The sequence below is a fragment of the Phyllostomus hastatus genome, unplaced genomic scaffold (assembly GCF_019186645.2).
Source record: "Phyllostomus hastatus isolate PE091 unplaced genomic scaffold, TTU_PhHast_1.1 phas_contig_196, whole genome shotgun sequence".
In the NCBI taxonomy this organism is placed as follows: domain Eukaryota; kingdom Metazoa; phylum Chordata; class Mammalia; order Chiroptera; family Phyllostomidae; genus Phyllostomus; species Phyllostomus hastatus.
Genome location: NW_025333709.1, coordinates 7,908,690 through 8,485,405, shown reverse-complemented (window position 1 = coordinate 8,485,405; position 576,716 = coordinate 7,908,690). Strand labels below are relative to the sequence as shown.

General features: G+C 47.0%; 1 protein-coding gene across 10 annotated transcripts; it reads left to right on the top strand.

The window, feature by feature from the left end:
- Positions 1-168,869: 168,869 nt before the first annotated feature.
- LDB2 (LIM domain binding 2) lies at positions 168,870-507,418 on the top strand. Of its 10 annotated transcripts, none has more exons than XM_045834647.1 (9): positions 168,870-169,188; positions 299,991-300,093; positions 438,014-438,186; positions 445,912-446,034; positions 448,696-448,779; positions 497,054-497,177; positions 500,262-500,413; positions 503,016-503,158; positions 506,082-506,214. In XM_045834647.1, exons 1-8 carry the CDS (start codon positions 169,057-169,059, stop codon positions 503,118-503,120), a joined length of 996 nt encoding a protein of 331 aa, XP_045690603.1. In that variant the 5' UTR covers positions 168,870-169,056; the 3' UTR covers positions 503,121-503,158; positions 506,082-506,214. The 10 variants fall into 10 exon arrangements, with proteins under 10 accessions (XP_045690603.1, XP_045690604.1, XP_045690605.1 ...); XM_045834648.1 differs by lacking the exon at positions 506,082-506,214 and adding an exon at positions 505,823-506,063 and having other exon boundaries at positions 500,265-500,413; XM_045834649.1 differs by lacking the exon at positions 506,082-506,214 and adding an exon at positions 505,823-506,063 and having other exon boundaries at positions 500,262-500,407.
- The last annotated feature ends 69,298 nt before the right edge of the window (positions 507,419-576,716 follow it).

The window sequence follows — 576,716 nt, the reverse complement described above, 5'->3', positions numbered from 1 at the left end:
CTTTTTGATGGTGGCCTAGAGCATTCTCCTCCATGCAGCTCCCCGAACAGTAGCGGAGCAGGAAAAACATGTTCTATCTTATTAGATTTCCGAGACGTGGACACAGTTCAATATTCCTGATTCAAACCTGTCAGCTAAAAAGAGAGGACTGAAGTCTTGGGTTAGTAATTTGAAAAGATATTGAGTGAAAAGGGAAGAAAATAGCTGCAAAGGCTCTGATCAGAGAGACTGCTGCCTTTCTTACCCATTTCCCTTATGAAAAAATGAATTGATTGTGCTTCTTCCTGTCATCAATGAAAGTGTCATTGACATGCCTAATCGGAATGGAACCAGCCCAGGGTTCTTCTCCAAGTCGGGCAAAGAGAAGGAGGCAGAGAGGGAGGTTGGGGAGGACTACCTGTGTTTACATTTGGAGAAAAAAATATTTAAGATCTTGATTTGTAAATGGGCAAAGGCAATGAATGAAAAAGTCACATCAGAGGAAATTTAAATAGCAAACACCCTAGGAAGTGTTCACCTTCTCTTATGCAGTCCACACAGCTGTGGGCACGAAATGGTGAAACTGTAAGCTCTTAAGCCGTGCAGGTCGGTGGGATATTTAAGAACATTTCTGGGGAAGTGCTCTTGGGACCTACCTTTCTACTTATTCGGATTCATCTGAGAGTTGCCCTTCCTACCTTCTCCCTTTGAGATTATCCTCCTCTGGCAATTCCCACTGTTTGGAACTGGTTCATCAGTTGGAACTCTCCTTTCATTGCCAATAAACTCTGCAGTAATAACAGCTCTCATTTGGAGGGTACACATCACATACCAGACATCTCTCTAAGCATTCCTGTGTTAATTTAACCATTGCTACTGCCCTACGCTATAGGTCTCCTCTGTCTCCTTCTCTTCCTCCATCTTTTTCTCCTCTAGATAAAGAAACTGAGGCATAGACAGCAGATTATTTGCCCGAGTAATAGATCTGCAAAGTGCCTGAGCTGAGATTCAAAACCAGGCCGGCTGACTTCGGATCCCATATTCTAGATCTATATACTCAACCTCCTTACCTTTTCACTGAGGCCTCTTTCTTCCTTAACGTAGCTTCCGCCTCTGCATAAAACACCTATTTTCTGAAATGTTACTGGGAATGCACTCAGGGCAATCGTCCAGTGGTCAAATGCTTATGAAAACATTAGGATAAAACACATTTCTACTCCACAGGATTTCCTGACTTTTTTAAGGTACTAACATGATTCTTTTGGCAGAGTGTATGTCATGCAGTATATCTCAAACTTATCTGATTATGAAATCTTTTATTTGGCATTATTTGGTTGAGCATCTTGAACACCTAGGGGAGCTACTGTTGTGCAGGGGATACGGTTTTACCTAAATGACAGCTGGACCTGAGCAGACACTCACTTCCCCTTTGTCTGGGGGCTGAGTTTTCCCCCACACTTCACATCTCATGGAGATGCAGTCTTGAAGGAAGTTCTCTTAGCTGCTTCCATGCCGTTGCTCTCTGATCCACATGGTAATAAAAGCCCTCTTCCTTTGAGGCTAATACATTCATCCATCCTACTCCTTACTACTTCTCATTGCTTTTATTTGCTTAACTTCTGACCTCTTCCCTTCTTCATTGAAGACTTTGGCAATTGCAGAGCTATTTTCCTCTCCACCCCAATTCCTCCAATTGTCATGGGCAACATCTATGTAGATGAACCACCCAACAGCCCTTGGAATTCCTTTTCTCCATGACTACCCATGAAACTTACTCCCCTTCAACCACCTACGCCCATGGTTATTGCCAAGAATCCTCCGTCAGTAAGATGTAAACTTCTGTATCCCACAATGACCTAAATTTCACTCCTTCCAGCTACCTCTACAATGCTTCTGATTCTTCACACGTCAGGACCACTGTCTCCCAAACTTCCCATTGATACATCACCATTTCCCCCCTGTTCAATAGTCCCCTTTCTCCCCTGTCCAGTCTAGATTCCATGGTGCACAACCGCAAACCCATGGTTAGTATCCCCAAATCTCTCACCCTCTTATCCTTTCTCTAGACCTTGAAATTCTGCTTGGTTAATCTTGGATGTTGTTCCCAACATCAGAGATTAGCATTTTCAGGCTTTCCCCCTTCTTCAGCAGGCTTCATATTTTTATTTATTTATTTATTTATTTAGAGAGAAGGGAAGGAGAAAGAGAGGGAGAGAAATATCAATGTGTGGTTGCCCTTCATGTGCCCCCAACTGGGGACCTGGCTCACAACCCAGACATGTGCCCTGACTGGGAAACGAACCGGCAACCCTTTGGTTCGCAGACCCATGCTCAATCTACTGAGCCACACCAGCCAGGGCTGGCTTCATATTTTCAGCATCACTTTTCATTATTGTTGTCAATGGGGTGAGCCTGTCCCTTCCACAATCATCTATATTGCAGAACAATTTCCTTTCCTTTTAACACCTTCTGTTACAAGTCAATTTAGGCCAAATTAGATTTCTCTTGATTTATTTGAAATTCCTGCTGTTCAGAAGACATTGTGTGATGTGCACCCAGCACAGCCCACAGAAATCCACGTGTGTGTGTAGGGGTAGTGTGCTTTCATGGTTTACACCTTCTGGGTGCTGGACTCTTGACCTAGCAGAACTCACGTAGGGTCCTCCCAGGCTGATAGCTGAATACAGCAGTACCTGGATAGGTTCTTTATGCTAGGATTTTATGAAGACGATGAAAAAGTTTGGCAAGTGAGTCTAATCCTTTACTATGGATAGAAAACCAAATACAGATGATTAGACAGAAATAATTACAATAGTCATTAGTACAGTGATATTCTAACGTCAACATGCAGGTCTTCCTCTATAAGCAACTACAGGCACACTTGATCCATTTGGACCAAGAAAGCAGCTCTTATCCGGGCCTGGCCTAGATTCCTTTCTCTGCTTTTTCCTCTCCTCCAGTTTTGCTCCAGATGTGTGCTCTATACCAGCTTGTCCCACCGATTTTATTCTTGGTCATTCCTTCTGTGGTTAATCACTGCTCACTTTAAGCAAAGCCTTTATCAATTATTTTTATTGCAGTTTGGCTTGCCTTTGATATGCTCTGTAAAAATTCTGGGTGCCTGCTTTTCTTATTAACTCTGGGGAAGGCTTTTGTTTGCTTGCTTGGTGTTGCAGCCCTCTCATAACCTGAGTGCGGGGTCCCGAGCTCACTGCCATGTGGGACTGAAGCAGGTGGGCACTTACTCTCATTTGTTGAGCAGAACTCCTCGAGCTGGAAGATTAGAACAAGCCCCATATTGTTCAGAGTCAGGAAAGACCCTTGCTGAATAATAGTACTATAGGAGACATTGTCGATGTCCCACCTGTATCCCTCTCCACCTACCTGCCTGCCAGTGCCTGCATCTCTCTCTGTGCCTGGGACCTTGGCCTTTCTTCTCTCAGGTGCAGCTCTCAACTCAGAGTGAGAGGCAGTTGTGAATTGTCCAGAAATTAACAATCCAGAGCAACCCTCAATCAATGAATCATGGGTGTGGCTGTATAATTACCTCAGCTCCCTCCCTTCTTGAGCCAAATATTTGTGGCAGGTGTGTTCTGCGTCATTTCTCAGCGTTTCCCCTGAGATGATGCTCCACTCACCCACTAGGGTAGTTGGCTTAATTGCCAATCTTTGTTAGCCACCTTCTCTTCCCTGTGTTATTTTTCCTGGTCCCCTACTGGGATTCCCAGCATATCCCAAACAAACTGCCTCACTTGCATTCTTGTCTCAGGGTCTGCTTCTGAACTGACTAGAAGTAAAAGAAGCATTACGCATTGTTTGAGCAGCGTTAACTCAGGGCTATTCCGTTTAACCCTGTACCACACTCTACTATGAGCTATACTGGTCAAGGACTTTGACCAGTATTGTTTCACTGTGATAAAATAGATATCACATAAAATGTACTACCCTAACCATTTTAAGTCAATAGTTCAGTGGCATAAAATACATTCTCATTGTGTAACCATCACCACATTCATCTCCAGAACTCTTTTCCTCTTATACAACTGAAACTCCATCCCCATTAAAAAATAACTTTCATGATCCTCTCCCCTAATCCCTGGCAAACCCCATCCTACTTTTTTTAGATCTCCCTTTTCCCTCATGCCTCAGCCTCTGATAACCACCATTCTATTCTGTTATTACTGGCTTCAGCTTTTAAAAAAAGAATATTCTACATATAAATGAGAGCACAAACATTGAAGATCTATGTTCTCTGTAAAGTAGCCTAAGAATGATTCCTACCCAAGGAAGGGCTATATTGGCTATATTTCTCTAGGGGTTTCAGGATTTGCTTACCTCTCTTAAGTGGGGTTCTTAGGCCATGAAATACACAATCATTCCTGGAATAACAGTAGTGGGTTTAATTCTTAGGAGAAAAAAGAGGGCCAAGAAGATGTTTTCCAGTGATACTGAGATTGTTAGAGGCTAGTAACAGTATGAACTTTTTGAAATGTGGTTGATGAATGCATTATAAATTACAAACACAATTTATTGAATTATATTCCGAGCACCTGGAAAGTAAATGTGGCCAGTATAGTATGATTAGAGCAGCTGATTAGAGGCCTGGAGGAAAGCAACCACATGCTTCCTGCTAATAGAGAAAACCTTCAAATGTAATATATTCATGCATTCATTCATTTATCTATTCTGCCAAAAATATTATTGGGCATCTACCATGAGGAACACGCTGTGTTAAGAACTGGAAATATAGAGATGAAGTGCGAGATTCCCCTCAAGGAGCTCAGTGTTAAATGTGATGCACAATCAGTGTCTCTCTGGGGGAACTGGGATTTGGGAAACTGGTACGTAAAACGTTGGTGCTGTAGCCATGGCTATTGTTGTCCCTGTCTCTGACCCAGAAGTTTCAGGTCTTGTGCAAGCACCCATGAAACCGTAGCAGCTTAACTTATTTACTCGCAAAAGGGATAAAATCTCTCATCTTTATAGTTTTGACAATTGACATTTGGTACATTTTTGTTGATTAGGCAGGATCTATATGATTATCTACATAAAAGATGGTGACCAGGATGATGAAGTATCTGAAAACCGCATCTCATGAAGAGCAATTGAAGGGACCCAAACAGTTCCGGCTGGAGAACAGAAAGCCAAGAGAATGTGCAACGGTCTTCTGCTCTGTGAAGAGTGAAATAGAAGAAAGAATGCCCTTTGCCTGGGCTGCTACAAAACACACAGTTCAAAGCAATATGAGGAAGACATATCAAAGCAAATTTTAGCCAAAAGGGGAGAAGCTTACCCTCAAAGAGCAGCAAGTATGGTAATGCACATGAATAAATTGGATTTTATAACAAAGATCTAAATTGTTTGGCTCAGAACCTACTTAGGCATGCTCAGTAATGAAACGGGTTTCCTGAATGGGCCCTGTACTCATGGATATAGAAAGTATTTAAACTCATTTTTGGGATCATGTATAAAGAACTCACTCTTCTTCTAGTTGAGAGATTGTATAAGATATCTTAGATTTCTTGAACAATCAGACCCTAGAAATTTTTAGTTATTTTCCTGCTGATGGAACCCTTCTAGACCAAAGACCCAGGGAAGTTAGAATACAGTTCTCTGGGTACACATGCTTGGAGCTTTGAGCCATTCTACTTACTCCTTCCCACACTATCCTGCCGACATCTTATAAAAGTGGAATGCCAGTCTAGAAAGGAACTGGAAATGGACAAAGAAAACCGAAGGCAGGTGCCAGGTTATACTGTCCACTTCATTATTTACTCATTCATTCACTGCACAATCACTTCACATCTACTCTGTGCTGGTCTTGCGGTGGGCGTAGAGAATATGGGAAGAAGCCAAACACAGCCCTTTGTCCTTGAAGATTTCCCATCTGGTTGGGGACACAGATAAGTAAATCAACAATTTGGGCGTATTTTCTGTAGGGCTGAGACAGTTGAAAACCCAGAGTGTACAGGGGAAGCAGACACAGCGACGTAGGGACAGAAAGTTCCCCAGAAGAGACTACAACATCGTTGCACTCATTGTCCTTCCATTATAACAAACATGAGATGCTGTAAGAACCTAACTCTTGTGTGTATCAGTCAGCCTTTGGTAAAATTGGTTTTGTTATATATTATTTTGCTGAAGTTCCAAGAACCTGTCAACAATGCTAAGTGAGGACTTACTGTCCACACGAGCTGAATCTGGAGGGACAAAGAGGAATTACAACATTGCACAATGTTGAGCGAGGTTAGAGGATACTCTGCAGAAGAAAAAACACGTCCTGAGGCACGGCATGGAGTGTGAAATAGTCTGGTGCGTCCTGGAGCCGAAATAGGCTGGCGCGTCCGAAGGACAGGCTGCATGCGGAAGACTTATCCGTGTCCTGCGTGTGGAATGCACTGCTGAGTTCAGCAGGAACCAGCTCTCAAAACCCTGTGGGACGGAAATGAGTCAACACGGACAGATGCAGCTAGAATTTTCGTTCACAAAGATGACTGGTTGCGATGAGCAGGATGAACTGGGGGGAAGGAAAGACTTAGGGGCAGGGAATGAGGGAGGAGGTGGTTGCAGGAATGCAAGAGAGAGAAGTTGAAAGTTGAACTGCAATTAGAGTATACTCTGGATTATAGGTATAGAAGTCTCCTTGATATGCCTTTTTTTAAAAAAAAGATTTTATTTATTTTTTAGACAGGGAAGGGAGGGAGAAAGAGAGAGAGAGAAAAAGATCAATGTGCAGTTGCTGGGGGCCATGGCCTGCAACCCAGGCATGTGCCCCGACTAGGAATCGAACCTGCAACACTTTGGTTTGCAGCCTGCGCTCAATCCACTGAGCTACGCCAGTCAGGGCGATATGCCTTAAAAACTCTTCATGTGTCAAGAGGACATCCAGGGCAGGACTCCATGACATAATAAGTGAGGGCTGGTCCCACATGTGGGAGCATCAGTGGCGTCAGGTAAACCAGACTAGGAGGGGGCAGGGCCCTCTCCTCCCCTTCCCATGAGTCTGGGCTTTTCCAGTTCCTCTGAAAGGCAGTGTGGGTGCTGACTCTATCCTCCAGTGTCTATGGAGAACATTTGAAGATGGTGCAGAAATACCGAAAGGGAAAGGGCTCGGTTGCTAGGAAACCAATGGCCACTATTAACCACACCTACAGGGCAGCGCCAGACCAAGTCCTTTCTCTTCAGAAAGGAATTTCTGACTCCTCCCTTCATCTGCCCTTGCCTACATATTTTCTTTTCTTTTGGGGTGCAGCAGCCATCTGGCCCGCTAACAAAGGTTTCTAACTGATTATGCAAAGTGTTCAGAGCTAGAACTTGGCTAGGGGTGAGTCTTTTTTTTTTCCCTTCATCCCTCCTCTAAAATCAGAAAAAAAAATTGGGAAAGTTTTTTTCCCCCTTTTCTTTAGGGCTAAGAACAAATGACATTGTGTACCTTTTAAAGTACCTTTTAAAGTTTTCACATGCATTTTTTTTCTAAATGATTTTTATTGAAAGCCCACAACTTCAAGCAAAGATCTGGGCTGGGCATGCAAGTGGATAAGAGGTAGCTATGAAAATTTCCATTGAATAGGTCATGATCAGATTGGAGAGAGATGTCAGGCAAAACATGTGGGTGGTAAGGGTCACACTATGTTGGTCTCCTTCGTGCGAAGGTCCAGCGCCTGGCAAAACTGCACAGGGCCTGCTCCTTGTGCGTGCTCAGGGCAGATTTAGAACAGAAAATAAGTCTCCAATCAAAACTCACAATGCCCATCTTCCTTTGCACACATCATGGGCTCCTAACAGAATGAACAAATTGTTAAAGTGGTTCAATCACAGCCTAGTGACTCGAGCACGGGACAGGAACAAGCTCAGGAGGGCAGCCGTGTTGGGGGAGCATGGTGGTGAGGTCGCTAGCCGGGCTTTTACCGCAATACCTGTAACCACAGAGTCAACAGAATCTTGAGAATTGTCTCGAGCTGAACTGTGTACCCCTGCTGTACCCCACCTCTGCTCTTTAATTACATGTTGAAGCCCTAGCCCCCAGTGTCTCAGAATGTGGCGTCATTTGGTGGTAAGGTCTTTAAAGAAGTGGTTAAGTTAAAATGTCATCTTTAGGGTGGGGCCCTAATTCAATCTGACTCATGTCCTAGTAAGAAGAGGGAGAGGCCTCAGAGATGCTCGTGCACACAGAAAAGCAAGAAGACAACTTTCTGCAAGCCAAGGAGAGAGGCCTCACGAGACACCAACCCTGAAGGCACCTTGATCGTGGACTTCTAGCCTCCAGAATCATAAGAGAATACATATCTGCTGTTTAAGCCATCTAGACTGTGGTATTTTATTGTGGTAGCCCTTGCAACCAAGAATTCTTATATAAACAGCTGAATTCTAGGGAGAAGCAAACTTAACCTTCTACTTTCCCTCTTCTAATTAGAACTTAGTGGAAAACAGCCTGTGGGATGGGACTTGCCAGCCATAGGAAATAAAGGAGTCAGGGAGAGCAGTGTGCTCTATGAAATGAAACTATGGGGCTTTGTGCTGAATCAGATCAGTGAAGCCAGAGGTAATGTTCTGCCCTGTTGGGATAGCTCACCCTGCAGTCCCCCTTCAAGTAAGGAAACACAAGAAGGGGATGTACAACGCAAACTCAGAAGTGTGAGCAGCCACCAGGAATTCTAAAAGAGACTAACACAAGTTCCCAAGCAGGTGAGCAGAGCTCCCTCCTTCCCTAACCCTGACTCTCATCCCTGCCCCGCGCCGTCCAAGACCTCAGGCTCCTGAAAAGATACTCGGACAGGAACCCTTGCTAGTGATTGTCAGAGGATGCCCTGGAGGAAAAGATTGAAAAGTCCTCCGTAAAATATCAGAACAAAGAGAAGTTCTGTCTAGAGCGAGTCAGCAAGAGCAAGTTTAAACACACACACACACACACACACACACACACACACACACACAAGATTATGGCATCTACACAGACTACAGGAGAAAATAAAGAGAAAGGAAAATGCACACAAAATATAGGCAGAGAACCAAGTCCAGAAGAAAAAATAACCCAAGAAACAGAAGGCAATTCCCCAACAACATTTCTAGTTATTGAGCCACCTAATGAGAGCTCGAATTCAATAAAAACCAGTGCTCAGAGATGAGATAATAAAGCTACAGAACATGATGAAAAGGGACATTGCGGCCCTGAGGAAGAAAAATGGTTGAATAAAATACTTTCATTACAGAGCTAAAAAGTAAAATTTTAAAAAGTAAGGAAGGGAAAAGACATCGCTGAAAATTCAATTACTGAAAATGTGAAAATACTTGAAAATAACACAATGAAGGCAGATCACAGAGGGCAGAGAAAGCAATCGGATAGATGCTATTAGAGAGGGTGGGCAGAAGAAGAGAAATCTAATGTTTACTTTTATTTGCTTAACAAGCATTACGGAGCCCATCTATGTGAGCAGCCTCTGTCTTCAATGCCGTTCCAGGCATTAAATAACTAAAGAGTCAGTAGGTTAGATGCTGATAGGTGCTAAGGAGAAACAGAAAGCAAGGTAAAGGGGTGGTGAGTATGGTGCTGGAGGTGTTGATATTTTGTAAAGAATGGTCAGTAGCCCTGGCTGGCATAGCTCAGTGGATTAAGTGTAGGCTGCGAACTAAAGTGTCGCAGGTTTGATTCCCAGTCAGGGCACATGCCTGGGTTGCAGGGCATGGACCCCAGCAACTGCACATTGATTTCTCTCTCTCTCTCTCTCTCTCTCTCTTTCTCCCTCCCTTCCGTCTCTAAAAATAAATAAATAAAATCTTAAAAAAAAAAGAATGGTCAGAAGAAGCCTGTGGGATGGGGGAACCCTGGGGATGAGTCCTGAATGAAGGGTGAAGGCTAGCCCCAACCGTGGTTAGAGGCTGAGACTTCCGGGGAGATCACACACGGTATAAAGGCCATGAGGTGAGAACAAGCCTGATATGGTTGGGGAGCAGCAGAGGGCTGGGGGGACTGGGAGAAAGTCATCTGTGGGGAGAATGCTAGGAGAGGAGGCCGGGGAGGTCAGAGGTGCTTCACCTTATAGGCCATCCGAGGGGCTTGGGCATGTACTCTGTAGATGGTTTTCTGAGCAGAGGTGGGACAGACTCACTCTGGCTGATTTGCCCTGAATAGACCATTGTAGAGTGAGGGCAGAATCAGGGAGACAAGTTCAGAGGCTACTGCAGTGTTTGAAGCAAAAGATGATGGTAGATGAGACCAGAGTCGAGCTGGTGATTGGAAGAAGTGGTCAGATTCTGAATATATTGGGTAGAGATAGTAGGATTTGTAGAAGGATCAGATATGGGGTGTGGAAACGAGAGAGAAGCCAAAGAGATTTTCAAGGTTGTTGGTCAGAACATCTGCAAGGATAAGGTTCCCATCCAGGAGATCAGGAAGACTGTGGAGGAGCAGATTTGCAGTGGGAACCAGAGTCTGGTTTTGGATGTGTTACGTTTGTCTCTTGACTCAAGAGGGGATGATGCCGGGAGGTGGTTGGGGGTATAGTTCTGGAATTCCAGGGAGAGGTCTGGCTTGAAGATAGAAGGGTGTGAGGTGTCAGTGCAAAGTCAAAGTCCTTGAGGTGAAGCACACAACAAATAGAACAGAAAAATTATTCAGGGGTATAATGGAATAAAAAATCCATGACTCTGCAGACTAGAGGAGCTTGCTCTGCTTGAAGAAAATTTGATGCAGAGCAGCTAAGCAGAAAGGATGCAATGCAGGGACATATCCTGGTTCAGTTGCTGAAGTTCAAGGATAAAGAGTGAGCTTCGCAGGCATCCAGGAAGAAGCAGTAAGTCACAGAGGAAGGCGACAGAAGGCTGACCACAGCATTATTCAAGAGTCGAAGGCAACAGACCAATGCCTACATTTTCTGGAGGAAAGAGCGACTTGAGAATGCCAGGTGTAACCAAGATGTTGTTCGAGAACAGACTAACAGGCAGCTATTCTTAAATAACTCACATAACTCAAGAAATACTGCACCCCTGAGCTCTCACTGAAAATACTGGAAAATGAAATCAAGACATATAAGAGATGAATTAAAGTACGGAAGTCAGCAGTGGAGGATGTGGTGAGAGTGAGCATTGAGTCCATTTGCATATAGATCCGATATCAGATAATGGTGGGAATGATTCTTACAAAGCTGAATGCAAATACTACAGACCTTGACAGTGTAAAAAATGATGTTCTAACTAACAAAAATCAGGAGACGGTGGAGGGAGGGTGGGAGGAAGCATGAGTGCTAATGCCTCATCACTTAGGGGAGTCAATCAGTGCTGCCTACAATTGGAACTAAGAGTTTAAAAACACCCAATGCTTCTAATTAGGATCTTCACAATTTTATTTCTCAACATCACACACAGTCTTTTAAAAATCTAGGACGATGAAGATTCATTTCAAGATTAGCAATTCCTCCTATTTCATTTTAATTTCTTTGGGTAAATTCAAATAACACTGAGCACTTTTAATAAAAAATCGTGCTGATAGCATCATTTTATTTTTAGAAAAATATTTATTACTCTATTATCTCTCTCTTATATATAGGGAATCCTATGGACCAATATTCACCTAAAATATTGATAGTTAATCTTGGGTTACATGATTTGATGTGATTTTTTTTTGTAGTTTTCTGCATTGCTTGAATTCATAGCAAGCATGTATTATTTTTACAAAAAATGATAGCAAGTTTCTTCTTTTTTTAAGTAACCATGAGAGATTACTTGCAAGGGACTGCCAGAATGAGCGAGAAAGGAGATGACGGTGGGATTGGTCAGGAGGGAAGGTTCCTCGGAAGGGCTTTACAGAGAGCATTTACCGACGGACAGGAGCTGCATTTGTGTTGAGGAGAGGGAAATTTATGAAGCTTTGGAATCATATAGGAATACATGGACATGGGCATATTTCATTCAGGGAATAATAATGAAAGCTTTCTTATATCCATTGCCTGTTATGTGTTAGAATACAAAAAACTGTCTCTCACAAGGTGAAGGTTATTATCCCCGTCTGTGGTCAAGGGTGAGCTCAGCAGAGTCGGTGTGTTCAAATCCTGCACCTTCCAAAGGAAGGGCCGATCCCCCCTGGCTCCTGACGGATGATCTCTGAATCCCTGGAACGTCCTTCCTGGTAAGAGCGTCTTCGTGGCACCTGGCCCTGGGCCCATGTCGGCTAGCGTAGATAGCTTATATTAACCGTGTGATTTATGGGAAAACCTGGTTTGTTCTCCTGGGCCTCTCCTGTGTCAGTGTGATCTCTGGGTGTCCTGAAGACTGATTATGTGTCAGTCACATGGGCATCCAGTGAGTGATCCCCAAGAAAAACCCTGGACACCAAGAGCTGGCTGAGCCTCTTTGGTTGGGCGAGTTTGCACTGGTCGTCACACCTCCCTGCTGGGAGGTTTAAGTGCCGTCCGTATGACTCTACTGGGGGAGGGCGACTGACCCTGGCTCTTGTCTCTTCCAGACCCCTGGCAAAGGCACCCCTTTCCTTTGCTGCTCTGAATCTGCATCTTTTCCCGGTAATAAACCATCACCTTGAGTGTAACAGCTTTTTGGAGTTCTGTGGATCCTTCATGTGAGTCATTAACCCTGAGGGCGGTCTTGGGGACGCCTGGCAGGACCCGCTTTACGGACGCGGGAGCTGAAGCTGCGGGGCTCTGTGCACCTTGCTCATGGTCCGTGGCCAGGGGACAAAAGAGGCAGAGTTTGACCCCAGGACATCCCGGCTGCAAAGCCTTACATTTCCTGCTACAACGGAGGTCTTCAAATTATTTTTTGGCACTTTGGGACGTAGATATGTGACAATGTAACAGAACCTTCAATATACAAACTAATTACTAAACATATGGTATAGAAGAGGGGTGGAAGGTTTTGAGTTGTGTATGGTCTGGCTTCAAGCGCCCAATTCCAGGGCAGCCACTGAGGGCATTTCCGTGCTAAGCGAGACAAGGCCGTAAACCCTACTCGGGGCACATTTGCTGCCTTTAGCCTGAGGGTCCTCATCAGGCTTCTCCCTCTGCCTAACTCTGCGGTAGTCACCTCAGGCTTCCTGTGCTCCTGAAGGTGGCTCCTTGCCCCTCAGGTCGTAGGTCGGTGGCCCTCTGTGCAGAATGACTCACTGTTCTGGTTTGCCTGCACCATCCGTCCTGTTTCCAGTCCTGCAAGTCCCCTACCCCAGGACGTTCCTCACTCTTACGCACAGTGGGATGATCGGTCACTTACTCCAGCCTTCCGTCACCACTGGCCCTGAACATGAACTTTAGGGCCTGAGTTTTGTCCCACATGGACAAGAGTCACCTATGGCATCTTGTGGCAATGCGGGCCCTGACTCAGCGGGTCTGGCGGGGCCTAAGACTCTGCATTTCTGACACGCGCCAGTGACGCTGCCGGTCCCGCTGGTGCCAGGACCACACTCTGAGTGGCGAGGGATGGACACTGTCTTCGCCTTATCCCAGTAACTGTTTCAGCGGGTGGAACTTCCTGTTTGTGGGCTCCCCCGTAACCTGCACGTTACCCAAGGAAAGGAGCTGTGTTCTAAGCATCCATATTCCCAGTCCTGGCAGGATAATACCCAACACAAAGTCGGTGCTCAGAAGACTCCTTTTGGGCACGTGCGAGAGAGTGAGAATCTTCAGGAGGGGCCCCAGGATTCGTGCCGAGAACCAGCCAGGACCAGGGTGAATCGAGCGTACTGCAGACCCCATGTTGGGCCACGGAGAAGCCTGATGGTGGCCGGCTAGGTGTGGGCTGGTGGAGTGGAGTCTGATGTTTGCCCCGTGTCCCCACACTGGCTTACACCCCAAGAGACATTGCTGGTGAGCATGATCCAGGTCTGTAGAGGACAGAGGGAGCACACTGTCCCACAGGGTGTGAGTTACTTCATTTGAACTTTCCCCTAAAACAAGCGCTTGGAGTTGGCCCCTAGATTCTGTCACTAAACGCACTGGGGTGGAAAGTGTTCTCTTAAGAGCAGTCCCCGCACTTTGAGAGGCTGCTCTGTGGAAGGTAAATGGAGGCTGGCCCGCTCTGCCTCTGTGATTCCCAGCTGGCCTGTGAATAAATGCTATACCAGCGGGACGGTGCGCCCTTGGTGAACCCCCGTGAGATGGCCTAGTCCACGGAGGAGGGATAGGCTCTGGGAAGTTCAGCTACTGGCCTAAGGCCCCACAGAGAGCAAGCTGCACCAGGCTGGGTACCATGTACCCATTTCTAATTTAGAGCTCTGGAACCCCCCGGATTCCAGAGGAAAACGCCGTCGCGCGTCAGCCTGTGGAATGTGCCGTTGTGTCCCCGGTGCGCGTTGTCAGGGTCTCCGGGAAATGGCATTATTGAACTCACAAGCAGAACTACCAAAAGTTTAAAAATTCGACTTTCTGGAATCTGAGAAAAACGGGCCTTCGGCCAATAACCGCTGAGTTGAGCTGGCTGCGTCTGCAGGGGGCACCGCCTGGAGCCCCCAGGCCGCAGCCTGCCACAGCGCCTCAGGTGTTTGCTCCTGGGGGGCGGTTGGGGGGTGGGGTGGGGCGGGGTGCAAAGTTGCCTGTTATCTGGGAATCCCCCTTGTTTGGAAGATTTTGACTAGACCTTGATGTTAATTAAATGGTTTCTAAGGGCCTAATGTATTATACGTAATGTTTGCTTTCTAATGACCACCAGATGTTTTTTCAACGCTAATGAGGGGTGTATAATAACTCCCAGATTCCTAGTAGAAGCTGTGGAAGTCAGCATGCTGTCAACCCAATGGATGCTCTGGGCGGACTTAGGACTCCCCGGGACCTGGCCGCAGTGGGGCGGGGCTTGGCTACTCCTGGGCTCCCCACGCCAGGCTCAGGGCCGTGAGAGAGGACTCAGATGACAACGGCCTCAACGTCAGCGCCCCGTAGGCTCTGAACCGAGAGGCTTGTCGAATTTGTAGAAGGATGTCATAGTTGGAACCTGTCTTAGAGTCCAGATATGTTCCCCTTGAATACGTGTGAGACTCTCCTTTTATTATTTAAAAAAAGATAGCTTTCATTTTTTACCTTATTATTAAAGTTTTATCTCTGCAGAAAAGTTAGGAGGTATAGATTAGCAAAAAGTAAAGAAGTAAGAAGGAAATAAAAGAGACAAAGAAAGAAAGAAAGAGGAAAAGTAGAGTAGGAAAAAAGAGAAAAGAAAATAGGTCAATTTGCCTAAATCTGGTTTGGTTAAAACAAGTTTGCCTGAGTCACTTGCCAGTTCACACTTTTGTCTAAAAGTGTCATGTGCATCTCTGTGGGTCCCACTCTTTGCTCTCCTGTCTTTTTGGCATTTCAGTATTCTTAACAAAAACATATTTCTAGCTGCAGTTTTGACTGATTTTTGTATGTCTAATTAGGTTTTATCCAAACCGCAATGTTTTACAAATAACGAGAAGCCTCTGAGTGAGGGGTGATTTTATCAGACTCCTTGTGGACAGTTAGGAGCTGGCCTGGAGGAGCCCTGGTGGCAGCTGAAGTGGCGGTTACCAAGCCCACTACTACCTATGAGAGACCGCACCCCAGGTTTGGTCTCTGCCCGCCCAGCCGCTGACATGGGATCACTCCCGCCACTGTAGAGTGTATATACACACAGAGGCACAAGTAAACACACACATATATATGTATGTTCCATTAGATTAGATAAAATGTATCTTACATGCATATTTTATGCAGCTATATTCAAACAAAATGGTGTTTTAATTTAAAACCTACTCTATTAACAGAAATTATAAGTCACTAGAAATTCTACTATAACATTACGTTAAATACCTGAGTTGTATTTAAGTCCACTGATAAGTTACTGCTGGCTGTTGCTCTTAGAAACACTATACTGTGTTGCTGGCTTTCCCGCTTGCCCTTAATATTACATCTCAAGCATCTGTGAATGACAGTGTGTGTAGATGAGTCTCTTGGACAGTTACCCAGTAGTCTGCAGAGCGGAGGTGCCATAACACTGTTCTTTGTTCCTCGAGGCTAAAGGAACTAAACTCCTCACATTAAAGTCCTTGAGGTGGTATTAATGTTTTGAAAGCTTTTCATGCAGACATTCCCAGATTTCTCTCCAGAAATACTGTGCCAATTTTTATATTTCTACCAGTGGGATATGATCATGGCAATTTCCCTACACTATTCCCAACTCTGGGTTGTTCTTTCTCTTCTCCTCCTTTAGTTCCCAAAATAATACATGCTTATATTAAAAACAAACAAAGGAAAAACAAAGCAACAAAGCAATAGTATAGATTTACAGAGAGAAAATAAGCACCCCTGACTCCCCCATCTAATTTCCCTACCAAAAGGGATCTCGGTTAATAATGGGTGGGCATGCATCCAGAACATGCTCTTCTGCATTTATATTGCATGAACTTGATCATAAATGAAATCAGACAGGATATACACTCTATCGCTTGCTGTTCTTTTTGCAACTAACAATATATCTCAAACATTTTTACATGATAATATGTGTAGGTGATTCTTTGAACAATTACATGGTGTTCCATGGAATGCATGTGCCACAATCTTTTAAAACTGTTCCTTATTAATAGGCATTTACCTTCTATATACTCAGTATTTCTAACATTTTAAAAAATGGCCAATTTGGCCTTGGCTGGTGTAGCTCAGTGGATTGAGCATGGGCTGTGATCACAGGTTCGATTCCCAGTCAGGGCACGTGCCTGGGTTGCAGGCCACGGCCCCCAGCAACTGCACATTGATGTTTCTCTCTTTCTCCCTCCCTTTCCTCTCTAAAAATAAATAAATAAAATCTTTTAAAAAATTTAAAAAGTTAGATAGATGATAGGTAGATAAATGATAGACAGATAGATGTCAAACATGAATTCTTTAAATAAAATGGCCAATTTGATAAATGAGAAAACTTATGTTACTTTTATCCTAATACATATGTCCCTGATTTCCAAGTTTGGTAAACATTTCTCATATACTTAATTGACCATTTGTAAATTTCTTGCAAATTGTCAGGGCACAGGTTGAGGCAGACATTTCTAATAATGTGCTAGATTGCATTTTCTAGGTCTTTTGCTTCTAAGTGGGGGCTGAGTGGCTGTTTCTTGTCCACTGAATGTGAGGAGAGGAGATGGGTATCACTCCCAGGGTGAGGGAGGTTCAGAGTGGGTGTGCCCTGGGACACTTGGGTGCCACATGTCGGAAGGGGCCTGGGTCCCTGCATGACTGTGTGGAGCTGAGCCCTCCTCCCACTGCCCCCCCCCATCAACTCACATTGGACTGTGCAACAGAGTGAGGAATAAACTAACTCAGTATTAAACCACTGAGATGGGGCTGGTTTATTGCATCAATGAGCATTACTTACCCTGAAACCCATATGTAGAGGCTTTTAAAAATGAATCTTCGAAAGTTATCTCTGGCCCTCAAGTAATAGTAGATTTTTTTTTTAGTTAAGATTAAACATGCTTACATGTTTAATCTTAATGTATTTAGTAGCCTTGGGGCCTTTTCATTGCTTTCCCCACTGGGAACATTGCTGCCACGCAGCTGGCTGTCTCCTTCCCAGCTCTCAGGTCTCAGCCTCATCATCACTACCTCAGAGAGGTCTTCCCTGACTACCAGTCTAACAGAATAGATGCCCACGCCTTGGTCTCGCTCATGGAGGGATGACTTTCTTCCAGCGATTTTTATTTCTGCACTGACCTATGTGTTCATGTTTGTCTCCTGCTGTCCATGGTGGTAAGTCCTCTAAGGAAGGGCTGGTGATGGGACTGCTGTCTTCTCTGCACTGAGCACTTAGCAGAGGGTATGAGCTTCACCAGGTGCTCAGCAACTGTTTGCTGAGAAATGAATGATTCACATTTTCTGTGTACATTTAAAAATAGTACTGCCTATAGGCACAAGTCCCCAGATAATGCTTGGTACACAGATGAATTTATTGATTTTTTTTTAATTTTTAAATTTATTTTTAAAAGGGGAATGGAGGGAGAAAGATAGGGAGAGAAACATCAATGTGTGGTTGGTTGACTCTTGCATGACCCCTACCAGGGAATCTGGCCCACAACCCAGGCATTGCCCTAGATCGGGAATCGAACTGGCAACCCTTTGGTTAGCAGGCCGGCACTCAATCCACTGAGCCACACCAGCCAGGGCTAATTTATGGATTTCTTATAGTAGTTCTATGGCTTCCAGGAATTGGGGACCATGGTTAAAGTCATACTGATATGATCAGGCACATTCATTGAGCAAATGGCAAAACTGAAACCCAGAGAGAAAGGAGTCGTCCATAGTCACCAAGAGAGTGATTGCTTAGCCAGGATGAGAATCTAATTCGTCAACACCTACAGCAGTACAGTGCAGTGGTTAAAATGGGTTTTACACACACATGGTCTCAAGCCCCCAGCTTGGTAACTTACTTGTCATGTAGTCCTTGGTAACTTGTCTAAGTTCCTTTCCCTTTGTAAAAATGGGATGGGGTCACTTTCCAGTGACCTCAACATCACTGGAAAGTTTAAATAGTCACCATGTAAGGTTATCCTAATTTATATCTTCCTCCTTGAATAAGTGGTCAATAAACAATTATGATGACTATTAATATTTGTATTGAGAGAACTCTACTCATCATTCACACTTGTTTCCCAGCCTTATTGGTTGCTGGGACATCAAAACATGTCACACATTATCTCTGCCCTTGAGAGCGTCAGGGTCCAGTGGCCTGTGAAAGACTCCTGAGCAGGTGGTTTAACGACGCAGGACAGATGCCATAGGCAGGTGTAGACCAAGGCAGGGCCAGGCTGTGCCTCAGGTGGGACTGCAGGGCACAGAGATTTTTTCTTCTCTAGACAGGGGGTGCTTATGTCTCTTCAAATGCATAGTCTCCTTCGTGGACCAGTGTGGTGTTCTGGGGGGACATGGCAGTGTGGGGCCTGTGGATACCCCTTTGGAAACACACACATATAAAATACACTCTTCATACCACTGCTGCAGCTAAGGGATCTCAGACCTGAATGCGCTTCCACATCACCTGGAAGGCTTGCTCAAATGCTGATGGCTGGGCCCCAGCCCCAGGAGGGTTTCTGACTTAGGGGGATGGGGATGGGGCTCAAGAATGGGCATTGCTAATAATCCCCGGCCGCGCTGCTGTTACTGTCAGGAGATTACACTTTGAGAACCTCTGGCCCACTGCCATGGCCCTCGTCCCGGCTGCACAGCAGAGTCATGCGGGAGACTTCTACAAAGCTGCAGTGCTGGAACCCTGTCTGCCAACCCTTTCATTTCATTTGATCTGTCACAGATCAGGACTAGGTGTCATGGTCCCACAGGCTCATGGCTTGGCTTCTTTCAGGGGACACAGGCAAGACCAGTTGGAGCCATTGCATCATATCCGCTCAACTCATCGCTTGATTAGTTCACCAAAACTCTTCATGCTACTGGCCAAGATGTGCGAAGAATAGCACATTTTCATAAAGTCAAGTTCTGTAATCTCAGGCAAATTATGTCTCTATGTCACATCTCATGAGAGGAGAATGTTAAGTGCACTTGGGCGAATCTGAGAGGGACTTCCCGTTGCAATGAGGTATCAGGGTCCTACAACTCTGGGTGACATTTCTTACATGTCTCCTTGCAAAGATCAGGACAGGTCTACAAATGGGTGGGGTGAAAAGTGGGGTGCAGGAAGTGAGGTACAGCCTGATTCTCTGCTCTTCCTTTTCTTAAGCTACAAAACACGACGATGTCCGTACCAGTTCTGGAATTCCTGGATTCTGTATTGGGTTTCTGACCGTGAAGGTAGCTCCTGGTCCTTGAGGCCCCACCACATGCTGATGCCTGTACTCGGGCTTGTGTATGCATTCCTTTATCGAATCTCAAAACTCTTAAGGTATTCTCCCTCCCCCCTTTTTTCACAGATAAAAAACTGAGACTCAGAGAAGTTATTTCTAAACAGTAGCAGTTGCTGAGCTGAGATTCCATCGCGGTGCCAACTGGTGTCTCTACCTCGATTTTGGCCCAGCATCCCCTTAGGACTCCCCATTCCCCTGAGGCCTCCTCGCGATCATCATAGCGGGGAATTGCCCGCTGCATTAGCAGTTCACTGAGGTTCGGGACCGTGAATTCCATGTGAAACCTGTCAGCATGGTTATGTTTTTCTCTTGGCACGCTCAGCTGTGTGGGTGCAAGCTTCGAGTAGGCGGAGCACTGGATGTAACCGGCGCTGGGGTTTTGCCAGACTTGAAAATGAAAGGAGAGTGGGTAAGGGAATCGAGGGACGGTACAAGGGGAAGAATTTAATTATAGATCATGGTGTCTGGCTCAGAGAGCCATATGTGAGGGCGAAGGAGAATGAAAAGGAGAGAAGATCAAGGGACTGAAGGTTCCCATGAGGTTGAAGAGTGGTTGGAGTTGGACTGCTGGAGAGAATGATCTGGAAATTTAGAAATTGGTAGCTAAAGAATAAGAGAGAGAGACTGTGATTGTGGACAGGTTGCCATCGTTGGTAAGGACGGGGTCCAGGAGGGTATAACCAGTGGTGGGAAGCATTAGGGCAAGAGCACTGGATGGTCCCAGGAGAGCAGGTCAAGCCATTCAGAGGCCAGTCAATGGGAAGACCCATCGACAGCTGCGGCTCTCGGAGTCAGCCTGCACCACCGCTGCCCAGAAGGCTCCCCAGGCCCTGTGTCTCCCCCACATCTGGCACGGTCCCAACACATTCCCGTGGGATCCCTGTGCTGCTCTTCCAGGACACCATGAGAATTACCGATCCACACGGAGACTGAAATCACAAGGAATCCTGTCGGGAGAAGAATCTTAACCATCAGGGAATCAATTAAAGGGCCTTTGTGAGAATGCATTTTGTTACCAGTTAGAGACACATGGTGTAAGACAATGAGTCTCAAACTTCATTGTGAATCACAATTATCCTGGGAGACTGTGAAAAATACCAGGTTCTGGAGAAGCCCAGAGATTCTGAGTCCCTAGACTGAGGGCAAGATTCAGAGATATGTAAATATTTTAATAAATGCCAGAGCTGTTTCTCAGTCAAGTGGTCCAGGGATCACACCTCAGAAACATCGGTACAAAGTTAAGCATGCTGTTTAGTTGTTTACCTTGGTCCCATTCATCCACCTCTCTGAGCTGTGCATTTCTTGTCTATAAAATGGGAATAAGTGATTGGACCACAAGATTATCATGAGGGTTAAATGGAATATATGTGAAAACCTTTTGTAAACATGAAGTCTCTATTAACTGTTTAGTTTTTTACTAATATCAATACTCATTTCACTGGCAGAGCTTTCTCTTTCAATCTGGTGTGTTTTACAGGGAGGAAGGGGTGAGAAAAAAAGAAAATTCGCTTTTGCTGATTTCCTACTATGTACAAAAAACAAGTAGTAGACATTTTACTTACATGTTTTAGTATTTTTTTTCACAGCAAACAATTTCAGGTAAAGACTCTCTTGGAGTTTGTATTGGGTGTAATGAATAAGACTCCCCTTGCTTTTGATTTTTAAGCAGTTGAGAAATAAACACAGGAGTCACATAGAAATCAAAAGCCTTCAAAATGGTAAAATTGCACTACAACTGAACTTCCTGCCTCCCACGGCTGCTCCACACACACATATAAATGAACACACACTCATGCACACGCATGTTGTGTCAGTTATTATGCAATTCTTCTTCCCTCCAAATCCACCCTTTACACTCAGTTCTGAGACCCTGGGGCTGGAGCGTGGCATTTCTGCTTTGTCTGCTGCTCCCTGTTAGAATCGTCCAATAGGCGGCACTAGACAGAGAGGAGGAGGCTGGAAGGAAAAGGAGGCACCTGTCTTGAGGCTTCCTGCTTCTTCCTGTAACTGTGACCATCACTCAGCCTGGCTCTCTCATGCCCACAGTGGCAGGGCCTTCCTACAGCAGCAGCTGAGTCTGGCTTACAGAAGCAGCCTCATCACACTCCCCACCCCACCTTCCCAGCCCTCCCCCTCCCCTCCGCAGCACCACTGGCCTGGCTGACCCCTCCCCGGAGGTCTGGGCCTCAGCTCCATGGGCCCTCCTCCAAGCTTCCAAGTTCCAGTAATTCCAGTCTCTCCCTCCTGCTCCCCGAGCCCTACCCGGGTAGCTGCTTCTGGCGGTTGCTATCTCTGCGATACTCTTGAGTTCTCTTTTATCCTTTCTGTTTCCTAGGTAACAACTTCATACCTAGTTAACAATTTTTTATATTAAATTTCCTTTTTTTTCAAGTAACTGGTATGATTTCTGTCCTCTGAATGCGCTTGGACACACACACACACACACACACACACACACACACACACATGCACCCTGCAACAGGCAGAGCAGATAAACAACTAGAGACCTCCTCCCTCCACTCACGCAGCCCCAGGGCCAAGGCCTGCCCCAGGCAGCTGACCGCGTGGAGGAAGAGGCGAAGGTGTGTGTGTGTGAGTAGGTTTATCACTTATTCTGAAGAGGAACCGGGAGCCGCAAAGGACTGGAACTACACAGGCCCAGTTCCCCGCGGAGGGCACTGGATGGGTCCAGTGGATTTCCTCAAATGTTGAAATCTTCGCTCAGTGCTCTCCTTACCCCAGCCTTTCGCTCCCCTCCCCTCTGTGGAAATCAATGCAATGACGTCACACTCATTGTTCCTCGCAAGGACTTGCTCAGAATATGTCCCTTACCCTAAACATACGGGCAAGGGACCACCAGCTCAGGCTCAGGTCTGTCTGATGCAAAGTCCTATTCTTCTCATTACATTTTGTGGCCTTTCTCACCAGCCTCAGGCCAAGGAGTGGGCCCAGGGACCAGGTTTCAGCTGACAACCCCAGGGGGTCATTTCATTCTTTAGGAACAAAAGACTTTCCTGTGGCTTGGGAAACAACTTGTCAGGTCCACCGCCTACTACCTCGGGACAATGGTACCTTCTTTCCCAATGCTTCCATGTTTAGCGATGGCCAAGCTTTTTAAAACAGAGCTACTTCTAATTATTTAGTGGTGGAGGTCAGGGAGAGATTATACCGGTCACTGAGGTTCCCGTTTCTTTCCTCTCTTCTTCCTCCCAGCCCCCACCCTCTAGGACACGGACTTACTTATTCAATCCTGTGCAACAGCAGGACTCAATGTGTCCTGCTGGGGCTGATTTCCATTGTTTCCACCTTTGTAAACTTTTGGCCACACTCTCTTAGCCTGCTCAGCACATTCTGGCACCTCATAGAATCTCCTGCTCACGTGTGTTTTGCTTCTCACCGGAATGAAATTTCTTTGGGGGCAGGGACCACATTTTATTCATCTGTGCATTTCTGCAGCTCAGGAGTTCTAGACCGGGCTTGAAATTCATGAGGCTGGGAATCTGAATAGAAACAGAATACAGCTTTATTTCCACTAGCCTCTCACGGAAATTTAGCATGTCCTTCAGTCGTGAATGTAGGTAACATGCACGATAGCACCGCGGCACAGATGTTTTTGTATCACATTGCGGGGTGTTGCGGGCACCTGCAAATACCTCAGGCTCACCGTCACTTGGAAACTGCGGTCGTTATTAGACTCGCTGCTAGATTGTGTTATGTTTAAATAAAGAAACACATCTATTACTGCCACAACTTCTAAAAAGCATTTTGAAAACTGTATTTCAATGTAATTGCTTTTCTTTGTAATCCTATGTTTTTATTTTATGCATTTAAATATATTATTTTGAGAAAGGAATCCATACACATCACTAAACTTATCTTAGTTTCCTAACTCAAGTTAACCTTGTTCAAAGTTTGGTGAATGAAACACCTGGTGAATAAAAGAATTAGATTAAATAATTTCTATTTCAAGGAAGAATAGTTGGTCTAAATGAATACATACTGCTGGCATAACAAAAATAATTTGGAAAATAAATCCATTTAAATTTGTAGTTTTCAGAGTATACAAAACCAAATTCTAGATGAATTAAGGAATTAAATATATATTAAAAATTAAATTAATTAGATGTATTTATTTGTCAAATGGTTATTGGATGCCTCCTACATCCAGACACAACTCTGAGCAATGGGTACAGCAATACATAGAAACAAATTTCTAGTCACAATTGGTGCCAGAATAATTGAACATCCACACAATGGACCCTGTTTCATATCTGTTTCATATTTTGCTATGCAAAATAATTCTCCCAAAATGGGTGGCGCTTAGAAAATTAAACACTAACTCTATAAACTTATAAAAGAAAACAAGGTAGAAAATCTTTATAACCTTAGGTTAGGCAAAGATCTATTAGATACAAAACCCAGACAATCCATAAAAATAATTGATAAATTGGATTTCATCAAAATTAAGAATGGCTATTTGACAGACAGCATTTAGAGAATAAAAGACCACAGACTGGGAGAAAACATTTGCAAACCATCTATCTCATAAAAGACTCATGTCTACAGCCTATGAAGAATTGTCAAAACTCATAATAAGAAGAACATACGTACCCCAGTAAAAAAAAAATGGGCAAAGAATTTAAATAAACATCTCACCCAAGGACATACATGAGTGGCAAATATTATCATAAAAATGTTTAGCACGATTTGGCATTAGGGAAACAAAGATTAAATCTACAACAAGATGCCATCACTTGCCCGTCGGAATGGCAAACAAAACAAAACGAAAACAGGGACAGTGCACAACACCAAGGCCGACACGGGTGTGGAGTGGCTGGAACTCGTATACTGTGGCCAAGAGGGCGAAACGGGGCCGCAGTTCTGGGCAACGACTCGGTCCTGTCTTCCAAGACTAGACATGCGTGTGATACATGACTCAGCAATCCCACTCCCAGTCATTTACTTAAGATAAATGGAAACTTACGTTTATAAAACAACGTGTATGTAAATGTTCACAACAGCTTTATTTGCCATAACCAAAAACTGAAAAGAGCCCAAGTGTCTTTAACTTGATGAGTGAACAAACAAACTGCGGTATAATCCACACGATGTAGAACTTTTCAGCATCCAAAAACGAGCCAATTATGTACGCGACAAAGGTATGATGTTAAGTGAAAGAGGCCTTTAGGGTTTCGTTTTGTGATATTCTGGAAAAGGTGAAAATAGAGATGCAGACCCCGGATCAGTGATTGCCAGGACCTGGGTTTGGGTGCTGGGGCGGTTGCAAAGGGGCACGGGGAATTTTGGGGGGTGGGGGGCTGATCTTGACTGTGGTAGTGGCCGTATGTCTCTGCATTTGTGAAAATTCATATAAATCTATACTAAAATAGAGGGATTTTTATTGTATGTAAATTACACTTTAATTAAAAAGTTTTAATTTTGGCCAAAAAAAAAAACCCCACCAGTTCTCCTAGGGAAAACAAATCTTTAAAAACATTCAGAAATAGAAGTTGATTGACTTTACGAACCACGAGGAGGCAAGGAGGGGCAGGAGGGGCTAGGGAGTCGGGCGGCGCGTGCTCGGCGTCTGCAGGCTGCCCGGGGAAGCCCTCTCTGCCAACGGGACTTCAGAACAGGGACTGAAGTTAACTGCATTTTAACAGTTGCCGAAGCAGGGAAGTGGATTCAGGCATACTTCATTTTATTGTGTTTCGCTTTATTGCTCCTCACAACGTTGCGTTTTTTACGAGTCGAAGGCGGGACCCTCCGCCGACTGAAGGACGACGGCTGGCCCCGTTGGGAAACTCTTCGCTGCTGTGGTCTGGGGCAGAACCTGCAATCTCTCCGAGGCCTGCCCGTATTTACTGCACCCCTGCAGGGGTGTTGATTGTCTACACTTTACGATAGCAGAAAAATGAAAAAGATAAACAGATTCTTCTTTCTAGTATTGAAAACATTCTGGAAAAACCAACCTCCTGAAGTGTCGTGGAAGAACCCACTGGAGCCACTGACCAGAGGCACACGCAGCAGTGAGTGAGGAGGGTCTTAAGCAGAACACGCGTGACCGCGAGGAAGGGGAGGGGCTATAAGGAAAGAAGAGCCCCAAGCTGGAATCTGTGGAATGTCTCCCCCTATCCCCCACCTCGGGGACTTGCCCCCCCCCCACAGCGCCCTCCATCAGAGCCCACCCCCCCTCCTCTCTCTGATTGGAGTTCGAGAGGTGAAGTGAGTCATTTCTCCTTGCAGGTGCTGTGATCAGGTGTTCTCGTTCTAAATATAAAACTCCGGGGCCCGTGTGCAGGTATCCAGAAAGCTCAATTAATCCCAGCCCTCCCTTCCCACAGAGATATCCCAAAATAAAATCTTTGGCACATGCAAAGTGACTTAACTTGTTTCCTGACTTAATGACTGAATTTAAGTTTATGAAGGCTTTTTATGAGGACGATGCTGAGCTTTATTCCCCAGGTTCATGGGCAGCTGAGTAAGGAGACAGGCGCTCAAATTAAAGCTGGGGAGATTATGACTGAACAAAAAGAAAAACTTCTTAACCCACTGAGGGATAAAATGTAAGAACCGTCTATATGGAGCAGTTAGGGAAATTCTGTCTCTACAGATGTCCAAGGAGAAAAGAAACACGTCAATTGTCTTATTGACATTTATCAACAGGGCAGAAAATATTTATCATATTATTCTTTATATATATCTCATTAGTGCTTGGCACATCATAGATAAACCTACCTGAAAAGTAGATTAATAAGTAAATAAATGAATGAACTAGTGAAATAGTGTCAGTGATATGGCAAGTATAGATAATAAGATTTGATCATTTCTCACTGTGTCACATAGCACTTGCCTAAAGGAAAGATTTTAAGGGATTGTCTCATGCAGTTATGGAAGCTAGCTAGTCCAAAATCTGCAGGGTGGGCCAGCGGGCTGAAGACCCAGGGGAGAGCTGATGGCGCAGTTCAAGTCCAAAGGCCATCGGCAGGTGGAATTTCCTCTTGCTTAGAGGAGGGCAGTCTTCATGTTTTCTTTTCAAGCCTTTGACTGATTGGGTGAGGCCCACCCACATTATGGAGGGCCATCTGCTTGACCCAAAGCCCACTGATTTAAATATTAATCTTGACCTGGCTGGCGTAGCTCAGTGGATTGAGCACGGGCTTCGAACCAAAGTGTCCTGGGTTCGATTCCCAGTCAGGGTACATGTCTGGGTTGCAGGTCATGACCCCCAGCAACCATACATTGATGTTTCTCTCTCTCTCTCTCTCTGTCTCTCTCTCTCTTTCTCCCTCCCGTCCCTCTCTGAAAATAAATAAACAAATAATTCTTTAAAAAAAGTCAGTTAAAAAAATATTAATCTCGTCCAGAAACACCCTGACAGAAACATCCAGGATAACGTTTGTTCAAATGTCTGGGCACCAGACCTAGCCACACTGACACGTGCAATTAAACCATTACCCCTGGCCTCCAGTTCAGACTTGGTGGCTGCCGCAGGTCAGTTGCCGGAAGACCATTAAATACTGGGCTTGGTGCTGGATTAGAGCAAGGCCAAGGAGACTCTCAGCTGGCCAACGGGGAGAGTCAACGGTAGTCGGAGGCCCTATTGGTTTTCTGATGTGTTCCCAGCCTGGTGCCTTGTGTGGGCCGTGCAGAGCGCTGGCCTGGGGGACAGCGAGTCTCCATGCCAACTGACTCTCTGACCTCAGTCTCCCAGCCCGAGCCCTTTACTTCCTCCTTTACATCCGGCTGGGAAGGTCGTGCTAAAATGGGGGTCCACCATGGAACACCCTCTGCTGCAGCCCTTACAGAGGACCCTTCCTTGCACACCCAGCAGTCGGCTGTAGTCCCGTCTCCTTCGGCCCCCTCTCTGGCTTCATGCCCCACCCAGCACCATACAACATCCCGAAGCACGACAACTCTAGGCCTTTGCTTGTGCAGTTCCTGCTGCCTGGACCGACTCTGGTCAGTGGGCAGGAAGCTCCTCTTCACTCAGGGTTTACCCCAAGTGTTTCTTCTCCTATGAGCTTCCCAGATTTCCCCAGGCATCCTCCTCCTCTGAACATACAACAGGCTAGCCTCCCCTTCATAGAATCCATAAAACTTCATTGAGTGTCTTCAATCCTTGATGTATGTCTTTCACCCCCCGACTGAGAACCATGCTCAGCACAGAGGTGGTGCCCAGTGCTCATGTACTCCATGCAGAACGAATGAATGAATGGGCAGGACTGAAGGGAGTCCAGGGTGATACAGCGCTTGCAGGGACGGAGCTGGGATTTGAACCTACATTTCTCTAACCATGAGGTCACTGACGTTTGCCTTAAAACGATGTCAGGCTGCACGTGGTGCCAGGCTGGCTCTATCTGCATCTCCAGGGCAGGTGTTAGTTAAAAAATACAGATGCCTGGGTGCCCTTCAGGACCGCTAAATCAAATCTCTTGGTGGACTGAGCTAAAAAGGAGAGGAAGAGCGCTCGGATGCCCGGTTTTAAAAAAGCATCCCACCTGGAGCCGCACCTGCAGGAGCCTGTCCTCCAGGGGCAAGGCAGAGCTGCCGGGCGTGCAGCACGGAGACGCCCTGCCTCTTTAAGATAAAAAGAAAAAATCAGAAACAACCTACATTTTCATCAAAAGAGGGAAGGGTGGCCAAAGAATTTATGCTATATTTATACCCGGGCATACCAGGCAGACGTTAGCAGAGCATGAGAAAAGCAAACCAACGGGGAAAGCTCTTGGAGACACGTTTTAACGGGAGGAGGCTGGCCGTGGGAGAGCATGTACGCTATGATCCCAATCAATTTAAAACAAAAAAAAATACCACTGAAATAGAGGACAGACTGACAGTGACCAGAGGGGAGAGAAGAGGGAATTTCAGGGGAGAATGGGAAGGGTTCACAGGAACAAATTTAAAGGACACATGGACAAAAACTAGGGGCGGGTGGTAAAGGGAGGGAAGTGGGGAGGGTTGGGTGGGTGGGCTGGAATGGGAGTAAAAGGGAGAAAACTGTACTTAACAAAGATTAAAATAAAAAAAATTAAAAAAAAACAAAAAAATCCAACATGGGGGTACTCTTATTATTTACTTGTGTATGCAAACAGATGAAAGTATTGGTAAAAGTGCGGAAAAGCACACTCCATCCTGTTAACAGTGGTTGCTTCTGGAATTTGAGAATAGAGTGATTCAAAGTCAAAATCAGAATTCAGGGCTTTCCAGGCACAAGGGAATATTTTGGGGGGTGACAGAAATGTCACAACTGGATTGTGGCAATAGTTGCACAGCTGTATAAATTTACTAAAATGACTGGAAATATACACTTAAAATGATATATTTAAATGTACATTTAAATATTTAACTATATACGTAAAAATGATATCATTCACATGGTACATAAATTACATGTCAGTACGTTGTTTTAAAAACAAGGTTCCCTGGAGATTTTGGTGTGCCCCTAATTTGCAGAAGCCGCTGTAAAACGCTTTTCCCAGTTCTTCCTTTTTTTCCCAAATCCTATCTTCCTTTCTCAAATGAGTGCGTGTTTATCCTTTGTCAGGGAAGGATAATAAGATCAGCAGGACACAGTAAAAACCCAAATGTCATAAACATTTCTACAAAGTTTCTCTCATTTTGCGTATTTAAGGATTAGCAAAATGAAAACACATCAGAATTAGGGTCCCTCAGAGAATTCAAACACTTCTCAAGTTTAAATTCAACAGAACGCCTGGCCTTGGGTCTTACCATTGGAGTCCATGGCTAACCACCAACCTTGAATAAAACCGTGCCTCCGGGGATGCATTTTGAAACACAGGACTTCACAATGGGAGTAAAATGAGTTTGGTTTGTGTTAGATGGGAATCCGCTGAACTCCGCAGGCCGGCCCTGGCCTGGTATCCGAGCAGCAAAGCCGATCTGGGGCCTCCCCCTCCAGACCTCAGTGTGTTGGTCAGGCCCACTGGCGGCTCATCTATCGGTTGGAAAGCGCCCACGTGGTCACTGGACAAGGAACAGCTTTAACTGCCAAGACCCATGTTGACCCACCAAACACTGAGGTTCTCTTTCTAGTGCCATGGGAAGACATGTAACTGCAGAGAGAAACAATTCACTGTCCTGACAGGGAAGCGTGAGACTGGGAATGGTGACCTGTCCATTCAGCCATCACTGTCACCCGATGGCTCAGAGCGGTGCTTCCTATGTGTTGAACAGTAGTCCGGCCTCTGTGTGGTTGGGCTAGGTACTCCATGTTCCCTTCTCGTTTCCTGTGTATCCTTCTTGCTGAACCTAAATGATGCTCTGCACCTCATGGGTGCAGCAGTCTAATTTACCCTACCCCCCAGGAAGTGGCCAAGAGCACCCAAGAAGGGCATTCACTAAGGATGGCTATCTATCATACGTGCTGCCCTTTATGTGTGCACGAGGCCCCGTTCCAACCATCCTGTGTGCACTAACTCCTTGATTCCTCCCTGCCCATGTGAGGTGGGCACTATTTTTACTCTTCTTCCCATTTTAGAGATGAAGAAACAGACGTGGTGAGGTTGGTTGCACAGTGAGAAAGTGGGGCCGGGGCCAGAACTCCTTCCCCAACAGCCGCACCATTCTGCCCTCAGTCAACACTAGTTTCCCTTTCCTCCTTAGTTTTTCTCCATAACACAATTTCTTAAGCATCTTCCATCTGCTTGTGAGGTCAAACCAGGTCATGGCTTCATCTTGCTATTTACCCTAAAGCCCGGGGATTCAAGAGTCTCCTCCACAGCAGACTCTGACTTTTCTCCTGCTCGCCTCTTTCCCCTGTGCTTTGCATAACCAAGTATCTCACATTCCTTGTGCCATACGCAACTCAAGAGAGCTAAATGTGCTGTGCAGTGGAAAGAGGCATAAAATAGCAGGGAATGTAGTAACTTCAATATCTGACCTACTTTCTTTTTGCTGTTAGAGACAGGCACAGCTTTAGAAGAGCAAAATGTAACTTGAGGCACCATGGAGACTTGAATCATTCTGATACAGCTTTTCAGACAATTCTTCCAACAAGAAACATTTGCCTTACCTTGAACATGAACTTTTCTGTTACAAGGCAAATGTCCATGAAGAAGAGATGCACACGACAGAGTGTGAACAAGTTTATTTCTGGTATAAAGGAAGACTCCAAGTTGAGGACCTCGGCATCCAGTGTCTGTCCTGCCACTTGCTGGCTGAAGGGCTTTGGGAAAGCCACTGGGTTACGCGGAGCTTCAGATTCTTCGTTTGTAAGATGCCTTTCTTGGGGGACTCGGAGGATGACACACCACACGTCTGAGGGGCCTCACACACCTTTGGATGTGTGTGATTGTGAGCAGAAAGAGTAACACAGTCTTGGGCATTATTCTTGCACTTCGGTGTAACCTCACCTTCCTAAGCCATGCAATTCTCCACCTGGGGAAAACCCCACATCCTTTGGAGGATTCATAGGAGTATTAAACGACAATGATGCAAAATGACTTCGAGAATCTAAGTTGCTAGTAAACACGAAGGATTAAAAGACCTACGGCCATTCTTCATTTCAAAGAGATCTCTTGAGCAAAAACCATGCCCTTGTCAGAGACCACATCATGATTGCCATTGTCACTATCAACGTGTTGTGGGGACTCTATGGTGGGGGTGAGGAACGCTAACGATTTGCAAAAGGACGTGAGGGCAGTCGCTGGTGGGTGGGGGTGTAGTCAGGGGTCGGCGAGGATAGCTGAGGGTAGACAAGGGTGACTGAGGGCAGCTGCGGGTGACTGAGGGAGGTTTTGAACTGGGGCAGGGAGTGCCGGGCAGGACACGGGAGCACTGCGTTAGGGGACTGAAGCGAGGCCATCACAGCAGTGCCTTCAGCGGGGTCAGATGGAGTTCACTGTCGTTGAGGAGGTCAAAGAACTAGGGCGGGGCGGGGGTCTAGATCTGATCAGTGCTATGGACTGAATGTCTGTGTTCCCCTTCACCTCAAGTTCATTTGTTGAAACCTCATCCCCGGTGGGATGGTATTTGGAGGGGGTACCCTGCTTTGGGGGTGATTATATCATGAGGGTCAAGCCTTCATGGATGGGATTAGTGTCCTTATAAAAGGGACCCCACAGAGCTCCCCAGTCCCCTCTACCATGGGGAAACATGGCCAGCAATGAACCAGGAAGCAAGCCCTCACTAACACTGAATCTGTGGGCTCCATGACCTTGGACTTCCCAGTTCCCAGACTGTGAGAAGTAAATGTTCGTGGTAAAAGCCGCCCAGCCTGTGGCATTCTGTGAGAGCAGCCTGGTCGACCATGGCCGCCAGGACCTTGGGCCTGAGAGGGAGGGAGGTTGCAAAACCTAGAGTCTGTTCCTAAGCAGTGTTGTATCATGTACCCAAAAGCAGCTATTTTTTATTTTTCCTTTTATTTAAATTTTTCATGCTATTATCAATTGACCTACCTCTTGTCTGGGCTGTGAGAAAGAGGAAGGTTTGATTTCTCTAGAAATGGCTATGGACACTCCTGGTAAGATGAGCAGACAGCTGTCCCCAGATGGGGAGTCCAGGTGAACTGCAGGGGGTGGCTGTGGCTGCTTCTGTGGGAGGGGTCCCGCCAGAAGACCCCTCCCTCTCCCAACGAGTTTAGCCAGCGCAGTGACAGCTGAGAGAATGAGAATGCGTGGGAAGACTTCCTCTCTCTGAAGGTGCCTTAGTGCTTCTCCTTTAGTGCTCGAAACAACCCATTTTCCATAAAAGCTTAGAGCAGATTTTCTTAGAAAGGTTAATTTCCTGACGTGCTCGCTCTGGGTTTCACGCTAAGATTTAATCTCAAAAGTGACTTTTCAAAAAGCGTAGATCTGATGACAGCACTTCCTGCTCTAAAACCTTCCATGGCTCCCCACTGCCTACTAATAAAATTCAGATTCCCTGGGATAGCACTACCTGAGCCCAGCCCACCTTTTCGGTGTCTCTGCCATTCTTCATGTCTCCTACTCTTCATCTGGTCCCTGGACCAACCACCATTTTCCAAAGAGTCCACGTAGGGGCCCACTCAGGCTTTCGCCTCCCTCCTGAATGACCCCCCTCCCAGCCCCTGTGGACCTCGTGGCCGCCCTTGGATGCATCCTTTGCAGGACCGTGCACCCCATTCCCAGGGGTTGCCAGCCTGTAGTGATCCGATGCTTTTATCTGTCTGTGTTCATCTGGTAGTTTTGCTGATGGGTCTTTATAAAAGCAGGCACGAATTTGAATGTAATACACATTTACAACTTACATGAAAGCATTTGAGGTGGGAACGGCGTGTTTTTGTGCATCAAAACTCACTTATGTACACACACCCTCATCTCCTTACTGCACACTCGAGATGGCGCATGTTGGGTCATAATCTTAATGAATGCTGCAAGCATCATTATTTTATTCCCCAGCTCTTGTTTGTCACAGGCATTTCGGATTATTTCCCTCAAACCGGCCTGCCTGCTGAGTCACTAAGCAGCTTGCTTGAGACGGACAGACTGTTCCCTTCCCTATCTGCGTTGCCTATCCTGGGTTTTAGTTTCAGAGGAAGAGCCATAAATATGTGTCTTTCCATTTGAGAACACACACTAGAAACCCAGCAGGTGGGCAAGGCAGGTTAAAGCAGAGGTTTTCCAAGGCTGGAAGAAGGAGGCGCACAGCCATAAAATCAGGAGGGCCCAGGGTGTTGGTGCTCTGCACGCCGAGTTCTTGCTGTGCACACCGACCTGGTGGCTCCATGTAGGAGGTGAGAGGGAGAAGAGTCCTCAGCCGGGGCAGAAATGACAAATGGCCACACGTCTCTTATCCAGGATAGAAGGGCAGGCAAGCACTGCAAACGACCTGATTTCTGCTGGCTAAGCATGTGCAGAGAAAGGCAACAGCAGCTGCCCCCCAGCTCTGCTGAGCTGAGGCTCAGCTTTGCGACTTCAACTTCCAGCCTGGATGCTTCTCTGTGGATTTCCAGGAACAGCTTCCAACTTTTTATCCAGGTTCCCCATTAAACTTGTATTTCTTTGGAAATATTTCGTGATCTCTACCCAGCAGTGGTTTTGTTGGATTGATACACAATAGTATTGCAATTGTGCTGGCATCTTTGTTCAGAGCGAGATATATCATGTTTCCATGCCAACAAACTCCAAGAAGCAGACAGTATTCATTCATGTCTCCCTCCCTCCCTCCCTCCTCTCCCCTCTCCTCCTCTCCCCTCCCCTTCCCTTTCTATCCCTTCACTTCTTTTCCTCCTTTCCTTCCTCTTCCCTTTTACCTTCTTCCCTTTTCTTCTTTCTTCCTAATATTTCATGCAGCACTCAATTTTATGCATTGAGGTAAAATACCCTCATCGGAGGAACAAACTCAATAGGCCTTCTGTGGAGGTCTTTATAGTTTTATCGTTCAATCTGCATGCACTTTTTAGTTTTGATTTTTCATCCACGCTTACAAAATGAATTCTCTGGTGGCTAATTTTGCACAGACATTGGGCATATAACAACAAGGATGTAGAGGAAGTTTTTTCAGCTGATGGTGTCAATGTTCTTGCTGGGATGGGAGGTAGCATCTGTGTGCAAAGTGAGAGGAGGTAGCAGTGGAGGGGACTTTAGTAAAGCAAAGGCAAGAGGTGGCACCTCCCATGCTCAGAGCTGAGCCGATTCTAAACACTTTAAGGACAGAGACCATTTTCTTAGCCCTTCATATCTCTCCTCTTCTGCCTGATTTTGCCCAACACACTTCTTCCCACGTAGGAAGTCTTCAGTGGACATTTGAAGAACTGCACTAAGACACCCCTTCTTTGCTTCCCCACAATGCTGGCCTCCCTGTTGCACCCCCTTCCCCTCCCAGTTACATTTGGACTTCCTGAGCTGGGCCCTTTAAGACATCGAGAGCAGAGGGACTGCACAATGAATTTCAGTTGTGACAGAAACCTAATTAAAATTGCCCTGAGGGAGGGTATATTTTCCTACAAAACTGCCAAGACCAGAGAGAAAAGCTCTCCAAAAAACCAAACAATGACATCAAGCAATGGATACTTTGTCTCTTGAAGGTCCATTTCTTTCTGGGTTGGGTTCGCTCCCTCCCCACAGTGGCCCTCCAGCACTTCAAGTTTATGCCTAATTAGTAGGGGAGTTACTTCACTACCAACAGTTTCAGCAACACGCGCTGGGACTGAGTCTCCTTGCTTGAACTTGAATTATGTACCTAGTTACAAACCAGTCACTCTGGCCATGGGGATGGAATATTCCGACTGGCCAAACCTGAGACTTGAGTCTGGCTTGAAGGCAAGGGGTGGGGTTAGACCCCTCCACGTTCAAGGCTGAAAGTGGGGGAAGGGTAGCTTTTCAAGGAAAACTTGGGTGCAGAGAGGGGAGGAAATGAAGATCAATACCGAGCAGGAAAAACTGAGACGGTGCCCACCTTTTCTCCCTGCTCCCTTATGGCGTGTGTGTTGGAACTGCTGAATGTTGAGGTTCTCCCGCCATCACAGAAAGAGGGGATGAAAGGACCCATCTACCTACCTGGTATAAACTGGCTCCTCTTTTACATTTGCTGGCAACTCATGAACTTCAGAGTGGCATTTCTTTGCATGTGGCCAGTCGTAAGTGGCTGGCAGTGAAGCCCAAATGCTGTAATGACTAACTCAGAAAGTCAATTTGCATACTCTGGCTCACCCATTCCCGAAGATATTTATGAGCACTTAGAATTGCAGCTTCCGGGCACCGGCAGAAAACATCACCATCGCACGACATTAGGATTTTAATACCAATAAATGGGAAAGGAAGCACAAATGGTAATAACTGAGGACGAGCCTTCGTCCCCTCCTCATTTCCTGCCTGTTTGCCGAGCTGGGCTCCACTTTGACAGGAGGCAGGGGAAGCGTGTTTGAGTCCGCCCCTCAACGTGCTCATGTCATCTCTGTCAACACGCTCACTGTTGTCACTTCAGCCCTCAAGACCTCTTTCTTGCACCACGCTTAGGTCTCCTAACCCAGGACCGCCCCCCCCCCCAAACCCGTTCCCTTACCTGAGCTCATCCTCCACGCTGCTGCCCAAGCGGTCTTCTGGGGAGCACAGCCCAACCCACGGTGCTTTGCACGTTTCATCGCGTCACTTCTGCGGCCGCCACGTCTAACTCTGTAACAGTATTCCTACCCTTCCACCCTTTGCCTCCCGATTCCTTGATTTTGGGGGTGTATTTTGTATCATCTTCATGTTTTCCTTAATATTTTCTTGGAATTCACTTACTCCATTCTTTTTTAGAGTGACCCTTTTTCTGAACAATAATCTTCATTAAGTTTCAATTTCTGTGTACTGGAGTTTCCCCCCCCATCAAACGTGAGCAAAAATTAGACTAAAGAAATAAGGATGTGGTGTGCCAGCAAGGGTGTGCATGCTCTTCTTTGGGAACACGAGCTCCAGGGACTGACTCCAAACATATCGTGGTTTCGGTTCCTCTTAGTCAGTCTGGCCCAATCCACCTTTCTGGACTGGTTGCTCTCCAGCTGGGTCTCCGGATCCTCTGACTTCTTCACCAATACACGCGTGGCTTTGTACATGCAGTTCCTCTGCTTGGGATGACATCTTCCCACTTTGTTTTTACTGGACAGCCCATCCTTACCCTAAGTGCTCACCCCCTTGGTGAAAGTCTGTTAAGTGGTTTTATTCCTTCGAACACTTCATCTGACGGTGAGCTGGGCGTGTCGTACCATGTCTGTGGATTGATTACTTTGCACACTTTCTCCTGCCAGCCTTCTGTGGGCTCCCACCAGGTGTGGGGCGATCGGATTCACGTTTCCCACTGCCCAGCACAAGAACCCCCTAGCGAAGGTTTGCTGTACTCATTACAATCACATTCAGTCACATCTGTTCCATTTCCTTTTCCCCAATAACAATGGGGATCATTTTACTGTGGAGACCTGCAACACGAGGTGTTTGCAGAATGCCGCTAGCTCATTTTGTGCATACTGTGTCTGCCCACAGAACGACCTACTGTGTGCATTCTACAGAGTAGTGCTTCTTGCTTTTTTCCTGGCCTGTTAAAATAAAGAGTAATGACAGAAAATGTTCATATAGGCCACGTTCTACCTTGGAGAGACACAAGGTTATTATCCATGATTTCCTAAATGCTAATCGTAACTCGTCCCATTCTTTCTCACCCAAGATAGCAAGTTCAAAGTGGCACTGGGAATTATTATACCATAATTCTTACCAGAATTCTATACCAGAATTCTTACGCCATAAGAATAAAGTTAAATCCATTTTAACTTATTATTTAAAAAAGATAATCATTTGTAAATTTTAAAAATTAGGTTTTAGTGAAAACCACATGGGAGACACCTCACAACTGAGTCAGTTTTTCCCTAACGAAATAAAAACTCCGAGAAAACCAAGATTATATCTGTCTTTTTCTTTTTTAATTTCACAAACACATGCCCAGTACCTGGGCACACTGCCTTAAACGTGGTAGGTGCATGGTCAGTGTTTTAATACATTATCGCACCTGTGTGTTGGTGATGGGGAGACTGAAGTGACTGCGTGAGGTGGGTCAGCGGGAGGGGTCTTCCTCCTGGGGGTCTGGGGCCGCCATTCTAAACACGCCCGGTCCTGCCCGGTTCTCCTCACCCTGCTTCGTTTCCCTGCCCAGCTCCCCTCCCACCCCAAGAATCCTGATGCCTCAATTATCTTCATTTCCCCAGCCTCAGCCCTAAACTCCATTTTCTCCCTTCGAGACTTGCTCGATGTGATAACAGAGAAGAGGCGGCTCTGAGACTCCACGGTGAGCAGGAAAGGTGGGCTAGATGCTGCCTGGGAGGCCTTTGCCGTGAGGTTATGGGCTTTCCACTGTGAGGCGCCCAGGACGAGAGCGTGGGGGAGGCCTGCTTGAGCTCCTCTCCTCCCTCTGGTCTGCCAGTTTCCTAGGGCTTGGCCGTGCTGAGGCCACGGGCTGCCCCAGGGCCCCCGCAACGACCAACATGCTGGGGCATTAGCCTTTTTTAACAAGGGCAAGAGAGCCGAGGCAGAGACATGAAAGTCCCCTGCTCTGCAATGTCGGGGAGAGTCCTAGAAATAAGCACATGCCTGTCCCTGTCACCACCCTGGAGCTGCAAGCCACCCCAGAGTGCCCGTCCCCACTAATGGTTTCACCTTGCCCTGCGCAGAGAAGTTAGGTCCTCGGTGGCTTCTGAGCCAGACTGGAAAGTCGCTGCACAGAAATTGTATCTTAAAGTCAAGACCTGTGACAAGAAATGGGGAATGCTGAACGTCATGACAAAGCAAACCGAGGAAGGCAAAGGACTTCTGGCTAGGGGATTCAGCATGTCCTCTTGGCGCATGAAAACCAGGCAGAAACGATCCCCAAAAGGTCTTATGGAGTCTCAAAGTCCAAAGACATGGCTTTAGCGTTTAATCCAAGCCTCCATTGCTGATGGAGCCTCTTTAATAAGCTGCAACTGAGGCTATTATGTTTCAATGGTAATTAAAATCAAAAGTCCACTTAAGAAGAGACGATCAAACTTGAAAGGAAATATGAACCAAAAAAAAAAAAGAATCAGAATCTCAAACTTCATCATAATAATGCCAGTGCCATTTCATCCTCATCTCTGATTTATGCTTCCTACAAATAAAGATTGGTAAATTAGAAGTTTTTATCTGGCATTTATTGTGCGTTTTGGAGGATTTGTAAATCTGGCTCCTGATTTGTTGACACTCTGGCTGCCTGGTAGGCCCTGTAAATCAGTTTTCTGGTGCGACAAATCAATTTTGTTTTAGAGATGGCGCTCAGTGTCTAAATGAGGTGGAGACGTAATGGGACATAAATACTGGGAGCTTCAGGCGGGAGAGTGTCAGGAATGGGGCCGAGGAAAGCCCTATTTGCATCCTGGGAGAGGGAAGGTGTTTAGTTTTCCCTTTGGGTGATTATAGACCTTAGATTATGGGGTGCAGACTGACTTCCAAGGGCCGTAGATGACTTTTGTATGGCTCATGGAATGTTTTTGAAAAATTTTGGTCATATAGCCATCAGTGGGAGAATTCAAGTAGAAATGCAAGTAAACATTCTGTTTCTTGAGAAACAATCAGAACCTCTGGCCACGCCCCTGCTGGCGTGGCTCAGTGGGTTGGGCGCCACAAAGCGAAAGGTCACTGGTTCGATTCCCTGTCTGGTCACCTATGGAGGCCATCAACGGATGTCGCCCTCTCACACCAATGCTTCTCTCCCTCTCTGTCTCCCCCCCTTCCCCTCTCTCTAAAAACAAATAAATAAAATCTTTTTAAAAAGAAAGAAAGAAGTTCTGGCTACCTGGCCTGTGAATGTTCCTGGCAACAGACCGCTGGAGACGTGGGGCTGTGGCCCCCCCTACTCAGCACGTGAGCACCCAGCCCACCATGGTTCCCGCCCCCCCGGCCTACTCCACTCACGTCGCCTGCATGGCCCTTGTGCACATCTGATCTTGTGACCCCGTTTTAGACATTAGAATATGCCAAAGACTAGAGTGTGGGGGAAATGATACTGAAAACAATTACTTGTTATTCATCAGAAATTCAAATGTAACTTGCTGCAGAATTCTGAGCGGGCCATTAGGATTTCCACATCCCTGGTGTACGTGCTCTCCCCCGGAGTGCGGGCAAGATGAACCACGGTGGAGTTCACCCCCACAGTCCTGCTACGTGACACGGGTGAAGGGATTTCACCAGTGTGTGGAAGGTCCCAAATGGGTTGACCTTGAGTTAATCAGAAAGGACTAGTGTGACTTCGTCAGATGAGCCCTTAGAAGAGACTCTCCCTTCTTGGAAAAGATCTTTAGAGATGCTTCAGCTGGTCTTGGAGAAGTAGACTACTGTGTCGTGAGAGGACTCGTGGAGGAGCCCGTGGGACAAGGACCTGAGAGCAGGCCTCAGCCCACTGCTGGGAAAGTGGCGGCCCCAGTTTTAAGGCCACAAGGAAGTGAATTCTGCCCACGACCAGGGACTTGGGAAGAGGACCCGAGACTCAGATTAAGACTCAGCCTGCCCAGCATCTTGATTTCAGCCCGGTGGAACCCTAAGCAGAGGACCCAGCTGAACCAGGCCCAGGCTTCTGGCCCAATGAAACTGAGATAACAAATGGGTAGTATTTTAAGCCATTGAGTTAATGGTGACGTGTTATGCAACAGTGGGGAAATAATATACCTATCAAAGTCTCAATTTCTTTGTCTTGACTTAGAACAATTTCAAATACTTTGTGTTCATTACAGAGATACCCATAAACCACTACTCAGTGAAATGACAGTCATTTCTTCTCCTAACTAAGCGGTGCTTTCGTCCTCCGAGTTCTGACGTGCTGACAAGCAGTGAAACCCACACCTTTGTCTTATATAGGGGAAGGTTAACATAAGCACACACGTGACCGTATGGGGGGCGCTGGGATTGAACTGGACTGCATCAGCCTCTTCATGACTCTTCTTGCCTTATGGCCCCTCCTCCTCATGGCCTCTTTCTCAGTTTTGTGGATGTTTAACTCATCCTGCTATGCCAACACTTATTTCTTCATCGTTTCCAAATTCCCGATAGCAAGAATCTCATGGGACTAATGGTTCCCTATTTCTGAAGAGTGTTGCAACAGCCCACATTATAATACCCCAGATACAGCGCCTGAGTGAGTAGCAGGTCTGGTCACCTGCTGCAGTGCATCAGACCTGAGCGTGGGCGGGGCTCAGTGGGTCTGGTTTCCCTTTGCTTCCCTGGCATCAGCTGCGGTGGCTCCGATGGAGCTGGAGGGTCCCCCACCAAGATGACTCGCCCACATACCCAGAAGGCTGATGCCGGCTGTTGACTCAGAGCTCCATTGAGGCTGCCAGCTGGGGTCTCAGTTTCTTGCTACATGGGCACCCCCACATGGCTGCTTGGGCTTCTCCACAACATAGCAAGTAGATATTCAAAAGGGGGCAAGTAGAGTTTGCCCACATAGTAAGGCCTAGGTCTGGAAACGGGGATAGCGCCACTTCTGCTGCATTCTTCTGGTTAAACAGCCCCAGAGTCAGGGAGAGGAGACATAGACCTCTCCCCTTTGTGGGTCGGTGATATAGGGCTTGCTGCCATATTTTTCTATCAAAGTGTCTGAATCGCTAAGCTATTATTTGACCACCCTTGGGTCAGGTGACCATTTCTGGTCAAATCATTATGGCTGAGGGATGTTTGTGTGGTACTGAACATGGCTCCCCGTATAAAGGAAAAGACAAAAAAGTTTTAAAGAAAAAAACGTTCATATCTCTTGGCAAGAAACATAGTTAAGGCAATTTTCCTTAGAAGGGTTCACATCATGTGGCAGGCAAAGCCTCCTTTAGGGTGGGCAGGGCTCCAAGGAAATGGATTTTGTGAGGCCTCTGTCTATAAAAAGAATTATTGAAAAATATATATATTTTTGTTTTAAAATGGGCTTATGGAAGTATGGGGATTTATTGAAAAAGATTTTGAGTAATGGATAGAGAAGTCCTTACGTATGTGTTTGTCACCCAACCAGCACACATAGGAGTCACACAAACCAGCGAGTCAGCATTATTCTGGGGTTCAGTCTGGTACAACCCTGTGAGAGAAACATCACGTCACCAAGCAGGAGCCCTCTACTTGCTCTCTACTCTCCTGAGACCGGGGACCAGCTGCAGGACCCCAGGACAGCCTTGTAGAAGGTCTAGTCTTCCCGGGAGCATCTGGTCGACCACATGTGTGGAGTAGAGGGTCAGAGCATGCCCCGGAAGGAAGAAACAGGGACTGAGAATTGGAGAGGGGTTTAGGGATTTTCGAGGAAGCCCTCCAAAGAGCATGGCCCCCGAGGCGTGGGATTTGACACAAAAAGCCCTTTGAGTGTGGCCATGGTGGCACGCAACACAAATGAAGTGTCTGGATTTTCTTTTAAGTAGGAAGCAAATGAATTGATGAAATGGGTTGGTCAACAATTAGGCTTATTGGGTATGGTGACAAATAGATTTTATGTGTCTAGTCCTCCATACTCCCTTCTTCAAGCAGACGTGGGTGGGTCCTCCTAAGGAGATTCCATTCCATCTATTTCGGAAAAGACTTCCCTGACCTGGGGCCTGAGCTCCGGCAGTGGACACATGACTAGCACTTACTTACTTACGCTATCACCTGGCCATTCAGAGATAGACATTCAGTCAGAGAGACTGTTCTCTGAGATTCTAGGTATGACTAGATCTCTACTGAATGAGAGGGTTTGTTTCTGCTCATAGGAAGGCTGCTGTCCTTTGAAGTCGTTTGCAGTCACCTCTGTGCCCAGTGAGGGAAATCACCTATAATAGAGAAGAATGAGACTGATTTACAAAGAAAAACACACCAGCACAGAAGGGGGATAAATAAAAAGATGACACCGTCTGAGCCCCTGGATTCAGCTGTGCCTAAAGCTATTAACTCCAGGCGCCTCGGGCTACTCTTGGACTTTTCAGTTATGTGGACCAATACATGATCTCTTGTGCTTAAGCTGTTTTGAGGTGGATTCTCTTTTTAACAATCAAGAGCTCTTGAATACACTCATCTGTAGGAGGAAAGGAAGAGTAAACTCTTTCTTCTACACACATACCAGTATCGTTCCTGCAAACTTTAACACAATTAAATTTAAAGTGGTCCCACCTTCTACTATGTCCCAACCGTCGTCCCCAGCATTTGAGATGATATAAATTTTAGGAAGTAACTGCGTGAGGTCAGGTTTTCTAGAAGCGGAGCTTGAGGGGGAATTCCCGTGTAAGTGGTTTATCGAGGCTGTGCTCCCAGGAGATTCCCAGAAGGGAGCGGGGAAAGAAGGATAAAGAAGCAAGAGATGCTGAGCAAGGTGAAGTCTAGCCTCAGTCTTAACCCGGGGTCGGGGGGGGCGGGGCTCAGAAGTGTAGTTTGTGCGGCAGAATTTGACCAGCTTTAGGGCAAGGGGATTTTGTGTTCCTGCATCAGTCAATCAGTGGCCACTGGCTGCTCCATGGGAGACATGAACTCCAAAGCGGTTGCGTCTGTCCGAGGGCAGCTGTCCAGGGAAGACCGCAGGCATGAGCCCTGAGCAGCTGTGCAGGCAGCAGCTGGGGGAGGGGCACACTGAGCCTGTAAAAACATCCCCTGGGATTTGGTGAGCCACCAATAGCATCTGCTACAAGAACAGTCCTTGCCTTCCAGGCACTTACAATTAAAAAAAATATTGGTCAAATTAAGAGAAATAGCTTAGACAATTTTTTAAAAAGAGTCTTAATAGCAATCATTATATGGGAATGCAAAGGAAGGGAAAAATGGAGAAAGAGGGACTAAATGTTTAAATAAAACTATGTGTGCAGCCCTAGGGCACATTGTCAGTCCAACCTTGTGTTTGTTTGATGCCTGTGCTCTCTCTAATATATCTCTGTGTCTCTTTATTTCTACTATATTTATATGATTGTACTAAGAAAGGTAGATTTTGTCCTGGCTGATGTAGCTCAGTGGGTTGAGTACTGGACTGGGAGCCAAAGGGTCACTGGTTCAATTCCCAGTCAGGGCACATTACTGGGTTATACACACCAGGTCCCCGGTAGGCGGAGCATGGAAAGCAACTGCACATTGATGTTTCTCTCCCTCTCTTTCTCCCTCCCTTCCCCTCTCTATAAAAGTAAATAAATGAAATCTTTAAAAAAGAAAATGTTCTTGAAAACCATTATTAAAAAAAGAAAGGTAGATTTTGATCGAAAAAGTTTTAATGACCGTGTTGAGTTGGTCCTTCAAGAATGAAGACTTTGACAGAGAAAGGGGGAATAGACAGAAGTAAATATTTAGTGGCAGAAACAATTTGGGGGAAATTACTGCCATCTGGGTACCTAGAATTGAGGCATAAAAATCCAGAACAAGGAATACGGGAGCAGGGGGCAATATATTTAGCAAGTGATCTTGAAAAGCCACCTGTAAAACAAAGTTAAATTTTCTTTTTTTATAGAAAAAATTGTAAGGTAATTTCTCTTTTAAAATCTGTTCCCAGTGTGCATGCAAGTGGGCTGATTATAACTCTTGGTTTGTGGCACGCTGTCATCCTTGGTCTGGTCATGGCCATGGTTATTTATCCATATTTTACCTTTTATGTTGTATCAGTTCACTGGTTTGCGCCTCCCCAGTATACTATAGTACCAGGGTACCCAAATAATACAGAGTTGTAGTTCAGTAAGACTTACTGTTGTTTGGAAACGTATTTTGTGACTGTATCAGGGTTTATTCATTTTCTTGCCAACGAACATTTGGATCCTTTCCAGTTTGTTGCTGTTTTAAATAATATTACTAAGAACATTCTTGTGCACATCTCCTGGAACACTGTGAAAGAGTTTCTCTTGAGCGCCCATGGCCATGAGAGAAATTGCTGGTTGGTGGGGTGTATACATGTTTATCTTTAAAAGAGAATGCCGAAGTACTTTCTGAAGTTGTTATGCCCGTTTTTATTCCTGACAACTATGTGTATGAGTCCCCTTTGATCCACATCTCCAACATTTGGCATTGTTCAAACTTCCAAATTTTTATCTGTTAAACATTCATCCTCAAACATTATCATGTGTCAATCTAGTGGTTAAAAAATGGTATTTTATCTTGGTTGCATTTTCCAAATTACTATAGAGACTGAACATCTCTTTGTATTATTTTTAAAGTTGCATTTCTTCTATTTCATCCCCATTCACACTTTTTAAACCCATTTTTCATTTGAAGAGTTTGCTTTTTTATTATGTATCTTCATATATCCTCTATTCTAGTCCCTTGTCCATTAATTATGTTGCTGATGCATTCTTCTAGTTGATAATATGTTTTCTTTTTTGCAGTATCTTTAATGGAAAACTAAAACCCTCTTAAGTTTCTTCCCAAGCATTCTATAAAAACATATACATTTCTTTACAATACAATAAAAATGAAAGTCTCGGGTAAAGAATTTAGTACAGATTTCATTTCTTAAATGTGTGTGCCCATGTGTGTATTTATTTGGAAGAACACATACAAAAGTTTAATACTTATAAAAATTAAGACTATAAATAAATATTAACGATCTGTATGTTTTTGTATTTTTAATATTATGCAATGAACATTTGCTTTCTGGAGATCAACCAACAGATCACTGAAATTTCAGAGAAGTTTCAAATCTAGCAAAGAAAGAGAAAAGAATATTTTCTATACCAAATGAGGCAATTTTTTTTTAAGTTTAGCCTTAATTGATAGGCTTTTTAAAAAAGATTTTATTTATTTATTTTTAGAGAGGGAAGGGAGGGAGAAAAAGAGAGAGAGAGAAACATCAATGTGCGGTTGCTGGGGGCTGTGGCCTGCAACCCAGGCATGTGCCCTGACTGGGAATCGAACCTGTGACACTTTGGTTTGCAGCCCGCGCTCAATCCACTGAGCTACACCAGCCAGGGCTCAAATGAGACAATTCTAACACATGGACCAAAAGGGAGAATCAACTGCATCTAAGGCTCTGTGCACTGAAGCCAGAGGCCACTCATTTCAAACCTAAAACGTGTAAATTGCCTTAATTTTAAAAACATACAGCTCTAGAAGAACTTTAAAAATAACAAACATTATCGCTAACTAGATTTACCATTCCTGAATCAAAGAAGCCAAAGGTCAATACTGGCCCTTTTGGTGGAAACCAACAGAAAATAAATTACACCCACCTCCTGGGCTCCCCCGTGATAAGGCTGAGTCGAACTTTATCCAGAGCCAGACACGCAGCTTATTATAGGCCACAGCCAGGAAACTCATGACTAAACCTGTACTTGAAGAAGCAGATGGACAGTAGCGGGCTTAGCGTTTCTGTCTCGTCAGTCAGAAGTATGACATGAAAATTTCTGAGGCTAAGCACAACTCTTAAATCATACTTTATGGTGCTGGGGGAGGATGTGTCAAAAACGAATTCAGCAAGAATTGGAATGTATTGAGTTCAGAATTTATTAGAGCTTTAAATAGTAGCCTTCACAGTTTTGTTGCTAGAAGGCTGGTGTTTATAATGCATATTTAAAAAAAAAATAACCATCGATGTAAAGACCAGACAGGAGTTACAAATATGGGAATTTTCCTATATGATAGGAACTATTGTTAGTATAATCTGTCAAAGTTTTAAAATAGCCCTCTCCTTAATTAATTCACTCGGTTCCCATGATAACCTTGTGAAGCGCAGGAGGCAGGAATCGCTAGTTCCAATGAGGCAGTCAAGTCTCAGAAGGTGCACACTCGCGGGGAAACACAGTGGGTACGTGACAAAGCCACAACCAACAACTCCAGGTCACTTTTCTCCGGTTTCAGTGCCCTTTTTCTCTCCCAGGATGGGGCCCTAGGAAATATGACCGCTCAGTAATAACTGCCGGGGACATCTGGTTTTCCATTTCCTGAACGTAGTAGAGAAATTAATCAGTTTTACAAGAGAAAATGCATTTCATTATGAAATAATTAAACCAGCTCTTCTCTTCCAGGGAAGAAAGGAAAGCAGTGATTTAGCTACTCAAAGGAAACAAATGAAATGTAGCGGAAAGCGAAGGCCAAGGAGCCGGCTGGGGAAGCCTGCGGAGTCACGCAGGTGTCAGAGTACAGGCAGGCACGGCGGGGAAAAGAAATGCAGACTCGCGCCAGGCTCTGCCTTAGTTAAGCTTGTATTTATACACGTGGGTCTTTGGGTTGCAAGGGAGTGGAGTCTGGGGAATGGCAGTGTCACCAGATCAAATCCAAGGCTTTACAGAGCAAGTTAGGAGTGGGGGTAAGGAAGGAATGTAACGTGGGTTGGGCCAGCCGGGCTATGGAGGGGAGCAATGACTGATAAACTTTCACGCGGAAAGTAAAGGCTGTGACAGACAGGAGGAGGGTCCTTCCTGAAACCAATCTAATGGGGTTTACAACCAGCAACAGATAATGAGAGTCATTTGTTCCCTTGCTCATTCAATGAGTATTAGATGGTTTTGATTAAGAAGTAGTGAGTTTACCTGGCTGGTGTGGCTCAGTGGATTGAGCGCGGGCTGCAAACCAAAGCGTCGCAGGTTCGATTCCCAGTCAGGGTACATGCCTGGGTTGCAGGCCACGGCCCCCAGCAACTGCACATTGATGTTTCTCTCTCTCTCTCTCTCCCCCTCCCTTCCCTCTCTAAAAATAAATAAATAAAATCTTTTAAAAAATTAAAAAAAGAAATAGTGAGTTTATTTATTTAATTATTTATTATCGTTGTCCACGGACAGCTGAAGAAATACTGAATTTAAAAAATGGGTTATTAAAAGAAACTGTTACTGAACATGCAACTTGGTGGGGCAAAGTCATTTGCTTAGAAAGGAGCACGTGGCCGGGGCGTGGACGGCAGAATGTAAGCGGGGAGAAACCACGGGGCGTCCAGTTTCCAGCTCCCTGGAGGTGGGGTGACCAGTTTCGTAGCTTTAATTTCTGAGGGCCTGGGAATTCCGTTGCCCCAAATACATTCTCACTAAGTAACATCAAAAATTCCAACATCGAGATTTAAGAATGCCAGTATCTTCAAGGAAATGAAATAACCACTAATTTTATACCTAGTGCAGATTTAAAAAAGACAGAAAAACAACTTTGAATGTGTACTTCCTATGAATACTTAAAAATAATATTATTCGCATATGGTATTTAGTCAACAAAGAGATGTTAGTCCATAGCAGAACTAGAGGAATTCCATAAAAAGAAACTGATAGTATTATGCTCAGAAGTGGAATAAAGACTAAAGAAATAAGAGTATTTTAGCTATAAAAACAGAATGTACATGTTATAAATATTAACAGTGTGGAAACTATACAAATTACAACAGCTGGGAGAGGAGGGCGAGAAAAAATGAAGGAAGTGTAAGTATGTCCATGTCTTTATCCTTTATAACCAGAATGAAAAGTATGTCATTTAAAGGTGATAATTCATGGGCAATTATATAATCCACTGGAATTGGAGAATGGGGCAAGGGAACATGTGGGCCTGTATCGTTTTTGTCACTGTTATTAGAAATTCAATTGATGCTGTCTAAAGAAAGATAGGCTTAAATGAATTATGTTGTTGTAATGATAAAGAAGTTATCTAGAAGAAACGTGTAAACCTTTCAAATGATCAAAAGAAACACCACACACCCTATATGTATAGTGAAGGATTTTTAAAAGTAAAGAAAAATCTATACAAACAGAAAACAAACTAAGAAGTTAATATTAAGATTAAACATATCTGACATGTCAGTAGCTATAAATGGTTACAAATAGTATAATTTAAAAATGGGATTGGAATGGAGAGCAAATTTCAAATATATGCTGTGAAAAGAGACACATTTAAAACAAAGAATAGGTAAAAATAAAAGAATTAGAAAAAGCAAGAAAAAAAAGAAAGATAAAAGACCAAAAAAAAAGAGAATAAATAAAAATCAGAGAGCAGAAAGTAATTAATTGAAAACAAATGTTGAACTAAGAAATAAAAGCTGAGTTTTTAAGGGCATGGGGCACAATAAATAGATAACCTGTTGGATAAGCTACCAGGGAACAACAGAAAAAAAATACACAATTAAATCAAAAGAGGTAAATAATTACAGACAGAAAAACTGAAAGAATAAAAGACTACTTTGCTTAACAACTTGCAAGTAAATCGGAAAAGGTGTGTAAAATGAATGTAATAAATGATTATCTAGGAAAATACGCATCACTAAAATTGACCCTAGAAGAAATGGAAAATCTAAGAAAACCACACCAAATACCTTAAGGAGATGTGTGTTTTTACACACACACACACACGAGACGTGAATTCTGCACTTTTAAGTCTCAATGCTTAAACAGTTCTGTCACCCTCTTTATAAAAAGACACAAGTTTTTAAAACAACTAGCAAAGTGAATGTATATTTGGAATGAAGAAAGAAAAAAGAACTAGTTACAAGCACCAACCCTAAAGCCAAATGCATACATTATAAAACTCAGGTAAATGACATATTTTAATCAATTTATTTATCGGTAATACTTTTTCCTGATGGTTCTCAGAGACATACTTTGTGATCTCTTCATGTAACAATAATTTTGAATATCATTCTCTACCAAAAAGTTAAGAAAGGTGATTTTGTGTTTCCCCTATCAATATTATTTAAAATTTATTTTTAATGTCTTTTTCAGTTTCTTTCAGCTTCAGAGCTTCTCACTAATAATATGAGAACATTTTATGTTTGCTAGCAAATTTGGAAAACCACTATTAAGTTTCTTTCATCTACGAGATATGTATTTTTAGGTTTTTAAAGTTTTCTTGTGCAGTGTTTAACCTTAAATTTTGTTTGAATTGATGTCACTCATTACCTAGAGCAATTCAAGTGCATTTTAAATTGCTGTTATGTTGCATTTAACTGCATGATTGTGCAATCAAATTACTCATAAGCTACGTGCACTGATATATGATGAATGTGTGTGGTTTTGTCACTGGGATACTTGTTTACTCAGGTGCTTTCAGTTCTGGGTGGCAATTTTGCATGGCCTTTATCTGGACCCCCCAACTTTGCTAAAACCCAATTCAGCATATAATGAAACAAAAACAAAAACACGACTTCTGGCACAGATGTACTTGGTGCTTTCAGTTCTCGGCCTCACCTGGCACATAAAAAATGATCATATTTTTAATTGAAATACTTTATTGTTTATGCTATCACAGTTGTCCCAATGGTCTTCCTTTCCCCCTTCCCACCAAGCCCACCTCCCACTCCCACAGTCAATCCTACATCGTTGTTCATGTCCATGGCACCTGCGTATATGCTCTTGGGCTCATTCCCTCACCTTCTTTCAACCAGTCCCCATCTTCCTCCTCCCCTCTTACAGCTGTCAGCCTGTTCCATCTGCTGTGCCTCTGCTTCTGTTTTGCTCATTCGTTTATTTGTTCATTAGATTTCATTTGTAAGTGAGATCATATGGTATTTGTCTTTCTGACTGGCTTATTTCACTTAGCATAATACTCTCCAGTTCCATCCGTGCTGTCACAAAAGGTAAGAGTTCTTTCTCTTTTTTTTACTGCTGCATAGTATTCCATTGTGTAAATGTATCTATTTTTTTTTTTTATCCACTTATCTACTGATGGGCTCTTAGGCTGTTTCCAAATCTTGGCTATTGTAAATAGCACTGCTATGAACACAGAGGTGCATATATTCTTTTGAATTGGTGTTTTGGAAAAATGACCATTTTTTTTATTGTTGAATTACAGCTGTCCCATTTTCCCCCACTGCCCTCTCCTGTCCCGCCCACCGTCTTGCTCCCTTAGTCAATCCCCACCCTGTTGTCCATGTTCCTGGGTCTTTTATACACGTTCCCTGACTAGCCTCTTCCTCTCCCCACACCTGTTCTCCACTCCCTCCTCCCCTCTGTCGTTTTTAAACAGTCTATGAAAACTGAAACTATAAAGTAGTAGGAGAATATGTGGAAGAATTATTTTAAAATAATCTTGGAGGGAAGAAGTATTTTCTTATTGCAACACAAAACCAACATAAAAAAACTTGTAAATTTAGCCACATAAGTGAAAAAAAAAAAGAATTCTGTGAAGAAAACAAGCCAAAGACAGACAATAAATTAGGAGAAAATATTTGCAACTCCTATTACAAATAAAGAGATCACCTCTTTTATAGAGAAATTCTATAAATCAATAAAAAAGGCAAAAGTCTAAAAGAAAAATAGATAAAAGATTCTAATAGTTCACAAAATCAGAAATACATAGGGTTTTTATATGTGTAAGAAGGCACTCAGCCTAATAATGAAAAGGATGCAAATGAGAACCACAAGGAGGTACTATTCTCCACCTACCAAACGGGTAACGTTGAGAACATGTAATAGCTTCACCTGTCGGCAGGTGTGGGGGACGTGGCAACCCTCCCCCACCGGGAACACGACTGGCACGCCATCTTCAGAGAGCCATTCAGCAACATCGGTTCAGTTTACACAAGTCCACCCCCTTTGATCCAGGAATTCCACTTCTAGAAATTTATTCTTTTAATGCAAATCAGGTGGAACTGAACAAAATTGTTTAATTAGGCCAAAAATATCCCACTATCTGCAATTTTATGTGGTTCAACTCAGTACTTGAAAGTGATCAAAATAATGAGTATACAAAGAAATGCACAATAAGAAAAACCCATGTGTCCATCAAGAGGGCACTAGTTAAATAAATTATGATACATCTTTTCAGTGGAAGACCAAGTAAATCTTTTTAAATGAAGTATTTTCATTTATGCTAATATTGAATGACTACATTATATTGTTCAGTTAACAAAACAGTATGCATATTATGCCACCATTTAAACAAAATTATTAAGAAGAATATATTAATACATATTTTCCTGTGCACTCAAAAATTGCCCTTGTATAATACATAAGAAAACCATGATATTGCTTACTTTTGGCAAAGAATACTACATGACTCAGGGCAGAGATGCAGAAGCATTCTTATAATGTTTGCCAAAAAATGCAAAAAAAAAGAACATAAGATATGAGCCTTAGTAATATGTAAATTTATTTTTTCATTAGGTAGATATTTATCAGGTAATTACACTCTGTGCTAGACATTGCTCAGGGTGTTGGGTGGTAGCCATGAACAAAATAGACAAATTCCTTGCTCTCCTGGTGGTTCCGTTCTGGTAGGGGGAGAAAGGCAATAAACAAATAATCATGTACACCTTTAAGCCATATAAAGAGGTGATAGGTACCATCAAGTACAATAAGGCAAGGTTGGAAGATGGGAAGGACACAGAGTAGGTCTGTCTAGTAAGACAACGTGTGAGCCATTGTTCAGGTGGTACAGGATTCCACATTTTGTCGGATTCCTGTGAATCCTACTCATGAGGCCAGAACTAACTAAAAATCCCACCCCACCTGGGAGTGTCTGCTGAATGGGAATCAGGCTGTCTCTCCAGGACCTCCAAAGCTTAGAACAGCTACAGTAAGAATCTGGATCCCAGAAAAAGGAGGATACAAAGGGTTTTCTAGGCTGAGTTTTCTAGAAGCAAGCCCGGACACAAGGAAGCATTCCTAGGAAATTCTGGTGTGGGAGTCGGGAAGCAAGACGGGAAACGGCATGAAACCGACTAAGGGTACTGTTCCGGGAACACTCCCAGCCCCCGCTGGTTCCACAGGGGGCCCCTGGAACATAAACTACTTTTCAGAGTTTGCCCTGACCTACAGCTTCCACATTCCCATACCAGGCAGTCATTGGCTAACAGCTACATGGGAGGATACCAACTCCTTGGTTCTCTTTCATTTTGGAGACAGAAGCTTCATAACTCAAGGGCAGACTTCCAAAGAGAGTCACAGAGATGGATCCTTAGCAGTAAGATCACACGAAACCTCGGGAAAGGACTCACAATCAAGTTAAAAGGATCCGAGTAGATCTGGGCACAGTGCTAACAGTGTCTGCCCCAAAGGTCACAGCAAAGAAATCAGAACCCAACCTCGAGTCCAAGTCTGGAGACTATAAAAATGGCTAGAAGCAAGTGGATCAGAAACAAGTTCAATGATTGGGCACAGAATGGGCACCAGTGATCCAGGACCGCAGAAGTTAATTTTGTGAGTGATGAAGGTTTAAATTTATGTAGTATATTAATGTTCTTCTCTGGAAAGTCTTTGTTTGTGCTGGGCAGCAGTCTGCAGATGGACAATTACTGAGAGGAGAGAACGGGGAGATTCTTGCTGAAGCAGCTGGACCGTGTCCTTGCAGAAGGCAAGCTGGGGTGATCAGACGTCCCCTGGGTGATAGCGGGGGATGAAGAAATTCGATGAGATATTCAAGTAATCAGATATTGGGGATGAGAGATGCTCTTTAAACTGACTTAGCAAGATTCTTGCTAAAACTTGCCCCTACAAGGACAGAGGCAGAAACTCAAGATCAGGTCTATTTGAGCAGAAGGCTCAGGAGCCTGACTGGACTTTGGTCAAAGTAAGTCTTTGCCACTTGGACGTGCTAGCACTTCTGTTGAAGCCTGAATACACACAATGCAATATACAGATGGCGTATCATAGAACCGAACATTTGAAACCCGTGTCACTTTTAGGGACGAATGTCACCTCAATGCATTTCATGAAGAAAAAAGAGATTGAACAGGCAAGCTGAAAAAGCGTTAGATTCCATCTCTTGACCCTCTGCCACGAGCCCTATGGCATGAACTACAAATATTTTCATTAATGAAGTTGTTCTTAGAAATCCAGTAAAGCCATGGCTTCGTTCAGGCTCTGTGTGATTCATCCATGGCCATAATAACGCCGCGTGATGAGCGACCGTGAATCTTCCACGCAAACAACGGTAAAGGCTTATTTGACAAGTGAGTCCTCAGGATTCAGCTGATCTGGGCCGGGTTGACTCCACAGCCGGGGGTTGGCTGGCCGTTGGCTGGGGTAAAAGAGGCAACTTGGCCCTGCCTCGTGTGTCTTGTCTAGGAAGCTGGCCAGGCATGTTCTCATTGCAGCTGCGTAAGTGCAAGAAGGGGCAGCAATGGTCAAGGCCTCATGGGGCCCAGCCTCAGAACTGGGGCATGGTTACTCCGCTGCTTTCTCTTGGGCTGGGTATGTCCCAGGGCCAGACCATATTCATTGTATGGGAAACTAGACTTCCCTTCTTTAGTGAGAAAAATGGCAGACTCACACGGCAAAGGGAGTAGGGACATTGAGGAGTTAGGAAAGGGGCCATTATTACCATGAAAAATCTACCATGGACTCCAAATTTTTACTGTGAAATCAATCTGTAGCCAGCTTGTTTTACAGTCCAGCCCCATCAGCTGGCTGCCATCTCTAGGAAGAAGCTGGGAACAAAGTAGCAGGAAATATTTTCCTTTATCCCTAATTGTGAGCTCTGATCTTCCCAGGGGCCAGAGTTGGTGCAAATTCAGCTGTCCCTCTGGGGCTGGGCGCAAGACCGAAATACCCCGACTCCTCTTCTCCCCTCTCCTGCATCTTTCAAATGTAGGTCATAAGATGTCCTGTCTTGGGGCCCTGCTTTATTTCTTATATCTTGTTCACGTCATATTTGAATCAGCAGGATATTTGCAACCGCCTGCCACTTCGTAAGTGCTCACTGAATGGTAGCTATTATCACTATAGTGCAGATATTCAGAGCAAGGTGCTATGGTTTGGAACGGACCCAAAGTTCTTTGATTAGTAAAGTGCAAAGAGGGCCTTATTATAAGCCTGTCTGACCCATTAAGGTGGGTCTGCCCGGCCAGCAATGTGACAGCCAGGACAGGAGCTTCATTGCAAGAGTTGTCTGTAATGAACATCATCCAGCTTTTCGTCACGAGATCTACACGCGTGCACTTGTGACTGTTGATTTTATTCAACTTTTACACCTCCACACACATAATTAAATGTCCTCTTCTTATGGGACTCCTGTAATAGAAGGAGGAGGGTGCATTAAACAAGAGCTCCTAATTTTTTTTTCCAGCCATTAGGCATTAATTTATCAGCGCGCTTGTACATAATGAATGGTCTCGCACAGCTTGCGACAGCTGGTTTGCTGCAGCCAAAACCAACCTTACTAAGTTAAGGTTTGGAGGTTTGCCACATGAGGCTAGTTAAACCTGTCACTAACTCCTCATTTAATATTTTAATAGGCTTTTCTGGCATAGGAGCTGTTTGCCTGGATGCTTTCTCCTCTCAATGTACAGAGGCGTGAGTTCAGCTTCATCACTCTGCATATCCTCATCTTGTCTCAAACACTCAGGGAGTGGGGCTTGGAAAAGGTCAAATCAACAAGGAGAAGTTTATGGAAAAGCTCAAATGCAAACACCCTGCAAGTGCATAGGAACGCCGTCCAGTATTGGCAGCTCGTAAAACAAAACCATGTTGCGAACTTGTCCAAATATCAGCAACTCCTTTTCCCCAAACACACCAAAGAAGAAAAGATTGGAAATAACCATTAAGGGTACGGTTGGTGTTATCTCACTCCCTGCACGGCACCGTTAATCTGGCCTCTGAGGGAGATGAAGAGAATTCCGGCACATGGGAGCCCTACTCTGGGTTTCAACCCGCGTGAATGATCTCATGTTTTCCTGGAAAAAAATTTGTTTGCCCTGCAAAGTTGTGATGACTGGCCCATTATAAGAAAGAGGGAAGTGATTGGCCCAACATATCACACGGCTGCTCAAGGGTGCCTAGGTCAAGGGCAAGCCTTGTCTGCCCTGCAAGGATGGCTAAGTCAGTTTGTATGAGGAATCAGACTCCAGGAGGATTTTATGCTAATGTTGACGGTGCTCAGTCCTGCAAGCACAGACAACAGTGTTAGCCCTTTAGGGCTGGATGGAAGAGGACAGGGTAAACACTCACCCACGAGGTGAATCCTCTCGAGAGTCACCTACCAGCACCTGAGAGAAAGCAGTGTTTGGAGATGGAAACAAACCAGGCAGAAACAGTCACTCCAATTTCTCCCAAGTGACTTTTTAAGTATTTATTATTTGTCAACAACCACAGCAGGCACTCCTTCCAGGGGGTCCTATTCTCATCTGCACAACAATTCTTTTGTAAATTATTGGCAACCTATTGAGGTTGCCGTATTTTACATATTTTGAAACTGGGGTTGCATCTCAGAAGTTCACAATAACTTGGTTAAGGACACACAGCCAGTAAGTGACTAGTCTAGCCTTCAATCCAATGCCATTTGACTCCCGAAATCACGTTGTTTGGATTTTACTCATTTCCCACCAATTTTTTATGCAACTAAGATGAATATCTGAATCTTGCATATTTTTCTGAGAAAAAAAGACCTGAAACGCCAACAGAGTATGAGTCTTTTTTTTTTTTTTTAAATCAGGGACAAACTTCCTGGCATTAGGGATTAGCTAGAAAGTGCTCTGAACTCCTGGAGGTGTGGCCTCAGCAGTGCGGGTGGAGGCCTGGGGGGAGGGGAGGTAGCTTTAGGAGGATGTCCTGGGAAGCCTCGGTTCTGTGGAGAATTATGGCCTTGCTCTTAGCTTCGGCTTTTCAAACGTAGGACGAGGGCGACAAAGTAAGCTACAGTTGGTGGATTCACGTGGGTGACACCCTGTACCCCCACCTCCAAAATGATCTTAGATTATTGATTTCTGATGTCAAGTTTCATCCTTTTACTCATGTCTATCCTCCTTGACCTAGGGGACGACTTCAGCTGTTAGTCACTGATTAGTCACTTAGCACATCCCGCCACAAAAGCATGTTGGAATCTCCTGACGTGGCATACATGCTCGAGAGGGTAGCAGAGACCATGGGGGCCTGGATACGTTTGTGATTTGGAATGAGCAGTCCGTTCAGAGCAGAAGGTCAGCCATCAGGTGTCAGGAGACCGGGTCCCTACCCTCGGACCTTCGGGATGGAGGGTCCTGATTGTCAAGAAAGAGTTAGACAGGCTGTGGAGATCCTGGTCGTCTGGTCAGCCTCCTGCACAGGGCTGTGATTTCAGTGGGATTTGGAATTTAGATCAGCCTTTGCGTGTATTAGGAAAAAGGCAACTTCCTTGGGCGGATGAAAGCAAAATGTGCTTCTTCCCATAGGGGGATGCCAGCCGGAGCCAGGTCTCGTGGTGTGGTGGCGGATCTGGGCCCGGTTCCTTCTCTAAGACGGGCCTGTTTGGGCGGTGCCAGACTGCGTCACTTTTCATGACCCCCTGGCCTGGGTGGGGCAGGGAGCGGAAGCAGAATCCTCTTACATGTTGCAGATTATAATGATGGTGGTAATAAAGTTATGTGAGGTTAAATGGAGATGATATTATATTACATTACATTATACTACATTAATTATAATGCCTGGCACCTACTAAGTGCTAGATCAGGCTTTGTTAACTAAATCAGCCCCAAACTGGGTCAATTTGGCACCTTTCTTCTTGCAGTGTTTATAGGACCACTAAAGGTAGTTTTCCATGTTTAAGCCGATAACGACTCAGAGTTCACTTTTGAGAGTACAAAGCTTTTCTGCACAACTTAAAAGTGTGTCCGCCGTAGCTAACTTTTGGCCATTATATACTGGCCCATCATCTAATCACTTTTCCTTTTGCTACTGGTCTTCCAGTTTGATGAATCTCTGGTCATTTGGACTTCAGGTGCCCAAATATAACTTCCGTCTAATAAGAGTCTCTCTTTAAGGCTTGTCTTGCAGAAGGTGAGACTATTTTACTGCGTGATGTTGCTGGGAAATGTCTGCCTTTTCAAATGCCTAATGCATATGTGCCTAAGGACTGCATCTCACTGCAAGCTGTTAGCAGTGGCCTTCCTTCCACTGGGCCCTCAGCCTCCTGAGTGGTCCTGGCTCTGCTCCAGGCCAGGACACTGGGTGGGCTTTCCCCTTCCTTCCTCGGCATCCACAGAGCCTCATCAGCCCCCTTTCCTGCCACATCTTCCTTCGTTCTCCCCTAAACTATTGCAATAGCTGAAGAAACCTAACAGATCTGTTGCCACTGAATCATATTTCGGTAACCTATTTTCCAAACTGCTCCTTTAGAAGGAGCTCCCTTAAATTAAAATCTTATGATAAAATTACTGAATGTCTCCCCATTGCCTTCAGGGGAAGAGAACACTCTTATACTCTTTACTTAATAAGCCCTGGAAAGTGTCTCCCTGGCCTGGCCCCCGTCTGACTTCACCACCTCATCACCAGCTGCTTCCCCTGGAGAGTCTACACGAAGCCTGATGAACTAACTAAACACAGTTCTCTGTTCTGGTTCTGACCTCCGTGTCTCTGATGATCCAGAAGAAAAAAAATTTCTTTGGGCATGTCTATCCTTCTCTTGCCTAAATGATGACCTAATCATCCTTCCAGATAAGATGCAAGTTTCTCCTTGCGGATGATTTCCTGAGTCCCTTCCCTGCGCCTCAGTCCTCTCTCTGCGTGTTCATGATGACACGCACCCATCCCTTGGGCTGCAGCTGTGTCCTCGTGTTTCTCCGTCCTATTATACTAAGGGCTTGTGGGTAGCAAATATTCTCCATTTATCCTTTCAGATCTGTTGTCCACACTTTTCCACCCTGGTCTGCGTCGGGGACTGTGTAGGAACTGCGAACTGCATCCATGAGCTCTTTTGTCCCAGCTGTGCCCGTGGTTTCAGCCAATGGGAGATGATGGTGGGGAACCTGAGAGGGGCCATGGGAGTGAGATTAGGGTGTTTTCCTTATGGCTCCTCTGACCCCCAACCAGGCTGTGCATTGGCTACACGTGCATTCCCTCACCAGAGGCCACAGCTCCTGCCTAGCAGCCCTACCCGTGGTCTCTGGGATCCAGTGGTCACCGTGTTCCCTTGACTATTCAGCCCCAGGGGAAGGGACAGCTCCCCGCTGTGGCTAGCTCAGGGTGCTGCACCATCCCCTGGTATCACTTATACTTTTGAAAATGGCTTCTTCATCAGTCTCCTTAACTAACAAATGTGTGTAGGCCATCGGTGTCCTGCCAGGTCCCTGATAGGTACAGGGACCATGCCTTCTTTTGTTCTGGTATGTCTTGAGTTGGGCACAAATCCTGGACACGTGGTAGCTGCTCCATGCAGTGGTTAAGAAACAGGCTCTGGGATCGGACCAAACTGATGCTAGTTCCAGCTGCACCATTACCCACTAGTGGGCCAATGATTTAATGTTTCCTCATTAAATGTTGGGACTGTTACTACTACTCACAGATTTCTTCGGATTGCATGGGATGATGGAAACGAAGTGCACGTCACAGGTCTGTGAGCAGCATAGAATCCGGTTTTGCCCAAAGAGAAGCCTGACCTCCCTCCTTGGCTCCTGGGAGGGGACCTCTGAACCCTTGGAATTTCCTGTGTGATGAGATAGACCATTTATTATGCTAATGAGCTGACTCATGCTGGGTCCCACCAGTCACAGGATATCATCCTGACCTCCACGGCTCGGGGTGACTAGAGACTGAGTTCAACCACATGAGTCATCCATCAATCAATCAGTCCTGCCTGAGACATGCAGCCCAGCAGCAGCTCTGGACACGAAAGCTAGGGTGAGCCCGTAGGTTGACCGGAAGAGTGCAGGTGCCACGCGTTAGTGCTGCAGAGACCTGCCTCCCGAGGTCCTGGGAAACCTGACCCACGTCTCCCCACCTCCGTCCCAGCCAGACTGTGCCCTCCCCATCTCTTTTCGGGTCTGATTTTTAGGTATCGTTCTCCTGCAGTAGACGGTAACGGTGAGCCTAACGGCTTCCGGTGAGTTCTGAGTTCATCTGTCAAATGATCGAGCCCAAGGGCCGTTTTGGGAACTCCTCAGACTTGCAGTTGGCGTCAGAAGTCTTGGGTGGACCGGGCGGCCTGGAGCCCTGGGCTCTCCCCCACGCCTCCCAGTTTGGCTAACTCTGGGCGGCTTGGCATATGGCGACTGCTCCATAAATGGCCTAATGACGTTGGTTCTGGGGAGTGAATGGAAGGATGATACAGCCAATCAGCGCCCATGCCGCTTTTCACGTTCTGGTTGGGAAACCTGGTTGTGGCTGTGGATCCCTAACACCATAAATTGGCTTTCAGTCTTGACAAAACTTGTCAACATGTTTCTTTTTTAAGCAAGAATATCCTATCTGGTTTGGGCCCAAGTAGTACTAGTTTGGTTGTGACCTGAGAAAATGAAAACTGAATAAAAATTTTGAAGATTTAGCCCCGGCTGGTGTAGCTCAGTGGATTGAGCTCGGGCTGCGAACCAAAGTGTCACAGGTTCGATTCCCAGTCAGGGCACATCCCTGGGTTGCAGGCCATGACCCCCAGCAACCGCACATTGATGTTTCTCTCTCTCTCTCTCCCTCCCTTCCCTCTCTAAAAATAAATAAATAAAATCCTTTAAAAAATTTTGAAGATGTAAACGTCCACATTGCCAGATCAGGGAGATTTTTGATGTCGGGATGTTTAGCTGAGGCGTAGGTTTAACAGAAGCCAGTTAAATCTCACCAGTGGAGCGGGCCCTGAGGCAGACTAGCTCTCCGGTGTCGGGAGGACGTTTCCAGGCCACTCTGGCATTTCCCTGCAGGGATCACAGAAGGGGCCCCCTGTCCCCGGTCGCCAAGATTGAGGGAGGTCGCAGGATATGGGGCTTTTTATTTTAAAACTGGCTGGAGGGTTCCCTGGGATGCAGGGCTTTTGGTGCCCGAAGCAGGAAAGCTACAGGAAAACTGTGATGGGTTGGTTTGTTTAAGACCATGTGGTCCTTGCCCTCCGGTGCCAGAACTTTGGAGTAGACAGTGATCCCAAGAATAGCTAGTCTCTAGGCTGAAGAGCGACTTCCGAGGGCGCCTGGCTAGAACGCTAGGCCCAACAGAGGCTACATGACTAATGGGGAGCTAGGACTTGAAAACAAACGACCCAGTTAAAAAGTGGGAAGAGGACCTGAATAGACAACTCTCTAAAGAGGGCATATGGGTGGCCAATAGGCATATTAAAAGAGGCCCACTATCACTCATTATCAGAGAAATGCACATTAAAACCACAACGAGGGGTCACCTCACACCTGTCAGAATGACTATCATCAATAAATCAACAGACCACTAGTGCTGGTGAGGATGTGGAGAAAGGGGGATCCTCATGTGCTGTTGGTGGGAATGCAGACTGGTGCAGCCACTGTGGAAAACAGTCTGGAGTTGCCTCACAAAATTAAACACGGAACTGCTTTTTGACACAGTGATTCCACTTCTGGAAACATATCTGAAGAAACCTGCAACACTAATTTGAAAGAATATATATATGGACCCCTGTGTTCATTGCAGCATCACTCAACAATAGCCGAGACGTGGAAACAGCCCAAGTGCCCATCAGGAGAGGAGTGGATAAGAAAAGGCCGTGGAACACTTACACAACGGAACACTACTTAGTGGTAAAAAAGAAGGAAGTGTACCTTTTGTGACAGCATGGATGGAGCTGGAGAGTATTCTGCTAAGTGAAATAAACCAGTCAGAGAAAAACTAGTACCATATGATTTCACTTATATGTGGGATTTGATGAACAAAATAAACAAACAAAATAGAAACAGACTCATAGATGCAGAGAACAGACCGACAGCTGTCAGAGAGGCAGGGGTCTGGGGTCTGGGCGAAAGCCGAGGGGATTAAGCAGTACCAATGGGTAGTGGCCAAATGGCCGCAGAGATGCAGACTGCAGCATGGAGATCATAGTCGATAATGTCGAGTTATGGGGTATGGGGCCAGGTGGGCGCTTGGGGCAGCGGGGGGCCCACTCTGTGGAGTGCACGGTTTTCCAGCTACTTGATTGTACATCTGAAACTGGTGTGGAACGCTATTGAATATAAACTGTAGTTAAATACATAAAGCAAAATAACATATAGTAATTTTTAAAGAGATGTCCTGGCTGGTACGGCTCAGTGGATTGAGCCCTGGCCTGTGAATTGAAAGGTCGCAGTTCAATTCCTGGTCAGGGCACTTGGGGTTGCGGGCCAGGTCCCCCCAGCTGGGGCCTTGAGAGAGGCAACTGATGGATGTCTCTTTGGCACATGGATGTTTCTCTCCCTCCCTCTCTCTCTCCCTCCCTTCCCCCTCTCTAAAACTAAATGAAAATAAAATCTTAAAAAAGAGAGCTAGAACTTGAGATGGCCGACTGGTGGAAAGATGTCAAAAGACACGTGGAGTGAAGAGGCCGAGAGGGCAGCCCGAGTTGTAATGGTGGCTGGGATCTGGGAGGTGATCAGTGACGCCCTCTGCTGGCCAGAAGTGGGGGCCACAGCATCTTTGGATCCTGAAAGGCCACTTATTTTCCCAATTCTGGGCCTGTTTCCCTGAGGCCTCCCTTCCCTCGTGGTGCCTGGTGAGACTGTCAAAAATTCCTACAATTTTATCTCTACACGAACACTTTCAATAAGCCTTTAATTTCTCACATTAAACTGAATAATCTCTGCTCTCCTAAACCGAAAAGCTAAATGGAACATCTACGCTGGATGTTACGGTGAGTTGGGAGGAGGGAAGACAAAAACTAATTAGGGGGGGATGATGGAGACAGTGGATTTCAGGCTGACGCTAGGGTTGACACCACGTGTGGCCTTGTGGGATTGAGTGGTTTTCATTGGCTCGCCTCCTTTAGAACCAAGAACAAGGAGATCGACATGGATGTCGTGCCTGCTATGTGTTGAACACTGTCCGCATTTATTTCATTCAATTTAAGTCTTCCTAACGTCGTGCGGTAAGTTAATCATCTCATACATACGAGGGACCTTCATAGAAGTTAAGTAACGTGACTTGGGCTCCCCATGGGTGGCATTTCAATTCCGGATTGTCTAACTGCAAAAGCATCAGACCCTGTTGCCTCACACGGCAGAAGGGAGTTAATCGCAGTGACTCTGGGCAGAGGCGGGGGTCTGTGGGAAGGGCTGGGCCGTCCTTTTAAAACACTGGACATGTTCAGTGGCCTGTGAATTCCACGATCCATCGACACTATGCCTCCAGTCTCCTCTCCCTCTCTCTTTCTCCATACATTACTGACCTGCTCTCTTCATAGTTCTCGGACTACTTTTTTCAAATAGGGTGATAGCTGATCTTTTCATAACAGCCAAGGAAATGTAGGCTTAGACAATGAGACAGCGGGCTTTCCCAAAGTCACAAAACAAGATTTTGCCAGATTCACGATGAGAATGCCGGGGAATGGAGGGTCAGAAAGAAGGGAGGTGCCCCCCAAAGCCAAGCACTGAACAGGCACACAGACTTGGGAGACGGGTAGCGATCCAGGGCACCCGAGGGCGGGTCGTGGTCCCTCTCTAGCTCTCCACTGCCCCGTTCACCCACAGGGACCTCGTTTCCATTAACAAGGACGTCCTGCTGTCCCTCGCTGCGCACTTGTGTACCCACTGTGGCCTGAAGCTGTGCGTGTCTTTCCCTCTCTCCACATCTCCGCACTGCTGCTGTGTCTCACTTGCTCCAACACGAGATGCAGGTATAACTCACAAGTCACCTCCTCCAGGAAGTCTTCCCTGATCCCCAAGCCTGCATGAAATTTCTCTCTTAGGTGTTCCTCTAGCACTCCACTCTTGCCTGTCCAACTTATGACCATGTCCTATGAATTCACCTGCTTTCCCGACTAGACAGTGAACAGGGGCCTTATTTGTCCCACATAGCATTGTGGCTCCAGTGTGCCTGGCACACCCAATATTCAAGAAATAATTGTTGAATATATTATTTAATAAATATAAAGCCATGGAGTCATAAATAGCAGCCAATACCAAGAAGCTCGGAAGCCAAGCAAATAAAGGGTCAAGAACAGCAGTCACTGTTTACTGCCTGGCCCATGGGCACTGGGCATTCCTCCACATGGTCTATTTTCTGTCATTCTCATCATGGTTCTGTGAGGTGGGCATCTTCACCCCACCGGGAAGGTTGAAGTTACCCCAACTGCCCCATCGTGCAGCACAAGAGCTGAAGTGCAAAGACTTGCTTCTTTGGTTGCAAACTCCTGCCTGGAATCCAGGTATACGAGGGAACCAGACTGGAGAGAATTACAGTGGCTCGCAGCCCTCCCCGGGAGCGGAGCCGTGGATTGGGCCTGTGGGGCTGAAGCAAGCGGCCGGCTTGGTTTGAGGGTCCGCCCTGGGGGTGGCTGCTTGGGACACGAATCAGAGGGGGCCTCTGTCCAGGGCCCCTTCAGGCTGCTGTAGAAAGCAGAGTCCTGAGCTCCATTTGTGTTTGTCAGCATTTCACGTTCTGCCCACGCAACATTTCTTCTCGAGTCTGGAGTGGAACCGGCACGGCTTTCCACAGGCAGGTTCCTCCTCCCTTTGCCCAGGAACAGCCCAGCCAGCGGGGCCTGTTTTCTCTGCCTTTCCCCAGAGCCTTCGTGCGCTCCCCCTCGGCGGGCCTCTCCCCTTCCCGCAGAAAGGTTGAGTTCCCTGATGGTAATCGTAATCAGAAGCATATGTTGTTGCTCTCAGCTGCCATTGGACTCGCAGCGCTTGAGTTTTAAGGGCAAAAAAATAGAAAGTCGCTTTTGGAATGCATTTTCCGTCATGGGCCCGTTTCTGCGGACAGAAAAGTGACTGTCAAGTGCATCCTTGGGGCAGATCGGCACACCGAGCATGAGTTCACACCAGGTAGCTGTGTCGGGCGATGGCCACGTCAGCAGGACGGTGTTCTGTGCTTCATGTGATGGTCACAGGACTTGAGTCTCAGAGTCTCGGTGGCTTACAGAGTGCTAATGGGGAGTCGAAAACTCCAAAAAGCATCCCAACAAGTCTTTGCAAACCAGGCCAGACATTACTCAAAAAGGCAGACATTTTGTAAACACTGTTGACTTGTTTAACTCACGGTGGCCCCCCCTTTTTTCAAACCCCTCTCCTTTGAAATGGAGGCGCACCCCTTCGAAGGTGAGCTGACCGAGTCTTGGTCCTGCTTACCGCTGCCGTCTATGGGGGTGGAGGCACGGATGGGGTCTCCGTCTGTGCAGCGTGTGCTTTGGCTTCTGGTCCACCGGGAATTCCTCCTACGGCCTCCGCTGCATCCCAGAGGCAGGGCGGAGCCCAGAGGTCCCCAAACCCCCTTCCTCTGATGTGCTGGTGAGAGGCACTCACACAAGATTTGGAAAGCGGAGAGCAGAACCCGGGAGACTTTGGACAGGGGGCCAGTTGTAACAGATGTGTGCACGGAGGTGCCATTCCCAGAAGCTTCCTCCCCGATTCTTGACAACCACCTGCTCAGTGCTCCAGGCAGTGCTATGTCCTGTGACTGTCAGTGGTGGCTTTTCCGTCCTGAACTTCCCAGCTCCCCCAACAGTTCCACACACCTGAGTGCTAAAACCCGGCACACAAAGTCGCTTCGGTTTACAGAGGGAGCCTTGGTTAATACCGTCTGCTTTTCAGAAAAGCATCACACTGTGGGAAGCAGCAGCCCTCTGGCACGGGGCTTTTTTTCCATTGTTTCTTACAGAATTATAGTTATTGAAGGTGGAAAAGATATCTGAGATCATGTTGGTTGATAGGTCCTGGAGACTTGGATCTCATTGACAAAATTTTTTAAAATTGTGGAACTGACATGGTATTTGCAGTTTTTAGTTTGCTAAGAATACTCGGACGATTTTCAAGTTATCTATCATGATCGTTTTTAAAAGAAAGGACATTTAAGCTCCCTCTCCAGCAAAGCAGCCATAATATTAGTAAAAAGGACAGCATTTCAAAGTGAATACATTTAGCTTTATGAAAACGTTGCTACAACTTTTACATTTTTCCTCTTACCTTGTTGCAGGCACATCTAAGCTGAAGCCTTCATTTGGAGATAAGGAAACCAAAGCCCAGATAAGTGATGTGCCTGTTTATCACAGAGCTTCTTCGAGGCAGAGCTAAGGTCTAGGGTTTCTCCACTTTGGCTTTATTGACACTTGGGCTGAATAAATCTTTGCTGTGTGTGTGCATTGGGTGGGGGTGGGGCGGGGTTCTGTGCATCGTAAGGTGTTCACAAGTATCCTTGGTCTCAGCCCACGAGATGCAAAAGCATCTCCCAGTGGTGACAACCAAGAGTGTCCCCAGACATCGCCAAGTGTCCCCTGGTTGAGAATGGCTGCTCTGAGCCAAGAGACCTTCTTCTACGCTAAGCTACTTGTGAATTTATTTTTGCTTTCTATCACCAATGACCTAATGGAAAAAATGAAAGCAATTTTTAAAAACATCAATTGTCTTTTAACTGAAGATAAACAAAGAGAAGGCTTTTGGGGGCCTGTGTTGAAGGAAGAGGCGTGTGAAGTGTGTGAAGTGTCCGTCTGGGACTGCGGAGGGGGACCCCTGTACCATCCCAGCTGACAGGTTAAGTCACTTTGTGATGATAGCTCCTCTTTGTTAAATACGCTGAGTTAAATATATCGGCACTTTGCAGATATGGTCTCATTGTTTTTCTGCTCACCAAGTCTGAGAGGTGGGTATTTTTAACCTCCACTTTGTGGAAGGAGAAACTGAGACCTGGAGCGGCCAGAACCCCCTCCCTGGGGAGCTGCCAGTGAGCCAGATCCGCTGAGCCCTCCCACTCAGCCGAGCGTCCAAGCCCCAGCAGCAGAGGAGGCATCCACTTGGTCCCAGTTACTGCCCAGGTGGCTCAGAGCAGCTCGGGACCGCAGGCAGCTGCTCTAGGCATTAGATTCGGGGAAGGCCGGAGAGGGGAGGGCCCTTTGGTGCCCCTGGGTTTTTTTTTTTTTTAGATTTTTATTTATTTATTTTTAGAGAGGGAAGGGAAGGAGAAAGAGAGAGAGAAACATCAATGTGCGGTTGCTGGGGGCCATGGCCTGCAACCCAGGCATGTGCCCGGACCGGGAATCGAACCTGCAATGCTTTGGTTCACAGCCCGCGCTCAATCCACTGAGCTACGCCAGCCAGGGCTGGTGCCCCAGTTTTGAAACCCCCAGAGAGACTTCTGGAGTTCCAAAGGCCTTTGCAGTCTCCTCTTCTGTGTTTCTCCCGGGGAAGCCTTCCTGTAGTGGGGCAGTCTTCCTCTGCGGCCCTGGAGACTCTCATCATTCTCTGCCTTCTGTTTCTTCCACGCCGCTCCTTCCCACGCCCTCAAGTCCACGGGTCCTGTTGCCCGGGATCTGAGTCATAGCTCACGTTTTCTGTGAAACCCACCTTGGCCAGACCAGCCTTTCTGGAAAAGGCTTTAAGATCACACGGACCCTATGGTTCTAAGTACCAATTCCACTATCGTTACTGATTTTTTTAATGGAAATACACATTTATTCTACTTTTCCAACCAGATACACTCTCCTAGAGATAAAAGCATATGATGTTTGGTTTCTGTCTTGATTCTGCCACTGACTAGCTATGCAATCTTGACGATGCCGTCTAACTTTCTCGAATTCCAGTTTCCTCACGTGCAACTCCCCCGTGTATTGCTATATGAATAGAATAAGAGAGCAAGTTCCAATCCTTTATCAATGTCGAAACTCATCACCAAAGCTTCTATTAAAATGATGTTTACAATTTTAAAACTTCCCACTGTCCATATATGGTACATTGTTACTAAGGACAGCATATTTATTCATCGGAGCCGTCCCATTGGTGGTTGCGCTATGCGATGGCAAATTCACACCAGGGCCTTTGGGGCTGGGAGGGGCCCTCAGGCTCCCTGCACTGGGGTGAGGCTGGTTGCTAAGGAGTCAGGGTGCTCGTGTGTAAGAGAGACCAGAGGCTGCTTGTGGTGGGCAGGCTTCTAAGTTGATGCCCCATGAGTCACAATTTTGTATAATCGTCCGTCCCTCCTTGAGTTCTCACTGAATCTGGGAACTTGCTTCTCACCGGTAGGGCATGGAAGAGGTGATCAGATTTCACTCCCATACATCACGTTCTGGAACGCTCTGTCTCAGGGCACTGCCACGGTGTGAGGGGGACGCGGGAGGGTCACGAGGAGGAGACTGCAGGGGCCTGGCCGCCTCACTCCCCTCTGCAAGTCACCTTCCCGGGCCATTTGGAAGAACGCAGTCTCAGCATGTATCTGATGCTTGCGTGTGGGAAGCGCCCCATCCCCACTCACCACCCAGAGCTGCAGGAAGAGTCAGACCTTGGGAACTTGGTGTTCTGCTGCATCCCTCTCCCCAGCGTTCTTTTTCCATCCACACCTCGAGAGAGAGTCCCTACGGCCCTGTTCTCTTGTTCTTTCTCTTTGTCGGTCACCTGCCGTCTCCAGAGCATGATGGGTCTCACCTCTGCTGCCGTGGAGAAAACGGCCCCGTGGCAGCACTTAACAAATAGGGAAACTGAGGCTCAGAGTAGTGAAGAGACGTTCCCATGCTAACACGCAGTGGGTAGGCAGCCACGTGGGGTCTCAGACGTCCGGTCAAGCCCTGTGTTGCCGAGACCCCATCTCACGGCCAGCCCACGCGGTGTGCTGGGGTCTGGTTGATGGCCGGCACCCAGATGCTTGGTTCACGCGGCGTCTGAGTGTACAGAATCGTACGGTAACTATGGTTATCCCCTAGCCCAAAGTAGGGCTAGGGGATAAGTCCTGATTCGGTTTTGAGAGGGGGCTGGGAGAAATGCAAAATGATGCTCAAAGACACTGCTGTTTGTTTGGGTACTTAAAAACAGATGGGAAAAAATAGCTGCAAAGCTGTTTAAAATGTGTGACCGGTCAAAGTGCTTCCCACAGTCCTCAGCACACAGCTGCGGAGAGGGGACAGTGGGAAGGGAGAGGAGGGCCAGACACCCCCGGGAGGCCGTCAAGCCTCCTGTCCCTGGGACTGCAGTGGGAGGGAGGTGGAGGGTGTCAGCAGTGGCCCTTACGTGCTGGTGTGCTTGGTGCTGGTAGGCAGCGGCTGTGAACAGGCCGGCAGGAAACGAATTTAAGGAAGAGCAGGATTCTTGCACAAGAAGAAAGCAAGCAGCCGATTGCTCCTGAGACAGGGGGATGCCTGGGAAACGTGGGAAGGCCTCCCGTGAAGGACGCCGCTGACAGCCACACGTGGCCTCCAGTCAGATGCGCGAGCAAATCACGGGCCTGTCATCGCGAGGTCCGTGTCTGCCTCTCGTGGCTCCAGCGGAGCACAGGCCTGTCCAGCCGGCCGGAGGTGCGGGCTTGGAGTCGAGTGAAAACCTCTGAAAGCAGAGGATTAGCGCAGAGGAAGATCTGAAGGAAGCAGGCCTTTATTTCAGAGAGTGGTGAGATGTCAGAGCTGGAAGGGGCGTGAGACGACATGGGGTTCTGGGTCTGCTAACGGGCCGGATCGTGAGTGATTTCTGGGAGCTGGGTGTTAAAGGTAGGCGTGGCCTCATTTCACAAAGGGACGAACTGAGACCTCAGAAGAGAAGGGACGCTTCCAGGAGACACATCTAAGAGACAGCGGAAGAGCAAGTCTTATATTTTGATTAGTTGACTACTTCCTCTGGGATTCATTCATTCATTCATGCATTCATTCGTGGAACAACTATGTATTGAGCATCTGCTTTGCGACAGGTGTCTTTACATTCTGGCCCCTAGCCTTTAATGCCAGTACGAGGTGAGCTCCTCACTTTTCCCTGAGCATCAGTGACCTTGGCTAAGTCCTGAGACGGACTTGTTTTCACCTCCTGAGCAGAGGCACTGAATGCTTGCCATGTCGCAGGAAGTGCCTTACACACTCAGTGGATCGGAAACAGTGTGACATGCTGGCCCACACCGTGCACGCTGGGGCCAGGCTTCCTGCGTCCTAACTCCAGCTTTGACTTACTCAGCTCCAAGCGCGTTCTTGAAGCCCACGCTGCCTCCACGTCCTCATCTCTGAAACGAGGATGATAATCACGGCATTTGCATCGTAATGTGTTGCGGCAAAGGTTACAAGAGTTAATCCACACAAAGCTCTTAAAACAGTGTCTTGCACATAATAAGTGGTTCATAAATATCAGTGGTTATCATTTTAAAAGTTAATCTTCACAACAATCCTGTAGGGTAAATATGATTAGCGTCCCCACTTTATGGAACAAATTTTCAGCTTGGATCGTGCCTCTGCCGTTGATCTGCTGTGGAGTCTCGGGCTTCATGTTCTCAGCCATCCAGTGAGACAGTAGTAAGACAGAGTGTTGTTCAAATAATAAAATAATACTTGGAACAAAGTCATTGCCAACAAGCATTATCCATCACCATCGTAACCGCCATCACTGTCACTATCGCCATCACAACCACCGCCCTCACCGCCATTATTATCACCATCGCCATGGCCGCCACCACCAACGTCATCATTGTCATCACCGTCATCACCACTGTCACCATCACCGCCGTGGCCAAGGGCTAAAACTGATGGAGTGGCTGAAAATCTGAAACTGTAAAGATCCGTGCTTGGATTTGCACAGCGAATGGGTACTCGTCTCTCATACCCACACATTCAACTACTTCTCCATCTCAGCTGACTTGTCTGAAACCACCTCATTGTCAAGAGTGTCCTAACCGAACTCCCGACTTCCCTCTCTCCGCTTCCCGCCTGGAGTCTGGCCCTGCTCTGCGGATGGGTGCCCATCTCCGGAGCTCTCTCACCTCGAGCAGGGCCCCCGCCATCGTGCCGACCAGCCAGGCACCCTGACGTCTCTCGCTCCCGAGATCGGACCCGTCCCCAGATCCCAGCAGGGCTATTCTTCATTCCCTCCTTCTTCTAGTCCGGGACACTGTCACCTCTCACTGGACAGTCGCAGGTTTCCAAAGGGCCTCTGCTTACACGCTCTTACCCTCCAGCTCTCTCTCCACCCGTCAGCCACAGAGATCGACGTAAGATGAACGTTTAATCGTTGCACACCCTTTGTTTCTGCTCCTCCCCCCCGCACTCTGAACACACACGCAAAGCCCAGACCCTTGAAGCCGTTCCCCAGCTGTCCTGAGAAGGGCCACGTTCCTTACCGGGGCCTGGGGGCACAGCAGGCTCTGAGTCGCAGGCCCCATGCTCCTCTCCAGCCTCGCTGCTGCGAGGTTGTCTCTGTCAACCTCAGTAGGTTAACGCTTCTTATCCTTCCTTCAGTTCTCAGTCTGGGAAACACCCATCTTACTCAACTCTTACACTTGGTATCAGAAATGGCACATTGTTCACTGTAAAAAAAATTTTTTTTTCAGTCCCAGCTCACTAAGAAGACTAGAAATTCCAATTCCACTCTTTCTTTAAGTTTGGTGAACAGGGTTTGGGCAGTGTCCGGGGCTTGGGTCCTCAGAGCATCAAGGTCATGGCTGCAAAGCTCACTGTCTAAGGTCAGCAGGTTCACGCCTCTGTGCTATGCTTTGCACGGGCAGCAGAGCTCAGACTGGGAGCTTCCAAGCCTGGAGCCAGCCCCTGGGCACACTGCCCAGCCGTTTACCCATGGAGATTAAGTCCTGGCTCCTCCCTACGGCACTGCAAAAGGCGTGTGGCTGTCTTTTACCGGCAGGACCCACCCAAACCCCATCATTTTCCCAATACAAGAGCGTCTCTCCCTCCCCCAGAGTGAGTTATTTCTGTTTCTCCCTCACCAAGCTCTTCCCCCTGGGACCCATCTTCTCCGGGGCGACTCTTGCATGGCTCTTTGGAAGCACCCTGAAGAGCTGGGGCAGTAGCAGGGAGGAGGATTCTGACTCCAGTTTTCCCTAGTAACTCACCCAGCTACATTACTTGAGAAGAAACATAAAAGGATTCTGACCCATTTTTGTGTCAAAGATCCTTTTGGCTGTCTGATGAAGCCTATTTATGAGGGTGGGGGGCAAAAAATCTGGAATTTATTTATAAAAATTGTTTTTATTCTTACATGTTTAAACTCCAGTCACCTTCAAAGTTCTCTCCATTTGATGCAACACACCCATTGAGACACTTTTTTCACAGCTCAAAACTCTGTTTGAACTCGTGGATTTTGATGCCTTTTGGTGCCTCAGCTGCTTTTGTTTCACCTCTTCCACTTCAGCAAAATGTTTCTGTTTGAGGACTTTTTTCATCTGGGGAAACAAACAAACAAAAAAGTTGCCTGGGGGAGATCGGGTGAACAGGGAGGGTGGGGCACAGGGTTCACACCGTTCTTGTCAAAAACTGCTCAGCATTCTGCAGGCGTGGGCAGGGGTGCTCCGAAATCACGCATTCTGAAACGGGCAGCTGTGTTGACAGGATCTTCCGAAATGTCACTGGATCTGAACACAGCCTCTCGCAACAATGCTGGCTGGTACACTGATGCGGGCGGGTTCCTGGAACACACGGCGGGGGAACCCCGTACTGTAAGGGCCTGCGCCCTCCAGAAGATAGTTCCATGATTTGGGGTCCCCTCTTGTAGACCCCTCTCAGAATAATGTTTTTAAATCCATACGACACACAGCAGGACAATTTTATTGAAATAGCTTAAATATCTTTTAGCTCAAATAGCTCAAAATATCTTTTAATTGTGGTGTCATAACGCATTGACCTCTACATTATTTTATTAAGTGTCAGGATCTGAGGCAGGCGCAGTAACTATAGCGACTCAACGTAGCGATGAGTGTGAGCACTGGTTCAAGGTCTCTGCCCCTGCAGTAGTACTACTGTACCTGTGGGCCACCTTTATACATTGGAGAAAATGCTAGATTTCAGGTAGAGGGTCGTGAAAAAGGAATATTTTTTTCTCTCTGAGTTTGAGCACCCCCATACACACATTACATTGTCCAGCTCAGATCTTGTCCATCCTCCTCATTGCCCCTGAGCACCCTACGGTTTGCTACATACTCCTTTTTATGGTTTGCCATCACACTTTGACGTGTGTGATCTTAAAATCACACAACAGACTATGAACTCACTGAGGGCAGAGAACATTTTGACTTGCAATTATATTCCTGTATCAAGCACTTAAGTCCCTGGTACTTAACACATGGGTGCTTAACAAGTGCTTGATGAACAAGTAAAGAAATGAATGAATGTTGAATCGGTGCAACATTACACGACCTAGAGAATGAACTGTGCCTATTGACCTGGTCTGAACACTGCGATTCTTCCCAGGTGTCTGGCGGCCCCCTCAGGAAGGAGGCTGGACGTGTGGGCCGGTGAGGGGGCGTGGGTTTCAGGGAAGCTGTGATCGCAGAGCCAGAGACAGAGGCCACAGAAATGAAAGGGCCCAGCCGTAGAAGCTCGTCCAAAGTGCGTTTCTGGAATGAGAAATCTTGGAATGAGTTTCAGAGCTATGTCACTTAGGATGCTTTTGGCTGCAAGTAACATAATATTGAACCAGAAAAAATGATTGAAAGAGCAAGGGCAGCTGCCTACTTGTGCCCAGAGTTGGGGAGTTTTCAGGGGGGTGCAGCGGCTCAACCATGCCGTCAGTCCAAGTTCTTGTCCAGGTGGCCAACCCCACGGGGCTGGCGATGCCTCCTCTCATGGACGAATGCAAGGTGACAGAGCTTCCCACTGGACTACAGCTCCCATGCAGTTCAGTGCTCTCCAGTCTTCCCAGCATGGTGGAGTTTTCTATACTGCACAATCACTTCCTGGTCCATCAGCTGTTTAACAGTCTCTCTCTCTCCCACTAGGAAACAAGCTCCATGAAGACAGGACTTCATTGTGTCCAGTCTTATATTCCCGTCGCTTGTAAGACAGCCTGCCCCATACCAGGCCCTCAGTAAATGTTTTCTTGAGTGAGTGAATAAACGAGTGGCTACGATGTGCTTGGCATTTGCGTGTGACGGAGGGCCTCGGCCTCGCTGCGAGCTCTCAGATGTGTATGATGTCTCGAAGGCAGTGAGACGGCACTGCCAGAACTCTTGGCTGATAACTGTGTGTGTAAACCATTCCCACCCACCACCGCCAGGGAAATCCAGCGCAGGCTGTGCTTCTGAAATCTGGGTGCAAATCCGTAAAGGTTAAGCTCGGCGCTAAACCGCTGACATTTGAACAGCTTCCGTGAGACAACAGAGTGGTTGTGAGAAACACTTGCTGGAGGGTTTAGGCTGGGGGTGTGCGTGCCCACCGTCACGACTCTCAAAAACCAGATAGACTTGCTGGGGACTGGTAGAGGGGGGCGGGGGTGGTGGAAATGCTGGTCATTAAAATAACAACGCACATACGCTAGGTCCTTCCGTGGGAAGGTCAGTGGAGCGCAGCCAATGCTGGGTCAGGTTTAATTATCGATGCTCCATAAACAATGTTCTTTGCTGGGCAAACTCTCTTTGTACTGGAACACAGTTATAGCTGCTTGTCTTAATTTAGTTTTAAGAGCAAACTCAAACTGTACCATTCTGCAGAAAGGCTTTGAGACTCCCTGGGTAGGAGCTTTCCCTCCCCAACCCCTGCTGGCGGGTACGCATGCTTCCCGTAACAGGACCATGCTCATCCAAAATGTTTGGGCAGGGGCTGCCTCCCCCATCACATTTTAAGTTTGTACCTATTTTTTTTCCAGCAATATGTTCCTCCCCGGTAACCCCACGTTCAGTTTTGCCGCTTTCTAATCCATCTTCTAAGATCACAGTGATTTGCGCTGAAAGGCAAATCGGGCCATTCATTCTGTTTCCCTGTTTAAAATCCATCAGGAGCCCCTGTTGTCTTTCAGGCCAAGTCCCGGCTTCGTGTGTGGCTTATTCTCCATGCGCTCCCTGCTCCCCGGTCCACAGCGCAAACAACACTGGACATAGGATGATATTATTGAAAGTGGTTGTGGGTCCGTGGGGGTTTGTTACAATAGTCTTTCTATGTTTGTGTATGCTCAAACGTTTTGCAAAGAAGAGAGGATTCCTAGAGGTAGCTGGGTCTTAGACAAGATTCGAGAGTGAGTTCCCTGGGTGACAGAGGTCGGGGGGAGGCATTATGGCCTGCGGTGACAGTGTTTCCAAGGCCCTGGAGATGTCACCGACACTTTGTGCGTGCACAGACGCTGGATGGGGCGCTGATCCGAAACGCGTTTCCCAGTTCCCCCATCAGACTGAGCTGTGCCCGTGGGCACCGTTAATACCTTCCCAGTGTCATCAAATCAGTGATCTCGATTTATCAGACTCAGAGGGTATCAAACTTATACTTTGATAGATGTTGTAAAGGCTGAAAGCTGTACTGAGAGATGCAGCCTGTTGAGGACCACAGTGGTGCCTGGCATCTGGCATGGGGATTCCTGGAGCCGAGTGCAGAGAAGGCAAGAGCGGGGAGGTCTCCACGAGTGTTGGCCGACGGAGTGAATGAGTGTAGTACACGAGCAGAGAAATGCGTGAGACTTGAAATAAAAATTCCGTTAGGTGGAAGACACAGCTGTCAGAGATGGCTATTTTGGGGGGGGTGGCGATAACAAGGGCTCACATTTGCTGGGCGTCCTGCGATGTTCTGGGCACAGTCCCGAGTCCTTGACTTAGGTATGTAGTTTTTAATTGTAAGCTTTCAGGAGACTGGCTCAGTAGGAGTCTGTCTAGTAAATAACGCGTTGTGGAGTACCTGGAAGTTCACATGGTCTTCCAGCATGGACTTGAGTGAAGGACATGCAGGAAATGCTGTGGAAACATCTGGCCTTCACTCTCTGATTAGTTCAACACTAAGCTGACTGTTGAGCAGGGCTCCCTCGGCATGGATTGTCCCGGTGTGAATCACCGGGTCACGGGGGATCGTTCCCGTTGCCGTGATAGTTCTGGTGATGATTTTTCAGTTGAGGCATTGGAGGAAGAATCAGATTCCATGGCCAAACAGGCATCTGGGGGAAATGAAGTTTTCCCGAAAGTTTAAAACTCAGATAGCCCTTGAACCAGACCAGGTACAATAGAACTCACTTGCCTCCTCTTGTGTTCCGTTTAGGGTCGTGTTTCATGGGTAAAATCTCTGAGAAGAAGGCGCTGTTTATAATAAAGCTACTCTCCTCTTAGGAGACTTCACAAGCCAGCTTTCCTTACCTGGTTAAAGAAGTTCTTCACACAAATGGTCCATGTAGAAAAGTGCTCTTGCAGAGCCAATCTATTTAATAGTATTTTAAAAAATTAAGGCTATACTGTTTATCATAGAGGATTAATTTTCGGAAGACAGCATTAGGATGGGCAATGGAAAAAATGTGCCTGTGATACACTGAGTTTAGGAAAAGAAAGAAAGGAAGGAAGAAAGGAAGGAAGGGAGAGAGGGAGGGGGGAGGAAGGGGAAGGAAGGAAGGAAGGAAGGGAGGAAGGAAGGAGGGAGGAAGGGAAAAGAAAGATATCGTCATTGGAGGAAGCTGGGCAAAGGAAACAGGACATTGCAGTGCCATTTTTATAATTTCTTTACATTCTTACACTATTTCAAAACTATTGAGGTCCCTGAAAAACTTGTGTTTATGTGTGCTATTTATTAATACTTACTATATTAGAAATTGATTCTAAGATTTAGTTACATGCTTATTTATTAATTTATTTAAAACCATAGTAAACAATTACTCAATAACTAGTATATTTTCATGAAAAATAACTGTGTTTTCCAAATCAAAGCAATGGTGAAGAAATAGCATTATTTTACATTTTATATTGATAAATTGGCAGGAATGCAGACTGGTGCAGTCACTGTGAAAAGCAGTGCTCCACCCAAAGTTAAAAATAGAACTATAACCACGTGACCTAGCAATGCTACTTCCAGGTATTTATCCCCAGAAATTCAAAACACTGGTGTGGAAAGGTAGCTGCGTTCCTGTGTTCATTGCAGCATTATTTACCATGGCCACGGTATGGAGGCAGCCTGAGTGTCCGTCGACACGCAAGTGGAATAAGAAGATGTGCTACATGTTTGCACGTGTCTCTGATGTCTAGATTAACAGAAAACAGCTGGGGTGTCCTATCTGCTTCCCCATTCAGTCTTTTGTGACTTTACCTGTCGTGTCACTTCTAGAAAACTCCACTGAACACATAAAGGAGAATGAGGGTGACTAACATGCTAGTTGTTAAATTACAGGTGGGTGGTGCAGACCCTCAGAGATGGTCTTGGAGACACCGAGGACCCCCTGACCGTGCATCAAGAACGGCTGATGTAGGTGAAGGCATGCCCCACCCTGTTCTAGCTACTTGTTTCTGCGTCGCTGTCCCCCGTGTGACTGAGCTAACTCCCATAGCACCAACTGCTAAGTAGGAACTTCACACCTATGGTGAAAAGAACAAAAAAAAATCAATGAAGAAATCCATTTGTTGTTCTGTTTTGTTTTCTTTTTCCTCTAAAAGTCTGTGGGTGATTACAGTTTTGAAAGTTTGTAGAGACATCTGAGTCTCGAGAGATATATTGTGTGCGGGGGGGAAAGTCAGTTTGGCCCGAGGAGCGGTGACCAGGGGTCGCGAGACCCAAGGAGACGAGCCAAGGGACTTGCGCTCGGACCGCTCCGTCTGCCCTCCCCTCCCCTGTCATCCTGCCATCTTTGATTTTTATGTTCCTTGTCAGAACACAGGCGTGCACGCAGGATATATGGCGCATGTTGCAAGGTCCGGGAAGGCTCCTTTGCAGGACCCGGCACAGCCAGGATCAATTAAGTAACAGGGAAGGTAGAAAATACAGCTGCAGCTGGAACAAATCAGTGTGTCAGGCACGCGGGCTGCAAACCCATAAAAGGTCAGCAGGCAACGCGTGTGAGTAGCTGTGAGTGAAGCTTTTGGCTCCACGGAGCTCGAAGGAGCCCAGCGACCGAGCGTCCTGACTTCCAGTCGGGCGTCCTGCGGATGGTGAAGACCGCAAATGGTAGGCCACGTCGTGCCCTGGTTACATTTCTCATCTGGCTTCTCCTCAGCCAATTTCCCCCTGCCCCGCGTGAGTTATTTCACCCGCGTGACAGGTTGGCTTTATGGATGGAGGCGGACCTCAAACACTAAATTTCCGTGAGTGAGAGGAGCTGGGTCTGGATTTGAATTAGGGGGCTTTGTGGAAGGAGGAGAAGACCAGCAGTGGTGCTTAAAAGAAAACGCACAACCTCATACTTCATCTTACCGCACGGGTTCTAATGGGAGATCAAATTTCAGGTTCATTTTCAACCATGAATAACTTCTTGGCAGACTAATTAGCTATCTGCTCTTTGTTAGTTCAGGAACAAGGGGTCTTTATTTCTTAGCCTGACTCAGTTCCCCACAGTTTTTCTCAGAATAATTATTCCATATACATATGTGTCTACATGTTTGTTGTTGGTGGTAAGAGAAAAATGTCTAAACCAACATGTGGGAATGTTTTTTGAGTATCCTTACAAAATTAGGCACACTCTTTTATTTTGATCAGAGTTCAGAACACAATTAGGAAGAAAGACTGCAATTCAAAATGAAGAATTTTTAACTGAAAAGAGAGAAGTGAGCTCCTAATGACCACATTTGCTAAAAGTCCGTCCTTTTTTAAAATAAATAATTATTGAACAACTGCTCTGTACTAGACTCAGAAACTACAGAAATTAATACAGGTTAGATAGGGCCATTCAACACCGTCTGCTGGAAGATAAGGTCACACACAGTAGGACCACAGAAGAAAGGTGTCGCCTCTACCAGGTGACTTCATGGGAGGCAGAGTCTTTGAGGAGACCAAGGGCTTAAAATGGACTTTCATACACCGGATATAATGGTTAGAATCTTACATGCACTCAAGTTGCATCATCTCAGCTGAGAGATGGTGCCTTGTGTCCCTGTTCAGTGAGCCAGGAAGAGGTAAAGGGGTGGGTTGCAGAAAATTTGCTAAAAACTGTTGGGAGAAGAATTAGTTTTGGAAAAATGTATATAAAGATAATGTAGTGTCATTGTCGAAGTGTTTTCTGTAAAGTGATAATTGTGGTGAAAATTAACAGGGTATAATCCCTTGCCTTTTTTCACAGGTTCAAACAACTTTATGCTTAAGTGCATTCCTTCTAATTCAATATTTATTGAATTGGCGTTCCGTGCGGCCTGCCTTGTACCTGGAGAATTGTATAAAGGGGGCATACTAAATTATCCCCGTTCATTTGTGCTAGCAGGAACGAGCAGAGGAGGCATGTTTAAAGAGGGGGACTTGAGAAACAACTCTCAAGAGGAAGCAAGGGGGCCAGGAAGGGGAGTGAGTTTCTGGGAGAGGCTGGTGGGTTCCTGTCGGCGCACGGGGAACAGGATGTGCCAGGGGATCCTTTGGAAGGACACGCTCAGGACGTGATGGCTGGGAGGACGTTGGAGCCGGGGCAGAGAGGGTTGACTGCATTGTAGAGGAGTAGGTTTCATCTCCAAAGAGGAAGAACAGTTCTCTGAATTCGAGGCAGCATGGGTAGTGTGGCAGCATGGGCTCTTGTGAGGCAGAAATGTGGAATGTCTTCCGGAAGCATGCACCTGAGTGTCCTGGGCTGTGGCATCTCCTCTCTGAATCTTTTTAATTTTTTTTTTTCTTTCTTTCTTTTTTTTTTTTTTTGCTGGAGAGATGAAGAATGCATTGTAGGTAGCATGCCACTGAGCCTTGAGTCTACTCCATTGAGTCTTTTTTTGTTTACTTTTTTAAAAGATTTTATTTATTTATTTTTAGAGAGGGAAGGGGGGGGAGAGAGAGAGAGAGAGACATCAATGTGCAGTTGTTGGGGGCTGTGGCCTGCAACCTAGGCATGTGCCCTGACTGGGAATCGAACCTGCGATGCCTGGTTTGCAGCCCACGCTCAATCCACTGAGCTACACCAGCCAGGGCTCCCATTGAGTGTTAAATGTTTGCCAGCATAACTGAAATCCTGGCAGCAGAGCAAGAGCAGCTCTGGGTTAGGAAGGAAGGGCAGGGACGGGAGGGAGACAGGCAGAAGGTCCGGAAGCAAGCTGAGGTCCTCGATAGGATCTTGAACTGGGGTCCGTAATGGTGAAGGGGCAATGCTTCTCTTCTTCCCAGAAAGCTAGGAGGATAAGAGAAGTTGGAAACATTTAACCCTGGAATTTTCACTGTATCGTAGTTACTCTGAGGAGTAGATATGACCCTCCCCAGCAAAGACTCCCACCAATTTGTAGAAACACACTTTTAGATTAGTATGTATTTAGCACAGATAAAAAGCTGAGTTTTATATACTTATGTAACTTAAGTGAAAAAAAGAACTGGACAGGCATTTTATTATGTGTCTGTAAAACTGAGGAGCAGAAGAACCAATAAGAAATCCTCTTTTCTGTCCATCTCCCCCGGACCCCCAAGGTGGGCTGAAGAGCTGGGAAGAGCCCCAGTGAGCTCAGGAGTGAAGAGGCGGCTGGGGAGAGTGTGAGTCAGCGCTGAGTGATGTGTATACCGTGTTCGCTGGGAACAAAGGGAAGGGAAGAGCATTCAAAGCCTACCAAAGAGAGTACCACTTTCCCTGGATAAGAGAAAGTTGACAAAAGTCCTGGGTGTGACCTTGGGCCCAAATAGACCACAGGAACCTGCTGACCCAGGAAGTCCGGAGCAATGGGACCAAACGGTGGTCACACCCCGTCACCTGGGAGTGCATTAAACTAGTTTCCAGCTCAGACCTCTAGGATCTACTGTCCCCCAGGAAATCCAGCGAGCTACTATTTTTAACAAGATCTCCAAGAGGTTTCCTTCCAGCCAGAAATCTGGGATGACTCAGCAGCCCTCAGGAGCAAGGGAGGGTCTCAGCTCTTCTTTGAAAACTGCTGACTCTCCAGTCTTAACCCATTTGGTTCTCGACAAGGGTTGAGTGGAGGAGGAGGAGGGATCAGTTGGGCAGTCTAGGGTGGCCATGCAGCGTTGAAGGGCAGCAGGGGTGTTTTCAACGGAGACGTGTGGCTGAGGCCACAAGGGTGTCAGGTTGGACAGAGAGATTCAAGAGCAGCAGAGATGCAGGAGCAGGACCCTGGGAGGGAAGAGGAGGGAGGAGGGAGGGAGGGAGGAGTGGGAGTACACGCAACGCAAGCTCCCTCCACCCTATGTGTCCAACAGGGGCCGGGAAGACCTCTGTGGAGCGGAGAAGCCGGAGTGCCGCAGAGGTGAGGCTGTGCGGCACCGGCTGTGCACTGCGCTGAAGTGCACTGGCGCCCAGCTGGGCCTCGCCTGGATGCCTTGGACCCCGGCTCTGCCAAGTGGGGCTCTGAGACGTGGGGTCCCTTGCATCACCCCACTCAGGTCCCAGTCTGCATGACAGGGACTGCACCACCATGGGACCAGAAGTCCCGAGGAGCTGCCGTGGCTCTGTGAAACAGCTCTTGGACCAGGACGGACAGGATAATGGTAGCACACACAGGAGGAAGTGGCAATTTTACCATTTGTACTCATGAGCTGTGTGATGTTGAATGGGTGGTGCCCATGAACGTGACTTTTCAACTGACTGGCTCAGGAGTGCCTTTTGGGACACGGCTGTTTCCGCCATGACAGGCTGGGCAGGGACAGTTGCAGAAGCCAAGACAGAGGGCTCGCCCTCGAAGGCCCTGCTTTCTGAGACCTAGCCAGTCATCTCTTGGTATTCAGTGACGTCCCTTTCCTCCCGTCATCTTTACAGACAGCAGGGCGTGGTCGCTAAGAGCATTTGGGACCATCTGCTCAATCTCATTGTATCTGAATGTCCTGTGCTTGTAAAATGGGGAGATCATAGCATCCCTGGTAGATATCAGGTGAGGGTGACGGATTTAAAGTCCCAGAAGCCTTAGAACCATGCCTGACTCAGAGTAAGTGCTTATACACATCAACAACTACCATTATACACGCCCCTTTGAGAAAAATGATAGGCAGAAAGGAGAATTGGGTCTCTGGGCCACAGGAGGACTCTTTGGATGAAGCTATGAAACCCCTCTGTAAGTTGTTTTCTCTGTGCGCCCTTTCTGCTCCTGGACCCGCTGGTGAGAAGCAGAGCCCTGGGTGCTGGCAATGGGATGTCAGGGAAGTGACAAGTGCCAGCTCTCGGAAGTGTCCGCAAAGGGGAGGCGTGTCCCTTCTGCTGTTCCTCCTCCTCTGAGCAGCACGGACTTTACACACGCGTGGCTGAGCTCAAGCACACAGCATGTTTAGACCTGGAGGAAGGAGCCAGCGCCCCCAGGCACTGTGGAGCTGCCGTGTCAGGCTTAGACTGTGATCCATTCATGCGGGAGAAAAGTTAGGTTCTCTCTTACTGCAGCACTTGGGGGTGGGGCCGGGGGCATTTTCTGACACAGCTGAGCTGGGATGAGTAGGGATGAACCTCCTTCCTCAAGACGAGACGGGTTCTCGCCCTCTGTCTCTCTTGGAGGCTCACGGCAGGTGATGGTGGAGGGACCACACCTGAGGATTTGGAACCCCAGGATCCCATTGGAAAAGGAGAACTTCCCATCGACCTTTGAGTGACTCAGTGCTAGGCCCCGGCTGGATCTAATTCACTATTTTTCTCAACTCATTTTTCACTATTGACTCTCTATGGACTCTTTTTAGATACTTGTTTCCTGATCACCTTGCCCCCCATGAAATTTTAATAACACATATTTCTGTATGTTTGTGCTTCATACATAAAGTGTGTAAGGTGTTTTGTGCTCTGCCTCAGGGGCCAGGGCCCGCCCCCCCCCAGGGGCCAGAGCACCCCTGCTGAGAACGCGGGGCCAGCTGCGGGCAGTGTGCTGACTGTGTGCTGACCGCTGCCCAAGGGGCAATGAGACTCGCTTTAACCCAGCCTGATCAGACCTCCGGACGCACCATGTTCTGCTCAGTCTCTCAGGCTTTGGTGAGAAAACACACAGCATGGGCGGCTTGAGCAACAGAAATGTATTCCCCCCAGTTCTGGGGGCTGACAGTCCGAGGTCCAGGTGCCAGCGTGGCCGGGGTCTGGGCAGGGACCTCGCCTTGCTCGTCGATGGCAGCCTGCTGGCTCTGTCCTCGTGTGGCAGAGAGAGGAAGCTCTGGTGTCTCCTCCTTTTTAAAAAGCATTTCTTTCAATGTCGTACATCTTTTCTTTGTACATTTTCAATTTCGGATCATGTCAAACACATACCAGAGTAGAGAGGATGGCATGTGTAACCATCACTCCCCTGCATCCGTGATCAGCTCCTGGTGACCTTTTTCCCTGTTGTATGAGTTTCAGGGGCACAACATAATAACTCAACATATGTATATATTGTAAAGTGGTCACCACAGTAAATCTAGTTAACGGTGTCTCTTCTTCTAAAAGCAGTAATCTCATTTAGGAGGTCTTTTCTCTTATGAGCTAATCACCTCCCAAAGGCCTCGCCTCCTCCTACCATGACTGGGGATTAGGTTTCTACTTGTGAATTTGGGGGAGCACAGTCAGTCTGAAGCACCCCATAAGTTTGTTCCTGCCTCCTGCCCTTACTGTTCCGTCTGCCTGGAACACCTCCTAGGTCTTCAGGTGGCTTGGTGGCTCGTCCCTTTTCACCTTTCAGGCCTCCCTGCACCTGCCACCTTCTGGAAATTCTCTGTTCGCAATCCGGGAAAAAATTGTGTCCCTCGCCTGCATTCTTGGTTGTATCACCTCTTTTTTTTTTTTTTGACACCACGTTCTGCAGTTCTCTTGTTGACGTACTTGTTCACTATGTTGTTTGTCTCCGCCCACCGGATGTGAAGTCCCCTGAAAGCCCTCGTCTGTCTCATTCACTGTCGTCGCCCAATTACCTAAAATAGGACCCGGCACACAGTAGGTCCTCAATCAATGAGGAATAAGTGAGGAAACAACCCCCTTTATAGCCAGGCACTAAAGCATGTAATGAGCACGCTGCTTGTTAATTTCCTCCCTTATCAAGCACGGGAGGTCTCAGTCCCTCGTGGGGACACAGAGCTCTGGGGTTTACAGAGGACTCCTCTCCAGATCTCATTGAAGGCTCTCAGCCTCCCAGGCGGGCAGGTGTCATTAGCCCCATTTTGCCGGGAAGACCTTCTCAGAGTCCCGTATCCGGCTGGTGGAACCGAGGCCCCCTGACCCAAGGCCGGCCCTGCTCCATTACCCTCCCTCCGGCACCCGGTGAGGGCCCTCCCTGTCCATTACGGAGTCTCCACTTTCTGGCCTTGGACACGAGGAAATGACTCTACGCCTCGGTCCACTGGGCTCCAGGTCAGGTATTGATTCAACTGATGGCCACTGAGCTTTAAGTTGCACTTAGGAGTAACTGGAAAGATCTTACCCCACTCCTCTCCCTCGACTTTTCTCCAGCAGGCCTTTGGCCAGGCCCCAGCCTCCTTCGGAGCTGCAGAAGCTCCTGCCGCCCCTGCACTTGAGAGTCTGGTCCCCGCAGCAGCCTGGGCAGAGGGGGCGCTCCCAAAGGCACTACCCTGAGGGGGGACTCTGGCGGGAGGCGGTCAGGCGACTCGGGTGATGGCTTCCGTGCAGTCAGCTGTCCTTTGAGTAGTGCCTTTGGGGGAGTCCTTTTTTAGACAATGGAATGGTGAGATGGGTCCTATTCCTGGGATTTCTTCTAAAGAAACCACCCAAAATACACAAAAATACACAGTTTTTGAAGAAGTAGATAGCCTATATGTCCAACAAAATAGGAATGGTTAAAGAAATAAAAATCAATAGATGCATGGAACGTCACTCAACATGGGATGCTACCATTACACATGTCGGGTAGAAACGCAGATAATGACCCAGGAAGATGCTGAACACCAGCAAAGAGTTAAGTGACAAAGACAAGCCGCAGGGTGTGTGTGTGCTCCACGGGCCACGACACAGAGGAGCAACAGTGATGAGTGAGAACCTGCGAGGAAAGATCTCCGTGTGTGTGAGTGAGAATGACCGTGTTACAGGGATGGGGTTATGAGTGGGTCTTCCTCTTTCCGATTTGTTTGTAATGTAATATTTAAGTTATTTTTTCATAAAAGTCTTCATGTAGATATTATTTTTGTAATTCATAATTAAACATTTTAAAAAATAAATATCAAAAAGAAAAAGTTAAAATTCACTGGTATTGCCACCTCTGGTTATATATTGGGGGTACAGCCTCCCCATTCTCTCTACATGGATATGAATCTACAGTATTATGAGCCAAAATAGAATCATACTGTACCTATAATTCCTGGTGCATGTTTTTCTCAATACTTTATGCACACTTTAACATGTCAGTATTCTATAATATTACTTTAAATTCCCTTAGTTTCCATTGTATTGGTGCATGACTATTTCATTTATCCCCTGTTATAGTATGTTTAGATTACTTCCAATTTTTTAATGTCAGGAATTACAATTGTGGATACTTTTTCCAACTAACTTGTCTCTCACATTCTTGCTTATTAAGTTTTGAAAGTGGAATTTTTTAGTGCTAGGGCGTGTATGTCTTTAAATTTTATATAGAATGTGTTTGTATATATACATAGCTACATATATACACCAGTTTACATCTATGTAAGTTAGGTAAGAGAGCCTATTTTTCACACTCTTACCAAATTTTGGTCAATAGTATTTTTACAATTTTGCTAGTTTAATAGCCACGAAAGGGTATACTTTTGTTGGGTGTCTCTCCACTGAAACGTTTAAAAACCCAGCTCAAACAGCTCAAGAAAAGAAGGCAGGGAATACAGAAGGGAGAGATGGGTATGAGAGATAACACAACTGCAAAGTGCCAGGAATAGATCTCTTTTTAAGTGAGGGCGAAGTTCAAAAACTTGGCTGGCACTCAGTTTTGGACTGGGCGTCTTCTGAGGTCAGTGCTTTCACCTCTCTGTGTGCCGGCACATCAACATCTGTGCCAGAGAAAGGGACGGTCCAGTAAAAACCTGAGAATCAAGTCTTCCTGGCCTTGGCTGGGCCGACCCAGGACACGCGGCCGACAGCGAACCAGCCAGCGGCCACGGCACGGACCCTGAACATGCCCCCCCGCCCCCCGCCCAGAATCTTGTGGGCTGCATGTGTGTGTTGGGAGGGTGCGGAGGAGCTTCCTCAAAGCCGAAGCAGATCACGGCTGCCAGCAAGAAGGAGGAGTGGATACTGGGTGGCTAAACATAACAACGTGTTGTAAAGGAGGTTCATTGTTCGAAAAGCTAACACCAAAACCCACCTCAGATCATATCTGCGTGTTCTTGAAACACATCCACAGTTTCAGTTGCTCATAGGATAAAGTCTTCAAGGACTGAAAGGCTCTGAACGGTTGCCTGACCCCTCCCTGCTCCCCCCAGCTTTATTTTCCCAGCCTCACCTTAACAGTACTCTCTGATCCGGCACAGGCCTCAGTCTCCCCGAGACTCAATTCTCCCATCTCTACAATGGGGTTAGGAATCCTACTTTAATCTAACTGACAGGGTAGCAGTCAGTCACACAAAATGAGCTTACGTGTGATAAAGGCTCACGTTTGAAGAGCTGTTTCTATCCACTCTAAGAAGTGGACTCAGAAAAAGCACTTGACCATGATTTTTGGACGACCTCTAAAGAAGCTTGTGGTGTGCCTTTAGGAAAGAAACTTAATTATTTAACGTCTACTTTCCATCTATTAAAAAAACAAGACTAGAAATTCCTGCCTTCAAATACATAATTTCAGTGTACATATGCAAGGTAGACCATGCCATCTAGTACATGAGGGTACCCACCTGTGCAAAGGATCCTGGTGACAGTTTATGTCCACTTCACAGTGGCTGCTGTCCCCAGGCATGACCCACAGGGGCAATCTCTTAGGACTCTTTCCAAGTGCTGTCTGAGGAGAAAAAGCCTGTCAAGGCGTGTAAGTCCCCCTTACACCGGGTGCCCCTAAGGGCTCCATGTCCTCTCGCCAGCCTCCGCTCATGAACTCCTCTAACTGGGTTCTTTCTCCCTGTGTCCTGCTACACCTGCCTCAGGTAAGCACATGTCCCTCTCCTTTCTCTTTGCAGGTGACTCTTTCTCCTTAGATTTTGGACAAATCCATTGCCCTGTGGCCAAGAAATACTCATAAGCTTGCATTTTGTCCGCTCGTTTTGTTGTAGATCAGGAACCACGCTCGTTCTAAGACTCTGCATGCTTGGGCAGAAATGGGCAGTTCTATTCTAGGCCTTAACTTGAATCCTTACACTGACCGTAGGAGGTAGGGGCTTAGGGACTTCCCTCCTTTCAACAATGAGATAATGGCTCAGAGTGACTTCAAGGTCCCACACCGCTTGGAAAGGATGGAGATAGGACTTGAATGCAAAGTCTTATAACCACTCTGCAGCCTTACCCCCTAAATACATCTTTCGGGAATGGCATGTTCTGTTGTGTGGCTAAGCTGTAGCTTAAATGGGGATGAGGCTGAACTCAGAAGTTGGGAACAGTGCGAAGAGGACTTAGTATAACAGGTGAGGCAGTGTGACTGCTATCCTTAGAGAGACCCGACAAAAGAGTGACTCAGCACGTCGAGAGGAATACTGTTTGCCCTTGAAAAAGAGGAGTCGGCATCCCTGTGGGGAGTGCGTCAGAAAGGCTGAGACTGCAAGGGTGTGCGTGAGCCAGTGGGGATGACATTTGTGACCCATTCGGAACTGAGGACCCTCCAGGGCTTGACGCAATAGTGAGGACCAGGGGCTGGAGACTCTGACTTGTGTTGTTGAGAGGAGAGTGGCACGAGGGCCTGGCTTGGCAGAGAGGGTGGGTAATGAACTTGGTTCTAGACAGCCTGGGCAGCAGATGGTGTCTCAGTGGCCCGTGGAGAGAAGTTGGACAGGTCCCTGGGAATGGGAGTCCAGAGCACTGGACTCAGGGCACAGTCACAGGCCACACAGGTGGCACATTGCCTCTGTCATCCACACACAAATGGATCGCCAAGCGGGGGCTTCGGGTTTTGGAAACTTGAGGAACATGGACACCTCCACGGGAATTTTCTGGGGTTTTAGTGGAGCTTCCATGAAAGACAGGCGGGCCCTTCTGTGGCGCTGGAACTCACGCAGTGACAATCTGAAATTTACAGCTCAGGCGTTTAACACATTTCAAGGAGAATATTATCATATGAAAACCTTGTAGGGAGAAATGTGTGTGTACTGGGAAGTGACACTATCTTCCTTTTGTAAAGAGACCCCAATCATTTACATTTTTCACTTTGCTTCCCATCTTGTGTTAAATAATTCTGGCATTTTCTTCAAATGCAAAATATATCTCAGATTTCACAAATGTGAGATTTTATTTTTCAGAGAGAGAGAGAGAGAGATGTCATGTGACAACTCTGGCCATCTCTGTGTCTCTTAACTCCCACCCAATTTGATTTTTTTTTTAAGGTACTAATTTCACCTGATTTTTATACCTGGCAGTGTGACTTCTATTAGAAAACGGCTTCTCTCTTTTTTTAAATTTATTTATTTTTAGAGAGGGAAGGGAGGGAGAAAGAGAGAGAGAGAGAAACATCAATGTGCAGTTGCTGGGGGCCGTGGCCTTCAACCCAGGCATGTGCCCTGACTGGGAATCGAACCTGTGATACTTTGGTTCGCAGCCTGCGCTCAATCCATTGAGCCACGCCAGCCAGGGCAGAAAACGGCTTCTTGAATCTTAAATGGCTGAGGAGCTGGCTGTTCAGATAAACATTCAAAATATTCAGCATTAACATCAAACCCTAACCTTGGGGTTGGGAGTCCCTGCAGTGGCACCAGAAGGTAGATGCTCCCTTCCATCACTGAGTTTCCATTAAACTCTCCACCAGTCGGTATTCGGCCAGAGCTTACATACTTCCCATGGTTGGATGGTTGCTGGAAAAGATAATGAAGTTCTATTTCAATGACATTTGAAAGCTTCCTCCTATTGGTCCCCCTGAGCCTTGTGCAGAGTTGTTGGTTGTGCCTGGGCCTTGGAGACACGGACCCTTTTGGCTTCAGATCCTTCTCCTGACTCATGAATCGCACTGTGAGCATCATCTGCATTACTGGGAATGTGGAATATTGGCCTCCACCCCAAACCTACTGAACCGTAATCTACATTTTCACAAGATTCCCCAGGTGATCCCCATATACATTGAAGTTTGAGAAGCACAGATCAGGAGAACTTAATTGCCCATACAGTTTGTTTCTCCTCTGAAAATGGAGAGAGTTGGACTCGATGATCCCTAACATTTCCTTTCACCTGTAAAATACTAAAATTATAAATACAGAGATTACAAAAATCCATTGGCAGAAAAAAACTGGTAACAGCTTAGAAATAAAAACAAATGAGGAAATTTTAAAGTAAACTATAGCATTGTCACTCGATGAGACCTTTTAAAAATTACATTGACCAAAATCATAAAGGAATAGATAATTCTGGAGAGAATGTAAAAAAAAATGAGAACATAAAATTCAGTAGTTATATTTGATGCACAGGGTGAAAGTTGGGAAAGTAGAAGAGTCCGCAGTGGTTACCTACAGATGGCGGGAACAGGAGTCACACCTGGTGAAATAATGACCCCCGAGTTGCTTCCCTGTTATTGGTGTCCCCTCCACCGCCCTCCAAATTGCTTAAGTGTATGTGATCTTAATAGTGGGGGAAAAGCGGACAAGCACCTTTACTTATTTATTTATTTTGAATAATGAGGATCAAATAGAAGGCTCAAAAATTCAAGTTTTATGAAGAACCACAGAGTTCATTTTATAATCAATGTCAAATCTGTTCTTTACCCTATGGAATATGACATTCAGTTATTGTTTTTCAAGTCCCAGCTGAAGTCCCATTCCTTCAGAACCAGCTTCCCTTCTTACATACTCTGAGGTGAGGGGTCTTCCTTGAATCAACTCAGTACCCTCTTCTAAACAAAGGAGCAGGCTCTAGGTACAAAGTAAATGTGAAGTGAAGGAAAAGTGGGAAGGAAGAAAGAAAATGGGGGAAGGAGGGAGAGAGGAGGGAGAGAGGAGAAAGGGAAAAGAAAAAAAGAATACAACAAGCACCCAAACAAACCCCAGTGCCGATTAAACCTCAGCCCTTTTAGGACCCTGCAGAATATTTCTGAATCAGATCTGGCTCTTAGTAATCAATGGCCCTGCATTGTTTGCTATGGTGTCATGGTCTTGCTTCTCCAACAAGACTTCAAATACCCTAGGAAGAGGAAAACGTGCATGTTGTTTATTCCTAGTTGTGTAGGAGCGGGGTGAGACCTCAGGATTGTCTACAACGTGTGAGTGCAAGGTGTGGCTGCAAGATGCCCTACCTCTTTTTCAAGTTACAAACATACCAAAGTATCCTGAGTGTATGTGCATAGCAACGGTGCTTCAAATACGTGAGACAAAAACAAAGACTTGAAAAAAGTTCAATGTCATTAGTCATAAGAGAAACGTAAGTTGAAATCACAATGAGATACCCACCTCACATCTATTAGAATGACTAAAACTAAAAAGAATGAGCATATTACGTTTGGGCAAGCATACAGAGCACCTGGAATTCTCCGACGCTGCTGGTGGGGATGTAAAGTGGGACAACCACTTTGCAAAAACAGTTCAGCCATTCCTGTGAAAAGCTGAACATACACTTCCTTTATGTCCAGTCATTCTACTCCTAGGAATTTATATAAGAGCAGGGGTGAGGAAACTAAAGTGTTTTAGGCTTTGCAAGGTGAGATGTTACATACTGTGCTATTGTAATGCAGATGCAGCCATAGACAATAAACACATGAATAAGGCAATAAATATGGGTGGCTGTGTTCGTGGGAAGCACAGAGTCAGCCACGGCCTGCCACCCCCAGCAGGCGTCTATATAAAGACCTGAATGCATTTAGAAGCTTAACTTGTAATAACCCCAAATCAGAAACCCCCCAATTGTCACCTACACATAAATGGATAAACGGACTATGGTATATCCATACAATGGAATAATAGGAACACAAGGTAATGAATTATTGATATACACAACACGACGAATCTCCAAATAAATTATGCTGTGTGAAAGAAGGCAGCTCCTCCTTTCCCCATGAAAGAATACATAGCATTTGATTCCATTTACAAGTGAGTCCAGAGCATACAGAGTAGTCTCCACAGACTGAAAGCCCGCGGCTGCTGGCAGGAGGCAGTGTCTGTGGGCCTGGAGGAAAGGATTGGGAAGGGGCCCTAGAAAGCTGTGGGAATGACGGTGCCTTCATTACCTTGCGTGTGATGTTGGTTTCATGGATGTATACAGGTGTTAAGACGAATCCAATTGTACACTTGAAATATGTTCCCAGTGTATCATGTGCCTACTCTACCTCAATAAAGGTGGTAAAAAAAAAATAAACACCTGGCAGTGACCTCAGAAAGCACCAAGGCCAAGGCCGTGGACACAATTAGGACTTTCTCTCACCTTGACCTCTCTCTACAGGTGAGACTCTCCCTTTGAGATGGGCTTGCCCATGCAGAGGCAGCACAGGGTCTTGCCCTGCTTTCCAGAACAACACGGAACGGGCCTTACACACGTGGGCCAAGCAATGTCCTGAGGGGGACACGGGAGTGGGAGGCAGACGCTCCTGAGTGAATATAAGATCCAGCGCTTACTTGCTTTGTGATTCTGGGCAAGATCTCAGCCTCAGTTTTCTAATCCAGCAAGTGGGGGAATTGCCACTTTGCAAGACTGTTGGAAGGATGAAAGAGATAAATAGGAAAATCATAAGAAGTCTTTGGTGCACCCCCACCCCCAAACATAACTTCTCTTTCTTGTTGCTTCTTTACATACCGACTAGGAGCCAGGGTTCTCCTGAGAAACAGAACTGATAGGATGTCCTTAGACAGAGATTTATGAAGGGGACAGGCTCCCGTGATGACAAAGGCTGGCCAGTTTGACGTCTGCAGGGCAGGCCACAGGCTGCGCAGCCAGGGGAGAGCCGCTGCTGCTGCAGCCTTGAGTCCGCAGGCAGCTGCAGGCAGAATTCTCTCTCCCTCTGGGGATGTCCCTGGGTCTTTTCTCCTAAGGCCTTCAACTGATTGGGCGAGGCCCATCCATGTTACCGAGGGTCATCTGCTTAACTCCAAGTCTACTGATTTAAATGTTAATCCTATCTAAAAAATACCTCACAGCAATAGTTAGGCTGGTGTTTGATCCAATAACTGGGCACCATGATGTAGCCAAACTGACACATAACATTAACTATCACACCAACACCAACTCTTTGCAGAGGAAAATTTTGATGGCTGGTGCTCTTCTTTCTCAGAGCTAAATATTTTCAGATTCTCCTTGTACTCTGTGGCCGGGGACTCTTCTTTTACCTTCAGTTCTCAGCTCTCTCATGTCTTTCTCTCCAGTGACTTAGAAAATTTCCCCCCGCAGTGATGTTATATCCAAACTCCCGCATTTATCGACTTTATTTCCTTTGCATCTTCGAGTTCAACTGCCTGCCCAGTTTAAACAACTTGAACTTGCAATGAAGTACCTACACATTTTTAAGATGCAAAAACGCTTTCTTTCCTTCGGTTCTGGACAATTTTACGAGCGCTCGGAAAACACAGGATGAGCCCCCAGGCCTCAGCTCTGGGCCATGTGCCGTGAGCCAGACTGCGTCAGAGCCAAAGAACGGTAATTCCTTCACGGTCAGGTCCAGTCCCTGCTTATGGGGCTGTGCCTGGGCTGGGACTTCAAGCATCTACAAGGTAAACAGGCTGCGATTTCATTGCTTCTAAACATGTAACTGCCTCAGGGCCTTCTGATTTATTTAATTGTTTAGTGGAGTGCGAGGAGGCAAACTTTCCCACTGGCGGGCTGTGCACATTTTCAGAGGTGCACCGAGCTGCAGCAAAGAGGTACCGAGGAGCTGGCGGAGCCCCGTAATTAAAACCATGCTCAGCAAATGCTTCTGATTCCAGGGGTCACATCTGATTTCATCTAAAACATTCTTTTTGGTCCCCTCTTAACCCAGTCTTGACTTTGGAGCATTCGTATCATTACCAGAACGGAGGGGGGAGGAAGTGGGGGGATGGGGTGGCGGGCGGAGGAATGAGGGTTTGCAATGGTTTCTTTTCCTTTTTTTTTTTTTAATTTGATTCCCATTGGACATTTGCAATACAGGATTGGTGAGGGGCTATTGTGTTGTTTCTCTGTATTACTAACATGGGGGGGGCACTTTGGAAACGGTAAAACTAAATGAGCTATTTCATATGGGTGGGTATCCTTGTCATTTGAGCTTCATATCCAAGTCCTATCTTTTCCTAATGGAAACCATAGTTTTGTTATTATTCATCTTGGCCAACACGTATTTCCAAATGTCGGCAGATTGTTGCTTTTTCCTTTGACTTCAGGTATCATCTGTTGAAATTAGACTTGGCGTTTACTTAAATACTTGGCTGTACAGAGAGCATCAGCTTCACTGGGGATTCACGTTTTGTTCAGCCCCCAAGAACCCTGAAGTGAATGAAATCTTTGCTCAAGATCAGGAGCCTTAGTCCACAGTGCCTTTGCTGGTCCGGGCCCACTTTGCAGATCTGGAAGGGATCACGCTGAAGTGCCTGATAGTATAGAAAAAAAGGGGCTCCAAGCTCGCAGTAGTGGAGTACGTCAGCAATTTTATTTTCTCTGTGACACCCAACGCGATGTTTTCTAAGGTGTGGCGCATAGTTCTGCAGCGACATTTTAGTTCAGTAGCAGTGCGTAGTGATCTTTTACACGTTCACACACCTTCATCGGCAACTCAGGAAGCAGGAGGAAAGGAATCTGAGTGTGCCCCCGCTTTGGTGAGTTAACATGTATTGCCTGAGTACCTGCAGTGTGCCAGGGCGTGCTGATGTGCTCAGAGCAGACTGACAATAAGCACCGTCCCTTCTCTCGGCCTCAGTTTCTCACCTGGACCAGGAGGTCCAGCCAGCGTGCGCCTGGGGCACTGGCTCTCCCGAAGGGGCAAGGGGAAGAAGCCCTTCCTGCCTGTGGTGTTGGCCTTGTCCATCGGCCATCGGCCAGTTTCAAACCAAGAACAAAACGAGGCTGAACACAGAGCTTGGAAGAAAAGCGCACGCTGGGCTCGCCCAGTCAAGCGCCTCCAGCGCGCGGAGCCATTCCCCGGGTCGGTTCGTGCGCTGCGGTCTCTCCAGAGCCATCTCTGAGCCGCCTCTCCTCTCTCCCCGCTTCCCTCTGACACACACGGCAGAGGCGGCGCGTGCACCCTAGGGCAGCTCAAGTCTTCTAGCGAGCAAATGAATATTGAACACCCTGAACTTTGCACATTCGCCAAAGGCTACTGGCACGCACACACGCACCCCTATCTCTAATCTCATTGGCTTTGCCCGTAGAGAGAGGAGCTGCTCCCCTGTCTCGGCGGCTCAGGACATGGGAAGAAACGGCAGCAGCTCCGCAATCACACTCTCTCCCTGGACTGCCCCCCAGCGACCCACCCTCGGGTCCGCGCAGGCCCCGTCGGTGGCTTTAAGCCTCCCCTTGTGGTGTCCTTAACTTCCAGCCTTAAACCCAGATCTTGAAGGAAGCCATACGAAAAGCAATGATCCTCAAAAATGAATGCACTGCAACAGCAAAGAAGACATTTAATTAGCCAACATAATAGCATCGCTTAGACTTCTTTTCTCTTCTCTGTTAAAAAAATAAGTGCCATGACTAGAGATCTGGGGCGCACTGCCTTAGTCCCTTTAACTCAGCAACGGGGACAGAGGTGGGAGGGGGGAACGAATCCGTTCTCTACATTCCAGTTTTACAAATAGGCTCACCGGATTATTTCAGCGTAATCATGGTAAAAATGGCTTTTAAATGGGCCCTCAGGCACAGAGGGAGCGTTGGCAAGACTCAGCGAGATGGTACAGACCTGCGCGAGGCTGGGCCCCGCTAACTTACCTGGGCCACCTGTGGCCAGAGTTTTAGCGCCTGCGAGTAGCCGTTGGGCAGTAGCTCCCGTTCAATACAATGGTGCTTCCCGAGCCACGGGGGAAGGGGGCCGGCGAGGGTCTGGCCACGGGTGGTCCAGAGTTGCTACATTCAGGGACGTAAGCCTGGTGGCAGGGATGCATTACCAAGGGTCGTGTTGTTTTGTTGCAGCCTATGAGGTGTCAGGGGGTGTGGGGAGGGGCTGACCGACAGGGATGGTCACACCCAGACCAGCACCAGCCCCAGAAGCTCCCATGTCAGCTGGCCACTCCCTCCTTCCCCAGATCCCTGGCATTGCCTCGCGGCGACATCCTGTCCCTGCGAGGCTGCCCCCTGGTGTCCGTCGGTGAGGGCGGTGTTGCTGGGACTTGGGAACACACAGTGACGAGCAGTGGTGCCCCTGGGGGAGTGCTTCCACCTGACTCAGATGCCTCATCTGGTAAGTGGAGGCAACGCCGTCCTGGGGAGAAAGGTGGTTGGGACGAAGAGACGAGGAAGGTGAAGTGCTTAGCGCAGAGGTGGACTCTTGTGGGTTTTCACTGAAAAATACAGAGCAAAACCCCGCCTTGGAGTTCAGGACAGGACTCCGAGATTGGCCGGACACGGATGAGCCGGTTTGAAAGGGGTCTGCGTGAGCGGGCGTGGAAGTGAGCTGGGGGTTTGGCAAGCAGGACAACAGGAACCCTTTGTGGGGAGGCTGGGCTGGGCCCCCCAAAGCCCCTTCTGGCCTGAAGGATGGATGCCGCCATCTCAGGGAGGTTGTCACAGCTCTCAGCTGTCACGAGCCACCTGGCCCAACGTGACCCCTATCCCTGGAGCACCCGTGCCCTGTGATGGCCTGATGGGGGGCCACAAGGGCTCAGGTCCTTACCCTGATCTGGGTCAACGCTGAAGGGCCCTCCCAGCTTCAGCGCTGCTGTGGGGTTGGCTGCACCTGTGGCGTATGAGCAATATGTGTGTTTGCGCTCTGCTCTCCTTCCGTCGCTTTCTAGCCCACGGCGCCTACAACCCTTGGCACCTCTGAAGCAGAAGTGTCTTCTGGTGCAACAATGTCTTTTGTACGTGCATGAGATGACCGGTGGCTGGGAGCTCCTGGCCAGTCTCAGGACGGGTGCTGGTGGCCGGGGGAACGAACCCTGTGAGGAGGCAGTTGGGACTCTCAGCCCCACCCCCTGACCTACGGACAATGATTTACCCAGTGACCCCAGTGTACTGAGCCTCCATAAACATCCCGGAGGAGAAGGCTTGGAGAACTTGCGGATTGGTGGAGGCGCTGGCTCACCCAGAGAAAGCATGGAAACTTCTCTCCCCTTCCCGCAAACCTAGCCCTGTGCACCTCTCCCATCTACCTGTTCCTGAGTCGTAGCCTTTTATAGTACAGCAGTAATAGAATAACTAAACTGCTTTTCTAACTCTGGTGAGCTGTGCTAGCAAATGATTGAATCTGAGGAGGCGGCCGTGGGAACCTCCGACTCACAGCTGCATGGCCAGAAGCCCAGGTGACCCGTGGACTTGGCAGGGCAGCACCGAAGTGGGGTTGGGGGGCATGGTCTTGGGGGACTGAGCTCTCCACCAGTGGGGTCAGCGCTGCCCCAGGTAGGTCGACAGTGTCGGAATTGAACTGAACTGTAGGACCCTCAGCTGTGTCAGAGACTGGCTTGGTGTGGAAACCCCACCCATTCAGTGTGCACAGTAGGGAGTTTCTTCCTCGCCGTGTGGGGAGGCAGAGAGAAAGAAGAGTGGTTCCTTCCTGCACACAGCCCCCTGCCGGCCCTCGGCCCACTTCTGCAGGAGCTCTTCCCAGCCTCCTGCTCACCACCCGGCTTCCCAGACCCCGGCTCCGGGGACGCCCAACCTGTGGTGGCATTCAGAGGGAGCTGTAAGCACAAGGATGGAGGAGGAGGGAAAATCCAGGCCAGGTCTCCTGTGGGGATGGATGGCGTTCGTTCGGGTTGAGGAAGAACGTGAAGAGGGTGGCTCTTGCAGTCTGCTTTGAAGTGCGCGCCGCTGGGGGAGCTGATGGGAAAAAGGAATGGAGCCTGGTTCTCCGCGGGCCTCTCTCCAGAAGCCCCAGACTCGGAATGCCAAGGTGCTTCCACTGCATAAAGGAGCTGGAACGCAAGAACACGGCTCCGCCTCCCACGGCCCCGGAGTTCTTCCAGAGATGGCGAGACTGCAGGAGCTCAGCCGGACCTCAGGGCACGCTGGCGACAGCCAGCCGGCCTTTCTCAGCCTCTCCATGGTGAGCCTGGAGCCAGCTGCCCCTTCCTGAACAGCACTGGACCCAGAGGAGACACGGAGTCTGGTGACTCCCTGCCGCCCACCCTCATGGAGATGGTACAGCCCAAAGACGGGCCAGTTCTTTTCCTGTACAAACCTATTATTAAATAGGTCCTGACGGTTCCTTTGCAGGGGTATTTCTGCTTGAGCAGAAAGTAGAAATGTTGAAGTCATATATGCAATCGATTCAACAATTTCAAATATGAAATACATAGTGCAAAGTCCTTCTTACCCCAAAACTCAGAAATGTTCTCTGAGAGCAGTTGTCTGTCTCCTTCCCAAAATGGGCAATACCTTCTGTGTCGTTTTTCTTTTCATTCCTTGCTTCCCAGCTCCCTGCCCCACCCCCACCACCTACTTGTATGTTTCATTGTAAGCAGCCAAAACCCGGACTCAAAGTTTCCTGCGTCATAAACAGGATCTGCTGACATATAACTGGATGCTCAGAGGAAAAACTAACCTCAAGGTTGATTTGATTCGGTGGCTTAACCCTGTTACCAGAGGTCTAGTTTCTCTGTGTGCTCTGCCCTTCGTGGCCTGTAGCTCAGGCCGGCTTCCATCTTGGCTGCACTGTGACGTGCTACATACTTACCTGTCCGTATCCAGGCAGAAAAAAAAAGTTGTTTCTTGAAGTTCTCTCCGAAGAGCCAGAAAGCTTTCCTTTGACTATGTTTTTCCCCTGGAGGCCCAAGCCAGCAGCTACTTTGGTGCACCTCATTGGCGTGAACTGGGCCGTGTGCCTTCACCAGAGCCAGTCCCCCTAGAAAGGGATGGGGTGCCATGAATTAGCTCAGCGGGAGCCAAGGACCCACCAGAGTCACGAGCAGAGTTACTGTTTTCCAAGTGTATGGGCTGTGAGTGGTAGACGTGGACAGCCAAGCAAAAACTGAAATAGTGAGCGACGTTACTGAACTTTGGAAAGAAGTACGTAACACTGTGTTATACACTTCTTTCCATAGCCACGCAGCTAGACGTATTTCCTAAAAAATAAAATAAAATAAAATAAAATAAAATAAAATAGTCAGTGTAAGGTTCAGTTGTGGGATGCCATGTAGTTTCTTTAACCCATCCCTGTGAATAGATTTTCAGGCTATTTCCAGCTGTTTCTTGATACAAAGCAACACTTTGGTGAATGCTCCGCATGCCTTTTTTGCACACACATGGGTTACAGGTATAACCGTGGCTGAATTCCCAGAAGATAAGTTCAAGAATATAATCCGCCTACGTTTAGTGGCAGGGCATCCAGGAGGCGAAGACTCAAGTGTGAATTTTCAGGAACGATCCCCAAATCGCACGGCTGGACGGATGCACCAAAGGAGCTGCTTGCTGCCCAAGCGAGAAGCAGTCACACCGCTGCTAGTCATGAGAACCTCACTGTCGAGGAGCCACAGTGGGAAGCTCCAAGGTTGGGAATCTGTAAGGATCAGGAAGCTGCCACTGCTGCCACTTGAGAACTACCCAGACATTCTCAGTACAGGATGCTCTCACCCCTGACTTCTGACACCCACCCAGCCCGCTGATGACCACCGATCCCGCAGGGGCAAAGTGTCTCCCTCACGCTTGCCTTCGAGTTCTCATGTCGTGCTTGGTATTTACAGGATCCAAATTACATGCAAAACCTTATCTGCAAGGGACCCTGGGAAATGCCTAGGTTCCTCGCCTCTGCTGTCAGGAAGACACCTGAGCGGAGAAAGAAACAAATGCCCATCTCTCACATGTAGAAGAATGTGCATTTTTCACCTGGCTGGCATAGCTCAGTGGATTGAGCGCGGGCTGCGAACCAAAGTGTCGCAGGTTTGATTCCCAGTCAGGGTACATGCCTGGGTTGCAGGCCACGGCCCCTAGCAACTGCACATTGATGTTTCTCTCTCTATCTCCCTCCATTCCCTCTCTAAAAATAAATAAATAAATCTTTTAAAAAAAAAAGAATATGCATTTTTCATTGGAGTAAATCTTACCAAGGGCTGAAAAGGAGAAATTCTCTGTTTGCAGCCTCTGTAAAAACTAAGATTTCTAGGGCCGAGGTTGTCCCCGTCCCAACCTCACCATGACTGCGGGCCACAAACAATCCCCAGAGTCTGCGAGGATCCCGAGGGGTCGGCCGCTCTGCCCCGCAGAGAAGCTGCAAGGCAGGCGGATGGAAGATGCGCTCTCTGCATGGAAAGCAAAGACAGCATCTGCACAAAAAAGGCAGCAGACGGGCTCTCGCCCCTCTGGCCAACGCTGAGCATTTCTGTGGACCCCAGAGTCCTCACAAGGCACCTACGGAGTGGATGCTTATCCCCAGCGTGGTCGCGCAAATGTGCACGCTGGTGCGGCCCAGAGGGGCTGACCTCTCTTTCTCTGTCTGCCTGGGTGACTGTGTGCAGATCAGCAGTTAAATATTTTAAATGTCACTATTGATCATCCCTATTTTATATAAGAAAACGGAGGTCCTAAAACAGTAGGACACGTCCCCAAGGCTGGAGGGGTGGACAGTAGCCAAACGTGAGTCCAGTGGTCTGCGGCCCTGAGGCTGTTCTCTCTATCATGCCCACCGCCTTTCCGCCGAATCAACTGCTGCACTGACATGCTCGTGTGGGGCAGTGCAGTTTTTAAAGGCTCTGCTCCTAAAGTATATTCACACACATGTCTTGGCATTGGTGGCTGTATTTTCTGGGAACAAAACTGGGACACTGGGATGGTTAATTTTATGTGTTGCTCGGGCCAGATAGTTGGTGAGACACTCTTGAGGGTGTGCCTGAGGGTGTGTCTGGATGAAATCAGCCTTCTGCTGGTGGAGGGAAGAAAGCAGATTGCCCTTCTCACGGCAGATGGGCCTCCTAGTCCCTGTAAGGACCAGAGCCGAAAGGCTGACAAGGAATTCGCTTTCTCTGCCCGCCTGTCTTTGGGCTGGGCCGTCATCGGTCTTCTCTGGTCTTCAGGCTCAGACTTGGCCTGAAACTGATGCCTCCTCTTGGGTCTCCTGGTTCTCGGGCCTTTCGACTTGGACTAGAGCTGCACCATCCATTCCTCTGGGTCTCCGGATGCTCACTGTAGATCCTGGGGGTTCTCAGCCTCCATAAACGTGTGAGCCAACTCCTTATAATAAATCTCTTGTTGTTTATAATATAACATTAATAAATCATAATGTAATATAGTATAATATTCCTGTTCTATTTTTCCGGAGAACCCACAGGAATGAAACCACCACTTACGACACGTGGCCTGGCAGAGCTGAGCGGGGAACTGGCGTGAGAATATAATTTAAGAGACACCCTGCATGATCTGATGCCAACGAACCTCCCCACCGCCCCACCTCCGCCCTGGCCCAGGCCCCTGTGTGCCGGGTGCTCACAGCACCACAGGCTTTTGTCCTGGCCCAGATGTCTCCAGAAAATAAGTGCCTGCTTCTCTAAGGATGCCACGCTTTGAAGCCAGCTCAAGAAGGCACTTCTCCCAGGAGCCTTTTCTGATATTCTTACGTATGTCCTCTCCCCATGAAATTGTCTCTCTGTCTTAACTCCTGAATAAAGGAGTTAAGTCTTCTGGTTCCCTTGTCCCCCATTAAACTGTGAATTCTTAAAAAATCCTATCTTAATTATTTTTGGTATTTTTGGTGCCTGGCATAGAACACATAAATTTAGAGGGTGTGTATATCTGTGTGTGTGTGTGTGTTTCTCCAAACAGAAGGATAAAATGATTAGGTTCTCTGTGTATCTTTTTCCTGCACTGTAACCAAAATCTCTTTTTATGAAAACCAATATGTTGGCCCTGGCTGGTGTAGCTCAGTGGATTGAGCGCAGCCTGAGAACCAAAGTGTCGCAGGTTCGATTCCCAGCCAGGGCACATGCCTGGGTCGCAGGCCACGGCCCCCAGAAACCACACATTGATGTTTCTATCTCTCTCTCTCTTTCTCCCTCCCTTCCCTCTCTAAAAATAAATAAAATCTTTTAAAAAATAAATAAAAAACAAAATATGTTGTCAACTCTTCTAGAACCGTAAGTTGTCCCTTTCCCTGGAGGGGAGGGGGCAGGACAGGCTCGAGGGACAGGTAGAGGGGCTTTGGGGTGGGAAACGATCGGCTCCCAGTCCTGCCTCTGCCACTCGCCTCTTCCACGACCTTGCGTGACTCGGATTTCTTGGACCCTCGCTTCTTTGTGGGTGAGGTGGGGACGATCAGGGCGCTTCCCAGACACTGTGCCACTCAATGGCTCGATGAGACAGCACACACACGAGTGCCTCGCCCTGGTGCTGGTGTTAGGTGTGACCTGGTAGTCACGCCAGAAAACAAGAAGAGGGAAGTGGGTAGGACTTAGCACTTGAACATGGCACTTCACGCTTCTTCCCCACAAAAAGAAAGCATTAGCATTGCTCTCAGAATTCCACGTCTGCTAAAATCCCAGAATTTAAGAATGTTGTTTAATGGGTGACACCTATCCCTTTTATATTTGGAGTAATCCTTAGACGTGACCTTTGCAAGTGGCAGCAGCCACCAGTCCGCTGTATTGAGGCGAGTCACGGGTGAGGACGTCGTCCTCGTCTCCACAGCAGCTTGTTGCTAGGGACAACCACTCTAGGAGGTAATGTCTTCATCCTTGGGTGAAATAAAGACGTCATTCATCAGAAACCGGGCCACGAGTGGAAGCACAGCTGGGTAGGGAGCAAGGAAGGGAACTTTGCAAAGTAGACAACACTCTCAAAGTGGAGATTCAACAGTCTCGTGGCCCTGCGCAGGCTCTGACCCAGGGACCCGGGATGCAGTGCCGGCAACCCCACAGACTAGCAGCGTGAAGGTGGGGAAGCCGTTTTTTCCTTCTGAGCCCACGTTTCTCACCCTGTGGAAGGAGCATACAAATCCTCATGCCTTGCATCTCACAGGAGCTAACGCAGCATCACTCAGATGCGAGGGACCTGACATTAGTGGCATCTTGTCCTAAGGGCTGCCATGCTGGAGGTGGAGCCAGATGGATGAATCCTCAGCTTCCTGTCCAAGGACAGGAAGTAATTGACATTGAAAGGTAAATTGAAAAAAGTGTCTTTTGTATTTTCTTCAACCTCTGTACATTTACTCTGAAATTTTAAAAGATTGGTTTCTAAAGTATAAACATATTCCCCAAACCCTAAGTTTAAAAGTGAGTGTATAAAATTTTTATGGAAAAGCATGTTTTATTAAACCTCTAGTTAGTAGTATTCCTCATTTTAATTTCTGTGTGTTTCTGTGTGTTAGTATGGGGGTGATGAGGGGTGGGTACCACTGCAGATCGTGTGTGGAACAGGGCAGAATATACTTACAGACTTGAGTATCTCTTCTGCCCTCACCACAGACTTAGGAAACGGGCATGGTAGCCCCTTTTAGAGAGGAAGTGACCAAAAATAGAAGAGTTGAAGTGAGCTGCCTACCTCTGAGAGCCAGGAGACAGCCCAGCCAGGAGCCAGACCCAAGCGCAACCCTGTGACTCACAAGTTCAAGTTGGGGCAGGACCTGAACTCGGCAGCAGACCCTTCCCGCTGTCTCACTGCCCCTCAGGGAAGGAGGGTCTCCAGGGCTGAGCCAGGCAGACCGGGGAGCCAGCCACATCGCCACTGGACCCTTTCAGTTGTGACAAGAGCAGTTGCATCTACATGTGGCAGCTGGATTCAGGTAACTTTCCACCAGGAAAAAAGCAATCGATCGACGGAAGGAGCCCAGCTACTTGACAAGAAATTCTGGAAAAGGATTCAAGCCCTGGTGGCTGGTGAGGTCTTATCTGAGCACTGTAACGGAGGAGCGTGGACTTGAACTCCTACATTTCTGTTGTGTCTAAAACAGCTGGACCCCTCAACAGACGTGCCAACGTGCGCACCAGCTAGAGGGCCCTGTGGAAACCTGTTTGCCTTTGGCTTTAACTCATGAATCCTTTCTCTTGGCCCCAAACTTGCTAATTCCTCCCTTTCTCCCCGCAAACAGCAGGGAGTGAGGACCCATCCCCCACGCAGGTGTTGGCAGACCGGTGTTCCTGGTAAACAAACCTGCCTCAGCTTCTTGGAGATTCAGGGCAGTTTTCAGTATCACAGGTCCTTCTGGAGGAAACTTAGATGTGTGCATTTCAAGGCTGGTCATTGAAATGCAAGCTCTTGTTCTGGGAGGGCCACCCCCAGGGGGCTTCCAACTGCCTTTCAGTCTTTTCCCCTCCTCCCTCCCAGCCTCCTTCTCAAAATGCTCCCTCTTCCTGGGAAGGGCGGCCCTTTTCCCTCCGTGGCCGACAAACACGCTTCCTTCCTGATTTTCTGCACGGCTGGGAATTGGGAATTCGGTGTTGGGGTGTCCGGGTTCCCTACCATGATCTGCTTAGCTCTCTTGAGGGGTATTCATGGAGGATTGAGTTTCCATTGTTGTTGCCACGAAGTCTGTTTTATTTTTTTTAAAGATTTTATTTTTATTTCTTTTTAAAGAGGGAGGGGAGGGAGATACAGAGAGAGAGAGAGAGAGAGAGACATCAGTGTGCGGTTGCTGGGGGTCATGGCCTGCAACCCAGGCATGTGCCCTGACTGGGAATCGAACCTGGGACGCTTTGGTTCTCAGCCCGCGCTCAATCCACTGAGCTATGCCAGCCAGGGCACGAAGTCTTCATTAAAGTCTTTCCTGGTGATTCCACATGTGCTCACCGGGAAGACCAGCCTCACAGTTCCTGTTTCCCCAAATACAAGAACGTGTTACCCAGTGAGCCGAAGGAGAAAACAAACGAACACATGAAAAGCCGAGTTCCTAAGGTCACTGCAATGAGCTGTGACCAGAAAGCACAGTTTCATTTGCTAATTTAAAAAAGAAACATGTTCATATAATATTTAAAGACTTTCTTGATGCCTAATCTGAAAAGGCCAACCGCACTTCTCAATCTCACTTTCAAACCAGTGAAACCAAAATATCCTTGGCAGAATACATTATTTCTCCCACACCTACACATGGATGATGTTTTTAAAGCTGCCTCCAAACCTGAATCAGGGCCTGGATTCGGGCGTCACAGGGGACCCTGGAAAGGCGTGCTGACATTTGCTGTGGTACGTGTGCACTTAGAATTTTTTTTCAGGACGAGATCCAGAACGTTCATCTAATCTTATAAGGGACACAGGGCCCTAAACATTTTATAGTAAATGGCCTAATGCAGCATCGAAAGAAACTTCCTGGGATGAACTTGGCCTGTGCCTTACTGACCAGACGTGACAAAGGTGGAGGGGGCAGGGGAAGGACCGCATTTAATAATCTGCCATCACTCTGATTCAGTCCGTGTCAGTCAACAAACCTCCAGCCAGGACTCACTTGGGGGTGGGGGGGGAAGGCAGGGGATTGGAGTGTCTCTCTTTTAGGAAGCGCGATCGTAAATGCAATTGTTAACCGCAAATTGCCCAGCCCCTTTGAAGTCGGGCTGCAGGATTGGAGCCCAGAGCTCCCAGTCCCGCGGGAGACTGCACGCTGTGTGATGAAGTGTTCATTAGTTGATTTGTGTAAAGTGCTTTGAAGATCTGAAGAACCGAAGTGCTAGGAAGTATCATCAACCTCCTTCAACTTTCTTTGTTTCTTTTTTCCCCCGGAAGGCAATTTACAGTATCCAAAATACAGACCTTGCCCCACCGCAGTCCTCATGATCAATAAGCAGGCCGCCTGGAAAAGGGTGTTGCTTTCATCCTGAAGGGGGGAGCGCTCTCATAAGAGGCTAGTTCAGCGCTGGTGCTTCCTTCCCCCCTGGGGAGCGCCATGGCAGCTTTCTCTGAAGATGCTCACAGCCAGGTAAAGCCTCCAGTGGGGGTGATACATGAAATCAGAGCATCTGCGGGCTGGGCGCCCCAGTGTTTGGGAGGCCGGCTCCCAGCTGAGCGATCTGTAGGATGTTCAGAAAGCTTCCACAGGGGATGAAAGGGTCATAATTTACTGTCGAGTGCAGGCAATAAGATAAAGAAGCACACAGATCACTCCAGCATACATCAGGATGCGTTCCGGGCTAACTGAGAGATCCCAAGAACAGGAAGGGGGTTGGAAGTGTGGACTACCGCACGCGGAGAGAACTTTCAGAGAGCGAGAGTGGCTTTGGGAAGAGTGACACAAATGATGAGTGGCATTCATTAGGTCCTCCCCGTGTGCTCATGGAGCTAAATCCTTCCCCTGTGGCCTCTCGTTTAATGGACCTTGACTGATAGGCAGGGTCGTGTTGGTGGTTCTGGCTGGGGACAGCATCACTCAAGGGAAAAACAAGCAAGGACAAGAGCCAGAGCATCTCAAACTCTTCTCTACAGAAGTGTCTGCCTGCCTTCATCACTCTTTTCTGGATGCCTTATGTTCAAATGTGGGATTTTGTTTTGGGGGACCTTCTGCTTATCCTATTCACATGTGCCAAGAGCATCAAAGGCATTCTCTCAACGTTTACCCAAGTTCCCTGATAATAAGGGTTATGGGGGGTGGGGTACAGGTCTAGAGTGTCCATGGGAGGAAGATGAGGACCCATGTGTTTAAAAGGGTTGTTGGGGACTTGTGTCTAGACAAGGCACATGCCCAGCAAGAACACCGTCTTTAATGTATTTGACTGCCTAGGTGAGGTCCTGGACCAGAAAAAGGACGTCAGTGGTGTAACAAGGTGCAGCCAAGAGGGGAACCCCACATAGGGATCTGTAATAGGGTCCAGAAGAGCTTGGAGATGATTGGCTCCACACCACAGGGCCACACCAGCCCAGAATGCAGGCAGCTGTGGCCAATTGTGGGAGGAGCCGGAAATGGGGCTGCAGAGGAAGATGGGCGCTGGGATTTAAATGCAGGCACGGCAGCCATTGGGCGTCTCTCTTTTTGGGACCACGCGTCTGTTTAGGACCACGCGGCTTTGGTGTCCTGCTTGGGACCATGAGGCCTGGGTGAGAGTCAGGACCATGAGGCTTTGGAAGTGCTCCCTTTTGCCACGTGGAGGGTGCTGGGGGGACTGTGTGCATTTGTGGGGAACTTTAGTTTGTGTTATTTCAGATGAATGATAAGTTCCTTTCCTTTTCACTGATCTCTGGTATTGAGAGACGTCTTTCCTCTGGCAGTGGACATAACAAACCTGGGGGGTTCCTTTCGGGTAATAATATATTGCCTTGGCTGCCCTTGGCCCCCGCTTTTGAACTGTAACAGTGGGACAATGGGTAAAATTTTAACAAAGGTTTGTGAATTCGTGGGTTGTATTGGGTCAACGCCGATGTCCACTTTGAACCATCGTGTGACGGTCGGGTGAGACAGTGACATTTAGGGGAGCTCCGTGAAGTACAAGGCTAATCACCACACCATTGTTTTGACAACTTTTTATAAGTCTGAAATTATTTCAGAGGGAAGACTTAAAGGCAAAAATAAGGAAAAATGTTACATGGGCGTGGAGAGACTAGGATGGGAGTGTGTACTAGGGGCAAGGGGCGGCCCAGACAAAGTCCCAGTCCCTTCCCTTGGTTCTGTTGCTGCTGGAACACCTTCTGAAAACATCATCCGGGCCCTAGAAGCTTCTGCAGTGGGTCCTGAGAACCTATATTTGGACAGACTCCTCTGAAGGGGGAAGTTTGGAAAATAGCGTTCTCTTATTTGTGTCTAACTCCCTCGGCCAGCTAGAACCTGTCTTCCGCACGGCCAGGAAGGGGCGACAGGCTCGGGAAGGTTCAGCTGCCCGAGGTCCAGTGTCTAGTAAATGGCAAAGCGGGATCTCTCCTGAACTCTCTGGCGAAGCTCTTCTTAGGACTCGCACCTCACCTCACCTGACCGTAGTCCACCTTACCCACAGCTTATTCAGTGGAAAATTCTAGAAATAAACCATTTGTAAGTTTTAAATTGCGGCTCTTCTGAGCCGATGGATGAAATCTTGCACCACTGCACTGCATTCCACCCCAGGTGTGATGCATCCCTTCGTGCAGCGTTTCCGCGCTGCAGACGCTGCCGCCGGCTGGTCAGGTCTGAGCCGTCTTGGTTCTGAGATCGACTGTCCCGGAGTCACCTTGGTGCTTCTCTTGTGGTCCAGTCACCCTTAGGTTACTTAGCAGTGGCTCCCAAGCCAGTCACATAGCTTTTATTGCAGTATGTTGTTATAATTGTTCTAGTTTACTATTAGTTATTGCTGCTAATTGTTTACTATGCCTAATTTATACATTAAACTTTACTGTAGGCATGTCATGGTACACAAAACAGCACCAGTTTGGTACTGTCTGCGGATGCAGGCATCCACTGGGCGTCTTGGGCTGTATTTCCAGTGGGTAAGGAGGGACTTTCATGTTTCTGTACCTGCCGCTTGCAGAAGCTCCTGGCGGGCACCCCGCCCTGCCCTTCCCCCTCCTCCCAGCACCCAACCCAGTCCAAACACACAACGGGGCTGCTCTGCATGTCCCGAGGGGCCTCTGGGTACCGTCACGTGGTTTTTATCTCATCGGTCAGCCTACGTGTGTGTCCCACCAGAGGGATATACAATGAGCTACTATGTCTGATGAGGAAAACTCTTGGATTCATAGCCTTTTTGTCTCAAGTAATGTTTCTGTTGATTTCAATGTAATTCAAGCTATGTAAGACACATTCCACACATAAGTGGGTTTCAGATGTCAACTGTCCCCAGGATGCTGTCCTGCAGCCTGCTTTTTTTTTTAGATTTTATTTATTTATTTTTAGAGAGGGAAGGGAGGGAGACAGAGAGAGAGAAACATCAATGTGCGGTTGCTGGGGGTTATGGCCTGCAACCCATGCGTGTGCCCTGGCTGGGAATCAAACCTGCGACACTTTGGTTTGCAGCCCGCACTCAATCCACTGAGCTACGCCAGCCAGGTGTTTTGTCACTATGTCCAACTTTGCATCTACTCTGGGTTTGGGCTTCAGCTCAGAGGCTTCTGCAACCCACGGTGCACTGCATTTAGGGGCCTTGGCTTTTTGTGGGTTTTTTGGTTTTTGCATCCCTTTTCCTTAAACGAGTGGAATGCTTTGAAAGAGACAGCATGGCAGCCATAGCCTGGACCTCATACCTTTACTTTTATTTTGCTCTTAGCTATGTTTTGAAGAATTGGAGAAAATGCCAATTCCTGCATTGCAATGCAACATATTGTGATAGATGCTTCTTCTGAGATCCCATATGTTTCATATTGCTATGGAAAAAGCACTGGCATAGCAAGATTTTTTCCCTATAAATTTCCCCAGAGATTGAATTGGATTTCTGGTGGTTGCTTTTACAGCAACATTGTCTCAGCAAGGAGAGAGGGGCGGGGAGAGAGAGAGAGAGAGAGAGAGAGAGAGAGAGAGAGAGAGAGAGGGAGAGAGAGAGGGAGATGGAGAAAGAGAGAGAGAGAGATTACAATTAACAAATGGAGTGGGCTTTAATATACACTTGCTTTAAGACGGCAGCTGGGAGAACAGGGCCCCTGAATGTTCCTGGGTCTGTTTCTATGAGCTAATATCTGAAGGGATTAGTCTTGAAATAATGGAGAAACAGTGACTTTAGAAGAAGAAAAGCTCAATTCCTGACTTGGCCACTCACCAGCTCTGAATCTAGGGCAAGTGTATCAATTCGGTTTTGCTGAAATGATTTAGTGATTCAAACATAGTGTGTGTGTGTGTGTGTGTGTGTGTGTGTGTGTGTGTGTGTGTTTATTTCTCACATTCTGGTCTGGGCAGATGCTGACGGGCTGGGTCATCCAGGGCAACCTCACTCCTGTGTCTGGCACTTGGAGTGAGGTCAGCAGGGGTGAGGGATGATTTGGCCATGGGTCTCTCGTCTTCCAGCAGGCTGACCCCAGCTGTCCCTGTAGACCTAGTCCTGGATGATCTTGGCACGAACATTTTCCAAGCCTCTGCTTGCATCACATTTGCTGATACCTGATTTGGCCAAAGCAAGTGATACACCTGAACCCACATTCAGAGGACTGAGAAATAGACTCCCCCTCTTGACAGGAGGGGTTGCAAAGTCATATCGTGAAGAGGCAGCATAGACAATCTACTGCACCAAGATAATGATGTGCTCAGAGTCAAAATGGGTGATCACTATGCACTAGCTAGCTGCTCAGACATATCATGCCAAGCAGGAAACTTGGCCAGTGTGCCATGCCACCCCACACACCCTCCCCCTCTCCCCCCCCACCCCCCGTTCACTGATTGGCTGAAAGCAGAAACCTCAGGGTCATCCCCCTTTGCTCCTTTTCCTTATCCCTCACATCTGATCCATCTGCAGGAACTCTCAATGGACTCTGAAAATGATCTTGAGCCTGTTCTCTTCCTTACGTAAGATGCTAAAGTGAAACAATGTAGTGGATCACGCCTGTTACAGAGTGGAACACTGGGGCTGAGAGGATCAGTTAGAGGCGGGCCAAGTGCTGACTCCATCAGCCTTTCCTGGTAAGTGTGTACTAGTGCGGGCCAGGTGAGTCTTTACATGTGACATGGGAAAGTAGCAAAGCATTTTACTGCTAACTGATTTCCACCGTCTTCTTTTCTGCCATCATCCCTGTCCTGTTTGAATGTCTTTAAGGCTCCCATGGATCCTGTACCTCTTACTTCCTTAGTTTCTCAGCCTCCTCAACCCCACGATCTCACCTCTTCACCCGGCTTACCCTCCCTGTGTCATAGTTATAGTGTAGCCCTTGTTACAGCCTTGACTTCTGGCGTCTGTCCCTAACCATCTCCTGTCCTTCCAGCGTACTTACTTCCATAGTCTCAACTCAGCAATTGTTTTATTTCAAGACCTCACATCCACCGACCTATCTTTTCTCCCTCTCAGTGACACTATCTAAATCAATTTTTTGAACCCCAAGCGCCAGTGTAAATTCATCAGAACCAAGGCTCCTGGTGAGGCTCCTTGGAGGAGATGTGGTCAAGGTCGTCACCTTTGGTCACGTCTCCTTACTACAAAGAACGGTTAGACCTATTCTGTGCCAGTCAGGGTAGTGAGTATTGCCGAGGACAAGTACCTGCATAGGACAAGTCTTCTAAACCTCAGGAAGGATCCAGTGGTCAAAACAGATCTGCTAATAACTCGTCTGCTCACAGGGCAGAATGAAATCAATGCCCATTGGCTATACGTCGTGAGAACACCAAATAAGGAGTGAGTCCCTTTGTCTGGGTTGGGGGGTTGGGGCTAGGAATGCTTCATGGAGGAGGTGGCACTTCGGCTGTAAAACTCTGTGATGACTTGTGAGTGTAAGAGATGATGCCTGGTGTGAGGAGTAAGTATCCATTAGATGTTGGCTGACGGGTCCTGAACCTTGATTGTTTTTTCCTTTCAATTCCCGCTACTCTTATAAGTCAGGGTCACAAAAATAATATTGTCCCCCACCACCCATCTTGCTTACTCTTACCGACTGGGCTCTACAGCCCTGAAGTCCACATGCTGTATACCCTGTATCCTTGCCGCTGGCGCACTGCCTAGGACACGTCAGGGACCCTAATGATCTTTTTGCTGCAGGTCGGTTGTGTAGAGAGAGTTTCATGAGCAGCATCTCCAAGTCCCTTGGGTACCTCTCACTGTTTAATGTGTCATTGCTTCATACAGTTGGCACATAATACATGTTGCTGAATGTGCCACTGATAGATGGAGAGGGAAAAAAAAATCTACCTTTCTTGAAATTCTGAGCCCGTGCCTCTCTGGGCTAAAGGTAATTACACAGAAAATTAAGGCTAAAAGAAACTTGCTGTGTTCATTTGCACCGAGCTACCAGGAGTCTAGGTCTGCAGTGATCAAATTCTCTGGTTGATGATTTAACTCTCTGGCTCCCTGACTTTCACAGACAGAGCAGGGAACTCAGGCATCCTGTTGGCCAAAAAGAGCTCGAGTTAAAATAATGGACAAGCATCAGCTTCAGGAAGGAGAAGGGAAAAGAACAGAAATGTCATTTTTATCTTTAGAAAGATGATCACCCCACATATTGCGCTTTGGTAAATGATGGGTAGGTGCCTATTAAGATCACGATAGAAAAGCTGAATGCAATTGCAGAGAGAGGTCAAAAGCAGATGGTGGGAGGCAGGCATTTGGTAAGATAAACAAGGGTGCCCACTCCCACCTCCCCTCCCACACTTCCCAGTTGTGTCTTAGGGTGAGGACTTGGCTTGTTGTCCTCGTTAGGGAAAGCCTGTCACCGGGACACTTGGAGAAAAGCTGGAGAGGTGAGTGACGGTGCTAGCATTTGCAGGCACACCGAAAGGAGAGGCCCACGTCAGGCCCGCAGACGGGTGAGGAACAAAAGTGAGAGGTGGGAGGTGGTGAGGCTCCCCGAGGTCCAGGGCTGTCCCTGTCATCCCAGGCGGGTAAGGACGGGCCACTCTCACAGAGGCCTCCTTTCCTCCTGTCTTGGGGGTCCCAGCCCTCACCCTACCAACCACCAAACAAGGCGGCCACTGGCTGGCACTCTTCTTTCGTGACCAAGTAAGGCATTTATCAAACGTTTTTATTTTTATAACATGCCTACACTCATTAAGTGCGTGTGCAGATATAAATATTGTACTGAATTTAAAATTACAATAGATTTTGTCAAGATTGGCTTGAAGCGTCAAATAACTGCTACGAAAAAGAAAGTTACACAGTTCTTCCTTAATGCATCAGGTCTCAATGTTCAGTCTTTTACGTATTTAAAATAAGCATCACTCCAAAACAAAAGGAGAGGAATCTCCTCCATTACTATTAAATACTGCTGAACACAGTAGGGGCTACGGTTTTAAACATTTTTTTTCTTTTCAAATGTAGTGAGGAATAATCTCTGCAAAATAAACTACCTGCGTTTAATGTGTACACTTGCATGAGTTTTGCCAGTGGCACAAGCCCATGAGAGTAGCACCACAGCCCTGATTCAAAACACGTCCAGGCCCTGGCTGGTGTAGCTCAGTGGATTGAGTGCAGGCTGCGAACCAAAGTGTCTCAGGTTCGATTCCCGGTCAGGGCACATGCCTGGGTTGCAGGCCATGACCCCCAGCAACCACACATTGATGTTTCTCTCTCTCTCTCTCTCTCTCTCTCTCTCTCTTTCTCCCTCCCTTCCCTCTCTAAAAACAAATAAATAAATCTTAAAAAAAAAAAAAAAACACGTCCAGCAACCCGGCAGGATTCCTCAGGTGCCATAGAGTTCACCTTTCCTTCCAACCCCCCTACCCCCCAGCAAGGCCACCAGCGAACGGCTTTTTGTCACAGTGGATCGGGTTGCATTCATGTAAATGGGCTCACATATGCATCTGGCGTCTTTGAGCTTCCTCCGCGATGTTGCAGGGATCAATGCGCATTCCTTTTTATTGCCGAGTGGCATTCCATTGCGTGAGTTACACACCAGTTGGCTTAGCCATCCCCCTACTGGTGAACACCTTTCCCTCCCAGGATTTGGCTCTTGGGAACGAGGCTGGGATAAATATTTACAGACAAGTTACTGCGCGGACACACCTTTTCATAATACCGAGAAGGAGAAACAGTTACGTCCTTCTGAAGAGCGAGAAACGACGGCTCAGAGAGGCTGTGCGACGAGACCAAGGTGGCAAACAAGTGACAGGGCTGGGATTTGAAATCCACAATCAAGAGCTCCAAGCTCCAGCTCTTTCCTGGAACTGGGCACGGGATGCTGTTCCTGGTCGAAAGGGCAGGCTCTTTAGACAACAAGAGAGGATATAAATCCGCGTCACCGGGTGAGCGGGGTTAGCCCCCTCCGTTCATTTGTCTCTAAAACAACGCGTGATGAGCTTTAACCCGTGCTCAGCCCTGGGTCACGTGCCGGGGTCCCTGCCCCGCGGCGGGCGGGCATGGCGCCATTCCCCAGCGGGAGCAGCGACAGAGCGCAAGTGCTGAGTGTTGTGAAGGAGCGGAGCTCAGACCTAGGCTGAAAAGCACGTGGAGGAAATGCACGCTTTTCAGTGTTGCTCGAAAGCCCGAGACAGGAAGCACAGAGAACGGAGGCTGGGGACGGACAGAGCCTCCATCAGGACGGGTGGCCGGGATGAGGGAGGGGCAGAGAGGGGTCAAGACTGTGCCATCCCCCTGTCCCTCCCAGCTGCCCCCCCCCGCCCCCCACTTCTCAGCTCCCCCTGACAAGGGCCGTGGCAGCACCGGCCATCATAGTACTAAACGTGGCATTCCCTGGCCAAGCGCTGTTTAATTTTGTGTTTTTCCTCGAGAGAAACTAGAAATGTGCACATTTACATCGAGCTACTGAAATCATTAGGGGCATGTTGGGCAGAACAAAAGTGCACCTGCGAGCTGGACCCCGCAGAGACCGCACTCTGAGGTCTGGTGCCGGCTCCATTTCGGTCTCACACACCCAGTAAAGGAGTCTGGGCTCCGTCCTGGGCCACAGGGGAAAAGTCACGGGCAGCTTTCAGCTGGGGCAGTGATCTGAGTTCCGGAAAGATCATTCCTACTGAGGAGTGGAGAATGGGTTCAAAGGCAAGAAGCTGTGACAGCAAGGCCAGGTCAGGGGCTGGTGAGAGGCCTAGGGTGCACAATTGGAGGAGGTGCTCACTCTCAGGGGTGTCCAAGTGTCACTAGCAAAAGGCCTAAGCCAGCTAAAAGAACTGGAAAAGCTACGGCAGGGTTATGAGGGCAGGAGAGGACAGGGTAGTAGTCAGGGAGGGGGCGGTGCTGGCTGCAGCCCCCACGACGACAGCAGCGCAGGGCTTGGACTGAGCGTCGGCACCTGGCGCCTTCACCGGCGCTTGCAGACACCTAGCGCAGGCCTCTTGAACTCCCGGAATCTGGTTTCACCTGTAAACAAAGGTGAGAATTTCCTCTGAGGTTGGTGTGGACATCAAAAGAAACAGAATTATAATCTGGAAGGAGGGAGCGACTCCTTCTGGGAGGCTGAGTCTGGAGGGTCCCGTCCCAGGGAGACCTGGAGCGAGTCAAGGCCCCTTCCCAGCGGGGTGGCCCTGGGAGAGCCGCTGTACCTCTCTGGGATATGCCTTCTGGAAATATGGTGATGTGTTTATATGTCTAAGGTTCTTTCCAACTCCGAAAGAAAAAATGTATCCACGATGCCAACAGAACATTGAAAAAAATGCAATAGACTAGAACAAAGACTAAAAATGAAAAAGAACCCCCTAGTCCGAGGCGGTCACATGTGTGGTGTGCAAGTAGAGCGCCCCCTGCAGGTCTTTCCTCGTCTTCTCCAATCTGGACCGTGCTTCACGGTAAGCGACTTGCCTGAGTCTAAGAGGCTACGCGGAGTGGTTTCAAGAGTCCTGGCTGCATCCTTCTACTAAAGACCTCAACTGATGGTGCTGTTCTCATTTTGCTCCCCATTGTTTTGTGGGAATAAAAGCCCCCTCAGGCACCCCCTTTAAAACGCAAATGTGCAGCAGAAATGTCTCTTGAGGGCACCCTCGCTCTGTGTCCCCACCCTTGGAGCTGCTGCGCCACGCTCTGTCCCGGTCACCCTGCGTGGCGGACTGCAGTTTGGCTTCTCTGAGAAGCACAGGTCAGGCTTCTCTCTGTGTTTCCAGAGAAGGAGGGAGTGGTTCGGATCTGATCCCAAAAATGGTGATGTTTTCTCTTTCCTCTGAGTTTAAGCTGAAGCCAAACCTTATGCAACAAGGCAGATATGTTCACACAGAAACAATAGCACTTGTAAGAATGCTTATGGAGCCAGGTGGACAAAAGCATTATTAACAGCTAGCGTTAGAATCTGCTTTAGGGGACACTTGAATTATTTAGTGAAATCCTTTGATTAACCTCTTGGGGGTAAAATCCTGAGGGTGTGGATTAGCAGAAGAAAATGAAACAGTAAAAATGTTCTGTGTTCAAAAACAGGAGGAGAATTTGGGAGGCGGAATATAGGCAGGAGGAAACGGATACGGGGGGAGTTTGGGGGCCGAGGTGAGGTACTTGAGATACATTTGTAGTAACTGACAGTAGTGATCATCGTAGCTAACCTTTCTGAGCTTGTTCATCTTCCAACCTGTGGAAATACAGCGGATACTGTGGGTTTCAACACAGCAGTTTGTGGGGGACACAATTCAGCCCATGACAAGGATCTCTTCTGGGCCAGACGCTGTTCCGAGGTGCTACAGAGGCAGCAGTGAATGTCAAAAGGCGGGAGAGGTGATTACGGACAATGTAAGTGACACTAAGGGAGCGAGGAGGAGGGTCGTGTTCTCGGACGTCTTGGCGAGTCTTGCTCCGAAGAGCCCTGTGATGAGTGAGCTTTGTCCCGCCCCCCTCTTTCTTATTGCTCCCCCCACCCCCGCCCCCCGAGAGGCTGCAAGTTCTCCCCCTGGCTGTTGCCTCATAAACCCCAATCATTGCATTTTCTTCACGGCTGTGTAACTATTATTTTTTTTCCCTGCGTCGGAGGCCCCTCCAGACGGCGAACTCTCCGAGAAGAGAAATGCTGTCTGGCTCACCGCTGGCCCAGAACCCAGCACAGTGCCTGACAGGTAGAAGATGCTCAATAAATGTTTGATGAATAAATGAATAAAACCGGAGCGGGTCTGCTCTGCAGGCTGTGTAGTCAGGGTCTTGTGGGATCAGGCGGTGGGGGAGACGGAATTTTAATAAGCAGTGGAAAATTCAAGAACCTGAGACATCTAAGGGCCGCCCGTCTGACTTCCCTGCCATCAGCTGCAGGGTTGCTGAAAGGCGAAGATGGATGAAAAATTTTGTGGGCTGGTTCAAATAAAAGCTGAAGAGGAGACGTTTCATTTTATTTTTTAATTGTGAGGCTTTCAGCGAGGATAGCTCTGCTTACCCACAAATGCAAGCTTGAAACTGTGATTTGCCGTTTCTTTCATCTTGAAAGGGCCAGGCAGGAGGTGTGGAGAGTAGGGAAGCGTGGGGGGCGGGGATTGCAAACCGACAGTTATTGAGTTCTTACTTACATGCCTGGCACGTGGTTCGACTCGCTACATACATGATCCTGTTTAATCCCCACATCAACAGGCAATTCTGAACACTTTTATTTCAAATATGAGCAATCTGCTTGGAGGGTATGAATAACTGGTTGCTGGCCGCAGAGCATTCATGCCTTGGAGCCGGGCCCTCCCCGACGCCAGGCCCCTGCTCTCATCCTCTCTCCTTGAATTCTCTTGCTCCGAGGACGCCTCCGTTGCGCTCTCTTGTCCCTCCTGTACCTCTCTCACCCGATCCCGCTCCTGCACAAGGGCCCCTGAGCACGCGAGAGCTGTGTACACGGGGTCTTCTTGTACAGCCTTGCTCCGGAGCTCACAAATTCTAAATCAAACAAACAAACAACAACAGCCAAAAGAAAAAAAAATACCCTAACAAATCTGAGAACCAGCAGTGGAGCTGAGAGGCAATTTCCACTGGTTTGTTTGTTTTCCGGTTTTGCCCTGTACAAAGCTCGGTATCCAGTATCGAAGAAAAGACCGAACAATTAACTCTCAAGGAATCACATCGACAAATTCTGCTCAGGGAAAGGTCAATGTGTGAATCTTTTTTTTTTTTTTCTGAAGGTAAGGTCCCTGTCTCAGTCAGCTTGGGCTACTATAACAAAATGCCACAGACTGGGTGGCCTAGACAACAGACACTTCTTTCCCACAGTTCCGGAGGCTGAGAAGGTCAGGATCAAGGTCCTGGCTGATGGACTCCTGGGGTGGACTCTCTTGCAGGGGCTGCCTTCTTGCTGGCCTTAGGTGATGAAAAGAGAGGGCTCCGGTCTGTTTATAGGGATTCTTCTTCTTAGAGGGGAGCTCGGTCCCACCTCATCTCGGGAGCCCCAGCCCATGACCTCATCTGAACCTGATTACCTCCCGGGGGCCCCGCCTCCAAGTAACATCACCGTGGGGGTCAGGGCTTCCGAGTAGGAATTTGGGAAAGATACAAACGATTCGTAAACAGTCCCCATGGCTGATTTCAGTCATTTTAACCGGATCTTTGTGCGAAAAGGAATCCTTCCTGACCCACAGAGAATTCACCCAGGCGAGCAGGAAGCCAGTCCTGGTTAGACCTGTGTCTGACACCGACAATTATTTGGACAGTTTCGTGATCTAATCAGATAAAAAGCCCAAGAACTTGGTAACTGTCCTCAAAAGGCCTGTCCTATATTGACATCAACTTGGAAGCATCCTTTTTTCTACCCCATTATTTGTGTCACAAGATAAAACAAATAAATATTTGAAAGAAGAGACTGACTTACCCAGGTTAGGATGCCCAGAGTGATTTCTCTTCTTGATCTGTTTCCTGGCATCCTGGCGAACGCAACCACCTGGAATGCCCGTGGAGGTTAGAGCCCCTGTCTATGAACTTGTGCCCGACTCTGTCACCCTCGACATGTATCGCGTCCATGTACAAAATGATCATTAAGGGGAAAACATTTAAAGTAAGAGCGTGTGAGGGCACTTCTGATTTGAAATGCAGAGCTCTTTATCTGGGCATGAAAAAAAGTGGTTTGTTGGGCAATTATTTTTCGCTTATCTTAAAATTCTACTGTGTCCCAAAGCGTTCTTTCCTTAGCCCCGCTCACCCAAGCTTGTACTCGGCCCCCCTCCCACAAGCCACCCTCAGTGGGGAGACCGAGGGAAGGGGGGCTGCGGGCTCACAGTGGAGCCCCATCCCCGTGTAAGTTTTAAATGGCGTCGGTGTTGAGCTGGGTACCGGTCCCTCAGCCCCCAGCCAAGTCTCTAGAGCCAGATGTGCTTCTGCGTTCAGAATTTAAATTTTAGAAAGGACACCCAGTGCATACGTTAGATGTGTCGTATGTTCCTCACACAGCAGTCTCTATTGGGAGGCACCTGGTATTCCGGTCACGCTATTGTACTGATGCGGGAGAAATATTAATGATCCCAAAGTGGGAAAAAGACTGTCAGTAACGGTTAGGGTTTGCAACCACATGTTTGAAGAAAGTTTCCAACTTGGGGAGCGTTTTGGATTTCAGAACTCCAGAGGAGGGACCGGGAAGCTACGGGGTGTGATGAAGAGAGCACACAGGCTCGATCATCTCGTTTCCAAGCAATCAGCGGCTCTGGAGAAAAAAATCCTCTGGCAAAGTCCTGGGGGAAGATTTCTCCAAGCCTCTCTCTATCACAGCACTCCTCAATTACAGGCGCTGGGAATCTGTGCAGTTTGGGTTCGGTCTTGGGGAAACTGGCCTCCCTGCCCCCCACTCCCTCCCAGGCTGCGTGTCCTTCCTCAGTTCGAAATGATAGCGATTTTAGATGAGGAGGAAGGGAAGAAATCTTTTGGTATTTTTTAGTTTGTTTTTTTTTTTAGTTTATTGTTCTTTCTTCTTAAAAAAAAATAAAAGTCCTATAACTCATGGAAAAGTCAGATACAACAGCAGCACTAAAAAGGGTTTTAAGCTCCTGACCACCCAAAGATAATATCAACAACTTGCTGTATATCTTTCCAGATTTTTATTTTTCTAAGTGTTTAAAAAAATTAGCAAACTGAATAAACACTACACAGCATTCTGTAGTGGAGGACACTTAAAAGTAACAACATTTTACAAACGTGGCATATATTTTCAGCAGGCAGAAATTAGGAACAAAAACATCTGTACTCCCACTGTTAATATTTTCAGTTGGGGGTAGAGCTTTTTTTCTTTTTGAATCCTATATTTTATTTAGGATTTGTGTTGATTTCTGTGCTTGGGAATATGCATAAAACCACTGAGAACCTAATGGCTAGAGCTGCTTCTTCCAAGGGATAAGAAGGTCTTGGCTTCCTCTTTAAAATTAGACATGCAAATTAGAGAGATGGGGAATATAATAAGAGTGGGGAGGAAATGCAGAAATGAGGCTGCATGGGAGCTGGGAGGAAATGCAGAAATGAGGCAGAATGGGCAACCCTCTCCCTTACCTACCGCACAGACCCTGGGGCTGTTGGGTGGTCCATACGCATCAGTAACACGGGGCCCAGCGCCCGGGTGTGATCCTGGCTACTCCATCAGGCAAAGCATTCGCCTTCTAGGAGCACCAGTGGCAGGACGTGGAACAGGTTAGTGCTCGTGCCTGCTTCCTAGGGCATCCTGAGGATGAGGTGAGCCAACAGGCTCGGGGGGACAAGCACGGGGCACAGCTGCCATAGAGAGCCCAGTAAGTGCAGCTCTGTCTGCTGGTGACAGCAATGGGAGAGGGACTCCTGCGTCACAGACCCCAGCCCAGGGCTCCTTCCTGATACCATCCACGGAAGACCAGGGGCAGCAGCCTGTGGGGGACGGGCTTTGGAACAGTCAGGTGGTGGGAAAGGGACGAAGACAAGCCCAGAGTAACCTGATCCCATTTGCTCCTCACTTCCTGTACAATAATCATTGCCAAGGGTGAGTGGCTGTAGGGACCATCTTCCTTTCACCACTGAGTCTTGAACCCGAAGCAGAAGGTCCTGTTCCTCCATGACCTTCTCAACAGAAGGATGGGGGGCGTGGCCTGGGATGCAGGAGAATGGAATGAGGGTGATTCTGGAAGGGGGTCGTGGCAAAGGGTGTAAGAACATCCAGAAGGCAGGCACGGCCCTGAGAAAACAGCCTTTGGACCTAAACGTAGCTAAAATATTAATGGAATTAAGATGAAATGTGAGAGATGCAGTTACTGTGTGGGCAGTAAAGCATAGATTTCCTCAATGGTGCATGAACCCTGGGATTCAAAGTCAACTTGCTACTTGGAAGATGTGGAAAACAATACAATTGAGCTCAAACCTGATAACTGAAGAAATATACATGAAACATAAACATGGAACCTATACATGAAATATATATATATATGGAACATATCTGGCTGGAGGACATATTAATTGTTCTTACATGGCTTGAAACACACAGGCATGCTTACCCATGCACACACAAGCTCATTTGCACATGCACACACATACCCACACACCCACATACACACAGGCTTTTTACACGTGCCCACATACATGTGCATACACACATGCATCCATGCACACACAAGCTTGTTTGCACTTGCATGCACATGCGCACACATGCAACCATGCACACACAAGCTTGTTTGCATGTGTACACACTTACACACACAAGCTTATTTGTATGTGCACATACTCACACAAGCATATACTCATGCACCCACGTGCACACAAGGTTGTTTGCATGTGCACACACTCACACCTGCACACATCCATGCATATCAGCATGCACATGCACACATAAATATGCACACACCCATGTACACATCCACACGCATGCACACAAATGCGAACACATGTACATGTACACACAGTTCTCCTAAATTTCCTGGTGACCTGAGAGATGAGAGAATTAGTGGGGAGCTTGTGATGTATGATTTGCTAACCACGTGACCCCTGCTCTTTGCTGAAAATCCTTCAGTTATAAGAGAGCCATCAGCTCATTTTTATTGTTTTTTAAAGGGGGGCCTGCCACAAAAGAGAAGCCGTGTTGTAACGACCAGCCATGGCTTCTAATCATATTTACTATGAGATTATAGGAACTCTTAAAGGTTCTCTTACTCTGGAGGATTCAAAGCACCCAGGCCTCTGGGAAAGACGGTGATATATAACCTTAATTTACTTAAAAGAAAACCCTAATCAGGTGCAGTAATTTGTGGCCTGACACTAATTTTTATGCATCATGGGGACGGCCATTCATCCTCTCCCCAGGGAAGTTTGGGGGGAAGGTGCCAGGCCCCGCTACCTCACCAATGAGATTGCTTTCCAGGCTGCAATGGTATTTTTGAAAGAAGAAAAAAATCTACAGCATTTCTCTTCATTGCGTTTACTGTTGTTCAAAGGGCTTGCTCAGTGATCCCTGGTGAGCAAAGAAAAGAATTTGGGGTTTAAATATAGTTTGGGATCAGTGAAAAGAGGAGAAGGAACCCCAGACAACTTCGCATTAAAGACCTGGGGAGAAGCTGTAATAACAGAGGAAAGAAGGGAGACACTGAGCTTATTGGCCTATTTAGAGAAATGTCATCTACATTCACACAGCTAAACCTGCCTTCGTCAGGCACCCTTTGCAGATTTGATCCATGAGGGCCTCCAGAAATTCCCTTCCTGGGTGTGTTCTTCTGAAACATTTGGCATGAGTGCTAGTGCAAAGGGAGAATTTACGGGAAAACCCTACAATGGAAAGAAAAAAAAAACATGCAGCATTAACAGTGTTTCAAGCTTCCATGAATCAAATCCGACATGGATATAGGAAAATATTGCCTTTTCTCTTTGCACGAATGAACAGGCAGACACACCCACTCCTTCCCCCACTGGAAGGGAGGAAAGCCTATCAACTCCACATTTCACGTCCTTTCCAAAGGGGCTGGGGCCCCCAACCCTGCACATGTGCGTCTGTGCTGTTGTTGGACACGCCCCCACGTCCCTGGTGGCGGGGCTCCTGCCTGCCACTCAGAGCCCTGCGCTGATGCCTAATCCCGCAGCGCAAAGCTGCCCCTGCCCCACCCCCAGGAGGCTCTGAAGCTCCTGGCAGAACCGCAGTTTCTCCGAATAAGATAGAAATTTATGAGGAGGAAATTATTCTGGTGTCTTCAGAAATACAACATTCCTGATAAAAATCTTGCTTCTGACAACAGACTAACAAGATACATTTGTTCGCGGTTGCTGTTCCCGGGAATCCGCGCAGTGGAGGCTCTGCCCTTTCATTGCAGCCTTTGAGGGAGAGGCACGCGGTGACAGGCATGATTCAAGATTTTCATTTCACGAGCATCTGAGTTGGACGTGACGTACCATGCACTCTGCGGGATGCACTCGCGCGGCCTGCCCTCTGCAGAGAGAGGGCGTGGGGGAGCAGCCCATCTCATCAGCACCATTCGCTGAGCACCTACTCAGTGCCAGGAAGCACATTATTCACAGGGAATACCGAGTGGCCTAGTGCCTAGAACAAGGTGTATTTTCCTTCTCAGTTCTGGGCAAATCACTCCATATCTTAATTTCCATTTCTATAAAATTAGGAATAGAATAACTATCGTGTGTGTGTGTGTGTGTGTGTGTGAGTGTGTGTGTGTGTGTGTGTAATAAAGGAACCTTATAAAACATTTTACATGGTGCCTGGCACATAGTCAGTGCACACTAAATAACGACTATTTTAAGTTTTAGTGTTAAGGCACAACTCTTGCTTTTGGAGAGCTCAGAGCTGGACAGACATGCAGATCAATGCAGACACTGATGATCAGCTCCCTGGCCTTTGCAAAATCGACATGTCTTCCATGCACAGAACACTTACGCTCATTGTTGCAGGACAGCCCCTTAGAAAGCTGAGCTCTTATTTCAGAAATGAATGTTGCAAGCTTGTGTTCTGAGTTCTTAGCTATTTGTACATTGAAAGCTGCAAGCAAGGGAATGTAGAGCTTGCTGAGGGCAGGCATAGAAGCGGCAGCACGAAAGTGGCCCAGGCACTCGGGAGCAAGGAGGCAGACACGACAATCAGAATAATCTGGCCAAGGCACACAGGCACCGTAGACCTTCTGGGAGAACTGAAAGCAGAAGCGACCAGCCCTCTACCACATCCCAGCACACTGAGGACATGGAGCGCAGAGATCCAACCATATCAGTCACACTCAACGGCCCTCCTTTACAAACCACATGAAGACTTAAATCTAGCCCTGGTTGGCGTAGCTCAGTGGATTGAGTGCGGGCTGTGAACCAGAGTGTCACAGGTTCGATTCCCAGTGAGGGTACATGCCTGGGTTGCAGGCCTTGACCCCCAGCAACCGCACATTGATGTTTCTCTCTCTCTCCATCCCTTCCCTCTCTAAAAATAAATAAATAAAATCTTTAAAAAAAGATAAAAAAAAAGACTCAAATCTGTTCAGTGGGATATATTGAGGAAGATTGGGCATACATGATTCTTAAAAAAACAAACAAACTTAGAGCCAAGTAATAAAATGTCACAATTCTGGCACCTTAAAAGGAAGTTTTAATATTTGGACAGTTTACTGGTATGCTTTTGCCATTAGCGGCTCTGCCAGGTAAACAAGATCCCACTATATTGGAGGAAGGTCAACCTCTGGTTTAAGGAGTGCTCAGCACACTGCATAATTGTCAGGGAGAAGTTTCTACTAACTTAGAATTAACGGGGCCCTCTAAATACTTTTTGTAAATATGCAAATATAGTTACTACATATTTAGGGCCATGTGTTGCTACTGTAACAAGCCACAGAAATGTAATGGCTTAATACAACTCAAATGTATTTCACAATCGACACAGGTAGAGAAGAGGGGTGCTTTCCCAGGGGAACCCTCATAGTAACACGTGATCATCATTACAATTAGAATAATACGCATTTCATAAAGCAGACCCCACAATCCTTCTGCTTAGAGGTGACTTCTGTGAGCACTCTGAGGTGCGCAATTGAAATGCTTATGTGTGCTCACACAATGATGTGTACAGTCTCTGTGTCTTTTCACTCAATGGATTACGATGATCTCTTCTCATGTATGTGTGTGTGTGTGTGTGTGTGTGTGTGTGTGTATATATATATATATATATATATATATATATATATATATCCAGTTCATTCTTTTCAATAAAGGCATCCCATTGTGTCCATGTAGCTTTATGTATTAAGCTAATCACCCATTTTGTTGGGTTGTTTCCAAGTTTTTGCTGTTATACACAGTGGTGCTGTACAATGAGTTTGCACTCAGAGTCCCCCAGGAAATTTTAAATTGCTTAACTTCTCTAAGAAACAGGTTTATTCATTACATGATGGAGACAATAGCAGTATCTAACTCAAACTACTTGTTTAGGAACTAAAACAGTTAATGAATGTAAAATGCTTATTACAGTGACTGGTAAATATTTCAATAAACATTAATTATTGTTTCATTATCATCACTATTTTTTCAGTGAGCATAAGTGTAGTCAGAGTACTTTTGTGATGAAATAAAAACGATACAAAGTTGTCACTTAAAAAGTACAATTTCAATTACATTTGAAATTGTAATCTTTCAGAAAGCATGCAGGTGTCTTTTCCTTGGTGGAATACATTATTGTCTTTGCAAAACAAGGTTATTTGAGTAACCTAATATGGGTTTTGGTCACAAACTACCAGTGTAGGGGTTAGGGAGAGTAGTAGAAATCTCATATTTTAATACCAGCAGAGTCAGCAGGGGAAATAAAGCAGAGAGAAACTTTTAAGACATCAGGTATTGCCAATTTCACAGGCCCACGTGATTTCCACTATTACTACAAAGCAATTTTTTTCCCCCACACAATCCTTATTGATTCCTTTGGGTAATGTCTTGGAAGTGAAATGGCTGGATCAAAGAGCACGCACATTTAAAACTGTGATGTGTTACCAGACCTTTCTCTGGGGTCTGAGAGGGTGTCTCCATGCCCCATTGCCAATCTTTGAAAATCTGATTAAAATATCATCTCATTGTTTTAATTTCTATTTAGTTGGTTAACACTGAAATGATGCTTCTCTTACAACCAAGGCATTTTTTATGTCTTCATTTAGCATTTGCATGTTTTAAAAAATCTATTTTTTCTTATTGATCTATAGAAACTCCTTGTGTATTAAAATGTTCTTATCTTTTGTTTGGTTTTGTAAATATTTTCTCACACTTTAGTTATTAAATCTTATTTACTTTATATTTTCAATACCTTTAAAACTCCAAAAACTTTTATAATGGCATATTCCTAAAAAGTCTACAGTAATAAGAATACTCTGAAAATTATTATTATTTTTTAAAGATTTTATTTATTTATTTTTAGAGAGGGAAGGGAGGGAGATAGAGAGAGAGAGAGAGAAACATCAATGTGCGGTTGCTGGGGGTCATGGCCTGCAACCCAGGCATGTACCCTGACTGGGAATCGAACCTGCGACACTCTGGTGTGCAGCTCGTGCTCAGTCCACTGAGCTACACCAGCCAGGGCCCAATTCATACGTTTTAAATTGCCCACCGTTCTAAGTGGTGGGACAAAATCTCGAGTTGTGCTGCTACATCCCGGGAATCGCCCCTTTGTCCGGTGTCTCCACCTGTGTCGCTCCTGGCTGGTTAGTGACTTAGCAGTCACCTTGGTTATCAGATCGGTTGCTGATTGTCACGGTAGGGCGGTGCTTGTGTTCAGGTCACCCTTACTGACTTCAGAATGTCGCATTCCCCTCGCTGCCGCTTGTCACACAGGCATTTTGTCGTCTCACTCATCACGAGAAGATGGGCGAGGGCAGTACAGTAATATATTTCAAGAGACAGAGACAGACAGAGGGGGACCATATTCACATAACGTTTATCACCACATATTGTTATAATTATTTCATTCTGTTATTAGTTATTGTTAATCTTTTGCTATGCATAATTTATAAATTAAACTTTATCTTAGGTATTTATGTATAGGGAAAAACATAGTACAGTTGGCCTTTGGACGACACAGGTTTGAACTGCGTGGGTCCATTTGTATATACATGGATTTCTTTTCAATAAACACAGTTGGCCCTTCCTATCCACAGGTTTCCCATGCACGGATTAAGCCAACCATGGATCAAAAACCGTGTTTTCCCATTTCCAGCTGTGGTTTCCCAGCTATGGAATCCCAACAGGACCAAAAATACTGTTTTTGATCTGCAATTGATGAATCTTCAGATGCTAAGGGCTGAGTGGAGAGTCACAGTTCTAGGCGGATTTTCAACTGCATGGGCATCTCCGATGACCCTCGTTGTTCAAGGGTCAGCTGTGTCCACCCTTGACACAGGGGTGTCCACCATTACCCACCGTTTCAGGCATCCACGGAGGGTCTTGGAACAAACCTCCCGAGGATAAAGGCGGGGCTACTGTACATTGTCAACTTCTTGCGGGCAGGTGAATATCGAAGGGCAGCGATTTGCCCACGCAAAAGGCTCAGTAAAAGCGTCTTCACTGGGTGAACTTAAGATTAGGTGTTAGGTTCTGTGATTAGCTGCGTGACTCTTCAAACTTGACTAACCCGTTTCTCAGTTTCCTCGTCTGTGTAATAAATGGTTCGGGTTGGGCAGAGTTGGGCCAAAGGTGACATTTGTCCTGTCAAAGCTGAAGGGTGTGTGGTGTCTTCCTGGGCTGGAGAATGTGGCTGAGACGCACGTTGGCACAGAGGAAAGGGCCATCGCCCAGCAGCGATGTTCTCTGCGGGGAACGCAGACAAAAGGAATCCTCCCGGTCAGCAGAATTCCAGGGGCGAGAGCAACACCAGTTAGGAGGAAACTGGAAAATTCTACATTTTTACAGCATTTCTGCATTGTTCACTCTGTCCCTTCCTTTCATTGGAAGCCTACTGAGCATAGGGTGTTACTCAAATTTTGAAATACTGGGTTGGCCAACCAGTGTATTTAGTTTTTTTCCCATACAATGACTCTAGTGGCACTTAGTTGTCTTTAATTTCATTTGAAATAATGTTGTTACATTGTATTGTGACAGCTGCCATATTAGCGTGCATTTTTAAAAAAACATCAAAATTGGTGAACTTTTGTGCAGCCATTTTCATATTGAAGGTGGAAGAAAACAGGCAACATTTTCAGCATATTGTGCTTTATTATTTCAAGAAAGGTGAAAATGCCATTGAAATGCAAAAAAAAAAAAAGATTTCTGCCATGGATGGAGAAGGTGCGATGACTGGTTGCATGTGTCCAAAGTGGTGGGTGAAGTTTCTCGGTACTATTGACATTTTGGCCAAATAGTTCTCTGCTGTGGGGCTGTCTTATGCATGGGGAGGTGGTTAGCAGCACCGCTGGCCTCTGCCCATTAGAAGCTAATAGCAGGAGATAGCCAACATACTCAAAATATCCACGTCAATAGTTATTGGTGAAAATGAAAAAAATGTCCTTTATTCCATGGAAAAAACTAAACGGACTTTTTGGCCAGCTCAGTAGCGTTATTTCCGCTTTCCTATGCTGAACCTCAAAGGGACTCGCAGCCCGTGGACACGTGCCCATTCAAAGTCAGTGGCACCAGATGGTCCCCAACCGGATGTATAATTACTTTTGACTTGAGCTAACACACCAAGCAATGAACTCATGAAGAGGTAATTGTGAAACATTTGTGTTTTTGACGGTTTTGCAAGAGATTTTTATTTCCTAGCAGATAAATAACTTTGGCATTTCTATCAGTAAGAAAAGAAAATACTTTTTATTGCAGGCTCTTTAAAAATGCACGTAATCTCAAAGAAGAATATTTAAAAAAAACACCCATCACCCTGCCACTTTGAGGTAACAGCTACAAAATGTTCACACTGCTGTTTCAGACGTTTTCGGTTGCAAGATGCTAAATATGAGTAAATAGATGTATTTATTTATTTTTTAAAAAATTTATTTATTTATTTTTAGAGAGGGGAAGGAAGGGAGAAAGAGAGAGAGAGAAACATCAATGTGCGGTTGCCTCTCACGTGACCCCCAATGGGGACATGGCCTGCAACCCAGGCATGTGCCCTGACTGGGAATCGAACCTATGATGCTTTGATTCACAGCCCGAGCTCAGTCCACGGAGCCACACCAGCCAGGGCTAGATGTATTTAAATAAAACCAGAATCGCTGCATACATTTTATTTCACAGTCATTTTTCTAACAACATATAACAAACATAATTCTATCATTCTATGCCAATAAACACGTCTATTGAGCTATTTCACACGTGTAGCCCGATACTCCCTACTGGCAGGCTGAATCTTTGAGAACACCTGCACACTAGCCACCATCTTTCCCACCTGGGTTCTGAACTACTTGAGAAAGTAGTGTCTCCTTCCCTCTGGGCAGAGCTGATGCTGGACACAGCACCTAACACCCGAAGGCTGATGGGCTTCCTAACACGGAGCCTCAGAACTGCACGGAACCTCTCACGCAGCCCCCGGCAGTGCTGGGCAGGTGGGTCCTGACCCGGGTGAAGAAAGACACCTGCAGATGTCTTATTTCCAAGAGCCGGGAAGGAGGGACTGGCTAACGCACCCAGCTCCTTCTTCCCAAACTCACCAGCAGGAAAAATCCCTCCTCCTCTCCCGCGGGACAGGGAGAAGGAGGCGGCAGAGGGCCAGAGCTTCTGCTGGTGGAGCTCCCGCCACATCGAAGGGAAGATCAGAAATCAGAAATGGGGAAGACGCTCTCCTTGACTATAGATGGATCAGGGTTTATATAACCGGCCCTGTGGACGTTTGGATTGTTCCCAGTCATTTCATTATGTCCCACGTTATTTTGTCTGGGCAAGACTATCGTCCCCGCAGGTGCAGGAAGGGAGGCTCAGCGAGGCTCTGCATGTTGCCTGGGGTCACATGGTTAGTGCTGGGCCTGCACTTTGGACTCAAGTTTTCCTGACTCCTAAGCCCAAAATCCCACCTCTCCAAGCCCACTCGGAAAGCACCCTGGTCCCTGCTTCAGGCAGCCACGGGGAAGGCTTGGTGGAGGGGATGGGACATGCTGGGTCTTACCTATGGACACAGAACAACCAGACGATGACTCAGGGGCTGGCAAAACAAGCGGGCGATGGTCTGGCACAGACCACGTGCGTACCCGTGGCAGGTGAGCAGCCCAGCGGGGTGGAGGCAGGTCCAGCGAGACTTCGTAAACAGCGCCCTTGTTCTTTGCACTGCCAGCGAGCCCAGAAACACCGATGTCTGCTCTCGAAGTCTCTCTCTAAAACACTGCCCTGCCTCGGTTCCCCCGACAGTGCCCACGCCTTACCCCCGCTTTCCGGAAGAGGACAAGAGAAACCATAGACACGTGTCTTCAGAACCTAAATCCTGGAGGAGGCTTTTTATTGGAGACGTTCTTTGTCACAAACTATACAGTGAGAAAGCAGCACCCAGGTGTCAGTGACGAGACTCTGATGGCAGGGTCGGCCACCTGCCTCACACACAGCTGGTCTGATCAGAAGACGGATGTCTCATTGGCAGCGGGCCCTTCTGGGGTTCGCCGCCCACACGAACGGATCGCTCTTGTTTCCTGTTTCTGGCCTAATGGTCTGTGGTGTGTGTGTAGTTTTCTCTCTCCTCTTCTTCATAACTCAAAGCCCCGCTCTTCACCCTGACGTGAGATATAGCCACAATCTTGCTTTTTTTTTTCTTTTGAATGCATGGTGTGCTTTATTTAGCTGGGATCTGAAAAGAGGCTGTTGATAATTCTTTGCTTGAGTGTTGCTTGGCTGGGTTGTTTTGCAGCAAGTCTTGATTCCAGGCTGGTGCTTGGATTCAGGGAGAAAAACCAAACTGCCCAATAGCAGACGGAAGCAGGTGCGTAGGGAAAGGCAGGTGGGAGCTTGGGCTCCTGAGGCCCCAGGCAGACACAGAGGAGAGCGGGAGCAGGCCCGGGGCGGGAATGCCACTGGGCTGACTCCTGTTCGTGCCCTCTTCCAACCTGTAGGCAGGGCACGCTGGGCACGTGGGGAGCTCTGTATTAAGAACTGCTTTCGGTAATGTGCTTGGATGATACAAAGGAACAAAATATATTCCCTATTCTCAAATGGCTTACAACAAGACATGTATACTGCTACAAATGCAACAGTGTGTGGTACCCAAGCAATGGGACAGCTTGTAGAGATGTTGACTTGTGTCTTGTTTTCACGGTGTGTCCCTGTCTTCCCAGAGTTGCCTGAGACCTCTGTTCCCTCTCGTCTCAGGGAAAAGGGTTCCTTTGGGGACAGAGAAGACGTCTGCAGGCCGAGTTCGGGCCAACCTTGCCTTAGATCATTTGGGTCATAGGAGATAAGACTAACCCTAGTGAATGTTCAATAATCTGATGAATGTTTCATTTTAACAGTATTTATTGAGCACCACCTTAAAGCTGGGCATTTCATTTTAGTAAGCTCATTATTATTATAGTAGTTGTTAATGCCATGCCCATGTAAGAGCTGAGTAAACTGAGGCCCAAATAATTTTTTTTAATTGTCCCAATTCTGACTGCTAGTTAGTGGAAGTTACAGGTTCTAAGCGCCTTTCATGAATAAAAGTTTTGGAGGTTGGGACTGCAAGTGGTTCCTTGCATTTTATTAAGAATTAATAAATAAATAAAATTTAAAATAATTTTAAAAAGAATTAATAAAGCCCATATGCTAAGTAAGTGGATTCTAAGTAGATTTAGTAGTTCCTCACTGAGGTCACAGAATGGAGTGAGGGAAAGGTGGGCTGGTGGAGTGGAAATCAGGTGATTGATTAGTCTTGCGCTGGATCTCACCTCCATCCTAACAACTATATCACTTTGGACCAGTTCTTTTGTCCCCTGTGTCACCCGGACACTGAGGGTGCTGATCTGACACACTTTCAGAGCTCCGTTCAGATTAATTATATAAGGAGAAAGAAGAATTGCAATTCTTGAATATAGAAGTCAGAAAGCTGGGTGAGGTGAACACTCTAAAGTTAGAAAGGACACGTTCCTTTTTGGATGATTTGATGACTTATGTGCATGTCTTCTGAAGCCTAGGACCCAGAACAGTGCCCAGCACACATAGGAAGTGCTCAATAAATACTTTTTGAGTGAATACTGTTTGCATTCTAGAAGCTGAAAGTTGCCACATATTTTTAAAAATACAGTTCATATTAAAGTTAAACATTGAGTCTCAAAATTAGGCAAATGTTCATCCATTTTGATTACTGAAATGACTTTTCCTAAGTATATTTTATGGTATGCTGGGATCTTAGGTATGAAAGGTTTCTATGATCGATTATGGTTAGCAAATATTCATTCATGCCCTACATTTTCTTAGAGATATTGTATATATACGATCCAAATAAAACAAAATATTCTTTGGGAGGGTGGGCCCCTTGTTGTACAGGCTTCTCTTGCTAGGCAAAAGTTCTAGGAACCCATCTGTGTCATTGTACCAACTGGTGTTGTTGTGAGAGGCTGCATTCTGCTTCAGTGAATTTTTTTGAAGACTTTTACAATGTTTTCCCATTTCATGATGAGGCACCTGCTCACACCATGCTGAGTGTTCAGAAGTTTTTGACCAGAATCAGCATGACCCCCGTGCTCCACCTTCCCTATGCACCTGGCCTCACCCCGAGTGACTCTCCTCACCCCACCCCATTCAAAAAAGTCCTCAAAAGGAAACATTTTGCCAATGTGGAAGAGGTGAAACAAAAAATGGCAGAAGCACTAAAAGGCATCAAAATCAACAAGCTTGAAACTGTTTTGAGCCCTGGCTGGTGTGGCTTAGTGGATTGAGTGCTAGCCTATGAACCAAAGGGTTGCTGGTTCAATTCCCAGTGAGGGCTCATGCCTGGGTGGCAGGCTAAGGCCCCAGTCGGGGGTGTGCAGATGTAACAGCACATGGACGTTTCTCTCCTTCTTTCTCTATTGCTCCCTCTGAAAATAAATAAATAAAATCTTTTTTTTTTAAACTGTTTTGAGCAGCAGTAAAAACGTCTCAATAGTTGCATTGCATCAAGTGGAGAGTGCTCTGAAGGTGACTGAAGTTGAAACGTGAGAATAAGTACACCATTTTTTATAAATAAGTTCCGTTTTGGGGGGCTCCCCCTCATAATGTGTCAGCATATCAGAGGCCCCCAGGCAAGGTAGGGGTGGATCTCCCCTAGAGCCCTCACGGAGGGAACGCTTCCGCCAGTCACTTGACTCTGGACTCCGAGCCTCCAGAACCCTGAGAGGATGCATCGCTCTTGGTTTACACCACCGAGTGCATGGTGCTCTGCTGTGGCAGCCACTGAGTGCGTGGTGCTCTGCTGTGGCAGCCACTGAGTGCGTGGTGCTCTGCTGTGGCAGCCACCGAGTGCGTGGTGCTCTGCTGTGGCAGCCACTGAGTGTGTGGTGCTTTGCTGTGGCAGCCACTGAGTGTGTGGTGCTCTGCTGTGGCAGCCTGCTGTCAAGATTCTAGTTCGGGGCCCACCGCTCTAGGCTGGGTGCCTGACCACAAATGTTGCTGTGTGGTCGGCTTGCTCCCCCACCTGGCCTCTCTGCCTCCCCACCAAATTCCATTTTGTACGTGGACACCTGGATGGTCTCACTCCGATGCACACCCATCCTGCTCCTTTCTACGTTAAAACTCATTGCTCTTTTTTTTAATGGCTGTATTTATTTATTTTTAGAGAGAAGGGAAGGGAGACAGAAAGAGAAGAGAAATATCAGTGTGCGAGAGAAACATCAATTGGTTGCTTCTCGAATGCCGCCAGCCGGGGACCTGGTCCACAACCCAGGCATGGGCCCTGACCAGGAATCAAACCGGAGACCTTTCGGTTCACAGGCCGGCCCTCAACCCACTGAGCCACACCAGCCAGGGCAAAACTCACTGCTCCTAATAAAGCCTCCATACTTTCCAAACTCGCTTCTCAGGGCTCTGCCCTTTGCCTGTAACTCCACTGACCCTTAGTTCTCCATCCATGTGACCTTCCACTGTCCTAGTTGAGAGTGGTTATCAACCCTGTGGGCTTTCATAAGACTCCTCGTTGGCCTGAACCTGTGACACAGCACTGGAATTGTCAGTCTGTTTGGTTTTCCTTTGCTACACAGGAAGGACCGTGAACAGAAGTCCTGGGTCGATCTCCATCATCGCAGTCCCTCGAGGCAGAGCACTGTGCTGGGCAAGGCAGACCTAGAAACACTTGTTCATTAATGAATGAATTATCCCCCGAGGATGGCTGTGAAGGCCAAGGCTCAGTGTCTGCGTCAAATCCCAGATTGAAAGCTGTAGAATGGCCAGCATCCTAGCAGTCTATGGCCTAAATTTATTACCAGGACTGGAGTAACTTGCAATAACTTTTAGAGGTGGATTCTTTTATGATCTCCCTTTCCAGATAGAACAACTAAGGCCCAGGAGGGTTAAAAATACTTGTTCAAGGTCATACCACAAGCGCGTTGTGGAGCCAGTTTGAACCAAGGCAGTCTGACTTCAGACTTCACAGTTTCAGCGTGACTCCGTTTTCCTAGAATACTTTGCATCAGACATCCGGCTCTCTTTTTGGACCACGGTATCAGAAGGCCACATGCCTTTACTGCTGTTTTCTGAATACTTAGTCACTGTGCAGCATCAAGAAATAGGCATCATTCAAATACCCTTTGCACCGTGCTTCCCTGAAGCCTAGATAACCAAGTTCAAGTTCCGACCTTATCTTCATTCAACCACATTGCGTCAGCACCTGCTCTGCACCTAGCTCTGTGACAGATGCCGGACAGACAGACGCTCACAACCGGGCCCCCACATCTTGCATTCTGGGAGGGGAGACAGTGGAGCAAACAAATGTACCGTGGTCGCGTGTGGTTAACGCAGACCCGGATTTACGTCCCAGGTAAAGAGATGGTCTGGGAGGGCTGGACGCAGCCTGTCCGGAAAAATGGAGCCCGAGGAAAATCTTCTGGCTCTTGTCTTGTGAAAGAGGAAAGACAAAGTCTTGTGAAAGAGTCCAGTGTTTTCTTTCCCTTTTGCTATTTAATTCTGAGCAGTTTAGCAATATCATAACAAAGCAGAGGGCAGAGAACAGCCAGAATAAAAAGGCTGGAGCCAGAAAATAATGGGATAATGATATCATTCTATTGAACTTGGATTTTACCCTGGTGGTGATATCACTGAAGGGTTTCATGAAGAGGAGGGACACAAAGACTTTTGCTTTAAAAAGATCAGGTAGCTGGCTGGCTACCTTACATTATAAAAAGCATATTATGTTTATATGACATGTACATCTGTGTACTTTTCGTGTGCATGCATTTTCATGTGGTTATTTATATGTATGCACATATACATATATTTCTGCTAATGCCATTTTTGTAGGTCGAGATGGTCAAATGCCACAAGTTCAAGCAGCTTGATCTGAGGAGCTGGGGCATTTATACACCTGCTCCCATCGGTAGCTGGTTGAGGGCTGCTCCTTGGGGTCGGGCATTTGAGGCGCCCCCAGCTGAGAGGCAGGCGAAGTGCCCAAAGCCCCTCATGGAGGAGGTCCAGACCCTGGCAGCTGGAAGTCAGCTCATCTGCATTTCCAGGGTGAGGCCCAAGGGGCACGTTTCACCACACCCCCCTTTATTTCTTACCGGCTAAATGGCCTTGACTTAGCCCTTCAATTTCTTGAGGTTCGTTTTTCTTATGATCAAAAGGAGGACAATACCAACTTGACTCGGTTTTATAGGCTGAGTTATGGCCTCCCAAGTCCACGTGTTGAATGCCTAACCCCCGCGCCTCCACACGTGACTCTACAGAGAAATGGGGCCTTTAAAGAGCTAGTTACCCTGAACTGACGGAGTGTGAGTGGGGCCTCACCTAGAGTGACGGGTGTCTGTGTAGGAAGACACCAGGATGCAGACACCGCACGGGGAGGACCAGGTGAGGACACAGGGAGAAGACGGCCCGTCTGCAGGCCAAGGGGAGAGGGCCCGAGAGACACCAACTCTGCCAACACCCTGAGCTTGGACTTCTAGCCTCCAGAACTGTGAGAAAATAAATTTGGGTTGTTTAACCACCCCTCCCACCCCACCCGCCCAGTTTGTGGTACTTTGTTTTCACAGCCCTGGAAAACTAATATAGCTGGGGAAGATTAATACACTGTATTGTGCTCCAAACAGACATTGCAAACAAAGTGTATTTCTGGTGCATAACACCAAAAATAAACAGTCATCTGGAAATGCAAGCAACACCTTTTCTTTTTACCTCGCCCTCCTGGTCACTGGGCCTTCGTTTCTCAGTTACAGGGATAGAGGGCCTGAACTCACTCCAGGGGACAGACGCTGAGAGCCAGGAGTTACCATACGCGCCTGCCCACCATGTTCCTTGCAGGCCAACACAACCCACTTATTGCTAATAGTATTTCTGCTTCTTCATCCAAGGAGGATGTCAGGAGGGTCACTTGTGTGGCCTGCAGAGAAAGCTAGTGCTGTTTCCATGGTGTCACACAAAGAATTCTGGGTGGCGGCTGCAGCAGGAGGAGTTCAGATTTCAGGGGTGGCCTGCCGCTTCGCAGCGACGCCGGAGCAAAGGAGAACTCCGGTCTCCCAGGGCGGCTGCAGAGAGGCCTGGGTCACAGGTGTGCACCTGGCAGAAAGGCCAGGAAGTTGCATCCTTCCAGCTCACAGCACCTCCCTTACCGATGCCTGAGATTCCAGGGCTGATAACACACTCCTTTGTGTTAGGTATTTCTCCCTCTCATTTCTCCCTCGCTCCCTCTCTCCCTCCCTCCCTCTCACAGTATAATTATATAGGGTAAAGTGCACAGATTTTGAGTGCAGAATTTGATGAGCTTTGACACCTGTGTACTAAAGAGCCCACTCAAGATAGATTGTCACCCAGAAAACTCCCTCCTACCCTTTTCCATTCATCCTCCTATGACAACCATTGGATTCATTTCTATACCTACCAATCAACTTGCCTGGTCTCAACATTCTAAATAAAATCGTACAACAGGCATTTTTTTTGGTGTCTGGCTTCTTTCCTTCAACACAGTGTTTTTAACATTTGTGTTATGTCATTGCATGTAACAATAGTGTGCTCTTCTCTAGTGCTGAGTAATATCCCTTGGTCATTGATTCTTTCCCTGTTTTTCTGCTGGTGGACATTTGGGCTGTTTCCTTCCTTCCTTCCTTCCTTCCTTCCTTCCTTCCTTCCTTCCTTCCTTCCTTCCTTCCTTCCCTCCCTCTTTCCCTCCTTCCTTCTTTCCTTCCCTCCTAACTTCCTTCCTTCCTTCCTTCCTTCCTTCCTTCCTTCCTTCCTTCCTTCCCCCTCTTCCTTCCCTCCCTCCTTCCTTCCTTCCTTCCTTCCCTCCCTCCCTCCTTCCTTCCCTCCTTCCTTCCTTCCTTCCCTCTCTTCCTTCCCTCCCTCCTTCCTTCCTTTCCTCCTTCCCTCCCTCCCTCCTTCCTTCCTTCCTTCCTTCTTTCCTTCCTTCCTTCCCTCTCTTCCTTCCCTCCCTCCCTCCTTCCTTCCTTCCTTCCTTTCCTCCTTCCCTCCCTCCCTCCTTCCTTCCTTCCCTCCCTCCTTCCTTCCTTCCTTCCTTCCCTCCCTCCCTCCTTCCTTCCCTCCTTCCTTCCTTCCTTCCCTCTCTTCCTTCCCTCCCTCCTTCCTTCCTTTCCTCCTTCCCTCCCTCCCTCCCTCCTTCCTTCCTTCCTTCTTTCCTTCCTTCCTTCCCTCTCTTCCTTCCCTCCCTCCCTCCTTCCTTCCTTCCTTCCTTTCCTCCTTCCCTCCCTCCCTCCTTCCTTCCTTCCCTCCCTCCTTCCTTCCTTCCTTCCTTCCTTCTTTCCTTCCTTCCTTCCCTCTCTTCCTTCCCTCCCTCCTTCCTTCCTTCCTTCCTTCCTTCTTTCCTTCCTTCCTTCCCTCTCTTCCTTCCCTCCCTCCCTCCTTCCTTCCTTCCTTCCTTCCTTTCCTCCTTCCCTCCCTCCCTCCTTCCTTCCTTCCTTCCTTCCTTCCTTCCTTCCTTCCTTCCTTCTCTCTTTCTTTCCTATTTTGAATAAAGCCACTATGAACCTTCCTGCACAAGTCCATATGTGGACAAATATCTTCACACCCTTTAGAAAAATGCCTTGGAATGCTGCTTCACAAAATAAAATATACAAGTGCACAATAAACACATAGAAAAATGTTCAACATCATTAGTCACAAAAGAGATGCAAATTAAAATGACTGTGACAAACCATACATTTTACCAGGATGTTTACATTTTGTAAGTGTTCTCATTAAACAGGCAAATAAATCTGGAAAGAGGGCGCTTTTAAGTTTTTAATGTTCTCGTTAGGAAAGTTTTGAGACACACGAAAGTGGAAAGAATAGTGTGATGGATTATCATCTACCCACCCCACAGCTTCCACAGTTCTGTGCGTTTTGTCACTTTTCCATAGCAACAGTCCCCCAACACTCACTGGCGCTCCACAGTGCAGTTCGGCTCTGACCCTCACCACCCGGAGTGAACCCGGGCCCCCCAGTCAAGAGCTCAGCCCCACAAGACGGCCCTCCCCCATGTGAGACGCCAGCGCAAATGGGGTCCCGAGGCTACGTGCATTTCTGCCTGGTCAACTGAACGTTCAGGGGTCCCTGGCCAGGCCCCTTCAGGTTTGGCTAACCACTAGAATGACAAACAGGGCTCAGGAAACTGCCTTACTGACAATGACCACGTTATCATAATGGACACAGCTCTGGAACAGCCACGTGGGAGAGACGTACAGGATAGAACACGTGCAGGGGGGGGGGGCGGGGCTTCCTCCCCTCCACAGCTGGACCAGTCCCCCAGCACATCGACGCAGTCACCAACCGGGAAGTGTCCCTGAGCCCCATTGTTCAGGGGTTGCATGTGGGGTTTTATGTGATAGTGTTTAGGGCTTCATGATACATACATGATTGATTACATTACTGAGGCACCCCCGGTGATTGAACTCAATTTCTAGTCCCTTTTCCCTCCCCAAAGGTTGGGAGGGGGCTGAAAGTTCTAACCCCCGAGCCACACGGTGGGTCTGCAGCCTGAAGCATCTAGGATGATTCACTGCCGTGAACCAGCTCATTAGGATAAACTCAGGTGTGGCTGAAAGGCACTCGAGAGTGAAAAAAGGCAGACCTACACCCAGGAACTCCCAGGAGTCCGAGGGGCTCTGCGCCAGCTGCAGGGAACAGAGACCAAACGCATACTCGTATCTATTTTTTTATTATATCCCACACCCAAGAATGCCTTACTTGTATGTTGAGCAATGCATGTATTTATTTGGCTGTAGTGTTTTAAAGAAATCCTTTACATCACATTGTTTTGCCCTTAAGTAAGGATATTTCAGGCATAATCAGAATACTATGTTCCTGTCTAAGGAGCAAGAATAACTTAATACCTCTAATACCCAGATTTCCCTGATCACCCCTCCCAATCTTTATACAATGTTTACACATTGCATCTGGTTGTAATATATTTTGAAGTCTCTTTTAGCCAGAAGAGCCCCCGTCCTCCCCTCCCCCCTCTCTCCCGTGTCACGGACGTCCTGAAGAATCCAGGTCAGGGAGCCACGGAATGTAGCCCCAGTCACGGTGGTTACCTGACAGCGCTGCTTTGCTTGTTTCTTCATCTCTGTCTTTTCTTTGAACAAGAAGTGAGGTGTAAAAGGCTCTGGTTCATGCTCAACATTTTTTAAAGCAAGAATATTTCTTAGGTGGCATCATTTATTTTGAAAAGCTTTTTTTTTTTTTCTTTCAGTGTCTACTCTGCCTTCAGCTCTGGGGCTCTGGGTGTTGCAAAGGTAAATAACATATGTCATCGTCTTGCCATTAAGGATCTCACAGTCTCGGAGGGGAGAAAGGCATACAAACCAATCAATAGACGAGTATGAGAGCCATGGAGGGTTTGGGTGGGGATATAAATCCGGATAGGGGCATCAGGGCTGCAAGACAGTGATGCACGAGCTGGCTCTGGAGGAAACAGGGAAGGTTTGCCAATCAAAGGAGAGAAAGTGGAGAAGGACTGCGGAGCCGCAGACCCGCGTGTCGGAAGGAGGAAACACATAAACATCCTGGAACGGGCTGTGCAGAGCCCCACACACCAAGTCCCGGACTTCGGACTTTACCTTTTAAGCAGCAGCAAGCCTGGGAAGGGTTTTAATCGGGGGGGATTTTCAGCACCGTGTGTAGCGCTTAGTACTCTTGCGTGAAAAGACTTTCCACACATTGTCCTCCCGTCCTAAAATGGACTTCGCAAGTCCTGTTCCAGTTCCTCAGCATGTGGTGCCCCAGACAGAAGCGTGATGTTTGTCATTTTTAGATGCCCGATGCCATGTTTACTCTGCCCTTTGCCCCATTAAGTGGCCTTCGTTACCATGGAAACATTCAGGTTCTCAGTCCAGCAGAATATAAAGAACAGAGAAAGATCGTCGGTGGACTAGGCGGAAAACGGGTTTTCCCTTTCCTTCGACCGCTCCGTGATGCCGACCAACCAAGCTGCAGTGTTCTCAAACCCCGGTGTCTGAGGCCATTGGCATGCATGGGCCTGAAAAAATGCACGGGCAGGAGTTTGCAGTGTAGAAAGGAAAACAGTTTAATATTGAACTGGCCAATCCGGAGTGCAGGGGGCGGGCCCTGCGAAAGACTCGACTTCCCAGTGGTCTGAGGGTTACAGTTTACAGAGGCCAGAATCACAAGACACTGTGGGCTAAGGGCTTCGAAGTCCTGCTGGCAGCGGAGTGGCCGGAGGTGAGGTGAGGGTCATATATCATTTCTTCAGGTCTTGAGGACCACTCTGAGGTCAGTCCCCGTGTCTGATCGCATGGGAAAGTAGCCAGGGGGTCGCTCCACCTTCAGGCTAAGGAGCTGAAACGTAACTTCGGTCAAGGTGTTACTACCGATAGCCTGCCAGAGGTCAGACCCTGAGACTATGACTCGGGTTCAATCTGTCGTCATCTGCTGCCTTGGGGGGAGGGGGCGGATTATCCAGGGGAGTGGCTACGTCTCTCTGACGGGCATAGAGAGAGAAAAGTATGATTTCTAAGAGAGAGGGTTCAAAGCTAAATTTAGTCCAAGTTGTAAGGACCCTCGCTTCCATAGTGGCAGCAGATCCCATAACCCCCCTGCCTGATGTCTGACCCAGGGCTACCTTCCCTGGGACGTTTTCACTTACCCTTTGATTGGAGGAGAGCAATCATGGCGGGTGCTCGGGGGAACTGACGAATAAGTGGCAAGTCCCCAATTCTGGAAAGCTAAAAAAGTGACTCAGGGAAGGCACAGGTTGGAAGGGTTAGAGCAGTGACAAGACAAGTGTATGTCACCTCACGGCAAAGCTGCCACCCCGGTCCGCTCTCCCTGGCTGCTCACAGAGGCCAGATGGCAGACCATCACGGAACACCGATCTCCAGCCTTGTCTGCACTTGACCTCACCGAGGTGTGGCTTAGGCACTGTTTTTTTCAAAATTTCCAGGAGATTCTGATGCAGCCGAGCTTGCAAAGGTAGATGAAAACCAAACCCAAAAAATCTCACCTCTACCATCTTAAGTTCTTTGATTGGAGTAGGTGAATTAAACTGAGAAGAGGCAGATGAACAGTGGATGGAAGCTTCCCAGAAGACCCCAAAGGGGCAGTGAGACCCAGGGGCTTACCTACCTACCATTTTTACAGAGAGTGATACGAGCTGAAGAGGAGACTGGACAGAGGAAGCAGGGTCTTGGGCCACTGCAGGGAGGGTGAGCTGCGGGGGGGCGACCAGGACACGCAGGCTAGGTGGGGCTGTGAAGTGCGGTTTGTGACATAGACACGAGTCCTCTCGAATGATGAGCCCGAGCCTGTTTCCTTTTCCTGGATAGGAGAGGACAGCTGGACACACGGACATTTCCTTTACCCAAGGGCAGTCTATGCCCTGCTTCAGGCAGAAAGAGCAAGGCCAGAGAGCTGCTCCTGTGTTTGCTGTTTCTTAAAGGGCCTTCGGCTCAAAGTAATCCTAATGCCGGAGTGAACTATTTCAGGGTGGCCTATTCTGATCCCCTTCACAAACAACCGGGTTAGCCCAAGCAAAGGGAACGTCAGCCTGGATGGCCAAGCAGGGAGGGGATGGGCTAAAAGCTAAGACAGGGCACCAATGCCTCAGCAACTTTGTAAGATGGGAGAAGGCCTCCTGATTGTTGAACAGAGTCCCCTTAATGCGTCACACGTGACTAGAGAGGTGCAAGAGACCCTGCCCAGCAGAGCCTGCCGGGAAAGAATCGGACACTGCAGGTTGCCCAGCTCTGACCGATAGGCTGGAGCAGCTGGAGCCCAGCGGCCCCACTACAGAGGGAGGCACGGAGTCCGTCTCTCCGGGCCCAGCGGTATCAATGATCCCGGCGACCCTCGGTGGGGAGTTCTGACCACACATCACAGCTTATTTGGAATGTTTGACAGGCAACGAAGAGCATGTGCTCTGTGTGACAGCAAATTGTAAAACAACAGCAACGACAACGACAACTCAAGCTGCGACTAAGCAGGCTTTCAGGGCACTCGCTGGAGAAACACGTACAAAAGATGACACGGAAATGCGGAGTTCTGTCAGACTCTGTTGACGCAATAGGCATGTGGTTTTGCAAAAAAGGCTGAGGACTCCGCATGTTAATATTATAAACTCCAATTTTGGAATGTTTCCCCCAGAACATAAACCCTTACTAACTCAATGCGTGAAGCTCAGAAACAGGGATCCAAAGAAATGAAGGTCAAATCATAACAAGAGTTTTGTTTCTTCTGGTCCCACTGCCCCCCACACACTCCTGCTCTCTTCTTCTAGGACCTTAGCACACACTCTCGGGGGCATGCTTCTTCTTTTTTTGCTTACTGGTAAATTAAGTAGATGTCTACAGAAACAATTGTTTGTGAAATAGCAGGAGGAAGTATCACAGACAAGTACTTACAGAGGCCGGCAAAAGTCAAATATAAAAAAAATAAATCAGCAAATATTAAATGCCTCTTTTATACTTCTCTGCTCTTTCATTTCTTCCATGGCACATTTCACTATCTAACATAGTCTATAATTTATTCATTTTAAAGTATATTGCTCTTTGCCTTTCTTCTCTTGCTAAAACATAAGCTCCTTTGTGCTTGTCTTTAGCAGTTGTTCCGAGTCCTACCTCAGTGCCTCTCATGTTAGCAGACACTGAAAACTACTTATTGAATGGATGCATAAACAGTAAGCAGGTAGATACTGCATTCCTGGGGGTTATTTCACATTACGAAGTGGGGTGGGGCCTGATTTGTATTCCAAATTACGGTGTATGAATTAATGCAGTCCCGCCTGGGAAACACCAGCAGTTCACTGAGCGTGGGGCAGTGGGTAGGTCCTTTCGGAGAGCAACTCAACACCAGCAGTCAGCACGGCGAGCAAAGAAGGAAAACAAGAGTCCAAGGTTCTTCATGACTATTTTCATTTAGCTGACATGCTGCGAACGTGGGTTTTTATTTCCACGTCGGAACGTGGAACCTTTACGAACCAGCTCAGCCAAGGCATTACGGTCTGTGCCTATCAGGATCACGATTTCAGAATCGGGGAGACAGGCGGTGGACCGCTGCCTCTTCACGAGCGGTGACCCAGTTTCGAGGACTATCTCACAGGAGGCGCTTTCATGTATATTTCTAAAGGAACCAGATCACTTGTCCCCCGTTCACAAACGGAAGGATCGAGATTTAAACCAGGTTCATTCCCTTTCCACAGCCCTGGCTGATGAGAAGCACGACTGCTGAGATTTTCCGAGGGTAATTCACGTTCCAGCCACTGTTATACATACTGCGTATATCTCTTCAAATTTCTGAGATGTTTATTGGGGTGACACTGGTTAATGCCATCATGTAAGTGTGAAGTGTACACTTCTGTAACACGTAATCTGTACATGGCACCGTGTGCTCACCACTCAAAGCCAAGCCTCCTTCTGTCTCCATACATTTGGCCCCTTTGGCCCTCTTCATCCTCCCCCACCCTTCTCTTCTTCTCTGGCAACCACCCGGCGCTGTGTGTTTTATGACTCAGGTTCCTGATGAGCAGGGGTTTGAATCCAGGCTGGCTGCCTTCAGAACCCAGCCTCTTTGCTGTGAAGGTGGAGTTTTTGCATCCCCGAGATCGGCTTTTGTGGGTAGAAAACACTATTTAGAAGTTGCATTTTGCCTTAAGCAACTGGTGTTTAATTTATGAAAGTTATGGAATCACAAAATCTGGTTCTTCCTTAAGATTTTAGTTTCATCTTGTAAACTGATGTTTCATGTGTAATCAAGCAAATTTTAGCAATCCTTTTATTTATTTTTATATAGTTATTTTGATTTTTTTTATTATTTGATTTCAGAAAACTTCAAGCACAAGCAAAAACTGAATAATATAATAAATCCACAGGTGTTAATTACTCTATTTCAATGACTACCATCTAATAGCCAATTTTATTGCCTCTGAACTTCCACTCACTTCCCCTTCTCTAATTATTATGACCTAATCCTATTGTCATATTATTACCCCCAAATAGTTCAATATGTACATAAAAAAGGTATGAACTTTTTTAGAACTTTCTCTATGTTGTTATTATACATAAACAAAATAGCAATAAGTTACCATGTTAGGTATCCAGTCTAATTTAAATTTCCAATTGTCTCATAAATGTCACCTTTAAAATTTTTTCATTTGTCTGAATCAAAATCAAGAAGGTCCACATACTGTGATTGTTTAATAGGTGTTTTAAATTTATTTTAATCTATAGGTTGTTTCTTTCTCTTTCCTACCATTTGCTTATATTGAAGAAAATGGGTCATTTGTTTCAAAGTCCTTTCTTCATGGTGATAAAATTTACACTTCACATAATTGCTCAGTTGCATTATTTCTCAATGCAAATATGACAGTCTCAAAAAATCATTGGTACAAACAATCAGATTACTTTTAAAAGTTTACATTTTGTGGGGGAGGGCGGTTCTTTTTGCCCTGAAGGAGTATCCCACTCGGGAGAAAGAGTCGGATCACTGTGCTTTAGTCTTTTTCTCCTGTGGATCTGCATAAACTGGGCACCCAGTGAAGTTCATCTGTTTCATTTTACTTTCCATTATTTATTAGTAATTGATTTTTAAATTTTAAATTTTGCTTTAAATTATGTAAATTATTTGCATGATTTGAAAGTCAAATCTCTGAAACTAAGTCCAGTTGACGACCAGTGCCCCACAGGTACCCATTTCCTCTTAATTTCATGGTTTGTCTTTCCTTCATTTGCTCCTTATTAATGGAAGCAGACATACACATCTATCCAGACTGCCTTTACTTCAAAATAGCACACTACTCACATTTTCCTTGCCTTGCTTTTTTGTCTCACCATTTATCCTGGGTGTCACTCTATAATAGTAAGCAGATAGAGCTATTCTTTATTCTTCTATAAAGCCGCATGTTAGCGGGTTGTATAAATGTCTCAGGATTTATTTGACCAATCTCCTATTGATGGACATTTGAGTCATTTCCATGTTTTTACTATTGTAATCAATACTGCGATAAATAACCTTGAAATTATAGTCTTGTCTTTCCTTCCTTCCTTTCTTTATTTTGCCAGTGTGTCTTTGGAATACATTCCTAGAAGCGGGATTGTTAAATCAGAGTTTAAATGCACATATAATTTTGGTAGATACTGCCAAATTCCCTTCTGTAAGAATTGTACCGTCTCGCATTTCCATAAGCCATAGATGAAAGTGCTTCCTTGTTTTAAAAAAGTCTCGCCTACAGGATTTTTGCCAAACTAATAGGACAGTTTGGATTTGCTACCTAACAGATGAGAAACAGCATCTCAATCTGAAGCAGACTTCTTTAAACTATGAATTAAAGTAGGCAAACACTCGTGCGATGGGACCATTTTCATTTATTTTTCTGTGAACCATTCATTCATGCTCTAATCCCTTTTCTTTAGACATATATTTTTAATTTCTGTTAACTTTAAAATTTCTCCATTACAGGTGACACACAGTAGTATATTAGCTTCAGGTGTACAGCACAGTGATTAGATGTTTGCCTTAAAAAACGATCCCCCGATATTTATTCCAAGTACCCCCCTGGCACCACACACAGTGGTCACAATGATGGACGACGGTATTCCCTGCGCTGTACTGTGCATCCCTGTGACCGTTTTGTAGCCGCCACTGTGTTGTTCTCAGCCCCTGCACCCTTCTCACCCGGCCCCCAGCCCTCCTCCAGCTGGCCACCCTTAGTTTGTTCTCTGCATCTGTGAATTGGTTTCTGTTTCGTTGGGTCATGTCTTTTGTCTTCTAGATTCCACACATAAGTGAGATTATATGGCATTTGTCTTTCTCTGGCTGACTTATTTGACCTAGCATAATGCCCTCTAGGCCCATCCATGTTGTTACAGTTGGAAGATTTTGTCCTTTTCTATGGCCGAGAAATAATTCCAGCCAAGTACCCACATACCACCTCTTCTTTACCCGTTCAACCATTGATGGACACTTAGGTTGCCTTCCTAGCTTCACTATGTTGAATAATGCTGCAGTCTATCCTATATAAGGCCATAGGACTGCATGTATCTTTTCCAGTTAGTGTTTTGGATTTTTTCAGATGAATGCCCAGCAGTGGAATTGCTGGGTCACATGGTAGTTCTATTTTTAATATTTTGAGGACCCTCCATCCTGTTTTCCACTGTGGTGCCGCCAATCTGCATTCCCACCAACGGATGATAGCCACTCTCCCAGGTGTGAGGTGATATCTCACTTTGTGGTTTTAACTTGCATTTCCTTGATAATTAGTGGTATTGAGCATCTTTTCACATGCCTATTGGACATCCGTGTGTCCTCTTGGGAGAAATGTCTGTTCAGGTCCTCTGTCCATTTTTCCATCAATTGTTTTTCTTGTCGTTATTCTCTACTGTATTTTCTACACCATTATTGGTGTTTAAGATATTTTTTAAGCCCCAAATACATTAGGAATGTTTACTGACACAATGTGTTGTTCCATAAGGTATTTTTCCCAGTTTTAATTTTTTCCTTTTGCTTATGGGATCTTGTTCCAGGCATTTTTTTCTCTTTCCATGGTTTATTTTTTCTTATGGTTCTTTTGAATTTTTAATAATAGAACATTTTTCTAACCCTAAGTGGCAGTAGAATTCACTCATGTTTTTATCTGGTACTTGTGTTTTAATTTTTCACACTTCAATGTCTTATCCACTTAGAATGTATCCTGGTGTAAGAAATAGATACATCACATCTTTTTTTACATGACCATCTAGTTAATCCAAATGTTACTTATCGAAGAGGCGGTGTTTTCTTTACTGACTTGAGAAGACATTTATTATGTATTAAACTTGCAGCTGTAATCGTGTCTCTGTTGGTTCTTCAGTTTCACTGGGTTTGCCTGTCTCTTCACGCACCGACACCACGTTTTATACCCACCAAGGCTTGGCAGAGTGCTCCAGTGTCTGACAGGGCTAGCTTCCCTCCTCTGCCGCTCTCCTGGGTTTCCTTCGGGTTGTTCTTGCTTGTAAAATCTACTTCCAAACAAATTTTGTAATCCGCTTGTCTAGCTCGAGAAAAAAAACATCTGGCGGTATTTTTACGGGCTCGCCTTACATTTATAAGGCAACTCAGGGGAAACGGGCATCTCTGTGAGGAGGTTGAGTCATTCTAGCCAGGAACATGGTAGGACTTTCTTTTGTCTTTCTGCTTCTGGGTCTTGCAGGAGTTTCTTTAACATATTAATATATTCCTTATAGAACACTCTACTATATTAATTATTATGTTAATTAATGCTGTATTTTATTATATTAATTAATACTGAAATTGCACATGACATTAACATCGAAGACAGAGACTTTCCCCCTAAAATCAGGAATAAGAAAAGTGAAACCCTCCACTATGTAACATTTTGCTGAAAGTATTAATCACTATAGTTGTTTCATTACAATGGATTCCATGAGCACCTCTGTATGGAGATGGTGCACATCGCTCTTCTTCTCACTAATTTTAGTGAAAAATATCTCTTTGTTACTAATGTTATATATATCATTTTTATATATGTCAAGGGAGTATCCATCAATTCTTACTTTAGTATTTTTTTAAATGTAAGTGTAAACTTCATAAAAGCAATTTGGCAAATGCCTTTTCTGCATCTCTGGAAATAATTATACAATTTTCCTCTTTAGATCTATTAATATGATGAATTCTACAACTGCAACTCCTAATATTGAACCACTTTTGCATTGCTAAAAAATGCACACATGGTTTTAATGTATATTTTTAGATGAGCTGTCTGCTAATATTTTATTGGAGATTTTTGCCTAAATACTTATTAGCATAAATAATGCTAATTTCATGTTGTAGTTTAATTTTTTGGTGAAATTTTATCAAGTTTTAGTACCAATGTTATCTTTGCTTTATAAAACATATTTAGTACTTTTCCTTATTTTTAAACAACTTTATCCTTAAAATCACTGGGATTGAAAAGTACGTATTTATTGAGACGCACTTTTACCGTTGCAATGAACGAAGGTTGTCTAACCGCTGAGGAAAGCAAGTAACGTCCCAATTAACTGTGTAGGAGGCTTTGGCGACGAGTGAGGCTAAAGCTGAGGGCAGCCCCATGTCAGACCCTCAGAGCTAATTTTCTCATTGCAGAAGATTGGATGGTGCCTAGGAAGTGATCAAAACTATTAGATGTTATGAAAAGATGACCAAAGGAGCATGGGCCTGATGGAAATCATGAGTCTGAAATCAAAACCAGTACCCGCGGTCCGGCAATGGAATGAACCATTTGGAAGTGAGACTATCCTGACAACTCCTGGTGTATCGTTATGGCTTTTATAGACTCCCTAATGTCTAGCCAACTTTAACATTTGCCTGTATAAGAAGGAAGCAAAGGAGGGAGGAAGGAAAGAGAAGAAGGAAGGAAGGAAGGAAGGAAGGAAGGAAGGAAGGAAGGAAGGAAGGAAGGAAGGGAGGGAAGAAGGAAGGGAGGGGAGGAGGAAATGAACTAACATCGAGAGTATTTACTAAGTGTAAAGGTTGCACTAGGGCCCTCCTTACATGATATCATTGAATTCAAACCAAGAACTTACGGGAGTACTTATTACCTATTCTCACCTTTTTCAGGTGAAGAAACTAAGACTTAGAGGAGCTAAGTAACTCTTAAAAACTAACTTTCTACTTCCTAAATTTAGGAAGTGACAAAAAATTGAGGTGAAACCGGACATTTGGTTACAGAGCCTACTTCTAACTATTGCATTTCTGTATTTAACTATTAATTGCAATTATATAACTGTACCCTGTAACTATTTTTCATTTCTGAGATTATTGGGTAGTACATATTAGTAGCAGAAATTTAGCAAGCAAAAATAAGGAAGAAAGGAAATAAAAATCTGAAGTTCTACCATTTAAGAAAATAAGTTGTGAATATATCCTTCCAGGAATTTCCACATAAATATACATTAAAAGCATACATATTTTTTTAGCAAAAGTGGTAACATGATATACGTAGAATTTTGTCAACTTTTGTGGGTTGTTTTAACTGAACAATGCATGGGAAATTTTAAAGTTTTTAAGATTCTGTCTTTTAAAATTTTAACAGAATTTCCCTTCTGGCTCAGATGTGTCGGTGTGCAAACCTGGGCATTGTTTCCGTGGGCCCCGATGGCCGGCCTTGACTCCTCAACCAGCGCATCTTAAGAAGCCGTACATATTTTATAAGAAGATTCAGAGGGTCGAGGAAGGACGGCTAAAGCAGTACCTGGCAAACGCAAGTAGTCAATAAATGTTTGCTAACTGAATTAAGGAATGCATAATAAATTACACTTAAAAATAGAAATGCCATCATTACATCCTTTTAGCAAGTTACGAGGGATGCGAGCTTCTGGGGTGGGGCCCCTGCGGTTCGGAACCGGCGGCAGCACTGCAGAAGCGAAGCGGGAACAGGGCTCCACGGTCCTTGCGCTGCGCGGTCGGTCTCAGGGCCCGCGGCGCACTTCTCTGCGTCTCCAGGTCTCGCCCGAACACCAGCTAATGGGAGGAAAGCAGGCAAAGGCCATCACCGGGCAAGTCCGGAATAGAAAAATATAGAGATGAGCAATTAACAGGAAAAGCACTTCGTCTCTCTCGTAGTCCAAGGCATGTCAGTTATCCGAAATACCCAAACGTGAAGTCATTGCACATGCGCAGCAGATATTTGGGCCGATATTCACAAGTCACCGTCCACAGGGCAGGGCTCCTTACACTCCTCCCCGTGACAACAATGGCCATTTCTCCACACCCACGGCGGCTCCGGATCTTTTTTGTTTCGCTTTTTTCATAACAGAAAAAAAAATTCTATGTTCATTTTCCTTTTCTGGATTATCAGTGAGGTTTAATGCCTTCCCACACTCTCATCGGCCTCTGCACAGTGTGAATTGTGTGTGGAGGTCTCTAGTTCACTTTCTAGGGCATTGTGTGCTTTCTCTTACTGATTCCTGAAATTAAATACCAATCCTTGATTGTTCTTTTAACAAGGATTAACAACAGACCTTTTAATCCTTGATGACTCGTTTTGCAGATATTTTCACTAAATGTGTCACTTACCTTTGCCTTTGGTTTACTGTGTCTTACAAACATGTAGCCTTTTCCTCGCCAGATTTGTCAGTCTCTCCTTTATTCGTTCTGGGTCTCTTGCTTAGCTTTGAAACATCTTTTCCACTGAGGACCCCCCCCCCCCACACTGCAATATTATAAGAATACTCACCTTTAAATGTTATCTCATATTTCTTTTTAAAAAAGACTTTATTCATTTATTTTTAGAGAGGGAAGGGAGGGAGATAGAGAGAGAGAGAAACAGCAATGTGCGGTTGCTGGGGGTTACAGCCTGCAACCCAGGCATGTACCCTGGCTGGGAATCGAACCTGCGACACTTTGGTTCGCAGCCCGCGCTCAATCCACTGAGCTATGCCAGCCAAGGCTAAATATTACCTCATATTTCTTTACAAGTAGCTCTCTGCTCTTCCTGAAATTTATTTTTGCATGTGGGTTAGACTCCGGATCTGGAGCAAACTGCCCTCTCTGTGTTGTACTGTGAGGTGAACACCACAAGTAATTCCCTCTGCTTGGGCACAGGACCGGAGGGTAGCAGAATCCATTCATTCATGAGAGCATGCTGAGCCCCTGTCCTCTGCACCAGGCGTCTTAGAAATATAGAGCTGAGAACAAAACAGGCACCGTTCTTGCATGGAAACTTCCATTTAAGTTGCAAACGAAGTAAACACAAAGATAAAGAATGCCAGGTGGCAGATGAGTCCCAGGAAGAAATAAGGTACTCTGGCACTGGGAGGAAGAAAGTGCGTTTCTGTTTCTGTAGGCTGGGTGGTTAGGGAAGGGTTCTCTGAAGAGGTGGGGTTTCAGCTGGGAGCTAAATGCCGAGCAGAAGCGAGGCTTGGGGAATCTAGTGCAACGAATCGAACGGTTGCACGGACGTGATATATTTGAAGTCAGACTGAAGGTGGAAGTATTGTGAGGAGGAAAGAGACGGAAGTGGTCAGCAAGGTGAACAGGATCCAGATAATCTTGGCCTCATAGAGCCTGGTAAATAGTTGGGTTTTATTCTAAGCAATGGGGACATACTGAAAGATTTGAACCAAGCCGCCATGTGGTGTATGCTTTACAATTTACTCCATAGGTGTGCCTGTCATCCCTGAAGCTGCCACTAGAGGGAGACAGGCAGAGATGGGGAGTCACACAGCTCCCCAGTTCACATCCTTATCCACGGAAATCACTTTCAGTTAGAACCCACTTAAAGAGGAGGAGATGTCCAGAAAAGGAACAGACTGCTCCCGGTTAACGAATGAGGCCAGAAAGTCTGTCTAATGAAAAGAAGGTTGATCTGAAATGGATATTTAATAGATACATTTCTGAGATATATCTAGTAACAACTGAAGAAAGAAATGGCCCCAGGACTGACTAGCTGGCTGGCTCCTGAGTGGCCGGACGCCTCACAGAGAGGCGGGACTCTGGGGACTTTGCCAAGAGCTCTGATCCGTAGCTCAGCAAGTTTGGGATTGGGTGTTTTATCAATACCCCCAAGGCAATGAATGGGCTGAGAGAGGCTGACCTATACCTCAGCCATGTCAAGGGACTGGCACCTATAAGTCAGGATAGCTGTGTCCCAGGTGCCAGCAAGAACCCACCTGATAGGCACGTATACCTGGCTTGTCTTTCTCTTAAGCAAACAAAACTGGAAGTCAAATCTTTGCCAGCCACATGCTTGGTGGGCAGGCATAACTAAAAAGGAGGGGAGTGAAGAACCAAGAAAATGTTCAATGTTCTGATTGTCATAGTTGAGACTGACAGCTGCCAGGTCACCACGAATTTGAGGGGAGGGGGCTTTCCTGCTGGAAGTTCTTGAATGGCACGGCCAGTGTTTGCCTTAGTTGCTCTTTGGGCTGCAAGTGACACTGAGCATGCTGCTTCAGAGAGTAGGGGTGGCGCCCTGGCTGGCATAGCTCAGCGGACTGAGCGCCGGCCTGCAAACTGGAGGGTTACCTGTTCCATTCTCTGTCAGGACACGTGCCCTGGGTTGCAGGCCAGGGTTGGGGGCATGCGAGAGGCGACTGATCAATGTTTCTCTGCCTCTCCTTCTCTCTCCCTTGCCCCTCTCTAAAAAGTAAATAAATCCAATCCAATCAAAAGCAGGTGTTGCGATGACACAAGGGAGTTCAAATGGTGGCTCATCACCCCACTAACTCTGTGATCTTGGGCAAGTGACGTTTATCTGAGTCTTATAACCCTTCGTGTAAAACTGGACAGTGAGACGACAGCACCCTTCCTAAGACTGCGAGAGAGCCGAATGGGGTGCCACGCATGATGTCTGACCCAGCATCCGCCCATGGCGCACACCGTCACGGGGGACCTTCACCCTGTGGCGCATGCCCTTTGTGATCCACAGAGCCCTTCCTCATAGTCGCTCAACCTGCTGGGTGGGTTTGCTTGTTTTCATTATTCAATTCCAAACAAACCATCGTATCCCAGATATGGGGGTAGGTGGGTCACTTCTTGTTTACCACCTACGGGCCACACCAGCCAATACTCCCTTTCTCTCAGAGTCACCGTTCTGCTTCCAGAGCAGGAACCCCTGGGCCAATACCACCACCACCTCCCAAAACCCCCAAACCTGGATCTTGAGTAACTATTCAACTGCACCATTACCTTCAGTGGAATTCTATAAGTAGCAACAATGTATAGCTCAGACCCCCCTATAGAAAACTCACTGGAAAGAAAAATGGGTCATCAAATTAGGTTCCAGTAGATGACAAGCTTACTTTTAAAAGGACTGAAACTGATGCATCAAAATTCACATATAGCAAGATAATTGAAATTATGTCTCAAGATTTTAATGTAGCAGAAGTTGAAACAAAGGAATGATATGAAGCCCTTCCCAGCGAAAGAGAAGTGTCTTCAACATTTTAGGCTCAGAAAAATATATTCCTCTCCAGGGAAAGTGATCTAAGATCGGGGTCACGGGCCACGCTGACTGCTGAAGCTTGACACATTGCGGGATTCCAAGGCGCCTCTGTCGCCATTTACACAGTGACTCAGAAGGATACCGAGGTGTTTAACTTGTCTTAGGAAATACTCTGCTCTAACAGGTCCTCCAAAGGTAAAATTATTTGATGACGGGGAGAGAGGTGGCAACCTGTACCTATTCTATAACTGGAAATATAAAACATCAACCACAAGTTTTCTTTTTTAAAAAGTTGGTGAGAGAGAGAGAGAGAGAGAATGAGAGAGATACATTTGTAGTTCCACTTATTTATACATCATTGGTTGCTTCTTGTATGTGCCCTGACTGGGGATCAAACCCACAACCTTGGCGTATGGGGATGATGCTCTAAACAACTGAGCTACCCAGCCAGGGCTGCAAGTGTCCTTTCTAAACAGAGCAAAGAAATAAGCACATTTCTGTTACATGTGGCTAGCAATAAGTAGGTATATCGTCTATATATTTCTGAAAGCCCAAGAGGAATTAGTATTTAAAGGACTTTAGTCAATATTCTAGCCATTTCCCTGCATGCTGAAATGTATTTTATACTTTTAAGTAGAAGCTTGAAAGTTAATCAATGCAGTGGTGGGAGATCATTATAATCAGACTCAAAAAATACCCCAATTATGCCGTCCTCTGTCCTCTCCCCAAAATGGCTATTGAGAACAAGAGACATGACAAGAGAACCCTCTTCACTAGGAACGCGTCGGACAGTGGGGTCAGTCAGGGTCCCGCAGGGAAACAGAACCGCAGGAGACACAGCAACACAGCCGTAGCTACCGCCAGTTCTGTTTCCGCGGAGAGCCCCGACCGAGGCGTTTGTTTACACCCCTGTCAGGCCAGAAGAGCTGATGAAGTCGCACCTGAAGTTCAAAGGCAGGCTGCTGGTGAATTTTCTCTGGTTTGGTGGGGGCCCATCTTTGGTTCTATTCAGACCTTCACCTGGCTGGGCGAGGCCCCGCCCACAGGAGGGAGGGCCATCTGCCTCACTCCAAGTCCCCCAAGCCCAGTGTGAATCTGACCCCACAACACCCTCACAGAAACCCAGGATGATGTTCGGATAAAGAACATCTGGGTATCTCCTGGCCCAGTCACACTGCTCATAAAAGGAACCGTCAGGGCATCCTGCTCAGAGAGAACGTCCTTGGGTGAGGACGCATTCTGGTGAGTCTTCTCTGCCACGACTTCAGCTCGAGGCTGGGACAGCCACCTCCGCTTGGGCAGCATGAGGAATCATCAAAGAGGCGATTTTGTCTCTAGTAAACCTAGGAATGTGGCTAAAGGGAAGGGCAGGTGTGCTTGAGCCATTTATTGCAAGTGTTCAAACTCTTTGATGTACTGGAATTTTTCTGCTATTGAAGGGATGTAAGAATGCAGCACCTGTCCCTCTTCCCTGGGGTTTGAGGAGATCGATTTGAACTCTTCACACTTCTGAAAGAGCATTTCGGGGCGACGTTCAGCAGCCGACAGTGAGAGGTAGGTTGGAAATGAAAGCGTCTAGTTCAACAGTTGCAGCCATCAGTTGCCTTTACACACAGTAGGCCCTCAGATGACTGGGGAGTGGGTGTCTGGTGGTGCGAGGAGCTGAGCGAATGCATGGGACCCGGGAGCACAGGCTGGAGCAGAACGTACGTTCTGAGGTCTCTACAGAGCCGGGTCTCTAAGAGCCACAGGGCATAGAAGGTATTACAAATTCTATTAGTATACGAAAACCTTTTTATTTTGAAAAACACTTAGACTTATGGGAAGGCTGCAAAAATAGTGCAGAGAATTCTCATATCCCCTCACCCAGTTTCATCTGATCTAACATCTTACATCATCACATTGCGATGATCTACACCAGCAAGTTAACACTGATGCAATGCCATCGGCTAATCCACGGGCCTGATTTCCATCTTGCCGATTTTCCTACTAATATCCTTCTTCTGGTCCTGGATCCCATTCAGGATCCCACACGGGTTTGTCAGGCTGCCCCATCCCATCCGATCTGTAGTAGATCCCCCGTCACTGTTTTCCATCTTCGAAGACTACCAGTCCCTTGTTCTGTAGAATGCCCCCCACCCCGTTTCACTTTCTTCTGATGCTTTCTCATGCTGTGACTGCAGTCACGGATATTTTGGCAAGGACTTTGCAGAAGTTCCCTTCTCATTGCACCATCCCATCCAGCGGCACCTGATGTCCTGTGTTTTGTGACTTGGGATGCTAACTTCGATCACCGGTTAAGACGGCATCTGCCAGGTGCTCTGGAAGGTCACTCTTTTTTCTTCAGCAATTACAGTGTTTATGGTCGGGGGAGATTTGAAACTATGCCTGTCCACCTATCCTCATGTTACTGCTGCCCTGCCCATCACTGGCCCCTTCCTGCAACAAAGATTGCTGTCATATTTGTCTAATGGTGATTTTCTAATTTTATCAAAAAAGAGAAATAGCCCTGGCTAGCATAGCTCAGTGGATTGAGCACAGGCTGTGAACCAAAGCATCACAGGTTCGATTCCCAGTCAGGGCACATGCCTGGGTTGCAGGCCATGGCCCCCAGCAACCGCACATTGATGTTTCTCTCTCTCTTTCTTTCTCCCTCCCTTCCCTCTCTAAAAATAAATAAATAAAATCTTAAAAAATAAAGTTAAAAAAGAAACTACTCTTTAAAAAAAGAGAAATATTGGAGTAAATGTTGAGGAAGCACATAAAGTTGTGCAATACTTTTGGTGATACTAGTTTTTTAACTTTGTGTTTTCTACTTAAACATAATGTCTGTGTTCAGAGGGTGGGGAGAGAAAGGGGGGGCAGGGGGAGAGAGGGGGGAGAAAAGGGAGGGGAGAGAAGTTTAGCTCCACTAATATTTCATTGGATTTATACTGTTTCCTTCATTGGATCCATAAATCAAGATAGTTCTATAGGGTTTAAAAATAATGAAACGGCCGATCTGCCCAATTCCAAATTTGACATTACCAAGAAAGGTATTTAAAATATAAATTTATATATCTATTATCGATAACCATAAACAGCCTCCTAAGTCCATACAGCACGATGTGTGCTTTTCCCAGGCAATTTTTCAGTCCTGACAACTATGATAATCAAGTATAGAAATAAATTAAACTTAGAATTTGGTTTTCAAATACTGTATTTCTGTGTTAAACTATGAATCACAAAAATAATAAAGATGATCAAATCCATTGTTATCACTAAGCATCTATCTATAAGAGTTTTAGCAAGGTTTACTCAAAGTTATATCCTTAAGAAATTTTTAAATTCCTCTGTTGGAAATAGTTAATGTTTGGGTATAAACTAAAAATAAACAAATAAAACACATTTTTAAGGCACTTACTCAATTTGCTTTCCTAATAAGGATATACAGACAGAAGATTTTGGAGGACATTTTTTTTTGAATAAGTAAAATTTCAAAAATATTTCCAAAGGTTCCAGCTTTTCATTTTTCCCTTAAAAACATCTAATATTATGCACTGTTACTATCATTTACTAAAATAAAGAACATTTCAATACTAAAAAGGTAAGGAGGATGTACTGTTAGAAAAAAGTAATATGCTTTTAAATACAATGTATTAGCTTTAATTAAAATCTATATCATCTTTTTTATTTTACTGTTCACTGGGGAACTTGCTAAAGTATCCCAATATTATAGGCTGAGTTACATACTCCACCCCAGCCCACCAAAAACAAACAAACAAACAAACATACAAATGAATAAAAGTAAGTTACAGTCCTAACCCCCTGCACCTCAGAACGTCACGGTGGAAACGTGTCATTGCGATGGAACTAGTCACACTGAGATGAGGTTATACTGGGGTGGGGGGAGCCCCTAGTGCACTCCCACTGGGGTTTTTCTAGAACATGGCCGCAGGAAGACAGAGACACACGGGCGAGTGCCCGGTGAAACCGGAGACCGGAGCGGTGCGTTTGCAAGCCGGGGAACACGTGGGGCCGCGGAAACGAGGAGGCAGGCAGGGCGCATGCACGTTCTCCCTCCGTGCCAAGAAGGTGCGATCCCGGCATGACCACTCCTGCCTTTGGACGCCGAGCCTCTCCCTGGAACCGCGGGGAAATGGATTTCTGTTGCGTTAAGTGTCCCAGTCTGGTGGTGGTTGTTATGGCAGTCTGTTCTGTGCTCCTGTAGGAGATGGTCGGTCAGGTGCAGCCACGGAGGAGACAGAGGAGAGGCCTGGGACACGAGGTGCACTGTCCTCCCAGGTCCTAGAGCCGCCCGCTGGGTGGACCCCACGGGGCTGCACGGGAAGACACCAGGCGGTCAGGGAGCAGGAGGCAGGAGCAGGGAGAGCTCAGGCCCCGGCCCCTGTCGGGGTTGCCGAGGGAAAGACAGGGCAGGGCAGGGAGAACAGCCCAGCACTGGCCAGTTTGGGGAGCCGGGCGGGCTCCGGTCTACGGGGTGGTCTCCGGTCTCCTGGTGCCGGGCCCTGGGCGGGTTCAGACGGAGGACTATGGCCTGCTGGGGAGCGAGGGCCGGGCGGAGGGGGCTGGGCCCCGCACTGGGGAGTCTGTGCATCCTGCATCCCGCAAGCTCCGGTCCGGGCCCTTTGTCCTCTCCAAGAATGAGCTGGTCTCTCCCCAGCTAGAAAGGTTTTCTACAATGTCAAAACACCACACTATTTTTAAAAATACATATATAGTATACATGAATAATTAATATACATATATAATTAAACACCCACACCATACACATGCCTAGGAAACAGTGCATCCAATAATTAGCAATGTTTTGGGGAATCTGGGTTAGCACCACATTGTGGAAATCTCATATTGAGTTTATATTTCTTGGACCCTCGGAAGCTTTCTGAGCAGACCTGTGGCAGGCCAGAACTGAGCTTCAGTCCAATAATTCCAGCAGCGGAGTCCAGAATAGACAGTAAGGCGAGATGCCTGGGAGCAGAGAAGGATCACAAGGCGACTGCAAAGATTTTCATAAGGGGTATCGAGAATCCAGCCACGCAGCGGGGGTTCTCTGAGAAGAAACAGATGGTCCCGAGACTGAGAGAGGTTGTGGGGGCTTTGTTTTCAATTAAATTTTTAAATAGTTGTAATTGTTAGAATGTTTATTACATAGAAAAAGAATCTGTAATATTATCCAGAAGCCTCCTGAAGGTTCTGCCTTGAGAACGTAGAATCCCGCTGACAGCGCCGGCTCCCACGGTGGCCACGCAAACGAACACACGCCTCTCAGATCCCGGACCGCCGGAGGCACAACCGACTGAGAGCCCCAGCTGCGGCCTTCCATCCGCACCCCTGCTGTCCAGCTGAGGCCGCGCTTGCTTGCCTTGGGCTGCCGCAGCCAGTGGTTGAACGCAGCAGAGAGGCTCAGGCAGGATGGTCCTGCAGGGACACGCAGGGCTCCTCTGATGGGCAGCTTTGGCTTGAGGACTCCCATTCGGACTTCTGGACTATTCTTAGGAAAGCACTGCAGCGTAAGATTCTCCACCCAGCCCTCTCTCCCTTCCCCTCCCTTGGCAGGGTTAGACCTGCGTGGTGGTGGTGCAGCTCTCCCAGCCACCCCCAGCTCCCTCTCCATTTCCAGTCCTGCAAAAGCACTTCCCCAATGAACCTCTTGCATTTCTAACATCCTGCTTCTGCATCTCCGTGGGCCTGGCCTAAGGTGTCTCTAAAGGAACTCTTAAGAAGTAGTGCTGAAGCTCATTCTCTTCCTGTCCCAGGTGCTGCGGGCATTGGTGCAGATGCGGCCAAGTCCAAGAACCAGCCCACGCACAACCAGGCCCGAAAATGGCACAGGGAGGACTTCGAGAAACCCCGATCACAAAGATACGAATCTCTAAAGGGGGCAGTCCTCAAGTTCCTGCGGGATGCGTGCTTTCCAAGAAGCACAACAAGAAGGGGCCTGAAGAAGATGTGGGCCCACCATGCCAAGGCCATGAGCACGCCTACTGAGGTTACTCGCACTCCTGGAGCCCAAGGGGGTGAAACCCAAGATACCCACGGGCGGCAGCCACACACCCGGTCAGCCTGACTGCACGGCCACCCCAAACCTGGGGAATGTGCTGGTGCCCACCTTGCAAGGGCCTCAGGCTCTGCCGGCCAGAGTGCAAGGCCAAGTCTGAACCCAGCCCCAGGCTGCGGCTGAGGCTCCGGTTCCCAGAGGTGCCCAGGCCCCCGCCGAGGCTCCACAATAGAGACCTCTGTCTATCGGTGGGAGGACGGAGGGACGGGAGTGACCGCTGAGCCGCTGTCCTCCTGTGCTGGTCGTACAAATAAACCCGAGGCAGGATCTGAAAAAAAGAAAGAAAGGAAAAGAAGAAGCATGGCTGAATATTTGCAATGAATATTTACAATCGTATTCCTTAGGAAATTTCCCAAAATTCTACCAATAAGAAAATGGTCAAAGCCATTATGGTATCCCCATAAGCTAGAATATCATGCAGTTATTTAAATTGTGTTTTTAACATTGATGATATAAAAAAGATCACATATATAAAGTAAAAAGATATAAAATGTTACATATACTCTTACCACAATCATATTTAAAAATCATCTATGTATGCATAAACAATTCCTAGGAAGAAATATGCCAAAATGTTAGTGATTATTTTCCTGGGGAACAGAATGGCCAGTTTTTAATTTCCTCTTTATTATGCTTTCATTTTAAAAATTTTCTGTAATGAGCATTATTGCAATTACAGTTGGAAAACTACTTCACAACTTCAATATTAGATTGCTCCTTCAGCTTTATCGAAATATGATATATAAAATACATGTCTATGGGACTTTTCTATTTCATTGCCTACCTGTTCCAGTGATATCTCACGAGATGCTGTTTGCCACTCTCGACGGATGCTTGTGTGCCTCTCAGGAAAGGAAGTGGGCATCTCAGCAGGAGAGAGTGGTTAGTAAGGGTGTGGTACGGCAATGCCTACACAGGGTCCTACGGGCAGACTCCCTAGCTCCCGGGATTGGGTGAATTACTCTGCACTCCCAACACCCTCCACTGGCACCCTGACCACTCAGCGGTTCTCACTGTGCATCGGTCACGGGCACACAGGCTGCCTGGTGAGCACACAAGGACATTCATTTTGCGTTACTCTCAATACTCTGCACGCAGCTGTCGCCATAGCAGGTGTTTGAGGATGGCCTGGATCACTGAATGCAATCATCTGTCACCAATAAGGCACTCGCTGATTTGACTCTGCTGTCCATTATGGCATCCACATCTGCCTTGACTTTGGCAATTAAGGGGCCTCTCTGTCTGGCCACTGCCATCCTGGGGTCCAATGACTCCTTCCACTGATTGGCTGGAGCCCACCCACACTGGGGAGGGCAACTGGCTTTACTCAGTTTGCCAACTCAAGTGTTAATCTCATCCGGAAACACCCGCACAGGCACACCCAGAGGAGGGTTCACCAAATACCTGGGCCCCGTCCAGGTGACACATGAAACGAAACACTGGCGTCCCCAACTCCTGCCTTGTCCCTGATGCATCAGGATGCCCACAAAGTGGGACTGAGCATGCGGGGCACTGTGTGTAGGCGACATTGCTTCCTTTTGAAATTAGGTCGTAACTGATAACAATCTCACGATATGCTGTGTGTTTTGAAATTTTTGCTACGTATCAATAAACGCATCCGGACCCAGCGTGTCATCGTGTGCTAAGTACAAGATACCACGTGGGTGCCCGTTTCTGCGCAGAGGGCTCAGGGCCTCTTAGCCCAGTGGATGAGTCAGAGAAACAGTTGAAATGCAGACTGGGGAGTCAGGGAAGACGCCCCCTAAGACGAGCAACATTTACATCCAGACCAAAGAATGAACACCAGATCTTCATTGCCTTCTTTTCTTTTTTTGCCGTGGTGAAAAATCAGAAAAGAGGGACCTGTGGCCCGCAGTGTGACAGGTCACGCACCGGGTGCCTTCCCCAGCTCCCAGTGGCTGTGTCAGCTGTGGGCCTGGCCCACGCACTCACAGGGACAAACTGTGGGTCCTTCTGCACTGTGGATGCAGCGGAGAAAGCCAGGCACATTTCACGTTTTTCTTCATGCTTTGAAGTATCGCGTGAGTTCCCTTCGTAAGGATGGATGATGCTAACCAACGTGAGAACGAAGTCAAAGTTAAAAACCGCCGACGGAGCCGTCTTCATCTAACTCACTTCCAGGGCAAGTGGGTGACATGTAACCGACAGTTTACAAAGCATCATTTCCTTTCCCTTACAATAATTGTGCTTTCAGAATTCCGTCGTGGATACACGGTCGTGTACCAAAAGATAGGAGGTCGCCACACACGCGTATCTGTGTGAAGTGACAAGTTAATTCCTTGATTGTGGTAATCACTTCGCCATGTGTGTATGTGTCAAACCCTCACACTGCACACCCTAAGTTGATGTAATTTGTATTCGTCAATTATACGTCAACAAAGTGGAAAAAAAAGGTATCAGTATATTCATTCAAGGGCTGTCGCATTAGAGAAAGTAGGAAACAATACTGCTATCTAGTCTGGGGGCAGGCGGATCAGCCAGGGCCCACTCACGAACGGCCATCCTCCACAGCCCTTAAAAACAATGTGTGGGAAACGGGTAATGACAACTCACTTGGGAACACAAAGCAGATAAAAGCAAAAAGCGAACTGATAAAATCAGTGGGTAAATGCTCAGTCCCTAGCAAGCAGTCGTTTCCCCAAGTTACCTGGGCGATTACACACTTCAAAGGCAATGGCAAATGACAGGGGCGAACCTGGCCCATCCTGGAAAAATGTACTATTATGTACAGTTATTTTCCAAAATAAATTGTTTGATCTTGGATTAGGGTAGGGCTTTTATGGAAGAAACACGCACACGTGCTTCAGGTGTCGTCCCAGTAATAGAGGGGACACAGAAGTCAATTCGGAGCAGGTGCCGGCGTCGGGCTCCTTTGTTCGCCGACGCCTGCCCAGGTCCGAGTCCCTCTGGAGGAGCTCGTCCCTGGCAGGCTGTGTGCAGCCAGCTGCACAGTCTCTCCTCCAGCCCACAGGGCCTCCCCCAGGTCCTGGGGTCGCAGCAACCAACCTGACCCTGCGAGTCCCCCAGAGCGAGGGACGCAAGAGGCAGCAGGTTGGGGGTGGGGGGCAGGCAGTGTTTAAAAGTAAGGTCTGAGAAATGGGATATCATGGATCGTAATTTTAGTGTGTTAGAAAAATAGTGTGCAGTAGGCAGAGGTGTAGCTGGCACAGGGTTTGTGAACTGCTGGTTATCCCCTTGTTTGGGCACATCACAGTTTCGTGGAGGGGCACCGTGTGTGCACATGCGTGTGCAAATCGGAGGGAAGGAGTCATACGTTAGTAAAACATAGGACCTGCCCTCAGGCATCTTACCCATGATTTAAGAAGGAGGACCGATTTTGTGTACGGCAGTTTCTTCGTGCATAGAGAAAAAAGAACGACATCTAACTCAGCAGGGTGATGTGGAAGATACAATTTTATGTTTAGCTCCAGACTCTCCATTTGCATGGTAACTAGTAAGCCATTAGTAAACGCTGCCATTATTTTATTATTCTTACTCTTTTTTTTAAAGATTTTATCCATTTTATTTTTTTTAAAGAGGGAAGGGAGGGAGATAGAGAGAGAGAGAGAGAGAAACATCAATGTGTGGTTGCTGGGGGTTATGGCCTGCAACCCAGGCATGTGCCCTGATTGGGAATCGAACCTGCGACACTTTGGTTCGCAGTCCGAGCTGAATCCACTGAGCTACGCCAGCCAGGGCTATTCTTACTCTTCTTAGTATACAAAGAGACAACACACGGGGTTCCCTTGTGCCCCCTCCCACGTCACGTGGGTTGAGCTAAGTGGGCATCTCGGTGGGCGGGTTTGGAAGGCTGTGCAGACCAGGCCCACTCCCCCTCGCCGTCAGAGTGCAGGCACCGCGCTCACCGAGGTCCATGCACTGGGTGGCGCAAGTCACCAGAAATGCCTCCTCTCACCGCTCCAGAGGCTCCAAGTCCACGGTCAAGGTGTCAGTGGCGCCACGGTCCCTCTGAAGGCTCCAGCCAAGAATCCTTCCTTGCCCGTTCCTACCTTCTTGGTGGTTTCTTGACTGCACTTGGTTCTGCCTCCCTCTTCCCACGGCCATCTTCCCTCTGCGTGTGGCTGTGCTCCTCTGTCTCCAGGCGTTGGGTTTAGACCCATCCTGACACAACGGGACCTGGCTTCAACTTGACTGCTCTGCGCAGACTCTGCTTACACAGAAGGTCCCATTCACAGGTCCTGGGGGTTAGAACTGGAACTCACATGTCTAGGGGGGCATCGTTTAACTCACTATGTCTACCTTCTGGTAAGGGCCCTGCCATTTATTCAGGTCCTTGGACTTAGAAGGACCAACTCTGGCCCAGGCTGGAAAGGTGGACATGTGACCCAGGACTGGCCACTCCCTTGGCCACAGTGATTGGTTTAGTGGCATCGATGTTCCAAACCAGGCAATGAGATTCAACACTGGCATTTTTTTTATCTGAACTCTTGCAAAGGGAACATCTCCTGCTGCTGTGCACGCTTGGACAGATAGAAGCCCATTCTGGCCACAGTCACAACATGGACAAGGCCTGCTTGGGAGAGAAGAAGGCCTGCAGGGCTGAATCTGGGCTCCTGGATCCTACTGTACCTGAATGCAGACACTTCTGACTTGTCTGATAACATAAGCCAGCACATTCACCTCTTTTTTTTTTTTTTGCTTATGACTCTGGCAGTCCTTTTCCTTTACTTACAAACACAAGTCCCCAGTGATATACTCTATCATCCCATTTACATATATTTTCCCTTCATGACACAATGTGTTGCATGTCTGTGTGACCACGTATAGGAAAAGGCCTGTTCTCGGTGCTCCAGCAGTTCACGGCCAAGTGTGGAGACAAGCAGAGGTCACTAGAGGGTCATACCCTCTAGCTATGGTTAAAGGAATCAACAGAGAGGAGCCAGCTTGCCTGGGTCCAGTTCCCACCCCACCAAGTACCACCTGGGTGACCTTGGGCACGTTACACAGCCTCTCTGTGCCTACCCATCCTCATCTATAAAAAAGGAACAGTATTAGTCTTTATCTTGTGGGATTGTTGTAAGGATTAAATGAGTTAATATTCGTAAAATGTTTGGAATATTGCCTGATATTTTACAACGTCTATATAGTTATCATTATTGAGCAGAGCATATGCTTCCTTAATTCCCATAATAGCTCCATGAGATTAGCACTATTATTGCCATTGCATAAATAAAGAAATGAAAGCTAATGTTAGTGATGAGAAAGGGAATTATAGAGAAAAGTGTCCTAGAAGTGGAGTCTCTCAAGTAATCACATGTGCCCGTATTTGTTTGCCCAGGACCCGGCACAATACCTGACGTGCTCTAAGTGCCCAATAAACGCTTTCTGAGTGAACGAGTGAGTGAATGAACATAGCTCTTATACATCCCTCTTATCCAAGGGTGGGCAAAAGTAGGTTTAGAATCGTTCAAACAAACAAAAATAAATAAAACAAGAATAAACTCTATTTTTTCCATACAAGCAGCTGTAAACCCACTTTTTTGGCACCCCAATTTGGATAGCCTGGCCTGGCCATAGAGAATGTAAATTGCTAGGTCAGCTCCCGGGATATATTCGGATAAGTTTTCATCCATTTATTTTATAAAACCATACCAAGTGCCCGCATACACCAGACGCCACGTTAGATTCTGAAAGTACACGGACAGAGAACTCCGACAACCATCAGCACTCACGAATTTACAGTCTCATGGTGGACACAGGGGGCATTCAGATAAATAGCTAACACAGAAGCGATGGCTATTGGCATTAGAGACCTAACACACCGGTTCGGTGGCGGAGGATGGGGGCTATTTAGGTAGTCAGGTCGTGGGTGGCCTCTCTGAGGAGGGAACGTCTGGAGCCGAAACTGAAGGCTAAGGACCAGCTGGCCCCCCAGGGGCAAAGAGGGGGGGTCCCAGAGTCTGGAGGAAAGAGTCTGTAGTGCTCTGGGAGTGCAGTGGAAAGGTGTCGTGGGAGGAAAGCGAAACGCAGATGTGACTGGAGGGTGGGAGGGGCCAGATCACACAGGGTCTGGGAGGAGGGCCAGCACACAGTGGACGCTTAGTGACCACTTGTGGGACAATTAAAGAATGTCAGATGGTCCCGGCTATGGGGCGGTGCTTACTGTTGGCACCCCAGAAACGACTGGCTCTCAGTGGCTCTGGCCTTCCGTAGCCATTCCAACTACTTACTGGACTTGGTTTAGGCAAGAGGACATTAGAGAATGACAGGGAGCACTGCAAGGAAGTATAATGAATTCAAGACGCCCCCCAGACTGTAGGGTGGACCCGGGCATCCCTGCTCTCTGGGGCAGTTGGACATGCTGACTGCCCCTCAGCCACAGACCAACTCTGCTGGTGAGTTTGAGAAGCCTGACAACGGGAACTGGTGGCCTTTAAGAATCCCACTATGTCCTCCATCGTTTTCATTCTGGAAAATAGCCCAGGGCAACGAGAGGACTTTCCAGTGTCTCTTTCGGGTCTTCTGTTTCTTGTGTCCCAGAGGGAAGTCCCTGAGCAAATCTGTACACTGGGGCTTCGCTCCTCCGTCTGAAATCCGCTTCCCAAAGCGTGGTTCGGCTCTTGGGTCTGTCTGTCTGAATGCAATCCACCTGCCTAGTACCTGCAAGCCACTTTATTTTGGCATTTCCTGGCTCTCCCACGCCTATGCAATGATCTGCAATTTTTTTCTTAATATTTTACTGTGTCCAACTTTTGCAAACTTTCTCGATTTTGCTTGATGCCAAACATGTTCATTTTCATGTTGCCTGCTCTGCTTGGCATGGCCTTTATCAGACTTTCGTCTTTGTCTCTCTGACAGATCCTTTCAGGGTAAACACAAATGCCACCTCCTCTGGGAAGCCTTCCTTGATTTAACTGGAAGGAAGTTTAACTTTAGTTGGAGTGATACCTTCCCTCCTCCAAGTCTCTTTGCAAATTAGCGTTGCATTTATAAGTTTGAAGATGCTTCCCATATTATGCCTGTCACCTCTTCTCATAATAACAAGTGTTCACACTTGCTAAATGCCACTCTTCCAGTCCATTTACAAGTATTAATTTATTTAATCCTCATAGGAACCGTAGGATTGTTATCAGCCCCATTTCACAGGTCAGAAACCTGAAGCACAGAGAGGTTAAGGGCCCAAGGACACACAGCTAAAATGCAGGATTCAAGATTCAAGCCAAGTTAGTGAGGCTTCCAAGTCTGTCCTCTAGAAGATCATTCTAGAACCGCCCCTCTGCTGTCAAGACCCTGGGGTGGGAGACTCATTTTGTGTTTCCTTTTGTTCTATTCCCAGCACCTGGCACTGCGCTTAGTACAAAGTAAGGGCTCGATCTACTCGTACGTGTGCGAGTGAAGGAAACAGTTTGCCCATCTTGAAGTCTCGAAGTCCCTTGAAAGCAGAGACCATGCCTGATGTGTCTTTATCTCTCTCCCCCTGCCGCATCTCCGCTGTGTCTCCCACATACATACCTGTTAGTTACGTTCCTCCCCGAGCGAGGAGGCAGCCAGAAGAACACAGGGCGCAGAACTAGGCACGGAGGGGCAGAGCAGGGGGATTGACAGGGGAAAGGAAGCGAGCTTTCTGAAGCAAATAGACCTGCTCTTGGGTCTGGAAGGAATTGGAGAGAGTGCAGTTGTATAGATTGAGAAAAGGGACAATGAGTTACATCCCTGGAGGGACCAGACAAGTGAATGAAAATCAGGGGTGTGGGCTGGCGAAGGCCCACGGACACGCGGTGAGAGCCGGGGCCCAGGGCGTGCTGCTCTGCGGGCAGTGATGCGGCCCAGCGTTGCCCCGGCTCAGGAGTCTTCCGGAGAAGATGAAAGTCTGGGTTTTACGTGAAACTCCGGATTTTTTTTTTTTTTTTTGGTAAACTGTTGGCAAGCATTTCAAATTAAAGGAAAAAATAAACACTTTTCCTTGGGTGACACCTCGGCTAAATATATAGCAAGATGAGTTCTTTTGGAGCTTATTCAGTACTCAACATGCAAAATTATATGTCCACCAGCACGGGCCAGTCTTTGGGGGGAGAGGAACGGTCACACGGGGTCAGGCCTGCTCATTCTTTTACAGTGTACAAATGGTGGCTCACGGATTTCTCTACGGCTTCCCGCAGGACAGGATTTGCAGGCTCACCACGCGCACTTCATCGGTTTCTCTTCTCAGGCTCCGTCCTGGGTGACGAGAAGACAAGGCATATCTGGTCCCTCCAGGAGCAAGGAAGCAGGACAGACGGACAGGGGGAGAAACCAGGCAGGTAGCCTGATGGGGCAAAGGGCTAAACAGCGAATGGCGCGGCTCCGGGAGTGCATGTCAGAAGATTCTGAACCAAGAAAAAAAAGTGCTGGGAGCGGTTTGGCAAGGCTTCAAGGATAACGGGTGGGAGTGGGAGGGGGCACAATGGGCGTCTGAACGGGAGCCAGAGGAGTAACAGAATCCCGAGGGTCAGGGCCACTTCATCCTCTCGCCTGCCCTTCTGTTTGATGGGGTACGGCTGGCTTGAGCACCTACTGTGGGCTCGGTTCCACGCTGGCCACTAGGGACAAAGAGCGGAGATGCCCTAAAGATGAGGATGGCCCTGGCTGGCGTAGCTCAGTGGATTGAGCACAGGCTGCAAACCAAAGTGTCGCAGGTTCGATTCCCAGCTAGGGTACATGCCTGGGTTGCAGGCCATAACCCCCAGCAACCGCACATTGATGTTTCTCTCTCTCTCTCTCTCTCTCTCTCTCGTCTCCCTCTCTTCCCTCTCTAAAAGTGAATAAATAAAAAAAATCTTAAAAAAAAAGATGAGGATGAACCTGAGCTTAAGACCCAGGCAGACTGGTGTGAGTCTTGTCTCTCTCGCTTATTAATTCCATGACCTTGAAGGAGTTTCTGGACAGCTCAATGCCTCAGTTTCCACACCTATAAAATGGGAAGAGCCAATAAATCATTGACATTGGCTTATTGTGAGATTAACAAAGAGTCTCTGTGGAAACCACACAGCACAGTGTCTGCCACATAGTAAGTGCTTCACGAATGACAGCAATCCCAATGTTTGCGTGTAAGGTTCTCTAACAGAAGAATGCAGAAGATACACTGATGACCTGAAGGTGTAAATTATTTTCCATCTCCTCCTTCTGTTTATTGGCCTCATGGCACACACTCCAATTTGAAATTAGGTTCCCAGAGGCTTGTTAGTTCTACGTGGTCTCTTCCCACCCCCAACTTGGTTGCAGGGGGCAGGGAGGAAGAGAGTTTATCTGCTGTGTTCACCTTGACTCCCCCGTCCCGTTCCTTAGCGCCGAAGCATTTACACTTGACCCTTGAACAACATGGGTTTGAACTGCACGAGTGCATTGACACATGATTTTTTTCCCAGTAAATACCGTCAGCCCTTCATATCAATGGGTTGCGATTCTGCAGGTTCCCAAACAGTATTTTCTGTCTGCTGTTGTAAACCTGCAGTTGGAATGCAAAAATACTGTTTTGTAGCCACTGCTGGTTGGACTGGCAGATGTATAGGGCTGACTGGAGAGTCAAAAGTTGTACACAGATCTTCAGCTTCCTGGGGGCCTGGCACCCCGAACGCTGACCCTGTTCAAGGGTCAGCTACATTCGGTAAGAAAGAACCACATTATCGATTCTTTCACATGTGGGTCCATTCACATGTGGATTCTAAAACAACCTAGGGCGGTGTTTCATCTCACTCTTTGCAACAATTTTATGGATTGTTACTACCATTGATTGTCCTTGATTTAAAAAAATGAGGGGATTGAGGTACACAGAGGTCCAGTCACTTGCCTGGGTTCCCAGGGCAAGGACGTGGTGGTGGAACCAAGGTTGAAATGCGCACCAGGCTGGTCCCAGAGCCCATGCCCACGGCCACAGCGAGAGGCACAGCTGTGGGACCTGTGACTTAATGAATGGGCGTGAAAGAGGGTTCACAGGGGAGGAGACATGTTAATTGGACAGAGGGATGAGTGGGACTTTTCAGGTAAACAAGGAACAAAAGTACCAAAGCGTACGGTCGTGGAATGAGGTTACAACTTCAGAAAGATCACAGGTAGTTAATTACGTGTGTGTGGTTGTGTGTTGTGTTCGATAGAGACAGAGACAGATACAGAGACATGGCGGGGGGCGGCGGGGAAGAGAGAGAATTGGCTCTGTGGAGCGTGCTGAGGAGTTTGGACATTGTCTTACGTGCAGCAGGAAAACGCTGAAGGGAAAGCATGGGACGTGATCGATTTCCCTTTTCTAGAGTAAACCTTCCGATCGGACAAATCCCAAGGTAGTGAATTGGGAATCTGGGGGCAGGGACACGGGTTTGGGAGAGCTGTGGAGTAGGAGGGTGGAGAAAAATATAGACCAAGCATTATACAGTTTTCGGTGTTTCTGACTTTGCTTTAGCTATTAACAAGAAGGAATATTTCCAATTATAACTTGGAACAGTCTGGAAGAATGAGTGAATGAAAAACTTAACTTTACTCAGAAAGGGGATCCCTAAATGGATTTTGGAGCTTTTCCTCCCCCCACCCCCAACAATATTGGGCGTGGCACACCTGCTAGGTGTTACTTTGATTCTTGCGCTCAAACAGCCGGGTAAACACACAAACGCAGGAGGCACTGAGCTCTTGGAAAGGTCTTCAGTGTGTGGGTTTAAACACAGGGAACCATTAGGTTTCGCAGTGGTCATCATTCCAAAGCATAAATCACGCCAAATTTATTTGAAATCCTGTCCTTGGAAGGTTGTGTGTTTTGACAAACCTTGTAGCAAATCTGGTCCAGCTTTGGGATTTGTCATGAAACCTGAAACCCAGCACGCTGGCCTGCCTCCGGCCGGGTCTTCTCCAGCGAGTTCCAGGCAGCCTTAGCACGGTGCCTCCCTAAGCTCATCCTGGCAAGCCCTGAGGTTGTGTTGGGCTGCGGTGGACGTTTGGGGTGGACTCTGCAAACGCTCTGGGCAACCATAGAAAAGGACCAAGGAGGACCGTGATTTGGGGGCGTCTGTACGCCTGAGTATTCTTAAGAGTGTAAATTGCAGAATTAGCAATACCTTATCCCCTGTTGGCTAGTGACTTGGAGATACCCCCAGCCGTGAGTGGGGCAGAAAGTTAATTAATCTGCTTATTGAAAAGAAGAAATGTCTCATTTGCATGCATTTACATTCAGGTCTTGCATGCATCTTGCTTTTGGTGGTCTTTGCTTTCTCTCCTTAATACTACTGACCCAGCTAGGTATTAGCTCAATACATTTCCATTTTCTGTGTCTGAGCCTTGTTTAGGGGTATGTATCTGGCTGTCATTGGCTCCAGCAGAATCTGATCGCCATACAGATAATTTCATTCTCTACAGAGATTCTTTTTGCTCCCATGGGCTGTTTTCTTCTCGTTATCATATAGCACGTTTGGGAAAAGATTTATATACTTGACCAATCTTGGAAAATAAAGACCCAGCTCCATCAGAGTTGGACATGTTGTTTGGGGATGAGCCATTCAATTATTTGCAATTTTGCACTGACTGAACTGAATTTTCCATGGCCATTTTTGTGGAAGTTTTCTTCTTGCTTTTTCTCTCTTATTGGGAGGTCTGCCTCTGGAGATTTTTTTTTTTTATCCTCCTGGGGTAAAAAAAGACCATTGCTCCATGAATGTATCTCAGACATTCTACATTCCCAATCATTGCTTTTTTCTTGAAACTGTTTAGGCAACTTGAGTCCAGGACCCCTTAAACCTGCTTGAAGGAAGCCTTGGGGGAGGGGGTGGGGCTAAGAAGAAGAAGAAGGGTGATTCCGGAGGGGTGGGAGTGAGGAGGGCTTGAAAGGCAAAGACTCGGGACCAGCTCTGGAACACCAGCAAGTAGAAACACAACTACAGAGGGAGGTTAGTGCAGAGGGAAGTCTTGGCTTGTGAGTGAATCACCAGCTCACGCGTGGGGGACCGGAGGGGGGTGCGTGTTTCTGTGCTTTGTAGCAATCACATTCTGATGCGTTGCCACAGTGTGGCTGTCAGGGGTGAGTGGCTCAGGCAGCCCCTCCAACCACCTATATGCTAACAAGCTTGGCAATCAGATTGTGAAGGGTCCTGGCTGGAGGAAAAAAATTAAAACCAAACCTTAGACCTCTGTCAGACTGTGAGGAGAATTATATTTTTGAACTAGTCTACAGTGTGGACAGGAAATGACCTCTCCACAAACTGCTTCTTTAAAAACAAGCAGTGGTGCCTAAAGCTATCCAGCTCCTCTCCCTCCCTCCCTCCCTCCCTCTCCTTCCCCTCCCTCCTTCCTTCCTTCCCTCCCTCCCTCCTCCCCGAGCTCCCGCTCGCTCCCTCTCCCTGCTCGCCCGCCCTCCCTGCCTCCCTCCTTCCTCCTCCCGCCCTCCCCCTCCCCTGGCTCCGCTCCTCTCCAGCTCGCTATAGAGGGCTCCGGGAGCAGATCGCAGCCAGTGTGCTCAGCCTGCCTGCCTGCCTGCCTGCCCGCCCGCCTGCCTGCCTGCCGCTGTGTGTGTGTGCGCGCGCGTGTGCGTGCGTCTACTTTGTACTGCGAAGAACACAGCCCATGTGCTCTGCATGGACGTTACTGATACTCTGTTGAGCTTGATTTTCGACAAGCAGGCAAGATGTCCAGCACGCCCCATGACCCCTTCTATTCTTCTCCTTTCGGCCCATTTTATAGGAGACATACACCATACATGGTACAGCCAGAGTACCGAATCTACGAGATGAACAAGAGACTGCAGTCTCGCACAGAGGTAAGTACTTCAACCTTGGGCGTGTGTTCGTGTGTCTTTTTTTTTTTATTAAAGGGTGCACGGGGGTTTTCTCGGGGTTGCCGGCTGAATTCTGTGGGAAGTGTCCCACTTGATACTACCACGTATGTGGAAATGAGCGCCAGGATGAATCCACTAGTTTGAACGCTGGATTTCCAGGCACAGCAACTCTTAGAGCTGGGGCAGTTTCTGCTGGAATCTTGAAATAGACAACCCAGCACTTGACTCGCATGCGGGGTCCCCAGAAATGCTGCTGTCCCAGAACTCCGGGGTTTGCAGGCTCGGGGTCAGTCCCGTGAGCGTGTCTTGAGATATAATTCCAAGGGATTTGGTGATCATTTGCATCTGGTGAAATAATTTTTTAGCAAATCCCAGAGGAAGTCAGCTTGGACCTGCATTCGTTTTTTAAAGTCTTCCAAATTGAAATGGAGGGGGCAGAAGAGGAACCCCGTGTACTTTTCAGAACCAGCCGGGAGTGGGAGGGGGCACATGTTTGTAGATTTCCTTGTTAAATTCAGAAACCAGTTGCTTGGGGCAGGAGGGGGGGTGGTTCTTGACTCTGCCCTGTCGGGCATGGGAGTGTCTCCCAAGGGCTCTACCTTCCCCAGGAGCTAGCTCAACATTCAAGCCAACTTGAGTTTTTGCATATTCGTGATTTTCTGCCTTCAGAGAAGGAGCTTCTTTCTCCTGGGCGGGCAACTCTGGGAGCAGAGAGGAGCACAGCACTTTCAGAACTTTCTAAATGCAAAACTCCGGGCTGCCTCCTGCAATTTAAATATTTAATGCCCGTTGACTTTTCCTCTGTGCTGGCTCAGCTGGCAGGTCTTGCTCCTGGGCTGCCCCTTTGCCTGGAAGTTGGGGCTTTGTGCTGGAGTGTTGTGAGAAGGAGTTGGTTATAGGGGCAGCAAAGTTACTTTAGGACGTGGAAACCGCTGGGGCTTTCAGTCTTCTCTGTAAAGATCAAGTACCCAGAGTGCACAGGCAGAGAGCTTTTACAGAAGAGCTCTGGTGGAATGTGAGCTTGGAGACTGACTCCCAACTCTGGAAAGGAACCCAACTAGGGTTGTGTGGCAAAACAAAACACACTGGCATGAACTGTCAGCGGAACCCCGGAGGATCCCTGGCGTTGCCTGTATTTAATACAGCGAACAAGATGTGACCTGCTTTCTGATTGGCCCAGTGCTGCACAAGGACTGATGTTTTGGGTTTTTTTTTTTTAAACTAGGTTGTCTTTATCACTACTGTGTTCTTCATATGTTAATACCTCCTAGATGCTAACTGTAGATGGTGGTACTGTGGCTTTCCCTGGAAGTCAGGAGTTTTACAGAAGTATACACTGTTTTGCTTAGAGTGGTGAGCTTTTGGCAGTAAGTGACATGTGTGTGTGTTGTCGTGTGTGTAGTTGTGTGTTACAGTCTGTTTCATGAAGACCTGGCACCTGGGTGTTGGAATCTTAAACTGTTCGCTGTCGTAGCCTGCTTTCAGAATTAGGATAAAAATAAAAATATCTCCGGGTTCATGCACACATTAATTGCAACATAAATTTGGGGTAAAAATGTCCTAGAAACATGATCAGTTTGCAAAAGAGACCAGGAGCCATTACAGCTCAATTCTTGAAGAGCAACAGGATTTAAAAATAACCTGGGTCCACTCCACATTTTGGAACGTTTTTGAGGAGTTGCAGAACGAGGTTGTTTCTCCCGTCCTCCTCGGTGAGGGCGGAAGGAAGGCGGGTTTCTCTGGAGTCTGTGCTCCCTGGTGCCCGGTAGTGATCCCTTGGCCCTCGCTGAGCTGAGAGCTTCCTCTGGGAGACTCCTCCGTCCAGCCTTACCCCGGTCTTCAGGGTGCACCAAGGCCCCCACTTTTATTTCACATGTGAGAGGAAACCTTTGAAAAGCCCCCCCCCCATTGATGGTATGTTTTTAAAAAATGGCACATCATTACCTATTTATTTATTTATTGAGAGCTAAACTCAGGTATTCCTAACCTTTGCATTGCGGGTATTACTTTTCAAGATTTCCTCTGAGTTGAAAAAAAAACAAAACCAAAACTGCTTCATCACTCAAGAACCTGGAGAGGAAAGTTTGCTATGACAAGTCTTAAAAACTGATGTGCACCTCTCTGGCCAGGACAGAAAAGCACTCTGAACTCTTGTTTTGGTGCGTTCTAGAGTCAACCTTGAGCATGTACCCCTTTTCATTAAGATCTTTTCTTTAATTGACCAAGTAATTACGGACACTTCCTTTTTCTTTGCCAAGCAGTAAATAATGTCAAGAATGGAAGACCATCCATTTTTTTACATTTTCTATGAAAAAAGGAGAGAATCGTGTAAGTGCCCCCAAGGTATTTAAGTATTCACATTAAATTTTGATTCAGGTTTGTAATTGGAAAATAAAATATTTAGAAACACGTAACTTTTCATGAAAAAGTTATACTATTGTGCCTTTACCAGAGACGATTATTTATGAGAGAGTTGCTCTGACCCACAGAGGGACCGGTCAGGATAAAACACAGTGACACCCAGCAAAGGTTACCAGTTTGCTCACACACAACATAAAGTAGACTGTTGAGCAATTACATTGAGAATTTGACCAATGCATCCAACCATTTTTGGGAAAGAGAGACTCGGCCTTTCTCCTCTCTCTCCCGGCTCCGGGGCCTGTGCTACCTTCTATCATGTCGTTGGCTCAATACCAGCCCCACACGCACATGTGGGGAATGTCCTCAGCTCCCCATTCCTTTAGAACATGGGCTTGGCCAGAAAGGCATTGTAGCTAGTCCTTTTGTGGTGAATAAATTATAATCAAGTCTGGAGAAATTTCCTGGCACCCTCCTTCTTTATGGAAAGGCAAGAAAGTAGTGAAGAACGCTGGTGCCTCTCTGTTCCCCTTTCATTGCGGACCCCCAAGGCCTTCTCTCCTGGGGATTTGTGCATTTCTTCCAGTGAAGTCCAATCAAAGCCCTTTGGAGGCTGGGCCGTTGTAGTTTAAAGAGCATTCGATGGGGCGTTAATCTTGTTTCTGACTTGTTTCTGTAATTTACTAACTGCTTGGTATGGATCTTGGTTCCTCGTCTGTAAATTTCCTGCAAGGCCCTCGGATTTAAAAATTCAGATACCACAAAGCCCCCCGGTTTGCTTTTCTTGGGCATGAGAAAGGATTGTGAGCTAGAATAACGAGCACAGATGTGGTTTCTTTGCTCCTGGCATTTAGTTCCAGATCACAAATGGCCCTGAAATAATCTGGGTAATGACGGTGGAAATGTTGAAGAGAGAGACCCTGCGAGTCTCGTTGGAAGCTAGCCCTTGGAGCGAGGAGTTCCTGGGACCAAGTAGGTACTCAGTAAACATTGAAGTAGCCCATGGATCCACGATTGTGTGGATGCAAGGGGAGAGAGAGTTTGAGAACTCGGGTGTTGAAATCATTAGCACCTTGCCCAGGAAACACAGTTGCGATGCCCCTGGGAGTGTGGCACCTCCTGAAGCCGCTGTGGGCATCTGCTTCCCACTCCCCATACAAGTGCCCCCACCTCATTCTCCACCCCTATTTTATCACGAGGTCATTTAGATCCCTAGTCTTTGTGGCAGAAGAGAGCAAGGGTCTGAGAGATGACAGAGCCTCATCTCTTTCTAAAGGAATATAGATGTATCGCTAAGCAAACAAAAACAGAAACGAAGTTTCAAATGCTGTTGGCTGTTCCGGCAAACAGAATGCCATCGCCACCTCAGAACCTCAGTGGAATTTCCTAAAGAAGTGTGTGGGTGTTTCCCCCCTTTTAAAAATGAAGTTAAGAGAGACGCTGAGATTTGTGTCCCACTGCTGGTCACTGCAATTCCCAGGCAGCGGGAAGGCGTTTGCTCTTCTGTTGCATGTGCCACCGGGAACTGACCTGGTGTCGTTCAAAATCCAAGCTCTGGAGTGGGCTTGCAGAGCCACATGGACTTTGGAAGGACCCAACCACACGGTTGGTCGTGGAGTTTAACCCTGCACACCAGATAGGATACAAAAATACGTTCCACGGAGTTCAGGATTTGTTTTGTAAAGAGCTTCAAGAAACACAGAAACTATTTCTTTTCATTTCCTGAGGTCTGTGCTATGAGATGAACGTATAGGGAAAATAGGGGCACGTCATAGGGACCTTCGTAGTGAAGGGATTTCACTGATGGTGGGTGGATCGTTACAGAATTGAAAAACTTTATCAAGTAAAGTTATAAACATCCTGTTGCTGACAACTTGCTTATGCCTGTTTCCTCAGTCAAATGATGAAAAATGTCTCCATTTTACTGAAGGTGTTTTTAAGCATATTTTTTTTCATGTTGTCGGGGTGCTCCTTTTAAGAAAATACCCCCAACATCAGAGAAGGGTGGGTTCCGTCTGTGCTTCTTTCTCTTTTGAGAGTTTTATTTTCTTTTATCAGTATTACATGCCTCATCCAGAAGAGAAAACTGATTGCAATTGGAAGCTGCACACACCAGAATTTTATTAGAATTACAGTTTTTTAGTTTTACAGGGTTTAATAGGAACGTTAAACATGGTCGAAGACCTTGGGATTTAAACTTGCTGCTTTTCACCCAGTCTCAGCCCGATTCTCCAGCTCCCTGGGGATGATGCGGGAGGGGGCGGGGGTTCCCAGTCTTTTCTCTGGGCTTCGTTTTTTACATAGTTCAGTCCCACGGTTTCCAGTTGTAACATCATGTTTATTCATGGCATGGCTCAGGATCATTGATGTTCAGATGGAGTCTAGTTACAACGAGATTAGGTATTTTGGATGGGGCGGGGCCGGGGGGGGAATGAAAAATGCTTTGTGATAACTTGGAAATTTTTTTTCCCCTAGAAATTTAGAAAGAAAAATGTTGCTGCTACTCTGAGGCATATGAATGATTTTCAGTTCAGTGCTAAACGCAGAACTTGCCCAGTGTTTTGAAGGGGGTCGGTGAGGGGTGGGGGGAGGGGGGTGGCAGTGGTAAGGAAAGCTATTTTGAAAATGTTAAATGAAACCAAAAGCGCAGTTTTAAAAATGAGAACTTGCAAACTCTTATTTTTCAAGATCTCTACTTGGCCTCAGAAAACACCCTGCAGGACTCTTGTGTGGATTTTATTTTCCTGAGGTCTTTTTTTTTTCCCTTTCCATTTTCTTTCTATGGGAACTGTTTTTAATTAAAAATTGCTGCAAACTAACTATTCGTAGGAGGCCACAGAGGGAAAAGAAAACCCTCTCAACTCACATTCAGCGCAGATTCTTATCTGCCTAAAATCAATGCACATTTAAATTTCTCCCTTTTTGGTGTGTAAATTATGATATAGGATACAAAGCGGTGTGCATTTTTTACACATTTAGCTTTTTTGTTTGGGTTTCAGAAAGAAATTAATTTAAATTGTATGGAGAACGGGGCTATAAATCTCCTTTTATTACATTTGTCCACATTAACTCATTTTTCACAAGGAGCACAGACTGCCCCCTTTCCGAACAAGGAAACAAAACATAAAAACAAACAACCTCAAACATTCAACTATATATATACGTTGTCAAGAACAAGATTCATAAACTTGCTCATTTGGATTTGATTGGTGGGTCTCAAAACATAACTGAGCTGGGAAAACAATCTCTGAAAGTGTCAGACAACAGAGCTTTAAAAACATAAAAGTATCCTACTGATGTAGATAGTACACGTGCCTTTGTTAGTTTCTGACCAAGATAATTCTTTCTTTCTCTCTTCTTTCTCTTTCTTTCTTTCTTTCTTTCTTTCTTTCTTTCTTTTCTTTCTTCTTCCTTCCTTCCTTCCTGTCCTTTCTTTCCTTCCTTCTTTCCTTCTTTCTTTCCTTCCTTCTTTCCTTCTCTCTCCCCTCCCTCCCTCTCTCCCTCCCTTCCTTCTCTCTTTCTTCTTTCCCTTCCTCCCTTCCTTCCCTCTTTTCTTCCTTTCTCTTTCTTTTCTTTTTTACTAGTTTGATCCTAGGTTTTTTAAAAAATAATAAATTCTAGCAGCATGCAGCTGAACATGGGCCGTTATTAACGTTTAAAACAAAATTCTGTCCTTCGTCAAGAATTCCCATGCTTCTGGCAATGACGGTACCAGAGTCTGGGAATACAGAGCTGATGGAGGCACTTGCTGTCATCCGGAAGCTTACAATCTGGTGACAAAGGGAGACGTACAAACCAGCTCTCACACGGAAGGTGCTACGACAGCCGAATGCACAGTGCAGTGGGGGTGCATTACGGGCTTGTACTGAAAGGTGTGCACATTTCTGAAAGGTCGTCACGTTGACAATGACCAGCATCTGCGGAGTGTTTCGTGTCTGCTGGGCACGGTGCTGAGTGCTTTCTTCAGCTCGGCTCACATAACCCTCATGATCACCTCCTGAGACAGGTACTGGTAACGTTTGCGTCTTTACCGACGAGGAAACCGAGGGTGAAGCAAGTTGTCCCTGGTCGCACAGACGGGGGTTTAGTTTTAGGGGTTACGTTGTTAACTACTCTGCCGTAGCACCTCTCTTGAGATGAGAAATGCCAGCTGGGATTCTAGTTTCATGTGTGGGAATTTATTAGGTGAAAACATTCATTTTTCCCTCCCAGGGTAGGTTTACTTTGGCAGTGGCTGGAAAGTGGACCCCAACCACCTGACTTGATTAGACTATTTGTCTCTCAAATGTCTCATTTCAAAAAGAACCATGTGAAATTCCAAGGATGGAGCCAGAGTAAAAAAAAAAAACAAAAAAAAACCCCCCAAAACAAAATCACACTCCCTGTTGAATAATGAATATCTTTTCTATTCCTCGGAGTGGCATTTTCTGAAGACTCCCTGGAATTCCTATGGAATATTCCGCATCGTCATCTAAAAGTTGAATTATTTTACTTAGCAAATACTTAGATTTCCATGAGCGCCGGGCTCTTCTCAGGCGAGCGTGGCGGAAGGTCTTTTCATCGTTTCAAGTAGTACTGGGAGGACGAGAGGAACGATTTCACTCCTGCTGGTGCCACGCCCTCCTCCTGTAAGTGCCAGGAGATTGAATTAGAGTGTGAGTTTGGGCCAGCATTAGCTTCCTTTGTGGGTGATCCGCGCGGCGTCTTAGCGAAAACACAGGCCCAGAGGGAAAAGAGCGCCCGCAGCCTGCTTTGGCTCCCACTCTCCGGAGAGACGGTCCCGCCGCGGCCAGCGCGCGGCTCCGCGGGTCTTCGTGGGGGCTGACGATTCCTTCCGACCTTCCAGTAGGGACCCCAGAGGCCCGTGCCTGGAAACGCCTGCTGGTGATGGGAGAGAAGATAGGCCTTCTTAACAGATTCATCCACCGGGCCCAAGATGCGCGCGTCCCGGCTCTCCTTCAGCAGGTCGGGAGCTGGAGGCGCGGGGAGGCGGCCTAGTCCACGCGTGGGCATGCCATCCCAGTGGCCTTGCCTTCTCGCTCCCCACTCCGGGTGCTCTTCCAAAGCACGAAGGAGGCGGCCCCACCCTGTGGGAGGCCCCGACAACCGCACCCAACCCTCTCTTCGCTCCCACTTTGACCAGCCTCATTGGAAGTTTTGGTCTTCCGATGGAAAACTGAAGACTTGGCGGGAAAGATTTGGCAGACGCCCTCTGGAGAGGAGGGACCCGCCCAGTTGTGGCGACGTCGTAAGCCCGGTCCCGTGGTCCTTAGCTCCTCTTTCCACCCTCTGTTCCCCACAAGCAGCCAACGTGGTAGTTTTGAAGAGCAAAGCAGACAAGGTCACTCTCTAGCTTCCCCTTATACCTGGAATGTGACTCAAACTCTTGGCTGTAGCTTCTTAAAAAATCGTACTCTCTTGTTTGTGCTGTTAGCATGGTCTCCGCCCTTTTTCCCTTTGCCCACCTCCACCCAGCCCCATCCCTCAGGCGACCCCCACACCGTGGTCTCTGTCCATGGGTCACGCACAGGTTTGCTTTGGCTAATCCTTCCCCTTCTCTCAGCCGGTCCTCTGCCCCCTCCCACAGCTGCCTCCTGTTCCATGTGTCTGTGCTTCTGTCTTTGCTGTAGCTTTAAGGCTCTATTGATCTGTTTCTTTCTGATGGCCCAGCCTTTTCTCCTGCCAGGTTTGCGCTAGACTCCAGCCACAAGGGGCTTGCTGGGGGACCATGACCTTGGCCGGTTCATTCACCTCGCAACACCTTTTCCCTCGGTGCTAGAATGGACACGCGGGTTCTTCTGTAATAACCCATAGACATACGAAGAGCTCTGATTTGCACTAGAATTTAGCTTGTTGTTGGCTTTATTTGCAGGTCATCAAAAATCTCAAAAAAAAACAAAAAACAAGGGCAATGAGGCTGAGCTCTGGCACTTAGTAGTTCCTCTAGGGGTCAACTGAAATGTCCCCTTTCCAGGGAGCCCTTCTTCCTTGATCTACCTGATGAGAATTAGCCCCCTACCTACTCACCTTCCAACATACGCCCTGATAGTTTCCGTCACAGCAGTTAGAGCCAGCTGATATGTTCTTGCATGTAGTTTGTTACTCAAGTGTCTGCTTGCCCGTCCTCCTTAGAAGGGAAGCTGCAGGAAGGCGGGGACCAGCTTTGTCTTGTTCAGGCTGCCTCCCAGGGCCCCACAGCACACCGTCGATACGCAAAATCTATCTGTCGAATGAAGCAAATGAGGTTGTACCAGCACTGCCCGGATTGGCAGGGGGCTTTGCCCCGAGTCTTACCGACAATGACTTGCACTTACAGTTGGAAAAGAAGCCGCGAGCCTGGTCGCCAGGCGAGTGCTCCCTGGCTGGACGCTCGGCCAGACCCGAGGCCAAGGGAGGCCTGGAGAGGAGAATTTCTGCTGCCGAGGAAGGAGGAAGGGTGGACCTGAGAGGCTCGCCCTCCGCATGGTATGGATCTGTCGGGAATCTCCGAGTCCTGATGAAAAGTACAACTTGTGCACTCATGCTCGTGCGTTTTCTTACTTGATATTTCCACCACTCCTCCCTCTTTGGCTCCATCTACCTGGGGGCCCACAGCCATGAATTGTGATACCAATACGATACTTACCTAACATTTCCGTGAGCGCTTTGCATTTTAGGACAGTGCTTTCAGGACCATAAATCAGCTTACTTGAAGTGATTTGCACAACAAACTATGGGAAGTTATATTGGTATATGACGTTGTGGTCTATAACGACCTCGTGCTTGTTCATTGCGTGGTGGTGGTGTAGGTTGAGAGAGAGAGGTGCTCACTCCCATCAGACGGTGTCTATGTGTGTTCTGGCTGGGAAATGTGCACGTTTTTTTCCCACCAGTGTTTTCCCCTCTGGAGTGAAAAGAGGGACATGCCTGGAATGTAAAGATCTGAGCTGAAGTAGGACTTAGAATAAGTCAACATTTGGGCCCAGGTCCTGGCTTTGCCTCTTGGTTGCTGTATGATCTCAAGGAAGTTTCTTAACTTTCTGCACATTCGTTTTCTGAGCCCTAGTCTTAGGTTGGCAGTGAATGGCTGATGCACAGGCGACGCCTGGTGCGTAGCAAGTGCCGCGGCTGCTGTGCTGCGTGCTGTGATGGTTACGCTGTCCCCGTTCCCGCTGTATGAAGCAGTGGAAGTCATGCAAAACTTTGCTTGATTTCTTAAAAATGTCTTTACAAACCATTTTACATGCCCTGCAGTAGCATATTGAATCTAACAAACCAAACTTACAACGGCGTGCTGTAGGACTTGTGAGTTGGCTGTTCTCATAACACATGATGATGCCACCGGGGTTTTCCACCTTCATCCTGTTGGGATGACACGAGGGTCCGATACCTTCCCGTGGCCGCGGTCTCCCCCACAGTCCCGGTCAGGATGACCTCAGACAGGCGTGGTTAATTATGAAGAATTGACCGATACATGGCACAGGTGCACTCCATTCTTTTTGGGAGGATCTGTGTTTGGCGTTTGCCCCGTGTAAGAACCCAGTGGCGACAGCAGCACGTTGAAATGGCCCCTGCTCCGGGTCCTGGGCAGGACCATGGGAATGGGGCCTCGCGGCGCACAGGAGAGCACACACCTGCTGGCCTCGACTGGCCGTTTTGTCCAAAGAGGCGCACTTCTCCGTGTGCCACCCGGGACGGGCTTCTCCAGGGGGCTGTGTCGGCACCCATCGGAAGCCTGAATGCCCACTGCGTGTCTGGGCTGGTAACAGCCCTGCCGAGTGATCGGCTGTGACACCTTGTGGCTTACTCTTTCACACAGTGGATACGCGTGTGGGTAGAACAGGGGATGTACTGAACGGCCGTGTGGCAGCTTCGAGGCCAGAGGGGTCCGGCCGATGGGTAGTAAAGCCACCTGCCTCTAATGGGCCGATTTGTTCCACTTATTTCCGTGTAGGGTCTCCGTGGTTTTCCAAATTGAATTCTTTAAAAAACATATACCTTCCTCTACTTCGTTCCATTGAACAGGTCACCTGAGATTTTTATTTCGAGTTCCACATTAATAATAATGTTTAATCAACCTTTCTAGAGAACTACCTGACATAGTTCAAACGTTAAAATGTTTGCATGCACACACACATACTATTTCAAAAGAGAGGGTAGCGCTTGCTACATTTTTCTTCCTGACATCAGTCATTCTTGGGACTCATCAGGACTTCATGTGCAGACTGAAGTGGGTATAAGACTAAAGCTAAAATAAAGCGGAAGCACCAAACAAGGCTGCCCAGGTAGCAGGGCACACCCACAGGACTTTTCTTATGCCTTATACTTTTAGCCCTGATGCCCCTGCAGTTGGCCGAAATGTCTTGCTTGAAATTGAAATGAAGAAGTTGGTGCACAGCCCGGCCTTTGAAAGGTCCCGGTGGAGAACATTTGATGGAGACTACCGCTCCCAGATTAGCTGACTCCTCGAATTTCAGGGCTGGAGTACACACCCAGCCCTGGAGAGATCATCTAGCACAAGCCCCTGGTTTTGGAAGCACAGAAATCAGACACGGAGGACTTACCTGGCTACACGGTGCCGCTGATACAGAAGGCGTGTCAGGTTTTTAAAACCTGAGCACTAGTTGCCAAGGTAATAATAACCAGGAACTGGCCAGATTGAACACTCTCACCAACCACGAATTCGTACTTCAGTCCTGCAGAAACTTGCATGCTTCAAACCCCGTTTTCCAATTGCCTGGGATGGTATCGGTTTTAAGTATCACGCTGTTGATGTTGAGAACACTTCACTAACCTTCATTGTTTTCAAATTCATGATTCCTTTCCTTGCCAATTTATTTAACATAAACTTTCATATGCCTTAAATATATTTCTGACCTTTAAAACATGGCACGTTATCAATATAGAGTAGTTGCTAATACAATAATGTACAAAGAGGTAAGTACAAATTGTCTTTACTTCTATGTAAAAAAAAATCTTCTGTTAACATTGTAGGATGTAAATCTAAGCGCACATAGATATGCATCCATGTTTCCATGCTTGGGAACTTATGGAGCATCCTTTTGCCCGGCTCTTTTAACTAAAATTATGAGTATTTCACCATGTTCTCAAAATACAATTTTGAGTTACCTGAATTATTTACACATCGGTTTATATCTTAAACGTTGACAACATATAAACCCAGTAGCTCGGCATAGAGCAAGTTAATTTATGACACCAGCTGAAGGCCCTAGTTTCTGCTCTAGGGGAAGAGTGGTATCTCACCAGGGGGGCTGTGTCTTGAGCGGTCTGCAACGTTATCTCATTTTTCTCGCTGGATGGAAGAGATCCTTGGGGTCAGGTCCCCTCTCACTGATGTCCGTATCCTTCGTGACAGCTGACACTCTCTGTGGCCCATAGCAGCGATTTTTCCTAAAGGCATGTCTCTTTCACAGAGGCAGCCATTTGGTGGCCCGATTATTCTGAGTTATCGCTGTTTTCACACGGGGAGGGTGCGTTTTATCCGCGAGCCTCCTACGCAGATGGTCCCATCGCAGGGCAGCCGCGAGGTGCAGGAAGAGCGCCCCCTACCGCAGCAGTGGCATTCAATGAGGACCTTCGAGTCACGCGGACTTAAGTCTTTACTCCCTAGTCGCGTGAGCCTGGGTGAGTTGATTTACCCCTCTGTGTGCCCGGGCTGCCCCCGTGGCACATGGGCAGATAATGCTGTAATCTATGTGCTTGGGTTTTTATGCGGATCGAGGGAGGGAAGTCTTATAAAAGTGACTAGCATAGTGCCCACACCCGTGAGTGTTCATTATTATTTTTGCGGCTTGTTGAGCGGCGATCAAACGTCTCCCGGATGTGGTGTTACTGGCCTTGAGCTGAAGGGGGCAGCATCCCTGTCTGGAAAGAGCTTTGTAAGAGTGCACGTGAAGGATTTGCGGGGCAGGAGGGGCGCGAGGGATGAGAGGGAGTGTGAAGTTTGAGAAGGGCGGTGTGTCGTTGGCAGAAGGAATAATGGCGCATGTTGAGAAACCGAGCCTTGAAAGGTGGTGTTCTCTGTTTGAGGGGGAGTGAGGATTTGGGCATGGCCAGGGATTAGGGTCTGGGGCGGGCATGTGATGGCGTGGACACCTGTGTAGGGTGGGGTTGGTGAGTAGGAGGTAAACCCTGGAGAGCAAGTGGGGAGCAGATTGTGAAGGTTTTGGTCCTTAGCCTTCAGAGACTACTGAAATGTAGCCTAGTGAGGAGAAACAGAGCCCTGCTGTGATTATTTAATTTCTCAGAGCCTTGGTTTCCTCATTTGGAAAATGATACAACAGAAGTCCTCACCTCATAGGGTTGTTTTAAAGAGTTTAATGAGATCAGTCCTTTAAAGCCCTTAGACTAGCACCTGGTGCATGCACCTCACTACCATATCATAAGGATTCTTTTTTTTTTAAATGTTCCATTTCTTTATTTTTAGAGAGAGGGGGAGGGAGGTAGAAAGAGAGGGAGAGAAACATCAGGGTGTGGTTGCCTCTTACACACCCCCTACTGGGGACCTGGCCCACAACCCACACATGTGCCCTGACTGGGAATTGAACCAGCGACCCTTGGTTTGCAGGCTGGCACTCAGTCCACTGAGCCACACCAGCCAGGATGATCAACATGAGATTCCACTGTTGGGCAAAGGGAAGCCATAAAGGGTATTCTGTTTGTTTTTCCTGGGCACTGAGACCATTTGCTCTTCCTTTGAGTGAGATTACTCTGGTCACGTCATGGAAGGTGGGCTGGCTGTCTGTCTGTGGGCACATTTGTCCGCGGAGAGGAAGGGATCTGTTGATGGGAGATGCACAAAGGAAAAATCACACACCCTTACTGGCTGACTGAGCTATTTTTGGCTTACTACGTCTGAAGCAAAGAATGGATTTTCATGGCATTTTTTTTAAAAATGCAAAATTACCATAAGCCAAATTCTTGTAAGTTGCCCAGGGTCACTGTATTTGTCCACCAGGTGTAGTTCATGAAAACGTTAGTGGCCGTTTTAGAGGGTGGGTCCCCCCGATCTCCAGCCCGGACAGAATCAGGAAACTGGAGGGATGTGCTGTGGCTTCTGGGAGAACTCCCGCAGCCGGCGGGCAGCCAGCCCGGCACACGGACCCCCCAGTGCTACAGGCGCGAGGCAAGTGCAGAGGCTGTGTCGGGAGAGACGATGGAGGGGTTGTGCTCCTACCCCATCCGGCACATGTAGCATGAGTCTCTGGGCCTCAGTTTCCACAGGCGGAGAATGGGAACAATAATAAATGAACACCAGAGAAACCTCTTGAGCAATAAATGAGTCCATGGAGGTAAATTGCCAAGACTGGGTGGCTCTTCCCTTCCATATGTGACATGTCCTGTCACATCGCGGGCCCATAGACTTTTGTTCATTTTTATGATGTTTCCTGAACTCTTCTCGCACCTCCCTCCCTCCCTCCCTCCCTCCCTCCCTCCCTGACCTGAGCCTGGGGCCTCGGAGAAACCTTTCCTTTTCCTGAGCCTCTTTCTTTCCCGGTGTCTCTGGATTAGACGAAACGAGAACAAGGCGCTTTCCTTGGCTCCCGCGTCTCTGGTCCCCATAAGGGGAACTGTTTGTGTCTGTTTGCAGCTACACAGTAAAAATGATGTCCAGGTAGGTCACGTGCTACCCTCCGGCTCCACCCAGGCTCCTGCTGTTTCTCTCCCTCCTTCGCTGGTGAGGGGATCTTGCTGAGTCACAGCGTCTTGCTTTTACACGAAACGTGGCTGGAGCTGGAGAACCATTCCCTGCCTCCCGAAGCTCTGTGCCCCATTGTCTTAAAACCTGCGCAGGAGCGAAGGCCCGGGATTGTTTCTTCCTGGCATCAGAGAGGAACCTCAACGTGCACATGCAGGATATATCAAAATTACAGAGTTCAGTGGGTGCCCCGGATGGTCCGTGTTTTTTTTTTAAGAAAGGTTCAAATGTATCTTAACCAAGTCTAGAAAATAAGCTTAAGGTGTTAGGTTATTCCAAAAAGTCTGTTCATGCTCGTTGGCTAAGTGCATTAAACTGCCTTGAAATGATCACTTGTGTGCACTATTTTTAAAGCTGCTTTGCTGGAATGGTGATTCAAACCTATTTTTTTTCCCCAGACTCAAAACTTTGTATTTGTCTGTTGAAAAAAAAAAGACTGTATTTGAAACAAATAAACATGAAAACATAGTTTATTATATTTCCAGGCATTTTATCTGAAAGGAAAATATGTCAAGACATTTCTAGTTTGAAACTGAAGTCTCTGCCTTAATTCACTCCATTGTATTTCCAAGGAGCCCAACCGTATGCAATATTACCAGGTCTCCGGGGAGCTCCTTGAAGGGTTACCAGATACCGTGGGTATAATGAGGGAATGGGGGGAGGTGGGGAGAGAACGGATGGGGAATGGTTTCCAGCCCTAATTCTCTATTTCCTGTGATTTTTTTTTAATGGAAGCAGGGGAAAAGGAGAGAAGAAAGAACTCTGCTGTTACTTTTATTAAGGCTTTGATTTTAAAACCATTTAAGAAGTAGCATTCGCTTGGCACCCTGTGGTGTCCACGAAGGGAGGCATGGGCTCATTCATCCCTCGGTCACCTACTGAGTTTTTGGGTTGTGTGCTCCGCGGTGGAAGATGACAAGAGAGCCTCACCCTCAGGGTGCCCACAGCCTAGTGGGAAAGCCAGCCAGCTAGACAAGCACTTACAGCAAAGGGTGACAGGTGCCCTGATGGGGAAGAGCGGGATGTGGATGACATCGAGGATGGAGATTATTACCCCAGCAGAGATTGTGGTATTGAGACACACACACACACACACACACATGCACACTCACACTCTAAGTTACTTATAAAGTTGTGACCCAAATATTCCTAGTGTTTTTAATCTAGGGCACTGCTAACTTTTTCGATGATGCTGCATGTCTGGTGATTTTTAGCGCAATTAAGCTGCTTAAATATCCAAAACCAGCGAGAGAAAGCCAAGCAGCATTGATGCCCAGTGATGGCTGCCTGCTGGTCCTTTAGCCTGGTGTCACCGGAATTCCGGGCCAGGTGAAAGAAAACGGCTACTCCTCTAAGCCTATTTAAAAGCCAAGATATGGCCAAAATCATCTTTTTCCCCCTAGGCCATGGAAAATTATCAGAATATAAGGTAGAAGATTTCATGTTTACCTAGGAGGTGAAGAGTAATTTTTATGAAGCTCCTGGATTGTTACTTAGTATATCTTTAAAAAAATCCTCCTACTGCCACTATTGCTTATAGATAGACAATATTGAGAGAAGTTTAGGAAGAAAACAGATCATGCAAAGCCTTAAATAGTTAAAAATCCATAAAACTGAAGACAGGGGGCTAGATGAGAGGAAAAAAAGCAGAATCTCAAAAATTCGAGAGCAGAACCAGTGGTAATCATACTGTGCATTCACTGAGTGTTAGCTGCACGCCAGTCTCATGGGTCAGTGCTTTACATCATTGTCTCAATTAAGCCACACACGAGTGTGGTAAGCACTAGTATTATCGCCATTTTTCAGATGAGGAAACTGAGGCTGAGAGAGGCTTCATAATTAGTCCAGGGTTTCCCAAGGGCCACCATGCAAGAGTCACCCTGGCTTGAACCTGAGTGTGCCCCCAAGTTTAGAGCTGATTTTCACGTCTCAATTCTACTGAGTCTCCAGGCACTGCCCCCATTTTACAGCTGGTTAAACTGTAAGGCACGGCTGGAGCCTTCTCATTGGTTGATGACTTGGTCTTTGGTTCCTCAGTGGGAGCCAGCGTGTACACACTGAGAATTGCATGTACACGGAGAATCCACTGGGAAGGTCACATCACTGTGGCCTTCTTGAGCTCAGGGGCCATGCCTGGTTCGTCTTTGTCTGAGCAGCTCGGAACACAGGGCCAGGTGCAGGAGAGATGCGCTTCAAGGGTGTCCACCCTGTGGCCCGTAGGCTGCATGAGGCCCAGGATGGCTATGAATTCGGCCCAACACAAAACCATAAGTTTACCTAAAACCTTTTTTTGCTCATCAGTTTTCGTTAGTGTTTGTGCATTTAATGTGTGGCCCAAGACAACTCTTCTTCTTCTAGTGTGGCCCAGAGACACCAAAAGGTTGGACACCCCTGCTAGAAGTTGCTTGACTGCGTGAAGCATAGGAGAAAAGCAGCAGGTCCAGAAGCATACACGCAACTAACTGCAAGCTCCACATGGACAAGTACAGTGTCTGTCTTCCTTGGCACAGCAGCCCAGGGGGCATTGTCTGTGTGCAATGGGAAAAGGTACTCCGTCTGGGTGAGCCTACGGGCTTTTTGTGCAAAGGGAAGGCTCTCTGGTCTTCCTGGCAGACACGAGCCCCGCAGGGCTTGGCACAGTGTTTTGGACCTCAGCCCTCCTCTCCTGCTCCCTTGGCCAGCTGCCTTTTTGCAGTGTGGAAACCACCCAACTGTACGAGGAGGGCTGTTTTTATTTAATTTAGTCGTCCAGAGTCTAACGAAGGACCTGGGATTTGATTGATAGTCATTAAATATCTATTGAACACTTGACGAGTAAATTGTGTTCTGTCATTGGAACACAAAGAATACAGTGGCGTGTTGGGGCCCTGGGTCGAGGAGCATGGAATTGAATTGGTTCTACGAGGGATTAGGGGACTTGGACTTGTCGTGAAGACAAAGGAGGGCATCCTGTGGGAGGACACAAAGGCCCGAGATGCCACCAGACACGCAGGTCTGGGGCAGGGGTCGGATGTGGTTGGCTCACCTCTCTGCTCAAGGGAGGCTGCAGGTGTGAAGAGAGTTGCGTACCTGAAGGAGGCACTGTTCTCATTTTATTCTCATTGGTTCAGTTGCTTGGGCACGTCCGAAGAATGCAATGTAAGTGGAATTTCACAGAGTTGTCACATTGGCTTTCCGTGTCTTGGGGAGACATGTCCCTTCTCTACCCCCTCTGTATCAGTCCGTGTTCTTCAGAGAAATAGAACCAAGAAGAGATATATGTGCCTAGGAAGAGATTCATGAGAAGGTGTTAGCTCACATGATTATGGAGGTTGGGAATCCCACACCATGTAGTCTGTAAGCTGGAGAAGAGACCTAGGGAAGTGGGTGGTGTAGTTTGAAGGCCTGGGAGCTGGAGGGCCGCCGGTCTAAATTCTAGTCTGCAGGAGAAGATCGATGTCCCGGCTTACCAGTTGGGCGGAGTTAATTCAACTTTCCTCCCCAGTTTGTTCTAGTCAGGCCCTCAACCAACTGGCTGGTGCCCACCCCTTGAAGGAGGGCCATCTGCTTTCCTCAACTCAGCAATTTAAATGCTAATCTCTTCTGGGAACACCTTCCAGGACACACCCAGAAATGATGTTTAAAGAGAATGTGGGCATCCGATGGCCCAGGCCAGTCGATGTTATAAAATTAACCATCACACCCATCCCTGCCCAGACTCTGCCTTCTCAGGTATGAGAGGGAGGTGTTGGCGGTCCTTGAATGCCAGCTTGAGTTTGGATGTGACTTTACAGCAACAGGGAACCATCAAGTGTCCTTGGGTAGATCCATTAAAACCCCATTCCTTCATTACGTGCATCTCCGTGGCGTAGAGCTGGAGTCTAGCATACAGTGGTTCTTAAAAACAGACACGGGCCTGTCCTGTTGGACACTGACAGCCGAGCAACCCATTTGACTGCGGTGTGAGTATACAGCCATGAAATAATCATGCTAATTAATATGCAGACGTCAACTGTACAACACCGTGTAATAGGTGCACGAGAAGAGTCTAGCGTGCTTCTGTAGAGCGGGTGGGAGCTTTGCTCAGGAAGGGCTTCCTCGAGGAAGGGAATTTTAGCTGAGATTTAAAGAACAAATGAGATTTAATTAGAAAAAAAGGGGTGTGGGCCGCCAAGGTTGCTCTCTGAAAGAGGAGCAGAGTGCAGAGGTCGTGTGGCGGGTGGGGGCGGGGTGTCTGGAGTGCGGGGGGGTGGGGGGTGGGGGGGGGTCCGACGGAAGACGCGGTCTGAGGCCGAAGGTCCGTGTTGGGGCCAGACTGTGTCTGACTGTGGACAGTCCATGTTAAGGATTTTGGCTTTTTCAAAAACTGTCCTAAGAGCCGTGGAAAGCGTGTGCCTGTTGGCAGAGGTTTGAAAGAGGGTACATTGTGAAATGGGCATTTGGAAAATATGACCCAGACTGCTGAGTGGAGAGTGAGTTGGAAGGAGTTAAGAGCAGAGGCAGGAAGACAAGTTAGAGAAGGATGTTAAGAGTTTTCCAGCCGAAAGGTGACAATGAATTGGGTCAGCCTGGAGCCCATCGGGGTCAGGGGGGCAGATGAGCATGGATGGGACTCTGTGGTGGGCTATGAACTGGCCACAGAGGATGCTGGGTAGGAGAGGTCTCCAGCCTCACTCTAGGGTTACTAGACTAGGAGTAGGGACTTTTCTCAGGCTTCATCTCTATCCACCCATGTCAACAGCATGTACCTGTGTTCTCAAGCCCCAAATCAATATATAGCTTAATGGTGTTCACTCTACCTGCTTCCCAGAATCCACTTGAACTGGCTGTAACAACGTCCCGTGTGTCCATCAACTCTGTCCAACACCTCCTCCGCCTCCCCTGAGCCGTGCACTTCCCACGTCCCTTCCCCTGGCCGACTTTGATTAGCTTCCACTTTCACATCTTCGTTACTTACCAGTTCAACATGCTTTTTATCCTTTTAAAGCAAAGATTGATTCAGAGTTCCTTCTCTTCCTTGTTTTTGAGTCTCATTAGTTCTGTTTTCTCTTGTTTATTAGGGGTCCTGTTTTCTTTCAAGTGCCTCTTGTCTTTGAAAAGCTCTTGTGATTCTCTTCAGCCCATTTGCCATTTTGCTGGCCTGTCTTCCTTTTTTCCCAGAAGCGTTAAGTATGGCATTATCATTTTCTTCATCTCTTCATCCCCTCTCCCCTTCTCCAGGTACCACTATAGACCCTTCACTAGTGTAAGATTGTTTAGCAGCATCTGACGCAGTGTAGAAGCTCAATAAATATTGGTTAAATTTGTTCCTTTTATTGACCGTGCAGACTTTGATGAAGACACTTAAAATGCTCCTTGTACATGCTCTCTTTTTTTTTAGATTTTTATTTATTTATTTTTTTATAGAGAGGGAAGGGAGGGAGAAAGAGAAAGAGAGAGAGAAACAAACATCAATGTGCGGTTGCTGGGGGCCATGGCCTGCAACCCAGGCGTGTGCCCTGACTGGGAATCGAACCTGCGATGCTTTGGTTCACAGCCTGAGCTCAATCCACTGAGCTACGCCAGCCAGGGCCACGCTCTCTTTTTTGTCAGTATAATATATCAGTGTGTGTGCAGCCTCCTGAATTCCTGCTTTCCCTAGGAAGACTCATAAAATAATTTATTTCTCTGTGGTTCTAGACCAGTGTGGTGGAGGTTCACCCAAGCCTCTGTGAATACCCTCAGCAGTATTGGCTGTTTCTCATAAATGTCTGTCAGTTCAATCAGTTCTTATTGACACCTCTACTTCCTCAGTAATTCTCTAGGTAACTTTTGATAATTTTGCGTCATGATTATAAGTCTCAGGTTCTATATGTGTTAAGTGACAGGCATAGGGAATCCAAAGAATGTAGGGACATTTGGTAAGGATGAATTTATTGCACATTTGGGAACTGTGCTAGAACCCGAAGATGCAAAGGCGACTCAGACTGGAAATAGTATGGACCAGAGGACAATAGTTGCACTGAGTCTGTTGAAGCTCCAGTTGGAAGCTGAAGGGTTAGAAACAGTCCCTAATGTGGGGTCATTTCTTTCTTCAAGTCATGCCTGTGCTATCCATCCCTTTCACCAGGCTAACATGAAAGGTAAAACGAGGTAAGAGATTAAAAGCATTTTGAGTAAATAAAATTACTTTTAAAATTCCACACTGGGATATTATCACTGAATCAGTGGTTAAAAGTCTTGCACAATAGAGAGGGTATCTAGTTAGCGGAAGGAGATTTTTTTAAGGATCAATGGAAATAGTTATTTCTGGAAATAGCCTGTTGTTTGCTGATGACTGTTAGTGGGTACCAGTTTAATGCCTTTTCCCCTAATGTACCTAGAGATTTGTGATGGAATTATCTATGCAAATTGAATACTTTAAAACAGCCCTCCACAAACCCGTATGTTATATTTATAAACTTTACATTGTACTCAAGTCAGCAAATGTCACAGAATTAAAATCAGTAAATGCAAAAGTGAAGGTTTCCATAGCAACAGTAACTAACCCATATTGCATGTAAAATGGAATGTACATTAGGATTTACATTTAATCGTCTATTAGGAGAGAAAGATACTATATAGAACAGGTGCAATGTGATACATTCAGGTGACCCTCGCTGCTCTTTATCTTTTAAACTTCAGGCTTTAAACGCTGCGGTAACCCTTTTGGGTCTACCAAGGTTTGACTTCCTTAAGGAAAATGAAGTAGGAAAAATTAGAGGCAGCGTCAGGGCAGAGGTGTGCACCCCTAGCTTTAAATGCAGCAGATCATCCTTGCATAAATTATCAATCAACTTGGTAGGCGTCTCAGAGAAAGAAATGGACCCAGAATACTAACGGCTTATGGAGTTGTGGCAGGTAGGGTACTGAAGAAGGATTTCTGTCTCCATACTCAGTTTGTCCAAACCTTCACAGTGTCTCTGAAATATGGTAACGTAACATGGTTTCAAGGCGCTGAGTTGGGTGTGGAAAGGTCCATGGGGGGGGGGGGGGGTGGTGGCAGGACCAGAAGCACGGGCGTAGGTCATGGACCCAGCTCACCTCTTCTGTGTACCTGGTCTCCCTTGGTGACCTTCACTTTCTTCTTATAGTGCATCCCTTCCCTATTACTGAGGGGTTTTTTTTCTCCTTGCTTTTATTTTTTATTTTATTTTTTCTCTGTTTTATTTTTTATTGTTCTCAAGTACAGTTGTCTCCATTCCCCCATCCCCACTCCTCCCCCAACCCAGCCATCCCCACCTTCCACGCTCGATCCCAACCCCCTTTGGCTTTGTCCATGGGTCCTTTATATATGTTCCTTGATGACCCTCTCCCCTCCCCCTCCATTATCCCTATCCACCTCCTCTCCGGTCACTGTCAGTTTGTTCTTTATTTCAGTGTCTCCGGCTCTATTTTGCTCATTTGTTCATTTTGTTGATTAGGCCCCACTTGCAGGTGAGATCCTGTGGTATCGGTCTTTCACCTCCTGGCTTGTCTCACTCTCAGATCAGACTGGGAGGAGGAGGAGGATGCAGGTGCTTTGCAGACTCTAGAGCTTTCTAGTTGGATGATGGTGTTGCTGGTGTGTGAGCTGCTTCATCACGAGGCTGGCACCATCCCTGAAAGGTAGACTGCCTTTGACTGACCTTGGCTGTGGGCTTCCACCACAGGATGCCCCCTTGCCCTGCAGGCTGGCCCGGCCCTTCTGGTAAAGAGGGCCAAGCGGCCACGGAGCGGCAGCTAGGCCTTCTCGCGCCAGCGTGGACTTGGAGATGGCTCCAGACGCAGTCTCACTGGACCGAATTCCCTTCTGTGAAGTTGGAAGGCATGCTCATGCTGACTCAACATATGATTCATTCCCAAATGCTGCTGATTTTTAAAAATAATTTTAAGTAAAATTAGTCATAAGTTTTTCCCCCCATAAACTTGAATGGTTTTTAGATTCCTTGGCTTGGCCCTCAGGCTCGCTGGTATAGGAGGTCTGGAGTAGGACGCAGGATCTGCTGTTTATCAGGTAACCATGGTAAAGCTAAAAATTTATTTTGGAATCAATCAGTTCACTTTGTAGAGCTCGAGGTGCTAGAGGGAGGTGACCTGCCCACAGCCAAGATCAGAATTTCGCCACCAGCCCAGGCCAGGGGCCCTGTTCCAGACACACCCCGCTCCTTGTGTAGTATTCATGGGCTTTTTTCGTGCAAACTTTCTGGTGTTTTCCCTCTAAGTTTCTGCTGCTGCTTCTAATCTGGCCTGCCTCGCTTTCTGGTGACTACCTGTTGGCTGTCTTTTTGGGTCCCTTATTTTCCGGTCCATCAGATGAACCATGGCCCCTTTCCACTTCTTCTTGTGCAGACTCGGTTAACGCACAAACCTGCGGCTGTCGGGGCTCAGCCCCACTCGGCGTGTGTCTTAGGGTTCACGGCACCTTTTCTTTTCACGTAGGATTTTGTTTCACACTTACTGAAAAAAAAACCCTCACAGACTCTGACATGTTATTAGCCCGGTATCACTCTTGTGCATACGTAAACAGGAATGTACGTGAAACAAATCGGTTAGGCATCCCTAAGACTTCTCATATTCAGGGTCCGACTTTTCTGAATTGTTCTTTGATTCGTAGCCGTCTGCAGTTTCCCGTAGAGTATAAATTCTGCGCTGCTGACAGTGTCAGTTCTGCCACCTTCTACAAAACAATGTATTTAAAAAAGCCCTTGCCCCTGGGCTCTGAGCAGGCTTTGCATGATGTAGAGCTTGCCTCGTTTTGAAGTTGATGTTTAGAGATGTGGCTAGTCTTTTTGGATGAACAGTCTCCCCTGTTCTTAACTTTCACCGTTTGGTTTTGAGAGGTTAAGGAGTGATCCATGTTTCTCTCCCATTTTTTTTCCCCAAGTCATGCACACCCATCCTGCAAATTACGTGGCTTTGAAAAAATATTTGCCCAGGTGCCATGACAACAATGGCTTGACAGAGAAGGTAAATTAATATATTATTGTGAAACATACATTGAGACTTCAGAGCCCAGAGCCTTTGATACTGGGGGACGTGTGCAATGAGAATTAATGAAATCGAATATAAAGAGAGAGATTTGGGATTTTACTTCGCTGTTGTTTGTGACCTGCTTTCTCACCCTCACATGCATTGTAAACATCTTTTCATTAAATATTGCATAGACCTGGACTTGAAGATCTGTGGATTTCCTACCCTATGCATTGCCATAATTACTGATGCCTTTTTGGTCTTGCCACTTAATGTTGTAAATGTTTTCCGTGGGTTTTGTTTTTCTTACAACTCTGCTTTATGTGGGGAATTGAGATATTTAAAAGTGCTTCTATCATCGTTTGTAACAGTCAAGAAAACAGAAATAGCCTAAATGTCTGTTAATTGGTGAATGGATAAAACCAATGTGGTATATCCACACAATGGAATATATGTCTTAAGCCATAAAAATGAAATGAAGTTCTAGTGGACACTACAGCATGAATGAATTTCAGAAACATTATGCTGGATAAGTGACGTTTGTCACCAAAGGCCCCATGTTGTATGGTCAGGGGGGTGGGGACAGGCAGGAACAGGGTTCCCGTGATAGACCCAAGGGAAGGGGCTGAACCTGGTCCTGCAGAGGATGGTGCAACTTGATAATTTACTAAAAATGAAAACGTGGGAATTGTATGGCTTGTATATCATACCGCAATAAAACCACCAAAAAACCCTATTCTGCCACCACTTCTGTTTTTTCAGAATGTTGGGTTTTAAGATGTAATATGTGCTAAATAATATAAAAGAATATTAAAATATGGTTTTAGAAAACTTCCTTACAATTCAACTGATTTGTTTTTTCTTTGTTTATATTTTTAAGACTTAAGATTACGTGTAGATAGCTCAATGTCAAAGAACATGTTTTGCCATTAGATCTCTGGGTGAACAGATACCACCAACACCACCAAGGTTCACCACAGGCTGCACGTGAAATGCCCTTGTCTTCCCTGCCCAGTCCCTCCCTGGCATCTGTTCTAGCACTTTCGGAGATGGCAGCCGGCTTCATTTTGAGGCAATCTATCTTACTGTCTTACAGTGACCATTGTTAAAAGAGGTACAAATAATTCAACCCAAGTCAGTCTTTAGTCCCATTCCATCCTAGGCCACGTTCTGAACTTGTACGGAACAAGTGCATTCTCTCTGCAGGAGGGGAGCCCTCTGCTGTCCAGATACTGGGAGCCCCTAGCCCAGGACCCTCGGGCTTCTCCTTGCTGGGCTAAACTGTCCCCAGTGACCCCGCTGTTCTTCTGGTGGGTGCCGTGGAGATGCCCACCTGAGCTGGCCTCCTCCCCAGCATTTCACCGACCCACCTCTCGAGTTGTCTACCTCCCCAGTGGAGAGGGAGGCCCTCCTGGTTGCTTTCCTTGGCCACTGAGTTGTCAGCGGGACTCTTAGAATGCAGTCTTGGAAGACGGAAAATTACCCTGCAGGTGATCTGGGCTGTCTCGGTTTGAACACGGTGGGTTTTGGCTTTCCCTGCTTCATTTACAGAGCTCATAAGAAACGTAAGTGTGTATCTTGTCATCTTTAGCTGAAAAAAAAATAAGGTCAGAAGCTATCCAATCTTTTTTTCTGTTTCTTTTCCTACTGACTTGTAGCCTAATTGCAAAGATTCTTCTTGACTGTTACATGATAAGAGGGGTCTAGTGTCTCACCTACGTTTACTTGTAACAAAAGATGCCGTGAATTTACATGAGAATCTGAGAAGACCTGTTGCGCTCATTCATTTTTCTGAAAATATTAAGTGTCTGCTGTGCACCAGAGATCTATTTTTGGCACAAGAGGAAGAGAAGCAGTATCCAAAACAAAGGTTTTGTTTGTGTCGTGTGTTTTTGCCATTTTAGAACTTACAATTCAGTGGAAGACCCAGGTAACAAACAAGTCCACAGAGGCATATGTGAACTAGTAACATGCAGTGGTAAAATACTATGCAGACTAATAAAATGGAGTTGAGCTATCATGGACTGCACTAATGCAATCAAGGAAGACTTCTCAGAGGAGATGGCATTTGAGCAGAGATGCAGAGAGTGCAGGAGTGAAGCCACTGGTGTGTGGGTAACTCTCTACTAACTGGTTCTCTAAATTTTTAAAAAATAAATAGACAGACATGTAATACATGTGTTTATTACAAACTTTACCGACAGAAAGGCACATAGTTCACAGTTTATGAAAAATAATAAAATATCCAATACTCTTCATGATAAATTCTCTGTAGCCAATTAATTCTCCCAGAATGCTTTCACTGATTTTTGCTGAACTCTGGTATTCATAGCCAAACTGCAATGTTAACTGACAGGAGTGGTTCTGACATGGATGTTGGCTGTTTTCTCTTACACGAAATGAGTAAGAAGAAAGTGGAACAACAGCTATGAGTGTCTGCATTTCACTCATTCACCGATGGCGTGAGTTACTTCTCTGCTGAACAGGACAATGGTTTTCAGTTACTGGAAGCGCGTTTCCTCACATGTTGTGTTATTCACAACATACTGGCTACAGACCTGACACACTTTTATGCTGATTCTGCATTATTAGCCTTTCTGCGCATCCCTTTTGTAAGTCCAGACAATCAACAAAACAAAACCAAAAAAAAAAGGTCAAGCTCAGGTTCGTAGCCCTGGACAACTTCTGTGGCGTAAGTATTCCCATGAGGGCCAGCTGCGCGAGCTACCAACGTGCAGCCACTGAGCCCACCATTGGGTGATCGTCCCACCACAGAGATACCGCAGCCTTAACCTCAAGAGTACAGAGGAGAGTGGAATGGAACAAAATAATTAAGAGGCCTTGAGTATTTATGACCTGCGTTTTTGATATAATCCATTCACCTGTAAATCAGCAACTGTCACAAAAGCCCTGAATGTTTAACCGTGGGAGGAGAGCTGATTCGGGCGGCTCCAGCTCGCTGCAGAGTGGGGCGTGCAGCTCTCTGAGGGAAGAGCATCCCGGGTGGCGTGTGTCGGTCCTCAGGCGGGAGCGGCTTGGTGTTTGTTTGGGTGAAGCTAGAGGTCAGGATGGTGGGTGGTGGGGGCATGATGAGGGGAGTGGGCAGCAGAGATGGTGGGGTCCCACCAGAAAGGGTCGTTGCACCTGGTGGAGGGGTCACTTTAAGGGGGAGGGGAGTGACCCCCAGAGCTCCACAACCAGCAGGCGAGGCCACCCTCCGTTCACACCCCACCCTCAGCAGAGCAGCAGCGCTGCCGGGCAGCCCTGCGACTCCGAGGGAGCCGCTCACCTTCCTGGCCGCCACTTTTCTAATGTGAGATGAGGAGGCTGGACTGATAGGACGTTTAAGCGTCCTTTCAATTCTAACAACCTCTGAATCTAGGTGCGGCTTCAAAGTCCTTTCTTACGGATGCAGTGGGTCTTCCTCCTGACGGTGGGGAGACTCCTGGGCTTTCTCAGCTGCCCCCGCCCATCGTCGTAGTTATGGTTTGTTTCCTAAACACTGCCAGCCCACGGCATCCTCAGCGTGTCCTACTTGCCTCTGAGGCTGGTGGCCTGCTTGCGCATGAAAACCTCCGGGGCTCCAGTGGCCACTGCTGGCTGGCGTTCCAGGCCGGGCCCCCGTGCACGTCAGCTCGCATCACGCACCTGAATGAACACAGCCCCAGAGCCTTGAGAGGCCTGTCTGGAAAACGCTGCCAGTTGGGAGACAGACTTGAGGAACTTGCTGAGCGCTATTCTTGGATCTCGACATTGATCTCCTAGACCACTTCCAAATTAGGGACTGAAATAGCCGGGTAGTTTTTAGATTGTTACGTTGGAGAACGAGCGAGCACATCACAGTGGAGAGTAAACATCCGCCTCTTGGTGACGGCCAGCTCCGAACTCAGGACATGAAGGACGTGAGCTGGACCCTTATGATTTAAACCCCCTGCCTTACCCTGGCCAGTGTGGCTCAGGTGGTTGGATATCACTCCACACCGCGAAAGGTCGCCGGTTCGATTCCCGGTCAGGGCCCATGCCTGGGTTGTGGATGCGGTCTCACGTTGGAGCACATACTAGAGGCAACAAATTGATGTTTCTCTCTCCCATCGAAGTTTCTCTCCCTCTCTTTCTCCCTCCCTCCCCCTCTCTCTAAAAATAAATAAGTAAAATATTTAAACGAATAAATAAAAACTTCCTGCCTCAAGAATAAGCATAACTTTTAGAAACACCCATGGTGTAGTGGTTAAGAATTCGGGGCCCTTGGTCCAGACTGTCTGCATTCAGCTTTTAGGTCAAACATTCCTTGGCCAAGTTTTCAACTGACTCTGAGTTAGTTTCCTCATTTTAAAATGTGAGGGGATAGTAACAGTAACAGCTTTGTCAGGATGTTATTAGAATTAGATGCATTAATACTGTTACACAGTGTTCATATAACCTGGTGGTTTTAGAAGCCCCATCTTACCTACAATTTCATATTCTCTTTAGGACAACACCTGTCTCAGTTAGTTTGGGCTGCTATTACAGAAACGCTATAGCATGGGTGGCCTGAACAACAGGTGCTTCCTTTGCACAGCTCTAGAGGCTGGGAAGTCCCAGACCACGGCCCTGGCAGAAATGGTGTCTGGTGAGGAGGCATCCTTCCTGGCTTGGCCCAGCACGGAGGCCCTTAGCTTGATGCCTGACGCATGGTAGTAGCCGGCATCCTCACCACCCTTATCCTCATCCGTAACAGCATCATCAACATCACCAGCATCCTCCTCCTCCTCCTCACCATCACCACCACCATTCTCCATCATCATCACCACCACCACCACCACCAGCACCACCATCACCATCCCCATCACCACCACCATCACCATCACTGTCAGCAGCAACCCCCATGGGAGGAAACAGAACTCCCAGGAGGTTAAGCACGTGGGCTAAGGAAGAACACTGAGGTGAAGGCAGTGTCCCGCGAACAGGAAATGCTTCTGTGATGTGTGGTACATGGTTACAACTGCTTGGTCCTCATCCTCTGAGAGGATTCGTCCCTCCCAAAAGATTCCACTGTTTGACTGTGAAATACGAGGCACTGGGGGAAAGCACTGGACCTAGAGGCCAAGCTCTGCTTTTCATTCTTTCTCCTCATTGACTAACCTTGAGTATGACCTTGGGCAGTTCACTTCCCTTTGAGGCTCGGTTTCTTTATCTGGCAAGTGAAGGTGGTAGACCAGATAGCCTGCGTAGTGTTTCTTTATGTCACAATAGCCTTTGGTTTATCCATTGAATTTAGTTGACACATTTCTGTGTGTATTTATTTCATTTATTAAATATATTATTAAAATTGAAAAGGTAATGTAGCATACAGACTTTTGTTATCTTATCACCAGAATCTCATAGTGTCCAGTGTATCCCAGTCTTCTCCGGTGTACTTGTAAGGGTGCTGCTTTGGAACTTACGTTTTCATTAACCTTCCAGTGTGCGTGTTTTCCGTGCTGCTGCCTTTCTGTGTATCGAGTGTTTTACAATGGCACTCAGGAAAAAAAAAATCCTGCCTGGCTGCCTTCCTTTTCTGCAGCTCTTATCGCCCAGTCTTCTGGAGATATCCTGTTAGGCCAGAAGAACAATTCTTGGACTTCCATGCGGCGATAAGGCCTTTGGAGGGAAGTAAAATGGGACCGGGGGTTGGAGCGGCTGGAACGGGGGTGGCTGACTTGGGCCACGAGGGGAAGTCTGTCCGGGGTGAGAGTGGAGCAGGGGCCACCTGCAGGAGGTGGGCGTGTGAGCCGCGTGGAGGAACGGGGAAGGAAGGCTATTCTAGGCAGGCAGCACAGGGGCGGGAACGAGTCTGCGGTGTGCGTGGCGCAGTGCGAAGGCCTGTGGAGCTTGCAGCGGGAGTGGGAGACTCCACGCCTGAGCTCTCTGAGGTGAAGGAACGCCCCGGCCCTCTCCTTTCCAAAGTCGAACTGGATCATCATGAGTGGATACCGCGTTGTGGAGTGCTGAGTCACACACTCTTAGTCACTTGCTCTTCTGGTGTGGGGCTGATTTGGCTTAAAGAGAGGGGAGTTGGAGATGCTACCCTCCATCTGAGGGGCTGGCGTCATGGGCAAGGGCACAATGCACAGATGAAAAACGGCCCTTCTCTTGGAGGCGTCAGGATCCGCCGTGTCCCTGGGGCTGGCTCGTGGAGCTGAGCCTGCTGCCAGGCCGGTCCTAAGTCCCTGCACGTTGGAAACCTGCGTCCAGTCACAACACCCTGCCTCCTTCCTGCCAGGGGGCTGGGGCAGCTCTTCGTGAGCACTGGTCCCCGCTCGGCCGAGCGAACTTGAGGCGCGGCTACGTTTTAAGTGGTGGTTTGGCTTCCCGAGTTCCTGTCTTGGCAGCAGATGTCTTTGTATTCCTGGTGCCCCGAGAGGAGCCTTTAACACTCTGGAGAGAATTAGCAGCCCCAATCTCTAACCTTTACATTGTACCTGAGTCTAACATTTATTTTATTAACTTGACACCAAGGTGGGTCAGAGAGCTAAGGCATAATCGTGCATGTGCAAAGAAAGTCCAAGAGGCCGATTATATTTGAAGGGGTTTTCATTCTCGTATCCAAAGATAGGGTTGGATTTTTGACGTGATGAATCACTCTTGGACTTTCTGCTGTGTTCATGTACCAGTTTTGCCCTTAAAACATTTACCTTGGATCTTCAGAGCAAAGATCTAATAAAATTGTAGAATGGAAAAGAGTAATGTATATTCATCAGGTTAGACTAGGTACTGTAAGAAAGCTTCGGCAGCTCAGCGCCCTCATATGATAACGTTGGTTTTCTTCCCCCTTTCCCTCTGTCTCCCTCATGTCGTGGGTGGTCCAGGGTGGGTTGGTGGGAGTAGGAATGGGATTCTGTTCCGCTTGATCATTCAGGGACCTCCTCATGTAGCCGTTACACTGCCTCCCTGCCCAGGGCTTCCCTTAGGTCCTCTGCATCCGACCAGCCAATGGCCACAGAGTGCATGACGGTGGGGCAGGGGTCTCAGAGTCAGGCCTGGGAGGGGTGCACATTGCTTCTACCCACTGGACTGGGCTTGGTCACATGGCTCAGCTGTCGAAGATACAGCTCTCCGCTGTGGCGCACAGCATTCTCAGAGTGCTTTGCTGCCCACCTGCATGACAGTCAGTTGGTGTGGCAGGTGACTACTGAGAGTGACAATTCTCTGACCCACACCAAGGATGCATGGAACAGAACAGCTGAGGGTGGGGCCCGGGGATCTGCATTTTAATAAGGCACCTCAGCCTGAGCTTCGAGATTCACTAGCTGAGAAAGTAGAGGGGAAGTGAACCTGATATTTATTTAATCATGTTTATTGATGTAAAAACATGATAAATGCTCTTCCTTTTCTGCTTTCTCTACCTTTGGCACCTGTTCAAAGAGGAATTAAATTAATAACTTGTTGATTTGTAACTCTTGCCCTTTAAACATGTAAGCTCCCAGCACGCTGGATGTCGGAATCATTAGTCAATATATCAATACTCTTAAGGAGCCTGCTCACTTAACTAATAAAGCAAAGCCAAGGTTGTTTTTCTCCCGTGTCCTTGGCCGGCGGAGCCGGTGCCCTCTGTGCAGGCTGCCAGGGTGGCGCTGGTGATGGATGTGTCCTTTGCTCAGCTGGCTGTGACCCTCGGATCCTCTTCCCTTTCCTCATCCTCTTCCTTTTCCTGGTGACCGGTCTCTGTGGGGCTTGACGTCCTTATAAGCATTACACAAAGGGCTTCCAGTTTGCCAGACGTCAGGGGCGGAGGGTGGCGGCGCTGTTCCTGTTTCTCCCGTTCCCGTTTGGCTGAAGAGTTCCAACTTCCCTGTATTCCCGTGGGAAACTGGACGTCCTTAAAACCCGCGGAGGGCTGCACACGGTGTGGGTCGCAGATAGCGCTGTTTGGAGGGAACTCACCCCGAGCAGGAGGGCTCTTTGATTCACACAAGATAGGGCCGTTTCTATAGTTACACTGGTCTCAAACTTGTATTCCTGTCTCCAACAATTTCAAGGGAGAATCTAATAACCAAAAATGGAAATGGTATTTTACTCCAAAGAAAGAGACTTTAAGTTTTTCAGTTCTATTTCTGTATACCAAATGCGTGTAGATCTTATAGCCCAGAAAGTGAATCATTCTTGTGAAATAATTTTCATAGATTAAAAGAGCTACGAACAGCAAGATACAAGGACTAACTGTTCATTGAGAACTTCTTATGTGGCAGCCTCTTGACGTTCTTTATTTCTTATAACAACCACGTGAAACTCAGGCCTAAGGTGGTGGTTGGGTTGCTTGGCCAATGTTGGGTGCTGGGGCAACTGAGCAAGGAGTCAGTTCAGTTCCATTCAGCGCAATTCAATTCAATTCAAATAGCTCTCGGGCCCCTGTGGCGTGTTCACAGCATATGCATGGGTTCAAGGATTCAGTGTCTGTTTGGGACATTGGGAACGGCCTTGCAGTTGGAGGGAAGAGCATGCGCAGAAGAGGAACGGCCAAGCATAGTGAGTCGGGGGGACGTCTGCCGCGGGCGTGTGGTGGGAGCAACAGAGCTGGGCTGAAACCACATCTGGAGGCCACACGGAGCTGTCTGTGCAGGTCTGTCGCCAATGAGGAAAAGGTGTGAGTGTTTTCAAGCAGAGGTTCAGCACGATAATACCTGTGATGACAAGGAGGGCTGGTGTCAGCAAGAACGTTAGAAATGAACGGAGTTGTCTGGGGAGGCTGGAGCTGCACTCCCGTCCTCACGGGAGATCGAAGGGTGTTTGTTCATCGTGCACTCGTGCAGCACCTATAACAGCACGGGCTTTCACTCGGGGGTGATTTTCCCTCACAGAGGACACTTGTCACTATCTGGAAACATTTGTGGTTCTTTTTTTTTTTTTAAAGATTTTATTTATTTATTTTTAGAGAGAGAGGAAGGGAGGGAGAATGGGAGGGAGAGAAACATCAATGTGTGGTTGCCTCTCATGCGCCCCCTACTGGGGATCTGGCCTGCAACCCAGGCATGTGCCCTGACTGGGAATCGAACTGGCGACCCTTTGATTTGAGGGCTGGCACTTAATCCTCTGAGCCACACCAGCCAGGGCTGGAGACGTGTTTGGTTTTCGCAGCCAGAGGAGAGAGCTACTGACACCTTATGGGTGGAAGCCAGGGATGCTGCTGGACATCAGGCCGTGCACAGGACAGCCCCCCGCCCCCCCCCCCTTAAAGAGTGAACGGCTGGAACAGCAAGGGTGCCGAGGTTAAGAAACTCCGACTGACCTACTGGGAGGTGGTACAACTGGCGGGGCTCGGGCTGACAATCACAGTCCCCGCATTCTTTGTCACCCCGTCTGCTCAACTCAGTGAGTCCTTGCTTGCGTTTCCTTGTTGTACAGCAGGTATAAGAAGATAATAGAAATAATTGAATGGTTGGACAAAAATATTTTATGAACTTTCCAATGCTTGTTTTTATATATATCGTTCCTCACAGACTCACAGTCAAGCCAGGAGGAAGTCCTCCGCGCCCCAATGATGCAAACTGTCTTGGGGGTTCCCTTTCAGTTGACATGAATTCCATGTGAGCTGCTAAATCCTTGTTTCAGCACTAATGCCTGCCTTTTCGACAAATTATCTTTGATTGCTTTCTTTTTTGGCAGCTGTGGTTTTGCCCCTGGGGTATCCAGTTTTTTTTTTCCCCACTGGGCAGGTATAGATGCAGGCAGTAAAGAACTACAGTGTTGCCAAGGTCGGTACGTTGCTGGAATGAGATACATTCACCAGCCGTGACTGAGTCCACAGTGTGGATCGCCGCCAAGCCCGCTTCAGCGCGCAGTCTTCCACGGCATGGGCTGGTCGTGAGACGAGTGCGCGCCGAACAGGATCGTCTTAGAACACTTTGTCAGGAACCCCAGAGCATGCACGTGGAAGAGACCGCCTGTACTTGTACAGGTGAAAGAACCGGGGGCCAGGGGCGCTGAGGGATTTGCTTGAGGTCACACCGCCGGTGGGTAGCAGCCTCGGGGCCCTGTTTATAGCGGCGTGGGCACTGAAAACAGACCAACGGGCCACCCCGGCGTTTTGCATTCATCAGTGATCTGGCGTCGTTTTCCTTCCGTCGGAGCAGAGGGGGATCAGGTAGGTAGACGTTTAGGTCCCATCTGCCACAGTGGTGCCCGCTGGCCTGGAGATTGCATGTCTGCTCATGGACAAGAGCCACTTTGCTTTCCCTGTGACAGGGGGACTCCTTGGACCCAACAGATTAAGGCTCCAAACTGGGCTGGATTCGTTTTCATGACATCTTTTTTAAAAAGTCCCATTAGTATTTAAATGCACAGGAAAGTGTAGGTGGAGGAACAGGCCTGTCGGGCTGGAACACGTTCCTTTCCAGGCTTCCAGAACCCCTCGGCCTTCTCCAGTGTTTGTCGCAGCAGAAATCCGTGTAAGGAAGACCCTCTCTGGCAGGTTAGGGCAGTGGAGGGCTGCACTGTGCACGTTTTTTCCCAGTTTGCGGTGAAGTAAGGACCAAATGGCCAGATAGGCCTGGGTCTTTGAATCCTGTCTCTACGACTGACCTAACCTCTCCAAGAAGTTGACTCATCTGTCCAATGGGGATAGTAATAGTATTTGCCTCTGAGTTGGAAAGGATTAAATTACTTTTAAATTTGCATGAAGTGCTTTTGCATAGTACCTGACAGACTTTAAGAGCTTAATATACAGGGTCCGACACAAATAACTCCCCTTTTTATTACAAAAGCATAAGCCTGTAATTCTGTAACACAACAAAATCACATTCAAGCACATCGCATGATATTTAGGTGAAAGTTCAGGTTAGAAGTACAATGATCACACCCATATCATTACCCTACGAACCCCCCTCAAGCAGGTGTTACTTCTGCCAGACCCTGTTCACTAGCAATTATTTTTTATTGTTGCTACTATTGTTATTTCATTATGAAATGTTATCTTGCACATAGCAAGGTTTTAGGCAATGGTACTTTTTTGGTGAGTAACATCTGTGCCACCAAGTGTCTGTGTGTCCCAGAAAAACCACACTCCCCCCTTAAAACGGCCTCAGCTTCCTGTCTTGAAGGAAATGAGAACAGCCCCTCCCAACTCAACACGCCCTGTGTAATGAGTGTCTGAGTCTGTGATTCTGGTCCCCACGCAGGGAGAGAATCCAAAGTGACAGTGATAGGAACACGCGATGTGAACCTACTGAGGATGCAAAGAACATGTCTCTCCAGGAGGGTTCAGTGCTGAAGCCTCACCCCTTCATCAAATAGAAGTAATGGGATGGGGGACATGGGGTAGGGAGAGACATCGGAAGAGCTCCAGTGCTGCCCAGTAGATTCAAATACCACTTACTCTCTGGTCGACTGGCTCTTCCTAAGGGGCCCCCTGATGAGCCGCCAGCCCTGCTACTGTCTTGATGACAGGAATGGGAGCCTCGCCTGGAGAGCCAGTACTCACAGAACTCGGGCAATTGCCAAAGTGGTGAAATGTTGCAAGAACGTCATTTGTCTTATGTCTGGTGTGATTAGAGGTCTGGAATAGGACTTCTGGGGATCTGAGGACACGTCTGTGACCTATGGACAGTGTCGTTAACCCCTCTTCTCTTAGTCGAGCTCCCTCATCTGTGAAATGGGAGACAGGACAGTCAGGGGCTGGCAGGGCTTGCGGAGCTGATGCAGAGTGGAGTGTCTGACATGCACGGTGCTCTCAAAAAATGCAATGTTCTTTTGGATTGGTGTTTTAGGGTTCTTAGGGTATAATCCTAGCAATCCTAAAACACCAATCCAAAAGAACATTGCATTTCTTGAGAGCACCGTGAGCACCCCAATGTTCATAGCAGCACAGTTTACAATAGCCAAGTGTTGGAAGCAACCTAGGTGCCCATCAGTAAATGAATGGACCAAAAAACTGTGGTACATAGTTTACACAATGGAATTCTATGCAGCAGAAAGAAAGAAGGAGCTCCTACCCTTTGCAACAGCTTGGATGGAGCTGGAAAGCATTATGCTAAGTGAAATAAGCCAGGCAGTGAAAGACAAATACCATATGATCTCACCTTTAACAAGAACCTAAACAACAAAACAAAGAAACAAGCAAAATATAACCAAAGACACTGAAACAGAGAACAGACTGACAGAGTTCAGAGGGGAGCAGAGAGGGAATTTCAGGGGAATTTCAGGGGAAAAGGGGAAGGGTTTACAGGAACAAGTATAAGGACACATGGATAAAAACTAGGGGCAGGTGGAAATGGGAGGGAGGAGGGGAGAGCTGGGTGGGTGGGTTGGGATGGGAGTAAAAGATAGAAAATTGTACTGCAACAACAATTTAAATAAAAGAAAAAAAAAGAAAAAAATGCAATGTTGTTGTTGTTACTCGTTTTCCAAAAACATAGTTCAGCGAGGTTCTGAGGTCTCTTTTTGTTTAAAAGTGTATGATTTCAAGTTTGGAGGCTGAGCTGATTACCTGGCAATGAACAAGATCGTTTAATGGATTAAAAAATACCCTTAAAAACACGGACAACAACACAGAGAGAACTGTGCACTGACGCAGTTTGCATAGGTCAATAAATATTGTATCAGGTCCAGGATGGAAAAAAGGATGTTGCCGAAATCATTGTGATGCGATAGTCTAAAAAAATAAACCCAACAATGGCCAGTGTGCCGGCCAGCAGGAAGCCCCAACAATACCTGCACCTTTTTCCTGTGCCTTACCCGGAGTTCCTTCCAGGCGGCACAGATAACCCGTGGGTGATAAAGGCAGGTTTGGTGCCCGCTGGAAATAGAATAATTAGTGTCAGATTGTTATCTGATCATAACATGGACTTTGCAAACACCCCTCCCAAGCAGTGTTTAAGAAAGTTCCTTGTGTCTGATAAGGGGTTAATATCCAAAATTTATAGAGAAGTTATAAAACTCCACACCAAAAAAAATAATCCAATTAAAAAATGGGCAAAGGGCCTGAATAGACACTTCTCCAAAGAGGACATACAGATGACCAGTAGACATATGAAAAAATGCTCAACGTCAGTAATCATCAGAGAAATGCAAATTAAAACCGCAATGAGATACCATCTCACACCTGTCAGAATGGCTATCATTAATAATTCAACATATGACAAGTGCTGGCGAGGACGTGGAGAAAAGGGAACCCCAGTGCACTGGTGGTGGGAATGCAGACTGATGCAGCCACTGTGGAAATTCACTTCTGGGAATTTATCCAAAGAAACCCAAAACACTAATATGAAAGAACATAAGCATGCCTATGTTCATTGCAGCATTATTTGCAATCCCCAAGATATGGAAGCAGCCCACATGTCCATCAGTAGAGGAATGAATAAAATAACTATGGGACATTTACAAATGGAATACGACTTGGCCATAAAAAAGAAGAAAATTTTACCCTTTGTGACAGCCTGGATGGACCTGGAGAACATTATGCTAAGTGAAATAAGCCAGTCAGAGAGAGACAAGTACTATATGATTTCACTCATGTGTAGAATCTCATTAACAAATTGAACTAACAAGCAAATCAGAGTTAGACTCATAGATGGAGAGCAGGCTGACAGATCTGGGGGAGGGTGGGAGGTGGAGGGACCGAGCAAAAGGGAAAAGGACTCATGAACATGGGTAAGGGATGGTGGTTGTCGGGGGGAGGGGGTATAAGGGAGCTAAACGGCAATGGAAAAAATACAGTAAAATAATAAGCAAGTCCCTTGTGAGGAAAAAGTCCCTTTTTTCACTGGAGCAGTCCCCTCTGGGTCCTGCGGACCCACTGAGGCTCAGCTGCCCTGGGACATCAGCACGGTCTCGCCTCTGTCTCTAGGGCCGTTATTGCACCCTGTACCGCCAGCCCTCCTTGGGAGCCGTGACATAAACAGCAACTTCCTGTACTTGGAGACAGCTCCATGTGCGTGCTCACTGCTTACTCCGTGGAGCTCGGGCGGCCACTCCTGACTTAGGGCAGGGCTATGAACCTGGACGAATGACTCATCCCCCCTGAGCCTCGGTTTCCCCATCTGTAAAGTGGGAGATAATGATCATTTAAGTCTCATTGGGTGTCATCAGGACTCTGTCAGATGGTGTTGGTGAAGTGTTCAGCAGTGCGCCTGTCTTTACTTACTATATTTTAATAACAAAATAAATGGTAATTATTATTAATAATCAGTCCAGTGAGGGACAGGACACTGCCCATTATGGAAGTGAGGAACTGGGGCTCATCTCTTTAATATGTTTACTGAGCAGCCAGGTGGGGTTGAGATCATACTTTATCCTGGATGCTGGCAAGTGACGTGAAGGGAAGGCTGAGAAGAGGAAGCGAGAGTCAAGGAGCTGAGTGCCAGGGGCGGTTTCCCTGCGGAGGGGACATGAGCCCGTCGTGAAGGGGGAGAGTGAGCCTCAGCACCGTCTCGGGGAATGGTGTCCAGGCAGAAGGGAAACTCTTTAAACATATTTGAAGACCCCTGCAAGGTTTCGTTTCTCTGGGTAGCAGCTGTCAAGATTCACCATGTTAGAAATGAAAGCTGAGAAATTTTAAAAATAGTTACTCCTCATTTAAAATGGCAATGATAAACCTATGCCATGTTAACATAAATGGCATTTTTTAAATGAAGAAATTACGTTTTCTAAAAACAATTAGAAATTAAATGAGAATATTGGCATTGTTTTACATGGTTACACATTTCTTTAATGTTTGCCTAACAGAAGGTAGGTGGATCCTCACGTCAGCGTCTGCATTCAGCACACCGACATGTTGTTGGGTTGAAGAAAGGATGTACAAGATCAGCCTCACATAGGCTGGTGCTTAGAAAACGGGAATAGTCTCATGGCCTTTTGAAATAGTTCTTCTTTGTTCCTACACCAAGGCTCTACCAGTAGTAGTTTTGTGAAGATAAGTGTCAATGTGGAACCTGAAACCATACCATTGAACTTTCCATGCTTTGTAATAGTAAAATTTATTAGTCTATCTTGCTCTTTGAATGGATCTTTTAACCACTCATCAATTTGTAATGTCGTGCATTGGTTATTTGAAAAATATTGGTTCACTGAATTTTGCAAATCTTCCAAATTTGACACTTTTCATTATGCAGGGCCAAAAAATCACAGTTACTAATGTCACCGTCAACCTCGTCAGTAAAGTTTTAAGTGCTGGGCAGCTGTCATGCGGTCAGTGGTGGATACAAGTTTACGGTAATTTAATTTATGTTCAAAAGCCCATAATTTGATCCTTGGCAACAAATACCGTCGGTCGTTTTCCTTGAAGTGATTGGCTCACCTCGCTCATCTTTGAGAAAGTGCCTCGCAAAATGTATCTCCGAGTAACTATAGCTCACCCGTTGTTATTTCCACTACAATGATATGGACTGAAATAAGACACTAGTTGAGCTTAAACAACCACACAAGTGTCTCTCCTACAGAAGGTATTCATCCTTATTTTGTCACTCAGAAGAGTAAATAGGCAAGGACTCAATGGTAGGAGTGTGGAGCCATTTATGGTTTTTCCTGCTTCATCTAGGAATCCTTCTTCAGCTCCCAGGGCACAGCGTGAGGATGAAATGACTCCTGTGCGGCGTGGCGCCCCTGCCCTGACTTTGTGTTGAGGCGCTGCGGTTTTCCCCGCCATGGCCATGCACGATCACTGCCAACGTCGACACAGAGAAAAAGGCAAATACCATAAAATGATGATGAAAATAGGTTTGATCTCATGTATCCCCTAAAATCATCTCGGGGACCATTGAGGACGGCGGCTCTAGATAATGCTGAGGTTGAGCATGTTTTTTTATCTGTGTTTTCCTCTGCAAACTGGCTATTCACATCCTTTGCCAATTTTTCTATTGGGTTGTTTGTCTTTTTCTTATTGATTTTTAGAAGTGATGTATATGTTGAGAATAGAGCTTTTTGACACATGTATTGCAAATATTTCTTCCCCAGCAGGGGAAAGTCTACATAATATGTGCATCCATACATTATAAAACACTGCATTGCATAGAGTAATACAGAATATGCTAACCCAGAATGGTCTAAAAGATATTGTTTAGTGTAAAAAAGTGGCAATTTTCTGAAAATGTAGAGTGCATTTCTTATAAATTCCTTTCGACTACACAGAACAGTTATTTTATAAATATATATATATAAAATTGTATAACTGTTATGTATAAAGCAGGTTTATATATACATACATACATAACTTATGTATATAGAACATGCATGTGTACCTGTAATACATACATTAGATACATAGGAAGATAAACAATGTCTTGAAGGATAAACACCCAAATTATAACACAAACTGATAATAATCGTTGTTTGACATAGAGAGGGAAGACTCACATTTGTCTGATATTCTGACTTTCTTTTCATAAATAGGAATACATTTATGAATTTATTAGCTAAAGTGGACAACTTTAAAAGATTTTAGAAACACAGCTTTCTGATCCTTGTAAACAGCACACGACAGACAGGATTTTCATACACGATAGGAGGAGTAACAGTGGATGCATGGTCGGAAAGACGATGGTGTTTTCTGGAAGCTGGAGGCTTTCCTTCAGGTGCTTTCTCCTAAGAAGCGGTGCCCACTTCACCGTCACAGAGCCGTGGGCCGAAGTTTTCCCTGAACTTAAAGTGACCTTTCCTTTCCCACTTTCCAAATTCTGACCAACTAATATAAATAATCCTCATTCAATATTTACATAAAATCCAGGGTACAGTAACCACTGTGAACCAGGGTACTTAAAATATTTGGATCAGTTTGTTTGATTTAAATATTAGTGACTGACTTTTACCATTTAGTCACAACCTGACTTTCTTATATTTACCATAGGAAAATAAATAAAGTTAAGTGTTTAGCCCCAAAGGCACCATTTAAGGGATTTAAAACAAATGTCACTGTTGCACTGAGTTCATCTAAGAAATGAGATCAAGAACTCCTAGAGAAAGGCTGACGTCAAATTAGGAAAAGCTGGAGCAAGTTGATTTCCTAGGTATTATCTTCCGAGGTTACGTGTACTCCGTCTCCCCCGCGATTCCTACCAACAGAACATGCAACTGGATGATCAGAGATATTCACGGAACATCTTTTGTCCAGATGGTTCTTCCAGGGCTTTATGAGTGGCTTTCCCCGCGTGTGGCGGTGGTGGTGGCAGTGCCGAGAGCAGCCCACGAGTGGAAAGGTTGACCACTGCCGTGCGCTGTAGGAGTGTGGGGGGAGGACAGGTCCATCCTGTTTATCTCGTCCCGCCCGGAGCTGCAGGACTTACCCGGCAGAAGAAACATTTCCTTCCTCCCCGATCACGGGTGGAGCACAGGAGAAGTTTGTAATTTTCCTTTAAATGCCTTAATGCTCTTGGTAAGGGTCGGAGCAAAGAAACTCAAATAATACCTACGATCTATTCTATGCCAGAGAGTCTGAGAGATCCTTTGCATGTTTTTGATAACTGTATCTTCATTAAAAAAAAACATAACAAACTATTGAATGGTTATTATCTCCAGTTTACAGCTGAGGAAATGAGTTTGCCTGAGATCACAGAGCTAGAACGTGACAGAATCGGGATCGCTCCCAACTGTCTTTGACCTTAGAAATCAAACCTGGACCATCGCTCCTTCTTTCCTGCTAGCGATGGCAATAACAGGGCAGGCGGAGGGATTTTCCCAGGAGCCTCTTCCTTCCTCTGGCTCACAGGGTGCTCCTTGTCACCTGACGTGCTCTTGTCCTGTTGACATGGGTGGGCGTCATCCTCAGCCAAGTTTTGGCTGCTACCTCTTCCCCATCCAGTAGCCCATGCCTCTCAGGGTATGCTCTAACGACCTTGACCTGCCTTTCACTGTAGACTGGCTTTACTTCTCTCCTGCCCTTCCTAAGCCTGTGTTTAGAAAGGATTGTGTAAACTCATCTCCACTTCCCTTCTGTGTGTTCCCTGATAAAGCGTTGCAGCTGGGCTCCGCACCCCTCCCTCGCTGAGCCTGCCTCTCAGAGACACACTCACGCCCAGATGGCAAAGCAATGAAGTTCTGAGCTGACTTACTGGACCTTTCTGTTTTGATCACCACAATTCCTGCTGAGAAAGTCAAGCCCCTTGCTTCTCATGGTGCTGTTGTCTTAGTTTGTTACCTCTACTTCCCTGGCCGTTTTATAATTCAGTCCTTTTCATCCTCTTCTTCCTGACATGTGTGGTGTGCTGGGGTGGGCTCCTGCCTGCTCGCAAAGGTCAGGCTGTAATTTCCCAAGAACTTTGTGAACCTATTAAGGTCATATTGGTCCCTTGAAATCGGCTATGGAGTTGTATTTACACGACAGAAATTGGCAAATGTTAAAGATCAGCCCCCCTCCATCACTAAGAGCATTAAACATCCACCAGCACCCCCGCTCCTTCTACCCTCCCCCCCATTCATACGGGTGTTTTCTGAACAAGCTTTCTCCTCGTTCAACACATTCTTTCTGGATGACATCTCTCCCTCCTCAACACACGCACAAACACACCGTCACCTGTACCCTTAGGATGTATCTGCAGACCAAAACTCACTCCAGAGTTGCAGCCCTGTATATCCAAACACTTCCTGAAAGTGCACATTGGAACAGACACCCTAAGTTCACCAAGTCCCAAACTGAACTCGGCATCTTATTCTTTTCCTAGGTCCCCTACTTCAACTCACGTCTCCACCTTCTGCCATTCCAGAAATTGGGGGTGACCTCTGCTTCCTCAGCCATGCTGAGCCCGAGAAGACATTTTTTAAAAGGGATGGTCATTCATTCTAGGAGCTGGTTCTTGGGTGGTAACATGAGGGAAATGGCGATTTTAGATGAAAGTGCGTTTTTTTTTTTTGATTTTTGGACCGTTACGATTTCTCCAGTGTGGGGAACCTGAGATGCTCAGGCGCTGCCAATTTCTACTGTGAAAACAGCATCCCCCCCGCTGTGCTCAGGAAAGGAGGAAATAAGTTCACGTACCTGTATTTTGCACATATGATGTGTGCCCATGCTTTTGAGCGCATCATACACGGGATTATTATAGCCATGGTGTAATCATTATACCCATGTATAATGTGCATCCTTATTTTTCCCTCAAAGATTTGAGCAAAAAAGTGCACATTGTACATGGCAAAATACAGTCAATTAAGCATCCAGTAGATGCCAAAAGATTTTAGAAGCCTTTCCATACATAATTTTACGTAATCTGAGTGTTTCCATGGCATGGGTATTGCCCTCATGTTTTTACACAAAAGAGATATGGAGCATTGGCTGAAACAGATGGCTTGTCCAGGGAGCACAGGACGTCAGTGGTTGGGCCATGATCTGGGCAGGCCTCTGGGACTCCGCAGCTCGGGACCACTGCATTGCCCCGCACTGCCTCTTGCTGGGCGTGTCTGTCAAGGGAACTGGGCGCTGGCAGCTTGGCTGACAGACGGAGGAAAGGGCCTCTTACCCTCAGCCCTCTGCAGGGACTGCGGAGTTCCTCACTCTTTCCAGGGCTGCCTTCCCGTTCTCCACATCTGCAACCGTGCTTGCCCACTGAAGGACCTATGTGGTGTTACACTCGTTAAAATACCTAAACGGATTTGGATTTAGGTACTTTAAATATCTAACGTTCATTACAATTTTTTTGGAGTCTTTAGACTGAAAGGGTTTCCCTCTCTTGGAGAACATTGTTAAAGGCCTGGTTTTCACAATTTTTTTTTCAAGGGACCAGCATGCAAATGCCTACTATGAGACTAGCTTGCACACTAGGAGGGGTCAAGTATAAAAGGGGCTAGGTGTGCAGCTAGGAGCTGGTGCCTCCCCTCAAGGTGCTGACCCACCAGCAGGAGACAGGCACCCTACTGATGAAAGGGTCCGAGAGTTGTAGGAGGGGAAGGAGGAGCCAGGGCCCACGGGTTCTTGGTGGCTGTTCTAATAGCTACTCCTACTCCTCAAAGGGTGTGTTGTTCACTGATAATCAGGAAGCCGCCATGTCCTGAAGTGTCACTTGAGACTACGTTAGTCTCTGTATTGTTAAATGGCTCCCAAAGAATGAACGCATCATTAGAGCCAGAGGGACTTGAAGGAAGTCACAAACTCTCTAAGAAGGCTCCCCGGTGAGTCTCTGGTCTCTCCAGATATTCTTCTCCTTGTGTGGAATTCGGTCAGAACATCAGTGTCTCTAACGTTCGTTGCATCTGTATTGAACAGTTTTATACTGGGCATTTTGAATGAAGTGATGAACAAAGTTGGTACTGGTTCCTTTCTCATGGAGCTTGCATTGGGTGAAATCAATTAAAAAAAACATACTACATCAAGTAGCAATTTAGGTAATAGGAAAAAGTAAAAGAGAGTGATGGGAGAGAATATGTGTTTGGGGCTACTTTACACGGGTATCAGAAAGTTCTTCCTGAGGAGCTGATATTTACATAGAGAGCTGTATGCAAGAACAAGCAGCCCTGTAGACACTTTGGGGAGAACATTTAGGTGGAAGCCAGTGGCAAACAGAGAAGGAAGAGGAGGAGGAGGAGAAGAAAGAAATAAGAAAGGAAGGAAGGAGGGAAGAGAGGGAGGGAGGGACAGAGGGAAGAAAGAGAAGAGAAAAGAAAAAAGAAAAGAAAAGAGAAAAGAAAAAAGAAAAGAAAAGAAAAGAGAAAAGAAAAAAAAGAGAAAAGGGAATGTGGCTGAAGCAAATGATCCGAGATTTGGTTCAAGAGAGAGCTGGGAGCCAGCCAGATTACATTCATCTGTGTAGACCAGGGAGAGGAGTTTCAGTCTGGGATTTCACTGTGGTGCTTTGGGAAGGCGTTGGAAGGCCACAGTAGGGGAGTGGCGTACTCTGCCTCGCCTGTAGATGCATCTTTCTGGCAGCTGCATGCAGAGGGAAGCTCAAGGAAGCTCCTCCAGGGCTCCCCAGGGCACAAGGTCTGGTGTGGACCAGAGTGGAGGCAGAGGGGTTGGGGAGAAGTGCGTGGATTTGAGATGTGTGTTAGTGAAGGGCTTAGGAGTAGTAAAGGAAAGAGAAGATTCAAACGTGTGTCTTCAGCAACTGTGTGGGCATGGCTACCATTGACAGAGATGAGGACTACTTAGATGAAGGGGGGTGGAAGTTTGGGGAGAAAGGGGTTTTTCTTGCATCCGAGCACATGGCCCTGCCACCTCTGCTGAAATCCTGTCCAGGGTGGGGAGGGTTAGGCTGGCCGCCCTTCTGCGGGGGTCTCTGAAGGGGAAAACCTCACAGGCCAGGCTGGACTCTGCCTTCTCACACCTTCCGTCCACGTGCACGTTCTTCTTTCTCTGGAGACACACGGAAGACACTAGCTGTCTCTTCCCAGAGAGTGTTGCCGAAGATATGAATACCCAGATTTTTGACATTGTTTTAACACATTCACATTTCAGACGCGTTTGTGTAAGAATGCCGTTAATTAGATCGTCATGCACATACCTGGATTTCTCCGAACCAACTGGGTCATCTCCGTGTGGGACCGCGTTCTGTGGCCTGAGTTGTGAATGACATGCTAAGTCTTTTGTGATGACTTGTCACCCAGACACTTGACGTATATATATATTTTTGCTTTTTGTCATTCACTTTGCACTTAGTTTTCATGTAGTATATGCTTATTGTATAAGAAAAAAATTGAGATAAGTAGATAGATTTAAAAAAAAATACCATCTGGCATCTCACTACCCAAAGACCTTGATAGTTAAGCATTTGGCTCATTTTTTTTTCCAGTGTATTTTCTTTTTCACTTTTATCACAAGGGACAGCGTTGTGCTCTGCATGCATATTTGGCTTTTTTCATTGGCATTATAGCAAATGTTTAAAAGTAAGACTTCTGAAGGGTTCCTCAGAGAATACTTCTCACAACATTTGCCGAGTATTTCCATCCACGAGATGACTTATTTATGGTTAGAGTTTTAATGATGCTGTATCTTCATGCCACTACGGTGAACACACTTGGTTATACGGATTCTTCTACAATTTGAGTGACACCCTAAGGGGGTCACAGTGTCGGAGTGCAGACTCTGGACGCAGGGACAACACCAAGTGTCCAACAGGGTGATGCGGTTGACCTTCCCATAGTGTGGACGTACTCGGCCATTCAACCCCACGCAGGCCTCCGTCAAATGACACCCTCAAAAGAAACTTTTGCTGATCTGATCAACAAAGAAACCCCGTTTCGTGTTGATACTCTCATTTGTATTCTGTGGCTTACTAGTGCGAATGAATTTTTTCTAGGTATTTGTTAGTCATTAAATTTCCTTGTTTCCGAATGGTCTGTTTTTTGCTTTTCCCCGTTCATCAGTGGCATCTGTTCTTTTAAAGACACTTCCCTGCCCTCCGCTGCGTCATTCCCTCCCTTATTTTGTTATAAAAACACTTGTAGGAGATTTTTTTATGAACTGCAGTCCAACTAACTAGAACGTTAAGCATTCAAATTTTGGGTGAGAGGCAAATTGAAAAGAGAAATATGTGACACTTTCAAAGTAGAGAAATTCCTACAAAGTGCAGTCTCTCTCCAGCTCCCAGTATAAAACTCATCAAAGCAAAAACTGGTTTATTTAGACGTCTGGGAAACACACTTCGACAAACATCCACTTGATGACTGCCAGCATCGTAAAGAGACTCTGATATCAAAAATCCACAGGCACTGCTGAAATCAATGATATATTTTTTGTGAAAAAGTGCTCTTTGCTGACTCATTTGCCTTGTCCAGATGATGTGGCTTTAGCCTGTGAATATGAAGGGGGCCTCATTTCTATGTCAATGATGTGATACAATTAATGAGGAGTCAGTGCTTTCTTCCTGCTTTAGCATTGCTTGCCCACGGTTGCTTTACAGTATGTTCCAAGATTTACATATTCAGTGCTTTTATAACTCTAGAAATACTCTCTCCAACTACTAACGAAGGTAACAAAACATCCTTCAGAAGTCTGATTCCTATGCACCGTAGGCCATAAAAAAGATCTGCATGGAATCTCTAGCCAACAAGTTCCAATAAGTTCACATGCATCCGGTTCCATTAGAGTTTGATCTTTCACTCGCCTGCAGCACGAGAGAGCTGTCCGTTTGCTTTCAGGGTTTAACACGGTGCCCACCCCGAAATCAGACGAGTGCGGGTGAGAGAAAACCGGGAGTTGTGTAGGGCACAGAAAAGCCACGTTTGCAGAGGTTCTGAAAAAGTGTGCTCATGGTGTGAAGAACCAGTAAGAACAGGGAAGGAGAACTCCGAAGCACCGATTGAAGAAGTCATTGACAACAAAGATTCAAGGTGAGGAAAGGTAGGGGGGATATCATCCTCAGTGCAAAGACTCAGTTGGATTCTTCAGAAATTCAAAATTGTTGTTCTTCAAGGAGAGAGCTCAATTACCCCATTAAAAAAAAAGCTGAATTAGGAAAAAGTACTTACCAGCAAAATAACAGACACATCCTTAAATATATCTTTACTGTTTCGAGGGCCAGGAGGGAGCCACAAGAACTCTTGTGAAATAAGGTTTAAAAGGTCCTTTTCCAGATGTGTAGCTACAGAAATGCAAATAGAAATTGAGTGAAAGGATGTCTATTAGTGAAGGGATGCCATTGTCCACGGAATTTGAATTGAGGCAGCCCCGGGAAACGGAGAGGAGGGAGGGATGTAGTTTTACCTCGACACCTATTACTTACACAAACACTCAAAAATTGGTTTTTAAAGAAATAAAAATTACAAAAATATATAGCCCCATTTTTATGCTATTTGATAATGCCTTCAATAATTTGTAGAATGAGAATATCTTATTTTTTTAGTGCCTGGCATTTACATTTTAATGAACTCCAATATTTAACATGGAAGAACTATATACAGGGCGGGGCAAAAGTAGGTTGACAGTTGTAAGTATGTGAGTGAAACACAGAGTTTATTCTTCTATTTGCTAACTGTTGTATCTATTTTCTGTACAAAGAACTGTAAACTTACTTTTGCCCTGTCTAACTTACACCCAATATTTAACATACAGAATCTGTGGAAGTCATTCACTCATTCACTTGTTTGTCAAGTATTTCTTGAGCTGGACCCTCTGCTGGTCTCTGAGGACTTAATAAAAACAAAAGACATGGTCTTGTCCCTATGTAGTGTACATACGAAAAGTGCATTCTTAGGAAATAATCCAGCACGTGGAAAATGCTAAATTTACCAAGACATTTATTATGGCATTACTTTTAACACTAAAATTGGAAGCAGCCTCACTGTTTAAAAACTAAGGAAATTATTATCTGTAATTAATTTACTGGCTGTAGCTATTGAACACGGTGTCTGTGAGAAACGTGTTTATGCTACATTAAGTAAACATGCCAAGAGTACAGATTTGTACACGCGGAATGATTAGACTGATGCCAATAATGCAGGAAGGAAAAGTACAGCAAAACGAAAAAGAAAACGATCCTGGCTGGTGTAGCTCAGTGGACTGAGCGCGGGCTGCGGACCAAAGCATTGCAGGTTCGATTCCCAATCAGGGCACGTGCCTGGGTTGCAGGCCATGACCCCCAGCAACTGCACATTGATGTTTCTCTCTCTTTCTCCCTCCCTTCCCTCTCTAAAAATAAATAAATAAAATCTTTAAAAAAAAAGAAAAAGTATTTAAAAAAAAGAAAAAAGAAAAAAAACGTTGTGTGATGAGATTTTGGTGGTCTCTCCTTTTCTCTTTGCAGTATTTCCCTTGGTTGAAGTATAATGGTAACAGTTTCCCCTGGAAGTAAACTTGCTCTTCCAGGCTTCCTGAGCTTTAATACAATTGCTTGTCTAACCGTCTCCATAGCCCTGCGTTACTGACCAGGGAATCGGGCACCAGGAGTTGTTGAGCTTGGACTCAGACCCAGGAGTTCCAGTTTCAGAGCCTGACTTCTCAACTCCGTGCGCCGTGTTCTCAGAGAGAGAAGCTGGCCTGGATTTACACGTGCAAATCACAGCCATGGTTGCCAGGGCGCAAGCTCTTCTGTCCTGTGGGTGAGGTGGAGATCCTAGGGATACCCGCTGCCTGAAGACCGCTGGGGAAAGTCCCAAACCCAGCGGGCAGGCAAAAGTCAGTTTACAGTTGCGAAGCCATCCTTTGGACTTAAGAAAGCTACTTGAAGAATCATAACCACCTTTGTTCCATATGAACATCTGTAAACCTTCTTTTGTTCACCCTGCACATTCAAGCTGGTGAACCTTTTTGGTGAATTTTAAATTTCCATTCAAAAGGCAGTTGTGGTGCATATTCAGAATATTTTTGAGTGCCTCAGTAAATGTGTATATAATAAATCTGGGATGCTGTGAATCCACTCACATTTTCTATGTTCAAAAATAGACCTTATTAAATAATTTGAAACACATTTTTGTTCATGTATACAAATGCAAATCAGCTAATTTATATATTTTTAAGTCACTATTTAGAACATGAATTTTTTCTTAATTCATGAAAACACTACATTTTGTTGATGTACACAAATGTAAATGAGCTAGTTTACATATTTTAAATAACTGTTTATAGCATGAATTTTTTCTTAATTGGTGAAAAATGATATTGAATAAGGTCTGTTCTGAAAATTCATTTCTTCTGCTGAGTCAACTTCTCTTTGCTCTTTCTCCCTTTCTCTCTGACATCCTCGGTTCTTCACTTGCTGTGATTTTCGTGGCTTTCTCCTTTCATGGAACCAGCCCCTTCAAGGTCAAGAAACCACTCTAATTTGCACTTGGGAGATATTTGTCAATGAAAAGTTTAAATCCCCAACAAGCGATTGGGATTCTGGGCTTAGGTTGCTTTATTAAGCTTTATATTTGTTGACTCTGGGTAAAAAAGTAATATGTGTAGAAGAATTACAAAGGTGACTCTTCAAAGCATGTGGGAGGATCATAACCTTAAAACGTGCTCGCTCAAAGCCATGAAAACGGATGAGCTCCCTAAGAGCCGTGCAGCAATATACCTTTATGGACGTCTAGAAGGAATACGTGAATTCCATGTGGGCCTTGATAGCCTTTTGCAGAAAATGGGGAAGAGCTTTGTGTTCCAGGAGTTTATGATGTTTCGGGTTGCGTCATGTGCATCTGACATTTAACTTGAAAGTGGTCCATTGAAAACGTCATCTGGTTTTCATTTGTCGGGGCCCCCTTGAAAATGCGAGGGTGGACTCTGGGACCGCCTCGTGTCCTCCCGGCTCTGAGGGTTCTGTGGTTGTTTGAGTCTACGATAAATGCAGATTTTATTTGCTAGCGCAACCGCCAATATTTGTGTAGGACTTTAGAGTTTACGAAACAGTTTTCACATACCTCATTCTGTCTTAAAGGAGGGAGGGTAAGAGGGGGGAAGTCCCAGTTAAACCTAGGTTAGGATACAGAATATCCAACACCTTCGATATTTTTCTATGTCGTTTGCTTTTGAGATGGAAAGGAATGTTCTCATTCAAAGGTAATTCTGGGAGAATCAGAATCTTACTCACATCCAACACCTTCTAAAGGATTATCAAACACCTGTTAAAGAGGTGCACGTGTGATGTATCATGCCATTGAAAAGTGGTTTCACCAGGTGGAAGATTTTGAATAAATCACGGCCTGATCTAATTTAAATATTCGGTTCATCGGCTTCAGATAGTTGAGGGACAATATTGATTTTTTTCTGGGATCCTGTGAATCCACTCACATTTTCCATGTTCTAAAATAGATCTCAGTCTGCTGGTTGCCTTAGCTCTGCTTTCCTGGGAAACTCAGGTCTGTGCAGAAATGTCAAGGCTAGCTGTGGTTATGCCTGCCCTGAATTTTAAAAAATGTAATAACTGAATCTTTTTCTACAGGGCCAAAGGAAAAAAAAATGGCATTCTATAATTTTCCTGAGGGTCTTGGGCAGATAAGGCCGGGCATGTGTGGTGTACCCAATCAAAACACAATTTCACAGGTTATGAGTTTGCATGCGACACGGTCCCTCTCGTGGAACCTGGGTTTGGGTGTGCATGCAGAAGTGGGGGAACGCCGCTGCGACCAAGGAGATCCCTCCGGGTACTCTTCCTCGAGGCCGTGTCACTGGCAGCAGGTCCCTCCTTGACTCCCCAGAGTGGGACCGGGGAGCTCTGGGCTCAGTGGCCTCAGGCTGAGGAGGAGGGGATCCCTTTGCCCGTTCTTAGACGAGAGGATGAGCAGTATGTCCTATGAAGAGCCCTTGCGTTCTCAGTCCTGTGTGTGGGGGGGTTGTGCACACTGTGCCACATGCTAGAATATATTTGATCATCTTTGTGAGCTGCACGTCTTTGCCTGAGACTGAGAGATGCCAAGTAGGTTGTCCAAGGTCAACGTTCATGCGCTAACCGTGGCACTGTCCTATCATTCCCATAATCCAAAGCAGCTTCCGTGCTGGAGATGTGCTACCAAAGCCACGTGGTAGACATCATCTTCCTCTAGCCCTTTCTGCTCCCCAGGTTGGCTTTCTGGGGGTTTTCCTCTCTTACGGCTTTCTGCACAAATGTTTGGTGACTGGGGAAGGTGTGATAGAAAATAACTAGTATGCATTTTTGCACCGATTTGTAATCAGGCTCATTCATAAATAATGTGGGGTGTATATATATATATATATATATATATATATATATATATGTTTACACAGCCATGACCATGTACACGTATAAACTTAGATGACACTTCGGAACTGAAATCCACATGCCTGTCAAGTTTCCCACTGTTTCCGAGGCTCATTGGGCTCAGTGCCTGACTTTGCCGTCGCTGGCTGATGGGTATGGAGCAAAGTTACTCAGCTCCTTAAGTCCTTAGCTCCTGATCTGTGAGGTGATTATAATATGTCCTTCCCGATCGTGTTTTCAAGAGGACAAAAAGAAACGATGAGCCTGCAAGAGCCTTATAAATTGGAGAGGGCTGTGGGTACGGCAGGTCTGTGTTATTAGCACGCAGGGGTTAGAAGACCTTTGAGGGCCCTTTCAATCCGAAGACCGGGTGAGCTGAGTGAAAGTGTTGGCCACTTCCACAACTTCCCCGCAGTGTATGTGCATGTGTGCATGTGTGTATGTGTGTGTGAGTGTGAGTGTGTCATTAACGGACCTGTTCATACAGAGCTGAGTTCATACAGAGTTGTTCCCTCATTTGCACACCAAGAGCAATACTTTCTTTATGGTTTAAACAAGAACAGGATGTGAAGCTCCCGCGCTCTGCCCAGCACATGGGTAACTCACAATGTCAGTGTCTTTCTCAGTTGAAACATTTCTATAAAGAACGTGAACTATATCAGTTTTTAATATCTGTTCTACCGTTAATTAGCTACCCACCCCACCCCATATGAATTATGACAGATTCCTTAACTTGGACAAATTACTTAAATTGTGGCATATTTCTCAACTTGAGAACATTATTTAACGTTCTCAGCCTCAGTTTCCTCCTCTGTAAAATGAAGATAATTCCCACCAAACTGGGTAATGGTCAGGCTTAAATATAAGCAGGTACATTAAGTGCCTGGAACATAAGCTTAAAGAATACTTTATTCTCCCCTTCCTCCTCATGCATTGTTGGGAGAGCATCTTCAATCCTGCCTGCAGGAAGCATTTGGGAAACCCACTCTTGTGTTCCGTGGGATTTTCTCGCTAACACAGAGCACATTGCCACCTCCTCATTGGTCCCAGGGAAGGGGGCTTAAGAATGGAAGGCAATTGGCACCTTCTGAGGTGAAGTCACTGATCTGGCTGTGCCTATTGGACCTTTAGAGTAAGTTCTTCCAAAATGCATGACACTGTATATACTTTGTATCATTGTTTTTAAAAATTTAGATTTAAAGTTTTTTTTAAATTAAATGCATTGGAATAACTTTGGTCAATAACATACAATTTCAGGTGTACAGCTTCACGATACGACATTTGTGCACTCTATTGTGTGCTCTGCACCCGAATTCTTGCCTCGGTGCCTGGCGGGCTGAATCATTTATCAGCCTTAATGGACAACAGACTAATAATGTCTTTGCCGGCGTGCTCTGAGTCGCCCTCTTTGCCAGGCAGAGAAATGGTGGAGCCGAGTTTGTGACCTCAGTGCGTGCTGGGAGCTCTGCAGCAAGGCGCTTCCCCCACGGGGTGTTCTCTGAGGGATGACGGTCCCATCTGGGTGTCCTGTAAGTACTTGTCAAGACCCACACTAGCATCCCAATAGTGCTTCCTAAATCTTGGCACAGAGCTCTTGGCTGTAGGTTGCACAGACGTGTATCTTGTGTCTTTAAAGGCCAAACGGGAGCCACAAGCATGCTTGTGAAATCAGGTTTAAAAGTTGCTCGTGCAGATGTGGAGCTGCAGAAGTGTCAGCATGGCTGTGGCGAAGAGGGCCCTCGTGGTCACCCACTGAGGGATTTGAGGCGGGGGGCCGGGACGGAGGAGAGGAAGGTGGGTTGGCTTCTCCGCTTCTGCTGCTCGCTGATCTCCGTCTCTCGTTTCCTTTAGTTAGGGAGAAGGCCTGCTTCCTCCAGCTCAGGGGCTGGAATGTGCCTTTCACTGGCACGTTCAGTTCATGTATTTCTAAGCCAGAGAAAGTCCATGTTGTAAAAGAGGTCATTGCTCAAGAAGATGTATAGATGTCTTAGCTGTTCATGTAAACAAGGTGTTCATTTTCTTTAAATGAAGATGGAGTGAAGCTTCTTTTTGTGCAGAAAGTCTTACTGTCTCTGTGCCCAAGCCATGTGAGATGCAATCGAGGCAGAAAGCCTTGTCTCTGCATTCAGAGATCTCAGGGTCTCATGTACAAGTTTTCTGCTTTACAGAAGTTACCGAAGGTGCATCAGAGCTTTCCATGAGCTAGAGCGCTAAGTGCTGGGAAGTTCAGATATGCAAACATATTCCTGCCTAACAAACAACCACCGTTTGTTGTTGCTGCTGCTGCTGTTGTTGTTGTTGTTGTTGTTGTTAACCCAATGCATTAACAACTTTGGCTGCACTGAATTGGGTGGTCCTCCTGCTATTCTCTCCTGGGATCTCTCATGTGACTGCAGTCTTCTGGCAGCTCCTCTGGGGCTGGGTGGTTGCAGGTGGCCCTGTGTAAGTGTCTGATAGTTGGTGTTGGGTGTCGCTAGGGCCATGTGTCTCCAGCAGGCTAGACTAGACTTCTTCGTGGTCAGGCAGCATTCTAAGAAACCAATTCCAGTGTGCAAGTAACGTTCACGTCTCTATTTATATCCTGTTTACTAATGTTCCATGGACCCAGACAAGTCATGTAGCCAAGCCCAGAGTCAACATGGGAAGAGACTATGCCAAGACATGGGTACAGGAGGCATCATTCACTGGGGATCATTTCTGCGACAGTCAACCACAGGCTCTGACCTAAGTGATAACAGCAGTTGTTTCATTTATGTAGTACCTTGTTTATGTATGTGGTATGGGGCTTGATGCTTCAAATACACAACTTTATTAAATTTTTATGATGATTCTTCAAGGAAGATATATTATTCCAAATTTTTTAGGTCAATTAAGGTTGCCTACAGTCATACAGAGAGGAAATGGCCAAGATTTGAACATTGAACAGAATACTTCTGTAAAGACGCAGGGCTCTAAGGATGGCTGAGTTTGAAAATGTGCACACGCCCTCATTGCTCCCGGGTCCCAAGGAAGCCCACGTGGCCCTGTTTGCCCGCTTGGCACATTTACCTCCTCTGCCTGGACATCAAGGCCCTCCACACTTGGGCTTCATCTTGTTCAACCATCGGTACCTTCTCTGCTATAAGCCTCTCACAGCTCAGCGGCCAAGGTCATCCCTGCTGTCAGGTCTCCTCCCCCTTCCCAGCTGTGTTCCCCTGGCCTGAACTACCCCCTTCTTCCTCCTCTGCCATTTCCCCTGTAAGTCATTCACACCTACCGTTTACTGAGTTCCATCTAGGTACCAGTCATTGCTGTGCTCAGAATTTTAGATACATGGAATCATTTCATTCTTAGAACAGTATTCCCATTGTAAAAACGAGATCACCGAGGCTTATAAAATTTAAGTAAGGACACACTAGAAGCAGCCTGTGGGTTCCCTGCTTATCCAAGCTCTTCCCCCTAGCCAGGCTTTTCAGTCAGTTCACATGAGTTTTAGATTGGAGTCCCATAAACTCAATAATTTGAGTTTCTTCACATTTTGAGAGCGAGTCCAATAGTGGAATGTTTATCCGCCTCTCTCTTTTTTGTCAATGACCTTGGTTCACACCAAGGGCTGCTCGATGATTCATGCAACCATTGTCATTGGAGAATGAAGGTTTTTTTTTCTATTGATGACTCACGCTGTAAAGTACCAGACAGGGATGTTTTGGAGCAGGTGTGTCGGTGCCCAGCGTGCACATTTCTTCCCAATTCAGTGTTTAGTGTTGGGAGCTTAACATCTTCCTTAGTGGGAGTGTTTACGCCATAGGCATTGGCAAGCACTGCAAGTCAGGGGTCTCCACACCCCCAGCCCTGAAGCCCCCTTTAGCAGCACATGACTGTGGCACAGCTAATTTAAGTAGGAGGTCTGAAAGGACAGCTAGCCGGTGCGATGGGGAAGAGAATTCTACCTCTGAAAAATGGGTGTATTTCTGGAGTCACCTTGAAACAAAACACCACACCTAAATGATGGCTAAAATTATCTACTGACAGCATAAAGTGTTGACGAAGATGTAGGGTAATTAAAACTCTTGCATATTGGTGGGGAGAGGATAAAACGGCGTGACTAGTTTGGAAACTCTTTGGCAGTCCCTTATACAGTGAAACCAATACCTACCCCTATGACCCAGCAATTTCATTCTTAGGTATTTACCCAAGAAAAATGAAAACTTATGTCCACAGAAAGACTTGTACAAGAAGAGTTATAGCGGCTTAAAAAAATAATGGCCAGAAAACATGGCAGGGAAAGGGGTGAACAATTTGGGTTTGTCCATGTAGTGAAACACTACTCAGCAATAAAAAGGAATGAACCACTGATGCATGTAACAATATAGAAGAATCTCAAAATATTGTGTTACATGAAAGAAGACAGAACAAAACTGTGTGTACTGATAACCCACTTATGTGAACTTCAAGAACAAGCGAGTCTATCTGTAGCAATGGACCAGAACATTGACTACCTCTCAGGGAGAGGCTACGATTGGTGATAGGCCTAAGAGAACTTTCTACAATGAGATCAATGTTCATATTTTGAAAGGGATTGTGGTTGCATCAGTATGTATATAGTTTTTGTAACTCACATTGTAAACTTGAGATCTCTGCATTTCATGATACGTAAGCATGACGTCTACTTAAGAAATCAGGGTCCACGTTCTTGAGTGTAGGATGTGCCCGGAAGGACTCTTCTTCCATTGTTCTTGTCATGTGGGAACTAAGCGGTCGGAGTCCAGCAAGCTGGGGTCTAAATGCCGTCTGCACTGCATACCATCTCTGTGATGTGGGGAGAGTCACTTAGTCTCTCTGAATTTCAGCTTTCTCCTCTGAAATATAGAGATAATTTATTCATTTGTTCTTTCAACGAGTCCACGTGCAGTGACTGTGTGCGTTGTAACAATAGGACAGTGCACAAAGCAGACCCTCCCCTTCCCTCCCGGACCCTACCCTCTAGTGCTATTACCTCTAGGGGTCACGTGCCTTCAGGGGGTAAGACAGTAGTGGGCTGATGGGATGCGGTTGCAAACCGGGGAGCATGTGCCTGTGTAAAGGGAAGAAGCTCTACCCTGCTCTAGTTAATTCCAGTCCTGTGAGTGTGATGACCCAGTCTGCCAGGTCTGCTTTTTACAGAATCTGGAAATCCTGGTTGTGAGAGTTTTGCATTTTATTCACTTTTTTTTTTTCAAAAAAGAAATTACAATCCAAACACTTAGATTTGTGACCTCTCACAAAATTTACTCATTCATATATTTATTTATTTATAAACCTCCATCCGGGGTGTATCCTATCTGGTCTTTTATCACTGTTTCTGATTCCTTATGAATGAACTAGGAATATTCAACTCAAAGGTGGAATCGTATGGTAGCTGCTCAGTGGAAACCAAGTTGAGGTTCTTTCCTGCGTCAGTCCCTCAACTAATAGGGTTTTTCTAAAAGTTCAAAGGGTCTTGTAGTTTTGGTTTTTAGGAATGTGAGAGGTTCTCGATTTGAACCTCACCCAACAAATATGTCATTTATGTCCCCATTTGTCAGCAGTATTGATAACATTTACAAAGGCCCTTGAATCTGATAATCCTAATCTGGGCAATAGCTTGCTCAGAGCTTTGTAGGGAGATTGGTAAAATGCTGCTGAAAAAGTCAAAACCAGCTACTGGTCTCTATTATAATTCCTTTCAGGACTCAGGGCGTGTAATTTTGTTTCACTATGAATTTTGACGTTAGACTGTAAAAACAGAGTTAGTGTCAATGTGCCTAGCAAACAACCGAAATCATAAACCTTTTCTTTACAGACAGAATGTTAGGCCTTAAAAACTCATCTAGTCTAAGGAATATAATCAGAATTTCTTTATATTTCATTGTTTATAGGTATCAACATATAATGCAGTCAAATCAAATTGAGATATTATCCTTTTCCTAGAATTTCGCCAGTATCATCCTTACCCTTTCTTCCTGTTAGTCACATTCTAGCTAGCGTGGCTCTTCTAATTATAAGCTGGGCAAGTGACCTTGGACACGTTTTTTAACCTCTCACTATACCCACTTTTTTTCTGCAAAATGGTGACGATAACAGTACTTCCCTTATGGGATTGTGAAGATTTAAAAACCTGATATGTGGTGTAAAGTACTTTCAACATCAGCTGGAACTTAGTAAGCATGCAACACATGCATTCATATAATGGTTATTGTTGTTATTATCCTTTGATTCAGTTAGGATTAGTTTCAACTGTCAGTGACAGAACACCAAAAGCAGAGTGCTTTACAGAGGTGGGAAGCTGGGTAATACGTGAATGCAGGCAGTTCAAGGCTGGCCATGTTTGTGCTAGCCTGCAGAAAGGAAATGAAAAAGGAAGGGAGTGCCCTTCCTTCAATGCCATCTGCCAGTAAGTGCGTGCAGTACTGCAACTGGCATCCCATTGGCTGGAACATGGGCACGTGTCACATGTAGTTGCCAGAGAGACTAGTCTGTCTAGGCCAGTTTTTTCCTGGGCGGTCATGTGCTCAGCTCAGATCCAGGGGCCCATTATTTAGAAAGAAGGAGACAACTGGCACCTTTGTTCCGTCACATTCTCCACGGCATAGACCATGTTCTTTTATGAACTTGTCCTGGCTACTTGGAATCCTGTTTCCTTCATCTTAGAATATTTAGGATTACACCTTGGCCAAGTAATATCCCCTTGTATCTATGTACCACAGGAGTGTTACCTTCTGCGACAGCACAGGTGGACCTAGAGGGCATTAGGCTAAGTGAAATAAATCAGTCAGAGAAAGGCAAATGCCGTATGATCTCACTCATATGTGGAATCTAATGAACAAAATAAACCGACAGACAAAATAGAAACAGACTCTTAGATACAGAGAACAGACTGAGACTCCCCAGGTCGGTGGGCGGGGGGCGGTTGGGACGCTGGGTGAAGAAGGTGATGGGGTGGAGAGATACAGATCGCTAGTCCCACGGTAGTCGTGGGGATGCAAAGTAGAGCACAGGGAATGTAGTCCATCATTTCGTAATGGCTCCGTATGATGCCGTGTGGGTACGGAACACTGTAAAATATATGGTTGTCTAACCACTACGTTGCACCCCTGAAACCAATGCAAAATAACATGGACTGTAAATGGTCATTTAAAAAAGTTAAAAAAATAAATACACCTTGGATAGCCTGACTCTGACTTTCTCATCACCATCACTGTTACCATCACTGCCCTTGTCCAAGCCACCGCCCCACCCCAGGATTACTGTGGCAGCCACCAGTGGGACTTCTGCTCCAGAGTAAGCTTTTGAAGATGCAGGTCAGGTCCTGTCTCTCTTCTCTGCAGGACCTTCCAATGGCTTCTCATACATCTCAGAAGAGGGTCTAAGCCGCTCTCCGTGGGATCCGTGTGACCCACCCACTCTTACTTTGCCCTCATCTCCATGTCCTTCCTCCTCCTCACTGTCTTCTAGCCACGCCAGCCTGCTGGCTGCTCTTCCCATACTCCTAAAAAAACGTTGTCTTCTTTGTGCTCTTCATGCTCTAAGGAGAAGAACCAGCTCAGAGAGGCTGAGTCAATTGCCCACGGCTGTGCAGCTTAGAAGTACTAGAGGCAGGACTCCAAACCAGGTCAGTCTGACTACAAGCTCTAGTTCTTCCTTCAGCCCCAGCTGCACGAGTGCTTGATGAATGTTCCAACCCATTGCTCTGTGATGGGTTTCACAGAGGCAGTCAGTCCATTTTGTGAAAAGGACAGACTTTTCCACTGGTTCCACTGATTCTCATGTTCCTGTGAGATCCACAAGGCCTTTGGCAGGGGAAAGCAGTGTGTCACAGGTTCTGTCTCTGGCAGGACCCATCAGGAGCCTCCACTCTCACCCCTGGACCACAGACAGTCATGAGCCTCATCAGGCCCAAGACAGCACAGGCTGGTTGGGTCCGCCATCTTCCTTCATGGACCACGTGGAGCAATGCTCTCGGGACCTGTGGTTGGACCTCTGCGGGTCAGTTGACTTTTCTGCTGTGATTGCTGCAGGATCGTCTCTGTTTGGCACAGGCAAAATTAGATACAGTTCTTACCCCGTTCACTGAGATGCCTCTTTCACTAAGCCTTGCAGGTGATTGAAAAGGAACGAAAAGGAACATCCTTGCCCTTCGGACGGCATTTAGAACAGTTATTGGACCTAGCGAAGGGGGGACAATTTGTTGGGGCTTCAGTGAATCAGGGATCCTTTTGAAATCACGCACAAAATCTCGTCTGTAGAGGTACGTGCATTTGTTTTTCTCGTGGGGGGAAACAGAGTCTTTACCAAGTTCTCTGCGGGGCCTGACACTCCCAATCATGGTGAGAACTGCCCGTAATCAAAGCTTCCCTAGATGCCTATCATTCACCGAGTGCAGAATACACACACTACGCCGCATTGCTCCTTTAAATCCTCAAAACAACCTCATGCGTTAGAGTGTTACCATGGTAATTTCACAGATGCGAAAACTCAGATCAAAGATTTAATTCTTTTTTAATATCACGCATAGATTTTGAGCACGGGAATCATATTTCAAACCCAAGTCTGTTGTACTCTTAAGAATCTTTTTCTATTTTTATATTGACATATTTTTTATCAAAGCAGCATATAGACACATGATTTAAAAAAAATCAAATGTTTTTTTAAACTTTTTTCTGTTTCCTGCTTCGCCTCCTTCCTTTTTCCCCCCTCTCCTGTTTATTTGTGTTCATTTCTCTGTTTTATGTTGAAAACCACTTAAACCTGGGGACCCCTGACTGTGCTGTGAGCACACGTGCGCCGCCAAAGGTTCGTGACAGGCCCTGAGTGTGCGAGCGAGGCTTCGTGCCTCGTGGGGCTGGGCGCTGGGGAGCCAGCCGGCATTTTCACTGCACTGCACTGACCCACGTGAGTTTCTGGAGTTCCTTTTGTGGCTACGTTAAGTTTCTCCAGAAAAGAATTTTCCGACTGCCTGCTTAGGGTGTGTGAGCCTTCTGTTTACCGTTAGGGGGCACGGAGGAGTCCTGGCTGGTGGCGGTGGGAGGGTGAGGCAGGGGGTGTCTGTTTGCTCTGCAAACAGCGCTCCTGTTTCTAACCCCTCCTTCCATGGATCTTCTGCAGCCACACCCCCGGCTCCTGGGCCTCCCTGGGGCCCTGGAGCAGAAGCTGGCTCCCTTCTCTCTGGTGTCCTTTTCTGCAGGCTGAAATGCCTTTTCTAGGCATTTCTCTTTTAATAAAGATATTGCTATTTCATTCAATTTCCATCTTCCAAAAAGTCATTGATGGAGCTCTCCCATTTCACCTCTTCTATTCTCTTCGACTGCTTCCTGTTCCTTCCCTGTGCCTTCTGATGCAATTTGGAAAAAAAAAATGCTTGTGGTCCTGCCACCATGGTAAAAGGAAGTTTCTAGCCTTGCTCCTCCTACTCTTCTCATGCTGCCTCCTGGTACCCATCACATTGTGTCCAGACTCTGAGCGAGATACAAGAAAAACCTTCAAGGGATTCTGCCCTCCAGAGTTTTGCAGTCTAGCCCTGGTGAAACCACGCCCATGGGTCCTGCAGCCCCTGAGGCAGGCACACAGTCACACACACACAGGGGCAGGTTTACAGGTGAAGGGCCAGGAAAAGAGATCCCAGATGGAGAGAAGTGTATCTAAGACTAGGGAAACAATATGAGCAAAATGCTAAAGGCAGAGAAAAGACAAGCGGTCCTTCAGCTGGGTGGGAGGAAGCATGCGTGGGAGGAAGGGTTAAAATACAAACCCTGCAAGGTGCTAGGTAGAGGCGGGACTTAGGCGTTTGATGGGCAGTCTGGGTGTTCTTTTGTCCTAAGATGATGCTTTGTCACTGGCATCCTATAAAGAGTGCCTAGGAGGACTGAGGCAGGGTTCCCGGAAGGGAAGGGTTGGGGAGCAGAGGGACCGATGGAGACACCCCGGGAGAGGGGAGGGAGAGGAACTTTGGGGTGCAAAGTGAAGGAGATGGTGTGGCAGAAGTGGCAGGTTGGGCAAGAGGAAGATTCCAGGCAGAGAAGGAAAGATAAAGTGGCAACAACTAGGAATCAAAGGGGAGGAGCCAGCGGCGCCTCTCTGCCTGATGGGAGGGGTTTGTGTCGGGAGATAAGAGGCTGCAAAGTCATGGATGTTCCCCGAGGTTTGGCCCAACTGGGGAAAGTCCCGTGACCACCGTGACATCCCAGATGCTGATAACCCCGGCCTTTTCCCTGAGTCTTTGTTATTCCTGCTCAGATTTCTGACCCCTGCAGTTATCAAAGCACAGGCATATGTGCAAAATTTTGGAATAAGAAAAACAAGATAATGTTGATTTTGCAGTTTGGACAAAATGTGACTATTGAATTGTATGCCGATGAGAGAGTTTTCATGATCTATTCACACTTTCACATCCCAGATTACTTTTTTTTTTCTTTGCCATTTTCAAAAATGAGGACCCGCCGACACTAATCTGCTTTGCAAATCTCATGAACTAAATGGAAAGCCTTGAAGGTCTATTGCCAAGCGTGTCAGAATTGTAAATGTTTACTAACCTGGTACCGTTGTTCTCACCCATGTGTTTTTTCTCCTTCCCGAGTAGGTTAGGAACATTCTGGATGTGTGAAAGAGCAAAGAAAGAATGGCATCTTCTCGATGCATCATAGTAATTCTTTCTTTCATTTTTTCATGGTTGCAACTTCCCTTTGAAAACATCCGCCTGCCCCCAGCCCCTCCACATTGCCCTCATTCTGGTGGTCCCTCCAAGGAGATTCCGGAAGGGCCTGCTCCTGATGGGGCTTCACGTTTCCTGCTGGGGGAGGGGACACTTCTGTATTTTAGGAGTGCACCCGTAATTATGGAAGAACGTGAAGATGAGAAGCAAGTGAGAATTCTCCCCATGCCCTTTCTGTGGAACTGGCGTGCCCTTTCTTCAGACTTGGGGTTCTCCTGGGGAATCTTCCTCTCTCTCGGCTCTGTCTCTGAAGCCTGATTATGATTGAGCCTCTGCACCAATCAAGCCTCGTTCGGTATTGAATCAATCTCGGATTGCCCGCCGCGTTGTCGTGGTTCCAGTGCCAGTCTTGCAGCCTTCCCCAGCTCTTTCCATTTGCATCGAATGAACCTTTTCTGCTCTTTCTTTTCCTTTTCTTCCCAGCTTTTTGTCGTGGCTCTTCCCCAAATGTCCAAGCCTGTTGAAAAAAGCAGAGTTCCTCACGCATTTGCAGTCAAAGGAATAAGCTAAGAAATCGTAACCGGGCTTTGAAAGAGGATTTTCCCCTTTCACGGTGTATCTTTGGGCTCAGGTTTGGCGGTTGTTGGAAATGCTCCTGGAAGAACTCGTGTCTGTTCTAAAACCTTCTGTGGGCGGAGCCTTGCTCACCCGAGTGAGGCAGCAGAATTGCAGTGCAGCACAGACCATGTCTTTTGCATGACAATTTAACCCATCCCATTTGCCGGTGAATATTCATATTCTGGGGGCGGAAGTTTCAGTATTTACGAATTTGTAGAAGCAGGAAATGTTAGATGAGCATAGGGTCGATGTAATACTTGCTTCTTCATTTTGAGTGGCCAGGACCACGGAAACTGGGGTTCATGTTTGTCCTTCTGAATTTGTTTACACGGACATAAAGCCTGGAAGGTTATGGATGCTGAACTATCGGTAAGAGATGCACTCTGATGACTTTTCCTTAGTGTTAAGTGTGTGATTTAAAGTCAGTCGGCCTCATTGTAGTGAGTATTGTTTTTGCTTTAATAGCATAGCTAGGTAGTTTGCTCTGTTTATCTATCTACCATCTATCTAACTTCTATTACACAACTCTCGATCTACCCTATAATCCAAAAATAGACTAGGCAGAACACTAGAGCTAAACCAATTTACTGATGTGAATGATTTACATATACATAATGATTGTATATGGTGCTATAGGTAATGAATATATATGTGTATGTATCATACACACCAACACACGCACATATAAAATTAGTTTTAGGGGTGCCTAATAAATTAATTTTGGAGTGCTTTAATTATATTAAAGCCTTCTAGAGAAAATTAAAAGAAAATTGCTCTCCATTAACCTCTGTGGGAAAGAATGTGGCCGTATATCCCATCTCCCATATCATGTAATTCCCATGACAACCCCGTGATGCAGATGTGAGGAAACCCATCCCCAGAGTGAAGGCCACTGCCCAGAGTTGCTGAGCCGGGCTCAGGGTCTTTTCTGTTTCATGAGGGGCCAGTCAGGGTCACCTGATGAGAGTCCTCCTACTGATTGGCTTGCATGCGGGAAGAAGCATTGCAACCCTGGGCTCAATTATAAAAAATGAGTAGTGGTTGACTCACTCATGCCACAAAGCTTTGTTAAGCACCTGCAGCGCACTCGGTGTTGTAGGCACCAAGAAAACACCAGAGGAGGAACAGATCACGTGGGTCCCTGCCTCAGGGAACTTCACGTGCTAGCGGAGAGCCCCGGATGGAGCAGTGACGCCGCCATGGGTACGCGAGCGGCGGTGGCCACCCGACTTCCAAGTGATGGCCTGTGGTCCCTCCATCCCACTGTCTGAATAGAGCTGGAGCTAAATCATGCGGCACCCTCATCTCCTTCAGGAAGGAACACTCTCCTTTCCCTCCAAGTCTTGCACTGCACGGGTCTTGTTTGGGATGTCATGCGGTCACCCAGAATCCCACATGGGTCACAGAGGTGCCATGCTTGCCTTGGGAATTCAGAGTCTCCAGGAAAGTCAGGGTCTTTGAGCATTCCTCACGCTTTGGGTCATTTGCCTGGAAAAAACCATGACTGTCTCCCAAGTATCACTTTCCCTGTTACTGTTCTCTCTGGTTTATCTCTTCACTCGATGAGCGGCCTATAGATCTTTGAATCTATGAGCCACATCTAGGATTCATATCGTAGTAAAATAATTGGAGCTGCTTACTCCAGGTTCTTAACAAGTCTCACTATATCACGAAGTACCGGCAAGTCCCGTGTCTCTGCCTGGAGTGTCCTTCCTGCATCGTTTGCCTAGTGAACTGCTCATCCTTCAAGGCTCTCTCTGCAGCCCCTCCTCCAGGAACCCGCCTCCTCTGAACCTCTTAGACATAGTCAGTGTCTCAGCGCCTGCTGCACTGCAGATGTTTCTCTGTTACCCCACAAGCATTACTCAGCATCGCCCACATGCCAGGTGTCCTTTAGGTGCCATTGGCTGGTATTCCTCCATAGCATAATGCTTGCTTTCTTTTCTTATTTATTTTTTAGATTTTTAAAATTTTTATTTATTTATTTAGAGAGGGAAGGGAGGGAGAAAGAGAGAGAGAGAGAAACATTAATGTGCAGTTGCTGGGGGCCCTGGCCTGCAACCCAGGCATGTGCCCTGACTGGGAATCGAACCTGCGACACTTTGGTTTGCAGTCCGCGCTCAATCCACTGAGCTATGCCAGCCAGGTGCTTGCTTTCTTTTAAGTCTCCCTCGTGCGGCTCTAAGACGACGGGGATTCCCACCGTCTTATTCCCTTTCGTATCCCAGTGCTGTGAGGGAATGCTTCGGAAACTGGTTGGATTAAAGATGTCAAAACTTTGGCCCGGAAGGGAGTAGGGGAGTCAAAGAGGGGAGTTAACGCTACCAACACGGACTTCAGGTGCAGACAAAATTGAGTTCACCCAGGTTTAAGTTCAAAACTTACGTTACGTCTTGCATAGAGACATTTAGTATTGCTCTAGTTTCAAGAAAGGATGGTGGGCCCTGACTGCATAGCTCAGTTGGTTAGAGCGTCATTGTGATATGCCAAGGTTGTGGGTTCCATCCCTGGTCAGGGTGCACGCGCAGAAGAATCAACCAATGAATGCATAAGTAAGTAGAACCACAAATTGGTATTTCTCTCTCTTTCTCTCCCTCCCCTCCTTTCTCTCTAAGGTCAATCAATTAAAAAAATAAATACAAATGGATGCTGATACCTACCACATAATGTTGTTTAAATCCACATAATGTGGATTAAAAATGGCAACGTTGTGTGGATTGAAACAATTCTTACCCAAAACCAATGTAAAATAAGAATGAAAGTAAACTGTAATTGGAAAACAAAAGAAAGGAAAAGAAAGAAAATGTTTTAAAAGGAAAAAAAAAGTATTTCTTAGCACATGAACTCATCCCAGCCGCCCATGGAATCCCTGGACTAAGGCGTGCGGGCGGAGCATGACTCATCAGCATTCGAACTCCAGGCTTTTATGTCCGAGAGCCAACAGTGATCAACTGGTTCCGTTCTGCTTTGTGAGGAAGCACGTGTGCTCACGGGCACGCTCATGCACACTCACGCATTCTGGCCCCGGCAACGCTCCTTCACCTTTCACTTGTCCCCAAAACCAGAAGTCCAGAGCCAGCCCTCCTTCCAATGGGCGCCCTAAAGCGGCGAAGGGCAGTTTCACACCTTCTGCACGCTCAGCCGTGGGGACGATCCTTCCGACGTTTCCCTGCCCCTGGGCAGCTCAGGCACGGCATCGCCTCACGGTGTCACACACGGTCACTGGTGTCGGGGGGCGGGGGCGCCTTTTTAAAAAGATGTAAATAGTTCACACGTCTTTGAAAAGGAGTCAGATCCTCACTGATCGCCTTCATCAACCAGCCGGTTCCTGTAAGCGTCTTCCCCGTCTGGGTGCAAACAGTACTGTTGAGTGATTGGCTGCTGCGGTAATTAGGTAAGATTGTACCCTAGAAGCACAAATCAGTTTTCTCTTCATCTTGGCTGGAAGGAGCCTCAGACATCAGGGAGGGCGATACAGTGAGAGGTTAGATGCGGGAAGTTTTCCCCGAAGCTGCAGTACCTTGCTGATGGGCAGAGCTAGTTACTTATTTATTTGCTTTTCTTTCTCAGCTCACAGGCACGGCTCTGTGGAGGGTCCGCCAGAGAGGCACTTACAGAGCCTGGTGCTGTGGGTGCGGGCGACATCGCCAGCACAGTGTTTTCTTTCCCTCTGCGTGTTTTAGTATTTAATGCCTTTTGTTTGGATCGTAGACTGAAGCCAGCCTTAGGGAAACTGAACTGAAGACCTGGCTGGGAATGGGGCTGGGGGGCTGTGATTTCATTTGTGATTTTCAAAGGAGTAGGAAGTGGTTGAACCAGGAAACCATCCTGAGCAGGAGCTTCCCAAGGAAAGTCTCGTAGTGTGGGGCTCCCTGCCCTGATATGGGTCGTGCCCTTGGGCAGGTCACTGAACCTCTCTTGCCTTCCCTCTGATCTGTGAAAAGGCCGGTTTGGAGAGAGCCAGTCCCCAGCTGTACTGGGTACCTGTGAGCATCAGACTGCTGATTTTCGCCCGTGGAGCCCAGCTGCCCGGGGCGACAGACAGACTGTGCATAGATGCAGGGTGCTGGGGGTCCTGATAGACAGAGTGCCGGGGTGACGGGTTAGCGGGACCATGTGATACTTACCTCTCCAAGATCCAGGGCTAGGCTGTCTCCTGTTGTAGCCATCACTGGCATTACTGGCTATGTGGTCTTGAAGAATACACCAACATCTATTTATTGGGCTGTTGTGAAATATGTAAAATATTGTCTGGCATGTAGTATGTGCTCAGTAAATACCAGTTGCTACTATGGGAACTGAAAACAGAGAGAAATAAAGTTTTGTCGATGGCATGGCAAAACCAGACCTCTGAGAGGAGACGTTTAACTGAGACCTGAAAAAAAAGTGGAAGATCTTAAGACATCTCCCCCATAACATGCTCCCTGGACCAGTTGACATGCTTCCTTCTCTGTATCAAACATATTGGCGGATGCCCAAAGCTCATGGCCAGCAGGCCACGCTGCCTCCGCTTTAACCGGTGTTCTGTCAGCCTACCCAATACCAAGCCCTTGTACTCCAGATTAAAGAACTCGACTGCAAAAATAATGGTTAATATTCCTGGGGCAGATCTTAGGCACAGATAGCAAGCAGCTCAGCTTACATGGAGATCTATACATAGATGATCTCGTTTAACTGTTTTTTTTTTTAAACAGTCCTCTTTTATGCCCATTTTACAAAGGAGCGTGAAAGTAGGAGAGCTGAGATTTGAGCCTGGGTCTCTGGGGCCAAAGCCGCCTCATCCGAAAGCTCTGCAGCGATTTCTCAGGTGACAAAGCAGTCGGCAGACATCCCATGGAGAGAGAACAGCATGTCCAAAGCCTCCGAACAGAGATGCGTCCCAGGATCCCTTCCTTCCAGCCCTAACATTTCATTACTTACTAATAGAGACCGAGAGTTTCACTGCAGAAAAATGAGGCAGGGAGAACTTGGGCGATTGGCCCAGGGATTGTGGCTTTGTTTTGGTTTTTAACACTGGGATGGTTTTCCTTCTCAGGTACCAGGGATAAAATGTTTTTAAATATCCAGGGGAAAAGGCTACGGTTTGTTTTCAGCCCTTTTTGAAAATCAAAAACAAAAACAGCACCCTTGCTAGGAAAACACTGCACGCGGGAACCCTGGGATTGCCAAATCGATGCCTTCTCAGGTCACGCCTCCCTGATGTTCCCCGGCCTGGTTCTGGCTGCCCTCAGAGGGAGTGGGGGAGCTGCCAGAGGAGAGGAGGGGAAGGTGCCAAATGGGAGAAATCATCGGGAGAAAATCAACTCCAGCTTTGCATGTTCACAAAAATGTTTTTTTTTTTGTTTTTTGTGGGTTTTTTTTTTTTTGCATTTGCAGCTGTAAAGTATCTGGTGATTAGTCAACCCATTTTCAAATGATCAAATAATGATTAAGAAGTAAAAGAAATACTATAAATATTTAGAATGCGACAGGAACACTGCTGCTCATGGGAACTTGGCATATGGTGAAATCAGGCTGAAGGAAGAGAAAAATATTTCTACACAGTCAGACATGATCTGCCGGATCCTTGTCCTAAAGCAACTGTATAAGATAAGACAAAAATGGTCAGGCTATTTTGAGTATGTGCTGTGCAGAAAAATGTTCCTAGGTTTCCCCTCAATTTGCTCTCTCTCCCACCTGCAAAATGTGAAACAAGTAGGGACCGAGGTTAGAAGGACTAAGAGCAGATGCTTTCAGTGCAGCACATGCGCACGGGAAGGAACCTGGGTTTGTGAGAGTCCTTGTTCCGTGCCTCCCCCTCCCTCCTGCAGAAGCTGCCTGGCGTATTTCCTCCGGGGAATCTTGGTCCCCGCTGGTGCACTGTTGCCGGGAAGGCTCTGCCCTCAGGTCTGCAAGGGGCTGACTCCTTCCTGCCATTCAGATCTCAGCTCAAATGTCACTTCCTCTGAGGTCACCTTGACCCGCATATCTGAAGTTATCACGGGTTGTCACGAGCTGGTTTTCCCCCCTCCTTTTCATAACACTGACGACAGCCTGCAGTGGTCTGGTTCCTTTATTTGTTTCCTGGTTCCTTGTCACCCCCTTCTGCTGAGCTGTAAACTCCAGGGGACCGTGTCTGGCCACCAGAGCCGTGCCCAGCACGAAGTAGGCACCCAATAAATATTTTTGAATACATGAAAGAAAAAAAGGGCTACTAAAAATAGTAAAGTGCCCCATACATATATTATTACATGAAATTGAAATTAGGACATTAAAAAAGTCCAAGGTGATCCCTGTCATTTCTAATTTTTTTTTGAACAAAGAGTATACATTTTCCCGAAAGTGAATTTTAAATTTCTTCCTCATGTGCTACTTAAGCACCAGTTTCTGCAAGTTTAGGAAATCAATACTTTCCAAAATAAAGTGCCTTTGCATTTAGAGTAAAATACATATTTTGCTTGTTGGCAGAATATATAGGGAAGAGTCTGCATTATTTCTATTTGAGAGAAGAAAAATTACTAGGTCCTATATCCTGGCCGACGGAATCCAGCAGATCAGAGAAACAAGGTCATCCACAATTCATGGTGACTCTTCATACTTCAGAATAGGGGTAAAACTGTCGAATCATGGAATTTTGGTATAAAAGGAAACTTACGGTTCATTTACTTCGTTCAGTCCCCGAATCTGACACTTGTATCCCTAAATCACTTCTTTAATTTTGCAGATTGTATCCTCTGAATTAATTTTACATCAATGTGATATTGCTCACACTTGTGTTTTAAAATATTCTCTTGAGGTTTAATTTCTAAACATCATTACATTTCATAAAAATTGAATTGTGCATGTTACATCCCAAATTGGAAGGATGGTCCTAATGCTTTTGAGGTATTAAAATTTCATTTAAAAGCCCTAGCAGGCACAGCTCAGTGGATTGAGTGCGGGCTTCAAACCAAAGCATCACAGGTTCAATTCCCAGTCAGGGCACATGCCTGGGTTTTGGTCCAGGTCCCCAGTGGGGGCCACATGAGAGGCAACCACACACTGATGTTTCCCTCTCTCTTTCTCCCTCCATTCCCCTCTCTAAAAATAAATAAATAAAATCTTTAAAATTTTTTTTCATTTAAAAATACTGTTTGAAATGAGTACAAAATGTATCAGCTGGTACTTGGGGATAATTGCTGTGCAGAGATTTTTGTTCTAAGAGTAGGCAGTGCCGGGGAGAGATTTATTATTTTATTTTCTATCAAAATTTGACCCAAAGTAGAGAATAATTTTTTGAGTTTGAATACTAATATTTGTGCTGACAAATATGATCAGAAGATTATAGCAAATAGTCATTTTATTCAGAGTCTTGTTCAGCACCAGTTAAATATAGCCTCTGTTTTACACAAAATTATGGTTGAAATTATGACCATTCCCAGAATCATGAAAGGTTAACCTAAAACTTCTATCACCCACAGTACAGGTGGCAAACACAAGGCCCATGGGCCGAATCCGGCCCTCCACCCTGTTTTATCCGGCCCAACACCTTGTTTCTACCCGGTGGCAGCGCTGAGCTGTCACTGAACAGTTAAGGAGCAGTTACATTTATACAGTTTTAAATTACATTCGGCCCTTGGAAGGCAACCACCAGGCTGATGTGGCCCCCGGTGAAAATGAGTTTGACACCCCTGGTCTACAGTAAGAAATACATTTTTTGGTGTGATCCAGCACACACACACACACACACACACACACAGGAGACCACAACTGAGACTAAAGATTCACAACGCACCCCGTCCCTGTGTAAGATGTATTCTACTTTTTATGTGGCACCGCTTCATTTGAACAAGGTTGCTTTCACCTTTATACATCGATTTAAAGGCACGTTATTTGGAAAAACACTGATCTGGCCCAAATCATTCACTTTACGGATGGGAAGACAAAGGGGCAGAGAGGGGACCCTGCACCTCCCCCCATCCATATCTAATTCAAGAAATCCTGTTGCTAAATTGTGTGTCAGCCAACAAACCATGTCTTCTCTTTCATTCCAATCAAGGATCCTATTGAAATCGTCAGTAGAAGCTACAGTTCCACTAAAAAGGAAAAAAACGCACAACCTATTTCTTGGGTTTAAGTCCAAGCCCTCAGGGACAAGTCCCCTAAAAGCTTTGAGCCTTCTTGGCTGGTTTTTCGTGCGGGGACTTAGACCCTTCCTGTGCGAGCCTCAGCGGAGCTCTGTGGGGGGGTTACGGAGACGACTCGGATGGGAAGGCCCCATAGAATGTACGGTTGCCATTTCTATGCCTTACTCCCCTCCCAAATCATGTGAATGAGAAAAGAAAAGGAACAAAAAATAAGGAACCAAACACACAATGTTGTATTCTGGTTCAACTGCCTCAAAGTCTCCTTTCTCTGTAATCCTTGGTGTGGCTGACTAAGGTGGCCGCAGAGCCGTGGGCAGGTCTCCTAGGAAGGGGCAGGGCTCTTTTCTCCTGCTCTGCATCACGAGCTGGCCCGTGACAGTCTTGACCAGGAATCTGTTGCCAAGGCGACGCTGTAGACACCGTCTTTTACGTGGACTGAAGGGTTCCACCTTGGTTCCTCCGAGTGCCTAGGGACCTGCGGGAAGTGTGATGACCGTGCTCAGGGACCGTCTGGACAGGCCCTGGGACCACATGGAGAAGGAGGGCTCTCATGAGACCCCAGCCTTCCAGGTGTCCCCAACAAGGGGCCAGGCAGGTGGTGGGATCTCAAGGACCCTCCAGATCAGCCTGGCCTCCAGCCAAACCCATCCTGCATGAACCCATTCGATCCCACGTTGAGCAGAGAATCTCCCAGCTAAGCCACTGGCCAGAACGACCATGAGATTTGATAAAGTGGTTGCTATTTTAAGCCACCAAGTTTTGGGGTAGTTTTCTAATGCAACAGTGGGTAAACAGAACACTGGAGCTGCTACAAATAGTTCAGGTAAGCAGTTTCCTAGAGGCAAAACAGCAAGGTATAGTTTCTGGAGCAAGACGGCCTTGACTGAATCCTTGGGCAAATTACTAGGTCTCTTTGTGCCTAAGTTTCCTCACCTGTGAAATGGGGATAATAACTACCCTGTTCATATGGTTACTTTGATAGTAAAAAATAGTTAATACCAGTCTATACAAAGTTCTTAGAACAGGCCCTTGCATACAGAAAGTGCTATGCATGTATGGGTTATTATTCTAGAGCAAGCATATGTATTTTTAATATTGATTTAGATTACAACTCAGAGGATCAGCTTTTACTGCTTTTGGATTGTGAACAGCCCGTTGTCCTGGGTCTTCAGGTCTCTTGAAATCTGACTTGCGAGATAATTTCAATTGTCCTTACAAAGGAACATCCTCATGGGCCATAAAAGAGACAAAGAATCATAAACAAGGAGCAGAGACACATGGCATTTGCTGGAGCAGCATTTAGTAACAGGTACACTGTTTGCAACATTGTAATTAGTGATGTGGACAAGAGGTTCAGTAGCACATTAATCATAGGTGCGACATCAAATCCTGCAGAAGACAGAGAGAAAACTGGGATTGCATCTCAGTAGCGGAAGCCAGCAGGAAGGCGAGCTGGGAAGAAAATGAAACAGAAAGCTGAAATGCAGTCAAGTTCAAGATTTTGAATTGGATCTGTCTATGTAACAACCCTTTTCCTCCCCGACCTCCAGAATGGTTTGAAGCATTGCCGTTGAACAAGTGTTTACCGAAGGGGTGCACCTCGCCACACAAGGCGCTGTGCTCCGAAATGAGAACTCCGAGGCAAGGAAGGCCTGTCTCTCCCCATAAAGCCCTCCCAGTCCTAGAGGAGATGCAGGCTGAAACCCATAAAAATAACACGGGGCGGCGATGGATTCGAGAAGGAATGTATGTGCAGGGTGCAGATGTCACACAGACGAGGGAGCGGAGACATCTCCCTGGGCTGATGTGTATACCACAGTGGACATGTAAACGAAAGATACAGAAACTAGAGCCCTAAATAGGAAATTGAGACTATGTCTATAAAGGGAAAGAAAACAGAAACCCACAAGAGTTTGTGTTTATGTTTGAGAATCCGACATGGCCGTTTCCTTCTTTTTGGTGAAGGACAAAAAAAGGGAAAACGGGATGAGTTACAGGCTGCCATTAGAGACAGTGAGAATTAAAAATCAAGATACAGTTAAATAAAAGTGATCCATGAAAACATTTTTCAACTTGGGAAAAATGCATCGACTAAAGGGACACAACTTTCATTAAAATCATGGATAAGGCATTTGCATTGTCTTCGGAAGTAATGGGATTTGAAGCCAAATGTACTAGAGTGTTATTCATTCATTCATTCATTCATTCATTCAGGGAAGCGGATACAATGCAAACAGCAACATAGTCACTGCTCTTCCAAAGCTCACAGTCAAAATAGGTGGGTGAGTGGGTGGGAGGAAATCTTTAATCAGATAGCTGTGCCAGTGCCTAGTCACAACTTTGTTACTTCACAAGGAAAAAGCTGAGCGAACCGTGAGGGGCACGGCAGGGATCTAGTGCTGAGGGGCTGCCTTCAGGGGCTCTCCTCTCCAGGGATGATGCTGGCCTCAGGCTTGAAGAGTGGCTTCCGTGGGCGGGAAGAGAAGGGGTGGGCAGAGCCGTTCAGGCAGAATCTCCAGTCGGCACCGGGCCCTGTGGCAGGAGGATCTTACAAAACGGGCTTTGGGAGAAATTTGCTGGAAGGGACACTAGATTTTGATACATACCATATAACCTCAGCTAGAAGTGCTTTCAGTTTATTTTATTTAACATCAAGAAAAACTCAGGTATCCTTACAACGCCAATAGAATGTTTTGGGCAGTATAAACCCCTTTGAATCTAGGAGAAGTAATTACAGGTTTCTGGCTGCTTCCTCACTTCCTGGTGACGTCACTCGTGTCCCGGGATGGTTGAGAGGTGACTTTGGAATCTGAAGTATTTGGTGTCGTCGGGGGACTGGGCCATGGAGCATTATTAGAGCTTCCCGTCAGGACACCTGGCTCCAGCCCCAGCGGGACCGTACACTGTCGTCTCAGTGATACGTCTGATGCATGCAGTGCAGAACGCAACACTTTGCTTTGGACTTGCAGTTAAAAATGTTTATTAAAGTTCATGTCTTTCTACTCTGTGATACTGTTGAGGCTCTATGTGAACAATCGCTAAGTCGTACATTTGAATGATCAGAATATAGAGAATTATATTTCCCCAAATGCTCTTCTTCTTCATAAATCAGTCGCTGCTTCTTAGGAGGAAAATAAATTTGCTTTTGAATGGCGCACCCACGTTTTTTTTCTTCCCATGATTAGATTCTGCATGCTCGAATGGGTTGCAAATCCCGCGGAGACCCAGATGGAGCCCCACCTTCTGCAGGAAGCTTTTGTCCTCTCTCTGGTTAGCTCTGGTCTGCCTGTTTTCTGATGCCCATCATTTCATTCATACACACACACACACACACACACACACACACACACATTTCCCCCAGTTTAACTCTCTTAAGTGCTTACATATTTTTCATTCTGATTACATTTTTAATCCTTACTTGAGGATATTTTTATTGATTTGAAAGAGAGAGAAAGGGAGAGAGAGAAACATCCACGTGAGAGAGAAGCATCAGTTGCCTCTGGTACGCACCCTGCCTGGGGATCAAACCCGCAAACCCGGGTGCGTGCCCTGAGATTTGGTAAACGGGACAGCATTCTGACCAGCTGAGCCACCAGGCCAGAGCCATTCTGATTGTATTTTAAACCATAATTCCTAGCGTGGCAGCTGGCACTTCATAAATTCTCAATGTGTCTATTGATTTGATGGATAAGAAACAAAGGGATAGCAGAGTTGCATCAGCTTGAATTCTGAAGTTGCAGGACACAGAGTGAGACTCTTATTAACTTAAGAAGGTGGTTCGTTGGAGGATTACAGGGTTGCTCCGAGGAGGGGCGGGAGGCTGAGAATCAGGCTCGGGGGAGTTGGGGACCAGTGGACGCCATGGGGTGTTAGCAGTACCATTGGTCAATGGGTGCTTGCCAAACGCAATGGAGAGGTTTATTTCCCTCTGGAGAGCTGAGGTTCCAGAGGAAATGTGAAGGTGACCTGCTCTCACTGGCCTTGTGCGCTCTGATAGTGACAACAACATCCCCTCATGTTTCCTGTGTTCACCGTGTGCCGACCCCATCGAAACTTCTTGCTGAGTCCCAGCTCATTTCCTCCGCACAAGAACCCTCGGGTCAAGGACTACGCATATCCTCCTCATACAAATGAAGAAACTGAGGCGCACCAAAGAATCCAAAGTATTTGTTATCAGCATCTCACTCTATACTCTGTATCCCATTGGTAGAATCTGAATGTTAATTTTGTTTCCTAAGCATCTTGCGAGAGTATGAAGAAGATTAATGAGGAAATGTTGGCATAATATTTAGTGTTTCTTGGGAGAAAGCGTCTGGTGAATGCAATTATTGTTCATTTTCATAATAATGAAATATGAAATATAGTATTTTATGCTCTCCTCTTTAATTCATCCTTTTTAAAGAGCTTCTTTTTAAAAATTATGGATTTTAGAGAGGGGGGCAGGGAGAGAGAGAAACAGGGATAGAGAGAGGTAGAGAAAGAGAGAGAGAGAAAGAAACATCAATTTGTTTTCCACTAATTTATGCATCACTGGTTGATTCTTGTATATGCCCTCACTGGGGATTGAACTGGCAACTTTGGTGTATTGGGATGATGCTCTAACTAACAGAGCTACCAGTTAAGGGCTAATTAATTTTCCTAATCCTAGTTCACAATCAACTTCTTTTCAAAGCCAAAGATTTCAGAAGTCACTCTTTCTTTTTTCCTCCTAATTTTATAAATACATATATACATATATTTATTGATTCCCATCTTAAGTGTTTATCATTTTAAATGGTTTTCCCCTTGAAGGTCAGAGCTCTAGGGGTGCAAGAGATTAAGCCCTGGGTCAAAGAGCATGTGTGGTTCCCCTGGCGGGCAGGTGACCACCTTTGGGTCTGGGGGGACAAAACAAGGAATCCTGTGTTAAGAGCCAAGCTGCAACCACAGAGTTAATGCCCACCCTCCTTAGATCATTATATGCAGCTCTTCCTGGGTTGAGAGAAAAAGAAATAGAGGGAGGGAGAGAAAGTGATCTGCAAAGAATTTCCCCTTGATATCTTGTCACTCACCCAAATGGCTGGTGATAATTGGACACTGGAGACATTGGTGAGATAAGACAAGATATCACTTTCTGAAGAAGCTACATCTCTGACAATGGAGTATCAGCCATTATCTCCAGGCACAGGGGGATCCACGCCTTGGCTAATGCCAGCGTGCTAACCCTCAATTATCAGAAACTATGCCGAGAAATTATAAAAGATGGGACTGAAGACTTTATCCAGGTGACAAAGCCTAAGAGTATTTGTGCTAATCCCAAGTTTCCCCATTAGTAAAATAAGGAGGAAAGCAAGACGGGGCAAGATTGGGAGCTTAGAAAAAAAAAACTGATGAAAAGAATTGGGAAGATATTCATAAGCCTATGAATGAACTTTAATAATTTTGTTGACTAGAATAGTATAATATTCTTTTTTGAATATATCTTTTTGGGTTTTATTTTTTATTGTATTTTTCCGTTACCATTTACTCCCTTTACACCCTCTGCGCCCCCTGCAATCACCACTCTGTTGTCTGTGTCCGTGCGTCTCTTTCCCTTTTTGCCTAAATCTCTTTTGCCTAAGCCCCTCCCCCTCCCCCCTTAGCTGTTATCCCGCTATGTGTGAGTCTGTCTCTATTTCGCTTGTTAGTTCAGTTTATTCATCAGATTCCACATATAAGCGAAATCATATGGTATTTGTCTTTCTCTGGCTGGCTTATTCCACTTAGCATAATGTTCTCCAGGTCCATCCATCTGTCATCAAGGATTAGTTTTTTTTTTCCTTTTTTGTGACCGAGTAGAATTCCGTTGTGTAAGTGTTCCATAGTTGTTTTATTGACTCCTCTCCTGATGGACACTTGGGCTGCTTCTGTATCTTGGCGATTACAAATGATGCTGCCACGAACATAGGGGTGCTTATGCTCTTTGGAATTTGTGTTTTGGGTTTCTTCAGATATATTCCCAGAAGTGGGATTGCTGGGTCAAAAGGCAGATCCATTTTTAATTTTTCAAGGTATCTCCATGCTGCTTTCCACAGTGGCTGCACCAGTCTGCAAATAATATTCTTTGTGTCAGCCTTCCAAGTTTAAAAAAGCACTGTGAAAGATCAAGTACACCTGCATGCACTGCTCTCACTCTTTTCACCTGTATTTAGTTGCATTTTCATAGCACTCTTCCCCAACAGAGAACAAAATGTTTTATAGCAGACCTAGGCCTCAGTTGGTGTGTTATAATATAAAGAAAATGGTTAGTCTGTTCAATTAAATTTATATATTTAAATGATGGAGCAAGTGTACATTTTGGTATGGATAAACAGTATTTAAATTATGATACAATTTCACAGTTCTAATAGATTGAATAATATGGCTTGATAAATGTTCTTGTGCTAAAAGATTCATTTCAAGTTTAATGAGTGTACAATGGAGGCTTTAGTCCGCAGCAACATTTGAATGCTTGATTAAAATAATATATAGAATGTTTAAAGACTGTTCTATTCAGTGGTAAGGATTCTAATCAATCTATGAAAAAGCATTAACTGAGCAACCACGGTAAGAAAGAGGCTTTTGATTTGGGTGGATTGACTTTGGGACATAGCAATGGCTCCAACCAGACTCCTGATAAGTGCTGAACGAGTGTTTGCATCACCAAAGAAGAAATGAACTCACAAATCTTGAGTGATACTGAAGATTTTTTAGAATAGATACTATGTGCAAAGTACAGCCATAGGTCAGCCTACACATCTGTGCCATAACCGATTGTACCTGTATTGAAGGCGGGTAGAGTGACAGATTAAGAGACTTATTTGAGGTCAGACATCTGGGAGGTAGTGGGCTGGGATTTGAACCTGGGTTTGATTACATCTGTTCTGGGGGTTCATGGACTCCCTAGACCTTCTGAGACTCCCCTGGAAACCTTTTTCAAGTTTGACTGTAAATCTCCCCAGGGAGATTATTAATAGCTTTATTACCTCCTCCATGAGATTCATAATGAAATCCTGTATCTTCCTCCCAGATTGTAAAAGCTCATATACCGTTGAAAGGCTCAGATTTAGTCATACCACAATAGATACATTCCATGTAAATAGATAAATAGACAAAGTTCAACGAAGACATTGTATGATGAGTCGCTGGGGTCCATCAGTGGAAGTGGTAGGAACCCGTCTGTGGTGTGATTTTTGGAAGGTTTGCCCTAGGAGGAGGCATTTGAGAGGTGCCTTCAAGGGTGTCACTGTACTTGGGTCACGGACCTGGGTTCCAGCTCTGTGCGCTGCGACCACACTCTCTCCCTCCTTCCCCATCCTTCTTAGAGCGACAACTGACGGCCAGGAAGAATTAATTCCCACGCGTCTGCCTCTCCCTGGAGCCGATTACCTGCAAGGCTGCTCAGCGAACATGAGGCTGAGAACAGCGAGGCAAACGCCATTTGGAAAAGTTCCAGCCGGAGCGGATGTCCAGCTGCTCATTTAGTTCATGAACTGTTTGTCAATACTGACAATTAGTGGGCTAAAGATTGCATTGACCACACGACAAGAATCAATGTGTGCAGCTCTGGTTAGTCATTTACCTCCGAGTGTATTAAAGCCCATAGCTTTCTTATAAATCCTTCAAAGCCACCGTGCTATGATCCTCTCGACAACAGGCATTGACACATCAATAAATCCTTTTGACGAGGGTGATCTGTGAAAATCAATACCAGTTTATCAGCGATTCCCATGTAGGCCTCTCTGACGGGCCAGCAGAGGTTTAAGATCATTTCCCAAAGCAGGAGAACCGGCGTGGTTTAGGTGCAAATCTTGTAGTTACTGTGCCTGCAGGTGCTTACCTTGACTGAAGTCCTTTGCTCAAAGGGTCTCTGTAAATCCCTTTGGAGGGAGAGAGACCCACTCACTGATAGTCCCGGTGATGGTATCACAGCCCCCTTTAAAAGTGAAGTGGGGGGGAGGTCACAGGTCTCAGTGCGTACTCACTTTGCCGGTGTCTGCCCGATCTTCAACTCCTCTCTTTGTCAAAGAAAGCTTGAGCCCTTCCCAGCCCTTCCCCCCTTATTCTTATTATTAGACAGTGTTCAGCAAAGGCACTTAAGGTATCTGTCTGTTGAACAGGTTTGCTTGATGTGTTTTTATTACGCGAGCTGACTTAAACCTTCATGCCAAGTAAAAAGACCGACAATTTAAGTTCATGGACAACAACAGGGTATTAGTTAAGATAAGGAGCTCGGCTGTAACAAACACATCTCGCAGTGTCAGTCTCTGCCATGTAAGATGTGGGTCCTTGTTGTCCTCTCCACCCTGAGGCAGGGACCCAAGCCCCTTCCATCCTTGGTTCTGATGTCTTCCAGTGTCTGCATGATCTTAGTTCAGCCTGAGAAAGCAGAAAAGGGGAAGAGAGAAACAGAAACGCTCCCACTTCTTAAAACCCTCATAGAGAAATGGCACATTGAGCAGGCTTAGAGTTTATGAACTAAAAACTGGGCCACAAGCGCAAGAAAGGATTTGTCAGTGTAGCCCTCGGCCACCTCCTAGGGACAGCCCCACCCCGTGCAAGAGGTGCAGACATTTCCCGCAGTGTTAAGTGCGTGGAATCCGGGTCTGGAAAAGACGCTGTTCTGATACTTCACAAAGTTTGCTGGCAAATGGGGGAGACAGGCCACCTGCCCTCAGTTAGCAGAATGCATACAGGTTTTCATTTCATTACTAACCTCACTGGTAAGCCCCCCTAAATAATGATAACCTTTTATTTCTCTGGGCTTCCGTGGACCCTAACTTTTGGCATGAAATTTCACTACATCAAAACGGTCTCTTAGGCCTCTCCTTTGAAAGTTTTGTTACCAGCAGCAATTAAGCAGCTTTAAGGGGTCCTGAAAAATAAAAAGTTCATAAACATCTCATGTGTTCCCTCTCTTAAAAAAAATACAACCTCCAAAGAGGCGACTGCACTAAACTTCCAGGCTTCCAGGCTCCACTGGTCATTAATAAAATCTGCCTGCCGTTCTGTTTGTCTCAGGGCTTTCTTGCTAGCTGCCTTCTCTCTGCCTCTTATAAAAATCTTTGCTGAGCAGCCATGTCTGCGTCTTGCTGAAACTAATAAAATTATATCTATCGTTCTCTTGGGGAGCTCCTTCCAGAGTCACATTGGTGATCCAAAGACAAAGAGAAGTTTCAGTTGGCATTTTGCTGTAATTAAAGAGCCCAGAGTTTTCCAGAGGGGCATACCTAGAGAAAGGGATATCTGCTAACTTTAGGGTTGTTGAGGGGGTCTTTTGCTTTCCTTCCTCCCTCCCTCCCTCCCTTCTTCCCTCCCTCCCTTCCTTCTTTCCTTCCTTCCTTTCTTCTTCCCTTCCTCCCTTCCTTTTCCTTCCTTCCTTCCTTCCCTTTCCTTTCCTTCCCTCTTCCTTCTTAACCTTTCTCTTTATTTATCTTCTTTACATGATTATACAGACTACATTGATGTTGAAAGCTATCTGTTCTTCTGTTCTGTAATGTTTTTTTTAAAGCGTGGAAACTCGTTTGCCATATGGAATTGGGAGAAGACAGAATGCTTTGGAGAAAGCCCGCCTTCACCTTTGGAGGCGAACCGAAATCTTGGAATACAGGAGGAAAGTTCCCCATGGGCGGGAAATGCACTCCTGAGTCGTCTCCAGCTTTTCGGCCATGAGTGCAAGTCTTTGTCAGCTTCTCCTGTGTGGGCTGGCAGACAGACGGTTACTTGGGAGGACACAGGTGAACCAAGAATGGGTGTGCATGTGGGGAAAGAGGAACCTGATCTTTGCCTCCGTGCTTAGCCGTTGTGGTCTCTGCAAACGCAGCGTGCCCACCCAGGGGGCGGGGTTTGTTTCCGGACCCGCGCACTTGGCCGTGAGCAGGAGAAGGAAGATCGGGAGGGTTTTCTGCAGTGTAGCAAATGAAACAGCTCATTAGCTATGAGAAGCCAATAATCTCTTGTGAGTCACCAGTAGCTACTATTCCTCAGGGAAATTTATTCTGGGCAAGGCTGGAATAGGAAGAAGGTGGGAAGAAAGGGGGCGTGTGGAACAAGGAAGGGGCGAGCGAGAACGCGCTTCCCATGCTTGCGGGAGGCGCGGCCCTTGCCCTGACGCACTGATTCTTCCTCGCGTGCACGCTATTTCGAGCACCCGGCATTCTTCCCGGTGGGAAGGATGCTTCGGTTATTATCCATGAATCATTAAGGCTGTATGGCCCTTGCAATATTTTACGTGTGCATATACGACTACGGAGACCATAACTGTTAACATTTTTTTAAGGCACAATCACATTCTGTTGTAACCCTGTGAAGTAGACAAGACAGGAATTTACAGCCCGGTCCCACAGACGGGATTGTAGATGGGATTGCAGATGGGAGGGGATTGGGACACACATTTTAGGCTTATACTCCAGGGGCCATAGGTTAAAACGGGGCCACAGCCCCATGTAAAAGAGACTTACCAATGTAGCCCCCAAATGGGACTTGATCCAGGTCAAAAAGCAGTTTTAACTCCCAGTCCCTGGTTCTTTCTACCAAGGAGATTTGAAATAGAATAATACTAATAATAGCTAACATATATGTAGCATTTTGTTAAGTATACTTTTCCTATATTAACTCATTTAATCTCCAAAGCAATGCTGAGATAGCTTCTGTTAGTAGCACTATCACATGCCTGAGAAAGTGGGGACAAGGAGACAGTACGTAGCTCACCCTTAGGGACATAACCGGTAACAGAAGGAGCTGGGAACACTTCCTCGGCACACCCAATGGCTATGATTTCCAAAGGTTGTGCAAGATTCTTGCAGGTGTTCCGTGGACTTGAGGATCCAGAGTTCAGACTGAATACTTACCAGTCTTCCCTCCTGAGTCCTTGTGACATCCTGCAGGAAGAGTTTTCAGATGTGTGGAAACAGAACTCCCCTAAGAATCCCCCCTTTAAAGGCAGGGGAGCTTCCCAGAGGGCCGTTGTCCCCCACACTGAACTCAGACCAGCCTGATGTGTGTTCGTTCATTCATTCATTCATCTGCCATATTTTGTGTGCCCACTGTGGGCCAGGCACTGAGCTATGGAAGGCACAGAGAAGAAGATGCCCTGGTCTTTGTCCTCAAGGAGAGCACGGCCTCAGTGGGCGAGGGGAGGAAGAGAGAGAAGGAGGGAGGGAGAAAGAGAGAGGGAGGGAGAGAGAGAGAGAGATACGGATTCAGGTAGTGATTATGTGCAGTTAGTGCTCCAACAGAGACAGGAGCCGTATACTCCTCATGCCGGAGGTGCAGAGGGACTGATTTGGGCAAGCGGGGCGTTAACTGGCTGCTGAGAGATCGGGTCCAAGTCATGGCCGGGTCAGTGTGTAGCTGGGAGATGTTTGGAAAGTGGCTTTCCTTCACTAAGACTCATTTTCTTATCCTGGCAAATGTGGGTGATGACCCTCCCTCACACACAGGCTTGCAGTGAGGGTTACTGTATAAAACCAGCCACATCGTCAGTGTGTGCGGAGTGCAATGATATCAGTAACGACCATCTTGAAATCCTCAAGGAGGCTGTGGCTCCACACGATGGCAGAGGAGAGAGTGTGTGAGCCAGAGGAAGACAATTCCCAGGCCAGAAATGAGCATAAACACCACCGCACAGTAATGGGCCCCCACAGCGCAGCCCTGAGCATGCCGGGTGGCACCGGGCTCCACCTGCCTCTTCCCTCTGCAGGCTTTCCCTGCTCTGGCTGGTTCTCCACGCAGCCAGAGGAATCGTTGTCCGGGGCTGTGATTGCTACCGTAGCCCTTTCTCTCCTGAGAACTAGGCAGCGGTTCCCAGTTGTCTCTTGCACCGGCTTGAATCATGTTGATCACAGACTCCGACCCTCCCTGTCCCCAGCACCCCCTCTCGCCCCTCACCACTCCCTGGATTTCCCCTCCGCTCCAGCCAAGCAGGCAGCTCCTGCCTCTGCACATTGTTTCCTGTCCCTCCCTCCCCAGGACAGGGCGGACCCCTGCATAAGCATTTGACAGGTTTTTCTAAAGTGCGAGTGAGTGAGTGTGTGTGTGTGTTGTGATTTTAAAGCGATGAAATAATATGGTGGGGAGACTTGTCTGCTCGCAAACCAATGATTTAGAACCAGATAAGCACTTCCTGACACAGAGGGAGTTTCGTGGGCCTACCCAGCCTTTAAAATGTTTGACTACAGCGGTGCAGACTTTTTGCCGCCACACTCCCCGAATTTGTACGTTGAAGCCCTGGCCCCAACGTGACAGTGGCTGGAGATGAGGCCCTTGGGAGGTAACTGGGGTTGGATGAAGTCACGGGGGAGGAGGGGCCCTTATGACAGAATTTGTGTCCTTATAGGAGATACTAGAGAAGTCCCCCCACTCCACCCGTGAGGACACAGTGGGAATGCGGCCACCTGCAAGCCAGGAAGAGGGCTGTCCCCGGAAGAGACCATGCAGGCACCCTGACCTTGGACTTCCAGTTTTTGGAAGCATGAGAAAATGAACTTCTGTTCATCAACCAAGGGTGTGGTATTTTGGTAGGGGAGCCTGAGCTGACTAATAACCCAGTTGGATTGTTTCTAAACAAAGAGAAAAAAAGGATAAAGAAGATAGAGTAAACAACAAACAAACAAAATAAAACAAACAAAGCAAGCCCACCAATACCTGGCTTTCCTCCTGTGTGGCAACCGTTGCCTGGAGCTGAGGAGAGGTTGGCCGGTCCTCCGCTGGAAACTGCGGTGGTTCACGGTAATTCCTGGTGCCGCCGCCACTACCCGTGGCAGTGGTGCCGGTGCTTTACCTGCAAGGCCAGTGTGACCTTGTGTAGTCACGTGACCTTAGTGTTTCTGCTTTAGAATTGCCCTTTCTTCATTGGGAACATACTTCATGGAGGACCCACCACTGCTTGTATTGTATAAATGAAACAATAAAGTAGCGTATGTGTATCCATAATCAGTCTCAAAAAATCCACATCAATAGTGTACTAAGAACTGCCCTAAATTAATTGCTCCCTGTACCTCATTTAGGACATGCACAAACCTAAAGTAAGCATGATGACTTCCATTGTACAGTTGAGGACATCTGGATTACAGGGAGGTTCGGCAACAGAAAGAAAAGAAGGAAGCACAGAGCTGCAACTCAGATTTTCTTACTCCAGCCCAATTCTTACTCCTTTTATTCTACTCCTTGTGAGTATGTGGTTGAAAACTGTTGGTTCCGTGTGAAGCTGAGATAGATGCATTTTCTTTCTCCTCAATTGTTACCAGTTTGGTGGGTTCACACGCCTAACAACATGTGTGCTCTTTGATTTAATTTCAAAATAAGAACAGACTTTGTTGCAAGGTCAAACCCCCCATAATCTGAACTCCGAACGTTTTTCCTAAATGACATAAATGTGTACTTGTTCTCCTTTCCCAAGCGCATACTCTTCACAAAGTGTTTCTAATGTTGCAGCTTTTCGTGGAAAGCTAGCATCCTCCTAAGTTATGAAGACCAGTAGTATTTACCTGATTGCCAAGATATTGATGAATCCAGTCATTTGAGTCAATGACTTGATGTGAGCTCAGGGACTTTTAAACTGAAAGGGGGCCCTGGCCGCAGAGCTCAGTGTGGTTAGAGCATCCTTCTGGTAGCCAAGGTTGCAGATTTGAGCTGGTCAGGGCACGTGCAAGAGTCAAGCAATGAATGCTTAAATAGATGGAACGACAAAGTGATGTTTCTATCTCTCCCCCTCCCTTTCTCTCTCTAAAATCAATACATAAAAATTAAAAAAAAAACAAAACTGAAGAGAGGATAGCAGATGAGTGAACAATGGAAGAGACCGACAAAATGGGGCCAGTGATGTCTGTATCAAAACAGAGTGACATTTTCCCAGGGTGCCAACGCAGAAGTAACTCCTGCTTCCCCCGATGCAGCGGGTCAGCAGGAAATGTCCACAGAGGGTGTCACAGCTGCCTCCAGCCACCTCCCTGGGACAGTAGCTCTAGAAACTCTTTCCTTAAAGCAGTGAGATGCAGAACGCATTTGTTCTCAGAGCCAGTGGTAAGGGACCTCCGGGTCTGATAACTGTCCTAAGACTCAGCAAAATCTCAGGGAAACCTACCAGGATGGGTCCCATTTCATGTTTCAGCCTCCGGGCTGCTTCTCTTAAACACCACGGCCTATAGTCAGTGCCCCCTGGGTGGTCAGGACCTAATACTGGAGCTCAGAGCCTCTTCCACAAATCCTGGGGTTGGCACCCATGCTCCCCCACCTCGCCCACTGCAGCCGCCTGCTCCCCAGCTGTGCGGCCCAGGACACTTTCCCCACATTCTTTATTTTTTGTGAGGGGATCGAGGACTTCAGAGTGTTGTCAAGAGGCAGGTGAGAGGGCAGAAATAAAAACCCTAGCACCTGATTTTCAAGCAAGTTCTTCCTAATTGTTATGAGTTTGGACCCTGACGTTTGACTTGTCTGAATTCTGTTGCTGCCACCATCTTGTTAAAAAGACGTTGTGGTGATTTCACAACACCTCCAAGAGTCGTTTTCTTCATTTCTCAAATGAGAATGGAAACAGTTACTGCCACATAAGCTGGGCGAGGAGCAGAGAAAAGGCTCAGATAAAGCATTGAGCCCAGCGCTGGGCGCAGGGGCGAGCCGCCAGTCTATTTTCACTCTCGTTCTTTTCCGGAATCCTCCTCACACCTGAGTGCGTCTCTTCCTGCAGATCTGACTTGTTCCCTGGAAGGCTGGCAGCGGAGCCCTAGTGGGATGTGGCTCTCCAACAAGACGAGTCACAGGGCACGCACCCAGCCCTGCCCTTGTCACCTGAGCCCCAGCCTTGGGCCACCCATTGATGTGAGGAGGGTCCACACTCCCATCCTGACTCCAGCCTGGCCTCTACCTCTTTCTGGACTTTCCTTTGCCAGAAGGTTTTGCACATTTTTATGGGGGACAAGTAACAACAGCTGTTGAGGACAAAGGAGGCATAGGCTTTTAGCAGGGGCTGCTGGCCCTCCGTGGCCAGCTAGGCCTGGTTTGAAGAGAGGCATGGGTGGGACAGCGCCTGTACTGGCCTCAGCTCTCTTCTCTGCAGGGAGGAGTCAGCCTGTGCTGCAGTGGAGATGCACCGGATGGTGCGGGGAGTGGGTGGAAGGTGAGCACCGCCCCGACTGCGGGCGGAGGCCCAGCTCTGCAGTAAACACCATCTAGCTAATTCACCTGTGTGGGCTGTAAAGGGACAGGCTCCTGCAAATGGAAAACCACAGCCTCAGAATGAGCGCACTTTGGAGAGAGGGCTGGAAATCCGGTTGCCTTGGGGGACTGAGTGGAGTCTCGGGGTCCTGGAATTCTCTGGGAGCTTTTAATTGGTAATTGAAGGTAGTGATAGCGCAGCAACGCATCAGGAAGGATTTGGGAGTCTGCCTTGTTCCCAGAAGCACCTTTTCTTAATGGATTGGGGCTTTTATTATTTTTTTTTGCAGATGGTGCCTAGGTGGGGTTCAAAAACTATGTTCCCTCTTCTTTTTTACATAGAGAACTTCTGTTTTTGTTTTTGCTTTTTTAAGAAAGACAATAAACATTGTGAGATTTTTAGGAGGACCTGTCCAATTTTATAATCCAGTTTTATATGAAGAGTGATGACAATTACTATGCTGTGCTCTTGGTAACATAATTAGATCTGTGGAGGTAGATGGAAGGAAATCACTGACTGAGAGTGACTCTTGGTACCGGGGGGCAGGGGGGGAGGTGGCTTAGTGACTTGTCCCCGAAAGGGTCTTTCTAAGAAAACACAGCTCGTATGAGTCTGCTTGCCTTCCTTCCTGTATTTCTCATTCCCTTAGCTTCCCTCTCCTGTGCATGTAAGAGATCCTATTATGCTCTCAGTTCCATTTATTCATTCTACACTTTTCGGGGGGGCCCACTGTGAGCCCACACTCCCCGCTTGGGGTTGGGAATGCACAAGTAAACAAGCGAAAGCGAGTTTGGGCCCTGCCCTCGCAAAGTGCCGTCTAATGCAGGCTACAGACAATTAAGCAGTAATTGCAAGGCAATGAGAAAAGTGCTATGGTTCGTGAAGCCCAAGGGGCTCCCGGGAGCCCATAGGATGGGCGTTCATCTATGCCAGCCTGAGAGCAGGAGGCAGAGCTGGAGTCTGCCCCTTGGAAAGGGGTGGAAGAGGGGTCCTAAAAGGTGCCATGTCCTGGGTGGACAAGGAGCACTGTCCCCCAGATGAGGAGTTTGGGTTTGTCCTCAGGGTCAGGCATGCAAAAAGTCTGGAGAGGGATGTCAGACTCTGCAACCCTGAGACTTACATTTCAGAGATGTGCCTGCGCCTTCTATTCCTCTGCGTCCCATCCATTCCATGCCCTGACAGTCCAGTACCGCCCACCGCCAACTACCTGGGAACAACCTCCGCTTAGACGCTCTTTTATGCTCCGTGTCCACCAAAAAATGGCAAACTGCCAAAGGGTATGTTTTAATGAAATGCAAAATAAGGAATCTTGTAATCTGCACTAAAGGAATGCTGAAGTAAGTTTATAAAGAGATGCAGAAGCTGGTCTGTCCAAAGAGCCATAACCTCACACAACTGATATAAAAGTCCTCTATACACTGTTACCGTTTCTACAATTTGCAGGGCTGGGGCAGAGCTCACAACAGCAACAAGCAGGATCATCCAGGTGGACAGGAAATTCTTGAACTTTTTCACCTATTTCAATTTTTTAAAATATTTTATTTATTTATTTTTTAGAGGGAAGGGAGGGAGAAAGAGAGAGAGAGAAGCATCAATGTGCGGTTGCTGGGGGCCGTGGCCTGCAACCCAGACATGTGCCCTGACTGGGAATCGAACCTGCGACACTTTGGTTTGCAGCCCGCGCTCAATCCACTGAGCTACGCCAGCCGGGGCTCACCTATTTCACATTTTTAAATAAGTTTTCCTGACAGTAGAGGAACAGGTGCTTTGGGTTCAGGAAGCCTGCGTTCATTTCTGAGCCCTGCCTCTCGATTTTGGACCTGCCCCGGTCCAGTCACTGTCCCCCTCTGCCCCTCAGTCTGTCCCTTTCCATTTGCTTGTATACCCGGCACCCGTGTGTGACACCATTGGAAGTAAGCAATCTGCTGAAAAAAGAGATCTATCAGATTCCACAAATAAAACCACGGGCTGCCCTGTTAAATTGGAATATCAGGTAAACTTCAAACACGTTTTTGTATAAGTAGGTCCCAAATACTTCACGAGACCTACTTCTGCTACCAATTATTCGTAGTTTGTCTGAAATCCAAATTCAACCGAGCAACCTGTGTTGCCTCTTGAGGACCCTGCCTGCATCCCGAGAGGTGAGCCAGAGGTGCGGACTGTCATATTCAGAATCCAGAAGAGAAGTCTCAGAAACCCGGAGGTACCGTTTCCTAAGTTTTTTTTTTAAATATTTTATTTATTTATTTTTAGAGAGGGAAGGGAGGGAGAAAGAGAGAGAGGGAGAAACATCAATGTGTGGTGGCTGGGGGCCGTGGCTTGCAGCCCAGGCACGTTCCCTAACTGGGAATCGAACCTGTGATGCTTTGGTTTGGAGCCCGCGCTCAATCCACTGAGCTATACCAGCCAGGACTTCCATTTCCTAAATTTTGATCTGTGTTTTGTTTCATCGTAAATCCCCGGTAGATGTTGGGGAGCAGGTCAACGTCAGCACAAAACTGGGGCGAAGGCCACATACAGGCTGGCAGGACCCTGCGCTCTGGAAGGAAAGGGGAGAGAAGAGGAGGAAAGGGAGGGGAAGGAGCCAGTGGAGAGAATTTTCCGTTTTGCCCGGCCCACTCGGTGTTTATGGATGACGGGCTCGACGAACGTGCGCCCGTCACGGGAGCAGAAACGGCGCCTGTAAGTTGTGTCACCGGGGGGGGGCGGGGGGGCGGCTCTTCTCTGGCTCCGGGGAGGCGGCCCAGCCCTGGTTAGCACACGGCTCGCCGATGACCTCGGGTCGCCACGTGTCCGCCTGAGGCCAGCAAGGGCTGCGGGCACCACGTGGAGTGTCTGGGGATTTCCCGTTTCTGGTTCCTCTGGACGCTCCTAGGGTTTAATCGTTCATACTCGATGGCTTTGTGTTGAATTTCTTTTGTTTCCCCTCACTGTGCATTTGGCTGGCAAAGGAAAACCCCAGTCTTAGGATGAGTAAGCACGGCGGCGTCTCTGTCGCTCAACAGGAGGTGACTGCAAATGGCAGAGTCCAGCTTCCCAGGCCAGTGGCGGGGGACTCGTGTGTTCAGGGAGTTTTCCATGTTCTGGGGGAACTGGGCATTCAGGGCCAAGCCCTCTCCTTGCAGACAGTGCTGGGCAGAGCAGGGTCCACTGGGCACCGACCCTTTGGAGCTGTGGGGTGGGGTGATTGGGGTGTTTATGGCTTTAGCAGAGGTGGTCCGTCTATCTGACTTTCTGGGAGATGGCAATTAATAACAAGGAGTGTGTCTGTAAAATTGCAGAGTAGACCAAGATTAGTTGGTCCTCATGTTTTTTGTTTCTCTCTCTTATTTCTTGCGTTGTTCTCCCTTTCCTGACACTCGGTACTCAGGGCCCTATTGCTTCTCTCGGCCTTGAGCTTTCTCCCGGCCTTGAACTTTCTCCCTGAGGAGCCTGGTCCTGTAGTTCTCTAGCTGTGAGTCCTGGGGCAACTTAGTTAACTCTTCCATTTCTCTCCAAGAGAGAAATAAGGGAGCTGCTTACTACCTTATATAATAATATTTGCTCTGTAGAGAAATGCCGTATAGAAAGCCCTCGAGAAGTCACAATGAAGGGATCATCTTGAGACATTGACTGTGTACTGACCACACAACCATCCGAATCAACGCACTGAGTTCTCACAATCACCCTGTGGGAGAGGTAACATGAATCCCATTTTACAGCTAAGGAAGCAGAGGTACAATTATATTAAATTGCCTAAGACTGCATAGCTTTTAAGTGCTGCTATTATTACATGAACAGGCAGTCTGGCTCATGGGACTACACTGCTAATCACTATGTTCAGAACCTCTCTAAACATGTTTGGTTGTTATGGTTCCTAACTGTTCTACAGAACACTGGGGTCCAAGTGAATGTAGCAGCTATTCAGTTCCTTAGTCGTGTTGGTTTGGAAAAGTCCATAACTTATCTCAGCATATTAGCACATCTGAGAAGTCAGAGAATAAAGACACTGATTTAATTTTTTTAAACAGACTTAAATTATTTTTAGGATACTTTTAGATATACATAAAAGTGTCAAAGATAGTCCAGAAAACTCCCATGTTCTCTGTGGCATCTCCCCGGTTGTTAAGTTCTTATGTTAGTGATGTGTTGTCACCTCTAGCGATCCAATCTTAATGCATTATCATTAGCCAGAGCCCATGCTTTGTCCAGATTGCTTCAGTTTCTCTGTGACATTTCCAGGCTCCCAGCCAAGATTCCACATTAGATCGAGTCACCGTGTCTCCTTGGGCTTCTCTGGGCCAGGACAGTCTCTCAGACGTCTCTTGTGTTGAATTACCTTGACAGCTTTGAGGAGTGCTGGTCAGGTGTTTGGCAGAATACCCCTCAATTTTCGTGCGTCTGTTGTTTTTCTCATAGTAGACTGGCGCTAGTGCTTTTGGGGAGAAAGACCACAGATGCGGAGTGGCGTTCTTGTTGCATCGCATCGATGGTACGGGTTAACGGCATGGTTTACTAGAGATGATGTTGAGCTCCATCACCTGGCTGGAGTGACATTGACTGGTCAGGTTTCTCCACCCTAAGATTACTCTTTCACCTCTTTCTGGACCATATTCAGCCCATGCCTGAGTGATGGAAAGTTAAATTCCGCCTTTTGCAGGGGTTTGTCTACATAAATTATCTGTAATCCTTCTGCATGACAGACTCGTCTCTTCTCTTCCACTTCTTTGTCCAGCCGTTCATTTATGTCAGAATGGACTCATGGATATTTGTCTTACACTTTGGGTTATAATCCAATACTATCTTATTTTCCTTTTTTTTCATAATTACTATTCATTTTATTGAGTAATATTCTATTTTAATTGCCTCAATAAAGTTTAAGAGGGGTTGGATCATTAACAGTATTGGAAGTCACTGTAAGTTTAATGTCTAAAATATACTGCAGTGTCCTCAGATTTTTTGTTTCAATTACAGTTTATGTTCAATATTATTTTATATTCGTTTCAAATCTAGGGCATAGTGGTTAGACAATCCTATACTTTATAAAGTGTTCGCCCTGGTAGTTCCAGTACCCACCTGGCACCATACAGAGTTACTACAGAACTATGGTGTTTAATCTTTTTATTCAAATTGCCCCACCGTTGGTCATTAGAAGCGCTTTCAGTCGGCATCTGTGTGTGTGCGCTTCCCTGCTTCCCGACGGTACAGGGTACTCAGGCTCATCTGATATATTTGCTGCCCCAGCTTCAGAGTTCGTCATCTTTGCAAGGAACCCTGGTTCCTTCTATCGGAGGATCGGGGTGACGGGTGTGCGCACTGCTCCTGGGGTGTCAGACGGCGGTCAGGTCCTCTCCGCAGAGAGAGTTGGGAAATAGATGCATGTAGGGTAGCCCCATTGAATGTTTTTAATCAAGTGTTTCCCAAACTTCCTTGAATATAGGCCTCCCCTCAAATGCCAAAATAATGCTTAACCTTTCTCAGGACATTAGTCTTCCGTGGAATCAACTTACCCCCTGGTAGTATAGCAATGCCATTTGTGTGTCTGGATTTCAACAGGTATCAATAACAATAGTAATAACAGTGATGATTATAATTGTAACTACTACTTACTATCTATTTCTATAATAAGTACAGTACTGATCTGTAGGTTAGGGTGGTACGATAGACTTCTAGGTCCCTAGTCTCCAGGGACTCAGAGTCCAGTGGAAAGTAAACAAATAAAGGAGCAGTCGGACTCCTTTATTATATGGTGATATGCTAGAGGGAAAGCCAGCAGGCTCTGGGTCCCGTGGGAGGGCCCCCACTGCCTGAGTAACTGCCACAGCTTTCAACCCTTCCCTTGCTCCCCTCCAGTCTGCGAGTCAAGCTGAGCCAAAGTGAGAATCTAAAACGCTGCTAGGGAGGTGTCTCCTTGCTTTTAAGATCCCTTCGGGAGCTTCCTGTTGGCCTCAGGACCAAGCCCCACAGGGACAGGACCAGAGCAGGTGGGCAAGGTGCCTGGAGCAGGTGTTAAGGAGGCACTCACTCTCCAGGGCAGTCTTGCGCCTGTATGACCCTGAGAGTGAGTGCCTCCTTCTGTCTTGCCCGGACTTTGCTCAGTGACTTTTGTGATGGGGTCTCTGCTACTTGTGGCCCCTCACCACAGCCTCTCTCTTTTGGTAGCCACACCCAGCATCCTCCTCTTTCCCAGACTCTCTCACTCTTGCATCTTCCCAGAAAGGTCCAGATGTTCACGGGACAGTCTTTCTACTTTTCTTTATCTGGCCAATCCCTACGCTTCTTCAGCTTTAGAATAAAGGTTTCTTATTCCAAGATTTTCCTCCCCTTAACTCCTGCTCTTCCTTATGATCCTGTTTTCAAGTGTCTTTTCATAGCGCCCTCTACTGGCGTAGAGAGGCTCTTAGTCCACCGCTGGCAGTCCTCAGTTGACTGTCTTCTCTGTCTGGACGTAATCTCTTTGAGGGAAGGACTGGGGCAACCGGGCTCACTGTTCCTTCCCAGGGCTCCACCCTTGGTCGTGGTGCTCCTCACTGTGCTGCTGAGTAAGCGAACGCAGGAATGCATGAAGGGATGAACTCAGACTGGGCTGCACGGAGCACTTGCAGGAGCCGGTGAGGCTTGAGTTAAATCAAGAGAAGAAAAGACAAGGACTCCGTGAGGCTTTAATAACAGGTTGAACCATATGAAATGGCCATTTCTCTTAAGTAAAGAATGGTTGACTATTCAGAAGGGTCGCCCTGGTTAGAGCCAACATTATTGAACAATTAGTATGCGTTCAAGCTCTTCCTGTGCACTCAATAATTGCCGATGTTATGAACCCAGTTAGTTAGCTACTCCAATTATTTCCATTTGACCAATGCAGCAACTGAAGCACAGAGAAGTTAGGTAACAGACCCAATGACACACAGCCTCGTAGCAAAGCCACAGCTCCAGCCCAGGACATCTGCTTCAGAATCTTGAAACCCTAGCCAACATCTTGAAGGCAAGGAGGGTGGGACATGCAGAGGGGCATGAAGGAGGTTGTAAGAATATGAGATGTACATTTTTCACAGAGATATGTCGGGCAAACTGAAGGCGAAGAGACGGCTTTGGAGGAGCCGCAGGTGAGATTGTCACACCTCTTTCTGCAGAGAGCGCCTCCTGGCTCCCACCTTCTGCCAGCCCAAGTGCCTTCGGGATGTACAGTGACAACCAGCCATTTCGGCGGGCTTAAAGCCAAACCATTCCTGCTGTTCCCCAAGGCGTCAGCCTCACACTGCCTACCCCAGCAGAGGCCGTATATTTGGGCTGTTTGCTCTTGGCTGCATGGTCTTTAGTGGATTCCAAAAGGGCCTTCTTCTGGCAAGAGAGAGGACTGCTTCTCCCCTTTGCTAAGACCCTTCTTCTGGAAGTATGCAAATGCATTTTGAATATGGTAATGCTTACTGGAAGGCATTGCAGCTGCATGGCCTGTAGGTGTTGAATCTGAGATTTTGCTGAGCGAGCTGGGAAGGGGGCGCAGGTCCCAGACCAGTACTTCAATCGCTCTGGTGATCTTAGGAAGAGTCAAAGACCTCCGCTTCGACATCTGTAAAATGGGTATATGGCCCGCCTGCTCCACTGGGTTCTGGCACCCTCAATCACTCTCCAGTCTGCGTGGTGGTTCTCACCATTCCATAGTTCAGATCCTCACTACAGCATGGTGGTGCTCACCATGTACCATGGTTCAGGTTCTCGCCATGTACCATGGTTCAGGTTCTCGCCATGTACCATGGTCCAGATTCTCGCCATGTACCATGGTCCAGATTCTCACCATGTACCATGGTCCAGATTCTCACCATGTACCATGGTTCAGGTTCTCACCACGCCGTGTTCAGACTGGTGCTCTGCATAGTCCTGCTCCAAAACATGTTACGTTCTGCCCCGCAGAGTGACTTGACTGCACAAAGAAGTTACCAATAAGAATAATTACAAATCCTTTGATAATAGTTTGTGAATTATGTACATGAAGGATTGGGATCTATTCAGGTGTGTTTATTTCCATGAACAAAACACTGTTCTTTTTGTGTGTACAAATGACTGCTTACAAGACAAAAATCCCTTTAACTTGAATAGAAATACGTCTTTGGTAAAGACCCAAGTAATTAGAAATAAGAAGCTTACAGTGACAACCTCGGGAGCTGATGGCTTGATGGCTGGGACTTCAAATGGAATTCCACCTCCTAAGTATAATTAAGCACCTGAAGGAACGCTGAGGATTTGGAGTAAGCCCACAGAAGCCAGAGATTTCAGAACTGAGGCTCTGAAGTCACCAGGATCGCCCTGCCCTGGTTCAAGGATGCTCTTTGATACCGCTCTTGCCCCGGGAGGCAGGGGCTGCGTGTAATCTCCTAACCCGCAAGGGCCAGGAAGTGGGCAGCAAAGAAACACGTACACCAATTTTCAGCCGCTCCCCTTTGTTGTCGGCTGAAGGAAACCGATAGGTGTTATTGAGCATCATGTAAGAATGATGCTTCTTCCTTGTCGGGGAAAGAAGTGTTTGAGCTGTACAAGGGAAATGGCCACCTCCCACCTCCACTTGCATAACACGAAATCCTGTTTCAATGCTCTTTGGTCGAGGGGGGTGTGGTTCCTTTGGGGCTCGGCTGCTTCCCTGTGGGGCACGAGGAAGGCTTGTCGTCTGGGGCGGGAACGTCAGGACCTCCCCCTCCTGCACCGAGGGAACTGTTCTCCTCCCTTGCACACACGTGAGAAAATCAACGGGAGTTGCTTTCGGAAGCAGCAAAGTGGGACAGAATGGGTGTCTGAGGCGGGTACCAGCCCCGCCCGACAAACCTATACAGTAGGAACAATATACCCCTCCCAGGACTGCAGGGTGGGGAGGGTCTGTTCTTTTTAACCCTTTCCCTGTCATTTATTAGGTTACTCTTACTGGGAAGGCAGAATAGGTTAACCTACATGGAAGGAGGAGGAAGTGAGGAGGGACCCATCATTCATGAAGGGACCGTGATGGGCCATTATATTAATATTGTTTCACATAATTTAATTTTATCTAGTTTTTATAATCATCTGTGAAGTGGACTTTCTATAAGGCTATAGGTCAGAGAAGTTAGGCAGTGTGCTCAATGTCACAGAGCGACTATGGGCGGAACTGGGGGTTATATCAGAAATAACCCCCGAACCCATGCTTGTGTCTCCCACAGCCAGTGGACAACACATTCACAGTGCATTCATAGAATGTTCCTGAACTTTCCCTCCTTCCTCCTACTGGGACTCCTTAACAAGAGTTTTCATAGTGCTTGCCTGCCAGTCACTGAGCAGAGAGCTGTTTTAAGTGCGGAGGTCGCCGGGGTCAAGGGCAGGGTCAGTGCCATGGACGGCTGGGAGGAGCGCCAGGTGTCCACATTCCTCTGCCCAGGTTGGCAGCGCAGAGTCTGCGGGCTCAGTCCTTTCCCCGTAATCACAATACATCTTCTGAAATGGAATGAGAACATTGTTTGGAAGAAGTAATTAGATAATTGGTTCTGGCGACGAGACTTGGGAGACCAGGAGCAGGTTTCAGCTTCACGACACTGTTCCTCTGCTTCAGAATGCGAACTAGGTCTTCAAGAATTTCCCTGTGTGCTGGGAAGCATATTTCTTTCCTACACGATAGAGAGAAATAGAATCTCACGGGGGAAGAGTCAAGTCAGATCAAATTTAAAGAATAAAATATGCCTGTGTCATAGCGTTGTTATAAAGATTAAATATTTGTAAAGCACTTAGGACAGGGCCTGGCACATAGTAGGGATGCAAATATTTGCTAACTACAAGGCAGTGGGCTGTCCCGTTGTTCTTACCGGAATGTGAGCTCCAAGGGTAGCTTGTATTTCTGTGTTGCAGTAATTGCCCAGTAAAAGTTTAGTGGATGAAAATCTCAGGGTTCCTTTCATCGTTTCAAAATAGGTAAAATTCTCAGACCCACACCCACTGTGTTTCCCAGCAAGCGTGTCTGTGTTAAGGTGTGGGGAACGTGGAACATTGCAGAATCAAGGCTGAGGTGGTTAACTCTTACCCAGTTTTGGAATTCATCTATTCAAGTCTCTAAAAGAAGGAGTACCTTGAAGAGAGAATACTGCACATACACATGTTGGGAGCTGCATGTCCTCGCCTGTGTGTGCCACACTCCATGCGACCCGCTGACACACGCCGGTTGGCTGGCGAGATGAAACCTGGAAGTTACTGTGTTTTTGCCGAGTCAGGCGAACACTTCCCGACAGCTGAAGGGTCCTTCGGAAATCTTCCATACAGGGTTGCTTTATCCCCGTGCAGCTCCCAACCCCCTTTGCAACGGCAGGAACCAGCGAGGTGCTACAACAAATTACTTGATTAGCTATCTTTCAAATTAAATTGGTTCTCATCTGGATGTTGTCAAAAGTATCTAAGGCCTGGGGAAGATTACAGTGTTTATGAATCAGAAGCGGCTGCTTCTGTTTGTAATGGCACTTTGTGTGTTGTTTTTTTTTTTAAACCCTGATTTGACAATCCTCCTTTCAGATTTGCGTTCACCACAGATGTGGAAATCAGGCAAGACGGTAAAGCACAAAGCCCAGGTTTTATCATGGAAATTCTGACATGCCCCTGACTGTGGCCGGGGTGGGGGGGGGGGGGATGTTGGCCTGGCTGTCCGGGGAGGGGGGAGCCCAGCACATGATAATGACAGGTAGTTATGTAAATAGATTTCTGGAGCCAGGCAGTTGGGCTGACAGAGGAAATAGAAATCTACAGAGCAGAGAAGATGCTAAGAACAGGCTAGGGTGAAGGCAGATATAGCTCTTATCCACAGACGGCACCGAGACCTGTGTTCGCTCTTTGTGTCCCCGCGGAGGGCACCGCAATTGAACAAGAGGCTGGCTCTTCGGTAGTTACCCCGTTGCTTTGGGTTCCAGGCATTTTTCTTTCACTGGCTCCTTCTCCAGAGTGACTTTGCCAGTGTGTTAAGTTTAGCTCTGAGTTACTAGGAACCGGATAGCTCAGAGGACCAACACATCCCATGCTCCCATCCAGAGAGCCCACGCATCGCGACTCCAGGGCATTCTGACATCTGGAACTTTTTCTGCCTGGTTATCAAGGAAAAAGTATTCGTTCAGTGAGATGGTTTTGTATGGTGTCCGGGGAGGCAACGTGACTAAGCAGTTACACAGAACTGAGTGTGAGTCCTGCCTTCACCCCTTAACGGTTTTACCCTGCTGGTGACACAAGTCTTGCTCCCTGGTCTCTGTAAAATGCCGCTACGAGACCCAACACTGAAGTCGTTTTATGGACTCCATGTTCGTACGTGTTTAGTGGGTGCTTTACTCCCTGGTCACTGTTACTGACGGTAGAACTTTGAAAGAGGCATAAGGGGCGACATTGCACTTGAGGTCAGCTGCTACCTGTCCTCGGGTGGGTAACTAAAACTCTCAGTGGGGACCGCTGAGCCCAGTTCATAGCGGTTTGGTGACAATGAAACGAGGCGTTTGCCAAGTGTCTGGAATATAACAAGCACTGAGTAAGGGAATGAATGGTTGTTGTGCAGTTTTGGTTACTGCTGCCTGAGGCTACCGTGACCTGTGACCATGAAGTAACGGACTTCCCCTGGACAAGCCCCTTCCCTTGACTCTGTTACATGGAGTTCGTAGCATCTGAGAGTTTCGCTTGTCTCTTGGCTTGTTGCTTGTCTCACTGCGCTTCCGGAACGCTAGCTTATGAGATCAGGGAGCATTTACTTGTCTAATTCCCTGCAGTTTCCTCCGCCTCCTTGTTCAATGTCCAGCTCATCAGGAATACTCAATAAATATCTGTGGTGTGAATGAAGGAAGGAAGGAATGAATAGAGGATTCAGGCAGAACACCACTTTCTCCATCCCTTTGGGGTCCCCGGGCCACCGGACAGTAGTTCCATCTGCCTGGTGCCTTGATGGATTGCTCTGCGCGCATCATCCTCAGAGCAGATTCTCCCCACCTTTCCGCATCGTCTCAGGCCCCTTCCTTCCCCTGCCTGCTCCCCTCCCCCACCCAGTGTGTGCACAGGGAATGCAAACTAATTTAACCAAAGCCAAACATAATTAGGAGAGTAAATCTGCTACTGCTGCTGTTGCTGCTGCTGGAGCAGCAGAAAAAAAAAATCGTATGGTGCATTCCAAAATGAAATCCGGTCTGGAGGCTTTGGGGACCCCCTGCTGATGGCGTAATGGCTGTGCTTCGGGGGCTGCCCCCTTCCCCACTGGCTTGGCCCAGAAAGAGTTAATGGTGCAGTGGCGCCCCTTTGCTGCCAGACATGGCAAGGTAACAGCCGCCCTACCCAGGATTCACTGTTGGCACCGTTTGACCCAAAGACGGTTCCAAATCCCAAGCTATTTATCCCCTTTATTTGTCTTCCGTTCATTCATTCATTCACTCATTCATTCGTTCATTCTAGCTTCTGCTATTGTGCCAGGCACTATGCTGAGTGTAGAATTCCAGCAGAGAGGAAGCTGGTCCAGGGTGTCTCTTTTGGGGGTGAGTGTTCTGAGGGTCCTATAGTTTTGGGAAGACAAGTCTAGGTGCCCCTTGGTTTCTCCTGGTTTCTGGTTGGATATACCGATAGACCCCACCTTATAGGTCTCCCAGGGACAGGAAGTGTGACACTTTGAGTATGCATTTGAGGAATTAGCATAATAAATAAGCACTTTCTTTTGACTCGGATTTTGTCTATGTGGGTTGCCTGAGCTGGGGGAACCTGATGTACAATAGATTGCATAGAGCACCCCCTTCCCTCTCCCCATCGCCACCCCTGAAGTCTCTCTGCAGCTGTCCCTCGGTGTCCTGAAGTGTCACACTCGTCGGATGATGATACGCAGCTCCTTAGCCAGTCTTGCCGTAGGTGAACGGCAGTGGAGGACACTCTTGGAACTTACCTGAAGCCAGACACCACACAGTGTCTGGGTGGCGACGCCCCTCCTTCACCACTGCACAGGGGACACATCTCAGACACAGTGGGCAGAACATCTGCGCACCCAGGAAGAAGGGGAGCGGTGACACGCTCATGCCCTGAGCTTAGTGCCATTCAAGCCTGAGCAGTGGGACACAGATCTGAACACGCATCCTGACATCACCCTTTGCGATGACAATATCCACAGCACGGTGAGCGCCGGCAGCGGGCCGTGCGCTCCGGCAAGCCCTTTGTACGTGGGGTGTGTCCGTCCTCAGAGCGATGCTGCAGAGCAGCAGCGTGGGTCCTGCTGTTTGAGCGACAGGCCAAGGCTCCACAGGAGGAGGTGCCTTGTCAGTGCCACGGGCCTTCCCGGCGGCAGAACTGGGGGTTGGACGCAGGTTTGCCCGTGCTTTGCTGCCATAGCACCTGATGCTTTGTTCATAGTAAGTCGTGTTGCACCTGTTCTTATTCCCCATTTATCATTGTGTGTTCTCTCTGTCGGCTACAGAGTTTTGGAGGCGGGGCTCTGTCTTTATCGTTTCCTGTGGGTGCCTTGACCCTTAGCGTACTCCCTGACTTAGGGTAACTGTTTGTTACACATTTTTTTGAATAAAAGAGAGAAGAAATGAATAAAGGCCTCTTCAGCACCTGGTACTTCCTCTGTCCCCTATAGCAACATTAAAAATATGATTTCAACTTTTTTTGTGGGGAAGACTTTCATTTCCATTTTGTTACTTAATTTTTTAAAAATTTTATTTATTTTTAGAGAGGGGAAGGGAGGGAGAAAGAGAGAGAGAAACATCAGTGTGTGGTTGCCTCTCATGTGGCCTCCACTGGGGACGTGGCCTGCAACCCAGGCATGTGCCCTGACTGGGAATTGAACCTGCGATGGTTTGGTTCGCAGCCCGCACTGAGCTGTGCCAGCCAGGGCTGTTACTTTATTTAGATATCAGCCCTGGGCCCCCTCCCTCCCCGGGCCCTGAAGACAGCTCAGCTCTGAGGCAGCGCGTCTGAGAGAAGACAGCATACTGGGCATCGCTCTGCCCCTGCAGGGTGTGTTTGTGAAGGACATGGGCATAGAGTCTGCAGGTCTCAGGGGATCCACTTTGGGGTGGGGAGGGGAGGCCTCTGGTCTCTGGTGAGACCCGAGTGCTTCCCAAGGGCAGCAGGGCTCTGCCCTTCGAGGAGTTCCCTGTTCCTAGTCTCAGGTGGACACACGGGAAGGTGGGAGAGGAATATGAGAACTTCCCGCCCTGTCTGGCTTAGCTCAGTGGATTGAGTGTGGGCTGCAAACCAAAGTGTTGCAGGTTCAATTCCCAGTCAGGCCACATACCTGGGTTGCAGGCCGTGACCCCCAGTAACTGCACATTGATGTTTCTCTCTCTCTCTTTCTCCCTCCCTTCCCTCTCTAAAAATAAATAAACAAACAAACAAACAAATAAATAAATAAATAAAAGAACTTCCCACGTCCCGATAGATGGTCCCTCTGCCTCAGCCCGTCGTGTCCACTCCAACCACTTGGCCCTTAGAATATGCTGCTGTGATTCCTCTGTGCGCCTGTGTGTTCATGTGGCCACCCAGCTAAGGAGACTAAAAATTTGTTCGAGTGGGGCCTATGTGCAACCCCAGGCTTCCGTTTCTGAGTCCACAAGAGACTCGTAGTGTAAGGTAGGAGACACATCTTTTCCTTCTACCCATCCTAGGTTTTCTGGCGGGGGCCCACACTTCAGACGGACAAAAACGGGTTTACAGGAGGACAGCAAAGAGAGGTTTGTTGACACACTCGTCATGCACGCACACAGGGAACATTCGGTGCTGAGTACCTCAAAGGGGTGGTTAGGACTTGGGCTTACGCAGCATTTTAACAAACAGACAAAAACCTGTAGAGCGGTGACAAGACGAAGGAAAAGGACCTTGAATTTCAAGGAGTGGCAAATTGCGGAAAGGTAAATATTTAAGGAACTAATGGAAGCTAAGAGCGAGTGAGCAAAGTTGTCCTGCAGATTTCTTTGGTATCATCGCTGGGGTCGCGGGGTGTAGAGTTGTCTCTGGTGGTTAACGTCTGCCCTTCCTGGTGGCGTGGGGGGCTCTTTTACAAAATTACGCTTGCTTTTAGGCAAACAGGGTGAGCAGAGAGCTCTTTCTTATCTGCTGCTTCTCGGTTGTCTCCAGCTCAAACTAATCCTCATGCTGCAGTGATGTCCTTTGGGCATAGTCTGTGCCCCTGTGACAGTCAGCAAATATGTGTTGGGACACTGAGTGCCAGGCGCTGCGGGGCTACGGCAGTGAGCACAGCACATAACCGCCTGCCTTCTTTGGCTCGCATTCCAGGTGGGGCAAGAGAGACAATGAACAAATAAGCATGTAAAAGAGCAGATGCTCAGAGTTTTGTGGTGGGTTGTGACGCCGAGGCCAGCATTTGCCAGCTCTGCTAATGAGTCTCCCTGGAAACGTGAGCGGTTGATACAAGGGTTAAGAACTTAGACAAGTCCTACTAGTAGATCAGCCGGCTTACTCGAGCCACGGAAGCCTGTGGATCGTGATGGATGCCGGATTTGGTCAGTTACATTCTGGCTGGGAAGAAATTCAATTAAAACGTGTATGGTCAAACTTTCTTCTTAAGGTATTTGTTCCAGAAATCAGAGCTCCGTTTTAGTGGTTGTTAATATCAGGAAATGAATATCTGATTACATCTTTCCAAGGCGAGTCCCTGAGCAGCAGGTGGAATCTCATTTTATCGCATCCTCTGCATAATTCATTTTGGGGAGAGTCCCTTGGGTTTTGCTTTCCCAACTTGAGGAGAAAAATGAAGCTGGTTTGGGGGTCATAAGAGTTGGTAACCTTTCTGGATAAGCAGAAATGCCTAATGAGATTCCAGGAACAGACCCTGAAAAGTGGACTTTTCTGAGAAATGGAGGAGCTAGGTCCTCCTCTCCTCTGGTGTGGGGGCATGGGGCAAGGGGGAGGGAGCACCCTGTAATAAGTGTGGGCTTGAGACCAGCCAGCCCGCGTGCTCTCCACGCGGCCCTGTCTGTCCATCACGCATTTCCCAGGGACCACTTCCCATGCTCGAGCAGACCTTACTGTCACAAGAACGTTCTGGAACACTGTTTCCTCTGCTTTTGCCCGATGCGGCGGCAGCCTGCCGTGGGAGCCACACCATAGGGGGTGCTGCCACCGCGCGTTTGGCCAGAATGGGTGGTTGCAGCGATGCGTCCTTTCTCGTGGCAGGGCCCTTAGGTGTCTCAGCAGAGCACGAGAGGTTCTCCCTGGAGCAGACTTCAACCTCTTCTGTTCCCGACTGGCCTGGGGTGAAGCTGGGACCTACCTAGGAAGTGGTTGGGAAAGGATGGAATTGTTAGGTTCTTTCTTCCGCCCCCACTGCTCCTGAGCACTGGGCTGACCGTGGCCTGGGGTCTTCAGGACTCCACAGGCGCCGTGTTTAGCATGCCAGCAGACATTTTATTTGGGTCACCTGTGATTTCTTCCAAGCCTTTTAATAAACAAATGTATTTTTACCATACTAGGTCATTCAACTGACCTATACATCCGTGTGTGTAATTTAATATTATGCTTCTTTTGTTCACTGCTATATCATAAGCATCTTCCCATGCCATGAAGAACAACTTGAAAAAGATCTCTTCTTCTCGATTATAAGGCAATGCCCATTCTCTTAGTCCATTTGGGCTGCTAACAAAATCTCATACACTGTGTGGCTGAGAAACAACAGAAGTTTATTTCTCACAGTTCTGGGGGCCAGAAGTTTCAGATCAGGTCCAGGCATGGTCAGGTTCCGGGGACGGTGCTCCCCCAGCTGCGGAATGCTGTCTCCTCATCGTGACCCCACGTGGCAGAAGGGAGAAAGGGGCTAGGGACCTCAGGGGGTCTCTTCTGAAGGGGCACTGATTTCATTTATGAGAGCGCCACCTCCATGACCTAATAATGTCCAATGACTCCACCTCCTGATGCTACTACCACTGTGGGCGCTGGGTTTCAACACGAATTTTAGGGGCCCCCACGCAGAGCCAGGTCCTGAGCTTTAACTACTGTCGTGCTACTAAACGGGTGCTTTCTGTCACTTCTTTATGGAGAATGAGAACAGGTACAGAAGAACAGGGGTACGTAAAGGGTCCTGGAGAGAACTGTTAGGAGGAGTCAGAAAGAAAGAGATTGATGGACTACCAGTGGCAGGCTAACATGAGACCCCAGACAGCCTTGAATGGAATATGGAGGAGTTTGAACTTTATTTTCTGGGTAGGACATCTTGTTCAAATGGTTGACCAGTGCGGAGGAGGATCAGATGCGGCTTCAGGAAATGCACAGCCTTGTTGGTTGATGCAGCCTTGGGCAAGCTCCGCCTCTGCAGTGACTGTGGCGTTCTGAGCCATTGTTCGTGATGGGAGGGAAAAGGGACAGACAATCGGAGGTTGGAAGGGAGAAGGGACATCCGAGGTCACTGACACAGACCCTCAGGTGTGGGACCAGCCTCTGAGACTGGGCGATAGGGAAGACAGGGAACTTCCTGTCTTCCTGTAAACGCTGGCTGGTGGTCTAGAAGTCTCGAAGGGGGCATCATGGGTGCTTTTACACGTCATTTTTATCTGCTGCGTAACCACTTAATATCGCAGGTCCTCAAACGGAGGTCCAGGGAGTAGGACACATCAGCAAAATGGCAGTGGGTTACAAGAGCATGCCTGTGTGGGTGAGGTGCCTGTCTCGCCAAGCCTCAGTGCCTTTTTTTTAAGATTTTATTTATTTATTTTTAGAGAGGGGAGGAAGGGAGAGAGAGAGAGAGAGAAACATCAATGTGCGGTTGCTGGGGGCCGTGGCCTGCAACCCAGGCATGTGCCCTGACTGGGAATCGAACCTGCGACACTTTGGTTCGCGGCCTGCGCTCAATCCACTGAGCTATGCCAGCCAGGGCAAGCCTCAGTGCCTTCATCTGTGTGATGGGACAAGAGAGCGCTTGTCCCACAATATTGCTGATGCGTGTAAATGGCACATGTGTGAAGTATTTAGCGTTGGTACGTGGCACATGTAAAAAGTGTTCAGGAAACAGTAACTATAATCACTATTTTTCATTGACATTGCTATCATTAATTATCTTGTTTAACTCACAAGCCAAATTACTAGTCCTGTAGTGGAGGTAAGGTAGCATTCATGGTATTGATAACATCCAACGTCAAGTGGCCAGTAAAAGGCAGATCCTAAGTCATCATTGTCGTGAGCCTTGGCCCCAAAAACAAGGCCTTAAGAATAGCCCTGTCTGCTAGTGATCCTCCTAATGCAACATTTTCCACTGCGAGGCTCTAAAGGCAATGATTTTTTTAAAAAATGTGGTTTCACACCCATTGTAGCAAGAGCCATGGGCGATTTGTGATTGGAGGATGGTGAGGAAGTGTTTGTTCCGGCCCTGGCCTCTTTGACCTTGTCGTGGGTTTCACCTGTTGATTTCGTCCATCCCCAGGTAGAGAAATAAGACCCTTTTTTATGCGGCCGTGTTTCCAGGACTGTCAGGACGGGCGTTTTCTAGGGGCTGCGCATCCAGCTCTGCCTCTGGGCACGCCCGTGCCTTCCCCTGTTCTCCCACCGGCCTGCCCGAGCGGGCACTAAACACTTCCCAAGCAGAGACTTCCTGCAAGCCCAGGTCCCTTTTCACTAGGGGTGAGAGGGGACTGTCTTAATGACACCCGCCCTTGTATCCCACCCAGCTCCTTCACGGTACGGGTGAGCAAGGGGGGACGGATGATGACAGCACCCATGAGAATGCAACGTCTCTAAGCCGGGTGACCTGCGTCCTGGTCCCAGGTCTCCCAGCACCTAGCGTGTGACCTTAAGCACCCGCAGTTCTCCAACTGCAGTCAAGGGTGCCTGTGAGTCTGTGTGTGAGTGTCTATCTCCCCGGAAGCCTGCAGGAGAACAAGGTCAGTGTTGATGCCATTTCTTGCTGTATCCTCATGACCCGGGGCAATGTGTGACCTAGCAGAAACCCCATTACTGTTTGTTGCATGGAAAGTAGTAATAAGTAGCCATTATGGAGTATTGTCTCCCCGTCAGGCACATTACGTGAATTATCCCATTTAATTTAGCCATCACGTCTGTTTAAGGGTGGATAATATTACCATCCTCTTCATTTTACAGATTATGAATTGAGGCCAGCAAGTCTGAGCGACTGGCTCAGCATCGCACGGGCAAAATATATGGTGGAGGTGGCCTGGGTTTCATCGTCCTTGGATGTAAAATTAGGGTGCTCGAACCAGCCCCTGTCTAAGTGACCTTGCAGTCCTAAAATTAGACATACTGAACCAGCTTCCCAGGCCGATGTTTCTTCATCCCAGGCTCGTCGTTTCCCTGTAACTCAGAGGAGGGAAATTTTAGGGCACATACACAGTTTCCACAAAGCTCACTTTATTTCTTTTTTGTGTTCCCTTTTTCAGGGAAGTGGGATGGAGCCAGTGAGTTAGTCTGGCTTCCAGCTGTTGGGGGGCTGCTGCGCTGGAGGGGAGAGTCTCTCCACGGGACTTGGCCTAGGTGGCCCGGGGATTTGAACTTGTGCTGCCGCCGGCAGGCATTCTCACCACGGCTCAGACGAGCAGCGGTTATGCGGTTTCCTTCCCCTGTCTAAGCCCACTGCAGGCTGGCTGATCTTCTTGAAATCACTCTCATTTAAGAATCTGACTTTCTTAAAGCAGATGAGTCCTCTGAAAGCTTCTCTGGCTTTGTGGGACTCTGAACGCACTTTCTGAGCACGGGTGGCCTGGGTGTGTCTGCCCGTCTTCTTTCACGGGCACTGCGACCCACGTCGAAAGGAGACTGGGTGGCAAGTTAAACGTCTCGTTGACTTCCGCCGTGCCACCGTCTTGGGTGGTGAGAGGGCAGGAAGCCCTGTCCGCTGAGAAGAGAGTTGGAAGGCACGGGGATGACTAGCATGGAGAAGAGGAAGGGCCAGGGGACCATGGCTGTGTCTTCGATGATCTGAAGGCCACTTTTTAAAAAAAGAGAAAAACTGGCCCTGACTGGTGTCGCTCAGTGGATTGAGCGCGGGCTGCCAACCAAAGTGTCACAGGTTCGATTCCCAGTCAGGGCACATGCCTGGGTTGCAAGGCCACGGTCTCCAGCAACCGCACATTGATGTTTCTCTCTCTCTCTCTTTCTCCCTCCCTTCCCTCTCTAAAAATAAATAAATAAAATCTTTAAAAAATAAAATAAAAAAAAGAGAGAAACTAATATTTAGGATACTCAGGTGGTGAATCAGTCCTCTTGCTGAGTAGTCAGGAGAAGTGGGTATAAAGCATAAGCCAATTTCTCCATCACCCCCTAAGTGTCCTTTCAGCTGCAGAGATGAAGGCAATGGCCAGGGATGTCCAGAAATTTCAGGCCCCATTTGCATGTTCATTCTAGATTCCATACAAGGTTCCTGCCCTCTTTAACTTGCTACGATAACCCCACTAGCAGACGTGAAATTTGAAATTATTTTGACTTCTTTCATTTTCTTCTCCAAAGTGCACAATCCTCTTTCTTTCTTTCTTTTTTTTTTAACCGTTAAAATAATGAAAACATGGCAGTGTCTCCACTTGCCATAACAGGATATTTGTTACTCATTTATCCTCTTGACAAATGTTATTGCGTGCATTGCCCTCTGCCGGGCCCTGAGACGGAGCAGGATGAACTCGGTCAGCCCCCTCATGCAGCAGAGGGTCTGGAGCAGCAGGCGGACAATAAACACACGAGCAAATCCAATAGACGTCCTCTCCCTCTCTCACAACTGTATTAGCTCTATATTGGGAATTTCAGTTTTCTTCGTACAGCTCAAAACTCATTTCTTAAGCACATTGCATGTGTCTCGAACAGAGTTACGTGCATTATTCTTAAATCTCCGTTCAACCCCCTAGGGGAGGGACTGACATCAGTCAGGAGACGGCCAGCAGGAAGGGTAAGCTGTTGATCTGCAGTGCAGTGTCCGGCCGAGACTGGAGCTCGGATCTGGGCTCTGGGAGGCTTGATTCCCATGTCTGTCATCTCCCCACCGAGCCCTGTTTTATTTATGGGGCCGCCTGGATGTCTCTGGGCTTCCGTTCAGTCTTGCCTGGACGTGGTTGAGAGCCTCTCCATTGAGGGACCCAGTCAGCGGTGTCCATGACGATGGCCCTGTATTTGGGCTTCAGGAACCTTGGTTCCCCATTATCTTTCAGGACCTGAGAGTAGGACTGGGGAGGAGCCCCGGGGAGAATGGAATGGGACGAGGCAGCAGTAGGTCAGGCACCAGCTACAGAGCAAGGATGGGCGGCGGCGGGGCAAGGCCAGGGCTTCCCGGGCCGCGCGCAGAGGAGCTGCGATGTGTGGTGGTTTCGCCGGCTTCTCCGAATGAGTCTTCCTGCAGGGTGTCTTCCAGAGGGAGACACTGCCTGCGCGGCTGCCCTGGCAGAACCGGGTCAGTCTGCGCATGAGACAGTGACATTGAAGTGGGGGAGATGGGACCCTCCGTCTGGGGAGGTCGGAGGGGAGAAGGCACAGGCCCTGAGTACAGTCAGCAGCCAGTCACTGACCGGCTTTGCTTCCCTTCCCTCCGGTGACACGGACGGGATAGGGGCAGAGAAGCACGTGGCACACACCTCGCACTTTGGCAAATCCCCGGGTTCGGCGGGGAGTGAGGTTCTGTCATACCAAACCCATCACACGACGGGTGCTCCTGAAAATAAATGCATTTCCCAGATTCAAAGACTAAGGTGTAACCAACTTGACTGACTTGAGGAGTGTGTCCCCTGCTCACCCTGCCCTACCACCCTCCTGCCTAAAAAGCCTGGAATCTTAGAATGGGACCTTATTTGGAAATAGGGTCTTTGCAGATGTCGTTAGTGAAGGTCATATTGGATTGGGGGTGGGGGGTTCAAATCCATTGTTCTGTGTCTTCCTGAAAAGAGAAGGTGGAGACAGAGACAGGCGCAGCTAGAGAGAATGCCCCGTGGTTGGAGGACGCAGCTACAAGTCAAGGGATGCCAAGGATTCTCAGCAACCCCCAGGAGCCGAGAGCGAAGCAAGGAGCAGATTCCTTCTCACAGTCTTCAGGAGGAACCAACTCTAAGGACACCTTGATTCCAGACTTCAGACTCCAGAACTGTGGGGGAATAAGTGTCTGTTGTTTTAAGGCACCACTGTGTGGCAGTTTGTGACAGCGGCCACAGGAAACGAATACACTCACCTCTTTAACTAACCGCGAGGGTCTCTCAAACTCCATACTCAGGCCAGGTAGCACTGACAGGCGTTGAGTGCCAGCCCCTCCTTTGTACCTTCTGCGTCCTTCACCTCCTACCCACTACCGTGGGCCATGTCCTTCTCGGTCTCTCCACCTCCACGCTGACTTCTCGTGGGCAGGGGCCCAGGTTTAATTCATCGCTGCATCCCCAGCTCCTGGGACACACAACAGATGTCGAAAGAATGAATGAATAAAACCCAATAGTTCTTGGCTAAAGCAGTTTTTCCAAAGACTCAGGAACCCCAAGCCACCCACCCTTTCATGGTTTCATTCTACTGATGTTATTAAGGGCCTCTTCTGTGCCAGGAACTACACTAGGGGTTGGGAACGCCACGGTAAACAAATAAAAGGTCAACGTGTCCGTTCTCCATCCAGGGCTTATTATCTGGAGGGGAGGTTGGAGTCGGGGACAGGGTGAACCAGCACACGGAGTGCGCGGGGGCATTCTCCGTGCAGGCAGCCTTGGGACAGCAGCGAGCGCTCAGAGAAAATCAAAGGGAATAATGGGCGGGCTCGCCAGAGTGTCCTCAGTGAGCTGGGAAAGGCCGCTCTCCAGGAGGTGCCCTCTGGGCTGAGGATTCAGTATACCACTGCAGCCTAAACAGTAAGGAGGATTCCAGTCCAAGCCCCCCATGAGGAGGAAACAGCAGCCACCAAGCCTCGGGAGCAGGAGTTAACGCGGGGCGTGTGGGGCAGAGGGAGAGCTGGTGAGCGAGGCGCAGGGGAAGAGAGGTAGGGGTCAAGGTCAGGAGACAAACGTGTCGCCTTCTCCAGCGTCCGAGGCCGGAAGAGTTCCAGGTCAGAAAACGGTGACTGGTGTGCTTCTGGGGTGAGGAATGTTGTTTAAAATGAGAATCACATTTGATGTTTACGGTGGGCAAGCGGGAGCCCCAAGGCTGCTCACATCCTGCGTGTGGAATGGGGCTAGGTTTTCGCCGAAGCCGAGGAGAGGAGACGCCAGACCTCACCTGTTCTCCTCGTGAGATCGTGGGTCTGCGTGGCCAGCCGTGGAGGCTGCCCCCCCTCCCCGGTGCGGCTCACACCTGGCCTTTGTTTTGTGGGCAGCTTCCTTTTCTGTGCGTGCTAGCAGAAGGCAAGGCAGGACCTGGCTTGCGGGAGCCACGTTCTGATGGTCTGAGCCGTGTGCCACTGGGACACGCTTTTCTGCCACTCTGTGTCCTGCCCTCGGTGGCGGGGATATGAGACGTGGCCTCTTGTTACTAAGTAGTGTTGTTTGTCCTTGGTTTTTGCGTTTTCATTAAATCATAGATGCCTCTAATTGCCTCCATGTGGCCAAAACGCTCCTTGATTGGAATTCTACAGAAAAGAGAGTTTGCTTTATTAAATAGCGTTTCTTGAGGGATTGGAGTGGTCTTCGGTTTCCTCGCCCCCGCCTCCGTGGTTTTTTTTTTTTGAGTTTTGAATTTGTTGCACTGTATAATCACTGGCTTCTGTGCTGGAATTGCTCTCCAAGCTTCTACAATCATGTATTATAATTCTCTTTATTACTGCAGCACCATTTTTAGCCTTCGGTTGAGAAGACTAGACAAGAATCAGATCACACGGAAGCTGTGTCGGTTCTGCGTGGTGCACTGCTCCTGCAGCCAGCGGTGCCCGTGCTCGCTACCTTGTCTGTGGTTTGGGGAAGAATGCTGTTGCGCGTGGGTCACCGGCCAGCAGTGACCACGGAACGCTGTGGATGGCTCGACGATAATCACGCGAGAAAAAACATGCACAGAGACAAACTAGTTTCTGTGGGGAAGTAGGGACGAAATGGCCACCCCCCCTAGTGGGGAGTGCACTGATTTACTGTCCGTACCTGCTTTTATTAGGCTCATTTTGCATAATAATTCAGGTAAAGTACAGTACTCATTAGGGGAAGTAAGGAATCATAGAAAACAAAGAACTCTGCCGGTCCATTGAGTTGGGGGTCAAAGAGCTGTAAGACTGAGGAACAAATTAACTTCCTCCTAAGACCCTTCTCATTCAACTGAGAGCATTCTAAACAAAGAAGGTTTCACAGTAATTTACATATTCTTTCTTAGGCCTGATCACCCCGGGAAATCCGCACTTCTCAGTACCGAGCTGCACCACACTGTCATTGTTTCAGGCTTAGGTGGAGCAAGGGAACTAAGGCAACCAAGAGATAAGGAGATTTTCTCCCAGACGCTGAGAACTCAGGCTATGTCAAAGCCAAGGAGCGAGGGTCCATCACCCCCTTTTGCTGCAGCCCCCCAAGTCCTTCTTTTGGGGGGCCTCCCAAAGTGATCGTGCCTGGCTTAGGTCGTTCCCTCCCGTGGGGAATCTTACCTGTCTTTGGCTAACCGACCAAGCTTTTTGGGGTTCAGTCATGAATAAAGCAGCAGAAGCAGCATTCCTGCCAGGGAGATAAGCTTTTGTCTCCTTGCTGGCTTACAGTTCCAAGGGCGTTCCCTTAGCCTTAGCCTAGGCGGGGGTTTCAGCTTCTGATACCAGTCAGGGCGGTTCCCAACAGAATGCAATGACAAGTAATCAGTATCTGATCTGGCTTAAGCCTCATGGCAGCCTGGGGCACATTGGTGTCAGTGATCCACATTCTAATTCCACAGAAAGGGAAAATGACTCGGCCAAGGTCACCCATGCGTCAGAGGTGCAATGCCAAGCTCCTGGAACTCCAAAGCCATCTCTCTTTCCCCGCCTTGGTATGATCTTCCAAACTCTAAGTGTATGAGGACAGTGCTGCTTCGGAGACGCTGGAACAAAACAAGGTGCATCTAGTGAAATGTTTGAGTGAGTCCCTTGCAGTATCCTATTGATAATTAATGCTGCTTCTCCACCTGGAGTGGAAGAATTATGTTTGTACTTAACACGGAGAATCGTAACATCCTAGGGCTTGGGCCGACACCACTGTCCTAGGCATGGTTTTCCAGAGAAACAGAACCGATAGGGATTATGAATATATGAAGAGATCTGTTATAAGGAACTGGCTCACACAGTCACAGAGGCTGACAGGTCCCAAGATCTGAAGGGTGACGTGGTGAAGTGGAGACCCCCGTGAACTAGTTGAGTAGCTCCAGTCCAAGTCCGAAGGCCTGGGAGCCGGGAGAGCCAGTGCTGTGGGTTCCCGTTCAAGGGCGGGCGGAGACGGAGGGCCCAGCTCAGGCCGGCCGCGTTCCCCTGCACCCAACCCCCTTGTTCCATCCCAGTGTTCTGTCCCGGTCTTCCACTGACTGGGTGCAGCTCACTCACCTGAAGGGAGGGGCACCGCCTCCTTTGCTCAGCCCACCAATTTAAACGTCAAACTCATCCAGCACCTCCCTCCCACAGACACTCAGTAACATTCACCAAACATCTGGGCGCTGCCGGCCCAGCCCAGCTGACACATTGAACTAACCATCACAGTGGCCTGTATTTGAATTTTGCCGTTGTCATATACTAATGGAGTGGCCTTGGTGAAGTTACATGACCTCTCCGAGTCTTATTTCTTCATCTGTGAATCGGAAACAGTATTTTCTATCTCATGGGAATGTCACAAGAATTAAATGAGATAGTTTTGTGAAGTATTTAGGCATGACCTGGGCCAGAGAAAATGTTCAATAATCGTTTTTGTTTTGTTACTATCACCTTATTATTGCAATAATCCCAATAAGTTCAGGAACAAATATAGGCAGTGTTTTTGTATATCTATTATAGATAGATAGGTAGATAGATATATAGATATAAAATTTGCATATTTTGAGCCTAAACTTAAAAAGAAAGTTTTGGCCAATGACATTTTTATTCAAAATAGAAGTATAGCCACTGGAAGTTAGAAGATTCTTACGTAGTTTATGATTTTGCTGTTTGCCTCCTGGGTAACTTTCAGCAAATTGTTCACCGTCTCTGAGCCTTGGTTTCCTCACAGGCGGTACTTCTGTGCCGTTAAGGCCACTGGCTTGGTGTCAGGATCACATAAGGTGCTGTGGGTGGCATTCCTGGGCATGCACCCACCTTCCAGAGGACATTGACTTGGGCGGGGAGGGACACTGCTTAGAAGCAAGTCCGGTGCAGGCTCCAGCGTTCCCAGTTAGCAGGGCGGGGCTACTGCTGCCAGAGGTGGGGCAGTGGGGTCCAGGGGGCGGGCGGGGTGCAGAGGGAAGCTCCCGCCGGTGTTGACTAGCAGAAATTCTCTTGACCGCAAACTGGAGAGAAAGGTTTCACAGGTAGAGGCATTGCAGAGACATCATAGTCTTATATGGAGGTAGTGTATTGTCACTAAGTGGTTGGGGGTGTCGTTCGATGACCCTCAGCAGTGACAGTTGATTGTTTTCGAACACATTCTCAAGACAGGACTGACAGTTCATATACAAATGTAAGACCTCCAAGTATTTAAGCAAGGAGACCTTCTGACATTGGTTTTTGCGTGGAAATATTTGACCCCGATAAAGACTCCTGAGAGAGGATACAAAGTCCAGGTGTGCGGAGGAGCTGGCGGCCAGGTGGTACAGTAGAGGTAGAGATGCAGGGCCCTGGGAACAGGGGCAGTGCTGCCCTGGGGGCAGGGACGGGGGGTGGGAGGCCGGGCGGGGACCAGGAGCTCTGATAGGAAAGCTAACCCAGCGCTACATTCCTCCCGGGCAATGGGAAGCTCCCGAGAGATGGGGAAGAAATGAATGAATACAGAGGACCAACTAATGGTTGCCAGAGGTGGGGGCGGGGGAGTGAGGGGATGATGAAACGGTGAAGGGGAATGAGAGGTACACACTTTCCGTCATACATGAGCAGGGGGATGTCATGTACAGGAAAACCGTCAACAATGTAATAACTTTGGTGACAGAGGGTTAGCAGATTTATTGTGGCCATCACATTGTAAGGTATATAAATGTTGAATCGCTATGTTGTTGTACACTGGAAACTTATATTATGTTGTACGTCAACTATATACTTTAAAACAAACAAATAGCAAATGTTTGTTTAAGAAGACAGCCACTCACTAAGACTACGAGTTCCTACGGAGACTGCGCCGTGTTCCCGGCACCATTCCCACTGTGACGCACATAGTACTTCATCGGATCCTCGCAACAAACCAGTGAAGTGGTTACTGTTGTCGTCTCCGTCTCCAGTTTTCTAGATGAGAAAACCAAGGTGCAGGAATGCACCCAAGGCCCCATAGCTCCTTGGGAGTGGGAGGTACTTGGCCTTGTCACAGGAGGTCCTTGAAACCTAGGGCACTAAGTGGATCATGACATTTCCCTGCCCAAGACCGTTCCGTGAGGGCTCTGTGGCTTGTGAGACCAGGCCCCGCGCCTTCCTCTCTGGCTCCTCCGCCTCTCACTCCTGGTCCTAGCACTGGCTCCGTGCCCTCCTTCTGGGGCCTCAGATGCATCACGATCTTTCAGCCTCCAGGCTGGGGCACTTGCTGTTTTCTCACCTCGCCGGAACAAGCCCTCTCTCGAGGACAGGTGTACTGGACACCGGCTTGATGCGAGCTCCCTGTGGGCGGGGGCCGGGGCCGCCCCTCTGCCTCCCGTGCCTGTCCGGGCTCCTCTGAGATCTCTGCGTAGATCCCTCTCTCCCATCCTCCAGGTTTTTTCTCTAGACCAGGGGTGCTCACTCTGGAGAACATTCGTCAATGTCTGGAGGCAGCTTTGGTTCTACTGACAGCTGGTGGGTAGGGGCCGGGGAGGCTGCCAGACCCCCCTCCAGGGCACAGGGCAGCTTCGCCCAGCAGAGCACTATCCGTCTGTCCGCACGTGCCAGTGTGGCTGGGGCTGAGAGACCCTGCTCCAAAGAGACACTCCCAGCAAGGCTGTCCCTAGTCACCCTGTGTAACATGCCACTGTCCCTTCCCCACACCCCCATACTTTATGTCCCATTTCCTGCTTTATAGTCATTCTCCTGTGCAACTGTCACTCTCGGTCAGTGATATGTTTTGCTTCCTGATCTTGGTTATTGTTTGTCATCCACTCATGTATGTGCCGTGTGAGGATAGGGTTTTGTGTCCCTTCTGTTCACTGCCTTATTGTTAGCACTTAGAACAGTTCTAGCGCATAGTAGATGCTCAATAAATATTTTTTTTTGCATGTGTGAATGAACGCAGAGTTCTAGGTAACCACTACGAATCCATTCGAGAGGCCACTTGGGTTGAAATCCGTTTGCCATCCTCTTAAGATTTTTTGTATTGTACTTGCTTAAGGTCACCTAGCACAGAAGTACCAGGCTCAGAATTGCGGCCCAGTTTCCTGCCTCCCACAGAGATGGGAGGGGACATGTGAAAACCCCGCAGGACCAAACACTGGAGTGGCAGGCAAGCCCCAGGTCCCCAGAGCTCTGTTTTGCCCTGCAAGCTGTGATCTCGGGTTGACAAGGCAGCAATCTGAATAGCCCGATGCAGAGATGCTCAGATGCAAATGAGCCCGAACCACATACAGCTGTGGCTTTGAGGTTGGCATGTAAATAGAGGCTTTGCTTCCATGGGGCTGCACTGAAAACGCCCTTTGGAGGGTCATGCACTCTTGCTCTTTCCCAGACAGGCCCTGTGCGGGGTGCCGGGGATGCGGAGACATGGAAAATGCCCATCCCGCGCTCCAGGTGTTTGCAAGCTCCTAAGGGGGAGAGTGAAGGGCGCCTCGTTTGTAACTTGTAGCTCAGGGTCAGTGGCACTGCTGTGAAAACCAGCTCATTGGGTTACACATTTTTTCAGAACGGGGAAACTCTATCTTGCATGTCTTTTACGCCCTCTGCACCCAATGGCCAGAACAATCAGGGTGGATAGAAATGAACTGGTGTTTTTTGTGTCCCAGGCACTGTGCTAAGCACTGTAGCGTGTCGGTTCATTTAACCCTCACGACAGCACTACAAAGTAGCTATTGTTGTTGTCCCCACGTTCCCAGTGAAAGCAGCCGAGGTCACGTGACTTGCCCAGAGTTCCAGAGCAAAGAAGTGCTGGCCCTGGCTCCCGGGCCCCAGCCACCTGGTTGTCAGGTGCACAGCTGTACTGAAGAGGCATTGTTGCTCCATGTCAATGTCCACAGCAAGTGGCCTTGACACTGCCCTCACTGCTCAACACAGTGGCCTCGACTGAATGTTTACTCTGTTCTAGTCACCGGCCCATGGATTGTCTGTTTAGTTTAATCCATGAAAGGTGAGGCATTTTTATGTCCATTTTTACACACGATGAAACAGCCACAGAGAGCTTCCGTAGTTTGCCTGAGGTCTCAGCTAGTGGGTGATACAGCCAGGATTCTGGATATTTCATGTACTGAATCGAGTCACACAAAATATGACACTTTTGTCTGGCTTCTTTCACTTAGCATCATGTTTACGAGGCACGTGTTATAGCATTTACCACTGCCTTTCTCGTTCCTTTCACTGCCAATCCTGTTCCATTATATGGCGACGCATTTTGGTTGTCCATTCATTCGTCGACGAGCACTTGGATTGTTTCCATTTCTTGCCTGTTGTGAATAATGAAGCTATTAATATTCACACAAAAGTCTTATATATGACCTTTTATTACTAATATTTGCCCAGAACCTCCCCCCTCCCCCACCTCTCTCTCTCTCTCACCAGTGAAAATGAATAAGGTCTGGAGCCAGATAACACGGGTTTGAACACTAACTCTAATGTGCATTACCTGTGTGGCTGGGAAAATTAAGTAACCTTTCTGAGCTTGGCTTTTTTTTTTCCCACCTTCGAAATGAAGATAATAGTGGTAGCTACTTGATAACGTCCAAAAGCTTGAAAGAGGTAATGCATAGCGTTCAGTTCATCATCAAACACCTAATAAATGGTTTCCAGGAGAGCAATGCAAATACAAAAAACAACCCAAAGAAGAGACTGTCTAATTGCTGAGCCTAATTGCTGAGACACAAAAATATAATGACTAGACATAATATAAAAGATAATGTAGTGCCATCACACCCGTCAGCATGAGGCTCATATTAAGTGAAAATTTAAAAAAAATAATAATGTATCTCTGTTTAGAAAATGGGACTTTTCCGCAGGTTGCAGGCCTCGGAAGCTCCAGGATGGAGAAAAGACACGGGTGGAGGACTTAAAGAATGAGCCAAGGGTAGTGAGGAGAAGGTGGGAAGACGTGGGGTGAGAAGGACATGGCTGAGCAGGGGCGGATGGAGGGCTGCAGGGAAAAGCCTGCCAGGCCTCGAGGAAGTCTGGGAGGGTGGTGGGTGGTGAGGGGGCAGGTCCGCTGGCACCGCCCACTGCGTGCTCTGGGGCTTCCAGGCCGCGGGGAGACGGGACCGCAGAGGGCGCGCCCCTGGTCCCGGGCCTTCCAGCGGCGGAGCGGTGCTGTTCGATCTCCCGGTTTTCTGACGGCTGCGTGGCCGTGCAGAGACTGAGTTTCAATTTACCCGTTCTTGGTTCCAAGCGCAACAGAACATCTTTTCATAGCGTTATTGACCGTTCTGTGTAAACAGTAGGTGAATATCCTTTGTTCTTTCACATTTTATTGATTTTTGATTTGCAAAAGTTGGTTCTGTATTCTTTTTACTCATCCTCCCCCAGCTCGTCACGTATACTGCAGCATGGTTTATAGTGTCTGTGGTCATATGAAATATTGCTATTCTGATGTATTCAAATGGTTCACTGTTTTTCATGATTTGTCATTTTATTTATTTATTTTACCAATGCTTTAAAAATTTAATTGATTTTAGGGTGAGAGAGAAAGGAAGGAAGAGAGAGATTGATTTTGCTGTTCCACTTATTTATGCATTCATTGGTTGATTCTTCTGTGTGCCGTGATGGGGGATCGAACCCACAACCTTGGCATATCAGGCCCATGCTCTCACCACCTGCCCTAGCTGGTCAGGGCTGATTTGTCCTTTTAATGTATTGTTTATAAATCTTTGTCTGTTCTGAGGCTATACAAAATACCCTCCTTTCTTTTCTTCAGCTAGCTTGAAAATTTTGTTTTTCTCCACTGAAAGGTACACTCCATCCGGAATGGATGTTGGTCTCTGTGAGGTAGAGTCGCATTTACTTTTTCCTGTGAAAACCCAGTTTTCTACCACTGCGCATGGAATAGCCCCTCCCCGCCAAGGCTATCTCTCACAGCCCCGCCCCCACGCATGCCCCGCCCCACGTACGCTCCGCCCCCACGCATGCTCCACCCCCACGTACGCTCCGCCCCATGTACGCTCCGCCCCCACATACGCTCCCCCCGCAGGTACGCTCCATCCCCCGTCTCACCCTCGCATCCCTTCCACCCTTTCGCCCCTACCCTCCGCCTTGCCGTCTTCATCTCCCACTGTGATACAAGAATGCCTCTGTGCTACTGTAAATCATGGCTCCACGTTATCTGTGAAGATTCCCATTTTCTTTCCGGCGGACATATCATGGTTTCTTGAGTCATTCCTCTCTTGTCAGGCAGGAAGCACATTGTTCTTAGGGTTTTTTTTCCCCCCCCTATTATGAATGCTCCTATGGTGAATATTTTTGCGTATAAAGCATTTACATGTTTTTGGATTATGTCCTTTGGATGGGTTCCCAGAAATAGAACTACGGAGTCAAAAGGCATAAATATTGTTAATGTTGTTCACTCATGGCATATATTTATTTGAAAAATTAAAGTGACCAAAGGTTCTGGTAAGTTCCTGGGACTCTCCTGGGCTGTGACGAGCCTGGATCTGGCGCTGGCTGCCCTGGGGCAAGTTCAAGGGAAAGATTCATGCGGTCTCCTTGCTGGGTGTACCTTTTCTTTCTTTCTTGGTCAGTACCTTTTTTTTGGATATTCATGTGCCCAGGCAGTCATTTATTAAGCGCCTCCTGTATGCCTGTTTCTGCAGTGAGGCAGGGTCCTGCATGCTCAGCGCGCGTCTGTCTCCTCGCCTGTAGGAAGGCAGTAAACAAACACAGTCCAGTGCTAAGCGCCTCCGGGAGGAAAACCACGGACTGAGGCTGGAGCAGGTTGGCTCCTGTAGACTCGATGGTCAGAAGTGACGCAAAGCAGAGATTTAAAGGCGTGGCCTCCCTGGTGCTATAGCTGGCCAGTGTGAAGGGCCATGGCGGAGCAGAGTGAGGCCTCAGGGCAGGAGGAAGAAGGTCTCTGGGCGGAGGGTGAGGTGAACTGAGACCCAGGGGGAAGACCTGGTCCCAGCTGCGGAGGGCAGTGCGCCCCCTGGCGATTAGCAGCGATGGGGTGTCACGGGGCTGGGGGCAGAGGGAGGTGGTGAACTGGGAGTGAGGCCACCTAGTGGGTGCTGTGAAAGGATCTGCAGGCTTCTCTGCAGAGCACGGGGGACAGGGGACCAGGGGCACCTGTGAAACGAAAGGGCTAGGACGCAGCCACGGCTGTCCGGGCTGAAGTCACTGGAGGCCCAGCCAAGGCGTGGTGGTGGAGGGAGAGAAAGGTGGGTGGGTTCCGTTATATATTAAAAGTAGATTCTTGAGAATTGCTGATGGCTTGCAGGTTTGAAGTTAGAAAAAGGGAAGAACCTAGAATGTGTCCTCAAAGGTTAGCCTCAGCAACTGGGAAACTGGAATTCCATTGCTGAGATGGGAAAGAGTGGGGAGACGAGGCTGGGGTGGGGTGGGAGTGGGGGTGGGTCTGGCTTTGGCCGTGTGGAGCCTGAGATGCCTCTTTGGTTAACAAGTGGGGGCGTTAGTGGGGACGCTGGAGCCCCAGGGAGAAGCTGGGTACCATGATACGGACTTGGGCATCATCAGTCAATTAGAGAGAAGCTAAGTCCCCTGGCTTACAAACAGATGTGCAAACAGATGTACAAACAGATGTACAAACAGAGCAGAGACTGGAAGCCCTTGACCACCGTGTGGTCAGTCCTACTGTTTTCACTCTGAGCTCTGAGGATACACTGGGTTTCTCATACTTATCTTTGTGAACAAAAATCTGTTTTCTATCTTCCCAAATAGGAAGAGGGAAAAACTTGAGTTTTCTTTTCTTTTCTCTTTTTTTTTTCCCTCCTGGCTCTCTAATGCCTCGCTCAGTCCTGGCACAGTCTTCCAATTTCTCGTGGCGACTCCAAGAATTATGCTTGTCGTTTGATTCAGATGCAGTTGGGCAGATCACAAAACCAAGGTTCTGCGCCTTGCAAGCTTTTCCAGAAACGTTCCCTCGTCTGCTGTGTTTATGTTGGAACAGAGAGTTTGTGCCTGAGTGTATGCTGAGCTTTTCTCCAGATACCCGAGTCGCTGCCCGATCCCATTATCCTGCGTCTCAGGGCCCCTCCTAGCTCACCCGCGTGATGTCATATGAGGGACGGTGTTCGCTGCCCCTGAACTGTCACCTGTGAGGCCTGTGCTCCTTGAGTAATGCTGCTGCGTCATTTCCAAAGTGGGTTTCTGTAGGGTCCCAGGATATTATTTTTAATATGTGACAGTGCGTGTCTCCGTGTTGGAATATAAAACATGAAATGTAATTAGGAAGAACACACTGTTTCTTGCTCATATACCAGAGGAATGTAGAATAGGCAGTCAAGCTTTGGGATAGAAAGGAACGTTCAGGAATCGAAATGTTCAGAAATCAAATCCCAACGTTGTCTGTTGTCTCCTACTTGGGCTGTGACCTTGGGTACATTTCTTGACCTCCTGGGGCCTCAGTTTCCCCATTTAATTGGGAATAATCCAAGCACTGACCTGAGAGGGGTACTGTCAGGACGAGGAAGTAATTCACTGTGAAACGTTCAGCACTTTCGTTGATTCACATATTGAATATTTAACACTCCTGGTTAACAGACGTGTGAGAAGAGAAGAGACTGGAAGTGCTCAACCGTTATGAAAACAAAACCATTGTTTTCATTCAGGGTTTTGAGAATACTCAAGTTTCAACTCAATACATGTTTACTTGTGAAATTACATTCTTGAAGTAATCAGGTAATCAATTACTCATTTGTTGCGTGCCAACCCAGTGTTGGATGCTTTGTATGTAGAATACGCAAAACGTGGTGTAGATCCTGCCCTCAGAAAGCTTAGAGGAATCCAACCTTTAAAAAACTTATTCTTGCCCTGGCTGGCATAGCTCAGTGGATTGGGCACAGGCTGCGAACCAAAGCATCGCAGGTTCGATTCCCAGTCAGGGTACATGCTTGGGTTGCAGGTCATGGCCCTCAGCAACCGCACATTGATGTTTCTCTCTCTCTCTCTTTCTCCCTCCCTTCCCTCTCTAAAAATAAATAAATAAAATCTTTTAAAAAACCCTTATTCTTTTATTATAGTTGTGATCAGTTTAGTGGCAAATAGCTGAAATTTTGGCATATAAACGTGTATGATTTAGTCATTATTGTTAGATTATTGTCAATAACATTTCTCTTTGGAATGCTCACCATTAATTCATGGCGTAGGAGGTTGAGGCTGGGGAATGAGATACATGAATGTCCCAGGTGTCTCGGGGAAAAAGCGCGCATGTGTACTCCGCTGAGGAGCCATGTCTGCCAGCTGCCGAGTCCCGCCCGCCCCCCTGCCTGTTTCCGCACACCCCTTCCCAAGGCAGCCCCCCTCCGGTGCGGGGGAGGGAAACGCACTCCGCACTTCCGGAAAGGGCAGCCCTGAGCAGCAGAACTCGGAGAAGTTCTCTCCAGGCACATCCTTGACTATCGTGGTGGCGTGCTGTTTGCGAATTTCCCTGTAAAAATGATAACTAACATTTCCTGTAAAATACAGTGCACTGTAACCAAGAGTAAACAAAAGCATGGCTGAGAATGAGAGAGGAAAATTTCCATCTCTGGGATGTGAGACTTAAAAAAAAAGACACATAACAATGAATAAAAAGGTGGGATTTCAAATTCTTTCCCTGTGTCCATTACAGGCTCGTGCAATAACCAGCTGGTAAGAGCAAATGATCCCACCTTATTTCTCTTATTTCTGTGCTTGGGTGTAGAATTCCACAGACGGGGTGGGAAGCCTTGCTTTAAGTGGGGTACCCCAAGCATTCAGTGCACTTAGCATTAATTGGATGTTAAAACAACTAAAAAGATAGTAAATATTTGGGGAACATTGTTCTGGAAAAAGAAACAACAGTTTGTAGTAGTTATAAGGGCTCAAACTCAAGAGACTGTGTCCCCGTGTTTTAAATCTCTGCAACTTGATAGCTATGTAATCTTCAGCAAATACGTAAGTTCTCTGTGCCTTAGTGTTCTCACCTATAAAATGGGGTTTCTAACAGCGCATGCTCTGCAGGTTTATTGTGAGGTTTCTAGGCGGTTTATGGCATTCAGTGACTTCAGACTGGTGCCTGGCACATAGTAGGTGCTGTGTTAACTGTTGAGTTTATCACTAAATGTAGCTAATTCGGAAGACACAGGGTTTGATACAAGGCTCCCATGTTTGGAGAAGGGATGCCAGAGACAAAAGAAGCAAACGGACTTTTGTAGTTAGGGAAAATAAATGACCTGCACTCCCTTCGGTGTAAGGGGACCTCCATGAAAACAAAAGGCATGAGATTTGGGTTCTTTGTCGTCTCCTTCTCATAGTATGGGTGTGACAGGCAAAGGAACTTAGGGAAATATGATTGCGCGGGCGAGCCTCTGCCTCAGTCCTGGGGGGGCACTTGTTCTTTCTTCAGAGTTCTCTGCGAGAGGTTAGCAGGCTGGGCTTGTGACAGGGGAGAGCCCGAAAGAGTCAGGTGCACGTGAAGAGAGGGCCACCCGTGTGTGTGTGTGTGTGTGTGTGTGTGTGTGTGTGTGTGCAGGGCTATCGCATGAGCTGTCATCATTTCCTAGACCACCTAAAAGCTGACGACCACCAGGGTGCCCTTCCCAGCTTCCTGTCTGGGGACCTCTTCACACACACTCTCCACTTTGACCTGTTTAAGTTTATTTTTAAAAGCCCCACATTTTCCAAGGAATAGACGCTTTACGTATGGCTCGCTCTTTGGAGGGGGTGCATGTGTGCCGCGTGACAAGTGGTTGCCATGGTAATTTCTCATTATTGTTGAATTGAAAAATAATTACTCTGGCAACAATCCCATATAACCTGTCAGTGCTTAAGTTAAAGATGCCGGGGGGCAGCCCCGGCATCGGGACCCCGTTTTTGGTGGAGGGAGGCAAGGACGGGGACAGGAGAGAATCTGGGGCAGACACAAAATGCTTTGGTGGATTTTTAAATATAATTAAGACTCTCTTCTGCTGTTTGACCTGAGTGCGCCTCTCATCCTGATACATGATTTGGCTGCTGGTGGCACTGGGGCTCACCTGTGAGACGGGACAAAAGGACCGGGGATTTCAATCGCAGAAATGCATACGGGGGGATTATTTAGAGTGCAGGAGCCTTGTGTGGTATTTTTCCCTAATTAAAATATATGAGAATTGTTGGCACCCCTTTCCCTGCCCGTGTTTGAGGCCGAGTTAATTTCGTCTCTTATTTACCTGGAGGCTACTCTGTGCTATTGTTACTTCCCAGCTTTGGGAGAAGAATCCACTTTCTACCTATTAATATTCACCGAACACTAATCAGGCACCGTTCAGATAGTAAACAACAGGAGAGCTTGGGAGGAGGCGTGTGTTGGGGCGAGACGGGGGCTCCCTCTGAGTGAAGCCGTGAGCCAGGGTGCAGAGAAGGAGCTTCCTCCCCGCCTGCCGCCTCCCGCCGCCGCGGTTTGGGCCTTTGGTGCTCAGTCATTCTGCCCCGTCAGTCATTAGAGAGGACCCTGGAGAACCTGTGCTTTCTTTTCTGGTGTTGGTGCCAGGCAGTATTCCTCCTTTTGCTCAATGAAACCCCTGAAATATGCTGTGCCTTTAAGAAAATGGTAGGCAAACTTTTGTAATTACTGTTATTACTATTATTGTTATTTTTCAGTCCTCCCCCGAGGACATGTTTATTGATTTTTAGAGAGAGAGGAAGGGAGAGGGAGAAACGTCAATCAGTTGCTTCCCACAGGTGCCTCAACTGGGGATTAAACCCTCAACCTTTTGGTTCAGGGGACGGCGCACCAACCAGCGGAACCGCCCAGCCAGGGTTATTTTATTATTTTATCTTCTTTGGACTTGTAGATGCTCAGCCTTCTCCTGGCAGAGCTGGACTCCGTGTTGTAATTAGGTTGATTCTGCTATGAGATCCCATTTAGAAATACATCATTTAGAAGTACTCTTTGTTTCATCCCCATCCACGCATCGGTCAGATCAGAAGCCTTCAGTCTGGAAGCATAGGGACCTCCTCCTAGGAGAGCCAAAACAGGGGCAGTACACGCCCTGCTCCTGGGCGCTGCCACTTGTGCACATTCTTACACACACCTAAGCAGCCAGGGACGCGACAGAGCCATCGCCGCATTGCCCGTGATGGCGAAGAATTTGAGACTCTCTAGAGACCATTAGTAGCGAAATGCTGAAATACACTACATTACATTCATTTAGTGCACTACCCTGTAGCTTATGTAAAAAAAAAAAAAAGCAGGGGCCCCCATACATAGTAAAATGCTTAGATCTCCAAAACACAGTGCTGAATGAAAAAAAAAGCAAGTTTAAAGAAGGAACATGGTGTGTGATACCATTTAAATAACATGTTAAAAATATAATACCATATATGAATGGGGCCATGTACATAGATGTACGTAAATACTAGAGATGAGCCAGGAAGGGGCCACATGATTTTCATGAGACAGTTGTTTATGGGGTCTTGGGGGAGGGGAGAAAAAAATAGAGCAGGCTATGGGAACCCAAGGCATTTACCTTTTTATTTATACTTTTTGATTCCTTTTAAAAGGGAAAATAAGATATCATTTATTTTTAGAGAGGGAAGATAGGGAGAGAGAGAGAGAGAGAAACATCAATGTGCGGTTGCTGGGGGTCATGGCCTGCAACCCAGGCATGTGCCCTGACTAGGAATCGAACTTGCAACACTTTGGTTCACAGCCCGCGCTCAATCCACTGAGCTACGCCAGCCAGGGCGATATCATTTTAATAATCATTAATTCCATATAATGGGTCCATGGGTCTTTATCACATTATCCTCTGTTCTCTATTTTTAGAAATTAATGAGGTAAAAACTACATTTATTTGTTACAATCAGTCAAGGATATTTATTTAACCAACATTTCACTGAACAGAATAAGAAAAATACCCAGAAAGTGGTCAGACGGTGGTTCCATAAAATGGCTCTGTAGGTATGAGATCATTTTTAAAATGTTTGCTTAAATATGAACTTTTTTTATAATTACAGTATTTTTTTAAGATTTACTTATTTATTTTTAGGGAGGGAAGGGAGGGAGAAAGAGAGAGAGAGAGAGAAACATCAATGTGTGGTTGCTGGGGGCCATGGCCTGCAACCCAGGCATGTGCCCTGGCTGGGAATTGAACCTGCGATGCTTTGGTAAGCAGCCCGCGCTCAATACCCTGAGCTACACCAGCCAGCGCAATACGAACTTCTGATACGGCCTGCGCATCCTGCTGATGGATGTGACGGAAGGAAGCCTATTAGCCTGCACACTGTCCTGGTCCCCATCCACTGAGTTTAGACACTTAAGAATTGTACAGTATGAAGGAAGAATCTTGCTGTGTGGGCGTGGCCTCTCTAACCGCTCATTCATTTTCCTGCTTCCTCATTGGGTAATCCTTAGTGGGGAGCTCTGCTGAGGAGGGAGAGATGCCTAGTGCCCCGCCCCTGTCTTTAAGTATCTCCCAGTCTAGCCCAGCAGTCAGATGGTCAGATAAATGCATATTACAAGGTGGTGGTGATTCAATGGTACTTTGATCCACACTCTAATGGGAGTAGTGTTTAACTCTCTTAGTATAGGAGACAGTGGAAAGGGCAGTCCAAGGGCTGGGACTTGGGGGCTGCTGGACTTTCCAGGCCAAAAGAGCCACATAGGAAAAGACAGGGAGGCAAGACCGCTTGGTCCTGACAGGTAAACTGCTCAAGGTCCCTTGGCTACACACAGGCAAACTCCTGAGGATGCTGGCCTCTGGCATGGTAAGAAAGGCTTCTCCCTGCAGAGACTGTCTTTTATGATATATGCACCAAATATTTTATTGATAATATCTGCCAGTATCGGATATGCACGCCCACCCCACACACCCAGGGACATGACCCCAGGTCTTGGTTTGTTTTTAAGGGCTTTTACCATAATCTTCATCTGGGAGTCCCAGAAATGCTTAGTCAACAAAAATGCTCAGCAGCAAATGCTGAGTGGACCAAAGTGTTGATCTTCGCCTGCTGGTCAGTCTCAAGGCACTTTCTGGTTAATCACCAAGTTAGTCTGACTTGAGGTGACCGCCTGCACGAATGAGAATGGTCAGGTGCAGCCCACTTTCCCTTCAGGCTTTAAAGGGAGTCAACAGAGCGAGTTTCTCTTTAGAATCCTTGCCTCAAAATAGCCTTGAGAACCTGACTTACGCAGGTTCCTACTGGTCAGCTCCCTGCCCTTGGCCATGGCCTGCTCAAAGAAGAACTGGGAATTTCATAGGTTTTGATTTCTCCAGTGATGGATGGACCCACAGTTTACAGTCAGGAGCGGGGAGGGCTAGTCTGCAGAGACGCTGCAGAGTTTCTCCCAGTCACCTTTCCTTTATGTTCCCTTGCCCCTCTCTGCCTTCCTCACCCGTGGCCCAGCACAGTGCTTACAGCCTTTGTCTGCAAGGCTCAGACCATTCCAGATGGCTGACACCTAGAAGGTGAATAATGGAGGGTCTCATTTTTTAAAAATTGTGGTCCCCAGCTCATGAGGTAGCTGTGTGGCTAAGAACTGAACTCCCACCAGTCAGAACGGTTAGATCGTCTGCCAAAGATTTCTCATCTGGTTCAGCAGAACCCACGGCCTGGAACCCACGCCTCGTTATTACACCGATTTCTTCCACAAAGTTGCCTAACGGATCCGAGCAACTGTACCAGGCAGCAGAGTGGAAGCAAGAGGTGTTCGAAGGGGAGATTTATTGTTAGGAAAACCACGTGGAAGTGGGGGAAAGTGAGCGGAATCTGAAAGAGTCGGAGAGCGAGATGTGCTCAGGCAGAATGTCCTCTGGCCGGTGCCGCATCTTCTGTTCTGTGGGACCAGGTTCGCCTTGAACTTAAAGTGGAAGCTCATGTTTTAAGCATTATTTGTAAGAAAAACAAGGGCTGGTAGGTTTATCATTGTAGCAAATGTGCCTTCTGGATGGGGGCTACGCATGCGTGAGGGCTGGGGGTGCATGGGGAATCTCTGTACTGTCCTTTCAATTTTGCGTGAACCTAAAACCTCTCTAAAGAAAACAAAATCAATTTTAAAAATGAACTGGAGTTCGGCAAACTTGTACATGGACTTCCGCTTTACCACTTTCTAGCTGGCTATCTGATCTTTACTGAGTAGTTTAACCTTTTTGAATTTCTGATTTCTCAATAAATATCTTAAGGGTCAAACGAGGCCATGATGAGGAGTAACAGCTGCTGTTTACTGAACAGCTACTGCACGCTGGGCAGTCACTCCTTGGTCGTCAGAATCTCCTGAAATTATTCCCACTTAAAAAATGAGCAGATAGATGCAAAGGAGTTAGGCGACTTGACTAAGGTCATCTAGCAACTAAGAGGCAGATTTCACATGGTGAAGTCAGTGTAACTTAGAGGTTAAGGATACAGATTCTCCATAAGGCTGCTTGTTTTTCCTCATGGTAGCAGTTAGGGTATGTGTGAATCTAATGTGTGAATCAATTCATGGTGCATGCTTAGAAGATACCTGGTGGTGGGTGTGAGTATTAACCCAGGGGCCCCACACCTGTGTGTGCTTTCCGTCATCTTCTTGCTGCATATAAGGCCAGTGTAGGACTGGCTTGTGCTTGACATTAGTAATTTTTTTCTTAAAGCTCTACTCCTTTTATTGCTTCTCCTACATAACATTTGTCCTCTTAACTAAGGATGAATCCAAAAGCTTTATATATGTGGGGGCAACTGACAATTATATTTAAAAATACACCAAATTTTTTTTATGCCAGTTAAAAAATATCGGCCAAGAGACGATGGAGAGTCAACAGTCAAGATCTCTTCATAGCCCTGGCTGGCATAGCTCAATGGATTGAGCTCGAGCTGCGAACCAAAGTGTCGCAGGTTCGATTCCCAGTCAGGGCACATGCCTGGGTTGCAGGCCATGACCCCCAGCAACCGCACATTGATGTTTCTCTCTCTCTCTTTCTCCCTCCCTTCCATCTCTAAAAATAAATGAATAAAATCTTTTTAAAAAAAGATCTCTTCAAAGTGTTGTAGAGCAACTTTCTTGAGTTGGGTTTGTGATGATACAATAAGGAATTCCTTTCATTCATTCATTCATTCATTCTATACACTAGCCAAAACATATTTTTAATGTCTCTATAAGGTGTCTGGAATTGTGAACTTACATATTATATTTTTGTTTTTGGAATGTTCTTCCAAGATTTGTGACCAAAGCCAGCTATTTTTTTGTGTGTGTAGAGAGTTACCTGAGGTGACCTTCTTCTGCCAAACCTGTCCTGAGATGTTTTTCTGAGACAGTGACTCAGCTCATGATCCCCTGCAGTAGTGGGAATCAGATGACTCCTCCCCCTTCTCAGATCATTTTGCCTCTCTCAGCTGCTGCATGCGCAGCACTTGCTTGCCTGGGTCCCCAGGAACTTGTAGGGCAGAACCTGTAGGGAGGCTCCTAGGCAATTCTCGCACCTCCTCTTAGCCCGAGTCCCTTCTTTTCTCCCAGCAACTTCAGATCAGCCTGGGTTCTCCCTCAGATGTTACCGTTCACGGCCCCATTTTCTAGCAGAGATGCTGGAAACCGGAGTTGGAATATAGGGAAATGGAGGCTGAGTACCAGATCTTGTCCCAGGGCCTTGGAAAAATCATCAGGGCCAAAGAGAGCCTGTAAGTTTCCACTCCGAGCTTTAACTGTGTGACAGGCAGGTGGTGTTGCCAGGCAAATGGATTACAAACCGTTGAAGAGATAGGAAAATGTGCTGGATTATGAACAGATGGTTTTAGAAAGTCCGTTTTGGATGCGATTGCCCAGAATGTGGAATGTCTCGTCCCTTACAAGTAAGAGTGAAGACGGTAAATAGAAGCGGGGAAAAGGCATGTTATTATTGATCGGCAGTGTGTCCTAGGCTCTCTGCAGGGGGCACTTACACCCACTAACTTATTCAATGTTCACACTGACCCTGCAAGGTATCCCTGTTGTTTTTGTTGTTGCCTTGGCTACTCTGCAAGGTGGTTATGACTGTTGTTGTTACTCTTATTATTACCCTCGCTGCCCAGCAAGGAAACAGGCTCAGGGAGTGAGGTTAGTTGTCCAAGTTCACCTAGCTGGGATGAGGTGGGGATCTGAGAGCTGCCCGCAGATGCGAATTCCACCGAGGATGGAGGACCCCATGCTGTCCTGCACGGTGCCTGGTGTCCCGGGCATGAGGAGTCCCAGCCACGCGGCAGCGCCGTAAAGCGGGTCGGAATATAGGGGAATGGAGCTGGAGGCCCTGAGCACTGCCGTGGAGAGCACCGGGACCGCCAAGGTGGAGGCTGAGTCCCGCGCGGAGGCGGCGCGCATCGAGGGACAGGGCTCTGTGCTGTAGGCCAGGCTGAAGGCGGAGGCCCTGGCCATTGAGACAGAGGCTGAGCTGCAGCGGGTACAGAAAGTACGGGAGCTGGAACTGGTGTACGACCGGGCCCAGCTGGAGCTGGAGGTGAGCAAGGCCCGGCAGCTAGCTGAGGTGGAGGTGAAGAAGTTCAAGCAGATGACAGAGGCCCTGGGCCCCAGCACCATCAGGGACCTTGCTGTGGCAGGGCCAGAGATGCAGGTCAAACTGCTTCAGAGCCTGGGCCTGAAATCAACCCTCGTCACTGATGGCTCCACTCCTGCCTGTCAACCTCTTCAACACAGCCCTGGGCCTGCTGGGGCTCGGGCTTGGCCCCGAACAGCGCTTGCTTCTCCTGTCCTCTTCTGTCCCTTAAGCTCTCGGAAGCAACTGCATCGTGCCTTAGCTCCACACTGTGTTGACAAATAAAAATTCACACTTCCGGGCATTTAAAAAAAAAAAGAAAAGGAAAAACCAACCTGAGGTAGAATGTTCCCTTTCGACTTTCCCTCCCTTCCAGCTGAACCCTAACCCCTGCCTCCCCAAAGCCTGCCAGAGAAGTAAGTCAGGCAGAGAAGCTGGGGCAGGTCTCGATGTCCGAGGGTCCGGGGGTGTGAGTTTAAATCCCAGCGCCACCGTGTCTTGGCTGAGTGTACTTGGGCGGCTTGCATTCACCACCTAAGCTTTGGCTTCTGCGGCTGTAAAGTAGGAATAACAAGGTGAGCAGCCTTATTCATAAAGTAAACAACTTTTATTGAGTGATACCGTGGGCTTGACATCATTTAGGGGCCTTGGGAGGTAGAGCAGTGAGCAAAACAGAACCCCTGCCACAAGAAAATTATATTATCGTTACACTGGAGAGAGGGAAAAACAAGAAACAGGGAGGTAGTGAGAAGTAAGTGGGAAAATGCACATAAAGTACTTAGAATAGTGCTTGGCAGGTGGTAAGCACTCAATAAATGTTCACTATTTATTCATTATCCATCTGTGTAGCAATTTGAAAATACACCAATGCATCCAGGTTCCCAAATAGGGTTTCTTTCTGCAGCTGCTTCTTCCCCTTCTGAGCCCACTGATTTTTTGCAGAAGTTCTGACAGCTCCCACAGCACCCCGGCTTCATGCCGTGGTCTCAGGTATGGAGGGGGGCTGCCCGCTGGGGGCTGGCTTGGCCGTCCACGGCAGGTGACTTTGAGGATAGGGACCCAACTTTCATCCTGAGAGCCTGCACGGTATAAGTGATCCATTGACATCTGTTTTTTTCTAGTTACTTTATTGTTGTTCAAGTACAGTTGTCTACATTTACCACCCCCCCACTTTCCCCTACACCAGGCACCCCTATCTCCCTCCCCTGATTCTACCCCCTTTGGTTTTCTCCATGTGTCCTTTATAGTTGTTCCTGAAAACCCTTCCCCCTTTCCCCCATCATCCCCTCTCATCTCCCCTCTGGTTACTGTCCGTTTGTTCTTTATTTCCATGTCTCTGGTTCTATTTTGCTTGCTTGTTTGCTTTGTTAATTAGGTTCCACTTATAGGTGAGATCATATGGTATTTGTATTTTACTGCCTGGCTTATTTCACTCAGCACAATGCTCTCCAGTTCCATCCAAGCTGTTGCAAAGGGTATATGCTCCTTCTTTCTTTCTGCTGCATAGAATTCCATTGCGTAAATGTACCACAGTTTTGTGATCCACTCATTGACTGATGGGCGCTTAGGTTGCTTCCAGCACTTGGCTGTTGTAAATTGTGCTGCTATGAACATTGGGGTGCATAGGTTCTTACGGACTGGTGTTTCAGGGTTTTTAGGGTATAATTCCAGCAGTGGAATTTTTTGAAAGGAGTAAAAGGAGTAGTTTGTATGTGGATCCATGAGTTGCCCCTGAGTAATTTTATATTTACTGTGTTTTTACTAAGGAAAGTGTTGGCTTTTGGTGTGGTGATTGGGAGGAGGCCAGAAAAAAGCAGACAAAAAAATCATTTGTCTGACTTGCTTTTTTTTGGAACGAGGACGGCATCCATCTTCAGTTGCCCCTTCATTGTTCCCGCCAAGACGGCGGGCTGGCTCCTGCGGCCCGCCGGTGACAGCAGCTCCGTGTTGTCAAATGCGTAACAACTTCATGGGAAGGAGAGAGGCTCCTGATGTCTCCACCAGGGCCTCAGCCCTGGGGCCTTCGGGTGGGGAGCAGCAGGCCCCCTTCCGTCCCACCCCCGACCCCAGGCTGACAGGCGGCTGTGAAACATCTCGGGCCTGCGTCTGGCACGAACCACCAATTTTCTGGAAAAAGACTGTACTTAAGAATTTGAGGGTAAATAGGCCACTCTACAGAGCACAAGGCCCGGGTACAATTTCCCCTGTCACTCAGCATAACCTTCCTAATTCCTGCAACAGGAGGCCCCCCTCTGCCTGTGGAGACTGGCAATGATTGTCACTCCCTTAGCCTGGGCCAATTTCAACGTCTTTTCTGGGTGAGCAAGGCAAAAACACTCAACCCGAGTCAAACAGACAATTCGTGTGGATGGTGTGCATTCTGCTGAACCGCTTCATTTTTAATAATTGTTTTAATAATAAGTTAGTGATTGCCTATAATCTTAAAAACCATCATCAAGAACAATCTATATGTGTCTGATGGTTGCTTCCTTATACAGAAATTCATCCATCTATCTATCTATCTATCTATCTACGTAGCACTCACACCTGTGTCTCTTACAGGAATATTTGCATAAAGCAGGGCTGGAAGCCACACATGCTCCCTTTTGAATAAATTGTTTTAAAAATTTGCTCTCTTTAGCCTAGTTGTAATATTGTGGTTTCTGTTTGTAAATTTGGACTCTTAAAAAAAAAGCAAAGAGAAAGAGAATGTACTTTACATTAAATCTAAACTTTAAAAAAATATCATTGTGCTCTAGAGTAAATTTATTAAATCTTTCCAAATATATCCTCTAAAATTAATTTTCATTCGGTTTGCATTAACTTGCTTATCGAGTTGGAATTCGGCCCCCGTTGGAGGCAATTAATTTGAAAAGTGACCACACACCCATCCACTCTCTTTCTAGAACATCCACACACATCTGCTAATGTGACTGGGTTTCTTTTCTTTTTCCTTTTTTTGGGGGGGTTTCTTACTTTTTCTTTTTTTTCCTTTTGAGATATCTTCCACTCTCGCCTGTTCAATAAATGATCTGTCTCTTTGCAGGACAGCGACAACCTCTGGTGGGACGCGTTTGCCACTGAGTTTTTTGAAGATGACGCCACATTAACCCTTTCGTTTTGTTTGGAAGATGGACCAAAGCGATACAGTAAGAAAGAAGTTTGTTTTTCTAACAGTTCCTCTTTGTGCGCCTCTAAGAAAATGGCAGGCATCTCCCGAAAACAGCCCAGTGCTGACAGCCAGACAGTAATCGCCCCCCTGATCAGGGCCCTGTCACAGGGCGGCAGGCCGAGTCAGCTGGGAGAGCTTGCCTTTGCGGTGTGGAGGGTTTGGGCACTTGTCCGCTTAGCGAGTGACGCAGATACGAACCCAGTCACTCCATGATAAGTGGGAGCTGAATTGTGGAGACTCTCCATCCATCTCTTCCCTATGACCGCCCCCCCCTGCCCGCCTTTATCCTTGACAGCTCACACTTACACCCAATGTTCTGCTTCCGAAGGTTCCTTAAAAATTTCCTCACAGTCACTGTATCAGCCACATCCTCCCAACTCCCTCTTATCAATGAGCTCAGGTATTTATTTGACAAGCACAATCTTTTCTGGGGGGCGGGGGAGGCCACAGCTGCTTTGAAGACACAGTTTTGGATTGGTGTTGACAGAATTATAGTTCTCGGTCTTTCCGGCGAGTGATAACTCCACGCGGATTCTCAAATTGCAGCCTGTGGCACCTTGGGCAACAGCTGATCTGTCCTGATTAGGTTCAGCCAACTTGTCAGAGATCAGATTTGCTAGTTCTGCTGTAAGACTGAGAGGCACAGATACATCAGCACAAAGGCAATTAGTGTCCGGTTAGATCAGAGGGAGACGTGTTTCCAGAGATCAGGGCTGCGCATATGAAAGGATCTGTCAGAGGGTAAAACATCCCACGTGCCGCAAACGTGCAGATGATGATGGAACCAGCTGCCGCATGTTTGAATGAGGCAACCCAGAGCATCGGGCGACTGATGGCTAATAGGCTCTTGATACACACGATGCAAAGATCTGATTGTTGCTGAATGTATTTCAGAGCCATAGGGAACAACAGGTTGTTGCTGTTGTTGTTTAATTTAGGGGACTTCAGACAACTTGGTAGTATTCGGATCTATTGCATAATGAGTTGGTTAAGTCTGCTAATATATGCGCAGTGATTTGCAAATATATGACGGCGGCACACTGAAGAGAGCCCGGCGACTTGGACTTGCTGCCCTGTTGAAACTCATTGCCAGGAGCATCTCTTTAGATTTGTGTCCTTTGGGCTTTGAAAGTCATGGGGCATTTCTAATGAATATTTTGGGTGAGAGAGGCAGCTAGTGTGTCAGACAGTAGGCTGTTTCAGGGTGTCTTTATTCAACGTAAGACTCCAGTCGCAAGCACAGGTAAGACCACCCCTGGGCGGTCCTGATGCGTTAACTTGCTGTCCTGGGTGTGGGTTCCTCCAAGCAGCTTCGTGCGGGGGACAGTGAGGGAGCTGGGCTTAGAAGCCGCTGTTTCCGAAGGCCCTGTGCGATACAAGGACTCGGCAACCCGACAGTTACTCCCTCCTCCAGAGCTGCCTGATCAATGGTGAACAGTTTTGAATGAAGCAGGGATCCATCCTGTGAGCCTCCTTAATTTTTCTGAGGAATTAGCTGAGATAACTTATCACTGTTTTGTATTCCTTGTTCCTACACCTTTTTTTTGGGGGGGGGGTGCAGGATTCATCAGGGTCTGCTCCAGGAACTGGAATTACAGTTTTAAAGCCTGTACTAATAAAACAGATTCCCAGTCTCCCCTCTGTCCACCCCCCAACCCCAACATCATTTGTGCGTGAGGCATGATGAGTGCCTTCCTCGGAGCCATTGTTGCCCAGGTTTCTTTGTTTCCACGAGCCAAAATATTTCCAGAGCGGAGAAGAGAAACAAAGATGATTGACAGCTTGGAGCCAAGTCGCATCAGCTGCCTTGCTGACAGCCTGGTGATGTGCACGCACTGCTGATGTGCGGGCGAGTGACAGCTGATTGACGGCCGGCCCTGGAAGACAGGGAGGATGAAGCATGCTTAGAACGCCTGGCGCACGCTGTTTATGCAGCGCTCCCGGCACTGGCGCCGCCACCTTAACCCGTTCGTGGTCCCCACGGGCGGGCCAGGCCGGGAGAACGCCTGCTGGCCCTGGGCTGCGCGGGCTGTCGCTCTTCCCTGAGGCCCCCCGGGGAGCCAAGAGCTCTGCATTTCCGAGGGAAAATAGGAGACTTGGCTATTACATTTCTATGTGTTTAAAAAATCCCCAAGTTACTTTCGTTCCTGGTACTAAGAAATATTCCAAATGAGGTTTCCTTAGACCTTACTGGAAAAGAATTGTTTCTTTTCCCTCCCCGTCTCTGTGTTCTTGGAAGGTCCTTCTGGCTCTAAGATGTCTCTTAGCTACGTGGATCCCAGAATATGTGTTTGCTTATACATTTGTTCGCTGTCAGCCTCTGTTAGAATGTTATCTCCACATGGACAGGACTTCTGTGTTATTTATTGCTGGGTTCTCAGGTGAATACAGGAAAATCACACGTAGTAGGTGCTCAATAAGTATTTGCTGAATGAACAATTGTAGGACTGAACTGACATTTGGGGGAGAGTTTTCATGATCAAAAGAACATTGGCAAAACAATCCCTTTGCCAAAATCTTTGGAGATTTTTATCTGGAGGAATTTAATCTACAGCGCTGTGCTGGCATTTTCAAATAAGCTCTAGGATATGGTCTGATCTACTTTAAGTGGGCAGGGGAGCAGTATAATAATTCAGGAAGTAATTATGCTTTGGGAGCCACATTGCTCTTTCAAAAAGTGCCTTTGCACTGGTCGTGTTGCATCACCAACCCCAGTCTGCACTCTCCTGATGGGGGTGAGGTGCCCTCCCCAGGTGGGAGGTGATCGGAGAGTTCGAGACCGCTGGGTGTGGCCGATGTGGAGAGGCGCGGGTTGGCCAGGGTTACTGGACCATGTCAGAAGTTGGGCTCTGTGTCCCTAAGCAGCCGGGGACCTTGGCAGTTCCAGGGACTTCGTTTTCTCCTTGGGGGACGAGGGGTAAGTGACTTCCTGTCTTTGTCAGCACGTTGGTGATTAAAGGACGCTACAGCTGAAAAGGGCCTTTTCTGAGAATAGAAACTTGGTCCAGACAGTCCCCGCTGGTGAGTCACTGGCCCTCGGTTGACTTCAAAGTCAAAGGCAGGGCACCGTCCTTCCCTTGCCCCTTGGACTCCTACGTCCTCCCATAGCTAACGGAAAGACACGGATTCCTCAATTCACGCATTTCCAGGAACATAAGGCACAAAGAAGTACCGTGTCCGATGTGACAGAGAAGGCCAAGTGAGCAGAGGGGTGGGGCGTCAAGGGCCTCTGCCCACGGACTTGGCACACGTACTCCCCGGCATCGTGCGTGATTTCCCTTCTCCTCCTCGTACAGAGACAACTGTTCTTAGGTTGACGGCTTGCTGTTAACTTCAAGCAAATTATTTCCTCTACTCCTTTCTGGGCATGTAGCTCTCTTCTCTCTCCTTATGATCATCACCAATACCTTCAGGGAAAGGTCCTGGTAAGTCCCTCCAGGCACCAAGGCTGTGTCCAGGTCCACGCTGGCCTTGTTCTTCATCAGTAGGAAATGTTGGCTCCTCATTCATTCAGGGAACAATTCTTTCATGGAAAAAGAGATTCAGGGAGTCGTGTGGTATTGGAGAGGCTGGGAGGCCACAAGGTGTAGGAGAAAGAGCACGAGGGTCCGGGCAAATGTTCTTGGTTTTTAATCTGTGCTGGTCTTGGTAAACAGAGCCTTCATTTCCTCATCTGTAACATGGGCACAATGCTGTCACCACTGGCTTTTGGTAAAAATTAAATGAGATAACCCATTAGAAGCCTTGGATCATTGAAAGCATGGGGTAGCCAGAATCCACTATTGTTATTGATAACAATGCTCAGTCTCAGCATCACTGTGTAGCTTTTGTGCGTCACTGGACAGACTTTCCACCGGGCAGGTGCTTATCCAGTGCGCTCAGCGTGTAGGGCTTCCAGCAGAGCCGCACTGGTCGGCTGGGAACCTGTAGGACTGCTCTGCTGGGCAGCTCTCTACCCTGAAGAGACAGCCTCCTCCCACAAACCGGCTGTGCCTGGGGGAAGTCATGAGCAGGACGAGGGAAAGAGCGGGGAAGGTGGGTGAGCATGTGCGGCACTTTCTGCTTGGGTGGGGGAGGACTCCAGCACCAGGTCAAACATGTCTAGGTTGGCATTGCCTTGGAAACTAGGGTGAGAAATGATATTCCTACTAAAATGCCACCCTGTTTGGGGGCACTTCCCACTGGCCTACATTTGAGGAAAGCTGTGTTGTTCAGGGACGGGCTCTGGGTCGGACACCTCGGCTCAAATCCAGCCTCGTCTTACTACTGCGTGGTTTGCCGTAGGTCACTTTGAAAGCACTTTTCCATTGAATGGTCTCAATGGAAAAGTGAGGGTTTGGTGAGGAAAAGGGAGAGGCTGATACGTGTCAAGTTCTTAGCAGGGTTTCTGGCACCACGAAACTGCTCCATGAATTGGTATTATTATTCCACTGAATTCCACTGAGCACACTGCGGCCTCTAGATCGAGACCCAGGGCAATTCGGACACCGTTGTCATTAATCTTCTACCTGGTGTTTGGAGTTTCAGGTTTGATGGATGCCAGTAGTTTCCTAGCACAGTCTTGTCATTTAAAACCTTGACTTCCGTATTCTGTCTAGAACAAGGATTTCTGGCATGACGTCACATTTTATAGTCACACTAGCAAAAGACTGTTTGCTGTCTTCCCCTCTGTGGCTGCTGGGGGAACATTTCACTGTCCAGAAGAAGAACGTTGTTTGAGGATATGTCAGCATTTTTCCTGGCGTCATTTCCCCCCATTTTTCTTGATCGTTGAGTCCCATGAGACAGTTTGAAGAACTGCATATTGGTCCTTCAGATATTGGTCCCATGAAGTCATTTCCACACTCATTTCTCTTTTGCATTTTTAAGGATAATTTTTAAAAAATATTTTATTTATTTTTAGAGAGGAGAAAGAGAGAAACATGAATGTGCGCTTGCCCCTCACGCACCCCCTGCTGGGGCCCTGGCCCACAACCCAGGCATGTGCCCTGACTGGGGATCAAACCAGCGCCCCTTTGGTTCGCAGGCCAGCACTCAACCCACTGAGCCACACCAGCCAGGGCTCATTTCTCTTTTACATTTTCTTCCCACCTCCCTTTTTTTCTGATCTCTCTAATAGCATTGCCTGACTGACTATGTTCTTTAGTTTTGTCCTGTAATACATTTTTCTGTGTTGTGTGTTGGGATGTGATCCCTAAGGTGAAGAAATTCTATGAGACACAAGAAACGTCACCCTCTCTGATTACTAGTTTTCTCCTGCTTTTTAGTGGTGCACCTCATCCAGCTGTGCTTTTATTGTCCTTGCTACAGAGGGACTTTGAAAGCACTTTCCTCCAGTGTCTCTTTCTCTCTTTCTAATATATCATGATTAAAGATAGATTCCGGGGGAAATCAGTCCTGTAATATATGCATAGGTATTTGGACACCACACTGGAGAACTGCTGTGGCCATTTAAGAAAGTGATGTGCAGGGAACAGCCCCGCAGCCGACAGGAGGAGGGATTCCAAGGCCAGACCAGTGAGTGGGAAGAGAGAGCCCGCCCGAGACCTGGACGGGCACAGGGTTGAGCGGCCGGCACTGAAGATGCTGGTCTTCCCCAGGAGCGACGCACCAGCTAGTCCTGGGGAAACGCGCTCCACAGAGTCACTTTGTTCCTCTGAACGTCCTCACTTATTTTTATTTTTTTTTAATTTGTGGAAGTAGGAGTGAAAATCATGACCTTTGGACCCACAGAGATTTAGTTGGAGTCTCTGCTCCACCACAGCCGTGCAGTGCTAGGGTCCTGATGTAACGATAGGCGTGTCGCTCAAACTCTTCACCTCAGCCTCTTCCTGTGTAACCTCGTGGTGGTGACACCGACATCGCAGGGCTCTTGTGGAGATTAAATTGGATTAAATGACAGAACCCTAGCTTGGTGGTGCCCATGGAAGGCACGCAATTAGTATTTACTGTATGAATGAATGAAGGAATAAATGACGAAGGGAATGCGTTAGCCTGTGGTACACCAGTCACTTGGATTCAAATAGAAGATAGTTCCCATGATTCATTTTGTCATTTGGCACACAGCAGGAAAAATTCTGGCTTTGGGAAAAAGCACATCACTTCTGTCTTCTTTCCATAAGGACCCCTTAAGAATTGAGGTGGACATCTTAATCAACTGGGAGCAAACCTGATGTGACTGGAAGATGGTGATTGAAACAAACAAGTCCCAAACTATTTTTTTAAAGATTTTATTTATTTGTTTTTAGAGAGGGAAGGGAGGGAGATAGAGAGAGAGAGAGAGAGAGAAACATCAATGTGCGGTTGCTGGGAGTCATGGCCTGCAACCCAGCCAGGCATGTGCCCTGACTGGGAATCGAACCTGTGACACTTTGGTTCACAGCCCGCGCTCAATGTACTGAGCTACGCCAGCCAGGGCTCCAAACTATTATATTACAGCTGTGACACCTGTCCGACAGAGGATTTAGGATCCTGTCACCTGCATTGTTCAGAGAGCAAGAAGCTGTGGAACGCTCACTGAGTGCTGGCCACCACTCTAGGTACCTTTGGGCTTGATATCTTTATTTACCAAGGGCCGAATGAAAGGAAATGAACTTCAATTGTATTCAAAAATATATCTTAGAGAAAAGAAGGCCCTGCCTCCGAGTGGTCCTTGATGGCCAGTTGCTGGGTGATGGTGGCATTTTCATGGAATGAAGGCGCAAACGTTTTTGTCTCAGATGACTCCAGAAAATGGTTCCCTTTCCATGGGGCTGCACTGAATGGTTTCTGGATGGCTCTTGCCTCTGAGCTTGTGGTTTTAGTGAGCGAAGCTTTTCAATAGCAGCCCTCATTCGACTGGCCCGATTTGGAATGAATTAAATTAGACTAATGTATCCCATCATTTGGAGTCCCCTTGTTTCTGCACTCACCCTGGACTCATTCACCCAGCACCCACGGAGTTGTTGCTCTTTGCCAGATGTTGTCATAGGGAGGCACCCAGTTCCTCGAGAGAAAGGCAGTTCCTCCCAATTTTTTTGCATTTGCTTTTTATTTTATTCTATGCAAAACTCTTATCTGAAATGAACACAATCAGCTGAGTTGCTCCAAAGGAAACTCTTCTTGGGATATTAATATTCAGTGCAAAATCTGGGACTAGTTACAAAGAAGACTTGAGAGAGCAAACCTACAACTGATCGATGGACTGATAGACTTCTGAGGGGAAAAGGAAACTGATCTCTCCCCATTTGTGGTTCCAGTTGATGGTATCAAGAGCTGCAAATTGGCCATCACATTACATTGAGCAGACATCCCGTTCTCTCCTTGCTAATAAATACCGCACTAATGATTATATGAGATAATGGACATAAAAGTACTTTGCATGAATTTAAAGTGCCATACAAGTCGAAGGTATAATTAGCACCATATTTGTAATTGATCTTTAGGATTTCGTGACTTTCTGTTTTCCTTTTGAAAGTCAAGCTCTTAAGAAATCTGGGACAGTTGTTGGGTTTCTCCTGGAGGGAAAAGTCTTTGTCAAGTATACAGGCTTGAGAAGACAGACCTGTAACTGTCCTTAAATGCTAAGTTGCGGACTGAGTGATGTACTAACCAGGAGATGGACAGTTGGTGATGTTTTCTGAGACTCTGTGTGACTGTGATATCTGTGGGGTTCTCTGGCGCATGCATTTCCTGATTCTTGGTTTCATAGAGTACATTCCTACTTGAGACTCAAACTTTTTTTAAAAAAGATTTATTTGTTTAGCCTTGGCTGGTGTGGCTCAGTGGACTGAGCAATGGCCTGCAAACCAAAGGGTGCCCAGTTTGTTTCCCAGTCAGGGCACCTGCCTGGGTTGCGGGCCAGGTCCCCAGTAGGGGCACGTGAGAGGCAACCACACATTGATGGTTCTTTCCCTCCCTTCTCCTCTGTCTAAAAATGAATAAATAAAACCTAAAAAAAAGATGTATTTATTTATTTGTTTTTAGAGGGGAAGGGAGGGAGAAAGAGAGGGAGAGAAACATCAGTGTGTGGTTGCCTCTCACGTGCCCCCTACTGGGGACCTGGCCCAAAACCCAGGCAGGTGCCCTGACTGGGAATTGATCTGGCAACCCTTTGGTTCACAGGCCCACACTCAATCCACGGAGCCACACCAGCCAGGGTGAGACTCAAACATTTTAAACACCAAACTAAAATTACATTTATCAAACTTAAAACTCTAGGACTCTTTTTTTACATTAATGCTTTGGGCCCTGGGTTGATAGAGTTTTTCAATACATAGTTAGTCTACCAACCAGCTACTAAGTCCAATTTCATAGAATAAGTAGTACTTAGGATTGGTTAGCTCAGTACATCAATCTACTACTTATTGAATGGGTCGTAATAGACTTAATTTCAGTGAAAACCCCTGTTTATTTATGTAACCTTTCTTAAGCACTTTCCATGTGTCATCTTTCTGTGCCCCGGTGATGATAGCATGAATGAACAAAAGTTGTAAGTCTAGTGAGCTATTGTTTCTAGAATGGCATCTTAGCCAGATAGTTTCATATCGACACCCTCGTTTTATGAACCTGTTTTTCATAATGCTTTCACCACCGTATTTTTAGACTCTGTATTCAAATGTAACACTGATTTTTTAAAAGATTTTATTTATTTATTTTCAGAGAGGGAAGGGAGGGAGGGAGAGAGAGAGAAACATCAATGTGCGGTTGCTGGGGTCCGTGGCCTGCAACCCAGGCATGTGCCCTGACTGGGAATTGAACCTGTGACACTTTGGTTCACAGCCCACAATCAATGAGCTCAGCCCACTGAGCTATGCCAGCCATGTCTTAACACTGATTTTTTAAAACAAAAAGCATCTTGAAAAATCAGTTTAAGCTGAGATATTTGCATATCTCCTTTGCTTGATATGGGTTTGTGATGTTCTTACTCAGTGGAGCAAGCCAACGTACAGATTAATCTTGACTTTTGTGTCATGTTTTTGGGTGGTGAACACACTTTATTCGTGAAAATGGGGTAAAGTAGAGCATTTGGGGGAGTCGGTTTAAACTAGCATTGTTTCTGCAGCTGTACTCAGCATTGTTCAGGTGGATTTCATTAAGAATGTAGAGGCTTCCGACAAAATCACCCGTCGGGATGTGTTTCATTATTCATTGTTCAGTCCAGTCAGTCACACTGGAGCATTTGAATGCAAGACCTGACCGAACTGGGTGCCTTCGTGCGTTTTGCTTTATTATTCATTCCGAGAGAGAATCCACTTCACACAACAGTTTCAGTGTGCTTGTTTATGTTTATGAAGTTCATCCTTTCCCAGTTGGCGCTGTCTTTAATATACTCTTTGGTGGGAACTTTTCTGGTGTATCTTTCACTTTGGAGCAAGTCAGGAGAAGTGGGAGTTGACAATTGATACTAGTAATCATTCTGAAGATCTGTAGGAGGAGGAAGTACGGTCCTGTGTGAGCAAGTTCTGAGACAAGTTCTCCATATCATCTGGAACGAAGAGACCATTATATTACTTTTAGAGACTTTTCTAAAAATGTGTGTCTGATTTAGTCCTGCCTTTGAATAATCTTATTTGCAATTTTTTTTACTTCGAAAAAGACATCATTTGCTATGCCAGGATAGGTTAGTTACACCGAGAACAATGAAAATGCAACAGTTCTTCCATAATCGAATCGTGAGGCCAGCCTAGTCAGTAATGCTTGGGACTGACGTTCCCTCCTAGACACCTGTGATGTCTCCATGGTACTCTCGGATTCCAGATAAAACTAACTGTTTGAGATGGTCCTCACTAAAAGGATGACAATGTGTGTGTGTGTGTGTGTGTGTGTGTGTGTGTGTGTGTTGCAGAAGAAAATAGTCCAAAAATTGAAGTTAGTTCCCTGAGAGATGTACTTGGCCACGTAAAATCTCCTCTGGAAATGTCCGGCATGAAACATGCATGAAGTACTGGCATCTGGTAAAGTCAGCTACTCTTACTCAATTGAGCTACTCTTACTCAACCTTCAAGCTTTAAAAAAGTCAGTGATAATCAACTTTTCCAAGGTTGCCTGCATAAAATGACTTAACGTCTCCACGTTCATTTGTTTCTCGTCAACAGAATCATACGACATATGATAAACCCCTGTTTGGCAGATTCTGTAAATAAACCACTAATTATATCCTTAATAGTCCTGCATACCGTTAGACACTGAGCCCGAAAGTATTTCCTATAAAATGCCTTAGTACTTAGAGCTCTATTATTTTTGAAAAAAAGATGGGCCCAAATTCAGTAATTATGAGAGTTATTACTAAGGTTCACAGTGGCATGGCGGCTATATTTCACCTGATAATTACCTTGTTAAATTAACGTCAGACCAGCGCCATGCCTTACTTAAGAAAATGGTCCTCCAGCTCCATGCAGGCAGCCCCGGCTGTGGGAACGGTAAAGATTTATTGCATCCTTGCTCATCTTTGGCTTTGCCCCAGCAATGTTGCCATTCAGCGGAAGTTCTAAGTTGCACGTTTCTTATGAGGTCTTGGTGGTATCTGTCCTGAGGTCCCATCGTATCTCTTGACAGTTGGTGTTCGTTCCCCTGTGTTCTTCCTGTTTTCAGCCCTGGGCTTCCTCGCCAACCAGGGCAGAGTTTCACTGGCGTATGCCCCCTTCAGAGCCTTCAGGAGGAAGAGGGGAGGTGACCCCTCCGCAGAGAAGCAAGGAATGCATGTGATACCTACTGTTTCTCTGTCCACCTTCCCTAGTTTTAAATTGTAGTTTGTTACTTCTTTCCCTTTGGAAAGGAAAAAAAAATTACACGACCCTCCAAAGAGTAGCTGTGGTTTTGTTCAGAGTCTAATTTTTAGTCCAAATGAAGTAATTCTTGCTACAATATCACAAATTGGGGGGAAAAGAGGCATATACATAGTGGAGCCTTGGCCATTGTTCAAATGTTTCCAACAATAACCTCGTGGGTTGGTTAATGAGTGTAAGTGACAAGCATTCGGATAGTGCCTTGCCGTTTATAAAATTCTTTCGTAAATCAGGACCAATGTAAGCTCATGGAGGTGGTGGGGGGCTGTCTTATTTCCCCCGTATCCTCTGCGCCTGCCATGGCAGGGGTTAGAGAGGAGCCCCGTGGTTACTATTTGCTGAGCGGGCCTGGCTGGCAGTGTCTCCCTCCGTCGTCACTGGGAGCCCAGCAGCAGGTGTCACGGTGACCGTTTGTACTGCAGAGACGAAGAAAGTGAGGTGCCCAGAGACCCAGAGAGGGTAGTGCTTCTGCCGCGGACACCCATGTTGTGACTCCTTCACCAAACTGCTTCTCCGTAGCTCTTTAAACAGTAGAATCTTTCAGTGTTACCTATTTGGATGGGGGAAAAAACAAGTAAACAAACAAACTGATGTCTTTCTCTGGGTTCTGGAGCCGTCTTCCTAGAAACAGACAGGTTCAGAATAATTAGTTCCTAATGGCAAATTGTACTCCCAGCATCTTTTTTTCATCACCGTTAAGTGTGGATTGCTTAAATCCCTCCAACGTTGCTGCTACAAAGCTGACATTTATAAAATTTTTTTTTCGGTGCAATATGCGAGCCTCCATATGTCTTTCACAAAAACTCTCTCTGTTTGCAGGGAATCTGAAGATTTATTTCCTTCCCAGTCCTCGTGGCTGGCATTTTCTCCAAGCCTCCCAAACTGCCAAGAGATAAACTTCAATTTAGAGGAACTGTTACATTTGTCATTGTGAATTTGCTAAACTTTGGATAAATTTGAAGATTTATGCTTATTCCCAGAGGGACCCTGAGAATATCTTTGAGGCTCAGACGGTCCACGTTTGTCTTTCTTCCCGCGGCTCTAAGTACATGCGGCCTTCGGTCCCCGCAGCCGCCCTGCCTGGGCTCGGGGTCTGCCTCTGCCGCAGCCCGGACACAGCTAGAACTCAGACGTGACTGACTTCTGAGGTGCGAGGGAGGGGGGTCCTGTCCTTGCCTTGCCCTGTGGAAGTCATGTGCTCCGTGTGCATTCCCAGGACAGTCCCTGGGAGAGGACCTCGCAGTAGCCCCTCACTGTAGGGGCAGATGGCCCAGGGCTGTGTGACACTCAAGCTTCGAAATGATGTCGTGCCCTGTCCTGCAGGGACTCCGGGACCTTGGTGATGACACCTAATCTCTCTGAGCCTCCCTAGTTCTATCTGTAAAATGAACACAATGTCTATTTGGCATGGTATTCTGGTATCTGCAAGTGATATACATGTGGTCTCTGACACATGGGAGTTTATCAACAACTGGTAGCTGTTATCATGATTATTTATAGATAATATACCAAGAAGTCCACTTGGCTTTGCCGTGTTCAAGGCAATCCAGCTAGTTAGTGATGGAGCCTGGATCGAATTCACACGTCTGCATTCTTAAAACACAAGGCTCAGCTGAGTGACTAGCTAGGTAACAGTGCCGTGCTCCTTTTTTATGGAATATAGTGTAGAAGTAACATAGTTTGTAGGGACCATATATTCCCTAATTTAGTTCTTTGAATCACCATCAAAATCAAGTGCAAAAGGAATTGTCACTGAATTCATTGAATTCCATGACGTGCAAAACATTGGAGACTGCCTGCCTGGTGGACGTTGTCATTTTCTGTTGCAGCCTATCAAGGTGCCACAAACTTAGCAGCTGAAAACCACACACGCACTCGCACACACACACACAAACACACACACGATGCTGCATTTTTCTGTGGGGCAGGATCCCTGAGCACTGGTTCCCTGGATCCTCTGCCCAGTCTCACGGCTGGGCCTGCGATTCCCTCCGAGACTCCGAGGTGGTGGCAGGGTTTCCTTGCTGGCAGGTGTAGGGAAGAGGGTCCCACGTTCCTGATCGCTGTTCACCGAGCCGGTTCTAGCTCCTCGGAGCTGCCTGCTGTTCCTGGGCACATGGTTCCCTGCACACTGTGGCAGCTTGATGTTCCGAGGGAGGCAGGGGCACCTCTCACCTGCAGAGGCCAGGCCCTCCCGGGGTAATCTCTCTCTTGATGAACTCAGAGTCCTCACCTTAGGGACTTTCATTACATCTGCTGCACAGTGCCTGCACCATCTTGATGCAGCATAATTAGGGAGTGATGCCTCGGCAGAATCAGAAGCCCCTCACACGCAAGGGGAAGGCATCATGCAGAGGGCTCGCACCAGGGCGTGGGAATCTTGGGAGCCTTCCTAGAATTCTGCCCACCAGTGCTACTGCACAAGTACATCGTTATGCACAGGGCTTCCTGGCAGGTGTCATCCAACAAGCGTAAAGTGGCCTGTGACTTTGAGAAAGCAGGTCATTTTGTCCTGGGGGCCTCGGGAGGCAGGGCAGAGGCGGCACACAGAATTGGGGAGACAGAGGCAGAGATGAGTGGGGGCAGGGAGCGAGGCGTAGAGGAGATGTATCAGGTGGAGGTCAGGACAGGGCCTGGGGGAAAGGCTGGCGGTCTGGTGGGGCTGGAACTCGGCTTCAAGGAACCACTCCACAGTTTCTCAGAGACTGTGGGTGTTCAAGGACCTGAAACCTGTAGAGCATGGGATGGGGGCTGTCTGACTCCATGAATATTCTTTGCTTTTTGATGTGCTCATTAGTCAGGAAGGGAAAAGTCTGGCCTGGCCACGTGCCCTTTGTTTATGGGGCTCTGAATCCTCTCTCTGTGGCCATCCTTCGATGTCGTGGAAAAGTTTTCTCTTCCCCATGCGTTGTGACAAAGAATTCCAAATCCTGAGCCGTCCGTGGTTTATAAAACATCCCTCATTCTCTGGAGGCTTCTGCCCTGCCTCTGGGGGCGGAGTGGATAGTCTGGAAACATGGGCTCGGTTCTGTGAGCTTCACATTAAACCGGCCGGAGGTTGCTGGAGGCAAAAGAATCCAAGTTGTGCCGGACAGGAAACAGCAGCGCAGTGACTCAGCACGTGTCTGCCCAGCAGGTGGTTACTCTGTGCCCTTGAGTCTGCTTCCGCTCTGGGGACCCAGTAAGTGGGACAGCCGTGGCCCTGCCCTCGTGAGCTTCCTAATCTAGACTCTAGGTTCTAGATAATTCTGGGTAATTTAGACTTTAGTTTCTCGAGATAGTGAGCTAATAATAGCTAATAAAGTAAAGGTGCTCTCATCACCGATCCATTTCAGTTGTGATAAGTGTTCTGAGAAAAATACATGGGATACCACGAGGGCAAATTGGGGGCGTAAACCAACCTCTCCAGGGGAGACAGTGGGTGGGGGGGTCAAGATACACCTGTCTGAGGCGGTTCCCAAGGGTGAAATCTAGGAAAATAAATGTGCCTGGAGGGAGAGACTGATTGAAGCGAACCCAGACTGCCACGTAACTCTGGGGCAGACATGGTGACAGAGTCTCAATTCAGTGCTTTCCTGCCTGGTGTTTGGGTTCCCATTCCTCACAGCCCGCCTCTCTCCCCAGTTCTCTCCGGGGAATGAATGGATCCCTTCTCTCTGTGCATGTGACACGTGACTCATGCATCTGGGATGGCAGAGCCGTCCTCGTTCATGGTTCTAGTTTGCAGGACACTCAGCCGGGGCCTCGCTGGAGGTGTCCTCAGACAGAGCTTTGAGCCCTTTCCCCTTGTCGTCTGCAGTACCCGGCACCTCGCCTGACAGCGGGGCTGGCACTCAGTGGTGCTGTTGAGTGGATGCACTAGACCCAGCTGGAGGGGACAGGAGAGACATGGGGATAGACCATTGTGCTTTGAGACCTTTCGGAACTCCTGGGAAGTAAAACGGCCTGCCTGGGACGCAGGGGCAGCGCTCGCCACCCTTGGAGGGGCCGAGAGACCCTTCATCCCGTGTATTTGAATGTGAACTAACATAGAATGTGAGAAACTTGATGATAACCCCTACCGATGATCAAATTATGTTTTGGATCCTGATTGCCTGAGAAAGTTAATGAACTTTTTCAAGGGCTTGATTTGGGTGTACAAGTAGCGCTTCTGATTGGGAGTCTTCCCTGGCCATGTATTCCTGAAGTGTGCGGTGCCGTCTGGTCTCGTGACGGAATGCTACAGTCGTGATGTCGAGGATGGGACTGTTTTAAACTGTAAATAAGGTACATAGATTGTACTGAGGTAGTCCGAGCAGTTATCCGGACTGAACTGTGGAACTATGAACGGAAATATGTGTGTAGGACAGAGTCAGGCACGGGACAGCGAGAGCAGTCGTGTGTCACGTAGTCTAGAAGAAACATGCATATTCATACACATCCATCAAAAGTCATGGAGAACGCGGGTCTCCAGTGGCGGGGAGAAGCCGAAGTAGCGGGTATGCCCCAGAGGTCCGTGAGCTACATTACAGCGGCATTACATTAACATCAAACAAAAATCAAACAGATGCGCAGAGTTCACGAGTGGCGAGCACCTGACAGGCTGGCTCCAGCAGCAGTAAGGACAGAGGTGGCAGAGGCACGATCTGAAGACCAGCGTGCACTAACGGAGGCCTGGAGGGACTGATCCGTGGGCCAAGAACAAAAGATCTGCAATGTAGCTAAGCCGAGGTTACCAGAAAACGCATCATGACAGACACCTATAAACCTCCCAGGTTCACAAGTGGCCCGTTCAGGGTGGTGTCAGCCAGCAGCACAACCGAATACAAGAAGATTAAAGAAGAATTTGAACCCATGGGCTTGTGCCAGGAGACAAAAGGACGAAAACTGTGTCTCTTAGAGAATCAGAAACAAAGCCGATGTGTTTCAAAGGGAGGGTGTGGTAGTTTAGTGCTAATAAAAGAAAACCCAGAAATATTTACTGGGGTCTTACAATGAAACCTATGGTATCTTTTTCCCATCTCCAATTCCAAGTTTTAAATTTAAAATTTTTTATTTTCATTAATCATGTGAAATGACTGATGTTATCACAGGATTCCTTGTTCCGTGTTCCAGAAATTTTGCTCATATAATCCAACAAACGAACACATGGTTTGACAATGCATTTTAATTATAATTTTTGAAAGTATGACACTTCAAATTCAGATGTAAAATGTGATTAAAAAGTAAGTGGCTTTAGTGTATTTTAAAGCCATAACAATTTTTTTCTTTTCTGCTTTGCACTTGCTGTCTACTCCTTCTCCAAAAAATTATCTGCATAAGAAAATTTAAAATACTCATCATCAAAAGGAACTCTAGAAACTGATAGTGAGTTCAAAAATCAAGATTCTGAAGGAAGGTTATTTTGAGGGCTCCCTAGAGAGGTTGAATTAAATGGAGGCCCAGTTGAAAATTCCACCCGGCGGGACTGGTTGGCAGTCTCTCTTGTTCATTGCTCCTCTCCCTCTCTTTCTAAATTAAGTCCTAACTCGTCCTCTGCCCCAAAGGTTCTGGGACAGGCATTCCAAAATAATAGGGAATTTCCAAATTAGAAAAATTGGGTCTAGAATTTTTAACCATCCCGTTTGCCGGAGGACCCCAACTTACCTGAAACGTCAGCCAGAGTGAGGTTCTCCTGCACTGTGGGTAAACGTTCCGTGAGATGAATTTACTCGGTGTGGGGCTGTGAATGCTGTTTCACCTATTTGCATAATTATTCATCCTACACTTAACACTCCTGATATTCATTCATTATCATGAAAATTTTCAAGTAAGTGTGGACTTTATAGAGCAAAATGCGAATTAATTTTATGTGCCGTAGGAATAATATCACGAGCCATCCAGACTAGGTGGTGACTTCTAGTCTTGGGCAATGCATCGTGGGAAGGCTGCAGTAAAATCATGTCCAGTGTTCAAAGCTCTTTGTATATCTTATCACTAAGCACTCCTCCTTCTTTCTCTTCACTTAAAAAAAATGCAATCGTATTGTCATTATTTTGTTCTCACCGTGATGCAAGCTGTATCATCCCTCTGGGTGGGTGGGGAGGAGGGGGAGGTACAGATGTAGAACCAATGACAGAGCGTGTGAAATGCCCGAACTCTGTGTTCCTGCTAGTCTACCTGAGAGACGTGTCCCATTTATAGGGCCTTTCCCTCCCAAACAGTGGACTGCATCAGATTACGATGCCCCAAGTTGGAGCCCCTACATCACGTGCTCTGGACTCTACACCTGCCACTTTCTAAACTTAAGTATGAAACTAAACTGAATGTGAGTTAAAATCTGTTAAACGTGTGTCTGAGGTCAGTGGGAGCAGGCGGTTAGAGGAGACCTTTCTTGCCCAGAGCCCAGGTTCAGGGGCGCAGAGAGTGGGAGGACAGAGGAAGCCATGGGCTAGAAGCAGGAGCTGGGGCGGGCCTCCGCCTGCCGTGGCTAGTGCTGCTGGGCACACACAGGCTGCTGCCCAGGGTGGTGGCACGTGCCTGCACCTGCCTGCAGTTCCAGCTCCACAGCAACAGCTATTCTCTTACAAAAAGGGTACAGAGAAGGGGGCAGGCGGAGGACTCAGCTGGCCCCAAGGGCAGGAACAGCTGTTGCACATAGAGAGTCAGTCTGAGATGATCTGCTTACAGGCCTCCAGGACCCTTGAGGTCCCCCTCTGTACCCCTCACCGTGTCGGTGGGCCACGGGCAGAGTGGTGCCGAGAGGAGGGTGAGCTGGGGCCTCGGTTTGAGCAGGCGCTCGCAGTTGGATGTCCCACCTAGAAACACAGTCAACCCCCAGGTGTGAGGAATTATGACTATTCTCATTTCTTCGTACTGCAGTTAAAACATTTCACTCTATAACCTGAGTCCTTAGAAGACAAGAAATGGTTTCTCCTTATCTTTGGTGAGACACGATGAGAAAGGGCATCTCTGATGTGGGCAACAGCCGGGGAGGGGCGCAAGGAGAGGGGGGACCTGCACTGGCAGAGGAGGGGGGCCTTGGTCAGGAGGAGGTGAAGGCGGGAGACCAGGTATGGGCGACCATCGGTATGACCATGTTTATTTGGAAATTCTTAAAACTACAGTCATATGTCATTCACTACGACCAATTCTGAGCAGGAGGCACTGTGCTGGCAATCAGAGATGCAACTTCTAAGTTTTTACTGATGAGTAGTGTTAACACGTTCCTTCAATTTTCATTCATTCATTCATTCATTCTCTCCTTTACTTACTAATCAACAGGATTAAACATATAGTTGTTGGATGAATCACGTCGGTGTACAAATCTTTCAATGTCTGGCCCCAGAGCTCTGACACGAGCAAACCTCTTTGTTAGCCATCATGCTCAGCATCCCAGCCCTTGCGGGGGACGCTCCTCTGTGTCACAGACGAGGTCAGGGACAGCCCATAAAGCATCTTATCTCTCTGATTAGTCCGACAGCTCTAAAACGGCAAGTATTCTCTTCTATCAGATGAGAAAACCAAGCCCAAGTCAACATTTGAACTCAGATTGGAGCTCTTTTCTTTCCGCCCCCTGCATCCAAACCCTGTTCTCTTTCCTCTGTGCCAGGCTGCAGCCCTGAAAACAGAGATTGTTGTTTGCAGCTTCATTGCTCCCAAGGACTGAGGTTTTTATTTATTTTATCTGTTACCATTAATAACAATATTTTAAAAATAAGCCGATATGTGATGATAGTGTGAGAAGTAAACATGGTAATTAGGCAACATCAAACTGAAGTTAATTATTGCCTTGATGACTAGGGTGGTTTGTGTACGACAGTTAAGACGGCGTAAAGCGTCGTATCAGGAGGCAGCACTGTGCGCGCCTGCTCTCCCAGCACTCGTTCCGTGAGCAGGGGACCGGAAAACGAGCAGAGATGGATCCACTGGGGCCACACACACCATCTTTACCCAGTGCTTGCCGTTTCCACGGGGCTTTCTCCTCCATTGTGTCAGTGCAACCCAGACCTTCCCTTTGGGGCAGACGTATTAAACCCCGAATGGTAGATGTTCGGCTTCATAACCCAGTCATTCACCGGCTCGGTCGCTGCCCTGATTCCCAGACCAGCTCCTAGCCAGCACTTGTGCACATGGTACCTGGGCAGAGCTTCCACGACTGCTGAGAACGGGACGCCGTGTATTCCCATGCGATGGTTGGGTATTTGCTCAAATTCATCTGAATTACGCTGCCCACAGCATCTTTCTCAAGCTGAAGTTTTGCGCCACTCTCATTCACCCTGAAATCGTGAAATCCTGAGTGACTAGATTAAATCCCCTTTATGCCCACCTTCCCTTATTATTAAGGGCAGGGGGAGCCACTCCATCAAGGGCGCAAGCAGCCTCATTTGGTTTTGGACTGTCTTTGTTGTGCTGTTCTGTGTCACCTGGACGCTCTGCCTGAGTCTGATGCTTGTCCTAATTCATGGTTTCATTCTTTTTGTTCTGCTGGTTTTAGAAAATGTGTGTCTGGTTCCAGTCAAGGCTCGTTCCCTCAGCTACGATTTGTGTAACATCAGCAGGTAACCCTGCGGATTACAAACTCCCCCATGCCTTTCTTCCCAACCCTACAAAATCCGCCAGTGCAGGGAAACAGTAACTAGGTAGGAAGTGGATGGATTTGCATAATTTGGTTTCCTAAGTGCAGAGTGTTCATTTTTAACTTGCATTGGTTTTGCTTTGTTGCCAAACCCCTTTTCAGGGAAGGCGGCATTCCACATCCCCCCCCCCAACCCCCCACCCCACCACATCCTGGTTTCTAGCAGCTGATACATACTTTAGATGTTTGTATTTCTTTAAACGGATGAGAGAAACCATCTCTAAATACAACTTCCTGTATTAGGCAATTTCTTGCATTTTTCCAATTTGACTTCTGTATAGAACTATACAGAAGATGGAGATGGTAATGAGTTTGCCATGGCAATTTCAGGTTTCTGTACGATATAAATCCTCTTCTGTTCATGCATAATAATTAAGGTTATTAATGAAGGGCTGCATTGGTAGAAAAACAGTATACTGAGCCACTGTGATTTGCTTGATGTAGGTTAATAATCATACATTATATAGCATTTGTAGCTTCCTTGGGCTCTGGCATAGAAGCTACGGTGGCAAAGAACATTGTGATCAAATCCACACTAATGAAGCAACATTTGGAGCTCGGCAGGGGATAAAAAGGAAGGCATTGTTACTGTGAGTGCCACGGTATTGTCCTTTACCATTTTGGGGTGTACTGAAATGCATAAGTAATAATTCTATTTGAATTTACAAAAGAAAGCTCCAGCCAGGTCCAAGCTCCTTTGAAAAGGCAAGGCTGGGGTTGGGGAGTGGAAATCATAAAGCTGGGTGTCTCGAAACAACGGCTCTGGAAGGAGGCAGAGTGTTTTTCTCTGTGCGGCAGGTTTGAATCCGTAATAAGACAGACTGGAACCTGAGCAACTCAAGATGGATAGGCTAAATTGTTTACACAAAATTGCTTTGGAAGAATGGATCTCCTTTTCCAGGCAAGGCCGCTGAATTCCTGCAGGGACCTTCTCAGACTCTCACCCACAGCTTGAAAGGCCAACTAGGTGGGTTTTGAAAAGGTGGGTTGGATGCGCCTCAGATAGCTTTAGCCTGTATCGGTTCGCTTTCCTGAAGCAGCTGCTTTGGAATGGAAGCAGGCAGACTCAGATGACCCCCCAAAATATTCCCAAAATATGTTACCAGCTGAAGACAGCTTAAGCTGGACCAAGGATTTAGATATTGAAGCAGGCTGAGGAGACGCCCTGAAGACCTTTAGGAGAGTATGAGTATATTGGTCAGCTCAGGCTGCTATAACAAAACACCACAGACTGAGTGCTTTGAACAACAGAAATTGATCTTCTCACAGTTCTGGAGCCTGGGAGATCTAAGATCAAGGTTCTGGACAACTTGGTTCCCGGTGAGAACTCTCTTCCTGGCTTGTATGTGGCTGCCATCTTGCTGTGGGCTCACCTGACGCACATGTGAGCCCTCTTCGTATCTCCAGGTATCGTCCTTCGATAACGAGAGCGCCCTGGTTAGGGTTTCAGCCTGTGCATTTTAGGGGAGCACAGTTCAGTCCATTGCAATGAGTAAATCCATATGCCAGAAACTGGAATAGGCAAGTGGCAGGCTGACCACTGAGTTCCATCCCAATCCAGACCATTTCATTCTGTTTCAACCCATTCTATTCCAACCCATTACCTGCCACTCCACGCCCATTTCATTCACTGTAGTCCAACAAATGTCTCCCTCAGGCCCACGGAGGGCTCAGCACACCGTTTTCTTGGACACCCTCTTCTTTCTCTTATGCTTCTCCTTTCCCTAGCCTCTATCTCGTTCATTTTGGTGACCAAGAGCGATTCCTCTGTTTTCTCCCTGCTTTCCTTCCGTCTCTCCAATTCCGACTCTTCCATGGGGGCACTGGGGAGGCTCTGTCCAACAAACGTGAGTTTAACTGAACTCTGCTCCTCACATCCCATAAGGCCTCAGCAGTGCCACCTGAACTGTGGGTCACGGTGCTCCTGGCAGTCAGTGGGGATAGTAACAATGGCAACACTTCATAGAATGGGGTGGTTGTGTGTAGCTGCAGAACAACGAGCTTAGTACCCGGCCTCCAGCATGACCACGACGAATGAGGCAGGACCGTCTTATCTTGAAGGTTTCTCGGCCCAGCGTGTGAAGCAGCTGTGACAGGAGATGGATCTGTCGGGCCAGGCTTTGTGCTCTGAAGTCGGTCAACGTGCAGTTAAATGTGGTTTTAGCCCCTGCTTTAATGTCTGGGCAAATGACATCGCCTCTCTAAGTCTCCATTGAGATGATGAGACCCTGGTTTGGGGAAGCCATCGATGAGCTAGTGCGTGTTCAGTGCTTGGTTTGTAGCGCATGCTCTGCAAGTGCTAGCTAATACCAGCAGTACGACAAGTCTACTACGCGCCAAGCCGTGCCGTTACTGACTCTGCATCCCGCGTGGCTCACGGGACTCGGCACAGCGTGCTCGAAGATGGGTGACAGCCCTTCTCCCTACGGGACTCACGGCGTCACAGATGAGACGGGCAGTAGTAGCACTCGAAACGGCGGTGGCGCCGTGAAGCAGAGGTTTCTGGCACCGTGGGGCTGTGTGAAGGGGGCACTCAGAACAGGCTGGCGGGGCGGGGGGGCGGGGGGCGGTCAAGCAGAGCCGTGGGAGAGACGGACTCCGGGGCTCTCGGAGTCCTCCTTGGATGCCGCTCATCAGGAGAGAAGCCAGGACAAAAAGGCCGAGGAGGATATGTTTCTTTCTGGCGCTGCTGGGCAGAATCCAGAAGGCTCTGTCAACAACAGAAATGAACAGGAAACAAAGCACAAGCCCTGAAGAACCTGGGTGGTGCAGCGCACACTCCTCAACCCAAGAAGAACGAGCTGGTTCCTCCAGGAACGACGGATCGCGAGAACAGACAGGATCGCGAGAACAGACAGGATCGTGAGAACTGACCTGATCGTGAGAACAGACCTCAGGAGGGGGTCTTGGTGATGTGAAGCAGCAACTGTGTATAACTGTGTACTTCCCTCCCAAGGTGCTAGAGATGGGTGCTAATAATGAAACACTTAGTGCACTGGGGAGTCTAGAAAATCCCCTTTCAGAACAAATGCAAGGGGCGAAGTGAGCTCAGTGCCAGAGTTCTGTGTGCCCTACAGAACAATCTGTGTCCTGGCGTGGAAGGGAAGAGTGAAAAACAATAGCCACTTTTTAAATACATCATTTTGCTCGTGTGTCAGGTGGTGGTAGGTTTGTTTATTATTATTATCATCATCATCATCATCATTATCATTATTATTATTATTAAATCAGCTTTTCATCCCAGACTTCATTTGCTTTGGTGCAGGGAGGTGTATAAGAGGGGAGTCCAGTGGGCTGATTTTTGTGGAGTCCGCTTGTAGCTTAAACAAAGACGGGGGATTTGGAGGATAAAGGCAGCCTGAAATATAGCAGATTATGCAGCTTTATTTTTCAGAGATTTGCTAATTCCCCTCTTCCCCCGCCTGCTCCCTGGCTGAGCTGGTGTGTTCTGTATTTTTTTTTCTCTCAGCTGCCATTCCAAGAGAAAATGGCAAGTTTTAAACTTGAATTTTGGACTGAATTTCATTGTAACCCAGTTCTGTTACCTGGGTCGATGCTCTGTAAGCGAGTATCAGTTACCCTTAAACAGTGGAGCCTTACGATAAATAATAGGATAAATAAAAGCTGAACTTATAAAGCCTCTTTTAATATGAGAAGCATAATTCACAGCATGAGCAGAAAGGGCTAGAGGGTTTGTGTTTTGAACATGAAAGATGAGGTTTGCTTTGAAATCTGAAATAACCTGAAATGCAATAAGAAAAGGGAAGTGCTTGAATTTTCGGTGAGGCAAAAGACGTTCCCCTTTTCTGTGTAATTTGGGCGCTTGCCACCCATATTTTCAGGATCTGGCTAATAATAACATGGACCATCTTTCGTGTATTAGCAGACTGTAGGTCCAGACCCAAGTCCTTCCAGTAAAAAGGGACCTCATTTGATTTTTAAATGTGACTTTAATTTCTTGACAGGGTTTAGCACTTTATTTGCATACAAGCTGCTGGGGCAAAGAGAGCTTCGGGGGACTACCCATTTTAGAGCTCCCCTCTGCTCCATGATTTGCTAGTCAGAGCATTGCTTCCTCTCACTCCACATTTAGCAAGTATTTATCGTTCTCACATCTTGCTCAAAGCTGTACCTGTTGAGGACTACAGAGAAGCACGTGGTGCGGCCCCTGCCTTGCAAAGGAGGCCATCCCAGTGGTAATCCAAAAAGACCGATGTGCTGAGATATTTCCATGTTGCGTCAGCTGTAAATTTCATCAGTGTTACAGATAAACACATGGCATTCATTCTTGTGCTATTTCATAATGATGATTAAATTGTAAACCCGTTATTGGCTATAAATGTATAGTCAATATTATATATACAGACTATTAACATATATATATATATAAATTGACTGTCATTAAGATGTTCACATAAGCAAAACAAAATTATAGCTTTTCCCTTCTTAGCTTGCTAGTTTTTGACTATTTAGATATATTTCAAATCAATAATACTGCTTTCCCTGATATTTGATATTTACGCTGTACTGTTTAGTTCTTTAGTCCTCTCATCTACTAAAATGCACAGTTTCTGGGTGAGCCGGCTTCTTTAAGCCTCCTTAAAGAAAGGAAGGCTGCACTTCCGATAGGTCTTCTCACACGAAGGATTTGCTGCCTCAGCCCCCAAGGTTTCCCTTGCTTTTCCGTTCAGACACATTTAACTTTATATCCTTCTTTCCCCCATACTACACCATGCTTCTTTTTCCTCTCCCCACCCGCAGTCCATTTCCTTACTCCTTTAATTAAGCCCTCTCATTCTTAAGCACAGAATTAAGCGACAAACACACTGTTCGGAAGCCCACAGATCACTGTGCTTCTCCAGGGGAAATCTTCCCTCGGCTTGCCAGCAGGATGCAGTCAAATGAGGACAGTCTGTCAGCGGCTCGACCTATGGCCTCAAGAATGTTTAGAAAGTAAGCCTTCCTGAGCTTCCATTTATTTGTATGTAAAACTGGGGCTAAGGAACAACCAGGGTTTCGTTTTCCACATTTGCGTTCTCTTACTGTGTGTCCCTCCACCTAACTACATAGGATCTGCCACCACTGTAGCAAGCAAAAGCAAAACAAAGAAATGAAAAATGAAGACTTAACCAGACTTGGGAAAATAGGATGCTTAATGTTAGGACAGGAGGAGTGGGCTGCTTGATCCAAGTTAGCTTGAGGGAGATGTAAGGAAATAATGGGTATTTTTAAAAGATTTATTATTTATTTATTTGTTTGTTGTTTGTTTTTAGAGAGAGGGCAAGGGAGGGAGAAAGAGGGAGAGAAACACTGATGTGTGAGACAAACACCTGGCCCGCAGCCCAGGCATGTGCCTTGACCAGGAATCAAACCGGCCATCTTTCAGTTGTGGGGCGACGCCCAACCCACTGAGCCACGCCAGCCAGAGTGGGAATAGTGGGTATCGATGGAGCAAAACAGATGTTTCAAAAGTGGTTTGAAGGTATCTCTCTTTAAAAGGAAAATGTTGTCTCTCGTGCTTGAAAACTCATTCAGGATAGGGGAGGAGAAAATTCAGGTGAGGGTCGCCTTGAAGCAAAAAGTTCTGAGACCCGCCTCCCCTTCACTGCTCTTCCCACCCCGCGGTCTTCCAGTTCAAGGGTGTGGAAAATGCAGCCACTTGAACGTGGACAGAGGCAACTGCCGGCCTTGCTTTATAATATCGACCCTCGTACACCAGCCTTCTGGCTTGGAAGTTGCCACCATGGTTTGTTGTTTTCTGCAGACTGGAATGCCCCCTGGTCCTCCCCTGGGAACCACCTGGTAACACTACCCTTTTCTCCCATCTCTGCTGAGCCGGCCCTTGGCATCCTCTTTGGGTCAGTGAGTCAGGAAACTGCCCCTTGGACCATCTGTCGCACTGGTCCCGCGTCAAAGCTACCGCAAGAGGAAGCTCAGCACCTCGCCCACCATTTCAGGGGACTTCGGTTGATTTGTGATTAAGTGGTCTGTGCAGTTACTTACGAAATAACTTGCCATCAAACCACCTTAATTACGCCGTTTTTCTGAAGCAGCCTGACCCACATTACTGTAAACATTGTTAAAAGGTAATTAGACACACACACGCCTCTGATGTACATATGTCATTTCTGTGTTCTGGATTTCTGAACGGTTAGAGCGTATTTAAGCCTCTGAAAGAGATGCAGTGTTTTGTAGAAAATGTGCAAAGATGGATTTTGGACTGTTTTTGTCATCTGCTGAATATTTTCTCCTCTCTCTTTGCTTTAATTCTAACCAACATTCAAAGACACTGTTGAGCACACATTATCGGTAATGAGTGGTTGTAAATGTCATTTTACAGAGGCTGGCCCTCCCTCCCCTTAAAGCCTTCCTTGTAAATATGTTCCTGTGATTCCACTAAGGTGGTTTAGATAATGTCTTCTTGTCAGCGCTTTGTTTCATGTAAACGGACCGTCCCTGGGGGTTGTGCAGCGGCCACGGTGGACTCCGGGTACCCATGTAGATGTGAACGAACGCAAGGATCTCCATTCTGCGGCGGCTGTTCTGTCTCGTCCTCTCTGCCTTCTGTTATTTTGCCTTTGTTGACACAGAAATGTCTTCACGAGCACCTGCCCCTACCAGGTGCATTCATGAGTACCACTGAATTTCATCTTGACCACACCCTACGATGTGGACTGTGAGCGACGTGCGTTACGGGAGGCGCTGAGTCAGGTTAGGACACTCGTTCCAGGCCACGCGGCAGGTGAGGCGTGGGGCTGAGCCCGAACACAGGGTTTTTTACTGCCAAACTCAGTGTTTGCCCACCCAGGATACATACACTCAATACTGATCAAACGTAAACTGTTTTTAGGTGGTTAATTTCATAAGTTTATTTTAGAGCATGTTAGAAAATTATTATTTTTCTGTTTAAGATAGATGTGTGAAAATTAATTTTAACAATTTTTCATAAAGCATATATTTAAAGAAAACTATTAAATAATAATTCATAGGTTATCTAAAATGGAATATATGGGGGGCAAAAACACTGGGATTTATTTATAAAAACATATGTATTTCTTCTTACATGTTTAAACTTCAGTCCCCTTCAAAGTATTCTCCATTTGGTACAATGCATCCACTGAGATGTTTTGTCCACTGCTCAAAACAGCTTTTGAACTCATCAATTTTGATGCATTCTAGTGCTTCTGTCGTTTTTTTCCTCTTCCGCATCAGTAAGACGTTTCCCTTTGAGGACTGTTTTCATCCAGGGAAACAAAAAAAGGCACTCAAGGTGAGATCAGGTGAACAGGGAAGGCGGAGCATAGGGGTTCATGCCATTTTTGTTCAAAAACCGCTAAACACTCAGCACAGTGTGGGCCGGTGCGCTTGTAGATCACCCATCAAGAAATAGGCAAACATGTTGAAAGAGTGAAGCCAAACTCAGCCTCTCACAACAACTCCAGCTGGTCCACTGATACAGATGGGTGCCTAGAACATTCACCTAGTGGGGGAAGCCTGTACTGCAAGGGGCCCGCCCTCCAGAAGATAATTACATTTTTTAGAGGGTCTCCCCCTCGTATATATACATGTAAAAATTATATAAGGGGTGGGCAAATGTAAGTTTACAGTTGTGAGTGTGTGCAACAGAGTTTATACTTGTATTACTATCTATTAATTTGTATTTTCACACACACACACACACACACACACACACACACACACAGCAACATCAACCACAGGAGGAAGGCAGCAAAGGCTGTTCATCCAGAGCCCGCTCTAGTAAGGGAGTCTGCTCTTCAACTATAATCACTTGCCTTTGGGCAGGCTCAAAGGTGGGCACATGAGAGGGACAGCTTAATATGTGAAGAACTCAGACTCATTGACATTTTAGCAGAAATCTAAAATGAGACGTGAGGAAGCAAGTGAAGGCCTTTTAGGCAAAGACCAGAAAATTCAAGGTCCCGAGGTCGGGGCCGAAGGGATACAGTGTGAGTGTCTCAGATGAGCTGATTTTATGGGTGGCAGAGGCAGGGAGCAAGATATTTTAATATTCTTTACTCTTAACTGTTACTTTCCCCAAATTTTGCCATAATTAGGACGTATCTTAATACCCATGCAGTTAATATGCTATTCAATAAGTACTTATAAATAAATGTAATATTTTTGAGCACCTGTCACGTTCTAGTTGCTGGGGTCACACAAAGATGAGTAAGTCATGGTCTTGAACTAGAAGCATCAGCATCCAAGCAGATAAACCAGACGAGCTCAGGACAGTACCCTGGTGTGCGCGTGCACCAGCGGATACGCCCAGGGCACAGAGGAGGGCGTTTCATCTGGGTTTCTCAGGGTGACTGTTCCTTCAAGTGGACATTCCTTCTGAGGCCAGCCCTTTAAAACTTTTTAAAATTTCATATGTATATTTGCTGTGTTACAGAATCACAAAATACAAAGAGCTAAAGGATACTGAGAGGACATCTAGTTCAACTCTCAGATTTTCTAGCTGAGGGTATATAACGTGGTGGTGAAGTGTGTGGGTTGGAATCTTACTTGACCCCACTACATGACCTTGGCCTTGGGCAGTTACTTTCTGTGCCTTACTTTTGTCATCTGTAAAATGGGGTCTCTTAGGGCATCTAGTTTGTAAAGGAGGACTCAATGGGTTCAAATGCAGAAGTGCTTTTAGTAGAGTGACCAATCCGTAGGAAGGAAGCTTTCAACAAGTGGTAGCTGTTGCTGTGATAAGGAAACTGAGGTCTCCCTTTAAGTCCCTCTGTCCTGAACTAGTTTTATGTTTTATTTTTTTTATTTAAACAAAAGAGAAAGGAAGTTGGGCTTTTCCTCACTTTCTTGAGCCACAGTTCATAGCGTTAGTGATGAATGCGGTTGATTCATACTTTCTGTCTCTTCCCTAAAACTCTCTGAAGCTACCTCCCAAGGTCGCCCTCCTTTCACTCCCCAGCCTTTGGGCTCAGACCACAGGGAAACCAACCTGCCTGCAGCCCTACCCTGTGAATAGAACAAACTCAGTGCGTTGGGGTCAAGGTCAGACAAGGAGCCTGCCACTGTGGGGAGGTTTGGTGGGAGCTGCCTGTGTGATGCCAAGTGCTTTTCATCTCTGACAACGTAATCAGCTCACAGTGCAGGTTGGCTAACCCATGTCCTGTGGAAAAATTCGTGTGGAATCATTTTCCCCTTTTCTGCTTCAGATTTTCGTTCAGTTGGATGGTCTGAACTTTAGAGAGTCTACAGGATTTTTTAAAATATTGATGCTAATCCTTATTTAAAAATTAAGAACTTTTCATTAAGAACTCTAATACATTTAATCTAGAGGTTTAAAAACAGGGGTACCAGAGTTTTATTAATGCAAGGGATACTTTTTTAGCCGGAAGTCACCTTTTGATCATGGAGCAAATGGAGTGCAGGATCTCAAGGCCAAGGGTAAAAATGTTCTTAGCCCTTATCTGCAGTTTTGGATTATCAGTCCATCCATTCTGTCTGCCCGTTTACTCTGGCTATCCATGTGAACAATTAAAAATTCACTCTAATTTAACTTGCATTTTTTGAGTGCCTGATCTTTGTAGTCACCCTTGGGAGAGGCCACAGAAAAAAAGATAAGTTTCACTGATTTATTTATTATTTTGCCAAAAAAGCCCACACATGCCCATGCTCAGTCCTTTGAGGACAGTCTTATCAGCAGTTAAAAGAATGATGGGATGCAGACTAAGCCTGTAAATTGCCAGATGACAGAGTTTTGGAATAAGGGAGCTTTGTGTTTGTCATTTTTAGCAACAGTCCAATGCTGAAACTTCTTCCTAATGTCCCTGTTAAGTGACTGGAACTTGGGCTTGTATAGCCCTTCACAGATGGATAGTTTTCTGTTTCCTGGATCAGCTCACGGTGATCTTTAGGTTGCTCTATGCCCAGGAAACTCTTCCTTGTATGGAGAAGATTCCTACCTCTTTGTAATTTATACCCATTAAATAAGATAATGAAGGCAAAGGTCTTGGTCCTTTGTCAGAAAGTGACCATTTCTTACTAAATTTTAATTATTATTAACATTCTTATCATTGTCTTATAATTAGAAGAAAAGCATTGTTATGTAAATAAAAGAACATTTGCATTGTTCATGAATGGTGTGTATGGTTAAAGCCTTGTAATTAAGACAATGTGGATCTGACAAAGCCAAGACCTACTGAGCTTAAAGAGTTGAGTTTGGTGGTTAGCCTGATGCCGGTGGTTGAGAGCTAAACTCTGTTTCTGGATACAGAGAACTTGGGTTTGAATCCAGGAGTGCGAGTCAGTGTTCAACCAAAGAAACAGAACCAGTAGGAGATATATGAGTATATTAAGAAAATTATTGCAAGGAATTGTCTGACATGACTGTGGGAGCCGGGTAAGCAAATCCAGAAAGGACAGGGCAGGCCCACTGGACCGGCGGGCTAGAACCCTCAGGGTGCCGTCCACAGGGGGAATTTCTTCTCCTTCAAGGTGGTGTCAGCCCTATTCTACAGGCCTTTCAGCCAACAGAATCAGGCCCACTCAGACTGTCTGGGATAATCTTCTCTTCACTGAGTATGGGCTTGACCCCCAGCTATAGAATACATTCTCAGGGTCACGCACATTAGCGTCTGGTTGAATTACTGGGGCAAAGCCCAGCCAAGTTAACACAGGAACTTGACCATCTCTGTGACCTTGAGGGAGCTGTTGAACCTCTCTGTGCTTTATTTTCCTCCTCTGTGAAGGGAGTGTTATAATCTGTGGGGTTTAGTAAATGACAAGAAGGTAGGCATTTATTTTGGCTTTTGATTTTGCTTAGAATAATCCCCAGGATCTGTACCTGGTTGATTTCTGCTTTGGGTTGTTGAGTGTCACTAAACTTTAGTTCTTCTCAACTATGAAGTGGGGAGAAAAAGAATATATACCCAATGGTAGTGTTGTTGTGTGGAGAGAGGGAGGAATTGAATTTCAAATTACTGGCAAATTATAATAACAGCCAACATTTAGGGGATATTTACTCTGGGCAGAGGCTGATACAAAAGCATTACCTGTATTGCTTCACATAACAGCTATAGTAAATGTTACTCTTAGTACCATGAGCAACTATAAATATAAATAAATATGATAATCTCCACCGACAAAGTGTAGCTGAAACCTCCACGGGCCAGGAGCAGAGAGGGTGTGATTCCAGGACACGTTAGGGCCCTCAAAGAGACCAGTGGGGTAGGTGATGGAGAACGAGGTATATATCGTACTTTATTTTTTTGGTATCAATCTATTTTTAACCACTGTCAAGATGTGGTTGACATAAGAATAACTGTGCATAATTAATGTATACAACTCAGTGAGTTTATGGGTTAGTATTTATCCATGAAACCACAACAGTCTATGCCATAGACATACCCATCACCTCCACATGTTTTATCCTGCCTTCTTGCATTTTCATTACTTACTTTTTTCTGTTTGATAACACATAAAATCTACTTTCTTGGCAAATTTTTGAGTACATAATAGAGTATTGTCTGTCATGGCTCTGTGCTATACAGAGGGTCTCTAGGACTCAAGTAACTGACACCTCGTACCCTTTGAAAATGAGGTCTAACTTGAAGTGATTTTTTGATGCTCCCGGGGCCTTCTCAAAGACGAAGAGCTAAAGAGATACTCATCCACGGTGGAACCAACACACTGGAAATAAAATTATTTTGACTAACTCCATTGATCTTACAAATACATCCTGTCGGAACTAATGAGCCCCTCCACCCCAAGGCTCTCTGTGGGCACTTGCTTTACAGCCACGGAGCAGGACTCCCCTTGGCTGACCCTGGTGTTCCGCTGCGTTATCTCCGTCCTCTCTGAAGGGGGGTCACCGGCAACGTGAAGCTAACAAAGTGACTGCGTAAGAGTTGATGCACACAGTTGAATCATGTTTAAGTCTAGAAGAAAGAAGTAAGGAAAAACCAAGCCGTTCCTAAAGGTCCTATAATGACAGATAGGCTGCTCTGTGGAAACCCTTTCTTTTCTTTTCTTTTCTTTTCTTTTTTCTTTTCTTTTCTTTTTTCTTTTCTGTCTTTTTTTTTTGCATTTGGTCATAAGGTCTCATAGTATTGGTTCTTCCTTCATGCACATCTCCTTATTTTGAGTTCCGGCTTGCACAGTTGCTCCCACATGTACACACAGGGTTCTGCACGTGTGCACAGCAGGGCTTGGCTGCTGCGTCTCTGTGAAGTGTCGCTGGGGTCGACAGGACAAGTGGTTGGCAGATCATTCTTTAAAGAGCAACGGAAGCCTGTTTGTTTTCGATGACGGCAGCACTTCCGGGAGAATATTCTGGGGAGCGCTGATTCCTCGGGACGCCAATAGGTGGGGCACGCGAAAACCCCTTCCACGGGCAAGTGCATTCGGCAGAGACCGGTTTTCACAAATTCAGCTAGGCTCTTGGGTGCGATGCCTCATGGTGTTTCCTATGTGAAGGTTTGTCGTGAATCGCTAAGACGGAGAAAAAGAATTCAGCGATTCCCAAATTAAGTGGATCTTGCTCCCCTTCCCCCCACCCTCTGATTTTTTCCCCTGGAGGGAGGATGGTCTGCAGAATACATTTGATTAATGAGCGAGCCGCCGTTAGGTCAATGGCTACACGCACAGGGACCGGCTGCCTGGAATATACAGATCTCATTTTTTACCCATGCGCCTCATGTCTAGAGATAGTGGCAAGAGGAAAATTCATCAGAATAGCATTTGGTGTAAAGCCATTTAAAACTCTTAGGCTCCATCTTATCTCAGAATTTTTTGAAACTATTTGATTCCCCCCTTTGACGGCGTTAGCCTCTGTTTATTAAGTGGATGGAAGAATATACACACACACATTCATGGTACGTGTATATAATTACATGTGAACATGTTTTCCCTTCTAGAACGGCAGTCCCTTGAGGACAGGATCCGTGTCCCACTTCTCTCTGTTTCCGTGGTAGCTGGTGCAATGCTCAGCGCCCAGAAGCCCCTGAGTAAATAATTCTCTGGCGGTGAATTGACATGTACCACTCTTGGGACCGCCCCCCAAATACACCTTTATCAGTTTCTTTTCCGGGGGGGGGGGCATGCTTCTTACTTATTTGCATTTTTAAATTTACATGGGTATCTTCTATTCATCCTCTCCAGTGTCTAAACTGCATTTATTACGTGTGAATAAACTTGTTTTCCCATTGCGTGCTGTTGAAAGATAGCGCTTCTGATTACAGGAGATAAGCACTGTTATTACAGTGAATTTCTAAAATTCCTGCCTACAGCAAAGAAACTTGATCTTTGAGTTAATTGTGGCAGACAGATTTCGGAGGAAATCTGATGTATTTTAGGTGCTTTGCGCCTCAGCCCTCATTCCCACTGTCAGGAATCCTTAAAGGGACCAGATGCACAGAGGAATCACCCATGTGATCATTTGGGCAACATACCAAGCAACACAATCACTGCATCCAAGGGGGTGGGGTGTTTGTTCATCCAGTAAGAGATGTGCATGTAACAGAAACATGTAGTAACAATGTAAAGTGATCACACGGATTCATTGTTCATGTGCAGAGCTGTGGGGTAGCTAGGTGCCCGTGCATTGAAAGTTACAGGAGGCTTTTTGATATGATTATGAAGATTCTTAAAGTATGCGTTTTAATCGTAGTTTAGGATCATTTTCTTCCTTTGGGAAAACTTCCCTGCCAGTGTAAGCAAGTCAGAGAGTAATGACTCAATAGGCAGCTATTTGCATGACCCAGGGCCTCTCCAGGGGGTAGCTCGTGCGCACAGGGCCAGGCGGGGGTGTGTTTTGTATTCGAGATGACAACCCCGTGTTCTCCAGCTAACACCCCGTTAACCAGGCCTGCTTGCTCTGGCTTACAGCATTACCGGCGCCGTTGTTCTCCTGCTGACTCATCTCCTGTTCTCCTGTCTCTTCCAGTCCTGGTAGGAAGGAGCTAGACACGAAGCTAGTCGTCTCCCTCACCCTCACCATCACTATTATTTGTCCTCAGCTTCGGCAAAAAGTGAAGAAAGTAAATTTTTAAAAAAGATTTTATTTGTTTATTTTTTTTTTAGAGAGGGAAGGAAGGGAGAGAGAGAGAGAAACATCAATGTGCGGTTGCTGGGGGTCATGGCCTGCAACCCAGGCATGTACCCTGACTGGGAATCGAACCTGCGACACTTTGGTTCTCAGCCCGCACTCAATCCACTGAGCTACGCCAGCCAGGGTGAAAGTAAATTTTTTAACTATGGTTTGGTCTTATCTTTAGCTTTCTTTCTTCCCACAGGAACCTAGTCATCTATTACTTGGAATAATGTGAATAATTAAGAAATATCGAATTTATACTTTCAGGCAAATGGAGGAGGAGCAGAGAGCTTATTTTCTGTATCAGCTTCTCTTTCATTGCCTTTAGCTCAAAATAATCTTTCTGTGTGGCACACTTTGGGGTGGCCCAGTCTGCTACCCTTCACATGTTACTACTAAGGACACAGAGGGACCAAAGCCTTCATTAACTCGCCTTCAGTGAACTAAGAGAGTTGTGATTGGATATCAGACCTGCCACTCAGCCCAGAAGAGCTTATACAATACAAAGGTCTGATACAGCCATTTGCATGCATCCATGCTCCTTGCAGCAGACTCCTGCTTGTGGATTGACACTTAATGATTGCCTGTCCCCTCCCCACCCACACACACACAAAGGAAGTTGAGGAAGTCCTCCAAATGTGAGCGAAAAACTTCACAAAGGGCTGACACTCACGTGGGAATGTTTTTGTTCCCACATTATGTTTTTGTTTTTCATATTGTTTTATTAATGGGAGAAAAATGGATAGGAGAGGATAGGAAAATTACCCCCTGTCTCGTCTCCTATCTCTGACTCTTGGAGTTTTGATGTTCTGCCTTATTGCTAGTTGTAATCCAACCCCAAATTAGGCCCAGTTTAGAGAACGGCCGCTCCTGATTTTGACCAGAGCCTAAGACAACCTCGTGGACACCTGTGCCCTGGCATCCCACACAGAGTCTGTGGCACTGCGGGCGTTTATTCACTTAATGAATATGTATCGAGTGCCTATTGTGTTGTTTGCAAATGAAAGAAAGAGAGAGAGAGAGAGAGAGAGAGAGAGAGAAAGAAAGAAAGAAAGAAAGAAAGAAAGAAAGAAAGAAAGAAAGAAAGAAAGAAAGAAAGAAATTTAATAACACCTATATTCTACACGAAGTTGACACTTTGTGGTTTTGCCTGGATGCGAGGCAGCGTGTAATCCTTGTCTGGGTGTGTCATTTCAAGATATTCTGCATTCCCAGCTTAATAAGTGAGTAACTTGGGCCCGTTAGTCAACCTCTTGGTGTCCTCATTTATAAAGAGCGTACAATCTAAGGTTTTATCCCATAGGGTTGTGCAGGGATGGAATGTGGCAATGCACTTGAAGCACTGAGGAACACATCAGGTACACATTAAATCTCACTGAGTGTTAGCTCTTTGGTGGCAGGTTGATTCTGTCCCTAAAACGATATATCTAAATCCTAACCCCGCTACCTGTGCATATGACCTTATTTGGAAATAGGGACTTTGCAGACATCGTTAAAGATGTCGAGATGAGATGCCCCTGTGTTTAGTGTGAGTCTTAAATCAATGGCAGGTGTTCCTACAAGAGAAAGAGGAGGGAGGTTTGAGACACAGACTGCAATACCACGGGAAACCTTGTAAAGACGGAGGCAGAAAGCGGAGAGCCGCATCTACAAGCCAAGGCACACCAAGGATTGACAAGAGCCCCCAGAACCTAGAAGAGAGGCTCGGAACAGTTGGAGCCCCCAGAGGGAACCAACCCTGCTGACATCGTGATTTTTGGACTTCTGGCCTCTACAGCTGTGAATAACTTGCTTTTGTTTTAAGCCACCCAGTAGGTGGTAACATGGTACAGCAGCCACAGGAAGGCAACACGTGTCCAGCCCTACAGGGAGGAGTCATGCTTTGTATTCTTATGATGCCTGGCGGTCACCACAGCGCCTGGTCGACTCTCCAGGGCATAGGCAGGGCTATTTCACAGATCAAAGCAGAAGAGGGGAACTTTCAAGCGGCTACTCCTGTCTTCTCATTGTCCGCCCAGAGAGGAGCTGGGGCTCACGTAGACTGGTAGCTCGGCAGTAAAAGGGTCCACAGTGTGAAGGAGGCATCGGGGGAAGTGAGCTGGTCTCTTCTGGACACCGCTCCCACCCAGGACAGCGTCCTCACAGTGGGCTCACACCCAGTCCTCTCTGCCCAGGACAGGGGAGCCTGGTCAGGGCGGCCGAGCCGGGTCCTACTGGGCTTTCTCTCAAGCACCTGAGGTGAGGGGGGATGCAACGTGCACTTGTTTATCGCTCACACAGGTAACATTTTTTCACTGAGGAAACACAGCAAGCATGCACTTATTATTTCCAATGTCACCTTCCAAAGAAAATAGTCCTCCGGTTTGAAAAGGGATCAAAGAAAAACTAGTTTCTCAGGACAAACTTCTTAGCAGGAAACAGATAGAAGACGGCTTTCTGTTTCTGCCCAGAGGTAGCCGGTTTCCACCTGGTGACTCTTCTGTGACTGTTTCTGGCTGCTTGTCAGGAGGAAGCTGTTAATTACCTTAAATCTTCTCGCTAGAGAGTGAGCCTTAGTTTCTCTCTGGCTATTGTCCCTGACCTACCCTTTAGCAATTCGGATGGTCTCAGGCAGAAATAATCCATCTGTCCATCAGTGGACATTCTTACAGAAGGCGATGGCCAAGTTTGGGTCCACTGTCTCCAGCCTGGTCTATTCTGGGAAGAAGAGACCCTCCCACGGGCAGACCAGGATGGGCTTGGGTGGGTGCCAGGAAGCACAGGCTCATGGAGCATTATAATAAACTCCGAGGGCGGCCTGTGGAACCGATCTCTGCGGTTGCCCTACTAGTTCCCCAGATGGCTGTGCCTGGTCACCACTTACTGTGTGACCTTCAGAAAATTTCCTAACCTCTCTGTGCCTCAGCAGAGTTTCTCATGTATAAAGCATGGATGATAGCCTCAACCTAGTACGGTATCTAGGTAAACCTCACAATGATTCATACTAGACATACATCGACGTCTGGGACCATTGTTCAATCAACTTTAGCCATCACGATTGTCCTTCCTTTTAATCTTAGAACTCTTCTCGCCACCCACTCACATCCTTTTGGTCCCGAAGTTCTGCTGATGCTCTCTCCTTATTAGTGGCTCCCATCATGTCCCTTTGTTTCTTAATTTGGTTTTTAATGGCTTTACTGATTATTTTATGCATATCATAAACTCACCCACCTGAAGCAAACAGTTCAATGATTTTTAAAGTATACTTATGGAGTTGTATCACCAGCAGTACCCTTCCGTGTTAGAACATTTCCATCACCCCAAATGGGACCTCTAGTGCCGGTGGTCTGTTCCCCGTGCTGCCTCTAGCCCTAGGCAACTGCTAATCTGCTTTCTGTCTCTACAGATTTATGTTTTGTGGGGAGATGTTTCCTATAAATGGAGTCACACATAGTCTTTTGCATCTGGCCTCTTGCACGTAGCGTAGTATTTCTGAGGTTCATCTGCCCCGCGGCGTGTGTCTCCCTCCATCCCTTTCCCACACCAACCACTCCATCGTGTGGGAGGGCCACCGCTCGTTCATTCATTCCCCAGCTAGGGCCCTTTGGGTCATCCTCGCTTTTGGCTGTTGTAAATAATGCTGCTCTGAACATGTGTATAAGTCCTCGTGTCAAAGAATGTTTTTATTTATTTTTTGAATAGATACCCAAGGGTAGGATTGCTGGGTCGTATGGTGATTTTATGTGTAACATTTTGAGAAGCTGTCTTACTGTTTTCCAAAGTGTCTGCACCATTTTACGTTTCCACGAGCAACGTCAGAGGGTTCCGATTTCCCCACGTTTTCTCCAACAGTTGTGATTGTCGTTTTGATTATAGTCATTCCAGTGGGTGCAAAGTGACATCTCATTGTGGTTTTGATTTGTATTTCTCTAGTGACTAAGGGTGTTGAACATTTCTTCTTGAGCTTACTGGCTGCATATCCTCTTTGGGGAAATGTGTACTTAATCTTTTGCACATTTTCAAACTGTGTTATTTGTCTTTTTATTGTTGAGTTGTAAGAGTAATATATTATAGATACAAGTCTTTTACTGGACATATGATTTTAAAATGCTCTCTCCATATCTCTAGCTTGTCTTCACCTTCTAAATAATGTGTTTGGAAGCACGACAATTTTTAATATTCATGAGGTGCGAATTATCGATGTTCTTCTTTTATAAACTTGCTTTTGGTATCATAGCTAAGAAATCTTTGCTTAATCCAAAGTCGATGTTGTCTTCTAAATGGCTTTCGCTTTTACGTTCAGCTCTGTGACTCATTGTGAGTCCGTTAGGATGCTTGATGCGACGGTGGGGCTCAACTGCATTCTTTTGTGTACGAACGTCCAGTCACCCCAGCAAGTCTTTTCAACCTTTGTTTCCAAACTGTTCTTACTGAATTGTTTTAACATCTTCACTTGAAGTCTATTGACGATAAATGTAAAGATTTATTTCTGTCCTTCAATTCTATTCCATTGATCCATATGTCTATCCTTACGTCAGAGCCATACTGTCTTATACAGCTACACTGTAGCTGTGTAATAGTTTTTGAAATCAGGTCCTTATCTCTTCTGACCCGAATTACTAGACCATCATCCTAACTGGTCCTGTGCCTCCACTGGTTGCCTTTGCAGTCCATTCTCTATACAGCATCCAGAGAGATGTTTCTGCAACCCAGATCTGACTTGTCATCTCTGTGTATAGCCGTTCATCTGCCCCAGCCTTATTAAAAGTCTAAACTTCACCTTGGCAATGTTGCTTCTGCCTAGCCCTTCGTTCTCATCTCTTGCCCACTCACTCCACTTCTTTGCCAAGTGGTATCATAGGCTTTAACACCTTCCAGCATCACAGCCTAACACCCTGACCTGGAGCCAAGCACAGTGCCCAATGCAGAGCGGATGTTTATTATATAAGACCAACAAACCATCCATACCGTGGTGGCTGCCTGAACGGTATTTTGCCACTCTTTTTTAACTGCTCCCAGGAGTTTTTCCCTGACCAAGTCCTCCCCTGTTGCCATGTACTTCAGGAGCCTTAGAAATGCTTTTACCATATCCTTCACCATATTATATTTTAACTATGAATTTATATGTTTAGCCATTCCCCTAGGCTGTAACGGCTTCGGCATTGATCCTTATGATACCCGATGCTCAAGAGTATTGTTGAATAATTGAATGAATGGATAAATAAATATTTTGAAATTTATTTTTTTTCAAGCTTTTCAGGAAGAGACCAGGTAGCCAAGGACACCTCCTAACATTTGGGGAGTCCGGAGCCATTGCTGATTGCGATACAACGGCTTCCTAGCCTCACGCAGCAGAGGCTGAGCCCATTGCCTTTGGCTCCTCCTTGAGTCACTCCCTGGCCTCAGCTTTGCATCTTTCCCCGTTGTCTCAAATTGCTATTGTGGTTCTGGGCCAATCAGCAGTGGACTAGAAACAATAACAGCTCTTGGCATAATGACAGAGCTCAGTCTGGGTATTGCTTAAAGATAAATCGCTAAGTATTATGTCCCAACACAAACCAAATCTACATCCTTGAAGGCACTTGGTTTTTTCCCCCGTGAGTAAGGCGCTCAGGAAAACCTCCCCATCAACTGTCAGGGGATGTCTCTCTAAGCGTGTTTTCTACTTTTGGAGTCTATTTTATCCATTTTGACCGCTGTTATTTGTCTCTCATGTCACCTTCTAGGGTTCTCCCCACACATAAATAACTCCCAATTTCGCAGGGAGCCTGGCTTCTCCTCCACAGACTCGCAGTCATTTTCACTTCATTATGTTACTAAGGAGGTTAACCCAAGGAAGAATAATTTGACTGTCAGATGCCAGACTCTGAATGAAACCGCTCTGCTTGTTAAAGGGGCCTGTTGGTCTCGCTGTCATACGAGGCATTCGTCTAGCATTTCCTAGACCTTGTATTTCCATGGCTGTCCCTTCTGTGTCTCCCAGGCCAGCAGATGACACGTGGAGGACAAGTTAACTCACCCTGCCCTGCTGGTTTGGCTGTTGGCTGGTGTGGGAGTATTTTTAGTTTAACTTACAAAGGCAGAAATCGTTGTTACATTTTTCCCCATCCCACAACTCTCCATTTGAAATTCTCTAATGAAAAACAGTCAAAGGATTTAAATTATACATTATTAAGATTTGTAGAGATCCTTAGGGTTTCTGATTGCAACCAATTTCTTTTTTAAAAAAAGATTTTATTTATTTATTTTTAGAGAGGGGAAGGGAGGGAGAAAGGGAGAGAAACATCAATGTGTGGTTGCTGGGGGCCGTGGCCTGCAACCCAGACATGTGCCCTGACTGGGAATCGAACCTGTGATGCTTTGGTTCGCAGCCCGCGCTCAATCCACTGAGCTACGCCAGCCAGGGCTTGCAACCAGTTTCCATTGTTTCTTCCTTATATGCTTGTTTAGGTCAACGTCACAAGGCCAAATATCTACAGGGGTGAATGGATGCATGCAGCGGGCCAGGAAGGGACCCTGGGGAAGTGGGAGGGGCAACCCCCATCCGAGCAACGTAATCCCCAGAAGCGCCAGATGACATCCCGTTGGCCTTGTCCCCACTCCCACCACTCCTCGGTCCTCCAGTATTTCAAAGTAATGTGAAAGTCAGAGTGTTGAATATCCTTGTATTATTTTTAATGTCATTTTAATATGTTTATGATTTTATGCTATAGTTCTATATGTGTATTCTGTAGTTTTATATTTATTTTTAAAATGTCATTTGTATATTAAAATTCTTTATGTTGGTAAGAAACTCAAAATTTAGAAAAACAATGGGCAGGTCACACGAAACACTTGGGCAGGTTACTAGTCAGTGAATCGTGTACAGAAATGCTCACCACATTAGAGCCTTGTGAGTCAGAAGTCTGTTTTAGCTCATTTACTTAATATATTCAACAAGGATTCATTGAGTTGCATGTTAAGTAAAGGGACTGTTTTGGATAAGGTAGACCCCATGTGCTCGTGGACTTGGCTGTCTTAGGTGTTTAGGATTTGAGCTCCCCTCCCCCACTACCGTTTTAGTCAGTTGGTTCACAAATGATAGACTAGTTCCCCGTTGGGCCTTGAAGCAGACTCGTGGTCACTTCGAACTTCTTTATGTTGTTATTCACAGCAGAAGCATTTTGTGTGGTCACTCCTTTTCACTCAGACAACATCCACCATATTTGAATATATCGTGATTCTAAAACAATTCATTAATTTAACACATATTTATTCATTTAACTTATTCAAGAAATACTTACTGGCCCCTGCTACGAACTCGGCACTGGGAAAATAAATGAAACTTTGGTGATGGGAAGAACAGACACATCATGGAGAGCCTTCCACATGGGCCCGCGTGCTGAGCATGTGGTGCAAGGAAGGGCTGCCACTGAGTGCAAACCGCTGGCTCGGGAGTCAAGAAGAATCGGTCATCTTTTGCCTCCAAAGTGTCAGAGGCACCAGGGCAAAAGGCGGTGCTTCCAGATTGGTAGACTGAGGAGCACATTGCCATGGTAACTTTACACCTTCCGGTGAAAGCCAACATATTGCCTATCCCACCTCCCCCCGTTCCAGGAGAAAAGTCGGTGTGTGGATGGGGGGAGGATGTAAGTTCCAGAGAGAACATGGGAAATTGGGGGGAAGAGAAATGTTACCCCATTCTTCCAGGTCTCCCCTATCCTGAATGTAGTATGTGTCTATGACTTCCTTGCAATTGGCGTCTTTCCTAGTGACTCTAAGTGTTGTGAAGCAGAGACCCTGTCTGCTTTGTCTGAGAATGTATTTGCAGCGCTGGGCCAGAGCTGGCGCATCACAGGTGCACAATACATGTTGTTGACTGAGAAAGAAGAGTTTCTCCAGGGCCACACTTCAGAGAAGAAAAGCAGGAGGTGGTGAGGGATAGGTGAGTCTCCGCAAGAGCGGGGGTGAGGAGGAGGGAGGAGTGTCTCCTGAGGCAGCAGAGTGGGGAGGAGGAGAAGGAGGAGTCCTGGCAGAGTCTGACCTGGGTGGTGACAGGGGAGAAGGAGAGCAGGTCTTGGAGCGGACTGACCATTCTCTAAGAGCCCGTCTTGCTAAAGGTGGGTGTAAGACAAGGGGTCCTGTGGTGAGTTGCACAGCGAAAGATGAGTTATCACCCATAAGGCAAGGTTAAGGGAACGGAGTTTCTAAATTAGATAAAACTCACTTTGTTAAGCACAGACGTTACCGGAGCCATCCAAGGCGTCCGAGTGTCAATTGGAACGGTGGAAATCACTCATCTGAGGTGCATGCTCGAATATCTCTCATTCTGAGTTATCTAACTTTGCACGTCGAGTTCCTTGCTTTCCAGCCGTGAGTCATGTGGGCCTCTGTAAAAGGTCAGCGCATAATGATACAACATCTTGTGTGATGACATTTTTCACGATGTATTTTTCTACCTAAGATTTCTGAAAATCAATCACCCAGTTCTTAAGCATTTCTCTTAGAGCTGAGGCTAAGCATCTGGAAGTTGGAATTTGCCATCAAACCATTCACCGATCTCTAACCTGTAAATGTTGGGAGAGGAAAATTTTAAAAAAGAGAAAGACCAGTGTAAAATAATATAGTAACCCACAGAATTCATTTAGTTTAATTTATGCTAATCATGGTGTATTGGTGTACTGGCAGATAAAAATAAAGCCGGTGGAGAAGATTGCATTGAATAAACCGGAACAATTAACCCTCGGAATTATCACGTGAAATGATTTTAACTTGCTCCTGAAAATAATAGGTCCAACCAATTGTCTTAACTAGTGATGATTAAAAAGCTCATTAAATTCAGGGATTTATTTTACATTATCCACACATCCATTTGGTCATTTAGTATATCTTAATTATAGGTGTTCTTCCTTTCTCTAAAAGGTTGGAGTGCAGAATTAGAATTGCATGTCATTATTAGGCCCAGTTATTTGCCAAAATGTTTATAATGGGAAGATAGCAGTGGTATTATATGTCACACATGTTAAGGTGAAATTCTCTGTGACATACAATGACCTAAAACATTGTCGTCTGTGTTGTGAGATAATTCACACATTATCAGATTTATCTCATTGAATTCGTTCCTAGATTTTGTATGCAGCTTCAGCCTCTCTCCTATTCAGTACAATAGGATTATTATTAATTTGATTACGGAGGTCAAATAAATTGATATTGTGAACATTTCCTCTAAAAGCATTGAAGACTTTGTTTCATCCTGGATCACTTCCCCAAATGGAAAATAATCATTTCTGCGGCAGACGGGGAGATGCGGGGGGGACAGGGTCATGGCCAGTAAAGGTAGGCAGAGGAAAGTCTTGGCTCCAACACTAAACTTCGCGGCCATCGCCTGCTTCCTAATCGGGAGATCCTCGTCGTCCTATCAGCCATGATGTCTCCAAGGAGAGTTGCTGCAGAGGTTGCTGTGTTTTATTTTTATTATTCGCTCAGCTGTTTCTGCTCATTATTTAAAATACAGCAAGCTATCAGCTGCTCGTAGAAGTCTCCCCAAATTTCTCCCAGATCTGTTGGGTGCTTCTGCGATGCCCACGTCGGAAGACGCCTCTTTCTGCCTATCCGAACACTTCATGCATTAAACACCAGCTGCCAGTGGACCTGAGTCCCCCACTCTAGCATAAGTGGTTTAGGCCAGGAACCACGGGCCTGCTCGCCACGTCTCAAGTGTTAGTATGGGGCTTAGCACAGAGCAGGCTGTCTATCAAAAGGCTCGTTGAATAAATAAAAGAGTACACAAGTTCAGAGGAATCACTTTAACTGGTATTGTTGGACCCACCATCACTCAAGGAAACAGCAAATATTTTCTCCAAGAGTTTTTGCAAGTGTCATCTGAGCTATTGTTCACAAGATTTATTCCTTTATTTTATTCACTTAAAAATTGATTATGCAGTTGCTGGGAAAACAAAAGAGAATCGTATATGTATTTTTTGAGGAAAAATACATATGCAGCTGCTCGGAAAACAAAAGAGAATCTTATATGTATTTATCTCATATGTGTCATTTTTAAAATAGGTTTTCTTTTAAAGTCACATCTGATGGGTGAGAGGGGACTAAACTAATACAAGAAATTCATGAAATAGGTTCATCGACTATTAAATATTATACACTGTAAATTGTCCTAAAGAGTGGGAGAAGCAATAATGAGCCAGCTAGACCCCGATCCTGACTTCGTGGGGTCTAAAATCATTCAAAGGACCGTATAATGTGTGATAAGGGCCAGCATATTGCTCAGATATTGTTGCAGTAGTGTTGAGTAACACCAAAACTGGGTGACTCAAAACAATAAGCATTTATTTGGTTGCCTCACGGGTCTGTCTGTGGTGGGCTGGGGCATCTCAGGATCAGGCTGCGGGTCAGCAAGCCTTGGCTCCAGGCCACCAGTAGGGTTCAGAGGGCCTCATTCTTCTCCAAACGGCAGCTTTGGGTCATGTCGTTCTCACAACACATTGCCGGAGGGGAAGGAGAAAGTGGAACTCACTCTGCCTCCTGAGACTTCAGCTCAGTACGGGCACGTCCTCGCTTCAGCCCACTTTCCATTGGCCAAGGAATGTCACGTGGCTATGCCCAACCTCAGTGTGTGGGGAAATATACCCCCTGCACAAAGTCAGATGCCCTGCAGCCTGGGCGTGTGATTCTAATGCAGGGAGGGTGTGAAGAGGTGCGCGTGGTGAGGAAGGAAAGGCACGGGACTCTGTGTAGCCTTCACAAGTTCGTAAATTGATGGACTTTATGATGGTAAATACCATGATGGCATTTATGTAAATCTTGAGAAGAGCTTGCATAATGAGTTCCTCACAGAAGTCCTTCTGTTTCTATCAGAGAGGTGTGGAACTTGAGTGAGTTGAAGACTATAGTGTAGGTAGGTAAAATTTCCTCTTAAACCAATGATTCTCATACACCAAAAGTAAGAAACTGTAAAAATCAATAAAATCATAGACAGAATCACAGCCTTGTGGAAAACACAGGGCCTCTCCCCATGTTGACTCATTCAACAGCGTTTTCTCCATTGCTTAGAGCAGGGCTTGGCTTAGTGCACACAAGTCACCTGAGAAATGTGGGTTGACTGACAGCTGGCGTGTAGACATACACAGAAGGACAACTCATCCAGACTTGGTGGTCAGCAGTGGCTTCCTAGAGGATGCCACGTTTCAACTCAGCCATTCAGGATGAGTGGAGGGAAGGAGGTAGAGGGAGTTTTCCATAGTGAAGAAGTGTTTCCACAGGGCCTAGATGAGAGGAGGGAGAATGTCTCAGGCATTCAAGGGCTGGAGGAATTCAGCCTGGGCGAGTGGGGGGATCGGTCATGAGAGGTCATCAAGGAGGCTGTGAGCTGTCCCACAAGTCATGCTGCCACTGTTGCGCTGCGGGCATGCGCGTGTGCAAATGCTGGTGGTGCCGTGGAGACCTAGCCGGCAGCGGGACCTCAGCAGCCATCTTTTCTGTCTCCCACTAAATGAAGTTGGCTCAGGAGGACGCCACTCACGCACATCATGGGGGTGGAGTGCAGGGGAGAGGCACTTGGGCAAGGAAGGAAGTCCAGCGAAGCCTGAAACGCAGCAGTAATCTCTTTACCTTCAGTCCATTCCGTCCTCACGCCAGAAGAGAGAAGACAGGAGTAGGAGGGGCACATGGACCCTTAGGTGGTGACTTGTAAAGCAATGCATATTCAGGCGGTGCGGGGTGATGTGCTCATCAGGGTGAGGGGGTGAGGGAGTGAGGGGGATGGCAGGGCACGCAGTTGAACTTTTCATTTTGTGGATCCTTCTTAAGAAACATGTTGATCACCAAGGAAAGAACTTCCCAAGCTTATGCAAAGTGTTGGCATTTGAATATCACAAACCCATGGGAAATAAAGCACTTGAAACTCAAAAGATGGGGTGTTTCAGATCTTTTCTCCTTTTGACCTCTTCCCAGCAGCCCTTCCTACGAACTTTCATCCTGAAGGAACTTCGGTCTTTGTTTCTTTCTGCCTCCCTCACTTCCACATTTTTATAAATTCAGGAACTATAGACCTTTTGAACTATAAATCCCCTCTTTAATGAGACAGAGACAGTGTGTTGAAACAGGAAGGGCATACATGGTAATAGCAAAGTAAGAGTAATAGGCAGAACCTGTACTATTTTCCCCAGTGAGCAGGTGAACTAACTGAGGCACAGGAAGGTTAAATAACTTACGTAATATCACCCAGCAAAAAATAAGTGTTGGGACAGGACTAGGGCTCAGGCAGTGTGAACACCACAGCCTGTACACCTCGCTCAGGCTGCTCCCGGGACGTGAATGGGTCCCGCGACAGATCCTGGCTTTGCTGCCGATCAGCTGTGCGACGTCTAGAGCGTGATGCCATCCCTCTGCGTCTCAGTCCCCTCATCTATAAAGGATGGACGGCCATGGAGGCTGGGAGCACAGTGTTCTTGGCACCCTGTGCGCTAAGTGCCTGGCCTGGTGCCCGACCCCAGCGAGAACTCAGTTTCGCCTGGCTGCCGTTCGTCCTGTGACCATTGTCTGGACGAGGAAACCACTGCAGTGTTGAGGCCTCGGACCCGTCCACAGTCACGTGCCTGCCAGGCAGGGCTCATGCACTGGATCCGCTCTACTTTTTTTCCGCCCAGTTTGCTTCACTTCTGGCAGCAGGAGGGGTGATGAGGCTGGTCCAGCCAACACTGTGCTTAGCAGCTAAAAGGCTGTCTCCTGCATGGGTGGGTTTTTGGTGTGAGACTGAAGCCGCTCGGTAAAGATTCTGGTCAAATCGGATGAGCCCTTTGGTGAGGCCTCTCGATTTGCTCAACACGGCTGTTGACGACATTTTATTTTGCCTTTTGCCAATTGGATAATCTGAGGGGCAAGTGCATCATTGAAAGGAGATACTGTATTTCCCTGCCTTGGTTTGAGTTCCATCTCATCCACTTCTTTGCAGTGGAACTGTGGGTCCTTATTTAACTCTTCTGTGATTTAGGCTTCTGAGAGTAAAATGGAGATAATAAGAGACCCTTTCATATAGGACCATTCTGAGTAATAACTAAGTTGATACTATACACACACACACACACTTAGCACAAAATGAGACCTGTTTTTATTTGCATTGTTCATTATAGGCTGTGGTTTGCTCACTCATTTGTCCCTTTCCTTGGCTTAGCTGATGAGGACATACATTCTTATCCACTCAGTAGAGGACTCCGGCTTTCTTTATGAGGTCATTACCTAAGCCGTGGTATTCCAGCTGGACCAGGAGATGTCAGAAGTGAGCGGTTTTACTTGCAATCCAATGAGATTTTGTTTTCCCATCAAGTCCTCCCACTTTGTGTATTTACAAGGAGACGTTGGTAGGAGGAGTCTGTGGGCCTCTCACAGCGCCCTCTGGCGTCTGCCCAGTCCAAGGTGTCTCACTCTAAGTGAGGGTCATCTTTGAAGGCGTGATGTGACTGAATGTGAGACGCCACTCAATAGGGTGATTTTTTTAACCCACTGGCAGTTCCGGGGGGAGAGCAGGTGGTAACTGTTTCTCAGGCCACGATGCGCTTGTGTGTGGGTGAACTATGTGACTGGGTGTGTGCTCAGGTGTTTGAAACTTCTCGGGATACAGATCTCTTCTTGCATACCAACTAAGTGTATTTAACAGGGAATATAAGGAGCTTGTACGGGCCAAGTTACCTCAGGGGTCACTTTTATGGAGTTTGGAATTTTCAAAGGGAAAATACTGTCAGAAGTTGACCATCCATCAGGGTGGCCAGCTAGAATACAGGGCACCTGTGCACTATTGGAGGCATATTTACACTCAAGTTTATTCATTTTTTAAATCCCAAGTTCAAATTGAACTGGGTGTGTTGCACTTTCCGTTGCTGATTTTTACTTGTCAGAACGCTCGTGCTCTGAGTGAGTGAGCGTCAGCCAGTCGTCTGGGGACAGAGTGCATCATGGGACTTCCGCCCCTCAGCTCTGCTCCCCGTTTGCTCCCCGAGAGGGAAACGAGCAATCAAAGGTCCAAGTCCTTCTCTGGGGTAGTGATCGCTATGAGCTCTATAAGTCTGCCTTTGACCTCTTTTCCTTGTCCCCCTTCTCTAGAGTTTTTTTATTTTTGGAGATTGCAGTTATTGCCTTACTTCTCTCACAATTCTTAATGTAATTTCTTTGTATCTTTAGATATTCTATATGCCTTTCCCTCTCAGATATTCTCCATGGGAACATATCTCCATTTGCATAATGGATGTTGATACAAGGCCATCACATGCCTAATTACATTATGAAAGTCAGTGGAAAATGGTATTGATATACAGTACTTAGTTTACAGACAAACTCACAAAAGTACATCTTATTCTCATATACTGGAAAAAAAAATACTTTTTACTTGATAATATCCCTCAGCAGTGAAATCTGTGCCAGGATTTATTATGCAATTAGTTAGTGATGATCCTTATCGTGTAGTGTTGGTTTGAATTTTGCAGCGTGGATCTAAAAGATGGGTGGAATCTTTTATTTCAAATATGTTCACTTTATTACAAAGTTCTGATAAAACCCTAGGAGATAGATTTTGGCCCTGTATTCAGAGGAACCAGCCCACGTTGAGGTGAAGAAGGGGCAGCCCCTGAGGATGCCCTCACCTCCTGCCCTTGACCTCTGTGTGTGCTGCTCCCCTGCCCAGACCACGGTTGCTCTACCTCTTATTTGAACACATAAATAAAAAGTTGCTTAACAATGTAAAGGGCTGGCTCATAAAACAGAAAGCGCAGTTCCTGCGGAGGCTGAAGAAGAGGCTGGCTGACTGTAATTTCAACGGAGATGTATCGAGGAAGAGAATCTGTCATCGATGCGTAACTTTCCCTCGGTCTTCTCCAAGAGCACTTTACTGCCAAGACTCTGGGAATTCTGTCTTCTGTGTAAGTCCTACCGACTGGCCGTTCTGGATGTTTGTGTTCCCCAGAATTCATATATTGAAAACTGATCCCCAATGTGATGGTTTTCGAAGGTGGGGCCTTTGGGGGTTGGTTAGGTCATGAGGGGGAAGCCCCGAGAATAAGATTAGCGTCCCTATCACAGAGGTACAGGAGAGCTCCCTCGCCCCTTCCACCGTGTGAGGGCGCGGTGAGAAGACAGACAGCTGTCTAGGAACCAGGAAAGCAGGCTCTCCCCAGACAATGAATCCACCATCACCGGGACCATGAACTTCTCAGCCTCCAGAACTGTGGGAAATAAATTCTGTTGTTTATAACCTCCCAGGTCTTTGGGGCTCTGCCATAGCAGCCCGAGTGGAGCAGACAGTCCCTTTGTCCATGACGAGATCACTAAGACACTTAAGACACTTATTCCGTAACAAATAAATCGTTGCCGAGGAGCCATAAAAGAAAATAATGTCTGCATTTATGCAAATTAAAAAAGCCTTCTCTGTGCGGCATGTAAGTGCACTAATAAATAAATATAAATAAATAAGTGAAGAGGAAAATGACAAACAGGGGGGAATGTTTTCAGTATGAATCATAAAGCAAATTTCCTTAATTTACAAAGAACCTGCAGAAAAGAATAAGGAGAAAAATGAAACCGCTGGAATAAAGGGCAAAGGATATGAAAAGACAGCTCAGAAAGGAATGTAAATAGGCAATAAACATATGAAAAGATGTTCAGCCTTATTCACAAATAAGGAAGTCGAAATCAAATTAAAAAAGCAGAAATCTATCAGATTGACAAACTACCAAAAAGTATGATAATAAGGGGCGCCCTGAGGTTTGTGGAGAGCATTGTCTACCCTCAGAGTGTATGCGAGTTCAAATGGTGACACCGTTTTTGAGGGCAATTTGGCAATCCCTATCAAAATGATATTGCTCATACTCTTTTGACCCAAAAATTCTAACCCCCAGAAATTTCCTTTACTCAAGTTGTACCTAGTGTAACAGGACATATATTCTGGAATGTTTGGTGAGGTTTTGTTTGTAGTTACCCCAAAATAGAGAAAAACAAAACTGGAAATGATCAGTCACCAGGTAGCAGGGTAAATAAAAAGAAACTATTGGGGCAAGTCAATTGGATGTAATGTGCTGATGTGGAAAACGCTACAGGATATATTATTAACAGAAACAACGTAACATAGACCAGTGTATACATTAGGATCCATTTCGTTGAATTATAAAGAAAGGATATATACACGCAAAGGGGAATTCATTTTTCAGCTCATACTTATTTAAAGCCCACAGTGTTCCAAGCGTTTTTTTTTAAAAGATTTTATTTCTTTATTTTTAGAGAGGGAAGGGGGGGAGAAAGACAGAGAAACATCAATGTGCAGTTGCTGCGGGTCATGGCCTGCAACCCAGGCATGTGCCCTGGCTGGGAATCGAACCTGCGATACTTTGGTTGGCAGCCCGTGCTCAATCCACTGAGCTGCGCCAGCCAGGACTCCAAGTGTTTTTATAGATGCTGACCCTGCAAGGTGAACAAACTTCTAACACAACATCTTGTTTTTAATTTTCTTTATGTTTCTTATCACTGCCTAAGTCAGTCTTACTTAGGTCTCTCTTGTTTTCCAGCTCCTACTAGAGGGTCCACTTGATTAGAGCAAGAACTGGGTCTGTCTGCCCACCTAACTGTGGGGTGGGGGGTCGAGGAAGCCGCCTGTGGTGTAGAGGTGGGAATGAACCCAAAGCCAAGTCCAAGCCCATCGGGCTCAGGGAGCAGAGGGTTCAGGCAGAGAGAAGCAAGAGGGGAGCAGGGAGGCCAGTGAGGGTGGAGGAGGGGCAGTAAAGGAGACCCAGTAGGAGACAGGCAGGGACAGGGGCCAGACCCCCACATAAGGCTCGGAGGCCTTAATGGGGAGCGGGTTTCACCCTTTAACAGGGAGTCATAGGAGGGTTTTAAGCAGGGGAATGACGTGGTTGATATGTTCTAAAGTCCTTTCAGCCGCTGTGCCAGGAGTGCCCTGAAAGAGGCAGGAGAGGCAGCAGAGCACACAGCCAGAGGCTGTTGCTGAGGGCCAGGGAAGATGCCGGGGCCCTGGGGAGAAGTCCCAGAGGTCACAGTCGGTTAGCTGACTGGGAAGGATAGACAGTGTCTCCTTCATTGTAATTTTTTAAAAGATTTTATTTATTTATTTTTAGAGAGGGAAGGGAGGGAGAGAGAGAGAGAGAAACATCAGTGTGCAGTTGCTGGGGGTCATGGCCTGCAACCCAGGCATGTACCCTGACTGGGAATTGAACCTGCGACACTTTGGTTCGCAGCCCGTGCTCAATCCACTGAGCTACGCCAGCCAGGGCTGAAAGTGTCTCCTTCATTGCAGATGGAGACGGAGGGAATCAACCCAGGCCGAAGGAACTGCGTGTCACTAGCCTTGAGGTGCAAAGCATCTTGGTGATGCAATTAGGAACTTCTGCTTGGGAGCATGAGATTAGGGACAGGAAGATTAGGTCACCTGGGGTCACAGGCAAAGGCCACAGGCAGCTGTGAGTCATGCATCCTGTCTATTGCTCAACAAATACTTTTTTTGATATTTGAATTGCAAGTCATATATGTGGGGAAAATTGTGACTACAGGAACATATTTTGGGAGGGTATCGTTCTTTGGGGACAGACACACGGTGCAGTAGATTGAGCGGAGACGAGATTCTTGTAGGATGTGCGGTGCAGGCTGGCGGAGAACAGAAACCCAGCACTCGGCAGTCCTTGAAGCGTGCTCTGGCCTGAGCCGCCGTGACCTCCGTGGAGGCTCTCAGCTGCCGTTCCATTCTCCAGCCCACTCCAAGCAGCTCGCCTGGTCTGTTGACTGAAGGAGCGACTCCAAACCTGAAGGAAGGCCCTGGGAAACTATTGCAATGCATGTTCCCGGGCACCCACCCCAGACCTATGGAATCAAAGCAATCTGAGCTGACCCTGGGAATCTGTATTTTTAAAGCTCTGCAGCGAGTTGAATGCAGATGTCTGGGACCGAGGGAGCCGCCTGTCAACAGCATGGTGACAGCCTTCATTTAGACCAATCCTGGCATGGCCTCCATAGCTTCTCAAAAAAAACCAAACGAACTCTTTTTCACAGCCATAGCTTGCGCACCCGAATGTGCAGAAATAGGTAGCACACCTCCTTCCACGACCCATTCACAGTAGAGAGAAATGGGGTCTCTTGTCCCCCTGGGGGGTTCACATGCGTCTGTGACAGAGTGGGGGTCCCACTCTGGCTTTCTCAGCTCTTCCTCACCCTGGGATCAGAGTGCAGGTTCCTAGAAGGCCAAGCATACTATCTGCATATTAACTCCTTTAAAAAAGCTGTTTTAATTGGAAGTGGCAACTTCGGTTATTTTTCCTGATTTCGTCGATGGGAGTAATCATTGGCTTGGTGCTGACACACTGGCTAGTTGAGGAGGCGGAGCTGCCCAGGCTGCGAGGACAAGGGTGCCCTGCTCCAGGCTCTGCAGGGTCCCAGCACGTGCAGAACAATCCTCCACCCGAGAGGCACCCACGGCCCTGTGCAGGGCGGTGCTGTGCAGCGGGGTCCCTTTCCCTCTCAGGGCTACAAGGTTCGGAGCTGCTACTCCACGGAGCAGGCCACTCAGACAGTGTTTAGTCCCGCTGCCCTTCCCTCCCCTCTCTCCCAAGGCCTTCCATGGCCCAGAGTCGCTCTGGAACAGCCTGCGAGTCCAGGCTGTGACCTGGTGCTCTGCTGCCGCGGAACGGGGTGGTTCATGCGGTCCAGGCTGGGGGCCAACCACAGCCCCGGGCCAGGGCAGGTCCAGCCTCTCTTTATACTCTGCTGGCAAGCTAAGGATGTTTTTTACTTTTTAGACACTTGGAAAGGAAATCAAAAGAGGAGTAACAGTTGATGGTACGTGAAAGTTATACGTGTGAACCTTGAATTCCAGGGACCATGAATCAAGTTTGATCGGCACACAGCCATCCCCAGTCACTACTTACGGGTCGGCATTCCGCAAGCGCGGATTGGAGCAACCTTCACAGATGCCTTGCAGCCCATGGAGCCTAAAATATGTGCCATGTGGCCCTTCAGAGAGTCAGTGTGCTGATCCCTGGCTGAATCTATTCCGATTAGACAGTGCTCATGCCAAAAAACTAAATATATTTTAAAGCATTGAGATTTTTGGCATGATTTTTTTTGCAATGTTTTATAAGGCTTCTTATTTTCCTATAGGCTTTGTTCCTTATTTTCCTATAGGCTTTGTAACTTTTTTTCCACTACATCTATCTGTCCACCTTCTGCGCTGGGTCTCTAGTGCTCAGACAGGTGCTGATGGCCGCAGAGACGTCGGGGGCATGCTGGGGATGTCGAGGCTGCGACCTGCTGTTCCCTGGTGCCCTCCGGCCCCCGTGGAACGCACATGGAGCGATTCCCTTTAGTCTGCATTTTCTTCTTTCTGCTGAGGGGCTGATGCTGACCGGGGCAAAGTGTCCTTGTAGGAGCAGGTGACCCGACATACCAGCGCTTCCTCGCCCTCTCAAGGATGCAAATTTATGGGCATAACCTTAAACCCACTGCAGTATATAAGCAAGGGAATCACTCAGACTTTGCACAGACCTTGAACTGTCGCCGCCCCTCCTGGGTGGTCCCATCATGCCCCTGAGTCTGAGCAAACGCTGAAAACCACGGCCCCGGTGGGCCACTTCTGGTGCTGCCCGGACGTCTCCGTCTGGTGTTACTCCTTTCTGCCTCCAAGCCGCAGCGCGTAGCTGCATGCCCACACTGCGAGGGAGCTTCTCGAGCCGGGATTCGGTCTGCACATTTGGGATAACTCCCCGGAAGGATTTTAATGGATTCCTGACCCCGATAGCTGCTTGTGAAAACAGCATTTCACAAACACATTGCTATATTTACTTGCACGTTCACACGTTCCTCTGGTTTTGAGAAGGAACTCGGAAGAGGCTTTCTCTGGATCCTCCACCCCCCGTCTCGCCGCGCTCCTCTCCCCTCCGGATTCAGAACGCGGAGCGATCACAGCTGGTGGTAGAGGAGAAGACTGGGAGAACGCTCGCCGCGTGAAAGAGCCGTGTCACTGTAGTTCACGTTTATTTTAATGAAGGGTGTTTCTGTGAAGAAAGGAGAACGCTGAAGTAGGCATCTGGGTTACCTGTGTCTGGGGCGGATCCAACAGGCTGGCTTAGGTAGCTCGTCCTGTAAGGCGTTCTCCCCTCAGAGCCCTCCCAAACTTGTGCGGGGCGTGCCTGGACGGGCACCGGAGCTGTGGTGTGTGCCGCGGACTCTGGCATTCAGACAAGACTCTGTATGAGAACAGGTTGCGTCTCTATGTATCACGGAGGTTCTAGCGTCATATGGCTTAGGTCTGTAGTTTTATTCTCTCTGGACCAGTGTGTGCACAGCTGTTACATATGTACAGAGTACCTGCCTTCCAGAGTGACCATGCGGATTGAAAGCACCAATACAGCTAACATGCTTAGGATGATGCCAGGCATATAATCAGCACTTAACAAACACAACAGAGTTATGATTTTAACTCTTTTCTTAATCAGTGCAGAAAGTTCGTGGGGGTTTTTTTGGGGGGGGGCACCAGTTTGGATAGGGGAACAAAAACTCCTTGTGCAGGAATCTCTGTGTTTTCCCTTTTGTCTGACTTCCTCTTCCCAAATTCTTCTTCTCCTTCTCCTTATTCTTATTCTTATTCATTTAGCAAGTTGTGGTTAGTAGTGAGCTTTGACTATTCCATAGGTTCCTCCAGCATGCATTCCTAGCTTTAGGCCCAAGGAATCCCAGGAGGGCATTTTTGGGGCCTGTTACTGCCCTGAAAACATATACACAATTTGGAATGTGTTTGTGTGTTTGTGCATTTTGCAGGGGCAAGGTCTATAGATTTTTGTCTGAGTCCCAAAGGGACTCAGGCCACAAAAAGTACCAGAATCATTGCTCTATGAAACAGGTACCCCATAGTGCGAGGTCACGGCTCTACCAGAGGATTCCAGAGCTACGGCAGTTGCCTGGTCCTTCTCTCCAAAGATGTGAGGTACCAACATTCATGAGGCTCAAATTAAATCATGGTTCTCATATATACGTGTCTTTCATTTACGTTGTATTCTCTTTCTTGTTGCCAGTGTCCTACATGTGACAAAGGCCCCTGAATCTTATTTTGTTTGCTTGCTTTTTATAAGAATTACAGGGAGTCTCGTCCAGATAATTACTTCGTTCTCTGAAAATAAATGGGACGTGGAGGGAAGAGAGGAAATTTGGGGGAGTAAATGCTTTTATACTAATTCCTACCCCAGGGAAGGCAGGAGTCGATGCAAATGCTCACAGCAAGGAACCAACTGCCGTGGGTTTCCATAGCATGTGTCACTTCCACGCTTTGTATGTCCACATGTGGCCGCTATACGTGTCCGCAAAGAATGCAAAAGGGAGTCAGGCATAGTCAGCCCCTGAGCACAGGTTAAATCAGCCTTGTGGACCGTGAAACCTTCCTGAATTTCCCCAAGACGATCTCCGGCCCTGCCCTTCTTCCTGGCTCTGTGTCCTGCGATGCTTGCTGACTAGACCGAAGGCAGTGGTGGAAAATTCCAACCTGAAGAGGTTCTTTTTTTTTTTCTTCCCCTCTGCAGTGCTGAGCTTTACTAACACAGAAAAAAAAAGTATTCTTTTTTTCCACAGCAAAGAAGGAAAAATTAAAGTTGTATGACTGTTATAAATATTACATGCCCAGGGCACCGTACCTGTGCATCTGCACCTTCCAAGGCCAGGTTGGAAGTAACCCTTTTCTGGCTGCTGTTGAATTTTAGACTCGGTGCATCATCCCTGAGGACAAGCTTACGTGTAACTTTTTGTTTGTTTGTGTGTTTTAGCAAGAGGCTTGATGAGAACGCATCAACTGTGCTTATTTTGAAGGTCTTAGCAATTAGCGGAAGATTGTTTTCTGCTTTCTCTCCTCCAGGCAGGAGTCAAGTGTTATTTACATTTAAATTCTACTCCATTAAATTATGGTGTCTAATTACGTAAGTTTATGTACACCTGTATGTTTTGGTGTTGTGATACTCATGTGATGCTGCTTTTCCTATACGATTTCTCCTCTCTCCAGATACATATTCTTGCCTCTCCCGGTGAAGCAAAGGGTGCTGCTCTCACTTTATATGTATGACGTTTCAGTCCTGCGGAGCTCAGGTTGTCACCAGTGCCGTAATACAGACAGTCCCTGGCACGTAGGAGAGGAAAAGTGAGAACCAGCTTTGTGTAACCACAAACCACTTTGGTGATCAGCAGGCGGAGGAAGGACGGAAACCATGTTTGGGGCGGGAGCAGCCTCTCCTGAAGGGGCACTGGTGTTCGCTGAGAGGGGGCGCTGGCAGGAAAAACGGAGACCTGTGTGTGTCAGACACCCTGCCCCCCCACCCCTGCTCCCTTTGCTAACCATCATCATCACGAAAAGAAAATGGGTTCACTCCTCCCTTTCATTTTAGGATGAACAAAATTGGTAGAACTGGAGTTTAGAAAATGTCTAACTGCCTCTGTCTCCCAAAGAAAAGGTCTGAGACCAAAGCGGCCAAAGTCGTTTGGCCACGTGGAGATCGATCTCCGAAGGGCCAGCTAGATAGAGTCTCACTCTGGAGGCGAGCCAGCGCGCCATCCCTGCATGCGAGAAACAGTGGTGTTTGTTCTTACATTCCCGTCTCCTTCTCGTTGCTCCGTCCTGTGGCTAGCGTGCCTCCTCTGCCGAATGGAGAGCATCCTATAAATGACCGTAACAGCGCACGTCCTCCTTGTTTACGGAATAGCTGGATTTCCTTCCGGCCAGAGAACTTCACAGTCACCGTGAAAATTTGCATTTGCAAAGCTGCTCTGTGTCCTGTTTATTCTTGTAGTTCCAGAATCTAGGACAACTCCATTCACGTGGTAAGACTGCACGGACCACATGATTTCACTTACATGTGGACTCTAAACACAAACAAACACACAAACACGCAGCTCACGGACACAGAGAACAGGTGGGCAGTGGCTGGAGGTAAGGAAGAGGGGTCGGGAAAATGACGTGAAGGGGTCAAAAGATACAAACTTCCGGTTCTAAGATAGATATCATGGGGATGTGACCTGCCTCACGGTGCCTATAGCTAATAATACCAGATGGCATATTTGAAAGTTGCCCAGAGAGTAGATGTTAAAAGTTTCCCATCACAAGGAAAAAACATTTGGTGACTATGTATGACGACAGATGTTCACTAGACTTATTGTGGCGATCATTCTGCAATATATGCAAATATATGATACCTGATATGAATACAATGTCATAGGTCAATTACATCTCAATTAATAAAGGCAACGATTTAAAAAAGAAAATTGGGGAGAGAAGGAGGGCGGAGCTAGAGTATCCTCACCCTCCGTTTTGAGTGTTGTCTCCAGGAGGGATGGCTCGTCCAGGACCCAGCTCTGCTGGAAGGCCCTTCCCTGCCCAGCCCCCTCCGGCGAGCCTCCCCAGCCCCACCCCAAACAAAGCTCCAAGGTGCACAGCTTCCTGCCGGGGGTAAGTTCCAGATTGCTGACCGCCCCCGATTTCTGGTCTCAGCTCCTTCACCATCTGTGAAAATAATTCCCTGTATTATAGTCCCTCTGCTTGAAGTAGCTGAAATGGTTTTATTTATTTGACTGGGCCCTGCCTGCCTGATGCAGAATCCAAAACTGTAAAACTGATACATTGTTTCATATTTTTAAAAACCCACATTGGAAAGAACACATCCAGACCTGAACGTTTGCATTAGGGGAGAAGGGTGGCGAGGGGCCTGAAGAAAAGGTAGGGGCTCTGATGGGAGGCTCCCAGATCCTGTGCGTTCTTGACAGGGACACTGCAGGTTGGGTGTGGAGCGCTTAGGCTGCAGGAGTACCTCATTGAAATTCTGTGCATTATCTGTTTTGAATGCAGCCGAATTCAAAAAGCCCCACACCAGGTCTCCTGGACACGTCACTCAAGATGCCGAGAGAAGCAAAGCTACATTATGATGTCTTTTAAAAATTATTATCAGATCCCATATTATAATCTAATGCCACCATAGTAGTTACAGCTGCAGAGCCAAATGCCATTCTGTGCTTTTTTAAGACAATGGAATAAAAGGGGACGCAAGAAACCATCATTTCCTATTTGGCTGGTGCACGGGCAGAGGTGGCAGCTGACACCTGTGGCCTCTGTCACTCTCTGCCGCTTAAGTAGCTTTAAACACACACCTGTTCCTTAAGTTCAAGTGGGCTCTCCCCAGCTGCCCAGCATGAGAGCGCCCTCCCACCCTGCCTGCTCCACCCCGGCTCAGAAAGGACTCGAATGCACTCGTTTCCCTTGTTTGGACTTAAGGAGTGGGTCTCTTCTTTCTTCATAACTTCCTTGGGTTGTGCTAAGATGTCATCCTTATGCTGCTTTCCTCCTCTTGTCTGCCTCGCCTCGTCCCACAAGACATAGCAGCCTCATTCTGCCCCCGCCCGTGGGGTCAGTGGTGAGTGCCCTGTGCTGCTGGAAAAGGCCCCTTCCAAACAACCAGCCAGCGTGGTGTCGACGTGTGCTCTTCCTCGCTATGGCGAACGGGACTGCACTTCTCTTCATCAATATTTGACTGGGTTGTTTGACCTGAAAGCGTGATAGACACAAGAGACAGATTAGCAGAGAAGGACTGTGTCTATATCTCAACGCAGTGTGTGTGTGTGTGTGTGTGTGTACACGCGCAGTACACAGAGAAGCCACTGGGATACTCCACAACAGTGGCGCACGCCTGAACTACCAGTCCCCAGTCCTCTCTTACAAGTCGCTGTGGTGTCTCTTCTGGCCCCATCTGAACCCTGATCCCATAGGGAACCCTGTTCTTCCGTCCTCTGTGGGCTCCATTCTGCGTCCCAGCTCACACCCCACAGCGGATCCTGCTCACTAACGCCACACACGCCTTTTGTGAGCATCTGGGCTCCCGTGTGAATTGCATGTAGTTATCCCGTATCAGCAAATGCCATTTTTTTTATGAGCAGAGAACTTGAAGATTAAGAGCACAGATTTTAGTAGGAGACAAAGTGGGGCTTGAATGCTAGCTCTCTTAACTAACCAAATTGTGGACCTTGGAAAGCAAGCTCTTAAGCCACTGTTTCCTCATTGAATAACAATAAAATAGTAAGTGAGACTAACAGTACCTCCTCCAAGGGCTATGCAGGTAAAATGAAATTATATATGCAAAGTGCTTAGCGAGACTCGCCATGCTGGGCCTGTGGCGAACAATCACGAGATGGGAGCTGTTGCTACACCTGCTCAGCAGGTGCGCTAATGCTTCAGCCAGTTAGGCGAGTCCTCGCTGCTCTGTGGCCCCGGGGGCCTTGTGCGGCTATGACACAGTGCGACAAGAAGACTCAGGCACCTGGCCTCGGTGTGGGGGCCTGGCCTCCTCTGCCCTGCAGGCTCCACAGCACCTGCCTGAGTTGGGTGAAAGGAGGGGTCTCTGATGAAATGCCCACTTTCCTCAAAAGATGTTTGTTTCATGGGTCTTCCCTTTGTCTTCTTACCAAGTTCCCCATCCAACTACTGCTGCACAGCCCTTGTCCTGCTGGGTGGAGGCCGCTCATGTGTGCGGCGCGGCTGCAAAAGCGATGAGGACTTCAGGATCCCACAGACTGGAGTTCAAGTCCCCGTGCGTGCCTTTTCACATCCTGTGGCTTGCAATACTGCATATACGTCTTTTTTAAAAGATTTTATTTATTTATTTTTAGAGAGGGAGGGAGAGAGAGAGAGAGAATCATCAGTGTGCGGTTGCTGGGGGTCATGGCCTGCAACCCAGGCATGTACCCTGACTGGGAATCGAACCTGTGACACTTTGGTTCGCAGCCCGCACTCAATCCACTGAGCTACGCCAGCCAGGGCCTGGAATACTGCATATACGTCTTTATGCCTCATTTTTTTAATCTGACGCTTAAAGTGGTTCTGAAGCAAAAATTTAATATAAAAAAATCTAGCCCAGGGCCTGACACTTACTAGAGGCTGAAGAAGCACGAGACCTTTCCCCAGTGCTTCTGGCTCTAATACATGTTGGTCGGGTGAGGGCTCGTTCTCAGCTACTCCCCACATTTTTGTTTACAATGGGCAACGGTGATTCCAGTTCCCGAACACGCTAACTTCTTTATCCTGAAAACTCACGAGACAGTTCCTGGAATCATCCGTTCTCACACTTTAACTTTTTTTTCCTGGCCTCCTTTCTGACCCAGGCCTAGCACAGCACCCGGCACAAAGGCGTTGCGGCAGGGTGGGGGAGAGGGGTGGGCAGGGAGAGGAGGAGTTCCCAGAGGAACCGAGTGCACACTGGTTGGTCACGGCAGATACATCTGCTGGTGGGTCTGCCGTTGTTTGGTTGCTAAAGAAATCCCGGCGTAGCTTATCAATTCCTTAAATCACCCTCTTCCTCACTATTGTCATTCCCACGATGGAAAATAGGTTTCTTAACGAGAAGCACATGGCATTACGTTAATGAACTCAAATTAGTGCTTTTTAAAAAGTTTATGGGGGAAAGTTATATAAATGTACGTGAAAACAAGAAATCCTCCCCTCTCGCCCCACATTCCACTGGTGAAAAAATTCATTCTCAAGCTCTTTTTTGGAAAGCATTTGGGATGAAGATGGAGGAGGGTGGGCGGCAGAAGCCAGGGCCAGGGAAGGAGGGTCTGAGGCCAAAGAAAATAGGAGGTCAGGCTTCAGAAGGGTGAAAGCTGGGTGAGTAAGGACAAGAATGTGATTTGTAGCAAGAACAAGGACATGCATTAAACACAAAAACAGGAAAATCAAAACAATTGTCGTTTTTATCCATGGGCCAGCATGTTACTGGCGACATGGAGATCAGCCAGTCCTTCACTGATTGATTGATTGATTCATTCATTCATTGAAAACACATGGTGTTCACCTGCCATGCGCAAAGCTCTGTTCCACTGTCAAGAGCTACAAGCTGGTACTCCTAACTTGAGTTCTGATTGTCCCCCTGCCTTATCCATCTTCTTAGAGCCCAGTGGTTTGCGGGGGAAGCAGTCCCTGGCTGTCAGGGTCATGAGGAAGCTTGTTTCAGAGTCCCTGCCTCTGTGTGTCGCCATTTCTGCCCAAACACTCTTATCCTGTCCTGAGCCCCATGCCTACAAGCAAGAACACTCTCTGTGGCTCCCCGTGCGGTTTGTCCTTAGGGGAGTTCTTTCAGCCTGTGGAGCATCCGTGAGACTGAGGCTCGTGATCAATACCCACTGCAGAGCAAGGCTGCAAAGGTACGGGGAGCAGAGGTGTCCTGGGTGGCCAGGCTGGGGCTGGCACCGTGGAGGTAATCCGCATTCATCCTAACCGTGCATAGGCAGCCCTGTCTTGGGGCGTGGGTTTAAGGCTTGGTCCGCACTAAAGAAGCAGTCACAGGGAGGGAGGAGTTGGAGGGTAGTTCTGTGAGCGTCTAGTGAAGGGAGTTGGGTGACTCCTCATTCGTGGCCGCCTCCCGCTTGGAGCTTTCTGCCCGGTGAGAACTGAATTCTTGAGGCCTTGTGGTTAGCCTGATCTGCCACGTTCGTATTTTGACTTACTTTTTCCTGTGTTTTGATGATCACTTGCTTAAGGATGCTTCTAGAGTCTAAGGCGGGTAGAGGCAGCTTTGATGGTTATTGGTTGTTATATTAGGAGAACTGGACGGAAGAACATTTCTCTAAATCAGACATGGAGTCCACTTTCGGAGTTGGCTCAGATCGAAATATTAAATCTGCTTCTGGACCACCTGCTACTTACTTTCACATTCTTTATTTCCTTCCATTCCGTCAGGTAAGGAGTGTGAGATCCATCGAACATTTGAGGAAACTGAGGCTTAGAGAGTTTAAGTAGCTCATCCAGGGTGGTGGGCTTAGCAACCTGCAGAACCGTACCCTCTGAATCCAAGTCTAAAGTGTATTTTCAACACAGTTAGCTTCTCGTTCTAAAAAGAATGTGAGAGATGGGGAAGATATTTGAGGTAATCTCGCCGAACTCCCTTCTTTTAGGGAAGCAGAAACAAAAGCCTATCGGAGTTAAATGAAGCAAGCAAGTTCAAAGTCCCCATAGGGACGGAACCAGAATTAGAACTTGCTCTCCTGGGTCTCTGACTCTGTTCATTAGCAGCTGGTAAATATCTCTCCCCTTTACCAACTGTTTATAGCGGAAACGTTATTTATTTTACACAAGAGGTTCCAAGCAGACGTAGAAGATCCGGCTCCTGAATGGAAGACGGAAACTGAGGTTCTCTCTGAGTCACAAGTAGATTGTCCGTTGTGGCTTTTCTGCCATCTCGTCTCTGGTTTAGCCATCTGTAAACCACAGCCTGTGGGTCTGGCCCCGTGCATTGTCTGTGTTTGTAAATGGAGTTTGATCGGAACACGGCCACATTTATTCATTTATATATCATCGATGGCTGCTTTCTGCTTTCCTGCAACAAAGGCCAAGTTGAATAGTGGGGACCCAGACTACATGACTCATAAAACCTAAAATCTCTACTATCTGGCCCTTTACAGAAAAAGTTTCCCAGCGCTTGCTGTAGTTGATACTGTTTGTTGGCCCAGAAGTCTTCATTTGTATGTTTAATAAGTTTTTCTTTCACACCTAAATACTAGTGTTTGGTGGAGATGCAACACAGAATTCAAGGTCTGAATGTTTCTACTGGGTGCAGAACTGACTTTACTAAATCTAGACTTTTCTGTGCCTTAGAAAACAAAATTTAACAAGGTTCAGCTCTCTAGATAAGAACATGACACTTGTTACAAGTGTTTTTCCCCCTGTAAACCAAGAAATATAACTCTGTCAACAGCTCAATAAGCCAAAATATGATGAATGAGCAATCAAGGAATATATACATATTTTGGAGAATATTCTTGATGAGTTGAATTCCACCTGAGCCCAGCCATTCTTCATGTGCTCGCTCCTGTTAGAGTTCAACAGGGATGGCTGCAGTCATGTCCTCTCCTCTCACAGCGTCTGGCTTGGATTTCGGCTCGCACGCGTGGCAAACAAAAAGGTGCACAGGGCAAAACCCACACCGGATCTCAACTGCGCTTAGCTGGGTTTTCGTCATAGATGGTGCTGTGTTATCTGGCACACTCGTGTCCCCTAATTAAAACCAGACAAAGCAGAAATGAGTTAGTTGCTCATGTGAAAGTTGCCATAGAAAATAGAGAGCGTGTCTCCAGGAGGAGCACACCACGTGAACTCTGAAAGGTGGGGCTGTTGCTCTCCAAAGACAGATTTCCGTCTTCCACAGAGGAAAGTTATCGCTGCTACGTGGATGCCCAGCCTGGGACTAGAATTCTATGCCCTCTTCTTGCCTTTTTGTATCCAGGTGAGGTGTGAGGACCTCTTGTTTCCAATAGGATATGAGGACAGGCATGTGTGTCATGTTTGAGCTGAGTGGTTAAAAAGCAGATGTGTCTTCTTGAGTGTCTGCCCTGGAGGGTGACGGGGCCACAAGACAGAGGGGTTGGGGCCCCCAAGCCACTGTGGAACCTCCCCACCAGAGTGTCCACGAGCGTGGGGAAAAGTTCCGTTGTCCTAAACTACTGAGATTTGGGGGTTTTATCTGTTCCAGCAGCTAATGTTCCTTTCATTCATACCTTAATTCATAATTCTGCTGTTTTTTATCTTGACTCCTCCATCATGGGAACAATTTCCGATGGCAATGGTATTCACCCTCTGCTCCGTGGACACCTCCCCAGCGTTCTGATTGATTCTACTCCTGTGTTCTTGGTTAGTTGGCCCTAGAAGGACACCGTTTTAGAGCTGGAAGGAACTTTGTAGATTCTAGTCCAAACGACTCCCTTTACAGATTAATTAACCCAAGTTTATGAATGACACAAAACGATTTGATCAGGGCCCTGTTGCTCGTCAGTGGCAGCACTAGCTCTAGACCTCGGGTCTGCTACTTCCCCCACATTCAGTTTGGGGTTTTTTTTGAACATCCCCATAGTGTACATTTTTAGCCTATGTTAGTTTACACTCGAAATTACATGAGCTCTTGGGGATGGGGGACACACGGCACTAGCATTGAGGCAGGAAGTAGGCCTGTGTGAGATTTCCCAGCTGTGTGGTTATCTCCAAGTGGAATTTTCCAACACAGAAATATATTTGGAGACCAATACACTTGCTGGTCTTGTAATGAATTATTTAAAGTGACATTATTATCTTTGGGACCTCATAAACATTTATTTAAGTTTACTTCTCGTTTATCTCGGGAGTAGAGCGCTCCCAGGTTGGGTGAGCCGGTCAGGCAGAAAACTGCTTCATGCGATTTATCAGAGAGATTTGTAAATACAGCGGGACATCCACTGAGGGTGATGTCCTAGAATCAGGCGGTCTGCTTTTGGTAGCTCTGTCATGTACCTAGAAATAAAATGGAGATGAGTTATGGTTTCTTGGGGGTATTCTCGGGAGCTCCGAAGAGAAATTCCAGTAACCAGCACCCCATTTCCCATCTTGGTTTTGAACAAGTGGAACAGTAAAACAGAACACTGAAGATTAAACTGAAATATCAGCTCCACTCCCCCCGATGGGAGGAATTGGCGTGAGGTCTGTGGGCCAAGTGGGATTCTCATTCTGAACCCCAGAACTGGGTGCACAGCTGGACTTTGGTGAGCCCCTTCCTGTAGGGACTGAGCTGGACCTTGGGAGGACAGCTGACTTCTTGAAGGAAGAAGGAGGAGCTGAGCTGAGCATGCCAAGGGTCTTCAATGAATTAAGCTATTGGCACAGGAAAGAAACATCAGGAGTGGGGAGGCAGATTCCCAGCTAACCAGGGGGGAGTCCGGAGGGGCAAGGATGTATATTTATTGGGTATCAACCAATACCTGTCATTGTTTTAAGTGTTTCACAGAAGACACTGGTTGTCCTCATAGCCATCTTGTGATGAGGCTCAATGGTCAGTGAGGAGGCAGAGCTCTCGGTTGGAAATGAGGGAGGACCAGCTGGTCCATCCTTCCTTCTCTCCGTAGGCGTCGCTGTACTATTTCTCCATCTCACGCTCTCATCCTCGGTGAGATGAAAGAGCCTTCATGTCAGGGCTGGTGGGACCTAAATTAGCATCTTTTTCTTTGTCAAGTTACTTTGTGACTAGTTTCTAAGGCTTTCCTTTTTTCCTGGCAGATTAAAAACATCACAGCGTGGGAATATACACTCTTTACTTATTTAAGACTCAAGTCCCATCAACAGTCTTACACAAATGTCTTCTCTCTGTCTATATAAAATAAACATGTTGATGAGTAATGTTTAAAGTGGCATTCAAACTCTTTTTAAAAGGTTCATTCTCGCCTGCAAAAACAGTCAGTTCTGCATGTGACAGTAACTCCTCACTTAGAAATAGGCACCCATCTCCTGTGTCTCTGGCCAGTTAAACTTAATACCGCTGAAAGTAGCTTTCCCCAGCTCTCAAATTTGCAGAACCGGGATGCATATATTTTGTTAAAATAAGGAGTACCGTGCATTTCAGTATTTCACATTATCACAGTGAAATTTTGTTTTGTTTTGTTTTTGCTGTGTAAGAAATTACAGTAAACTTAGTGGTTTACTTGAACATGTATTCTCTCTTCGTTTTGAAGGTCAGACATCTAGGTAGGCTCAGCGTAGGGTCTCATAGGGCCCAAGTCAAGGTATCAACTGGATTGGACTCCAAGCTCGTTCAGGTTGTTGGAAGAATTCCATTTCTCTTGGTGGCAGGGCTGAGGTCCCCATTTTCCTGTGTCCTGTTGACAGGGACAGCTCTGAGCTTCCAGGGGCCAGCTCACACCCTGCAACTCACTCCCTGCCTCACCGCAACTCCCTCTCACACTTTGAGTTTCTCTGACCTCCTCTTCCACAGTCAGCCAGAGAGACGTCTCTGCTTTTAAAGGGCTCATGGGATGACCAAGCCCATTTGGATAACCTCCCTGTTTTAGAACAGTTGCTCTGGGACTGCCGCTGCGTCTGTCAGACCCCTCTGCAGCCGCGCCCAGACTGTCATCACATGCCGTAACCAGGAGCCCGCCGCTCGTGGTGCCGCCTTAGAACGCTGCCCGCCACAATGGTTTTCTTACGACTTGTCACCTTAATGGTAAATTCCCGAGTTTGCTGTTTAACCAAATTGCATGTAAAAATCAGCAACCACTGATTCTAAATGCTAAGATAGGAGAAGGCAGATGTGTTGGACTGCATGAGGGTTCTTCATTTTTGTTTTCAATCGCAGTCATCCTTGCCCTAATTCCGTGTCCTCTGCCACTTACTGGAAAAGGTAGAGAAAGCGTGAGTATACAACGACGGATAAAAACATGGTCTCGCCACGGGACAGGCCAGGATTCAGGTCCACGCTCCTATACTCAGTGGCTGTGCGGCACTGGGCATGCTACTTAGCCTCTCTGGGCCCCCACTTTCTGTTTCTGAATGAGAGACCGGGTCTTCCTAGGCGATCTGTGCTGACAGTGAGTGAGATTAAGTCCTTGGTGTGGTCCCCTGCACATTGGAAGGGTCCTGTCAACGGCGAGCATTTTAATAGCTCACACAGCAAGTCCTGGAGAGACAAGTACCGGACCCATTCCCAGAGGGGGTCTTTCCGTGCCATTGGGAGAAGAGCGATAAGACAGAAGCAGCTTGTTCTTCCCTGCTTTCGTGTCGTCAGGTCCAGGGGAAGTTGAAAGTGGGAATCACCTTTGACTGAGGGGAAGGAGCGAGAGGAAGACGTTCCAAGTAGAACAGGGATGGTCCGAGTCCTCTCTCCCCGCACAGCCCCTCCGCTCTGGCCAGGCTGGCTGTCGGGGGCCCAGGGGACTGTCCTTCGGCTACTCCACCTCTGCCTGTTTATCTGCATCAGTCCCTCTTTCTGCAGTGTTCCCCTGCCCCTCCCCGACCCCTGCTTCTCCTCACTCCCTTTCCCGACCACCCACTCTCAGTGGCTGAGAACCACCGTTCAGGGCACAGGGACTGAGGGCAGCCCAGGGACACGCATGTCCTGCCCCTAGCCAGCCCTGGCCACGTGACTGCAGACAGGCCACTTAGCTTCTGTGTGCCCCATTTTCCCCACCTTGGACGTGGACATGACAGACCACCGTGGTGTCTACCTTAGAGCATTGCTGTGAGGATTAAAGGAGGCACTAACTCCTCCAGAACCTACCAGATAGCTAGCTCACTGCACATCCTCTGACATAGAGGGAGGTAAGCCCAGAGCGAGACTCTCGAGAAACCCTCTCCACTTGGAAAACTGAAGCCCGGGAGAAGGCGCCCCGAACCCCTGAAACTCCCCCCAGGGCCCAGCATCACTGCCCATGCCCGGTGTTTGGGGCACACACAGGCTGGACACTTTGTGACCAATCAGGCACGAGGATGCCCCCAAACCCACAGTATGTTCAGTTTGTTGTCATCAAGTATACTTCGGTTCAGCGGTTACAAAGGCTGTAACGGCAGCCTTGGCACAGAGTTGCTCTACAGATGTTAACTCCTGGGGTGGCCTTTCCTGTGTTGCTGCAGAGAAGATGAAAGTCACAGGACTCATCCTTAGCCACGCCCCATGGAGTGACAGAACCAAGAGGTGGCTTGTTGGGCTCGAGGTGGCATGGTTTCACAGGTGTGGCTGTCCTACCTGGGGACTCTGATGTGGTGCCGTCACTGTCTGCATTATCTCTGCGCTGCTGGTCTTAACACAACGGACTGTCTCCCTCAGGGCCTGTTCCCAGTTTCACTTGGCGGGGGGCAGGGTGGGGGTGGAATGGCTGTTCTCATTCAGACAGTCCCGGATGTGCCCACCAAGCATGGTGAAAAGACATCCGGCCACTTCCCAGAGTTTCTATGACAAACTAACACAGGAAATTCCTGTTATTTACGCAGGTTGCACGAAGTGGGAGCGCGGGTTCTGATTCGGTCGGATAGTTCCAGCTCACCTGTGTTTTCCTGGCATTGTGTCTGGTTTAGCATTTGTCTGAACAAAAGCCTCCCAGGTTGGGTAGTAAACTATAGGAGCCCCCTAATTATATGGAACAAGATATCTGATCTAACACCAGAACATGTTCTGGAGCTCTGTGCAATCAAATAATACCTCAGGTTTGTACACCACCACGCCCCTTCCCCAGGCTGGGTCTTGTCCCCTAGGTACCGGCACAGGAACGCAGCGGAACTGCAGCGCTGAGTTTGGGGGATGGGGACTGCAATCCGTCCTCTCCACAGTGGGCGTCGCTGGGCCCTGGTCAGCGTGCTGCCCGATGCGGTCATCCCTGCCTCCGCTTACCCTTTGCAGTTCTTGCCCACACACTTCAGTGTTTTCCCTTGTTTTGCTTTGTGGGTGGTGAGTCATTGTTTAAAATCTGTTAACATCTTTTATGCACATATGCTTATTTGCTTTGATTTAGTTAGGTTCGCTCAGTTAGTTAGGTTAGGTTAACATGACTAACCTCAGTTAGTTTACTTAGGTTAGCTTTAGTTAGTGAGGTTAGAATACCCTTTGCTGCTTGGGAAGGAAGCCCAGCTCCCCGGCTGGCTTCAGGTCACCCCTGAGTTCTCTCCATCCTTCTGTTATTCATTCCTCCTGTCCCTCTCCTCTCCCCCCTCCCCCACACCCCAGTGGCCGTCTTCCTGCAGCGCACACTGAGCATGTTAAGTGCTTCACAGGTGTAACGCGTGCACCCTCCCTACAACGTTGTCACATGGGTGCTGTTCTAGCCCTGCTAACCAGTGCAAGTGAGTCTCACAGAGCTTACGGAACTTTCTCAAATTCACCGCTGGTAAGTGAGGGGCCAAGAATGAAACCTCAGCTTGCCTGACTCCAACACCACAGGGCAGGGGCTCTGTCCTGGCCCCGCCACCTGGCACCTGGCCCCTCCCACTGTTAGCACTATGCGCATACTCCACCATTTCCAAGAATCCTTTCTTGACTTGGCTCTCAGGTCTTTCTTCCCTTTTTGGTATTCTTACCGTGTTTGTAGCTCAGACCATATGCTTTTTGAAAAATCAATTATTATGTTATTTTTATATCACCTTTGAAATGCTGCTAATTTCTGGCTTCTTATCTAGACTGTATACTTCTCAGAGGTAGAAATGATTGCTCAGGGCTGACTGTATCTCTGGAACTCACCACTGAGCCATGTGTGTAGTAGGTGGGGTTGGTAGATGTTACTCTCAGTGAAAGCCCCCAAGGGCATGGGCTCTGCGCCTTGCACAGAGCAGGAGCCCCAGGACGCATGCCCCAGCCCAGGCCAGGTCAGCACGGAGCGCTGTGACTCTGGTCTGGAGGCTTTGCCTGCATGCATGTCAGGTCTTCCCCTGTTAACAAGCCGTTGGATTCGTTCTCTACTCTCCGGCAACAATGGGCATGGAGTAGAGAAAGAGACAACACACTCTGCAGGCATGTCTTACTGTCCTCTGTCAGCATCTTTCCGGACTGCGGCATGGCCCCTGAACACTGGGTTAGGAACGGACTCTGGGAGAGAGTGGGCTGGATTTAGCAACAAAGAAAAAAAATGCGTTTGGGTTCAGTTGTGGGTGAGACTGTTTCACACACAAACACACACACCCTGTTAAACACGCACCCTGTTAAGCAGCTCCCCCCAGCCCATGGGAAATTGACTGTGTCCGGTGTACGGACTCGATGTTAGTTATAAAACACTTTTCCTCTGGCTTCTCCCAATAGGGACTTTCACGTGGGTATGAAATACTGTTCTTTTCCTTATTCTTTAGAAAAGCTTAAACAGCACCTGTCAATATGCCAAAAATTCTCTTCTCATCTGACAAGCATCTTTGTTGAATCAAGCACAGACAGATACGTATATTTTATGGAATTCTAAATAATCTTATAATGAAGAAGTGAGGGGAATCTATGCATGAATAACTCAGATCTGGAGTTGATTTATTTTTATGTTTTAACATATTGAATCGAATTGCTGCAATGAGGAAAGCTACACAGACACCATATTGATAGATCATTAGAGTTAATATTTTAAAATGTTAAACATATGTTTCATGAGCGCTATTAGTATATTGACATATATGGTGTTAGAGGTTTAAGTGACTTGGGATCAAAGCCAATATAATAATCACCAGAATTCGTAATTTCATTCATCTTGATTATTTTTGCAGCTAATTAAAAGACTTCATTCACGTCACACTCACCTATGATTATCTACACCCCTGCCTTGCCCGTGGGACCCCGACTTCCACAGCAGCAGACCCCGGGTTTTTTTTGTCTTAGTGTCCAGCACTTCCTGTTTTATGAAAGTGCCTGGCACAGGTCACCCCTTCCGTAACCAGCTGAATTACTGTGTCCACATTAGAAATGTGCCTCGTTGTCGTTGTGTGCTATGATTTGATTTCTAGTGATGTTACGAAGAGTACTTATTGTGCCCTGAAATTTAAAAGGCACATGTGTGATGAGGTTGCATAAAACTAGACACCCCCCCCACACACACACACACATCTGGCTGCATTTAGAAGAGGTGGGATTCGAATAAGGTGGGGCAGCTCTGTCAACGCCAGTGGCAGTGCCCTGGTTGTCACAGTGCGCTCCAGTTACGCCACACGACACCATCGGGGGAAACTGCGTCATGGATGTTTGGGACTGGGGTCTCTCCTGCAGCTGTAAGAAATCATACAGTTGTATTGCAGTTGAAATAACGCAGTTGTAAGAAATAATAATAACTGCATAGCTATTTCAAAATGAAAACGTTTAAGACATGAGTACATCCAAGGGACAGAGGAAGTGCAGGGACAACGTTTAGAATGGTAGGCACAAGGTAGTACTTTTAATATCCCATTGTTTGCAGAGCTCCCATATGCATAAACATGAGAGCAAGTGAGGAATTTATTTTCAGTTCCTAGTTAATAAATCAGATATTTTGGTATCATAGGGATGAGTAAGGGCAGAAACCATACGCTACTTTGTCACCACTGACAAGTTCTCCGAAGATGCAAGAAGGGGTGTGTATGTGTGTGTGGGGGTGTGCACACGTGCGTGCTGTCAATATCTGAGATTTTTACTCCTTTAATTTTCTCCAGGAAAGCGACAATAATTACAAGTGCTGATTTGGTACCTTCTGTGTACCAAGTACCAAGCATTTGCAGATCTCAACTGACATTATAGTCGATACGTGCACTGGGGGCAGACAGACCAGGGTTCAAATCCCAGACCACTGGTTGTTCCTTCCGGTGTGATCTGAGGCAGTTGTGTAACTTCTCAGTGTTCTCATCTATCAAATACGGGTGGCTGACATTCCTTCCCTGGCAAGTAAATGGTGCTCAGAAATGAAATTATCTCATATAAGCACCCACCCAAGGCCCAGCCCAGCCCGATCTGTGAGTACTCAAGGAATGATAGGCTCCCCTGAATCACCGCTGGAAAAACCCGGGTCCCTCTCCGAATGTGGCCTCCACAATGACTGCTCCCATGTCAGCGTCTCGGAGACGGAGGGCGGGCGATCTCTCTCTTCCTTGTGCACTCACAGCAGGTGCCCGCGGAAACTCGAACCAGGACTGGGATTCGCGAGCAGATGCCTGTGATGGATCGTTATAATTTCCCATCATGTAATTGCTTTTCTGTTTGACCAGAGGTACTTCGTTTAATCTATTTCTAATTTGTTTGAAACTGTTAATTCTGGAAACGCATAAAATGGGAAATATTCTTAGGGAAATCTTCCCAACTTCCTTCCCCAGTGAAGCGCCAGTTGAGTTAATGTATGAGAGAGCACTCGGTAAACAGCGAAGCGATCTGCAAATGTGAGTCGTTACTGTTATTATTGCTATTGATCTTGGCTCTGATTTCCCTGCGGGCTCTGCCTGTGCTCTGGGCACAGATAACCCATGGAACGGAATGGGCCTTGGGAAAATGGGCAGGAAATGCAGAAGAGGGAGGGTGCTCTCATTGTATATTTGTGGTTCCCCTCCTTCTCCACGAGAACCTCACTGTCATGGTGACCCCGTTGTCCAGCCTCTGCACCGAGGGCATTCTGGGTGGATGATTTTATGTTGCAGGATGGGGGTAGAGGGTTACCTGTGCTCTTTAGGGTGTTTGGTGGCATCCCTGACCTCTCCTCACGAGATGCCGTCACACCTCACCACTGCGGCAACCGCAATGTCCCCAGACATTGCTGAGTGCTGCTGTATCATAAGGAACTCACTCCGGCACTGACTTATGATAATAACAGCAAAGAGAAAAAGCACACTCAGGAGCATGAGGAATCCCAAACCCTCTGCAACATTCTGACCGTTCCAAAAGCCTATTGGAAGACTTTTTGGAGCTAGCTAAAATTTATTCTTTTTTAAAAGAGTTTATTTATTTATTTACTTATTTTTAGAGAGGGAAGGGAGGGAGAAAGAGAGAGAGAGAGAAACGTCAATGTGCGGTTGCTGGGGGCTGTGGCCTGCAACCCAGGCATGTGCCCTGACTGGGAATCGAACCTGCGACACTTTGGTTTGCAGCCTGCGCTCAGTCCACTGAGCTATGCCAGCCAGGCAAAACTTATTGTTAAGCAGAGGGCATATGTGACAAGACAGCGTGCTGTGAGGAGACGCAAGTCTTTCCCCGCTGCTGCCTGGCCTGAGAGTCATGCTCAGGCGCAGCTCCGAGGGTGAATACCGGGCACAGGGAAAATCCTGACTTCGAAGTTCTTCTGCTTATATTTATTTACTCAATCAACAATTATTTATTAAGTATTCACAAGTGTTTTCAAGATGGCCTGTGAGTGGAATGCATGCTATGTGCGTGTCTTATTGCCCCGGGGACCTAGAAACTTCCCGAAATAAGAAGTTGGTTGGCCTGGTGTTAGAGGCGCATCGCACCAAAAACAAACCACCAAAGAAAACCAACTCTGTATTCGTAGATTTTAAACAAAGGTTTCTCCTCTGAAGTGCATCCATGCCTTTGTCTCTGCACAGGAAAAGAGGGGTAGTTACTGCTCTCCTTCCGACTCACATCCCTTTGGTCACAAAACAGACTCTTCAGCGATGATCTGGGAGAGAAGGAGAGAACTAAGGTAGGAAGAGAGGGAGGGAGGGAAGGAGGAAGGAAGACAGTAGTTCTCTTCTTCCCCTGAAGTAAACATTCTCCTCGTTAATGGAGGCCATGAGAATCACGCTCGTTCCTTATCTGACCCTGGAAGGGCCAGGATGTCCCCTTAGGGATCCACCCGCCTGTCGACAGGTGGATGCCAAGCCCCGCCTCCGTCGATGCTGGCTGGCCTGGAGCTTGGCTCCTGCTGCCCATAATGCATCTATATCTGCCTCTGCGCTGGAACTGCTGCCTAAACAGATTTTCTGTTTTTAATAAGGAGCAGGAAAGTCTCATAGTCCTTCCCAATAGTACGGTTGAAAAAAAAACTAGAACACACGTAAACAAGGGCACAGTCCTCCTTCTGTTAACCCTTGCCTCCCCGGCAGTGAGCCTGGGTCTCAGTCTCCTGTCCTCCTCATGGGCTCAGACCACGCCACTGAATGTTCGGGCTTCTTTAACTCCTCCCAGTGTCTCTTAGAAGACAACCAACTGGAGTACAGGCCAGAAGAACTTGATTCAAAATCAGGGTCCAGCTTTTAGTTGACTGAAAGCGCAGGGCGAACCGGCCATGTGGTTTGGCTTCTCCAAAAGCAGCTGCCGCTCCACGTGTTTGCGGTGGGGTGTGGCGGTGACGGGAACCGGTCATCCATAGCTGGGCCCTCCTGGCCTGGGAGAACAGCGTGGCCAGAGGAGCATGGTGTGGGCACAGGACAAGAACTGGGAATTCTGGGCTCGGGTCCCAGTTCTGTCTCCTCTTGGCCATGAGATCTTCGTCAAATTCCATAATTACCCTGACGTGCGGTTTCACTTCTACAGAACAGCATCTTGTTTGCAGACTTGGAGGGCCTGCACACGGCTCTTGCTTTAGTTTCCTCCACGTTTATTCCCCGTGTCTTGGGAACCGCTCCCCAACTTAGGTTTTCTTTTTTCTGAGCACCACCCAAGCCCAAGCTCTGCCTGTGATGTTCTATGGAAATGACCCCATTTCCTGGTCTGGGGATGAGCATGGACCCACGCAAGGCCAATGAGAACCGTACCCATGGCTGCAGCTGTGTCACTGAACAAAGTAGGCTTTGGCTACCTGCTGCCGTGCATGAGCAGAACACAGTAATTGGTGGAGAAGGAAAAAGGGTTTTTGTTAAAAGGTTGTCCGATTTGGGGGAGCTGAGGGTACCCTGGCTCCAAGCCGTTCTCTTTTGCAAAACACAGAAAGAAGCCAGCCACCCCCAGGACTAGAGTCAGTGCCCAGACATCCCCCTCCATTCTCCTCTGTCCTCCTGGGGCCCAGGGCTCTTACGTGAACGGGTCTTTGTCCCTCCAGCTCCAGGCTCTCTCTCTGGAGTGCGCACCTGTGGGGCCCGCGTCGCCACTGCCTGGCCGCAGCTTCCTCCCTCTCCCGGGGGCAGGGAGCACCGCCAGATCACTGCCTCTGGTTGTGCAAGGGGCTCTGTCTGTGGGGCCCGGTGTCTGAGGCTGCTTGTGCCCCTGGGGCCAGCAAATATTCACGGCCCACATCCGTGCAATGCTCTCAGAGTGGGCGAACGGAGTGGTCCAAGACCCCTGTGCTGTGCAGCACAGGCCTGCCATTGGTGAGGTGTACATCCCGCAGGTGGGACTTGGCCGCCGGAGGCTGGATCCTGACCGTGCAAGCGAGGGCAAGGCAAAAAGGGGCGATTTGAAAGTCTTTCTCCCCAAATCCTATGTGCTGTGGGAGTGTCCAACTTGGCAGCCGGTTCAGGCTAACATACACCATGCATGTCAGCCCACACGGCGGCTCTGCCCCTCCTCCTGCTGCCGTGATCCAGAAGTGGGCAGGAGGGCTCCTAGTGGCACACAGGGGCACAGCATCTGTGTTTATCTCCACCATACAGGTGTGTTGTGACCTTACCAGCCCTCCCAGGCTCTGTCCAAGCTGTGTCATGAGCCATGTTAGCTGTTACCCTTCCCAGGGGGGTGTGGAAGCCTGTCACAGGGTTTACGTTGCAATTTCAATCTGCTGCCTTTGGCATTTCCCAACACCTCTCAGGCATTCCTCCCTTCTGCCCAGAGATCTGGCCAGACCTCTCTGTCACAGCTGGAGCTCATGGGAAAGAGTGCCCCCTTCCTGTTCCAGGTGGGGAGTAAGGTGTAGGTCGGGAGCTGCTGAGAGCGCCATGTGGAAGGGCAGCCTGTGAGGGAGGTCAGCACACAACAAAGCAGAGGCTACCCGGAACGAAGGGAACAGTTGTGACGGCTTCATTTGGCTTGAGCTGCACTTGCATCCTTTGGGTTTTCAGCCACATGAGCAAATTCTATATATAACACAACATATAATATTTTATATATTATAACACCATATATATATATATATGTATTTTTTGCTTGAGTCATTTTGATTTGTCTTTCTGTCACTTGCACTAAAGGCTGTGGCCTGCTGGAACATGTAAAGCACTCAGAACCCCATCTGGCATGTAGCAAGGGTTGAGAAATCAGATAGTACTTCGGCTCCTTATTTGTAAAAGCATTCTGGGAAAAGCTGAGGAAGAGACCTTAAAAACAACGGCGACCCTGGTGGTGCATGAACAGGGACAGGGGGCGCTCTAGAAGTTGCACCAGCGGAAGGGAGGGAATGTGAACAAACAGGAGGTTCTGAGCTGGGGAGGAGGACTGAAGGGCCTGGAGAGCTGTGTGTGGGGGGGGGTGGTGGCGAGGGCTTTGCCTCCCGCTGTGCCTCCCAGGGCAGAACTCGGGCCAGGGAGGGCTTCCCCCAGGCAGGCCCTTCCGCTGCGCTGGGGGAGGGGAGGGGACAGGCACCTTCAGCGGTGCAGTCGGACCCCTCCAGGGTCTGGGTCTTCCTGGCACCAACTCTTTGCCCGACAGTATTTTTCAGGCCATTTGACCATGGCTCGCAGGAATGACTGTATTTTACACGTAACCCAGTATTCAAATACATATGCTTCTGAAATAAACTTCTCACAAAACTGTCCTTTTACTCTCTGAAATGCATTTTGATAACTTCCTATTCTCCTCTCTTTTATTTGTTCTCTTCCATGTCAGTTTTTAAGATACTGGTCTTGACCCAGGAATTTGATTTTGTGAACCTTAATGCATCTGAATCCGTGCTGGAAAAATATCATTGTATAGGATATTCTCATCTGGGATGGGAGGTCATGATGATGATGATGATGGTGGTGATGGTGGTGATGGTGAAGATGACAGCTGTCATCATTATTGCAGCTAACATCACATCGGTAACTTGCTATGCACTGGGGTCAGATCTAAGGCCTTTATGCGTAAAAAAAGAATTTTAAAAACTTCTCTGCCCTTGTGTTATCTATCATTTCTTTACTTGTGCAACTTCATAATTATTTGCCGTGTATAACCATAATTGAGGATTACATTAACTAAAACCCTATGTCTTTTGCCACAGTTTGTTTAGGCTGTAACAATATACCATAGACTGGGTGTTGTTTCTGAAACAACAGAAATTTATTTTTCACGTACTGGAGGCCCAAAGCCTGAGATGAAGGCAGCAACAGATTTATTTGGTGTCTGGTGAGGGCACCCTTCCTGGATGCCTTCTCCCTGTGTCTTTGGCTTTAGCCTCTTCCACCCCTGGATAAGGGCACTAATCCTACTCACGAGGGCCCCACCCTCATGGCCCAGTCAGCTCCCCAAAGCTTTACCTAATACCAATACATTGGGGGTTAGGATTTTAACCTGTACATCTGGGGGGTCAGGAACATTTTATCCGTAGCACCTTTCGTCCAGTTATTTCGCAGGGTCAGGCTCACCGTGGCATCCTCTGAGTGTATCTGTGCAGTGACGATCAGGAGAGCGGTTGGGAAAATAGGACAGGTGGATGCAGAGCTTGGGTCTCACGGACCTGGAGAGCCAGGGAGCTGCAAGAACTGTGTCCAGAAGCCGGTCTGGAGGTGGCGAAGGAGACCCTGGGCCGTGACCTCAGTCTCAGTGCTGGCTCTCACCCTGCATTGCTGTGCAGCATTAAAAATGTCACCCTCTAGGCCCTGGCTGGCGTAGCTCAGTGGATTGAGCACGGGCTGTGAACCAAAGTGTTGCAGGATCGATTCCCAGTCAGGGCACATATCTGGGTTGCAGGCCACGGCCCCCAGCAACTGCACATTGATGCTTCTCTCTCTTTCTTTCTCCCTCCCTTCCCTCTCTAAAAATAAATAAATAAAATCTTTGAAAAAAAATGTCACCCTCTGAATCTCAGTATGTCCTCCTTGTAAATTCAGAGGGCTGGGCAGGGCTGTCTGCCAAGGCCCATTGCAGCCGCGGGGCTTCCGGCAGAGGGTCGGTCACCTGCAGGTGTGACGGGAGAGTCCCGGCCTCCTCGCTCGCAGCAGCTACTCACTCTGCAGTCCTGGGTGGCTTTTCCCTTCCGCTCAGCTTTTGGTGTGAGAGGGGAACGACTTAAACACAAGCTTATTTCTAGGTCTGGTTTTAATTTCCGATGCCTTGGCTCCCGTTCTGATACCCTCTCCATCTCCGCCTCCTCCCTCCAGGCGGTTGATTCCGTGTAAATGGGGCGTAGCCCGGTAATCGTGGGCTCGGAGACATGAGTGCTCTAGTTACTATTGTTTGAAAGAATAATACAGTAATTCGTGTGCTCAGTACCTACGCTGTCCTATGTGCTTTATATAATTTGATCTCGATCCCCGTGCATCTTCCACGTTTGAGGAAACTGAGACTCCGGCAAGTGAAGCAACTTGCCAAACGGCCCACAGAGAACACGCAGCAGATAATGAGACCTGAACCCAGGTCTGACTAAGCCCAGGTTTCTCCACGCTTCCGACCGCTCTCTCCTCCACTAATTCCTTCCACCAAACACCGTTCTCCAAAGCGCGCTGTGTTCTGTGTTGTGTCAAACCAGCTCCCTCCTCTGAGGAGACAGGGGTCTGCCTGGCTTCCAGCTCCGCCTCCTCTATGGGACCTGGAGCAAGTTGCTTAATCTCTTTGTTCCTCGTTTTTCTTATTTGTACAATGAACTTGGCAATATATATCCCTAAGTTATAGGGTTATCATAACTGTCAACTGGGTTAATATGTGTAAAATATTTAAAATTGTATCTGGGTTGTAGAAAACACTTGAGGAGCTTTGACTGCAGACAATGTCGTTGTTCTGGAATTGTAACCAAGTGCAATCAGGATTCAAGTCCAGGTGCAGAGACAAGAAAGGAACTCCTCCAGGCCCAGCTGGTGGGCATGGATGGTCTGAGGCAGGGTGTGGGCTGGAGCTGGAGCCCAGAACTGTCCCTGGACAGAGCCTGGAGGTCCAGGCCACCCTGAGGGAATGACCACAGCCTAAACTTGTTGCGGTTGCCATTTTAAGATCCCCTGCAACCAGGAGGGCAGCATCGCCTCATGTAGTAGTTTTCTGATGTGAGAACCATGGACCCCACACGATAAGTGGGTGGGCCCCCCATATCCAGTTTGAGAGGCTCTGCAGTAGAAGTTGAACACCGTCAATGAGACCCTCCCTTGGAATCATGCATCATAAACCCTCAACCCACCAGGATGCTGAAGCCACGTTTTACTACCCTGTTATTAGAGGTCATCCAGTTGACCCAGAACATACTCACATTAGGTTGGATTATCCTGAACTCAACTATCTAGCATGTAAAAGGTGCTTGAGGAAAACTCAGAAAACCCAAGAACATTTCCACAAATACCAGCATGAGACACAACTGGCAGAGTTGTTAAGGGCGTTTGTTTTGGGGTCAGACACATGCTGGTTGCAATCCCTCCTATTTTAAACTCCTGCAGAGTGGTTCAGGACAGGCAGGGGAGCCTTCCCCTTCGGCATCTCAGTTTCCTCATCTCTGTTGGGAGAAGCTCGGGGTCTCCACAAAGTGGGCTCATGCACTGGGGCTGGGCATAGGGATTCAACAGGAGAGCCACAGGGCTGGGGTTGAGTCCCAGCTCTGACCCTGACGTGGGAGTGTCACATGACTTCTCTGGACATCACTTCCTCCTTCCTTTAAAGAAATCATTCATAAAGAGATCTCTAATATCCCTTCCAACTGCAACAGTTCTTCCATGACATCCTTTTTTTTGTGGCATCCAGTTCAAGCTCCTGTCCATGCCACGCAGCTTAGAGTGTTCTTAACTCTGAGAAGCTCAACAGTCTCCCGAGGTTCCTGAGAAACAGGCAGACTTGCAACTGTGCTGCACTGAAGACCCTGGTGAGGTCTGGGGACAGGACTGCCCAGGAAGGCAGCCACTGCACCTGCTGGCCACAGTGTGTTCTTTTCCCGAGGACCATTTGTCTTCCCCTTGGTGTTGTGAAGCCACGTGGGGTGGGTTTCTGCCTGACCTGGGCAGAAACTGCCATTGGCCTGGAGACCCGCCCTTCCTGCTGGGAGGCACTTACTTGGAGAGCCCGGGCCGGAGCAGCGGCCCGGAGGCCAGCCAGCGCTTTGGTTCAAACCGTGCACCGTGGTCGGGGCTGAGGGCTGTCACCAGGCTCCTCCTAAAGCAGATCTTAGACACTGCTCCTGAGGCTTCTGCGTTCATGTAATTTGCCCCTTAGTCATCAGTTGCTTTCATCTGATATTTTATTCATCGAAAGACAATAATCCTAATAATAACTAACATTTATGGAGCATTTACTATGTGCTGGGAGTTTTCTAAGAGCTTTACTGGTATTAACTCATTGAATCTTTATAACAACCCTATAAAGTAAGTACTATTATTATCCCTATTTTATAGACGAAGAAATTAAGGCCCAAAGATGGCGTAACTTTCCCAAAGTGGGATGGAGGAGCCAGAATTCAAACCCAACATGTCTGGCCCCTGGATCTGTGTATCAATCATCACAGTCCCCTAGGGCTGTAGAGTAAAATGATACCTGTGAAATATTTAGCACTGACCCCAGCCTGCAGTGAGTGCTTGATGCATATTAACGTTCCTTCAGCTGCAAAATGCGTATTAAAAACATTATCCATTGCTTACAGAGGATGCACAGGTTATTAGGAGATTAAATGAAAGAGTGACTATTCAGTTTTTAAGAGACTGTTAGGCTCTTAGTGGAGGCTTCATAAGTCGTAGCTGTGAATCTCTTTATTGTTCATTCAACATTCAGCAAAGATGCATTAGTCAGTCTCTTGCTATATTCCAGCATGGCCCTGATACAAGAAAAGGCATTTATGTTAAAAGACATGGACAGGAAGACATTTCATAACTCTAGCTCAGCTTTGCCCAGAATTTGATGACCATCAAAACCTTGCATGCCGACATGTCTCATTTGAATTCCACAGAAAAAAATATCATGATTACCACTTTAAAGATGAGAAAACAGGCTTCCTTAACCAAATCAGCTGTCCAGTAGAGCATGAAAAATTAGCAACACCTGTAGCTTTAATTTACTGTAGGCTTGCTCTGTCTCTGACACTAAATATGATTTATTTCATTTAATTAGCTCAAACCTCTCCGAGGTAGGTGCTGTTATCCCTGTTTTCCAGGTTTTGCAATCAAGGACAAGTGAGATAATACCTTGCCAGTCTTCTATTCGAGTCCCTGAACCCAAACCTAGGTTCTCTCGGTCTTTTCCATCCCGGCACACGATGAACCTTCATGGGTTTCCTTATTTCACGAGTGCTTTAAATAAGTCACATTTCTTTCCCCTGAACATTTTACTCTCTGCTGATGTTTCGTCTGAATCTGGCCCTCGAACATTTTCACCACCGTGATTTTGTTGTTTTTATTTTCCAAGTGTTGTGAAATCAGCCTCAATGCAGATAGAGTGTTGCTGGAGGACATTTTTGAGCACCTGCTTTGTGCTCGGTGATATTCAAGACCCTTTGCATCTGTAACTTTGTGTACCCATCTGCACCCCCTCATTTACAGGTGAGGAAGGCGGGCTCACAGAGGCTATGAGACATGGCCCCTGGTTGCTGGGCTCATAGAGTAAAATGGCAAGAGCCGTTCCCTAACCTAAGTACAAAGTCCCTCCTGCTGCACCAGGTATGGAAACCCCTGTGGCGGGAGCCTGAAATAACCACATGCACGAGACTTATCACATGGGGGGGGGGGGGGACGTGACCCGTTGGCAGGTGCAAGGAGCAGGGCGGGACTCTCAGAGGAGAGCAATGCTAGGATGGCCGCTAGAGGTTTCGCAAAGCACAGAGCCCTTTAGGGGTGGGTAAAATGGAGAGACGCAGAGAGGTCAGGAAAGGCAAGAAGTTACGGAATGACGAGACTGCAGTGTCCTGGAATTGCAGGCACTTTTTATGAGAACACCATGGCTCCCACTGCGTTTCTTGTCCTGATGTCTGAACAGGTGGATCTCGGTGATGCACTGCATTGCACTCGTCCTCCACCAGTTTTCTGGCCATCATCCCGCACGAGGCCAGGGCGTCTGAAAGGCCAGCAGAGGCCCACGGTGAGGGAGAAGGTGACTGGCCCCGTCGGCCATGCCACGCCCCCCCAGTGTGCTTCCATAACACAAATGAGGATGGCTGTATGAGGACAGGCCCCTGCGCTCCCTCGACCCCATCCAGGCAGTCGCCCCTGATTGACCCCACTCCACTCTTTCTCTAGGCCTGGAAGCGGCCCCTGAGTCCCTTTCAACCCCTCTCTCTGGACCCTGGCTCCCACGAAGAAACCCAGGCTGGTCTGTGTGAGTCAGCCTGGCAGACCAGGGAAAGCCAGGCTCTGGGAGTTGTTTGCCTGAGGCCTGAGCGCGACCAGCCTGAAACCAGCGCTGCCTGGATCCGAGGCCCTCTGTTATTCTTCCGCTCCCACCTCCCACCCGTGTTGCAGGGGCAGGTGCGGCAGAAAAGGCACCAGGTGGAGGATCGGGAGATCCCAGGTCTGCTGGAAACTAGCCAACTGATCCCTCCTCTCTAGACCTCAGTGTCCTCAGCCCTAAGGGCCTGACTCCATAAAACTGCCACCTCTCAGCAGGTAAATGGGCGTGTCAGGCCAGGTGACACCCCGGTAAAGCACGTGGCCCCAGGCTGGCACACTGCAAGGGCTCAAGGAATGCAAATGCCCTTCCCCTCCCACACTGCTCAGCCACAGGCAGGAGACCCCACCCACTGGTGTGATGGAAATGCCTCTTTCGAGCTCTGTAAGACACTAGTTCAAGGTCACCCCCAAGAACACTCAGCAGGGCCCTGCCTATAGCAGGAAGAGTTCTGAGCTGTGACACGCAAGTCCCCTCCCTACACTCTGTGTCATTTGGCAAATCACTCGCCCTCTGTGTGCTTGACTTTACTCCTTTACCAATGAAATGAACATGGGATTGGGTGACCTTTGACTTTCCCAGATACTCTGGAGCGATGACCTTAATCTAACAGACATTGTGCTCAGGGGACTGTCTGCCTTCTGTGTATGCCCACCCCTCAGTTCTCCCTCCCCCTTTCATGGGGGGACCCCCAAGCCACCAGTGTGGATGGACTAAGGTCCTTTTCTTTGCTCTCTGCCCCTATTTTTAAAAACACAATGAGGCTCTGTCAGAAAACAGCTCCCCTGGACTGGCGAGTGTCCAAGTCCTGCCTGTTTGAAAACCTTTGAGCCTTTCCATTTCTTAGATTTTGCAGAATATTGTGGGTTTGTTCCCTAAGGGCCTGTCTCCATAAAACTGTCACCTGACAGCAAGTAAATGGAGACCGAGTCTCCGCTGTGGCCACCTGGGGGAACTTGACCCTCCGCTCCACGAAGCAAGGCCCAGAGAAGCAGCAGAGAAGGACCTGGACCGCATGGCGGGAAGCGGCCCTCCTTCGTCTTTACTGGATGCGCAGGAGCCGCCTGGCGTCTTCCAGAGGCAGGAACGGGGCCTGGTTGTAGGGTTGCAACTCAGAAGACAGCTCTCGGCCCTTGAGGCTTCCTCTCCTCGGCTCCAACTCTTTGCCTTCCAGTTCCTTCTGGCGCAGCACTCGGGTCACTGCAGGGCCTGGTGACTGTCCCGTGTGAGCCCCAGCTGGGCAGGGGAAACACCTGTAATTCCTGCATGGTCTGGCTTGTCCTGAGAACTGTGATAACACGTGACCTTGCTTTGTTTCCCATCATTTCTTCGGGTTTACACTGGGTGGTATCTGTTTCCTGTGGCTGCTCCGCCACACGACCACAAACGCAGTGGCTCGAAGCAAAAGGAATGCACTCTTTCTCAGTTCCTGTGGCCAGGAGTCCGGCATCGAGGTGTCGACAGGCTTGGTCAGGCTCAGAGAAACTATTCAACGCCTCTTCTAGCTCCCGGTGGCTGCCAGCAGTCCTTGGCGTGGCTCGGCTTGGAGAGGCATCCTTCCAGTCTCTGCCTCTGTCCCCATACGGCCACCTTCCCTGAGTCTCTGTGGCTGTTTTCTCCTCTTGCCTCTTCTTTCCCTTCTTACTTCCCACTGGATCTGGGGCCCACCCTCATCCCAGATGAGCTCCTGTCAAGATCCTTTACTCGGTGGCACCTGCAGACACCTGTTTTTTTCACATAAGGTCACATTTCCAAGGGACCACATGAAGGTGTCTTTGAGGAGCTACTATTGAACCCACTGTAGGTTTTTTTCCTCCTTGTCCCTGGGGAGTACTAGCTACATCTTTTCTGCTCGTTCTGGCTCAAATTCAGCCACTTGACGTTTCCAACATGGTTTCAGTTTAGCAACAAGAATGTCTCATGCTGAGACACAATAGCCAAAGCTTGAACTTGAGTTAGAGGTTCTCTCCTCCGCATGTCACAGCCGATTGCAACCGGAAGACTACAGGGGAAAGGAAGGCACTGTTCTTCTTCCTGCTCTTTTCTGCTTACCTCCTCCTGCCTTCCCCACACTCCTGCTGTTTTTCTCTTTTGCGGGGTCTCAGGTGGGTGAGGTGGGAGTGTGAGGATCACTCACACGGGGCTGAGTGGCTTCACAGTTTTGGGACCTGGCAAATATTGATAAGGCAGCCCCTAGAGAGGCCTAGCCAGTGAGGAGGGCAGGCTGCCCCCGCAGAGAGAGGCTCGGGAGGTGCTGGTGTGTCCCCCCTGGCGCCCTCTTTCCTGCAGTCCCCTTGAGCTAGGTTGGCGCAATGGGTCCTAAGCCCAGGCATTCAGCCGATGCCTGCAGAACGGCTTTATTAGACCTGCTCTCCCTCTCCCTTTGCATACCTGGCCCACGGGGAGCATGCACTTGGCACTGGCCCCAGCCTCCAGAATACAGGCTCAGCGGGACCACGCGTCCTCTCCTAGCTGGCCTCCCACAGGCACCTGGCTTCCCCTGCCCCTTCTCAGGGCTCACACCTTGATCCCCGAGGCTGTCTGACTTTCTCAGGCGTGGGTCAGCCTCCAGTCTTCTGTGTCTTCCACCTGCCAGCTGGACCTGCACTTCAAAAATCTCCGCATCCCTAAAGCTCCCCGCCAGAGGCCCAGCGTCAGAAGGCAGCACACCCCAAGCTCGGGGAAAGGGGTGAGGGTTCATACATAGACCACAGCCCTCTGCAGAGAAGCCCCTTTACCATTTTCCTCTGCCCACACTCACGGCCCCTACTTTCTGTCTTTGTTCTCGTAGCTCTGTCCCCTGCACACGCAACCTCTTGTCATCTCCTACGCGCATTGCAACGTAGCTTTTGAATCAGTCCTTTAGCTACAAGAGAACAAAGGACAGCCTATTCTAGTTACACAGATTAGTTTAGGGCATTTTTTAAATCAAGTCCTTCCCACCGTTTTCACTTGCACTAACGAAAGGGAGGAGGGCGCAGCGCAGCGCATTGGGAGGCCCTGCACAGTATCCAGTTTGAAGTTTCTGGGTCACATGGAAAGAACAGGTGTGTGTCTGTTCCGCGTCCACTATTACAAAGACCCTTGGAAGGTGCGGGAATCCGCTGGTAGAAGAGAATGAAATACGGCCACCGTTCTGTGCCTTGTGGAAGGACTGTCACCCCAAAAATGCAAACCTGAATGAGTTGCAGGGTTTTTTTTTAGAAATCCCCTCTGTGAAAGCGATAAGGTATTGGGTTGTCTTTCTTGATTAAAAACAAATAAATTAAAAGCCTCCTTGGTGACAGATAGAATAGAAGCTCAGGAATTGTTTTCTCCATCAGATCAGCAAGGAGGGTGTTGCTTCCCGCCCAGCTCGTCATGTCCCTGTTCCCGGCCCGTTCAGACGTGCCGCCACCCCTGCTCAGTGTAATGTTCCGTGTCTTCACCACACCCCACCCCTGCTCAGCGTCATGTTCCGTGTCTTCACCACACCCCGCCTGTTTCCCCTCTTCCATCAGAATGTCCCCTTGTGTCGCCCCGTTAGCCCCACTCGCCTGCCGAGAGCACTCGGAGGACATTGTGAACTCTGACCCTTCTGTGCTGATACTATGCTCAGTCCTGCGACCGTCTGTCCCGGGGTGATAGCTGACACCTGGGGAAACTGTTAGTCCTTCCAGAAGGACTTCACTCCTTGGAATTGCCTGAGACTTGACTCAGCCCGACCCAGCAGTCCGGGAGGTTTGGATGACGTATCAGCACAGAAGCAAGTCAGTCAGTGCGTATCGGAGCAGGCATGATAATGAGGACTATTTTTCTGGCCCGACCAGTTTCATTGTAAAGGGTCTTAAGTTGCAAATGCATAGATTCTTTAGAAGCGGCTGTTATTGACTAGCTACGCAGTGGTAAACACCAGGGACATGCAGGGCTGCCGTCCTGCCCTCAAGGAGCTTCATGGTGACACGCACTGTGCTTCAGAATGTAACAGCTGTGTTGGTGCGCGAGTGAGGGTGGAACGGAGGAGGTGGGGGCGTCACCCTCCGGCATGCACGAGCACGACGCCGTGCTGGCTTGGGAAGTCCGGCTGTGGTGTGCTGGGCTCCGCCGTCGGCAGCCTCTCCTCCTGGCTCTGCGCTCAGTCACGTCCAGTCACAGCGGGCAGCCAGCCGCCGTGGCAGTGTGGACACCACAGGAACTGATAAGCCCTGCAAATCGGGGCTCTCGTTTCCAGAAAGGCAGTTGTTAGCCACTTACCAGCATTCCACCACAGTCAGAGTGATGCTTCCTTCTTTCACTTTGACTTGTAATTCACTTTAGTACGAACCATTTAGCATCTCTGTGTCTCAGTGAGAAGAGTCACACGTGCTTTCAGAGGAAACTGGGAGAACCAAATAAAGCGTACTCGAGGAAGTGCTTTGAGCTCACTGAAAGAAAAGCTCTATTTTCTTTATTCTTTGATTCCAGGAAATAAAGGCTTGGAGTAGTTCAGTTTCTTTTCCAGAGTCCAACAAGACAGTAGCAGATATTGGGTGGGAAGGGGGGGTCCCCTTTTCTCTTTGTTGTTATAATGTTCCAAGTCATCCTCTTCATCAAGAAAAATAAAACTGTAGCATAAAGTATAATTTTAAAATATTCCTCATTGATATGATTGGATAATATATATTTTTAGACACACCAATTTATGCAGGGCACTGTGTGGGAGGTGGTGGACTCCGCACAAAACAGGAAGGGAGGGCAGGGAATTCCTAAGTTGTTTTTTTTTTTTTAGATTTTTAAAATTATTTATTTTTTAGAGAGGGAAGGGATGGAGAAAGAGAGAGAGAGAAACATCAATGTGCAGTTGCTGGGGGCCATGGCCTGCAACCCAGGCATGTGCCCTGACTCGAACCTGCGATGCTTTGGTTCGCAGGAATTCCTAAGTTTTTGTCCCACAGTTAATTTTGAGCTGCTGTCTGCACTTAGCTTTGCTTGGGTTGTTTTCATCTTTCAATAAATGATTACTGAGCATCTTCTGTGCTGGGTTTGGGGCAGAGATCAATAAGATACTAATCCCCAGGTCTAGGTGCAATGTACGAAGGTCCAGAGACCAATGTACATTTACTGAATGAGTGGGCACAGCGGTGGGAAATGGCGTGAGTGGGGGACCACCCAACTAGCGCAGGTTGAACGTAAACAGAAGACACTTACAAAGAGAATCTGTATATAATTAATCAGGAGTTTTCTAGCCGTCGCTTACTTTCTCCCCTTCTACCTGGTCTTACAGGAAGGAGACATAAGTAATTGAAAGGCTGGAAGGAGATCAGCAAGGGCTTACTTTGCCTCAAGATTAGACTCTGGGTAAACCCCTTCCAAGAATGAATGTTACTTTCGCCATTAATTAAAGTTCCCAGAGAAGAAGATCCTAGGATCTCTTCTACCAGGGGCCCCCCGGGCCTGACTTCTTCCTAGCAAGAAATCCCTCCGGCTCTCACTCTTTCTGACTTACTACCCTCTTCTGTGGCACGTGGTCTTCATCTCCTTCGGTCATTCGTCCATTCTTCAGTCGCTGTGGAGCGCCTACTGCGTGCTCAGTCAGTGGCTTTCAGCCATTTCGCAAATGGTCATGCCTAGGTCCTCCGTCCTTGAAACTGACGGGATACCTTTGGGGTGGGGTCAGGGGCTTCTTTAATGACGGTGACAATGACAATAATAAAAAATAGTAACTGTGGTGGTAACAGCTGCTATGGCAAACACATATCAGGTGGCAGGCACCGCCCTGCATGGTATAAATCACTTTATTTCATTCCTATGGCAACCCTATGATGTAGGTGAGTTTATGGTCCCCATCAGAGATGAGGAACCCGCACTGTGGAGGAGTGAAATAACTGGCCCACAGCCCACAGCGAGGAACTGAAAGCTGGCGTTTCCCCCATTCAGTCTGTTTCTTACCCACTGTGTTAGGCAGCCTCCGTGTTTCTGTTAAGCTTTCCGTTCTATTTCTGGAGTTGAAAATTATGGACATGGTAACTGTACCTGACACGTAGTAGGCTGTTTATCCAGCCATGTTTACATCTTTACTTGTGGTCCTTGGTTTTGCTGTCTAGCAGTGCGGACGGGCACTTCAGTTATGCACATGTGCGCACACGCTTGCCGTCCGTGTGCAATGGGACGCATCACGTCCGGAGCGCCGTGATGGGCACGGAGAGAGGGGAGGTGGGGCCGAGTACGTCTTTCTGGGTGCTGGGAGAAATGTCGAACTGTAATTTGGAAAGGTCAAGCTGTAATTTGGTTTTAAAGCCAGAAGTGAATTTACAAGTCCTCAGGGGAATTGAATTGGAGCCCCGGGAACCTCACTCCCGTGTGGAAGTGTCCTGCACAGTCCTGTGTAGGACAGGCAGTGGCTGTCCTCCTGGGGCTTCCCGAAAAGGGCGAGCCTGTCGCTGGATCCGACTGGGCCAAACTCTGACTGACGGATGCAGTGCGTTCCCTAACCCAGCGCACTGCGCATCTGCAGTCGTTCCCAGCCTCTCTTCGGTCGTCTGGGGGTCGCTGCCTATGAAAGGGACTCTGACATAAGGAACTGGAGGCCTGGCCCCGTCATCTGTCCCCAAGTCTGTTTCTCTTGCTCTATCCAGTGATTTTAGGGAGACAACGAAAAGTAGCAGTTGGTGCGGTTAGAGGATAAGGTGTTGATATATTGCTTGTATTCATAACCCCAGAACTTAGCAGAATGCCTGGCATGTAGCAGGTACATGGTAAATGTTTGCTGAATGAATGAAAGAAAAGAATAAACAAAAAAGGAAACTCTGTTACTTCCACATAGAGATTTTTAATTCTGCTGGGTAATGATGATGGTGGAAGTGACATCTCTGTACACCCCGATAAACATTATCTCGTTTAATTTTTCTCCATATTGTGTGAGATCCGGTGGCAGGTATCTTCATCATCTTCAGCCCCATTTAAAAGTAAGGAAGTTACGTTTCCATGCACTTGACCTTGCCTAAGACCGCATGGTGGCCTGTGCACTCTTGGGCTCAGCTTTTCCAAATGTTGTGCCTTCTCTGCAACTGCAGGGGGCAGAGAGAATATCCAACTGCAGAATGAGATTCTGCATCAGAGAAAGAGGAACACTATGTACCTTCTTTTTCCTCTGAGATGAAAGATGCCTACACATCTCTTCACCTTCAGGGTATCTCTGATGTCTCGCGCTGTGCATTGTGTTTCTCTGCGGATGGTAGTCTGAATCTACCCACCAGATGCCAGTAGCAACATGCCCCACCTCCCCACCCCCCTGCAGACCACGACAGCCAAAAATGTCACCAGACATTGCTAATTGTCCCCCAGAGCAAAACAGTCCTTTGTTGAGATCTACTTTGTCTAACGATTTTGTCCAAACAGTAAATTTTCAATTAATTGCATCCTGGTGGTATTATTATTTTTTCTTTTTGAATGAGAACATTCATCAGTGTTCTCTCTCTAAATGAGGACACTGAGCTATGTAGTTACGTGAATTCTGGTAGGACTACAATGCAAGAAGTTAGAAATCAGAAGACAGAGCTAGTCAAGTATAATCGCCGAAGTCACATGACTCATAATACAGCAAAGTAATTCCATTTTTTCTATCAAACTGTAAACGTCTGTCTTCTACTTTGCTTAGGAGACTGATTACCTTATGTATATACACATATACCATTTTTATGTAAATATATCATTTTTTTTCCTTCGGAAGAGTTCGTAACTCCCTTTCTCCTGCCTATTTGAAATTAAAATTATCCAAGTAAACTAATGAAAAACAAGTTAAAGTCAGCAAACTTTGGACTTTGAGTCAAAAGTAACATTTATTTTCTACCCAACAGATGAACGTTGAAATTCAGGGAAAGTATGGAATAAAAGCCTAGTAAAATGTTATATAAATTCTCAAGTCACGTTGACTTAAGTGGTGACATCACGCCAGGAAAGCTAGTGGAGCTGGCGGTGGGGACACTGCTCCGGAGGTTTATCCCCTCTGAGCATTTCTCAGCACAAACACGTGTCTGCAGGGTGAGCCTTCGCAAGCCCAGGCAGAAAGCTCAGACTGCCCGGGTACTTCAGGCCTCGTCCCTCCACTCCACACTCGTGTTTACGGCAGCCTTGGCCCTGTCATTCCTGAAGAAAACATACCAGGACCTTGACATGCAGAAAAATCTTCCTTAGGAGGATATTTCCCAGTTGGCGCCCCTGTTCCTGTTTCACTGATGACCCCATCCAAAAATTCAGGACCGTTTTGGGTCTCTTATTAAAAAAATGATTTTTGCTTTCTCTGTTTAAGAATTGGTCTATTATCTGTAATTAGAAGGCAGTCTGACAGATTGGAAGGATCAATGGCTTTGACTTCGGTCCCTCCCACACCAGCCTGGTGGTTGTGTGACTGGGTAAACCACCCCACCCTTCAAGCCTTCCTGTTCACCTCTATAAAGGGAGCTGACCCACTACTCGGGGAGGCTGGGGGGGGGGGCGTCTAAAGAGATGGAGAATGGGGAGCCCGTGCCAGGGATAGATGCATAAAAGGCATTTATTCCCGTGCCCTGATCATCAAGCTCACGATCTGACCACTGGTGGGCCAAAGGGGGCCTGCACAGGTGTTTTTCACTGCAAAGTGCATTCTAACATTCTGCACTAGCTGTCAGTGTTTAAAACTGGAGGTTTCAAGTAAAAAGCTAAATTTCAGGCTTTTGGAGAAAAAAAATAACAAGAGGACCTGGCGACCCTGGGCCCCTGTTCGTGGGGCACCATCTCCATCCCCCTCTGATGTCGCACACTTGGCTAGCTTTGCACACCTCTGTGACACATCTGCTGCGTTTAGGGCTTAAGGTCTTACCCACAATGCACATGAACAACCACAGAGACTCCGATACGTGGAAGGGCTGAAGGGCACAGAGGCCTGCGGCCATAGACTCTGCCTTCAAGGAATTCACAGTCTCATAAGGGCTTATTGTCAGTGATGATTTCAATTTAGCAGGAATTTATTGAATCCCTGGTTTGGACCTGGCACTGAGGATATAGAACTTAATCATCCGCGGCCCCCGCCCACGAGAAGCCTGCCCTGCTGACCTCTCCCATCCTGTCAATTGGACTGGAGTTTCTGTTTTCTGTCTCCGACCCGGGCTGAGACTCACGATGTCATTAACTTGGATAGTCTGTTCCCAACACCATCCAGTGAGCCCTGGTTTTTATTTGTTTTTGTTTGTCTGTTTTTAATACACTGATAACAGAAAGTCACGGCAACGACTTCTCTGCAGATAAATTTAATCTTATTAACATCCTGGAGAACAGAAACCAAACACGCAAATCACATTCCTTTTTATTTCCAACAGAAAGGTTTTTTAAAGCATCTAGCTTCCCAACACCTAGCTTTGTGCCTGGGAAGGAGACAGTGGGAAGGAAATAATTGTTTGCTGAAATAAAAGGAAGAATGGACAAAGCATCGAATGGAGGGATGCAATGTCCATTCCTAATCCAATTCACCCCTCCCCCCACAGTCATTTATTTAACTAATCAACAGGTATATAGAGAGCTGGGGAAAGAATGTTCCAGACCTGGGGGACAGTGAGTCCAAAGGCCCTGAGATGGCAACATGCTGGAATACGTTCCAAGAAACAGAAGGAAGGTTAGCGCGGTTGGGGGGAGGGGGCGGAAAGTGGTCAGAAGTGACGCAGTGGCTGGCTCACGCGGGGCCTCCTGGCAGGCGTTGTGTACTGCCTAAGCGTGGTGGGCGTGGGCCCGCCCACGGGTCAGTGTGTGGAAAATGGGCTGCACACGAGGAGGCGAGAGAGTCAGGAGAGTCAAGAGAGACTGGGTGGGACCTCCTTCGAGCAAGGGAGAGGTGACGGGTGATGCCTATTGGGTGACAAGGATGGTGACCGATTTTAAAGACTGAGCACCTAGTGGCACCATGACACCGTCCAGCTGGTACGCAGTGCCCAGCATGTACGTGTTTTCAATGTTCTAGTGTCCGCATTCCAGGAACCACATTTTCTCACGGCAACACGTTTGGCTTGTGTTAGGGACAGCTGCTTTGCAAACGTACTGGTGTTTGCTGATATTTCCTTATAGTATCCACTTTCTTACTTTTAATTTTTCTACACAACAGACACCTTTGTTTTGTTCTGCTGCATAAATCACAGTCGACATTCCTCCTGAAAGGTGTGCTATTCCCTCTTTGAATCTCTTTTTTCTCAACTTTTCCACTGGTATAACTGTGATGCACCCCTTGAGTTTTCATCAGCACTACCGTTTTACAGTTTCAAATCAGTCTGTTCTTGCTTTGTCTTAACTACAGGCTAATTGAATCATTTCTCATCAGAACAACTGCTTTCATTCCCAGTTATGATTCAAGTCACTGTAACTGGTGCTGTCTGCATACAATATTTAAATATATGTGTTACAAGGTCATATGGCACAAAGAAAAAAAAGTATTCAAGCTGAATGAATCTGTTGACAGAGACCCACCCGCGTAGCTCAGCACGGTTCTGAGTAGCAGGAGAGAGGGCGCCCGACCCGACCCTCCCACCGCGGATGGCCAGCGTGATCTCCCATGACGTGATATTTAACCGGAAAGGTGATCCTACCAACAGCATACACGTGCTTGGCGGAAAAGTATTTTACACTGCTTCAGTTTTAAATTTAACTTTACTTCGATTTAAAATGAAATAAAGTTTAGGGCCCTGGCTGGCGTAGCTCAGTGGATTGAGCGCGGGCTGTGAACCAAAGTGTTGCAGGTTTGATTCCCAGTCAGGGCACATGCCTGGGTTTCAGGCCATGGCCCCCAGCAACCTTACATTGATGTTTCTCTCTCTCTTTCTCCCTCCCTTCCCTCTCTAAAAATAAATAAATAAAATCTTTTAAATAAAATAAAATAAAATAAAATAAAATAAAGTAAAATAAAATAAAATTTGAACTTCCATCCCTGTCTCACAGGGCACATTTCAAGGGCTCAGCAGCCACCGGTGGCCAGTGGCTGCCATGTTGGACAGCGCAGCTCCAGCGATGTTCTCAAGCCCAGCATCCTGCCCTTGCCTCTCCGGGCCTCTTCCTCACTGAGAGCAGGGGGCTGGGCGCCAGAGCTCCAAAGGCTGTCCTCTGCTGCTTCCTCCTGGCCCCTCCATCCCTGGCTGCTCAAGCCTGCAACGCCAGGGCATTCCGTGAGTAAACAAGGCGACAGGAAACCAGTCCCTTCGGAACCAGATCGCAGTTTTAAAGACGTTTCCCTTCCAGGACAATGAGCATTTTCTCGAAGAGAAGGAAATGATCCATTTCACACAGCAAAATTGACGCATGCATCCCAACGTGATTTCTCTAACCGTGGGTACTATAAATATACACGTCCACAAACCCAACAGCTCTGAGCACGCCAGGGCTGGCTCCCGGCCAGTATGGCTGGTGTCCCCGTTACAGCATTGAGGAGCCGCTGCCATAAGTTGGCTGAATATGTAGATTTTTTTGTTAAATGCCAAGTACGGGGCTGTCATACTCCATCAAACAAATAACGCCTGTGAGCGCCATCGGTATTCCATAGACTGTAACATGTACGAAGTCTGTTGAGCAGATTATACTCGTTTTAAAATGCGTGCAACTCGTTTTAAAATGCGGATTGCCACTCGCTCACGTGTTTGTATTGTGCGATAGGTGTGGAGTCCTTGTGGGCTGCCCCTCCCACACACCCCCCGCCCCGCTCGACTCACCTCTGTCCACGAGCACTTTTGTTCTCCGCAAGCACTGTGTTGATTAAACTTTGATCCCCCCGATGAGCCTCTAGACCTGCCATCCGTGGGCCTTGTCTCTGGGTCGCACTCTGAAGCAGACACAGAGCCCTTAATGTCTGTGAGCCTCTGGATTTCAAGGAGGATTTCAACTCGGACTTCCTGCTGCTGTGCAAGACCCTCCTTGCCCCCCGTCCCCCATGGCTAGTGTCACAAATATTAATGTCACACGTCTCCATGCTGGGCTCAGAATGGCCCCTTTTAATTAAAATACGGGTCTATTTTTTTTTTCCACATGCGTTTCCAGAGTTCCGCACGGGGAGAAGTGCTTCTCCCGCCGAGCGCAATTTCAGATCGGGCCGAATAGGTGCTGGCTTCACGCAAATCCCTTTGAAGTCTCAGAGCGTCCTTCAACCCTGGGATGACTTTTCGCGGCTTTTATATTCTCAATGGTTTCCTGGACATTAGGGAAGCGCTTTCATGTGTTCGTGTCTTTTGGATTCTGAAACATCATTGGATAAATAGGAAAGAAAACCAAATTGAATCGAAGTGAAAGCGAATCAGATAGGCCCTAAGTAAAATGTAAAAAGCAACACTTAAAATGTATTGTTATTAGTCATGACTCTGGGGGAAGTTGTGGACTGCATGGGATTCTCAAACCGGCGAACGGGGGGAAAGAAAGACCCTCTGCTCGCGGCACGCGAACGTGCCCGCACAAGGAGGAAGCCCCGACTTCCCTGGTTGAGCTCGGCTGGGAATGGGAATCAGCAAGGGCACCTCCTCTGGGCTAAGTTCCTCCAACTGTCTGAATGGGTCATGGCTTCCCCTGGGCCACACAACACATTCCAGGGCCTCTGTTTTGGCACTTACATCACACTTGACTCACATCGGCATTTTTATGTTGTTTCTCAGGCACGCACCTGTCTCTCCTACCAGATTACTAAACTTCATGAGGACAGGTGTCAGTAACTGATGTTGGGTGTTCACATGTCCCACGTCATCTCCATCCATCAACGTCTAGTCTTCATCCTTTTGTCCTTTGACTGACTCTTAAATCTCCTGGGATCCGGATGGGGTCGGTCAGCTCACGGTGACCCACTGTGCGAGTGAACAGATACATCAGGGATTTGGAGGGAAGGAATCACGTCGATCACCAACTCTAATGTTCTTGTCTTCACTGACGTGCAGCCTCGAGAGGCATTCCTCAGTTCCCGTTTCCTCTCCTGGCCACCATGTCTTCACGCTGCTCAATGCTCTCACACTCAAATGCTCATCTGCCTTAAATTGCCATGCGAGTTCTCTGTGCTCATACGTCGGCCTTGCGAGTATAAGCTGACTGCAGACTTTAGTCTTGCTATCTGTGGTTAATTTAGAAGCATGGCCGGATTTGGAATATCAACCACCAAAATGGGTGAAGGAGTGGCAGGGCTTTTCTGGGGTTTTCTAGAACCCATACCTCTTCTTCTAGACGGGCTACCCCGGTAGAATAAACCTCAGACACGGTCACCTCCGGGCGCTCTGACAACAGGGACCGGACGTGAGAAGGAGCAGGCGCGGCCTGTGTCACCGACTCCTCAGCTTTGGCCAACCCGCTGAGTTACGGAGCTGCCCCACCCCTTCCGTGCCTCAGCCACCGAAATGGTCCCTTGTCCCGTGATCTCCATGGACACAGCTACCTTGACTTCGTTTCGCTGTTTGGCTTTGTTTGTTCTCCCTAGCAAATTTACACCCCGTTTGCAAAAATCTGCAAAGTCTGTCCTCTCTGAGTGTCTTTCCTTCTTATTCCTCCACTGCTGTGCTAGGCTGAGCCGTCCTGTTCTCCTGATTTTAGGAGCTTTGAGAAGAGCAGGGTTCGATCTTCGTGAGGGTGCCCGTATTTCAAAGACGGATGCAGACTTTCCATGGGTGCCCCTCTCTTTGGAACACTGACACTTTCCTTTTGCCATTTCACGTGCTTCGTTTACAGGGAATAATTCCCAGTTTTTTTAAAAAAATCCCCAAACACCAGTTGTCAGAACAATGTCACTGTATGTGAGTCTCACCCCAGGTCGCCTGCTGCACCCCCACCTATGCGGACCTGGTCGTGGACCGGGTCTGGCGGTGGGAAGAGTGGGCACCCAGCAACGATCCGTGGGAGCCTCAGCGTGGAAAAGGAGGGCGCGAGTCCAGACAGGGGGCCGGGCAGCTGGAAGACGGGGAGCTTCCCCGCGCGCCGCCGGGCCCGGCGACAGCTTGTGCAAGCTGTGTTCGCAGCCACTCACAACAGCTAACTAACTTCCAGCACATTTTCACACTGCTTGGCTCAAGCTCCTGGCAGCGTTCCTAAACACTCCGAGGAAATAATTCCACAAAGTGGCATAAATTAATGTGACTAATTAACATGATGTTAATTATTTGTAAATTGTATGTTTGGATACACATTACTTGAGAGGCATGTGTTACATTCGGTGTTTACTGAAACAAGTGACTGCTAATAGCTCCTTCGGAGTGTTCCCCTCGTGACAGTCGGCAAGTGGAAGCTCCTCGGAAGATAAAAACCGTGTCCTCGGGGAGCCGTGGGAACGGTGGAACGTGATCCAGTGCCGCCACCGAAGTGGCCCGTTCCCTTGGAACGTGGCAGTTCCTGAGGCTCCCGGCCCCACGCCTGCCGCAGCTGGGCTCTGGCTTCATGGTAGCTGTTTCTTCCTCCCCGAGGCCCCCGGGCAGGCAGGGGTGTGGGGACATGGCGCCTGAGGTCTGGCTGGATGATTGTAGCATCTCAGCATCTCCTTCCAGATCTGTGTCAGTGCCGGGCCGTCCCACCCGCCACCCTCCCGGTGTGTCGAGGGCTCTGGGAGGACGGGGTGGGGGGGCGGGGGGAGCCTATCAGCCTGGCCATGTCACGCCCGGCATAGTTCAGGGTTTCTCCCTCTGCAACAAAGCACTGTCTCTGGGCTCAAACTTGATGATATTCTAGTTCTTAGTCCTGCCATAAATCAATCTGTTTAAGTGGCCTTTACGTTCTAAAGAGGGTATTTTGTTTCTTCAAGGTTCATTAGTTTCAGAAGCTTTGGGGTGTGTATTGTTAACATGAGAGACACATGACTCTTTTTGCTTGAGAAACAGAGACAGGACAGCCTTTGCGGCATTCTTTGGGTGCAGCAGCTAGTGAGGAGCTCCCTGGAGACACGAGGGCCCTCACGGCTCCTTTTGTCCCTGTGGGATGCCATCTCCCAGCACAGCAAAGCCACGTGTCTTGTGGATAGCCTTTGGTGAGGACGGAGTGTCCCCGTGCTTGCGGGGGACTGTGGCTCCCACAGCCGAGAGAGAGAGAGAGAACAAGAGAGAGAACAGTAGGTCACGGTAAGATCCAGTCATGGCCAAGCCAAGGGAGATCGCATCCTTACTCTCAGTCCCATTATTTGGGCTGCAGAGCTCCAGCTTTCCTGTCTTATGATGGGTCTAGACATTTAAAAAAAAGAGACAAAGGCGATGAAAACAACCCCATGGGTGAAGAGGATCCGCCGAGGGAGTGGGGCCGCTCCTTCCGGGAGGCTCCGTGTTCACTCTGGAAAACAGTGCCGCTCTCCTCCGGGAACAGTGGCTGAGGTTTGTTTCCCGCAGGGACGTATGAAAATAGTTACAGAAAGTCTAAAGCGTTTTACTTTATTCCTGGGCGGTCATGCCTTCAGGAAAATCAAAGAAGTGGGCTTAACCAACACACCTGGTTAGCCCCAACCCAGGAGCTGCAGCAGTGTCCCGGTGAAGTTGACAACTGTCTTGGGTGCTGTGGCGTCAAGCTCTCACCTCGCCTGACCCCTGAGGACCAGCGTGAGACAAGGGTCTGGCACCTAGTTGGTGCTAAAGACACGGGAGTGAATGAAGGACTGATTCCTGGCAGGGCCCGCAAAAGAAGCTGGATCACGTAGTCATTTGCAGAACTGTGTAACAACACAGATAATAAATTCCCACCGAACTCTTCAGGCACAGCTGATTTCATTTCCGTTGCACTGACAAGGTAAATACATGACCCTCTGGGGGACAGAGAGACACGGGAAGAAAGTGGGAGGAGGCAAGTAGGCAAAATCCTAACTTGCCTGTGAATGGGATGGCCCATAAACACTAGGAATAAGGACCAAGGATCTAGGAGGGTGTTTAGATTTGGGAAGTGTGTGGGAAATAGCACCTTGACTTGAGAAAGAAGCGCTGTCTCTTCTAGGAGGAGGGATGGAGAACGTTTAGATGCCACCATTACAGGAACACCTGAATTAAAATTTCAGGAGAGCCGTATCTGAGATGTATCTGGTAGTCCCCGGGAGTGTCTTTCAAGGTGTCCTCCTGCAGACAGACGCCCCAGTGCTCCGCGGAAGATGCCCAAGGTGGCAGCACATTGCAGCTTTGGTATGTTAAAACAAAGACACAAGTCCATTTACAGTTATTGAATGGAAGTTCCAGAACATACTGTTTATAAATTGTATAAATGACTGCAGGAAAAAACATGGGAACATGTCTCCTTGTGAACATATATTTGTCTTAGAGGGATTGTCCTGCATTTAGATTCTGTGTAACTCCAACGGACAGCAAGAACCCCAACATGTACAGGGGGGATCAAAAAATAGAATTTATTTATAAAAATTGTGTATTTTTTTCACATGTTTAAACTTCAGTCACCTTCAAAGTATCCTCCATGTGATACAATACACCCATCGAGATGTTTTTTCCCACAGCTCAAAGCCATTTTAAAACTTGTCAATTTTAATGCCTTTCAGTGCTTCTGCTGTTTTCTGTTTCACCTCTTCCTCATCGGCAAAGTGTTTCTCTTTGAGGAACTTTTTCATCTGGAGAAACAAAAAATTTGCTTGGGGTGAGATCAGGTGAATAGGGACGGTGGGACATGTGGGTCACGTTGGTTTTTTCAGGTCAAAAACTGCTGAACACAGCGTGGTGTGGGCAGGTGCGCTCGTGAATCACTCATCATGAAATGGGCAAATGCGTTGAAAGAGCCGTCAAAAAAAAATTCACTGAACACAGCGTCTCACAACAACACCACCTGCTACACTGATCCAGATGAGTTCCTAGAACACTCACCTGGGTGGAAAGCCTGTACTACAAGGGGCCTGCTCTCCAGAAGATAACTCCGTTTTTTTTGGGGGGGGTCCCCCTTGTAGTTAGAGAAGATATATGATAATGATAGCCAATGTGCTGTTGAGAGCTTACTGCGTTGCTGGCCCAGTTCTTAGCACTTTGCATGCATCAACGCATTGCCCCCTCGCACAGCTCCATCAGGTAGTTCTGTCATCCATTATTTCCACTTTACAGACGGGGAACCTGGCACAGAGAGGTCAATAAACTCTCTCAGGGTCACACAGCTTGTACATGGGGTGCCAAGGTTGGGCATTAGGCATGCTGGTTCCAGAGACTATGCTTCTAACCATTCCTTGGCTTGATTAAACAGAAAAAAACCCTTTTATCCCAAGGAAATAGAGCTTTCTCTTCTGACAAAGAGCAGTCTCAGAAAGACCCAGGGAGGGGCCACCCTTGAGGGCAGCACTGGGGGCAAAGTCAGATACCCACCCCCACCACCAGGTGTCTGCAGGGAAAGGGAAAATATAAATATTCTTTAAAACAGATATAGCTTTTCCTGGGACAGCCACCAGCTTTATAAACTCATTCAACTGCTGCTCCAAAGAGACCTCACCGCTGAGGGACTTCAAAATCACAGCATTCGTTATCAGTCTGGTTGTCAGTTTTCTGTGCTGGGCTCTGAGTTCTGGTAAGATGAAGAAGAACAGCTAGTGTCGATTCCGTGTGTGCTAGACACCACGCACTGGTCTGAGCCCTCTACACAGACCCGCACGGCAGGCAGGATCCTTGGCATCCCCGTTTTGCAGATGAGGACACTGAGGCCCAGAGGGTGAGAGCTGGTGAGTGGGATCCGGGCGGTCTCAGTGCCCGTGCCATGAAGAAAGAGTGCGAGCACATACTCTCTAGACTTACTCTGCCAGAACTAGAAGGTGTGTTAGGGGTTTGCTGCTCTTTGTGTAAGAGAAATCTGTGAAGAACTTTAAAAAAAAATCTACGCCAACCCGTCTGGGTGTTCAGTAACCCCCAAGAAAGTGAAAAGTTTATAACCCATTAGAGCAATTAGAATCTGGTTGTATATTTTACAGGGAACATTTTGGGCAAAGTTATACTTCCTCGTGAGAAATGGGAGCACTTCATTCTCGGTATAAATCCAGCTGGGACCTGCAGTTCCTACCTCAGGAGGCCAAAGGGCCAGATGCCACGGTCACCTCCTGACAGCGGAGGATTCTGGGTAGCACTCCTACCCGAGTTATGCCGAGAGAAGATAAGAAGAAATAAAGTTTGAAGCTGAGACTTGGCTCCTTGCCACTGTCTAGTTAACATAGGATTAATATTTTCCTTTTCTACATAAAAACGTAGTTTTCTAAGGGATCATAAATTTTTAAACCAGAGACTGTCTGTGAGTTCTGAATTTTTTTTATAAATTCAAATTACCAGCTTCAGCTACCATTTTTAAACTCTGCCCTGCTTTGTACTTATTCAGACATTCAAACTTCAGAGCCCTTCATCTGTGAATTAATCATGTGCAGAGTGTATGCAGTTGGAATTTAGCTATAAATATAAATGAAATTGCTCCAGCCATGTCTGGGTTAAAAGAAAAAAACTAGGGCAATTTGGAGTTTTCAGATTTCAAAAAATATTTGAGAAATTTGAAGGAAGGAAAAAAAAACAGTCAAGTTGAGAAGACCGATTAAATATAATATAGTCTTTTTGCATCAATGTAGTGGGCTTGAGTGGTACACAGACTTTATTCTTCAGATTCTGCAGCTCAGTTCATGTGCTCTACAACCCAGGCGACAAGAACTGAACAATGTTTACCAGACCGGGAGTAGCTCCCTCACTGGACCTGCAGACACAGGGAAGGAAGCTGGGGACATTCCTCCCTGTGAGGGACAGCCACATGCTGGTGACAGAGCTTCTGCCGGTACCAGTTGGCGAGAAGGGAGCTGAGGAAGATGAGACGAGAAGTGACAAAGATTGGTAGAGGGTACCAGCTTGCCTAAGAGCACACACCTGCGACTCTGTTTCCCTCCCAGAAAAGCCTGTGGCACGAATGGCCGGGAAGCATTTTTACCTGCTGCGGAGATGTAGTTAGATGCCCTCCCTTCTGATGGGGGAGAGCGAAGGAGCTGGGCCTTGAGGTGAGAGCTCCGAGCTATCATCGTCCTGGCTGTCATGCGTACTAGCTGTGAGGCTCCGGCACAGTCCTGGCCCTCTCGGAGACGCAACGTCTTCACGTATAAAGCAAGAGCGTCTGCCTCTTAAGGTTGCTGTTGCGATCAGCTGCTTGGATGATAGACATATGTCGGATGCCTGCCACGTGCTATGATGCAGTGTGAAGGGCTAAGGGTGCGAGAAAGAGTTGCTTCAAGGAACGTACCTTTGACTAAGGAAGACAGACTCGTGGGCAATCATGAAAGTGAGAAATGAAACCGCAGAAACATGTGGAGAGGATAGGTTCATGCAGGAGAATGCTGAGTAAGCCTGGAAGGTGTGCCGACTCTGGCTGCAAATGTACTAAGGGTTGGATGCATTCTTCTTTCCTCCGAGTTGGGGAGGGAGTCGCAGAGCCGCTCGGAGCCCAGGCTGGTGTCTGCATAGGAACGCCCTCAGATGGCTGCCTGGAAGGAGTGGTCCTGGCAGAGACCTGGGCGGCAGTCGGAGTGGGATGGCTGGCGCTGTTGAGCTGCAGCACCGAGTCCCATCAGGGTGACCTCCCCTTCCCAGGAAAACGAGCTCTGGCCTGCGGCCCCTGAGCAAGGGGCGTGTGGGGTCAGATCTGGGGCAGGCACCAGGGCCGCGGCACTGTGGACCCTGGGACGCACTGTTCTGTGAAGCGATTACTTCCCAGGCGCTGCATCGCTCCTGCTGTGCGCACTCCTCAAGGGGTGTGTTTTTCCTTTTTAGTGTTTCTTATACACCCGGCGTCTTAAGGTACCCCACAATTCACCCACAGAACGGACACAAATCAGTGGTTTTACTGTCTTCACTGAGCTGCGCAACCATCACCACAATCAATTTGAGAACAATTTCTCCACCCCCAACACCCATTAGCAGTTACTTTCCTTACTTCCTTCCCCCACCCCGCCCCGCCCCGGCAACCACTTATCCGCTTTCTGTCTCTATGGATCTGCCTGTTCTAGACATCTTATAAACGGACTCGTCCTGTGGTCTTTTGTGACTGACTGCTTTCATTTAGCCTAGTGTCTTCGAGGCTCCTCCATGTTATAACATGCGTCAATAGTAACTAGTTCCTTTTTGTGACCAAGTATTATCCCATTGTATGGATAGGTCACTTCTATCCACTCCTCAATTGATGGATATTTGGGTTGTTTCCACTTCTTGGCTGTTATGAAAAATGCTGCTAAGCGCATTCCTGGGCAAGATTCCTGAGTGTAGACATATGGTTTAATTTCTCGCGGTATTGCTGAATTGCTTGGTTAACTCTAAGTTTAACCTTTTGAGAAGCTGTCCGACTCTTCCAAAGTGGCTGCACCATTTCCCCCTTTTTTCTCAGTGCCTGATGTATTGTCTACTGTTTGTAACTGTGTGAGCTGGGGAAGACACCTGGAGGAAGGAGAAATAGCTCGATTTCATGCTCTTTGCTTGGTAGTCCAGGGAAGGGGTTCGCTACAGCTGTGGATACGCTGCATGGCAAACCCCAGATCCCCGTGGCTTATGGTCACAGACATTTATTCCTTGCTCTTCGGGCTACAGGTCAGCTGTAACTCTGCTCACTCTGCTAGGATTGCTAGGGTTTGGCTGCCGTGTGTAGGTCAGCTTCATTTAGGGGCCAGCAGCTACCCAGGCAGCTGTCAGGCACACAAGAGGCCGGGTCAGACCACGAACGTTCCTTTGGCCAAAGCAAGCCAAGACCCCAGATCAGGGGTGTGGGGGAGTTTGCTCTATTCCGGGGGGAGGTTCTGCCGTGTGGCATTACCAAAGTGTGTGTTTACATGATTCCGTTACAGGAATGGGGTCAAGAGTTAGGAAGAAGAACCTGATTCCACCATCATCATGGAACTTACAGTACCCTGAACTGAGGTTTTCTAAGTCAAAATGGCAAGCAGGAAAGTAGACAGAAAGAGAGAGAAAGAGGAGAGAGATTTTCAAATCGTAGCATACTTAAAAAATTAAAATTCGAGAAGGTCATAGTACCTTAGAAGCCATTCTTTGGAGAGGTGCTTTATTTCAAAAGTGGAGGTATTTGTAATTAGCCTATTTATTTTACATATTCCATTTCAGTGCTCAAGCAAGCCTCAGTAGCTTGGTCACTGCACAGGATAACGGAGCTGGAGGGTGGCCGGAGCCTTGGGGGACACCGCGTTCCGTCTGGAGAGTTAATGAGAAGCGCTCGGAGAAGCCCTGGCTCCAGACTGGACGGTGCCTGCTTCCTGAGACAGCGTGGTCCTCTGCAAGATCCCCTGAGTGGTTCTCATAATAATTACTTACATTCTGCTTATGTTTAAGACAACCCTTGAAGTAGATGTCATTACCATCCCATTGTACGAACAAGGGAAATGAGACTTAGGAAGAACAAGGCCAGAGTCATGGCTACTCGGAGACATAAACTTGCAGCCCTGACTCCAATGCCTACGTGACCATCTGCGACCCTGGATGTTCCAGATGGAAAAATCCCTGTTTGCTTTGAACTTGAGTCCGCCTCGTTGAGCCAGAATCTACCTCCTTTTATTCATTCTTCCTGGGTTTTCTTTGTTTTTAAGTAGGTAAAACATTTCTTGTATAGTCTTGTTTGTACTTGAAAGCTACCTAATCAATCCTTTTTCTAAAAAAATCAGAGCTGTGATAAAAGGCAAGCTTAACTATCCTGTGAATTAGGTTAGGTTCTAAACTGGAGGAGTGTGGGCCACGGGGGTTTGGTCTATTGCCTAGAAGGCCCTAGTACTTGATCAATGGGCTTTAGTTGTCCATCCGTCCCGCTAAATTGAACACAGCCTGAACTGAGCACAAGTGATACATGAGCACGAAGTTGTTTTATTTTATTTCAACATTTCAATGATTTTTTTCTCTTTTCCCAAATGAAGTGTTTGTGCTTCCATCCTTATATCCCAGTGGCCCACTGGGAGCAAGTGAGATTATCCGAAGGTACCTGGTGGTAACACAGTGATGGTGAGGATGGGAGGAAGAAAAAGCAACAGAAAGGAACATGAATTAGCCTGGGTATCCAATATGGAAGGTGAAAAAAAACATACAGTTCAACAAGAGAGGACTCTTGGAATCTAAAATGCGGACTACCAAAGAGAGAAGCCTTATCAGACAGTATAAAACAAAGACCAGTTCGAGTGGAGCAGCCTAAATGATGAGATTGGTAGTGAAAAGAGGGCACCTCAGCGGAGATAGGAGCGCATGGTGTTAGACCAGCCCTTCTGAATGCGCTACCGAGGGCACCATGCATTTCTGTCTTTACGCTGGTCCCTCAGACGGCTGTGCATGCGAATGTTTGTGAACTGTGTGTAAGCGACTGATGAGTGGACAGAACAGTGACAAAGAACAATGGCTGAAGGAGCAGCACTTGGAAAGGTGGTTTGTTGTTCTGGAGATACCAAAGAAATAGAGATAGAACAAATTAGATGCTCTTTTTGCCACGGCATGGAAACATGATTTCTCAGAATGCATCTCAAGACTATCTGTAATTTACAAAGTTAGTAACTAATACAATATACTAAATATAATAAATGTGTTACTGCTTACACTTAATTTGTGAGGGGCAGTGAAGTACTGGACAGCTATTTTTTTCAGGTCACTAATTACTCTTCACATAAGACCAAAATATATGTGAGTTATCTTTAGATGTCTGTATGCAAATACTTGGAATACCCAAAGTACTTTGAAGTGCTTAAAATGTAAAATGTATCTTATTAGCTTGAAAGAATTACTATTTTTTCAGGCATGATCTGCATACTCTTCTTACTTTGAGAATAATTTGCCTTAGTTTGGAAAATGCAAAAAAAAAATCAGGGTGTTAGCACCATTTTACAATAGTAATGATAATGGTAGTAATCATGATGATATCAAATATCATGTAGGTTTTATTCTTTCCAATTAGCCATGCCGAACATTTTGCTTATGTTGTCTTAATGATTTCTTGATACCTCTCCATGAGAAGGGAACTTTCATCAACATTGTTACAGATTAGGAATCTGAATTTGGAGGCACATTATTTTTTTCCGAGATCGCACAGCTAGCAAGCAGTGGAACTAGGATTCGAACGGAGGTACGTCTGAATCCATGCCTGGGGCACTGCAGTTAGCACATCTGGAGTCTCCGTGGGAATTAGAAAAAAGGACCTCTCCCTCAAGAGAATTTTATCTCCATCTGGTAGAAAAGCATTGTCATAAACTGGTTGTATAGACCAAGACAGCTTGCTGCCATCTACCGGGAGGCTGATGGAGTGCGTGCCTGTGATGCCCAGGGTGTGACGCGAAAGGTTTCCCCCGCGGAGGTGGCTCTGGCCAGGCTCCGCACCACGTCTCCAGTCCAGGCAGGAGAACGTTCTCGTTTCCCAGGAAAATAAAAAAGGGAACATTCTCCTCCTCGCTCCTCTCCCATGTTTCCTTTTTGTTCAGCCTTAAGCCTGAGTGAAACACTGCATTGATCTCGAAACCAATTGCCCGTTTATTTTATTCAACATGTACTCACTGCGGGTCTGCTCCGTGTGTGTGCTCGTCCACGGGGCTGCAATGGGTGGGAAGAGGACGTCTTCGTTCCGGGAGCTCACGGTCTAGGTGGGGCAGTGCCTACGCACATAATGGCAATGTGGAATCAAGGCCCACGGGTGTCCCTGCAAGAACCACCTCCAGATGGTTGGCCGTAGTCACCTGAAGGAGAGTCACTGGGACTGAGGAGGAGACAGACCCTGGGCCTGGGTTCATGGAAAAGAAGTCTCAGTGGATTGTTATTAGCTCAGCAATGTGATATGAGTCCTGGCTGTGTGTTGTTAGATTTACTGTGTGGGGCAAAGTTTTGAATTTATCTCCTTCTGGTATTTCCTCATCTTGCCTTCCGGCTTTTAGATTACTTGAGTTCCCATTCTTACCAAGTCGTTGTACATCATGAAGATTTTACAGAACATTTTTTTTGTTTTTTTCATTTAGTTTTTTTTTCTTAGAAGTGCTGCCCTTTATCTTCTGTGTTCTCATTTCCTTTTTTAAAATTATTCTTTTCCTATAATATGTTCCCGTACTTACCATGTAGTTCATTGTGACGTTCATTATGCTGGGAGGTTCAACCTTTCTGGTTGGTCTGCCGCAGTAGGCGTGGCCTCTGCTCTCTTCTGCCTGACCTGAGGCTGCCGGGGTTTTCCCTCCAAGAGCTTCTCCTTTCTGAGGCAGTTTGACCTCTGGGAGGTGAGGCCGATGTGGAAGCCTTGCTGGGCTGCAACTCTCCATTCCACCTCAGAACTGTGCGTGGAGATTTCATGACACTAAGCCATGCCCCTTCGCTTCTTTTGTGACTCTGAATAATTGGTTTTCGCTGGTATTTACTTTGCTCTGTTAATGTAATTTCATGCGAGAGCATGCCCCTTTCCCTGGCCCTACCTCCCAGCCTTCTTTTCTGTGACTGTGTGTGTCCTGTTGGCTCCTGAAGTATCTGCTTTCGCAGTGCAGCTACCCTGGGAGCCTGGACTCTCCCCCCACAAACTTCGCCTCGTCTCCCATCCTCACTGAGCATGCGTTCTTCTGCATAGGCTCACTTCCCGCTCCTTCCATCAATACTAAAAGGGAAGCCCCTTTTGCGAAAGCTGTTGGCTATGCCAAATACTCAGATACCAACCTTCCTGCTTGCCATCTTGTAAAGTGCAATCTCCTACAAGGCCCTTTTTGTTTCTTTCTCTTACAATACTGCCCACTCATCGGGGAAACGCCACCTCCCTCTTCTCTGCATCCAAACCCATCTCCTGAGCTTTATGCTTCTCCTCCTCCTGGTTTTCAGCTTCCTACTGTCATTTGGAGCTGGTATTCTCTCTGTCCTACATGTGTGACCTCATCCTGCTCATGCATGTGCACACACACGTACGCACACATTTTAAGCCAACAGTGAGAATTATATCTGTGTTAAAGGCCTGATGTTGAGGACCAGAGCTGGGCTCTCTGCACAGAGAGAGCACTGAGCTGTCAGTTTGCTTCACTGCATCACGGAGTAAGAAGTCTCAGCTTCAAGTGGAAATGGAACCAACTTAAAGGAAAACAAAATTTTCCTCTAAAAATCATGGTTGAGTTTGAGCTAAAAATGGTAATATTTCCTAATAAGGACCAGTTCCAAATATGAGTCTTATAATAGATACAAGACATTAAATACTCAGTTCGGCAGGAACCCTCTAGACTAGCAGCTGCCTTTTCCAGAGAGAAGTTTGGAGCCGTTCTCCCTGGGTTTGAGTGCTGTGTGAGTGGATTGCCGGCTGTGAGATCCAGGCCAGGTTCCTTCACCCTGTGTTAGCCAGTTTCCTCATATGCAGATTGGGGGTGAAAATAACCGCACTTCATAGACTCTGTGGTGAGGATTAAATGAGCAAATAACAAGTGCTTTTAAGAGTATATGCTGCTAATAAGTAAAAGCTGTTATTATTATTTGTCTTTATCCCATAGATCTGGAAAACAATAAGGAGGAAGAAGGGTCGAGTGTCTATTTCTAATGTTTCCTCGTGACTTATCCATTCTCCTAGGGGTCAGGACCATCTCTCTAACAGCCTGGCACACTTAGGAAGTCCTTTATATTTCAGTTAACCATTCGTAATCCATTAACCATGTAAAGGGTTTTTATTATTGCACTTCTAGGTTATACTCTGTTCTCTATTTACCCATCACTTTCTTCACTTTTCTATTAATTCATCTATTTGTTCATCCCGAAACTTTTTTTGCAGACCCCCAAGTTAGAATACTTATCCTCATGTTCCTTACAGAATAAAGGTGATTATTACTAATAAGTTGTGTATTTACACAGAGATAAGTACTGTAAAGGAATCAAGGTCACTACAAAAGTGTACAAAATAGGGGGGTGCCCAGTGGATGTTAAACAAATAATTCATGAATGAATGGATGGATGGATGGATGGATAGATAGATACAGATAGATAGAAAGAAAGAAGTTTGGGGATTAACCAACTCCAATAAGTGATAGATAGATAGATAGATAGATAGATAGATAGATAGATATAGAAAGAAAGAAAGAAGTTTGGGGATTAACCAACTCCAGTAAGTGAGACATTATAACATCATTTGGAAACCTATGGATAATGGATGCTGGTTGTCAGCTTTGCCTTCCACGGGTGTTTTGCGTGACTGCCAGTGCCTTGAAGTGCGTGAATTCCACCTGCTCCGAGCCCAGCCAGACTGCTGGTTCCATGTTGGTAGAAGGAATTAATTTAATGTGAAATGAGATCTACATTCAATATTTAAAAAAAAAAACTTCTTTGACTTCAGCTTCCTGTACACTTATTTTCTTTCATCTTAACTGCTGTCCTTGTCTCATGAGAAGATTTCTTTTTGCCGGGTTTGTGTTTAGAACGTTACACCTCTATTCGGTTTTGTTTCATCACTCTTTCTAAAGCCCAGTCATGCCCGTGCCAGATTTCTACAGACCCAGCTGAGCACAATTCAACTTTTTAACCTTTAAATTATTTCCTATGGAAACAAATTTGGAAGGCATATTTATTTATTTATTGCCAGGTGTTAGAAACACTTTACGTAGAATTAATTCCACGTAATTATTCAGAGAGAGAAATCTGAAACCTCCTCCTCCTGCAAACATGACCAATTTCTTTCAAAGCTCCCAAAGCTTCTCTGAAACTTTACTGCAAAATTGAAGAGTCCACGCATGAATTTACTAAGTGCTTTTGCATCACGAGGAAATAAGGCATTCAGCCAGTTGCAAATTCTTAGAGGTTGCAGATCAGAGATTATCTCTCTGTGCTCCCACACAATCCTGGGCGGGTTTCTCTCAGAGCACGTGCTCTTGCCATTGGAACCAGCCTCTCTGTCTGTGTTGAGTACGAGATGCTGAACCACGTGTGCAGGGGAGGTAAGGTGCCCACCGTGATGCCTGATGCCCGGCACAGTGCTCAGCAGGTGCCGGTAATTCACCGGATACATTTTTACCAAATGAATGAATAAATGACAAGAGGTGCACATTTTAAAAGGGCGGTATGAAAAGGGTTGGCAAAACACAGAAGCAATAAAAAATAATTTGAAAATAAGAGAACAGGCTGGCACGTTGGATATCGTTCCAGTCGAGCTCGTCTCCTCATTTAGGGAGCTCCTCCTTTCTCAGGGTTTTTCTACTCTGAGCAAGCCTCCAAGGGATTTGGCTGAGCAGGGTCAGGTGATTTCCTGAGCTCCCCTCCTGTGTTCATTCAACAAACCTTTGAGGGATGCGTCCTGCTGGGCGCCTTGTGCTCCTGCCCGGGCCCCTCCCACTGGGTAACGTGCTAGAGTCACAGCAGCCAAGGAGGTTGTGATGAAGTCGGGAGATGTTACATCAGACAACATCTCTCTCGGCGTGGTACAAGGTTTTTGGTTTTTGGTTTTCTGCAAAACTGAGCCTTTTATGGATACGTTTTCTAACAGAATCCACTGTGTTTCCATACTTGCACTCACAGGAGCTTTAGCTAAGTTGCCCTTTCCCTCAGCAAGTCGCTTACGGAGCTGTCCCTCCCCCAGGTCGCAAATCCATATATGTCTGGAGTCACAGAGCCCTTCTCACGTGCCAGGGACTGTTCTAAACACATAGCATATATTCATTCATTTCATCCTTATAGCCCTGTCTTCCCTTGAAGTGCACCCTTTAACATTCTGCTTTTTAAAAGAGGAGATGAAACAGAGATTCTTGAACCCACTTGCTCCAGCTGTCCAGCTGGCAAGTAGCAGAGTCAGGACTCGAACCCTGGTACCTGGGACCTGGGACCAGACAGCAGAGTCCAGTACACTCTGATCTCTCTCCTTCGGGAGAGGGCGTGGCTTCTTCAACTTTTATCTCAGGCATCTGCCAGGGTGACTACCTCTTGGCTGACTCTTGATAAAACAATGGAAGACAAAAGCTCCATAATTAAAATATCGAAGAATAATTCATTCTCCGCTGTATCTCCACTACTTTATTCCCAGACGTCTTTCCATAGCTTCTGCTTACACCCCACCACCCCCGTCTTAATTAAATCTCCCTGCTACCTCACAGAGCACCCAGGGCTTCCCTCGATAGCTTTGATTACAACGCATTACTATACACTGATTTGCACAATCATCTGCTCATTGTCAAGTAGGTGTTAAACTCCAAGATGGGGACCGTCGGTCGGTGTATCCATCCACACGGCTGGCTTAGTGTACACACTCCACACATGCTTGTGGAATTAATGAATAAGGCATCATTGACTTTATCAAGCAGTCGCATTTTATTATTTAAGCACCCGCATAATTGTTTACACAAGCGGCAGCTCTCTTTCCATCAAGAGCGACCTTCTCTATGAGGGAAGGGGGTGCTGAACAACACGGCAGCTAGAACCGGACATCGTAGAGCACCCGAACTTCCCTCACGGAGAAGTGGGGTTCCTTCTGTGAGCGTGAGAAAAACAATGCAGATTTTGTGCCTCAACCGCCTTCATTTAGACTCCACCCAGGTAGGAACTGTGAATATTTTACCTGGGCTGGACGGGGCTGAAGAAAGCGGTTTTTTTTCCAAGTCAATGATTTACAACCACGGGACAATAGGAGCTTTTGTTCTTCCTGGAGCAAAATGGGTTTGAGGGACCTGGGCGCCTAAATCGTGGTGATCAGATGGGGTTTCCGCTTTCAATTAAAGCTGCGCCCACCGGACTGCTCTGGAGAGCCTTCGTTATCAGGGAGTGCCGACTGCAGATTAGACTTCCAGGCAGCGCTTCCTAAAGTCTTCGGGCAATTGTATTGCTTTTCCTTCTAAATGGCCCCTCAGCGCTCCTCTTTGCAAATCCTATTCGAGCTGCTTGGACGTATAGGAGCTTTAATACTCCAAGCCACTCCGGAGTTCTTTGTTCTTGTTGTTTTAGCCGGCAAATAAATTATAAATTTTAAAAACATGTCATCACTCTAAACTCGTGATATGGTTTGAGTTCCTCACCAATTCCAACTGCTCTCTTGGTCCCCTGCCCCCCCCGCCTCCCCCTTCTCCAAGTGTAAGAGGATTTACTGTAATAAAATGATTCCATTATTAACCTCAGAGAATAAAGGTGCAGAGTTGAAAGCAAAAGACATAAAGAGAAGTGGCCGTGTGGCCGGAAGCATCTTCAGGTGAATTACAGAATCTGATTGTCTGGGGGTTAGTTTATCTCCGGAATCATCAGAACCCCGTCCGAAGCTCAGCACCCCCCGAGGCCGCCACACCTCCGCCCATCAGCGGCCTCAGGTAGGCTAGACATCTCGGGCCTGCTGTCAGTTAAGTGTAATCTCTGCGCCTCTCCAGTTTCTGTTCTGTTGGTCTAAGGGCTTTGGGAGAAGAGGGCCGAGTGCAGCCAGCTGGGACAGGGGAGCGTGATGAGGCATTTTTACGTCAATGGGGCATTCCCCACGTAGCAGGCTGACGGCAGTCTCGGCTCTGCCTCTCCCAGAGCTCCCTGGGCCCTGGCGTCGTCACCTGCGGAATCGGGTGCACATAATGGTGACTTTCAGGATTGGGCCCTCAGCCTAATGCAGCTGGGGCTTTTGTCATTTGCGATGGTGTTTGATACTGCATATGCCTTTAAATCAAACACCCTAACCCCTGCAAGAGTTCTAGACAGCTGGCCACCTTGTCTGGAACATCCCCAAGAAACCAGGACAAGGGAAATGGAGCTCAGAGCCTCCAGAAGAAGAATGATAAATCCCACGCAGCAAAACTCTTGGACTTCACTCATACCAGAGCCCATGAGCCTGGATGGAGAACCATGTTCACTCTATTTACGCGTTCCCAAAAGGCTTGGTTACCTGGTTTGCTAACTGATAGGAGGTTAGAAGAAGCAAACAAAAGAGAGTAAGTTGCTCCCAAAGGCAAACCAGCATAAAAGAGTCAGGTGGTGATACAACCAAGGAGGAGACACAGCATCTATTTCTTTCCCGTTCCTTTCCCCAACACAAGAACTCAGAAGTGCGAACTCTGTGGTGGTCTGATAGAGGTAAACAGCCCCGCCCCCCACCAGTGGTCCCTAGCCCGTGAGGGCCTGACTGCGTGGCAACACAAACCAGGCAGAGCAAACGCCCGGTACCCCATCGCCCCCTCCACCTGTGTCCAAGGCAGACCCTGAAAATCAGTCTTGCTGCTTCTTTAATTGATGCTGATGTAAGACATCCTTTGTACAGGCTCCAGAAGCTTTCTCAACACAGTGCTCACACACCTACCTACCTACCTCTCCTCGGAACTGAAATCCACTGACCATCTCTGTGCGAGTGATGTCTGTTTAAAAGGATGGGGACATGGGCAACCACATTTAAGAGAGGGTTTCTCTAAGGGGGTGTTTGGTTAGAAAAAGAGATGTGACTCATCATTGAAGGATGAGGGAGAATTTTGTTCAGCAAACAAGTTGAGAAGGCCCTTCCCCAAGGTCATTTTTCTCACCCTAAAATCATGAGGACGATGAGGCATGGCAAATGGATCCCAGGCAGACCCACTGGCTCTGGGTCTGGGGGAGCAGCAGTCACCGGGGGCCGCGGCTTCCGAAGGAGCCCAGAGCAGGGTGAACGGTCCCTGGCAGGTTCTAAGTGACACGCCACCCTCCCATGCGGCGGGGGACCCAGGTGGAGCTCTGTGGGCACGAGGTCAAGGAATGCCGTTTTTCAGGGGTTCCCTGGAATCCTTGTAATTCTTACAAAACAATATTTTCATGAATTAAGCCAGAGGAATGCAACCCCGTATGTTTCTGATCCGTATAACGTTTATGAGGGTTTCGGAGCTGAATGAAGAGGTGCTAGGCAGGATGTATCGTCCAATTTCACTAACCCCTAAAACATTGGAAAGAGAGCCCACTTTTCCTTTCCTGTGTTTAACCCAGAGCCCGGGGACTTGCTGGCCCATGCATGAACGTTTCTAATCTCCTCTGGGTTTTTATTACCCACGCAGGGATAAACATGCATTTCTCTCCCGGCGTGTACACAGCGGAGAGGGAAAGGATCCAACTCGTAAATCGCCGGTGCCTGTTCCTTTCACTTCAGCTGCCTGGCCCTCCCTGTCTGCAGGGGCTGGGCGTTCTAGCCAGTGCTCAGAAGCCAGTTTCTCCTGCCCCTGGGAGGGATGTGTAATAATGTGCTCAGAGGGCCAGAGAGCATCCTGCCTCCTTGGGGGGGGGGGGGGCGCATCCCAGGGGCAGAGCCTTCTGTCTTCCTGCGTGGGGCTGCTTGCCCCCCACGCTCGAGCCCCTCACCTTTATGTGCTCGTTTCAGAAACACCGTGACTTCCTTTCCTGTGCGTTTGGGGATGAGCAGTATAGGCTGCAGGCCCTGCCCTTCGGGCACTCTCAGTGAATAGAGAAATAAGGCACAGATCCAGGCAAGTACAGTGCAGTGTGGTGCACGTGATGCGAGAGGAAATAGCTGGTGATGTGGGAACACCCGCTCGCTCCTCTGACCCAGCCTGAGACACTAGGGTGCACGTAGGTCACCAAGGGTCAGTCGAGACTCCCTAATGTTTTGATTCTTGGCTTTATCCACTCAACTGTTGTTCCCATGTAGATTAATCTTTATTTCAATTAGTGTATCTTTTGTTTCTGACTGGATCTTTTTTAATGCTGTTAAGGTCCTCACTAAGTTCCTTGAGCATCCTTATAACTAGTACTTTGAACTCTGCATCTGATGGATTGCTCGTGTCCATTTTGTTTAGATTTTTGTTTGTTTGTTTGAGTTTTGTTCTGTTCTATCATTTGGACCGTGTTTCTTTGTCTCTTCATTTTGACAGCCTCCCTGTGTTTGTTTCTATGTATTAGGTAGAGCTTCTGTGACTTCCTGTCTTGGTAGCATGGCCTAATATAGTACATGTCCTGTAGAGTCCAGTGGCACAGCCTCCGACATCACCCAAGCTAGGTGTACCCTTCATGAGGTACACCCCTGAGGTACACCTTTCATGTTGCCTGAGTACACTCTCCTCTTGTAGTTGAGCCCTGATGGCTGTTGGCAAGTCAAAGGGAGGGATTTAGCCAGGCCAGTCAGCTGCGAGAACTGGCTGCGACCACTGACCACCAACCTCCATCCTTTGCGGAGCATCAGCTGTGCAAGGGCATGGTGGTGGTGCTCCGATGTGGACTGTAGTTGTCCCCTGGGTGTGCAGGCTCCAGGATTTCCCAGGTTGCAGGCCAAGGTCAGACCCCATCTGTATTTTGCCCAGGGCCACTCTACATGAGCTATAAGGCAGTCCGAGATGGCCGCTACTTGTGCTAGGCTTGGAGATTCCCAGCTGAAGCCAAACTGAATCTAGGCTGACTGCTGCTAGTGCTGGGCTTGGGGCTACTTAGCAAGAGGTAGAGGGGTTAAGGGTTCACTAAAGCTGGCTGTTGCCTGTTGGAGAGGATTTAGGACATTGTGAAGCATGAGCCAAGACCAGTCATTCACATGGAAAAGTCACAGGTAATGGCTTGGGTGGTCCCCTAATTTAGGTGGGATGAAGTCTCAGGGGGTCTCCAGGGTGAGGCAAGCAGTGTTAGCCAGACAGATGCAGCCTCAGATATGGCACTGGCCTGCCAGCTCTGTGGCTGTGTGGTGGGAGGGCTCAGAGAGGGACAATGGTCTCTGCCCGCCTTTCTTTCTGAGAGAAAACTGTCCCCCAGCTCTCACCGTGACGCCAGACACTTCAGTTCCTCCCCGTATGCAACTGGTGCCCTTCAAGCTGCTGCCCTGACGCTGGAGCTCAGAGGGAGTGAGTCTGAGCAAGTCAGTGTGGGGGTTCTCTAAGGGGGACTGCTTGGGATTCCAGCAGCTTCTTCTGCTTACTCAGTCCCTACTGGTGTCTGCAGCCAGAAGTTGTGGGGACTTCCCTTCCTGGCACTGGAACCTTGGGTTGGGGGTCCTGGTCCGGGGCTGGGACTCCTCATTCCTAAGATGTCCCTCCCAAATTTTTATCCGCCACACAGAGATGTGGGACCAGCCCATTCCACATCTTCGCCCCTCCTCCCAGTCTGGATGGATGTGGTTTCTTTAATTCCGTAGTTCAACACTGCCATTCAACACGATTTCCGGAATATCTCACTGCCAAGAAGCCCTGACTGTGAATATGCAGCCACTGGGGAAGGAGAAGGTGAAGAGAGTGGGTCCTTTTTCATCAGCTTCCCCAGAGGATGTCCTTGCATAGCAGCAGCAGCCTTTAACCTGGCTGAGAGACAGCTCTCTGTGCTGTCTTTCCATCATTCTTGGGAGAATCCTGTCCATAGGCCAAGTCTTAGTTCATGGCCATCCATATGGATCTGTTTTCACCAGCATTTCCATCCAGGTGTTGGCGTCCCTCCAGAGAAGAGAGCAGGAAATATTTTCTGCTAAGGTTCACATGTGTTAAATACAAGGTTAGCTGGCCTCAACCCGAGTGTCACTCTCACGAGGACATTGCATAAGCTATCTTGTCTAAAACTCGTGGCAGCCGCTTGAGGTCGACCCCATTATCATTCCATTTTATAGAGGAGGAAACTGGGGCCGAGCAAGGATAAACAACTCACCCAAGGTCAAACAGCTAGTTAGTGAAAAGATGCTTGCGAGGGTTTGCAGTAACGTAGTCCTTAGCCCAGAGAGCAGACCACTGGAAAAGAGTACGTGTAGTTACCTGACTTCTTCCTGATGGCCTGGCTGGGTTTCAGGTGGGTGAGATTAGAGGCGAGAGCTAGGAGAAATTAGGAGTGAGGGCTTTTCAAAGCTACTGTTGACAAATGCTGGTCACTCATGACCAGTTTCATACTTTAGGCTTTATGATGACTTGTCTCCCAGGGCAGTACGCTGAGAGTGAGTACGATGACATCTGGCTGTGAGCGACTGCAGAGCAGCGAGAGAAAGAATGAGATGCTGGTGATGAAAACCAAGTGGTAGTGAAGGAGGCCTCTTACCTGCTCTGGGTAGTCCAGTGACTGATGTGTAGTCTGATTGGGACGCAGTGGTTCGGAGCAGTGGGTGGAGACAGAACACGAATGTTCCAGCCAGTGTGTGACTTCGGACAAGCCACTGTCATCTTCCAGCTTCACCCCCCTCATTTGTACAAAGGGGTTAAAAACAGTTCCTACCTCATAAGAGCCCACGGTGGATAAATTATGATAATGCGCAAAAGCTTGGTTCAAATGTGTGGTGTGCTGCCCTCCACCCCGTGGGCTTACAAGCGTTCAGCCCCCCATCCTGTATCAGCCTAGATCAGAAAGAGAGTGTTGGACGAGATGGTCTTCAGAGACCATGGCTACTGAGCCATCCGTCATCCCAGCACAGATCAGAAGGGGATGAGGGTTCCCTGCAGACATCATGGGGGGCAGGAGTGGCCTGCCGCCCTGGGAAGCTTTGAAACATTATTTACCGTGAAGGGCGCTGTCCCAGGAGAAACAGCACGCCCACGTCAAGAAGCGCCTCCCATTGTTAAAGGGGACTAGTGGGCTTTGGGGCTGTGGTTCAGCTTCTGTGAGTTCTCAGGGCTGCTGAGATGGCTTCCCACGTGAACACCGTGTCCAGTATTCAGAAGAGCATTCCTGCACGAAGACGTGATTGTGTCTGTGTTTTCCCCATTGATAAGCTGATATACAAGGGGGACCCCCAAAACTTCCATGTTTAAATTTCAGTCCCCTTCAAATTACCCTCCCATTTAATGAACTACACCTATCAAGACGATTTTTCCACTGCTCAAAATAGTTTTTGAACTCTTCAATTTTGATGCCTTTTAGTGTTTCTGACATTTTTTTGTTTCACCTCTTTCATATCAGCAAAAGGTTTCCCTTTGAGGACTTTTTTCCATCCAGGGAAACAAACAAACAAATAAGTCCCCTGGGGTGATATCCAGTGAATAGGGAGGGTGGGGCATGGGAATCATGCCATTTTTGGTCAAAAACTGCTGAACCCTCAGGCTGGTATGGGCAGGTGCACTTGTAAATCATCCATCATGAAATGGGCAAACGCATTGAGTCTTACAAAAAAAATCACTGAAGCCAAATGCAGCCTCTCGCATCACCACCAGCTGGTACACTGATACAGATGGATTCCTAGAACACTCACCGTATTTTTCGAACTATAAGACCCACTTTTTCAACCCTCACCCCCCAAGTTTGGGAAGAATAATGGTTGTCACTGCTGCTGTTGAGTTCTGTTTACATTTACATTGGTGAAATATTATTTATGTTATTAAATATTTTACCACATTTTTTGCTGCAAAAATTTTTTCCCTATTTTCTGCCTCTAAAACCTAGGTGCATCTTATGTTCTGAAAAATATGGTCCCTAGCAGGGGAAGCCTATACTACCAGGGCCCACTGCTCTCCAGAAGATAATTCCGGCTTTTGGTGGGGGCGGGGTCCCTCCTTGTATTCACGGAAGAGGACTCAGCTGGCATCAGAAATCCTGGTTCCTGAGTCTAACCCATTCATTCACCAGATGCATTTCCAGCCCACTCTGCTCCGAGCACTGTGGTGGCAGAGTGAGGAAACAGACTGGTGTAAACCCCACCTTCAGAGATCTTGGGGGGAGTCAAGCATGCTTCCTGCCAACCAGGGTGGGAGGTGCTGTGTCACAGAGAGCAGAAGGAACGGCAGAGGTACGGCTAAGAGACACTTCCTCCACATGTGCTGGAGGTGGGTTTTAAAGGATAGATGAACCAGAGGGACGTAATGACCTTTGAAGCAGATGGAACCTCCTGAACAGAAGTGCAGAAGCGAGGGACGGCTGCCAGCGTCAGGGGAGCTGTAAGAAGTTCCGTGCTCCTAGAGCCAGGAGTGTGTGTGTGTGTGTGTGTGTGTGTGTGTGTGTGTGACATGGAGCAGGCGGCAGGAGAGGATGCGGAGGAACAGTGGTGGAGCCATGAGATCAGAGAGATACGCAGGGACCGGGTGATGAAGATCCTCACGGATCATATTAAAAAGTCCTGACTTTGTCTTAAAGACAATGGGACAGCCATCAAAAGATTTTAAAGACTATCGAACTTGGCCAGATATTTTTGGCACATGGTTAGACTAGGTGATCTTCAAGGTATATTGAAACTATCCTAAACAGATACTGTATATTCTCTTTGAAATGCTATCCACAAAAGTCTTTTTTTTTAAGTATTTCTTAAATAACTGGTTGTACATTTGGAGCCTTTATTTATGTAATGATATCCATCTAGCAAAACTTGCATTGTTCATTTAGTACGTGGATCACGCCATGTCGAATACAGTGGGTGCAGCTGGGCGCTAGGTTAAATAAAATGCCAGGGGCACGTGGTGGTCCCAACAGTAAAAGAAATCACACACGATATCTTACTGACCGATCGAGTTTGGAGTCTGACGTTCTAGATGTGACCTGTATCTGTCCCCACCTCCGTCCCTTTATCTGTGACACTGGGATAATAGTAGCATCTATTGTGTAAGGTTGTTGAGAGTATGGGAGGACTTAGCACAGGTGAAAAAAAAAACTTAATCCAATGGCTGGCCTGTGATGAGAACTTAAATTTAGTGAGCTAGCGGCACCGTCTGTAGCAGCGGTAGCAGCAGCAGCAGGTAGCTGGCAGGAAGGGTTGGGGTGACAGCAGTGAGAGGCTGGTGCTCCTATTACATTGCCAGCTGTAAGAAAATTTCTCACATTGGGACACCCTGAATTCAAACTCATCGTAGTTTGAGTTAGTATGAGATTCTTTCTCAATGGAACCAAAAACAATGCGCTCAGAAGTGAATAATGAGAAGTCTGGTGATGGTAGGAAATATGGGGGTGTTACACTCTTTTTAAAACATCTATGCAGATCTCAAGTATGTTGAGCTGCTTTCTAGGCACGTCTGCCACGTAATAATTATCAAGGTGGCTGTATTGATTTATTCAGGTATCTTCAAGTATCACTTAAACTGCTAGCCCTTCAGAGTCATTGATTTCAAAGAACTCGTTAAAAGCAATAAAATGGAGTTTCTTTGAGAAACATTGTGTCCTTTTTATTTATTTTGCATGTCCTTTTTCCCTCTCACTTTTCTCCAGTTACGTTCAATGAGTGTTATTTTGCTAAATTCATACCAGTGTTCATTCTTTCATTCATTCATTCATTCATTCATTCATTCATCATTTACTGAGTGCCTGCTCTGTGCCAGGGAGGCCCCTCCCTTCCCAGGACATACGTCATAGTCACAGGCTCGGCTTTGGAATGGGACAGTGGCAGTCTTTGAGAGTTTGTTAGAAGTGACCAGTGGGGGGTATGGAAAAACAAACATGGAAAAAGTGGACATGGATCAGATGATAAATTAATGGGAATGTAGGCCGTTGTACAGGATCATAGACCTCCGGACAGTGTTTTTCTGGAGGTCTTCATCGATGCTCTCAAATTACATGAGTACCTCTTTGCACCTAGAGATGTTAAAGGGGGTTCTCCTTGAACACACATATTCGCCCCATACCAGATTTATAAAATTCCTTTTTAGTTTCTCCGTGATCTGACATAAATACTAACAGAGAAAACTAAGCATTATTGACCGTTACCCCCCCAAATTAAAATATTTCAAGCTAAGAAATATTGACATCCAGATCTGCTTCTGCCTTGCTCAAATCCTCTATAACTTCTGTCTGCAGAGTAAAACCTGAACTCTAAAGTTTTTCATTCAAAACTGCCACATGAAGTTAGCCAATAGCTGTTGTTCTTAATATCTTTTCTTTAGTCCCCAAGGCTTCCTGGAAATTTAAGGGATTTTGGGTGTAGAGAGAAAATGATTCAAAAGCTATTGCTCGTAACTTCAGCCAGTGCCTCATCTCAGTGGTTTTTGACTTGTACCCTTCTTTGTAAAGCGTGTGTCTCATTCATTTATGTCACTCAGCCGTTAGTTAAGTAAATGCCTCCTATGTACCAGGCTTTTTCACCTTATTTGTTCCCCTTCAAAATATGTGACCCAATCTGTGGTTTCTCCGAGTCGAAATAAGCATTTCCTCTTGGTTGGTTCTCCAACGGATACCTGGCCCACTCGTCTAGAAAGTCAAAGTGGACTTTCCTATCAAAGGGCAGGTTTCACTGTTGCCCTGATTATGTCTTGGCTGCATGAGAAAAAGAAAAGACTCAAGAAGAAAGAGACAGGAGCTTTTTTGTATAGATTTGCTATCCGCCTACCCTGCAGGCATGCTCTGTCTTCATTTCAAAGTACCTTCACTTGCACCATTGAAATACGGTTCTTAACCAAGGAAAAATTCCCACTATAGTAGTCTTGAAAACAACTTTCTAAATTTACGCAGTTTATTTAGAAATTTCTAGACTTTGTCTAGGAGAGCTTAAACCATCTTTAACTTGCTGTTCTGACCACTTGTGGTGGAGGTGATTTGTATCTTCTTAACACACATCCGACATCCAACAGAACTCACACATCCACCCATCCATCTAGCCAACCATCCCATTATGATGCTCTGTGCTAAGCCTTTATCTAGACCCAGGGACCAAGGCTAAGACCAAGGCAGTGTTCTTGCCATTAAGGAGCTCACGTGCCAAGATGCACTTGAAGTTGTGGAAAGTCCCAGGTAGATTGAAGAGTGTGGATATCTTTTGTGACTGAATCAGTTGCTATGGCATGAGAGGCATGCTTCTTCCATCTTGAGTCTAGAATGTCATATAGACCCGGGCCTGAAATCTTGTCTTTGTTGCTGCTGTACTCATTCTGACATGCAGCATAGCGTGGAACCCATGAAACGTATGTGGAAAGCATTTGTGAAATTAAATGAGGTTGAAATTTGTTTCCTACCTGCCAACTGTTTGTTGGTGAATTGAGACTCCAATAAATGACACATTTTTTTTAACCCTTAAGCTCTGAACCAGTTGAGAAATAAGACGAGGAAGAAGGCAAACGTGAAAGACTCTGTCTGTGATGCTGGTAGTTATTGGAGCGCATGGCTTATATCTATAGGCAGAAGGCTTTCCAAACATCAAGTGCAAGAACAAGTTAGACTTGCCCACCCAGTCGCCAGCGCTGTTTGCTTACCCTCTAGGACCGGGGTCAGCCTCTGGAGACACTGAACAATGAGAGGGGGGACCTCCAGAACCGCAGTTACCTAGGGGAACCTGCTAGGTGAAAGTGTTCCGGGAACCCCTCTGGACCAACCGGCATTGTTGTAAGAGACTGTGTTCAGCTTCAAAGAATTTTTTTTGAAGACTCTTTCAACACATTTCCCCATTTCTTGATGGGTGATTTACAAGTGCACCTACCTACACCCACTGAGTGTTCAGCAGTTTTTGACCAAAGATAGCATGACCCCCATGTCCCACCCTCCCTATTCGCCCAATCTTGCCCCAAGCAACTTTTTTTTGTTTCCCTGGATGAAAGAAGTCCTCAAAGGGAAACGTTTTTACGGAGGTGGACGAGGTGAAACAAAAAAGCAGCGGAGGCACCAAAAGGCATCAAAATCGAGGAGTTCAAAAACTGTTTTGAGCAATGGACAACACGTCTCTATAGTGTATTGCATCACATGGAGAGTGCTTTGAAGGGGACTGAAGCTTAAACATGTAAGAATAAATATTCAGTTGTTTGTAAATGAATTCCGGGCTTGGGGGTTTCTGCCTTCCTTCATCCGTTCATTCTCAGCAGAGCTTGTACGCAAGAGAAGGGAGGGGCTGGGCTGGGCCACGCAGGGCCGGTTCTCCTACCGAACTTTCAGCTCTCCCCTGAGATGTCCTCACTCTGCTCACCTCCTCTCTGCCCCGCCTTTGAAGCTGACGAAGAGGCAGAGCGCAGTGAGGAAGCATCACATTGATGGGGCTTCCCTCCGCCACAAGGGAGAACCCTCAAGAACCTGGAAAAACCTGTCCTGGCAACAAACACCACATCTCTGTTGATTTGGAACACACTCCTCTCCCATGTCCTGCCTGTGGTCTCCATGTTTGTCCCATCCTGACACCTGTGTCCCGTTCCAACTCGATGCAGTCTTTTAACTCTACCACTCGAAACTTCCTGTTCGCCTGATGCCTCGTGTCTACCCCTTCCACCTGGGCTCAACCCTTCTCCTGGGTCATGTCAGCCTGGTGTGGCGCCTAATCCCAGCCTGCCTGATGGGCCCCGCCTTCCACTTGTTAGAGCCCCAATGTGGTAAACAAACACAGTACTTACAGGCAACTGTGCCAGGCCCTGTTCTGAACATTCACAGTACAGAGAGGACGGAGATAGATGGGAGCCCTTCCCTTGTGGGACTTTCAGACGACTGAGGCCAGAGAGTTGCAGCAGACGGTCACATTCGGAGCCTGATCATTCTCTAGGCAGAGAAAGCAGTGCATCTGAAACGGGCGAGACCCTCCCTGCGCTGGCTACGGATATTAACACATGCAAGTAGAATCCATTCAGTGGCGTTTAAAGTGCTACATTCACAGTGTTTTTATCTGTGATCTTGATTGTTTTCTTGTTAAATTTTCTCTACCCATTAACTTCTCTGGGGAGTGAAGGGGGGGGAGTAGAAAGAATAAAACCTTTCCAAAGTTCTGTGCAGGCAAAAAAAAAAAAAAGAGAGAGAGAGAAAAAGTCAAAGATAACCACCAGCAGCTTGTAAAAACAAGAGGGCGTTCTGGGGATTATAAAACATATGCCTGACAACTGATATTATCCACTAGCGAGATATAGCTCGTATCTCCACAGCCCGATACTGTGCGAATGATCACGCCGGTTATCAATTCATACAAGCTCACATGGCCTGGTGGTTCCGGGAATTACCTTCTTGGATTGCTGCAAATCCCTCATTGCCAGCAAATTCATCATGCACAGCCCCCGCTGTAATGAACCTTGGGTAAAGCTCTGCGCCCAATTGTATTTTAACGTGTTAAGTGGAGTGTGGGTAGTCTGGAAATAAACCTGTTAGAGAATGTAAGAGAAGAGACTTCACCTTTCAAATCCGTTTCCCACAATTATTTCCCCACGTGGCCCCATGGCAGCCTGGGTTGTTTGGGATGGCCGCATTTGTCCTCTCAGCAGAGGGGCCACTCGGGGAGGGCCCCGCTGGGTGGCCCCCGGTCCCCTGAGCAGAGTCTGCACCCTGAAGGGAACAGCAGGGGAAGCCTGGAGGGACAGATGGGACAGCACATTATCTCATTGTTGGTAAACGTAAGTTTTGGGGTTTGTTGTTACTTTCTGAGGATCCCACCCGTTCTCCTGGAGCGTGTGGTGGAGGAGACCTGCGACAACTGGAGGCTTTGGGGTGCCCCGGTGCTCCGCACGGGTCACTGTCTCAGTCGGACAGAGCAAACTCACCAACGCACTGCACCCACTCCGAGTCACCGTCAGTCTTAACATACGTGCACGTATACACGTACACACCCCTACAAATATATGCACAGAGCATACATACATGCAAATATACATACAAACAATGCACACACAGGCAAACATACACACACCCAAACGCATACACATGCTATGTGTGGTGGACGGCTGTGACTAGGTGCTGGGTGCTCCGAAATGAGGCCACTCAGGGGACAGCTCTGGTGGAAGCTCTGTGCTAAGAAGCATAAAGACAGTTGCAATAGGGAGATGTCTCTGAATACAGCCCAGGGAACACCTGCATCCAGAGCACCTGGGGTACTGGTTAACCATGCCCGGCACTGGCCCCAACCCAGTCCCACTGACGCAGACGCTCTGGGGGGTGAGGCCTGGGAATCTTGAGCTTCACACACTCCCCGGCTGTGGTTTTGTCTGAGAACCACTGTCACGTGATCAATACTGAGACAGAGACGTGTAGATTGTCAGTGGAATTTGCAGGAGATACACCCAGCCGGCTGGCCCTGGGGGAATCAGAGAGGGCAGCCTGGAGGAAGCAGTTCCCGAGCTGGGAGCTAAGAGGAGGAGTTGTTCAGATAAAAGGAAGAAATGAGAAAGGGCCACAAAGAATGTCCAGCAGAGAAAAGCCAGACACTAAGGGGAAGTTTTTCAAAACATACTACCCTCCATGTCTAAAGGACTCCAGCCAACAGACCAGGGCGGTGCTCCCTCCATTCGAGAATCATCCGGTTCAATAGAAGACAGGTTTTCTTTGGCATCCTGATAAGCTGCATTTATTAGCTTTGCTTCCCCTTCCTGTGCTTCTTTCTAATAACAACAGCACCATAGAAACCTGAATGGATGCTTGGACATATTGCAGGACCTTGACCTCAGATCTGGAACCTTCCATGGGGAACGCTAAGGGACACCGAATCCCTGACCTCCAGCCAGGTGCTCCAGCTGCTCCCCGTGAATGGGTGATGTCACGTTTTGTTTTCAGAACCCAGGATGTCCAGAGAGAGTAACACTTAAAGCAGCTACGCACCGATGTTCCATTTCTGCACCGGATGTACCCACTTCTTAATTTTATGTTTGCACAGGATCCAGCTTTCTGAGTTCAATTAAAGTCAGAAGGAGGTGTCAGCTTGATTTAGTAAAATTGGGTTCTTTGTCTGCCTTGGGCTTATCTCCTTGGGCTGGGTTGACATTTGAATTTTATGTTTTTGTCCTTATTTCTTCTGAGCATGTCCGCCCACCCATCCCCCGCCCCCAAGAAGGGTTTTCAGTGCTACTCTCACTCTGTCAGTTTGCAAGGAAGGTGTTTGTTTCTCTAAAGTGCCTGTCCCGTCTGATCTCCATCATCTTTATGGTCTTGCATTCTGTCACTGCGGCTCTTGTCTGGCTGTGGTTTGTTATGTTTTGACAGGAGTTTGTTATAAAGCTGGGGATCACGTCTCTGGCTTTGCCTTTCAAACTTTCTTCTTTACGGTAGCCATAAACCCTCGCTGCTAAAATGTTTCCTCTGAGAAGGGGCTGAAATTCTGGTAACAAAGGCCTAGGGGGGAGGGGAGAGAGAGAGTGAAGGAGAAGAAGAAGGAGGAGGAGGAGGGAAGGAGTAAAGGGAGAAAGAAGTCTGAAGAGATGCTATTAAAGTAATAAGTTACATAGCAGCTGCCATTCAAATGCAATCTATAAAAAGGATACATGGAGTTTTCAAAGATTTGAGAAAATAATAACAGACTAGCAGGAGAAATGTACCTAGATTCCTCTGCCCCCCTGTTTTTAATTCTTGGAAGCGCGGACAAGTTGGCAGCTGCACAAGTTAGTCCCCGGCCTGCTACCCAGGGAGGGAGCGCGGCATGGCGTAGGGACACAGAACGCGCTCTGCGTCTGAGCCCCGTGCGGCGGCCACGTCGCAAGTTCCTCTGAACACGACTCCAGTTCTCTTGTTTTTCCTGTAGACGGTGGAATGTACACACGGTTTGTATGATCCTCACGTGGAGTCTGTGTTTCCACCTTGGCTCTCCCGTGCACCGAGCAGCGATCGAGGGCTCGCTGTGCGCGGGGTCGCAGCTCTGCATCCCCAGCTCAGAGAGGTGGTAGAGCTCTGTCCTGTCCTCAGAGCTCGGCTAGACACGCACTGTGCTTGTTCTTTTCCCGTGCGTCCTCAAGGCCATCTGGGAAAAACAACTGATATCATCCTCATGTGAGTAGCAACGGCCAGCCACCTAAGTACGTAATAATGCAAGTTACATAATGGTGCGTATGGCCGGGGGAGGGGGCAGCGCAGACACAAGGAACAACGGAACCGGTTCCTGTTTGTGTGGTACACTGCGGCGCGCTGCCGCAGCGGGAGAGGGACTTGGCCGCGTTTGATTGCACAGCCTGTGCCTCTTGCTCCACCCCAGGCTGGTTCTTCTCTGACCACCTAGCACACTGGTGTTCAACCGGTGCGGCGCAAGAAATTTTAAAACATGCAATACCTAACACTGACCACCCTTTCCCTCACTGCCTCCCAAACGTTACATTGATTATATTCTCAGCACCTCTGTTGCAAATATGCCTGCTCTTTTTCCTTCCCTCCATTTGTCCTCCGTTCCCCTCCCTCCTTTTTTCTTTTTTCTTTCTTCTTCCTTTCTTCCTCCCTCCCTGTCTCTCTTTCTTTCTTTCCCTTTTTCTAGGTTTTATTCTCTATGCATTGAGCATACCCAATACTCAATACCCAAGTATTTTCTATACTGTTTAATCATTATGGCAAGCTAATCATAATAATAATAAAATCACTATTTTCAGTGTCCTGATGGGCACCAATGCAAAGTTTAGCCACTCAGTACCTATTCAGTAGTAAGTGTCTACTGCATGCTCCATATTGCTCTTGCTTCTGAGAATGTAGCCAAGAACACTTCCTCCCTTCTTGGAGCTTGTATTCTTCTAGGGGAGCAGATACAATATTCAACTGTAACATAATATGAGTAGTGCTGAGCCTTATGAAGAAAAAATAATGAATTAGGGGACAGGGATACAGTTTAGCCGGAGGTTGGGTCATTTCGTGGGTGATTTCAGGCACTCTGTGCGGCATCCCTGGGAGGCTGGCACTGTCCTCATCCTCGTCTGATGGATGGAAACCTGAGGCCAGAATGATGAAGCAACTTGCCCAAAGTCAGACAGCTGCTAGGGAACAGAGCTTGGACTCAGGCCCAGGCAGGGTGGCTCCCAGGTCCATGTTCGAGCACCCATGACCCACTTGTGGGAGGAGGCCACGCCTGGTGAGGAGCAAGACCAGGGAGGTCCCTGGACCTTCTTATCACTTCCTAATAGGGACAGAGGATAAAGAGGGACACCAGAGAGAGGCCCGAGCAAGGCCCGGAGGCGGTGACCTTGCCCCAGGTTCATGTGACCCAGGGGGTGCCTGGTGCTCTCTGTCTCCCGATAAGAGGGCCGCCTCCCCTCCTGCAGACAAGTCCAGACAGAGGCCAGAGTGTCATGTCATCTCTCAGGGAATGGAACGACGGTCCCCTCACTGAAAGGAGAGGAGACAGCTTCAGAGAAGGGACTGTCAGATAGCGGTGACAAGTGAGGGGGCGTTTATGTCACTCAACCCACAAGAAATGGTAGCTGCATGCAAGCTCTGGTGACCAGCTACCAGGCTCACGCCCATCAGACTCACACCAGAACCCACCGAAGGCCCAGGGGCCGCCTTCCCTGACCACATCCCTCAGGGTTTTCAGAAAATCTGCACAGAGAATGACAGATCCCAACAGCCGGTGCCCACACATTTTTATCCAACTCGTGTGGGTGCAGTTGGGCTATTAAGTCGCGCTGTGGAAGAGCCTGTGCAACACTTAATTCCCTGTCAGAACCCTTGTTCCTTTCCTTGTAGACACGGTCTAAGGGTCAGAAGCTCAGCCCCCAGCGGACTGCCGCGGAATGTGAGGCTGACCCCCTTTTAGTACTCCGCATTTCCAAGAAGTTTTACTTCCCCGCAGAGAGCCTCTGGAATGCTTTCTTGGCATGCAACAGAGCCTCTCTCTCTTTTCTTCCGTCTTCTTCAGAGAAGTGTGCTTTTCTTCACGGAGCTGGGAAGTTTACGAGTCGTGCACACACATACGGTAAGGGAGACGTCCCTCTTCCAACTAAGTAGTCTCAGGTAGGATGCTTTTCTCACTTGGAAAACTCAAAAGTGACTTTAATCCCAAGACGAAACCATCAAAATGAGTCCTCTCTAATCCTTGATTATCTGAACAGGAGCATTCAGACATAAAAACGCCAGATACGGGGCCCCTGAAAGCTTCTGTTCTTCTTCGGGTGGTGTGGGCGCCCCAGCCCCAAGCTGCGGGAGATGAAGTGGCTTCACCTCGGCGTCAGAAACCCCTGCGTGCGCATGCGTCGCCAGCTGGAGGTTGGCAGGCTGTCTGCGTAGACGTGCCAAGTCCGCACGCCTCCGTTTGCCAAACATCGCTTAAGTAGCTATTTACATGGCGAATGTGCTGTGATACTGAAACGGTCGAGAAATGTTCTCTGCCTTCAGGGAATGACAGTCACTGAAGGAAAGACAATAAAACTGACGATTACAATACATCGGGGTAAGTCGCTTAGCCTGTGCGCGTGCAGAGTGATAGGGGAGCAGTGGCGTGCATGAAGTGGTTAGCAGAGCCGGGCTCTGTGGCAGCCCTTCGCAGGCATGATGTCATTAACACCTGTCCCAGCCCATCGAATTAGGGACTGCTCCGTGCCCATTTGACAGATGAAGAAACTGGGGTTTAAAGAGCATAAATCCAGGTCACCAAGCAAGGAAATGGCACGGCCAGTTTATGCGTCTGGAACTTTCACGGCGACACCCGCGTTTATAGTCACTTTGCATTTAGAGGAAAGAAGTGGAAAAGTCAGAGGAAAAGCGAGGTACTCAGCAGAGGGGGTGGGTTGCTGGAGCTGGGATCTGAGGGTGCCTGAGACTTGGGGTGAAGCCGAGGAGGCGGGGACCAGAACAGCCTGGGCAGCGCGCGCTGCGTGAGCACAGGCTGGGAGGAGCTCCGTGCATGCGGGCGGGCGAGGTTGAAATGGAGATGAGAGAAGGGTGGCGGGGCGGCCAGTTTCTTACTTTAACTCTGCAAACCTTCCCTTGGACTTCAAAACCCACCAGAAAGGGTCAGGTTTCATTAGCTTCTATTGCAGTGACCACTTAACGCCTCAGAGGGAACGTCAGTGCAATTCCCAGTCCTGGGGTGGGGGGCCCAGTCTCTACCCCAAGCCAGCCTCCCTCTGCAGGGGGGCAAATAGGCCCATCCACCCCTCTCGGCATGGCGAAAGGTGCCGAGCCCTGGTTTCCATTACGTTTGAAATCACACACATATTTCTGCTTCTCTGGTGACATTTCCCCAACGCAGTTGAGTTGTGCTCATATTAAAACACAAAATTGAATGACTTGTGGGGTTCCCATGGCTTTAAGTTTGAGAAGCCCCAATAAATCATATGGAAATCATTTCTCAAGGGTCCTTAAGTTCAGCACCTTGGAAAAAATCAAAGAATAGAATTTTCTTATTTCTCTAGCTTGGAGCGCTTTTTTCTTCCTTTCACCCAATGAATGGGTTTGGAGTTAAAGAAAATATTCCAGAAAACTGCACACTATCTAATGACATCGAATGTGAATGATTGACTTGGAGGAGTAACCACGTGAACAGGATATCTGTGATTAATCACTTAATTACATAATGTGTGAGTAGATAATGCTTTGACTCCCCGAGGGCTACCTCTTCCTGAGAGCACACTGTGCGATCCGAATGGTAGGAAATGCAGGCGTTGACCATACCCGCTGCTGGCGGCGTCGTGGGTAAGACACGATCTGTCTACTCGACAGTCACCTGGTCACAGTACTTTGAAGGGTTTGAGGACTGGGACCTAGTTAAATGAAATACATTGTCTTCCTTTTTCAATGTCTACCCTGGTGGGAAAAATTGAAGAAGAATTTGTAATCCCTCAACATGGGAATGTCTAAATAATGTGTGAAACCGCAATATTCTGGAATATAGTGCAGGGATTACAGGAAGTGAATTAGCCTGAGAGCTCAAAAATGTATTTTTGAGTGAAAAAAAAAAAGACAAGTTCCATGGAGATACAGTTAGCATGGTCATTTTAATGAGAAACAAAACAAAAGGCACTCACACAAAATGGCATGTCTTTGCTCTGGGTCATACATATGGAGATAAATATATGATTGAAAACTCCAGACTGCTATACAACATACCGGTAACAAAGATGGACTAGGGAGGGGCAAAGGCACTGCCGTTGGTGGGGACACGGTGGTCGGGGGAACTCTGGGCTTGTGAGTGACTGTATTAGTTAACCCTAGCTGCTTAAACGAATAGACTGTGCCTTCAATAAATATGTCAGTGCCTTGGCACAACAGAAAGGTACATTTCGCTCCGAAGTCCAAGTGGGTTTTCCCGACATACGGCGGCTGTCCTCCTGGTGGTAAAGCAGAGACTCAGGCTCCTCCCATCTCCATCCACAGGGCGGGGCGTGTATGGCACCGGCTGCTGGGGCTTCAGGACTGGCTGTCAGAGGTCTACCTGGTTGGAAAAAATGAAAGCAATGGAAATGCCCATTGGATGTTGTGGCAACCCCAAAGCAGGGCAGCACCCAGCTGAAAGGCTGTTGAGGAAGTGAGGTCTATTCCACACCTAGAATGAGGAATCAGATCTAGGGAACAGGAGGCGAGCCTCTGGGACAGCGGTATATTCATTGTTTGCACATATATTACTTAAATAATTTAAAAATTAATAAAAGTTGAATCTGGGCATAGAAATAAACCAGTGATGGTTGATTGAAACCAGCAGGTGGTCTGTGTTAGTCCACCACGGCTCCGAGTGCCTGTGCACTTGCACTTCTCTGGCCATCGGGCTCTTCTCCCGTAGAATGAGGGTGGGGAATATAACCATGGGCCACCGAACACATCTATTAAGTAACCATTCGTACTTTGTGCTATATCGTTTCTACATGTGTTAAGTGCTGCTCATCATCACTAACCAGGAGCTTATCGGTATTACCATGAGCCGAGATCATCCCTACTAGAATCAGAGAAACACGTTCACTGTGTTCTTTTTAACAATTCTTAAAGATATGTATAGAGAGAGAACTAGCTAGAGGTGTGTTTTGAGACCTCCAGAAACCCACTGGGATTACAAAACACCTTGGGAATCGCTGGACTAAACGCGGAGCCTTCTCCGGCTCTGTCATGCTAATTTACTCCCTTTAGCACCTGGCTATTTAGAGCCTCATACAGAGCATCCTGAACACTGCCTTCATGGACATTGTGAAAGGGGTGAATTTGTACGTTGAATTTATACAGGAATGTGTGTGTATGTGTGCACAAGAGGGACTGAGGTTTATACTGAGTACAAAAATTATTCAACAATTGAAAATATGTTAATAGGGAGCTTTCTAAAGAAAATTAGACCGTCGATGGTTACTGAAAGGCATTTGATCAAATTAAACTTCCATCAGAATAAAAAAAGAAAAAATCATAAAAACAAAGATTAGAAAAGTAATTTGTTTTCCTCTCCATGATAAATAAGATGTCAAATCAACATATAGCGTTTCCTTGATCTTGGAGGCATTTTCTAAAAAAGAAAAATCAGGGAAAGGAGTCTATAACTTTCCTCATTATTTAATCTTATTTTTCTGAAAGTTCTATTCTAACCATTGCAGTAAGATGAGAAATTAATGAGGTAAATATTGGGAAGAAGAAAAAGATTATCACTATTTGGGAGTGATAGTTTTCTTTATCTAGAACACTTTTTAAAATTCTAAAAACATTAATTAAGTATCTGGGCTCCAAGTAGGAATAAATTAAAAATATATTAACAATTCAGCATAACAAGTATGCAAGAATTATCTTAACCTGAAATTTTAGGTATCTATGCATTTAAAAACTGTAGAACTTTTTTGACATAGAAATAAAGACTTAAACATATGGACAGACATTTCATATTATTTAATGGGAAGATTTAACATCTTAAAGATGTCAACTCTTTCTTAATAAGTTCAATGTAATTTAAATCAATCTTCTCCCATTTCTTGGAATTTGAAAATACTATCTTAAGGTTCTTCTTGAAGAATAAATATAATAGTTATGAAACTATAGAAATAAAGGTACAGAGGACAGAAACAAACCTACCAGGTGTGAACTACGTTATAAGATTAGGACAACAACAACAAAAATATTGTACTGCCATAAAGAGAGATGGAGAAAGCTCTGTGTAATGGAGTGGTTCATCCAGACAAGTTCCTCCAAGGTATAATTAAATACATAAGATGTGGTCAAGACAGCAGCCCAAGTCCTGAGACCTGCACCATGCTCCCAGAGACACGCTGTTCCTCAGCCTGGACATCTCTCTGCCCCTGGCCACCTGCACCCAGTCGTCCGTGCATCCTTTCACATGGACCTTTCTGTGACATCTCACTCCCCCCCCGTGGGTCCTGCACTGCATCTGTGAGGCATCAGTTACTAGAGCATGGGCTTATTCTGGAAGTCAGTAACGGTCTTCAGTGTCATGCCCGCAGGACGTTGATGTATGGTTAGAATCCAGCCATGGCTGTGGGCTCTCCTGCCCAATGTAACTGTCAGTCCCTTGGACAAAGGGAAAAAGGAATCTTGCCCACCATGAAAATAGCCTGCGGGATGGCTGACAGAATTAGGATCCAAAATTATCTGAATATGCCAAAACCCTGGTTGAATGAGATGAACTAAGACAGGCTTACATGCAAGTTCCTACAACTTGGAACCGTAAATCCGCTCATGGATGGCATGGACTCATCCAGCAAATTTGTACCGGGTCCTGGTTGTGTCAGGCAGTGGATAAACAGATGGAGCCATGGCTCACGTCTCGCTTGTCCTGAATCCACGAATTCATAGCTCTAAGACTTGCTTGGTTGGAAGCTCCCTAGGCTCAGGGTAGGGTCTGCCTTGGTCATTGTTTTTTCTCCAGCACCTGGTGCAACTGGTATGGCTGAAGTCTCAGCCAAGTTAACAAAGTTTGGTAGGTAGAAAATGAAGGGAAAAATGACTAGTAGATTTCTGGGAGGATCAGAAAATTTTGTGGGTTTTGAGGATCCTGTTGGCAGATGAATACTACATTTAAGGAGACTAGAGAAGGTTCGGTTCCTCAGATCATGTCACTGGCTCAACCTTCACTGCCATTTCATCGCACTAGGAATAAAATGCAAGTGCTTTGCCGTGGACTGGGAAGCACCACGTAATCTGTTCCTTCTCCTTCTCTGAGTTCACCCGTCACCATGCTCTGTGACCATGCTCCTGCCACACGGCCTTGCCTTCTGGGACATGCCAAGCTCGTTCAGTTCAAACCCATTCCTGTCTTGGGGCCTTTGCCCCTGCTTTTCCCTGGGTTTGCACCTCTTCTCCCTGGATCTTGACATGGCCCCGTTCAATCAGAAACGAGCTCGGCAGTCACCTCCTCACTGCAGCCTTCCACACCCGCCCGTCTAAAGCGGCCTGCGTTCCCTGTCTCCAAGGTCGTCCTGGCTCCACGTGTCTGCTGTTTACCTCCAGCAGCCGGAGCAACCTCAGGCCCAGACACTTACTAAGCAAAAGATTCAATGAATGAATCTTTGACATGGCAAGAGAGGTGGCTGTTTAAGTCAAATTGCTTTTGTTAAGAAAAAAAAGAAAAGGGAGTTCAGATTGAAAATGACATCAATTTATGAAAATAAAGTCAGTTTGAGTTGCCCTGCCTTCACCAGGACAAAGGGATCTGTCTTGGGCCCTCATCACCCCCATCAAAGTTTGAGCATGTTTCATTTCCACCATTTAGGCTAATTATGAGGATTGTTTACTATAAATGAAGTCATCGATAATGTTTACTTCACTCCTAGGAGCATCACCATTTACGTCGGCATAATGCATTCATTGATTCCTGAATACTGATCAGTCTAAAGTTTAATGAATCTTTGTGTTTATGAACTACCTCAGTGGTAGAATTTCCATTTGGATTTCTGAGCGTTAGAACAGCTATATAAAACTACTTAGATTCAGACAACCAATTTATCCGTTACTATGTTTATACACAGTATTTTAAATCATATTAGTCAATTATTTTGTTATAAGTAACTTCACTAAATTAAAAACACAAAGTGTGGTCATGATTTTCTCTTCAATGAAGAAAAAAGTCATTAGTTAAATCATCGCCACATGTTAAGTGGTATTAACACATCGTTAGTTGTGAACCTTCCTCTTATTTTCCATTTTAATCACAGTTCTTGACCTCTTTCATTTTTTTTTGAAGTGAATTGTCTTCGAAAGATAGAAAGCATAAGCATTTAGAATAGTAGTAAATAATGGATAAACCCAAGTTAAAAAGTCTTAGCATCAGGACTTGAGGAACTTCAAGGCACTTATGATCTGGACACTAAAATTACAATTTGGCAAAAGCGTGTACAAAGAGATTGGAGTCACACTGAATAAACTATCAGAATAAACTTACAGATCCTCAAGTTCAGGCATAATTGCTATGTTGATTTCCCTGGAATTATCTGAGTGAAACCTGTTTCACAACCTCACCAGGTTTATGTTTTAATCTTTTTATTATTTTAATTTATACTTTGATTACTGGTTTGAATATTTCCCCATATGATTATTTTCTACTTGTAACTTCTTTCATGTGAATTACCTATAAATATTCTTAAGAACTAAAGAAAAGCATTTCTTAATGACATAGAGATGAATAAAGATGAAATGAGATGCAATGCCCTAAAAGACAGATACACAGTCGCTTATTTTTCCTCAATGATTAAGAGTTCCTAATGTGTACCATCTATTTTCTAAGTGGGGAAAATCACCTACTATGTGTAAGTGTGGTATACGTATCCAAACATCCACAAGTAACACCTGCAAGAACAGGTGGAAGCGAGACCTCGCCTCCACGGCACCATCAGCCTGCCAACTCCAACAGCACGGCCTTTGCAGAGTGCAGGTCAGTGGTCTGGAGCAAACCAGAACCTGAAAACCTTCCCAAGGAGCCTAGAGCTCAGAGCTCAACATCCACTTTAGCTACGGACAAATTTTTAGCTACTACTTCTGGGCTAATGTTCACCTCCAAGTAGGGTATTATTTAGAGATTCTTTGTACACATTTCAGGTGTCTGAATAACTTAATCTGAATAATCTCCCTTTCCCTTTCATAAATACATGGATAAGTAATGCAGGCTACATTCCACTCACCTGACATCACAGGACATTTCTCGTGGGCGGTCCCCCCCACCTCACTTCCGCTTCCAGCTTTTGGAGCTTTGACCTAAATGTGTTCAAAAGGCAGACTCTCTGTTTTAATCTGCTCTAGTTATTTTCATCTCTTCAGGGGTATTCGTAAGATGTAATTCTCTGCATGGAACACAATGTAGATTTATGTATATCAATATTGAAATTAATTTTAATTCCAAGGATTAAAGTATTAATGCAACGTGGAAGTCTAGCATATGAATGTGACAATATAAAACTTAAATAGATTCAGACTTAGTGAGTTTTAGGGGATCACCAGAGCTAAGTCTGGAACGTTCGCCGATTTAAAGTCGTTTATATTAGGCTGTGCAGTGCGGTTACAGGATTTTACAAAATTAAAAGGATATTTTAATCTCAGTGCTTCAGAAATAACACGGCAGTATGTTGAATTCAGGAGTCAGGAGAAACTGGCAAAGAGTTCAAAATCACAAATTTCTCACCTAACTTTATTATCACGTGGTGTTGTGGCTGCTTGGATACTGGGCAACTCTCTTGTCGGAAATGCGTCTGAAAGGTAGGGGCAGAACCCTCCCTTTGCGGGCCCATCACCTGCCCTGGGGCTTTGCTCTGCTCTGAGCTCCTGGAATGTTCACGGAAGAAATCAGTGAATGAGCTACCGAGTGACTTCCTCAAGCACATGTGATTTTTTTTTCTGGTTGTCCCATTTGCTGAGTGTTATCTGTATATTGCTCAGTGAGTGTGTGTGTGTGTGCGTGTGTGTGTGTGTGTGTGTGTGTGTGAGTGTTATGTTTTTTACTGTTCTCCCTTGCAGAACAGAAGCTCTTTAGCAAACATATTCTCTTGGGAAGGCAGAACAGTTTCCCTCCCCACCCCCAGAGTTGTCCAGTGCCAATCCCTGGTACCTGTGAATAAGTTACTTTACATAGCAAAAGGAGCTTTGAAGACTTGACTAGGTTAAGGATGTTTTGGCAGAAGATGATCCTGGATTATTTGGGTGGGTCCCAGGCCATCGCAAAGTTCCTTAAAATGGAAGAGGGAAGCAGCAGAGGGAGCAAGAGGGATGTCCCATGGTGATGCCATCACCACTGCTGCCTGTGAGAATGCAGGACAGGGCCACAGCCCACGTGCGCCGGCAGCCTCTGGATGCTGTGAACAGCGAGAAAACTGACTCTCCCCCAGAGCCTCTAGAAAGCAAGGCAGCCTGGCTTACAGCCTGGCCGACACCTTTGAGTCCAGCAAGGCCCGTGCCAGATTGTCAGAACCGTGTGAGATAATGAATGAATGAATAGAGTCTGAGCCTCTAAGTTTGTGGTCATTGGGTACAGCGGCAGTAGAAAACTAGTTCAGCCCCTGGCACACTTTTTGTCCCTTTCAGCTTCGGACGCAAAGGGAGACCCCCATCTTTTGCAGATCCTCATTCTCGTCACTGTATTTTACCTCCGTGTGCGCCACCCCATTGCATGCTGGAACAGGGCAGCATTCATCCGGATTCCTCTGTGTGCAAAGAATGGAAAGCTAATAACAACTCACTCAAACAAAATGTTTTCTTAATTTTCGAAGGTGGGGGGGGAGGCATATCTCCAAACACGGGACCACCGAGGATTAAAGATGGCTTCAGTCCCAGCTAAGACGAGGACCCAAATAATCCACAAAGGCTCTGTCTCTCTGATTTGCTTTCCTCTGGAGACAAGTGTCTGTACTTCTGTGATTTGTGTGTTCTCGGCGGCAAAACTGCCCTCTTTCTTTCAGGGAAAAATACTCATTTGCCCGTCTTTGTAGCCCAGGGGTTTGAAAGGGAGCTATGGTTATTCATGGATCCATTAAAACATGCTCCAAATGCGTTGGCTTAAAATACAAACATTGCTTTTATTTACTCGTGATTCTGCAATTTGGGCAAAGCACACGGGAGACAGCTCATCTCTGCTCCAAGTGACATCAGCCTCAGGCAGCACAGTCGCAGCCCCAGGATTCACTTCCGAGATGGCCCCGCTCACACAATAAACAAGTCGGGGCTGGCTGCGGGCTGGACGCTCAGCCGGGCCGTTGGCTGGGAGACCCGGTTCTTCCCGTGGCTGCTCCTCCATGCGGCTGGGATGAGCTGCCCACACTCTGGGCCAGTCTTAGAGCAGCTGGACTCCGTGCATGGCAACCAACATGCCCCGCGCACACAGTGGAAGCTTCTAGTCTTTTTTAAGGTGTTGCTGCAAAGTGACCCAAGGTCACTTGTGCCACATTCTGCTGGTTGAAGAAGGTCCCCGGACCCAGCCCATATTGGAGGAGAGGAGGCTGCATACATAAGGGCGTGGAGACCGTAGTCGAGGTCCATTGGGGCCCCCAGAGGAGCCCTCCCCACAGTGATAATGGAGCTTCGGGATTGACGGTCCGAACAGCGTCGTGGGGAAAGCGGTGGGGACGGTCCCACGAAGGAAGAGGACTGGGGAAAACCCTCGGGTCTCCATAACAACCATTTCCTAGAGAGCCAGAAAGTGTTCCCTGAAGCAAAGCTGCCTTTCCCTCTAAGTACATTTATCATACATATAGTTTGTACATTTTCTAGAGTTGGAGAGCTAATTAAACCTAAAAATTTAGGTCTAAGGTTAAGGAATCTCAACCTTTTTCTCAATCAATTTCTCTTAACGCTGTGAAGGAAAATGGTGGTAATATATAGCAAACACTACTGCACAGGAATTAAATTGTGCAGGATTCGTGATGGATGAACTGTAATGTGCCCAGTGCTGTGGTGTTTATTTGCAGGAACCTTTTTTACTGTGACAATTTCTTGGATATAGTCGTGAAATATTTTCACCCCGCATCTACTTTGTATGGTTTTCATTTATTCTCCACAGAACAGATCCCAAAATGTCAAATTGCTACGGCTGTTTTGTGGTCAAGTTAGAATATTTGAAATGCATTAAATGAACGTTATCTGTCTAGCAAGGTACAATAAGATGTTTCGAGTTAACAAAGTTTTCTTTATAATATAAGCATGCATTTTGGGGTATGATGGACTCAAATTCCTCTCACTTGAATTTTATGTTCAGTGAGTAGACACGTGCTATTGGGGATGAGGCAGGGTTTAGGAAATTCATGTTTAAGGATTATTTAGGGTGGACTAGCCAGAGGTACTGGAATCTTTAGAACACACTTGTTGGTTGATTTTAACCGCAGCCAATATGAAGTAATAACAAGTATATAAATTATTCACAGGCGAGTCATCCATGTCAGGATTCTTTAGAGATTATTTCAGAAAACTGTTGGGCATAGTATTGTCTTTCATAGTTATTTTTTCCGAAGCCATGTACAAAAGAGATACAGATCCATATGGAGTAGATTAAGGCTGATTCTTTTAAAATGAAGTTCAATATTTTAAAACATTCAAGGGAAGATTTCATGATCCTTCCTACTAAAGCTCTCTTTGGTAATTTATTTATTTTAAATACTATTTTTGTCTTTCAGGAGGCCCTATGTAGTGAATGTAAGAGATTTATTAAAAACCTTGGATCTCTTGAGAGTGCTTTAGTACTTAACCTCAAAATCTGCACATAGGCAAAATTCCTGATATTACGAGTCGGGATTTTCAGTGTAAGAGGATTTAAAATCTCTGCTAAAAGCTAGGGCCGGTTAGCTATTTCTGAGCATCGTCATATCAGAGACCCAGCTACTTACCAACCCCTCAAACTAAAATGGGGCAGGACGGAACGCATGACATGAAGACCAATTCAGATCAGGTGGAAGGCACCGAATTCTCTTAAAATGGGCCTTTTGTTCTGGAAAGATCCCCTGTCCAACTCCAGAGGCAGACAGAATGCATAATCAGTGTTTACGGAGCTATGGCTCTCTTTGTATATGCAGATACGGTGCACGTGGTAAGGATTTCCATTCCTTAAAGTAGTTTGAGACACAGTGTTAGAAAGAGTGAGTGTTTGGGTATTTGCAGATTTGGAGTTAGAAAGCTCAATTTGCTATTCGTAAATTATGTGACTTTGAAACATTCCTAATAACCTTTTCGGTTTTTTCATAATAACCTTTGCGGGTCTCAGGCCTCCATGCCTTAGGGCTTGTTCCGATGATCTAATGAGAGAATGCTAAAATACTTCACACCCTGCAAAGGACCACATTATTAAAATGTACATTATCATGACTAATCCTACTAGAGCATGATTGAATAATTGGCCTGGTAGCAATCCATTTAAAAATCCAAGTGGATTGGGTGTGTTTTATTTTTTCAAAATATGTTCATTTAGAGAACATATAGGAGATCCAAAGTAGTCCGTGTGTTTGTCTCCATTCTTTTAAAAAAAAACATACTAACCCTCGGGAGAGATGACTGTACAAATTTTTTTCTGAATAGTCGGGAACTTTATTTTGTTACCTACAGCGCAGAAGGGTCATGACTGTCGATAGAGAGAAATTTGCCTCCTGGCAGAGTCTCTTAAGATGACTTGTCGCAGGTCTGGGGACGGCGTGGGGTGCGTGGGACCAGGCGGCTGTTTTCATTGATTTCTGCTCGTCTGTGTTTCTTTCCCAGCTATCGGCAGGACCCTCATCCCCCGCTACTTCAGCACTGTGTTCGAAGGAGGGGTGACTGACCTGTACTACATTCTCAAACACTCGAAAGAGTCCTACCACAACTCCTCCATCACGGTGGACTGCGACCAGTGCGCCATGGTCACCCAGCACGGGAAGCCCATGTTTACCAAGGTATGGGGGCGTCGGCGACGCAGCTTGTCCTTCTCTGGGTGTGTTCAAGGATAATCATTAAAGCTCCCTTCGGCAGCTTTGAGCCGATGTCCCCCACCTTGGACACTCAGCACTGTGAGAGAATCTTTTCTGGGTGACATGGCTAGACTCAGAGCAAACACTGTTCTCGGCGGTGTGCATGTGACATGAAGCATTTTTAAGCATGACTGAGCCTGAAAATTAAGAGAAAGACAAGTTGGGCTGCCCAGTAAACTCAGGGTGCTAAATTGGAATGTTGGTTTTCATACGAAAGATCTTCCACAGCTGAAAGAACGTTCTCCTGATGGGGGTCATCTGATTCAGAGACAGGCTCCTGTTGATCCAGAGACCACCTAGAGTCACAATTATCATCATAGTACCATTAGTTACTGGAGAAAGTCTATAGGTCACTAAAATTTTATCGTATTTGAAAGCTAAATTCAATGTGAACCAGCAGGGCAGGGGAAAAATCCAGCTAACCACAACTTAACTAAACATCATCTTTGAGGAACAAAAATATAAAGGACATTCAGGAGTTTGGAGTTTAAACAGGGTTTCCCCGAATTCTAAGTTCTGTGACTGGTCAGGCAGCAAGCGGGTTGTGAGAGAGAGAAGGAGAAAAACTCGGGAGGGGAGGATGAGGATCAGGTCAACCTTTGAGGCAGAATTCAAGGCCTTTTGAAGGAATCGAAATAAAAAAGAGGAAACTCCACCTACCATACATTCTACACCTATGATCTTTCCCATACAGAGATGGCTGCTCTGTAGAGTACTCCCTGTGGGCAGGGACCTTTCTGGAACACTACTGACAATCCCTTTATGTCTTCTCCCCAGGAGAAAACTAGTAAAAACAAATATTTAGCCACAGAATCTGGCAAACAGAAGCTTATTTTAATGAACACCAGTTCATTGCATTTTGACTAAGATTCAATGTGAAATTAATTTGTAATACAAGATCTGTCCAGAAGGTAACTACCATATAATATGAAAAATAAAGACATTTATTGAAGGAGATACGAAATACAAAAAACACTATACATAAGACGACGAGGCCTCAGTCCCCTTCAAAGTAGGCACCTTGGGGCCTCACACAGCTCTCCCAATAGCCATCAGCTGCCCCAACATACTTTCCTGAATCTCAAGGATGGTCTGAAATCTCTTCCCTTTTAAAGGTGACTTTAGTTTTTGGAAAAGCCAGAAGTTGCAGGGTGTCAAATCTGGGCTGCAGGGAGGCCGAGTCCCCTGGGTGATTTGGTGTTCCACCAAAGACGCTGTACGAGACATGATGCATGAACACAAAATCTGATGCAGATTCCTTGCTCTACTTACTCAGTCATTTTGAATGCAACAGCCACACAGTACACATGCTCACACGTCGGTGTACCACTGTCTCCCGCTGGTCACTGACTAATACAGTGAAGTTGTCATTGTTCACACATGCACATTCCAGTCCACTCTCCTTGGCTGCCAGGTGACATCGGTGTCACACAAACTGTTCTTGTTATATTAACAGTGGCTGGACTTTTTCGGGACAGACCTCCTATTAATGATAGCAGCTCTCTCTTGTAGTTGAAAACACAAGTGACAATCCTCTCTTCATAGCTGAGAGACATTGAATTATCAGAGTTAGTTGCAAAAGCCCAAATTATAAAACTGAAGATATGTTTTTTAACTTATGCACAATATGCCAAAAGAATAAAAATGAAGCATTTGCTACTTAAAGTACTCTTTGATCTTGTTGGTACAGTTTAATCTCTTTGCTGCCCATGATGGTGCAAAAAAAAAAAAAAAGCAAAAGCAAAGATTAGAAAATGCAAAAGCACATCATCAAATACCACTGATTTGATGGTATCTTGACTCTGTCAATAGACATTTTAAATGTAGGACGGGAGTTGGATTTTCTCTTTCTTCGTCTTTGACAGCTGAGCAGGGAGGAAGGCTGTCATTCGGAGACAGAGAAGTTCCCACTGTGTGCAGAAGCTGGTGCTGGGAAGAGAGTTTTGTTACATGGAAAGGAATGATCACTCAATGACGATTTAACTTGTCTAGGTCTCATTTCATTGTGGAGACATAGAACATTTACATAATGTTGTAGATCAGATGGATACAAAGCTGGATTTCTAGTGTTACAAAGTCTGAGTGTTGCAGAAAAAGCCTTTCTCTACTGTTTCATTATTTTTATCATTATATTCTTTTGTCAAGGCCTAGTGTTACTTTAGGTAATTCAAGAAAAACACACAAATTCCTTGAACTTTAAGAGGAAAAAAATCTATGATAATTACATAAAACTTTTGCCCTAACGAAGGAGCTACGTATACAACCTGTGGCCATTGATAGAAACATGTAGCTCATGGTAGCCTTTTGACACAATTTCCTCAATTTCTTTCTTCCTCGGGCCAAGATTTTTGTATTAACGACAACAGTCACTTGCGCTGAAGATACAGTGCAGTCTCTTCAGGGCTGGCTTCAAATCATAAAGAACATTCTCCTGGTGGACTGATAAAGTCCTTTGTTTTTTTAATTCCAATGAAGAAACTAGGGTTTTCCCTATTGCATTCGTCCTCATTCGGGCGTGTTCCTCTCTGAGATGGCGGAGCAGCTGCCCGGGCATCCGAGGCGGCCGCCAGGAAGACCTGTGCGTCCTCCCGCACTCAGCTCTCTGGGTGTCAAGCTCCAGGTCTTGGATCACCCACGTGACTCCCCTCCGCGGCAGTGCCGCCCTCCAAGTCTTGTAACGACCACTTCCACACTGCGATGAGAAACATGACTTCCTGGGAAATCTAGTGTGGCCCTGTGGACATAGTCCAGCTGCTAATTATGCACATTTATTTTTAGAAACTGTGAAAGGGTCCTTTTCTTTTTCTCCTTAGTGACTATTATACAACCCAAAGAATCTTTCCAATTTTTCTTTTGTTCTTAGATTAATTAAAAATAGCTCATCTTCGAGTAAGAAAATAATCAGGCCGTTGAGTATAAAACAGTGGGTTAATGAACTTTCAGTGTCATGAGGAAAAATAGTTTGGAAGTCAATGCTTTATTTTTAAAGGGGAACCGGCTATTAGTACATCGCATTACTTAGCACGCTACGTGGGGCCCGGTATCACGTTGCTCTAATTTAGACTATCAATAAACTCTAATCCCCCAAAGAGCATTTGAGCCCGTGGTTCTGAGTTGCTTTTATGAAAATTTGGTCAACTGGTGAATCAAAAATCAGCCACAGTCCTAATCAACAGTACTACTTAATATTCCTCAGGAGTATAGTACACATTTTGCAATTTCCTGATCCTAGGAATATTATAGATTAGGGATAAATATGTAATTAGAGTTTAAAAACATACATTAGGAAGCCTTTCTTCTCTGTATTCGATTTCAAATCAAGTTGACAAGAAGGCTTAAGAATCAGAGGAGCAATCACCAAAGGTTTCAGAGCCAAAGACCCTCGACTGACGTTCGAGGGGGTGAACACTGGCAGGTGCGGGGATGAGCCCCCTCTGGGGTGCGTGCTGGGTGACGTGTAGGTTCCACAAACTAGAACAGTGATCGCAGCCGTGAACAGAGGCCCTCGTCACCTCTGTAATGGCAGGTATGTTTTCTTCTGGCCTCAGTGGTTCACTAAGCAATGACTTACCGCTACAGCCAGGCATCGTGGAAGGGCATGCACCAGCCTCCTATCTGAGTGCTCGCTCCTGCCTTTGCCGGTCAGCCCGTCCTCCCAGCCTTAGCCACACCCCACCAGGCTGCCCTCCAGGCCGTGGACATCCTCACTCTTATCGTGACTAACCAAATGGTTGTAACATCTGTGGCCTTACTGCTCTAATATATGCATATGTGTGAGTCTGTGTGCGTTACTCGTACAGTATCTCTAAGGAGAACACCATGAGCTTTGTGCAACTCTTAAATCCAAAGGCACTGTCTAGTGCTTCCCAGTTGGTGAATCCATAGAGTCTGGGGGGAGTGGAGCTCTCGGAGAGGCACGGCAGCTCCTCGCCCCTCCCCAGTGCTCTCGCCCTGTACATCCCCTCCATCGGGCTGTCCCTGGGTTGTAGCCTTTTATAATAAACTAGTGCTGTAGTAAATAACAATAACAACAATAATACTATAATAACAACAGTGCTATTCTACGCATACTATTGCGGGCACAAAGACCAAGACAATGAAATAAAGACTCACGCTTAAAAAGCACATCTTGTTTCACGAGAGCTCAATGGGAATAGTATGGTGTAGGTAACTACATGGTCCATACTGCTTCACAATCAGTCCAAGAGAGAAAAGGGTTAAACAGCTACCAGTGAGTTTGAGAAATGTTCTTTTTTCGTTCCCTCGTCCCTGGCCTAGTCGCGAGCTAGCACGTGACAGGCGGAATGCCTGCCAGCCTCTTTCTTGTTGATCCTCCCGAGACCATCTGTGCTGGGGGCATTGATTAGAGTGTGTCTGCTGGGATTACATCTTTTCTGTTGCCATGCCAACTAATCAGCTGATTTTGGTTACCACAGAAACAAAATGTCAGAGCACATAGTAAGGTAACATGAATTGAGCACAACAGAAAATGTTTTGTTAATTGGGGACCCTTTTGATTTTGGATTCCAAGTGAAAGGCAGCTTTTTCCAAAAAGTGGGGAGAGGGGGTAACTTTAGATAAAAGCCACATTAATTGTATTGATTAGGAGGAAAGCAGAGAATTTTTTTTTGGAAGAGAGAAAATTCATTCTCCTGTATCAGGAATGCCCATTTTCTACCATTTCCAAACTAGAAATATAAATTACATAGAGAGATATATAGATGGAGAGAGAGAAAAAGAATATTCCACTTGCCGATTATTACATTTAAAATAAATCACACAGACTTCTATTCCCTGTAACTTCCAAAATGGAGGCCGGGGGTGGGAAGGCTTGGGAGGAGGCTCCAGGCACCATTCCTTGGGGAAGACCAGCAGCGACCAGACTCTCCTCCATCCTTCGTGCAGGAGAGCATCCGACGCAGCCGACGCAGATTCGATTCTAAGGTCTGTGCGCTTGCACACGATCCGCCCCGGACGAAGGCGACTCCTTGGTTTTCGCTAAGAAAGGAGGAGCCCAAGGGTAGTCACCACTTTCTCTTCTGTAGCCCCCACGACAGTTGGACTGCCGAAGTGTCCTCAGCCAGTGGGCTGCCTCACGGAACACAAAGGACCCAGTGGCACTCGACTTCTCAGATGCTCCAACCCAGTAACTGACCAGAAGGACCAGATCCGGGCCTTCCCATTATTATGACAGTCTAGTCCAGGAGAGGAAAACCGGAGCCTCCCTCTGCCCTGGGCCGGTGGCTCACAGACACAGAACAAATAGATCGGATCATTTAAAAGCATGACATTTAACTGGGGGATACTCATTTAAACATCCAATAATCCTCTCTCTCTTAAAAGAAACCAACGCAGGAGTATAACATCCAAGTATTCCTGCCCTTGTTGTCCAGGCATTTCCCTGTCATTTGCCGGCTCTGGTCACCTCCCTTTTGTGAAAGTCTTCACTGCAGGTGGCTTCTGTCATGCTAACAGCTGGGGGGAGTTGTGTGGCTTCATCTCCACGGAACTCTGTAGAAAACCTCGGTGAATTAACTCCAACGCTGAGATGCTATAGAGGTGTGGTCTGGGGCCACTAGAATCTTTCCCACGTCGGGGTGCTCAACGGTCACGGCTAAGATCCAAAACAGGGCTCTGAAGACCACTCAGCTGTGGGGTTTGGGGGGCCAGGTGCCCAAATGCCGGAAATTACCTACACATTCTGCTCGTTGGAATTGAGTTAGAGGTCTTTGCCCAGAGTATCAATAATGATCTTTGAGGGCTTCTGAGACCTTTGACAAAGTGAAAATGGCAGGCACTGACAGCATCTTTCTTAAGCAGTGCCCTGTCCCCACGGGGCACTAATGCTCCTGCACTGGTGTCTGTAGCTTGTTTGAAGAAAAGACTGCCTTAAATTGGAGTCAACCGAAAACACCTCGCCCAGTGCCTAGGACATAAACGGAACTCACTATGGTAGCTTTTTGCATTAAATTCCCAGAGAGAAAGTGAGTATTCATATTTCATAAAAGGCTGCTATAAATTGCCAATTATCTTCATAGACTATAGTTTCAGAAATGATCATATCTGCACTGAGTTAATCATTGTGGTTTTTTTTTCTTTTTAGTTGTGTAGTGCAGTGATTTCCAAGGTTTTGTTTTGTTTTGTTTTGTTTTTACCATAGGAAATATTTCTTGGAAAAATTTTTGGTCAGAAGCCCAGTGTAGTCAAACAAATACAACTGGAGCTGACCTGGTGGCGTCGAAGATGGGCAGGGATCTCAGGGTCCAGGTGGAGGTCACGCCCCCCGCAGAGCCCCCGAGGCGCCTCTCCCGAACCGAACCCCTCGGTCTCGCACAGCTCTGCCCACCCAGGGTTCTGTGCTCTCCACTTGCATTTCTTTTCTCTCTAGAGCTCTTATTTATTGTCCACCTATCACTGAGTGGGTGCAATGCTAGAAAATCTACATACAAAATTTCCTTTTATGTATTTTTCTAACAGCCCTGCCTGAGGATATTTTTATTCTCACTTTATAAATGTGGACACTAAAACTTGGGAATTTGATGGTCCCCAAGTTTAAAAATGAGTGAAAAGCAGAGTCGGGATTTGAACCCAGTGTTTTCTGGCACCAAAGCCTCCACCCACTATTTCTGTACTGATTGCATCTCTAAGGCCAGCATGGACTGAGTCCATGAGTCATGACGACTTAAACTGGACCAGTGTGGGACCACCACTGCCCATCTTAGAGCTGAAATAGACTCAGGGGTATGAGATTGCCTAGTGTTTTCTCACATTTAAAAGTCATTAACAGTGAAAAGAAAGGTAAATAAAATAGAAACTCCATGCTAAACATGATTTGAATATCAAAAGAAGATTAAAAAGCTCCCCTATCAAAAAATAAATAAATAAAAATAAAAAGCTCCCCCATCACTAATCCATCACCCAAGGAAGGGAGCCTCAGAAATTCTTTTTTATTAATAACACATATTTTTCTTAGAAAGATAAATTTGCCACCAACCCCAAAGGCTGGCCCGTTATGCAATCAGAATTTGTCATTGCTGATATGGTGTGATTTAAGGAATGTACTCTAAGTAGGTTTCGAATTTCCCCTTGTCAGTAACCGATACCCACTGCCTAGGGTTAAGCATTGTCCTCGGAAGTGAGAACCTCTGGTTGGATCATCTCACCATTCGCCACACTTCAGCATGAATAATTAGATACGCTCTCCCAAAGCAGGAGCCACTAAAATTAGAACAAGAGTGCAAGCTCCTATCGTCTAACATTCATGAAACTGAAAAAAAAAAAGAAGTTAGTAGGAGGATGCCATTTTGTGGGGTCCAAACTCTGTGCCATGCCTTTTGGACATAATGTTGCTGAAAGATGGGGTTCGTGAGCCTATTTACAGGTGACGAAATGGGGACTCACAGGTCCAGTCATAACTGACATGGTGACAACTAGATCATAAGCAGCTGCACTGTCTTTTGAACCCACCGATCCTTGGGCTTGTACCTGTCTCAGGATGCCATGGATAAGCCACCTGTGTCCCATTTTGTCGAGATCCAGAGCCACCCGAGGACAGTCGGGGAGACCACGTTGAGTGGCTGATGTGTGATGTAGAGAAATCTGGCGTTCACAGCATGCACAACCCATGAGTGTGTCGTTTGTCGCTTCTAGGTGTGTACAGAAGGCAGGCTGATCTTGGAGTTCACCTTTGATGATCTCATGAGAATAAAAACGTGGCACTTTACCATTAGACAATACAGAGAGCTCGTCCCAAGAAGCATTCTAGCCATGCACGTAAGTAATTTCCTTTCTCTTTCACTTTCTTTCCTGTTACCCCTCATTTTATTCCAGGAGGAAAAGTACAGTTTCTCTGCGAGAGAACTCCGGTAGTCTTCACACTTTACCTAATTAATGCCAAATGTTGAGTTTTCCCCCCAACCATTATAATCCGCCGGCCCCTTTTCTCCTCCTTTGTTTCCAGTGTGGTGAATTCAGAGCCTGTCCTGTTTTGTTTCGATACTGTTATTATTTTAAACTCTAAATTGAGGTTACCACAATAAACTGTGCTTTTCTTTAATTCCATTCAGTCATTATCCAGTACCGCTCTGCCTGGGCTAATAAACTGGTTCTCCGTAACTGGGAAAAGAAATAAGACGAGAAGTAAGAAAAACAGTTTCCAGTTTTTATTGGAACCGTCTGAGGGGACATGGGGCCCACGGACCTCAGATCCGTGTCGAATGGAGCTGACCCTTTCCAACCAGTGTTGGAATGAGCTGGAATATTTGGGGTTCTCTTGGCTTCCCTTGGGTGTAAATCACTGCACATTCACTGAACACCAACTAAGTGCTTGAGTGCATTCAATGCCAATCTGGAGATACGTTTCAAAGGGAAGACTTGGTGGGAGCTAGTCAGGGCAATCTCTGAAGAAGTCAAAAGGCATTGGTTTCCATAAGCCCCTGGCCTTTTATACACGATATGGCACTTTCTGTGAAAAAGCTTGGGAGGAAAGTCAGAATTGATGAGCCTGACGTGTAAGACCCAATATAAATCAAAACACAATAAGATAACAGCAGTGGGCATTTGCTGGGTCCTTTCTGTGCCAGGCCTTGTCCTAAACAGTTTATGCCTGTGATGGTTAATCCCCACAGTAACTTAGAGGAGGGAGCTATCATTCCTTATTCCTGTTTTAGAAGGGGGGAAACTGAGGCTCAGAGTAGTTGAATCAGTTGGCCAGTGTTTTTCAATCTGAAAGTGGCAACGTCAAGATTTCAACCCAGCTGGTCCTGTCTCCAAAACCTGGATGATAGGCCAGATGGCCCCTCGCTACCCAACCCCAGGCCACCTCTCCAGGCCTTTGTCCCCAGCCTCTGCCCTTGCGCTTCCTTCTGTGGCCACTCCCACACCCTCCCTCTCCCGCTCCATTGCTCCGGCCTCTGCACAACCCAGGTCTTGCCCAGTTTTCAAAGCCCAGTTCACGTTCTCCACGCTCCTTGAAGCCATCTGGAGTAGCCAGTCTTATTTTCTCAAGACAGACTGAGGGCAGTGGGCATTAGCCTGGGTTCTGAAAGGAGATCACGTAAGTTTGTGTCCTTGCCTCCTGTGTGACCTTGGTCAAGCGACATTGACCTCTCTGTGCTCTCAGCCCTTCATCTATGAAATCAGTATAGTCATAGAGCCTGCCTCAGAGGACTGGTTTGAGGACTAAGAGCTAATGCATCTAAAGAACATGGAACGGTGCCTGGCACATAGTAGGTCCTCTGCAAGTACGGCTGTTGGTTTATAGCAGCAGCAACCACATCCTTCCACGTATTTGCTATTCTCCTACCATCCGACTATAATGTAAGCTCCTTGAGGCTGAGCACAACTACTCGATGCATCTCTGCACAGAACCAGCTCTTCCTGGCACAGGGAGGTTCAGTACCTACTGGCCATGCGTCCAGAGAGGACCCCCTTTCCACAAAGTGATGTGGAAAGTGACGCATGCTATTGTCTCCTACATTTTGTTTTTTCTATATGTATATACATACATATACGGCGCCCACTGACTGTGTCACTATGAGGAAATTCTTGAGAAAAGCATTAGTAGAACCTCGACAGACTCATGAATGCAGACATGAAGTAAAGGGATATTTATTTAAGTCTCCCTCTGTTTAGCTCCAGTTCTCGCCAGTTGAGAAAGAAAGAAGACAGAAAGGAAGAGCATCAACCAAGAGATTCATCTTCAAATAATATCCAGAAAGAATTCTCATTTTTTTTCAAGCCAAACAGAACATTTGAGGTGGCCTGTGGAATGTTAGTTACATCCCTCTTTTGCAAGTGGCTGATGTTTTGGAAAATGTAGTGATCGCCCTTACAGTCCTGTGGGATGAAAACTATGGAGGACATCTATTTCTAGCCTCAGTTTCATGGGGAGGAGAATTCGAATTCTTAAATATAAATATGTATATTTATTTTATGCATAAATGTTACATACATACGTGCACCAGGGCAGTTGCAAAGCTTTTAAATCTGGTCCCCAGCTGCACGCTGTTGAAACAACACTGTCTGGGCAGCAACCCAAGGCTCACTCTGAGGCAGGGCTCTCCCAGAGGGGGAGGCCACGCCCTGTCCAGTAAATCCTGGAGACCCAGGGGTGTCCTGGCAGGTCTGAACCCCGCTCCTCTGAAGCCACAGGCCTCTCACAGGGCAGGTGAGGTTGTTTCTCCCGAGATCTACAAACACATCCAACTCCATCTGGTTCTCCTTGGCCATAGGTCTCGCCCTGGGGACCTCCAAGTGTCCTTAAGCCTCATAAGCAAGTGTCTTAAAATGCAAGTTAAATTGTCTCCAGCATCCTGGCCCTCCTGGAGAAATTACCAGGGTCAAGATTGCATTTCGCAGTAGCTGTAGCATAGTCTGAGACCTTCTTGAGATCCTCTGCAGGGATAAACACACGTGATTTTTTTTCCTGTTTAGGCACAAGATCCTCAGGTCCTGGATCAGCTGTCCAAAAACATCACCAGGATGGGGCTAACGAACTTTACTCTCAACTACCTCAGGGTAAGACCAATGCGATGATTGTATATCCTGGTGAGTTTGAAGAGTCCTTTAGAGGCCTATATGTTTCTTCAACTGAGGAGTTAATGTAGCCCAATAAGTATATCTTATAATATTGTGTGTGTATGTGTGTGTGTGTGTGTGGTCAACAGAGGAAGAAAGTTAATTAACAAGCATCAAACGTAGACTTTGTGGGGGTTGAGCTTCCTTTGTACATTTGCATCACTCTTGGAATTAGTCATTCAAAGACTGGCCATGTTTGTCCTAAAATGCCTTGGTGCCGTGTCCCTTTTGGTTGTCTCAAGTTTGTAACGTGCTCTTGTGGAGTTCACGACCCCTGCGTCTCTACCCAGCAACCAGTCACCCCCAAGGAGACTCACGTTGCCCCCCAGAGACAGTCCCTGAAGAAAGTCCAAGCCGTGCTGTTGCGCAGAGATGGGTTTCTAAGGCTTCTTAGGGACCCTCTGTGTGGCATGTTCCAGATTTTCTGGTATGGATCTACAGTCAGTTTTCATTTAAAAAAATTAAATGTTAGGCAAACGTTCTCTACCTACATAATACCGATAACCTCTGAACCTGGTCTAACAGGGTAACATACATCACAACGGTTTTTAGTGGAATTGAATGTGTCCCGTTGGGGGTAAGGGGTGTGGCTTCCTCCCTAGAGCCAGCCACACCCCTTGGGTGTGGCCAGAATCACCCACCAGGAGGCAGCCACGGTCCATGCTTTGCCTCGGAGCGCTGAGTTCCTTTATTGTCCTGGGTGGTGTTCGCTTCTCCAGCGACCACTGCTCCTCCCACCTCCATCCCAAAGTTTGTACTCTCCTTTCCCCATCCTTAAGTGCCCGGCAGGTTAGTGAATTCAGTTTTGGGTTCGGGACTATGTTCGTGTGTGTTGAAGTGCTGAAATGCTTTGGCCAGACTTTCTCTTCTTTACGCTAAGAGTGACTCGGACAAATGTCTTCAAGTCCTGCGCTCACTGCCATGGGCCAGGTGCAGGGAGGTGCTGCAGACTCAAAGCCATGGCACTGGCCATCAGGAGACTCACTGCTGTGAGGGTCTGACCCGTCAACAGAGAACAGTATATACAGTGATAGAAGTTTCCAGGTGGAATTATGGAAATACAAAACAGACCCATCTAGAAGCATCATAGATGGCTTTCTGGGGGAGATGATGCCTGAGCTGGGTGTGGGAGAATGAATAAAGGCAAACCAGGGGAAAGGGCAGGAGGGCCATTTCCGTCAGAGGGAAAAGAAGGAGGAGGGAGGAGGGGCCATAATTCCCAAGCAGTTCAATGATGCGGGACACGGAGGGAGAAGCCAGGATAGGCAGGGGAGAGAGCTAGTTGGGCGTCAGGTCTTGGAGCAACTGACCGGCCATGCTGCTGTGCCAGGAGCCTCCGAAAGGATGGAATCTGACAATGTCCAGGTCCTCCTCCTGGGCAGAGGGAGAAGACACCTTTATTATTCAGCCGAGATGCTCCAGAGTCGAATCCCACCATAGCGAGAGCCAGAACCAGCCTCGGTCCCACCTCCTCACGGCAGTACCCTCTCAGCTTTGACGACCCCAAACCAGGCTGTTCTCAGAGGCAAACCGGAGTCTGCCTGGGGCGGGGTGGGTGGGAGGGTCAGCAGGCGGTCTCTCCCAGTCAAGACAGCTGCGGCTACGTTGTTGCAAATCTGCAGGCTCTGCATGCAGACCTGCCCCACCGTGGGGGTGGGGGCGCAGGAGAGGCGGGGAGCAGGACCTGGCAGTGGAGGGTCTGTGGCACTGTTCTATCGTAAGGCCACTCTGCACTGCTGGGCATTTCATCTCGTCAGGGACCCCGAGAGGTGGGGTTTAAACCGTCTGAAGGTGCCTCTTCTCAGGCAGATGAAGGAGTCCCACACTGTATGCCCTTAGCTGACCCCACAGAGGAATCTGGGACTTTGGGGTCTATCCGAGGCTTGTTGCTAACCCTCCAGTGAGATCTTCAATAAATTCTTTCTTATATCTTTTAGCTACATATAACTCAGGTGAATATATGCTAAACTTCCTTCCTCCCTCAGCCCCTCTCATCATCATCAGTAGAATGGTGACCTTCACCCTGGGGGCAGTAGGGCCCACCTGGTCCCCAGGTCCTGCAGTTCTCTGATTCTCACTCAGGAAGACTAAGGGGACCATACCTGCAAAGGTGTGACGAGAGTACCAGCCCCTCTCCTGACAGTGGCACAAGGAAACCATTTATGGGTTGGGCCACATACAGGAGTGTTCCCAAGACCACCGTTAAATGCAGTGCTGGCTGCACCCTGTGCCGTGCGGCCACACCTGTCCTGACCTAACTAGTCTTCGAGACTGCCCGCATGCACGAGCGCCGTGCCTGTAAGAGAGCCAGGCGCAGAGGGTGGGAGGAAGTGAAGTCAGGTGCCCAGCTTTCCCTCATCCGCCAAGTGGCAGAAGCGAGACATGAACTTGGGTAGGCTGGCTCTAGAACCCAGGCACCTCGTGGCAAAACTCTGCGCCTTTCAAGTAAGAATGTAGAATGAGGATATTGATAGGAATTGGACCATGTCTTTCTTGCCTTGATGGGAGGCTCAGCATCCAGCACTGGGTCCTTAATCCACGCTGCCAAAAGTAGTGTCTTCACCCTGTAGGGTTTAGTGTGAGGATTAAGTGAAATAATTCATGCAAAGGGTTTAGCGGAGGGTCGGGGGACATAAAGTGCCCAGTTAGTGCTCATTGTCACACGTCATTAAGCATCATTAAGTATCGACCACATGCTGATCAACGTTCTTCGTACTGGAACCACTTAGAGCAGCGTGGTACATGGCTCCACCCTATGCTTCTGGGTCCACCTAACACTGTTTCCCCGGCTCATGCATCTTGGTTCAGCAGCTGCTTGCCTTTCTGCCTTCATTTCTTCCTTTGTTCACTCACTCGATCACATCTCAATCTATCGATTGGTCAGGCCACTTTCGTCGAGCCCACTCTATTTTTCTGGCAGCGTGCCGGGCATGGCCCATCCTTGTGGCAAAGATGCGGCCCCCTCCCCGAGACAGCACTCACGGGCTGGTGGCGGAGGGCGGTGGGCCGTGGTCAACTACAGCTCCAAGGAGGGGCACTGACGGGGCAGCGTGTGCGAGGCCTGTGAGAGCCCCGGGAAGGATCCGCGGGTCTCGGGAAGAGGGTCGGGATAGAAGCCATCCCTCTCGGCAGCAAGTCCTCAGAGCGCCCCTGCACCACTGAGCCGGTCATGGCTGAGCAGAATCTGCAACTCAGCGCCCAAAGCCCATGCACAGGGCTTCCACCCTGAGACCCCGCCTCGTGAGTGCTCACTGAGGATGACACACCAGGGTTCCTTCCTCCGTTTAGACCTGGGGTCTACGATGTCTCCGGTGTTCCTATCATCCAGCATGTGTGAGACAGCTGAGCTGTCACAAACGCATTCATCTATAAAATTGCTTCAAAACCTGCAGCTCCCCCATCCTTCGGAGGACTGGAGCCTTTGCCCGAAGCCCAGAAAGGCCATCGGAAATGCTGTTGAAATAGAATGAGTGAGAAGTTTCAGTATGCTTGTCTTCCGCGCGATAAAATTAAGCAGTACAGAAAGTGAGCAGTCACAGTCACCCAGCTTTGCCAAAACAAGTCCATTTATTCCTGTGAACTCTGGGTCCTTGTCAGGAGGCCCGTGGTCAGGGCACGTGCAGAGCTGACCCAGGTGGCTCTTGTCATTGAAGGAAGGGGCAGGCGGAGCACAGTGGCCCAGCCGCGGGGCTGCCTCCAGATGCGCGTCTGGCCACGCTTGGGAGAGGAGGATCCCGGTGACCACAGAACAGCTGCTGTCATTAGATTTGAGTTGTCACATTGCAGCCTGTGCTTCCCATCACCTCCCAGCATCACCAGGCTGTGCTAAACGGTGGCTGGCTTGCAGGTCCCAGGGGGTCAGCAGCTGGAGGCTGCCGAGTGGGGGTGGCCCTCTGATCAAGTACGGTCACCCTTCGTCTGGGAGGTCGAGCCTGCTGATTGAGTGTCCTTGTGGCGGTTATCCAGACTATGGGGCTGGGGACAGGCCTGTGGCGTGACGCAGCCACAGCCCCGAGGCTGCTGGCTTGTCCAGAGACTGGGTGGTCCATTTCACAAGCTGTTCGCCGTCTGCTGGGGGGTGGGCGTCTGTTTCCTCACATTGAGGGCATGGCCTCCCTCAGTCAATGCACTGTGGTGAGGGGACTAGAGACGAGAATGGGGTGCAAGAGCTGAGCCGGCATCAGGAGAGTGTCCTGCGCCCCAGTTTCAGGAAAGCAGCAAGTCCTGCCACACCCCTGGCGTTTTGTAAAGAGATCCGGCCCAGCGGCCACGGTCAGGCAGGTGCAGCTGGACAGATGCCGAGGCATCCAAGTCCACACGAGACCTGGCTGTGGGGTCCCGTCAAATCCCACCGGATCTGCTTTGCCCACGTTTTCATTATTCGTTCCACGAGCACCCACTGCACACCTTCCCCACGTGCCGGGTCTCCACCGCCCTCCAGTCGGGCACTGCCTGCTCAGGTGAGACAGAAAAACAAATAATGTGCCAGGAGAGAAATCCGTCCCGGGTGCAGAACTGAATGGAGTAGCCAACACTTACTGAGCACTGCGGGCCCGATACCACAGCTAGGCACTGTGCGGAGAACCTTTTTAAAATGCAACGGCCCCGTGAGATAGGGGCTTTTTCTAAGTCCTCCTTTGCAGGCGAGGGGACTGAGGCACGGAGAAGTAACTGCGAAAGGTCATAGCGCTGGTGAGTGGCTGGGTAGGGATTTGGGTAGCCTGGTTTTGTTTTTAAATTTTAAGTCCTTCATCTAACCTAGGAGTACTTTGGTGGCATCTGCTATGCGTCACCCACAAAAGGGGGGTGTTTACGAAAATGGAGACGTTTCCCCTTCCCCAAGTTGCTGACGATGTTTTTACACATAGGTCTGTTTCCATTTCGCACTGCCCCACCTCCGCTGGGGACATGTGCCCAGAGACAAAAAAGAAGGCAACAGAACTGCACATTCCTTCATGGTGATTATTTTTGTCCATTTTCTTGGGCCAGATTTTTTTTGCTGCTGGGATACATGAACTTTTTTTATGCACTATGTTTAACGTGACTCTGAAACAGCTTATCCCGCATCCCAGGCAAAAGACGCTTGCTCTGTGCTCCCCTCACCCTTTCCCCGTGCATACGTGGGGTATCCGCATACACGGGATCAGTGTACATACATTCTCTTAATGTTGTTTGGTAAACACTTGAGCGTGTTTTTACATGGGCATCCTATTAACCATTTATAATAGCTGCAGAATATCCCCGTGGATATTCTGGATAATATCACCATGGTGCGGTGACAGGGCTTTCTTACTCTTTTCTCTGGATATGGAGCACTGAAGTAAGAAAGGTCCAGGCCCTGCTGTCTTTAATACCCGTCCTAGTCCAGCCCCCTGTGCCGGGCCCTGCTCCCCACCCCCCGGTGTTCTCTGGGAGCAGAGGGCTGAGCCACGGGGCCGTGTGTGAAGGACAGGAGCCTGCTGTGGATTCGGAGAGATGTGGGTTCAAATCCACCCCCCTGACTACAGACAGGGGCCTTCCGCACGTCGTTTCCTTCCTCTGGAAGAAAGCCCCCTTTCCTTATCTGAAAATTGGGAAGAACAAGTCCACACGTTGGCAGAATTTGGAAGATTAGAGGAGTTCAAGTCGGTAAGAGCCCGGCACACGGAAGGAACAAACAGAGTACTAGTCCCCTCCAGGGCTGCCTAAGAGCAAATCGGGGTTCAACGCTCACTGCTCGTGTGATGCTGATCAATTGCCTTGACCACCTGGCACCCCAGTTTTCTCACGTGTGAAGGATCGTGCACACTGTGAATCCTGGGAAGTGTGTCCCAGGTGAAGGTTACGGCGATAGTGCGTGTGAAGAGCTCATTTAAATTACGGCAACGGGAAGCCGAGTCAGTCTCCCCTCGTTTATCATCTCCTGCACGTTGGTCATGGCCTGGAGGTCGTCACTGAGATTCTGAAGCCATATGAAAGATCAGGAAAAAGAGGAATCAGTGATTGATGACATCTGCCAAGGAGGGTCACAGGAGGGAACCCGAGACACGTGCGCATGTTTGGCACCGTTCCCAATATTAACGTAATTACAAATGCAGAGTCATCATCACTGGGTGTTATCAATACCGTCGATCAGCTCTTTGCTGTTGTTAAACAAGTCTAAAAAAACTCTTCAAATAAGCAGCGGCATCTCTTGGGCTGGAAAGCGTGTAGGCCCCACAGGAATGCTCTCTGATCCCGTACCTTTCATTTCCCCAGTGAAGAAAGGGTTTTGCTGTGGGTATCGTTGTCCTTGGAAGAACATTGGTCCCTGCAGGTGGCGTCCACGGAGAGCGAAGGAGTGTCGTCCAGGGCCTGGAAGAGCTGGGCGATGGGCTCTGGAGAAGGACCCCCGCCCGCAGGGCACAGAGGGGCCTCCAGGGGAAGGGGCGTGACTGGAGGCGGCGTTTGGAACCCTGCCGAGGGGGCTGTTTTTTGTTTTTGGGGGGCTGGGCCACCAGCCGGGGTGTTTGCCTTGGTCCTCTGACTGGGAAGGAGAGCAGCGCAGCCCCTTCCCCACCTAAACGTTAGGGCTGAGGCGGGTGGGCCCTGAGACGTGAGGCTGACTCGGAGCTCAGCCCCTGTGCATCCAAGGACCATGGAGGATCGAGACCGCCACCCTGCCACCATTTGGCGTGAAAGGAATTCTACACGTTCTCAGTAAAACCATGAGGGAGGTGTTATTATCCCCATCGGACAGGTGAAAGCTAGCCACTGCCTCAGGTCACTGGGTCAGTCCAGGACAGCAGCGCTTTCTCAGGCACGGCCTGGCTTCTTCCCCAAGCCCGCTCCATGCTCCATGCCCCACGCCCCACTGCCAGTGAGAACTGGCTGAGTGGAGCGGCCCTGCGCGGGGGAGAGGGTGATTTCTGAGTGAGGGACTGTCCCTCTGACCGTTCGCTGCCTCCTCAGAGAGAGGCTTCCCCTTGGAGGGGGCCCAGAAGCGCCTTCCGAGCCTTGGGGACACTCCCCACGCAGAATGATTAAGACTCGGAACACCCGAAGGGGACTTTCAATTGCATTTGGAATGGGAAAGTAGTACCTAGGACGACATGATAAGGGAATTAGATGCTCAAAGACGTGACATAACCCAACACACAGACATATCAGTATCTAGAAAACAGTGTTTTCTAAAAGCCAAGCCAGAGGGAATGGCTATCAGGACATTAAAAGGAAATATATACCTACGTATATACATTAAAAGGAAATATATACCTACGTACACATGTACATATACACAGAAGCAGTATCTTAACAGCACTTCTAGCGGAAGACAATTTCCCAGGCGCAGAGGCTGCTAAAATTCTTAGCCTTAAAACTACCAATGGGGCCAGGATTAGAGAAAGTAATTTCCCAATCTCAGACAGGAGAGAAAGAGAAAGAAATTGTCACTTAACAAGACGCTGAGGTTCGAGGGAGATGGGAAGGCGGGAAACTGGCGACCTGAAGGGACAAGAGCCGGGGGATTGCAACGTGAAGGGCAAGGTGGAGCCCAGGGGTCATCCTCCTGAGAAATAGCCATGTCTGGTTGTCTAGAATGGTGTAAGAAAGTGGAAGGTGTGGATTTGATTGGATCTAGTGTTAGACCACAGGCAGGGAAGTATCTTGAAGCAGGAAGGCAGCTAGTTTTTGTCACTGCGTGGTCATGAGGTTCTAGAGCTTTCTCCGTGTCTGGTGTCTGGCTGTGCTCAGGCACCATCTCGTTGCCCAGACCAAGCTGTTTGAAGACAGTGACTGTGGGTAGATTGTGCGGCCTCAACCTCTGTCCCTCGCTGGTCCAAGGAATACAGTCGGTAAACAACAAACAAATGTCTGAAACGGGGAGGGCAGGTGAAGTTCAAGGCTCTGGTCTCGATCGACGTAATGAGCTTGGAATGACCATAAACATGCACTGTAAGGAAGAGAAAGCAAGTGAAATTTAACCCGTTCACCACACACCCCCCAAAGAGGAAGGGAGGCCAGTGCACTGGTGTTGCTGAGTGCCCGCTATAGTTGAGACGCGCACTTGGTTCTGTTCCCTCCTCAGGAGCTTGGGAGGGAGGTGCTCATGACCTCGTTTCACAGAAGAAGAAACCGAGGCCCATAAAGGTTCTGGGGGTCATCTGCTGTCATCCGGGGGCGAACTGCCAGGCTGGGACTGGGTCCCACGTGGGCCCAATGCCATCACCACTTCGTCGTGCTGCAGAAACGGCACCCCCTAACAAGAGCGGGGTTGAAGGCCTGGGTTAGATTCGTCATATCGGCCGACGTGAGGAGGCTGTTTTGCCAGATTGTCAAGAAGCAGTTGTCAGCAGATGCAACAGATGGAGAACACGGAACCCCCAAGTACAAGGGAGTCAGATCCCCGACCGGGCTCATCCCACAGTGGCTCACATCCCTGTGTATCTCAAGGCTTGTCCAGAATTCCAGGCCTCAAGGCCATCAGTAACTCCCAGATTTTTATCTCCAGACCTCCATTCCTCGTGCCTAAACCTACATGTTAAAAACATGGGCCGTGTGTCGTATCCCTCCGAGGTGGACCTTCAACCCATCTGCTCAAATCCACCTGGTGAGAACCCTGCCAGGCCTATGGGCTCTGACCTCCCCGCGTCCCCTCACTGCAGCCTCCAGCCCCTGGTCTGCGTTTCGGACGCACCAGGTCCCTCCCCACGGCAGGGTCTCTGTCCTTGCCAATCAGACCACTCACCTAGCTGTAGAACCTTGGGGGATTGTCTTCCCTTTCAGGGCCCCAAAATTCTCTCCAATAAAATGGAGATAATAGTCCCTCATCTGAAGGAATTGCTGAGAGCGTTAAATGAAATGATACTGGTAAAGTGCTTAGAATAAAGGCTGGCACATAGTAAATATATATATTTGCTATTTTAGCATCATCACCACCACCACCACCACCACCACCACCACCACCACCACCACCACTACCATCGTCGTCATCACAATCACCTCCATTACCCAGAATACTCTGGACAGATTTTTGCATGGCTGGTCACTATCATTCAGGTCTTAAGACCCATCTCCTCCTGCAAGAGGTCTTTCCTGGTCAGCCTGTGTAAAGTGACCTCACCCTGCCAGTAATTTCTCTCACACCTCATTACCTGTCTTATTTTCTTTGTGGCATTTTCCTCACTTGAATCCTCTTGCATAATCCTAGTTTACCCTTCTATTTCCCTGCCTCTCATGCCTGCCACTGGCATTTAAAGGTTTTGAAAGCAGGAACCCTGTACCTTTTTCCCTACATGCAGTGGACAGAGTCCGTAATTTTATGTCTACTCTACCTGAGATGTGCTCCTTGAAAAGTTGGAAGTTCTAAAGAGCCAACCATGTGCAAAACCCAAAATCCAAGTGTTGTCTCGGAACACTTGAGTGCACTCATATGAAGACTCTTAACCACCCTTGACATTTTACACTCAGTGCCTGGAGCACTTTTCACTCACGGATTTGATGTTCTTCTTTGCAATTCATAAACAGCCTTGTCTGTGAGGGTAGATGAGGCATGTCATTAACTTGGTTCGATAAATGTTCCTCATTGGTAAATCCAGGGACGTTAAGAATGTCTTCTAAGGACTTCTATTTAAATATTCTGAAAAGAAGGAACACAAAATGGAATATTAACAAATGTGGAAAATAAAGTGTTAATAAGTCCCATGCAAGAAATGAGGAGACTAAAACTAAGATGTTGTACAGCCGGAAGGAGGCTGGACCCAAAGTTCCCTGCCTGGTAGTAGTATCGGACGGGTTCTGCTTTCCTTCTTGTCTTGGTATGCCATTGGTAGGACTCATTCACATCCATTCAATCCACAGACAATTACTGAGCACCTACTGTATACCTGGGTCTCCTCTGGGTCATGTCAGTCTACAAATGTTTACTGAACACCTGCTTTATGCTCGAGTCTACTCTGGTCTCTAATGAGGAAAGTCCCTAATTGATATTAAATGTTTCTGGGCTCGTGAGAATCTCACACATGCTGCCTCTGATCTAAGTATTTTTCTATGCTAACATAGTGTAAGAATGGAAGTCTCCCCAGGAAGATGACTAATTTCTCCTTCTTCTCTTGCCTATTTCCCAAGTTTTGTGAAACAAGATAGGGTTGGGGTGACCCCTTTCTAGTCCAGAGTGCCACAGCTCATCATGGAGACTTCGCATTAGTGACGTTCTGTAACATTTCACTGGTGATTTATTGATGGGCGTTTAGGTTTTCTTATAATCTTTTTCTACCATTCACAATATGTACAAATATCTTCTCATATTTGTTTTGCACAGGAGCAAAAACTAAATTTGTAGGAGAAAATTCTGGAAATAAAATGTCCAAGTCAAAAGACATGTACATTGTAATTTTGGTGGATATCCTTGAGCTATTCAACACAGAGGCTATATGAAGTTTCAGTTTCCCAAGCAATGTATAAATTGACTATTTTCCACACTTTTCAATGACAAACAGAAGGTTACCAAATTTTTCTAGTCTCTAGTATTATAGGTGAAATGTGGTATCTCATTTTTATTGTAATAGGCATTTCTCTTATTACAAGACAGATTTATTATCTTCTCATAGACTTTAAAGACATTTGTATTTCCCGTCTTGTGGATTCCTTCTTCATATAATTTACTCACTTTTCTATTGGGTTGTTGTTCTTTTCTTACAGATGTGTAAGGCTTTATGTTTTACATCACATCCTTTGTTGTGATGTAATTGAAATTTCAAGGTTGTGGTTTTATCTTTTTAACTCTATAAGTTTGCTTTATCCAGTAAATATATTTTGTTTTTGGTTCTGTGAATGTTAAATGAAGCAGTATGTCCTTTCTGTCTTCTGTTTTATGTTTGATATTTAGTATTAGTCCTTTTGAAGTAATAATAATAAAAATACATTATTCTATGTTTTTTTAATGCCACTTTTAAAATTTGTGGAATTTTTAAATGTTTAAATAATTGGCCTATATGGAATTTGGGGGTATAAAGTATGATGAGGTTAGTTAATTACCCAGTTGTTCAAATACCATTTATTAATTAATACATATTCTTCTCACTTATATGAAATACTGCTCTAGCATATTCTATAAATGGCCTTCAGTATTTGAATCTGTGTCCAGACTCCAATTCTTGTTCTGTTCATTTGTCTTTATATGTTCATTTAATACCATACTTTAAAAATTACTATTGCTTTATAATATACTTCAATATCTAATAGAATTGGTATTATATCATTCTTCTTTTTAGGATTCTAAAATCTGATTTATTTTTTCATCTAGACTTTAGAGTTAGATTATCTAACTTAAAAATAAATTTATTGATATCCTATTGGAATTATTTTAAATTTACATATTTGCACTTGGGGAATTGCTATCATTACGATGCTTGGTCTTGCTATCCAAAATCTTGGGTAGCCTCTTATTCTGAGTTTCTTTTCGTGCCCTGTGGTAATATTTTTAAGGTTTTTCTACATATGTATGTATGTATTATATGTACATGTATGTGTGGTTTTCTATTCATAGGTAGGTATATATATTCCATTTCTTGATCACTTTATACCTAAACTATGTTTTGTTTATAATCATAAGTTCTTTCTTCCATTTATAGTTTAATTGTTTTTGTTTATATTTATTAAAGTTATTGATTTCTGTATATTAACTTTATTTCCAGGCAGCGTAAAGACTCCCCTTAATATATACAAACAACTTTTTTGTTTTTTTGAATTTGTCCTCTTAGGTGTTCCAGCTAAGTTTTATCATTTACAAATAATGATGATTTTACCAAGTCTTTTCCAATTTTATATTTTATTTTTTTCTTTTGTCTAATTATATTAGCTAGTACCATCAGAAAAGTGTTAAATAATAGTGAGGATAATTGACATCCTTATCTTGTGTCAGACCTTAATGGGAATGCTTCTAGATTTGTCATTAAGCAGGACAATGGCTTATGATTATTCTCATGTTAAGGTAATATCAATCTCTTCTTATTTTATTAAGAGCTATTTAGAATTAAAAAATGGATATTGAATTCTATCCAATGCATTTCCAGTGTCCAAGAAGGTGATATTATTTTTCACTTTTTCTTATTATGATTAAGCATAATAATAAGAATAATGAATACTTATTTGGTGCAGTTGATATTCAAGGAAATAGTCTAAGTTCCTTACATGTATCAATTCATTTAATCCTTTTCCAACTAGAACTCAACGTTATTAGTATTTTCACTCCAAACTTAAGAAAACACATTCACTAGAAGTTAAGTAACTTGAACAAGATCAGACAACCAGTAAGTGGCAGAGCTGAGATCAGACCCAGGCTGATTCCTTGACTATAACCATTAGGCAAAGTTTCATCTTGATAGATTTCTTGATAAGCAAATATCACTTCATTTCTGGACAAATCCCACATGTTCAATAGTTTTCCTCCTTTTATTGGCTTGCAGATTCCATTTGCTCATATTTATTTATAATTTTAGCAATGGTACCCAAAGGAAAAATTCAACTAAAATTCTCTTTCTATGATGTCTTTGTGAGTGTTGAGTCTTATTGGTATTCTGGCCTCGTGAACATTTTGGAACCATTTCTCTCTTTTTTTTTCTTTTATCAGAATAATTTGAATGGCAGTGAAGTTACTTGCCTTTTTAATAGTTTTTAGAATTCCCCTAGGAAACTACCTTTATTAACTCCCCTAGAAACCATCTAAGCCTGGGGTATTTTGTGGAAAGGGACTTCCTGATAAGTTCTCTTTATTCATTATAGGCAACTGGTATATTTAAATGACAATGTCTTCAATTTTTTTCTTTTAAGTTTCATTGAACTGTCGTTGACCTGCAGCACTATATAAGTTTAAGGTGCACAGCATAATGCTTTGACTTACGTATATAATGAAATGATCGCCTCAGTAAGTTCAGTTGACATCCATCATCTCATAAGCTACCAAATAAAGAATAATATTTTTTTTCATTAATGAGAAGCTTTATAATTTACTCTCTTAACAACTTTCATGTATGTCATCCAGCAGTGTCAATTATTGTCATCATGTTGGACATTATAGCCCTAATACATATCGATCTTATAACTGGAAATTTGTATCTTTGGATCACTTTCATTTGCCCACCGGCCCAACCCCTGCCTCTGGTAACCCTAAATCTGACCTCTTTGTCTATGAGTTTGGTGAGCTGTGTTTTCCTTACATTCCACATAATAGTGAGGTCTCACAGTACTCATCTTCCTCTGTCTGACCTATTTCATTTCGCACAATGCCCTCGAGGCCCATTCATTTTGTTGCAAATGGCAGGATTTTCTTTTTTTATGGCTGATTTTAGATGTGAATATTAATTTGTTCTATCCACTGATCCATCTATGGATACTTAGGTTTGTTTCCATGTCTTGGCTTCTGTAAATAGTGTTGGGAAGAACATGGGGGTGCAGGTATCTCTTCCACATAGTGTTTCATTTCCTATGGATATCCTCCCAGAAGCGGGGTTGCTGGATCACATGGTAGTTCTAGTTTTAATTTTTTGAGAGGCCTCCATACTGTTCTCCACTGTGGCTATACCAATTTACATTTCCACCACCAGTACACGAGGGTTCCCTTTTCTGATTATCTGGTAATGAAAACCCTGAGGACTGTTACTAAGAACGAAGCCCAGGAAGACAGGAGAAGGAGGGAGGAGAAGAGAACCTGGGGCCACAGCACTGCAAGGGTGTTAATTCTCGGACCATCCCATCGTTTGAGTGCTTGGTCTATGTTGCTACCCATTGGGATTCCTCATCAGCGTTTCTGTGGATTCTCAGAGGAACAAGCTGGACATTCTCCAAGAGCACAGCTCTGACTTGGGGACGCCAGGAACTCTGTGGGTGTCTCTCCTTCAGGAGACATTTGGTGTCCATGGTCAGGCCTGAAGTGATGTGACTGCCCTGTGGTCTTTCTGTTATGCTATTTTGGCATCTCTGAGAGGCTGTTTTTAAATGTTTTTTTTAATAATACTGTTTTTGTAATTTGGAACACGCACCCAGAGAGCCTCTTGAAACATGACATACAGGTTTTTAATACAAAAATGCTCTAATGTTCACAGACACATATACGAGCCACTGCCAGGAATCCTGAGGGAGATTTGCCTGCTTATGAAAATTCTGCAAATTCTTAATGGAAGGGAAGTGTTTACACAGTTTTAATATGACTCTCTGGAATAATCTCTTGATGTAATAATATTAGCACATAGAGTTACTTTTTAAAAATCTATTCAATAAAAATTAACTTAGGTTTTTTTGTACAGAAAGTTTTCCAGAAAACACTAGAATCTGCCTTTCCCTAAGTCTGAATCTAATTTATGTTTTTATGTTACTTCTTCCTTCTTAAAAATGTTTAGAAAACTAACTGTATTAACTAGAAACTGGTAAGGAGACCCCCTCATTTAGATAAAAATTATAACCATGTTTTCTGTAGCTATATTTACATATAGTTGATTCAACTTTTAACTACATGTGTTCACTTAGCTTTTCTCTTATTAGAGGCCTTTCACCCCTCTGAAAACCATTATTTCCTTATTAATTTCCCAGAGGCTTTAGGCAATTTCTAGCTGTGGCAATGACTATGTAAATACACAGTTTTTATTGTCCATGGTTCTCTGATGGAGAAAAATACTTTTGATATACTTAAAGTGCTGATTATTAGATGAAGTCAAAGGAAGAGTCATTAGCTTTTGATGTCACACAAAACCATCTATTAATTGAGTACCCACTCTATTGCAGAGCCTAAGGGCTGTACAAATGAAGATGTGTTGTTTGCTCTCACCAAGCTCAGCAGTCTGTAATAACCAAGATACACCGAGTACCTACTGTGTGCTGGGCATTCATTCACTCTTGTACCACATGTGCATAGGATGCCTACAATGCGCCAGAGGCAGTGTTAGGCCCTGAAATATAAAGATGAGCAGGAACAGTTACATCCCTGTTCTTATATGTTTATGAGTGGAAAGGCGTTTACCAAATAGTCACACACAATTGTGTGTATAATTTCTAACTAGTTAAAAATTCTCCCTGGGGAAAAACTAAGCATCATTTTATGAGTGAATGTACTAAAGGAAACTTAGGATTTAGGAAAGGCTTCAGAAGGCTCCCCTGAGAAGGTGATACTTGGACCAAGTTCTAAGGCAGAGTTGGTTTTAATTAGGTTGGAGCAGCCAAAACTCATTCGCTCATTCATTCAACAAGTGTTACCAGTTTGGCTGAAAATGCAAAGATGAATACGCCATAGTCCTTGCTCCCCAGGAACTCACGGACTTGAGGAGAAGGCAGACATGCAAAACAAATCAGAAGAGATGGTCAACACACTGACAATTTCTTATGAGTAGAGGAGGAAATTGCAGAAATGCGGGGTGGGAACTGACTCTATCAGAAGCCTAAGCAGGCTTCCTGAAGAAAGGGATATTTCAGCAGAATTCAAGATAAAGAAGGTTGAATGGGTGTGATCCCCTGAAGTAAGTATTATTGTCCTATCTGATACATGAAGAGAATGGGTCTGGAGAGTTTATCACGAGCTCGGGTGAGTAAATGATGAAGGAAGGAACTGAACCCAGACCTTTGGCTCTGACACTGGCGCACACCCAAGGACACCACATTGTTTAAGAAATCCCAAAGTCTCAGTTGGTACCAAAGTCCCGTGGATGCAGACCGCGTAAGCTCTGAAGAGGGCAGAAAGCATGATTCACACAAGATGACTCACCCAGATATCTGGTTTGACATATGCATCATTTGAATTTTCACTTGGCTTCAGCCCTTCTGCCATTAATTTTCTGCTGCCCATCAGCAGAATACTTTGTGATCGTTATAGAGAGGGACTGCCGTGTCAGTGAGAGTCTGCCACGATCCGCTTTCAGATCTGGGCCTAATGGCACGCGGGCCCCGAGGCAGTAACTTTTCTTTCTTTCTTTTTTTCTTTTTTTAAATTTTATTTTTTTGTATTTATTTTTTAAAGACTTTATTTATTTATTTTTAGAGAGGGAAGGGAGAGAGAAAGAGAGAGAGAGAGAAACATCAATGTGCGGTTGCTGGGGGCCATGGCCTGCAACCCAGGCATGTACCCTGACTGGGAATCGAACCTGCGACACTTTGGTTCACAGCCCACACTCAATCCACTGAGCTACACCAGCCAGGGCTTGGGAGTAACTTTTCTAATCCCTTCTTGGGGTGTGTCATAAAGGACATTGTTGACCACTGAGAGAACTTGGGCCTCTTCCTCTGGGTGACCTTGAAGGACGTCAGCAGAGGAGTGCCGTGGTCTGCCTTAGTTTTAGCAGGAAGACCGGCTGTGGGCTGAGAGTAGAGAGAAGGTGGCCCAGGGTGGATACGGGAAGACCAGTCAGGAGGCTGCTGCAAAAATCCGGACCGAAGGTGAGGGGGCGTGGCTGGGGTGACAGTACTGGAGATGACCCTCCGGCTCCGGGGTGTGGGATAAATCTAGTGTTCCCTGACAGACTGTGTGTGGGCTTTAAGAGAAAGAGAGGAGCCCCTCTCTGTTTCCATACTCGTCCCTCACACAGTTGCCCAGAGTATCAGTGGGGGTGACCTCGGTAGGAGCAGGCACCCGATGTTGTCACAAGTCCTCTCCTGTGGGAGACACCTGCTTTGCCTTCACCATCGATTCGTCATTAACACTAAACCCCTGAGCTCCTGAAGAGCTGTGCACTGGGCATTTAGACAAAACTAGTAACAACTTTGAAAAGACACTGAGGTCGCAAGATGCTCTTAGACATTGTTTCCTGGTTAGCTCCGTGATGGAAAAGGCTCTAACGGGAGAGTGGTGTATGTTCATTCCTGCACTGGTTCCGGATGACAGCTGAACAAAGTTGGCCCCAGGACTCAGAACAGTCTTGAGACTCCAGTACCTCCTAACCGCACAGGATGCGGTGCTTCCCTCCTCTCCCTGTGCCGCCAGGCGCAGGTTGCTGGTCTTGCTCTGTGCTCTTCATCTTCTAGAACCCCTCTTCCTTGGCCCTGAACCTTCATAGCCTCACATTGCCACCATCACCATGCTTTGCTCTGTTTCTTGTGAAGTACTCTCTCCTTGTAATCAGTCAGTAGACTGGAGGGTGTTAAGTTTTGTAGGAATCCAAATACTGAGTGACTATTACACTTCTCCAGCATCTTTCGGCTAATTGTTAAAGCAGAGGGTTCTAGGGCTGTACTTGGTAGCCAAGATCCTTCCTCAGGCCTACCTGACAGTCACTCCCCGGAGGGATGCAGAAGCTGTTAAACAAATGACTATTCATTTCACAAAAATTCCCTGCATCATCTACGTTATGTGCAGGCAAGGCTCCAAGTGTTTGAGGTGCGGATAGGAATAAAATACAATTTCTGCTTTCGAAGAGCTGGCGGTTGGATTGAGAGGCGGGTTAATCAACAGGTTGCCCCACGCCAGCCCATGGGGTCAGTGAGTGGGGTGCGGTGAAGAGGGTGCATCTGAGCTGAGTGCGACTCGGGGAGAAAGGTGGGCAGCTGGGGAGGAAGGGAGGGGGAAAGGAAGAGTCTGTCAGGTGAGGGAAATGGATTTGGGGTTAGAAGCCTTGGACACATCTTACTATTGAACCACCTGGAGGAAGGTGGGCTAAATCCCAAGCAAACGATCGACCACGGCACGTGGGCCTCTGGCACAATCAGCAGGTGGGTGGAGAGATGCTCTCCAGAGCACCTGGCCAGTGCCTCTGTCCTCTTCCCTGGATGTGGGTGAGGACTTGCTCACCCTCAGTTTGGGTCAAAAACCAGGGAGGCTCCCGGTGTTTTTCAAATTTTATTTATTTAAAAATAAACCAATAGTACTTTCTATGCATGAGGCCTCATTCTAAGCACTTTACAAATCTCACCCTGGCTGGCGTAGCTCAGTGGATTGAGCGTGGGCTGCGAACCAAAGTGTCGCAGGTTTGATTCCCAGTCAGGGCACATGCCTAGGTTGCAGGCCATGGCCCCCAGCAACCACACATTGATGCTTCTCTCTCTCTCTCTCTCATCTCTCTCCCTCCCTTCCCTCTCTAAAAATAAATAAATAAAATCTTTAAACTAAAAAAAAACTCAATTAATTTAATTCTTATAATGCCCATTGGGGGTTAGTGCTATTACTGTCCTGTATGACAGGCGAGAAACTGAGGCAACAAGACCGAAAACCTGCCCAAGAGCCCAAACAAGGACTCAGAGCCCAAGCATTGAAAATCCAGAGTCCACGGCCTTAGTTAGCTCTTGCCTCCTGCTGCCGCCTCTATAAATAGGGTGCGGTTTGGTGGTGAGTTAGTCCTTGAGTAATGATGTGGACCCAAGTCTCCAGCCTCAGCAGCAGAATCAACCAAGGGCAGGCAGGAGCCCTGCGATGGAAGTGTGTCTTCAGAGGGAGGTGTGTGTAAAACATCCCAGACAGGTGATGTGGTTCGGAGCATCTGAAACCCAAGAGGGCAGTCTGGGCTGGCGCTAAGGAACTGAGAGTCATTTGGTTAAAAGTGGCCGTTAAGGCCTCATTATGATTTGACTGTATTAGTTTCCTAAAGCTGCTGTAACAAATTACTTCAAACCTGAAGGCTTAAACCAACAGAAATGGATTCTCTCCAAGTTCTGGAGGCCAAAACTCTGTCATCCAAGAGTCAGCAAGCCCCATTCCCTATGAAGTTTCTGGGGAACAGCCAGGCCTTCCTCGTCTGTCCCAGCTCCTTGTGGTTCCAGGTGTCCCTTTGCTTCCGGCAGCATCATTCTCACCTCCGCCCCCATCTTTATGCGGCTCTTCTCCACTTGTGTGCCTCTGTGTTCTTCCCTTTTCTTTTGGAACATTTGCCATTGGGCTTAAGATGCGCCCTAAATTCAGTGTGGTGTCATCTTCAGATCTTTAACTAAATTACATGTATACGTCCTTTTTGCTTGCATGCACAGAGTCTGGGGGTTGGGACTTAGATCGATCTCTTTGGGTGACATTATTTAACCCACTACAGTAGGGGAGCTTGTCCTGAGAAGGCCTTGAGCAAGGAGTCAGGTACACTTGGGACAGGATAACGGGAGAAGGCCACCATTGGGGGAAACAAATGAAAAACCTGGAAAGGAGACCAAAAAGGAGCCATCAGTGACAGAAAGAGGTAGTTAAGAGAGAGACTCAGAAACCCAAGGAGAGTGTGTTCTCTATAAGAAGAATGGCACGGGCCACAGCGTCAGATATTCCTGAGAAGTGTGGCATACACAACGGTGGCTTGGCAGAGAGGAGGTTTTAGGTGACCTGGGCAAGGACGGCTTTTGTTTTGTCGTGTTCTTTTCCAGTTTGGCAGTGCTGATGGGAACAGGGAGAAGCCTGGAGCTGGAATCTTCGGGAGCCCATGCTATCACATCGTTTGCACACTCTTTTTTTTTTTAAGATTTTATTCATTTATTTTTAGAGAGGGAAGGGAGAGAGAGAGAGAGAAACATCAATGTGCGGTTGCTGGGGGTCATGGCCTGCAACCCAGGCATGTACTCTGACTGGGAATCGAACCTGCGACACTTTGGTTCTCAGCCCGCGCTCAATCCACTGAGCTACGCCAGCCAGGGCTGTTGGCACACTCTTAAATGGCATTACGCACGTTAGCAGCCGAGAAAAAAACCCCAATGAGGATGCTCTGGTCCTCTCACCCGCCCTCACCCTCTCACATGCCCACGAGGGTGTGTTTTACATTAGCACCCCCTCATACAGTATATTGAAGTGCAGATAAATGAATGATTTTGTCTATAGAAGGTAATTACGTTAGATGGCAATATTTTGACTTTCCATTTCCTTTAAATTAGTTTTACATGGTAGGGGGCCAATTCCCATTTTAGAGTTTGTTCAAAGGCTGTTTTAATTGTGCCTTCAGACACCAGCACCCATGCTCCTGAAATGTCAAAACTCAGCTCTGGTTTTGATGGCATTGGATGGTGTTTCTGATATGTTGAGTTTCACCAGCATGCTTGCACTAGCGTCGCTAGTGAAAAAAATCAGTGCATGGGCCTGATCCCAAGTAGAGTTGGGGTGCTTAAAAAATTGCCTCCTTTTATCTGCTAGTCTAAAATAAGAATGTAACTTTTCTTACAGTTGCCAGAGTTCATTTCAATTAAATCTTAATGAGGAAAAATGAGACAAATGGGTCCATGAGCATTACCTCTCAGACCTTTTAATTTTTATAAATTCACTTGCGGAGTCAGACTTACCATGTTGCCATTCTTTCATTTGGCCCTTGCAAACTTCCCCCGAATTGCATACGGCGGGTGCCAGAGGCAATCATCTGCTTCGGGGCCTAACTCTTGTAGTCGTGTTATCCATCTAAATCTATAATCGGAGAAGGGGCACGTTACAGAGGTGAAAAGTATCATTTGTCACAGCATTCTTGCGGAAAGATGGCTGGGGCTTGGGGAATACAGCAGCCGGGCCAGTTTTTCTTCTCATTAGCTGCCTTATTTGTAACTGCAGGCGCTGTCAGAAGCAGGGACTTAATAACCTTCAAGTTTTTCTGCATTAACATAAAAAAGGTTGCATGAATTTTTGGGCAAATCATTGCCCATGAGGATATCAGAAATACTTTTGCCGGTGAATAGAGAATAACCCTTCTTTGGGGAGCTCTCAGCTGAATTAAATATATAATTGAAGTGGATCCATCTAGAATGAGACATTTATGATGATCGTGTGCACAGTTTGATGATTCTGAACCTTCACTTGGAGTGCCTTTTCAATTCTCCGTGGGTGAAAGTTGGAAGGAAAGTGCCAGCAGTGCTATTAATATAATAAGAGTGCAAGGGATGCATTTTGTACTAAGGTGCGATTGTCTCTTTATCTGCTATGTCTCTGCATGCATCGGGGGATGTCAGGAGGAAACCTGAGACCTCGAGTCTATGAAGAGGACCAGAAAATACCTAGCCTGCAGGATCTCAGATTAATAAGGCTGAAAGGAAAGAGGGAGGAAGGGGGGACAGAGGGAAAGATGGAGGAGGAGAGTGGGTAATCCCCTTCTTTAATGCAGCTCATGTTTCTTCTCGAAAACTTTTCTTCTTGACTTACGTCTCCTGCTTTTCCTCCTCTGACACTGGCCGCCCTTTCCCTTGCCCCGAGAGTCTGCAGAGATTCCCTCTTGTCTCTTTTCACACCTGTTTCCCAAGGGGTCTCCTTCAGCCCCTTGCCTCTCAATCCAGTGTCTGAGCTGACAACGCCTTAATTCGTATTTCCTGCCCCCCCCCCCCGTCTCCCCTGTAAACTCCAGCCCCACACACCTCCCTGCCTGCCCAACCCTCGCACATGGAGGGAGGTCTGACAGCTGCTCCCGATTCGTCTCGCTCATACCCTGCACACGCTCCGACCACCACGGTGGGCGTCTTCTCTGACTCCCTGTTCCCTCCCGCAGCCCCCATCTGTTCCACGGGGAAACACTGCTGGTTCATCTTCAGACTCGAGTTGGATGACTCGCCAGCTCCCCCGCAGCCAAACCAACCCGACGCCGCTCTCTGTCTCCACTCCGTCTGTTCTCTGCCCGGAACCCAGATTGATCATGTTCAGCTTAAACTGAATAATGTTGCAACACCTCTGCTCAAAACCCTCCAATGTTTTCTCATCTCGGAACGAAATCTGAAGGTCTTGCTTGGCACGTTAGGGCTTCGCGTGGTCTGGACTGCAGCCACCCCCACGGTCCTTCCCCCATCACTCTCCTCCTCCATCCCCCCCGCCACCTGCTGCTCTTCCCCAGGGGCACCACACCTGCCTCTGCCGCGGGCCTTTGAACTTGCAGTTCCCACTTCCTTAGCTGCTTTTCCCCTGGGTGTTCAGAGGGTTAGCTCCTTTCCTGCCTTTTCTTCAGTTACCCCGTCCAATAAGTCCTCCCCAGTCCCCTCTCAGAAATAGCCAGCATGGCCCGGCCACTGTGGCTCAGTTGATCAGAGCATCTTCCCAGGTACCAAAAAGCTGGGGGTTCGATTCTCTGGTCAGGGCACATCCTGGATTGCGGGTTGGAGCCCTCGTTGGGGCACGTATGGGAGGCAGCGAATGGGTGTTTCTCTCTTTCTTCCCCTTCTTCTCTCTCTCAAATCAATAAGCATATTAAAATATTTTCAATCCATCATGTGCTTTATAAAGAAGTAGTCAGCATCACCTCTACACAGGCACCTCCTTATGATCTTCTGTTTCCCTTGTGAAGCTTAACATTTCCTAACCCATTTGTGTACGTTTGCTTGTTTATTTGTACCTGCCTCCACTTAGGTTATGAGACTGAGGAGAGCGGAAATTTAATTTTTGTGCACTGCTGTGCCTCCGAAGTCTAGCACAACGTCTGGTACAGACGAGTTGCTGAGTCATTAGTACAAGAAAAGAAGTAAGATTGAGAAAGGAGAGGAAAAAAAAATTTTTGTGAAGATTGCCCAAACTTGAGTCACAGGGGCAGACACATGAAAAGGATGCTCTTTCTGGACTTCAACCCTGGATCGCCACGTCCAGAAGGACCCTCCCCCAGCCTCCCTTTGTGCTGAGAGTGAGGTGCAGACCTGGGGGGTGGACTCTGAGGACGGCCATCATCGGGCCCATGCCCCGCTCGCCCTTTCCCGGTCCGCTGCAGGCGTCACGCCGGCCTCCCTCCAACAAGTCAGACCCTTCGTGCCCTCCAGCCTGCTTGCAAGGTTCTTTGCCAACTCATGCCATGGTTGGGCTCTTCTCCAATGTCCTCTCTGAAGACTGTCCCCAACCTGACTGGCCCCTTCTCTAACCTTTTTCTGTCACGTAACTTCTCTTTTATCATCTTCGTGGCATTCACCCACACCCAAGATGCCTCGTTCATTTCCATACTTTCCTACCTGCTGCCCTTAGATCGTGAGCTTTGTCTGGGTGGAGGTCTTCTCCGTCTGTCTGTCTGTCTGTCTGTCTGCCTCACGGCTGTGTGCCCAGTGCCTACATCTCCGCCTGGCGCACGGGAGGTGCTGTCCTTTGCTCAGTGAGTGAGTCAGCAAGGCTGCCTCCCAGGACACTGACTTTCCTCGTGCTCCTGCCCTCCCCCGACGTCCTCGCGGATGAGACATGTGTGCAGGCTCGCTGCTCTCCGTGTGGCAGTGAGCTGGGCACTCAGGAAACAGATGGAAGGGCCACAGGTCCAACCAGAGAGTACCCCTGGGAGAGGAGAAGACCGAGGCATAAAATGATTTGGGAAGGAAACACCCCCAGCAAACCTCATGAGCTGAATCTTCCTTCCTTGGCTCAAAACCTGTGAGACGGAGGCCCCCCACACCACCGTGGAGCTGCAGTTGTCAACACCCGTGTGTCACTGTCTGTTGAGAGAGGTGCGTGTGTGGCAGCCAGACACCCAGCTCGGGGTGTCCTTTGCCTTTTATGTTACGTATCAGGTGAGATGTGAAGTCACGCTTGAGGCATCCTTTTCTTCCATCACATTCTGGTATGCTTTCTTGTGGAGCTGGGGGCGGGGGTGAACTGTGCTAGCAGTTATAAATATCACACGGACTCTCTCGCCTGCTGTCCAGCCCTCACCCAGGATGCCCCAGGAAGGGTGACACACACTTGACTGTCATCTGTCAGGTCTGTCACAGGACAGGAAGAAGAGATTCAGGACCCCCAACCAATGGCGATCCCTGGACTTCACCAGCTCCTGGCCTCCCGTATAACTAGGCAAATATTCAGGTTCTACTGTGCAGTCATCACTATTTCAATCAATCCTCACGTTACCGATTTGGTGGTCACCATTATTTTTTTGTCTGCCGCTTACCCAACTTCTCAGATAAAGCATAGAACTCTTGTTAAAAAAAAAGATAAGGCGCTTCTCTGTAAACCTTTGTATTTTTCCTAATTTGGGGTAAAGATATAAAAATGGTCTAACACTGAAAAACCTACTCAGCAAAACATCTGATCAAATGCTATTATTACCAAAATCAGGAAGGCTGCCTCGGGACCCTGAAGGGTCCCACGCAAAGCGGTCCTTTCTCACAGATCTTTATTCAGTGAAATTCAATCCAGCGCACATTTATTTTTGTGCCAGGCTCTTCCCGTGAAATCATTCCTCTTTCCAAGTAATTGCCACCTCTCTGCTCTCAAGGAACTTACAATCAGGCATGAAAGGAGGAAAGTGTCTGTGAGTAATTCTTGAAGGGTACATACACCCAGGGAACCCGCGTGGCCCAGTGAGGCTGAAAAGTAAATTGTGGAAGGAGAGCGGGTGGGAAATAAAACACAAGGACAGGCGGATTACTTAATGTCTTACACGCTGGGCTCCGTGATGCAGATACTATCTGCTGAAGCAGCGGCGTCTTTGGAGACTTTTGGGTAAGGAAGAGAAGAGGTGTCAGCTGGTCTTTGGGAATATAAGATTGGCGGTACCATCTTTTCTGCAGTGTTTTCTGAAATGTTTTCATTGCTCTGTCTTCTTCGCAAGACATGACATTTTGAGATAAAGACTGAGAGAAAGGAAGGAAGAGAGGCCAGCGCAGGGAAAACTATAGCGGACAAGACAGGATAGGCTATGCTGGAGCAAATATAAGACCCCAAATGACAATTGGCTTAAGCCAATGAGGACTTGTTTCTTGGTCTGAAAGTCCAGCTTGAGTTGGCCACCCTGCTCCATCTTGAAAATGAACATTCTAGAAAACACACTGTCCAGGGTTTCTGTGTCAGGGGAAAAAACAATGAGGAGAAAGCAATTGGCTAGTTTAGTCTGAGTGACACCTCATTTCCATACCCAAGCCCATTGGCCAGAGCTAGTCATGTGACTTCAGCCTAACTGCCAGGGAGGCTGGCAGGTGCGTGAGAGCACAAGGCTGTGCAGTGAACACTAACTCCACCAGAGTAACGGTGGTGAGGTTTTAGAGATTCTGAATACTTTTTTCTCACTGGGTAAGAGAAACAGCGATGGACTCCTGGACTCCAAATGAAAAAAAATAAAAATAAAAAACAAACATTCTCTGACCATCGCCTTTTGGGGTGGTTGAGTAAATCTGGTACTAATTCGTGGAAGCAATTGGAAGTTAAACTATTTTTGTGTAACACGGGGCTAAAAATACTCCTGGCCTTGCCTTCTTCACAGGATTAAATGACACGCTGTAATGTGCGCGATTGTTCCGTAAACTGCTAGGTGTTGTGCAAAGCTCATCTATTATTATCATTACCACTATCGTCACCATGGTTACCAGAACTGCGGAGGGCAGGCGCTGCCCTGCTGTGTGTATGTGACTGCTTATCATTCTAGCTTCATCTCTCTCCTCGTTCTTCTACCTGGCGCTTCAACTTCGCCGAACTCCTGACAGCCTCCCAGACATGCCGTGTCTTCCCTGCGCCTTTGTGCACCCTCTCCCTCTGCTTAGAAGGCCTTCCCTCCCCTCCCTTCCCTTCCTCCACCCAGAAAATGCCATGTCCTTTAGGGCTAAAGTCAATAACCCCCAACCTCTAAAAGCTTCCTTGCCCCCAACTCTAAGACAGCTTAGGAGTCCTCCCTATGTCCTACCTCTGTTGTGAAACTTTGCCTCCATGTCACTTAATCCATGACACGCCCGTCTCCCCTACTGGGCCGTGAGCATCCTCAGAGCAGGGACTGGGTCTTCAGCCTTGTTTATGTTTATTCAGCAGACCAGGTTCAGGACTGAGACAGCATGAATTCCAACCCACACTCAACCACTGACGGGTTTGTATGACACGGGACAAATCATTTCATGTCTTGTGTTTTATTTATAACATGAAGATAACAAAAGGGACTGCCTCAAAGCTGCCATTATGAATAAACATAAATGCACTGAAAACACTTAATAATAATGCCCGGTACATAGTAGGTGCTCAGTAAACATTTGGTGCATGAAGGAATGGATGAATCAATGAGTAGGCGAGTAATTGTTTCTCCCTCTCCGGAGGTGGTGTCCCCCATATGAAGAAACTAAGGCTTTGGAGGGGTTATTTTGCTCAAGGTCACACAGCTAGTTTGAACTGGCTGGCTCTAAAACGCCTCTTCTAACTGCTCTCTGTGTGTGGCACATAGCAGGTGCTCAGCAAAAGGGCGAAGTAAACATCAGAATTGACGAACCGGATCAGAATGGCAGGAGGGGAAAGGCCGTGTTGAATGAACCCTCAGGACAGCACTGTGTGCCTCCTACTGAATCCTCACTATTGTGATGTGTTGTTGTTGTTGTTAGATGTTTCTGGTTTCCATCCAATGGCTAGAGGAGGAAACCGGCCCATGCAGCAAGGTCAGAAGCCTCTGACCTCAGAGCAGGGATATCTCATGTCATGGGCCATCCGCAACGCTCAGCAGCCCGGCCCACAGAGTCGGTCTCTATTCTCCATCCCCCAATGGCTGGAGAAAGCAGAACAGCATTTGTTGTTTACAAATTCTTTCCAGAGAGTGATGACACTTTCCTCTTTTGCTGCACGATGAGGGGAGATAAGGAGTCCCAGGACCCAAGTCCGACAAGTACCAGATTTGGGTGTGACCGGAGTGACCCTGAGCGCCACCCCCGGGAGTCTACACTCTCAGAGCCACTTGCACCCTCAGCCCCTCGGTCACCAAAGTCCTGATCACCCATGCCCACGTCCCCTGTCCCATGTCACTTTTGAAGAAATGAAGTGACACGACACAAATTAAGGGGAGCTTCCACTCTGGAGACCTTGGCTCCCTGTCTTACCCTGGGTGGAGACTCCTGTAAGTAGTAAGTGACTGCCTCGTCCTACACCAGAGGCAACCATGTGGGGCCAGTAGCAGCCAGGGACAGACAGCAGAGCCCCAGATTCCAATCCCACTCCGGCGCTGACAAGATGGGGACCTGGGGCATTGCACGTGCCGTCTGCACCTTGCTTTGAGGGCCTGTGAAGGAAGGACAGGGGTCCCTCACTGACCCTCTACCCAGATTGTGAGAAGGACGTTCAGAACAGTAAACTGCTCTCCATGAAGGCTCTTGGTAAACTCCCTGCTTGTTCCCACAGAGCCAGTAAGAGAGCAGCAAGTGTTGGCCTGGGACACTGCAGGGCCAGGGTCCCAGCCCGTCACCGGGCTCCCTGTCAGAAACTGAGGTCTCGTCAGCACAGAGGGGAAGAGTGGGAGGCTGTCGTGGATTCAAGCCGTGGTTTTACCTGGAATGTGTTTTGTCTTTTCCTGAGTTATCCCCTCCCGGTGATCAGTGTAGCCATACCTACGTCTCCGTGCAGAAGGAAGAAACTGAGGAAATCTACACATTTCCTCCTCAAGGAAAGGAAACCAAGGGAAACTAATTGTTACTTAGCAGAACCTAATCGTATTCTCCCTTTCCCAGTCAATCTCTCCCAGTTTTCTGGCTTGGTTGCTCACGTACCGCCCCCCCCCCCCCACATCTTGGGGCTGAGCTCTTAAGACAGTCTTCCCACATGAGTGAGGAAGGACCTGCTGTAAAGGAAGAGAAATCCCCTCTCAAAACACAGACACGCAGCCACACGGACATACACATACACCAAGCAAAAAATAGATACACTTTTCTTTAAAAAATCTCTAAAAGGTGGTAGGTAAATATGATTTCAGAAGACAAAAACAACTTGAAGTGAGTAATTTACTCTCATCAGGATTGACAGAAGAGCACCTACTATGTGCCGCTCAGCAGAGGACATGGTGCTATAGCACAGGCATCATCGAGTTTAATTTCCAGAGCAGCCCCGACGAGGAGGCTGTAGTTGGCACCGGGAGACTGGATATCAGCCTGAGTCCGCGCGTGGGGGTGCAGGCAGCATCGGCAGCCAGGCCCCTGTGCCCAGGCTGCTCCCGCGAGGCCATCCTCCCTGTCCCCTCAGACCCTCAGGAAGGTTCTGCCAGCCTCCCCTCCTCCAGCCATCGAAGTCATGTGACCCCAGGGGAGGGCACGACCAGGATTCCCCTGCCCAGGACAAGGTCCCGTTAAGAGAGCAGATGTCCTCATGGCGCGCAGGCCAGTTTCCGTTCACACCGACGCCTGCTCAACACGCCGCTGGCCCCTCCTCACCCAAGCAGAAGGGCTTCCTGTGTTACCCGAGCCAGAAGCGTCCTGAAGAAACCCCCACAGCTGTGGGCAGCGGTGAAGGCCACCTGGGCAGCCACCCAGCACACGGGAGTGGGCACTCCCGGTGACATAGGGAGGCAGTGTGGCTGGAACGGACCACGCGCAGTTAGGGAAGCTACTGCCGCTGGACACCCACCCTGAAGCATGAGTAATGTGTCTCCCCCCCAGAGCTCTGTCACTCGGGTCCCCTCCAGCCCCGGGGAGTGAGGCGTGGGAGGGCTGACGCTTGTTATTTCTGCTCCTACACAAACAAAATACGCGAGCATCCTGCGTGTGAGCTGCACTGCCTCTGCTGTCCAGAACAGCAGACAGCCCGAGGTGGGGGCAGGGGAGGGGGCCAGCTGTCCGCCGTTGGCCAGCATCTCACCCTTTACGGCCCGGTGGTCCTTCCAGCTTTGTTGATACCCTGAAGTACTTGGAACTGGGTTTTCGTGCTGTTCTGCTTCGTTTGTTATTGATCTACAAAGATGGCTGTTTTGATCTACAAAAACAAAAAATAATAGTCCAACTTAGTAATAAGTTTGGGAGTTCCTGCATCCCCCTCCTGGGGACTCAGCGGAAGGCACTAACGAGTCCCACAGAAAACAAACTTTACTTCGTTTCAGTTCATTCAACACATTATCTCAAACTTCTTCAACATGGGGTATTTTTTCATTCTTTTGCCTAACAGTTACTAACATCTGCAAACTACGTCTTGGGAAATGTCGGTCATATACGTGGTACAGCATCTGGGCTCCACTTCTTGCCGGCCCTCCCTCCTGCAACCACAGACCCTGCCCTGCCTGCCGCGCCTACGGCTCCCACGTCTGTGTGTCTGCGCGTGATCTTCCCTCCTCCCTGCCCGACACAAACCCCTCTTCGCCTCCCCAACCTCGTCCAGTGGGCCGCCCTGTGTGGGGACTCTTCTCTGACCCACAGAGGGAACAGCTCCCTCCTCTGGGCCGGAGGGTACCTGCCCGGCCCATCCTCCGCGACCAGGGGGCCAGGGCCCCGGGCGCGGGCCTCCCGTGGGCGTCAGTCCTGCCAAGTTCTCCTCTTTCCGCTGGCTCAGAGCACAGAGTGACCGTGAGGGCCCCTGCGGCCTCTCCACGTGCCCGTGCATGGAGGGCGGGGTGAAGGGAACGGAAGAAGCCCTTTATCACTTACCCACAGATCTTAGTTATGGTTTCATTTTCACACTGAATTACAATTGTTTTTGCTTGTCCACCCTTCTTATTGAGCTTTGAGCTCCCCTGGGCTAAAGAATAATCCTTATTTATTTCAACATCTCCAGAAACTAAGCTCAGGTGCGTCTAAAGCCTGGTAGATTTCTGAAAGATGCTGTTCTTGTTTTTTATTGTTCGTTTGAATGTAATGTAAAGAATAAGAAAACACAAAGGGCCAGATTTGGTGGGGGGGCGGGGGGGGGCACCTGGTGTGGGTGTTCCGAGCCGAGCGGTCTCGGGGCAGATGGGAAGGTGCACATGAGGGAGGTCTCCAGGGCAGCATGGAGGTGGGTGGGCAGTGAGGGGGGACCCTTCCAGAAACTTCTGAATGTGTCCTCATCTCTTCTGGGTCCTACGACCTCCTCCATATGGAATCTCCGCTGAGCTGCTCTCTTCAGCATTCACACTGGAAATAAAAATAACAATTCCATAGCTTTTCCCACCTATCAAACTGTCAGGCTTATGTTTTAATGATAATACCTAGGGGTTGTGAAGGTACACGAAAACAGAAGCCCTTTGGAGCAGCTCGAGGAGTACACAGTGGCCGGGGTAGATGTTGCCACATTTGTTTTCTTACTCAAGACAAACCCAGGCCCTCAGCAAAGCCGTTCATAATGAAATGCGCCCTTCCCTTCTCCCGGTGTTATCCAGGGTGAGAGGCGAGGATTCCTGCTAAGCCAGCTCAGAATATCCAGGGAGGAAAGGTGGACACGGTGGGGCTGAGCTTCTAAGACCCTGACGATGGTCCCCCTCTCATCCACGTCAGTGTATCACCCTGTCCCGTGGGTTTGCAGGCAGAGTGTCAGATAGGGTAAGAATTTCTGGGAAATTAATCACGTTTTGCCACCTACAAAATTTGGGAACGCAGCCAAAGTCACTCAACCTTGGACTTGAAAGCGTGTGTCATCCCCAAAGACACTGTCGACAGCGCATTTGCTGTTATTTAGTGTCTACCAGTGGGACTCGAACTTGAACTTGGCGTGGGGCAGTCATGCTCCACAAGGCTCCTGCACCCCACCCCCCAAGTTGAAGATCATCTCTCCTGGAAGCTAAAATTAGAAGCATGGTGCCTGACACGAAGGCTCCGCAGGTGTAATTAATAATGCAGAGCCCTCACAAGCTGTACAGTCTGAATTGTGTTGCTAATTATATTGTTATGGATGTGGCTGAGAGTATTATTAATGCGGGAAATATCAATACTTAAAAGCTTCTCTGGCAGTGAGATTTTTGCTTCAGCCGGCCTGTGAGTGTTAAATACTCTCTGGCTTAGGGGCATTTATCTGTACTCCCTTTCGATACATTTAATTAAAAATGTTGACTTCCCAGCGATCATTGTTTGCTGTAACCCTCGCATGGAACTTCACCGCAGGGCGAGGTCCTTTACATAAGCACCCGTCTGTCCGCTCAGGCTGAGGTCCCTCTGCTAAGAAGGCCTCCGGGGACGATAGGGAGTCAGTGAAGGTGGCCGCCTCCTCTGTCAGCCTCGCTCTCCCGGGGAAAGTCTTGGTTTTATGGATGAGAAGAAAACCCTGTTCCGAGTCCAAAGGAGGAGAACGCCATCGAGGATACGGCTTGACGGCGTTGTGGGCTGTCCCATTTTTAGTGGGGCTGCGTCCCACTCTGGAGGGCGCATCACACAGCCCCCACCCCAGCCCCCTGAGCTGGGCTTGGCTGTTCAGTGCTTCTTGCCCGCGAAGAAGCTTCTTCACACAAGGCTTTGCCGTGTCTCCTCCAGTTTGTGGAGTAGCTGTCAGTGTTTCCATCGCTGCAGACGTGAGTGGTTTTATAACTGCAGAAATGGTGTGTTGGTGGGGCGAGGGAGGGCCCTGTGTCCTTGCCTCATTTAAGCCTCATAACAACCTGCAATCAGGCAGCATGAACCCAGTCAGATAACCCTGGGGCCTGAGGAGGCTGAAGCCTCGCCCGGTCCCACAGCTTAGAGGGCCCAACCGAGGTGAGGACCTGGGTCTGACTCCAAAACCCAAGTTTCTCCCTTGCTTCCTTCAGGGTCCAGGTGGCGACTCTTCCCCTGAGGGTAGCCCCCTGTCCCATGTGAATGAGACCGAGGAGTTTCCAGGGAGATGGGGCGTCTGGTTGTAAAAACTGGGACACTCCCAGCCAGACAAGAAGAAGGAGATCACCCTAACTCCGTTCCGTAACTCCTTATTTTACTTCACCCTCCCAGGCGACTGAGGTCGTGGGTTCATCCCAGAAAGGGGATGGAAGTCGACTGGCAGGCTCCCTCCCTGGGAAGTGATTGACATCCAGGGATGTCAGGCTGACCCATGGCGGGGGCGGGAGCAGCGCGGGTGACAGTGAGGGACGGAACTGCCCTGAAATAAACATGACCCAGGAAGTCCCACTAAATGGCCCAGGGATCAGGTGCCACCAGATGCCTCTGTCCGAGAAGATTTCCGGAATAACGTTATGGTTGTTGTTCGGCGCGAGGTGCCATGGAGACAAAGAAACAGGCTCGGTCCACGGGGATGACGCAGGGAAAAGCAGCGCCGATCGGATGTTCACCTCTCTAAATAATTTGCAGCTGGGTCAAGCAGCGCTTCAGGAGCACAGCAAAGCGTCCCAGGCTGCACGGCTGCGCTAATAAAGTTGAAAATATGCTCGTATTAATACGGCTGGCACTGAAGACTAGGAAATGAATGCCTGGGAGTTTGTCAGCTTATTAATCATTTCTTTGTACGCAGTGTTTTTACTTGTTGTGCTGCAACATCGAACCACAGCTCCCTGGCGAAAGGCCAAGCTCACTTTCGCAACGGCATGTCCCCGCGCACTGTGATTCTGCGCTTCTTGTCCATTTGTTAATGCTGCAGAGTTTCTGCAGTTTTGTCCAAAAATAGCATCAGTTCTGTGAAAAAGACTGCATGCGTGCTTTAGCCATGGTATGGAAACACAGAAGGGTGTGTGCGGGCTGTGCGTGCGTGTGTGCCCAGAGAAAGTCATTGTAATGCCCAAAACCCATGATTGGTTATGCTCCTGAAAACCTTATTTTTTGGCATACTGAAAGTGAAAAAAAAATTAAAAGGGAAAATAGGGAGAGAAAGATAAAGGGAAGAACAGATTTTATTTGCCGAGAACCTCAGCTATGCATAATGTTTATTCCTGCCGCACAAAACGATCATCCGCCGCCAAAACCTCAGAAACGGCCTTTTATCAGAGCCCTTTACTCCTAAATGAAACTGTGCAGAACTCATCTTGGGTCCTATTCAGCTTCCCCCATCAGTTTGAACAGCAGAGCATCCACGGGAAAACCTACGATGGGCATATTTCCTTCTGTGATGCCTTGTAAAATAACATCCTTGTGGGTACTTTTGGAGAGAACATTTCTCGATAAAAATTACTCCGACAGTAAGGTGTCCCTGACCCACATCCCTGGTTTGGATGTGTCCACCTGTCTACACAGTCATGCCAGCCCCCAAGGGTGGACGACACAGTGATGATTTCCCTAAATCCGTGATCACTCTGGAGCCAGAAAAACTTAGACAAGACAAATAGCGCTTGAGAAGCCACAGGAACCTGACGGCGCTGCCAAGGACACAGGTGAAGAGTGATAGGGGATGCATTCCATAATCGGAGTGCGAGTGATAACGTCTCATTGGTGCCCAGATAGAAAAGAAATAGAAAAAAAAAAATGAAACGGTTTGCATATCAGATGTATCGGGTGGTAGGATTTGACGCAGGACTCCTGAGTAATGCATTGTTTGCCTTTTGGAGAAATTAAGAGGCAGGAAGTGTCATTCTGCAGCTTCGTGCAAGATAGCGGAGGGAGATGGTGAACTGGGAAACTGTCATTTCCTGGGCTGCTTCCGAAAGATACCGCCGGGAGCAAAGGGTGGCGGGGAGGGGACGAGGCAGCGGGCAGCCCGAAGCCGGCCTGAGAAAAGGGGACTTCGCAGAATGCTTTTTTTTTTTTTACATCAGCCTTGATTTTAAAAACACGTGCCCGAGGAAGAGATAACGTTGCAATAGCAGAGGGTGGTGAAAAGAATGGGGGCTTTGGAATAATCCATTTCTTTAATAGATGTTTACGGAGCACCTGCTACTTGCTGGGCACCTTTCTGAGTACAGTGTGAATAGGAAGCATGCTCAATTCTGCCTCCGTTACTTTCTAGCTGTGGGCCTGGGCACGGAGCACTCGGCTTCTCCAAAAATGGGGCGGCAGCCTCTGAAAATGGGGATCCTCAATCGGAACGCGTAATGTTGTTTTGAAGATAAAATGAACCCTGGCTGGCGTAGCTCAGTGGATTGAGCGCGGGCTGCGAACCAAAGTGTCACAGGTTCGATTCCCAGTTGTTGCGCGTGGGTCACCGGCCAGCAGTGACCACGGAACGCTGTGGATGGCTCGACGATAAACACGCGAGAAAAAACAACACATGCACAGAGACAAACTAGTTTCTGTGGGGAAGTAGGGACAGAATGGCCACCCCCCCTAGTGGGGAGCGCGCCGATCCACCGTCCATACCTGCTTTTATTAGGCTCATCCTGCATAATAATTCAGGTAAAGTACAGCACTCACCAGGGGAAGTAAGGAACTATAGAAAACAAAGAACTCTGCCCGTCTATTGAGTTGGGGGGGTCAAAGAGCTGTAAGGCTGAGGAACAAACTAGCTTCCTCCTAAGACCCTTCTCATTCAACTGAGAGCATTCCAAACAAAGAAGGTTTCACAGTAATTTACATGTTCTTTCTTAGGTCTGATCACCCTGGGGAATCCGCACTTCTCAGTACCGAGCTGCACCACCCTGTCATTGTTTCAGGCTTAGGTGGAGCAAGGGAACTAAGGCAACCAAGAGATAAGGAGATTTTCTCCCAGACGCTGAGAACTCAGGCTATGTCAAAGCCGAGGAGCGAGGGTCCATCACCCCCTTTTGCTGCAGCCCCCCCCGTCCTTCTTTTGGGGGGCCTCCCAAAGTGATCGTGCCTGGCTTAGGTCGTTCCCCCCGTGGGGAATCTTACCCGTCTTTGGCTAACCGACCAAGCTTTGGGGGGTTCAGTCATGAATAAAGCAGCAGAAGCAGCATTCCTGCCAGGGAGATAAGCTTTTGTCTCCTTGCTGGCTTACAGTTCCAAGGGCGTTCCCTTAGCCTTAGCTAGGCGGGGGTTTCAGCCTCTGATACCAGTCAGGGCAGTTCCCAACACCCAGTCAGGTTACATGCCTGGGTCGCAGGCCATGACCCCCAGCAACCGCAGATTGATGTTTCTCTCTCTATCTCCCTCCCTTCTCTCTCTAAAAATAAATAAATAAAATCTTAAAAAAAGGAAAAAATAATAAAAAATAATTAAAAAGATAAAATGAGATAATTTTACGAATGGTGAGTCATCTAAATCTCTCTAAGCCCCGTATTGCCCATCTATGCAATGAGGATAATATACCGAAGTCGGAGAGCTAGTGCGAAGTTTAAATGGGGTGGCAGAGTGGCCAGGTACGTGCCCGCCCTCAAAAACAGTAGCTGGCAGGGTTAGCATTCCTTGGGCTGGCTCAGGTGAATAGCGTTCACATGCCCAAACCTCCCAGAGGAATGGAGATGGATGATGATCCCGCTCTGTCTGTGTGCGTCCTCAAGGAATATGTGTTTTAAACCAGGAGTGAACGGGCCCCTCTTCGGGACGTAGAGTGTTAGGTTCTGCCTCAGATTGTGACGGTTAAGGCCTTGCTCTCTGGTCTCCCTTTTACTCATCTGGTGCTGGCGAGAAGAAGTGAGGCAGTTTTCTTCCCTCCTGCAACTTTTCCAAGGGAACTCCGATGTCTTTCAGGAGTTGAAACGTGGCTTCCTCGGATCTCAGTACAGACGGGTACTCTGCGTCTACTAGGTGCGCAGTAGTCCTGCCACTGTCTCCCCGAGTCCCCTAATACCTTTGCCTTCGTGAGGTCCCCATGCAGCTGCTGTTGCCCTCTGTCATTTACGCATCACCTGACAGCCTTCCGATTTCTCTTCATGAACCACTTTTTCCTCTTAAAGTCTTTTCTTCTCCCACCATGCACCTGGCCACGCCTTGCTGGTTCCGCTGGCAGATGGCACAGCATCGAGTTCTACCAATTAGAAGGTCTGCTGCCTCCCCAGTACCTGTGTGCTTGCATACCTGCCTCTGCGCCAGCCCAAGAAAAGGCAAAGCTAGACTAGACCCTGTCTTTGGGGTGCTCACAGTCGGCAGCTCTCTGTTCTCGGGAGACCCTAGCCATTAGCACTCCTCCGCCCAGAACCCTCCAACCATGTCCCATCCCATTCAGACCAAAGGCCAACATCCTCCTCATGACCTTCACACTTCAGTTCCTCACACCCTCGTGGATTTCATCTCCTACTCTTTGCATTCCCTCCACTCCAAACACACTTCTCTCCTCGGTGTTTCTTGAAACCCCCAGGACTTCACCCTTGCTCTTTACTCTGCTGCCTGGAATGTTTCAGCCCCAAATTTCTCACTTCCTAACTTCCTCTAAGATTAGTTTTGCCAGAATATGAGGTCTGTCCAGAAAAAGTCCAGCCATTGTTAATATAACAAGAATGGTTTGCACAACACTGATATAACCTGGCAGCCAAGGAGAGTGGACAGGAATGTGCATGCGTGACAATGACGACTTCACTGTACTGGTCAGTGAGGGCAGTAGATGCCATTGAGTGAGCATGTGTACTGTGTGGCCATCACATTCAAAATGACCAAGTGAGCAAAGCAACAAATCCTCATCAAATTTTGGGTTAAGCTTGAACATTCCTCCATGGAAACTATTCGGATGATTCAAAAGGCCACAGCTATGGCAACGGTGATTGGCAGCTCCATCACGACAATGCACCCGCTTATGCATCATGTCTCATATAGAGTTTTTTGGCGAGACATCCAATCACGCAGGTGACTCAGCCCCCCTACAGCCCAGATTTAGTGCCCTGTGACTTCTGGCTTTTCCCAAAACTAAAATCACCTTTGAAAGGGAACAGATTTCAGACTGTGGATGAGATTCAGGAAAATAGGATGGGGCAGCTGATGGTGATCGGGAGAAATGTGTGAGGTCCCAAGGTGCCTACTTTGAAGAGAACTAAGGCATCATTGTCCCTATGTACAATGTTTCTGGTATCTTGTACCTTCTTCAATAAATGTCTCTATTTTTTATTTTACACGTCTGAGTACCTTCTGGACAGACCTTACATAGATAATAATTCCTTTAGTAAATTACTATTTATTATATGAAATTCAGGTACAACTGAGCCTCCCATATTTTTATTTGCTGAGTACGGTGACCTTACCAGAGCTGCTTACTCCGGTGTCTCCTTCTGGGTGACGGTATTCGTTTTCTGTTACTGATGAGAAAAATCACCGCACACTTAGTGTCTTACAGCAACACAAATGCAGACCAGAAGTCTGGCCAGGATCTCACTGGGTGAACATCAAGGTGCTGGCAGGGCCGTGTTTCTTTCTGGGGGCCGCGGGGCGGGCGCCGTCCCCTGGCCTTTTCCAGCTCTGGAGCCCACCTCGTTCCTGGCTCCTCGCCGCCCCCCATCTTTGGAGCCGGTAAGGTCAGGCCCGGTCCTCCGGGGCCGCCTTTCCGGCTCTGCTCTCTGATTCCCGGCCACTTTTAAAGACTCTTGTGACTTATCCTGGACCCCCCCGGTTCATCCAGGCTAATCTCTCCATCTGCAGGTCAGCCGAGTGGCCACGTGAATTCCCCGGGCCATGTACACTGGCGTAGTCACCAATTTGAGGGACGCGGGCAGCATCTACCCAGAGCCACTAAGCTGCCCCACGCAGTGACGGTAGCCAAAGTATCCAGATTCTCAGCTCCCAGCATGTCCCATCTCCTCCCCCTGCTCTCTTTGTCCTCTTCGGTGCTCACCGCTGACATGCATCTTGTGGTTGTTCAATTTTCCTCATCTGTCTCCTTTACTAGAATGTCGCTCAATGGGAAAAGTGATTCTCTTTATTTTTTTTTACAGCATCCCAGAACCTAGAACAAACATGGGGCCCAGAGTATACATTCAATAAATATGTGTTGCGTGAGTGATTGAACGAGTGCGTATGTCCCAACCTCTGCCCACTCCACTTTCATACAGCATCGCCGTTACCAACATGAATCCTGCTCCGCGCTCCTCCTCCCCAGTCTCGCGTCTGTCCCCGGGAAGGGAAACAGCTGCTGATGGACGGTCCCGCAGGCACGCGGGGATGGAGCCGCCGGGAGAGCTCGGGCAGCTGAGTGCTCCATTACTGAGCAGTCACTCCTTCCTCTGCGTCGCTGTGGCGCTGGAGGGCCATTGCCTGGCAGAAGCTCCCCAGGAGCGGGCAGGCGGGCCGTCCAAGTGCAGCCCAGGGCCAAGGAGGACAAGCCCATATCCCCACACTGACCGTAGCTCAGAAATCCTCCCAAACAGCAGCCATGGGGGTGCTGGCCCCAAGCCCGGAGCACGGTGCTGTCTTTAATAGTCTTGTGGGTGTTTACCCCAGGGCAGGAGACAGGCATAACCATGCAGTTAATGTTCAGGGGGGATTATCACTGCTCCAGCAAGATAGTCATGTTCCTGGGAAACTGTCACCGACAGCTCCCGAGGACCATATCCAAATTCCCTGACTCACAATAGTAAGATTATAAAGCCCGTTTATAAATGCTAGTGTTTAAATGTTACCTCACTGCAAGTACACGGCCCCTCGGTTCCCAGGGAGAAGTAACCAACGTACTAGAAAAGCTACCTGTTTCCAGTGAGGCCTGGCGTGGTCAGGCGCTAGCATTCCCCGTGCTGTGACGGACAGCTCTCCTGGGCAGTGAGGAGGGAGGTCGCACAGCAGGGGCGGGATTCTGCATCGGCTTGGAGACTCCCAGCAGCCAATGTTTGTCTTTGGGATATTTGGTGCTTTTGTTGAGCCAAACACATCAACATGCCCATGATGCTTTTCTCATGCAGAGGGAGCCTGGATGAAAGAAAAACAGTGTGATATTTACCAGATCGCCCGTTCAGCGTTTATCCTAATGGGCTTTGCAGAGGGCTCCTCATACACAGAGTGCTTCTGCCCACATCAGTACCCCCCAGCTCTTCTGGGGGAGCAGAAGCTGAGGCCTAGGCAAAGCTGACCACTGCCTGCCCTTCCACTGCGGCTTGCTCACGAATCCTGTTGTGTGGCAGTTTCCGACACAACGTCCTCTCTTGCATTCAGAGCGTACACGCTCTGCCCGAGACCGCCGTCCGTCCTCGGTCCCAGCCACTCTCATTTTCACCTGGCTCTCTCCTAAGGTCTCTTTTTAGGCATCAACTTAAATGTCACTTGCCCCTAGCACCGTTTCCTGACACCTCTTGCCCTTCTCCTCTGTCCTGCAGCCCATTCGGGCTTCTGGTTTAGCGCCTCTCTCCCATCTAGACAATCCGTTCCGAGGGAGGGAGACTGCGTGCTCCGTATTCACCGTCGCATCCCCGGTACCCGGTTGCTGCAGTGATGAAGTGGGTGAAGCCAGAGCCGACCCATTTTCTGATATCTGTCCACCTGTTTGGGTTTGTTTCTGTTCTATCCTGGTCATGTATTCAAGTGTGCACTCATTCCACAAACATTGGGTCCTTTGCTTGGTACTGAGTACTATTAAAAATGAAAGAATAATAAAATAAAATAACAGCGTGACACAGCCTAGCCCTTCCATGCTGCCTAGTCCAGTGGGGAAACTGTGATTGTTCTCTGTGTCAGTTTACCTGAGCTACCGTCTCCGTCAGCTCGGGCTGCCGCAAGGAAACACCGCAGGCTGGGTGGCTTACACAGCGGAGATTTATTTCTCACAGTTGGCTGGGGAGTCCAGAGTCAAGGTGCTCGTTGGCTGGGTTGCTGGGGAGGGCTCTCTCCCTGGCTGGCCGATGGCTGCCTTCTCCCTGCGCCCTCACATGGTCTTTTCTCAGTGCACACAAGGCTGGAGAGAAATTTCTGATGTCTCTTCCTCCTCCTACCAGGCCACCAATCTAGCAGATTAGGGCGCTCCCCTGGTGACTTTATATGACCTTAATTATCTCCTGAATGCCCCATCTCCAAATACAGTCCCACTGCGGGGATCTGAGTCTGGGGTGGGAGGGCACAATTCAGGTCACAGCAGTTACAGTACCGGTTATTCAGACAAACGCCAACCTAGGTTTTTCTGTGAAGATGTTTTGCAGATGTGGCTGTGATGTATAATCAATTGACTCGAGGTAAAACAGATTCCTGGTGGGGGAGCTCCATCCAATCCGTCAAAGTTCTTAACAGCAAAACTGGCATTTTCCAGAAAAGAGGAGATTCAGCCTCAAGACTCAAGCGTTCCTCCTGCCCGAGTTCTCAGCCGGTGGAAGCTCTATGGGCATCGGACGTGCTCGTTCCCACAGTCACGCGAGCCGGTTCCTTAAAACGCGTGTCCACGGACACACGTATCCCGTCGGCTGTGTCTCTCTAGCGAACCCTGACTCACACGGTGACGGTGACGTGCAAGAATACAAAGGCAGGGTCTGCCGGAGGCCGCTCGGTAATGCTGACCCACCAGCCTCCGTTTTCATGTCTGACTCCTGTAAAGGCACAGCTGGTCAGTTTTTAGAATGTAGCTGGAGTGTGCTTGTTGCCATCCAGGCGAGAGCGTTCGTCGGATGTGTACCAATGACTGCGAGGTGTTTCCGGGCAGGTGTCTCCTCTGCCTGCGGAAGCGTCGCGGCCACCGGGCCCTGGGATGGAGGGACACCGACAGAACACATGGACGGGGCTGCCACAGTGGCCCAGCCATCGGAACAAGTTATTTGCAGGAAGGGCGTCGTGACTAAACATTTTCGATATCCATTATATCTCCAAAATCTATTTTTTTTAGGCAGGAAACATTCAGAACATCTTAACAGGTATGTCCTGATGAGCTCCCAGGTGTCTTCCAGGAAGCCCTTGCCCCTGGGCTCGGCCACGCCCCTGTTGTAGCAAACATTTAGGGAGCATCGGCATGCATGAAGACCTAGGCACACACTTCAAGCAGTTTTTGTTTCTCCCAGCAACCCAATTAGTTAGGTAGTGTTGTTACCTCGACTTCCCCGATGGAGAAGCTCAAACACCAAGAGACTGAGTAACTTGCCCAAGATCCAGCGGTTATTAAGTAGCTGGAATTTGAACCCAAGCCTAATTTATGTGCTTAACAACTATATACGATGCCTCCATGCACAAAAGTCTTTGATCCTTTCAGTGTTGCCTAATGTCTCATAAATCAGAGTTCCAATCAGAGTCTGTCCAGGAAAACGAAACTCATACCAGGCAATTTAACAGGAAATTTAATGCAGTGAAGCACTTATAAAAGTGTTGGAGTTAGAAAAGCAACCAGGGGAAGCTGAGGGCACCCTAGGGTTTGCAACTGCCACTCCCAGGGCAAAAGGCAGAAGGGGTTACTGTCAGGCCACCTGGTACTGAAGATGGGACCATAGTGGATCTGTAGTGACAGCTGTTGGAGGGCTCATCTGAACCACACAGAGGACAAAAACTATCCTTATTTATTTCTTTACACATGCAGTAGGTTGAATAGAGTCCCTCAAAAGTTCATGTTTACCTGGAACCTCAGGACATGGCCTGAGTTGGAAATTCGGTGACTAGTGTGCTTAGAGAAGAGGCGAGAAGACGGAGACAGAGGGAAGAGGCCGTGTGAGGATGGAGGCAGGGCGATTGGAGGGATGCGGCTACAAGCCAAGGAACCCTGAAGACAGCCAGAGCCACCAGAAGCTGGAAAAGGCCAGGAGGGGCCCTTTCCTAGATCCTTCAGGGGGCGCATGAGCCTGCTAAAACCCTGATTTCAGATCTCCAGAGACAACACCTGGTGTATGGTATTTTGGTTTGGCAGCCCTAGCAAACTAACTCAATCCCCTTCCCCCCAGTCTTTCCCAGTGCCTGCAACTGGCCAAACCTTGTCCAGAGCCGCCTGGCAAAAACCGTTGGGAACCAGTGTGGGGAGTCTGTGCCCTGCCGTACAGAGCTGGGAAGAAGGGTCCAAGAGCAAGTAGGCAAATAACCTAGCACTGTGGAAGGGGGTACCCGCACCGAATGACACCACAGAGGATCAAGTCCATGGGGTCGGAAGGAAAGAGAATGGACATCAGGAGCCTTGAACTGTCTCTTCATGGGCCTGCCTGGGGCAGCAGAAACCCTGAACTTGGGTAGTCTGATGGGGTCCCGGTGGGTCAGAAAAGCAGCCAGTGACGTCACTGGTCATGCATAGGCGTCCTTCCTGGCAAAACGGAGATCACATCGCAGCTATCGGAATGCGCGTGCGTGGCCTGCTGGCTCTGGAAGGAGGACAGTCCCTCCAACACCTGAGGTGCAGCTGCTGCCCTCTCCTCTCCCTGGCTTGGATGTGATAGCTTCTCCAACAAATCAATTTACAAAACAATTGAGAACAGGCAAAGGCTCCCCTGGTTGAATGTTCAGATAAAAAAGAGGATGTTTTGAATTTGACAACCAATCTTCCTTTAATCCTATCAGGAAACAAACCCAAATCACAATCTGACGTTTAGGAATTGCATAGCTTCTCCGAGGAAGCATTTCCATCTCTTCCTTGTGTTTCTCCCTCTGAGGAGGGAGCGGGTTTCACTCTTGTCACTCACTGTTCTCTGTTTCTACATGGGATTATCTGCTTGTTGTGTTCTGTTTTCCTTTCAGATTCCATGCTCTATTGTTCTATTGTTTTAATATAAAATCTCTTTCGGTGATGTGTTTCTTAATTAGGAGAGACTCTTTCACCCTTAGATAAGAGTTTGTTGCTTAATCACTCCCACTTTCTGATTTCTTTCTAATTCATATTTAGACACGGGAGTGAGTTACCAGAGGAAAATAAGACTGTGGTGTGTGGATTTAAATGTTTTATATTTATCACTGAGTCTAAAAATGGATATTATCGGGGACATTAGCTACTAAAAACCCATGCACCATTGGCCTGATTACCGTCCCTCGGAGCAGTATATACAGTGACCCCCTAAGTCTCAAGAAGACCAAGTGATTCACTTCCCAGAGTAGCTAACCAATCACAAAACACATTGATCTCCTGGCTCAGTGGGTCATTGATGCAGCCAGTATTTACCATAATACCAAACTCCCTCGTCTGAGCACTGACCTTCTTCCAGGCCTTGCAGTGAAGATAGGCATATGCTATTGCAAACCATCAACAGTAAGTATCATTATCTCCATTTTACAGATTAGGAAGCTGAGATTCAGAGAGGCTGAAAATCTTGACCGAGAACACACAGCTACTAAAATGGCAGGCTTGGGAGTTTGAACCCAGATGAGTCTGGTTCCAAAGCCTGTACTGCCCACGTCTCTGTGTGCGTATCAATATCATGCAAGGAGCAATACAGAGACAGAGTCTTTGAACTTGGCATCTTGGCAGCCATTTAACCACTCAAAGGCAGAGACGTAGACTACAGAGCACAGGGTTGAAGTCAGGCAAACTTGACTGTGAACCTCTTCTCTGCCCTTCAAATGGCTGTATAACCTTGGATACCTTATAATAATCACACTCTTTACTCTCAGCTCTGGATGACTTAATAATGGCTTTGAGTCTGTTTCCTTACCTGCAGCCGTGGGCCAGGAGGTGGTGAGGGTTAACGATTTAATATGTGTCAGGTACATACTCCAGGAGCAGGCATAGGTTAGATATTCCAAGTGATTATTAAGTTACGACTCAACAAACATCGGAGTACGCCTAATACTGTGTTAAATAAAAGGGAGACAAAAGTAAATAGAACTTGCTGTGAATCAGGAGATGAAACAAGTCCACAAGAAAGGGAAATTCCCGATGCAAATGAACACACGGGGATGCATGCAGATTAGTAACACGAGCTATAGACACAAGAGTCCCTTGTGGGTGGGGGTGGTCAGAGACAGGCGTGAGATTTGAGCTGGACCTTGGAGGACATTGGTGGTCACACTGGTGAGACTCAAATGTGGTTTGCAGACTTGCTCTGAAATGGAAATCGGCTACAGTCTGGAACACAGTGCCCAGTCCATCTGACATTTTTTTTTGACACAACAGTTTCTCAATGAAGGAAGCAGTGAGCTGGATTATAGTCTGCCTCAAGCTCCTTTTCCTGCCAGTTTGCAGACACCTCCCTTGAGCAGCACCGGCTTAGAGCGAAGGGCAGGGACCTTTCTTTGAATGGCCAGATAGGAAATATTTTTGGGTTTCTGGGACATGTAGACTCTAGCAAGTATTCAACCCAGGCATTATAACAAAAATGCAGCTTTGACAATACATAAGCATGGCCATGCTTAGCTCACAGCCCATTCCTTGCCACCCCCTGGTTAAGGCGACTGGAGAGGGAAGAAGGTCTTCTAGGCAAGAAGAGCACGAGCAAAGGTTCAAGCTGGTATTGGCGTAGTAATCCTGGGCAAGCCTATGTACAAAGAATAGGTACTTCAAGCTCAGAGGATGTAATTCATCATTCTAAAAAGATTGAATTAAAATTTTGGTGGTAGACTAATCCTAAATTTTGGATTTAGCCAAAGGCCAAGCCCAGGGTATCACTTTTTAGGCTAGACACAACTCCAACAGGCACCACCTAGTCTTAGGCTCAGGCAAGGAGGTGAGCAAGAACGAATGTGAGTGTGTAGCTCAGAAGAGTCAAGTTTCTCCAGGAGAACTGTCAGATAAAAACAAAGCAAAGCAAATCTGTCTGCATTGGCTAAGCCCTTTGTTTCTATGAAAGGGCGGGCGGGCATCCTGGGACTGAGCTAAGACCTCCCAGGCTACACAGGACATGTAGTAATTGGGCACATACATGTGCATTTGTGCAAAGCATTCTGCACAGAGGAGGCAATCCATTATTTATCAAATGGACAAATTCATTATCTCTAAACCCACAAAACAATGCCTAATTTCTCTGCCATTAGCAAAGAATGACTCCTTGCTATTCATCTGGCCAAGATAGCTATTATCCATCCATCCATCCATCCACGCTCATTCAGCAAGCCACCATTATAGTTACCGATTTGGGTTCCACACCCACAGAGTCAGTGCTGAAACCAGAAGCATAGGGGGGGCAAGCCCAGCCTAGCACTCTCACAAAGTCTGCAAAAAGGCACTGTGGGGAATTTGCCAGGATGGGTGATGGCTTTTGGGGGTTCCTCACTAGACCTGGCAGGGACTCTGCATCTAGGGGCTTCACATCAGAGAGGTCAGGGCTTGCTGGCTCCCACCGCCCTGGGATTCCTCCTCTCATCCTCCGCCCACCCCAGGAGGAGGCCAGAGGGAACCGCAGCCCTGCACAGAGGCTGCTATGGATGCTGCCGACTTGGTCTGTGGACTTTCTTTTCAGGCAAAGGGACTGGTCCATGGGATCTTGGCAGATAAAATTGTTCTTCAAAATCAAAGAACCCTGTGTTTTTACGTTTAGTTCCATTTATATGTGTTTGGGTGCTGTGTGTGTGTGTGTGTGTGTGTGTGTGTGTGTGTGTGTCTTGGGGAAAAGGCCTGTCTATTGTAGGCTGGTTCATGCTTATTACTAACCAGGGGCTTTCCACCTGGACACAGTGCATGGAGATATAAGAGGATTTATAAACCTCCAGATATTTTGTACAAAACTGGAAAGACGGGCTGTAGAGCCTCCACCAGATTCCCAAGCGGGGCCGAGACCTCAGGGAGCCCAGGAATCCTGGCTCCAGCAGGACTTGACTGGTAACTGGGGGAAGCCACTCACTCCCCAGGCCTCCTTCCTAATCTCGTTTTATAATGCCTGGGACCTGGGCCGTGGCCAGATGCTCTGGCTTGCTAACCAAGAAGGCAGGCTCTTGTCTGAGTGAGGTCTGCCACCTACAGCACGCAGCCCAGCAAAGCCACCGAGCGCCATGGCAGAAAGCTGAAGTGCGTTTGCATGCGTGGATAGGGGGAGCGCCGCCTCCCCAGCCCAGAACCCTCCACTGGAAGAAAAGGATCGGGACTCCTGATTAGTATTCAGAGATGGAAATTCCTCTGGGCTAGGTTACTGGCACTGGGGAGATATTTTTACATGAAAGGAGAATCGAGAAATCCTGGGGATTAGCACCTGAAAAGAGTTGCCCAAAACCCAGAGAGGAAAGGCGCTGGGAAGAAGCAAGATAATGAGCTCGTGGGTTCTCACGGTAAATGTGACTCTCCTATTTCCTGGTGTGTTCAATGCCCCTAGGTCCAAATGGGTCATTTTCACCATGTAACTTGTCATATAATGAACGTTTGCTTCAGAAACGTGTGATTTCCTGAGATGCACGTAGTGTAAACACAGGGTAGTTTTCTTAGCGTCGTTAGGTCATTTTGAAGGGAGCGGAACACTTTTCGAGACATAGATTCTTAGTCTCATCATTATGCCTCCAGCCCCTGACAGAGGGCCTAATGCTGGGGAGGAAGTTCGGCGAATGCTTTTGATCGAAAGTGATAACCATGTGGTTACTTTTGCAATCAGCACTGTGCCCGCGAATACATAATCATAACGCCTGCCAGTGCTTGGACACATTATCTCAAATTCTCACAACAGCGTCAAGATGGGTGTTGTTCTGCTAACGAACTGACACTCGTCGTGAGTGAGTGGCTTACGCGATGACACACACCTAATAACGTCAAAAACCCGGCTTCTAAGTCTGTGCTTGTTCCGCTCCCTGCATGCACTTTATATCCATGGTAAGCTCATTTCTGAAGAATGAGACTAGGGGTTTAAAAACCTTTTTAGCTTTATTTTAATTTTAAAAGTATGTTTTCCCAGTCCTTAGAATTGCTCTGAAAACTTTCTTGCTCTCCTAGCTCCGATGCCAATGTTGTCTGACCCTCTCTGAATCTAGGAGTGGTTCTTCTCGGACAGAGAACCCATTCCTAGCTCAGTGTGTAGAGGTGGCTGTGGAATCCCTCGCTCTGATCCCGGCCTTGGTGGCTGGGGAGGGCTGCAGGTGGTCCGTAGCTTGCACATATTTTGATTCCGGCGAGGGATTCTTAACAGAGAAAAACACACAGAATATTCACAGATGTAATTGCACAGTAGTCCACCCTCTTTCACAGCGTTTCCCCTATTAACGACGGCAGTTTTGAAAGGGAGCCCATGGTGAGCGAGGGGATAGACCAGAGTGAAGACGCACCCTAACTATTCCAGAGCTCACGACTACGCGGTCTGCTTGGCTAGGATGGTTGCGCGACTTTGTCTCCGCGGCTCACGCTGGGCTGGGGTCGGTCGGGCTTGGAAACCTCGCTCTCTTCTCCCAGAGAAGCTGCAAATGGAAGGAGATTACAGCTGGCCCTAAAACGGGGTTAGTGGTTTTGGCAAAGTTTAGATCATCAGTCGGTAAAAAGGGCCGAGGGGTTCTTCTAGGTGAAGGTGATCTTGATGATCACAGGTAGAGCTGAGAGAAGAAGAAAGGTATGGAAAGGGGAGGGGCTAAGAAGAGAGTGAAATATGCGCTCACCGTGGGATTTGCGCATGTCTTCCTGTCTGTATGCATCTGTCATAAAGCCCAGCGTGTATGTGACAGTGGGCCTCAAGCGTTAGTAGTGTTTATCAGGATTAGATGGGAGTATGGTTTTTAAAATGCAAGTCCCACCTCCAGACCCCATGAAACAGAAAGGGCAGAGCCTGGGAATCTGCATTTTAATAACCAGCTCATTTCGTTTCTATGGAAATGCTCCTTAGAGCATACTCTGAGGACCATTGGCATAAGAAGACCTTCCAGCCTTTCTAAGAATCACTCCTTACATGCATCCATTCCTTTGAGCCAAACCCAGGAACGCAGAGATAAAAGGCACAGTCTTGGCATTCGAAGAGTTCAAGGTCAAGTGGAAAATGTTGACAGACCTGGAAGCAGATGATTGCGAAATATGAATGCGTAAGTTTGTAGAGCAGACAGGGCCAGGTGCTATGAGAGAACTAGAGAGAGGCCCCCAACTCAGCCTGCACGGGGAGGAAGGCGTCACGGAAGAAGCAACTTTGTCTTCAAGGTTAAGTAGGCACAAGCCAGGAAGAGGGGAAGAAGAATGCCAGGTGGAAGGGACCCAGCAGACAAAAAGCAGTGGGGCCTGTGGAACAGCGTTCAAGGTGCAAAACGGCAGAAGGGAAGCGGGTAGAGAAGGGCTGATGAGGGCGGAGACGGCACATCTGCCTTCCATACAACGACATTCTTCCACCTGGGAAGGTGCATTGCCAATGTGTGTGTCACTGCGATTGCGACGGATGCCTCTTTCCAAGTTGCGGTCTTTGTCCTGTTAGCTAGTCTAAGTGCAGCAGTATCCTGATACGCTTCCAACTGAGAAGGCATCGAGAAAGCCCCCAGCAATTTGAATGGGTTTACCTTCTTGTTCCATTCATTAATCTTTGTCATCAAAGTCAAGCTGAACTTTAGACTAAAGGGAGGCTGAAAAAAATCTAACCAAAGGCAGGAGGAAGGGGACCAGTGCAGAACCACCGAGAAGGCGCTCACACTGAATGCCAGCGTGTTATATGCGTTACAATCATGTGTAAAATACAAATGAGGGCGTGAAAGAAGTTAAAGTGTTCCGTAAGAGTCAGGATCAAAAAAGTACCTGTTGTGGCCACTTTGTTCTCCTGGGTTTCAAAGATGGCTTTCAGTGCCTCAGAATCTACATAAACTAGCATTGTAACTCACAGTGGGTGGTTTTACAAACAGAACAACAGCAGAAACCTGAGTAGAAATCAGAGCATGCTCTGTGGCACTGCAGAGACCTTTTTTCTTTAACCAGAGAGAATGATTTGATTTCAGAATAGAGCTGCACATAGCCACCCAACAGGCTGGACAAACTGTGTGTGTGTGTGTGTGTGTGTGTGTGTGTGTGTGTGTGTGTGAGAGAGAGAGAGAGAGAGAGAGAGAGAGAGAGAGAGAAATGCATTCAGCTATAATGGGATATTTTAAATGATAGTAAATTAAGTGGGTTTTGTCAAATGTTGGTAATATTTCTTTTCTCAACTTGTACAGAGAAAAATAAAACCAGGGGAGGAAAAGAAAAATACCCTTAAGCTTCCTAATTGATTCCAGCTGTTCACATTACTTACTGCAAATAATATTATCAAGTAGTGAAACCCCCACGCCTTTGAACTTCTTGCAGTTGTGTGTAATACTGGAGCCAATGCAGGAACTGATGTCGAGACATAAAACTTACAACCTCAGTCCACGAGACTGCCTGAAGACCTGCCTGTTTCAGAAGTGGCAGCGGATGGTGGCCCCGCCAGGTATGACCTTGCCCTTCACTCTCGTTCTGACCGCATCTTCTGGGGGTGAGGTGACATGAAAGGGAAGAGAGCGATCACAAATGTGTCGGGGAAAGGAGTTTACTGGAGATACTCTGGCCGTGATTTTGGACTTAGAGACACTGAAGTTGCAAAGAGCAAACATGCTTAGGAGTCGCCTACCATCTCCTCACGTGCCAGGTAGAACGTGAAACCCGGAGAGGTGAAGTGGTTTATTTAATGTTACTGAGGACCTCGTGGGCAAAGCTGAAATCAGATCCCAGGTTTCCTGTCTCTCAGTTCAGTGGTTCTTCCACTGGACGAGACTGCTGGCTTCTCATGGCCTAGTGTGCTCTTATTTCTTTTTAAATGAAATGATAGAAATTATAAAAATGGAGGGAGGTTGGGAGGGAGGGAGGAAGAAGTAAAGGAAGGAAGGAAGGAAGGCGGAAAGGAAGGAAATATTTTTCTATGATTTAAGATATGTAATATCAAAGGGTATTCTGATCAGGAAGAGAATACATAAGAAATTCCAGTCCCCCACTTCCCTAGAATGTAGCGTATGTACTAAAGTCTCCTGTGAGGTTCTGAAATCACTGCTTCTAGTCATCACTAATTGTCTTTCTCTCTAACACATTTTCACTGCTAGGCTTGTGTTGAGATTCACTGATTATAAAAACAAAATGTATCCCTTCACTAAAAAGTATCTTTAAAGAGTAATTATTAACACAAGGCATATAGCTTTCTAGAATCACAAAATATAATGATCACCTTCCACTGGTAATTGGCCAGGAGTTTTATATGAAATGAACATAGCAGACATAATTATGTACATATTTAGAAAGCTGAGGAAATGAGCATTATTTTACATAGAATAGTTGTATCCCCATCTTGGGAGAATTTTACAAATTTAGAACATTTAAAAATATATATTACATAGACTTAAGTTGGCCTCATTTTCTTTTTTAATATCAGTAAGCCTTTATGGAAAAAAATTGTACACACTTAATGTTTTGAGCACCTATATTTTGCAACATATGCCTATATAATTCATACATTATTCATTCATTCAGTCACTTATTCAACAAATATTTATTGAGCCCCTACCAGGTGCCAGGCACCGCGCCAGCCACCAGGGGGCACCACACGGAATAAAAGTCCCAGTCCCAACCCTCACAGACCTTCCATTCTCTTTCTAAATCCTCACAATATAATCTTAGGAGTTCTTTATTGTTATTCCCACTGTATATCATGGGGCCTGACCATTAGCTTTGCCAAAATCAGTTTCACAACTAATCAGTGAAGGAGGCCTGGGTCACACTAGCTTCTGTGTCCACCCTGTTCATAATTCTAGTACCATAGCTACCCATTCTCAATGAATGTAATCCAGAGGATGCAATTTAGGCATATGTTCCCAAAATTTCATGAAGAAAGTATAGATATCCAAAAAAGTATCATATTTCAATGATTGAAGTCAAAGGAAAAAAAGATGCTTGCCAGAGGAGACCTGGGAATTTGCTTGGCTTTAGAATGTGCCACTCAAGTCTTCTCTAACGCCATGAGCTAGAGCAGCTCTCTTCCCTTGTTGCCGTAACTTTCAGAAAGAAACACCCACAACTCTCTATGAATGGGGATGCTGAGCCCTTTGATGAAACTATTTGAACATAAGAGACAAAATATTTCTGAAAGAAGAAATGGTATATAATTAGGAACATAATTCTCTTCTTCTTCATCAAAAGTCATGAATAGCTTGGTAGACTAAGTGATTTTTTTAAGATTTTTATTTATTTTTATTTTTAGAGAGGGAAGGGAGGGAGATAGAGAGAGAGAGAAACATCAATGTGCGGTTGCTGGGGGTCATGGCCTGCAACCCAGGCATGTGCCCTGACTGGGAATCGAACCTGCAACACTTTGGTTCGCAGCCCACGCTCAATCCACTGAGCTACGCCAGCCAGGGCAGACTAAGTGATCTTTGACATGAGCCTGCAAGGAGGCTCGCCCCGTCATCCATCAGAAAATGATACAAGGCACTCGCGCCCAGTTTCTCCAGGGCCCGGGCTTATCTTCTCTCCACCAGAGTTGACTCGACAGGAGGGTTAGCAAAAAGGATGGTCTTACATGCCATTTTCAACTCATTTAGTAACCGCCTGGAAAAGGCTTCCGAAGGCTTCTCATTTACAAGGCAAAGATTGTACTCTTTCCCAATTAATAAGGGCTGCTATGAGTATAAAATAGTTACGACATAGAAAACAGTAACAATAGAAAAGAAGAACATGGAAACACTGAGTAATGCTCAATACATAATTACCATGAGTCCCTGTATTTTCATTAAGATGCTACCCATCCTTCAGGTGCAAAATATTTCTATTTCTAAACAGGCCTTTCTTGAAAAGGTCTTGCTTCCTTTGATTAATATACTAGCTGTGCATACTGAGTCCTTTTTCCAGGAATTTTGAAATTAATAGTATTCTTGAAATATCAGGGTCTAACCATGGAATCTGGGAACGACACACAGCTTGGGACTCCCTAATTTTTGCATTCACAGCTGATAGACCTGACACTTCCTCCTTTTATTTGAGCATTTCAAGGTCAAATAGTGCTGAGCTGCAATATAACACTTGACCAGTAGGTGCTGCTGTTACACACTGGCTCACTACGTTTCCACTTTGTCTCACACCTTGGAGGCCCCCTAGGGATCCCAGAACTCTCTGTTTGTTAGAAAGAAAAGGTAAACAAGAGAAAAAATGTTTTCCAAAATTTGGTAATACTACTAATCCTTTTAATTCAACTATGAAAGTGGTATTTGCAGCTCACTCCTAAACTGCATTAATAGATTACAGACATGTATATGAAATTAGAAATAACAATTACATGCAAATCATTTTCTTTAGATGCAAAGGAAAAGGGTTGTGCACATTTGATGCTAAAGCTCGGCCAACAGCCGTTTCCTTCTACTTGTTTTGAAAAGGGAAAAGAACTAGAAAAGATGTACGGAGTCTGCTCCTTTTCATTTACAAAAACAGCCGCGGAGGCCAGTGTCTGCGGGTTGCCCTGGACCTGATCCTCCTCCCATTTTCCGTATTGCAGCAGAACCCACAAGGCAACCGACCACGAAACGGAGAAAACGGAAAAACTCCACGAGCAGCACGTCCAACAGCAGCGCGGGGAACACCGCCAACACCACCGGGAGCAAGAAGAAAACGCCCGCCGCCAACCTGAGTCTGTCCAGTCAGGTACCTGTAAGTCTCGCTTTCCTTTTAGGCCCGAAATCCTTCCTTTGCCCGTCTGCCAATCCCAAGGGGCCCGCGTTCAAATCGCTTTTAGCTGAAATGCATTCTGGGCATCTGGGGGTGGGGGAGGGGAAGGCGGGGCTGGGGTTGGGACGGGAGGGAGGACCTCTGCCCGGAAACCTTCCCCTGCAAACTGGGCCTGGGAAAGGAGTGCGAGGAGTCCGGGCTGCAGTGGGACCTGGATTGACAAGCCGTCAGAGTCACAGGCAGGAGATGTGTCACTTAAGGTTCAATTAAAATGTCGCTGAGCAGCGTGCCTGCTGGCATACAAGGGGCTCTGGGCACCATCACCAGAGACCCTGTGCTCTGCTGGAAACCAGCTCCAGGCGCTCAGGCTTTGTACTGGCATTCCGCTGGGCGCCCCTGACGTGGGTGTCCCCAACATGGGTGTCCCCAGCATGGGCGTCCCCTCTCATTTTGAGACTTTGGTCATGAACACAGCCACCAACAGTGCAGCTTAGTGGATTTCAATTTACCTATTTCACCAGCTCAAGGTGGGGCCTGGGTGAGGGTGGAGGATCCGCCCCTAGTTTGGTCTCCACTCTCTTGACCCCGATACCCTTGCCTTTCATTTCTGGGTCTTGACAAGGGACATGGCCACTTGGCAGGGGCGTCATTGAACTCCAGCGCTGACAGCTGAGGGTCGCTCCCAAACAGTACAAACTGTCTAGGAACTTTCTTCATCTCCTATCATTTCTTCCCCAGTTCTGTCCCTTCTGCCTGATTCTTCCACATTCCTCAGCCTAGAATTAGATCATTTATCGCCTTTACATGTTTATGTTCCTTTAAGCATTGCTGTCCCTTTTCTGCACCACGGTTACGTGTGGTCCTCTGCCTTTGTCACGCCACCCCTCAGCAGGTGTGTGACTGTCTGTCATTGGAATCCCGACACATTCCTGGTGCCTCACGGATATCCTCCAGACACCATCCACGCCGTCAGACACGCGCCTGTTTCTCACTGCTCCCCTCGCCGGGCACAAGCTCCCCTGGGCCCTGTTCCTCGCTTCTCGTCCCCGCCTGGCCTGCTGTCCTCGCTCACCCCACGTTCCGAGTCTGCTCCGTCTCTCCCCGCGAGAGGGCAGACCTTTCTTTCACGGCGCTTCTCCCCTTCTGACCGTGTCTTCCAAACCTGTCCCTCGTCCATTCTCACTTACCTTCCTTCGCTCAGGTCTCTTTGACCAAAACCAGCCCCATCGGTACCTAAGAGCTGGCTGGGCCCCCGGGGCTCTGCCGTCCTCCTCAGACAAAGCGGGGTTTTCACTCGTTACAAGGAAAGGGGCTAGACAGTGGCCCGCCCGCAGGGCCGGTACCACTGTTTCACTTCAAGGCCACGAGGAACAATAGTCCTTAAGGAGTGCCAGAGTCACCTCTGGAGTCTGAACTGGGCTAGCACCCCTAGAGAGTCCAGGGAAAAAATATCAAAGGAGAAAAACAGAGTCTTTTTTTTTTTAAGGTACCGACAAGTTATTCCCACTCCAGTGAAAACTGGAAGATGCTTAGAGAAAAATGGCCTGGTAGAAATCAACCCAAAAAGTCCACATACATAGTCAGTGTTTATTGATTCATCTAATCCTGGAGATTTAGAAACTAACATTTGTTAGTTCCTGTAATAAATGAGAAAAGTGCATTCCAGAGAATTCTGGAACCGTGACATAGCTCCTTAAAGGCACAATGGCTGCAAGAATACAGATCAATTCCACAAATGATTTCTGAGCTCCTACTATGTGCCCCACACTAGGTATATGATGGGACTTGGGCCTTGGGCCTCTATGTGAAAGGATCTTTTATATATAGATCCTTTCAGTCAGCATCTAACCAAAGGTAGCAAAGAGGCTCCCTCTCTCCTTCCCGCTCAGTCTCCTGGTGTCAGCAGCTCACAGGGCACAAGACTGAGAAAGATTCTGAGGCAGGAACTGAGTTTGGTCGGCCATCCATTGGTGATGTCTGCCATGGGTGTAGAACAGCAGCACATGTGTGTTTTGACATACCTGCCCTGGTCAGAATCCTTTTAATTTTATTTTAAAGAGCATCTAGTTCATTCTGCCCCATCGTGCTCCTGTCCTCCAATCCAACAACTGGATCTTAGTGGGGCATACCAGTGTCCAGAGGATTTTTAACGAGTTGAAACCCTTTGGACTTTGCGAGAACAAGGCGTCTGCTGGAAAGTGAGGGCAGACATTCAGCACTGTCCCCACGCTGTGCAATGAATGATGTTTTAATTATGTAAGACTTACAGATGGTTAAAAGAGGGAGGGAAGGCAACCAGGTTAGGGAAATGTGCAAATTCTCATTGAATGCATGTTAACTGATAAGCATCAGCTCGTAGGAATCACATCTTGTAACCCTGTCTACCAAATTACCAACAATTTTATTGCTTAAATATCCTAGAAACGCGATCTACAGACACGGCTTCCTTGTCCAAGGGTGTGAACAGAGCCGGCGTGCCACCACGACCACAGCCGTGGTCCACGTGGCTGCCGTGGCAGTAGTGGGTGTGTCTGGCGAGGACTAGGGTTTAATCCTTGGATTCTGCTTCTCACTCCATGAGCAGGGGCTAGGAGCCATCCCGAACTGCAGCCTCAACCCTGGGAGGGATGGAGACCTGTGTCATTCAACAGCAGTGACCCCTTCTGGCCAATTTAAGGAGAAGCATTGAGGGGCCCTGAAAGGAGTCACTTCCAGTCCTCCTCAGAGGTTGGTGGTCCTTGCACGGGGGATTGATTAGTAAGCAGATGTGACATGGGCAAAAGCTGGTGGCACGTCCAGGCCTCCGGCGAGGAGCAGAGGTCTGCTTCGTGGGGAGCTGAGGGCAGCTGGACCAATATTGCCTCCTGGGGACACACAGATAGCGGAGATGGGAAGGAAATGCACTCTTGTTGAATGTCGGGGGGGGATGTTTAAAGATGTGGGGGGTGGGGAAATGATGCCAATATCTCCTAGTTCAAGGCCGCCCAGAACATGCACTGTGTCTCCGTTCACTTCACGTGAGGTTCATGGATCAGGTCTGCTTGAGCAAGAGAACCACAGTCTTAGTCTATAAAAGTTCAGAAGAGCCAGGGCGAGACATGTGCCTAATTGAATAAGTGGCCTCAAGGATCTCTGTGCGTATAAAGTCCATCGCGCACGTGTCTCTGTAGCTTGCCATTGGTTCCTCACACACACACACACACACACACACGTGCACACATGATGGCGTGTCTGGATAAGGCTATTTCTTTCAATCCGTGAGGCCCGTGCGGCATCTCCCTGAAGTGCAGACTGCTTAAAAATAGCTGTGCCTGGGCATCTTCTCCAGCTGTTCTCAGAACAAAGATCCACCAGACATATTGCAAGCCTACATCAGCCCCATCTAAAGTGATTCAAATCACTATTTTCAGAGGACCTTTCTTGAATGACTGTTATTTTCGGATACAGTGAAGGCATCTGGAGTGTTGGGAACTTTTCTCTCCACACCACGCTTACGTTGGCTTCTTGTTTTCCTCCTCTCTTTCCAGTTACGCTTCCCTCCTCACACCCTCCCCGCCTTTCTTGATAACCTCGGACTCACACTACTAAAGCGCACCCACGTGGTGGGTCCTAACGTCTTTCTCCTGCCCGGCGGCACCTTGTGCATGCGTTTTCCGAGCCCGTCGAAGCGCGCTGCACGTTCTCGTGAAAGGAAGTCGCCCCTCCTGTCATCCTCTGCTGAGCTTGCCCTGTTCTCTCCAGCTACCTTTTTCCCGATCCTAAGTGCCTTCTCCTAATTGCCTGTGACAAAGTGGCACTTTTTTAACCTGAACACCCCTGGTAGGTCCTACGGCAACTGCCCTGGCTAACCAGATAACCTTGGCGCGTCTAAAACCATGTCAGCTTTCTGGCCAATCACAGTCTCTGACTTTCAAGTCTCACCTTAAGAGTGCTCACAAGTCTCCTAACATGTCAGTACCGTGTCTGGCTCTTTACTGCATAATATGTATGTTCTTGGAAGCGCACATCTGATTATCCTGCCAGTACCTACATGGCTGCATGTACCCATTTCATATTTTAGGGATTTACTTCCTCTGGGACATGGCTCTTTAAAATCATTTTTTATCAGATCATAAGAGTGATTTGCAAAAAAAAAAGTTTGCAAACCTATCGATTATCTTCCCATAATTCTGGGGGAATCGACCCATCCATCAGACAAGGTTTTCTATTCTCAAATAATTCAAGTAGTAATGACGGGCTTTGTTTGGCTGGCACCCTTGGAATTCTAGATGGGATCTGGAGCACCTTCCGGACCTTTTCCTGGCCTGAGCAGAGAGGCACAGGCTGCCCAGGAGAGCCTCCTCTTGCTCCAGTGAAGAGAATTTTTGCCCCGTTGTCAAGGTGCTTCATGAGATGAGCCCGCCCCTCCCAGGGAATGCACCCTTCCATCGCAAAGGCCTCTGGCCCAGGCCCGCCCTGGCCGGCCTCGTGGGGGCTCAGGGCAGCTAGGCGCTCTTGTGGCATCACTGCACTTTTAAGTGGACTATTGCTCAGAGCTTGCCCAGCAGTCTCCACCTGACGGGTGTCCTGTCCCTTGCCCAGGTCGCCCACCCACCCCATAGGGTCCCCCGTGAACAGAGGCCGGAGCTGTGCCCCATGCGTGCATCCTCCTCCCCCATCCTCGTGCCTCTCGGCGACGGCCTCCTGGGCGGTCCCAGCGACAGTAGGTGGTTTCCTCGTTAGCACGGAAGGACAGTTTGTACTTAAAGGAGTGATTAGATGGATTCTTCTCGCACGCTTCCATTTCTGATGACTCCCGGCTTCATCAGTGTAATTGTAATTAGCGCTCTTCATCTTCCTTTTATGGCACCAGCTGGACAGACGGGTTCTCTTTACTGCCCGGATTGGTGGCGGGGCCGCCTGTGTGGGGATTAGGTGACAGCCACCATGAAATAACAGATGGTAAATTCAGGGCTTGTTGGCAATCAGCAGGTTTTTGCTAATGACTTAATTAGCTATGCAAATTGTCAAATCAGTGTGAACATTGTTTTTATCGAAAACTTTACCTAAATTAATTACCATAATTAAGTAGCAGAATGTCAAGGATATTGGCCGCATAAAAGGGCCTGACTGAGTAGAGAAAAAGGGAGATTCCGTCTTCAGTTACAATGGAGACCCCCCTCGGGGCAGAGAAAATGCCGTTTGGAAGGGGTGGCGTGGAGATTCCAGCACCCCACCCTCCCCTCGCGCGCTGCTAGTTTCCAAAGGCCCCAAGTAGCAGTGGTGGATTTTCGGGGGTATTGAGACGCACCCCGCAGAAGGTTCCACCGCCCTCTCTAACATCCCCAGTGTCAGCAAGTGAAAAGCGTGGATTTTTTTAATTTTGAAAAATCCATTTTTTTATTTCTGCAGATTGCTAGCATTGCTCGTTCTCCGGTGTCAGGCTGCGCACTAAGGACATAAACTCGCGTGGTTGTTGCACGCCAGGAGGCGATGTTTATTTCCTGTAGAAATCAGATATGCACCTCGGCCCCCCGACACTGAGACTTGACCCCGGTGTACAGTACTCGAGTGTGTCTGTCCTAGGTCCCCCAGCTCCTCCCACTAGTGTTTTAAGCTGAGCTTCTCTCTCCCAAGGTTTCCCTGTAATAATGTCAGCTGCTGTTCACAGGATGTGATGGTGGTAGGAGAGCCAACTCTGATGGGAGGTGAGTTTGGGGACGAGGACGAAAGGCTAATCACTAGATTAGAAAACACGCAATATGATGCGGCCAACGGCATGGACGACGAGGAAGACTTCAACAATTCACCCGCCCTGGGAAACAGCAGCCCGTGGAACAGTAAACCTCCCGGCACTCAAGAGACCAAATCAGAAAACCCCCCGCCCCAGGCGTCCCAGTAAGGTTGACCGGCACCACCGGAACCCTCTGTCAATAGGCCTGTGGGTTACACTCACCATTTCAGATCCCTACTTACAGGAGAGGAAGGAGGAGGCCTAAAAACTTTTTCACGCAAACACCTATTTCTAAACCACAATGATCTGAGTTCCTTTCTTTCACTTTTTTTTTTTTTTTTTTTTACATTGAGAGGATCATTCCAAACACACTTCCGTGACCCTTCTTCCCTGGAGGCCTTCACAGGTAACGCAGATACTGGCACTGATCGTAACTAAAACCAGAGCAGACGCTCCCGCTTCTCCTAGCACCGCGTGAACACGCGTTCGTTAGTTTGCTCCTCCCTGCATCCGACGAAGCCTGGGTCCTGGATAAGCCCTCAGTGCTCAGGAGCTCATTGGATGCCGAACCTGACGACAGACGACGACTTTTTCATATTGTAAAATATTTTCTGCTTTTTGACTTGCATCTGAGAGTTTCTTGTTTCAGTAAAAAAAGAAAAGAAAAAAAAATCCGCTTTTGGAAAGTAATGTAAGTGTACCTTTGTTCCCTTCACCTTTTCTCTCATTGGGTAACAGCTAAGAGGGCCCAGCGGGGGAATTTATGAGCGAGCGAATGTCAACCGGTTCTCCAGCCCGAGGTGGTTCCGTTGAGCCTTCGTGCTGAAACAAGAAATGTCTTTTTTGCCATCAAAGACACCAAGGCAGATTTTTATGTAAGAAGGACACGTGGCCCCTTGAGAATTTATGCATTGCGAAAATTGCTGTGGATCCAAATGTTTCCAAGCCATGAATCCATTACTTTCGTGGGCAGTTTAATAAATCTGAAACTCTTTTGTGTTTTTTATTGTATCTGAGTTGACCATTGTTTCTTTTCATCATATATTTCTTGTATAATATTTTGTAAAGCCCTCGCCTGGTTCTTTTACGGGGATTTTTTCTTGGTGGGCAATACCAGTGTATTTATGTGAAACTTTATAAGAGAACTAATTTTTCCATTTGCATATTAATATGTTCCTCCACACATGTAAAGACACAGCGGCTCCGTGTGTTATAAAACAGCTGTATTTTATGTATGCTTTACTGATAAGTGTGCCAATAATAAACTGTGTTAACGACCCAAACAGTGAGTCTGGCTATTTCTGAGCACAGGCAGTGAAATCTGCCCACAATGAAGAGAAGTATTGAGCTTGAGTTTATTGCCCAAATTCCACATGGAGTGGAATTATCAATCCTGGACCCTCTTTGACAGAGTATGGCTTCTCTGCCCGCACACTGAACTGGACTCGGGCAGACACAGGGGTGCCTCCTCTGTGCAGGGCACTGTGCTGGCCAAGGACATGACGAGGACAAAGGAGGGACTGGCCTGTGTCCCTGGAGGTGGCTGAGTGGAAGGGCAGCGGCTTCCACACGCCGCGTACTTACTCTGCACCAAAAACTCTGTTTCAGCCAATCCTCACAACGCTACTAAGGAGGCATTAATATCCCCGTATCTTACAAAATCAATGCCTCGCTTGCCGATTTTTCTAAAAGATTTGCTCTACAGAGAACATGGAAAATTCACTTGAGGTCTTCTTTGTGTCAAGAACTTTCTTCCTGGTCTTCTGCTTTGTACCGATACGGAAGACGAGAGAGAAAACCTGTTAGCATGTTTTGAGTGTGTATTGAGTGCCAAGCAGTTTTAATTTGGCATCTCAGCAGATCCTGGAAAGGGGGGTTGGAAAAAGAGAGGCGAAGGGAGGACCTGCGTCTTGGGCTGGGATTCCCACAAGCGGGGCCCGAGACCACAATTCCAGGACGCAAGGGTTACCGAGGGTGGGTTCTTTGGAGAACAACATAAAACCTTTAAGGGGATGGAGGGAGCAGAATAAGGAAGAGGAAGGAGCCTAGGAAAACTGTGGACTCAGCTAGTCCGCTGCCTGGGCCTGGGCCGTGGGGGCGGGGCTCAAGGCACAGACCTCACTGCAAAGTTATCCCGCCCTGAGCTCGCCACCAGACTTGTGAGTCCGTGCCAGTCAGTCCCTGGCTGGGGGCCCCCCCCCCAGCTGTGCAGGGGATTGTAACCTTCAGAGCAATATGCCAGCCATCGCCCTCAGGCATTTCTGCAGTGAGGAGGCCAACAAGAAGGCGACAGTCATAGCATCTTGGCTTGGGAGTGCTGGTCTCCAAGAGGGCAGCTGGGCAGGACACAGGCTACCCCCGCAAGTGACTTGCCCTGTCTCATAGCTCATGGGTGACACCGTTGGGGTTGTAATGGATCTCCCCAATAAGACCTGGGTTCTTTCTAGAACATCGCACTGCTCCCTTAGACTATTAACATTGTAAGGAGCACGTGTAGTATAATAGCAACAGCGCCAAAGGAAATATAGGGTAACAGCTGCACCCTGCCTCCCGACTGCTAAGAGAACTTCCAGTTCACCCCCAACCCCACCTCCCCATTTTAGGTTTTCTTGTATCGATCCTTTACAGTCACCAATATGCAGCCATTATCGATGATGCCAAGGACAATTTGTTTGACACCTATCCCGGTTACCAATTCTTACACAGCAAATCCCCCCCAAATTTAGAGACTTGGGCGGCCCATTGGTTATCAGTTACCTTTCTGAGAGCGCCCTGGCCTCTGCCAGATGGTCTGCCCTTAGGGGCTCCGGTGCTGGCTGGCGCTGCAGTTGTCAGAGGCTTGACTGGGCTGGACATCCAGGACGGTGGTGCACTCACATCGCTGGCTACGGGGTAGGCGCTCAGCGGGGGCTACTGGGCACAGTGCCTTCTCCCTGGGGTCCTCGCCAAACGAGAGGTGGGTTCTGGGAGGGCTGTTCCAAGAGCCAGCATCCCCGGAGAGGAGAAACCTAAGCTGCCAGTGCCTGGAACTGAGGCAGCGTCTCCGCGCTGTCCATCAAAGCAGCCCAGGTTCAAGGCCTGGAGGCCCGGGCTCCCTCCTTGGGCGACAAGTGGCTTGTGACTACAGTGGCGGGAGGAATGGGTGGTGGCCGTCTTTGGAAACAACCATCTACCAAATCCAACAAAGTCCACAACCTGGTCCTCACTTCCCTGCACTTGTTGCCCTTTGGACCTGTTTCTCCATCTGCCTCGACGACTCCCAATTTTCTAAACACACCAAGTGCTCCTGGCCCGTGTGTCTCTGCATGTGTTTTCCCCGCTTGGAACGCTGGCCCCACCTTCTTACATAAGCAAAGCTCTTGGGCTCTGAGAGCCCTCCTCCCTCCTCACATCCCCGGGCGTGCCTCCCCCGCTCAGTCTGCCCTCCGGGGCCCGCGGGCACTTTGCCCTTGCTTCTGCCTTAGCATGGTCCTTACCAGTTACTGTTGAACACCCCTCACTGTCCGCTAGACTGTTCTCAGTCTGAGCAGTGTAATCATTCCCACTGAATCCTCTCTGTCTCAGCTCTTTGAGACACGTTGGGAGAATAGAGCGAAAACGCCCCAATAAGAAATCATAAACCCGCTGTTTACCACTCATCGTGCTGTTACACCTCAAGCAGTCTGTGATGCTGTGGCCCAGTGCAGGGTGACGTTTATCCCTGTGGGTAAATAACAAGGTGAGTGGTGCATGTAGAGAAGGATGTGTTCAGGTTTCTCGCAGGACACATTCAGCTCTAAACAAACATTTTACCAGGCGCTGGGCTGAGTCTAACCACAATTAGAGAAGCCCCAAGAGATGCGTCAGGCCCAGGATAATCCTAGGGCAACCGTTTATGAAGCGTACACTGCGTGTCCGTCCCTTGCCGGGTGCTTTGCCTGGGTGGGCTCACACTGGGAACCCAAGGGTGGTGCATGAGTTGGGTTTGACTTTGTGACATTCAAAATCCCAGCCGACTATGGCAACGGATATTTCGTTTTCTCACTCATGGGACTGTAGGTGGCCTGGGGCAACTGTGGTTCAGGGCTAACCCGTGGGTCTCTTCCTGGGACAGCGGCTCTCCTGGGCACGCTCCCCTCTCGGCAGGGGAAGGGGCGATGAGAGGCCAAGTCACACGTGCACACCCGGTCCTGGCGCCTGCATTGGCCGGAGCAAGTCTCGAGGACAAGCCCCACATCAGTGGGTGAGAAATGCAAACCCCGGGGACCCCACCCTACCACGGTGGCCTACACAGCATTGGCTGAAAAACTTCGGATGGTTGGCCAGCATTTAAAAACTGACGCATTTCCTGTAAAAACTTCAAAATTTCTTTCTTGTCTTACAAACAAATCATATGTCTAAATCCCTTGAGGGTGGCCATTGGTTGGCACAGAGTCATGTCTCCCCTGCTTGGATGTTCTCCAGCTTGTCACATTCAACCCACTCCACTCACTTGACTTGTCTGTCTTCTGCCCGCTGCTGTGTCCATTACACAGTTGCTCTCTGTCCGTAAAACCGCATTTGGAAGTGGGAATTATGGGCCCCATTTTACAGATGTGAAGACCAATGCTCAAGCAAGTTCATTGCCACTATTTGTCACATAGCTAATAAGTGGTGAGGTGGGCTATGAACCTGGTCCTCAGAGCCAAAGGCTATGCTCCTTTTACCAAACTACGCTGGTGTAATAAGGGTCACAATAGTGGTTATTGTCTATGGACGATACCGACTCTTTGCAGTATCCCAGTGGGCAAGGTAAGGTTGTCATCCCTGTCCCTCACATTGCAGATGGGACTCAGAGCAGTTAAACAGTTTACCCAAGGTCACAGAGCCCACAAATGACAACATCATGTCACCTCGACCCTGAATCACTTTCTGAGACTCACTGCCAGGTGCAGAGTCCGCAGGTCGGGTGTTCAGAGGTGTTCTCTGTCCGGCATCCACCTCTCTGCCACTCACTATGTATCGTCAGAGGCTGTCCCAGAGTATTTCGGAGATCAAGACCTACCACCTACCTGGTCATGGAATGACGCAGAAAGACCCCCTCTAGGACCATGAAATCTCAGGGGCATTGGACAAAGGATTTCTAAATAAGTGGCCCAGTCCCTGCAGAAATTCTTTCTCTCTCCATTTCTCTTTACCCTTGAGGTGGGCATTAATGCAACAGAATAACACAGCCCACACTGGTATCACAAGGGGTGGAGTGTGGTGGGAACAAGGCCAACAAGATCTCCATTTCCTTAAAGCAGCATTGGCAGCGTGCTTGGGACATTCATTTTATACACCTTCCTGTCTTCCATAGAAAAAGAACAATTACTAGTCTTTCCCCTGATTTTTAAATAGCACATGCTTATCATGGATCATTTCAACAAACAGGAACAAGAGGAAAACAAACTCCACTACCCTGGTATAACCATCGCTAATACTCTGATACATATCCCCCCCATATTTCCTCGTGGCTCATGTACATTACAGCATTGGTAATATACAGACCAGACAATTACATACCCTGCCCCTTGCCTGTAATGTATCAAACCGCTTTGTTAAGTATTCTTTAAAAACATGATTTTAACTTCCATATAATGATCCACTAATGGAATATACCGTAATCTATTAAGCCATTGATTTATGGCTGGTCAACTCCCCTTTTTTACACCCCATTAGAATTTTATAATCATTAATACGCTGGTCAAAGGTTGATACGAGTGTGCTAAATCAAAATTCACTTTTTGGGAATTTGCCACAGGCCCAGCACCACACTGAACTTGGAAAGGGATTTCTGCACCCAGTCTTCCCTTTGGCGTGTTTGCAATGCACTTGGGAAAGAGAACAAATGAATAAAATGGTATCCAAGCATCATGTAAGGCTAAATACATTCCAAGTGTGAATGAAGCATAGGGAATAAAAACTCCAGGTGTCTAAAGGTATGGAACTCCTATTGGTGCTTTGCACCTCATTTAATCTCCGCGGCAACCAGGAGAGGCACACGTTTTGTATATGAAGCTCAGAGAGGTGGAATATAACATGCCCAGAGTCACAGGGAACACAGCAAGGTCAAGTTGGAATCAGCACACTACCCCAAAGCCTGTTCTTTCTCTGGTTAGCCACAGGAAATCCCTGGGGGATGGCAAATGCTGTGATGGCGTGTTGGCAGGAAGGACTTCACGGCAGAGAGCGAGACGGGGCAGCACATGGACACACGTGCACATGTTCAAGTGTCTGGTGGTAGCCTCTCAGGATTTGCCCTCTAGCCACATGTCCTTTTAGCCGTCACTACTGTCCAGATGATGTCTCCGGTCAACGGGAATACTGGACAGTTTGGGTTGTGAATAGCACTTACGACATCAGTACTGCTGGTGTTTGTATAAAGGTATTTCTGCACTTGAAGCCACTGAGCTGGAAATGGTTATTAAAACTATAGATTAAGGGACTGGCGAAGCGTTCTCTATGGCCCTGCCCAGCCCTGATTTTTTGTCTTGGTTTCTACTCATCCCAGAACTTCTCCCTCCTGAAGAAAACCGCTCTCATTTTCCAAGGGCCTCCCAGGGATCTCTGGGAAGTGTTTATTCCTGAGTTAAGCAAATGTGCTCAGGAGAAAGTCCTTCTTTGTATCTCTTCAGAGCCGACATGCTGTATCTGGAGCTCTTTTCCAATAATAGACCATTCTCTCATTTTTAATGATTAACTTGTTAAAAGTAGTTATTTATTCTTCGGGGGGTTGAAGATCCTTCTGTTGAATTCTAACAAACATGTTATTGCTTCAAGGGAAATTTGCAAAAAATCACAAGTGAGTATGAAATTGCCTTAACTTCTGTGTCCTAGCAGAAGTCCTCTGTCACAAAAGTGAACACAAATTCTGCAGAAAGACGAAGTTTTGGAAGACCTGGGCACTGTCTGATGTGCTACTTTTGCTGGTTCTGACCAAGAGGGGCAGCTTGGGGCTTCGTGGGGAAAGCCGCCCAGGACCGGCTCACTGCCTGAGAAGAACGGGGTGAGCTGCTAGCAGCGCCTGACACTGGGGGCTCAGATCCCTTGCCCATGTGCTGTCTCTCCCCTAAATCGCCAGCATTTCAGAGGCAGAGACCTTTGGGTCCATCATGATTGTTTCCCCACAACAGGGTGACAGACTCCCATTTTCCTGAGACCGTCCCAGTTTTAACACCCAAGGTCCTTCATCCTGGGAAACTCCTCAGTCCCAGGCAAACCCGCCCACACATGTAGCCAGACAGACCTACCGGGGACCATGACAGCCACTACTGATTTATCGAGCATCTTTTACATTCTAGGCGCTTTGCACAAATGGCGCAGCCACACTGAGGGGAGGTGTTCATGCCATCCTATCATAGGCAGGGAAACCAAGGCAAAGAACATTAAAATGCCCAAAGACCTCCAGCTGACAAGCAACAGCTGAGATCCAGTCCTAGGGGTGGCTGGCTGCACAGCCTGTGATTTCTCTGCTATGCCCGTGGCTCTGAACGTTATTCAAGTGCAACAGGTGAAGCTGACTGAGAAGAACAATCAAGAGTCAGTGACCATGAGACAGCCAACAGTTCCTGAGGAACCTGGTGTGCAAACCAGGTACACGCCTGCCTCTCACACCATCACTCTGTTGTAGGAGAATTCCACTAGCTGACTGAAAACGTCACCGTGCGCTACTGACGTTGGCTAATTGGAAAGGATTCAGACAAACGACAGCAGGGACATACTGTGGGCAGCCGAGGATCATTCCATGAGACCGACGAAAACCTCCCTTCCCCTTGTAATGGAGGCTCATCATCCTGTCTTAATGACTCACGCATGGTTTTGCTCGGGCAGGAGAGCCATTAGAAACATCGGCGGCTGCTTTGCACCTTGGGCCTGTTACCTCTGCACCTACCGGGCATGCTTGGGTCACAAGGTAATAACACAAAAATGTTGAACAGAACTGTAGACAACGTAGTCTGCATCACTTACACATTTTAAATGTTCTCCTAAATAACTACTGGGTCAAAGGAAGTATAAAATTAATATGTGCACGCTATTTTGAAATAAAGAAGTTGAAAGCATTGCTCGTAAAAGCGATGGAATTTTTTCCCATTCTATTCTCCGGTTATTGCTGTGACTTCAGCACACCAGTGTCTTAATTGGACAATGTTATTGAATTCTTTCATTAATTTTAATAGTTTCTCATTCCATTCTCTTGTGCTTTGTCAAGTATGTCATCAATTTGTCTGTAAATACTGGTACTTTTCTCTCTGCCATTCCGAAAGATACGTCTTCTGTTTTCATTTCTTTGCTCTGTGCCCTGGCGAAAATTTAAACTATGTTAAATAGTGGTGGTGATAATAGGCACTGTTGTATTACTCCTGGTTTCAATAAAATCAATTCTAGTGTGCTTCTTCATTTACTACAATGTCCATTCTATAATATACACAGGAAACCATTTTCTGAGATGCCCTAATATTTTCTTGAATCAGTGAGGAGAGTTAGATTTTAACAGATGCCATTTTGTCAACTAAGGAGACTGTCAAGTGAACTTTCCTCATTCATGCTATAAATGAGATAGAGTCTGTTGGCTTAGTTCCTAAATTTCCTAGTTAAACACTACTTGGTCATGGTAAATTTTTCTCTCAATATGCTGTTACATTATACTTGCTGTTATTTCATTTATGCCGCAGACATCTGTGTTCAGAGGAGAACTAAGCTCTTGCCTTCCTGCTTTGTCTCCCTTTGTCCCGTTATGCCGTGGAACCGTGCTGTGCGCGTCGGATGAGCGTTAGTGTCCTGTCGTCTCTGGGTTCCGCAGTAGTTTACACAGTTAGGGTACAACCACGTGACCCCAGAGTGCTTCTGAAAGCTCTGTTACGATCTACATCACAGATGTGAGTTCATTTCAAATTGATAGAAAAATTCATTCATATATGTTGTTTTAGTATTTTCTATTTTGTTTTTCTTTTTTTTTTTATTCTAGAGATTGTTCTTCCATTGGTGTGCAAGTTCAGTTGTCTCCATCTTCCCGCCACCACTTCCCCTGCCCACCCACCCCACCTCCCACCCTCAGTCCCTCCCCTCTCTGCCTTTCTTCACGGAACTGTGCTTTGGAGGTTCATTGAGTTGAACCTTGACTTTTTAATTTCCATTCTTTGCTGCTTGATAGTGATGCAATTTGAAGCTATGTATTTCCTTCTAGTTATAATGTTTGAGGATCCCTGACATTTTTATAAGGATTAGTACACCCACCACGATTCTTCCCACCTTTTTTTATTCAACATTTTAAATGTGCGCATATGTTAAAATGAGGATAATTGGAAATTAGATGAACAACAGAAGTGAAAGAAAGTAGTTGGAAAGGGATCAGGCACCTAATAAAAAATACTGTAAAATAAGCTGTCATTCAAGCTCTGGCCAATCAAACACGGGGGTGCCCAGGTCCATCAAAGGCCGGCAGGATCCAGTCCTAGAAGGTGTTCATTCAGTGGCAGGTCCAGTGTTCCTGGAAGCCTGTGGCCATGTGTGCTCCGTGCTGTGTCTGTGCCTTTTACAATGAAACAGAAAGTGGGAGGTGTACCTATTAGAAAGAATATAGAATTATCATTTTTACAGTGGCTTTGCTGAGGTGTAATTCACATAGCATACAATATTTAAAGTATACAACTCTATGGTTTTTCAAACATTCATAGAACTGTACAACTGTAAATAGGGTCACTTTGGAATAAACTTTGGAATATTTTTATCATGCCCCTAAAACCCTGATATCCATCAGCAGTCACTTCCCTTTCACCCCGGTCGCCTCACCACCAGCCCTAGTAACTAGTAATCCGCTTCCTGTCTCTGTGGGCTTGCCTGTTCTGGACATCTCATATAAACTGGATCATGTAATATATGGCCTTTTGTCAATGTTTTTTCTTTCACTTAGCACAATGTTTACAGGGTTTATTCGTCCTGTACCACTGGCATACATATCAGTACACCATTCCTTTTGACTGCCAAATGATATTCTGTTTCATGGATACACGTATTATTAAGCCATGCATTAGTTGATGAGCATTTGGGTTGTTTTCACTTTCAGCTATTGTGAGCATGTTGCTATAACCATACTTGTTCAAATTTTTGTATAAATATATGTTTTAACTCCTTTTTGGTGTATACGTAGGAGAGGAATCAGTAGGTCATATGGTGACTTTGTGTTCTATCTTTGGAGAACTCCCAGACTGTTATCCAAAGTGACTTCACCATTTAACACTGCCCCTAGCAGTGTATGAGGATTTCCACTTTTCCACATCTTTGCAAACACTTGTTATTATCTATCTTTTTTATTATAGCCATCCTTGCAGGTATAAAGTGCTAACTTATGATTTTGATTTGCATTTCTCTGATAGCTAATAATATTGAGATATTTATGTGTTTATTGATCATTCATAGAAACAATTGTCTATTCCAAGACCACCAAGAGTGATACCTATGTTTTCTTCAAAGAGTTTTATAGTTTCAGCTCTTACATTTCAGATTAACTTTTGTGTGTGGTGTAATGTGGTGTAAGGTCTATGATTCATTTGGAATTAACTTCCTGTACGTGGAATCCAACTGCATTCCTCTGCATGTGCATATCCAGTTGTCCTGGCACCCTTCGTTAAAAAGACAATTTCTCCACATTGAAATATTATTGCATCCTTGTTGAAATCAGTTGGTCCTAGATGAGAGAGGTGTGTTCGTTTGTGTCAGGGACTCTGAGTTCTGTCCCACTGATTCGTGTGTCCCTCTTCCAGGCAGCACCGCCCTGTCTTGATTACTGTTACCTTGTCGCACAGTCAGAAATTAGAAAGCATGAGTTCCCCACCTTTGTCTTCCTCTTACACAGTTGTTTTGGCCATGCTAGGTCCTTTGTATTTAGAGAGGAATTTTAGAATCAGCTTGTCAATTTAAAAGAAAGAAAAAACATCTGGAATTTGAATGAGGGTTGTGCTGAATCTGTAGGTCAGTTTGGGGAGAATTGCCACCTTAACAATTTCAGTAGTATCATTTTCTGCTGGTGAAAACCTAGGACAATCAACTGAGAACATTTTCAATGATCACTAAGTTGGGCTGGTACACTATGGACTAAAAATTAGTACCTTTCATATATGTCAAAAATAACCACAGAGAAATAGAATGAACAAAAGTAACATATAAAATACCCAAGGGTAATCTTAGGTAATCTTAGGTGTTTTAATTTTAGAAGTACAAAAAATGTATGGAAAAAAACCAAAACTCTATGAAGAGATAGAAAAAGAACACAGAGCAAGCGCTGGGATCTTTCGTACACAAGTCCCAGGGGCAAACCCGAGTTTAAGCCCCGACTCTGCCTCTAATCAGCTGGGTAATTTTTAGAAAGACACATAATTTCTCTAGGCCTCATTTGTCCAACGAGTCCCGTAACAGGACCCATCCCATAAGATTATTCTGAGAATTAAATGAGATCACATTTATGTAGCACTTCTGGAATATCAAAAGTATTCATTAAACACCAAGTACTATTATGATTATGTCTCCACAAAGGAGCAAATTCATCTCAAATTCACACAAATATTCCCTCAAAATCCCAAAACAATTCCTGTGACAAATACAATTCTAAATTTCCTTAAGAAATGTAATCAGGCACAATTGCTAACGTCTTTTGAAAAATAAGAGCAATTGGCAAGGAGAGTTTTTGCCTATTGAAATGCATTGTAAAGCATCAGAAATTCAAAAAATATTGTACTGAGGACAATTGACAGATTGTTGAACCAGAATAGATTGCTTAGAAACAAACTTGAGTGTGTTTAAGGATGTTGTTTTATGACATAAATGGCATCACAAATCCATAGGCGAAGAAATGTTATTTGATCAATGATGTTCACACAATTAGCTAACTATGGGAGGAAGATATAATCGTAAACACTGATCACTCACAAGAGAAAAAAAGCGAGCTGTACAGGGAGCCAGGCACTAACTGTGTAAAACAAAGCATATAATAAGAAAATGTAAATCTATTATATATCTGAGCTGAAATTCTTGGCTCACGTCCCAAGTATAAAAGCAATAGAGAAAAAAAATTTCATGAAAAAATTGTTTGACTTGATATCGTAAAAAATTAAAACTTCTTCATAACATGAACCATGAAAACCAAACAGAAATCATTAGTTAGGAAAATTAAGTATCATAAATCTAAAATCTATTAGGCAAATGGTTACCATTGTTATTAAAATAAGTGTGTATTGTAAAAACTGGCAAAACTAAAAAAAATAGCAAAAATACAATAAAATGTGTAACACTATGAATTATTAATAAATATATGAGAAATGTTCAACCCGCAACAGGTATTCCAAGATACAAGGTCTAACAACAGCCACCTACCTGTATCTTAGATGCCAGGTGCAGGCACCTGACTAGACTCCGACTCCCAGTTTTACAGACCGAGCAACTTCAGAGCCCTCCCCGCAGACCCCAAGCCTAACCCTGACTCTAACCCGGGTTCCTGTGCCGTGGCTGCATGCAGTCTGCGCATGCCCTCCCTCTCACTGTAACTGACACGAATTGTCTTCTAGTCTTGCAGCATCTATTCCCCTTTATTCTGGTAACAATGGTCTATTTCCTTTATTTCTCCATTGGGTGAAATATTAGCAGGGCTGCAAAGCAAGCTGTTACACTGTCCTGTAGCCAAGGATGTGGCTTGTGATCCAGACAGATCATTCATATTACTCCCAGGAAGTCTAGATAGGGGAGAAAGAAAGAAAGAATGTAATCTCAGATGCCAATGGGATCCACCAAGAACACGAAACAAGAGAAAAGGCCAGAACTCCCCTGCAGCTGCTTGAACTAGGGGGCTGAGGTCACAGCAGGACTGGCTTGACATGGGTCACCTCCATCATAAAAACACGGATAGCCCCTCATGTCCACTGAAGTAGGCGCAGCAGGACCCATTCCTAGGAGGAATTCATTAAGTTACAAAATCCAGTGTTCATGAAACCCAGTACTGCCTTATACCATGAATGCATTGTCTTTGGCTTTTCATGATTTTTACATTCAGGTGCTGCAGAAAATGTTTAGAGGGGTGGCCTCTCCCCTTCCACCTCTATTCTGCAACTGGACCTCGTAATTTGTTGTAAGAATTCAGATTTTTTTTCCTAACAATCTTTATTCTTGTTGTATTGTTCAGAGAGAAATGAATGATGGTCTATTTTGAGTATTAATCTTCAGCCGTTTCCATGGATACCCGACTCACTTAAAAATGAAACAAGGGGAAATAAGGGGCTCGGAGGCCGTGGAACCTACATTTGGTTCCTCAAGAATAAAAAATCCGAGGCTCGGGGAGGTGACGCTGTAAACCCCATCAGAGTGGGCGCCAAGTGGTTAAACAATGAAACTCCAGCTGGTATGTTTGGGAGAGAAGGAAACATGTTTAATCATTTTTGCAGCCAATGTAATAGCCTCTGAGTTTCTGCTCCAAGGAGGGATCCATGTTCAGATGAGACCACAATCAAAGGGTGGCTTTTACTGGCCGGAGGAGCGGAGTAGCAGCACGCCGCCCACCAGACTCCCAAGGCAGGTGTGGGGCCCAGGCAGAGACTGAGGCGGGCAGGGCCGTGGGCAGGCGCGGGGCACCCGTTCCAGGGAAAACGCCCTCCCAGAAATACTTTTCGAGTGCCTATATGTAAAATCTTATTTTTGAACAACAATATGCAGAGATTAAGACTTTGTACTGCCTTCACACATTACGTCAGTGATCAAGGAAAAGAACACGCCCCGGCCACTGACCCAGGACCAAAGTTACAGGGGACACATGGGTGGGGCCCAGCAGAACCTGAGTGACAAGTGAAGAGAAGTTAGGATCCGAACGAAAAAAGGCAGTTCCTTTATTCACAACTGGCCAAGTGATTTTATCAATTCTTTCTACAAAAAAAAAGTAGAAAAGTCATTATCAAAGTCCCTTTGCATTTTATGTACATTGTGCGGTGAATTGTCACACTTAAGTTGACCACTTTACCATTTGGAATCTGGGTTTCCTGATGGTTAAGGCAAAGGGGAATCCTGAATGATGAGTCGCATGTGTTGGAGTAGGGAGGATCTCAATCGGTAAGAGAAACCAACCACTTTCCTGACCAAGTTTTGGATCAGTTTGGAGTTGGATATGGGTTAAGCTATTTGGTTACCAAAATACCCCCTGGCTGCAGGCAATGCTGCTGATGAGAACGTGCTGATCTCTGAAGGCATGCAGCCCTCCCAAACGGAGTTAGAGAGACGCAGCCAGTTAGCCAGCCAGGCAGGAGGGTGAAATGAGATCAGGAACAGTAAGCTAGCAGATTTCTTTCTACCAGCAATGGAGCAAACATATCCCATTGCCTGCCATTCCAACATTGAGATTAAAAAGGATTAAAAAGAATGGAAAAGCCAATTTTCCTGGCACTGAGACTTGAATTCTTAATACCATGATCTAAACTTCCTTTTCAAAGCAGTGTACCCCTTCCAGGTCCTTCAAGATGAATGCCTTCATACTGATGACAACAAAAATGATCTTAGAGATTCATTCATAGGACCTGAATGGTCGCTCCACACACACACACAAAAGGAATATGTCTTTTAATACAGGACTGTGTTGGTTACAAAGGAATGAATTACTAATGGTGAAGTTTCTGAGGGCCATGGCATTGAGGAGGAGAGAGAGAAGAACAAGGAAAAAGCCTCAAAACCATGTTGTATTCTGCCATTCGAGTTCACCTATGAGACTGCAATTCTCCAGACATGTGAGATAAGGATAAGAATTTAACTAACCTTTACTGAGTGCGAATTCTTCATCAGGCTCCATCATAATTGCCCTTGCCATCTTATAAGAGCCGCCTGAGGCACTGACCCAGGAACGTAGCCCACGTGACAGCATCACAGCAGGAGATGCAGGCCATAGAACAGAACCGAGGTGAACTCCCCAAAGCCCAGGTTCTTTGTTACAGTCACCATGTAGGCGTCTAGAAAAGTTTTGAGGGCAATGTGTGTTGAACTTTTAAAATTTCAAATTCTCCCCAACAATCCCTTTCTCTGTAGACACCTTCCAACCGAATGCCGATAAACATGGAGACTGCTCTGAAGCCAAGTTATCTGTCCGGAAGTTGCTGAGCGTGTTTCGAGTCACCTTCAACTCAACAATGTATTTCCGAAAGTATTTTTGGAATTCTTACAATATGCAAGGCCTTGGGGAGAAAAAGTGTTGTTGTTTTTTTTAATTCTAGGAAAACACAATCTACTCAAGGGGTTGAAAGACAGCCATCCACAAGCCACCCCAACCTGCCCCCAGCAGAAGGCAACTAAAGTCTGTGATATTAGTGAACAGAGAACATGTACTTTGGGAAGAAAGGGGTGGGGGAGAAATATTTGTTCTACCTGGAGAAGAGAGGAGTTTTGAATTAAGCCCTATGTAAGGGCAGGCATTGACTAGAACCGAGGTTGTGGTTCCTCTTGAAATATAAGTGTGTGGTTAGTGAAGGGCAAGATTAATTTAGAAAAGAGGTGTTCGACCTCTGGGCTCACGCCACTTTCTCCTCCATACTCTGAAATCTAATCCTGCCCTGCCCTCAAGCTCTGTGCATACCCGTCAGTGAAGAGCCCAAGCCACCCACTGTCTTTTTCTGACTTCTCTGCAGTGACTGCCTGTAGGTGCTGGTCCCAGTTTCCAGTCACATCCAGCACACGGCTGGAGGCTGGATGGGAGGCCCACACTGGAGTTTCCCTAGGTCATGGACTCATCTCCAAGGCCACTGAGCTCCAAACTCATATCTGGTCAAATAGGGCAAATTTTTTTTGAAGTCCAAGGTCACACCCAAGTGACCTTCAAAAATGAAATTTTTTTGCAAGAAACTCAGGACAGCATAGAAAGCACCACTTTCACCTGGGTACCTCAAGTGCTCAGTACCTCAAGGGCTCAGTTCTTGGTTAACACCGCACCTCCCCCAGAAGCCCCCATGACACCCTAAGGCCAGCTGGGTTGCCCCATCCCTGTGCTTCCTGTGCACCTGGGGCTCACCTCCAACACAGAACTTTTATACTGCCTTGTGGTTGGGATTTTTTGGTTTGCTTGTTTGTCTTATTTTGTTTTTACTGTCTTCTTTCTCCACTGGTAGAGATTATGGTTTGTGATGGTAAAGATGGCTTTGTGGGTGCTCATAGGCTCAGTCCAGCACAGTGATTGTCCTACATTAGACATTCGAATGAATACATGAACGAAAGAATACATCGACCATACAGTGGTGTTCCAGCAACTCTGACAGTAGAATATGCAGTAGAGTTAACAGAGAATCAAAGAAGAAACTCATTATTGCGTCAGAAGGAAATCTTGAATGAACTACTTTGTCTTAATCATCTTGAATTTATATTTCCACAAAGACAGGAATTGGAAGGTCAGTGTCACCACCACTCAGCATGGAGCACCCCTGTTCGCTAGGGTTCTCCCAAGTCACTGGGACGTGGCTTGCCATCCCACTGTCAGTCTTTAGGGTCAGTCACCTCTGGCTTATGTTTAAATGCATTGCCCACAGCAGGAGCTGAGGCAGTAGACTGGCTTTCACTTTCAAATCACAAGTCTCAGCAGCTTATTCAAACGATAAATATCTAAAAGCACTTTCCTGAGTAAAGCCCAGTGAATGTAGGGTCTTGACAGAGTCTGCCATCAGCTTATTCCAACCGGACTCAGAAGTGGCTTCCAACCACCTGCACAGACTCAGGTGGCAGCAGGCACACAGGCACACACATACACACACAGAGGAGCTTGATGAGTTCCAAGCCTGTAGGGGCTGTAGAAGCTCCTTAAGGTGGAGTCTTCCATGGGCTCTAACAGAGATGGCTGGATGGAATGAACATCTAGGAAGGTAGGGCCCATGAGAGATTCGGGAGCCAAAGTCAGACAGTGTATTGGCAACTTCTTCCTGTAAACCATAGGATGCACTTCATTTTTCTTCAGAGAAAGCATTGGCTTGGACCACATTGTGGTCTGGGCCATAATTTGCAGAATTTTAAATTGCTAGTAATCATTCTGTGTTTGATTTGCATAAGCACACTTAAAGGGCTTTCCTTATTAAAAATTTTAAGATCAGCATTAGCATTTTAATTTCTGAAAGATTTATTGCAAGACGTATTACATGATTTCTCCCTTAGCAGTATACAAACTGTTGGGAATAGAAAACACTTATTTTTGAGATCCACCCCTTTGGATATGGACAACAGCAACAAAAACCTCAGCAAAGAGCCACCGTCCCTGAGCAGTTTCAAGACGCCCCCACCCTTCCCCAGGTGAAAGCCATCACTTGGCTCTGAGGCATTCTGGGAGAAGTGGTCCGTGGGCCTCCTTGTTTGGACTCTGATCAGCGGGGGCTCAGCTTGTGACCCAGGTAAACCTCACCCTCAGGTACAAATCACGCTGGGTATTTGCAGGTATTGGCAGTCCCGTAGAGGCAAGCAGGTAAGAAAGCTGCACGTGACTGACTAGGGACATTGTATGAGGCTGTCTTTTCAAGAAAGATTATCCAAGGCCTCCCCTCCTCCAGGATGCCCTCCTGGACTACAACTTTCAGTGGTCTTTCTCTGGGGAACTTCCATGTCTTTCTTACATGAAATTACATGTTCATTGAACCATAGCCAGAGCTGGAGAAGATCTCAGGACTTCAAGACTGTGGTCCCAAGATCAGTGCCCACAAGGACCTGGAGATATACTTTGTTGGGATGCACAATGTTTTAGACAATATTTAATTAGCCAGCAGCATTTAGAACTAGAATAATTTCTCTTTAAAAAGACTAAACGTTTTGCTTCTATTTAAAACTGAATGGCTCTTCCCATGCCAGGTGCACTGGTCATTCAACGATAGGCTCTCTGCTCCAAGTCCATCCTTCCGTACTCTGGCCTGTGATGGCAGAGCAGGGACCCTGCAAGTGTTTCTCTGTGGCCAGCTGGTTCTCTGTTAGATTCCACCAATAGGAGGTGTTAGAAGTTCTGGAAGGCTGGAGGAGGAAGAAGGAGCACATACCTTCCTGGACCCTTCCTCTCCCTGTCCTGGACACCCCAACAACCGTTCCTTCCCCTGGCATGCAGGTGGTTCCAGCGTGTGGTTTACTTACACTGCCCCCCAACACCCGTGCAGCTGTGCCCTCGCCAAGGTGCAAGCACCCACCAGCCCACGTTCCCTCCTTGGAAGTTCATGTCCCGGCCTCCTTGGATCTCTGCTCCAAATTTCCAGGTTAGTGCCATCCAACAGATGCATAATGACAGCCACAAATGCAAGTCACGTATGTCATTGTACATTTTCTAGTAGCCACTTTTAAAAGAGATAAAAAGAAACAGGAAGGAAGGGTTAATTTTAGTAATAAGTTTTACTTTTCTCAACGTATCCAAATCTTATTTCGGCATGTAATCAACATAAAAAAATATTATTAATGAGACAAATTACATTCTTTTTAGCACACTGAGCCTTTGAGGTCCAGTATGTGTTTTACACTTGGAGCATTTCACAGCTCAGACTGGCTGCATTCCCAGTGCCCGAAAGTCAGCTGGAGGTAGTGGCTACCCTATTGGATGCTGCAGCTCCGGGTTCCAAGAAGCCCATTCCCTCTTCCCCCTGCTCCCCACCGCCAGCAGTGTGGCAGCTTCCTGTGCTGTTAGCTCAGCCCGTCTCAGGGTGCTCCATACGCCATGTCTGCCCGCCAGTCTCTGTGTAACCGTTCCTTGTCATTCCCCCACGTTAAAATGAGCGATGCATTTTAGTTTTCCTGATCCATCCTGACCTATACAGTACTTGTACCAACAATCACCAAACAACAGCTGCCCCCGGTGGGTCCAGAGCTCGCTCTTTTCTTCCACGTCCTACCTCTCCCCAGTTCTGAGGCTAGGCAGCAGGTGGGTTGTTATTTATCACTTCATTGTTGGTAGAATTAAGAAGAAAAGGAGGTTGCCAATATTCTCTCTTCCATAAGTTGGCGATTGAAAGGAAGAATTGACTTTGCGCATCCAGAAAAATGTGAATGGCCATTATTTTTTGATAGCAAAGACTATTTCTGCAGGCTCACTCTGTAATCAGTAGCCGTGTTTCTCACTTAGCACCTTCACGCAGCCACGTTGTGTCCGGGCCCCTGCAGGCACGTGGGCCTGCAGTGCCAGGTGCAGGCTGTTGTGGTTATGAGCTCTCAGAGGGCCGGTTACGCATCCTAGGGACAGCCAGTGCACCGTCCCCATGTATGATTGACCTGGAGCACTGCTCTTGGCCATGTCATAGGCGAGGCTGAGGATGGCAGCTGTGCTTTTAGAGTTTACAAAATACTTTTTTGTGCATTATTTCATGAGCAAGCCAGGTATGTGCACTTGCTTTCCTATGAGAACTGCCCTGCTACCTTGCTTCTGTCCCACTTCCCAGCCCAGCCTACAAGGGCCCTGGCCTTTGCAAAACTGGCTGCCCTTGTGAGGTGCTTCCCAGTGAGGACTCCAACCAAGATGCCTGGTTTGGAATTCTGGTCCACCACTTCTTACCTGTGGGAGAAGTTCCATAACTTCCTCTTTGTACCCTGGCGGCCACACCAAAAAAATTGGGGATGATAATAGTGCTGACCCTATTGGGTTGGTGTGAGGGCTAGATGTGTTCATGCATGCTCACAATTTTATAGTTGTGCTTGGCATATAACAAATGCTCAGTGTGCATTCGGTGGTATCAGCATCATTATCATCACTTTCTGGCCTGATTAGACCAATAGAAGAAGGTAAAGATTAAAAAAACAAATTTGAATTCAAAGCAGCGTACAGATCTTGGCTTCTCCACTTACCACCTTAGGCAAATTATTTAGCCTCTGTAAGTTTCAGTTTTCTTATCTATAAAATCATAATATATGCCTCAAAGTGTTTTGTAAAGGATAAAATAAGATAGTAACATGAAGTATACCATTGGGTACACGATAAGGGCTAAACAGAATGCCTTTGACTATCACCATCTTTACCACCATCATCATTACCTTTCCTCAAGGTAAAATACAAGTATGGGAAAAACACTTTGTCTGCTGAGATTCACTGCATTGAAGGCCAGGGTAACCTACACAAATTAGAGTAGTATTCCCATGAAACCATGAAATACTGCCTATGTTACTCAGCCTGTCTTTACAAGTAAGTTAAGAGATATGAACTAAAATCCTTACAGTCTTTCTAGATTTAAAATGTTTTATCCTCTAAGTCTATAAATATGTCTGTGGATTAGTTTATCTGATAAGTTTCAGATGTTCAGGGAGCTTCGACTGCAACGGAATGCAGGAGAATAAGGAGATGGTAGGAAAAGAGAAAAAGAAATGGTCAAATATGGATGGATAGATGGATGGATGGATACATAGATGGATGAGTGGATGGGTAGATGGATGGAAGAAGGGAAGGAAGGAAGGAAGGATAAAGGGGAGATAGATAGATAGAATGAAAGAAAAACAGATGACTAAATACAGAAGAGTTAAAAAAAGTTCATTTGGTGCAGCAGAATCCTGAGAGGAAGACTCCATAAATGGAAAGGAAGAGGAACTAAAAATGTACTGAGCATCTACTCCACAAGTCAACTTGCACTTGCTATTTTATTTTATTGTCCTTGTCTTAGAGCTGATCCCAGAGATAAAACACCCAGAGGCACAGTACTTGCAAGTAGTGGAACCTGAACTTGAACTGTGGAAGATTGAACTTCAAGCCCAAGTTTTATTTCCAAACACTTGAGTCTGTCCGTTCAGAGTGAACCTGGTGGGTAGGGCAGCCACAGACCTAAATTCTTAATTAGAAAGCAAAGGCAGAATAAGAAATAGTGCTCTGTTAATTTTATAGGAAACCCTCTCCCCTCCCAAATGCAGGTAAAATAGACTAAAATGAAACTGTTATCTTGGATATAAAACCCTCTCTCCCGCAGCAAGCTGAGTCTATGCATAATATACTTGTGACTGGCTTTTGGGAAATTTAAGCTAGGTCAGGTGGCACTGACCTCCTTAACCAATTTTAAATCCATGCAATATTTAAAACACTTTACTCTGGGGGGGAAAATCTTCCTCATAAAGCAATTAAAGAAGCTGAACAAGAAATAGAACTCCTTTTCTAGGAATAAAGGATGGAATTGCTTGCCCTGCATTTTTATCACTTGTGTACTCAAGTGTTTTTTTTTCCCCCACAACAAACAGATCACGCTGTAGAGAATTTCCCAGCATCCAAGGTAATCAACTGCTGTGCGCCACAGAAACCCTCTCAGCTCGAGCTAATCCTCTTGTCAGCTACACAAATAATATCTTAGACCTTCCTAAGGGTGGTCCAATTGGCTTTATTATTATAATAAGCTTGTTACTTTTATTACCACCATTGTACTGTTTGACACTCAGAACTCAGCATGAGCCCACCTGGCTGAGTCAGGCCTTGAAGTCTGGAAAGCCTTGGGGAAGGCAAGTTTTCAGTGACAGTTCAAAGGGTTAGCCTAGGCTATCCAATGACATAAAGGTAGACCAAGAGGGACCAGTCGAGATGGTTTATTAGATGGTTGGGCAAACTGAGATGAAAGCAAGGAAGTGGCTCGCCCAGACATTAGCTAGAGAGTGACAGTGTGTTCATTCAAGGTGCTGTGTGTCTCCTCCACCACTTTGCTTCTTCCGACTGTTGAATTTTCTTTCAGTAACATACCAGCATACCTAGGTGCCCTTCCACAGGGTGGAAGGTGCCTCTAGTTCTTTAATCCATACCAAAGCATGACATGTGACATAAACAACTATAAGAGATGGACATTAGAATAAGTTCAATGATGTCCTCTAGAAGAATGTGGAGGTCCTAACCTCTGATACCTGTGAATGTGGCCTTATTTGGAAATGGAGTCTTTGCAGATGATCCAGTTAAGATGAGGTCAAGGGTGGGCCCTCATCCAATGTGACTATATCCTTATTAAAGGGGAAATTTGGACACAGAGCCAGAAATATGCAGAAGGAAGATTATGTGAAGACACAGGGAAAGCACCATCCACAAGCCAAAGAATGCCTGGGGATACCAGAAACTAGGAAGAGGACTGGAACAATTTCTCCTCCGCAGCCCACAGAAGGAACCGACCCTGCCAACAGCTTGACATTAGCACTAGACTGAGCTCTTGGAAGGCAGACACTAGGTCTAGTGGATGTTTGTCATGGCTTTTGAGAAATCTTACGCAAAGTTAAAACCCAGAAACTCACATTACTGGATTCCCTTGCCGCTAGAGCAGCTAAGCATGTGACCTGGGCTCCTCCAATCAAAAGAAGTCATGTAAGACTTATGACTCAGTATCTTGAAGAATGGGAAACCATGTAGAAGCCTTTCCAGCAACATGGACATTCGACTTTCAGCAAGAAAACAATTAACAACGATCATACCACCAAATGAGTAGCCACAGCTCCTCTGCAGACAGTATTCCTCTTGCACTGCCTACATTTAAAAATGTGGCCTCCAACACCTTGCTTTTATTTGATCCAATCAGGAACACCTCTCATGAACGGCTCTGTGGAGCTCCATGGAATCGCTTTGGTCAATGCATTTAAAAGACATTTTAGCAAACACTCGATTTGATGCAGTCATTTCACACTTCTTATCATATCCTCCTCTGATTATCTTTTTATCACATAAAGTTTTATTCTTTTCCTTAAATGATATCTGGGGAAGAGGGCAGTTTGAAGGACTAAAAAAAGCTTTTATGAGAACACTGTTTCAGGAGCTCCACCAGCCTCTTTGGGAAAATGGCTCTGAAATAACTCAGGTGTTATTACAAAATCTTTAGTTAGTGGGTTAACTCTTCAGCTACTTTCAGAGAGGAGAAGTTTTTCCAATGGCATCTTGCTAATTTCCCACGTCACTATCCAATACCTAGAGTAAAGTTAAACGGAGTTCTCCAATTCTCTGGGAAACGATCACTTTGGGCAACATTTTCTTCAGCATCCTAAAAAATTAAATGTAGATCCATATATTTCAGCTAATCTTATTGATGTGGGTAGCTTTGGGGAGAAAAAGGAAATGAGAGACAACGCAGTTTATGGTGTGTATGGTTCGTACTGGTAGATCTCTGTGCAAGGGCTCTTCCTCCCCAAAATCATTCCGACAGAGAAAGTCGGCCCTTCCACATGGCCTGCCAGCCCCTTCGCTCTGCTCTGGGTCCTGGTGCCGGGTCTTCTCCTTCCTATTTTTGGTCATCGGTAATGAAGGAAGGAAGCTAACCGTGGGAAGGCTCAGGTGAGTGGGTGCCGGGCAGGAAGCACGCATCTCATTCGAGTTTCACAACGCCCTGTCTGGACCCAGGTGAGGAGGGTTGAGCTGAGGCTGGGGGCAGTTTGATGACTGGCTAATGAGCAGCAGATTTGAAGTTCTGGCGCCGTTCACCGTATTCTACCATAATACAGTGCCATAAACCCAAACTTACCAACCAGAGGGATGTTTGCACTTTAAAACTCGAGGATGAGAGAGGTGGAGGGATAAAGAAGTACACACTGGCAGTTACAAAACTGCCACAAAGATGTAACAAAGACGTAAAGTACAGCAGAAGGAATATAGTCAATAATATTGTAATAACCGTGCACGGTGCCAAGTGGGTGCTGGAAAATACCGAGGGGAGCACTCTGGAAAGTGTATGACTATCTAACCACAATGCTGCACACCTGAAACCAATACGAAATAACACTGAAAGTAAATTGTAAGAAAAATAAAAAATAGACAAGAAAAAAAAAAAACAAGCAGAGTATGTGAAGGATGAAAAGTCCTGAAGGCACGAAGCAAAGCAAAAGGCTGGACCAGATGCAGAAGGGTCCAGGGATGCCGGAGGATGACATGCGGGACACACGTGACACCAGCTCGCCTGCTTTGTGGGCAAATCGGAGGTCCTCTTTAGATACCAGCGTGTTTCACCCAAGAAAATCATTCATCCAGAGAGTACCAAGCCCAGGAGATTGTCGACTTCAGCGCCTGTTGCAGGAGTGCGTTCCTGTGCTGGCTGGAATCCTGGCCTCGCAAGGGAGCCCAGATCCCTGCGTGTTTGTCTCCAGGATGTGACAGATGTAATAATCGTGTCAAGGTGGGACAGCTGCGGGTTGCACCATTTGTTGGTCCCGCAATGGGAGCTGGGGGCTGGGAGTGCAGGGTGAGAGCCCAAGCTTCGTACTTGCTGTGTGGGGTGTCGGATGACAATTCCATACCTGTGAGCTGGGCAAGCACAGGCAGGAACCTGATCGAGAGAGTGATTCTTTCCTGGGGAAGGAGCTTTGGGCCAACTCTTAAAGAAGAAGGGGGCACAGAAGTTAGTAGGACAGGCGAGGACCGGGAGAGAGCAAATGACATTCCAGGGCATCATGCCTAAGGGCTCGAAGGACCTTTGGGATTCATGCTGCCCAGGGGAGTCTCCAAAATCCTCTAGGTCAGGGGTCCCCAACCTCCGGGCCATAGACCGATAGTGGTCCAGGCCTGTTAGGAACCAGGCCGCACAGCAGGAGGTGAGCGAGAATGTAATGCGCTTGAATCATCCGGAACCCTCTCTCCCAACCCCTTTTTGTGGGAAAATTGTCTCCCACAAAACTGGTCTGTGGTACCAAAAAGTTTGGAGACGTCTCCTCTAGTTAATCCATGTATCTTTCTTGTGACCACCGAGAGTCCATTTTCAATATGCATCATTCTGGTCAGCAGTCTTCTTTCACCAGTAAAACCTTTTTAGACATGTGCTGGGGTACCCAGCAAAGCCTAGGTTACCGACCCATAGGAATAGCAGACATTCGTGTCTGTCTCCATCAGTGCGTGCTCTCCTGACTAGCAGGTGGGTAGCATGCAGGTGAGACTTTAACACGCATGCATACAACTCACACACACACATGCACATGCACACACCAATCATACTCTGTATTCTGAACGATGTTTAAGCAAATTCCAGACGTCATGACAATGGCAAAAGCTCAGACTGACTCCGTTGCACGGTCGCCAGAGATCTTGCCTTTCTTTCCAGATTTTCGGGAGCTGACACCAGCAGCTCCACAGCTGAATGTGCTCCTCAGAAGGACGTGGGCGCCGGCAGAGCTCCGCACGCTGTGGTCCTGGGCCAGGCAAAGTGCAGAGCAGTGTCCTCAGCCTGAGAAACTCCTGTCCTATTCATCGAGCTCTTGTAAAAATCCTAAAAAAGACCTCAGAAAGTTCGATTTCTGTCATTCACTTCTGATATGTGCTGGTTGGGCCAGATTTGATTTGGTTTAGAAAAAAAAATTAAAGCGACAGTTCTTACACCTTGATTATAAGGGAGCAAAACCGTGTTCGTTCTACATGTGTTCTCTAACTTCATTTCCAAAACCAAGTGAATGAACTTAGGATCAGGTCTCCCTAACTGTGAAGGAGAGAAACACTGAATTCCTAGGAGGTTAGAGACTTGCTTACAAAAGGGGTTTAAATGTGAAGATAGACACCTACTCAGGCCGTGAAGAGTTAATAAGATACAGAAACAGTCAAGGAAAAATATTTCCATTTTTATTGCCATTTCTGTCCACTTAACATTTCTTTCCTTTCAGGTTCTAGTCTTTTGACCCCTATCTTCACTAAAGCAATGACTGGAGAGCGTTGATTGTTTAATTAGAAACTACGGCATCATTATTTAAAGGGCTGTCATTACCTAAGCTGTGACGGTCAGAGGACAGTCTTCATAAAAGGGAAAAAATACTTGACACATCTCCCTAACTTAATTTTATTTATTTTCACATTTCTAAAAATACGGCCTCTGCAAACAGCTTCTGGGCACACATTCAAAACTGTAAATCAGCCACGTGATAGCAATCTCCTCCTCAGATTTCCTCAATTAGGAGATGCCCCCAAGACCATCTGTAGCTTTAAAAAAAAACGTACTATACCCTGCAATAACATCTGTCTCCCCCTCCACCTGAAGTTCCCAGCTGTCCCCTGGTGGGGGCGGTACTTGAGGAGCGCCTGCTATGGCCCACGGCCCACCCGTGGTGGTGGTGGGTCTGAGTTTGCAGATGCCTCAGACACAATCCCTACTCCCAAGGGGTAGTGCGCAGGCTGGGTGTCTCAGTCTGGGGACTACCTCAGATCCTTCCAGATCCTTCCCACTATCGGTGGCTCTGATGCCGGTGGTCCACTGTTCAGGCTTTCAAAAACTATGGTCTAGATAGAAGACATGATCATTTCCATGCCACCGGTCAGAAGGTTGAAATGGTTGCTGAAATAACAGGTATTATACATGTCCTCTGTGTCTGCTCCTGTTCCATGAACTTGACTCATTTGTTCCTGGACACATTTCTGTTCATTCCATTTCGCAGCTGACAACAGTGAGGCACAGAGTTACTAAGGAAACAGAGAAGAGAATTCCCGGGGGTGAGCGTGGAGTAAGGAGAGGGTTCCAGAGAGGATTTCTGAGCTGAGTCTTAAAGGATGAGTGAGTGTTGCCAGGCAACGGGAGAAAGGCGAGGTTACAGGCAGAGGCATTGAAAGTGTAAGGAGAAAAAGCTGCATGCCAATAAATCTATTTGAAGTCTCTTTTACTAGTCCAGGGGGTGGGGAGCGAAAGCCCAGACTAGGGCAAGTGCAGTAAAAAAAAAAAAAAGAGGAAAGACAAGAGATAAGAAGTTTAAAAAAAAAAAAACAAAATAAAAAACTTCAGCAGGACCTGATTGATTGAATGCAGAAAGACAAGACAAAGAGGAGTTTGCATGCCTGCAGAAGGGCTGGATGGGCTAGCTGCTGCAAGGAGAAATGCAGGAAGATGAGCTGCAGAGAAAGACAGGAGGAGGAGTTCTGCAGGCCATGCTGAGCTGGCCATACTCATCCTACAGATGTTCAACAGGCAGCCACTCATGTAGGGGGGAAGTTGGTAAGGGGCTGAACGCTGGATATAAGGGGTTGACACGTGGCCAGTAGGCAGTGGGAGCTGACCTCAGTAGAACATGCTTCCTATACTCTGATGGGCACTCAGATCCCGTGGGGATCTTGCTAGAAATCTAGATAACAATTCAGTGGATCTAGGAGAAAGAATAGTCTAAGAAAGACCAGTAGGTTGACCATCTGCACCTGTAGAAATGCCAGTAGTCAATGGTTGATTGTAGGGACCATAGAGACAGTATGGTCAAAGGGGTAAAAGGAGAACTGGACCTGAGTGTTCTGGGTCTCAGAAGCCAAAGATGCACAGAGCTTTGACACAAAGGCCCACTCAGCATTGCCAAAGGCACCACAGGGAGAAGTCAGACTCCAGCCGGTGGAGACATGGAGACACTGGGCTGGCTTCAGCTGGCAGTGTCACCGAGTGGCTGAGACTGAGATTTCAGGGACAGTAAGTGCATCCTGGACGTCTAGTGTCCAGAACTGTGAGCGTGTAAGTGGTATTTTGTTAGGGAAGCCCTAGCACACTAATACGCTAGGTGCTCAGTAATGACTGATTGAAATGGTGTGGAATGCTGTTGCATATTCACTCGCTTCCCTGGCATTTTCTGGTTCTGGTGCAACAGGGGTTTTTAGGTATCTTCTCCATGCATGGCCACCTTTCCCTCACTTCTTGACCCCTCCGTGAAAGAGCATGGACCGCAGCACAAAAATACTGTCAGTAGCTGAAAGCAGAGTTATGGAAGAGACTCTCCAACGGGTCCACTCTTCAGTTGGTGCTCCCGCCCTAGTGTTACCACAGGTGGTCAACCAATTACTAATAGGAAGAGAGAAAAGGGAATTAGACGTTGAGCTTAATAAACTGGGGAGCATAAGCCCATTTGCTTAGCCAGGAAGCTATAGCTTCACACCCCAGGGGATCATGGCATTGCTCCACCAGGGGGATTAACACTCCCTTCTTATCCCCTCCAGGACTGGATTGTTGGGAGTCTAGGGGGAGGTGCTGGACCACAGAGGCCTGTCTTTCTAACTAGGGGGTAACCTATCATAAGCCCACGAAAGCTTGGGAAGTTGACTAGTCATTTTGGAAAAGCTCCTAGTTATAACCCCAGGAGAACACAGAAGCTCTCTCTCTCTTTCTCTTTCTCTCTCTCTCTCTCTCTCTCTCTCTCTCTCCCCCTCACTTGCTCCATTTGTCCACGAATTCTCTCTCTCTCACCTGGGAATACATACAACCATGGGGGTCTAGCAGCCATGTGGGCCCACAGCAGACCACACGGGCTCGAAAACTAAGCTTTAATACAAAGCAGAATCTCTGGATGCCGCCCTTTGTTTTGGCCCTGATTCCAGGGCAGGACAGAGAGAGGGAAACTCTTCTAATTTTGCAGTGAGCACCCACATACATTTTATCACTAGATCTCATCCTCCCTGTTGTCACATTAAGAAGCAAGTATCTGAGAAGTCTCCAGGCAGACCAGGATTTAAGAGGGAACATTGGAACTTTGCCTTTCCGCTGAAGGTCACTTGTGTCTTTAGGACCGATGCCTTTTTCTATAATGACCATCAGATCTCAATGGCTTACGTCTCAATCAGATGGCAACTGACTAGTGTTAGGAGGTTGTGCCAAGGGAACTGACCAAATCACAAACTCAAGATTCACACCTAACAGAATTGAAATCCTTCCAATCTACATAATCCCCGCTCAGCTGACATTTCTAAAACTGACCAGTGGTTATATGGTTCCCCCAGGTGGCAGCACCCACCACAAAACCCCCAAACACTTTAATTTTCAACAGTGAAATTCCCTGCTTATAAGTATTCACAACACAATTCAAAATATCACTTTAAGACAGTTTGCTCAGAAAAACCAAGTGTCCTATGAAGGTGACCATTGCATGTGGAGGTAATAGTATTAAGCTTTCCTCTGGCAACGTGGGGTTAGAGCGGAAGGATTCTCCAGTCCTGCTTTAGGACGCCTTGGTGTCTTCTCCTTCCCCCAAATACCCGTACCTCGTAGGCGTTCTCTCCAAAGGCACACCATTAAACCCTAACAATAACCATTGAAGTATTTTTGTCCAGTTTGTGCAAATGAAGATACTTAGGCACCGAAGGGTTTTAGGCCACTAGCCCCTGGACCCACACATAATAGGTGGAGAGGCAAGGGCTTTATCTTGGGTTCCCCAGACCCCAAAGCCTGCAAGCTTTCTGCTATTCCAAGTACCTTCTTTTTAGTGGATTCTTCTTCCCCTCAAGGTCACCTGCGGTGTTCATCTTTATACCAGTTTGCCTGAACACCTGGCAGGCCCCACGGAAAAGTTCATGCAGGACCTGGAAATTCAACCTCAGAGGACTGACCCCTTGATGCCCCTTCCCCAGAAACTGAAGTCATATTTTTTCACCCATCCAATCCTCTTCGCTATGTTGATCAATAGGCCCCTAAATCCAGTTTAAAGAAGACCATTGTCTGGTATCTGAATTGTTCATTCCCTCCTTGCTTCAAACGATCTCTCTGTTTACCTGCACATTTCAGGGAAAGACCGGGCTCTTTCATGCACTGTTGTCTGTGATCAAAGCGAATCACTCAGCCTTGGGATCAAAGCGATGCTAACTCCCAGCTGGCTTCCTTCCCAAACGGCTACATTCCCACTACCTAAGCCATAATTAAAAATGGTTCAGCTCCGAAATCCTGATTACAATATCTAAACGACCGTCTCTTCAGCAGGCTTTGAACAAAGCTGTGGAGATAGCCCGTATAAGCTTCAAGATTGTGAGAAATTGCAGTGATAGTGAACACTGTGGTTTTTCAGGTCAACGTGCCTTGACGGTTTATAACCTGCTAATTGGCCATAGAAATTCGGGGGGCACACAGCACAACCTGTACAGAAAGGGGAAGGTGGAAGGGGCAAATGAAGGGGAACCAAGAGGCTGAAAGACACGCCCCAAGTCTCTCAATCTTCCCTGCTTCCACTCAGAGCTGTTTGCCAACAGGACCTCTAGGAGATCGTAAATTGAAGTGTCACTTGGTGACATCCTGTATCTGGGGTGGTTTTAGTGAATTATATCTGCCGCTGACACCATATGCGTCAGAAACCTCTTGTTTCCCAGGCTGGTGAGGGTGGGCCTTCTGAAACGTGACTTATTATCAAGGGTTGGAGCAGAGATCAAGGAGACAAAACAACTTAACTAAGCTTCTCCAAAGGTGAAGAGGTCAGAACAATAAGTCACTTTTGCAAAATAAAACGAATCATTCCAACCACCAGGAAAATAACAGTCTGCCATCCTTTGTAATTCTAATGGAGAATGTTCAATGCAAAAGGTCCTTATTAAAGACAATCAAGGCCAAGACCTCTGCAACTTAGCTTGCACAAGGGGACATCTGGACAGCACTGGGGAAAGGGAAGCTATTTGGTGGTTCTCAGTCTTTCCTAATCTTTCTTGCAACCGGGGCTACTGATGCATGTGGAAAAAGCCAGGAGAGACCACCCTTGGAGTGAGTGCACAGGGTACTGACCTGATATGACATTTACTAGCAAGCTGCCATGAATACATTCACCATAACTTCCCTGACCAAGAGATCATCAGATATCATGGCACAGGTGACTGGCCATGGGACTCAGGCTTCTTCTGTAATCTTCACATTGGTCTAGTTCTTACCCAGCAGACTTGACCTGGGGGTGAGAGAGAGGTGTCGGCAATGAGGAATGCCCGTGCAGAACTGAGGAACAGGAAGGGGAATGGCGTCTGATTCCAGAGATCCTGAGGAAGGTGCAAGGTGGAAAGGTCAATAGCCCTGGGAAGGACTAGGTGATCAACAGTTGGCACATGACCTCTGCCACCCAGCAGAAGGCACAGAGCCCTTCACCTTAGTCTCCAGGATGTAATAACGACATCCCAATGATATGTATGGAGGACTGCATGAGCAGACACTGTTAAGAGCTTCACAGGTGCTATTTTTGTGTGCAGCCTCAAAGAGGTGCTATTTATGATACCTACTTGCAGATGAGGAAACCTGAGGCTTCTCAAGGTGTGGTAACTTTCCCAGATTCACATAATCAGTAAAAACCAGAGCCAGGAGGTGAATTCAAGTCTTCCTGGCAGTAGAGACCGAGCTTGCAACAATTACTCCTGCCCAACCTACTCAAAAAATACCTGTGAATTTACATCCAAGGGATGAATGAATGCCCAAATTGAATAAATAAATGAATATTCATCTTGGAATGGCCCCTGGTTCTTTTGCCAGACCAGCTCTCTGGGTCATGAAATTCTTTAAGGCTTATGTGACAAAAAGCAACAGTTTCTGATGTTCTGTTCATTGTTAATCAATAAACTGAAATGGTAAGCGCCATTCAACTGTACTCTTTTGACATCCACCAGGACCAGAGTTATCCAGGATATAATGTAGGACTCCTACAATGGTGTGCAAAGAATAAAGCTGTGTGTCATCATGTTACAGCAAGAGGTCAAGGACAACAAAAAAATTATATCATTTAAATAAATGGTCCAAAGTCACTTCATAAAACTTGTGATCAATTTCTATGTCTACCCAAATTAAAAAGTCAAATAGGTGTTGCTTCATGGAATATCTGAGATTTTCCTGCCAATATTTTCCTCTAGGACTTTTATGGTGTTATGACTTATATTTAAGTCTTTTATCAACCTTGAGTTTATTTTTGTGTATGGTGTAAGTTGGTGATCGAGTTTCATTTTTTTGCATGTAGCTGTCCAGATCTCCCAACACTATTTGTTGAAGAGGCTATTTTTTGCTCCATTTTATGATTCTTCCCACTTTGTCAAATATTAATTGACCATAGATACTTGGGTTTATTTCTGGGCTCTCTGTTCTGTTCCATTGGTCTATGTGCCTGTTTTTATGCCAGTACTAGGCTGTTTTGATTTTAGTGGCCTTGTAATACAGTTTGATATCAGGTATTGTGATCCCTCCTGCTTTGTTCTTCTTTCTCAAAATTGCTGCATCTATTCAGGGTTGTTTATGATTCCGTATAAATTTCTGAAATGTTTGTTCTATATCTGTGAAATATGTCATGGGTACTTTAATAGGGATTACATTGAATCTATAAATTGCTTTGGGGAGTGTGGCCATTTTGATGATGTTAATTCTTCCAATCCATGAGCATGGTACATGCTTCTATTTGTTTGTGTCTTTCTTAATTTCTTTCTTCAGTGTTGTATAGTTTTCTGAGTACAGGTCTTTTACCTCCTTAGTTAGGTTTATTCCTAGGTACCTTATTTTTCTTACTGTACATCAAATGGGATTTTTTTCCTGATTTCTGTTTCTGATGTTTTATTGTTGGTGTACAAAAATGCCTTTGATTTTTGAGTATTGACTTTATATCCAGCTGTTTTGTCAAATTCATTTATTAGTTCAAGTAGTTTTTTGGTAGAGACTATAGGATTTTCTATGTACACTATCATGTCATCTGCAAACAATGACAGTTTTGTTTCCTCCTTTCCAGTTTGGATGCCTTTTATTTCTTTTTCTTGTCTGATTGCTGTGGCTAAGACTTCCAGTACTGTGTGGAATAGGAGGTGGTGAAAGTAGGCATCCTTCTCTTGTTCCTGATCTTAGTGGGAAAGCTCTAAGTTTTTGCCCATTGAGTATGATGTTGGCTGTAGGTCTCTCATATACGGCCTTTATTATGTTGAGGAATGCTCCCTCTATTCCCACCTGGTTGAGTGTTTTTTATCATAAATTGTGCTGTACCTTATCAAATGCTTTTTCCAAATCTATTGATATGATCATGTGATTTTTGTCTTTTGTTTTGTTTATGTGGTGTATTATGTTTATTGATTTGCGAATATTGTACCATTCTTGCATCCCTGGGATAAATCCTACTTGGTCCATTCTTTCCTTGGGACATAAAGGAAAGAATAAACAAATGGGACCTCATCAAATTAAAAAGCTTCTGCATGACTAAAGAAAACAGCATTAAAATGAAAAGAGAGTCAATTGTATGGGGAAATATTTGCTGACACCTCAGACAAGGGCTTGATCTCCAAAATATATAAAGAATTCACTCAACTCCACTCTAGGAAAACAAAAAACTCAATTAAAAAATGGGCAAAAGACTTAAACAGACAATTCTCCAAGGAGGACATACAGAGGGCCCAGAAACACAAGAAAAGATGCTCAGCATCACTAGCTATGAGAGAGATGCAAATTAAAACCACAACAAGATACCACCTCACAGCGATCAGAATGGCCAAAATAAACAAATCAACAAACAAGTGTTGGAGAGGATGCAAAGAAAAGGGAACCTTAGTGCACTGTTGGTGGGAATGCAGACTGGTACAGCCACTGTGGAAAACAGTATGGAATTTCTTCAGAAAACTAAAAATAGAACTGCCTTTTGACCCAGCAATTCCACGGCTGGGACTATATCCTAAGAGCCCTGAAACACCAATCCAAAAGAGCCTATGCACCCCAATGTTCATAGCAGCACAATTCCCAATAGCCAAGTGCTGGAAGCAAATCTAAGAGCCCATCAGTAAATGAGTGGATCAAAAAACTATGGTACATTTACACAATGGAATTCTACACAGCAGAGAGAAAGAAGGAACTTATACCCTTTGCGACAGCATGGATGGAACTGGAGAGCATTATGCTAAGTGAAATAAGCCAGGCGGTGAGGGACAAATACCATATGATCTCACCTTTAACTGGAATATAATCAACAAAAGAAAAAAGCAAACAAAATATACCCAGAGACATTGAAATTAAGAACAATCTAACAATAGCCAGAGGGGAGGGGGGAGAGGACAATGGGGAGAAGGGTTTTCAGGACCTACTATAGAGGACACATGGACAAAACCAAGGGGAAGGGTGGAAGCAAGGGAGGGAGGTGGGTTTGGAGGGGGTGAGGGAGGTACGGGGAGAAAATACAGACATCCGTAATTGAACAACAATAAAATAATTTTTAAAAAAACTTAAAGAAATAGCCAAGTTGAAATACATGAAAAGCATGCTTAGCATGAAAAGAAAATATATTTTACAATAATATTTGGTAGTCACTTAAACGTAAACTATCAAAATCAAGAAATGAAAAAGCAAGCTCCTTATAATTATATTTTATAATATTTGAGAAATTCTGACCAAAGGAAAAAGAAATTGAAAAAACAAGGATAAATATTAACAAAGAAAAAAAAATGATTCTTCATAGGTCATACACTTATATACCTATAAAATCCAAGGAATGCGGTAGAAGCTATTGAAAATTAATAAAATTTAGGAGTTTGAATCAAATAACCAAATAAAGATGACCAAATATAATATAAAAAATAATTTTTTAAGTCTTATTTCCATATTTTAACAAAATGTGGCAACAAACATGACATATCCTGAATAGGTTTGATGCACACTGTGTGACCTACATAGAGAAAGCTACAAGCCTTTAAGGAGAGATGGAAAACCTGGCCTGGATATAAGGAGAGAAACCACATGTTGATGCTGAGTATCAGAAAGGTTTCAATTTTTCTTAAATGAGTATGTGGCTTGCTCTAACTTTAATAAAAATCCTACCTTGACTTTGACAAAAGGATTCTAAGGTTAAGCTATAAAAATAAACCCGATATTTAAGAAAAATTTTCAGGGGGAACCATACTATATTTCACAAAGCTGTAAAATTTTATATATGACATGAGTACAAAAATAACATCAGGGACAGTGACCCAGAAAAGTGATCCTATCACATGTCATATTCTAATGTGTGACAAAGAATGCACCGCAAGTCAATTCCCAGAAAAGCTGGAGGTTCTCAATAAACAGGATTAGGACAATCAGCTAACAATCTGGAACACAATATGTTGAGATAATTATCTCATCCCATATACCAAAAGACTTCTGATTAACTAGAGAACATGACAGATATAAAATATAAAGTAAGAGAGGACTCAGCCTCACTCCCTTGCATTGGAGGGAGATGGGTTTCTGTTCCCCGGGATGACAGGTAATTCCCAGAGGGACAGAGGCACAGTGGCACCCACCTGGATGGACTCCTGCCTCTGTGAGGGTTGTTGTTTACATTTTGAAAATCACTCTTGCAGGCAATTAGGTGTCAATTAAAATTTTTTCCGGGCAAAACCAAAGATGTAATGATAACAAGAAGACTGAGAAAAATAATCCAACATGTCTGAGAAACAGATAAGGAAGCACGAATACTCCCACAGTAAGTCAGCAAAGGAAAGAAAGAGAAAATTCACCAAGAAGAAAAAGGAAATAAAATATGAGAAATTGTTCAACTTCAATACACATTGAGATACTATATTCTGCTGATCAGTCATTTTCTGTATGAACGCCTTAAAAATTAGGCTAAAATGCCCAATAATGACGAGAGTGAAATGAAACAGACACCCTCCTATAATACTAATGGTAATTTGAGTTGGTAGCTCTGGAAAAAAAGCATAGCAATTTTTGAAGAGTTTCTGATGCTCTTAACTGTTCTAAAGAACAGATTTCAAGTGCCTTCTGGTCTTAACTAGGAGAAGCTCCTGCATTAGCAGAATTACTTTGAAACTCTTCAAAGTAAAATCCTCCAGAAACTGTCCAGACAAAGCTGCAGGGCCACCAAACTAGCAGGCTGCAACCAGGATGAGCCAGAGCAGAGGGGTGGGCTCAGCTGGCGAAGGGTGCTTTGAGCAAACACACGTTTCATTGATCAACAGCTTCTTGCGCGATGTCCTCCCTCCATCATTCCCTAAAACATTAAACCTTCATTCCAGGCAGACTGCCAGGTTTTCTCCCCTCCGTTCCCGATGTGTGTTCCCTTCTCCCCTGACCCTTTGGACAGAAAGCGAAGCCAAGATCCTGTGTTAGTCCAAATGCTCAACACTTACGGAAACGCGTTTGGATGGTTGACAAAGGATAACCCTCTTCTCCCACTGCAATCGAAGGATTTTAGCAATTCAGGGAGTTTTCCTTACTGCCTCCGACCCCAGTTGTTTGTTAATTAGCAAAGAGAAGTTTCCTCTCCCTCACTGCTCAGCGGCCCACTGACTCTGCAACCTCTCAGAGGCCATCAATATGCAGACAAAAAATGCGTCCCTATCTGAAACCTTAGAAGCTCTATGAGCATGAACGGGAAGAAGGAGTCTGCTGGAGACCAAGCACGTAGTTTTATAACGTGGGATGCAGTGTCTCGGCTGACTAATGAAGCTTTCAGCCTTGGAGGAGAGGCGCTGGGGAGGCGAGAGCAGGTGAGATGGTGAGGGAATGTTAGTTTCCAACCTGGGAGGTGTATTAAATACTGGCAGAAAGCAATCATTGCAGAATGGGTATGTGTTCATTTATTTACTGGGATGGGTGTATCTGGTTATTGCTTCTTCCCTATGCGGGCAACTGGAAGAATCACAGGAAATGAGACTGACTCATATCTTGCTTTTACAGCTTAAACTATTCATATCAGGTCCCACCAACACAAGTATCTATTCTATTCTCACCCGTTCTCCCACCTGCCCTGGATCTCAGTCCAAATCCCATTTACGTTCTTGAATCCTGAACCTCAGACAGACTCATGTGTTTTCTAGCAGCGACAGTAAGGAGACCAGGGGTGTGTGGTCTGATTCATTTCTGTTCATAGCTTTGCTGTCTACTCTCACACTCACACACTCACACACGCACACACGTACAAGAATCCTATTCAGTCTTCTGAGTCAAATAACTTCACTCCTCTTTATCCAAAAGCCATTTAAGCTTTCTGCCCTGGCTGGCATAGCTCAGTGGATTGAGCATGGGCTGCGAACCAGGCATCGCAGGTTCAATTCCCAGTCAGGGCACATGCCTGGGTTGCAGGCCATGACCCCCAGCAACCACACATTGATGTATCTCTCTCTCTCTCTCTCTCTCTCTCTCTCTCTCTCTCTCTCTCTCTCTCTCTCTTCCCTCTCTAAAAACAAATAAATAAAATCTTTAAAAAAATAAAAACCATTTAAGCTTTCTGATAATTATGGAAAATCTTCTAGATAAAGTGTCCAACACTTTGCCCTACCCATCCTGGTCTTCTTCGTCCTTTCGATCCACATTACGATTCAGGTTTCCTCGTCTGTCACGCTTCCATTGCTTTCCTGTTCCTGTCACTCATTGTTATTGATCCAAACTAGCATATCTTTCTTTTGCCAATGGAACATCTCCACCTCGTAGGTTCCGCAGAGTGTTGGAACCAGGAGGTCATCTTCAGAGTTCGACCCCCTTGATGATCAGACAGGACATTGAGCCTGGAGGGAAAAGTGATTTGTCTGTCCCCAGATAACTGTTCAAGTAGTCACTGGATTTTTACCTGATATGGCACAACTCTAAAGAAGGCTGAGACACATTTGAAATGTTCACCACCTTGGAATAAAAATGGCAGTTGACAGCTTTTCAAAGGAACACATCCAGCAGGCCTGTGTCGGCTGTAGAACATAATTTACCAATAGGCACAGACGCCGTGTGGGTTAGTGGGATCAGTCACTGGCCTGGGGACGTGCATTCAAAGGCCACCTCCACCTTTCTGTGGCTGTGGGCATTTTACTTATGCTGTCTAAGCCTCCTGTGCCTGCATTTCCTCATCTATAAAATGGGGACAGTGAGACAACATTCATAAAGTACATAGGATTAAATAAGACCCAGCATTAAAATAAAAATTAAAACAGTTACTATTTCTTGAGCACTGGGCCAAGTGTTTTAAAATGTATTTTCCAGTGGAAAAACACTGAATCTGAGAAAGGCGAAATAACTTATCCAAGGCGACACAGGTATTATGTGACAAGGGCAGGATGCAAACCCTGTCTGCTGACAGCAACGACCACGCTTCCCCCACTCTGTTCTGCTGCTTAACATGGCACCAGTCATTGCCCTCCCATCCTAAGTCCCTGGGCCATGACACAGAGGGACCGTGTCATCTGCCTCTTTTCTGAGTGCCCGGCAACATATAACTAAGCACCTGCTCTTCCATCTGGTTCCTTTAGCCATTTGTTACCATGTGAACAAACCCTCTAGATTTTCACAAAAGCCACAGATGTGAAAATTATTATCACCCCTGATCCTAGTTCAAGGGGTAAGGACTTGTCAACCTCTGAACATGGGGTGTAGCTTGATGGATCTTTGGCGTCGATTTAACTTACCCCAGACTAATATCTTCAACTGTGAGCACGCAGCAGCCGGGCCAACCTTAAATACAGAAGAGCCACATTTACTCTGGGATTCCCCTCCCTGCTCATCTGCCAATGTCTCACAATTACTGCCACAGAGCAAGCTGGGCACGTGCGTCTCCTGGGCAGCTCTGGGGCCACGTGGTCCTGTCTGGCTGAGTTTGTCACCATCTCCAAACTCCTTCCCTTTTCTTCAATTTCTTTTCCATGTTTCTCATTTGCTATTCTACAAACAAACAAACAAACAAACAAACCAAAAACCCAAACACTGGGCTGGACTTTGTGTGGAGTGCGGAGATGAGCATCTGTGGATTAGACAAAAGTGTGGCTGACATTGTTCTTACATGCAGAGATGCCCGGATGAGGAGATACAGGAGAACGATGGAAGGCATCATACTAAGATGGGTTTGAGAGTTCAAAAGTCCAACACTTTTGCCCAAAGGCAACATCTTGGGAGAGGAAAGATTTTAGCAGCAGCTACATGCTGGACCCAAAGTCTGTGCTCCGGAACAAATCCATTCCGTATTCCTCCCAGTTGTTTAGCCAGCACTAAGAAGAGACCCCAGGTCAGCCTCAAACAACCACAACAGTCCACTGTATGTTTTCCAAGGTCTAAATGACTTAGTCTTAAGTAATACATCATTGAGGATACCAAATAGGCAGTATAAACTCACTCCTTAGCAAAATACTTCTTCCTTTCCTCAAAGGCACGGTTGAGATAAAGATACACTCCATTTACATCCATAAACACAGCACTCAGCGCTGCCGCTGGCAGCTGATCTATGGGCAGCTCAACGTTTCTCCTTTTTCCCTGCCTTTGCCACTTCTTCTCCCACGTGCGGGGAGCACCAACCTGTCCATGGTCAGCCCCATGGTCTCCCCCCGCAACCTGCACACACCCAGGGCCCTTGCATGTTCTTTTTTTGCTCCAAGGTAGAAGAAGCTCTTAAAATCTGAGCCTCAAATTTGTGCTTTCTGTGGGCAGGCAGAGGGAGCAGGCTGTTGGGTTCTTTGGAGACCAGAGCATCAGACTGATGAAGCAGAAGGAGGGGCGTTTGCTCTTTGAACTGTCTTCTCCACTCTCCGCTCCCGCAGTTACCTCCTTCCTCAGGGGCAGAAGCTGGCTGTGCTAGAGTCGCTGTTCAAGAATGCTGTTTCATACCTTGATAGCACTGTCTCCCTAATAGTTTATGCTCTTTGCTCTATTCACACACTACTTGTATCATTATTTTCTTACCCTGTTTTAATTGACCGTAAATGGATTCACTTTGGAAGCTTAGCCTGGTCCTAGGCGATAATATCTATGTAATCACAGCTTGATTTCCACTTCTTTGTTTTAATACTCATTAAAATAAATACATGGCTATTGAAATATAAAAAGGTAATTGTCCCTTTATCGCCTATGATCATCTGGCTCACCTTGAGGATATGCAGACCACACTTCGGGAAGTGCCTTCTGAGGCTACAATTCCGTGATTATCACAGAAGAGGCTTGACTCTGGGAGAAGAAAGAGAGACCTGGACCAAGCTCCGTGAGTCAAACACAGCATAGCAAGAGAGATGCAATTAACACATGCAAGAGAACAGCAGGAAGCAGAAGTTCAAAGATGTTTAACTAGAGATAAAAGAGCTAAGCTGGTCCCCAAAGAGGCAAATGTGTCTATTCTGGGTTTGGTTTTGTTGTGTGTTTTTTTTTTCCAGAGCCAGTGAGTAAATTTCTGTTTGTACTGATATTTGAAGAAAAGCATTGTTTTTTTTCTCTCACTTGAAGAAGTAATAAAAGGATTTTACATGTATCTTCTGCTTTAAGTGGACAGAGGGGGCATTCTCCTTAAATTTCCATCAACATGTATTCATTTGTAGTTTGGGGTTGTCAATTGAAATATTTTTTGGTGTTTTACGTACATATCAGAATGCATATAAAGGGCACAGGGTTTTTTGTTAAGATTTTATTTATTTTTAGACAGAGGGGAAGGGAGGGAGAAAGAGAGGGAGAGAAACACCAACGTGTAGTTGGTTCTCACATGCCCCCTACTGGGGACCTGGCCCACAACCCAGGCATGTGCCCTGATTGAGAATCAAACGGGTGATCCTTTGGTTCTCAGGCCGGTGCTCAATCCACTGAGCCACACCAGCCAGGGTGGGGCATAGGTTTTAATGCAACCCGAATCAACCCATAAAGGCAAAGCCATGGAATGCTACAAATCAGCAAAATTCCAAACTCAGTGTTCAGTGTGTGGGATAACCAAAATCTTTTTTTTTAAAAGATTTTATTTATTCACTTTTAGAGAGGGAAGGGAGGGAGATAGAGAGAGAGAGAGAGAAACATCAATGTGCGGTTGCTGGGGGTCATGACCTGCAACCCAGGCATGTACCCTGACTGGGAATTGAACCTGCGACACTTTGGTTCGCAGCCCACGCTCAATCCACTGAACTACGCCAGCCAGGGCTGGGATAACCAAAATCTTAACTAAAGATTTCAAAATATCCTTAGCATATCATTTAAGTCGGGAATGGTCTTTTCTCAAGGTACTGCATCAGAACACTCTTGTTCCCCCGGATGAATGTCTAGGTCATGGTTCTGGATACGTTCCACACCGGAAAGGGAGCATTAACTCAAGGGAAAATGACAGACGTTGACAATATTTGTTCTCGGTCGTCCGACTCTGCTTTTCAGGGCCTTTTCCCTTTTGAAATACTGTCTCCAGTCCTCATGATTCACGTCCCACATTCTCAGGATCGTTAGAAAATCTGTCCACCCCGTGACAAAGTTATTCACGGAACAGCTCTGGCATCACTTACCCCTTACGGGTGTCTGGCGGTGTCCCTCCTCCACGGCATGTTTGCAAAGAAAGGAAGGAGTGAACAGACCCGAGTATGATGTATTGGAAAGAGTGTTGTCTTGGGAGAGAAGAGAGTTGAGTTCCAATCCCAGGTCACACACTGTGAGCTCTTCATCTTAGGGAAAGCTAACTTGCTTCCCCCGCAGAGCCAGCTAACCTGGTAATGCTCCTAGTCACTGAAATACTTTTGTACTTGCAAGTACAAGCTTCCCTGGGGCACCCGTCACCACCCCAGCCGTCCTCGCCCCTTCCTGGGGAACCCAGGACTGCAGCTGGGATGCTTCTCACTGCTCTGTGCCCATGCTCTTCTGCCTGTTAAACCCTTGGATTATCCTTCCTGCATTCAAGCCTCTATGTCCTAATATGTACGAGGGGATACTAATGCCAACCTCAGGGCTCACTGTGGGGATTAAAAGGAAAACCTGAACGTTTAGTCAATCATCAACACATACTGCCTTTGTTCTTCATGTCAAAAAAGGCAGTCAGGCTAAAGCCAGAGAGAACGTTCTTCCCCACCATTTTGAATGTGCTTCCAAGGGCAGAACTCAAAAGACACACACACACACACATTGGAGGGTCCCTGTCACAACTATTTTGTAGCCCCAATAGGAGAAGAGCCTGCTCAGGTCACAGTCCCTGACGTTAGGCAAACATGGCGACAGCGTTGAAGAGACAGGAGTCCGTGTTGGCAACGCCTTAGCCCTGCCTTGCACATCCCCCCGTGCCTGCAGACTCCCTTTCGCGGGCTGTCAGGTCGATTCTGCAGCCGACGTGAGTATAACTTGATTAGGGCCTGAGGGAGCGGCCTGGCTCTGCGGCGGACTAATGAGGAGGGAAACCAGGCTGCTGAATGCTTGGAGAGCCAACCCCTCATTCGTCTTCAAAATATGTGCTGAAAAAAGACTATTTTTGCTCGGTTTTGCAGTTTTTTAATGCTCCCAGTCATTTGTGCCCCAAAAAGTGTACATTCAAGTATATACCTGACACAGATTATTTTTAATCAGCCTATTTTAATGGCATAGATGCTCTTGTTGGCTTTAAGGAAAGATATAACGCAGAGTTCATCGGAAGAGGCACGCCGCCCTGATTGGCATGATGGAGGCATTCTGTTCACACGCACCACGGAAAGATAAGAAGCCAGATACGGCTTCTCAACCCGAATCCCCCCTAAAATTAAGGGCTCGCACCTTAATCTGTAATTTTGTTTTTATTTTTGCTACTAAAGCGTAAGTAGGCAAAAAAAAAAGCTACTTACATTGCTCCTCTTAAGTAGCCCCCCCACACTTGAAAGTGAGTTTTTGTGTTTTGGGGAGTACATTGAACTGCTCTACGTGCCAAGAAGAAGGCTCGGTGGGGTGGGCGGATGGCGGCCTCCCGTCTCGAGAAGGGACCAGGACACTGCAAGAGTCCTTTGAGCCCTCTTGCACATCCAAAGCTGCTGCTGAATTATTGGGGGGTTTAACTTGTTTTAAGGAAATGTGGTTTAGTTTTCATGCATTAAAAACATTGTTGAAATGCTGTGGTGTGTGGAATTGTATCCCCCAGATAGCTATGTTTAACTCCTAACCCCTAGCACTTGTGAATGTGGCCTTATTTGGAAAGCAGGAGTTTGCAGACCTAGTCGAGTTAAGATGAGGCCCCACAGATGTCGGTGAGGCATTATCCAGTGGCTGGTGTCCGCATGGGAAGGCCACGTAGCAGTACAGAGGCCCAGCGATGAGACGCCCAGGGAAGAAGGCCACGTGCAGAGAGGCACAGAGGCACAGATGAGAGTCATGCTGTCACACGGACGCCGAGGACAGCTGCCAACCCCCAGAAGCTGGAAGAGGCCAGGGGGCATTCTTCCCCAAAGCCTTCAGACACCTTCAGGTGCCCTCTTAGCACCTCGGTTTGGGGCTCCTGGCCTCCAGATCTGTGAGAGAACAAAGTCTTGTTGTTTAGAATCAAGTTTGTGGTAAATGGTGGCATTAGCCCTAGGAAGTAAAGTTGGGTTCTGTAACCCAACTCCTAGAATACAATAAAGGGGGGAAACAGATAGGACTGCCCATCACATTGTGGGAACAAGATAACCTGGCCAAGGCATCCAATCAGGTAGAGCTGAAAGCTACCTTTGCAGCCCTTCCTGAGGCAAAGGAGCAACTCTGCATGGACGTCTCTCCACTGACGTCTGCACCTGCCCTCCCACGTCCGTGTCTTGTGCCCCACGTCAGTCTCTCCTGGTTCCCTGACAGCATTCCAGCTCCTCAGCTTCTCTCTGACCTCCTTGTCCTTCCAAGTTACAGAACCTGGAGGTGCTGACCCTGAAACCCAGGCACAATCCCCACTCACACACTGATTAGCTCTGCTTTCAGGAGGATGTCGGGGGACCTCCCTGAGCCTCGTGGGTCCATTTGCAAATTGGAGACAGTAACACCGACCTCACACAGTTTTGGAGGAGTTTACATGAAACGACTTATATAAAAATTCTGGCATCTATCAGTTCCTCAATAAAATTTAATCCCTCATTTGTTTTTCGCAAGAGACATAGGCACTAAGAATCAAAGACCACAAGAAGACAAGTCTAGAGAAGTTAGGCAAAGCAAGGAAGAGCTTAAGAATCCCTGAACACAGAGGTTGTTTGGAACCTACCATGGCAGGCATTCCGCAAAATCCTTTGCAAGTGTTACCCGGTAAATTCCCACCCAAACTCTATGAAGCAGTCATTGTTGTCATTTCAGTTTTCTTAAAAGAACTAACACTTAGAACAGGACTTCCCAACCTCAACACCATTGACATTTTGTATCAGATAATCCTTTATAGTGTAGTGCTGTCCTATGCATTGTAGAATATTTAGCACCCCCTAGATGTTAATAGAACCCCTCTCCAAGTTGAGACATCCCCAAATGTCTCCACACATTGCAAAATGTCCCCTAGTGGCAAAAAGTGCCCCGGTTGAGGACCACTGGTTTAGACAAATTAATTCAGTTACTAGTCCAACATCACAAGGGCAGTATGACCTAGGGTTTTTCTGTTTGTTTTTAAAGATTTTATGTATCTATTTTTAGACAGAGGGGAAGGGGAGGAGAAAGAGAGGAAGAGAAACATCAAAGTGTGGTTGCCTCTCACATGCCCCCTACTGGGGACCTGGCCCACAACCCAGGCATGTACCTTGACTGGGAATTGAACCGGTGACCCTTTGGTTCACAGGCCAGCACTCAATCCACTGAGCCACACCAACCAGGCCTGACCTAGGGTTTTAAAACCTAGGTGAGCATTAACTAAAAGTACAGAGAAAGTGTGTGTTTACCCTAAAACAGAGATACCTGGCTTTTTCCCTGTTGCCTCAGTAACTTTGACTTTTGATTAGGGTAATAAGGGATGTTCTTTATACTCAAATCAAGTTACAGGATAGAATGAGGTAGGCACAGAGGCCTTGAATCTGGAAGATTCCTCACAGGTGTCAGGTTAGGTAGTAGAAGATACACTAATTTATCCTCTCACAGCAATTGAATTTTTTTAGATGATTTCATAGTCAACTGCAATAAATACATCCGCATCGGCATCCCTTGCAGCTAGATGTGCTCACGTGACTAAGATCTGGCCAACGGATGTGGCTACAAAGTGATATGAGCAACTTCTGGGGCGTGTGCTTAAAAGAAAGACATAGGACTGCGCCTTAGTCTGTTCTCCATCCTGATACTTAGCAGACCGATACCTAGTGAGGCATCTGAGACCATGAAGACAAAGACAGAGCCCTAGAGATGGCACAGCAACCAAACAGAAGCTGCTGGCCCTGACAGCTTTGCACAGCAGATCCAGCCAACCACTTCGGACTTCGCACAAGAGAAAACTAAGCTTCCATCCTTCTTTAGCCCATTTGCATTCAGGGTCTCTGCCATAGGCCGCAGAGGCAGTAGCTATTATCTCTCTGTACAAAGGGTAAATTCCTTTAAAATGAAACATAGGCCTTGTGACATTTGCACGTAAAGAGGGCTCATACCTCAACCCGAGCAACTATCCAGCCACTGATGAAAAACAGGTAGTAAAGAATGTGGAAATAGGGTCTCTCTACTCTCTCTAAATCATAGTAAATGAGTAATAGTGGTAGGTAATATTTACTGAATGGTTACTAGGTGTGATAAAAATTGTTGTAAGTGCTTCAAATATAATAACTTATATAATCCAAATCAAAATCTCTTGAAATAGTTATAATCCCCATTTTACAACAAAAGAAACTGAAATATAAAAAAGATCCGGTAACATGCCTAAAGTCACACAGCTTGTGAAGAGAAGGCAGAAATTTGAATTCGGCCAACTCAACGTCAAAGCCTGTGCCTTCAGTCCCTGCCCTGTACTGGCTGCTGCTCCTCTGGCTCAGATATCAGCCCTCAGTGGGTAAGGAGTTAATGAGCCCCTTTTTGTCTCCAGTTACGTAGATCTGTAGTTCCACAGCTCTCTCAACCAGAGGACAGTGTTTATGTTTGATTCTCATTATTTGTCGCAACCCCAGTGGTTATTAGAAATAGGTGATTCAGTAGCCTTAACTATCTGATATTTATAACAGAATACAAAGTAGAGTAAGTGCTTCTCTTTAGGGAAAATGCTGGTCCAATAACAGAAAATAATGTGGTGAAACAAATGTTTACAGTTGTCCTTGATGAATAGTAAAGTTCTCTGGATAGCCAGAAATTTAGTTCTTCAAGCAACAGAAATTTTTTTTAAATAACCTAAGAAGGACTTTCATTTTGGGAAAGATTTAGTAAATGAGCTGTTTCCTATTTTTCCTACCAGGAACAACTAAAAATCCTGGATCTTATATATAAAGTAAATATAAGAAGACCAAAAGTAAAGAGAAAAAGGCAAAACAGCTAGGGAACTCAGGACCTGAGGAAAGGCACCGTGGTGAATTCCTTGGTTTCTCATTGCCTTATATGTCCCAAAACATGTGCTAAAGAAGCTAGCAACCCATAAAGTGCCAACAGATACGGTAAAAGTGCCCACAAAAGTATGCTCCTTTTACTTAAAGTACAAGGAAAGAGTCAACCTAGCAAGACAGAAAACCTTTAGACAAAGACAGCTCTATCCTCACTTATCAGTTTTCTTAATATATCGATCATATTTTAACATTTTTAATAACTCAAAGCCTCTTTACAGTCCATATTTTCCCACAGCCCCTGTAGCATGCCACATAATTTAATGCCTCATTATATTTTTATGATCTGCCTTCTCCTACCCGAATGAAAATCTACCAGGACAGGATCTTTATCTGGATTGCTCAGTGTTGCATTCACATGTCTGCAGTGGTACTTGGCACATAGCAGATACCCAATAAATACTTGCTGAACAAATAGAATTATTTTAAAGGTGAGTGTATTAGTCAGGGTTCTCAGAGAAATAGAATCAACAGGATGGTGTGTTGGTGGTAGGTGGCTGTGTGTTTGAGAGAGAAAGAGAGAGAAGAGAGCAGAGGAGATGAGAGGAGAGGAGGAGAGAAGGGAAGGGAGAGGAAGGGCAGGGCAGGGCAGGGCAGGGCAAGGCAAGGCAAGGCAAGGCAAGGCAGGGCAAGGCATGAGAGGAGACTGATTTTCATTATAAAGGCTGGCAAATCCCAAATCAGCAGGGTAGGCTGGTAAGCTGGAGACCTAGAAAAAAGCCAATGTTGTAGCTCAAGTCCAAAGACTTTCTGCTGCAGAATTCCTTTTTCTTGGGAATGAACTATCTTCTGTCCTTTCCAGGCCTATTCAGCTGATTGGGTGTGGCCTGCCTACTTGTGGAGAGCAATCTGCTTTACTCAAAGTCCACCGATTTAAATGTTAACCTCAGGGAATCCAAGATGGATGCGAAGTGGGTGCAGGCAGCAGTGTGGTGATTATCAGAGGGAAAGGGGGCGTGAGAGAAGGTAAGAGATGGTAAAGGGGGACTAAATGGTGAGGGAAGGAGACTTGACTTGGGGGGTGAGCACACAATATAATATCTAGATGATATATTATATAATTGTACACCTAAAGCCTATATGACTTTATTAACCAATGTCACCCCCAATACATTCAGTAAAAAATGTTAACTTGATTCAAAAACATTATTGCAGAAACATCTAGGAATAATTTTTGACCATGTCTGTGACGTTGATACATAAAATTAGCCATCATAATCAGTTATTGTACCAGTTCAAAATACAGTGAGCCCTTCAGAACCTCTATATTGGGCCATTTATCACTACACTTATTTGTCATAAGCTATTGTGCTTCATTATTGTAAGCAATTCACATCTCCTTCTTTACCAGCAGACTAGTAAAAACTGTGTTTTGTAGCAGCATCTAGAGCAACTTCTGAATTTTCTGTAATTCACTGCTGTTAGTCTGCATGTACTTGGGCATGGGTTAGCCAAGATTGCTTTATCAGTGCAAAGAAAAAAAATAGAGATTCCAGAGGATGCCTAAAGATGCTCACCTGTGAATAAAGTGCAAGAAACTTAGTGTGTAAATTTCACTTGGAGCTTAAAGGCCATTTTTCTTTTATCTTGAATCTCGGCTGTGATCCTGATAATTGAGCTTTCCTTGCAGAACAAAAGCTAAAGGTAGAAATACAGAGATGAAGTCAAAGGTGCCTTTGAGGGTTAGGCCATGATCTGATATGTCCTGGCTCCAACCTAATCTTAGTTTTGATTTTTACAAAAGTAGAACCTAAGACAAGGACTTAGGAACAGGCAATTTATCGGGGAGATGATCTCATGAGGCCCAAGTGAGGAAGTGGGGAACCTGAGGATAAGCACTTTGGGCAACTGGCTCTCAATCCCATTGGGAACCCTCGGGAAGAGAATATAGAATGCCCCCAGTATTGTGTCACTGTGAGCAGGGGGTCTGGAGTAGTTACCCACCATCTGGAGTCTTCACCATCCACTGGCTCCCAAGCTTTCAGGTTATATATGGCTGCTGGCACCAAGCTCCTGAAATGCAAAGACAGTCAGGTAGAAAAGATGGGAGATACAGTTCTTCAAAATGGCAAGTGCTCCGGGACTGCTAGCTCACTCAGGTGGGGCAAGGGACATGTGGACGTAACCTCAACAGTGCCTGCTACTCAGAGTGCTTGCTGGGTGTCATATAGAACGTCAAGGTGAAGAGGGAAAATCAGTCTTTCTATTTCTAAGGAGAGAGATTCGAATTAGATATCATCCCAATGTGTCCGGTGGTTAGTCTTCTAAACTTATAAGGTCCGTTATTTTATATCAAGGTTTCTCACAAAAAACAAAAGTTTATAGAAGAGCTTACCCTTAATTCCATTGTAGCAGAAGTCATCGAGACCACTGGCAGCCGTGTGGCTAACACGCCATCGAGGGCCCTTGGACTCCCTGGGTGCTCCCTGAGCCATTTGCAAAAACCACCGCTAGCTCTACTATATATGAGAAAGGACGTGTGGGTTGGGGATAATTCGACAAGGGAAAAAGTAAGATGACCAGAGACAGGAGTCTGACACACATGGGACAATGAAGGAAAGGTGCCTGGAGTGCTCTCCAAAGCACTGGATCCTTCACTGAAGAGAAGGACGTGAACGTGAACCCAGTGTCTAGTACGTCCAGGCACAAGGCGAGACGTTTCACAGCCATCACCTCCTTTGGTTCTCAGAAGAGCCCTAACAAGGAAGAACAGCTGTTTCCCATTTACAGATGAGCTAACCGAGGCTCAGTGAAGGGATTTGTCCAAGATCACACAGTAGGACCAAGTCAGCTCTCACGTCCTCTCCGTCCCACCTCCAACTTTCATGTGCTTCCTCGGGATTTCTCCATGCTCCTGCCTATGAACCAGGCTCAGTCATACTAATAATTTTCCCGGAACCTACTGAATCACAGCCCCTGGGAGCAGATCCAGAAATTCCCATTGCCAGGGGAACCCATGTAGTCCTAATGGATCAAATCTGGAAATGTCTGTTCATGGTACCTTTTCTTCTCTGAATGACTCTACAGTCAGAGAAGTGAAATGGAAAGACTGCAGAAGGAGGCTGATGTATAAATTACTCGGCATGAGAGGAGCCCCCACATTCTGCAACAAGAAAGCCCGCTCTGATGCAAGGATTGGCCAACATCTCCTATAAAGGGCCAGCTAATCAATACTTTTAATCCCTGTCACAACTACTCGACTCTGCCGTTTGTGAAAGTAGCCATAGACAATTCGTAAAACAATGCGACCGGCTGCACTGCAATAAAACGTTATCTGTAAAGACAGGCCATGGTCCGAATGTGGCCCAGGGGTCGTAATTTTCTGATCGCCGCTTTAATAGCGGGTGCTCCTGGGAAGTGTCAATTCTGGACAATTGGGCATCCTAGGATACTAGAATACACTCCAGCAAGGGGAACATTTTCCTTGCTCGTGCTCGTGGCCACAAGATTCAGTTTAAATTCACGCACGTAAAAAAGAATCTAGTTTTGTTGGCTGACTTCATATTTGATGTCAATCATGGACAATCACAAAGGCCATAGTTCAGCCTTGACAAGAGCCAATTGGATAAAATGACTATGATTGAATACATTGGAGTTAAAGAATGCTCTCAGACTTTAGGTTCGGAGGCACCAGAGCTTCGTGGTAAATGAGCTACTTACTTCAAACCATGTAAGAATCTTCCCAATTCGGAGGCTTGAACAGGCGGACGAAAGACTGTTATTGTAAGCTCTGGCTGCCCATGCACAAACACTTAACCCTTCTATCCCTTGGGCCTTAACTGTTCTCGTTGGTAAAACAAGGAGTTTGAGCAGTGATCAGACTCATTCAGTCCTCCCCTTGATGGCCCTTACCCTGCAGATGCTAAACGGGAAATTTGCATAGGACGTCCCGACAGGTCATATAAAACGAAGGGAAATCCACACCAAGAGTGACAGGAATCTACATCATCTCTTTCACAGGAAATCATCCATTCACTTTCCGCCTTCTTTCCGCCGTGGAGCCCCTCCCTTCACTACATTTGTTCTCCAGAAGAGCCTTGATAAACCCGGAGACGCCCCAAGTCTGGGCTCAGCGAGGAAGGTGCGAAATCCCTGTTCTTACAGTTCGCATTCCCGTTTGACAGTCCAGAGCTAATGGTCTGACTGACAGGGCCGTTGTTGCCCCCAAAGAGTTACAGTGGGAAAGACTTATGGCATAATAGTCTTTGACACACATTTGCATACACATATATTATATACATATAACATAGTAGAATCATACGGCCCGTTTGAGCCAGGTCGGGCTGGGAAGATGACTCTCGGGCCTCTTCTCACCCAAAGCCTGTGATTCTGGGGTCCACCGTGGGCAGCGCTCTGCATTTCCGACCCTGGCAGTGGCTGATTTGTTGGAGTTCCTGGTTTCCTTTCGGCTGTCTAGCTCAAAAGATAGCAGCGCACCCAGAACTCACTTTTGTGAATCTATCCCAAGGAAGTGTGTTCTAAACCTCCTCAATTTCTTCTCAAAACACTCATCGACAGAACTATGACCCATTCATTTATCTGAACGCTTCTCGACGCTGATTTTCTTTTCAGCCATGGTATTGTATTTCACGGAGTGGCCCTGACATTCTCAGGTCTTTGAGCACTGCCGTCTCCCAGGCCGGGGCTCAGAGCATTGTGCGAACACCCTGCTTCTCTGAAGGCCGGGAGAGCTCTCCCTTCCCGCCTCCCCAGAGTTCCCCGCCTCACTGTATCACAGCCCTCACCCGTGGGCACGGCGATTACTTTTGTTTCCTGGAGGTCTGATTTCCATCACAATATTTTTCCAACAGAAAGAAAAGATATTTTTGTTTCTGCCTATCAAGTGATTACAACTCAGACTTTTCCCTGTACACAGTGTGGAGAGAGTCGGTTGCAGGCATCCATCGGATGTCTCTCCAATGGCCCCAAGGAGATCTTAAACTGTCTAAGCAGTCCTTCTGATCTTGTATCCACGGGCCGTGATAGGTTCACTATCTAAGGCCACAGCATTTCTTAGACAGGACCCTGTAGCCTCTGCTCTAGCCTTGAGCTCCGGGTCTTTGTGGATGCAACTTGGACAAATTTTCAGAGGGAAACTGATATTGGACAAAACGCAGTCTCCCTATGCTCATTGGCTATTTCTTAATTTCCCAGTTTTAGACATTACTTTCTTTCTAGAAATTTAGCTCTCTTTCTCCCTACACATGCGCACACACACAGCCACATACATGCACACATACTCACCGTCCTCTCCCTCCACCTCTCCAAGGCGGTATTTGATCTCAGCATTCAGTTTTTATCATGGAGATGTAATTTGTAGCTTATTAGGCTTTCCTTCTGAAACTTTTTATTTTCCTATGGGTTAATAATCCCCTTGCATTTGGTTTACGAAGTTTTCTGTGCACCCATCACAAATTCTGTCCCAAACCCGCTGGGGACCGCTCTCAGCCTCCACCAGCCATATTTCTGATGGAAAGCCTCCGCCTCTGCCCTCTGTGCTTCCACTCCTGGACCAGGTGCTTTCCAAGGCAAGCGGTCCTCCGGGGTGTCCCCTCCCATCTAGCCGTGAATGCCCTCCCGGCTCTGCTCCCTTAGATTCCCTCTTTCCGGAATCCCCTATCTCCCAGCTTCTAACTTACCCCCTGTTTGTTTTGATTCCCATCCTCTGAGAAGGCGGGGGAAGGGGCTCTTGAAAGTCTGCAAATGTCTCTGCTAACACCACATTTAAATAATTACGGTTCAATATAGAATCCCAGGACAGAAGCAATTTTCCCTCTGAATTTAAAGTTGCTCCTCAGGCACCTAAGTTGCCAGGGCTGCTGTGGATATTTCTGATGTCGTCCTAGCTTCCGACACTGTGGAGGGCCACTAGCTTCTCTCTTTGGAAGAAATTAACCTCGTTTTATCTCCAGGGTGCTGAAATGTCATTCTGACATGCCTCGGTGAAGGTCTTTTTAAAATGTTTTTGCACTGTGTCTCTTGGATGATATGAGGGACATTTTCTTGCATCATTGCCATGGTTCCCCCCCCCACCCTCTCTGCTCCCTCTTTCTGGAGTTTGCCCCTGCTTTCCTTCCTTCTTTCTCTGTCTCTGCTCTACTTTCTGGGAGACTGTTTCAGGCCTACTTGCTAATTATTGGTTTTTTTTGGATTTTTAGCATTTCTACTGCCATCTATTTTTTTTTTTATTTTCAGGAGTTGTGTTAAAATGTTTTTTTCAAGTACTCCTTTAAAATTCTTGCCTTAATTTCCTAAGGCATTATTGTTAACTGTGTTGTGAATTTTATGTACTGCCTGTCCTGTTTTCGTTTCCTCTGTGTTTCTTTTTGTTGGTGGCTTGTCTGGGTGTCTATGTTTCCTATTAGATGCTCTCTGGAAATGTCTGGTGGCCCCTGGCTGTCTGTTCTTACTTGGGAGAGAGGCCTTAAAACCTTGTCTCTGAGCAAGACAAGGTTTACCGAGGAATGGACTCCACACAGAGACGGGACTTGAACTTGGTCATTATGTGGGACCTCTACCCATAACTATCAGTTTTCACAGATCATTTTTTCTTAGACCTGTCAGTTTCCACCAGGAGAATTCTCCCATCTCCCATCAGGGGCTATCAACTTGCCTGCCAGCATTCTCAGCACATTTGGAAAAAGGAGGCTAAGAATTTCACAGTTTGCTATCTGGACTCTTCCACAGTCTCCACCCCCTTTTAAATGTTATCACAGTGCTCCTATCTTTTCCTCTCTGATGTCTCAGGTCCAGAGCTTAGAGTCTATGTGGTTTAACCTCTGCTGAGAATAAACCTCCAGTTTTCTACCAGGTGGGGCAGGATAGTCATCCAGTGAGGGGAAAACTCCAGGCTCTTCCAACGCTTCCACGGACACTTTCAAACCACACTTCAGCTCCCGGCGTTCCCTGCCTCCAATGCTACCTGATGCTGCGAGTCCCTGAGCCTTTCCAGAACTCTGTAACCTGGATCTGCATCCTTCTTATCTTTACCCTCGTGGGCACTTAAGGTTCAGCTTTCTCAACCACAATCCAGTTAATCACCTGGAAAGCTGCTTCTCATCTTTTAAACATGTATTGATATCTCCTGTCTGCTTTAGTCTCTTCCTTTATTCTCTTGGACTCTACGGTGTTTATGCTTCAGTTTTTATCCCTCTGCCGTGAGTTGAATGGGATTTGGGGGAGAAATGATGTAAATTTGATTTGTCACATTAAGTTGAAACTTCCATAAAAGTCATGATATTTACTAGTAGATGTGTTGTGTTCCCGCACCATTACCCAGATCCTGGACAGTTGAGTTGTTGCCCATGCTCATCACCATTGCCAGAAACAATGCACTAGTGAAATGTTTGGTGCATTAAGTAGTTTCTGTCTTTGAGATTGTTTTGTTCCACTTTAGACAGATTTCTAGAAATACAATAAATAGCAAATTGCAAAGGTCTTTCACAATTTCTTTGCAAAATAGTTTTTTGGTGCACAGACCCACCAGCACAGCATGGAAGTGTTTCCCTAGCACGAGCCTTGCAAATTGTCCCTCTTGCTTTAAATCAAGGTTTTCTTTGTATCTCTGAAAGCAAGACTTCCGTCCACAGAAGGAATCAAGGTGGAATCCTGAAGGGGAACAGCGGGGAGGATTATGGGAGCAGCCAGCCTGCTTTGCGGAGTGCTAGGAAACCAACACACAGAAAACAAACGCTGTTCTATAAAGGAGCCTGAGCAGTGAACTAGTTTTACTTTAGTTCTTCATTTTTTTAAGCAAAGATAAAGGGCTAATGTGCAAGATGCCTTATAAAAATGTAGGTGCACTGCTAGAAGATCTGTTGTGCGGTTTCCTGAGTTTTGACCCCTTGTCCAGGGGAGGCTAAAACAACAGAACCCTAAGCCCCAGGGGAGCTGGGCAGATCAGCAAGATGATGAAGTCGGGAGCCAGGCGAATATAGGCGTGTGACAGCGTGTCCCACCTCTGCCTGCTGTGCCTTGCTTTCCCCATCTGTACAGTGGGAATGCTGATGCCTTGTACGCTGCATTGCCATGAGATGGAGAGACTGTCGGGGAAGGTTTCATGCTTGGAATTCCACTTGTGAGGGGAGTCAGGGCCTCGTGGCCCTTTGTCCCTCTACCTCCCAAAGGAGCCGGAAGCCTCATTTGTTGTTGTTTTATAACAAAGTTTGGAAAATTAATAACATTGGTCCCATGACTTCTTTCATTTTTAAAAATCCCTGACTATATTAAGCTAGTGTCTTAAAGGATTCGTGATGTCTTCCTTCCCCCTCTCCTGCTAAGAAACGCATTTTAACACTTTACCTATAAACTAAAGATTTGCTCCCAACTGTAGACACTCTTCCGTTGTTTATTACGTGCCATGAGTTTATTAACAGCATACCCAGCTTGTTTGGTTTTTCATTTTGTTTTGTTTCCATCTGACATATACAGTAAATAAAGTAAAGCTGGTGTTTTCTCTCCGTAGCTCAGGAAACCCGAGGTTGACGTGCCAAGAGTGTTCTTAAAAGCTAGAACTTGGTTTAAATCAGATGTGGCCTTAAAGCCTTCTATTAAATTTCACATGAGTTATTTTAAACGTAAACAGAGAAGGCAGTATTTTATCAGAAAGCTTGGTAGACACCCAGATCACTCAAGCACAGCTAGAAAAACCCACGGCCAGGTTACACGCTAACAGAGCCATAAAGATAACCAGGCACAACCAAGACTAGCAGCATGCTACAGGCACCGAGGGGTTAACAGCGTTGGGTATGAAGGAAGGCATTGGCAAAGGCAAGCTGTATGAGCAGTGAAAGACACTGAATCACTCATGACATGCAATACGATAGATAGGCTTGTTGGAAAAATGTATACAACCCATCCTGAGCTAAGGGATAATATTTGACTCCTTTCCTGGCTATGGTCTACTTAAGAGTGAATAAAACTTTTTGTAAATTTAAGATAAAATATATAGGTATATTTCATATACATACTAATGTATATGGTGCTATATTTTGTGTAGAGGCTTCCTACCCAGAATTGTGCATAAAACAGAAAATTCAGGAGCATTTGTCCCCTTAAGTCAAGGAATAGAGTAAGTGCTCTTGACTTTGCTTTCCTGCTGGTGGGCAAAACTTCCTGGAAAGGGTTTTATTTTGAAACCTTTCTTAACCTACCAATAGCTTTACATGGAGATTCCTATCTATAGGGTTAAGATGAGAGAGATAACATCAGAGAGAGGGAAAGAGAGGGGGAGAGAGTGAGGGAGATAGAACAGAGAAGAGAAGGAAGGAGGGGAAGAAAGAAAGGGAAGGAAGGAAGGAAGGAAGGGAAGGGAGGGAAGGGAAGGGAGGGAGGGAGGGAGGGAGGGAGGGAGGGAGGGAGAGGAGGGAGGGAGGGAGGGGGAGGGAGGGAGGGGAGGGGGAGGGAGGGGAGGGGGAGGGGAGGGGAGGGGGAGGGAGGGGGAGGGGAGGGAGAATTTATCCAATAACATGAAACCAAAAATGTCTGCTGACATCTCCCAAACTCTCAAAATCATGAGGACTGGAAACTTTATTTTATTACCTATGAAAATCCCAAAGCTTTTTGCTAGCATTTCAAAGGACTCAGGGAACAATGACATTCGTGTGGCCTTCTCTGCCTTAGGGTTCTCACTTCTGCTGAAACAGTGCTCTGCAACATCTTAATCCCAAGGTGAAATCCAAACCCTTCCCAAACGGTAACAGGCAAGACAACAACAAAATCAGCTCACACAAAATATCTGTGAGTGCATGTGAGTAGTAAGTACACTTTATTAATTATTTGAAGGGGAGCCAGGGGGAGATGGAGAATGGGTTTATACCATGGAAAAACAAACAACTTTAAACTAAAAGACCCACTCCATACTAACTCCACATCAACAAAGAAAGCCAATGGGCACGCTGCCTGTACCATTTCTTGACTTCTCTGTTATCCATGCCTTCTCATCCTGCCTTTCTCCTCCGACTCAGAGTACCACTTCTTCATGCTCCTAGACCATCATTTTCCTCCTGTAGCCTGTGCCGACCTCGTGGCCCCAAGCACCCAGTCTAGTCCCAGTGTTCCCAAAGAAGCAGGCCAGCTGCAGAAATCAACTAGGTTGCATTCCAGCCACACATCTCTTGAAGAATGTTAGATGATAGGATTCCTGGTCCATTGCCAGCCTTCTTCAAGTTATTTTTTTTCTTTTTCTTTCTCCTCCTGACTCCAGTACCCCACCCACCTGTATCTATATCTAAAACCTTCAATGCCAACTCTCTCTTCACATACTTTCACCTCCAAGGCCTCACGGCCCTTTCCTTCACTTTATTTCCCTCTCCTCTCCCAGACTTATTTCTTTCTGGCCACGTTCCCAACCCCAGATCCCAGCAGCTCAGCAGGTAGAAAGAGGGGAAAAACAAGGCAGCTGCCCATCTCCCAACTTGGGGTTTCTGCTTGCACCCCCTTCATCTCTTTAACTCAAAGACGTGCCTCTTCCGTTAGCCCTACTCCAATCCTTGATGCCCTCTACAAAAATCCATTAAACTAAGATTCAAATCATTAGCAAAATAAAATGTGTCTTTTGTTTCCTGAAGTTAGAGAAAACCGGTCATTTAGAAATACAATGTCCTATCGTTTAGTGCAGAGGGAATGAAGTAGGGGGGAAGGGAGAAGGTAAGGTGCCCATTTAGGTGCCTTTCTACTGTTAATGGTCCTCACATGTGGCAGCAGGGGGGCCCTCCCTCATGTGCTCTGAATCCTTGGGCCAGGCTTCCTAGCACCTCAGAGTTGCTCTGCTGTGTATGTCCTGGTGTCAGTGGCAGGCCACGCATTACCGGCACGCTAGAGAAGCTTAGCCTTGGAAGGATAAAGTCTTCCTGGAGTGGTAAGGGATGAGAGAGACAAGAAATCACCATAGAAGAAGGCACAGTTGAACTGGTCCTTGAAGGATGAGACTACCAGGTGAAAAAATGGAACCAGGCAACTGCATGGGAAGGTAATGTTCTTTGCAGTTGCTGTATGGGGACGAAAGACCCCACGGTGTGGCTCACTGGCCCCTTGAGCCCAAGTGGTTGGCCTTTGTGAGCTCAGTATTCCCCTGGGTATCTGTCTGTTCCCAGCAAGAGGGTCCTTCAGAAAGACTGCCTAGGAGTCTGCCTCTTCTGGTCCCTCACGGCTCTCCCTACCTGATTTTAGCAAAAACACGCCCACTGGGAAAACTGGGAGGGGAAGGTGATTCATCAAGTTTGCCTCTGCAAATCATATTAAAATCAGGAGTGTTGGTTTTAGATCTGGAAGGGAAGTGGGCATTCATCTTGTTTTACTTCCTGTCCTGGCCTGACTCTGAAGGTGAACAGACTTTGTCTGAAACCTTGCACCTTCTAGTCAGGTGACCTCAGGCAGCTCATCATCACCCTGAGCCTCAGTTTCTTTAGCTGTAAAATGAAAACAATAATACCTAATTCACAGAGCACCTTGAAGATTCAATAAGGCAACAAATGCAAATGGCCTTACCCAATCCTGGCACAAAGTATATGCTCAAAAAGACAAGCATGACCATGATGCTATGGCCTTTTAAAAGATGAGATAACTGAGTCCCTGAGAGATCACTCATCTGTTTTCTAAAATGCATACCCATTTAACCCACTCTTCCTAAAAACAAAAAAACTCTTTAAAGGTGTGTCCTAAGGAAGTGCTACTTCATTGAAAGTCAACTCCCTGTAGTTAGATTATTCTGCCTGGGGCTCTCTGTTTGAGCGAGCACAAGCAAGGAAGGCCTGGGGGCCAGGGCTCCTCCCCCAGCTCCTGTGCTATCGTGGTGTGAGGGACTTCCATGGATTTCTGTTACAGTCTAAAAAGATATCCTGGTCTGCTTGCAAAATCCCTGTTGTTGCTTGCAGATAAGGGCAAGGGGAAAGTTAGACCCAAGTCTTCTTTCAACTCCACCAAGAAATACAATCCTCTTCTCCTGGAGTTTCTCATGCAGAAAAGCAATGTTATCCCTCAAGGAGTAAGAAAGCGGGGGAAGCGACTGAAGTTGTAATGAGAGCTTACAGGGACTTTAACTTGATCCTATGTCTTTCAACATCTCTCCTACCAAGGGCTCTCACAACCTTGCAACCCGAGGCCGGTCTGCGTTTTATTAAATGAAGTGTATCCCATCGTTTCATCGCCGCCCTGGGCTGTCCTGCCTCAGTGCCCTGCGCACCAGCACCTGCTTCGCCTGTTATTCTGAGCTCGCTAAGTTTTTTTTAAAAAGTTGAATTAATTGAATCCCACACATCTAAAGAGCTATGAAGGAAAAAAAGACTCCTGATTTATTTATGCAGATTATACGTTTCTGCATCTGCTAGCACAGAGCCAGCAGGCATAAGCGTTTATTCAAATAGGCCCACATTTCAGAGTTGTTACAATACCTGCAACTTACAAGATGAGCATAATTATCCTATTTTTAAAAACTCTAATATGATTTCAATTGATGTCGGTAAGTTTTGATTGAATTTACTGCTGATTGGAGTTGATCTTCTCTTTGAACAACAAGAAATTATGCCTCATTCAGTTCGTTAGCAAGACCAGTGTTCAGTTCATGAGCCATTGCACCAATGGTAATTATCCAGGATAATTGATTTCTAATGTGGACATATTAATTATGTAGATAGAGGAAATTAAAATACTTTACATTGCCAATTATTTTATGAAAAATAAACAAGCCGTAGACAGTGGGCAAGAAAGTTTAGTGCTCTCGCCAATGCACCTTCCTTCTTCCCAAGGAAGCTGTGCATTCCGACAATGTCATCATGGCACAGACGCACCACCCAGAGGGCCTCTAGCAGGCGGTGTGGAGGAGCAAACTCCCAGGGAATGTGAAGGTGACCCTCTGAAGAGGAAGGGGAGGAAGAAGATGGACATGGAAGAGAAACTTAAGGTCTTCACCTCCTCTGGAAACTAAAAAGAATTTGCCATGTAAAGATGGCACATAGGAGACCCCATTTAAGTGTACATTTATTCACCAAATATTTACTGAGCACCTGCTATGTGGGCGAAAGTGCTAAGGCATGGCTGCCTTCATGAGTCTGCAGTTTAACAGAGGAGTTGGGCACTGCCTATGAAAATGCCCAGACCCCTATGTGAATCTAAGCACGACTGTGAGAGCACAGGGCAGGCTACTGGGAGAGGCACTAATGGTCTGACAGAGTGTAGATTGGAGGCGGGCGTCATGGAAGACCACTCTGAAGAAGTGGCGTTTAACCTGACCCCTGATGAGTTAGAAAGGCAAAGAGGAGAGTGATCAGAAGTGTGAACGATGGTGGAAAAGAGTTGACTACACTGGAGAAAATTTTAAAAAATGAGATGGACCATAGGAAAGTGTCCCGTGGTGAGGTTATGAGGTGGTCAGGGTTAGATTACACCGAGCACCCCCATCCATCCAGTCAAAGTTTCTGGGATGAGAGCAATGCTGTGCACCTGCCTTATTCAAAACTGGTGTGGCTATTCAGCACCAAAATGAGGTCAGTGGAACTGAGAAACTCAAATTGTCATTTTAAATTAAACAGTAACATGCAGTCAGAGGCCACCACGTTGGACAGTGAAGATCAGGAGACCTATAGGCCGTCGTAAGGACGGCAGATTTTATTCTAAGAGCCATGGGAACCACTAAAGATGATACAAGATCAGACTGCCACAGTTCCACGTGTGTTTTTAAATATTACTCAGGCCTTAGGGCCAGGAGACTCTCTCCGAAGGCCACGTACCCTGGGAAAAGAGCACGGGTGTGTCAGGTACCTCTCTCAACTAATGGCGTCGTGTCATATTATGGGCTTGTTGAGTCAACCTGTCCCTCCAGTCCTATCCATAGTGCATGTAAGGAGTGTGACCAAAGCCTCGCCACAGTGACCCCCAGTACAGTGATCCCCAAGTCTAACAAACTCCACAAAGCAAGGTATTTTTACATGTCCTTACAAGGTAGATCTCCAATCCAAGCTGGCCCAATCAATAATTGGACCTTAGCCCCCGGACACTGACGGGTCCAGGTTGTGTGGATTTCACCCAGGTTTGAGCTATTCAAAATATTCCCTGAGGGTTCTTGTCTCTCCAGAAGCCAGGCCAAGAAGAGGCAAAGCAAAGAGTGGCAGAAGCCACGAAGGCGGCCTCGTACAGAAAACAGTGGGAAAGATGCTGCCCAAAAGCGGAGGGAAGGAAAAGCGAGAGGGAGGATAAGGAAATCTTGGTGGCATTCAGATCGCTCTGTCTCGCTCCCTGAGGTGCCCAGATCTGTCCTTCCCTTCCGAGGCCTGGATTTCCGCTCTTCTTTAGACTCTGGGAGCAGCCTTGGAGCCTCAGGCTAGTGGGTTCCTGTCCCTTGTTATCAGAGCTCGCTTGAACAAGAAGGTGACTGACGACCAGGGATGAGCTCGGATTCCCAGCACCATCCCTCGGGCCCAGGGCGGGATGTAGACTGCTGACAGTGGTATTAATTAAGTCTAAATGGTTTTGTGCCCTGAGGGACTTCGAATACAGTGATTAAAGTTCCTAGGAATTAGGCACTCAGCAGCTTCAGAACCTTTGGATGTGACCTGAACACAGTGAGTTTCTGCCTTCGGTGTTTAGGGTGAGCGATTGCGGTCCCCAGCGCCCAGCAGAACGTGGAGACCACAGCTCCACCTGCTTTTCATTAGCTGTGCACCCGTCTGCGCTGCCAGTGGCACTGCTGGTCCCTTGAATGTGTGCCCACCAGCTACCTCCTTCATTTTCATCACCAATAATGACATTTGGGTCATTAAGAGGACCTAAATCATCTGGGGAAACCAAGGGGAGGCTCGGCGGTGCAGGTAGGGGATAAAGAGCTGTGTGATACACACCGAGTTTCTGCATTTGGCCGAAGTGTAGCTCTTCTCTGAAGGTTGTCTTCCTTCCAACTAAATTACATGTTAAGGTCATTCCAGTTCAGACATTCCACAGATTTTCCCGGACGCCTGCTCTAGGTTAGGCGGTGACTTGGTGTTGGGGGCACAAGGGGGGAGAGGCCACATCGTGGTCTTCACGGAGCCTCATCTAGTGCTGTGTTCAGGCACAGCAGAAGACATGGCTGATGATTCACCCCGCGTCTGCAGCCCCTTTCTCCCTCCTGACAGGCCCCCGCCATTGGTCAGCTCCCTGCCCTCTCTCCCCACGGTCCCCAGGGCACGCTGGCCCAACTCCTGGCTTGAGGGCTGGGCGGGGTCATGCTGAGGGAACCCGGGGAGCCTTGCAAGTGAGTGATGAGTGCAGGAGCCCAGGCCTGAGCCAGTGAGCACACGGCCTTGCCAATCTGCAGGACGCGTTCAGAAGCAGATGCCTGACCTCAAAGAGGTCAATGAGATGGATGAAAAGGGAGCGTTTGCTGTCTGTCTCCGGCCACTGGATGTAGTGAAACCAGTACAGCCATCACGTGTCCAACTTAACACTGAAACCAGCACCTGGAGAACAATAGGGTCCAAAGAATCATGGAGAAACTGGGCAGAAGCCTCCAGATTGAGGTCTGTCTGGAAGCCATCCAATCATCTTCCTCCTCCCCGGCAACAAGAGTCTAGGTATTTCCTCATTGTTTAAGCCAGTGTGAGTTGGTCGCATTCTAATCGTGGAGATAAATGAGCAGAACCTCAGAATGCAATGGTAAATACATAGAGAGAGAGTGCTAAGGGACAACAGAGGCGGGGACCAGCACACCCCGGTGAGGATAGAGGAGGCCTGGACAGACCAGGGAGCATTATGGGTGGAAGACACACCCAGTGGAGCCTAACGGACTGTCCCAAGACAACCCGATGAGGGTGGACGCATGGAGGGAACAGCCGGACAGAGCACGGAAGGAAGTGGTTCAACAGTTCCGAGTCTTGGATTACAAGGTAGAAAGCAGAGAGCGGGGCTGGAGCCAGACCACGGAGGATTTGGAAACCACTCGGCAGAGCCCGGACGCAGCCCGGAGACGGAGGAGAACTGTCGGTGCAAGCGAGGCAGGGCTGCCGCAGTCGGATTTGCACTTCAGGCGGGTCCCTCTGGCACCCACGTAGAGGATGGGCTGGCAAGAGATGGGCGCTTTGTGGCCACTACAGTCTCTGTCACAATTAAGCTCTATCTTTGTAGTGGAAAAGCAATCAGGTTGTGAATATATGCAAATCAGCATGCAAATTAATGGATGTGGCAGTGTACCAATAAAAGTTTATTTATAAAAGTAGGCTGTGGGCTTGACGTACGGATTGTTAGTGCCTCATCATCTCCTGAAAAGCACACATCAAAGAGGAAGTCTGCTGCCCATAACCATCTTGTAACCTCCCTTGACGCTTAGACGGGAACCCAACCCTCCGCATCCTCCCAGGCTCCCAGCAGCCCCTGCTGCCCTGGCCCACCCCCCTCCTGCACGTCCGCCCTCGCTGGCTTCACTCCAGCCCACTGGCCTCCTGCCGCTCCATGGATGCTCCTAGGTTACCACTCCCACGTTAGGACTTCGGCACCGACTGCTCCCCGTGCACCGAGTGCTCTCCTCCCAGAACTTGGCACGGCTCACTCCTTTACGTTATCTAGGACGTAACGTGAGTTGTCACTCCCCAGAGACAACTTTTCCACCAACTCTGTCCGAAATTAGCTCCCATCCCCCACCCCCAGCAAGCTCTATCCCCTAGCCCTGATACATTTTTTTCTTTGTAGCACTAATCGCTGCCCAACATTATATATGTGTTTGTTTGTTGACTGTTTCTTATCTGCTCTTCTCACTGGAAGGTAGCACCATTGCAGCAGGTACTTCCGTCTTGCTCGCTGTTGCATCCCCGGGAACTAGAATATTGCCTGGCACATCATAGACAAAGAATAACTATTTATTAAATGGCTGAATAAATAAATGTCTGCCCCATTACCATAACAACCCATATTATGGGGGCTTTATCAGAAGATTCCAAAAGCCTAAGTTTGAAATTCTGACCTTCCTTTCCTGTCCAGAGATTTCCAGGTTTCCCATGCAGTGATCGGAGCTCTTCCCACGGGTTCTTGGCCCCTAAGAAGATTCCCGTGCAATCATCCTGGAAAAGTCTGGGATGCTCTTACATCAAGGTGAGTCATTGCAATATCGGGCAACACCAGGTACACCAAAGGAGACCATAATTGCATTAAAGTCAAAGGCAATTCAGGACGTTAGTGGGATGGGCATGTGACGCAGGGCAGAGGCAAAAAGGAGGCAGGTCAAGGTGGGCAGGGTACAGACTTTGGAGGTCAAGTCCGTCCAGTGCAGGCTGGTCTAATGAGGATTAGTGAGGCCGACACCGTCATCGACTTCTCGAGATGAAGGGAACCTACTGCAGAGACCCAGCCTTCCTGCTGCTTTAAGTGAGGTCTCGGGACCAGCAGCGGCGCCTCACCTGAGAGCTTGCTAGCAGCCCACACCTCAGGCCTCGGGTTCCAGACCTCCTGAATGAGACTCTGCCCGTCAGCAGACCCCCCGGGCCTTCCTGTGCACGCGCATGCCCCTGGCACCCACCGACTGAGGTTTTTGGTTTTGTCTACGGAGCTTCATCTTGCTCAGAATTATCATAAAATGTGATTTTGTTTCCTACATGTGAAACCTCAGGGGACATCACAAAGAAACAAGACCCCTCACTTTTTTTGGGAAAACTCAAGATCGGGCAGCCCCTAAGTGTGCATTCCACGTGGTGCCCCTAGGCCCAAGGTGACAGTGGCTCCCCCTACCCGGGGCAGGTAAGCCCCAGCTCAGCCAGCCCTACCGCTCACACCCAGCCGGCTGCAGCCACCAATGACACTTGTCTAGACACTGTGAGTATTCCACTCTCCAGCCTCTCATCTGGCCCAGCAATCTCGTTTTACAGAAAAGGAGAACAGGCTCAGAAGGATGAAGCATTTTGGCTCAAGATTCGTAGCTGATGCGATGCTCACTCACTTACACTATCCTGCCTGAGAAACAGGTGACTTTACTGCTGCCTTGAAGATGGGAGAACTAAAATACTTTAAAGAATCTCACTGGCTGTCTTAAAATAAACAACAACCTGGCTGGTGTAGCTCAGTGGATTGAGCGTGAGCTGCAAACCAAAGCATCACAGGTTCGATTCCCAGTCAGGGGACATGCCTGGGTTGCAGGCCACGGCCCCCAGCAACCGCACATGGATGTTTCTCTCTCTCTCTTTCTCCCTCCCTTCCCTCTCTAAAAATAAATAAATAAAATCTTAAAAAAATATATCATCTACAAAACTAAAAATAAATAAATAAATAAACAACGAAACGAATAAAAACATGGTGCTTCTCCCAGTGGAGAAGGGAGGCCGGAAGTGGTCCTGCCCGCTGCACCTCCAAGCGAGGACTAACCCTGAGGGATAGTCCTCCCTCGGCGGTTCGCTCAGGACCACCTCACCACTCCTCACGGGAAGGGAGACCCCGAGAACCAGGGAACGGTCCTGGGCTCGAGGAGTTTACCCTGTCATAGCCACAGGGGCGATCACGGTGCGATGCCAGGACGTGAACTGGAGGGCACAGAAAGTCAGTGACTGGTACAAGTGCCGGAGCTAAGAGTCAAGGGTGGAGTTCCAAATGCCAAGTCCAGAGAGGCCGCTGCACCCTCCAGCTGGGGACTGTTCCAATACTTCTGGATGTATCAAGCCCCCAGTTCTTCAATTTCTCACTCTCAAAAATTCATGACAGTAGTAATAAAGTAGGTCCGTTCAAGGAAGAAAAATAAACCCTTCGGGGTTATAAAGCAAGTTGTACCGAGGGGTATAGTGATTCAGAGTTTACACTGAGCCTTCCCACATATTTTCTCCTGTGAACATCACAATAAACACGATTACTCTCCCATCTCACGGATTTGCAAATCGCCTCTCCAAGGCCACGGTGTCAGTATGTGTTCAAACTCATATTCAGACCCGTAGCCTTTGACTCTTGAAAAGCACTTAATTCTGTAAGCGTGTGAAAACAAAATAACTGAAAACGAGACTATGGCATCGTTTAGATAGCCAAATGAGAACCATTAAGCAGGCTGTGTGCAATGGTCATATTTAAATAAAATGTTAATAAAATAGCAAGAGTTCACACTTAGAGTGAAAAGACCAAGACCAGCATTCTGGCCCTAACTCTGCTTCCAATCAGCTGTGTGAGCTGTTCAATGTTACTTAACCTGCCTTGGCTTCAGTTTCTTCATGGATTAAATAGGGTTAATAAAAGCATTCACTTCATTCTGAGAATCAAAAAAAAATGATTTGTGTAAAAATGTTTACCCCACTGCCTAGCACACAGAGTAAAAGAGAGCACATTCAGTGAAAGAGAGCAATTATTACACATTAGCCCAGAAAGAAGACTATCTCAACACAGTACCTAGAAAGACCCTAGAGATTTATAAACCAAAAAACTTAGGTACAGAGAAGAAATGGAAAGAGAGAAATCTTATTCCGCTAATCTAGCAAAAAAGAGGCTCCAGGGGAAGCAGAAATTGTGATGTATAAACAGCTTTGAGATTACAATATAAATTAATCAAGGGAATTATTTTTCCTTTCACAGGATTTAGACTAAGGAGCAATGGCCTGAAGCTACGGAAGGGGAAATGTGGGTTAGATACAGCAAGACAAGAAAGTTCTCAGTGGGGGAAATAATTAGGAAATGAAATAAACTCCCTGGGGCTGAGGCAAAGGAGTGTTCCCAGGAGCAATCAAGGACGAAAGAGGGGAAGAAGACGAAGCAGGCAGGAAGTGCAAAATACCCACTGCTGGGGGGGGGGGTGGGGGGAGGTCGGAGGAGGTGTTTCTGCCCCATTTAAGGGATCCATCAAGCAGTCGCTCAGCAGTCATTTATGGACGTCTGTGTTCTTGGTGTCCCTTAAGAGGAATGCAAAAGAAGGTCAAGAAGAAGGCTCACCTCGGCAAGCTTGTGATCTAGCACACAAGTCCAACTTCCCAGACACAGAGGGGAAGAGGGAGGGGGAGAGGGAGGGGGAGGGGGAGGGACCAGTTCCCTCCAACCTTGCGGACAACTGCCCTGCTTGCAGAGCACTCAGCTGTTTTTTTGCTTTTCGTTTTTCTCATCAGAAATGTTGACAGCTTTACAACACCACAGGGCAAGATGCGTGAGTTAACTTTAACAATTGATATTACTGATTTTGTGCTGACAGTTAAAAATTTCTTTTTTCCCTGTGAGTCATGGTGATGGATGGTCCATCACGAAATGTTGCAATGAGACACACCCTGGTGGGGTCAGGGTGACAAGATACCATAGTGAAGGGGCACAGAATATGCCTCTCTAAATAATGCCACTTTGGCATGTTGATCATTTGGAACCAAAATTACTTGAGCCCTGGCTGGCGTGGCTCAGTGGATTGAGTGCTGGTCTGCGAGTCAAAGGGTCGGCAGTTCAATTCCCAGTCAGGGCACATGCCTGGATTGTGGGCCAGGTCCCCAGTTGGGGGCACTTGAGAGGCAACCACACACTGATGTTTCTCTCCCTCTCTTTCACCCTTCCTTCCCCTCTCTTTAAGAATAAATAAATAAAATCCTTCAAAAAAGTTATTTAAAAAATTACTTGAGAAACTGCCAGGCAAGTAGGACACTCTGAGTCTCCTTTGTTTCCCCTAAAAGTAGGAGATAAATCTCCCTGTAAAGGCACCACCCCTTTACCCCGAGGGTAGAGGGGTACTTACCACCAGAGATAGAGAATTTCAGGCTGAGAAGGCTGGATAAACCAACCTTGTCACTTCTTTACTAGTTGCCTGCCCAACCCCAACCCCAAACCCCTGGTCTTGTCAATTCTTCACAAGTTTTTCTTCATGAATCTACTGTTTTGTTGGTGGTGGTTTGTTGGTGACAGTGGCAATGGTTTCTGGGTTTTTTGGTTTTTGTTTTTGTCTAAAAGGTAAAAAGCTTTCTGCTTTGGTCACTTCTTTGAGGCTCATATTTATTATGAGGCTCTCATATAAGTGAAATTAAATCTGTTTTCTCCTATTATGTCAATTTAATGATTAGGCCAGCCAAAGAACTTAGGCGAGCAGGAGAGGACATTTTTCTACCTCTACATAATGAACCTCTGACGTACAAGAAAAACATAGGAAAAGTCGCAGGACAAAGCTAAGTGGATGCCCACTTGTGTGGCAAAGGAATCCGTCTGAGAGGGAAATCACGGCAGGCTGGGGTAGGCAAAGACGAGGTGAGGCTGAAGTTAGACCTTGACCTAAATCGTGATGCATGCAGGATGGCGGGTAGTTGTCACCAGCTCTTTATTACCATAACACTGCTGCATAACAAAATCCACCCCAAAAGTCAGTGCTTCACACAATAACCATGCATCGATTCCCACAATTCTGTGGGACAGCCGGGTGGTTCTGTTGACCCGGACTGGGCTCAGTTTACCTCCTCTGAGCTTGCCGCTTCTGGCCTGTGGTCAGCTGGCGTGCGGGCTGGGTCCGGCTGGTGGAAAGGGGCTTCAATGGCAGTGACCTTGTGCTTCCTGCAGTCTCTCATCCTCCCGTGAGCCTCTTGGCTGGCTCTCACGACAATGACAGAGTTCTCAGAGACACAGGAGCAAGCAGGCCTGGGGAGGCCTGTGGCTCCAAGCCCAGGACTCCTCCTGGCCGTCACCACACCCTCGTGCTACGGAAGGAGGGAGATTCTGGTGCCATTCACTCCCGGCTCATCCCCGTCTGGCACAATCCAGGTAATAAGGGACGGGGGACGGTTTAGGCTGAACTAATCAAGAAATAAGCTGAAAGAGGGAAGGGGAGGAACGCAAACGGTGGGAATATGTCGTGCTCCCATTTAGGGAGAGTTTTATAAGGATTTAGAGAAGCCGAGGTTGGGGGTGGAAGATGCCAGCAAAATCTGCATGGCACCCTGGCTGGCGTAGCTCAGTGGATTGGGCGCAGGCTGCGAACCAAAGCATCGCAGGTTCGATTCCCAGTCAGAGTACGTGCCTGGGTTGCAGGCCATGACCCCCAGCAACCATACATTGATGTTTCTCTCTCTCTTTCTCTCTCCCTTCCCTCTCTAAAAGTGAATACATAAAATCTTTTAAAAATTAAAAAAAAAAAACCCTACATGGCAAAGATGGAAAGGTAGGTTCCAGAACACTTTCCTGAGAGTGAGGTTGAGGCCTTTTTTGGAGTTTTTGGAGAGGTGTTGGCAGAGCTTTGATGACTTTGCACTTGGGACTGGCGTTGCTTTGAGTGCACCTCCATGCAGCCTGGCGGTGGTTTGGGGGAGCGGGGGTGGGGGGGGGACAGGACAGCGGGGTCCCCCGGGAGCGGGCGCACCGTCAGGCTCCTGCGGCAGTCTAATAAACATCTCACAAACACCTTGGTTCAGACCGACTGTGTGGCCTTTAACCAAGGAGATCAATCATCCCAACTTTAAATAAAAGCTGGGAATGAAATGGCCTGTTCTCGCAAGAGATGACCAATGCACCCAACCACACATAAATTTTGCCTTCATCTGGAATTGGAAGAAGTTTTACAGATCCCTCTCCCTGATTAAGAATGTCATAAATCCTGGGCTTCAGAGGAACAGCCACACTCTCTCTGGCCTCTGAAGTCTAATGCATTCCAGAACCACATGGGCCCCACTCACAGAAGTCCCCTAATATTTGGTTCCAAGGCCTCAGAAAGTTATTGCAGAAAATCATGACTTGTAAATCACGATTATTTCTGAAACGACATCCGTCTCTGGAGACGATTTCCCACGTCTTCGTTATCTGTAGGCAGGTGCTGGCAGAGGATCGAGGCACTCCAAGTTTGCCTTCTAATCACAGAGGACGGCACTGTGCTGGGAGTCCGTAGCCACACCAACACCTGGAGAACAAGGCCATGGATTAGCAGTTGTCCTAGTCTCACTACTGGCCCCTCAAAGGTCTCTGCGCATCGTGGGAAAGGGATGGGTAAAGGACGTGGGGTTGCCGTGGAAGAAGGCCCTTTTCTCGCAGCAGGCAGCAGCAGACAAGAAGTAGAGCCCTTCACATGGGCCAGAGTCAAAGACTTGGAAAGCTGGCCGGTCCTTAAGTCTCAAAACACGGGGGCTGTCACGCTACGTCAAACCTCTGCTTACAGTTTTTCAGGGGCCGCCTGTGACCCGTGCACCAAAAAGGCTGCCGTTGCTCAGGCCCCCACTCTCCTCCGTAGCATCACCTCCATGCATCCACTCCGCTACTGCCCCCCCTCACAGCCACGTGACATCTTAGAATAGTCAGTAAGGGCTGGTGGATAAGGGCAGCCCTGGAACTACTCGTGGTGTTACCCGCTCTACAAAACCTCTCCAGCTGAGGCGCCCTGCACCCTTTGTCTCTGCTGCTTGCAAGGCTCTCTCTCTGCTGCTGCAGACAGAGAAGGAAACCCTCGTCTCTGAAGCCATCCCCGCAGAAGCCTTCCCTGACCGTCCTAGGCCGCCGTATGCCCCCCGACCTCACCTCCCTGGAGCTCTGCATTCTTGGATCATAACGCTTCTTTGCCATCTTTCAAGCAGGAAGAAATTCTCCAGACACACTCCAGGGAGCAGTGATAAAAAGGTGAAGGGATTAAGAAGTACAAATTGGTGGTTACAGAATCGTCAAGGGCATGTAAAGTACAGCGTAGGGAATACAGTAGCCAAAGAACACAGATAAATGACCCACGGTCAAGGCCAACAGGGAGGGGATTGTCTGAGGGAGGGGAGCACTGGGGAGAGGGGGTAAAGGGGGAAAATGGGACAACTGTAACGGCATAAACAATAGAATATAATGTAGAACAATAATACACCCGTTAGCCCTGCATACTCAGGTGAGCAGCTGCCAGGCGCACGCGGACCGGCATTCCCCGCGGGCACTCTGGGCGGGCGCAGCGGATGCGCGGGTGGAAATACGAACGGGGCCCCTTCTCGGTGAAACGCACTTTGTGTCGTCTCAATGGCTTATCCAGAACAAGGAAGGGAGGATTCCAGAAGTGTGCACACTCAAATCCTTCAAGCCTGCCGTGAAAGCCGGGGAGCTGAGCATTTAGAAGGGGCTTTCTCTTTACAGTAAGTCCTCAATCCCTGTCTCAGGTCAGATCACCACCTAAGCCTGTGTCAAGAGTGGGGGCTTAGCTGCGGGTCACGTGACCGCGCCTCCTCCGTCTCCACGGAAGCTCTCCGCTGGGCCCGGTGCAGGGGGAAGACAGAAGAGCTGCCAGAAAGAAGGCCAAACGGTCCATCACTTCCAGTGCCTTCCTGCCGCGGCCGAAAGCAGGGGGAGGCTCTGAGTCCTTTTGTACATAAGTGAACCGAAGGCTCCAGTGCCACAGGCTGGATTCAGGAATGCGGTCCCGGTGTGGCCAGCCTCCCCATCTTATTGAACAGTAGCCTCACTCTTCTCTTGCCTCCGTCTCCCTGTTCCCCGAGGAACAGAGAAAGGCTTCGTGGATCTGATTTCATTAGTCTGCAGAAGATCCTGGGGGACAGGACCGACTGGAGGCAGGACATGGAACCGTCCTGCACCTGCCAACAATGTGTCTAGGGGAAGGGGAGCTGCCAAGGTCACAGGATGCTCCCCTTCAAATGCTGAGTGCCAGGCTCTAGCCCCAATGCTGTCCAACCTGCCCGCCGGGCTGCAGAGGCTTCTGTGGAGGGGCGTGTGGACAAAGTTGGCGCCAAGTGGGCACCTTAGTGCAGGGAGCATGAATCCACCTGTATTCTAGCGAGTTAGCCCAGACACAAGGACTCCCCCCAAAACCTATAGTCAAACAAAATTCTACATCTAACCTACAGCTGGTAAAACCTATGTAACAACCCATACTTAATAATAAAAGCCTGTAATAATAATGATCTATAACTTGGAATATAATATAACTTAGAATGATTATAATAATAAGAATAAGCTGTATCTTTTAAAAAGCC

What these genes read in the sequence shown, in the direction of transcription:
- LDB2 (XM_045834642.1), top strand. Translation starts at nt 169,057, where the DNA reads ATGTCCAGCACGCCCCATGACCCCTTCTATTCTTCTCCTTTCGGCCCA. An exon ending in GAAGCATTCTAGCCATGCAC is followed by an intron (nt 446,035 to 448,695) that starts GTAAGTAATTTC and finishes TTTCCTGTTTAG; the next exon opens with GCACAAGATCCTCAGGTCCT. An exon ending in TTACTCTCAACTACCTCAGG is followed by an intron (nt 448,780 to 497,053) that starts GTAAGACCAATG and finishes AACTTCTTGCAG; the next exon opens with TTGTGTGTAATACTGGAGCC.